Below are 442,500 nucleotides of genomic sequence, written 5' to 3'. Positions count from 1 at the left end.
CTGAGAGGATTTCTCTTGAAATCCTGAGAGGATTTCTCTCGAAATCCTGAGAGAATTTCTCTCGAAATCCTGAGAGGATTTCTCTCGAAATCCTGAGAGGATTCCCTCGAAATCCTGAGAGGATTCCCTCGAAATCCTGAGAGGATTCCCTCGAAATCCTGAGAGGATTCCCTCGAAATCCTGAGAGGATTCCCTCGAAATCCTGAGAGGATTCCCTCGAAATCCTGAGAGGATTTCCCTCTAAATCCTGAGAAGATTTCCCTCTAAATCCTGAGAGGATTTTCCTCGAAATCCTGAGACGATTTCCCTGAAATCCTGCGAGTATTTCTCTCGAAATCCTGAGAAGATTTCTCTCAAAATCCTGAGAGGATTTCCCTCAAAATCATGAGAGGATTTATCTCGAAATCCTGAGAGGATTTATCTCGAAACCCTGAGAGGGTTTCTCTCGAAATCCTGAGAGGATTTCTCTCGGAATCCTGAGAGGCTTTCTCTCGAAATTCTGAGAGAATTTCCCTAGAAATCCTGAGATGATTTTCCTCGAAATTCTGAGAGGATTTCCCTGAAATCCTGAGAGTATTTCTCTTGAAATCCTGAGAAGATTTCTCTCAAAATCCGGAGAGGATGTCCCTCAAAATAATGAGAGGATTTTCCTCGAAATAATGAGAGGATTTCCCTGGAAATCCTGATAGGCAAGTGTTGCCAAAACCACTTAAGAATAATCGTACCACGCGACCCAGCTCATGGATTTTCACAACTCACAATAAACTGTTCCCTCGAACCCGTACGGGTGTTATTTTGATTTATTTTCGTTCATTCATTCGAGTTTTTTCGCTTTCACAAAGAAATAATTAATATTTACACATTCAACGACGAAGATCATTACGGGGTTACGCTGGAGATAGGGCAAAGGAAGGAGAGATTCATAGGCGATAAAGAAAAAAAACTAAAATCTAAACTCGCGGAAAGAAAAATGGCTCGTTAAAAATACATTGCTCTAAAAATATGGTTTCCCCTATGTTTAAGTAAATAATTTACAGTTTCGGAGCTTACTGTACAAATCTTGTCGTAGTTCCAGCCAGAAAATGACCCCTTCAAACTCAACGAAACATCAACAGTTTCAACTACTTCACTCTGGCCATGGCACCGAAATTCATCCAACCTCATAAAATGTTTCCCTTTCCGATCACGTTAAAAAGTTCACAAACAGTTTTAGGCACTTGCTGTCACTTATGGAAAAAGATACATATATTCTGCTTCTCCTAACGGTTATTATAATTCTACACAATAAATAACTACCGTGGCGAAGGGTGGTTCGCCCTGCGCCAAGGTCACAACCTAACCTAGAATTCGAAACGGGGCCTACTGTGCGCGCGCTCGGTAATGGCGATCCAAGCAGTCCATGACAAACCATTCAAGGATCGCCATTACCGAACGTGCCAAACATCCAAAAAGCTGAGATATTAGTTCGCCTTAAATAGTCGATTCCACGTTAAAATGTAAGTAATATTGCTCTTAATGGCGGTTGCAACTTGGATCCAACTTGGTTTGTCATTTTGCTTCTGATTGCACTACTAATATATGTAAATTGAGATTAATCGTATTACTTTCTCTAAACTCTATAGTCAGCGGGGACAAATACAAAACGGTGAGTTAAAAAAATAGAGTAAATCAATCAAATTGACTAGTTAGTTTTACACCTTACGAAGAAAGTGGGCTGCCGCGTGTCAGAGATTCGTCGTTTTTGGCAACACTGCCAGCTAAAATTTCCGGACCAAAATCGCAGCAACCCGATTAAATGTTTCCCACCGATCGCAGCGAAAACAAAACGATAATTAAATACCTTTGATCTACATTGCTACTAAACACGCTATACTGTCTCTGTTCTCTTCCCTCTAATGGCAGACTTCGATGTCAAATAGTCGAAGTTTTCTAAGAAAAGGAGGAAAAGTTACCTACACGCCGAAGCGGATCTCGATATCGCATTCTCAATTCTACAGTTCGAAGCTCTTTTTGTTCGACCGTCGTCGAAAGATGACAGCACAATACTCTGGCAACACTGCTCCCCCACTTAATCTCATGTGTTGCATCGGAGCAAACCAGCGCCTACTGTTCTACAGTATGATCGCTCTGGTTTTGCTCTAGCTGTCGCGTTAAATATTTAAGCGTTTGATTAGCTGCTGTCGTTCTACGATTTCTCGTATTTGTCATTCCAAATTTGAAAAAAAGAAATCTATTTCCTTCCGATGGTTTATAGGTGCTCATCACCGTGGTAGTTGCCGTTGCGATTCAGCGGTTGTCGTTCCTGCGAGTCGGATGGTCGATTTCGGTTGAAGAAACCACACTGAAATGAAGGAAAAATGGTTAACTTGTATTCTATTCTGAGTGTTGATGAAAGAATGGCAAACATGGCAACACTGCCATTGTGAAAAAAACAATGTTTGGTTTTGTAATGGCTTAAAAAGGCTTTTGGTTGGCTTTGAGAGGGCTTTGGACTGGCTGTAGTAGACTTGGACTTGGACTAGGACTAGGACTAGGACTAGGACTTGGACTTGGAATTGGACTTGGACTTGGACTTGGACTTGGACTTGGACTTGGACTTGGACTTGGACTTGGACTTGGACTTGGACTTGGACTTGGACTTGGACTTGGACTTGGACTTGGACTTGGACTTGGACTTGGACTTGGACTTGGACTTGGACTTGGACTTGGACTTGGACTTGGACTTGGACTTGGACTTGGACTTGGACTTGGACTTGGACTTGGACTTGGACTTGGACTTGGACTTGGACTTGGACTTGGACTTGGACTTGGACTTGGACTTGGACTTGGACTTGGACTTGGACTTGGACTTGGACTTGGACTTGGACTTGGACTTGGACTTGGACTTGGACTTGGACTTGGACTTCGATTTCGATTCGATTTCGATTCGATTTCGATTTCGATTCGATTTCGATTCGATTTCGATTCGATTTCGATTCGATTTCGATTCGATTTCGATTTCGATTCGATTTCGATTCGATTTCGATTCGATTTCGATTCGATTTCGATTCGATTTCGATTCGATTTCGATTCGATTTCGATTCGATTTCGATTCGATTTCGATTCGATTTCGATTCGATTTCGATTCGATTTCGATTCGATTTCGATTCGATTTCGATTCGATTTCGATTCGATTTCGATTCGATTTCGATTCGATTTCGATTCGATTTCGATTCGATTTCGATTCGATTTCGATTCGATTTCGATTCGATTTCGATTCGATTTCGATTCGATTTCGATTCGATTTCGAAGGAAATCCTCTACGGATTTGGAGGGAAATCTTCTCCGAATTTCCAGGGAAATCCTCTCCGGATTTCGAGGGAAATCCTCTCCGGATTTGGAGGGAAATCCTCTCCGGATTTCGAGGGAAATCCTCTCCGGATTTCGAGGGAAATCCTCTCCGGATTTCGAGGGAAATCCTCTCCGGATTTCGAGGGAAATCCTCTCCGGATTTCGAGGGAAATCCTCTCCGGATTTCGAGGGAAATTCTCTCCGGATTTCGAGGAAAATCCTCTCCGGATTTCGAGGAAAATCCTCTCCGGATTTCGAGGGAAATCCTCTCCGGATTTCGAGGGAAATCCTCTCCGGATTTCGAGGGTAATCCTCTCCGGATTTCGAGGGAAATCCTCTCCGGATTTCGAGGGAATTCCTCTCCGGATTTCGAGGGAAATCCTCTCCGGCTTTCGAAGGAAATCCTCTCCGGATTTCGAAGGAAATCGTCTCCGGATTTGGAAGAAAATTCTCTCCAGATTCCGGATTTCAAGGAAAATCCTCTCCGGATTTCGAGGGAAATCCTCTCCAGATTTCGAGGGAATTCCACTCCGGATTTCGAGGGAAATCCTCTCCGGATTTCGAGGGAAATCCTCTCCGGATTTCGAGGGAAATTCTCTCCGGATTTCGAGGGAAATCCTCTCCGGATTTCAAGGGAAATCCTCTCCGGATTTCGAGGGAAATCCTCTCCGAATTTCGAGGGAAATCCTCTCCGGACTTCGAAGGAAATCCTCTCCGGATTTCTGAAAAAAAAAGTCTAGGGTTTTTTCAACACACTCACCTTCGACAGCAGGTAGATCAACAGCAGCAGGATCACCGTTCCGGCGCAGGCCGCCAGCACCACGATCCACAGCGGCACGACGTCCGGCTTGGGCGTCGGTTCCGGCGTGGCCATCACCGAAATCTCGTGCGTCTTCAGGGGCATCTCCTTCGGTCGGCCGATGTAGGGCAACCTCGTAACCCGGGCCACCGTCATCGTGGAGAAGTTGATCGCCGTTCCGGAGGAGATCTTGTGCAGTGTGTGGGCTACCACTCGCGATCGCAACGCTATGAAGGCCACGTCTTTGTCCCCGATCGGGCCGGCCATACACCGGATGATGGCACAGCGTGTGGCCCGACATTGGAGCGCTTCGTTGAGGGCTCGATCGTTCTCGTCGTCTCCGTCGATGACTTGCCGCCGCTGGCGACGGTCGAAGTGCTGGTAGTGCTTGAACTTCTGGTCCACGCTGTCGTGACCCTGGTTCAGGTGGCCACTGGTGTGAAGGCGGTAGTCTGGAAAGAGTGCAGCGGAGTCAGAAATGGTTGAATAGGACTTGATGGAGTTGATAACTTACTAGAATCGTAGTTTTTCTGCGTGTTATGTTCGTAGTATTCGTCGTACTCGTCCACGTAGTCGTCTCCGTCTTCTCCGTAGGCTGCGCTCTGCTGGTTGTGCGTGTAGGCTTGGCCGTGCTGACTTCCTCCACTCTGTTGACTGTGGTGGCTCGACCCGGAAGAGCTATGCGAAGAACTTGAGTACGTTCGACTCGACGAAGAAGATGAGGATGAACCTCCGGTTGCGGTAGTTGACGCAGAAGAACCTCCCTGTTCGTGTCCGTAGTGTCCGGAACTGCTGTGCGACTCGTAGCCAGATCCTGCGGATCCGGATATCCTTCCACCGCTGGTCCTTCGAACTTCTTCGTCGACGTTCTGGCGGTTGAGCGTTCCAAGGTCCAGAGTGGCTGTCTGGTAACCTCCTCGACCTTGGGCAATGCGTTCGATCGTTGAAATGCCGGTTACCAGATCGGGCCGAGCAGGTTCGCCGTCCTGTTGGCTGTGCATGCGGCGTCTACCGCTTGTGGAAGCTCCCGCAACGCTGGACTCACTTGCTCCGTGGGTTGCAGCGTGCGTTCGTGAGCTCAGGCTGGAAATGTCCTGACTCACGTCTTCGGTGCGACCCGATTCGCTCTTGTAGATGCCACTGCCGTAACCGGAAGAAGATCCGCTGGCATGCGAAGATGAACCGCTGACATGCGAAGACGATGAACCAGATCGTGCTGCGTCAATGCTACAGAAGAGAAGAATTGGGGTTAATATCTACAGCTAAAGTTGTTTTACACAGGAAGCAAATTTTGAAGCTACTGAGAGGGCTAACCTCGCGTACAGGCTCGCTGCGAGCCCGGCGTTCCCAGTGCAAGGCCTTGGAAAGAAACTGGCATTAGTGATCATGCATGATCCACCAAAACTGAGTACTTACTTTGCGTTTTGCCGGTATCCTCCAGATCCGGTTCGGTACGAAGAGCCACTTCCCGAAGCGGCAGACGAACTCCTACTGGCCTCCTCCTGTCGGTAGAGATCGCTGAAGTCCTCCTTGTGCAGAACTTGTCCATCGACGGCTGCTCCTGCTCCAACCCCTGCGAACGCCGCCACCGATTTCCCGTAATGCTCGGTGCTAGTCTCGGAAACGTGGACACGTCCGTCCTGTCCGCGGTACACCGTCCGATTGCGACTGGCGCTGTAGGTCACGGCTGGTCCTCCATCAACGCTGGACGAATTCCAACTGCTCGAGTAGGAATACTCCCGTGAGGATCCTCCACTGCTTCCACGACTTCCGTAACGTTGTCCAGTGGCGGCTGATTCGGCTCCTCCGGCGGCATACTGCGAATGAGCTTGAGCCGAGGCGCTTTCCGCTCGCTGACGGTGGACGTACGAGGCATCTCCCGTCGATTCCTGGTTCTCTTCCTCATCCAGCTGGCGTCGCTCTGTGTCGGTTAGGACCACTTCTCGGTGTCCGCCTGCAGCTGCCGCTGCTCCACCTCGCGAGGAAATTGATGAGCCAGTGCTTGAACTAGAACTTGAACTTGAACTTGAACTCGAACTCGTCCGGTATCCTGAACCAGCTCCAACTCCCGTACCCGACCCAGAATTTGAACTTGTATACGTAGTTTGGCGATGCACCCCGGAAACAGCTCCTCCGCTCGACGCCCCAGAAGCGCGATATTCCGTCCTCGATGCCGACTCGTGATGACTAGCGGACGCTCCGACCTTCTCCAGGTAGCTCCTTCGAGGATTCTCAATGGCCAAGTCCCGCGGGTTGATATAACTGCTCGGTTGACACTTGATGTTGCCGCTGGTTTCCGGCGGTACCAAAAGGTACATCAACGCTTCACCCTCGTTCGATTCGTACGGCCACAGGACGTAGAACTCAGCCTCGTCGATGGTCGAGGGGCCTTCGTTACGGATTTCGTAGATGTGAACCACGTGCGGACCCAGATGGTGCTCGGTCTCAGCCTCCTCGATCGTTCTGTACTCGGTGTAGTTGTAGATAAACTCTTCCGGGAGCGAGACTCCGGAGATCGACAGGTCCGTCTTGATGGTAATGCCGACGCTCTTCTCAAAAATGTTGTCAGCGTGCGATCCGTCGATCTCGGGGTTCGTGGAGTTGGCCTCCATGTAGAAATCGTAGCTCGGGGCCATGCCGACCTTGATCGATGGTGAGAGCAGTACTTTGAAGTTGACGACCTTTCCGCTGGACAGAGGATTGCCGATGTCGCACTTCAGAGTTCCGTTGGTGGCTCCGGGAGGAGTCGTACAAAGGATCGGCGTATCTTTGATTTCACCCACCTTCTCAACGCGTCGGAAGTTCAGTTCCGAAGGGATGCTCATATAAAAACCAGCTTCAAAGGCGTCTTCGCCGAAATTCGAGATGAGGACGTCAATACCAAGATGCTTACCAGATCCCAGCAGGTACTCGTCGACCATGTTGACTTGCAGGCGAAGATCCGGTATGCAGACATTGTCCGGACCGCAGTTCTTCTGGATGTTGATCGAATCCTTCTGAACTGTTCCCTTGTTCTGATCCAGAACCGGCTCAACGGTAGCTCGTCGTCGTCTCTGCTGACTGTAGCTGCTCTGTCGAAGGTTGTACTTCATTTCTACCTCAAGCGGAGTGATCTTGTCCCGGATATTCTCCGCAATGTAAACTCGCTCGCTCTTACATTCCAGCTTTCCGCGGTACAGCCTGATCGACTGGTTCCGGATATTCCTACCTTCTTCGTTCAAGAAGAACATCCGAGGATTGCGAGACTTCTTCGAGTCCAGCACCCAGGACACTTCAATATCCAAGGTAGGAGGAACATTGATCCCATTATACTTCATACACGAATTCACAACCGTGCACGGAACCTGCTTGCGATCGCGCAGCGTACAGTTGCGATCCTCCAGCGAGATCAACTTGTTCTCCGTCTCAAACAACGTACTCGCTTCCATCACGGCCACCGGCCGAGACTTGAACACCAAGGCCTTGTCCGAATCGTACGCCCCAACGACCATATCCGGGTACTGATTTCCGTCCAGATCGATTCCGCCAGCTACCGAGAACCCAAACGTGGATATCCGCGACGCCCCGGAGATGTCCTCCGCCATGATCACCTGCGACGGCTTCGCCAGCGGACCATTCGACGAACCGTGATAAACGTAGACAGCTCCCCTGCCGTGCGGCCCATCGTACGGCGCACCGACCGCGAAGTCTCCATACCCATCCAAATTGATATCGCCCAACGAGCACACCGACAGCCCGAACCTTGCCTTGGAGTTCACCCCGTCCCGGGTCTCCACCTCCTGGAACTTGTTGATCTTGTCCTGGTAGATGATGTATACCCGTCCCGTCTCGTACTTGCCCTCGTTGTTCGGCTCCGTGTACATCGGAGCTCCCACGATCAGATCGTCCAGCTTGTCCCCATCCACGTCAACCACTGCGATCGCGTACCCGAAGTACGCCCCGATCTGTTCGCCGGTGATGTTCTGCTGGTTAGTCATGTTCCACGAGAAGATCAGCACCTTGCCGAGCAGTCCACCGCCGCGGGGCATTCCCACCGCTACGCCCATCGTTCCGTCGCCGTTGAAGTCCCCAGTGGCCGACGAATACCCCAAGTAGGAGTCGTCCTCCGACGAAGTGCTTTCCCCGGTCGAGTAAACCTTGTCCCGCGGGTTGTTCAAACTGAACGAATAGATCTGACCTGGATGGGGATGTAGAAAACAGAAGCGTTAGCGTCGTTGACCTCAAACTTCATTCAGAAAGTTGTCAGCGCATATAGATTGCGACCCGAAACGGGGTAAGTGTTAGGTTAGGGGAAGAAGGTCTCCGGAGAGGATTAGCGGATAAGTAGACGGAATAAGCGCGTCCCAGGTACAATGCTGCGTACCGTTGATGGTTGAGGACGCTTGTTAGACGACTCCGAAGTCCCGTACTGGAAGGGTTCGAATCGGATTTGGTTGGTTGGTAGAAGCGGTTTGATGGTTATTCACGGTTTTATGGTAGATCTACGAACTACTACCAGAATAAAAGCTAGACATATAGAATACCTGGAAGTTTTTTGGACACTGGATTCCGCCATTTTGCGGTGACTGGTTGAGAGGTTATGGTACTATTCTACTACAACTTCAGAAGCTTACTTTACAGGCTTATTGGTAGATCTACGAAGCGGTAAGGTTGAAGTCTTGTTTTTGTTTTGTTATGACCAGATTACTGATAGAGGACTACACAACGAATGAGAAGTACTTCGAAGCATGAAGGTAAGCGGATTTCAATGGAAGTTTTGAAGCTCATGAAGAGTTATGGTTCATGATCGCGACTTGATCAGATATGTGTTATGAACAAATGGAGAATGACAAAAATGGAACATTTGTACTTTTCTGGATTGTTTGAAGTTTTGACACATGGTATCTGGCATTTTACGCTAGCATGCTATGATTATAGAATCACCCTCTTATGACATTTCTTGTCTACATCATAAATTTTATAACTGGATCAAAGTAAGCCTGGCAAAAACATACAAGTAATGTTTGTCAAAAAATTTCAAAGTTTGTGGTTTGGATATGATGGTTGAGACCTTATTTCCTCCTTTATTATAATAACTATTTCTTTTATAAGATGCATTACATGCTAATACCGGTAGAAATAACTACCGGCGATATTAAAAGTTCTTATTTTCTTACTGAGGTTTGACTCACAGAAGTGATGAAATCAAAGAGTTAACATTTCCTCTGCCATATAGTTTCTTTTGAACCGCGGGAAAATCCTTCTATGGTAGGGTAAAAGCACCGGTTTTGGCCAACCTAAGAGAAAATGTCAATTAAAATTAAATGGGAAGCCGTATTTATACTACAAATATGTCAAATGCAAGCTTTCAATCCATATTATTGTGTAAAATATCAGAAGTGAGCTATAACCATTGTTTCGCTTTGAAAATCCCGTTGGTCAATATAGGCCGACGGAACCAGTTTTGGCCAGAGATTTATCTTCGGTTCCTAAATTGGCCAATCGCATTGATTTCTCATGAGAGTGGCCAAATTGGGAGTGCCCTGGCCAAATTAGGTGTATGGGAGTTAAAATTATAAGGAAAATGAATTCTTTTCTTATGTTTTGAATCAATTTGGACGATTAAACGAATGTAGCTCTATCATGTGAATGTGATCTACTGAACATAAAAAGTTTCATGCTGATTGACTATGTAAAACGGTGTATAATCCTCTATGGCTACAACTGGCGTATAGCCAAAACCGGTGCTTCTACCCTACTAAAACTGTATAAATAAAGTTAGTATTAAATATATTCCTAATCAAGAAATCCCAGTTACAAAACAAACGTCGTGAAAATAATTGGCAGTTGAATCAACAATCTTAAATTACAGCCTACTTTGACCAAACTATAAAATCCGTAGGTAAGAAATGTCAAAATCGAATCACCCCTTGTAGTTTTATAGCTAACATATTCAACGTAATAATACGTTTGAAGTTCAGTAAGCTGGGCTCAAAATGATTTGAATTACACGGATACACTAGGACATAGCAAAACATTCTGAAGAGAGGAAAAAGGCAGAGGGCAAAAAGGGAAAAAGTATTGACATATTTTTTTTGTTTTCAAAGGAGTGAGACGTTTCCAAAAATAGATCATTTTCGACCTTTTTGATATTATGACTTGAAGCATGAAATGTTTCTCTGCAGTAGGTAGGAACCGTTCTTAGAAGAAATGATTCTCAGATGATAAAAATGTTAAGCTCAAAAGCATGGTAAGTAAATAGTGGAAAGTAAATTGGAAAGCCCGGAAAGTATATCGTCGGAAATTTGAAAAGCTTCATCGCAAAAGCTTAAAAAGCATTTTCCAAGAAGTTTGGCACACTTCTCAGAAACTTAAAAAGCATCTCTAGGAAAACTTGTAATGCTTCTCCTTAGAAGCTTTGATAGATTCTCGTCTGAATCTTGAATAGTTTCTCCTCAGAAGAATGCATTTTTTTCAGGAGCAAGATAACCCACCTCAAGAGATTGATAAACTTCTCTCTGAAGCTTAAAAAGTTTTTCCTTAGAAGCTTGAAAACTTTCTCCTAAGTGAGTTGAACATTTTTTTCTTCAAAATCTTTAAATGTTGCTCAGAAGCCCAAAAAGCTAAAAACACGTTTTGGAAACAAACAATATGAACCTTAGGAGATTGAAACGTTTCTCAGAATTAGAAAAAAAATGTGAACGATTTTAAAAGGAAATCAGTTTTCACTTTTTTTAAATGTTCGTTCCATAAATGAAAAAAAAAAATGAAAAATTTTCCCAGGAGTTGACAGTTTTTCTCCTTAATAAGTTTTATCTGTCTAAAAGGATTATCCTCAGAAATTTGTAAAGAAGCCTTAAAAAATCTTGAAAACTTAAAAGGATTCTCAGGAACTTGACAATTTACCGCGAATGCTTGTAACATTTCCTAGACAGAATCTTCAAAATAATAACCTCAGAAAAATAGAAAGTTTTTCCTCAGCAGGCTAAAAACTTCATGTTCTAACACTTTACGATCGAAAAGCTTTTCTTTCGAAGCATGAAGAGCTTCTCCTTAGAAGTTTTAAAAAGTTTCTCCACAGAAGTTTCTCTCCAGAATCTTGAAAATCTTTCTCTCAAAAGCTTTAAAGAATCTCCTCGTAGCTTTCAAAAGCTGTATTTCAGTTACGTATTTATTCATTATGCAACGCTAGCTAATTACGTAATTATTTTGAGTTGCGTAATGACTCATTACATTTATATTACTTGACTCAAGTGGTATTTCACGAATTTATAATGCAATGAGTTATTACGCAACTTAAAAGAATTACGTAATGAACTGAAGTGCAATCTGCAGACAAAGAATTTAAATGTTCCATTTGATTTCACAGAAGCTCCGGAAAGCGATACTTGAAATTCTTTGAACTTAAAACAGTAAAATTCTTAATTAACTTAAAGCGGTATACGGAATGGTAATCTGGACGCATACAATACCGTTCATGAAGATGTTGGTGTTTTGTAAATACTCTAGTTAAAATTCTGGCTTTATTGCAGCTTCAGACCTATTTATGGATCTAGGATAGTTATGGTACCACGACAAAGCCTAAAATGTTACTTGTCTTCAGCAGAAAGCCAAGAGAACGATGTCGAATATTGTATATGTAATGTCGAAAATTCGAAGACAAAACGTCGAGAATACCCAAGTTACCACTAGCCCGTAATTCGCCTTTTTGGCCTGTACGGCTACTATAGAGCAATCAGCTCAGCTGTATTATAGCACTATATTGGCAACATTTTGTTTTTAGATTTACTGTCCTTTTCAATATTTTTTCACTTTTGAATTGACATCAAAACATGGCTTTTGATGGAATTATATCGAGTTTTTTGTCCGTTTCTTAATGAAGTACTTTCAATGGTTTTACCCACGAATTGGACGTAAAGTGTTGCTTGTAACATCCTTGGCGCATTTCAGACGAGATTCCTAATTATTTTTTTAAGTATCCTCGCTAGATTTTGGCCAAAATTAGCAAGTCTTTAGCAATCTTATTGTTTGATTTGTGGCAAAATGTTTGGCGCATTACTAGTGAGATTTTAAGAAAATGCCTGCAAATAATTGCAACAAAATGCTTATTGGATGATCAAAGTAGCTCGGCAGTAAAAAGATCCCTAGTTTATTTTTACTTTTTAAGATCTTCCTGTTGGATTCTTGTAGATTTGACTTGTGACAGAAATTTTAAGAACCTATCAAAAATTTGTTTAGCACTTCGTCTAGGGTCTTGGCCTACTTATCACGTGTCCCAGCTGTAATCTGGGTAAAATATTATTTGCTGTAGTAAAATGGTTCTAAATAGCTGAAAAGTTGATATATTTGATATCAAAACCAGTGATGGAAAGTGTCGAACAGTTCTGCTGAACTGGAACAAAAACAAAACCAAACGCTGCCGAGCGTCAGAGCGCTGGTTTACTCGCATCCGTCGTGCTCCCGAGTAACCGAAGCTAAAAGTGATTCGCGAACGTGTTCGAAGCTGTTCAGAGTCAAATTGTGTTTTTGAGAAAAAGCTGCTTCTCCTCCAAGATCATAAATCCAAGGGTTTTTGACTACAAATTAGAAGTTTACTGTCGGCTTGATGGTTATGCAATTAATTTGTCTGTCAGAACCATATTAAATCACAACTTGCTCGGTTACTCGCGAGTAACCGTTCCCGAGCTTGTTGCTACTTCTTTTGACATGTTCTCCCGAGCAGGCGGGTGCGGACTTACTCACACCTAGCCAGTTCGCGAGTCTGTGATGTTTGTTATGCGTTGGTATCCACTCGTGAGCTGCTTCGTGATGCGATCTTTTCCAGCACTGATCAAAACAATTTGTACGCATTTTTTAACATAATTAAAAAAAATCCCATCACTAACCGTTTACGTTACGTTAGAACCGTTACGTTAGAATAATAAACCTTGTTTTCGATATTTTGGACCAATTCGAATGTTATTAATAACACATGCAAGAAGCTTTGTACAGGAAAAAAACTAAAGAGCACTAAAACAAACAAACAAACAGATGTCAGATTCCCACCTTTTCAAGGATTAATTCTAATATAAGTATTGCGGGTAAATTTAAAAATTTGGATAGGCTCGCGGAAATAACGCGCAGTGGGCTATCTCCGCATAGAACAAAAATCACATAGTGTGCGTTGAAGGCTTTGAAAAAAAAAATCAATCAATCACTACTTTTCACATCGTCGGTTCACCTATCATGTCCAAGAAGAAAACTTGAAAATTGAGCTTTCCAATTGATTCCAATGCTCTTAGACACCTATCCCTCCATGGGGATGCTAATTGGAATCGTAAAGATGAAGACAGTGTGTAGGATAGACAAGGGACATCGATTTCATGAAGGCATCATGTTAAACGTTCCTGTTAAAATGCGTAAAACACAAATATCGAATAAAATTGTGGCTCACATTTTTACTCATAGAACAAATAGGTTCAAATCCCATTTCCATCTTAATTTCCGTCGTTGTTCTATTGTGTATTCAATTAAAAACTTCAAAGACTAGCGTAGGCAAATTTATGCTAGCAGAACTGCATCCCACAGCAGAGTTCTCAGAACTTAGATATTCGTGATAAATTTAATATATTTTTGTTTGACGATTAGACGTGTACTTGCAATAATGCTTCATGGGTTCATACTTCATATCATACAAGCAGCCTGAGGAATCAATTTTTTTCTTGCAACGCGTAATAGTCAATTCGCCACTCGCAGCGCTGACATAGTTTTTCTTCGTGTTTGACGTTTACACTAACGATCCTGTAAGAGCTTAGTGACATTTGAACACACGAGCATTCGCATACGTTCATCATACACAGTTTGTTTATGTTTCCTCCACGAATCTTGCACACGCTTTCCAGACTCATCAAAATGCATATGGAAATGTTACCCAATTCGAATTTTATTTTTCCCAAATTCTTGGTGTTTTTTGAGACAGACTGCTCTTTAGTTCGAAACAATAAAAGTTGGTTTAAATAATGTTTACTGAAATGTGACTGAAAATCAAAACTTATAACCATTAAATATAATAAATGACCTATTTGGGAAACAGTAGCCACCAGATTAAAAAAAACACTCTAATAAATTTATACTTAGTTAAAGCAAATCTGATTAAGAAATAAAAACTTGCGTTTGTATTTCGATTCAATTGGGATTTCAATCAAAACTAAAACAAATTATAAACTAAATTACGCCATTTATATAGAAAACAAAAATGAGTTTTTAATCTTCGAAATGAAATCATTTTCATTTTCAAAATTGAAACATTTTGAAACATCTGAATTAAATTTTCTTTAGTGTCTAGGTAGATGTTTTTTTTAGAGTGTATTGTTTTCAGTGGCTAGCCGGGAGGTTGAAAACGTCATCCTGCGGTAAGTTATTTTTTTTTCATTATTATGGTTTAATGCTGAGATTCTTGTGCTGTTGGTGTTAATATTGCAGATGGAGATCCAATTTATCGGTTGGTGGAAGAAGATTCATCGATTACTTAAAGAGTCTATCGGGATTTGAGTGACCAGGATGGCGGTTCCAAAAAGTTCCGTCGATGGCTCAAAGTTTTGTGGAGCAAAGGATCAACGTTTGCTGCTCTCATGCTACTGTTAATGAGTTACTGGGCGAGTTAATAACCGCATTTGAACCCGAAGTGTAAGGTAAGTGCCTTAAATTGTAAATTTATTGTCCAAGTGATTGAACTTCAAAACTTCTAGGTTCAGATGCAAGACCAAATTCGACGGAGCTTGCAATAAAGGCCGAAGAGAGTTTAGAATAAAACTGCTTCCGAAAGAGTGTATAAAATGTTTTTCTTTTGATTCACACATGTAAGATAAACAGGAATAAAATACCGTAAAAAACAATAAATCAATTATACCACATACGTTATTTCTTCCCATGCATTTTTTATGGTTGAGCAATTCTTCTACTGTTTGCTTTACATTATTTTGACCGTGAAATGGATAGTATATCTACCATTTGTGAAACCATGAACGAAAAAATTTGTTCGAGAAAATCGGCGTTTTTTTATGGTTACATAACTTAACCGCCTATTCCCCCACATTGTTATTTATCCAATTACCATTCACCAAACTGTCAAACCCGTTTGTGGTACTGTTCGTTTATTGTTAATTTGGATGTTTTACGAAACTGTTTAGATATTGTCGTAAGTGGTAGTGGATATTTTGAGAAATAGTGCCTGTACTGTTTCGGTTTATCCGGGTTCTCTGCATCGATTCTCTCTTCCATGAATAAAGGTGATAAAAGTTTCACGTCATTTTTCCACATCTGTCTAGCGAGCTGCTGAGAAAAAGTTCAATTGAAAATACATCTTGTCACCTTTAGTCACCAAAGAGAGGATCGATAAAGAGGAATGGATCATGTTACTTGCGATAATTGTTCTTAGTGTTACGTCTGCTTGTCTGTGTCACATGCTACGTGCTGCAGTTTTACGATATATGTTTTCTCTCTGTATTTTTCTCTTACTGGTTTATCAATCTCCCACAGCTATTCTATCAATATCGTTATTGTGAGGCTCAACGGCATAAAAGCATTACGGAGCCAGTATCTATTTTATAATAATATTACGCATATCATTCACCGCTTGTCTTTCGCAGTATCCAGCTTGTTATGAGCGCTAATGGCTGCCGCAAAAAGCCTCGCTTTCTGATAGCGTTCAATCCATTTGACATTTGGCTTGGGTCGTTTTAAACTGAACGGACTCAAGCCAAACGTCAAATCGTTTGATCCCTACCAAAAAGCGAGCCTTTTTGCGACAGCCATTAGCACTCGTAAAAAGCTTGATTGTTTATGCACATGGAAACGCAAATAAAAGTACGCGAATGCATCGAATCGAAATCCATAAATCAAATAATAAATCTAGACCAAGGTCTGTATTCACAATTTTTAAAGAGGTCGATGGGCGACCTTTGGCGATTTTTCTTTGCAAAGGTAAGTTTTCCCATAGTAGATGCTACAAACTTTGAACGACTGGCGCTAAACTATGGTTTCACCGATCGAGTTGAAATTTTGCACAGCTGTTATGGAACCTGAATGCAATTCAAAAAAAAACTATTTTTCATAGGCTTAAGCGCTATGAGGCATTACGGAGCCGATTTCACCATGTAACTAAATAAGCTTTTGCTGCACAATACTCAGGGTTGTTAGATTATAACTATGTTTGATATGTTTTTGATAGATCAAAAAAACATTTTGTTATATATATGATACAATTCATACACATTTTTGTAATAAATTTAGTTATTTTAACAACATCCTGCATCAAAATTGTAACAACCTATGTTCGATAAAATCATTTTATCATCATAACATAATTTTGTTATGTGCCCATAGTCGGGTAAGTTTAACATTAAAATCTAATTTTGTTACTAATAAAACTTAGTGTAAGTAGTGTGTGAAATAAAAGGAAATTAACGACGTCAACAGCAATAGTATATTTAATTCGAAGAAAATAGTGAAAAGTATAGCCGCATCATTTATTATTTTATTCTATGGAATTTGTAGAGCAGAGCTAACTTTGAAAACTAGGCTTGCAGAGTTTAATTACAAATTAATTATTAAAGATTGATCTTATAGTAACTATCAACTAGAAGAAGATGCTTAAGTTTAATATAAGTTAACACAGTGAAACATAAAGTATTCACGATTATATAGTCTATGAAAAAATAATAAGCTTCTGCAGTACGATTCAATTTGTTTGCTTGCAGCTGTAGCGGCTGGTGTGTCCAAACCAAAATTTGGCAAAAAAAAAGAAAGCATACTTTTTGGTAACCTAGCCAACTTTTCCGCAGAACAATTTAAGATTTTCCGCAAACTAAAACTGAACGTTGCACAATATCCATGAACAAGGTTGTTTAACCATGTGTTACATATGTAGATAAAGTCATTTCAAGCTGGAAAATCTAGATTTCTTATATGTTGGTTTTTCACTTTGGAGAAATTGTAAATTGTTGACCTAATAAAACTGTTATTTCTGAATGCGGCATGCTTTGTAAGTTGTACGATTTTTAATTCATGAAAACCAAAAAATAGCGGATATTTCTTGCACTGCATAAGCATCTTTGCTATAGCTGCTTTTCCTCAACTCGGTTTTCATCCATTGTTTGTACTATAATTACATTGATTTAGATTATACTGTTCATTAGAGTTAGACTCGATCAATAAAAAATCACAATTGGATAGAATGATTCAGTTATAAAGGACGGATGGCAGTTTTGAAGGTATTGTATGGAGTAAAGCTTACAAAATGTTATATGTGAATTTACAAGTTAACCTAGATATTCAGATTATCGTGCGATAAAAATTATTCTATGAATCATAACAATAACTGTAAAATTGGCTCCGTAAAACCACTTAGCACTTCACTTAAGCCCATAAAAATGGATAAATTGTAAAAAAAAACTTACTTAGCAATTTGTCATTGACAACTTTTAAGCATGATTACTGGTATTGGAATACCTCTTAAAAATAAAACAATATTGTTTTTGCTAGTTACGCCGCAAAAAGGGCGTAGCTCAAAACTTTGCTGATCTCTTAACTCAAAACTGCAACCAGAAGTTACAAAAAACTAGACAAAACAACCTTGAACCAAGTTACATTTATTTAACAATCAAAGCCATTGAAACCTCGTTTAAATTTTTCCAATATTTTTTTTTCCTTTGAACTTCTGGGCTAAGAACATCGGAAAAACTTCAAAACTGGCTATACAATATTTTTTAAATTTCCCTAGACATGTAGAGCCATAGAATATGACTGGTGAGCACAGATTTGATGGATTTTTTTTGCGACTATCGCAAAACGAAATGTTTTGAGAAGAATCACAATATTATTTTTATTTTTCATTAGTTCAATACAAACATTGTTTTTTGGTTTTAAGATATTGTCACACCCCTTGATATAAGCGCAAATTTTGGGTTAATTTTGTTTTCCGTGTGCCTTTCGATTTGTCAGATAGGAACAACCCCAATGTTAAAAAGTAAAACCCCCGTGTCAAGTTTGAGATTTCGACCCATAGTTGCAATTAAAGTTCAAGTATAATAGTGTCAGTAATAAAAAAAGGTCAAAGTAGTAGCATAAATACGCTCTTTTGTATTATTTAATAAAACAAGACTTTATCAACAAAATTCGGATCCTATTGATGAAAATGCTTTTCGTTGTTTGTTCATTTTGTTGTGAATATGACACCATGCTCTTGGAAATATGAGTGAAAAATGCTATAGATGGACATTCAACGAAATTCCATTTCTTCTCAAGATGAAACATCTTAGAATCCTAAGATGGACGACATCTGCCTCTACTATAGTTTTTAAAAGCACTAATCTATAGAAATAGAGAACCAACGTAGCTGATCTTGTGTTAAGCTTCCTGCTACTGGATTAGACTAAAACTAGAATATGTAGTCCCCATTTTTTTTTGTTTAAATCTTGTTTTTATTGAATAACACGATGGAACGTGTTCTTGCTACTAGTTTCGCAAGTTTCGTTTCTCCGTAACGCTTTTTTTTGTATGAGCCGTAACCCTTGAGCCTAACCCCCCCATCCCCCTAGAGCGTTATGTAATTTGTGGATGCCGCCTTATCTGACATTTCGAAAGGAACACGGAAAACAAAATGCACCCAAAATTTGAGTTTCAACCAAGGGGTGTGACAAAATCTCAAAACCGGAAACAATTGTTTTTTGTACTTAAGCCAAAGAAAAACGTTCACAAATTGAGTAAATATGTGATTTGACCTAAATTTAAACGTTTGATACTAAAACTGAGACAGGGCTTTTGGACCCAATTGCACTACTGTCTGTTACATCTTTCGTGAGACGTTAGATTCTAATGGCCGGTACGCTGATCATAAGTACTGTGCAAAAGGATAGGACAAGAAACGGTCAAGGAATGATTCCACTATCGAAATTATTTGAGCTGTATGCTGGTGATAAGTAGAGCTGATTTCATAACGTCAGTAACGCCTGCCGTACATACAAATGGAGCTGTCACTTTTCCGTACGGAAAAATGTGCCGCTCAATTATTCCGCAAGTAAAAGTGACACTTCGCTCATACTGGATCAGCTGTCAAAATTACTTTGGTAAAAAGGAGAAATTTTACTTGAGTGCCTCACGTTTCAGGTGCATACCACGCATAAGACGTTTCACCTTAAGCTAACGCAGTGGTTCACAGGCGGCGTTTTTTTGTCTCAAAACATTGATGAGGTATGATTTTTTTTTTTATTTCTAAATTTGTTTGTTAATCAATAAATACTTGTGATGGCATGTGACTGGTGGAAGATAATTATTATGATAATTTATTGGTACTGCGGTAAATCGCTGTTTTAGCACATGTAACTTAACGTAAAGCAAATTGGGAAAACAAATAACACCAATTATAGCCAACGAATGTCATCGAATGGTTGGTTGATTGACAGTTGGTATGAGAGTAACTCATGAGAGATGAGAACTGCGGGTGAGAGCTTCACAGAAATGACAGAAAAGGAAGATGGTCAGGCGTTATGGTTGGCATCATTGATTGTTTCGCTGAAGGGCCATGAGCAGGTTAGATGGGCATTTCGAGTTGTATGAGGCGCGATTGAAGCAGAACACGCTTCCCAGCTGTCATGATGGGTTTTATTCGCGAGTTTTATTATATGAGTGGATGAGATCCAAGGAAGGAAACACTGAAGTAAATTTTTGTTTGACGATTTCTTATTTTTTAGAATGGATAGTTAGGAAAGGCACTATTTGTATATTGTAGTTTGGCTACAAATAGCGATTGATTGGTTGAAACTGGATTCGATAGGTTACCTCCTTCGCCAAACTGACCATATCGCGGGGGTTTATAGGGGAACGCAGCTTCGGTATTAATGGAATACACTTGTCCTGAAATTGATTAAGATTTGGTTTGTTCGCGGCGGGGATTTGTTGTTGGTGGTTTGGTTGGTATTTTGCGAGCACGTGCACAACACAGGTGTGGGCAGGGGAATGACATAGAAAACATAAAAAAGAAAACGAAAAATATCGGTGATAACACTGTTGTAAGGTTTGTTTTACTGAGGAGGGTATTCGGTATTTGTGCGGGTATTCTAGTGTGATTCGTGGAGAGTGTAATTTTGCAGGGTAAGCCTTATTTCTAATTGGGAGCTTTGATCGACCAACGCTTGCTGCGATGTCGATTGTCGGGGTTCTTTTAGTGACAAAAATCTCACTGCCAACTAAGATCTACTTTGAGGGGCGTAACACTACGGCACTCAGCTCATGGTTATCCACTCAAATCCTCACTGCAAGAGCAAATACTTACCAATTTCGTGAAAAGAAGAAAACGGAGAACTTCAATTAGAGCAATGAGGAATTACGCGCTGACTAGGGCGCTTCGTGTCTAATCGGTTAATTAATCAAGGGCAGGGGAAATGAGCGGGTTCAAACTCACTGCAAACCATCTATTTGCGCTCTTTTATTTCCAACTAAAGAACGCAATGGGCTACTACACAAAACACATCACAGTAGACTACGGACGGGGAGCGAGCTGTCATAAACCGACACGCCAACTACTACGATTCAATCAAACTCATCTCAAATCTAAACTGCGCTACGAAAATCGTGCACGCACAATCAATCTCGCATATGGATGTGAGAAAAAGGGGGCAGCACGGGTCAATAACTCGAGGGGGGTGTAATTTGGTGTTCTCGGATTGGCCCCTCGTTGATTTTGTCGACGTATAATTATGAGTGCATAATAGAGAGAGTGATCTTTTCTCATCGAAGAATGCGCTGTTGCGCATCTTTCTCGTGTGACTTTGTCAATCGCAGCATAATTGTGAATTGAGTCGAAGTTCACACGACAGATGCCGCACGCAAACGAGAGAAAATGATGGCTTCTGATGGTCTAATGATCGAAGATAACCAAGGGAACTTGTGTCAATTACCTTGCCAGTAGTAGCTTCCGGGGGCACCCACAAACACTCGATCGCCAGTCTGGAAATGAGAAAGGGGAGTGAATTATGATTAATCGTGTGGTATCTTCGGCGGAGTGAGTGAGTGATGAGCAGTAATTACATAATTGCCGAGTGAGTTCGAAGTGATAAACGGAGTGGTTGATTTTCATGACACTTGAAAAGGGTTATCGATGGGAGACATCCAGGGGCGAAGTGTGATAACTTCGGACTTTGGAGTCAATTGATTTAGACACGCCATAAATTGTTATCGACGGATACTTCCTTTATGGAACAATTGAGATGTAATTTTGCTTTGTTAATCGCCTTTATCATAGTTTGTAATCACGCTAAATTGAATATATTTTTGAATACGTTTCTTGCAATTTCAATTAATCAACAGCTTTTCAGAAGCTTGCGGAAAGCTTCTCAGAGTTTTGCGGAAAGTTTCTCAGAGTTTTGTGGATAGTTTCTCAGAAGCTTGCGTAAAGCTTCTCAGAATTTTGCGGAAAGATTATCAGAAGCTTGCGGAAAGCTTCGCAAAAGCTCGCAGAAAATTTATCAGAGCTTGCGAAAAGCTTTTCAAAAGCATACGGAAACTTTTGCAGTATCTCAGAAGCTTGCGGAAAGTTTCTCAAAAGTTTGCGGAAAGCTTCTCAGAAGCTTGCGAAAAGCTTAACAAAATTTTGCAGAAAGCTTCTCAGAAACTTGCTAACAGATTTCCATAAACTTGTGGACAGCTTTTCAGATGCTTGCGGAAAGCTTCTCAGAAGGTTGCGAAAGTTTCTCAGAAGCTTGCGGAAAGTTCCACATAAGCTAGCGGAAAGTTTCTCAGAAGATTGCGGAAAGCTTCTCAGAATTTTGCGGAAAGTTTCTCAGAGTTTTGCGGAAAGTTTCTCATAAGCTTGCGGAAAGCTCCTCAGAAGCTTGCGAAAAGCTTTTCAAAAGCTTACGGAAACTTTTACAGTAGCTCAGAAGCATGCAGAAAGTTTCTCAGAAGCTTGCGGAAAGCTTCTCAGAAGCTTGCGAAAAGCTCAACAGAAACTTGCGGACAGCTTTCCAGAAGCTTGCGGAAAGTTTCCTAAAAGTTTGAGGAAAGCTTCTCAGAAGCTTGCGAAAAGCTTAACAAAAACTTGCGAAAAGCTTCTCAGAAACTTGCAAACAGTTTTCTAGAAATTTTCGGAAAGCTTCTCATAAGCTACCGAAGAGCTTACCAGGAGCATGCAGAAAGCTAAACAGAAACTTGCGGACAGCTTTTCAGATGCTTGCGGAAAGCTTTTCAGAAGCTTGCGGAAAGTTTCTCAGAAGCTTGTGAAAAGCTTAACAGAAACTTGCGGACAGCTTTTCAGAAGCTTGCGGAAAGCTTCTCAGAAGCTTTTCCAAGCTTCTATGGGAAGCTTTTCCGAGCTTCTAGCAGAAGCTTTTTCAAGCTTCGAGGAGAAGCTCCTCGAAGCTACTTGGAGAAGCTTCTCCAAGCTTCTAGGAGAAACTTGTCCAGGCTTCTTGGTGAAGCTTTTCTAGGCTTCTAGAAGAAGCTTTTCCATTTTTTGAGGAGAAGCTTTTCCAAGCTTCTTGGAGAAAAAGTTCTTCTAGCAGAAGCTTTTCCTAGCTACTATGAGAAGCTTTTCCAGACTACAAGGAAAAGCTTTTCCAAGCTTCTAGAAGAAGCTTTTTCAAGCTTTTGGGAGAAGCTTTTCCAAGCTTCTGGGAGAAGCTATTCCAAGCTTCTGGAAGAAGCTATTCCAAGCTTCTAGGAGAAGCTTTTCCAAGCCTCTAAGAGAAGCTTTTCTAAGCATCTAGGGGAAGTATTTCCAAACTTCTAGAAGAAGCTTGTTCAAGCTTTTAGGAGAGGCTTTTCCAAGTTTCTAGAAAAAGCTTGTTTAAGCTTTTAGAAGAAGCTTTTCCAGCTCCTTGGAGAAGCTGTTCCAAGCTTCTAGGAGAAGCTTCTCCAAGCTTCTAGAGCTTCTAGGAGAAGCTTTTCCAAGCTTCTAGCTCCTTTTCTCGTTCTAGGAGAAGCTTTTCCAAGCTTCTAGGAGAAGCATTTCCTAGCTTCTAGGAGAAGCTTTTCTAAGTTTCTAGGAGAAGCTTTTCCAAGCTTCTAGGAGATGCTTTTCCAAGCTTCTAGAAGAAGCTTTTCCAAGGTTCAAGGAGAAGCATTTCCAAGCTCTTAGAAGATGCTTTTCCAAGCCTCTAGGAGAAGCTTTTCCAAGCGTCTATGGGAAGCTTTTCCGAGCTTCTAACAGAAACTTCTTCAAGCTTCGAGGAGAAGTTTTTTCAAGCTTCTTGGAGAAGCTTCTCCAAGCTAGCAGGAGAAGCTTCTTTAAGCTTCTAGGAGAAGCTTTTCCAGGCTTCTTGGTAAAGCTTTTCCAGGCTTCTAGAAGAAGCATTTCCATTTTTTAAGGAGAAGCTTTTCCTAGCTTCTAGGAGAAAAAGTTCTTCTAGGAGAAGCTTTTCCAAGCTTCTAGGAGAAAAAGTTCTTCTTGCAGAAGCTTTTCCAAACTTATATGAGAAGCTTTTCCAGACTACAAGGAAAAGCTTTAACCAAGCTTCTAGGAGATGCTTTCCAAGCTCCTAGGAGAAACTTTTCCAAGCCTCTAGGAAAAGCTTTTCCAAGCTTCTAGGAGAAGCTTTTCCAAGCTTCTAGAAGAAGCTTTTCCAAGCTTCTAGGAGAAGGTTTTCCAAGCTTCTAGGAAAAGCTTTTCCAAGCTTCTAGGAGAAGCTTTTCCAAGCTTCTAGGAGAAGCTTTTCCAAGCTTCAACGAGAAGCTTTTCCAAGCTTCAAGGAGAAGCTTTTCCAAGCTTCTAGGAGAAGCTTTTCCAAGCTTCTAGGAAAAGCTTTTCCAAGCTTCTGGGAGAAGCTATACCAAGCATCTGAGAGAAGCTATTCCAAGCTTCTGGAAGAAGCTATTCCAAGCTTCTAGGAGAAGCTTTTCCAAGCTTCAAGGAGAAGCTTTTCCAAGCTTCTAGGAGAAGCTTTTCCTAGCTTCTAGGAGAAGCTTTTCCAAGGTTCAAGGAGAAGCATTTCCAAGCTCCTAGAAGATGCTTTTCCAAGCCTCTAGGAGAAGCTTTTCCAAGCGTCTATGGGAAGCTTTTCCGAGCTTCTAACAGAAGCTTCTTCAAGCTTCAAGGATAAGTTTTTTCAAGCTTCTTGGAGAAGCTTCTCCAAGCTTCTAGGAGAAGCTTTTCCAGGCTTCTTGGTAAAGCTTTTCCAGGCTTCTAGAAGAAGCATTTCCATTTTTTAAGGAGAAGCTTTTCCTAGCTTCTAGGAGAAAAAGTTCTTCTAGGAGAAGCTTTTCCAAGCTTCTAGGAGAAAAAGTTCTTCTTGCAGAAGCTTTTCCAAACTTATATGAGAAGCTTTTCCAGACTACAAGGAAAAGCTTTAACCAAGCTTCTAGGAGAAGCATTTCCAAGCTCCTAGGAGAAACTTTTCCAAGCCTCTAGGAAAAGCTTTTCCAAGCTTCTAGGAGAAGCTTTTCCAAGCTTCTAGAAGAAGCTTTTCCAAGCTTCTAGAAGAAGCTTTTCCAAGGTTCAAGGAGAAGCATTTCCAAGCTCCTAGGAGATGCTTTTCCAAGCCTTTAGGAGAAGCTTTTCCAAGCCTCTATGGGTAGCTTTTCCGAGCTTCTAACAAAAGCTTTTTTCAAGCTTCTTGGAGAAGCTTCTCCAAGCTTCTTGGAGCAGCTTCTCCAAGCTACTAGGAGAAGCTTCTCCAAACTTCTAGGAGAAGCTTCTCCAAGCTTCTAGGAGAAGCTTTTCCAGGCTTCTTGGTGAAGCTTTTCCAGGCTTCTAGAAGAAGTATTTCCATTTTTTAAGTAGAAGCTTTTCCTAGCTTCTAGGAGCAAAAGTTCTTCTAGCAGAAGCTTTTCCAAGCTTCTAGGAGAAAAAGTTCTTCTAGCAGAAGCTTTCCCAAGCTTCTATGAGAAGCTTTTCCAGACTACAAGGAAAAGCTTTTCCAAACTTCTATGAGAAGCTTTTCCAGACTACAAGGAGGAGCTTTTCCAAGCTTTTGGGAGAAGCTTCTCCAAGCTTCTGGGAGCAGCTTTTCCAAGCTTCTAGGAGAGGCTTTTCAAAGCTACTAGGAGAAGCTTTTTGAAGCTTCTAGAAAATGCTTTTCGAAGCTACTAGAAGAAGCTTTTTGAAGCTTCTAGAAAAAGCTTTTCCAAGCTTCTGGGAGCAGTTTTTCCAAGCTTCTGGGAGAAGCTTTTTCAAGCATCTAGAGGAATCTTTTACAAGCTTCTAGGAGAAGCTTTCCAAGCTTCTTGGAATAGCGTCTCAAAGCTTCTTGGAGGAGCCTTTCCAAGCTTCTTGCAGAAGCCTCTCCAAAATTCTTGGAGAAGCCTCTTCAAACTTCATGAAGAAACTTCTCCAAGCTTCTTGGAGAATCCTCTCCTCGACTCTAGAAGAAACTTTTCAAGCTTGCAGAAGAAGCTTGCATAAGCTTTTAGAAGAAGCTCTTCCAAGCATCCAGAAGAAGCTTCTCCAAGCTTTTAGAAATAGCTTTTCCAAGCTCTTTCATGTTTCTAGAGGAAGCATTTCAAAGCTTTTGTAAGAAGCATTTCCAAGCTTTTTCTTCTTTTCCAAACTTCTGGAGGATTGTTTTCAAGATTTTAGGGAAAGGTTTTTGAAGCTACTGGAGGGAGATTTTCCAAGCCTCTTTGAGTAGCATTTCTAAGCTTTAAGGGGAAACTTTTCCAAACTTCTTTAGAACCATTTAAGTTTCTGGAGGAAGATCTACCGATATTCTCAAGGAAAATCTATCAATCTTCTGAAGGCAGATCTACCGATCTTCTGAAGGAATATCTACCGATCTCCTGAAGGAAGATCTACCGATTTCTTGAAGGAACGATCTTCTGAAGTAAGGCTTACCAATTTTCCGAAAGAAGGCCTACTGATCTTCTGAAGAAAGACCTACCGATTTTCTGGAGGAAGACTTACTGATCTTCTGAAGGTTTGCCTACCGATCTTGTAGATGAAGACGTACCGATTCTTTGGAATTAGACCTACGGATCTTCTGCAGCAAGACCTACTGGTCTTTTGAAGAAAAGTCTACAGATCTTCTAAAGGAAGACCTAACCATCTTTTGAAAGAAGGCTTACGGATGTTATCAAGGAAAATCTACTGAAATCTGCTGAAGCAAAAGTATAATTTCTTCTAACGAAAACTCTCACAAGGCAAGCACTCGTAGGAAGATCTCTATGCTTCTAGAAAGTATTGATGGAAAATTTCCTGCAGAGAAGTTCAGATCAACATTATGTCAGAATGAGCTTTAGCAATCTGTAATTGAAAGAAATATCTGGCAACCCTTCCCTAGACAAATGATAATGCCTCAATTGAATTTCTCCTCCCGTTATGGCCTGCCGTACTGTCTAAATCAATCGAAGAAACAATGACCTCACCTCTGCCGCAACGATCTTCCGACTAGACCACCCCAAAGCCAACCAGCACCGATCCTGAGGACGCGCCATGTCGCAACGGTCAAGGTTGTCGTCGACGCAGAACTTCGCCTATTCCTTATTTGTAACATGATGTTGCGTTGCCACCATCCTCCATCCATATCCAGCCCGCAGAACCCTAGGTTTTGCACAACTCCGGCCGTAGATCCCGGACCCATGATCATCGTCAACTTTTATTCATTCGGACAGAACAATGCACAATAGGGATTGGGTACTTATCTATTATGCCCCAACTCCGGAACGGGGAAAAGAAATTATGAAGATGAAATTCGATTCCCATTGCAATGGTTTGAGCGATTAATTCGCCCCGTTGCAGCCCGGAACATGATCGTAAAATATTTATTGGTTTGTTGAATAGGTTTCCTCCGACCGACATCGATATCGCATTTTGCTTTTAGGGGCCTCTGACTATGGAAATCAGTTAGAATGGTAAACGATTGTTCTGAACGTAGTAGGCTTTGGCGGGTCAAACGATCATAACCGAACAACTAAGGCTTCGCGCAACTGTCAAAAATCTCAGCGGCGGAACGTTGGCAGCACTGCTAGAGAAAAATCCATGGCATGCTTGATCACTGATCTCACATGCGCGAATATCTTTTTCGCAGATTATGTTGCGGCCATCGGACAAAATTGTCTCACGATTTCGAAAAACATGACATGTTTCCATTCCGTTTTCGGGCTTCTGGTCAGCGCGTCGCGTCCCATATCCAAATCTGTCCGTGTTCCCCGGATAAGCACCACGGGATGATGAAGCCTCCGACTAAAGTGCCAGCCAGAATCAAAAAGAGATTAGCATACATGGCTTTTAACATTCTTCCGGACAATGTTATCGTCTTTCGTCTTCGCCCTTTGCCGATCGCTCGATCCCCTTTTTCGGTACATGAATATTCGCTTTTCGAATTCACTTACAAACCGTTTAAGGGGCGCACTCGGATGCAGCTCCCAAAAGAACAATAAATTCAACCTAAACGAATAAAAGTGAAGTGATCGCGATAGGAAAGAGGGAGGGGGAGGAAGAAGAAGTCGAAGCCTTCTCTTTCGGATCAGAAACAACAGCGAAACCGTACACAAAAAACATGACAAATTGAGAACCTTTAAAATACATTAAGAGGTACGACGACATGTGAATTATATCTGGTTCGATCGTGTCATTGGTTCTTTGCAATGTTCTCTTTTTTCGCATTCGAGAAGAAAACTCGAATCGTTGGGTAGTGTAAAGTGGTTCAAAATGCACTCATGGGTAAATGGCCTATCTTACATTGTTATTAAATTATTATTCGGGTAGGAAATCCAAATAAAAATTTAAAATCAATTTGATAGTTTGAATAACTATAGTGCGTAATTATAACACGTATCTTCAGGTTGAACTACCCCTCTATTAGATACCTTGGACCCTTAAGCCTGATTTGCTGCTAAAAAGAATGGCTAAAGAAATTTCTTGCCGATTCCTTGTTGAAATTTTCTACAGTGACTCTCGTTTTAATTGACATTTCTTTTCAACTGCGTATTGCGGCGCTCATTTTAAATCCACATCCAGCGGCGGCGGTAACGCGCAGAAGATATGCGCGCAATTCAATTGCAACGTCAAAAGGCGTCAAGTAGGCTTGGATTTTTTCATTCATCAAAGACGCAAATGCTTCAAATTTACTAAATCTGAAACACTTGGTAATTTTCATTATCACTGCGACGGTATATCGACATTTTCAGATAATCGCATTACGTGGATTTATCTTGCAGAGCACAATACTGCGATCATAAAAAGGCGCTTTCTTGATCGATTTCTTGCAGGAATTTCCCATACATCAAGATAGGTCAAGAAATTACTTCTCAGTAGCAAATCAGGCATCCAATTGTGTGTACTTGATCAGCGGTTTCAATTTGCGTATTTGACATCGTCACCGGTCTCACTAGGTGGAATGCCTCCGTTAAACGATCCGTTCAACGCTTCCGGAAGATCGGCTGGCCTAAAGCTAAACTACTGTGATAAGTTACAAGTTCTTATAAACTTTCTCTGACGAATATAGTTGAGCTTAACTATGCACTTTGAACCATCTTACCCTACTGGGCGCTGATGTAATGCGATATCGAGATCATTGTGATGACAATCTTTATCGGTGATGGGCAATGTTTCCCCAAACGAGGGGTCATCCGATAGCTTCCGAAGAAGTTTAAACGCGATCAAAGTTAGCCGCCCGAGGTTTTCAAAGTGACATTTCTACTCCATTGCACTGAAACAAAAAATCCCATCAAAATTGTTTCAAATTCCAACAATGCGATTACCCCCAAAACGAAATCTCTCCGATTTGACCGTATTTGTACGAAAAATGTAAACAATCCGATTGTCAATGTCCGCACGCTGCAACGGATCCGAAAACGGCCAAAAATAGACATCCAAATATGTTTATATTTATGCGCCGCGGAACCGACGACCTGCAATTCCCACAGCAAAGAGGAGCGTCCAGCGTCAGACAAGAAGGCTGGGTGATTAGGGTTACCAGACGTACTCTTTTTAGAGTACATGTACTCTTTTTTGCCTTAAAAATGTGTGTACTATTCTTTTTACGAAATGGGCTCAAATGTACTATTTTCTAGTTATTACTGCCGATTGCCGAACAAAACAAATAATCTTTTGAAGAAACTAGATCTATCTCATGAAAACAGGAGATCCAACGTTTTTCGTCAAATAATAGTTAAATCAACTCAATAATAATTAGAAAGTAATCATAAACTAATATATTTCACTTTATATAGAAATTAGTTTATTATTAATTATTGAATGGGTTTTGAACCATTTGGATCAATTTTTTTCATGCGCATTTTCTAGGAAGGTTGTTTTTCAATGGTCCAGTGATTGAACAGAGCTGTGGGAATGGAAGGGTTGAACTTTAAAATATAGTATCTAAAACACGATAATAAAATTTCAACAATTACTTAGAAAAACTTAAATGAAATACAATGCTTGAGATTCTTTTCAGATCCAAGGTTCAAAAAATCGTTCTTCTTAGTCCTAGTTTCCTGTTAAAACAAATGTTGTTCTACATTTGGTAAAGAACATTCTTGCTAAAGTATGTACTAAAAAAATATTTGATAGACTAGAATTTCGCCGAAATTTGAATGGCTTTCTGCATGATATGCGTCATTATAAAAAAAAACTGAATAAATCGATTCATTCAGAATCAACGTCTAGTATAGAATGCTTGCTTATCAGCTTATTAGGATTAGCGAATGAAATTTAGATTAAATTTCGTGAATTCTTCAATGAAAAGATATTACAAAATATACTGCGAATGTAGGAAAATTAACTGTGAATATGAATTTGACAATTGTTTGCATTATTTAGGTCAAAACAGCGTATTTAGTAAATATTTCCATTTTTTTATGAAATTAAACTTTTTTCGTCGATAAAGTGATTGCGAGCAACGGCATTGGATTTAAAAAAGAACATAAAAATTATCAGAACAATGAAACTAGGACAAACATTAGTAAAAAGTTCATTTTCAAAATTTTAAACTTTTAGGCTAAGCGTACACTTTAGTACTCTTTTATAGAGATGAAAACATGTACTCTTTCCGATAAGCGCAAATATGGTAACCCTATGGGTGATCCACCACCACCAGACAACCCGACAAGACGAGGGGCACGCAGATGGGAACGGGACGTGGACAGAGGTTGTTGCGTAAAATGTTCCTTCCGAAGAATACAATGTGCGAGCGGAATTCCTTTTATGTTGCCAGTAAAAGTATGTTTCGTGCTGTTCCTCCTCTTCACGGTGCTGCCCAGCGATGAGCGATAAACTGCTTCCTCCCGAGAAGAGAGCCAGCGACGACTGGCTTTTGTTTATAAATCTACGGCGATCAGTCCGAGCAAAGCGCAGGCAGGTATTCGCCGGCGAAGCATCGCTTATAAATATTACAATTCAATATAAAAATTTATATTTATTACCTTGTCGATTGTTTCTGCTCAATCGATTTGTATACAATGCGCAAGAAGCTTTTTTTTCCGTACTATTGAGATTCGGCGACATCGTCGTTGTCGTCGTATTTTAATCGTAGCTGTCAAAATGCACCCTTTGACAAGCGCGCGCGCACACACACACGCTGATGGGAAAGTTACGTCGGCAGATCGCCGATGACAAACTCATTGTTGTTCGCCGTCGAGATCACCAAGAGGGACAACGCTTGCTGGGATGCGCCGCAAAGCGACGGTGATTATCGAATGAACGATAAATGTCCGCAATAAACTGGACAATAATGTGACTATCGATGGTTATTGAGAGGTTATTGTGTGTTTTCTTCAATGTTTTGGTCACTTGTCAAAAGGTTGTGCAAGGAAAACATTTCCCTGAAGATATGGTTATTGTGAACCCTATTAACTGGCAAAGCTTCCTCCGGAAAAGCTAGTGGGCTTTTCTAGAAAAACTGGATGAATATTTGAAATCTGGTAACAGAGAAGCTTGCGAATCAAGTTAAGTTTCTCAAAATCTGCTTCTGGTGGAAGGTTTCCTAGCTTCTGGTGCAAGCTTTCCAAGCTTCTGCTGGAAGCTTTCCAAGCTTCTGCTGGAAGCTTTCCAAGCTGCTGCTGGAAGCTTTCCAAGCTGCTGCTGGAAGCTTTCCAAGCTGCTGCTGGAAGCTTTCCAAGCTTCTGCTGGAAGCTTTCCAAGCTTCTGCTGGAAGCTTTCCAAGCTTCTGCTGGAAGCTTTCCAAGCTTCTGCTGGAAGCTTTCCAAGCTTCTGCTGGAAGCTTTCCAAGCTTCTGCTGGAAGCTTTCCCAGCTTCTGCTGGAAGCTTTCCCAGCTTCTGCTGGAAGCTTTCCCAGCTTCTGCTGGAAGCTTTCCCAGCTTCTGCTGGAAGCTTTCCCAGCTTCTGCTGGAAGCTTTCCCAGCTTCTGCTGGAAGCTTTCCCAGCTTCTGCTGGAAGCTTTCCCAGCTTCTGCTGGAAGCTTTCCCAGCTTCTGCTGGAAGCTTTCCCAGCTTCTGCTGGAAGCTTTCCCAGCTTCTGCTGGAAGCTTTCCCAGCTTCTGCTGGAAGCTTTCCCAGCTTCTGCTGGAAGCTTTCCATGCTTCTGCTGGAAGCTTTCCAAGCTTCTGCTGGAAGCCTCCCCAGGTTCCGGAGTTTCTCTTAGAAGCTCAATAGCGATACTTGCGAAGACTTGTCAGAGATTCTTCCAAAAGCTTGTAAGATTTCATTTTAGAGGTTTTGCAGAGGTTTTAGGATTTTTTTCAAGAGTTTTTGAGAGTTTCTTCCTAAAGCTCGTTAGAGATTCTTTTAACAGCTTCAAGGTTCATTTCAAAAGTATTGAAGAAATTTTCCAGAAGCTTCTAAGAAATTTTTCCAGAGAAAATAGATTCTTCTAAAAACTTGTCAGAGATTCTTTCAAAAGATTGTCGAAAATTGTTGTAAGAGTTTTCCTAAGATTCTTCCAAAAGCTTGCTAAATTCTTCTCTAACAAGCTTCTTCCAAAAGATTAACGGAGATTTCTTCAAAAGCTTATGAGAGATTTGTCAAAAATTCTTAAAAATGCTTTTTAGATTCTTTTAGAACCTTGCTAGAGATTTTTTCAAAAGTCTGTCAATGGTTTATTAAGCATGTACGATACCGTTGCAAGCGTATATCAGGGATTCAGGAAAGACATTCAGAAGTCTTTCATAGTTCCTTTGAGAAGCTTAAGTGATCATTCCAAAAGATTGTGAATATTATTCCAAAGGCTTGTAAAAGATTCTTATAAAATATTTTCAACTATTCTTCCAAAAGCTTGTCAGAATTTCTTTCAAAAACTTGTCAGGGATACTTTCAAAAGATTATTACAGATTTTTCCTTGTTACACAAAGCTTCAAAGGATTGCCAAAAGCTTGTCAAAGATTCTTCCAATAGATTGTCAAAGATTTCTCCAAAAGCTTGTAAGATATGGTCACAAAGGTTTGTCAAAGATTCTTCCAAATGCTTTTAACAGTTTTTCAAAAGCTTGTCAGAGGTTTATCAGTGATTATTTCGAATGCCCTTCGCAGATTATTTCAGAAGCTTAAAAGATTCTTCAAAAAGATTGTGAGATGTTCGTTCAAAAGCTTGTAAGAGATTCTTGTAAATGCTCTTAGAAGCATTTTCAGATTTTTTTTTCAAAAACTTGTCAGTGTTTCTATCATAAACATGTCAGGGCTCCTTTCAAAAGATTATACGAGATTTTTCCTTGTTATGGACATGGTTCCAAAGGTTTGCCAGAGATTCTGCCAAATCCTTTTCATGAACTCTTCCGAAATCTTGTTAGAGAATTTTCCAAGAGATTGCCACAGATTCTTCCAAAAGCTTGTACAATTTTCTTCCAAAATCTTGTCAGAGATTTTTCCAAAACCTTGAAGGAGATTCTTCCAAAAAATTGGAATGTTTGTCACATATTCTCTCAGAAGCTTGTTAGAACTTTATTCTGAAGTTTGTTAGAACTTCTATTGAAAGCTTGACACAGATTCTTCCAAAAGCTTGTGGGATTCTTCAATACTCTACCCAAAAGCTTATCAGAGATTCCTTTGGAAGCTTGTCAAAAATTCTTTCAAAAACTTGTTATGAGATTCTTCCAAAAGCATATTAGTAAACTTTCCAAAAGCTTTGTCAGAGATTTTTCCAAATGATTGTCAGAGATTTCTCCAAAAGCTTGTAAAATATGGTAAACATCTCGCGTTGAGTATCATACAGGCGTATCTGCAATGATCGATTTCTCTTTGTCGATTTTATCTTTTCATTATTAAAGGAAATCCAACCAATTTTCAAAATATTTGCTGATGCAGGACGATAAAGGATGATAAGTACTTTCTACTGAGTCAAAAATAGCAGTCGAAAACAGTTGAACGGCCAAGTAATTAGCTAAAGAGAAAATCGATGAAGAGAAATCGATCATTGCAGTTACGCCCTTATGATACTGAACGCGAGACATGGTCTCAAAGATTTGTCAAAGATTCTTTCAAATGCTTTTCAGAGTCTTCCAAAAGCTTGTCAGAGGTCTAATAGCAAATCTTTAGAATACTTTTCACAGATTCTTTCAGAAGCTTCAAAGATTCTTCCAAAAGATTGTGAGACATTCGTCCAAAAGCTTGTAGGAAAATCTTGTAAATACTTGTAAGAGATTCTTCCTAAATGTTGTCAGATATTTTTTCCAAAAATTTGTCGGAATGCTTTTCATGGGCTATTCCGAAATCTTGTTAGAGATCACTTCAAAAGAATTTCAGAGATTCTTCCAACAGCTTGTTGGAGATTCTTCTAAAAGCGTGTCAGAGGTGGTTCCATAAAATGACAGATAATATTCCAAAAGCTTGTCGGAGATTCTTCCAAAAGATTAGAATGTTTGTCACATATTCTCTCAGAAGCTTGTAAGAACATGAATCTGAAGTTTGTTAGAACTTATTTTAAAAGCTTGACACAGATTCTTTCAAAAGCTTGTTGGAGATTATTCCAAAAGCATGTAAGTCGTCAAGGGTGCTTGTCGTTTCAAGGGTTTGTTAGAGATTATTCAATACGATAGAGTCTCTTCCCAAAAGCTTGTCAGAGATTCCTTTAGAAACTTGTCAAAAATTCTCTCAAAAACTTATCATGAGATCCTTCAAAAAGCATATAAGAAATCCTTGCTAAAGTTTGTCAGAGATTTTTCAAAATACGTGTGGAAGATCCTTCCAAAATCTTGTTAGAGATTTTTCCAAAAGCTTGTCAACATTTTTTTCAAATAGTTGTGAGGGATTCTTGTAAAAAAATCTTCCAAAAGCTTGTCAAGAACTCCTCCAAAAACTTGTCAGAGATTGTTCCAAAAGCTTGTCAAAGGTTCTTCCAAAAGCTTCGAATGTTTTTAACATAATCTTTTAAAAGCTTATAGAGCTTGTTTCAGAATTTCGTTAGAACTTCTTTTGGAAGTGTAGTAGGCTAGCAAGAATGAGAGATCATCATAGTAGGCTAAGATTATTAAAAGAATAATTCTGTCACTTGTATTCTACCACCGAAGCGAGAAGTCGTCTTTTATTTAGCACCATTACATTGGCGAACGAGGTTAAGTTTCCGTAGGAAAAACGGCTGCGAAGTGTCTGGAAGCTCCCGTGAAAATAGAAGCTCCCCTCAAGATCATAATTCCAAAACCCAAGAATTAACCGTTGGAGGAAAAATGGCTACGGTAACTATAATAGTGATTTTTTGTGATGTTGCCGCTGGAAATTTCCAAATATGAAATCACTCAGCAACATGTAAAGACCGTGAACTCGGTTCTTCTGCGCAGGGAATGTTACATTCCAGTCCGCAAACGAAACCCAGGATAACGAAGGGAATGAAAAGTTCCAGTCCGTATAACTGGTCTACTAGCGTAGGGAATGCAGAATTCCAGTCCGCAATTGAAACCCAGGACAACGAAGGGAATTTATTATTCCAGCCCGTATACCTGGTCCACCGGCGTAGGGAATGCAGAATTCCAGTCCGCAAATAAAACTAGGACAACGAAGGGAGAAATCCAGTCCGTATACTTGGTACACAAGCGAAGAGAATTACGAATTCTAGTCCGCAGGAAAAGAAGACGAAGGGAATCCTTGAATGATTCTAGTCCGTCAGAGAGAAAAAAATGTTTGGAAATTTTCACTGGTCTCCATGGTAACTGTTGAAAGAAAACCGTGATAAAATCCGACAAAGCAAAATCAATGCTCACTCGATTGTTGTGTCATTTTCAATTTACAGCTTCATTTCAGCATTACACCTTTCGTAGAAAATGGTGATGGTTCAACGTCTACTCGATGGGAAAACTGGAGAGATCAGTTCGTCTCGTACTTGGCATTGAAGGGAATCGAAGACCATGAAGAGATGTATCGTGCACTGATGTGTTTCGGTGGATCAGATGTTAGGAAGATTGCCCAAAATGTTAGCACGGATGGGGGTTGTTTGCTCGATAATCCTTACCGGGCGGCCATGGAAATCCTGGACAATTATTACGCTCCCCGGATGTCATTGCGTTACGAAAGATTCAGATTTCGACAACTCCAGTTTAACTCTCATGAGACGTTGGATCAGTTCACGATGCGTTTACGATCTCAGGCGTCACTGTGCGGTTTCGGTGAGCAAATTGAAGAAATGATGATGGACCAAATCGTGTTTGCTACGAAGGAAGACGACAAGCTCAGAGCCAAATATCTTGAGGCTGATACATCGCTGGAAGAAATGCTGAAGATTGGTCGAACTTACGAATCTGTGAAGCATCAAGTTCAGGAATTTCGAAGTGCCCTGCCACACCCAATTGCTCCGGCTGAGGAGTTGAACGTTGTTGATCGTAAGAAGGTCCAGAAGTTGTGTGGCAGATGTGCTGGAAATCACGATGAAGATAACCGGTGCCCGGCTCGTGATTCACATTGTAATTTGTGTAGAATGCCAGGCCACTACGCTCGCTGCTGTCGAAGGTCAAGAAAACCAATGAAACATTTTGACCGAAAATTCAAGAAGCCACAAGATAAACCGATGGATTTCAAACGGAGACTCAAGTTTGTTCGTGAGGTAGATGACGTAACCAACAACGTGGAAGTGCGCGAGCTGTTCCACCTTTCTGGAAAGAGAAGAGTGAATGGTGCTGTTGGCGGCGAGAACATCTGTTTCGTAGTGGACACTGTTGCTGATGAGGATGTCCTTAGTGAAGAAGATTGGAAAATGCTGAAACGAACTGGATTCACCGCATACGATGTGCGCAAGGGCAGCGAGAAAATTTTTCAAGCTTATGGAAGCCAAAAACCGTTGACGGTGCTGGGTGAAGTTGAAGCTGAAATCAAGGTTGGTTCTGAGAGTTGTATCAGTACGCTTCATGTGATTCAAAATGGAAAATGTTCGTTGTTGAGCGGAAAGTCGGCAGAAAAGCTTGGAGCTGTCAAGTTCCTCCATGCTGTGTCCTCCGATGAGCTACCTCATATTAAAGGTAAGGAACAATTTTAAATTACATACATCAAGAATGGATTAAATTATGAAACTTCCATAACTAGATATGTGTGCTTCAATCAGAATAGACCGAACGGTAACACCAGTAAGACAGGCATATAGGCGTATACCGATACCTTTGGAAGAGATTACTCTTCTAAAATTAAAAGAGTTAGAAAGTCAAGGTATAATTGAAAAAGTTCATGAAGCATCAGAGTGGGTTTCTCCCATGCTAGTGAAAAGGAAAAGTTCAGATGATGTCAGAATTATAATAGATTTACGACAAGCAAATAAAGCAATCGTCAGAGAGATTCATCCCTTACCCACAATGGATCAAATGATTAGTAAACTCAGAGGAAGTAAAGTGTTCACTAAACTTGATGTAAAGCAAGCATTTCATCAATTGCTACTCAGAGACGATTGCCGTTACATTACGACATTTATTTCACCACTCGGATTGATGCGATATAAAAGAAAAACGATTCGGTATTGGACGATTGTAACGATTGGAAACGATTCTCGGTGAATTTCCCTGGCTCATCATTTTTATAGATGATAACTTAATTTTTGCACCTAACATTGACATTCTAAAGGTAAACTTATATTTACACATGAACAGTTTTTATTATTTTTAAACATCTTGTATTATATTGTAGAATCGCACTGAACTTGTTCGTGCTCGTCTTCGGGAAAAAAACGTTTTGTTGAATGAATCCAAAACGGTAGAGAATGTGGACCAATTAGATTTTCTTGGCTACCATTTAACATCTGAAGGTGTTAGAGTATCAGATGAAAAACTTGAAGCAGTAACGAAATTCCGGCAACCGAAATCAGCCGAGGAACTTAGAAGCTTTCTTGGTCTAGTCACATTCGTGAGTCGTTATATACCAGATCTGTCTACCGTAGCCCAACCGTTAAACGCTCTCACAAGAAAAGGTACACCTTTCCAATGGAAAGAGGAGCATCAACTTGCCTTTCAACGTCTAAAATCAAGTTTAGCCAAAAATGAAACATTAGCATTTTTCGACCCTGACTTGGAAACATTTTTAGTTGCGGATGCCAGTCCAGTTGGCCTCGGGGCTGTCCTATTTCAAAAATCTAAAGATGGAAACTACAAAGTTATAAGCTACGCCTCTAAAACACTATCAGAAGTAGAACGACGTTACGCACAAACTGAACGAGAAGCACTAGCTTTAGTTTGGGTGCCAGAAAAGTTTCATTACTACCTGTACGGCAAATTCATTTGGCCACTAGTCTCTATTTTCGGTGATCACGCAAGGCCATGTGCTAGAATTGAAAGATGGAAGCTTCGATTGATGGCCTATGATTATAAAGTTATATATCGGCCAGGAAAATCGAATTTGGCTGATCCCTTTTCAAGACGTTGTCATGGAAAAGACATTTCTGTGAAAAGTTTTGATGAAGAAAGCGAACGTATTATATGTCAAGTGTCAGCAGATTCGTGTCCTGTAGCTATACCTATAGCTGAGATTAAAGAAGCGACTAAAAAGGACATAGAGATCGGCGAACTCATTAAATGGTTACCATTTCCTGTGAAACGATGGCCGAAAACATTAAGTCAGTACAAAACAATTGCTAACGACTTGTCAACAGATGGTGACATTTTGTTAAAAGCGTACAAAATTGTCATTCCACGGATTTTGCAACAACGAGTATTGCAACTAGCCCATGAACCCCATTTAGGGATAGATGCTATGAAGAAACGGCTTAGAGAAAAAGTATGGTGGGCTCGAATAGATACGATGGTGAAATCTTATGTGAATTCTTGCAAAGAGTGCCTACTTGTTTCGGAACCAGATGTTGAGCCTATGTGTAGAACACAAATTCCTGATGGCCCATGGCGTAAACTAGCTTTGGATTTCACTGAAGTTTCAAACGGAGTACATTTGCTAGTGCTGGTAGATTACTATTCAAGATATCCGGAAGTAGAAATTATGTCTTCAACAATGGCAAAACTAACAATTTTCAAGCTAAGGATGATTTTTGCTAGGTTTGGGTACCCTGAACAAATAGTCTGCGATAATGGCCCACCATTCTGTTCGGAAGAGTTCGCGATTTTTTGTAAAATGAATGCACTCACTATCAATCACTCCGTGCCATACGCACCATTCCAGAATGGCCTTGTGGAAAGGTACAATAGATCATTGTTAAAAACAATAAGGATAAGCACTGCAATGGGACGAGATTGGAAAAATGACATGTATGACTATCTATTAGCATATCGTAATACTCCACATTCTACAACTAATGTAGCCCCATCAAAGTTATTGATGGGCAGGATACTAAAAGACAAACTTCCTGTTGCAGAAGATCCCGAAGGAGTTACCAGTATAATCGAAATACCTGATGTAACTGCAATGAAGCATAATGACAAAACAAGAAAAGAAAAAGGGAAAGTCTATGGTGATAACAGACGCAAAGCAAAGCATTCTTCAATTGATGTTGGCGATCACGTAATTTTGAAGAACGTGATCAAACGCAACAAATTGACGACAAATTTTAATCCTCAGCCATTTGTGGTTATAAAAAGAAACGGAACAAGGATCACTGTGAAGAATTTGACTAGCGGAGTAGAATTAGATCGTCATGTCAATCATGCTAAATGTTTGATTTCCAGCAATCCATTCAGAAGAGATATTCATGATGAAACGAGCACATCAGATGAGAACTTGTTAGTAGACCAGAAACCCTTTGAGGATAATTTAACATCTAGAACATCGGAAGAGTTATCACCGAGATCGAGTAATCGATCAAAGCGCGAGAAGAGAAAACCTGAATACTTGAATGATTATTTTATTTACAAATGTCCAAGATTGATTTAATTACGTTAATAGAATATGTTCATTTTATTATTCATCTATTTCAACTATTATAAAACATAGGAGAGATGTAGTAGGCTAGCAAGAATGAGAGATCATCGTAGTAGGCTAAGATTATTAAAAGAATAAATCGGACACTTGTATTGTACCACCGAAGCGAGAAGTCGTCTTTTATTTAGCACCATTACAATAAGAAATCGTTTCAAAGGTTCATCAAAGATTCTTCTAAAAGATGAGCAGAGATTCTTCCAGAGATCTTCTAAAAAGTGAGCAGAGATTCTTGTCGGAGATTCTTCCAAAAGCTTGTTAGAGACTTTTTCGAATGCTTGTTAGAAATTTCTCCAAAAGCTTTCCAGATTTTTTTTTCAAAAGCTTGTCAGAAAGTCAACAAGTTTTGAGGGATTCTTCCGATATCTTGCAATGAATTCTCCCTAAATCTTGTTAGATATTCTTCCAAATGCTTTTCAGCAATTCTTCCAAAAGCTTGTCAGAGATTTTTTCAAAAGCATGTCAGAAATTCTTCCGAAAAATTGTTCCAAAAGAGGTTCTCCAAAAAGTAGCAGAGATTCTTGCAAAAATTTGTTAGATACTCTTCTCAAATCCTCAAATTGATTGTTGCGAAAGTTTGTCAGAATATCTTCCAATAGGTTGCTAGAACTTTTGCCAGAGCTTCTTCTATAAACGTCACAGAGAATAACTGCCAGAAAATACAAGAGCCATTACCAAAAGCATGAAAAGCTTTTTCCTAAGCTATAATAAAAAAGAAAAAATAAATAAGCAGCTTTTACCTGTAAAATAAATTCCGTATTGTTCTTAGTACTGGCCTTTTTAGGCTTAGATATTGAGAGAGTCTTGGGTTTGGTTTTAAAGTCCACGTTTCGACTGCAATATTTCGCCTTATGTCAACTATAATGACTTGCAATTCACCTTTCCCCGCCAAAATGAATCGCAATCAAAATTCCCAATCAACGACCCCATTGTTGGAAGTCCATCCCATCCAAGACAGCGTTGACCACCTTCCCTCAAACGTCATCGAATAGTTCACCATCACGTCACATTTCTCGCGCTTATCGACGCGTCCCGTGTCTTCGACCGAATCGACAGCCGTCAGAGTACACAAGGCCGCGACTCGCGTTCCCTTCAATGTTCCGTTCCCGTCATCACCTTATTACGGCTAGTTAGCACCAATGATGCCTCCCAGTATACGGTTACCGGCCGGCACGAACCAAACCAACCGATAATGATGAATGATCGATTCATCCGGTTGCTTTGCTCTTTCTCGTCGAGTTGCCATCGCGGAGTGGTGGCGTTCCAGCGCCTACTACTTCGGGCTGAATGATCCATCCATGATAATTCAATTTCCTCTGTTATGCTTTATCGTTTGAGGTGGCAGCACTTGGCTTACTGCGATCCGTATCGACATTAATCGTTATTCTTGCTTTGAAGCGCTTCGCTGGATGAACTATCATTATTGACGTTTAGTTTCGTTCTGCGTGCGGCCACTCATTAGCACCTCCTCGAGGGATTCGTCCATAACGCTCAACGAAAGGGTTTGATGCATACTATCTTGAGGTGTACACTGAAATCTCCATTTACGTAAAGGGTCGAAGGTTGATTGATATCGAAACAACAGAATATATGGAAAACTATCTTCTAGAAGCTTTAAAAAAGCTTCTTCTAAAAGCTTGGAAAAGCTTCTCATAGAAGTTCGGAAAATCTTCACCTAGAAGCTTTGAAAAGCTTCTCCTAGAAGCTTGGAAAAGCTCCTCCTAGAGGCTTGGAAAAGCTTCTCCTAGAAGCTTGAGAAAGCTTCTCATAGAAGCTTGGAAAAGCTTCTGCTTGAAGCATGGAAAAGCTTCTGCTAGAAACTTGGAAAAGCTTCTCCTAGAAGCTTGGAAAAGCTTCTCCAAGAAGCTTGGAAAAGCCACTCCTAAAGCTTAGAAAGCTTCTCCAAAAAGCTTCGAAAAGTTTCAACTAGAAACTTGGAAAAGCTTCTCCTAGAAGCTTTGTTAAAGCTTCTCCTCGAAGATTGGAAAAGCTTCTCCTCGAAGGTTGGATAAGCTTCTCCTCGATGCTTGGAAAAGCTTCTTTTTGAAGCTAGGAAAAACTTCTACAAGAAGCATGGAAAAGTTTCATACAGAAGCTTGGAAAAACTTCTCCTGGAAACATAGCAAAACTTATCTTAGATGTTTGGAAAAGCTACTTCTAGAAGCTTGAAAAAGCTTATTTTAGAAGCTTAAAAAAGCTTATTCTAAAAGCTTGGAAAAGCTTTTTCTAGAAACTTGAAAAAGCTTCTTCTAGAAGCTTGAAAAAGTTTCTTCTAGCAGCTTGAAAAAGCATCTCCTAAAAGCTTGGAAAAGTTTCTCTTAGAAGCTTGCAAAAGCTTCTCCTAGAAGCTTGAGAAAGTTTCTTCTAGTGGCTTGGAAAAGCTTCTTCTATAGCTATCTTCTAAGCTTATCCTCGAAGCTTGAAAAAGCTTCTCTTAGAAGCTTGAAAAAGCTTTCCCAGAAGCTTGGAAAAGCTTCTCCTTGAAGCTTGAAAAAGCTTCTTCTAGACGCTTCGAGAAGTTTCTCCTAGAGCTTCTAGGCTTGAAAAAGCTTCCCCTCGAAGCTTGAAAAAGCTTTTCTTAGAAGCTTGGAAAAGCTACTCCTTGAAGCTTGGAAATGCTTATCCTCGAAGCTTGGAAAAGTTTCTCCTAGAAACTTGAAAAAGCTTCTCCTAGAAGCTTGGAAAAACTTCTCCTCGAAGCTTAGAAAAGCTTCTCCAAAGAAGCTTGGGAAAGCTTCTCCTAGAAGCTTGGAAAAGCTACCCCTAGAAGCTTGGTAAAGTTCCTCCTTGAAATTTGGAAAAACTTCTCCTTGAAGCTTTGAAAAGCTTCTCCTAGAAGCTTGGAAAAGCTTCTCCTCGAAGCTTAGGAAAGCTTCTCCTAAAAGCTTGGAAAAGCTTTTCCTCGAAGCTGAGAAAAGCGTCTCTTAGAAGCTTGGAAAAACTTCTTGAAGAAGCTTGAAAAAGCTTCTTCTAGAAGCTTGGAAAAGTTTCTCCTAGAAGCTTGGAAAAACTTTTCCGAGAGGCTTGGAAAAACTTCTCGTAGAAGCTTGTAAAAACTTCTTCTAGAAGCTTTGAAAACTTCTCTTCGAAGCTTAGAAAAACTTTTCCTCGAAGCTTGGAAAAGCTTCTCCTAGAAGCTTGGAAAAGCTTCTCATCGAAGCTTGAAAAAGCTTCTCTTCGAAGCATAGAAAAGCTTCTTCTTGAAGTTTGAAAAAGCTTCTTCTAGAAACTTAAAGAAGCTTCTCCTAGAAGCTTAGTAAAGGTTCTACTAGAAGCTTGAAAAAGCTTTTCCTAGAAGCTTAGAGAAGCTTCTCCTAGAAGCTTGGAAAAGCTTCTCCTAGAAGCTTGAAAAAGCTTCTCCTAGAAACTTGAAAAAGCTTCTCCTAGAAGCTTTAAAAAGCTTCTCTTAGAAGCTCGAAATAGCACCTCCTAGAAGCTTGGAAAAGCTTCTCCTAGAAGCTTGAGAAAACTTCTCCCAGAAGCTTGGAAAAGATTCTCCTAAAAGTTTGGAAAAACTTCTCCTAGCAGCTTGGTAAAGCTTCTCTTAGAAGCTTGGAAAAGTTTCTCATAGAAGCTTGTAAAAGCTTCTCCTAGAAGCTTGGAAGAGCTCCTCCTAGAAACTTGGAAAAGCTTCTCCTAGCTTGGAAAAATTTCTTCTAGAAGCGTGGAAAAGCTTCTCCTAGAAGCGTGGAAAAGCTTCTCCTAGTGGCTTGAAAAATCTTCTCCTAGAAGCTTTGAAAAAATTTTTCTAGAAGCTTGGAAAAACTTCTTCTAGAAGCTTAGAAAAACTTCTTCAAGAAGCTTCTCCTAGAAGCTTGGAAAAGCTCCTCCTAGAAGCTTGGAAAGCTTCTCCTAGAAGCTTGGAAAAGCTTCTCCTAAATGCTTTTAAAAGCTTCTTCAGAAGCTTGAGAAATACATTCAACTTTCCATCAGAGCCCCTGATCATTTTCATGTGAACGTTGCTGAATATTCTGGCAAGTTTTGAACTCAGCGTTTTAAGGCTATTCCAGAACTCATCTAGGTATAGGTCTTCAGACCTACGAGTGTTACAACTTGTAACTTACAAGAGATCTTTCGGATGATTGTGAACAAGGTTGATACCCGTACGAGGTCATTTAGGTAATCCTAGATCTAATTAAATTATAGTCCAAGATATCTACAATCATAACTAATGATGCTTTATAAATAAATTTTAGAATCATGTAGCATCTTACAGCTTTGTCAAGTTTTGAGTCCCACTAGAAGTTTTAAGTCTATAAAAAATTTTGCAAAAAAAAAATACAATTAGGAACTTTAAAGATTCAATCAGGGATTCCTCTGAATATTCTCTCAGATATTTTTCAAAAAAAGTCCAGAAGTTTATCCATAGATTTTCGAAGTAAACCAAAGATAACTATGGCAGGGTTTCGATCTACTTCGTCGCAAGTCCTATTATTCGTCGTATCAAAGTTGAAATGTTCCATTACGGCGGATATTCGAACTTACCTACAATAAAGATTCAATTTCCAAATGTAATTTCATGAAAACTTGTACACCAAAAATGCAATAAATCCCTTGTATTTCGATAAATAACCTCAGTTCAATTATCCCCTGAGCACTTTTTCACCGGAATCGCATGGACGAAGAAGTACCGAGCGAAATCTGATTAGCGATCGACTGAACCACACCATATTAGGATTCAAATTTCTCCCCGCCCCCTGTGTGAAGTACTTACCCGGGCAATTACTTGCGCTATGGAAAACCTGTGTACATCTTCACGGAAGGATGTCATTCCAATAACAAGCCGTAAAACTTCTACCTTTTACGAAATTTTGAAGAAATTCCCTGATTGAGAACGTAAACAAAGTTTTTCATCCGTCCGGACTGAGAAAAACAAAAATGTTCGCATCAATGTGTGCGTGATGTTCGGCGTAAGAAATGATTGCTTTGATTGTGATTGATTTCGCTGCGGTGTGAGCCGCAGGGGGGGTATACGCAACGAGGTGCGCCTACTGTTCATGTTTCGTGGGTGTGTTCGTTTGGCTCACAACGCTGCTAGGCATCCCGCTGTTTGAGTGTTGAAATGCATCAGCATTTGCTGCCTGGCATGGCCCGCGTTTTCGACCTGTGCTATTTGGGCCTTCCCGCGTGAGAGATGATGCTGTTTGGGTCGTGAGAGATGATTGTTAGGCGAGCTTTGTTTGTAGCTGACAGCCGTACACCCACCCTGGTCGTGAGAGATGATTGTTAGGCGAGCTTTGTTTGTAGCTGACAGCCGTACACCCACCCTGGTGAGCCGTCACTCTAATAACTGATGCGAAACTTCAAATGGATTTTTGAAGAATCCATGGGGTTTTTACTTCAGACATTACTCCGGAAATGCTTGGAAGAACTGCAGAAGTAATCGTTGACAGAAATACTGGTGAAAATCCTAGTGAAATTTTTGGAATGCTCAGGAAATTCCTGGAACAAATTCTGGAGAAATTCCTCCAAAAATTGTGTCAAGTGTTAATACTTCGAAATTAAAGAGACCATCGACTTATGGAGGTATCGAGTTATAGGAATCAAAGCCAGTGCAAATGCAATCCAAGGGACCATCAAGGTAGCCAAGAAAACCAACTTGTAATATGGTTCTCTAACTCGATATCGGGATACAGTGACTGTATTACGTAAATGGAATCCTCGTAAATAGAAGTTACGTAAATAAGGCTTCACTGTAATTGGTGTCAAATTGACTTCCACAGCTGGTAATTAATGCTAATCATATCCAAATTCTGTGGATTCATGACGTCCCGTTTATGGTAATTATAGGATGATGGCTCAATCATCGGGAATCGTTTTTTGGACAGTTCTTTCCGTGTTTTTCGGTTCCGCCTTTACCGCATGACAAAAAGCATTTATGAGTCTTCACCTCTGGACTAAATTTCTGCGAAAACCGACTCGCATCAAGTCGCGAATAAAGTTGCACCCACGATGTTTGGCCGGACGATGAGGCCAATCCGACAGTGCACTTGCCCCCGCATGTTGTCGATGGCGAAATGACTGAATCTGAAGTTGTGCCATCAAAGCAACCACTTTTTTCGGCCAAATCCGATTATGAATAATTCTCGCATATAGAAGGCCCATTTTCACGGCGGATCTCACGTCGCGTTGTTGAGAGAGCATGATTCGCCTACTTCGGTTGAGTTGGGGGCGAAACCTGGCAAATGTTTACATATGTGCTGCTTTGCATACCCGTTCTCCTGGGTGAGTGGAACGTTATGGATGCAACGGCCGTCCGATCGGTTTTTGGTGTTTTAATATTCAGGAGCACCGTGTGGACATGTCCGATTGCGACCAACAGGAGGCGTGCAACGGAGTTCAATCGAGCGTCGTGTGCACTCCCAGGGGGAGATACTTCGATGTCCACGGGGGACACATACTGACTGACTACGGTGGACGGACTCTGTTGCAACAGTTGGCTGCACCCGAATTTGCATAAATTCGTGGAATACAAAAGCGGCACGAGGTGGATGCAGATTTTCCGCATGAGTTTTTTTTTTGCACGGCGTTGCCTTTTTTTGGGAAGTGCACGAATTCTAGAAATGTGAGTCCCCAGGGTTGAAGAAGGTGACGAACCGCGCTGCAATCCGACTCTAGTCTGATGTAGGGTTGTCGCAAATTAATCGATTATTTCGATTAATCGATTAATCGACTCACTAATCGATTAATTTTTCATCGATAACTGGCTCACTTAATAATAATCGAGATAATCGATTAATTGACTTCGATTATTCGACGATATTTTCCAAAATAAAATGTCCAATTGAAACAACGGAGATGTTTTCCTGTAAAACACTGTTGTGTAAAGCTAAGTATGCTGTTTCACTCAAGAAAAGTAAAGAAATTTCTTCACTGAATGGGTTAAGAAATTTCCTACAGAGAGTCCCATTTGGAATGACATTTCTTCTCAACTGCGTACTGCGATCAGAGAAATGTAATTTCCTGGTCATTTCTGGGAAGAAATTCTTCTCGCATCGAGATAGGCGATTCCTTTTCTTGTCAGTAGCAAACCAGCAAACATATATTCCTATGACCTTTCAGCTACACTAACGAGACTGCATAATTTGTTCGGTAGAATTTGTAAAAAAAAAAATACCAAGTCGAATTGTCCTATAATGAAATGTGACCTCATTACAGTCCCACTGCATAGTTTTGTAACGTATTATACAAAAAATAACGGTGTTTTGATTATACTAATATTTCTCTCAAAAATTATCAGAATGATAAGCAAAAGTTTCAGAATGAGAAACAAAAGTTTCATTGATATCCAAACATGTGTCAATCTCCTGAACTTTTTTTAGTATTCGTTTGAATGGGACTCACTTGCGATTCACAGCAGTATATTGTCTATCAATTAAATGGCCATGGGTCATTATGTCATTGCATACGCCACAAATTTTTACTACCGTTTCCATTTTTTACACTTTACTGGGAGAAGTGTAAAATATTCTGCTCAATTTCCTTTATTCGCTTTTGGAAAGATTCCTACCTCCACATTCAGCGTTTTCTTGATCTTCCTAAAATATCTCTTGAGATTTTTCCACATTTTTAAACGAATGTTTACAATAAATTTATCAAACAATCTATTGTTTTTTTGCTTTCATTGTACATCGGGATAATTTTTAGACATTGGCACTAAAAAAGAGATTGTTCTGATATTTCCTTACTTAAGAAAACTAACTTTGGAAAGCGATCATATCCATGCTGCAAAAATCTTTCAGTGAGCAGCGCTACAATGCTTTTAAACGCTCTCAAAAATTACCTTTTGAATCGGTACAGATAGGGCTACATAAATTGCTCCAGAAATATCGTATGGAAAATTTCCAGAGTGATTCATACATTAATAAACTTGTACAGATTTTTTCACAGATATATCAAAAAATTGCTCCAGGAATCACATTGCGAAGATTTTTCCAAAGAGATCTCTAGAAATATTTATAGCTAGGTAATCCATGTAGATGTCTCTAGGAATGCAACATGAAGCCCAAATATGAGATTCCTTCATTTTTTCCAGGAATTGCTTCATAAATTCCATCATGGATTCCATCCCAAATTATTTCATGATTCGTCCAGGCATTTCTTTAAAGGATTCTTGGAATTTATTCAGGAAGTTGGTAGAGATTGTCTCGAAATTTATTTCAAGGCATTATTTTCAAGGCTATTTCTCCAGACATTTGAAAAAAAAAATAAATAAAAAAAAACTGTCGAAATAATCTTTAGCGTACCCAAAAACATTCCAAAATATTTCTCTATCACTTGCAAACCCTCATGAAACGGTACACAACGTCCTCTATGTGCACCTGCAGTATTTGCCCTAAGAATCCTTACAGAAAATGACCCAAGAATTTCACCAGGAGTCGTCCACAGATTCCTCCTGATTTTTCTAGGAATTGTCCAAGGGATTCCCCCAAAAAATCCTATAAGGATTCCAGCGAGAATTCCTCCAGACGTTACTAAGAGGTTTCTTCAGCGATTTCAACCAGGGTATTTAATAAAAACTTTTCCTCGGATTTCTTGAAAAAATTTTTGGAGTATTTCCTGAAAGAATTCCAGGAAACAATCTGGAGTAATTTTTTGAAGAGAACCCAGAATAACTGGAGATATTCCGAAAGAAAAAAAAATGTCAATTCCAGGATGTGTTTTCAGATGTATCAATAATAGATGAGTTTTTATACCTATTACGGATTTGAGGAATAATACTTGTTGTTTTTTACTAAAGAAACCCTGGAAGGAATTTCAGGATGAATTTGTTGAGAAATTATCGATAGATTTCATGGAAATCTTGTAAGAACAAATAAGGGATTTCTGAAATACAAAACATGAGGAAATTCTGGCCGATTTTAGGAGAAATGACTAAAAACCAGATAGAATCCTTTGAAAAAAATCTGGAACAATTCCTAGAATAAGTCGTAGATGAATCACTGGATAAATTTATAAAGGAAAATCCTAGGATTTTTTTGGAGGAGTTCTTCAAGAACCTCAAAAAGATTTTTTTTTGAAACTCAGAAGAAATTCCTGGAGGAATTCTTGATAGAGCCACAGGAAAATGTTTCGGAGGAGCCAAGAGATGTTTTTGGAGAAATCCCTAAACAAATTTCTAAAAAAAATCTTGAAGGAATCCCTAGAGGAATTTCAAACAAAATACTTGCAGCCATCTTTTAAGAAATTTCAGAAGGAGACCCATAAGCAATCCCTAAAAGTTGTACTAGAGCCATTTATAAAGGAATCATTGGATGAATTATTTAAATACTTGCAGGAATTTTTAGAGGAACCCCAAATGAAATACATAGTAAAATTCTATGAAGAAAAACTGTAGCTGTAAAACAGAAACGACTTGATTAAATCCAAGTATAATTCTTAATTCCTCTACCGGCAGCTTCATCTTATAACCAAAAAAAAAACAATATTCAAATTGCGATAACTTTTTTGGTTCTCGATATTTTTGCACCTTTTTTTTCACATATTCTCAACAAACTTTTCTATTTTTGGAATATAATCCGATATTCCTTGGGGGACCGACACTTCTCATATAAAATTTCTTAGGCCGCTATTTTGTTTCAAGTCGATTAATAAAAACAAAAATGCTGGTTATACAAAGTCAGGTAGGTAGTAAAGAGCTTCACTGAAAAAATCATTCAAATCGGTTGAATTCCCTTCGAGAAGTCCAAAACTACAATATGATGTTTTTAATTTTTTAAGATCTTGTTACGGCCGTAGTTGTACCAAAAGCATTAAAGCTTATTACTCAACAAACGGTTGTACCGTTTCGTTTCATTTTTTCACAACAGACTCTCGTCAAAGTATAGTTTTGAAAAGCCAACAACCGAACATGAGAAAAATCTGTAACGTGAAATATTAACGCATCGGTCCCCCAAAGAATTTTGTAATATCTCCGGATCCAGATGACCAATGATCAAAACAAATACAGATCATTAAAATAGAAGAGATTATTGAGAACTTGTGGTGGTGCAATAATATTGAGAAACAAAAAAGTTATAGCGTTTTCAATATTTCTTCATGGTAAAATATTGAAGCTGCTCGTATAGGGGTTAAGAAACCTCTGACACAAAATGCCTAGGGGAATCTTTGGCAGACTTTAAAAAAAAAAAACGCGAAGGAAATAACTGAAAAAATCAACTGAGAATTTCTGAAGCAAAATTTCTTGAAGTATTCATGAAGAGAGATGCCTTCATGGGGTTTCATGTGGACTCCTTGGTAGTTTTGCTGGAGGAATCTCGTGAAATTTCCTAGGGGCGATCCATTAATTACGTAAGGGTTTATGGGGGGAGGGGGGGTCTGAGATTTCTTACTTACCATACAATTTATTTTTAATTTTCATACAAAAATCTTACCATGGGGGGAGGGGGGGTTGAAAGACCCCGAAAATCGTCTTACGTAAATAATGGACAGCCCCCTAGAGAACTCCCTGAAAGAAGCCTTGTGAGAATTTTTTCAAGGGAATTCCGTGAGGAATCTTGAGAAAAATTCTGGGCGAAATTACCGTAAAAAATCCTGGAGGAGCCTGAGGGAAATATCTGGGACAAATGCATGGAGGAATCTTTGGAAGCATGAATGATGGTGAAATTATGGGAGAAATCCCATAAAAAAATCCTGTCGGTAGCATCCCTGGTGGAATTCCTTAAAGAGTCTCTGGTAGCAATTGCCATTTTCGCCCTCAATGCATGATGTGAAATTTTTGTTTACTACATAACCTTAACAAAGGACCAACAAAAAAATATCCAGGTTTCCTGAGGAAAAGGTGAAATATCCAGGTCTTACCCCAAGAATTCAGCCTATTTTTTAATGAATTTTTAAAGGATTAAACTCTAGAAATTCATCCAACATTTCCTCAGGGAGTTTCCTTGAAGATTTCTCCAGCAGTTTTGCCTGAACATTTTCACGGGTCAAAAGTATCAAGAAATTTATTTTTAAACTACCGTCTAGCTACGATTTCCTGTTAATTAAAACAAAATCTGCACATCAGAAATTTGTATATTTTTTCCAAATAATTTAAAGCAAACTAGTATACCAATACGAAGCGTCGCACACAGGCAAACAATTAAAATTTGTTATGCATAACAAAAAAAATCTTAAAAACTGTGTTTACATATGTCATGTTAAGGTCGCCTCATACCATTCAATGTGACTATTTTCCGTGCGTCTAGCTTTCGTCATTAAAATTCTCTTTAGAATTTACCCCCAGATTTATTTCGAAAACAATTTCCAAGTCAAGTCTAGTACATGACACTGAAGACGGCCTTACAGTTGAGGTCGAAATACGCGTATCTGTCAAAGGGTACAAACGCTAGTGGAATTAAATGGTATAGTACTAAATTCAGTTTTTCATATACTAATAATTTCTGAAAAACATCCTTGATGTTTCTCTGGTGACATACCTAGAAAAACGACTGAGAAATTTTATTAATATTCAGCTGAAATTCCTAGTGAAAGTCATGACATAATGCATACAGTAATACGAAAAGTTCCAGTTCTGGTTCCAGTTTGGTGTCTTTTTTCAGGAAAGAACTTAAAAGTTTCAGTCCTAACTGCCCATAACTGCATATTTGTAACATTCGACAAAAGTAGGCATTAAATAAATGGAACACCAAGTGTGTATTTTATGGTAGTATGGGAAAAAAAGTAAAATTTTTAAAAATTACCGTGAACTCAAAAGTGCTTACTTGAAATTGACATTTTTTATAGACAATATTGCATATTGGGAGAATAGTCAGAAAATAATTTTGATAGAAACTTCATTGCTACAACATTACGAGGCCCATGTATAATCTCAATGTGACTGTTATGCGCAAACTGGCAAACAAATAGATATTTTTTTCGAATTTTCTGGAACAATCTCACATATTTCAGTAAGTTGGTGTTTATCGTTTGATGACTCTCCACGGTATTAACTCGAAATTGTCAAAAATGTCGAAAGTGGCATATATGCAGTTATGGGCAGTATACCAGTCCTAGTTAAGAGTTTACATGAGAGCGGGTCACCGGATTTGTATTTTTTTTCACTGATGCATTTGTGCAGAACTCAGACGCATACGAGGGGAAATTCCAAAAACTTTATAGATAACGTTAGGAAATTGTGTGTTATAATTTGTAGAATAAATGCCCATAAGCGTGCAGTATGCCGGGATAGCTAGGTTATAATGTAAAAAAAAAGCAAACGCATAGATTAATAGTAAAAATTCTATTTATCTTTAACATTCTCCTCCTTGCAGAATTGTGAAAAAAAAATATTCAGAAGGTAGAAAACTCTGAAGTAACCTAAACAGAGCTTACCTGAGAAAACTGAATATCGGTATTAAGATATTAGATATTAAAATTTCTTGAAAATTGAATTTAAAGTTCATTCGAAAATCGTGCAGAATCTCATTTCAAAACTTTGTAACAATTCCGTAAACATTTTTAGTGGTTCTGATAAATACAAATTGTTTTACAAATTCTTTAAGGTATTCTCTACAATTTACCATGATTAAAAATATCACAAATTTCAATGGAAGTTCGATCTAATTATCCTCCAGGAGTAAGGGAAGCAAAACAGAAATTTTCTACAAAGCTCGTTCATGTATGTTCTGCATAAATGGGTCAGTTCTATGTTTATTTTTTGTTTTTCATTTCCATAATGGAAATCATGGAAAATGGGAAAGGAAAGAATAAGCTTCAGAATTATAAGTGTAGCCTATTGGTTCAACGAAATTGTTTACTAATAACATACTTAAATTCATCTTGATTAAAAAAAATAACTTGTAGAAACAATTTACTAAGCCATGAACCTCAGCTTCATGCTTCGAGAATTGGATAAGTTCTATTTAATTTTAAAAGAATTTTATCGTGCATATCCATCCGAATTCACTAGAATTTATCTATTAGGAGCTATTTTTGAAACTGTTTTTCAATTAAATTTCGGGCAAGTTGAAACGGCTGTGGTTACAGGAAATGTAAAATTTCGTAAAAATTTAAAAATTTACTACAGAAACATTGTGCTAACAAATGAAACCAACTTTAAGGAACGAAAAACCTGCTAACACTTATTGTCATCATGTTTAAAACTTAGTATTTCATTTTGCCCCACCCGTTTTAGCCTACTCCGGTATACCTTATAGCAGTAAGAACTCATATTTACAGAAAAAATGTCGATTAATTCGATCAATCGAAAAATACTAGTCGATTAATATTTATCAATAATCGGTATTCTTGGACTGTTATCGATTACCAACTAATCGATTAATTGAAATTTTGCGACAACCCTAGTCTGATGTAATTCTGTCGAGAGCAGAGTATACGGAGAAATATGTTTACCTAATTTTTGAGTTTACTTTACCCAAGATTAAGTATATCGATTATAGTTTCAACCCAAAATCTCTCGGTTTTCTCTTTCTCCCAAACGAATGTTGTCAAAAATAGAGAGACCTGCATCTACCCAATGGGGGTACTTTGGCCCAATAAGCCAAATTTGGGTAAATGCAACTTTTCTTATGTTTGGTTCGAAAGAACTCAATTTTGCGTTAAATCAACCCAAAATTGAGTATATTTTTCTAATGGAATTAAAGCCAAACTACCTAGTGGGGACCTTGGAAATTTAGCCAAAATTGAGTTATTGGGCTCAACTACGGAATTGCGTTGAAACAACCCAAAATTGAGTAGAATTCCGTCTCCGTGTAGGCTTGATTTCTTTAGTCACATATCATCTTTTATGCAGCCCACAGACGCTCAGACGGTTTGACCAACATTGACTCCACCCCCAAGTTAGTCAAACCCTGGGAGGGAGAAACCTATACGAAATTTATGTACGTCAAGGTGAGCCGAGATTCTGCTGTCACGAACTGTCACTGTGAGCCCAGATCTAAAACAATGGACATACATGGTAAAAGCGATTTGATTAAAACATATTTTTGTATTTTATCAAATGTGACAAAAAATCGATTGAAAAGCTTTTCATGCTTATTCAAAAGTAATGTCGCAATAGCACCTTTTATTCTGATTGAAAATAAAGTATTCAAATATGCATCATTTTATTTTTTCCAATACAAACGAAAATGAAATGCATAGAAAACTTTGGCCCTTTTCCCATGTTTGTCCAGAACGATTGAAGGAACACAACAAAAAAAAAAACTAGCGTTTTCATCAAGTCTGCCTTGATTTTCGTAGGCAAGCTGGAGTTTTCTTGCAGTTCGAAATAACTTTGTGTCATATTTCGTGTGTAATATCGGTGCCTCCCTCCCAGGTCAAACCGATTTATGTTGCTGCAACCGTTTGACCGACTGTCAAAGTGTGTTGCAGCAACACCATATTTTTTCGCATGTTTTGAATGCTCTCGGCAAGCCTAGTGAATATGTGATTGTTATTTTTTTTTCGATTTCTGTGGCTGTGGGGGTGAATATTTCTATGGCAATAACCGTTGTGAGAAAGAACAAAACTTTCTGAATTTAAATACCGGAAGAATTGGACATTGAGGAGGAATTACAATTACAATTCGCACGAAGTATCCCGGCAGAACTCTTAAATTATGAGAGATCTCTATCGAGGATTATTCTGAGCAGTCATCGATATGAAAATGACTAGGGTAATTTCTTCAAAGTTTGTATCCGGAGTCTATAGCGGTTTCCTCTAGTTATCTCTACTTTGAAGTCTTTCCAGAACCATTGATTATACTAGGGATTCCACCAGAAAGTCTTCCTGGGAAATTCCTCCGAGGAAAATTCTTAAGGCTGGCTTTCTTCCAGAAGTTCCTTCAAAGATTCCTCTGCTAATTATTCAGGGTTTCCTCTACAGATTCCTTCAAAGATCAAAAAAATCCTCAAGTGATTTCTTCAGTAATTTTTCAGAGTTTACTTCAAGGCTGTCTTCAAGAATTCTTCCGGAGATTGCTATCACAATTTTTCAAAGATTCCTTTATTTCCTCTAAAAGTTATATCATTATTCAGGAATCACATAACGAATTATTTCAGATACTTCTCAATAAATTTATAACCAGAAATTCCCATAAGGATTTCACCAGAACTTTTTTCAGGGCTTCTCCTAGGACTCCTCCTTACATTCAACCAAAAGGAATTTGGTTGGTTGGTTTGACTTTATTAACGAGATTTTTAGCCCTAGGCTAGTTCATCTCGGGACCAACGGCTTTACTTCCCTTCCGAAGGAAGTCGTCACTATAACTTTTTACGTCATAAGTGACTATGTCGGGGATGGGATTCGATCCCAGGTTCTCGGCGTGAGAGGCGAGTGTTCTAACCACTACACCAGGTCCGTCCCCTAAAAGGAATTTCTTCAGCGATTCTTTCTTGTTATTTTCTCTACAGAGTCCTCCAGAGATTTACCCAAAAACTTCCGAGAGATTTATTCATTCAATGCTTCCTTCAAGAATTCCTCCAAAATATCCTCCACAGATGTATTTAGGAATTACTCCATCGAAACTTCAAGAAATTCTATACAGATTATATAAGGATTTTTTTTTCCTACGCTTTTACTAGGAATTCCTCTAGAAATTTTTATAGAGATTGCTCAAGAAATTATTACAGGAATTCCATCAATAATTCCACCAGGAATTTCTCCTAAGCATCAAAAACCTTTCCCTAGGAATACCTCCAAAAAATCCTTCAGTGATTAACCCAAACATTCTTGCAGAGATTCCTACGCGATTTTCGCTAGAAATTCTTCAAAAACTCCTACAGAAATACATGTAGAGATTCACTTCGGGAACCCTTACAGTGATTCCACCCAAAATTTCTCCAAGGATTCATTAAGGAATTCCTCTTGAGATTCCACCAGAAAGCTTTCGGGAATTCAGCAAGAAATACTGCAAAATAATTCAAAAATTTCAAATTTCACACACGGGATTTCACCAGGAATTCCTTTAGAAATTCCGCTTGCAATTTTTCGAGAGGTTCCCCCAGGTTACTTTCAGGGGATTCTTCTAGGGAATCTTCAATAAATTATTTTATGAATTCTTCCAGTGTTTCCTTAAAAGAATTTTCTTTGAATCCCTTAAGGGAACCTACGAGGCATTCTACCTCGAATTTTTGAAGGAATTACTTCAAGAATCTACCGGATATTTCTCCGAGGATTCTTAAAGGAATTAATCTATCAATTCCTTCCAGTATATCTTCGAGGGTTTTTCCCAAGGAATCCACCAGGAATTGCCTTAGAGAATCCTGTAGAAACTCCTTCAGGGATTGCTTTAAAAGTTCTTACGAAGATATATTAAGGAATTTCCCTAGTGAATATCTCCAGTGTTTTCTTTGGTGATTCCGCCAATGATTTCAGTATAAATAATTCCATGATTTTTTCCAGAAATTTTCCAAAAAATCCTTCAAGGAATTCAACTTGAAGTTCAACCCTTCGTGGAATTGCTGGTCGATTCTCTCGGTTTGCCAGAAAAAAAAATAGTAATTTGAACTTGTGGTATTTTTATTGATACCCTGGAGGAATTTCTGATAATCCTGAATAATTCGAAAAAGGAAAATCCTAGTCAAATCATTGAAGTATTTTCTGGTAGAACTTCTGGCGAAGCTGTATTAGATTTTTCTGGTAAAGAATTTCTAGCGAAACTCTATTGATATTCTTAACCCTGGAAGAACTAATGGCGAAATTTCTTTAAAAAAAAACACCATTCCGGAAGAAATAGTTAGATAAAATACTGGTGAAATCTCTGAAGGAACCGAAGGATTTTTTTCCAGAATGTTTTGGAAGAACTTTCAGAAGATTTTCTTGAATTTCCGGTGAAATCAACGGAAAAATATTGGTGAAGCTTCTAAAAGAATTTTTAGTGGAACCCCTATGAGAATTTCAGCTCATTCCTTGATGATTTTCCTGATGGAAATCATGGAGAATTATCTGGGCGAATTGCAGATCCAATCCATGGATGAACCTCTGGTGGAATCCTTAGAGAAATTCCTGGAGGGTTTTAAGTTGGAATGCCTAGAGGAAATCTTAGCGAAATTTTCGAAGCAATTCCTGTTGGATTCAATGAACGAATTCTCAGAGGAATCGCTGAAGGAATTCCTTTTTTGAATCCTAGGAGAAACTCCTCACAGAGTCACTTGAGGATATACTGATGGATTCCCTAATTACTTGTGAAATACTTATAAGAAAATTTTGGTTAAATTGCTGAATTAATTTCTGAAAACCCCCAAGAATCTCTGAAGATATTTTGTGAGAAATTTCCGATGGAATCTGTAGAGTTATTCCGGTGATAAAATCCTGAGACATTTCCGGAAAAATCTTAGGAGGAATTCCTGAAAACTTTTGAGTATCCTTGGAGATATTTATTCATTGAAGAATTTTTGGAGGCATCCCATCCGAGTGATTAGAGTCCGCGGCTACAAAGCAACGCCATGCTGAAGGTGTCCGGGTTCGATTCCCGGTCGGTCCAGGATCTTTTCGTAAAGGAAGTTTCCTTGACTTCTCAGGGCATAGAGTATAATCGTACCTGCCACACGATATACGAATGCGAAAATGGCAACTTTGGCAAAGAAAGCTCTTAGTTAATAACTGTGTAAGTGCTCATAAGAACAGTAAGCTGAGAAGCCGGCTCTGTCCCAGTGGGGACGTTAATGCCAAGAAGAAGAAGCATTATTGCAGGAACTCCAGATGAAATCATAGGAGGAACTCCTGATGAAATCCCTTGAAGAATTCCCTATGGAACCACTATAGGAACTCCTGATGAAATCCCTGGAGGAATTCCTGATATAATTCCTGCTGGAACTCCTGATAGAATGCCTAGAGAAATTCCTTATGATATCCCTAGAAGATCCTGATGTTATTCGTACGTGACCTCCTGATATAAACTCTGGAGGAACTCCTAATAGAATCTCGGAAGAAATGCTAGCTGGAATCTCTGAAGGAACTCTTGATGGAATTCCTGGATGAACTCGTGATGAAATCCTCAGAAGAACTCTAATGGTAGCCCTAAAGGTACTCCTAACACAATCCCTATTGGAATTACTGATAGAATCCCTAGAGGAACTCTTGATGGAATCCTTGGAGGAATCAATGGCGAATCGTAACCTCATTTTCTACCTGTTCTATGATTCTAAAAATTACTATTTCGACAAATTTAGAATATAAATCAAAAAGTAATCAAAGAGTAAATTATTGAAATCGTCCTTTCTAACAAATCTCTGCTCATTGCATGCAAATTTGTTGCTGAAATTCTAGAATTCCATTGTAGTGTCCGGAAGGAGGAACCGGCACATTCAAAACTAATGGCTCAATCAGCCGAATTGCAACAGGAGCAATTCCATCGCAATTTCATCGCTCGAAACACTTTACAAGACTGACGTGTCATTCGCCTTTTCCCGTTTGCTTAGGTTTTCATTGTTACTGGAACTATATGCCCTTCTGCTTATTTGATATCTTCTATAGTACCCCTCTTAATCCCTACATTCTCCTCCTTATCTACTCTTATAATTGTAAGATTGTTTCATCTATTATCTTTCAATGAAGAAATAAATTCATATTATCTAGCATTCATTTCATGTTGTCCTTGAGTTCTTTCATATTAAAGATTACATACATATATTCCAAAATATGTGATAAAATTTTGTAACTACAACTTCATCATCATCACTTTTCATTCCTCACTCTTCATTCCTCATTTATCATTCCTCACTCTTCATTTCTTTCTCATCACTCTTTATTCTTCACTCCAAACTCACCATTCCTAATTCCTCACTCCTAACTCCTTAGTCCTCATTCATCATTTCTTACTACTAAGGAGTGATATTTTTCACAATTCATTCATTCGTCACTTCTCACCCCTCATATCTCAATTCTAATTCTTCACTCCTCAATTCTTACTCCTCATTTCTCATTCCTCAATCTTCACTTTTCACTTCTCAATCCTTATTCCTCACACACAGGAGTGATATTTTTCATACTTTATTCATTCGTCACTTCTCACCCCTTATATCTCAATTCTAATTCTTCACTTCTCAATTTTTATTCCTCATTACTCATTCCTCAATCCTCACTTTTCACTTCTCACTCCTTATTCCTCAGTTCTCGCGTCTCATTCCCTATTCCTCACTCTTCATTTCACACTACTCACTCCTAATTCCTCATTTCTCATTCATTACTCATCACTCCTAATTTATAATTCCTCACGTTTCACTCCTCATTCTTCATTCCTCATTTCTCATTCCTCATCTCTAACTCCTCATTATGTACTTCTCATTCCTCAATCCTCACTCTTCATATCTCATTCCTCACTTCTCATTCTTCATTCCTTCATTCTATAATCCTTATGCTTCATTCCTCACTCCCAACTCTTCATACCTCACTCCTCGTTCCTCATTCCTTACGCCTCATTCATTAATTTTTATTCCTCACTCATCACTGTTCACACCTCACTCCTCATTCTTCATTACTCACACCTCATTTCTCATTCCTCACTTCTCATTCCTCATGCTTTACTACTCATTCCTCGCTCTTCATTCCTCCACATTTTTCGTTTCCCGCTCTTCACACTCACTCCTCAATCCTCAATCTTCACTGCTTATTCCTCATTCCTCACTCTTCACAATTCACTCCTCATGCTTTACAACTCATTCCTCACTCCTCATTCCGCATATCTCATTCCTCACTCCTCATTCATAACTTGTCACTCTCATTCCTTATTCATCACTCCTCAATCCTTATTCTTCACCCTCGACTTATTTCTCATTCTTCACACCTCACTTCGCATTCCTTATTCCTTATTTCTAATTCCTTATTGCTCACTCATTTTTTATTCCTCATTCTTCACGCCTCACTCCTCATTCCTCACTTTTTTACTCCTTATTGCTCATTCCTCACTCTTTATTCCTAACTCCTCATTCATTACACCTCATTCCTCTCGGAGAATTGATTTATCCTTTCAGGGGAGTTCATTTACCTTCTCAGGGGAATTACTTTACCCTCTCGGGGGAATTGATTTACCCTCTCAGGGGAATTACTTTACCCTCTCGGAGGAATTACTTTACCCTCTCGGGGGAATTGATTTACCCTCTCGGGGGAATTACTTTACCCTCTCGGGGGAATTACTTTACCCTCTCGGAGGAATTGCTTTACCCTCTCAGGGGAATTACTTTACCCTCTCGGGGGAATTGATTTACCCTCTCGGGGAAATTGATTTACCCTCTCGGGGGAATTACTTTACCCTCTCGGAGGAATTGCTTTACCCTCTCAGGGGAATTGATTTACCCTTTCAGATGAGTTTATGCATTGCCTTGATGTATTTGACCTTATAACAAATTATTAAGTATAACAAAATAAAGTCGGGCTTATTTGAAGGATTCGCGCGATATAACTTTCCAATTGTGTTCCAACTTAATTATTTACATTACACTGAATAATACCGGGTCATTCATAATTATAAAATAACATTATTTCTTATCCAACATATAAATTCATTACAAGCAACAAGAAAAACAAATCCTAAAAACACATGAATCGCGACCTCTGAATTCCATCAAAGCAATCCAGCATATAAATCAACAAATAAAAATACCACCAAAATATGACGTCACTATTGTGCTTATTCTGCTTGCAATACATATGACTCCAATATCAACCTCTACGGAATAATTCATCGTCTTGGTTTACATCAAACGGCAATGCCAAACAAAACTGAAAACATTCAAAGTTTGTACCACTTTTGTACCAGTAAATTTAAGGCAGTGACTTTGAATGTTTGGGAGCGCACAATATACTTACCAACTGTGCCATTGTAGTGTCCGGAAGGAGGAACTGGCACATTCAAAACTAATGGCTCAATCAGCCGAATTGCAACAGGAGCAATTCCATCGCAATTTCATCGCTCGAAACACTTTACAAGATTGACGTGTCATTCGCCTTTTCCCGTTTGCTCAGGTTTTCATTGTTACTGGAACTATATGCCCTTCTGCTTATTTGATATCTTCAATAGTACCCCTCTTAATCCCTACATTTATATTCGTGGGACAGGTAGATTTGAGGTTAGGGAATCGTTACAGGGAGGAATATAAAGATATTGTAAGAGGAACTCCTGATAGAATCAGGAGTCCCGATGAAATCTTTAGATGAACTCCACATGAAATATTTGGAGGAATTCATGATAAGTTTCCTGAATTAACTCCTGATAGAATCTCTTGAGGAATTGCGGGTGAAATCTCAGAAGAAACCCTGGAGGAATTTCTTGGAGGAAATCCTAAATATGTTATTGGAGGAGCTCCTGATGGAGGAATTTCTGATGAAATTCGTAGATTAACTAGTGATGGAATCCCTAGAGGAACCCCTGATAGAATCTCTGGAAAAATTCCAGGTGGAATCTCTGAAAGAACTGCTGATGGCATTGCTGGAGAAACTTCTAATGGAATTGCTAGATATATTCCTGATGGAGTCCCTGGAGAAGTTCCAGTTACAATTGCTGAAGGAACTCCTGATGGAATCCCTGAAGAAATTTCTGATGAAACTCCTGTAAGAATCTAGAAGAATTCTTTATGATATCCCTAGAAGGAGTCCTGATGGAACAAGGAATTCCAGATGTAATCTTTGGAGGAAATCCTGATTGAATGTTTGGAGGCAATTCAGGTGGAATCTCTGGAAGAATTCTGGAGGAACTCCTGATGCAATCCCCAGAAGAACTCTGATGGAAGCCCTAAAGGTATTCCTGATAGTATCTCTATAGGAACTCCTGATGGAATCCTTGGAAGAACTCCTATCTATAGATATTCTTGAAAAAACATTGATGGAATTCCTCGAGGAACATTTGATTTAATCTCTTGAAAAATTCCGGGAGAAATCTCAGAAGGAACTCTTGATGGAATCCCTGGAGGAACTCCTGATGAAATCTCCAGAAGAACTCTGATGAAAGCCCTAAAGGTACTCCCGATAGAATCCAGATGCAGATACATAAATAGAGATAATATAGACACAGGAGCCCCTGATGAAGTCCCTGGGGAAACTCCTGAAGGAATCCTTGGAAGCATTTGTAAAGATATTCTTGAAAGAACTCTGTATGGAAGCATTGAAGGCATTCATGTTGAAATCCCGAGAAGAGCTCCTAGAACTAGAGCAACGATGGACAGAGTCCATGGAGGACATCCAGGTGGAATCTCTGAAATATCTCCTGATAGAATCCCTGGAGAAACTTCTGATGAACTCCCTAGTTGAGTTCTAGGTGCAATCCCTGAAAGAATTCCTGATCGAATCTCTGGAGGAATTCCAGATGGAATCCCTGAGAGAATTCCTGGTGGAATCCCTAGCCGAACAGCTGATGATACCCCCAGAAGAATTCTTGATGGTATTCCTAGAGGAACTAGAATCCCTAGAGCTGGTCCAGATAAAAACCCTGAAGGAACTGCTAAATGAAACCTTCATGAAATTTATGATTGAATCTTTAGAAGTTCTCCTGATGGAATGCCTGGATGAAATTGTGTTTAATTCTTCAGAATAACTCCTGATTCTAGAGGCTTTCCTTAGCCGAGTGGTCAGAGTCCGCGGCTACAAAGCAAAACCATGCTGAAGGTTTCTGGGTTAAATTTCCGGTTGGTCCGGTTGAGAAGCAGGCTCTGTCCCAGTGAAGACGTAACGCCAAGAAGAAGAAGAACTCATCATTCTCAGAGGAATCACTGATGGAATCTTTGTAGGAACTCCTGATAGAATCCCATGAGGAATTTCAGTTAAACTTTCGGTAGGAATTTATAAAAGAATTCTTACAAAAATATCTTGTTAAATCACTAGACAAAATCTTGATTGGATTTCTGGAGGAACACCTGGTGGAATCATGAAGGAGTTTTGGAAGAATTCCTAAAGATATTACAAGAGAATAACCTGGAGAAATTCCTGGTAAAAATCTTGATGGAATCCCTGTAGTACAAATCCAAATACAATCCATGGATGGATTTTTTTGAATCACAGGTAAAACTGCTGATGGATTCTCTGAAGATATTTCTGGAGAAATTGCTTCAGGAATAATTATAGAATCCTTGATGAATTTGCTAAAGAAAACGGTTAGAGATAGTTGGAAACGATATTTTACTATCTATATAGAAACAACTCAAGAGCGCGCATTTGATAGATCACTATGGCACCGACGCGACGCTGCGTATATTCACGCATTTTGACTTTCCACCCATCTGCATCGGTAGTTCATGGGACGACGAAGCTCCAATTTGACATGATGACGTCGATGTTCGTGCAACATCCCTACAGACGGTACGATCGATTCGTCAAACATTTGGCTCCGCCCACCGGTGCACAGTGGACTTTTCTGCATAAAAATGTCTTTAAATTCAATATCTCTGGATGCCGCTGGAATAAAATCGATCTTTTTACCGCAAAAGGAAGATTTTTTCATGGGCTAAACGATAGTGAGGTGAATGTTCGCTGCACGTTATTTTTTCGTACAGTTTTGACCTATTAAAGGTCATTTTACCCTATTTTCAATAGAAATGATATATTCATAATTCAATATCTCTGGATTCCGCTGGAATAAAATCGATCTTTTTACTGCAAAAGAAAGAATTTTTCACGGGCTAAACTATAGTGAGGTAAGCGTTCACTGCACGTTATTTTTTCGTACGGTTTTGACCTATTAAAGATCATTTTATCCTATTTTCAATAGAAATGATACATTCATTATTCAATATCTCTGGATTCCACTGGAATAAAATCGATCTTTTTACCGCAAAAGAAAGATTTTTTCATGGGCAAAACAATAATGAGGTGATTGTTCACTGCACGTTATTTGTTCATATGGTTTTGGCCTACTAAAGGTCATTTCACCCTATTTTCAATAGAAATGATATATTCATTATTCAATATCTCTGGATTCCGCTGGAATAAAATTGATCTTTTTACTGCAAAAAAGAGACTTTTTTATGGGCGGAACGATAGTGAGGTGAGTGTTCACTGCACGTTATTTTTTCGTATGGTTTTGACTTATTAAAGGTCCTTTTACCCTATTTTCTATAGATTATTATTATTATCTATATTATCGAGACATTCAGCCGTTGGCTGGTTCGTCTCCGATTTTCTATAGAAATGATATATTCATTATTCAACATCTCTGGCTTCCGCTGGAATAAAATCGACCTTTTTACTGCAAAAGAAAGACTTTTCCATGGGCTAAACTATAGTGAGGTGAGTGTTCACTGCACGTTATTTTTTCGTACGGTTTTAGCCTATCAAAGGTCATTTTACCCTATTTTCAATGGAAGTGATACATTCATAAATCAATATCTCTGGATTCCGCTGGAATAAAATCGATCTTTTCACCGCAAAAGAAAGATTTTTTCATGGACTAAACGATAGTGAGGCGAGTGTTCACTGCACGTTATTTTTTCGTACGGTTTTGGCCTATTGCAGGTCATTTTACCCTATTTTCAATGGAAATGATATATTCATAAATCAATATCTCTGGATTCCGCTGGAATAAAATCAATCTTTTTACTGCAAAAAAGATACTTTTTCATGGGCAGAACTATAGTGAGGTGAGTGTTCACTGCACGTTATTTTTTCGTACGGTTTTGACCTATTAAAGGTCATTTTATAGAAATGATATATTCATAATTCAATATCATTAATAAAATCGATCTTTTACTGCAAAAGAAAAAAGGTAAGTGTAAATTAGATATTTATACAGTTAACTCTCCTTTACTCGATATTGAAGGGACCATCGAGTTGCGGGAACGTGATTTTTGCCTACGATTTTTGCCAATTAAAGGTTATTTTTTATATCTTATTTTTAATAAGAATGAGATATTCATTAATCGTTTCTTTTGATTCCGCTGAGATACTAACGATCTTTGTACCTCGAAAGAATCAAAAATTTCATGAGTAGATTAATGGATACTTACGGTATGTTATTTTTTTTTCGCATAGGTTTGTCCTATTAAAAGTAATTTTACCCTATATTTGTTGGTAAAGAAATACCTCAATATAAACCGTACCATCGATAAATATATATGAGGTAGTTATGGCTTATGGTCTGATTTTTTGTTAAGTTAAAACATTCTAGAAAGACTTATCTTATCGGTACTTGGTCGTTGTCAATACTTAAAGTAAAAACGTGTAATGATTTTTTCATTGGATGCGAGTAACTAACGCTGAAAAAGACAACTGGTAATCGAAAACGCATATCTGTCAAAATATCAGTAATCAGTATTAAATTAAAAGGTACAATTATCATATCAACTTTTATGATCCTTTTCGTTGCAAATAGTAAATACTGAGTGCAAGTGTCTAACTCGGCCATAAAAAAAATAATCTAGCACCTTGAAATTCGACCTCAACCTACTTATAAGAAGGATTTTTTTCATTAAAAAGTCAAATATCGATTATACACCAGAAGAAGTGAATGCACTTAAAAATGTTGTCGCGAATGTGTATAATGACCATCAAATAACTAAATCGGTAAGAAAAATCGCGCACCATAATTACTCACCCAATTACCAATTTACTCATGAAACTAACTTACTTTTAAGGTAAAAAGTTCGTTTGTATCTCAGCTGAACCAAATATAATTTTTATAAAAATCTCATTTCTATGAAAAATTAAAATCAGTTATAACAAAACAGAGTAATATGACCATCAGTCGAACAAACTCATGCAAATAATTCGTGTGTCAAGATTGTTCAACAAACCATTAATTAGATTATGCAATAATCTCATCGAAGTCAAGAGAATTGATTTATAAACATATTTTCCCCATCAATAATAAAGTAAAACGTTTTTTCTTTGGTCAGGAGCTTTAATATGCCAGAACCGTACGAAAAAATAACGTGCAATGAACACTTACTTCACTATAGTTTTGCCCATGAAAAAATCTTTCTTTTACGGTAAAAAGATCGATTTTATTCCAGCAGAATCCAGAGATATTGAATTATGAATATATCATTTCCATTAGGGTAAAATGACCTTTAATAGGCTAAATCCGTACAAAAAAATAACGTTCAGTGAACACTTACCTCACTATAGTTTTGCCCATGAACAAATCTTTCTTTTGCGGTAAAAAGATCGATTTTATTCCAGAATCCAGAGATATTGAATTATGAATATATCATTTCTATTGAAAATAGGGTAAAATGACCTTTAATGGGTCAAAACCGTACGAAAAATAACGCTCAGTAAACACTTACCCCACTGTAGTTTTGCATATGAAAAAATCTTTCTTTTGCAGTAAAAAGAATGATTTTATTCCAGCGGAATCCAGAGATATTGAATAATGAATGTATCACTTCCATTGAAAATAGGGTAAAATGACCTTCAATAAGTCAAAACCGTACGGAAAAATAACAAGCAGTAAACACTCACCTCACTATCGTTTTGCCCATGAAAAAATCTTTCTTTTGTGGTAAAAAGATCGATTTTATTTCAGAGGAATCCAGAGATATTGATTTATAAATGTATCACTTCCATTGAAAATAGGGTAAAATGACCTTTAATAGGCCAAAACCGTAAGAAAAAATAACGTGCAGTGGACACTCACCTCACTATCGTTTAGTCCATCAAAAAATCTTTCTTTTGCGGTAAAAAGATCGATTTTATTCCAGCGGCATCCAGAGATATTGAATTTAAAGACATTTTTTTGCAGAAAAGTCCACTGTGCGGTGGTTTGAGCAAAATCAAACTCGTTTGATTTTGGCCGACCGATTCGTCAACCGTCAAATCGGTTTCACAAACTGTCAAATTGGTTCGTCAAGCAGCATCACACACGGTCAAACATAGCACCAACATGAGCATCAACCTGGGGGGCGGAGTCAATGTTGGTCAAACCGTCTGAGCGTCTGTGGGCTGCATTATATGCCATCTCATTCTAAAGACAAAATTAGGACGTAGCAGTTTTCAGTTTTTATGTTATTGAAATTTGAATAGAATTGAGAATTATTTTTTGAGAATTATGCTTCGAGCTTATCAATGTAAACCATAATTGTGAACCCAACTTAACATAAATTTGGAACGAATTCATCCCTGTCCTCCTACCCATTGACAATTGACTCATCACGAGATCCAGCTGAAATGATTTCCCCCCGTTGCGTTGTTCTGTGGTTGCTTTGATGCACCCATAGAGGCAGGCAATTCGATCGGTCGGTATTTCAGTCGGTGCTTCACACCGTTAACTCCTAGCAATCCACGAGAAACAGATGGACTGACGAATAAACGGGGCGAAACGAAAAGACAGACCGACAGACATAAGGTAGCCTCCTTCGATCGGATAGGATTCCTCGAAAAATAAGGCAAAAAAGAGAGACATTTAGCTGATGCTTCCGAACGACACGGACACGGGGAAGCGGCCAAAACCGAGAATCGAGATAGATAGTTCACCACTCCGTTTGCTCCTCACTTCGCCTTCCAACATCTGCTTTGAGGGAAGAAGGCGCACGACTCAACCGCGATCAACTTACCTTAGTCAGGGAGGCACTGAAACCCGCTTGACATGATCCTTGCCGGTGATAACCCCAGTACACTGAAACGAAAAGACGGAGACGACGGAGAGATGAAAAAAAAGTTTGTTAAATTAAAACATATGTTTGGAAAATCTCGAGAAAAAACATCAGCGAGGTGGATTTAATGACGACTTAGATGACGGCGAAGACGACAGCGACTTCCGAAAGCCGGATGTTTGTGAATTTCAGTGGAAATGAGGAAACGGGTCCATAAGGCCCCCGTTCCCATATCGCCGGGACCGAATTACAACATGTGCGTTTTTCGGTGCAGCATCCAGCATTAACCCCTCTACTGGCAACATCATATTTTTTATCACAAAAATGATTAAATCGCGACAACTATGTGGCTATATTTTTAAATATTTTTGTACCATTTTTCACAAATTCCCCAAAAACTCTTAAATTTCTTGAATATTTGTCAATTTTGATTAGTATTCACTTGATTTTGAAAATACTGTAAAGCTCGATATCGCGTAAAAGAAGTAAAAGTAGAGTCTCATGGCCAACTCGATGGTCCCTTGGGTCGCAGCTGTTAATCGTTTCGATGAAATCATAGTTTCTCTGGTTCATAAGTCGAGATTTACGGAAAATAATCCACACGTGTTCTGTAACTTGATACCTTCCTAACCTAATTGTATTGGACAATGTAAAAAAATTCAAATGTTTTATGTATATCCATATTAAATGTGATATTATTTTATAACATTATAATTCAATTTTTCAAACATATTTCAAACATACTAAAATGTTTGAAAAATCATCAAAAATTACCAATTTATCAAAAATAAAATCATTCCGATTTCCGAGCTAAGAAAGAATATATAAACTCTAAAGCGTACCCAGTTTAAAAGTGAGGTTGGGCATTAGAGGGTTAACGGTCGTTCCTTTTACAAAGTAACTACTTTGAATCGCGAAACCAGCTGAATAAACGCTTAAAACTTATAGCATTACAACTTGGAAACAGGGTTTGGTAGCTTCCGCCTCTTTCCACGCGCCAACCGATCGTCAACGCGTTAAACTCATTATCTCGTAAAAGAAAGTCGCGGACGGGGATAATCCATTCCAATCCAGTTGCAGAAGTTGCAGCACTTCTGCCGAGTGCTGCAGAAACAATAACCGGTGATGCAATTCGTAGATTCATTCGCCAGGGGATAACATCGTGTGCCAGCTGGTTTTATAGGGTTTTATGCGTTGGAAGGTCGTTAAAAGTGGATCGTTAAAGTTTAAGCTGAATTGGATGACCGTTAGTGCAAGTCAGGTTCAGAGCAGTAGGCTGTGATTGTCAATACGTTCTGATTCAGCAATTCGTATCCAACTGTTGTAATATGCAATCAGAGTAGGCGGAAAGCAAAGTGATGTAAATTTGTGCCAAAACAGGAAGCCATTTCAATATTAATAACTCACATATTTTGAAAATTGAAAATTTCCGGAGAAGCTGGATGTTTCCAGGATACTTTCATTATTCTTAAATCTTGATCTAACCTTCCTGACAATTCTTTGATGCTTTCCCTAAAGTTTTGCAGAATTTTCTTAAAATTTTTCTACTGTAGGTAATTAAAATGAATGAATTTCGATAGAATTTCAATTTGATTCAATTTCGATTCGATTTCGATTCGATTTCGATTCGATTTCGATTCGATTTCGATTCGATTTCGATTCGATTTCGATTCGATTTCGATTCGATTTCGATTCGATTTCGATTCGATTTCGATTCGATTTCGATTCGATTTCGATTCGATTTCGATTCGATTTCGATTCGATTTCGATTCGATTTCGATTCGATTTCGATTCGATTTCGATTCGATTTCGATTCGATTTCGATTCGATTTCGATTCGATTTCGATTCGATTTCGATTCGATTTCGATTCGATTTCGATTCGATTTCGATTCGATTTCGATTCGATTTCGATTCGATTTCGATTCGATTTCGATTCGATTTCGATTCGATTTCGATTCGATTTCGATTCGATTTCGATTCGATTTCGATTCGATTTCGATTCGATTTCGATTCGATTTCGATTCGATTTCGATTCGATTTCGATTCGATTTCGATTCGATTTCGATTCGATTTCGATTCGATTTCGATTCGATTTCGATTCGATTTCGATTCGATTTCGATTCGATTTCGATTCGATTTCGATTCGATTCGATTTCGATTCGATTTCGATTCGATTTCGATTCGATTTCGATTCGATTTCGATTCGATTTCGATTCGATTTCGATTTCGATTCGATTTCGATTCGATTCGATTTCGATTCGATTCGATTCGATTTCGATTCGATTTCGATTCGATTTCGATTCGATTTCGATTTCGATTCGATTTCGATTCGATTTCGATTCGATTTCGATTCGATTTCGATTCGATTTCGATTCGATTTCGATTCGATTTCGATTCGATTTCGATTCGATTTCGATTCGATTTCGATTCGATTTCGATTCGATTTCGATTCGATTTCGATTCGATTTCGATTCGATTTCGATTCGATTTCGATTCGATTTCGATTCGATTTCGATTCGATTTCGATTCGATTTCGATTCGATTTCGATTCGATTTCGATTCGATTTCGATTCGATTTCGATTCGATTTCGATTCGATTTCGATTCGATTTCGATTCGATTTCGATTCGATTTCGATTCGATTTCGATTCGATTTCGATTTCGATTCGATTTCGATTCGATTTCGATTCGATTTCGATTCGATTTCGATTCGATTTCGATTCGATTTCGATTCGATTTCGATTCGATTTCGATTCGATTTCGATTCGATTTCGATTCGATTTCGATTCGATTTCGATTCGATTTCGATTCGATTTCGATTCGATTCGATTCGATTTCGATTCGATTTCGATTCGATTTCGATTCGATTTCGATTCGATTTCGATTCGATTTCGATTCGATTTCGATTCGATTTCGATTCGATTTCGATTCGATTTCGATTCGATTTCGATTCGATTCGATTTCGATTCGATTTCGATTCGATTTCGATTCGATTTCGATTCGATTTCGATTCGATTTCGATTCGATTTCGATTCGATTTCGATTCGATTTCGATTCGATTTCGATTCGATTTCGATTCGATTTCGATTCGATTTCGATTCGATTTCGATTCGATTTCGATTCGATTTCGATTCGATTTCGATTCGATTTCGATTCGATTTCGATTCGATTTCGATTCGATTTCGATTCGATTTCGATTCGATTTCGATTCGATTTCGATTCGATTTCGATTCGATTTCGATTCGATTTCGATTCGATTTCGATTCGATTTCGATTCGATTTCGATTCGATTTCGATTCGATTTCGATTCGATTTCGATTCGATTTCGATTCGATTTCGATTCGATTTCGATTCGATTTCGATTCGATTTCGATTCGATTTCGATTCGATTTCGATTCGATTTCGATTCGATTTCGATTCGATTTCGATTCGATTTCGATTCGATTTCGATTCGATTTCGATTCGATTTCGATTCGATTTCGATTCGATTTCGATTCGATTTCGATTCGATTTCGATTCGATTTCGATTCGATTTCGATTCGATTTCGATTCGATTTCGATTCGATTTCGATTTCGATTCGATTTCGATTCGATTTCGATTCGATTTCGATTCGATTTCGATTCGATTTCGATTCGATTTCGATTCGATTTCGATTCGATTTCGATTCGATTTCGATTCGATTTCGATTCGATTTCGATTCGATTTCGATTCGATTTCGATTCGATTTCGATTCGATTTCGATTCGATTTCGATTCGATTTCGATTCGATTTCGATTCGATTTCGATTCGATTTCGATTCGATTTCGATTCGATTTCGATTCGATTTCGATTCGATTCGATTCGATTTCGATTCGATTTCGATTCGATTTCGATTCGATTTCGATTCGATTTCGATTCGATTGTAGTATAATTATAATGTAATTATAATGTATATAATGTAGTATAATTATAATGTAATTATAATGTATATAATGTAGTATAATTCGATTTCGATTCGATTTCGATTCGATTTCGATTCGATTTCGATTCGATTTCGATTCGATTTCGATTCGATTTCGATTCGATTTCGATTCGATTTCGATTCGATTTCGATTCGATTTCGATTCGATTTCGATTCGATTTCGATTCGATTTCGATTCGATTTCGATTCGATTTCGATTCGATTTCGATTCGATTTCGATTCGATTTCGATTCGATTTCGATTCGATTTCGATTCGATTTCGATTCGATTTCGATTCGATTTCGATTCGATTTCGATTCGATTTCGATTCGATTTCGATTCGATTTCGATTCGATTTCGATTCGATTTCGATTCGATTTCGATTCGATTTCGATTCGATTTCGATTCGATTTCGATTCGATTTCGATTCGATTTCGATTCGATTTCGATTCGATTTCGATTCGATTTCGATTCGATTTCGATTCGATTTCGATTCGATTTCGATTCGATTTCGATTCGATTTCGATTCGATTTCGATTCGATTTCGATTCGATTTCGATTCGATTTCGATTCGATTTCGATTCGATTTCGATTCGATTTCGATTCGATTTCGATTCGATTTCGATTCGATTTCGATTCGATTCGATTTCGATTCGATTTCGATTCGATTTCGATTCGATTTCGATTCGATTTCGATTCGATTTCGATTCGATTTCGATTCGATTTCGATTCGATTTCGATTCGATTTCGATTCGATTTCGATTCGATTTCGATTCGATTTCGATTCGATTTCGATTCGATTTCGATTCGATTTCGATTCGATTTCGATTCGATTTCGATTCGATTTCGATTCGATTTCGATTCGATTCGATTTCGATTCGATTTCGATTCGATTTCGATTCGATTTCGATTCGATTTCGATTCGATTCGATTTCGATTCGATTTCGATTCGATTTCGATTCGATTTCGATTCGATTTCGATTCGATTTCGATTCGATTTCGATTCGATTTCGATTTGATTTTATTTCGATTATTTGATATTTGACATTTGATATTTGATATTTTAGTTGAATTCACTGATCGAGAAGAGTAAATATATTAAATGATGAGAGGTGGCTGTAGTGATCTTCAATTTGAGGAATTTCCCAAAAACTCGTAAATTTATCTTGATAAGTAAGAACACACGTAACCTCTATCCGCTTGAACTTCATTCTGTTCAACATTGCTTCACACCAGCAAAAGGATGCTTTGATGTAACGCAGTAAACCTCTCCGGCCCCACATCTGGGCACCTTCAGACTTTTATTCGTCACTAAACGCCATTAAAATACACAAACATGAAACTATAAATTATGCTCGCCACCGATGCTGCTGCAGCAGCATCATCAACACGAATGCGATATGAAGTTAAGTGAAGTGCATCTTCTTGCTTCTTCTGCGTTGCGATTGCGTTGATTACATTACTTCCCTTTGGTTCTAGTCTAGGTAGTGTGAAGAAGAGGTGTGACTAGCATAAACCAGATTCATAAAAAGCGATTAGCACCAGTCCGGTGTGAAGTGCGGCGTCCTTCGTCAAAACAAACAAACTCCCGCTCTGAATTATCAACCTGCTTGGCCGACTGGACGGAGTTACATATATGAACCTGAAGGTTCAAAGAACTTCCAGTTGCGTCTTTTTCCGGTGGCCGGGACCAAGATCGGGACCGAGGCGGTGTTGAAAAAAACCGTGAGTGAGTGCATGGCTCAGTAGGCCCATAAACAAACGATTTATCTCTACCTTGCCTACTTGGATCTAGATCAGAACAGTTCCCTGGCGTGGTGCATGCAGCATCCAAGTATGATCCAAGTTGCTTGTGATTTTACAAAATTTAATTCAAGGGGAAAGTTTTACAACCATATCGTTTCGCTCGCTGTGAGCTGGAACAGATTTATGGTTTGATGAAACCGGAGCAAATCTGGAATACGATGGGAAACCAAACTCTTTTTCTGAGAGTCGAACAGAGTTCTTCAAGGTGGAACAATAGTTGACCCCCGATCGAAACCGCTAATGCAATACGGATGGAGACAACGAATAAGCATTAGCGTCATGTGTTCTCAACCATCCAAAGAAGGAGGTGTGACTGTTTCGGGGAAACCCGGAAGATTTATGCAAGTGGATTTTAACGAAATTATTCACCGAAATGGAGTGGCTGTGAATTGGTTGTACAGCCATTCCACTTAAGAACGGACAGGGTGATAATGGAAATGTTTGATAGTCGATGAACACCGGATGATTGGTGCAAATGAGATTAATGTAGAAAGTTAGTGACCATTATGTAGGGTAACGTTCGTATTTTGGACCCCCTAAGAAAGTGATTTTAGTTTTTTGTCCCGAAAATTAATTGCACAGCATAACCAAGTCAAACAACATGTCAAAATGTAGAGAAAAATTTCCTATACGAGATGAAAATGCCCAAAAAAATAATGGAATTATAAAGCACTATTTTTCATTATTTTGGACCCACAAAGTATATATTTTCGACTCTCGGCATTTTTTTTATCGTTTGGCGACAAAGTCCACAATGCTGGTTGCATGATATGCTTGCCCATAGTCTAATCAAACGCTTGACAATGGAAAACCGAAAAAAATCTACGCTTTTAGTTCAGAAATTTGAAAAAAAAAATATTTGTTTACATTTGAAAAAAATCTGACGGCTTCAATTTCTGTATGTAACGTGTTGTAACGGTTGAATGGATGCACATTCGCACTAAGTGACCAGCCCACTGAAGTCTGCCTTATTTTACACGATTGATAATATTCGCATCATAGTACACTTGATACAACTCGTGATTCATGCGTCTGCGACACACACCATTTTCAAGTTTCCCACCGAGTATTGTCCGCAGCACTTTACGCTCAAAAACACCGAGAGCTTTCCGGTCTGACTCTTTCAACGTCCACGCTTCGTGCCCGTAGAGAGCCACCGGAAGAATCAATGTTTTATACAGGGCGAATTTTGTTTCCGTTTGTAAGCTGCGGGACCTAAGCTGGTTACGTAGTCCGTAAAAGGCCCTATTCGCAGCCGCAACACGTCTTTTCACTTCGCGGAAAACGTCGTTGTCACATGTCACAAGTGTTCCAAGATATACAAATTCTTCAACAGCTTCAAACACATCCCCATCAAACACTACCTCAGCACCTACTCCACCATGCCTGACTCTATCTCTACCTGCAACCATGTATTTCATTTTGGTAGAATTAATAGTCAGGCCTATCCTCGCTGTCTCCCTCTTCAGAGGCACGAAAGCCTCTTCCACTGACCTGCGATCAATTCCAATTAGGTCTATATCGTCCGCAAAGCCAAGGAGCATGTGCGACCTTGTGATAATAGTGCCATTTCTCTGCACGCCAGATCTCCTAATAGCACCCTCAAGTGCAATGTTGAACAGTAAATTCGAAAGTGCGCCTCCCTGCTTCAATCCGTCTAACGTCACGAACGAGGTTGACACCTCGTCTGCGATCCGAACACTTGATTTCGAACCATCCAGCGTAGCACGTATCAGCCTAATTAGTTTCGCCGGAAAACCATTTTCAGACATTATCTGCCAAAGCTCATTTCTTTTCACTGAGTCGTACGCCACCTTGAAATCAATAAACAGATGGCGAGTCTGCAAGTTATACTCCCGGAATTTGTCTAGGATCATTCGCAAGCTAAACATCTGGTCCGTTGTCGAACGGCCCTCACGAAAACCAGCTTGGTATTCGCCGACGAAGGACTCCTCGAGCGGTCGCAGTCTGTTAAACAGGATGCGCGGCAGAGTTTTGAACGCCGAATTCAACAGGGTAATTCCTCTGTAATTGGCACACTCCAGTCTGTGCCCTTTCTTGTAGACAGGGCGGATGAGGCCATCCAACCAGCCGGCGGGCAATTCTTCGTCCTCCCATACCTTCAGAAGTACTCGGTGGATCGACTGGCAAAGCTGCTCGCTTCCCTGCTTGAGAAGCTCGACCGGGATCTCGTCCTTCCCAGCAGCCTTACAGTTCTTCAGCTCGCTGATAGCCTTTTTAACCTCTCCTATGGTCGGTGGATCCACAGCTTGATCGTCGTCATCTATGTTCATCCTGTTCCTCGCTACATTTCCATTTCCATCGATCAACAATTGCTGAAAGTGCTCCTTCCACCTGGCAGCCACCGCCGTTTTATCGGTCAGCAAATTCCCTTCTCGGTCATTGCACATGGCGGGCACTTGTACGGTATTGTGCCGTGCACCATTGACCGTTGCATAGAATCTCCGCATATCATTCCGGTTCATGCTTTCTTGAGCGTCAGCTACCACACTTTCTTCGTGCTGCCTTTTCTTTCTGCGGTGGATTCGCTTTTCGTCGGCTCTCGCTGCCCTGTACCGCTCTCTGTTTTGTCGGGTACCGGCCACAAGCATACGGCTTCTGGCGACATTCTTTATGTCTGTCACTCTCTGGCACTCTTCATCGAACCAGTGGTTTCGTCTTCGTCGTTAACCAGTGCCGATCACTTCCCGCGCCGTTTTTGTCACAGCTTCGTGGATAGGGTCCCACAGGCTGTGGACGTCTCCAGCAACGTTGATTCTTCCCAACTGCTCGTCTAGTTGCTGACGGTATTGCGCAGCTACCTCATCAGTCGACAAGCGTTGTATATTGAAGCGCAGCGTTCTGTTTGTCGTGGAATTCGTGACGCTGGATAACCGCGCCCGAATTCTAGCTACAATGAGATAATGATCCGAGTCGATATTAGGGCCTCGGAAGGTCCTGACATCCATGACATCTGAGAAATGTCGCCCATCAACCAGCACGTGGTCTATGGAGCAGGCATTGCCACTCGGGTGTCGCCAGGTGTGTTTGCGGGTATTCTTTCGTGCGAAGTAGGTACTGCTGATTGCCATCCCTCTAGCAGCAGCGAAGGTTACTAGCCGCAGGCCATTATCATTGGTAACGGAATGCATGCTTTCCGTTCCAATGACGGGTCGGAAGAAATCTTCTTTCCCGATCTGCGCATTTGCGTCGCCGATGACTATCTTGACGTCTTGTTTTGGGCATTCTTCGTAGGCCTTATCCAGGCTCTCATAGAACTCATCCTTCATGTCATCGGGCTTATCGTTCGTTGGCGCATATATGCTGATCAGGCTGTAGTTGAAGAACTTGCCCTTCATTCTCAACACACAGATTCGGTCGCTTACCGGTTTCCACCGAGTAATTCGCTTCATCTGCTTCCCAATCACTATGAAGCCAACTCCACGTTCTGCTCTGTCGCCACCGCTGTATTAGATGTGGTACTTGAATGAAGTGTTGGCGATGGGGTCCACCGCTCGGAATTCGCGTTCTCCGGTTCTCGGCCAGCGTATTTCCTGGATAGCTGCCACGTTCACGCCGACATTCCGCAGTTCACGAGCCAGGAGCCCAACACGCGTGGGTTCATTCAAAGTTCTCACGTTCCAAGATCCAACTTTCCAATCGTTGTCCTTTATTCGTTGCCGGGTCTGTTGCCGTAAAATCAATCCGTTTGCTCTACTTTTGCCTTTCTTGGTTGGTGAAGAGTCTTCGATATGCCACCTAACCAGAGTTGCGCTACCTACATCGTGCTAGAGGGGCTGCCTCCTCGGTGCTGACACGATACAGCAATGTCCGTTTGTTCTTTACATGATGACCACGGTCATAGCCATCACAACCATCCACCTTTATCAGGGCTTTGGACCTGTAGCTCTGGTTCTCAATAGTTTCAAGTTCTTTCGGACATGCTACTATGGTGAGCCGTCATGCGCTAGCGGTGTTGGCGTTCTAAGTGTACTTTAATGCAAATAGATTTTCAATCTCAAAAAAATATTAAACAGCCATCTATTTAGCCTAAAGACCTATCTTTCTTTTCCGCCTATCGTCACCTTTCACTTCATCTACCCTTGCGGTCTTAACACTCTTTCGCCTTGTTAACCTTCTGTCTGTGCCTAGAAAAATATGTTGTCTGTGCCTTTGCAGCATATTACCATTAGCATTAAGCAATTCGAACAAATTGGTTGGGGTTACGGTCCTAGATTATTGTATGAGGGTTGCTTCCTTCCCGTCCGTTGCTTTTTACTTCTAAATCAGTAAAATCTGAACCTTAATATATTCAAATTAACATCAGCCGAATCTGTTTTCAACGGCCAAATTGAAACCAAAAATTTACATCGCGGAGCCGAAGTAAAGGTGACAGAAAATTCGAAACGCAGCCACCCGCGCACTCGGCTTGCTGCGATCTCGTCTGTACCTTGTCAGCATATTGACCCCAAATCCAAATCGAAATAACTTTCAATAAATTTCAATCAATTTCCGATGTTTCTGTTGTTTTGTAAAGAAAATTTAATTCAGTTTTACTTTAGGTAAAACAGTTTGGGATCAACTTCTAAGTTTACAAATCTCGCGAAAAACAAACATCCATCAACAGTGCTCTTTTTATTCTGGACTAGTGGTCCCGGCAAACTTCGTCTTGCCATCAAGTATGCTGTTGAAAAACGCCATGGAACGCCCCGTGCAAAATGGAAGTTCCGTTCACTCCTGTTTTTTCAACTTTCCCGTTAAATATCCTTTGCTTTTTATATACACAAACACGTCGGAACACTTCAGGAATATAACTATGGAAGAATTTTCAAAATCCGTTAGCCCGTTCTCAAGCCATTTCGTGACATACAAACATCATTCCATTTTTATTTACATAGATTTGTCCACTAACAGAAAGCTTAAAATGAGAAGATCAGAAACGTTTGCCAACTATTTCTCCAGTTTGGAGCCTTTGAAAACGTGAGTATGGGTACAAGTCGGTCATTGTGCCGGCCATCTTCGGATCCCGAGATGTTTCAACTTAATCACATAGGAAAATTGAAAAGGGGGGCTTAATTGCGGGGAGAAGTTATTGTGAAAAAGGTTAAACAAACGTGAAAGTTTGAAACTTTGGACGCTCAAAATTCTAACAGTTGGAGACGCTAGTGAGCTACACTCATGTAACACAAGATGTAGCGCAGCTAGAAGCCCGCTGTTTTCAGCACAGTTGTTCGTAAGGTTAGGGACTATGTGCTGCATGGTTCGATATTATACCACTAGAAAGCGCTAGTGTGCATTGCAAATTTCAAATTTTTGTATTGATCGATACAAATCAGATAGAAGGCTGGAGTTTTTGATGAAGATCAATTCCATCCAGAATGAGTCGAAACACAAAAAAATCGTGCTCGATAGTATTCGATTTGGATTTAATTTTGAGCATGTTTTTGGCATGGTAGAATAAGTGTTTTCCATAGAAAAATTGATCATTTTGACTCGAGTGTAACTTTTGAAAATGGCCTATAATTTTTTGCATGCAACTTAATCGAAAAACTCCGAAACTGTTGATTTTAGAGAAAAATGTTCTATGAAGAAGTTGTAGTGAACCGTTTGGACAATAAGAAAAAAATATTTTATTTATATTCATGAAAAATTCCAAAAAAAGAACTTAAATTTTAAATTACACAAAAACCACATTTTTATATCTTTTTAAATTTTCACCATACAATCTTGATAGTAAACAGATGCTTTGGACAAAGTTTCATGATGGAGAAATTTTAAATAAAACCCGATTTTCAAAATTTGTATTTATTGTCGAAATAAATAAGTCCTGATGATGCAATAAGAATCTCGAATTAATTCTGAATCAAAATGATTGTAAGCAAAATTTCTGTAGAAGTAGCCATTTTTGAATAATATCGAGTTTGATGCAATAATTTTAAAATAGAATATTTTCATTAGTTATTCGTGATTCTCTATCAAGCAAAATAAGGAAGTGGATAGAAATATGGTCTTTACTCTCAAAAACGTATTATTATTGTTGGAGAATCGCGAATAACTAATAAAAATGGCCTATTTTAATATATAAATGATATTTTTTTTGCATTAAACTCGATATAATTCGAAAATGGCTACATATAATCATTATAGTTCAGAAAAATTTCAAGATTCTTATTGTATTATCAAAACGTTTTTATTTTGAATAAAAAACAAAATTTTGAAAATTGATTAGAAGTTGTTCTAAGAAAAACCTTTTTTATTAAAAATTTCTCCATCATGAAACTTTGTCCCAAATGTCTGTTTACTATCGAGATTCTATGGTGAAAAATCAAAAAAACATTTTACAAGGGGGGGACGGACCTGGTGTAGTGGTTAGAACACACGCCTCTCACGCCGAGGACCTGGGATCAAATCCCATCCCCGAGATAGTCACTAAAAATTTCAGTGACAACAAGCCGTTGGTCCCGAGATGAACTAGCCCAGGGCTAAAAATCTCGTTAATAAAGATAGAAAAAAAAAAAAATTTACAAGGGGTTTTGTATAATTTGAAATTTAAGTTTCATTTTTGATTTTTTGATGATATTGTCTATTTCTTGGCTAACAAAATGCGCCGCCAACTTTTCAATAGACCGACGCAAACGAATCAAAGGAGGTGATTTTTCGTAATGTTGGTAAGACTGATGAAACGTCAAATTCACAGCGCCTTATTAGCTGGCGACGGTTTTGACGACGGTTTCATCGTCGCGTCCGATAAGGTGCGAAATTTACAACAAAACAAAAAATATTTTTTCAGTGTGTATTTTTTACTTGTAGGCCAAACGATTCACTGCAATTTCTGCATTAAACTTTTTTTTTTAATCAACAGATTCGGAGTTAGAATTTTTCAAATAAGTTGCATGCAAAAATTTATAGGCCATTTTCAAAAGATATTCTCGAGTCAAAATGATCGATTTTTCTATGGAAAACACTTATTGTACCATACCAAAAACATGTATAAAATTTTCTGCAAATCAAAGATGGTCGAGTTCTGCGACTGACTGATTTGAGATGGATTCATCTGAAGTTGTTTATTTTACCAAGGGCTATACGCTGCATATCTAATTTGTTCAACATCCCGGTCAACCAGTCAGTGATTTTCGATAGCGATCGATATAGATTCATTTTGAACCGTTAGCGATCGCCATCGTTGGTTAAAGATCTATAAAGAAATATGAAGACTGGTTGGTCGGGATTATGCCGCTATGAGGTACTACATAGTATCTAATTTTTTGAACCTATAATCACAGACAAACATACGTAACACTTAGAACAAATCTCGATCAAAATCATAGTCACGAGGACATGTACGCCCAATGCTAAAATGAGTAGGGGTATTCACTTAAGGTTGCGTAAAATAAGAAATTGCTAATGAAATATTTCAAATGAAATATTCCTATTCTTGTTCAATGCAATAATCTAGTTACCCAATAATCACGTCAAAGCATACAATTTTTGACTGCATTTTGCGCTGTACGGTTGACCGTTTTCTTCACGGTACTCAAAATTGTTCCCGCCTCATGATCAATGGACGAAAATTTGTTCAAAAGCTAAAATAGCTGCTGAAACTGCATCGTTATCGTCAATTGGATCTGTCTGCCACGAGGTCTGTTTCATGGTGGCGATCAAAGTGTTTCAGAATCAGATGTTTAGCATGTTCAAAATAACGAAAAAATCGTGTGGTTTATAAAACTCCAATAGACAAATGCGAGTTACTCTCACTGGCTTAACGAAATTCGATCACATTCAATACGCCTTGAGGTGTATTAAGTTCAAATTAATCATGGATTTATAAACTTTATTTGCATACATATTTACATGAATTTAGACAAACAATTCTCCCGTTCTGTCACTGGTACCTTTCTTTACTCGTTGTGACAACATTGTAGATGAACAGGAGCATCAACATCCGGAATGCCCAGTAGTACATCTTGCCTGTAAAAATATAAAATGGATGAGGATTCCAAACTTCTTGTTTCGAAGAACTAATACTGTATATAGTGTTGCATAAGTTACCACTCTCCAGCCGCTTTATACACCGTGCCTGCGAATCTGTGAACAACCCTCATGATGGCTTTTCGGATGTTCGTCGTGCCTAGTAAGATCACAAAAATGAAATCCATAAAACGAGATTTCTACTAACATTTCGCTTTCGAAATTGGAATAATGTTTGTTTATAATGCTTCTGGTGACAGTTGCTACAACGACCAAAGGGATCTTGGATTGGTCGACTGTCGAATCTCAATAATTTGAAATCTTTCGTTCGTAGTTTACGCAATTTCATGAAAGATTACAAATAATCAGTTTACCGCGATATACACGGCGAGTTACGCCGATTAGTGAATACCCCTAGTGTGTTTGGCCGACAGGCCAACAGATGGCGGTAGTGAGTAAACGTCAAACGCGAACAAAAACGATGCGAGCGCAGCAGGTGGCGGCTTGGCCACCTACCATATTTTTGAATCGACCGTTGAAAAGGTGGTCGATGCACAATGATGAGAGTGTGACGTCTGTTTGCCTGTGCTATAATCTAGATACAGAAAAGCTAGAAAATCTGTGTTTTCAGTAAAGTTATTTGTTTGTCATAGATCTTCGTGTTTATGCTAGTTAATTTCAGTATTCTGCAACAAGAAAGCGCAAGTGAGCATTAACAATTTTAAACTCTCATATTTGCCGATGGAAATTTCACTTGTGCCTTCTAGTGGCAAAATTTAGCTAGATTACTAAACAGGCGTAGCCTTGTAACAAATGAAAAACTTTGCAGCAAAACTAGTCTTCTAACATAACTCAAGCTTTAGATATATAGGTTTTAATATTTGAAGCGTACCAGTGCCTCCAAGTGGCACTAAGCAGACATGCAGTGAGCAACTTTGTAGAAGACAACATCCTTCCTAATCTTCAAAATCTTTATATAAATAGGACGTCATTACTATCTCATGGTCTCCATAAAGCAACTTTTTCTGAGCTAGTGCCATCCTGCGTTGAAATCCCCAACTAATAAAGTGTAACGAGGTAGCTCTTCCCTTGTTGCAAACCTTCACGCAAGAAAATATAGTCTTATGTAAAACTGTGTCTGAGATATATGCGTCCAAAGTTTCAAATTTTCTCGTTGTTTGTACCTGTTTTCACAATAACTCCTCCCCGATATGAACAACGCCCCTTTTCAATTTAGTTGTAATTTTTGTAAAATGTAAACTAAATTTCTCTTCGAAAACAGTCGAAAAATCAAAAATCATTTTAGATTTCGCAAAGCTATTGCGGTTCGAATTTGGGGTCAGTGTGACTCCAAGGCACAGAGTACGTTGTTTATACAAGATAATTATTCTAGAAAACAATTTTCAAGATATTTGTAAAAAAAAAATATCTGTGCGAAACACACAAATAGCGAAACCGCTTCAGAGCGTGAAAATAAAATTACAAATCAATTAACTAACAAAAAAGTTACAGCTGCACTGTAGTCGAAAGTGCACTGGGGTCATGTTCAACAACAGGTCAACACAGACGACGGGTTAAAACTGCAATGTTTTCTTTCAATCATACGGCCTTTTCATTTTCGACCAAACAGCACTCTGTTCAATGACATGCGTGGCCTTGCAGCCTATCACTTTTATAACTTTTTGGTCTAACGATCTTTTTGGCTTAATCAAGGATCGCAGCAAGCCGCGTGCGTGAGTGGTTGTGCTTTAAACCTACTGTCACGTTTTTTTCGGTTCCGCGCATCATTTCTATTCGGCTGATGCAATTGTAAATCGGTTGGTACACGTAAATTAACAGTTATTTGAACAAAACTAGTGCGACTGTTTCAATAGTTTTCAATTCATGGAATAGTGGAAGTGAAAAAGACGTGGAAATTTTCTTCAGCAACGAAATTGTTCCTTATCCGCGTGTTAGTGTTATTGGCTACAGTGCAGTATTTGGATCAAGAGCGTGCTGGACGTTGACCGATGGACAAGGCCGGATTGAGCAACGTTTTAAAGGATTCTGCATACATCTGTTGAGTCCGTTGCTTTTAGAAAGAAACCTCGGATGTAACGAGCTGTGACCCGATTCTCGCTTTTCGGAGTGCTGTATGTTTCTTCGGTTCTCTGTAGGCTTGTATGGCCATCGGATGATACGAAGCAAGCCATGCTTTGTGAACGAGTTTTTTTTTTTTGTTATCCAGAGTGCGACGATTTACCCGTTGTAGCTCGTCGCGTGTCGTGGAATTGGCCATACGTTATTCGTGCCAGAAGTTTTTTGGACTGCGGCTTTTCTTTCATTTTGCACGTTCCGGTAGTTTTTTTTTTTTTGCTTTTTACTGATAAACAAGCAGAAAACTACTATCAGCCTCATTAGCTGAAATATTTCATGTACAATATTTTTCCATTTTGACCCAGTCTCACCCCCTAGACCCATTGTCACCCCCATCGACGGTACCTATAAAAAGTAATAATAATAATTACAAATTGTCAGTTTGCTACTTCTATAGAATTGGGAAATTCCAACCGTGATTTTGTAACACCCCCCGGAAAGTTTAAAATCTACTTACGCTAAACGGAGATTCAAATCTTTTTGGAGTGGGGACATGTCTGGCGTAGTAGTTAGAACACACACTTCTTACGCTGAGGACCTGGGATCGAATCCCATCCCCGAGTAGTCACTTGTGACTTTAAGTTTTATGCATAGACGACTCGATTTTGGCTTCCCTTCGGAATACAAACAATTTAACATACTTCTTTCTTCACTATGCTATACTTATTCATAGTAACTTAAACGGGATTTAAAAAGATTTGAAGAAAATTCGATAACCGAACGGGGACAACAAAAAGTTCTTTGCAAGAAGGGACTGACAAAATCGTGTCAGTATTGCGCGGTTCCACGCCGTTTCGCAAACCCGATTATTTTTGTATTTTTTGAATCGCCTGAAAATTTGCATACAGATTCTTTATGACCAAAAATGCCATTATGCACTTTCAGACCGCCATTTTGAACCTCGCCTTATTTTTGAGAAGGGCGTATCGGAAAATGCATGGCAAATCTTTAAAAAACTGTAGCTCGAAAACGGTTTGTCCGATCGATTTGAGATCTTCGTCAAAGTTGTAGGTTTTGCTTAGGACTACACGCTAACATGAAAGTACCCATTGATGGGTAAAAAGTACCCATTCTCAAGAAAAGTGGTTTAACTCATTTAAAGAGTAAACTCGACTTACTCATTAAAGAGTATTCGCTTCGAACTTCAAAAAATGGGTATTTATCACTCTTGACCTCTGATATGAACATGGGTAATAAAACCCCATTATTTTATGAGCGAAGCAAAGGATTGAGGTTATGATAAAAGCTTTGGTTTAGAAAGTTCCATATAACGAATAACAGCATAAATAACGGAATTGATAAAATACACCGTACATTTATTTCATAATTTAACAAAACAATAATTCAACATGTATATGATCATTTAGCAGACGACCCAGGTACTACGGAAATCGCTGCAGTTGGCATTGAACTCAGCTACGGTTATCCAAAAATCTACAATCAGAAAAACGATTGTTAAAAGATCTACTTTCTGAGAAGTATCTGCTGATATTACTTACGTGTCCCAAAGAGTGCGTGCAATCTGCTCCTCCATAATTATTTGTCGAACAATAAAATAAACCCTGACTTTTTTCATTAACACCGAGCGGAAAAAACAACTGAAATTGAAAAATGGCGCTATTGCCTTGCAAACTACATCATGTGTACTATGTACCCATTTATATTAGCAGGAAGGATACTTCATAATGAGGTTAGAGTACCCTTTTTTATGTCACTGAAAAGTACTCTTTTTCTGACAACTCCATACTGACCATAAAAATGGGTACAAGAAACCTATTAAATGGGTACTTTTATGTTAGCGTGTACACTGTAAGGTCAAAGTACCCTTTAAAGGGTAAAAAAGTACCCACTTTGAGAGAAACAAGTTCAACTCATAAAAAGAGTAAAGGGCCTTTACTCTTTAAAGAGTAAACGGCTTGTACGTCAAATCATCGAGTAAATTTTACCCATTATCCAAAACATAATTTGTAAGAAACAGAGTTAAATTTACTCTCTTTTGTAGATGGAAATCTTATTTAATTTTTATATTCATATTCATAGAATAATCAACAATAAAACCTTATAAATATAAACAAATAATCATAATACATCATAAAATATACTATTATTCCGATCGATATTTCCATGCATCCTCTTCATCCATCAGTTTGTTTTTGGACCTGGAAAATGGGGCTGGAGATTCTTTTAGAGCAGAATATGCGTAAGAGATGTACTCTGCAGCCAAAGCATCCTGTAAAATCAGATTGTTTAATAGATGCGACATGTCAATAAAAGCAATTCATGTACCTACCTTTTGAACCTTCCCGCATTCTGCAAACTTATTTAGTTATTATGGGAAAAAAAACTTTGAAGCATATCTCAAACACTGCTGACCGATTGTTGTCAAGAAAATTTTCAGCCATTAAAGAGTAAATGAACGGAATATGTAAATGGGCATAAAATACCCTTTATTGGAAATTTTGAAATACCCATTATTTTGACAGCTGCATATATCAGCAAAAACTGGGCATTTTTTATGCTTTAAAGGGTAATGCTGAGTTTACAGTGTATATGGAGAAAAATAGGCACGATAAAAAAAATGAGTATATTTTATTCAAAAACAAAATTTTCAAATCGATTTTCTCCAGAAACGCAGTTTCAATTTTTTTCATTTTTGGATATGTTTTAGGGGACAACTTATGTGATTTACTGCACAATGTTTCAAAATGGAAGAGTTATGGACAAAAAAGTTATGATTTTTTTTAAATAACAGATTTTGAAAAAAATCGAAATAGAGGAAAACAATAATTTTTTATGTGATTATTTGAAATTCCAGAAAGATTGCAATCGAAAAGTCCTTAAGTAAATTTTTTCTAGGTTGCATCAATTTCGAGATATAATTATATTTATATAAAATATTCAAATAAAAAAAGTAAAATAGGCCCTTTTCAAGCATATTTCGTGTTTCTCCATTCCAGAAAAAAAATATTTTGATTGAGCGAATCGTAGCTAAATCGTTTATCGTTTGATCAAAACATTTAACTTAAAGCTAAGTATGCTGTTTCGCTCAAGAAAAGTAAAGAAATTCCTTGACTGAAAGGGTCAAGAAATTTCCTACAGAGAGCCCCCTTTGAAGTGACATCCCGACTAGAGGCTTGTAACAAAAATATAATACAATTTTATCAGAATATGATATGCATATCATATTATGATATAATTTTGTTAGGCTCCGTTATCCACAGAACATAATAAAACAAAAATATAACATAATGTGTTTTATTTCCTTTTAAGATATTATTTTGTTCATTTTTAACAACTTTATAACAAAATAAATTGATAGTTATGCATCTCAATAACATACAATATTATCGTATATCGAACAGTATTATAATGTTGATACTTTGTATCAAACAATATAACTTGATTTGATATGTTTTTGATAGAATTAAAACACATTTTGTTATGTTTATGTTACTATTCATACACTTTTTGTTATAATTTTAGTTTTTTTAACAACATCCTGCATCAAGTTTGCAACAACCTATGTTCGAAAAAACCTTATAACATAATAACATATGCTGATATAATTTTGTTATGTACCCTTAGTCGGGATTTCTTCTCAACTGCGTACTGCGATCAGAAAAAAGAGATTTTTTTTGACCATTTCTTGGGAAAAATTTCCAACGCATCGAGATAGGCGATTCCTTTTCTTGTCAGTAGCAAACCAGCGTTAAGTATTGAAAAAAGAGTGCACGGTAAAAAATATAAACGATATTTCCAAATGAAAATTTGAAGCTAATAGTTCTTAAAAACCGCAACATTGATGATTTTAATTTTTGGATATATTTTGCGGTTGTTGTAAGTATTGTTTAGGACTATTTGGAAAAAAATATGCACGGTAAAAAATAGTGACAGATTTTGTGCAATAAAAAAAATTAAAATTTATTTTCCATGAAAATGCATCTGTGATTTCTATTATTTGTGGACATGTTTTAGGGGACAACTTATGTGATTTATTGCACAATGTTTCATAATGGAAGAATTATGAACAAAAAAGTTATAATTTTATAAAATATTACAAATTTTGAAAAAATCGAAATAAAGGAAAACAATATTTTTTATGTGTTTATTTGATAGTACAGAAAAGGCATTGGAAGAGTACTTAAGTGAAATTTTTCTAGGTTGCATCAATTTCGAGATATACTCATACTTATATAAAATTTTCAAATAAAAAAAGAAAAATAGGCCCTTTTCAAACATATTTCGTGTTTCTCCATTCCGTAAAATTTTATTTTGATTTCAACAACACAAACCAAGTCAAGTCAAGTACACAACACTGAAGACGGCTTTACAGTTGAGGTTTAAATACGCGTATCTGTCGAAGGATACAATAGTAGAATTAAAAGGAATAGTACTACTCATCTTTTTGTATATTTACAGGCATTCTACTAAACAGGCTCCACAAGGGTTTTCATCACTTTTGCCTGTGTTAGTAGGTATAATGAACAAACACGTTTTTTCCATACCCATACATTTGCACATGGTCAATGAATAAAAGAAAAACGATGCTTTTTTTAACGTACTTCATGGGTTCAAAAATAACGCGCTATGTTGTCAAGTTTTATCACTGTAGCAATCAAAATGCTAAGGAATTTTATGATTGGGCTCAAAATCGAAAAGAAGAGCAGCTTACACAAATCTTCTTTTGTTATTCAACTACTGAGGAATATGATATCATTACACAAGAACTTAACCAACTATTTTAAAAGTGCAAAAATTTTAAAAAGTTGATATAATTAAGAAATAAAATTGCAGTACATATATATAAAAAAACCAAAAAAAAAAACAAACTCTTTCTCCATGGTTGTACGATCTTGCCGCGATGAGAGGGCTTTACCCATAATCCGGGCTTAGCCCTGGGGACCAAAGGTACACCGTTGTGATAGAATCACATTTTTAATGCCACGTTTAGATTTACCGTGTATATCTCTGAAGGGATGCATCTCAGGTAAATTTTTCTTGAGTATTTTTCGATAGAAATTTTTCATATTTAAAAATATATAGTTATTTTTCTGTACTCAAAAAAACGCACCAAAAATATCGTTTTACATTAATTTGTGTTATTTATTTTTTCAAATAATTTATTTTTTATCCAAAAGATTTCCGATTTGAGGCATTGTGCAAGAAGTTACAAACAATATGCTGCAAAACATATCCAAAAATTAAAAACATCAATTTTGCGGTTTTTAAGAACAATGAACTTCAAATTTTCATTTGAAAATTTCGTTTATATTTTTTTTACCGTGCATACTTTTTTAAATACTTGAGTATATAGGTTTTGATCAAACAATAAACAATTCAGCTACGATTCACTCAATCAAAATAAAATATTTCTGGAATGGAGAAACACGAAATATGTTTGAAAAGGGCCTATTTTACTTTTTTTATTTGAAAATCTATATAAATAAAAATGGAATGGTGTTTGTATGTCACGAAATGACTCACGAACGGGGCAACCGATTTGGATGATTCTTTCTCCATTTTGTTCGTCAAGGGTTCCGACGTGTTTGTGTGTATAAAAGTTCCAGAATGTTCACCGGGAAAGTAGGAAAAACGGGACAGCACGGAACTGTCATTTTGTATGGGATGATTCATAGCGGCTTTCAACCGCCTACTTGATGGCAAGACGAAGTTTGCAGGGACCACTAGTTTTATATAAATATGAGTATATCTCGAAATTGATGCAACCTAGAAAAAATTTACTTAAGCACTTTTCGATTGCAATTTTTCTGTACTTTCAAATAATCACATAAAAAATTATTGTTTTCCTCTTTTTCGATTTTTCTTCAATATCTGTAATTTTTTTAAAAATCATAACTTTTTTGTCCATAATATCTCCATTTTGAAACATTGTGCAATAAATCACATAAGTTGTCCCCTAAAACATATCCAAAAATAAAAAAAATCGAAACTGCGTTTCTGGAGAAAATGGAATTTAAAATTTTGTTTTTGAAATAAAAAATAATCTGTAACTTTTTTTACCGTGCATATTTTTCTCCATATAGTCCTAAGCAAAACCTACAACTTTGTAGAAGATCTCAAATCGATCGGACAAACCGTTTTCGAGTTACAGTTTTTTGAAGATTTGCTATGCATTTTCCGATACGCCCTTCTCAAAAATAAGGCGAAGTTCAAAATGGCGGTCTGAAGGTGCATAATGGCATTTTTGGTCATAAAGAATCTGTATGCAAATTTTCAGGCGATTCAAAAAATACAAAAAATAAATTTAAAAAAAAAATTCGTCATGTTCGGTGGAATAGCTCATATTAATTTTCAAGCCAACACCTTTGTTTGAAAATTATGTGGAAAAATATGAAGCTAGTGTAGTCCCATATTGAAAAATAAAGGCATAACAGTCTCTATATGAACTTTGAACCCCAATAGCAGGTGCAAAACTAGAATTATGTTCAAATTTATAATTTTTACTGATTTTTATAGATTTCAATTGTAATCCCTGACTTCAGTTGTTACAAATCCTTATTGGATTTGGACACTCCAGATATTCCACTTCACTTCTTAGTAGACAAGGGCTAGGCCTGTTCATTTTTTTGTTTATTTTATTTTTTTATGCTAAGATTTGTTATTTTTCCTTCTTATTTTAACTGGCATCCTAAAAAATGTGTCTCGGGTAAGTATTGTATGTACGACTTATTGAGCTTAAAAATATGAAAATTACGCAGCAATCTGATATCATGAGTCCAAATCATGGTGTATTTTAATAAGATGAAAACACACTAGATCATGATATCAGTCGTTACAGAAAAATCGATTTCGTGCAGATTTGAGCTTCAATAATTACATGACACACTAAGATGCTTAAAATTGCGAAGAATTTTCAGATGTCATACACATACTTTGCGAAAAAGAAGAGGAAATCAACAAAGGAGCAGTTGTTTAGAAGGTGTTGGACTTGTACACATGATATGTTGATCCAGAAGAGTTCGATGTTGTGCAAAATGTACTCAATTATAATTATGTATAATTTTGTTTAAGCGTGTTTGATTTCCGATGAGTAATATATCGAAGAGGCCTTGACTGCTGTGAATCGCAAGTCAATTCCATCTGCATTTTCGTCAAAATTGAGTCAACATCATTTTTCAACTTATATTTCTTTGATCTTCCAGCTGGATTAACGAGAAAACACATTTGATCGGTAAAATTAGAATAAAAAACACCAAATCAGATTGTCCCATCTTGAAAAGTAACCGCTACAGTCCTACTACAGATTTCCGAACTGTGTAACACTCCTGGGATGTTTCAAATATTCGTATGGAAAATGAGTTTTCAAACTTGTCAGCTCATTTTCTAAATGCATACTTTTTACAGATGGGACTGACTTGCGATTCACGGCAATGAAATATCCGTAAAATGATTCAAAACGGTAACTAATCAAATTGTTTCTACTCGCTAGAAAATTTCAATGACTACTTTGATGTCGATATGTTCTATGAATGAATTTTAAAACTGATCAAAAATATTTTCTGTTTCATGGACAACAAAACGCGCCGCCAACTTTCAAACAGACCGAAAAAATGTCGCCAGAAAATGAATCAAAGAGGTGATATACAGTTGTGTAGGTAAGACTGGTAAAACGTCAAATTCGCAGCGGCTGCTTGGCTAGCGACGATTACAAATCTCTGATGCGTTCGATAAGGTGCAAAATTTACAATAATATTTTTTCATTGAAAATGGTTAAAATCAGATACTCACTTGTCCGGCAAGGCGAATATTCGTCAAACTGCTGCATATTGTTCCGGGCGATGTAACACGTCCCCACCGGCTCGACCCGCTCCACCTTCCGGGGCTGCAGCTGATGGAACACATACCGCGGGGCACAGGCCTGAAACGAATCGAAGAAGAAGTACTTTAGTAAATCGGTAGTTTTCCAACCATCAACACGAGAATTTCTGCAACGAAAGAAAATTTCACCGAAAGAAACAGCCCAGCAGAACCCGATTAGGGGAAAATTGCAAGTGTACAAGTGTATAGTATTAAGACCTATAGTAGACCATATTTTGCTATAATAACATAACAAGCTATTGAGAAGTTATTCTCCCTGGCTTTTTGTAAGAAAACATGATTTTGAGAGGAAAATTCTTATTTTAGCATGCTGGTTCAAAGGTTTAATACCATGAAATAGTATTCGTTTACTATATTTTTCTGCTCAGGAATCAAGGGCCAAAGTCATTGGAAACAAATCACAACATCGAAACGGATGGATGGCATGCCATCGACTCAGTTTATCACCGTCCGCTATTTCAGAGCTCAGAAACGAATCCCATCGAGGTAGGCCGAAGAGAAGCAAACAAACGAAAAAACTGACCATTTTCAAATAAGGCAACCAGTATCGAACGGTATCATCCTCACCGGCAGCAGTAACTGCATAGTGGCACACCGCGCAGAACCGGCTCCGATGACCGCACGTCCCTTAAATGGTCAAAACAATGCGATTTTATTGTTGAACTGCCCGCGCTACTGACTGAGGAGCTTCGAAGACGGTTTCACCGGCACCTGACTTGACCATAAATAAAGTGTCGTCGTTTTCATTCGTCGTTTGGCACGTTGAAGTTGAAGTCGTCCTCATGCTTGGAGTGCTTCGATTGAATCTTTGGTTGGCTTACTGCGATGAGAAAGATCGTCCTCACACCATGGGTTGCTGCGATGAGCTCTGTCACGAAATCGTTGTATCAACCAATTTCCCCCTAACCTATACCGGACGCCGTGATTTTCTCCTTCCTCTCCGCGGTGGAAATGTAATCCAATCCGGATCCAAACGGCCCTTTGGGTGTCGAAAATGTTAATGGGTCAAACGATTTATCATTCCACGCGGTCGTCGTCACCAAAGTCGCGTATTCGTAATGGGTTCTCCTTGGAAATAAAACGCGGAAGGGCGGGGAAAGAGAGACGACCTATTCGCGATGTCAGGAACCATTATCACGTCACTTTGCCCACCTCAACGGGTTCGGTTTTGTCTTTTGTCGTTTTTAATGTGGCTCAAATGTGCGGAAATGCGGAACGACAGGACGTGGCGAAGAGTTGGGGATCCTTATTGCTTTCGTGATGTTTCCCCGTGATGGTGACCGGGAGTTGGATCGGTTGACAATGGTCTTTTATTGGTATCCGTTTTTGTACGGTGTTGTCACTCATCATTATTGCCGTTGGGTCGGGTCTGGAAGTGATTCGTAGACTGGATAAAAACACTTATATTTATGCTGAGTCGAAGCACATGACAAAATTTTACTTGAAGTTTTATCAAAATTTCGATTTAGATTCAATTTCGATTCGATTTCGATTCGATTTCGATTCGATTTCGATTCGATTTCGATTCGATTTCGATTTCGATTCGATTACGATTCGATTTCGATTCGATTTCGATTCGATTTCGATTCGATTTCGATTCGATTTCGATTCGATTTCGATTCGATTCGATTTCGATTCGATTTCGATTCGATTTCGATTCGATTTCGATTCGATTTCGATTCGATTTCGATTCGATTTCGATTCGATTTCGATTCGATTCGATTTCGATTCGATTTCGATTCGATTTCGATTCGATTTCGATTCGATTTCGATTCGATTTCGATTCGATTTCGATTCGATTTCGATTCGATTTCGATTCGATTTCGATTCGATTTCGATTCGATTTCGATTCGATTTCGATTCGATTTCGATTCGATTTCGATTCGATTTCGATTCGATTTCGATTCGATTTCGATTCGATTTCGATTCGATTTCGATTCGATTTCGATTCGATTTCGATTCGATTTCGATTCGATTTCGATTCGATTTCGATTCGATTTCGATTCGATTTCGATTCGATTTCGATTCGATTTCGATTCGATTTCGATTCGATTTCGATTCGATTTCGATTCGATTTCGATTCGATTTCGATTCGATTTCGATTCGATTTCGATTCGATTTCGATTCGATTTCGATTCGATTTCGATTCGATTTCGATTCGATTTCGATTCGATTTCGATTCGATTTCGATTCGATTTCGATTCGATTTCGATTCGATTTCGATTCGATTTCGATTCGATTTCGATTCGATTTCGATTCGATTTCGATTCGATTTCGATTCGATTTCGATTCGATTTCGATTCGATTTCGATTCGATTTCGATTCGATTTCGATTCGATTTCGATTCGATTTCGATTCGATTTCGATTCGATTTCGATTCGATTTCGATTCGATTTCGATTCGATTTCGATTCGATTTCGATTCGATTTCGATTCGATTTCGATTCGATTTCGATTCGATTTCGATTCGATTTCGATTCGATTTCGATTCGATTTCGATTCGATTTCGATTCGATTTCGATTCGATTTCGATTCGATTTCGATTCGATTTCGATTCGATTTCGATTCGATTTCGATTCGATTTCGATTCGATTTCGATTCGATTTCGATTCGATTTCGATTCGATTTCGATTCGATTTCGATTCGATTCGATTTCGATTCGATTTCGATTCGATTTCGATTCGATTTCGATTCGATTTCGATTCGATTTCGATTCGATTCGATTTCGATTCGATTTCGATTCGATTTCGATTCGATTTCGATTCGATTTCGATTCGATTTCGATTCGATTTCGATTCGATTTCGATTCGATTTCGATTCGATTTCGATTCGATTTCGATTCGATTTCGATTCGATTTCGATTCGATTTCGATTCGATTTCGATTCGATTTCGATTCGATTTCGATTCGATTTCGATTCGATTTCGATTCGATTTCGATTCGATTTCGATTCGATTTCGATTCGATTTCGATTCGATTTCGATTCGATTTCGATTCGATTTCGATTCGATTTCGATTCGATTTCGATTCGATTTCGATTCGATTTCGATTCGATTTCGATTCGATTTCGATTCGATTCGATTTCGATTCGATTTCGATTCGATTTCGATTCGATTTCGATTCGATTTCGATTCGATTTCGATTCGATTTCGATTCGATTTCGATTCGATTCGATCGATTTCGATTCGATTTCGATTCGATTTCGATTCGATTTCGATTCGATTTCGATTCGATTTCGATTCGATTTCGATTCGATTTCGATTCGATTTCGATTCGATTTCGATTCGATTTCGATTCGATTTCGATTCGATTTCGATTCGATTTCGATTCGATTTCGATTCGATTTCGATTCGATTTCGATTCGATTTCGATTCGATTTCGATTCGATTTCGATTCGATTTCGATTCGATTTCGATTCGATTTCGATTCGATTTCGATTCGATTTCGATTCGATTTCGATTCGATTTCGATTCGATTTCGATTCGATTTCGATTCGATTTCGATTCGATTTCGATTCGATTTCGATTCGATTTCGATTCGATTTCGATTCGATTTCGATTCGATTTCGATTCGATTTCGATCGATTTCGATCGATTTCGATTCGATTTCGATTCGATTTCGATTCGATTCGATTTCGATTCGATTTCGATTCGATTTCGATTCGATTTCGATTCGATTTCGATTCGATTTCGATTCGATTTCGATTCGATTTCGATTCGATTCGATTTCGATTCGATTTCGATTCGATTTCGATTCGATTTCGATTCGATTTCGATTCGATTTCGATTCGATTTCGATTCGATTTCGATTCGATTTCGATTCGATTTCGATTCGATTTCGATTCGATTTCGATTCGATTTTGATTCGATTTTGATTCGATTTAGTTTCAATTTGAATTCGATTCGGGCACAACTCGACCATTGTGACAGCCATGTTTGAATTCCGACATGTTTCACCTTAACTTGTCATCATCACATCCACCAGCTTCTGTCGAGGTAATTTAATCGCTTACTGCCGCCTCTCGTATCTCGCAACGCCCGTATCCACAAAAAGGAAGGTAGCAAACGAAATTAAACGAATTTTGACTCCGGATTACAACCGACAAATTATTGTTGTCCGAAATCTTATCTGGCCGTCCAAACACCCAACCAAACCGGACCGGAATTGTGGTGTTTTGGTTCAGTGTCTCCTCAACAACGCATACGTGAACGTGAAGGCAACGAGAGGAAAGTCGGATCAAAGTGACACTCTTCGCGGTTCGGTAGCCATGGCAACTGCCGCATAACTGTCAACTGTTCTGTTTTGTACCGCCGTAGAAGGCGAAAGAGATTCACCCGTTTTTGGCGAGGGGTAACTATGGAGCAACCAACATGGGAAAGCAACCGGACTTCCACTAATACAAACGATCTCTGTAGGATCGATGATCGATCGATTTCTCGTTGAAGGTCGCTCTGAAGCACATCCAATATCTACAGTCGATGTTCATTCCAATCGAAGCCGTGTTGGAAGCGAAAAAATGATGATTCTTCTGACCTAGATTCCCACCATAAAATGCAACGTGGAGCGAACAAGGAGCAAGGTCATTCTCCTCCTCACACCACACCACACTGACTGAGTGATAGATGTCTATCGGAACGGTATCTCTGTTTTTTATTAGGTTGGTTTTATCACCTTCCTGTTCGTGTTTGCTGATCCGCGGTGTGGAACAGCGAAGCGAGCAGTGGAATAATGACCAGGATGACATTTTACTGAAAAGGAGGGCGAAAAACGCCTGGATACGGTGATATCTGCGCCGAAAGGGTGAAATACGCTTACAAATTATTTGTGATCAACCGGATGTTTTAGCGCAGTGTAGGTTATTTGATGATTTTTGACAGCAGTGTTGCCAAATTAATGATTCATTTCTAAAATTGGAACCCTGGTATTTTACCAGTTTGGATTTTTGTCGCTGAAACTGCCACCGTCTGAGGTAAGTAAATAAAACAGAAACAACATTCAATCGCTGTTGTTTTTTAAACAATATTTAGGTATTTATCATTTAGCGATTCCTCCAGCAATTCATTCGGGTATTCCTTCAGGGACTCATCCAGAAACTCGTACAGGAATCATCAGGGCATTTCTTCCGTGAATCCTTTAGGATTTGGTCCAAAGATTCCACTACTAATTTCTACGGTAATATATTTGAAGATTCCACAACGAAGTCCGCCGAAATTCCTGAGAAGCTCTGAAAGGGTTTCCTGAGAAGCTCTGAAAGGGTTTCCAGAGAATCTCTAAAAGTGCTCCTAGAGAAGCTCTGAAAGGGCTTCCAGAGATGCTCTGAAAGGGCTTCCAGAGAAGCTCTGAAAGGGCTTCCAGAGAAGCTCTGAAAGGGCTTCCTGAGAAGCTTTGAAAGGGCTTCCTGAGAAGCTCTCAGAGGGCTTCCTGAAAGAAAGGGCTTCCAGAGAAGCTCTGAAAGGGCTTCTAGAGAAGCTCTGAAAGGGCTTCCAGAAAAGCTCTGAAAGCACTCCCAGAGAAGCTTTGAAAGGGCTTCCTGAGAAGCTCTGAGAGGGCTTCCTGAGAGAAAGGGCTTCCAGAGAAGCTCTGAAAGGGCTTCCAGAGAAGCTCTGAAAGGGCTTCCTGAGAAGCTTTGAAAGGGCTTCCTGAGAAAAAGGGCTTCCAGAGAAGCTCTCAGAGGGCTTCCTGAGAGAAAGGGCTTCCAGAGAAGCTCTCAGAGGGCTTCCTGAGAGAAAGGGCTTCCAGAGAAGCTCTGAAAGGGCTTCCAGAAAAGCTCTGAAAGGGCTTCCAGAGAAGCTCTGAAAGGGCTTCCAGAGAAGCTCTGAAAGGGTTTCCAGAGAAGCTTTGAAAGGGCTTCCTGAGAAGCTTTGAAAGGGCTTCCTGAGAAGCTCTCAGAGGGCTTCCTGAGAGAAAGGGCTTCCAGAGAAGCTCTGAAAGGGCTTCTAGAGAAGCTCTGAAAGGGCTTCCAGAAAAGCTCTGAAAGCACTCCCAGAGAAGCTTTGAAAGGGCTTCCTGAGAAGCTCTGAGAGGGCTTCCTGAGAGAAAGGGCTTCCAGAGAAGCTCTGAAAGGGCTTCCAGAGAAGCTCTGAAAGGGCTTCCAGAGAAGCTCTGAAAGGGCTTCCAGAGAAGCTCTGAAAGGGCTTCGAGAGAAGCTCTGAAAGGGTTTCCAGAGAAGCTTTGAAAGGGCTTCCTGAGAAGCTTTGAAAGGGCTTCCAGAGAAGCTCTGAAAGGGCTTCCAGAAAAGCTTTGAAAGGGCTTCCTGAGAAGCTCTGAGAGCGCTTCCTGAGAGAAAGGGCTTCCTGAGAAGCTCTGAGAGGGCTTCCTGAGAGAAAGGGCTTCCAGAGAAGCTCTGAAAGGGCTTCCAGAGTAGCTCTGAAAGGGTTTCCAGAGAAGCTCTGAAAAGGCTTCCAGAGAAGCTCTGAAATGGCTTCCAGAGAAGCTCTGAAAGGGCTTCCAGAGAAGCTCTGAAAGGGCTTCCTGAGAAGCTTTGAAAGGGCTTCCTGAGAAAAAGGGCTTCCAGAGAAGCTCTCAGAGGGCTTCCTGAGAGAAAGGGCTTCCAGAGAAGCTCTCAGAGGGCTTCCTGAGAGAAAGGGCTTCCAAAGAAGCTCTGAAAGGGCTTCCAGAGAAGCTCTGAAAGGGCTTCCAGAGAAGCTCTGAAAGGGCTTCCAGAGAAGCTCTGAAAGGGCTTCCAGAGAAGCTCTGAAAGGGCTTCCAGAGAAGCTCTGAAAGGGCTTCCAGAGAAGCTCTGAAAGGGCTTCCAGAGAAGCTCTGAAAGGGCTTCCAGAGAAGCTCTGAAAGGGCTTCCAGAGAAGCTCTGAAAGGGCTTCCAGAAAAGCTCTGAAAGGGCTTCCAGAGAAGCTCTGAAAGGGCTTCCAGAGAAGCTCTGAAAGGGCTTCCAGAGAAGCTCTGAAAGGGCTTCCAGAGAAGCTCTGAAAGGGCTTCCAGAGAAGCTCTGAAAGGGCTTCCAGAGAAGCTCTGAAAGGGCTTCCAGAGAAGCTCTGAAAGGGCTTCCAGAGAAGCTCTGAAAGGGCTTCCAGAGAAGCTCTGAAAGGGCTTCCAGAGAAGCTCTGAAAGGGCTTCCAGAGAAGCTCTGAAAGGGCTTCCAAAAAAGCTCTGAAAGGGCTTCCTGAGAGAAAGGGCTTCCAGAGAAGCTCTGAAAGGGCTTCTAGAGAAGCTCTGAAAGGGCTTCCAGAAAAGCTCTGAAAGCACTCCCAGAGAAGCTTTGAAAGGGCTTTCAGAGAAGCTCTGAGAGGGCTTCCTGAGAGAAAGGACTTCCAGAGAAGCTCTGAAAGGGCTTCCAGAGAAGCTCTGAAAGGGCTTCCAGAGAAGCTCTGAAAGGGCTTCCAGAGAAGCTTTGAAAGGGCTTCCAGAGAAGCTTTGAAAGGGCTTTCTGAGAAGCTTTGAAAGGGCTTCCAGAGAAGCTTTGAAAGGGCTTTCTGAGAAGCTCTGAAAGGGCTTCCAGAGAAGCTCTGAGAGGGCTTCCTGAGAGAAAGGGCTTCCAGAGAAGCTCTGAGAGGGCTTCCTGAGAGAAATGGCTTCCAGAGAAGCTCTGAAAGGGCATCCAGAGAAGCTCTGAAAGGGCTTCCAGAGAAGCTCTGAAAGGGCTTCCAGAAAAGCTCTGAAAGGGCTTCCAGAAAAGCTCTGAAAGGGCTTCCTGAGAGAAAGGGCTTCCAGAGAAGCTCTCAGAGGGCTTCCTGAGAGAAAGGGCTTCCAGAGAAGCTCTGAAAGGGCTTCTAGAGAAGCTCTGAAAGGGCTTCCAGAGAAGCTCTGAGAGGGCTTCCTGAGAGAAAGGGCTTCCAGAGAAGCTCTGAGAGGGCTTCCTGAGAGAAATGGCTTCCAGAGAAGCTCTGAAAGGGCATCCAGAGAAGCTCTGAAAGGGCTTCCAGAGAAGCTCTGAAAGGGCTTCCAGAAAAGCTCTGAAAGGGCTTCCAGAAAAGCTCTGAAAGGGCTTCCTGAGAGAAAGGGCTTCCAGAGAAGCTCTCAGAGGGCTTCCTGAGAGAAAGGGCTTCCAGAGAAGCTCTGAAAGGGCTTCTAGAGAAGCTCTGAAAGGGCTTCCAGAAAAGCTCTGAAAGCACTCCCAGAGAAGCTTTGAAAGGGCTTCCTGAGAAGCTCTGAGAGGGCTTCCAGAGAAGCTCTGAAAGGGCTTCCAGAGAAGCTCTGAGAGGGCTTCCTGAGAGAAAGGGCTTCCAGAGAAGCTCTGAAAGGGCTTCCAGAGAAGCTCTGAAAGGGCTTCCAGAGAAGCTCTGAAAGGGCTTCCAGAGAAGCTCTGAAAGGGCTTCCAGAGAAGCTCTGAAAGGGCTTCCAGAGAAGCTCTGAAAGGGCTTCCAGAGAAGCTTTGAAAGGGCTTCCAGAGAAGCTTTGAAAGGGCTTTCTGAGAAGCTTTGAAAGGGCTTCCAGAGAAGCTTTGAAAGGGCTTTCTGAGAAGCTCTGAAAGGGCTTCCAGAGAAGCTCTGAGAGGGCTTCCTGAGAGAAAGGGCTTCCAGAGAAGCTCTGAAAGGGCTTCCAGAGAAGCTCTGAAAGGGCATCCAGAGAAGCTCTGAAAGGGCTTCCTGAGAAGCTCTGAGAGGGCTTCCTGAGAAGCTCTAAAGGGCTTCCAGAGAAGCTCTGAAAGGGCTTCCAGAGAAGCTCTGAAAGGGCTAAAAATCTCCCGATGAATTTCTGGACGGCTCTACCGGGCATTCCTTTCGAGCGCCTCCGAAAGTTCCTTTGGAGCTCTACCGGGAATTCCTTCGGATTTTCGCCATAGTTTCTCCAAGAATTTAATCGGAGTTTCTTAAGAATCCTGCAGTAATTCCTCGGAAATCCATTCCTAGTGGATTTCTGGAGTTACTCCGACAATTCCACTAGATTTTCTACGGGAAATCCTCCAAAGTTCATCTGGAAGTTTCTCTCAAGTGTCTCCAAGAATTCCTTCAGAGTTCCACCTGGAATTCCTCCGGAGTTCCTCCAGCAATTCTGCTGGGTTTCATCTAGCAATTCCCCTGAAGTTCATCCGGAGTTCCACCAGGAATTGCTTCAAAGTTCTTCCATAAATTCCTCCGAATTTCTTTGGATTTTCTTTACGGAGGATTTTTTTGAGATATTCTCCAGAAATTTCTTCAGAGTTCCTCCGGGAAATCTTTCGGAGCTCCACTAGTAATTCCCTCAGATTTTATTCATAGTTTCTCCAGCAATTCCTCGAGAGTTCCTCCAGTAATTTCTTCGTAGTTTCGCAAGAAATTCTTTCGGGGTTTCTCCGGGAATTCCATGAATTCCTCCTCTTGGAGTTTCTCTGAATATTCCTTCAGACTTTCTCCGGGAAATACTCCACAATTTCTTAGGGAATTCCTCCACAGTTTCTCAACGAATTCCTCCACAGTTGATCTGGAAATTCCTCCAGAGTTTCTCCACCAGAGGAACTTTCAAGTTCTTCCAAGAACTCCGCTATACATTCCTTCGAAGTTCCTCCAGCAATTCCTCCGAAGTTCTTCTGGAGCTCCTCCGGAAATTTCTTAGCAGTTCTCCCGGAAAAATTTCCTCTACCGAGAATAACTTCGGAGCTCTGCCGGGAATTCTTTCAAAGCACCACCATGAATTTTATTCGCGAATTCGCGTGTTTCTCCGGGAATTCTTTTAGAGTTCATCCTTTCAAAATGGATCGAAAAAAATATAACACTCGGTGCATGCGCGCACGGTTTGGTGTATTTTTACTGGTCTATTGATTTTTGACAGGTTCATTTTTTTTGTGTAAGTTTGGACTAAAAAATGGACCACTGGTGAAGTTGCCCTAACTTTACAACATGTAGCATCTACTCAAAAACAAAATACACAAAGTATAGGCCTTTCCATTTGACGTTTAAAATCAGCTGATCTCGAAGCACTTTGACAGTTCTTCTATGAAAATGACAGGCCCGTGTTAGCACCGGTCCTCCACCGATGTAAACAAATGCATAGACGGACCTGTCAAATGAAAAGGCCTATACTACACTTTTGGTATGAATAAAAAACCTTTCGAACATGTAGTACGTACACGCAGAAAAAAGAAAATACTAAAAAGATTAAATGTCATACTAAAACTACATTCAGTCTATTCACTCATTGGGATGCATTTTAGCGCAAAAATCTTTGCTAGTATAACTTGGTTTTATATCGGCGAAAGAATTTTCTAAAATTATTATTGGTAATGCATAAAGCTGCATAATTCTATAAAACAAATAAAATTAGCCATTTTTGTTTGTTTTGAAAAATGAAAAGAGAAAAACAAAAAAATAATGAACATTTTGTCTTTATTTAACATTTTTATAAAACTTTTTGCTGCTTGCCTAGGCAAACAACGTCATTCCAGTTTTGTCCACCGCTGTATCGCTGAAATTGTGTTTCTCCGTGCTAGCAACTGCTCCTGTTGTCAATCTTCTTCGCTTCTTACGACCACCGGGATCAAACACCTCAACGAAATTCACTGCGAAATAGTGATATAATGATAACTGAACACCATAAATTTTGCAATCAGTCGACTTACCGTCATATTCATCATCGCTTCGGGTGAAAACTTTTCTTGGGAGCAAATCCTTCCGGAAGCGATTTCGGAGGAAAGTTGAATAGCCGACGATATGGGAGTGCCCATTATCCTGGAACCTTCCTTACAATTTTGGTTTTCTGCCTTGATTTTAGCTTGCAACCCGGTTAACAGATGTGCAGCCACGATGACCACTCGAGTACACGGTTTTAACTTGAGGAAATGTTTAAATTTATCGCGAAACCTAAGAGATTTCTAAGAAAACGCGGTGAGATCCCGCGCGACGGCGTGGATAACTTACGATCAATGAAAAAGTTTGATTTCACAAGTCTCAAGAATAGTGAGAGACAGTCCATATGCCCGACAAAATATAAGTCGCGAAAATGCATGACAAAGTATAAAATGAAATAGCTGAATGCTTATTTCATAATCCTCAGAATGCATAAAATAGGATTATATTATAAATATAATAATTACCACGCTAATTAGTATTTTCGTTTTTAACCGTGTACTGCTTTCGAACATGAGCTTTTACTACACACGCGTTAGCAGTGAACTGCCAACTGGTGCTGCACGTTAAGAAAAATCTATTCAGAGTGCAGCGTAAAATCAATAAAATCATGCATATAAAGTGAATACCCAATTTTTCGCTTATTCAAAAGACAAATCATGTAAACAAAAATATGAATATTACTACATTCCCTCTACACAACCACAAGGATCGGTAGCATGATCATTTTACCCAAAGTCCCTAAATGATCAGACCAGGTCCGTCACGCTCGGGCTCAGATTGGGTACCACTTCTAGTACTGCATTTGGTCCCTCGGTAGTGCAAAAGGTACCCAAGTTTGACAGATCGCAGTACACTTTTCACGGCATTCTAGATTACCTATGAGCCATAAAATTTTGAGCAATTGCAAGGGAGATGGAGGTCTTTAATTTGTCTTTGATCAGATTATCGTTAGGATTTCTGATAGTATATGCATGGCAACTGTTCATGACTTATGGAAATAATGTTGTCTAAGCTATAAAAGTCAGCGGAAGGGAATGTAATACAATCAACTCTCCCCAACTTGATATTGAAGGGACCATCGAGTTAGGGAGGTATCGAGTTACCGAACACGAAACCAGTGCAACTGCGATCCAAGGGACCATCGAGTTAGCCATGAAAACCAACTTATACTATGGTTCTCTAACTCGATATCGAGATACGGAATATTAACTCTCCCAACTGTAATAACAATTTTCAATAAATAATTTTACCCATATCCCCAGTTTCTCATGTTATATTCAGGGAAGCTGATAATGAACTATGCAATAACGCTTCCTAAGCGATAACAGTCGAAAGAAGTGAATTTAGGAATTAAAACTGAATGCACGGATTGGTATCACGCGCTGTTTATTTAAATTTAACATATTATCATGTTTTGGTAAGTTTTTGCATATCATAAGTAAGAAAAACAGGTCCGTCCCACTCGGGCTCAGATTGGGTACCACTTCTAGTACTGCATTTGGTCCCTCGGTAGTGCAAAAGGTACCCAAGTTTGACAGATCGCAGTACATTTTTCACGGCATTCTAGATTACCTTATGAGCCATAAAATTTTGGGCAACTGCAAGGGACATAGAGGTCTTTAATTTGTCTATGATTAAAAGTTATCACAAGCGTTGTAATCATGCTCATATCACCCAAATTCTCCATATAAGATACTTGATTGAACTTCTTTTATTACAGGTCGGACTCGATTATCTGGAGACTCGATTCAATTCCTAAGACTTTTTTACATAAGATACAGGTATTGTCTCAAGAAGCCGGCAATGGGAATTGTCATGTCTTTCCATCTCTGACTTCCGATTGGACAGCTATTTCATCCAAAATAGTTTTCCATAAGAAATTGGAATAAGAGTATTAAAGTAACTAACATGACAGTTTTCAGTATGCAATCAACGAAATACTCCGTTGCCACGCAACGCAACGCAAGATACAGGTATTTTCACAAGGATTACTCTTTGCGTTAAGAAGATACAGAATTCTTCGTCGGTTTGTTACCTTTTTTCCCATTTTGCGTTGTTTGTAGTATTTTCGAAAGGTGTAGTGAAGTACAATGACATAAACATGTTCCACTCGTGTTCCACATGTAGCATTTACTACCGAGAATGGAGTAAACTAAACTTAACTACAATTCATACTGCCCACTATCAATGCAGATACTCATTTACAAAGATAAAACGTCTAGAGATTTTCAGGTTTTCCATGATTTTCCACATTAATTCCAGGTACAACAAATACTTTAAGATACATCAATGATTTGGAAATATTAAATTTTAGGTTACGACAAAATACTTAAGCAGAAAAGAAAATGATAAAATTCATTAGTATCATGATTTTTAAACAAGCTTTTGAAAATACGTTTAATTTGAAAATCAAAAAAGCGCTTTTACGAACTTTTTGATGTTTTTTACAAAAGGTATCCTTTTTCTTTGAATTCTTCAGAAATTATTTCCAGATTTAAGGCTCAAGAATCCATCATTCAATCATCAGCAATCATCAAAAATGAAAAACCAGTTTTTTCGTTTACATCTTAAGAAATCTCCATAAAAATCTATCATCGCAATCCAAATAGCAAGTGTAATGCAGTGATAGATTTTCTTGAATATTGCTTAAATTTTGAGCAAAAATACTGGGTTTGAAAATTTGTAAAACGATTATGGTTATTTTCCTCTTAAATAATTGGAAATTTTCAATTGATCTCTAGATGAATTCATGTACAAATTTTCCTAAGGAAATCACTGGACTAGTGTATGGAAAAGGAAAAGAATCTATGGGGCTCTGCACAGAAATCAGTCTCACTCTTTCACTCCTTCATAAAATTAGTAAAAAACAAGGCCAGTAAACGTCAAAAACCCATAAAAAATCAAAACAATGCAGAGCCCCATACAGTAATACCTGAAATAATTGCTGAAGGAATCCCTGGAAGCATCTCCAAAGGAATCCCTGGAGGAACGCTTGAAGAAACTGCAAAAATTACTGGGAAATGCCTTTAGAAATCCATGGTGAAATATTTGGAGTAGTGCTTGTGAGAAATCCCGAAGAAATCCTTAAAAGAGTGTATGGGAAAGGACGGAATTTATGAAGGAAAACCTGAGTTAATTGCTGAAAGAATTCCTGGATGCATCACTGAAGGAAAACGGGAGAAACCCCTGGAGAAGTGCATGGGTAAATTTTGGATAAATGTTTTTGAAAATTTTTGGAGGAATACCGGGAAAAATCCCTGGAGAAGTTTCTATTGATTTTCCTGAACAAATTTCTGGAGTAATGTATGGAAATACGAAGGGATCTGGATCCATCTCTGGAGGAGTCCCTAGAGGAACGCCAAAGAAATTCCTGACGAAATTCCTGGAGAAATTTAAATGTATAATTCCTGGAGTAATGCTTGTGAAAAATATATGTAGGAATCCCTGGCGAAATCGCTGCAGGAATCCATGTAGATTTCCCTGGAATTATCCCTGGAGAAATCTTCAAATGAAGCCCTGTAAAGATTTGCTTGCAGGAGACTCCGGAAGAATCCCTGAGGAAATCACTGGAGAAATCCCTGGAGGAGTTCTTGGAGAAACTTCGAGAAGAAATCTCTGGAGGAGTATCTGAATATACTAGTAGGTTAATGGAACAATCCATGAAGAAACGTCTGTAGAAATCCCTGTAGGAATTCCTGGAGGAGTTCTTGGAGAAATCCCTGAAGCAATTTCTGGAGTAGCCCTTTGATAAATTCGTGGAGAAATCTCTACAAGAATCCCTGTAATAAGCTCTTCCGAAAGTTCCTTTGGAGCTCTACCAGGAATTTCTTCGGATTTTCGCCATAGTTCCTCCAAAAATGTTATTGGAGTTTCTCCAGAAATTCACCATAAATTCCTCGGGAATCCTCCGGAGTTCCACTAGGAATCCTTCTGAATTTATGGACGGCCCCAACGGGAATTCCTTTCGAGTTCTTCCGAAAGTTCATTTGGAGCTCTACCAGGAATTTCTTCGGATTTTCGCCATAATTCCTCCAAAAATTTAATTGGAGTTTCTCCAGAAATTCACCATAAATTCCTCGGAAATCCTCCAGAGTTCCACTAGGAATCCTCCTTGAAGTTACTACGAGAATTTCCCTAGATTTTATCCGGGAAATCCTCCAAAGTTCATCTGGGAATTATTGGAGAGTGTGTCCTAGAATTCCTTCAAAGTTCCACCTGGAACCCTTTTTCGGATTCCTCCAGGAATTCCTTACTTCCAAAAATTCCTCCCGAGTTCCTTCAGCAATTCTTCTGGATTTCATCCAGCAATTCCCCTGAAGTTCCTCCGGAGTTCCACCAGGAATTGCTTCAAAGTTCTTCCAAAAATTCCTCCGAAATTCCTCGGATTTTCTTTATGGAGTTACTCTAGGATTTTTTTGAGATATTCTCCTTAAATTTCTTCAGAGTTTCTCCGGGAAATCTTTTATTCATATTTTCTCCAGCAATTCCTCGAGAGTTTCTCCAGTAACTTCTTCGTAGTTTCGCTAGAAATTATTTCGGGGTTTCTCCGGGAATTCCATGAATTCCTCCTCTTGGAATTTCTCCGAATATATATGAAATATTCCTTCAGACTTTCTCCTGGAAATACTTCAGAGTTCCTCCGGAAATCCACCACAGTTTCTTAGGGAATTCATCCAAAGTTAATCTCGAATTCCTCCAGAGTTACTCCAGGAACTCCACTAGAATTCCTCCGCAGTCCTTCCAAGAATTCCTCTATACATTCATTCGAAGTTCCTCCAGCAATTCCTCCAAAGTTGATCTGGGGCTCCACGGGAAATTTCTAAGCAGTTCTTCCGGAAAAAATTTCGGAGCTCCACCAAGAATAACTTCGGAGCTCTGTCGGGAATTCTTTCGGAGCTCTGCCGGGAATTCTTTCGAAGCTCCGCCGCGAATTCTATCGGAATTCCTCCGTGAATTCCTTTGGAGTTCACCCGTGTTTTCATCGGAGTTCCTTCGGGATTCTTCAGGTTTAATCAATTTTGCTTTAGAACTCTGCTTTTCTAATTTATTTATTTATTCACCGTCTTCGGCCTTAGCCGTACAGACTGTATATAATTCACTACCTATTTGTTTATTTTTGTTGATCATATTCGAAATGGATAAAAAAAAATACAACAACCAGTGCATGTGCGTGCAATGTGGTATATTTTGACTGGTCTATTGAATTTTGACAGGTCCATTTTTGGTATAAGTTTGAACCAAAAAATGGACCACCGGTGAAGTTGCCCTAACTTATGTAGCATCTACTCAATAACAAAATCCATTAAGTTTACTACACTTTTGGAATGTATAAAAAATCTTTCGAACATGTAGTACGTACTGCTTTCGAACATGATTTTTTTACTACATACGAGTAGCAGTGAGCTGTCAACTGATGCTACACGTTGAAAAAAATCCATTCAAAGTGCAGAATGCTAAATTTGTCACTTATTCAAAAGGCAAATCATGTAGAAATATGAATATTACTACATTCCTCCTATACATCACGTAATCGAGCATGGACACAAATTCATGTAGGTTATGTAATTTTACGCGATATGTAATGTGATCATCAACGATTTTTCTGAGAATTTACAACAAATATTTCAAGCTACATCAATGATCCGTGCATGTTAAATTTTAGGTGACGAAAATAGTGTTTTCAAAATACTTAAGCAGAAAAGAAATCAATTAAATTCCCCGGAAGTTGTGTTTCATTTCCGCGCGTTTGGTGGGCAGAGTTCCGAAAAGCCCAAACAAGACGGTTTGTTTTCGGGACGCCGAGAAGTTTTACGGTTCGCGTTGTGTGAGTGCGAAAAGATATCCGTGTTAAGTTGAGGATGGATTACCAACTGGTGAGCTCGTTTCATGCTTATAATGACACATATTTTCATGAAAACGTTAATTTTATGTAATGTTCAAATAAACTTTGTATGGTTCGTCACTACAAGTGTCGGCAATATGCATGTTTTATATAATTTCAATCTACATATATTTTCTCTCTTTAACATTACTAAAAACATATTTTGAATGGTTTGACATTATGGATGTTGACGTATATTTTAAAACTCCTATCAAAATCATTTCATCTCGAGACAAAAATGTACAGCGTTACTCTTCTGTAGTTTTCAAACAAACTATATTTGTTTCGTCACTACAAGTGTCGCATTCGTTCCTGTTTCATATTATTTAAAATATATACATATATATATATATATATATTTTTTTTTTTCTTCTTGCCATTACTAAAAACATCTTTTGAATGGTTCGACGTAATGGATGTTGACGTATATTTTAAATCTTCTACCGAAAACTTCTCGAGACAAAATGCAAAACTAGCTTTAAGATTAAGCTATATTTTCCCTCCTTATCCATGGATCGCATCATTGACCAATGGTGACTCCCAGATCTTTTCCTCCCTCACTAATAAACACCCTTCCCGTGGTGATTGTGGAGATGCAGAGGTATTCTCGGTCTCTAGAAGCAACAGTCATTACACCCTAACATTCCTTCCTCATCCCAACTGACTGTAAGGACTTGGCCGGCGCCGTTATTGATCAATAATATTAGTGTTGTAACGGTAGCCGAATGTGGGTCTCGGAAGAGGAACGCCGTTCAATTATCCGTAAAGTAGATTTCACTGATGTTGGAAAACGTGTATTTATAGTTTGCTTGCTCGGTCTCAACTAAAAGCTTTTACAAAAGAGCGGGAAGTCTTTGACAGCTGTCGCAAGGTATGTCTAATACAAAACAGGTATAACGCAATGGTCTAGAAAATCTAGTGTAACTTATGACAGCTCTTCCCCCCTAACAAATGAAATTCAACTTCAATACAAAATAGTAATAATGAAATATTTAGTGTTAGGAACATTTCAAAGATTGAGTCTATTTGGCGGTCGAATGACTCTGCCCGATCGCCTCGGTGATTCATGGTTGGCCTTCTGGTTGGAGACAGCAGGTGTCCGTAAACCAGAAGCAGCTCCGACGGATCTCTGCTCTGAAGGGCCAGGAATTTCCGGCGGGGATTCAGCAGGAACTTCTTGACTAGGCGATGGTACATTCGGGGTAACACTGACACTAGCTGATGCAGCTGGCTCGGGAACATTCGGTTGCGGAACTTCAACAGGCACATCCTCAACCAAAACTGGTGTTGTCTGATCTCGTCCCTTTGGTAGGTTCGGACCAACTTCCCTAAGCTGATCTATATGGCGCTTCCATGTCCTGCCATCGTCGAGTTGAACGTGGTAATGCAGCATTCCGAGCTTTTCGGAAACCACACCGTACTTCCACATGGTCTTATCCATATAGTCGCGCGCCGCTACTCTCGTCCCCTCAGAGAGATTGCGAACTTTTTCGTCAACTTGCTTTCTCGCAGCAGCACTATCCGGAACCAGCAGATCAAGTCGCGATCGTATCTGTCTGTTGTACAGCATCATAGACGGTGACTTGCCCGTCGCCGGATGGATAGTCTTCCGATAGGCAAGTAGTATGTTGCACAACTCGGCATGCATCGTACTCGCGTCGCACTGCAGGCTTTTCAACTTACTCTTGAACGTTTGGACAAATCTCTCGGCCTGCCCATTCGTTGCCGGGTGGTACGGCGCTCCCATTTTGTGGTAAACTCCGTTCATCTTCAGGAAGCGCTGGAATTCCTCCGCAGTGAACTGTACGCCATGGTCCGTCACCAGCACGGAGGGAATCCCGTACGTTGAAAAGTATTCTCGACAAACTCGAATCGTTGTAGCGGTGGTTATGTTGTTCAGGATGCGTACATCGGGCCATTTCGTATAGGCGTCCACTAACACGATGAAGTACGTGTTCTTGAACGGCCCTGCAAAATCTACGTGCACCCGTTCAAACGGCTTTGATGGTGTCTCCCAGCAATACGTCGGAACTTTTGCGGGTTCAGCCCTTGTTGACTGACAGTTGTTACAGTTGCGTATTACATCTTCTATGTCGTTGTCGATCTTTTCCCACCAAACGTATCCACGAGCAAGGGCTTTCAATCGACTGGTGCCGAAATGTGTTGAGTGTAACTCGGCTAGAACCTTGGCACGCAAACTCGGAGGTACGTAGACACGAATGCCACGCATGATACACCCTTTTTGCAGCGTGAATTCCAGTTGATCAACACCGAAACGTTCTCTTGCATCCACCTCCTTTCCATTACGCAATCCCTGCAGCAGCACCTTCACCGTCTGGTCCGCCGCGGTCGCCTTAGCGAGCTCGTCCACAGTCAGCGGTAGCGTTTCAATGATATTGATTTCTAGATAATCTGCCTCCTCAATCACGTTCTCAGCTGGCTTCTTCTTCAGCGGCAAACGCGAAAAGGCGTCCGCATTGTAGTGTTGGCTCGTTGGTCTGAACTTGATTTCGTAGTTGAAAGATGCCAAGAATGTGGCGTAGTGATGCATTCTCAGTGCGCTCATCTTAGGAAGGCCTTTCGTATCAGAAAAGATCTGTTTAAGCGGTTTGTTGTCAGTCAACAGCGTAAATCTTCTCCCGTACAGGTACTGGTAGAAGCGGCGAACTCCAAATATGATCGCGTATGCTTCCCGGTCGACCTGTTTGTAGGCCTGTTGCGTCTTATTCAGCGTCTGAGATGCGTACTGTATTGGTCGCTCTGAGCCATCGGAGTAGACGTGACTCAGAACTGCGCCGACTCCATACGGCGAAGCGTCGGTGGCAAGTACCAACGATTGAGTGGGATCGTAGTGTACCAGGAACCTATTCGACTGCATCTCGAGCTTGATCTTGTTGAACGCCTCATCGCATTGCCTCGACCATTCGAAGCGCACGTCGTTTTTCAGTAAATTGTTGAGAGGGTACAAGGTGGAACTAAGATTTGGGAAAAACCTACCGTAATAGTTCACTAGTCCCACAAACGAACGAACTTGATCCTTATTCTCCGGTACTGGCATATTCTGGATCGCAGTTATCTTCTTCTTCGCCTTATGGATACCTGTCTTGTTGATTAGGTACCCGCAGTAATCGATCTCGTTCGCAAAGAATTGGCACTTTTGCAGATTGATGCGCATGTTGTATGAACGGAGACGCTTCAGAACTTCCTCCAGTCTCTCCATGTGAACCCGGTCATTCGGACCCGTAATTCGGATATCGTCCAAGAAAACGGTGACGCCAGGTATCCCGTTCAGGATCTGCTCCATCAGTCTCTGCCAAATAGCGGGTGCAGACGCAATGCCGTACATTAAACGTGTAGGCCTGTAGAGACCCTTGTGCGTATTCAGGGTCAGCACCTCCTGATCACCCTCCTCGACTTGCAGTTGTAGGTAGGCTTGAGTCAAGTCGATCTTAGTGAACTTTTCCCCTCCAGCTACGTTGGCGAAAAGTTCTTCGATCGTTGGCAATGGGTGATCGTCGACCACCAGGTTCGGGTTGACCGTAACCTTGTAGTCACCGCATAGTCGCACCTTATTGTTGGCCTTGAGAACAGGAACTACGGGCGTAGCCCACGAACTGTGGTTGACCTTGACTAGGACTCCTTCATTGATCAGCTTATCAAGTTCCTCCTCGACAGCTGCTCGCATCGAAAACGGAACGGATCTGGCTCGCAGGTAGACTGGATTCGTATTTGGCTTGAGGCACAATTTCGCAGACACTCCTTTGATCTGGCCAGTCGACTCGTCGAACAGAGCGGCGTACTTTTCCACAAGCGATTTAACAGCAGCAGGCGTCGACTCCAATGCAGGAGTAGTAGCAACAGCCAGTTTGTTTACTTCCGCATAGGCGATCTCGTTCAAGTCAATTCGCATCGCCCGCATCCACTGTCGCCCCAGCAGCGGATGTTTCTTCACGTTCGAAACGTACAACGGAAGAACCAGGGATTTTTCACCGTATAGCACATTCACTTTAAGCATTCCATGAATTTGGATTTTCGTGTCGCAAAAACTCACCAACTTCAGATCCGACGGCAGCAGACTATCGGTAGCGAAATGCTTCTTCTTATCTTCGGCACTAATAATCGTAACCGGGGCACCCGTGTCAACCTCAAACCGGATCTTCGCACTATTCACTTGAACCACCAGCCAAAACTTCGTCGATGGCGGCTTGGCCGCAACCTCCAGCTTACATACTTCGTCCAGCGAAATCACTTTCGAATCATTTTGGTTACCGTTGGGCTCTTCCAGCTAATTTGCCTCAGATTTCTTCCCCTATGCCCTGAGCACTTTTTTTCTTCTTTATGCACACTTTTTCCAAATGTCCGGGGAGTTTGCAGTAGTTGCACTGTGTGCGAATGTGAATGCACTTGTCCGCGAAATGCGCATCGCTCCCGCACCGAAAACACTCGCCCTTCTTCTTCCGCTCGAACTTCTCACTTTTCATCTTGCCTGCTTTCGCATAGTTGCCTTTGGCAGCACCACCTCGGGAATTTTCCACAAGATTCACTTCCGATTTTCCTTGTTTCGCTTGAATTTCTCGTCCGCCTTTGTTCGACAGCTCCATTGAAACGGCCATTTCCCGAGCTCGATCCAGCGTCAGGTTTCGCACTTCCAGTAGTCGGGATTGTATCGCTCTGTCCTTCAACCCAAACACGAACTGATTCCGCAGAGCAGTGTTGAGATACGGCCCGAAATTGCAGGTGATCGCGAGCTTTCGCAGTGCAATTAGGTACTCATCGATCGTTTCCTCCGGGCGGTCGTCTGCTTGCTTGCGGCACTTGAAACGGAAATTCTCTAGAATCTCCAGTGGTTCAGGATTGAAGTGAGCTTCCAGCACAGCAACGATCTGATCGTACGTCCTCTGCTGCGGTAGCTCGGGGGCAATTTTGTCGCTCAATATATCATAGGTTTCTCCCCCCATGTAGTGGAGCAACATGTAAAGACGAACATCGTTCTGTATGCCAAACAAAACAAACGCACCTTCGAGCCGCTGCACCCACCGCGACCACTTCATCTTGTGTCGGTCGAATGGGTCGATTGAAAACGAAGGCGGCACTGCAGCTGGAACAACAGCCGGTAGCACCAATCTCGGAGCAGCGGGCGGAGCACCTCCCTGTGCACCTTGCTGTGCACCCTCGAAAACAGCATTCGGATCGTTTTCCGCCATCTCTCAAAGCGTCCACAACCACTCGTCGCCAAAATACCTGTTGTAACGGTAGCCGAATGTGGGTCTCGGAAGAGGAACGCCGTTCAATTATCCGTAAAGTAGATTTCACTGATGTTGGAAAACGTGTATTTATTGTTTGCTTGCTCGGTCTCAACTAAAAGCTTTTACAAAAGAGCGGGAAGTCTTTGACAGCTGTCGCAAGGTATGTCTAATACAAAACAGGTATAACGCAATGGTCTAGAAAATCTAGTGTAACTTATGACAATTAGATCTGCTAAAATTGTACTTCGAGAATAAGCGGAAACTCCTATCCCTTATTTATTTGGATCGAAGTGCAATTTTTACCAGTTCCGATCAATCACGGAGTAGCAATCATTGACATGTACAGTCCGTCTATGCTATGCTATGCTATTATTTATAAGTATCATGATTTAATAAGAAGCTTTTAAAAATACGTTTAATCGGAAAATCGAACGTGCTTTAACGAACTTTTCTATGTTTTTACAAAATATATGATTTTCCTTTGAATTCTACAGATATTATTTCCAGATTTGAATAATTGGAAATTTTACACAATTAATCTCCAGAAGAATCCAAGTAGAGATTTTCCTGAGTATTTCTCTGGACTAGTGTATGGAAAAAAGAAAGAGTCTATACAGTAATACCTGAGCTAATTGCTGAAGGAATCCCTGGATACATCTCCAAAGGAATCCCTGGACGAACGCATGGAGAAATCACTGCAAAAATAACTTTAGAAATCCATGATGAAATCCTAATGCTTGTGGGAAATCCTGCAGGAGGAATCCTTTTGAAGATTGTTCTCGAGGAATCCCTGTAAATTATCCTGAGAATATCCTTTGAGGATTGTATAGAAAAAGGATTGAATCTGCGAAGGAATACCTGAGTCAATTGCTGAAGGAACTCCTGGATGCATCTCTGGAGGAACCCCTGGAGGAACGACGGATTTCGGAGACGGATTCCTGGAGAAACTCTTGGAGAAATGCATTGTGAAGTTTCTGGATCAATGCTTGTGAAAAATAATCCCTTTAGAAATCTTAAGAAGAAGTCCTGTAGAGAGCAGCTCTGTAGAGATTTTCTTGGAGGAGACCCGGGAAGAAATCATTGGAGATGTTCTTGGAGAAACCCCGCGAAAAAGCCCCTGGAGGAGTCTATAGAGAAAAATCCTAGAGGATTTTGTAAATACCTTAGTAGATTAATGAAAAATCCATGGAAAATTGTCTGTAGGAATCCCTCGAGGAATTCCTGGAGAAATTCCTAGAGGAATTCCTCGAAGAATCCCTGGAATAGTCTTATTATAAATTCCTGGAGAAATCTCTAGAGAAATCCTTATAAAAATCTCTGGAAGAAGCCTTGTTGAGATTTTCCTTGAGGCATCAGGTTTGGAGCTCCTGGAAAAATCCCTGGGGGAATCACTGAATAAATACCAATACTCTGAAAAAATACGAATCTTTGGAAAAATCGCTGGAAGGATTACCGTAGAAAGGATAAATTCTTGGGACCATTTATGAAGTGATTTCCTAATCCTCCATCACATTTTTGTATTGCAATGCTCCTTGCTTGAATAATGGAATTTGGTAGAGCTTCGAGAGCTTTGTCTATGTCAAATTTTGTTAACATCAAGATTACTATGTTTTATATGTATCAGCTTTTAAATAATTGAAAGTAGAACAGATAGGATTAAGAATCGTTTCATGGAAAATATATCATGGGTGCTTATCATCTGAGACGAGACTCGCGAAGACGGTCTTCTTTTTCTGTGATTGCTGAGTTTTTTTCTTATTCCACTTTGTGTTTATACCAATTATGCGCATGCTGTTCAAATCCTTACATAAACCTCTCAGCAAAAAATGATTGAGTTTGCATCACATCGAATCATAAATAGCCGTTTGAGTGAAATATCATGCCAGCAAACGTAGCAGACATTATATATAAATAATCTTCTGCTTAGATTTATCAGCAACTTTGGAAAAACCTGCTCTGCCGACTGAAGTTTTTAATAACAGTTTACTTTGAATACAATACTTTTCACTTTTTCAGCCATAAAAACGGTAGGCTGCATCTGACGTTTCGTGAGAGGGGAATCTGGGCTGCATATGACGTTGATATTTTTCCTCTTCGCGAGTCTCTCTCAGCTTATCATGTTTACCATTCAAAAAACAAGCATTCCATAATCGTAAATAGATTTTTTAGCTCAGTGTAAAATGTTTGCTAATTTTCGACAGCAGTGTTGCCAAATTATTCATGCATCAAAAATCAAACCCGATCGTCGCTAAAATTAAAACCCATCACGGTGTCATATTTTTTGATAATCTACAAGCCATTCAACCAATCAACCGAATCGATTCATCAAAGCCGGGTCATTAGCACTGCCGTCCGCCGGTCGTATAAATCACACCACGGCAAACGGACGTGAATGGGATTCATGATGATGGTCAAGGGGGTGGAGACACTCCCTCGAGACTTTAGCCGCAGGACCGGCTAATTTGCATATTTCTCCCAGTCATATGTGGTGGATAATAACGATGGCATATCAATGATTAGCTAGCCGAGGAGCGACGATTAATTGCCGTCGTCAAGCAGGGTTGCGCCTCAAACGTCAAACTTCATACGCAGCAGGCGCTGATCTGACAGACATCGGCACCTTTCTGCCGAAGGTGTGGTCAATCGACGATACCGACAGGGATCGAGGGGATAAATTGCCGTTTCATATCGGCGAATGTGGGCCGTTTGTTTTGCACAAATTGGGTTTGTTTGTTTGGCGTGATGAATCTATTTCGATGATCAAAGCACCATAAGATCAATGGTAAAATCAATATCCCGCTGAAAATATTAAGCTATAAGCAATCATTCTTTCAATAATGGCGGATAATCCCTCTTTAGAAAAGACACCGAACCAATTCGACACCCAGCAACGGAATCCATTCAAAAGACATCGTCACCTACTTGGGTACAAGCTGTAATCGCATTGTTTGCCGCAATAGAATTAAGTCCCCGAACTGAATGGACTTAAAATTAACTTCAAATGGTATCTTCCACACCATAAGTTGACATTTAAAGCTATCCCGGCCAGTCTGGTCCGCTTTTCATCGGCAGCCTGCTTTGCGGGCGATACTTTTCGATTGTCGTTTGTTCTATTGTCGTCCCCTCTACAGTTTAAAACGAAATTCTTCCATCCACCTCGGGTTTCGGAAGAACCTTCCCCTCTCGACCAGCCGTCGTAATTCGAGGAGCACTGTTCATTATCATTTTCGATGGTGGAAAGCTGCTGGCTACCGGACGTCCAAATGGGACTTGAAACCTCGCGAGGAGTGCGTGGATAATGATGATTGACGAGTTAACCAGACGAGCGAGCGGTCGGCTTTCGGTAGCGGCTGTGACGACGGTTGTCCGCGTCCAACGAACCAAACACTGTAATCATTCAATTAGGCAATCCTTTCGGTTTCATCGTGGCTTTTTTCTCAGGGTACTTAAGACAAGAGTTGAATGGGTAAGAAGCAACGGGACGAGCAGGTCGCTTATGACAGTTATGAATTAGCAAATCTAGATCTAGTTAGCTGGGGGATGTTTTGAATGACGACTAAATTTTGTTCATAAGGACTGTTCATTTTATAAAGTGGACACCTTGTGCATGCTGTATCTTTCTTATTAATCAATGAAATTTCAATCGGTTTTTTGCACATCGTTCGACTAGTATTGTACAATGTTGTGATAATAAAAATTCTCCAAAATAATTAAATTTCACACGAATAAGGAACAACGGTTAGATCGGTCGATTTTTTGAGGTTATCAAAATCAATGATTGTAAGAAATTGGCTGGAAAATTCGATAATTTATATTTTTCATTTTCAAAAAAGGCTTGTTCTTCGAAAGCATCATCAATCAGAAGCCTGATGGAAAAAATCAAGTTATTTTTGGAGCAACAATTTTACAGATATAATAAAATCAATTTTTCCGTATATTTTTAAAGAATTTTTTTTTAAATTTGATGGGAATTGATATGAGTAGAATTTTTTGTGTAAAAGGACGTCCTCACGGAAGTCCTAATATAGTATTAATATGAAAAATAACTTACGCCTTCATAGAGTTACTTAGTAAGTCCCCACGTCACATTCAAAGCACAACAGAAACACAATTGTTTTATTCTTAGAAGACCTATCAAAGTACATTGACAATCATCAAAATTGGCAACACTGCTGTAATAAAAATCGATTTTATTTTCCACATATTATTTTCATAATATGTTATTCTGAGATTACCAATTTAAAAATTCGGAGAAAACTGTTTACAATTTGCTGTAGATCGATATATATGCGTACATGATTTTAAAAGTATGGGACTTTTTAATAAAACTACCATAAACAGTAAAATTTATACTTAAGACTGTAGTTTAATCTCACGATTTAGCTTTCGTTTATACTAATATAGTTTCTTTAGTAATCCAAACTAGTTTTGAACACGCTTTTTACTTTTATCTTTTGCTGGGAGTGAAAGGATGGTGTATCAGCAAATTTGGCCATAAATGGGTAAATCACTAAAGTTACCTAATGTCATAGAATGGTGGAATATAATTGATATTTTTAAAGCTTTACCTTTAGTAGAATAGTAAAGGATACAAACATACAATTTGTTCGTAAAAATAAGGATTTTTGTTTTGCGAAAAATAATGTTAAACTTTGACGGACAGCTTTTTTTAAGAGTTTTTGGAAAAACTATTTAGCTCTTCAACCAAAAGCATTTTCAAAGATTTTATATTTTCAAAGCATTTTAGAATAATAGGTCAACGATACACAGAAAACCGATTACCATTTTATCAATAAATAAAAAAGATATAGCATAAACAAAGTGTCCACTTTATAAAATGAACAGTCCTTAGAAGCTTAGTTGCAAATTGGAGCCTAACAACTTCTGGGCACCATACATAATACAAATTTTAGTCTTGAATCTTGAGTCTTGAGCAGGGAATCCTGAGAAAATTGAGAGAATCTCTCATGTAATGCAGCCCACAGACGCTCAGACGGTTTGACCAACATTGACTCCACCCCCAAGTTAGTCAAACCGATTTATGTTGCTGCAACCGTTTGACCGACTGTCAAAGTTCGTTGCAGCAACACCATATTTCCTCGCATGTTTTGAATGCTCTCGGCAAGTCTAGTAAATATGTGATTGATATTTTTTTTTACGGCAGTAATCGTAGTGGAGAAGAGCACTGCCCATAACTGCAAAACAGTCACATTCGACATTTTTGACAAAATGGAGTTAACACCATGGAGAGTCATCAAATGATCAATACTTTCGATCAACTTACTGAAATCTGTGAGATTGTTCTAGAAAATTCGAAAAAAATACCAAGTTGTTTTGTCACATTGGTAATTATAACCGCATAACAGTCACATTGAGATTATGAATGAGCCTCGTAATGTGATAGCAATGAAATTTCTATCAGAATTATTTTCTGACAATTCACCTAGTATGCGATATGCGTTGTACAAAATATCAGCTTCAAATAAGCACTTTTGAGTTCCTAGTAATTTTTAGAAATTTTAGTTTCCTCCCATACGGCCATAAAATGCACATTTGGTATTCCATTTACTCAATGCCTACTTTTGTCGAATGTTACAAATATGCAGTTATGGGCAGAGCAGAACATTTAGAATTTAAGTACCGGAAAAAATGGATATTGATGAGGAATTCCAATTATAATTTGCACGAATTATTCCGGCAGAACTCTAACACTAGGACTTCTCCTTAAATTCAACTAAAAGGAATTTCTTCAGTGATTTGTTCTTGTATTTTTTTTTACAGAGTCCTCCAGAGATTTATCCAAAAACTTCCCAACTTATTCATCCCATTGGAACTTCAACCCTTCAAGAACTCCACCAAAATATCCTCAAAAGATTTATTTAGGAATTCCTCCAGCGAAACTCTAAGAAATTCTGTACAGATTGTATAAGGGTTTTTTCCTGCGCTTCCACCAGGAATTCTTCTAGAAATTTTTAAAGTGATTGCCCAATGAATAACCAACCCTCCCTTCAAGAAATTATGACAGGAATTCCAGAGATTCCTACACGATTTTTGCTAGAAAATCCTTCAAAAATTTCTACAGAAAAACATACAGAGATTCACTTCAGAAAATCTTACAGTGATTCTACCCAAAATTTCTCCAAGGAATCATTAGGGAATTCCTCCAGGGATTCCACCAGGAAGCCTTCGGGAATTCAGCAAGAAATACAGCAAAAGAATTTAAAAAAAACTTTATACACGGGATTTCACCAAGAATTCCTTTAGAAATTCCGCTTGCAATTTTTCGAGAGGTTACCCCCGGTTACTTTCAGGGGATTCTTCTAGGGAATCTTCGATAAATTATTTTATAAATTCTTCCAGTGTTTCCTTCAAAGAGTATTCCTTGTATCCCCCAAGAGAACCTACGAGGCATTCGACCTGAAATTTTTGAAGAAATTTCTTCAAGAATCTACCAGATATTTCTCCACGGATTCCTAAAAAAAAATTATCCATCAATTCTTTCCAGTATTTCTTGGAGGATTTTTTCCAAGGAATCCACCAGGAATTACCTTAGAAAGTTCTTCCAGACATGTATTAAGCAATTTTCCCAGGGAATTCCTCCAGTGTTTTCCTTAGTGATTCCTCCAAGGATTTCACAATAAATTATTCCATGTTTTTTTTCAGAAATTTTCCAAAAAATACTTCAAAGGATTCAACCTGAAGGCATTCAGAGAAATGTTTTGTACAACCCTCTGAGTAAGTATCAGTGGAATTCATGGAGGAATAATCTTTTAGAATTTTGAAGTTGTCTTCTTAACTTGTGGATTTTTTTTGATTGATACCCTAGAGGAATTTCTAATAATCCTGAAAAATTCTAAAAATAGAAATCCTAGTAAAAGCATTGAAGTATTTTCTGGTAGAACTTCTGGTGAAGTATTAGATTAGATTTTTCTGTAATTTTTTTTTAGCGAAACTCCATTGATATTCCCAGTGTTAACTCTGGAAGAACTCCTGGCAAAATTTCATAAAAAAAACTCCACCTTCGAAAAATTCCGGAAGAAATAGTTAGAGAAAATACTGATGAAGTCTTTGGAGGAACTGAAGGATTTTTTCTAGAATGTATCGGGAAAATATTGGTGAAGTTTCTGAAAGAATTTTTAGTGGAACCTCTTTGAGAATCCAATCCATGGCTGAACCTCTGGAATCCCTAGAGGAAATCCTAGCGAAATTTTCGAATCAATTCCTGGTGGATTCACTAAAGGAATTCTCAGAGGATTCCCTGAAGGAATTCCTTTTTTGAATCCTAGGAGGAACGCCTCTTAGCGTCACTTGAGGATATACTGGTGGATTCCCAAATTACTTGTGAAATCTTTATAAGATTTTTTTGGTAAAATTGCTGAATTAATTCCTGAAAACCCCCAAGAATCTCTGAAGATATTCCGTGAGAAATTCCCGATAGAATCTCTAGAGTAATTCCGCTGATGAAATCCTTATGAGGAATTTTCGGTAAACTCTTAGGGGGAATTTTTGATAACTCTTGAGGATTCTTGGAGATATTTATTCATTGAAGAATTTCGGGAGGCATCTCTTGCTTAATTCCGGGAGGTTCTTCTTTGAAGAATTTCTGGAGGAATCCCTTGAAAAGTTCCCTGATTTCGGGAGGAATCAGTAGTAAATAGCCTAATGGAACGTAGAATAACCCTAGAGGAATTCCTAAAAGAATCTTTAGCAGAACTCTTGATAGAATTTCAAACAGAACTTCTGATGGAATTCCAGAAGGTGTTTTTGATAGAGTCCCAGAAGGATTTTGTAATGAAATCTAAGAAGTATTTCAAAGAAAATCCATGGAAAAACTTCTAATGGAATCCCGGCGAAACTTCTAATGAAATCTTTTGTAAGACTCCTGATGAAATCCCAAGAGAAACTTCTGATGGAATCCTTGGAAGAACTTCTGATGTAATCCCTGGAGGAATTTATGACAGAATCCCCAGAAAAAACAACTCTTGATATAACTCCTGTAGGAATCCCGAATAGAATCTCTTAAGGAACTCCTAAAGGAATTCCTACAGAAACTTCTTGAAGGAACTCCTAATGAAATCATTGGAGAAACTCCTGATAAAATCCCTAGAAGGAATGAAATTCCTAGAGGAACTTCTGATGTAATCCCTGGAGGAACTCCTAAAAGAATCTCTGAAGGAACTCCGGACGGGATCCTTATAGGATCTCCTGATGAAATCCTTGGAAGGATTTCTGATAATATGCCTGGCAAAATTCTTCATAAAATCCCAAGAAGAATTCCATAAACAATCCTTGCTATAATCTCTAGAGAAGTTCCAAGTGCAATCTCCGTTCCTTCGGGTGGATCCTTCCTGATGTAATGCCTAAAGAAACTTCTGGAAGAACCCCTGTAGGAATTCCAGGTGGAATCTTTGAAGGAGCTCTTGATGGAATTCCTACAGAAACTTTTGATATAATCCCTCGAAGAATTCTAGGTGGAATATCTAAGGGAACTTCTAATGAAATCTTTGAAGGAACTCCTGATGAAATCCGTAAAAGAACGCCAGATGCATTCCCCAGAAGAACCCATAATGTAATCCCTAGAAGAACTTAATATGTAATCCTTATAGGAGTTCCAGGTGGATTCTCTAAAGAAACTTCTGATGTAATCTCTAGAGGAACTTTTGAAGGAATCTCTATAGGATCTCCTCATAAATCCCTGGAGGAATACCTGACGAGATTCCTGATGAAACTCCTGATAGAATCCCTAGAGAAACTCTTTATGATATCCCTAGAAGAAATCCTGATGAAATTTCTCGAGGAACTCCTGTTATAATCTCTTGAGGAACTCTTGATAGAATTTCTGGAAGAATCCAAGATGGAATCTCAAAAAGAGCTATTAATGAAACTCCTGATGAAATCCCCAGAAGTACTCTGATGAAAGCCTTAAAGGTACTTCTGATAGAATTCCTATAGGATTCATTGGAGGAATTCCTAGAGATATTATTGAAGGAATTCCAGATGGAAACATTGGAGGAACTCCTGATGAAATCCTTTGAAGAGCTCCTGATGAAATACCTACGGAAACTCCTAATGAAATCCCTGATGCCCTGATCCCTGATGAAACTCCTGATGAAATCCCTGGAGAAATTCCTGATTAGATTCCTGATGGAACTGCTGATAAAATCCATAGAGGAATTCCTTATGATTTGCCCTTAAGAAATCCTGATAAAATTCCTCGAGGGACTCCTGATACAATCTCTAGAGGAAATCCTGACTCTCAGAGGTACTCCTTATAGAATCCCTTTAGGAACTCCTGATGGAATCCCTGGAGGATTTCCTGATGGGATCCTTGGAGGGATTCCCTAAGATATTATTGAAGGAACTCCTGATGAAATACCTAGAAGAACTCCTGTTTTAATCCCTTGAGGAGCTCCTGATAGAATCACTGCAGGAATTCCTGGTTGAGTCCTTGGAAAAACTTCTCATAGAATTGCTAGAGGAACTCCAGATGGAATTCCTAGAGGAGTTCCAGGTGGAATTCCTGAAGGAACTCCTGATGGAATCCCTGGAAGAATTCCAGATGTAATCCCTGAAGGAACTCCCGATGAAATCCGCAAAAAAACATCATCAAACATAAAAAAAAACTCATGATGGAATCTCTAGAGGAACTTCCGATGGAATCCCTAGAGAAATTCCAAATGGAAACCCTGATAGAACTCCTGATGTGATTTGAATGATTGAATCTGTATAAGTACCTCTGATAGAATACCTGGAGAAAATTTGGTTGGAGTTCCTGGTAGAATCTCTGATGGAATTCTTGGTGTAAACCTTACAATAACTTCTGATAGTTACTCTCCTGATGAAATCCTTGAAAGAAATTTAAAAGGAATCCCCACCTGGATGAATTCCTGGTTAAATTTCTGATTGATTTCTTGTAGGGATTCCTAGTACAATCCCTGGAGGAATTCCGTATTGAACTTTTGATGGAATCAACGGTGTATTTGCTAAAGAAATAGTTGGAAGATTGTGAGTAAACGCCAGTGGAATACACAGAAACAACACAAGAGCGCATATTTGCTAGATCACCATGTCGTTGACGCTGTTTAAATTAACGCATTTTGATTTGCCACCCATCTACATCGGCAGTTCATAGGATGTCGAAGCTTCAATTTGACATGCTGACGACGATGTTCGTGCAACATCACTACAGACGGTACGATCAGTTCGTCAAACATTTGGCTCCGCCCACCGGTGGTTTGAGCAAAATCAAACTCGTTTGATTTTGGCCGACAGATTCGCCAACCGTCAAATCGGTTTCACAAACTGTCAGATTGGTTCGTCAAGCAGCATCCCACACGGTCAAACATAGCACCAACATGAGCACCAACCTGGGGGGCGGAGTCAATGTTGGTCAAACCGTCTGAGCGTCTGTGGGGTGCCTTAAACTTACCGAGAGTCTAGTGAATATGTGATTGTTATTTTTTCGAATGCTGTGGCTGTGGGGCAGAATCTTTTCGCGATTTTCTGGCAATAATCGCAGTAAGGAAGAGAAGAACTGTCAACATTTAAGTACCGGAAGAAAAAAATATTTAAGAGGAATTCCAGTTATAATTCGTACGAAATATTCCGGCAAAACTCAGAAATCATGACGGGTCTCTTTTGGGAAATATTCCGAGCAGTCATTGATATGGGAATGGCCATGGATTTTTATTCTCAAACATTCTATCCAGAATCTTTTAGTCGTTTCCTCTAGTTATTCTGCTTTGAAGTTTTTCCAGGAATCCATAATCTATACTAAGGATTCCACCAAAAGCTCTTCCTGTGATTCTATCACGAATTTTATCAATAATTCCTTTAGAAATTTATCCACAGATTCAACCAGAAATTCATCCGGGGAACATTTTTCAGGCATACCTTCAGGTGGATTTTTTCCAAGGATACCTTTAGAGGTTCCTCTGCAAATTATTAAGGATTTCAACCACTGATTCCTTCAAAGATCTGTCCAAAAAATCCCAAGGAATTTATTCAGAGCTAACTCCAAGGCTGCCTCCTAGAATTCTTCCATATTGTTATAACATTTTTTTCAAAGATTTTTTCAGAAATTTCTATAGAAGTTAGTTCCAAGGATTCCATCACGCGTTACCCAGAAATCACATCACGAATTCTTTCAGATACTTCTCAAGGGATTTCTAAAAAAATCATCACCAGAAATTCCCCCCAAGGATTTCACCAGGACCTTTTTAAGGGCTTGCTCCTAGGACTCCTCCTCTTCAAATTCTTCAAGGAGTTACATCAGAAAATTCACCAGGAATTTCTTCAGCGATTCTTTCTAGCAATTTTTCAACAGATTTCTTCAGAGATCTAGCACATTTTGAGAGATTGTTTATCGTATACTGCTACAACTTTGATCAGATCGGGGGAATAGCAGTGCATTATGAAACCCCTCTAAACAAGCTCCAAACCTGGGGTACACTCTTGCTATCGGAAGTTCGGGGATTGCTTATCGTGTCAGTAAAGTAAAACACCTGCCTTAAACGGTAAACAAGCGAGAAAAATGGATTTTATCATCGCCTTCTCTTTGGGGCTCTTGTTCGCTGCTCCTATTTATCAGACTTGTTACAACTTGCGATACATTGCCGATCATATACCGCAACAGATGGGATGTTTTTCTTCGCTTGTTTTGATCATGCTTCAAAATCGAATGAGAGCGAATTCTGCAATGCCTGGTCTTGAGACTTAAGTCTTAAGTCTTGAGTTAGGAGTTTTGAGTCCTCCCAAATCCAAACAGAAATTCGAAAAAGATTTCTTTGGAAAACCATCTGATTCTTTCGAAACCTTTGATTTGTTTGATTTATTCTATTCGTCTGATTCTCTGATCCATTGATTCTTTAATACTTTGATTCTATGATTGTTTTTATTTAATATTCAGACAATAATTACAAGATGAATTATTCCTCTTATGAAGAAAATTCCAAAATGTAACTGTCCGGCTTCGCAATCCACCGTAAACAACCCAAGATTTACGATCAGCTCACGTGCCCGCTCGTGTTCTCATTTACATTGGCGGTGGCGAGCGATGCAAATGCAAGTAGATCACCGCTCAAGTTGACACACAACACGAGATTACACTTGACGATAAGAGCGATTGTTCATTTTGGGCTGAAAAATACCGCAGCCGGAATGGAAAGGCTCTTAATTTTTCTGTAAGCGTACTTGAAACCTCACCTTAATCACTCGAAATGGATCAGCCAATCATCGAAATGACTCTCGGTCAGTCATCCTCCTCCGTTCCATCGCGCCAAAATTCGCTCGATTCTGTTTACAATTTGCATCAAGGTTGGCCTTGACGACGCTGCTGGGCAAAAATTTTGATTTTCATTAATTTGGGCTCCCCTTGCAACCAATAACAACGGCTTACTGCGATTTATTACCTTCTGCGCGAACGGGATTTGACACTGACTCGGTGCGGGTGACCATGGCGACCGGGAATGACAGTTCTGTGATAGCATAAGTGAGTGACCAGTCCAATGGTGACGACGAGGGGTGAATGTAAGTGAGCTGACCGTGATCATGGTTCAATAAATTGTAATTGCTCCACTCTCCCTCGGCAGACAGAGTGGAACTGTTTTCGTTTCGTTTTAATTGTTAATGCACGGCATGGCATTTTGGACCTCCTTCCAAGAATGACTTTTCAGAGGCAAGCCGCCGGCGGCGAGCTTAAAATGGTAATTTAATATACAACTGAAGGCGGTATAAAGAAGTGCCATCTGTTCGGAAGAATAGAATTTGAATGGAGAACTTTCCCTTAAATCTAATTTAACGTGTAACCCCATCAAGTAGGCCAAGAAAGCGTGGCGTCAAAATCGATCAAAATCCTCCCCATTGACTTCCATTATTCGCCTACTTAACCGGGTTATCGGAGCCCCACCTTTTCGGAAATTGCCAGCCAATCCATTTCCCTCAGCTATCTATCATATCGCTTCCGTGACGACGACCTGATGGAAACGCGAGCTCATCACACCGTACTCCGCGTTGACCCCGTGTAGAGGGACCTGGGGTAAATTGCACCAGTTAAGCAAGAAGATGTGCCGAAATGCAGATAAATCGACGCCCAAATAACGGCCACATCATATTTCAACTATGTTTTTGAAATGGGACTGAATTTGAACCTCTACAGCATTGATTTACTTTTTAGCACTGGGGTTGTTCCTATTTGACATTTCGGAAGGGACACGAGGGGTATTTCTGCGGACGAATAACTTAATTTGCGCCGTGCGCAAAACATGTACGCGACCAGCCGCGTAAACGCATAATCATCAAGCCCGCAATATTTATCATTCCGAGACCACACTGATCACTTTATGGTTTAATTTAATTGGAATTACTCATGTAACCGACCCGAGGCGATTGTTGTCAAAAGGGTGCACTTCTTTTGAATTGAGATGTGTGGTAAGCTTATTGTACGGGTTAAATGCTTTTTATATCAGTCATTTACTTTGATAAAAGATACAATTCACATGGTTCATCTGTTAGTAGAACTTAACCTTATTAAGTGTTCCTTTTTCTTTTCTTTCATTCTTTGTTCATCATTCTGTTTTGCCCAGGCAATGGACATGCCCTATATCAACTGCAGCGATTTGCAGTAGACAGGATGTTCCGGGCCCGATCTATCTGACAAGCCAATCGAGCCCTCTGTCACCATAGAAGATGCCCAAGTAGCACTTGTAACTTGTCCAGTGAATAAGAAAAATAGAGAGAATTACATAGGAATTACACTTATGATACAGAGAAACATATTGAATTTCACTTCGTTACAATAGTGTTGCCATTCTGTTACGAAAATCCTTAGAAAAATGTGAATTATAAAGCAGTTTCAAAGCGGTCCTTCAGCAACATTGTAGAAATTCAATGAAGTTCTATGTTACTGTGCAGTTATTGACACTGTTACAAGAAAATCAATAATTGCAAAATAGTTATACCGCAACTGAACCTTATGATGATTTGAAAAATTGTATGTCGCTATAGATGTAAAACCAATAAACAATAATATCATAAAACGAATGGTATAGAACGTTAAAATCTCTCTAACATAAAGATATATGTTTACTTACGGCATGCCATTGAATTTCTGGGTCGAAATGGTTTCAATACCGATGTCAAAGATCACTCATTACACTCGGGTTTCAGACGATTACACGCACGACACTTGCGGACAACACAGAGCACACTTTTTCAATTAATTCCATAGATTTTAAAGCGTTCATCTATTAAAATTCACAACCAATTTAATTTTCTTCATTTGTTAATTTGAAGATTATTTTTAACATAAATTTATAACAAGAGTAAACAAACAACACCTAGTAAACAGTCAACAGAGAAAGTTACAGCTGCGTTGCAGCATATATCTCAGAAGACTGTCGAGGTTGCCTGCTAACTTTTCTGACATAACTGCAACAATAATGTAACAATCATGTTATTGTATTGCACAATGGGCTAAACTATCCTTCTTATTGGACAGAATATTATCTTTTAATGATGAACCAGAATTACGAAACAAATGCTATAGTTGGACTTATCATTGTACTTATGCCTTTAATTGTTAAATTTGTTTTTTTTATTACAAAGTATCCGTTGGAAGTTTAAATGATCAAATTGTGCAAACAATTTTCAAGGAAAATATAAGGATAAAAAATAATTCTCTTTAAGGTCTATAATCACGAGAGTATTAATATGTTTTGAACATTCAGAAAATAAAAATACTCATACAAAACATATTGAATATTAATTATGAAAAGGTTTTTTTTATTACTATTCCCACTGTGCATCACGTTTTGGTACTTCTTTCAGAATGCACAAAAAGTTACTTTGTCGTTACAGCGCATCTTACTCGTTTATATGTAACCTGAAGCAGTATGAAGTTGGTGACAAAGAAACTCTATGAATGGTTGCAAATAAATTTAAAATAAGTCAAAACATGACCTTCAATCACGAGTGACTAATATGAAACTGGACAGTGATTTGATCTATTTCTATACACTACTGGTCATAAATTTCTGTATATCCACAATTATTTGTAGATTTCATATGATTAATCTGCATTATTCTTGAATATCAAGCTTCTAACGTTAAACATTTTCAAAAACTTAAAAAAATATCGATATATATTATAAGCAATGTATTCAGGATTGATGAATGCGTACCTATGCTTAAATCTTTTAGAAGATAGTGCATGTGAGATGATGGATGGTGAAACGAAAAGAGATCAGTACCGTTAACATATTGCACGCACCGACGATTAATATTTCAAAAATGTCAGGAGAAAATGCTTATATTTTCGAGGCGCATGTATTTTTCCAAAGTATCATATAAAAAATCACGGTAAATATTGAATAAATCGAATAAATTGAGTAAATCGCATTAAAAGTTGCGGTAACGTAAGTATTAAAATAAATATGAAGAGGCTTAAAATAATTAAATGGCTTCTAATTCCCTCTTTGATTTTGTTTTTCTTTTGTAAATATTTTGTTTGGCTAAAATTAAATTTAACGACATGTAGTTTTGTAACATTTTGTCCAGGATTCTGCAATTAACTTGCGGTGTTTGTCTGTTGCACAGTTGTAGCAATTTAAACGACTGCAATTCATATGTGACTAGTAATAATTTGCTTCATTTGTTACATATTGGCTCCACCTCCTGCGCTTTTTCACGTTGGATAACGTTCTTCGGCAACATATGGGGGTACAATTTCAAAAAACGAAAAATTGAGCATGTAACGAAAAATGGTCAGGTTTTGACCGCTAATAACTCAACCATTTGTCGATAGATTTTCAATATTTATACATCAATCGATCGGAAATTTATCTACGCGTCGATTCAAATGGAGGACACTATTGATTATTGGCAACAAACTATTGAAAAATCGTAAAATGTTGACCCCTTTCTTATCTAACCAATCACGTTCAAGCACATTTTTGGGTTCCGCTTCCCACTATAAAAGCGCACCGGTCCTGCTTCTTCCCTCAGTCTTCTTTTTGCGGTCGGACTGTGAACACGGTCGGGCGAGTCATTTTCGCTTTGCGTTTGCTCCCGCCGTCACAGTTCAATTTGTGTCGTCGGAAGAGGAAGGGCGCTGCCATAGTAAACGCGTCGAGCGATGCGTGCGCGTGTGCGAGCCCGCAAAGCAGAATATCAACAACAGGAAATCCTTTGATCGCATCGCGTTCGCGGACGCGGACGCGTTACTATGGCCGCACCGGAAGACGCAAGGTTGATTTGCGGCGGCGATGACGATGGCTTGGGCGCTTCTCCGAGCTGCGAACTACTGCCGCTCGGAAAAACGTCCAAGCCGTCGTCATCGCCGCCGCAAATTTATCCGCGCTTGCAGATTTCGACTTTGAATTCAGCATCGGTGGTCAAGAAGCAAGCCCGCTAGGAACGAAATACCGCAGGCCTTCTGAGTTGCTGATCCAAGGAGCTGCTTCTAATCGAGTGTCGGACTTGTGAAATCGCTCAAGATTTTAAAAGTGAGCATCGTTTACAGATTTCGACTTATGCCCGGTAATCAACAATCCGTTGCTCTTGTGCTGGTTCGTCGTATAAGCAAATCGGCGCTTTTCAGGGCCATCAAATGTGTTGAAAAGAGTTGAAAGAATAATATTTTCGCCCTTATTACATCTTATATTTCTCAATCAATCTCACAGCTTCATACAAAATTTAATTTGTCAGGAATAATTGATGGCACAACAATTTGATACTGTATTCGTGGACGCTGCTGCAGTGCCGTCACAACATTTCACAACGATTGTAAAATAGAGTGGCATTTCCAACAGCTTCTTAGACTTGCCATATTTTATGAGAACATATGTAACAAAATTGCGACATATTTAGAATGCTTCTGAAAAGAAATTCTTATTGAACAATTTTCATCATTTTGGCACCCATGGATCAGAAATTTTCCTTCATACAAAAGAAAACTATTGATTATCAATAGCTAACCATTGAATATTAGAAATTTTTCTACAAATCGACTCCAATAATTAAAACTATTGATTTTCATGAATAAACTATTGAAAAATCGATAAATATCAAGGCATGTCTAATTTTCCATAGAAAAGCACATTTTTCTTGTGTATTCCTAGCACAGACATCATTGCTTGATATCTTAGCCACTTTCGTCATGCAAAGGGAAACGCCCCTTTCGGCCTTCTTCTTACTCCTCTTTATTCTATCGTGTTCAGTCGAAGCCAACCAAGCTTCAATGAGCCCCGCGCACATCAGTCAATCGTCGACCAGCAATTAGAGAAGGACTCCTATCGGAATAATTTTTACACATTCGTCGCTGCCGCTGCTTCTGCTCTTGTTTATTCCCAACCCAAGCTCAATGCTGCGGGTTCCGTGAAATCGCTCATCATGGCCATGGGCATCCAGCTAGACCATCAAATTCGTGGAGAACTCGTCTAGAAACCTTGAAAATTGCCATCGGAGGAGTGAGCAAACCAATGAAAACAATGAAGCACAAAATTACCGACCGCATTTCGATTTAATCGTCTTCGGTAATCTTTTGGTGTGTTTCTGTCTAACAATGGATTGACAACCCAGTTCGATCGACGGTGACTAGCCCCAACCGTCCTTTTCAGGACGACCATTTCATTTTGAAAGAGTTGTGAGAATTTTCTACCGTGAAGAGTGACATAACTGGTGATTGGATGTGATTGATTCAGATTTTGTCAGTAATTTGCATGCAATCATTTATCACGGCTAAATAATGCTTCTCGAGAATCACAGTGTCAAGAAATAAAATTCCCATTGTGCGCGCGCGGTCGTCGCATGCTAGAGCGATCAGTAAAGAGCTAAAACTTATCAGCAACAGCTTTGTTGAAATTTTGATTTGGTAAAAAATTGTCGATCGAATCGAAATACACACACACAGAAGACTGCAAAAATGCTACCGCCGCCCGACCCGAGCGACGGGAACCTAGATAAAACTTTGTTTGCCATTTATCTTCGTTGAAAACTTATCATTCGAAATTACAATTGATAACTAAATATTAATTATTCAATAGTGACCCTGTAAAGGGTTGTTGTTTGAAATTGTGCTTCAATGCAATTTAAGCATCTTCGCCACAGATACGACGAGCCAGCTGGATGTACTTCGGCATGATGGTGACACGCTTGGCGTGGATCGCGTACAGGTTGAAATTTAATGGGTTGTGCACTACATATATATAATGCTAGTGATACATTTTTCGCATCGATATATTGAGTGGTACTTGAGATAAACTTTTCAAATGGAGAGGGTGATTAAAACACCGTCCCGTGGCCTTAATCAAGAAGTCCTGATCGATTTCACCGCCAGCAACAACGATTGCTGTGGCGCACAAGATTCGCAAACTCTGCACCTGTTATGATGTGGAGCTGGGCTTGTCAGATGATATTGGTGATATTTGCGCTGCCGAGATCACTATAATGAATTGTCGGGCACTACTGGTTTGCGTCTACATTTCTCCGGATACCACAATGAAGCAGAAGAAGTTCTTTATGGCGCGGAACTTCTTCGAGTATCAAAAGGAGACCATGCCAATCATCGTGACAGTTAACTTTGACATCGATTTGAGCAAAGAGGAGTACACAGAGTTAACGGACTTCATGGACAAGAGCCTCAACCTTAAACTGGCTTCGGAATCCACTAAAGCAACCAATCTTAGTGGATCATGAATGGACCTAACGTTCAACCGGTAGATTTGTTTGGAGAGCAAAAGTTACCGCTCATGCTTCATCTTCCATCGACCGGTTCTATCGGTGTTGAAGTGTTAACCGAACCAACCAAATAATAACACTCAATGTCCAAAATAGATCAGAATTGACATGCAACAAATAGTTTGAAAATTGACTAGATTTTTTTGTCAGTACCTAGAAATCTTTCATAAGTTCGTGACGGTCCTAAATCAGGAAATAGAAGAAGCTAACGTTATCCAACGTCAACTTGGCGGTCGTATCTCGGAAACAACCTCTTACTTTTTCGTTACATAGCTGTTAAATATTTCGTTGCATTGGCTTTGCCATTTTCTTTGAGTTTGTTACACACAAATTGCTGTGATTTATTAATGACAAGGTGTGCTACTTGGGTGGTGTCTCCATCATGTCGATAGCCTGGTTTTGCCATTCGCTTTTGACATAATGTTTTGCTTATTTTGACATTTGGTTTTGGTCATTTCAGTTTTTTTTTTTCACCCGTTTCTTTATATTCCGTCTTGATTATTTCATTTTGAAAATACCATTTCAGACAATCCGCTCAGGTCATCATGTCATGTCGATGTTTTGTCGAAAATGCCTGTTGCAGAGTTGCTCACTGTCACTATCAATGCTTAAAATTTGCTGATTTGTACAGGCCGACTGCGATACAAATCGGATCATATCACATCAACATCATGCTGTCTACTCCATCACTAGTGCATTGATGGTGATATACTATGGATATCACTGATGGGTAAAGTTTAGCCTTAAATTAAGCAGATAAAATGGCAATTTATCAGTACGATATTTTTGAGAGTGTTGCAGATAGACTGAAACTATGTGTTTGTCACTGAAAAACATTAATAGCATGGATAATGACCACGTGATCACTCATTCTGCTGAGATTATGATCTGGAGTGCGATGTCGCATCACTGCTGTTGTTTGTCAAATCAAAGTGATATTGTTAGCTCGCAAGTGATATTGATAGTTTTAGACCATCAGCCATCAGCTGATATGATTGATAAATATAAGGCAACTCTGGCCTGTTGTTCCACTGTTTTTAAAATAACCCTTTGACCGTTTTTCGCATAACTTTTCAAAACGGCCTATCTAACAATTCACACATTACCATTTTGCCATTTAGCCTTTCCTTATTTACTATTCATTTTGCCAATCAGTTTTTACCATTAAATTTTTCCTTCCTTTTGGAAGTCCCGTTTTTGCCATTATTTTGTAATCTTTTTTTTTAATTATTCTGGTTTTTCAATTCCTTTTTGACTTTCTTATTTTACCTTCCTAGTTTATTTTTATTTTTGTTGTTCAGTTGAGGCAATCAGTTTTCAAAATTCGATTTTTCCCTTATTATTTTCAAAATCCCGGTTTTTCATTCAAGATTTAACATTTCAATGTGATTATGCTATTCTTACTGTTCCGTTTTTGAATTTCTTTTAGTTTTTTTTTTCTATTCTTTTTTTTTGTATTTTCTTGTTTTCTTGCGTATTTTGCCATTTTTTTTTAAATTATTCCATTTTCACCTTTCAACCATTCTGCTTTAATATGGATTTCAAAGGAAATCCCACCAAGGATTTCGAAGAAAATCCTTCAAAAAATTTTCAATGATTTCGAAGAAAATGCTTCTGAGGATTTCGAAAGAAATGCTTTCATTTTGAGGAAATTCCTTTGAGGGTTTGGAGGGAAATCTTTTGAAAATATCGGGGGAAATCATTCCAGGATTTCGAGAGAAATCCTTTCAGCATTTCGAGGGAAATTCTTCGAAGATTTCGAGGGAAATCCTTTGAAAATTTCGAGGGAAATCCTTCTAGGATTTCGTGGGAAATCCTTCCAGGATTTCGAGGGAAATCCTTCCAGGATTTCGAGGGAAATCCTTCCAGGATTTCGAGGGAAATCCTTCCAGGATTTCGAAGGAAATCCTTCCAGGATTTCGAGGGAAATCCTTCCAAGATTTCGAGGAAAATCCTTCCAGGATTTCGAGGGAAATCCTTCCAGGATTTCGAGGGAAATCCTTCCAGGATTTCGAGGGAAATCCTTCCAGGATTTCGAGGGAAATCCTTCCAGGATTTCGATGGAAATCCTTCCAGGATTTCGATGGAAATCCTTGAAGCATTTCAAGGAAAATCCTTACAGGATTGCGAGGGAAATCCTTCCAGGATTTCAAGATAAATCTTTCCAGGATTTCGAGGGAAATCTTTTCGGCATTTCGAGGGATATCTTTCTAGGATTTCGAGGGAAATCTTTCCAGGATATCGAGGATATCTGGCCGGGATTTCGAAAGATATCTTTCCTGGATTTCAAGGAAAATCTTTCCAGAATTTCAAGGGATATCCTTGCAGAAAAAGGGAATCCTTCTATGATTTCGAGGGAAATCCTTTGTGGATTTCGAAAGCAATCCTTTCCAAATTTCGAGGGAAATCCTTACCAGATTTCGAGGGAAATCTTTCTAGTATTTCGGGAATCCTTCGAGGATTTCAAAGGAAAGCCTTCGAAGATTTTTTGGAAAATCCTTCGAGGATTTCGTGGGAAATCCTTCCAGGATTTCTTGGGAAATCCTTCCCGGATTTCAAAGAAAATTTTTCGAGGATTTCGAGGAAAACCCTTCGAGGATTTCGAGGGAAACCCTTCGAGGATTTCGAGGGAAATCCTTCGAGATTTTCGAGGGAAATCCTTCGAGGATTTCGAGGAAAAACCTTCGAAGATGTCTTGAAAAATCCTTCGAGAATTTCGTGGGAAATCCTTCGAGGATTTCGTGGGAAATCCTTCCCGGATTTCGTGGGAATTCCTTCCAGGATTTCGAGGGAAATCCTTCGAGGATTCCGTAAGAAATCTTTCAACGATTTCGTGGAAATTTCTTCGACGATTTCGTGGGAAATATTTCCCGGTTTTCGACGGCAATTCATCGAGGATTTCGAGGGAAGTTTTTCGAGGATTTCGAGGGAAATTCTTCGAAGATTTCGAAGGAAATCCTTCGAAGATTTTGAAGGAAATCTATCGAGGATTTCGAGGGAAATCCATTGAAAATTCCGATGGAAATCCTTCCAGAATTTCGAGGGAAATCCTTAGAAGATTTCGATGAAAATCTTTTGCAAATTTCGAGGGAAGTCCGTTGAGGTTTTCAAGGGAAATCATTTGAAGATATCAAGGGAAATTTTTTGAGGGTTTTGAGGAAAAACCTTCGAGAATTTCGAGAGAAATATTTCAAAAATTTGGAAGAAATCCTTCAAAGATTTTGGTAGAAATTGTTCTAGGATTTTGAAAGAAATCTTTTGAGGATTTAAAAAAAAAATCCTTCTTGGTTTTAGTAGGAAATCCTTCTTGGTTTTAGTAGGAAATCCTTCTAGAATTCCGAGGGTAATCCGAGGAAAAACCTTTGAGAATTTCTGAAGAAATCCTTAGAGAAATTAAAACAACTCTTCAACGATTTCGGAAGAAATCCTTCTAGGATTTTAAAAGAAATCCTTGCAGGATTGTGAAAGAAATCGTTATAGAATTTTGAGGGCAATCCATCGAGGATGTCGAGGGAAATTCTTTGAAAATTTCGAGGTAAATCCTTTGAGAGTTTTGAGGGAAATCTTTCCATAATTTCGAAGAAAAATTCCTTCGAGGAATTCGAGAAAAATCCATCCAAGGGAAATCCTTCCAGGATTTTGAGGAATACCGATCCTGGATTTCGAGGGAAATCCTTCCACGATTTCGAGGGAAATCCTTCGAAGATTTCGAGGGAAATCCTTCGAGGATTTCAATGGAAATCTTTCGGGAATTTCGAGGTAAACCCTTCTAAGATTTTGAGGGAAATCCTTCGAGGATTTCGAGGGAAATTTTTCTAGGATTTCGAGGGAAATCCCTCGAGGGCTTACAGGATTTCCAAGGAAGTACTTCCAGGATCTTGAAGAAAGTCCTTCCAGGATTTTGAAGAAAATCCTTGAAAGATTTTGAAGAAAATTCTTCTGGAGATTTTGAAGGAATCTTTTTATTTCCACGGCATTGAAGGAAAAACTTATAGATATTGTAGTCGTTCGAGATTTTTAAGATTTTTTCAAACAGAAAATTTTTGAATGTAATGGTTAATTCTGATTCAAATCTTAAACAGTCACCAGTTAAACCCTACACTACAAAGCATCGCCTTTCACGCCAAAGATCCGTTAGTTTTATGCGTCTTTTATTGCCCTTCGCCGCAAAACAGGTCACCCAACCTCAAATGAATCCAGTTCAAATCCTACCGCAAATTAGCGGCGTCTAATCAAGTCAGGAACCACTTCACAGTCATAATCTCTTCGGACGGTGAACTAAAATGATTAGAGACTACAAACTAAGCGGACATCGCTCGAACCACAAAACCGCAAAGTGATCAATCCTAGCCCAGAGACACAGAGAGAGAGGGGTCCACTGATGATGGTAAGAATTAATGGGGCTTAAGGGTACTTACCACCAGAGGTCCATCCACGCCGGCACTGGCCACTGTTGCGCCGAACCATTGGTTCGATTTGGTGTCAACCTGCTCGCGTTTGTCGTTGAACGTGTTGCCTAAATCGAGAGAGAGAACAGGAAGAGGGGAAGAAAACGGAGAAAAGAAGCAGATTAAGCAATTTGGTAAACGATTGGCAATTTGGAGTGCAGTAAAATTTTCCGTGTTTGGCAGTAAAAACCCAGCTCGGAAACTAAGGAGGCTGTGATCGTGTGTCTGTTCAAAAGTGTCTGTACGAGTGTCTGTTTGTGTAAACGTGTTTCGACAAACTAGGCTTTGAGAAGTTCCTAATTGATCGGCTGTAAAATGAGGAATTCGATTGACTAATTGGTCGTTTGGTGTTGGTTTCGGGAAGGAGCACTCTACTTAGGTACTAGATGAAGCTTATTTACAGACAGTAATTTGTGTCAGTGTCGATAGATGTCCTTCCTCTAGTGTTTAGGCGAAAAACATTTTTTATACAAAAATCAGTTGTGTAACGTAAGCAAAAAAGCGCCTTTTTTGTTTAAGTGTACAAAAAGCTGTCAGGATTACACGATGAAAACTATTTACTCAAATATGGATTTATTTCTTCTAGAAAATTACGGTTTACAAAGATTTTTATCTCTCTAAGTTCGGAAACAGAACTCTTTTTCATAGTTTATTGCCCCATAATACTAGTCATGAATATTCATTGCACTCGTGCCCACTCAGACTCATCATTAACCTAAAAATTTGCATCCGCCATTGCATACACGCCGGAATCGCAACGGCACCAATCCATCTCCAACTTGTCAACCGCGAACGATCGACTCGAAGCGATACTCTATATATTTATGACACTGATTGACGCAACTTGACAATTCAAATTTCAATTGACCGTCCCTTCTTTCTGGTCTCGCTTTCTGCAACCTACGCAATCAACGCAACGGCGGGAAGCTGTGCAAACATAAAACTCCAAAAGAGAAAACAAACCATCGATCGTCATCTGTCTGTCCGTCTGTGATCCCAGCATCATAAAGCTAGAGCTAGAGTCCCCCTTCGGGACCGGTTCCAATTGCCCACCACAACTGTTACACATTTCGCACCAGAAGCACCTTTTTCTTTCTTCCTGCTCACCGCCTTTCAATGGATAGGTTTATTGCTTCGATAAATATTGAAATGTGTAGCAGGAGGAATCGGATCCAAGTGAGCGGGTGCGCAACGTGCGCCAATTCGGAGGGTTACTATGACTTCGAGTGTTATTTAAGCAAATATTTTATTTTTCGAATTCGAATTTTTGGATTTTGAGTGGCCAACCTAGCCTACTGCGATGCTTGATTGTCGGATTGGAAGGGTTGCCAGATTTGAGAGAGTGAGATTTTTCTAAAAATGGTTGGAATTGCAAGTAATTTTTAAGTGAAACAACAATTCTTAAACTAATCTAAAAATAGATAAAGATATAAATCTTGTGAGATTGTCCTCTTATGGAATAGATGGGCGCCATTTTATAATACGAGAACACCATATCATCCCGCATCCGATCAAAAACCAAAAAAAAATTGGCCTCAATTTTTCCTAGAATGCTGCTGTATGTTTCGAAAGGTTCAACGAAACATTTTTTTCTGAAATTCTTAAGGAATACATTAGTAACAGACACTTCTGCGAGTTATAGGGCACTATTTTATTGAATTTCATTCAATTTCAAATGTGGTTTTCCAATAAGGCAACGCTATTTCCGCAATACTCATGAGTCGATATTTGACTGATGAAAAAGGTTAAAATAGAAGATGAATAATAATGAAAATCTACAGTCAGAAAAATTTCGTTATAAAAGTTTTCATAAAACTGATAGATAAAAAATGTATAATGCTTCAGCAGGATTTTCGTTTTGACATCAGCAAAAAATCTCTGCCAGTATTTTGAAGAGAATCTGGGATTTTAGGAGAAATCTCTTCTCAGGATTGCGAACAATATCATTGAACAAAAAATTGAAAAAAACTATTTACAAAACATTGAGAAAGGATTAACATATTTCAAAGAAAATATGTTTTTTTAAAGAAATCCTTCCCATGATTTTGAATGAAAAACTCTAATAGAATTTTGACAGAAATCCTCCCAAGTATTTGAAAGGAAATCAATTCAAGGATTACGGAAAAAAAAGTTTCCCAGGATTTCGAAGCAAATTTTTTAAGTAACTCGAAGGAATTCCTCATTAAGATTTTGAACGATTTGAAGTAAATCCTTCTCAGATTTTCGAAGAAAATCGTTTTCCGATCGAAATTTTCCAAAACGGAAGGCTGGGGTCTTCGTCAAAGTTATGAAAGAGTTCAAGGGCTAATGACAGGTTTTATTATTCAAATGTCTTCTAGTAGGTTGTTTAAAAAATATTTCAATTTTTGAGCTGTTTTATCAGAACATCTTTTCGGCATCACCACACTCGTAGTATGTTACAATAAGCGTGGTTTCCCAATCAGAGATTCCTGAAAGATTGTAGAATGGACCCTGGAAGCCAGTGTGGATTGTAAGATATCTGAATGGATCCTGAGATTCCAGTGTGGATCCTGGGTCTCCTATGTGAATTCTGGTATTTCAGTGAGGATCCTAGGATTGTATTGTGGATCGTAGCATTTCAGTGCGGATCGTTTAATTTCCTTGAGGATATTGGAATTGTAGTGTAGATCGTAGGATTTCAGTGTGGAAGTTGGGACTATAATGTGGTTCGCGGTATTCCAGTGTAAATCCTGGAACTCATATGTGGATTGTGGAATTTTGATATGGATCGTAGAATCTCAGTGAAGATCCTGGGATTGTAGTGTGTATCGCAAGATTTCAGTGTAGATCTTGGGATGCCAGTGTTTGGTATTTTAGTGTGTCCAGGGATAGTTGTGTAGAACGTAGGATTTCAGTGTGGATTCTGGGACTTTGATTTGGATCGTAGGGTGACAGCGTGAATCTTAGTATGCCAGTGTGGATCCTTGGATTGCAGTGCGAACATTGGGATTCCAGTGTGGGTGCTGGCATTGCAGTGTGAAACTTGGGATCCCAATGTAGATCATGGGAATCCAATGTAAATCTTAGGATTACAGTATGGATCTTGGGATTCGTGAGTAGATCCATTGATTGTAGCGTGTATCGTAGCATTTCGATTCGGGATTCAATATAAACCCTGGAATTCCTGAGTGAATGTATAGATTGCCGTGTAGATCCTTAGATTTCAATATGGATCCTAAGACTGTAGGATCCATATTGAAATCTAAGACTTAGATTTCTGTATGGATCCTGGTATTCCAGTGTACTATGGGCCAGGGACGCAATCTGGCGGGACAAAATTAATAACTCGGTAACGAAGCGTTTTCGGTATTTGGTGTCTTCGGAAAAGTTTTTCTGAAACAACGAGGGCCATCTACTGCCATAAACGGATAGTTCGTAAATCGTCCGCATAGGTGGCGCCACAATATAACTTTTTACTGTGACGTTCTAGAGACTTAGCATGTTCGACAAAGTTGTTCATTTTGATAAAATAAACAACTCTCTCGAAGACGTCAAAATTCCACAGCCTACTGTTTTCGAGTAATTGGCAAAATTAGAGAAAATTAGTGAAAAACGATTTTTTTCACTAAATTTGACTTTTTTCCTGAGAACCATGTCATATAATATTTTTTGTTGATAAATTTATAACAAACAAAAGCTCTGGTGGAAAAAAAATAATAATACGAAGCATAAAACTTAAGAAATTATAAAAAAACTTGAAAAAAAGAACAATTTTTGAACATTGATATCTTCAAAACAGAGTTGCTTAACACTCCGGCAGCTATGACTACTTTCACTTACACGAAGTGCTGTGACCCAAAATCAGTAGGAACGGTATTTTCAACTCGCTATATCTCAGTGAGTTTTCATTCGATTTCTAATCTTTTTTCACGTATCAATTTTCCCAGGTATCAAGATTACTGCAAAATGTCGAGAACTCAAATTTGTACAGTGTTATAATCTTGAGAACTGAAAAACCCGTGGCAAGTCTTAATAAAATGCTGTTTTTTGATGATAACTTTCTTTTTATCACGAAGATCTACACATATTTTTTGCTTAAAATGAGCACAATCTTATGAGACATTAGAATGTGAAAACTTTTTGGTAATTTATCTTGAAAAGAACCACACAATCTTCACAAATTTACGTATAATACAGATAAAATGCTTATATTGTTTGTAACTTAAAATTTATCGCGATGACCAATACATATTATCACCCTTATATGTACATATGTATATAGTGAACAAGTTTGCTGAACAATGATGTAAATTTATCTTCCAAGAAACTACAAAATTTTCAGTAAAATACGTATAATACAGAGAAAATGCTAATTTTTGTTTGTAACTTGAAATTTCTCGTGATGACCAATACATCTTATCACTTTCAAATGTAAACATGTTTTTAGTGAACAACTTTCCAGAAAAATGTTGTAAGTTTAACTTTCAAGGAACTACAAAATCTTCCCAAAACTACGTATAATACAGAGAAAATACTCATTCTGGTTTGTAACTTGAAATTTATCGCGATGATCTATTCATATTACAACCTTTAGATGTAAACATGTTTTTTATGAACAAATTTCCAGAACAATGTTGTAAGTTTAACTTTCAAGGAACTACAAAATCTTCCCAAAACTACGTATAATACAGAGAAAATACTCATTCTGGTTTGTAACTTGAAATTTATCGCGATGATCTATTCATATTACAACCTTTAGATGTAAACATGTTTTTTATGAACAACTTTCCAGAACAATGTTGTAAGTTTAACTTTCAAGGAACTACAAAATCTTCCCAAAACTACGTATAATACAGAGAAAATACTCATTCTGGTTTGTAACTTTAAATTTATCGCGATGACCAATACATATTATCACCTTTAAATGTACATATGTATATAGTGAACAACTTTGCTGAACAATGATGTAAATTTATCTTCCAAGAAACTTCAAAATTTTCAGTAAAATACGTATAATACAGAGAAAATGAAAATTAGCATTTTCTCTGTATTATACGTATTTTACTGAAAATTTTGTAGTTGTTTGTAACTTGAAATTTCTCGTGATGACCAATACATATTCAAATGTACACATGTTTTTAGTGAACAACTTTCCAGAACAATGTTGTAAATTTAACTTTCAAGGAACTTCAAAATTTTCCCAAAACTACAAATAAAACAGAAAAAACTCATTCTGGTTTGTAACTTGAAATTTCTCGCTATGATCAATGCATATTATCACCTTCAAATGTACATATGAATTTAGTGAGCAACTTTCTAGAACAATGTTGTAAGTTTAACATTCAAAAAACTACAAAATTTTCCCAAAAATTCGTATAATACAGAAAAAATACTTATTTAGTTTGTAACTTGAAATTTCCTGCGATGTCACCTTTAAATGTACATTTTTGTTTAGTGAGCAGCTTTCCAGAACAATGTTTTTAATTTAACATTCAAGAAACCACAACATTTTCACTAAAATACGAATAATACAGAAAAAATACTAATATTGTATGTACCTTGAAATTTCTCGCGATGATCTATGCATATTATCACTTTCAAATGTAAACATGTATTTAGTGAACAACTTTCCAAAACAATGTTATAAATTTAACATTCAAGAAACTACAAAATTTTCCCAAAAATACTTATAATACAGAAAAAAATACTTATTTTGTTTGTAACTTGAAATTTCCCGCGATGTCACCTTTAAATGTACATTTTTATTAGGTGAGCAGCTTTCCAGAACAATTTTGTTAATTTAACATTCGAGAAACTACAACATTTTCACTAAAATGCATATAATTCAGAAAAAATACTAATATTGGTTGTAAATTAAAATTTCTCGCGATGATACCTTGATGGCTACAGCGTAGCATCACGCCATTGCCGGGCGTATTGTAGAGCTCCATCTTCGTCGGTCTTGGGTGAAACTTCTTCAGTTGCCCCGAACGTTTAGAGTCGCCAGGTCCTCTTCCACTGCGTACAGCCAGCGTATTCGTGGTCTTCCCTGAAGCCGCCGACCTCTACCTGGTTCCCTGCTGAATATTATTTCTCGCGATGATCAATACATATTATCACTTTCGAATGTTCATATGTGTTTAGTGAGGAACTTTCCAGAACAATGTTGTAAATTTAACATTCAAGAAACTACAAAATTTTCCCAAAAACATGTATAATACAGAAAAAATACTTATTTTGTTTGTAACTTTAAATTGTCCGAGATGACCAATACATATTATCACTTTCAAATGTGCATATTTATTTAGTGAACAACTTTCCAGAAAATTGTTGTAAGTTTAACTTTGAAGAAGCTAAAAAATCATAAAAATAGGAATAATACAAAAAATACTTATATTGTTTGAAATTTCTCGTGACGATCAATCATGTTATCAACTTCAAATGTACATATGTATTAGGTGAACAACTTTCTCAAAACAATGTTGTAAGTTTAACATTCGAAAAAACTACAACATTTTCCCAAAACTATGTATAATACAGAAATTTTTTTTTTATTGTAACTTGAAATTTTTCGCGATGACCAATACATATTACAGGTATGTTTCGTTTTTATTACGTTCCGATTTCGTCAACAAATTATTCCGTTTTTGTCAACAAACAAAAAAGTTTTTTTTTATTTTTGGAATGTTCAGAATAGAAACTAAATACTTATTTTGAAGCAATTTTAATGTTTTTCAATAGCTTCAGGGCTGAATTTTCGACGTTATGTTAATGTTGAGCACTTACGATACATGGTTGGTGTCAAGTCATATAGGATTAAATAAGGTTTGATTGCTTCCTATCCACTAATCAATTGGAGTTATCAAACTTAGAATTGGCTGTTGGATTAATTAGACATATCCTTTAGCAACCGAGATTTGCTCTGGCCACGTCCTAGCTACAACTAAAATTTGTGATAATGTGGACAAAGGACATTTATGTGATTATCGTTTCAATATTTTATATTACATTTATTGAAATTCTAACCAAGAAAACTAAAAATGATTGATGATTTCTTACAAAACCACATTGATTGATAGGAGTCTACAATCAACTTTAATTGCGAACATATATGAATGAACAATCTCAATCGCTTATTGGATGTGTATTTTAGTGATAATCAATATTTTCATTTAATGCAAGCAAATATCAACAGATCCACGAAATACGCCTGCAAGTATGCATGCATGCGACATTCTAGTGTGTTTCATCAGATGACCAAATTATATCAACTGAACAAATACCATAATCTATTTTGGACATTACCTGATTTATGCCTTATATAATGCAATATATGATTTCCCGTACATATATTCCTCACCATCCCATTGTAAATGTGCATAGAACGACTAGCCTGTCTAAATTATATGCATGTCCAAATTATATACGTTATCCTAATGCTACAAGTTAAACCCTGAAGATTTTTTTTTTCAAAAATACGTATAATACAGAAAAAATACTCTCCCTGGCTAGTAACTTGGAATTTCTCACAATAACCAGTACATATCACCAACTTTATATTTTCATATGTTTTTAGTGAAAACCTTTCTAGAGCAATGTTGTTAGTTTAATTCTCAAGAAACTACTATATTTTTCCATGAATACGTATGAAACAGAAAAAATACTCTGCTTTACAGTAATTTGAAATTTATCGCGATGTATTGGTATATTATTAACTCCATATGTATTTAGTGAACTATTGTTCAAACAATGTTGCAATTTACCTATCATAAAACTACAATATTATCTTTAATATCTACGTATAATATAAATATTAGACCTGTTCACTTTTTGAAAAATGTTCTCCGATTCTCCGTGCCACATCAAATTCTGAACTTATTAATCAAAACAAGTTATTTGTCCAAAAATGAGTCAATTCGATAAAGATTTAGAGGTGTATCAAATCTATTTTATGGTTTTTTGGACCGTTCAACTGAAATGCCATCATGAAACCTCAAAATTACTTTAAAAATGATTCGAAAATACCACTAGCCTTTTGCTAACACAATGTCCTATCACTTTGCCGAAGACACTAGGGTGTTTTGACCGCTCCTTCACTTTGCTTTTACCGTAATTAGTCCAAAAATCTCGAAAAAAGCAATATTATTTCACAGTTTTCCATAAAAATTCCGATTAAAATCTAATTATATTTTGTATCCAATTCAACTATCTATTTCTTTTGAATATTACAAACATATCGCTCATACATCATTTTTATGTAGGAATCGATTTTCAATGTGAAATAATTGAAAATGTATCACTCTATATCCTAAATTCTCATAGGGTTGCCAACACGAATGCATTCTATGAAAACCGCATAAATCGCTACCAATGATTTAGATGACACATGTTTGAACCCTACAAACAGTCCATTACCATCGGATCAAAATAGAGTGGATGGTAAGGTTTGGGTCTGAGGATCAGAAGATTCGCGGTTCTAATACAAGAGCTAATATTTTTTTTCCTTTTTCTACATACCAATCAAGCTAACGTTTGTAATTATTTGACCTAATTTGGAACATTTTCATTGTTTTTTTTTTTTATTTCACTCACATGGAATGAAATCTTTTGTTTCTTAATAGAACACTATTCTAGAAAAAGGACGCTGCAGCAAGAATTAAATTGTTATATTTAAAGGCAACTGTAAGTGATGACTCAAGTTGAATCAGCGTAGCAACAACCTTGGGAACTACAGCTCACCAAACGACGCCCAGCAACGAGGAAGAATTTATTCAATACTAAGTACGTAACGAGTAAACCAGCATCACATTGAAAACCTAAAAAAAGCTAATAATTATAAATCATCGCACTTATGATCAATCACCGAAAGCACGGATTTATTCACAAATTTTATAACCCTGAAGGGGATGGGTGAGTGACCTAATGATACATAACTTGTAGCATATTCATAAAAAGGCGATACAAGAGGGTGGGTGGCGAAAATGCCGTTATGAAAGATGTGAATGAGCTTAACCCACACATAGTTCATAACGTTCAAAAAACCTTTATGTTCGGCATGTATTACGCAGAATACCAAAAAGCCTTTGGCAATGTACCTTCCTTCCCTAATAAGTTACTGCTACGATTACTGCTGATTATGTAAAAATAATATCTGTACTTGTCTTGAACCGTGAATCTTCTGATCCTAATGCCCAAACCTTACCATCTACTCTCCTTTGAGTCGATGGTGATGGACTGTAGAGTACAAACATATGACGTCTAAATCATGAGTAACTGTGTTTTCATATACTGCATTCGTGTTGGCAACCCTATGAGATTTTAGGGATAGAGAGATACACTTACAATTATTTCACATTGAAAGTCAATTCCTACATAGAAATAATGTATGAACGATATGTTCGTTACACTTAGATGAAATAGTTAGTTGAATTGGATACAAAATATAATAAGATTCAAAAAATATATGGCAAACTGGATATCAAAATTTATATGGCAAACTGGAAAACTTGAATGTTAAATTTAACATTGTTCTGGAAAGCTGCTCACTAAATAAATATGTACATTTAAAGGTGAAATCGCGAGAAATTTCAAGTTACAAACAAAAAAGTATTTTTTCTGTATCATACGTATTTTTGGGAAAATTTTGTAGATTCCTGAATGTTAAATTTACAACATTGTTCTGGAAAGTTGTTCACTAAATACATGTTTGCATTTGAAAGTGATAATATGTATAGATCATCGCAAGGAATTTCAAGTTACAAACAATATTAGTATTTTTTCTGTATTATTCGTATTTTAGTGAAAGTTTTGAAGTTCCTTGAAAGTTAAACTTACAACATTGTTATGGAAAGTTGTTCACTAAATACATGTTTACATTTGAAAGTGATAATATGTATAGATCATCGCAAGAAATTTCAAGTTACAAACAATATTAGTATTTTTTTCTGTATTATTCGTATTTTAGTGAAAATTTTGAAGTTCCTTGAAAGTTAAACTTACAACATTGTTCTGGAAAGTTGTTCACTAAATACATACGGACATTTGAAGTGGAAAATATGTATTGGTCATCGCGAAAAATTTCAAGTTACAACCAATGTTAGTATTTTTTTCTGTATTATTCGTATTTTAGTGAAAATTTTGTAGTTTCTTGAATGTTCAACTGACAACATTGTTCAGGAAAGTTGATCACCAAATATATATGTACATTTGAATTTGCTAAAATGTATTGATCATCGCGATAAATTTCAAGTTACAAACCAGAATGAGTATTTTCTCTGTATTATACGTAGTTTTGGGAAGATTTTGTAGTTCCTTGAAAGTTAAACTTACAACATTTTTCTGGAAAGTTGTTCACTAAAAACATGTTTACATTTGAAAGTGATAAGATGTATTGGTCATTACGAGAAATTTCAAGTTACAAACAAAAATTAGCATTTTCTCTGTATTATACGTATTTTACTGAAAATTTTGTAGTTTCTTGGAAGATAAATTTACATCATTGTTCAGCAAACTTGTTCACTATATACATATGTACATATAAGGGTGATAATATGTATTGGTCATCGCGATAAATTTCAAGTTACAAACAATATAAGCATTTTATCTGTATTATACGTAAATTTGTGAAGATTGTGTGGTTCTTTTCAAGATAAATTACCAAAAAGTTTTCACATTCTAATATCTCATAAGATTGTGCTCATTTTAAGCAAAAAAATATGTGTAGATCTTCGTGATAAAAAGAAAGTTATCATCAAAAAACAGCATTTTATTAAGACTTGCCTCGGGTTTTTCAGTTCTCAAGATTGTAATACTGTACAAATTTTAGTTCTCGACATTTTGCAGTAATCTTGATACCTGGGAAAATTGATACGTGAAAAAAGATTAGAAATCGAATGAAAACTCACTGAGATATAGCGAGTTGAAAATACCGTTCCTACTGATTTTGGGTCACAGCCGTCGGAGTGTTAATATCAATCATATCAGCTGATGGCTGATGGTCTAAAACTATCAATATCACTTGCGAGCTATCAATATCACTTTGATTTGACAACCAACAGCAGTGATGCGACATCGCACTCCAGATCAAAATCACTGCAGAATGAGTGATCACGTGGTCATTATCCATGCTATAGATGTTTTTCAGTGACCAACATATAGTTTTAATCTATCTGTAACACTGTCGAAAATATCGTAACGATAAATTGCCATTTTATCTGCTTAATTTAAAAGTAAACTTAACCTATCAGTGATATCCATAGTCTATCGCCATCAATGCACCAGTGATGGAGTAGACAGCATGATGTTGATGTGATATGGAATGATCCGATTTGTATCGCAGTCGGCCTGTACAAATCAGCAAATTTTAAGCATTGATAGTGACATCGAGCAACACTGCTTCAAAAGCGCAAAAAATCGCAAGCTCAAATTTTCAGGCAACATAGAGCAATACTTGATAAAACGGATGTCAAAATTTCAGAGAGGTGTATTTTGGTGTAATCGAGATTTTTCAATTTTTACAGTATTCTTTTCATTTCGCGATTAATATTTTCGTGGCAAATATTTAAGTGTATTTTAAAATTAGCGGAAAATTATATTTTTTATTTCATGAAATTATTATATCTGCTCACAGTACAAGCTGGCTTTAGATTTCATCTCGAATTCGTTGGTACAGTTTTCCGCAAGGTCAAAATTTAAGTAAATCCGGTGATTAAACACATATTTGAGGTTAAACAACCTAACAGTTCTCAAAATCGAAGGAATCTCCAAATTGATACCTTTGATCTGTATCCTCTGTTTCGAAACATCCAAGAATCAACGCTCTTTCCGCTTTAAAACAAATCTACAAACTCCGAACAAGAGTTCGTGCGCTCTGAAATTTTAGTATTTAGAGACATCGACATGGTTTAAAATTTGATTTTCCGTGTTAAAACTAATACATTCACAAAAAAATTGCTCACCTCGAACCAAGATGACAACAATTAACTGACACATGATCAAGTTTTTCATGGCATACTATATCATTTGAAATATTGAAGAAACACAAATATGTACCCAGTTTTAATCTACACTTTCACCTACATTACTCGATATCAACTCAAGGAACTGCTCCTAAACTGAATTTCATGGCTTCTATGATGGCTTTTTAAACAGTTTTCTGAAAGTTTTTGTTCTATGACTCGTTATTTCTTAAAGTCGATCGTCCGTTCTGATTCCTCATGGAAATTAACTGTATTGGAGTTATATAATCATTGTAAAAAAAATAAAATATCTCAAAAATGAAATATCTCAAATAATCTCAAGAGTTATATCTCTGGAATTTTGACATCCGTTTCATCAAGTATTGCTCTATGTTGCCTGAAAATTTGAGCTTGCGATTTTTTGCGCTTTTGGAGAAAATAAGATTCAAAAATTGCTCTGGAAGTTTTTTCATAATTTCTTAAGTTTTATGCGTTGTATTATTAAAATTTTTCCACCAGAGCTTGCGTTTGTTATATATTTATCAGCAAAAAATATTATATGCCATGGTTCTTAGGAAAAAAGTCAAATTCGATGAAAAAAACGTTTTTTCACTAATTTTCTCTAATTTTGCCAATAACTCGAAAACAGTAGGCTGTGGAATTTTGACGTCTTCGAGAGAGTTGTTTATTTTATCAAAATGAACAACTTTGTCGAACACGCAAAGTCTCTAGAACGTCACAGTAAAAAGTTAGATTGTGGCGCCACCTATGCGGACGAATTACGAACTATCCGTTTATGGCAGTAGATGGTCCTCGTTGTTACAAAAAACTTTTCCGAAGACACCAAATACCAGAAACGCTTCGTTACCGAGTTATTAATTTTGTCCCGCCAGATTGCGTCCCTGGCCCATAGTGCAGTGTGGATTCTGAGATTCCAGTGTGGATCCTCGTGTTCCAGTGTAAATTCTGATATTCTAGTGTGGATCCTGAGATTTCACTACTGATTTTGAGATAAGAGTGTAGATTTTGGATTCCAGTGTAGAGCCTGAATTCCGGTATTTCAGTGTGAATCCTAGGATTTCAGTGTACATCGAATTATTCCAGTGTGAATACCATTGGCCCAGATAGCCGTAGCGGTAAACGCGCAGCTATTGAGTAAGACCAAGCTGAGGGTCGTGGGTTCGAATCCCACCGGTCGAGGATCTTTTCGGGTTGGAAATTTTCTCGACTCCCTAGGGCATAGAGTATCTTCGTACCTGCCACACGATATACGCATGCAAAAATGGTCATTGGCACAGTAAGCTCTCAGTTAATAACTGTGGAAGTGCTCATAAGAACACTAATCTGAGAAGCCGGCTCTGTCCCAGTGGAGACGTAATGCCAGAAAGAAGAAAAACCATTGTGAATTCTAGGATTGCAATTTGGATCCTAGAATTTCAATATACATCCAAGGAAGTACATTCTGGTTCTGGATTCTGGTTTTAAAGAGTGGATTCAGGGGTTCCAGTGTGGATCCAGGTGTTGCATTATGAATCCGAGTGTTCCAGTGTGGATTTTAAGATTGTAGTATAGATCATAGGATTGTTTTGTGGATCCTAGGATTCCAGTATGGGTCCTGAGTTTCCAGTGTGGATACTGGAATTTCAATGTGAATTCTGACACTTCATTGTGCTTCCTGGAACTCCAATGTGGATCCTGGGATTCCAGCGGGTATCTTGAGAATTCGATTTAAAAGAAAAGCCTTATTACACTTTTGAAGCAAATTTTTGTCACGATTTTGAACAAAATCTTTATCGGTATTTCTAATTAACATTTTATCGGAATTTAAGGTCAGCCATATTAGGATTTTGAAGGACATTTCTCTCAGCATTTCGTAAGAAATCATTGCCGAAATTTTTAACGAAATCCTCACGAGGATTTTTTTTTGGGTTTCGAAAGCAAACCTTCTTAGAATAAGGAAGAAACCCCTTTCAAGCATTTCGCCTTTCAAAGATATCGAAAGAGATCTTTTTTCAGGAATTTGCAAAAAAATCATTTCCGGGTTTTATAGAGAATCCTTCTCAGTATTGTGAAGGAAATCCCTTCGAGGATTTAGAATTTGAAGTCCTTCTATGATTTCGAATGGAAAACTCTTCCAGAAGATTTTATTCAAGATTTGGAATATAGATCCTTTTTGCATTAAGAATCTAAAATCTTTGCAGCAATTTGAATGAGAATCACTCCCTTGACTTCAAATTAAAAGCTGTATCAGGATTACGAAGAAGAACTCTTAATTAAGCCTCTATGTAGTATTTATTCTTAGGCTTCAGTTTTTTTAATAACTGGATTTCCATATTGGGGTTTCTTCAAAACATAATGAGCATTTCTCTAGAAATCCGAATAGGTTGTTTCTCGGATAGAATTTTTTTCGACATCCTAAGAAGAATTCTTTCAAAATTCTAACAAGACATCCTTTAAAATTTAACCTTCCTATTGCATTCGGGTCAATATGATCTGAAACAGACTCTTGAACATTTGTAACATTTTAACAGGACCACCTAGCGCTCTGAAACTTTCTGAAGTTTCCTGTTTTGTGAAAAACTTTATTTTGATAAAAAAAAAACAAATTTTTACGACGTTTCTGAAGGGCACCACAACAAAAGTTACACTTAAGACCCGGATTTGGCATTGCAACTTCATATGTATTTTTAAGCCAAACTTCAATGTTTTTATACTAAAATGAATCGTAGACTCTTGATTTTTATGCATCTGAGCTGAAAACTGAGATTAGTCGGATTTGACAAATATTTGGTCGCTTCTGGTCTGAAATGAAACCAATGCCACTATGAACTATCCAAGGAAGCCATAATTTTCCGATAGCCATGGTATAGGACTCGAAGACCCAGGAAAAATGCTACCATTCCCGTAGAACCCAGCCATATGACCTATAAAAATTTTCAAAATTTTATGAAAAAAAACACCTGAGGTAATGTTAGTAGCCTTGAGCCATGTTGAATACTCTGTGGCCAAGTAATAGGTTCCAGAGGTTTCAGAGGTCCCTGTAATGTTGTCAATTAGCAATTTCCGTAGAACCCAGCCATGCGTCAAAGCAAAATGTGAAGCATTTAATCAAATGAATCACCTGAGCTAATAATAGGTTCCGGAGGCTCCAGAATTCCCGTTAATGTGGCCAATTTGCAATTTCTGTAGAATCCAGCCATGCGTCATAAATAATGCAGAATTTTATGAATAAAAAACAGATAATCTGCAGCCATGTTGAACAATAGGGGAGCATGTCCTGGTAATATGGTAAAATCACCTGAGGTAATAGGGTCCTAAAGCCCTTTGCCAATTTTAGTGCCAAACGCTTAAGTTTAGGCCAAAAACACATGTTTACTCAATTTTATAATGTTTTCCGTTGGTTTAAGCCCAAAAACAATTTTTTTAGATTTTGTCACATCCTTTGGCTTGAACTCAAATTTTGGGTGTATTTTGTTTTCCGTGTCCCTTACGAAATGTCAGATAGGAACAACCCCAGTGGTCGAACTAAAACCCCTGTGGTGTTTTTGTCGACTAAGCGAACGTCAAACATGATCTTAAGTGTCAAGGTTCATTTATGGACCAAATTTTAAAATTAAAGTTTAAACATGATATAGCCATTATTTGAGCGGGAAAAATTGCTAAAGTAGTTACAGTAACATGCTTTTTCGTGTTATTGAATAAAAAAAAGGTTTCATTAAAAATTTTAGGACCCAATTTAAGCAGTCCTGGGCCATGTTGGACAATCGAAAGTCATGTAATAGGATCCGGAGGTTAATGAGCTATCACTAATGTGATCAATTACACTTTACATTGAGCTCATCCAAGCGACATATCAAAATTTGCTGAATTTTATGAAAAGCTCACTTGAAGTAATCTAAGCAGTCCTGGGTCAAACATATCTTAGGGCCTTAACCTTCATCCAGCCAATACATTTCTCACATGCTGAAAAACACACTAAAATGTGCATAACTTTTTTTATGGATATTGTTGGAATTTCGGAACTTGCCGAAAAAATCTTGTAGTTAATGGTTCGAAGAATTTGAAAACACGGTCCAAGTTGTTCCGGAATTATTCTGAATTGCCTTGGAGTACCAAAAGTGGTCATATCATCCATTCAACGGATGTCCCGAGAACCTGATTAGCTTATAGGTTGGTGTCTTAGACAATTTTGTTCGGAAAATCTTGCAGTGGCAAATCTGATTGAGAATTCGTCCGTTGGGTGGCGCTATACGAAATAAAAAAACTATCTTGTAATTGTCGAGCTTCTGATGAACTAGAAGGTTGGTGTCTTCGGCAAAGTTGTTCAACAGGTTAGGCCTATCTCACAGTAACAAGCCTGATTGGGACCATCTACTAGTTGGTATTAATATGTTTCAATATTCTACAATACTCGTGATTTCATTTTTGTGAATCAATTTTGCCACCACTCTGATAGCTCTTGATCTGCTGAACAACTTTACCGAAGACATCAATCTTCTAGCTTACCAGAATCTCAAGATATAGGAGATTGAAAAAAGTTTAATAGTTGCGCCACCTGTCGTATGAATTCCCTATCAGCCATATGGTCCTTGATCTGCTGTACAATTTAGCCGATGACAGCAACCGTGTAGCCTTTCACAATCTCGAGATATTAAAGATTTAAGAAAAATGTTACTAGCACCATATCCAGCTTTTTAAGCTAGAATGCCATAAATTTTGAATCACCCCTTTCTGACATTTCTAGTCTACACTATAATTTTTCATAGTTCGATCGAAGCAACCTTCGTGCAAGTGAAAATTCATTGTTGACGATGTAATTTTAGATTTTTCAACTTTGTTTACAGGGTCTTGGAATTTGAAATATGTTCTCCTATTCCTAGTAATTTGATAATCTTTTTCAGGTAAATTAGATGCAATGGACAGCAGCTGATCTATGCCAATAGTGGCTACAAGCTAAAGTGAATTTATGCTGGAATTAATTAAATTAAAGTTTGAAGATGTTATAGATATTAAGACACTATCGAACAGTATTTTCCAATTCGAGAGAGAATCATTCTAATCCTTAAAATGTGCTGTGAGGTAACACTCTTTTTAGAATTCTTACAGCTGCATAATACTGTTTCGTTATGGCTGATTTAGTGTGAAGAGGTGGAAAGCATTTAACCTAGGGATTTGATTGATAACCTTTAAAAGCCAGAGCTTTTTCTGGGACTGTTTTTAAACTGTTGTAATCCTAGACACACCAAGATTGCAACATCGTCTATCTACAGACAAATTATTATCAACTTGATTTTAATCTAGCGTTCAACCAGAAGTTTCAAGTCTGTTAAATAATCCGCATAAAACCTTGTGGCAACGTGGAGTATAGTAAGTGTCATGGAAAATGTGTCTATTGAATGTTGAGCGAATTTACTGTCTAGTTTGTTACGTTCATCAGCCTGTCATAAAAAAAAGATTACAAAGTTCACAAATTGACTCAAAACAAATATAACGTCCTTTCGCTCTTTTCTCTTCGCTGTATGAAAGAGGTATGAGATACCGATTACACAGTGAGTTGCCGTATCGATAACCAATGTTCTGTGTTGGAAACAATGAAATTGTTGATTTTCATTCCCAGTCCAGGGATATTCAAGTAGTGTCAAAAATTTCTCATGGGTTAACTGACATCATAACAAATGAGGTGACATTTTTTGACAAATGAATCAACAAACGCAATTCACTGCCTACTATGATTAAACTATGGAAACTGTAAGCAAGAAATATCAAAACCAATTCACCCCTCGTTATTTTATAGCTAGCGTAAAAAGCTGGATAGCGGATGAATTCCCAATCAGGTTTATCAATGCCAGATAGCCCTTGATCAGCTCAACAATTTTGTCAAAAACACCATTTTTACACGCATTTGAGGGTGATTTTAAATTGTTGAAGGTTGTTCGTAAAGTGTCACTTAGAAAAATGTATTGAAGTTTTACTAATTCTCACATAAAAAATATTCAAATGTATTTTGTCAAAATAAGGAAAAGTTAAGAAAAATGAAAAAATTATATCGCATGTATTGTCTTACAGGCATTTCCGCAGTTGTTGATTTCTTGTCATCGATTTTCTCGTTGAACAAGCATAAGAAATTCAAACGATTTTCGTAACATTTTACGATGCAACATGATTGTTGGGTTGAGGATATTACTTTGTCGTGAATCAACATCAACTGACAGCAGCCATTGTTGAGCAGCTTGAATGCTTTTAAAATATTTATTAATATGTACAAATAATTCATTTTACCTTATAGTTACTTAAATTTCTGTGTAAAATTTTGAAAATATCCAACTACCATCCTACTTTTTCCTTCTTCTCTGACAATCTTTTTAACTATAGTATACCCTCTCATGTGCTCTCAATTCAGTGTTGCCAGTTCCACAACACTGATAAATCACCAGAACAATGATGATAGACGATGAGCTCTTTATGCTGAATAAGAATAGCAGTTGAAAACAGTCGCCCGGATAAGTCATTCTGGATAAACATTTGAAAAGGGCTCAAGAGGTCTTGGGCCTTTTTTCGGAAACGTTGCTGATGAACCCTTTTTAGCCCGCCCATGCAAACTAACACCACTATCCAGCTTTTTATGCTAGCTATAAAACTGAAAGGGGTGATTCAATTTGACGTTTCTTTCCTACAGATTTTGTAGTATGATCTAAGTAAGCTATGATCTTAAATTGTTGATTGGTCTGCAAAATTGTTCACTAATTGTTTTGCTATTAGGAATCGTTGAATAGGGAAATCGTTTCTTCAATATTTAGCAATTATTCTTAGAAAAAACATTTCTTTCACTTTATTTTAGGCTCCCTGAACAATTTGTGCCGATTCTTTGAGACCAAAACTAACTTTACGCGTCATGCAAAAAGATTATTTATTCTTCCCGCCGTCCCGTCTTCCGTTGACTTGTTATTCTTAGCACAACGGGGAAGATTTGGGGCGAGAGTTTGACAAGGCTGGTTGAATAATAATTTTCTAGACAAAATCCTCAAAAGTCCATCATGCAAAAGAAGGCTAAGATCTTCATCCAATAAAGTCATGGAAAAAGTATTGATCTGGAGGAGTGATCTGGGAAGCTTAAAAATTAATCTGTTTGGTCTATATGGTTTTTGAAAAGTACCATTATTGACTAACCACATGTGTACGGATGAGGTTGTCACATCTAATTTCAATCTGTTGCGGGCCACAGCCAGGGTTTCTATTATGCCAGATTAATCTGGCACTGCAAGACTTTTTATTGAGAAACAGACGAAAAGACAAACTACTCAATTCGCAAGACTTTTCCAATTCTAGCCAGACTTTACAGCAATAAGTAAAATATTTAGGGATTTTCTTACAAACATTATTGCGGCGCCTAGTAAAACACATACAGTGGCGGAGACACCAGGAAAGGTGAATATTTGTGTTGCAAAATAAACATCAATATTAGATAAGCCTTGAATTTTTGTTTAACTTAGTGTCTCATTACTATATGATGATAGTTGAGAGTTTGCTTTTTTTCCTAAACACTCTGGCTCATTTACAAATTAACGGTTAGTAGTTCAAACTTTGTCCAGATTAACTCTAGTAGATCCCAGATCTTGTTCATAAAACTGATATAGATTTTTGAAAAATGACGAAAGGTATGATAAAAATCTAAATCAACAATAAAATACATACATAATAAATACCACAACTGAAGCAATAGAATGTTTTCCAATATATGCTCATGCATTTCAAAACGTCAAGCTAAAATTTTAGTGTTTGCTTGACTGAAATTCGGATTGAAGTGAATTTAGATCAATTTTTCATTGTCAGATTATTCTTATGTCGTTCCTACACAAAGGTGTTTGCCAGATTTTGCAAGACTTTTTATTTTGAATTCGCCAGACATTTTCCAAAATCTAGTGGCATCCCTTGCCACAGCAGGATTAAAGCACAGAATGATGATGGTATATATTTTTTGTAGGAGAAGTGGGAGATTCAGCATGTTGCGGAGGTCATAGATTTGATTCCTCCTACTAACTTGAATGTAAAATCCGTCAGAAAACACCAATTATCACTGTAAACTCCGAAGAATGAATTGAAGAACAGCAATAGCCGCGGGGGGAATGTATTTTCTAGATAAGTAGTTCCTTTAAACTTTGCATATCATAATAGTTAGTGATCCTCATGGAAATACGTATCTCCTACTGGATGACCACGATTCATCGTTAAATAGCAAACAGTTGATATTAAATAGAAAACTAACAAATGGTTTTCATTTCCATATTCTGAAAAACAACAACGATAATTTTTGATTTTCATATCAATAAAACAGATTGGCTGTACCGGTAGCTTACTTTGATCCTACCATAAAAATAGTTATAGTGAATGCAAGAAATGTCAGTTAGGGGTGATAAGGTGAAATTATAGCATGCCGCTAGCAAAAGCTGGATAAGGGAGATTAGTGTTGGATCTTCCTGATAGTGGTATTGGTGAGCGTGATCGAGTTGAATTGGGCTTAACAGCGATTTTCGAAGCGATTATTTACAATGTCGATTCACGCTTTTCTAATGTTTGTCCAGAATTGACTGAAGAGAAAATTAAAGAAGAGAGAACGGTCAATGCATTTACGCCTTACGCCGATACTGGAAGCGTCCCAAACTCGATGGGCCCTTCAAAATCGAGTTAGTGATACATGATATGCAATTTTCCTGCTTTTAGTAGAACTCTGGAACTTATTTAGTGGCAAACATGGTTCTGGATCGCTACAATTCTCGATAACTTTTTGATAACTTTCACTGTTTTTGATAAAATCAATTAAGAAACTGTTTCAAAATTAATCACCTGTTAACCATTTTTTTGCCGTGTACATCGCTCAAATTATGCATACAATCAGTTCGCATTCAAAAAGTAGGTAGTTTCTCTAATTTATGACAAAATGATTCCATTTTATTCAGTTACTTGCAACGTTTATACCAGTTCAAAATTGACTCAAGTAGTGTTTTATTTTGATTTGTCATTAAGTCACTTTGTCTCTCCATACAACGGAACGGTGAAAATACCGATTAGGTTGCAAAAGTTGAAAATCTTACTAAGGTCGTTTTGTAAATTCGGAAATTAAACGTTTTTAAAGTGGAAATTCGAGTTGGTTTAGAGCGGAACGTATGGAATTTCTTCTGCGAAACACGTACGACCAATAAAGTAAGTTTTTTTTCTGACTTGAGGTTTTTTGAATAAGTTTTTGAGATTTGCTTAAAATGTTCTGATTTTCATGAAATTCTACAAATTCTGATACTTTACATGGTTGAGTTGCACATAATGCGTGGCCAAAGGGTTGCCATTTTGGCTTAGGATAGCTAGTACTACATGAAGTATTTTATTCAATATATCTACAAATTTTAAAATGTCGCATGGCTGGAATGTGCATAGTTTGAGAATTATCCGCTTCACAGAGCTTCTTGAACCGGTTTAGCTTAGGACAGCTATGACCTGTTCCGTGGCCACAGAGTGACCATTTTTGCTTAGGATAGTGTTTTTTTTTCATTAAATTCTGAAAATTTTGATATGTCGCATGGCCGGGTTGTACATAATTTGAAAATTGGCCGCTTTACCTGGGCCTCTTGAATCGATTCCGTGGCCACAGGGTGACCAATATGGATGAGGACAGCTGGGATTCGTTTAACTGATTTTTATTCATAAAAATTCGTCAAATTTTGACATGTCCTAGGACTGGGTTTTGCTGAAAATGTAAAATGACCACATATCCGGGGTCTCTGGTATCTGTAGGGGGGCACATACTATCGTGCAAAGCATGCCCTTCCAAAAATGGCCAAACACCATGATCTGTTCGGCGCCGATTCTAAGCGGTCAATCTCGGTCAGTCCTTGTTTCTGTAAATTTTAAAAACCAATGATTTTTTTGAGTTTTAAAAACATTGAAATTTGATTGGAAAATGCCCACGAAATTGCTGTGCCAAATACGGGTCCATATGACCAGGAACGCCTAAAGTGTAACTTTGTATAAATGCAGCAGGAAGGTTGAACAACCTTAAAAGATCCAAAATTCTAAAAATTTCAAAATTTCAGTTGGAAATCCTAGATGGAATTTTATACTTGAATACTTGAATTTATACTTGAAAATATTTCCTTTGAAATCCTGAAAATAATTTTCTTCGAATTTAACAAAAAAATTTCTTTCAAATTCGGTCAAAAAGAAAAAAAACAATGATCTCAAAGTCCGTTAGGTTACTCTTTGAGATCAGGTTTATATTTCCTCGCAAATGCATATAAGATTCCTTTGAAATATGACAACCTTCAACATATAACCAACCAGGTTTTCTTGGAATTCCTTAAAAAAAATCTTGAAAATTACTTGCAAGATTACGAAGAAGAAGTCTCTACTTCAAAGTTGTTAGACTTAAGTGTTTAGTACCTATTCTCAAATTTCAAGTCTTAAGTCTCTAATCTTTAGTTTTTAGTCTTCTATCTATATTCAGAATCTTCGACATCTGTATACAGTTTCCTTGAACTTCCATCGATATCCTAAAAGGATTTCCTTTTAGATTTGATTAAAATAACCTTCGACTTTCAAACAAGGTATTTTTTGTAAACTTGAAAGATATTCCTTTCTACATTTTTAAAAGAATTTCTTTCAAAATGAATGAAAGAATTTCATTCGAATTGCAAGTGGTAAATGGATTTTTTATTCAAAATTTCAAAAAAAAACATTTCTTCTGAAACACGGGAAATAATTTCCCTTGAAATCTGGAAAGAATTTCCTTTCAAATTCATACAGAATTTCATTTGGAATTTCGTAGTCTGATTTTTTTCCAAAATCCAGATACAACTGAACAAGATTTTTTCTTTTTAATCTGGACAGAATTTACTTATGAAATCCAGACAGGATTTCTTTCAAATTCCTGATAAGATATCTTCTGAAATGCGGACAGGGTTTCCTTCGAATTTCGGTTAGAAATTCCTTCGAAATCCTATAGAATTTACTCAAAACTTCAGCTTATAGGAGATTTCTTAAGACTTCAGCTGGGTTCCCGCAAAATTTTGGATAGTACCGATACTCCGATACACTTACCTATCATCTGGCAGCACTGTATGTACAATCAAGAAGCTAAATTAAAGTTAAGAGAAAAGAAGTGTGCGAATCAACAGAAGCCGAAAGCCTACAAACTACCCCTCCCGGCCACAAAACCCATTTTGGAAGCTGTGATCGTGTCGGTATCGTTGTATCGTGTCGTGTGTATCGCCTTTACTGGAGAGAGAGTGAGGTGTGATCCGAGATTGCTTCTTATATGGATCGTTTGTCAACCCACCTTTCAGCGAGAGGAAGCACTGATCCAGACCTGGAGAGGACGATACGGGCCGCGCCGCATAAACAAATGAGACAGATTTCGGAGGTTTTTATAAGGGGGTTCGGGATTTCCTTTTACGAGTGCTTGGCTGCTCTAGTTTATGCACGAGGCTGATAAATAATGATTTGGGCAATCTATCTATCTACTTGGTGGTGAGCTGAATTAAGGCATACTACGATGGGCGTGTTTTGGGGAATAAATTATACAACCGACAGATGTCGCGGTGTCAAAATGAAATAACCGTAAAAAATGGTCATAATAAATGCGGCAAGTGAGTGAAATGTTCCCATAAAAGCATCAAAATGAATGGTTTCCAACCGCAATTGAGTGCGATCCCGAGTAAAAAACGAACTCATAGCGGAGAAAAACACTAAACGTCATGTCAATTTCGCCATTCGACAGCTCGGAATAATCTTCGGGTTTTAATCAAGTAAATTTTACGACCATCATAAAACAAGCCCAACGCCCGAATTAGATATCGAGCCACCCATTAAGTTTAATCGGGCCGACAAATGTGTCTCTTCGATATTTGAAAGGAATTCTACTCCAAAAAACAAAACCATCGCCTACTAAGACGTGGGCTTCCCAAAAATTGAGATCGCGCCATTGTCGCGCATAGGACACCTCGACGATCGCAACTCTGCGGTCTGTTTTGAAATCAAATGAAGCAAAGCACGTGGGGCGTAACAAAAGTGAAAAACTATCCGAAACTCGGAACCAACTGCTAGACGAAAATAAAGCCATTTATCAGCACTTTGCTGGTGAGACGCAAACAAAGGCTTCGGCAGTAAGTATAAGAAGCGCAGTAAGCCGGTGCTGAGTTAGAGAGATGTCCCTCGATTTGTCGCACTACTTGCCGTAAATGTCCAACTGCACGTGGGTCAGGTTGAAAGTGACGTTGTGGAGCGTCGTCAGCTGAATCAAAGTAGGCACCTCTGCTGGAATGTAAACAAGGCCCGGTCGGACGGAATGAAACATGGGACGGAACGCAGGGTCGACCGACTCTCAGGTAAGTGGATACATTATTTTAAGGCACGCTCGTAGAGTAGAGGTGCAACCGAATTAAGGCGGAGGTGTTTGTCAGCGAAAAATAACAGAAAATTTGCTGCACTGCTGCCGGTTGGTCAGTAGGGTGGTCCATAATTATTGAAGTGCAAAAGTATTAACTTATGCCTTCCAGAAAAACTTAAAAGTAGATGGAGTACCGTGTACCTTTTAATTCCGCTCCTAAATGCTTATCTTTGACAGATACGGGTATTTCGACTACCACTTGCAGTCTTCTTCAGTGTCAGTTACTCGTATCTGTCAAAGATAAGCATTTAGGAGCGGAATTTAAAGGTACACGGTACTCCATCTACTTTTAAGTTTCTCTATTTGAGATTCTGCTCAGAGGATTCGAACATTCATTAAAGAGTTATGCCTTCCAATTTTGTTCATTTAGACCCCCTGAAGCTACTGTGAAAATTTAAACGGAATCCATCAAGTCTAAAGAATGAAAATCGAAGAATGTATGTTTAGATTTTTGAGGTTATGGCATTCAGTCTTCAAAAAACTCGCTTACATCCGACGTTTCGGAACGAAAGTCAGTTTTTGAGTTTTATTGAAGCTTTATTATTGGATTCCCTATGGCCTAGGGCAGGCCTGCCCAATCTTTTTGGCTCTTTTTCGACATAAATAGTCAGTACGTTCGCAAGAATCGACCAATATGAACAAAATTAGTCTCAAATGAAAGCTTCTGTCTAATTTTTGCTGCAGATTTGAAATTTATATCTACGTCTTTGCTACCGATGAAATAAGGTCCAAAAAATGATCCGGCCCGCGGGCCGGACTGATTTTTACCTTTGTTTGCATTGCTAGCGAAGAGTTTGATATAAATTTAAAATTTTCTGCATATATTAGACAGATATACTACAAAGCTTTCATTTGAGACTAATTTTGTTCATATTGGTCAATTCTTGCGAACGCACTAACCATTTATGTCGAAAAAGAGTCAAAAAGGTTGGGCAGGCCTGGCCTAGGGCATAGACACAACTTTTTTGTTTCTAAATGAAAAGACTTCCGGTTCCTTGTAATCTTTTTATCCATTCATTGAAGAGTTATCAAATCAAAAACGAAAAAACTCATCAACTACAGAGTCAGCTCTGATCTAAAATTGGAACAGTCTTTCCCATTTATTCGATTGATTTTCTCCATACATACTCCAAGCTCATTGAGACCCCGTCCCCCTGGACTTGATGGATTCCACCCTCAAACTGCCACAGTATTTTCTGATCAAATTTGGGGGATTGATCTTTTCCATCTAAAAATGGACCACCTTACAGGTCAGTCAGAACCTATTACGTCGGCGTCAAAGAATAAACAAAACCACTTGAGTCAGACAATTTTTCAGCGAAAAAAATGCGCGTCCGCCGCCCGGTAAGACAGTAGGCTGAGGGCGTTGCCAAGGTTACACCTACTGAGCCTGCTTGCTGCCGAAGCGAAGTTGTAACAGCTTGAGCGAGAGGGGATTGACACCCACGCAAATGATTCGATTTCTCGAAGGTATGATGACTGAATGAACGCCGCCGAGATGGACTGATTGGCAAATTGTGTGTGCGAGAAAAATGTGAGTCAACGACGATCTCAGGATATTTTGGTTCAATGGTTCAGTTGGTGAACCATATGACGGGTGTGATCAGTGCAATATGAAAGTGTTTTCAATAATTATTGGGACAACGATGATCATCAAAAACGACTTGACGTTTCGTTGATAAAGTGTGCCATGAAAATGGTCAACTTTGATCGTTTCTAGTATAGCATAGCATAGACTGACTGTACATGTCAATGGTTGTTACTCTGTGATTGATCGGAACTGGTAATAATTGCACTTCGATCCAAACGAACAAGGGATGGAAGTTTCCACTTACTCTCTAAGTGCAATTTCAGCAGATCTCATACTACAGATCAATAACAGCGTCGGCTAAGTCCTTACAGTCAGTTGGGATGGGGAAGGAATGTTAGGGTGTAATGATTGTTGCCTCTAGAGACCGAGAATACCTCTGCATCTCCACAACCACTACGGGAAGGATGTTGTTTAGTGAGGGAGGAAAAAGATCTGGGAGTCACCTTTGGTCGGTGATGCGATCCGTGAATAAGGCGGGAAAATGCGACTCTTACTTAAAACTGGTTTTGCATTTTTGTCTCGCGGTGAAAATATATTGGTAGAAGCTTGTACTCTATGCTCAGGGACATCGAGGAAATTTAAATTACTCAAATTTTCTGTTAATAGTGAAAGTGCTTTGAGTACATTAAGCTGATAAGTAGGCTTTGCCCCAGTGGGAACGTATTGTGAAGAAAAATGGAATCTATCAACTAATTGAATTCCAATACAGTAATGTCCCGATTTTGTCAGCCCTATGCTGCATTTAGGGTTGACAAAATCGGGAAAGAGCTTGTTTCTTGGATAATTATTAAGAATTTCAAATTTCAAAAATCCAATCTTTAGATGATTGAATAGACGTGGCCAAGGTCATAATTGACTTTATGCACCCAAAATTGTCAGTATAGATGTGTTTAGCCTAATTAAAATAAATAGAAATTTTAGTATGACAAAATCGGGAAAAAAGAATGCTAAAATCGGGGGTAGAAAAAATCGGGTCATTACTGTAGTCTATTTTACGAAACGGCAACAGTGATGATATTGCTGTTACTCTCACACGTTACGACACAGCCTCCTGTCAAAATTTCATTCATAAAATAAACGATCAGCTGTTCAAAAACGTCTCGTAAAATGGACTATTGTAGTGAACATTGTTCGAACATGGTTGCTTGAATCAGCTTTCCACTTTAATCATTTGAATAGAATTTTCATAGGATTCAAACAATAATTCTCTAAAGATTCCAACTGGAATCAACAGAGAATAATAACTAGAATCATGGGAGGATTTTAATCCAAATCCTGAGAAAACTGACTAGAATTCCAATTGAAGTCTAGTCAGGAGATGGATATTCTCAAAAGTTTAACCAACTATTCAAATGAAATGCTAGAAGAATTCTGACTTAAATTCTAAAAATGATCCGACAAAATATTTTGAATTAAACCTTTTAAGATTTTTTGAGAGGAATCTCAAATAAGTCCGATTTATAACTTGATAAGATACTGGAAGAATTTTACCTGGACTTTCTTCATTTCGATTAGACTATATTAACACTTTTTATATATGGAGCATAAAACAGAATCCCCTTCGGGATTCGAACAGAATCCCCTTCGGGATTCGAACAGAATCCCCTTCGGGATTCGAACAGAATCCCCTTCGGGATTCGAACAGAATCCCCTTCGGGATTCGAACAGAATCCCCTTCGGGATTCGAACAGAATCCCCTTCGGGATTCGAACAGAATCCCCTTCGGGATTCGAACAGAATCCCCTTCGGGATTCGAACAGAATCCCCTTCGGGATTCGAACAGAATCCCCTTCGGGATTCGAACAGAATCCCCTTCGGGATTCGAACAGAATCCCCTTCGGGATTCGAACAGAATCCCCTTCGGGATTCGAACAGAATCCCTTCGGGATTCGAACAGAATCCCCTTCGGGATTCGAACAGAATCCCCTTCGGGATTCGAACAGAATCCCCTTCGGGATTCGAACAGAATCCCCTTCGGGATTCGAACAGAATCCCCTTCGGGATTCGAACAGAATCCCCTTCGGGATTCGAACAGAATCCCCTTCGGGATTCGAACAGAATCCCCTTCGGGATTCGAACAGAATCCCCTTCGGGATTCGAACAGAATCCCCTTCGGGATTCGAACAGAATCCCCTTCGGGATTCGAACAGAATCCCCTTCGGGATTCGAACAGAATCCCCTTCGGGATTCGAACAGAATCCCCTTCGGGATTCGAACAGAATCCCCTTCGGGATTCGAACAGAATCCCCTTCGGGATTCGAACAGAATCCCCTTCGGGATTCGAACAGAATCCCCTTCGGGATTCGAACAGAATCCCCTTCGGGATTCGAACAGAATCCCCTTCGGGATTCGAACAGAATCCCCTTCGGGATTCGAACAGAATCCCCTTCGGGATTCGAACAGAATCCCCTTCGGGATTCGAACAGAATCCCCTTCGGGATTCGAACAGAATCCCCTTCGGGATTCGAACAGAATCCCCTTCGGGATTCGAACAGAATCCCCTTCGGGATTCGAACAGAATCCCCTTCGGGATTCGAACAGAATCCCCTTCGGGATTCGAACAGAATCCCCTTCGGGATTCGAAACAGAATCCCCTTCGGGATTCGAACAGAATCCCCTTCGGGATTCGAACAGAATCCCCTTCGGGATTCGAACAGAATCCCCTCGGGATTCGAACAGAATCCCCTTCGGATTCGAACAGAATCCCCTTCGGGATTCGAACAGAATCCCCTTCGGGATTCGAACAGAATCCCCTTCGGGATTCGAACAGAATCCCCTTCGGGATTCGAACAGAATCCCCTTCGGGATTCAACAGATCCCCTTCGGGATTCGAACAGAATCCCCTTCGGATTCGAACAGAATCCCCTTCGGGGATTCGAACAGAATCCCCTTCGGATTCGAACAGAATCCCCTTCGGGATTCGAACAGAATCCCCTTCGGGATTTCGAACAGAATCCCTTCGGGATTCGAACAGAATTCCCTTCGGAATTCGAACAGAATCCCCTTCGGGATTCGAACAGAATCCCCTTCGGGATTCGAACAGAATCCCCTTCGGGATTCGAACAGAATCCCCTTCGGGATTCGAACAGAATCCCCTTCGGGATTCGAACAGAATCCCCTTCGGGATTCGAACAGAATCCCCTTCGGGATTCGAACAGAATCCCCTTCGGGATTCGAACAGAATCCCCTTCGGGATTCGAACAGAATCCCCTTCGGGATTCGAACAGAATCCCCTTCGGGATTCGAACAGAATCCCCTTCGGGATTCGAACAGAATCCCCTTCGGGATTCGAACAGAATCCCCTTCGGGATTCGAACAGAATCCCCTTCGGGATTCGAACAGAATCCCCTTCGGGATTCGAACAGAATCCCCTTCGGGATTCGAACAGAATCCCCTTCGGGATTCGAACAGAATCCCCTTCGGGATTCGAACAGAATCCCCTTCGGGATTCGAACAGAATCCCCTTCGGGATTCGAACAGAATCCCCTTCGGGATTCGAACAGAATCCCCTTCGGGATTCGAACAGAATCCCCTTCGGGATTCGAACAGAATCCCCTTCGGGATTCGAACAGAATCCCCTTCGGGATTCGAACAGAATCCCCTTCGGGATTCGAACAGAATCCCCTTCGGGATTCGAACAGAATCCCCTTCGGGATTCGAACAGAATCCCCTTCGGGATTCGAACAGAATCCCCTTCGGGATTCGAACAGAATCCCCTTCGGGATTCGAACAGAATCCCCTTCGGGATTCGAACAGAATCCCCTTCGGGATTCGAACAGAATCCCCTTCGGGATTCGAACAGAATCCCCTTCGGGATTCGAACAGAATCCCCTTCGGGATTCGAACAGAATCCCTTCGGGATTCGAACAGAATCCCCTTCGGGATTCGAACAGAATCCCCTTCGGGATTCGAACAGAATCCCCTTCGGATCGAACAGAATCCCCTTCGGGATTCGAACAGAATCCCCTTCGGGATTCGAACAGAATCCCCTTCGGGATTCGAACAGAATCCCCTTCGGGATTCGAACAGAATCCCCTTCGGGATTCGAACAGAATCCCCTTCGGGATTCGAACAGAATCCCCTTCGGGATTCGAACAGAATCCCCTTCGGGATTCGAACAGAATCCCCTTCGGGATTCGAACAGAATCCCCTTCGGGATTCGAACAGAATCCCCTTCGGGATTCGAACAGAATCCCCTTCGGGATTCGAACAGAATCCCCTTCGGGATTCGAACAGAATCCCCTTCGGGATTCGAACAGAATCCCCTTCGGGATTCGAACAGAATCCCCTTCGGGATTCGAACAGAATCCCCTTCGGGATTCGAACAGAATCCCCTTCGGGATTCGAACAGAATCCCCTTCGGGATTCGAACAGAATCCCCTTCGGGATTCGAACAGAATCCCCTTCGGGATTCGAACAGAATCCCCTTCGGGATTCGAACAGAATCCCCTTCGGGATTCGAACAGAATCCCCTTCGGGATTCGAACAGAATCCCCTTCGGGATTCGAAACAGAATCCCCTTCGGGATTCGAACAGAATCCCCTTCGGGATTCGAACAGAATCCCCTTCGGGATTCGAACAGAATCCCCTTCGGGATTCGAACAGAATCCCCTTCGGGATTCGAACAGAATCCCCTTCGGGATTCGAACAGAATCCCCTTCGGGATTCGAACAGAATCCCTTCGGGATTCGAACAGAATCCCCTTCGGGATTCGAACAGAATCCCCTTCGGGATTCGAACAGAATCCCCTTCGGGATTCGAACAGAATCCCCTTCGGGATTCGAACAGAATCCCCTTCGGGATTCGAACAGAATCCCCTTCGGGATTCGAACAGAATCCCCTTCGGGATTCGAACAGAATCCCCTTCGGGATTCGAACAGAATCCCCTTCGGGATTCGAACAGAATCCCCTTCGGGATTCGAACAGAATCCCCTTCGGGATTCGAACAGAATCCCCTTCGGGATTCGAACAGAATCCCCTTCGGGATTCGAACAGAATCCCCTTCGGGATTCGAACAGAATCCCTTCGGGATTCGAACAGAATCCCCTTCGGGATTCGAACAGAATCCCCTTCGGGATTCGAACAGAATCCCCTTCGGGATTCGAACAGAATCCCCTTCGGGATTCGAACAGAATCCCCTTCGGGATTCGAACAGAATCCCCTTCGGGATTCGAACAGAATCCCCTTCGGGATTCGAACAGAATCCCCTTCGGGATTCGAACAGAATCCCCTTCGGGATTCGAACAGAATCCCCTTCGGGATTCGAACAGAATCCCCTTCGGGATTCGAACAGAATCCCCTTCGGGATTCGAACAGAATCCCCTTCGGGATTCGAACAGAATCCCCTTCGGGATTCGAACAGAATCCCCTTCGGGATTCGAACAGAATCCCCTTCGGGATTCGAACAGAATCCCCTTCGGGATTCGAACAGAATCCCCTTCGGGATTCGAACAGAATCCCCTTCGGGATTCGAACAGAATCCCCTTCGGGATTCGAACAGAATCCCCTTCGGGATTCGAACAGAATCCCCTTCGGGATTCGAACAGAATCCCCTTCGGGATTCGAACAGAATCCCCTTCGGGATTCGAACAGAATCCCCTTCGGGATTCGAACAGAATCCCCTTCGGGATTCGAACAGAATCCCCTTCGGGATTCGAACAGAATCCCCTTCGGGATTCGAACAGAATCCCCTTCGGGATTCGAACAGAATCCCCTTCGGGATTCGAACAGAATCCCCTTCGGGATTCGAACAGAATCCCCTTCGGGATTCGAACAGAATCCCCTTCGGGATTCGAACAGAATCCCCTTCGGGATTCGAACAGAATCCCCTTCGGGATTCGAACAGAATCCCCTTCGGGATTCGAACAGAATCCCCTTCGGGATTCGAACAGAATCCCCTTCGGGATTCGAACAGAATCCCCTTCGGGATTCGAACAGAATCCCCTTCGGGATTCGAACAGAATCCCCTTCGGGATTCGAACAGAATCCCCTTCGGGATTCGAACAGAATCCCCTTCGGGATTCGAACAGAATCCCCTTCGGGATTCGAACAGAATCCCCTTCGGGATTCGAACAGAATCCCCTTCGGGATTCGAACAGAATCCCCTTCGGGATTCGAACAGAATCCCCTTCGGGATTCGAACAGAATCCCCTTCGGGATTCGAACAGAATCCCCTTCGGGATTCGAACAGAATCCCCTTCGGGATTCGAACAGAATCCCCTTCGGGATTCGAACAGAATCCCCTTCGGGATTCGAACAGAATCCCCTTCGGGATTCGAACAGAATCCCCTTCGGGATTCGAACAGAATCCCCTTCGGGATTCGAACAGAATCCCCTTCGGGATTCGAACAGAATCCCCTTCGGGATTCGAACAGAATCCCCTTCGGGATTCGAACAGAATCCCCTTCGGGATTCGAACAGAATCCCCTTCGGGATTCGAACAGAATCCCCTTCGGGATTCGAACAGAATCCCCTTCGGGATTCGAACAGAATCCCCTTCGGGATTCGAACAGAATCCCCTTCGGGATTCGAACAGAATCCCCTTCGGGATTTCGAACAGAATCCCCTTCGGGGATTCGAACAGAACCCTTCGGGATTCGAACCAGAATCCCTTCGGGATTCGAACAGAATCCCCTTCGGGATTCGAACAGAATCCCCTTCGGGATTCGAACAGAATTCCCCTTCGGATTCGAACAGAATCCCTTCGGGATTCGAACAGAATCCCCTTCGGATTCGAACAGAATCCCCTTCGGAATTCGAACAGAATCCCCTTCGGGATTCGAACAGAATCCCCTTCGGGATTCGAACAGAAATCCCTTCGGGATTCGAACAGAATCCCTTCGGATTCGAACAGAATCCCCTTCGGGATTCGAACAGAATCCCCTTCGGGATTCGAACAGAATCCCCTTCGGATTCGAACAGAATCCCCTTCGGGATTCGAACAGAATCCCCTTCGGGATTCGGGATACCATTAGAACATCTGTCAAAGGAACGCTTGAAATCTGGCAACACTGGCAATCTGACATTTTGAGAGGATTCCAAATCTAACACATCTTCAAATATTATTCTGCCCATTCAAAAACGTATCTCAAGGCACATTGACCCGGGAAATGATCTCATTTTGGCGTTAAGCGATCCTTCAATGAAAATTCTCCACCGCAATCCGTCACAATCCGTTGTTTGTTTGCATGTCTTCAATTGAAAGTCGAGACACTAAACCTCGTAAATTGACAGCTCTCATTACGCAACCCCACATCTTGGGCCTGATCATCTGAGTGACGACCATCAGCGAAGCGCCCCCCGTTAATTAACCCCTCGTCGTTGCCTGACGTTGATCCCGCTACGGCTTCTGGAATTAATCAAATTGAAACGTCAAACCGGGCATCACGCGGAAGAAAATTCCTTCAGTGCGCGCTCACAGCATTGCAACAATCTTTGGCTGATCGTATCAGTCAGTGCTGGTTAATGCGCCCCGCTATTCGGAATAAGAGATGGTTCCAAATTGCCCCACTTTGAGTACTTACTCACATTACGAGGCGTCTGATCTCGGGACTCTGATCGCCATCATCAACGCCGAGGGATTATCCGCCGCGCGCTGTCTTGAGCGAAGTGATCCGAATGCAAATGGCTGTACGTAAGTAGTCTTCTGTCAGCTCAGGAACGTGACGGCAACAGTGTCGCACGTGAGTGCGATCTCGTCCAGATTATGGGACATTTTCGAAACTGCCGCAACGAAAACTTCAAACCATTTAACGATCATCTTGCTCGGAGCCGCGTGCAGCGGAAAAGACGTCGGAATCGGAGTAGGCTACTCAGCTCTCGCTTAACGAGGAGAACGTGTCCCTCGGCGAAGACGACGGGCAAGTCAAAGCAGGCGGTGTACGATCGATCCCTTGCTACATATTTTTACACATGTAAGCATGTAACTCGAAATGCCCCGGACGGGATCGCGCATTTAAATGGGAATTGGCGTCGAATGGAAAGATTGCGATAAATTTATCAATTTGCATATCGTTCGGTTCGGCGTGTCGGATTGACGATGGCGGACGAGCTGAATACGGATTGCCTCTTATGTAGGTAGTTGCGGTACGTGAGAAGTGTGCCACCTGGATTAGTTTCAGGAAATGGTTTTTCTGTTTCGTTGCAAAATAAAAACTTAGTGCTAGACAACGGAAAGCTACTGTCAAATATTCATAAATCTATATGGGAGGGACCATCGAATTAGAGAGATATCGAGTTATAGAAGACTAAATCAGCACAACTGCGGTTCAAGCGACAATCGAAGAAGCCATGAAAAACATTTTTACCACAGACAAACAGACATAACAGCTAGAAAAATTGTCATTTTATAATATGGTCACGTACACATTTACGCCCAATGCTAAAAATACTTCATTTGGCCAACCGCGAACTAGGTGGCGGTAGTGAGCAAACGTCAAACTCGAACAAAAGCGATTCGAGCGCCACGAGTGGCCCGTCGGCCAACTACCAAATATTATTGGGCGCTATTCTGGTGTGCGATGAAAATAATGAGAGTGTTACGTCTGATTGTCCGTGTTTTAACTATGGTTCTATATCGAGTATCGAGATATGGAATAACGAGTAATGAATAGTTGACTATGGTTGTAAAATCGAGAAATTAGGTTCTATTCGAATGTTCGAATCCCGACAGAAATTTAAGGAATTCTTCCAATATTTTATCCTGGAATTCCTCTAGTGAATCCTCATGGAATTCCTGCAGGGATTTCTCCAGGAATCCCCTCAGAGATTATTTAGCAATTCTGGATTTTCCAGAAATTCCTCTAGGAATTCTTCCAGGAACCTCTATAAAGATTTCTCCATAGATACTTCCACGGTTTTCTCCAGCATCCTTCCAAGAGAAATCTCTACAGGGATTCTATATGTAACTTTTCGGGGATTCCTCCAGGATTTCCCCTCAAAAAATTCAAATTTTCCTCCCCTAAGCATTCGTAAGGGATTTCTCCAGATATTCATCCTGTAAACTACTAGAACTTCTCCAAATATTCCTCCATGAATTCATTCAAGAATTCCTTAAGAAATCCGGAACGGAACTTCTTTTAGAGTTTTTGAAACAACTGTTGACTTCAAACCTGGAGCATTCCTGTAGGTAGAGTTTCCTGGAAGAATACCTAGAAAAACCCCTAGAGGTATCCCCGCCAAACTTCCGTGAGGAATGTCTAGAGAAATACCTGGAAGTATCAACGAAGTATTCTATAAAACAATATCTAGATGAACGCTGCAGAAATACCTGAAGAAGGCTCTCGAGATATATTGGAAGTAACTTCTGGAGGAATCCTTGAAATTATTAATTGAGGAATCTCTGATGGAATTACTAAATAAATTCTTGAATACTTACGTGAGGATTCCTTGGTGGAACCCTTAACCACAGACAAACAGACATAACAGCTAGAACAATTGTCATTTTAAAATATGGTCACGTACACATTTACGCCCAATGCTAAAAATACTTCATTTGGCCAACCGCGAACTAGGTGGCGGTAGTGAGCAAACGTCAAACTCGAACAAAAGCGATTCGAGCGCCACGAGTGGCCCGTCGGCCAACTACCAAATATTAGAATTGGGCGCTATTCTGCTGTGCGATGAAAATAATGAGAGTGTTACGTCTGATTGTCTGTGCCTTAACAATATATATGGAGGAATCTTAGAAAGAATTCTTGGAGGAAATATTGAATGTAGGTATTTCTGGAGCATTTCTTGCGAAAGTTTTAGAATTTCAATATCCTTAGAATTCCTCGAGGAATCTCTGGGGAAAGTCCTGGACCAATTTCTGTAAGAATATCTGGAAAAGTACCTGAAGGAATCATTTTAGAGATTTTCTTGGGAAACTCTCTGGAAGAATTCCGGAGAAAATCCTTGAAGGAATTCATGTAGATTTTCCTGGAGAAATACCATGAATAATTCCTGGAAAAAAATCTTGAGAAATCTATGGAGAAATCCTTAGAGACGAACCAGCCCCGGGCTGAAGTCTTTCTAATAAAGAAAAATAACAAAAAAATAGTGGAGCGGCTACCGCGTTTGGCATAAAGTCATTTGGCATAAAGCCATTTGGCATAAAGTCGTTTGGCATAATGGTCATTTTGCATAATGGTCATTTGGCTAAATGGACATTTGGCATAAAAGAAAAGAAAATAGAATTTAAAATAGTGCTACTTAAAAGAAGATCTGGTGAGGAAAATCGCCGATAAAAATGTTAGTAGTTATAATGCCAACGTAGGGAAGAAGGCAAAATTGTCAATGAAAATGTTAGTAGTTACAATGCAAACCACTAGTTTAACAACATAATGAGAAAGAACAGCCTATGACCAAAAGAAGGGAAAATCACATATGAGAATGTTAGCAATGGTAACGCCAAAAACATAGCAACTCAGTTTTCAATTTTTATGCCATATGTCCATTATGCCAAATGACTATTATGCCAAACGACCGTTATGCCAAATTATTATATGCGAAACGGCTTTATGCCAAATGACTTTATGCCAAATGGCGTCCCTTCTTAGTGGAGGAATCCTTTTTGAGGTATTCACAGAGAAATCTCCAGAGAAACGTATGGATACTCCCTGTGGAAGTTCTTGTAGAGGTTTTTTTAAGAAGAGCTTAGAAAAATTCCTGCTGAAATACTAAAAGATATTTCTGAATGAAAGAAGATTTTTCCAATGATTGCCAAAAACCAAGGAAGAAGTTGCAAGTGTATATCATGAAAGAATTCTTGAAGAAATTTTAAGGATTTTTTTCAAGAATTCAATGGAAATGATTGGTGCATTTTATGGCCCAACATCACAAGATTTGTTGGGGATAGTTCCATGAAAAATATCTTGACAAATTCCTGGAGGGCACCGAGGTAACAAATAGTTATTGGCCAAATATTGTAGGTTCTTGCAGGAATTCTTTGAAAAATTTCTTAAAGAATTTCAGATAAAAAAAAATTGGAAGAATTGAAGGATAATCTTGAGCGTATCTGAAGAAACTTCAAAGAAAAATATTAATGATATTCCCCAGAAATATAATCAATCGATTTTTGTAGGAATTTCGTATTTATTTATGAAGAATTTTAAACGAGTTTCCGAAAGGTTCCTTGGGAAAATGTTGTTCAGTTGATTCAATTGAGGAATCTTTGGCTACTAGAAAAATTTCTCGAGAAATCCATACAAACACGGCTGTAATAAAATCTGAAGAAAACCTTGAAAGAGTGTCAAGAAAATTATCTCAATTAATCCATCGAGTTTAATGGTGAGATCCGCGGAAATATTGTTAGATAAATACTGCAGAAATTCTTTATTAATCCTAGTTGAAATTATCTTCCAATTTTTTTCATAAATTCTGGAATGTCTTCCAAATACTTTCCACTTTCCAATGGAAGACATGTGTTCTAATCTGGCGTCCCTGTCAAGGGAGTTACTCGCGGCTCTTTCCTGCTACCCCAACGTGTCGCTGGTTCTAAAAAGTAAACAACCATGCAAACAATATCTTTCAAGCGCATTGATTACTTGTAATTTTGCGAATAATATTTTTTACTTTTGCGCGTTAAAACTCTTAAACTGGTTCTGGACTTAGGCTGGCGAATTTTCAATTTTACTCCCATTTGACAGCCGCCCTCCACCCTTGGTCTCTGTTTGGAATCCGTTACCAAAATGTCAGATTGTCCAGTGTTGCCAAACCGTATGCCCGTCCAATTTGAAAACATTCAATGCAAGCTTTGAAATTCCGCTTCCCGCTTACAAAATAATTATGAAACGGAACAAACTCAAACGAAGCTATCGATCATCACGTTTGCACGTCGGAATGCAGTCGGGAGTTGACCGGCGAAAACGACGTGCCCTCCCGTCCTAGGTTAGAAAGCCGACACTTTCCAATCCCGGGAAAATGAATAGGCCGAGCAGCATCTTGATAAGCCTCCACCGCCTTTACCGACTGTCGGTCTGTCTGTCGTTGCACCTTCCTTCCGACTTTGTAGCCATGTACCTATAGGTATACCTACACTGAAATGCAATGACTTATGGCCACTCGATTCGGTTCTGAATCGGAATGAGCAAACGTGGCCACCGAAATGTCGAACCCTTTTCAACGACCTAACAAATGTCCGCCACGCTGCGCTTTGCGCTTCGGACTATCAATTTTCGCTATCTTGGACACTTTTTCTCACCGCCTTCACCGCAATGAGTCTATCCTTGGATTAAATGCAATGTCGTCCACACATAGAGTCATAAGCCAGTTAAATATCTGCTAAATAGAGAAATTTAATCCTCTTTGGCGAACGTAGCAAGCTCGGAGCTACCGTTCGATCGATGGTCAGCACCGCAGCAACCATTCGTCGGTCGTCGGTGTCCATGGAAACACTTGCCCAGGAAGGGCGCTACTTTGCGGGCGATCGGGCAACACTTGTGTCTGAACTTGCCGCAACGCGACAACAACTGGGCACGCGGGACCCCACGGGACCTTTAGCTTGCTGCGATCGCATAAATCAGATAAAGCTGCGGCGGCAGCGGCGTCTTCGCCCCCTACTTAATGGCTGGCGAAATAATAATGGACCAATTTGTCACTAATTTATCGTTGTTTGTTTTATGAATACAATTAATGGACGGCTGCGGGGATTGCTTTCCGTGTGGAGCAATGCAGTGTTGCCAGATGGTAGGAGACTACGGCATTATCCCTTTGATGTACCGTATAAAAGGTCTTTTCATGTGACAGGTCCCTGTATGCCTTTGGTGGAGGACCGATGCATACTTGCGGCTGTCATTTTCATAGAAGAACTGTCAAAAAGCTTCAAAATCAGCTGACTCAAAACGTCTCACCCAAAGGCTTAGGACTGCAAATATTTCAAATAAACGCCGACATGCAAAACTGCTATTAATTACCCTCGCGTCATTAACGCAACGTTATCATTTAATGGTTGCATTTTACAGACCGCCAATCCATTGGAACCGAACCATGAGCGAAAACCGCCAACCAACGAGAATGTTTACACAAAACAAAAATGACCTCTGCTCGGCCGATCTTGATCGATTGCCCATTTTAGCCGCGGCCCGATCGGTCGAACCTATGATGGGCGACGCAAACGACAGTAGCAGCAATAACAGCAACCTACCATAATAATAATTATAATAACAAGCACAGCAGCGCAGCACTGACCGACCACCACTGGCGGACACGGCATTCGGCAAGCGATCGCAGCAACCCGCGTTTCGCGTTTCGTGACGTTTGCGTTGCGTTGATGACAATTTTGTGTGTACACGATCAACGCCATATTTATTTCTGCGCCTGCCCATTTACAAGCGGCTTTTTTTTTATTATTTTTGTTTGGATTTTGGCCGGTCGAATGCCGTAGCTTGTTAACAACGAAACGATTAGTATGCAGGATGTGTGGCACCAGGCCTCGCACAGTAGGCTGGCTGAGCACTAGTTTCGTTAAGAAGAATACGGAATGCCGCCGCCTCTGGCGTTAGAGTTTGTTGCGGCTATATAACGTGCGAATTTGTGTTTGTACCACTATTTTTAGTGCAATGATCTTTTGAATGACCTAAAACGGAAATCCCTTTCGGGGCTCCAAATGAAATCTCTTTCAGGGTTCAGAAAAATTTCGGGGTTAGAAATGAATGGCTATTATTGCCCTTATCATAATGTACTTATGCCCCTGGCAAGTTCGAAACATAATCCTTTCCTGAGTTTAAAATGGAATGCCTTCAGATGCTCGTAACGGAGTCTCTTTCGAGGATATGTCTGGGCTTCGAATAGAAATCCTTTTCGAAGTTAAAAATGAAGTTTCTTTTAGGATCGATTTTTTCGGGATTAGAACGAAAAGACTCCTCAGGATAGAAATTAGTTAGGGCGATTTGCTAATATCCGTCGTATTAAACTTTGATCGGAGAGAACCTGCAATTCTCCCAGTATTGCAGTGAATGATGCTGATACAAACGAATGCCAAGCAATTCTTTCCCAAGTCGGCTTTCAAATTGTGCAATAAGATTTCGATACATGTTGACCGTTTATTGGAAATAATGTAATGCAATTATTACTAACCGTTGTCTATATTCGTCATATCCATTTTCATTTCGGTCGCAGTCAGTTTTGATTCGTTTCACAGCTAACGGCTTACTGTTATATAATGAGTGGTCAAAATACAACATACAACGTTTAACTAGAATATCTAGGTCTACGGGCCACTCCCAGCATTCCATCAGCATGATGAAATATATGAATTTCCTTTTAAATTCATTGGCGCTATCAAAACACAGTCCAAACATATCCAGCTTTTTACGCTCGCCATAAAAACAATATGCTATAAAATATCTGACATAAGCTTGCAACCACCACTGAACTGAAACTTGGAAATATGTTCTCAGCAAGCCTTGACATGTTTGTTAATTTTTATAGTCTTCATTGTTTTTTTTTTTCTGTCAGTTTACTTCAGCATGCTCGCTTCGTCCAATTGTTTCATTAAAAATTTGTCCTAGCCATTTGTACTTTTGTGAGTTTCGAGGAATTCCATCAATCTTCGGTTAACCATTCTTTCAATAATTTTTGCTGAACAGCTGCTAAGGGCGATTGGCCAATAATTGACAGCGCCATTCGCTGGACCCGAACCCTTTGGTATTTCCAGCTATCTTGAAGGGTTTCGTTAGACAATTCTCGACTTAGCAACAGTCTTTTCCCATTCAATGGAAGGTACTTCAGCATTCGGTACCCTACCTCATCCGATCCGACTAATTTCCCTTTAGCTTTATTAAGAGCTTATTCTAGCTCCTTCATTGAAAATGGTTCATTTAAATTTTGTCCCTGATTGGGCGGAACTACGAAACGCTAAATTGATTCCATGTAGGAAATCGGACTACGATTTTTCTGGGAAAAATAATATAAAAGGCATTGTTATATTTCCATGAGTTCTGAAGAAATACCTTCACAGATTCCTCCAGAAACGCTTCACGCTGCAACGCTGATACTTGATACCCCAGGGATCCTTCTATAATTTCCTCCACAGATGCCACCGGAAATTCTTTTGCCAATTTCTCCCTAGAGGAATTCTTTTACAAAAACCATCAAGGAATCCTCGGACAGTTCCTCGGGTTTTAGCCGATTACTTAAAGCATTATTACAGGAGGTTTTTCAGGAATTCCTACAGATATGTCTCATGAATGTCTTAATAAATTCGCTCGGTGTTTCTCTATGAAAGTCCTCCAGCAATTTTTTACATAGATTTTTTTGTCACAGTTAAAGACACTGACACGTTCATGCTTCTAGTGAACGATTTGCTCTTTGAAAGAAGCAACACTAGAGTTTCCAATCCCGGGAGTCATCGTCAATCAAAAAGATAATATATGTATGACATTATTTATCTATTTTTTATTGTGCCAGAGGTTGTCCGCCAGTTCCGGTACGACCAAGACTTCCGCACCGTCGGAGCCCTGGTTGCCCGGATAGTCTGTTGGGAATTGTGGGGAATGGGTACTATGTTCCTTGTACGTCCCAAATACAGTAGGATGCTAGGATGCTAGGATTCGTCAGTTCCGATGGGAGCTCAAAGAGGTATTTCGGACTTGATCTAAATGAAACCTAAAATAGCAAGGGAATGATTATGAGGCGATTAAAGAGTTATACATGCAAATCGGAATTAGATTTTAGTTTGAGTTGTCACTTAGGGGCCTATTTTGTAAATCGAGCAGATTCATGTGACTCGTCTGTATTCATTGTCGATCAAAGCAAGCATGCATATTTCAGATGTCACCCGTCGACTCCCATAGTAATCCAGTCACATAGAGTGACAACTGTCGAAAAATTCGAGTGACAGAGCTGAGTCGAGCGAATTTTTCGGTCGACAGTGACTCTAGTCGAGTCCTTTTTAACGACTCGACTTATAAAATAGACCCCTTAGTAATGAAAATTATCATTATTATTGATGGGCTACTAAGGATTTATTTTCGAGTTTCAGTTCAGTGGTGGTAGTGTGCTTGTGTCAAATATTTTATAGCATGACGAGCGTAAAAAGCTGGATAAGCACAATTGGGTCCTAAAATTTTTAATGAAAGCTTGCTTTTATTCAATAACACGAAATAACATGTTACTGCAACTACTTTTGCAATTTTTCTCGCTCAAATAGCGGCTATATCATGTTTAAACTTTAATTTAAAAATGGGGTCCATAAATGAACCTTGACACTTGAGATCATGTTTGATGTTCCGCTAAGCCGACAAAAACACCACAGGGGTTTTAGTTTTAACACTAAGGTTGTTCCTTGAGTGCCTGTAAACAAGAGTGACGTCATGTTCCAGTTTTGACAGGTCTCCTGCTCAATTGGAACGCGGATTTGTATGGAAATGACAGTTCGCCGCTGTTCCAATTTTGACATTGACGCCACTCTTATCTAGATCCACTCTGGTTGTTCCTATCTGACATTTCGGAAGGGACACGGAAAACAAAATACACCCAAAATTTGAGTTTAAGCCAATGGGTGTGACAAAATCTAAAAAAAAAACATAAAAAATGTTTTTTGGACTCAAACCAACGGAAAACATTAGAAAATTGAGTAAACATGTGTTATTAACCTAAACTTGAGCGTTTGGCACTAAAATTGGAACATGGCTTTAGGACCCTATTACTTTTAACTGAGCATGATGCCTCACAGAGCAGCCAGGTCCATCTCACTCGGGCTCAGATTGGGTACCACTTCTAGTACTGCATTTAATTCCTCGGTAGTGCAAAAGGTACCCAAGTTTGACAGATCGCAGTACACTTTTCACGGCATTCTAGATGACCTTATGAGCCATAAAATTTTGGGAAACTGTAAGGGACATGGAGGTCTTTAATGTGTCTTTGGTGCAACGAAAACAATCCCAATCAAAGCAATCGTTTTCTACACCGAACATCACGCACCCATTGATGGGTACAAGGTTTTTTTTCTCAGTCCGGACGGATGGAAAACTTTGTTTACGTTCTCAATTATATGCGGTCATTGAGGGAATATCCAAAAATATCGTCAATTATGGAAATTTTACGGCATGTGATTGAAATAAAATCCTTCAGAGAAGATGTACGAAGGTTTTCCTTTCCATAGTGCAAATAAGTACCCGATGAAGTCACACAGAAGGACGAGAAGAAATGTGAATCGTAATGAGACTTAGCTCAGTCGATCGCTAATCAGATTTCGTTCGTCTTCGTCCATGCGATTTCGGTGAAAAATTGCAAAGCCGATAATTGAACTGAAGTTATTTATTGAAATACAGCAGTTTAATTGCATTTTTGGAGTACAAGTGAATGAATCATAACAACTTTCACAAAATAACACTTGGAAAATGGAATCTGTAGGTAAGTTTGATTATCAGCCACAGTGCAAGTTTGATACGACCCATAATAGCGCTTCCGACGAAGTAGATCAAAACCTTGCTACTATCAATGTTATTATCGTTAATATTGTGAATTATTGCTTGCTCTTCGCGAGTTCACAACTTAGTTTGAAGCGAATTTTCTTACGAAGTTGAAAACCAAAATGGAGTCTCGTTAAAAATTTTGACGGACATTTTTCAGATTTCGAAACGGAGTTTCTTTCAAGGTTCGAAACGAATACCCTTTCCAGATCCAAATGGAAACTACATTTGCATAATTTCAATATTCTAAGATACTCAAGAATTGGGATAGTGATTTTTACGGAATCCTGTTTGAAATTTTCACAGAATTTGTTTTGAGAGTCTCACAGAATTTCGTTAGAGATTCGTTGGAGTTTCTCAAACAATCCCGTTTGTAATTTTCCTTACAAAGTTCCGTTCAATGAGAATCCATTAAGGATTCTCAAAGAATCCAGATGGGATTGTCACAGATTAATGTTCAAGATTCTCATGTAATCCCGTGTGGGAATCTCACAGAACCCGATTTGGGACTTATACAGAGTTTGCAATGAGATTTTTGGAATTCTAACAGAATTTCGTTTTTATTTACAAACTTACATTTAGGTTTTTTTTTTCTCAAATCTCTTAGGATTCTCACAGCAATTCGTTTGAGATTTGACTTCTATTCTAGACACTTTTTTATATTAAACTTTGGGAGGGATTATTAGAGTATGTTTAAAACTACAAATGAACTTTAACACTTCACTTTTTGCAAAAAAATAAAATACTAAAATCACTAAGGTGAGCAAATACCTTTAAACTCTAATATGTGTTGCTTATCTTGACAGATAGGCCTATTTCGTCTGCGACTTACAGACTTCTTCAGTGTCGAGTGCTCGACTTGACATTCGAGATTATTTTAAAATTCCATTTGGGAATCAAGCAGAATTCCGCTTGTGATTCCCACATTATCACGTTCAAGATTCTCACAGAATTTCAGCTGGGGTTTGTAGCAGGCCTAGCCTAATTTAAAATCATGATAGTAGGCCGTGCCTGTAAATTAGAAATGAAAATTGTCATTAGTTAGCCAACTTCAAACCCAGCAAGTTTGAGTAAATATTAGTTCGTACCAACACCATCATCCTTTCCTTGGTTACGACTCTTGGTCGTGGTTACGGCTATAACAGCTGGCGACGAGAAAAAGTTTGGAAGCAACTCGAAGACCCTCAAGATTTTTTCACTCAAGTACAATCAAGAAAATGACAGAAACGGATCTGATGAACGCAATCCTGTATCTCACCAATCTAATCACTCGGCCGCAGCAGCAGATTGAAACTCAACAGCAACAGATTGAAAACCTGGGAAAGATCATCGAGTCATTAGCTAGCGGAATCTAGCTGCAACCTGAAATCGTGGACCCTCACAAAGAATCCGTGTCCACATCGATTTTGCTGGCACAATCTATCGATACCTACTACTATTTCGTCATTGTGGATGCCTACTCCAAGTTACAGCCTCTGGAAGAAAAGTTTTTCAGCCTCTGAAAGAGAAGCTTTCCAGGCTCTGGAAGAGAAGTTTTCCAGACTCTGGAAAAGGAACTTTACAGCCTATGGAAGACAAGCTTTCCAGCCTTTTAAAGAGAAGCTTTCCAGCCTCTGGTAGATAAGATTTCCAGCCTCTGGAAAAGAAGCTTTTTAGCCTTTGGAAGTGAAGTTGTTTAGCCTTTGGAAGAGAAGTTTTCCAGACTCTGGAAGAGAAGTTTTCTAGCCAGTGGAAGTGAAGTTTTTTAGCGTCTGGAAGAGAAGTTTTCCAGGTTATGGAAGAGAAGTTTTCCAAACTCTGGAATAGAAGCTTTTCTGCCTCTGGAAGAGAAGCTTTCCAGCCTCTGAAAGAGAAGCTTTCTAACCATTGGAAGAGAAGCTTTACAGCCTTTGAAAGAGAAGTTTTCCAGACTCTGGAAAGAAGTTTTCCAGACTCTGTAAGAGAAGCTTTCTAGCTGGAAGAGAAGTTTTTCAGCCTCTGGAAGAGAAGCTTTCCAGGTTTTGGAAGAGAAGCTTTCCAGCATCTGTAAGATAAAGTTTCCAGACTCTGGAAAAGAAGCTTTCCAGCCTTTGGAAGAGAAACTTTACAGCCTCTGGAAGAGAAGCTTTCCGGGCTCTAGAAGAGAAGCTTTCAAGGCTCTGGAAGAGAAGTTTCCCAGACTCTAGAAGAGAAGCTTTCTAGCCTCTGGAGGAGAAGCTATCCAACCACAGGAAGAGAACCTTTCCTGTCTCTGGAAGTTAAGCTTACGGAAGAAAAACTTTACAGAATCTAAAAAAGAAGCTGTCCAGCCTCTAGAAGAGACGCTAGCGGGAAAACATAAATCCAGTAATGAGATAAAAAGTTGATGTCTTCGACAAAGTTGATCAACTTAATGACCCTAGCATTTTTTAGCTCAAAAATCTCTCCCAAGATGCGCTAGTGAGCAAACAATTTATTCGTTTATATGTCAGTCTCTAGGACAGGACGTGACAGCTCAACTAAGACTGCCCCGTTGCTTCTTTTTCTGTGATTACTGAGTTTTTTTTTTCTTATTCCACTTTGTGTTTATACCAATCATGCTCAAGCCGTTCAAACTCTCACATGAACCTCTCAGCAAAAAATGATTGCGTTTGCATCACACTGAATCATAAAAAGCCTTTTGAGTAAAATTTCGTGCCAGCAAACGTAGCAGACATTCTAAATAACTAATCCTGTGTTTAGATTTATCAGTAACTTTGGAAAAACTGCTCCGCCGACTGAGATTTTAAATAAAAGTTTATTTTGAATACAATATTTTTCACTTTTGCAGCCATAAAAACGGCGGGCTGCATTTGACGTTTTGTGACAGCGGAATCTGGGCTGCATATGACGTTGATATTTTTCCTCTTCGCGAGTCTCTCTCAGACCTTGACGATAGAAAAACCAGTGCTACCAATAACATTTTTAAACTAATCTTGTGAACAAATTCAAACACTAGAGTAAGGTGGGGCAAAAGTTCGACCTTAGTGGTGTAATCAAAGTTTCCAGGAAAACAATAGCAGTTAAAACAAAACAAATACCATACAGTGAATCTTCAACATATTGGCTATAATTTTGCTGAACAAACTTGTGTCAAAATATTTACTCATTTTTAATTATAACAGTTTCAAAATTGATTGTCTTATTCGAACTTTTGCCCCACCGGTGGGGCAAGATTTTGAATCTAGTGTGGGGCAAAAGTTCGCTGGCTAAAACACAAAATATCGATCCTTTTATGACAGGCATACCTTACACCAGCCGTAAACTTAAGTTTAACGAAAAATATACACTAAATTTTCATCAAAAAATTGCCCAAAACCGAGTTAATTTTAATATACTCAAAAATAGCAGTTTTTCGCAAAACTAAGCGGAAATGTAAAATTTTGGTGACAATTTTCTCACGATCAGACAAATTTACCTAAATTTGAAGATAATATGTGGATTTTAGGCAATTTGCAAATTTTTCCGTGATTTTATACATGGGTCGAACTTTTGCCCCGCTGATTCGAACTTTTGCCCCACTATGGGCCAAAAATTGTTTCCAAGCATTTATGCAAAAACTAATACACCTCAAAGCAACCTTATGATAAGCCTAGAAACGCCCTTACATAAAATATTGAAAAAGATTTTATCTTCAATTGGTTCCATGCAACGAAAGTTTGACCAAAAATTACAATATTCACGTCTAAAAACAACAAATAGCCATAACTTTTCCAAATCTCAATCGATTTTTATGATATTTGGAGTGAAAGTCTCTTACTTGAATAGCATTCAAACCACCATGACGTTCATAAGATTTGTTTTGAATTGAGCTAAAAATCTTAAAAAGAAACTCTTACCCCACTCGAACTTTTGCCCCACTTTACTCTAAGGCTCATAATTTGATTGTATCTTGCCCATTTTGTTCATTTAGTACAATAGGGATGCTAGCTTTTTAAAAAAAATATATATTTATATTCAAAACCTGCGTTAATTTGAGAGAAAATTGTCACAATTTGGATCATATTGCTCTGAATTAAGTATGTTTTGTTCATTCTAGCATTATACGAGCACATGCAATAAACTTAACATCGAATATAAATATATTTGGAACATAAAGATTCCAAGAAAAATTTCCAAACTTTGCATAAAAACTCCAATTTATGAACTAGCAACACGGCCACGCTATCAACAGTGCCCTGTTGCAATCCAGTTCAACGATTTTAATGTAGGCCTTTGCCAAAACGACCATTTTTCATTTTTGTACTTGGACCTGACACGTCTTGTCTTAGGTCAGTCTAGTGTTTGAGGAGAGATCGTAGTATGCCGCGCGTGAATGTTCACGTCAATATTTTTTTCCGTCCCGTGTTTTTTTTACCCCGGCTGCCTATCAGCGTTTTAGTGAATTTCGGCAGCTGACAGTCAATAATTTCAGTTATATCACCATTAGATTGTAATACATGTTTAAGAACGGTAGTGTCGTGTTTAAGAAAGGAAAAATCTTTTATTCTAGTGGTCGATTGAAAATGTGTTAAGTTCCTCTGTTATGTTGGCCGCGGAGAAAAGTTCGTCCTGGGGCGTCGTTTTTGGCATTACTACAGTGATCCCTCCATGAGTCGATGTTCCATTACTCGATATCGACTCATGGAACCATACTAAAAACATAAAATCATGGTTAGTATGATGGTCCGTTCAAACAGCTTTCCAAAGAATAGCTGTTCCATGACTCGATATTTCCATGAGTCGATGGTCCCTTCAATATCGACTCATGGAGGTTTGACTGTAACATGTATTTGCGCGTTCAAGAAGTATATGAACTTCAATTCAATTGACAAATAAAGTTCAGAAGTTTTAAAATGTGCCAAAAATCATAGAAAAGATAGTTGAAGCGCAACTTTGTGCGCCTCAGACTAGTGTCTAGTGAAGGCAACATGAAAAATATGCAGATATGAAAGGCTCCGGTAATAATAGTTTACGGAACAAGTTGAAGAATGATGATTTTCACATTATAAGTCTTAAATTTGGATAATTACGACCAGTGCTGTAAGAATCGAGTTCTGCAACGAGTTACGTACCAATTTTTTGGCAATTTCGTAGAATACTACTTGAGGGTATCATAAATTATATTGGAATGCATTCACCGTTACTTTAATGAATCATTACAGCACAGCTTTTAGTTGCGTAATGACTATTCCCGCACTACATACATCAGTGCAGGAAAGTAGGCCATTTCATGAAAGATTGGCGTGATGAAAAACAGCCTATTACGATGAGAAATTGCAAAAACTAATGTTCCGTACGTACGGCGGGAAACGATGTGACGTGATTACATTCCGCAGAGCGAGCGTTTCTATGGAGACGCCCATGTGATTGCCGAAAGATGTTAGATGAAACTATAGAAGCGTAGTAACAAGAAGGTGAGATTGTTCTGATCATCAATTTTATTGATTTTTATCCCTCAAAATTAGTTGATTTGTTTATTGCAAAATTAATTGACGTACACTTTATTTCAGGAATGAAAGAGAAATTCACAATTAACCTTTACGTTACCGACCTCTGACATGGTATTTTCAAATAGCTGCCATTTCGTCAATTTCCATTAGATTTTTTTGAAACCACCTTTAGTTGACTTTAGAAAAGTACTAGTTATTTGTCATAAACGAACAATGCTGAATTCGAAACCTTACCGGAGATATTCCGGGTTGTCCTGGGGTCACGTGGGTGCCAAACTTTGGAAATGTGATTATTTTTTTATTTACTGCAGTTACATCTCCAAAGTTTTTATGTAAAACGTAAGATAATGATCGATTGTCATCATTAAAACATAATTTGAAATAATGGATTGTTCCGGAACACCGTAGTCGGTTCCATCAGGGCCCCTTTGGGGACATTCCCGTTTCATGCCAAAAACATACCGTGCGACGTTTCAATCTTCATGAATTCGGGAGAACATGTCAGTAAAAGAAGAAAATCCTCGGTACGAACAGATGTGGCCATTCCTGGGCTGCTGACACAGGTTCCACGAGGGCCTCTTCGGGACCATTTCCGTTTTATGTCCAAAACATACCGTGCGAGGTCTCAATTTTCATGAATTCGAGGGAACTCAAAAATAAATGAAGAATCAGTTTATGATCAACTGATTTTGCTACTCTGCATTCGAAAAAAAAACCCGTTTAGGTTTCTCAGAGAATCCCGTTTTGGGAATCTCAGAATACCGTTTGAGATTCGAATAGAATCTTAATTGAGACTTTCGAAAAATCCCGTTTGGATTTCTCACACAAATTTCGTTTGTGTCCCATTTAGGATTTAAAAACAATGCTGTTTGGAATTCAAACTAGATTCCGTTCGAATTTCAATGGGGTATTCTGCTTGAATCTCGTCGGAAGTAAATTCTGACTTTTTCGAGCTCAGTTAGAACTCGTTCGATAGAGTATAGTTTACTAAGTAATAAACACAAATTTCAAAACTGAATTTTTAGGCGTTGGAATTGCTTTCATTCAGAGCAATATACAGAGACGACAACATTTGAAAAGACATACCGAATCGTTGTAAATTTGACATTCAATCTAGGGCTGAGCGTATCTGGCTCACATTTGAGCAAAGTGAGCTCAAAATCATCCAAAACCATTAGCATAGAGCGCTGATCTAAATAACTTAGAGTGTTGAACGGTATTTGATCTTAATTCGGTGCAAAATGCTCTGAAATGCTTGAGCTTAAGATGCTATGAAAATTTTATCCGGAATACGGAGAAAATTTAAGTTTTTCTGGTTAAAACTTTTTAACAGTGTGAGCTAATAGGCATTTCAGATCGAATCCCGTCCAAAACTCATGAGTCATTTCACTCAGCGTTTTATGCGAATGGTTCTCGACGATTCTAAGCTAACTTCACTCAGTTGCCTGGATGAAGTGGATATGGTGAGTCACAATATACTAAAAAAAAAACAGTATATTGTTGTGTCATAATTTTCATAAAATCTATATAAATAAAAATGGAATGGTGTTTGTATGTCACGAAATGGCTCACGAACGGGGCAACGGATTTGGATGATTCTTTTTCCATTTTGTTCGTCAAGGGTTCCGACGTGTTTGTGTGTATAAAAGTTCCAGGATGTTCACCGGGAAAGTAGGAAAAACGGGACTGAACGGAACTGTCATTTTGTATGGGACGATTCATAGCGGTTTTCAACAGCCTACTTGATGGCAAGACGAAGTTTGCCGGGACCACTAGTTCTATATAATTTCGAACGAAACTACGCATAAAATTTAAGGATTTCTATGCTTAAAATTACAGAATTCGGCAAGTGTCTAACTGATCGAAAAAAGCTCAAAACGATTTGCGCTTCATTCGTCCAGAACTCTGAAAAATAAAAATGAGTGGCCAACAAAGTTGATCATATTTCTAATCGGAATGCATTCGAGATAAAGAGCGAAAATGCTCAGCTTGTTCGGAATGTTATGATTGCAATTTCTGAACTACAACGTAGATTTCATTTAGATACCTTAAATCTTGGTAAAATTTGTATTAAGCTTTGAAGAAATGAAATGCTGAGCAGAATTTGCATTGCATTCAAATGAAAGTGAGCATGTTTGATAAGAATGCTAAGAAATTTTCGACCAAAATTCATGTTCACGATTGCTGAAAAAGCCAGATAAGCTCTTTCCTTTCTAGAATCCACAAAGAAAATCATGCTGAATAATGGTCGTGTGCAGTACACTTCACTTCAAGGTGGCAGTATTAAATGACCAATATTGAAGCTGATCGTAGATATCACCCTTCATAAATTACGGTCGTGCCATCGTTCGCTACTGTGCCACCAGTTTCATCGCAAGGTTGTCATTCGTTTGGAGCCTTTTGCTCTATTTCTGTTTGCGGTGTTTTTCCTTTCCTGTGGCCAGGTATACCAATTGTATATGGACGTGGCCGATGCTTTGCGCTTTACAAGTGCTAAAATAAAACTACGCAAAGCATGTCTGCAAATTACCAGCCATAATCGCGAAGCATTCTTTATGGCTCGCAATTTGCATGCCTGTCGGTGGGTTTTGTTTTGAAACCGCTATCAAGTGACAGCTAGTAATCAGCGCAGAGCTGGTGCTGCTGTGACAGGTAAAACAAAGTAGACTTGGTGAAGGCAAATTGGTCATAAGAGAAAACATTTTGAGAAATAGTTGCAATTGGTTGGAGGAATGAAGATCGATGTTGTTGAAGTTTTGTTTACAAAGTAATTACTCCATGTTTATGTCAAATTACCATGATCGAATGTGACAGCTGGCTTGCTAAAACGCTCGAAGCCAACTACGGTTTTGTCACGAAGCCGTTTTCGGGTCAGATCTCCAATTGAACTTTGTCACGTCACGCGTCGCTATTTCGAGAGAAGATCCATGCCCACATGTGTGTCTTTTGTTTACATCGCAAGAGTCGTGCCGGAGCTCTTCGAGCGCAACAAGTGACTTCTCACATTTCAATCAAATCAGCGAGAGACCACCACTGGCGCGGCACTTGACGACGACTCAACGCCAACTGCGACTACGATGGATATGGCGCTAGGCGAAGGGCACCAATAACAGCCGCGCGATCCGTCTTCGTCCAAGTCCTTTTGAAGATTTGCGCAATACCAGAGCCTACTGCGACGACGTTGCGTCGCCAAATCCTTAAATGGCACAGAATACCGCCACTGCCGCTGGAGTGCGCACATGTGCGTCTAATCAAAACCGATCAGCTGCGGCAATGACTCAGCGGTAAGCGCGCGCGGCGCGGCTTTTCTGCCGAAACATAATTCGGTAGCGCAACTCGATGGAGAGGGAAAAGCGGTTCTTACCGAGCCCGTGGAAGTTTGATTAATAAGGCAGGGGGCTTCCGTTCTGGTGGGCGGTCCATGTGCGTGCAGTCGTGCCGCCGCCGCAACAGTGCGCGCACGAATTCGGAACAATGAATCAGAATTTATGAATGTACAATATTTTTATGGCCATGCTCGCTTATGTTGCGCTGCAACATTACGGACGTGAGGTGCGACATATGGCCGTATAAACAATAAACAATGAACGTTACCGATGCCTACTCGGGTGCGGAGAACACACACGTGCCAACGTGGAAGAACGGAAAGGCATCGGAATTGGATCGCAGTGTGCTTTGATTCCGATTCTAGCAACTACTGTCGTCACTTCGGGAAGCGTTGCCAGATTACTCAATTGGTTGACTTTATGACCTTCTATTGTTGTGAAGCGTCATAAAAATCCACTTCTCTTGCTCCTCTACATCTGCATTCGATCACCGATCGGTAATTGAACGGGCACGACGTAATCTCATCTTAATTTTCAACAGCCTCTTCTCGAAGGGGCTATTTTTACTCGAAAATAATGTGCAGTGCTATTGCAGCTACACACGAACAAACGGGAGCACAATGCGCTCAATTTCTCCGAGTTCCAGTGCGAAGAGGGCTATCGGAAATTTGTGATATCGGTTTTTATTTGCTGTTTATTGGATGGTTGTCGTTTTCTTCTTCGGAGCATTCACGGCAAGCTTCGAGAAAGACCCAGTCGGCATCTATTCTACACTAGAAGCGACCGAACGTCATCGTGGTAATCGAGAAAGTGTGCGCAGCGATGCTACTGAAAATGTTGTTCAAAATGCATCCAGACATCAAGGCCTACTGCCTGAGATGACGGTTCGATGTCAGAAATGGCTGGGCTGGAGAATAGATTAGGCCGTGGGTTGCTGCGCTCGATAATGTTCGACGTTAATCGCTTCATTCGCAGAGCTAATCGTTGTTTTGGGGTTTTGAGAAGCAGCGAGGCCGTTTCTTGAAAACAACTCATAAAACCAATTTGTAAAAGCCATCTTGATGGAGCCGAATGACTGTCAATTCATTAGCTTTGTTCCACAAAAGGATCGTGCTAATTTGAGAATTAAATTTAAACTTCAAAGTGACAGTTCTGGAATCGAAAATAGTATTGGTCGAATAGCTGACCTATTTTTGACATTAGAGGGATTACTTCAAATCGAAGTTTTATTCGATACTATTTCATTTGAATTCCGAACGGTATTTGATTCGGAATCCGAACAGGATTTCGTTCGAACTTCGGTTAGAATTTCGTTCAAAATCAGAATAGGATTGCATTCGAAATCAGAAAAGGATTTCATTCAAAATTCGAACTGGATTTCATTTGACATCTGAACAGAATTTCATTCGAATTCCAGAAAGGATTTTATTCGAATTTCGGAAAGGATTTAATTCGAAATCCGGAAAGGATTCCATTCGAAATCCGAAAAAGATTCCATTCGAAATCCGGAAAGGATTTCATTCGAAATCCGAACAGTATTTTATTCGAAATTTGGAAAGGATTTCATTCGGAAAGTATTTGAATCGAAATCCAAAAAGGATTTTATTCGAAATCCAGATAAGATTCCATTCGAAATCCAGAAAGGATTTCATCCGAAACCCGAACAGGATTTCATTCGAAATACGGAAAGGATTTCATTTGAAATCCGCACAGGATTTCATTAGAAATCCGAACAGGATTTCATTCGAAATCGGAAAAGTATTTCATTCGAAATCCGAACAGGATTTCCTTCGAAATCTGAACATAATTTGATTCGATTTGATTCGAAATCCGGGAAGGATTTTATTCGAAATCCTGAAAGGATTTCATTCGAAATTTGGAAAGGATTTTATTCGAAATAGGAAGAGTATTTCATTCGAATTCCAGAAAGGATTTCATTTGACACCCGGAAAGGATTTCATTCGAAATCCGAACAGTATTTTATTCGAAATATCCAAACAGGATTTCATTCGAAATCCGAACCGGATTTCATTTGAAGTCGGAATATGATTTCATTCGAAATCCGAACAGGATCCTCCAAAATCCGAACAGGATTTCTTTCGAAATTCAGAAAGGATTTCATTCGAAATGCGGAAAGGATTTCATTCGAAATCCGGAAAAGATATCATTCGCAATCCGGACAGGATTTCATTCGTAATCCGGGAAGGATTTCATTCGAAATCCTTGAAGGATCAAGGGGGAGGTCACTCTACGCACTTCATTCGGCACAGTTGTGCCGTTAGAGCGCCAAGGTGTGCCAAGCGTGCTATAATACTACATGCAATAAAAAACAATGAACTGAAATTATGGAAAAACTGTCTCAGCAAGCATTGACATGTTAAATTTTCTTCTGGTTTGCCTTTCAAGTTTTACATTACTTCCCCGTCATTGTTTTTCATGGGCGGTAGTTATCCGGGATACATTTTACTAACATTGAAGACCATCCATAAATGACATAGTAGTTTAGTGGGGAGGGAGAAGTCTACGATATTGTGAAGAACCATGTATTAGGTATAGAAAATAGGCGCTACGATGGGGGAGAGGGTGTCAAAAATCTGCCAAAAAATGCTACGTCATTTATGGACGTTCCCTTATCGCAGGGGAAAACGAGAAAGCCATACATATGCTTGATGTAAGACTTCAATGGGAAGGTGTAGAAAAAGGACCATATAAATTCCGAGACAACATGGAAACAGTTGCACGGAGCGTCAACGGTTATGTACAGAATTGTGGGACAAGGGAGAGGGTGCAAAAAGTTGGAAGATCATTACGGTGAAATCATCGGGATGCAGTATGTGTGGGATACTGTAATCCTCTGGACACACGATGACGATTATGTCTCCGAAGATCCCCACACGTTTTACCCATTTCTCCGTCTTTGAAAGTGAACCCGAAGCCAACGCAAAAGTTTTATGAATTTCTTGTTTGACAAATAGCAAACAACTCAGAAAACTCAATGGTTGCTGGGACGAAAATTTCAGTTCACTGTGTTTTTTATAGCAACCCACTTTGATCAGGTGTGCCAGTCATTGCGCCGAAATGTGCCATAGCTGCGCGAGGCACAGTGCGTAGAGTGACCACCCCCTTGTGAAGGATTTAATTCAAAATCGGAAAAAGATTTCATTCGAAATCTGAAAAAGATTTCATTTGAAATCTGAACAGGATTTTATTTGAGATCGGAATAGGAATGCGTTCGAAATCCGAAAAGGATTTCATTCGAAATCCCAATAGGATTTCATTCGACATCCGGACAAGATTTCATTCGAAATCCGAACAGAAATTCATTCGAAATCCGTACAGGATTTGAATCGAAATCCGAAAAGGATGTCATTCGAAATCTGAAAAAAAAAAATCATTCGAAATCCGAACAGGATTTCCTCCGTAATCCGAAAAGGATTTCCTTTTGAAAACCGAACAACAGGATTTCCTTCGAAATCCGAACAGGATTTCCTTCGAAATCCGAACAGGATTTCCTTTTGAAAACCGAACAACAGGATTTCCTTCGAAATCCAAACAGGATTTCCTTTGAAATCCGGAAAGAATTTCGTTCGAAATCCATAAAGGATTTGATTCGAAATCCGGAAAGGATTTTATTCGAAATACGGAAAGGATTTCATTCGAAATTTGGAAAGGATTCTATTTGAAATTCGAAAAGGATTTCATTCGACATCCGGAAAGGAATTAATTTGAATTCCGGAAAGGATTTCATTCGAATTCCGGAAAGGATTGCATTCGAAATCCGAACAGGATTTGGATCGAAATCCAAACAGGATTTTATTCCAAATCCGGAAAGGACTTCATTCCAAATCCGGAAAGGATTTCTTTAGATATCCGGAAAGGATTTCATTCGAACAGTATTTCATTTGAAATCGGAACAGGATTTCCTCCGAAATCCGAACAGGATTTCCTTCGAAATCCGGAAAGGATTTCATTCGAAATCCGGAAAGGATTGCATTCAAATTCCGGAAAATATTCCATTCGCAATCTGAACAGGATTTTATTTGAGATCTGAACAGGATTTCCTTCGAAATCCGAACAGGATTTCAATCGAAATCCGAACAGGATTTCATTCGAAATCCGAACAGGAGTTCAATCGAAATCCAAACAGGATTTATTCTGAATTTCGAACAGGATATCATTCATATATTAGTGGGGCCCAGATAGCCGTAGCGGTAAACGCGCAGCTATTCAGCATGACCATGCTGAGGGTTGTGGGTTCGAATCCCGCTGGTCGAGGATCTTTTCGTAAAGGAAATTTTCTCGATTCCCAGGGCATAGAGTATCTTCGTACCTGCACACGATATACACATGCCAAAATGGTCAATCGGCAAGGAAAGCTCTCAGGTAATAACTGTGGAAGTGCTTATAAGAACATTAATCTGAGAAGCAGGCTTTGTCCCAGTTGGGACGTAATGCCAAAAAGAAGAAGAAGAAGAAGATCATTCGAAATCGAAACAGGATTTCATTCGAAATCCGAACAGGATTTTATTCGAAGTCCGAGATTCTAATTAAGTTAAAACTTAAGCTATGAAAAAGAATTCTCTCTCGAGATTTGGATAGAAGCTCTTTTTTGGATTCGAACAAAGTTCCCTCTCGGGGTTCCAACAGAACTCAATAACGTGCTCTTAGGATTCTGAATTTGTTTCCAAAGTTATTTGATAATATTCTATGATTCATGCCTACTTGATTGCAAAATATTCCATTAATCGTAGTGTCGTTTCATCGGTCACCGATTGGTAGTAGTCGAAGGAGAGCTTCTGTATCATCAGAAGTCCTTGTATTATGACTTGTCATTTTCATAAATCGTTCTGACGTTTGCGGATTTATATTTCGACAATCATCTTTAAGTACTCACTAGAATTAATATTCAGGATGACACCATAAAAACCTTGCATCATGTCTACCAAGAACTTGTTCTTCAAAATCGCTACACGTATCGTCGTCACCATTAGCTAAATGGTGCTGAAGATACCGATCAGACATCACCAAATGACATCACACACAGCAAACATGTTTGCCAATCAGTCAATCGCGGCGCGTCCATCTCTTTACAAAGCGACAGACACTTTTCGCATTCGCGCATTCTGTTTATCTTCGTCGCGTCCTGTCAGTTTTAATTTCAATCGTAGACCCTCACTGTTTAATTAGGCGATGACAAATTTTCTTGACCAGCGCGCGCTGTTTCCTTTCAGTGGTCGAAGACAGTTTTTTAAAAAAAGCATTCCATTGTCGCCTGTGACGGAACGTTTTGTCAACGTCCAAGTAGGCTGCTTCAATGAAGCAATAAAATTCGCACCCATATTCATGGCCGCCTACGAGCGGAAGGAGTCCCAGGTCATTAAAAAAAAGGTGTCGAATTGTCCGTAGCTTATGCTCTTCGTCAACAATTACCTCCGCAGTGTTTTGGGCAGCAGTCGATTCGTCGCAGCAAGAACAAGAATATACGTTTGATCACAGACAACAAGACGACAAACATTGATCGGACGAACGCGTCCAACTTACCTTTGGTATCGAACGGGATCAGATTGCAGCGGTTGTCATCGGCGATGTCACACCGGAAGACAGCGCCTCCGTTGATGACGTTCTCCTGGTAGGTTGAAGTATCGGCCGTGGGTGCGCCTACTATGACCCTGGAAGAAATAAATAGTAAGAAAAAGAACGATCTTAGTATGCCTTTCTGTACGTCATGTGAGTTGTCAACGGACGACCCCGGGAATCACTTATCGGGTGAAACAGAGCGGAAAATCGATTCTATCTTCAAAAATCTACCTTATTACAAGAAACAGACGCCGTTTCCACACACCGTCACATTTGCCATCGTTTGTTATGTTTTCAAAACAAATACTAAAAATAATCCCGCACAAACACACCGTCGCGCTTCCGTACGGGGAATCGCTGGCGCTGGTTAGCGTGCCGTAATTGCGAGAGCAAGGCAATGTGTGCAACCGCCTTTAACTTCGTTCAACGTTCAGAAAAGCATACGCGATTTGTTGTTGATATAACGTCAAGGGAAGCGCCGCACCGGAAAATGCAACGTCTGTTCACGCGGATCTATTTTCGGATCGTTCTCATCGAATTTCCATTCGTTTGACATTGGTTTGGTTGGTCGAAGCATGCCCTGAACGAAAACCAATAGTTAATAATGATGATTAACTCCTGACGTGCCAAACGCAGGATTGCGTTTGGAGCGTTAGTTCTCCCAGCCGCCCATAAACTCTTGAAAAAATGAAACTTGGCTTCGATTCATCTTTCCCTAAAATAACTACCTACGCAACTAGTTTAGCTGACAAGATTTTTTGAAAGTACCCGAGGAAATTTTACAAAACCTGTTGTCCTCTTGAGGATTTTCGGTGAAAATAAGGGATGTTGTCTAATATTCAAGACGTTCAAATCGTAATTATTTAATCCATATGGCTGTTTGAGAAAACTTTTCGAAAATTCATAATTCCGATTGAGTATCGTAGTACTTAGTATAATTTATTGCTTCAAAGGCAAAGGCAGACCTGATCACCAGCTTCCTGAGCTTGCTCATACTAGCCAAATTGTCCGCAATAGTTCATTGCCATTGCCCCGTACAGCACCGGGTACATGATGGATCCGTTGGAATGTCGATCGTTCTCGTTTGGTGAACTTTGGCCAATGACCAAACTTTGGTAACTGGATCCGATTCCGCTGGAAAGCACGGTTACCTGCTGCTTCATGCTGACTACCCGCTGATGAGCACTTTTCGGGAGGGACAGAACTAATTAACAGACAAAATAATAATACATGTGCAAAACACTAACCGTATCAGTCCCCACTTGAGGTTTACAAAGCAGTTACCGATTATAGTCCTAGCCTTCCATGCGGCACAGGATTGCTCCAGGTTCTTCTGCTCACCACACTCTGATGCTGCCAGTTAAGTTTCACCGGGGTATGTGGCTTTTCCAGCAGCCGGCAGTAAACGGCGCAGATCAAAAATTTATATGTAATACATATTGCACGGCAAAAACGGGTAATATCCGTAAAGGCACCGCTATTTTGCACCACTAGAATTCTTCTTTGCAAAAATCAAACAACCAAACCAAAACAACATTTTTGACAAAGTAAAAGCTAAGTTCGAATTTCGAACTCACTCTGAGCAAAGTATCGTTTTATTCATACGGATTTGAGTAAATGCTCAGAGACTTTACTTTGCTCGAATCGGGTTAAGCATGAGCAAGTGCTCGGTTTTATTCATACGACCTATTATCGATATCATAATCCAATAAGGTTCGCCTACTCAGATGAAGATTGCACCAATCATCCGTCAAACGGAGGGTGGAAGTGAGGCCAGAAAATTCGATTTCGAAATGACCTCAACCGAGTTTCACCTGTCAAAAAATCAGGATCACCTCATTCGTCCCGCATTGACATAAACTTCAATTAGTCACACGACCATCGAACAAATTCAAACGTAAACATTAAGAAGACAGTGATTTATCACGCGTGCGACAATTTCTTATGCTTCTGCGTGAAAATAGAAATTGGCAACGGACGGGCGACCGTCGTGATCATCGTTCGTTGTCTCCCCGGATCTCAGTCAAGTTTCACTGAAAATTCACATACATCACAGGCGACCGGCACGGGGCAACGACGCCGGTCTGCGTTCAATGTCCCTCGACGGTTTGGCTCAGCTACAAATCAAGATGTCGGTAAAACGTCACCATCGAAGGTGAGTCAGATTGGTCCACAAATGAAAATCTGTGTGTGCAAGTGAAATTCTGTGTCGGGATCTCCTTTGAAATTCACCTGAGTTTCACGAGAACTTCGATAGATTTCAAAGCTAAATTCAACATTTCATCCGAAATCCGACAAATGAAATCATTTCGATCTCCAAAAGGATTTCATTTTCAATCAGGCAGGATTTTTCGGCGGATTTGCCTTCGAATTACGACCAGGATTCGTACGAAATTGGACAGAATATCATGCGAAATCCGAAAGGATTTCATATGAAATTCTACAGGATTTCGAACAAAATCCGACAGGATTTCAAATGAAATCTGACAGGATTTCAAACGAAATCCGACAGGAATTCAAACAAAATCCGACAAGATTTCAAACGAAATCAGAACAGAATTTCAAACGAAATCCGAAACAGAACGAAGTGCGACAGGATTTCAGACGAAATCCGGCAAAATGTCATACTATTCAACAGAATTTCATCCAAAATCCATATATATTTCATTGTTTTCCACAGGTATTGTTCAAACTAGCGGAGTTACACAATATTAAATTTACGAAAGAAATTATACCACAGGTTTCCATCGAATTCGCAAATTCATCCCTAAACACGAAATTATTGCTTGATGCCCTCCATTAAAGCAGAGACAAATAGAGACCTTCATGTCCCTTGCAATTGCCTAAAATTGTATGGCAATAGGGTAAGGTAATAGAGCAAAATCTAGAATGCCGTGAAAAGTGTACTGCGATCTGTCAAACTTGGGTACCTTTTGCAGTACCAAGAGACCAAAAGCAGTACTAAAAGTGGTACCCAATCTGATCTGACGGACCTGATTAAAGTCTTTACAGTGTCATCCGGTACCAGTTTCTCAGTTCTTTTTCCATTTCCTTAACATGTCCTTCTCGTCTTTGACTGTCTTCTTGCTCTTCCGAAGTTCCCGCTTCATTATTGACCAGTACTGCTCCACCGGGCGCAGCTCCGGACGGTTTGGCGGATTTATGTCCTTTGGAACAAAATGGACAGAATTGGCCTCATACCACTCCAGGACACTTTTAGAATAGTGGCATGCCAAATCTGGCCAAATAGCGGAGCTTCACCGTGCTGCTGCAAAAACGGCAAAAGGCGCTTCTCGAAGCACTCAAATTTGTAACTGTGTAACTGTGCTCTTTGTCATGAAAGGCTCACTCATCAGTCCGCAAGAGCAGATGGCCTGCCAAATGAGATATTTGAAGGCGAAATTCGACATTTTCTTCTTCTTAAATTTGTCGTCCACATCGAACCTGCTCTTGCCGGTGAAAAACTCCAACCCCGGAATTGGCTTAAAATCGGCTTTTATATACGTTTCGTCGTCTATCACACAGCAGCCATATTTTGTCAGCATCTTCTCTTAGAGCTTCCGTGCTCATCGCGGTTTGGCATGTTCTGTGCCTTGTATGTATGTAGTCCAGTTCTCTTATTTGCATTCTGGAAGTAGCTCTGTGACATGCCGATCTTTTTAGCCAAATCACGGCTTGAGACGTTGGGATTTGTTTTAATCATCCGCTTCACCTTTACCTCCTTTTTTTGTTCTCCGGTCCCGGTTTTCTTCCAGATCCTTTGCCGTGGTCCAACGTCAACTGCGCCTGGAACCACTTCAACACTCTGGAGACGGTTGAATCACAGTCTGTGGTTGAATGGTGAATGTTCAAAATTTTTCCCAACTGCCGATGCGACAGGTCAGGAAATTCCAGGTGTTTGGAAAGAATTTGTTCTCTCGACTCGCGTTAGCTCACCTCCATTTTCGTTGAATCGAAAAACACGACTTCGAGTTTGACAGCATGTAAACAATTCACATCAATGAGGATGTGTGCAAAATTTGGTTGATTTTTACCCAATGGTAGAAAAGTTATGCCCTGTTGAATGTGTCGCAACAATTTCGTGTTCGCCCTTTAGATAAAATTTGTCAAAAATCCATTAGCATTGATGAAGAAAATCTCTAACTGCTGCAACAAATTCGATCATCTGCACTCAATTTGCACCATTCCGGTATTATCAGGGCGCCTTCTATTCACATTGAATAAAACTCGGGAACAATATCGATGTCAAATTCAATTAACGAGAGTGCTAATGATTTACTTCCCAAACGGAGCACAGTCCATTACATTCGAATAAACAAGTGCCCTCTAATGAACTTAAACCGAACCAACGAAGAGAAACGCATTGGGCATAGTAGGCCTTTTTCCTGCTAGGGTGACATCGCTTGCTTGACTACCAGGCCTACTCTGACTGAGAATAAAAAGCGGAAAACTCCTTCGATGCAACAATCGGAAGCACGCAGCATGTGTGCCCACCAAATGCATATATGTAAGGTTATGTTCGCCCAAAAGATGTGCGTCGCGCTCTCTACAACAATGTATAGAAATGTAGCAATAAAAGGGGGAGTGTGATGATTTATGTTGGCCCGACCGAGGAGTGCAGTCACTCTGGCTAGTCGAGAGACACGATCTTCGAGGGCGGATGACGACCCATCCATGTGCCATGTGGGCCGGGTAAGGAGTGTGACATTGTAAAAGTTTTTCATGACATGCACCAATTTCCATAATGCACCTCTCACCCTCTCTTTTGCATTTATCGATGGCAGAAAAATGAACTAGCGAACGAAGTGCAATGAGCACCATCAAGGAGTTGTACGTTGAGCAGTTTCCTTCTTCGACGAGAAACATTAGAGACACGGTGCTTCATTTACCGTTATTATCAAAAAAAATATTATCAAAACTTTTGATGCTAGTTTGTTTATATAGTTGTTCGACAATATTTAGAAGCTCAGAAACTTCTCAACTAATGCTGTCACCGAGAAGCTTGGAAACTTTCGGTTAGAAACATAGATCATTCCGTCCAGAAGTTAAAAATCTCAGAAGCTCAGAATCTTCCTTCTATAAGTTTTTGTCCATAACTTTAGAAGCTTCTATTCAGAAGCTTAGAAAATTCTAAAATTCTAAAATTCGACTAATGCTGAAGCTTGGAAACCCGGAAGCTTGGAAATATTCAACTAGAAGCTTAGAACATTCCGTCCAGAAGTTAGAAGATAATGTCGAGAAGCTCAGAAACTTCGTTCGTCTAGCAGCCTAATAGCTTCTATCCAGATGCTCAAAAGCTTCTATTAAGAAGCTTAGAATCTTCTTTTCAGAAGTTAAGAAGCTTCTATTCAAAAGCTTCCATTAAAGCTGCCATACAGAAGCTTATAAGCTTTCGACTAGAAGCTAAGATCATTTCGTCCAGAAGCTTCGAAGCCTAAAAGTTTTCGTCCAGAGGCTATTCAGAAGCTTAGAAACTTCTATTCAGAAGCTTAGAAACTTCTATTCAAGAGCTTAGAAGCTTTCATCCAGCTGCTTAGAAGCTTCTATTCAGAAGCTTAAAAGATTCAACTCGGAAACATAAAAGCCTCTATTTAGAAGCTGTTATTCAGAAATTCAGAAGCTTCTCATAAAATGCTCCCACCTAGAAGCTTGGAAGGTTTCGACTAGAAGCTTAGAAGTTAATGTCGAGGAGCTCGGAAACCTCCTGCCTTGTCAGAAGCTTACAAGCTTCTTGTCAGAAGCTTAGGAGGTTCTCATGTAAGAAGCTGAGGAGCTTCTCGTCAGAAGCTTAGGAGCTTCTCGTCAGAAGCTTAGGAGCTTCTCGTCAGAAACTTAGGAGCTTCTCGTCAGAAGCTTAGGAGCTTTCAACTAGTCCCTTGGATCATTTCGTCCAGAAGCTTAGAAGGTAATGTCGAGAAGCTCGATAACTTCCTTCTATAAGCTTAGGAGTTTTTATTCAGTAGTTCAAAAGCTTCTATTGAGAACCTTAGAAGCTTATATTCAGAAACATAGAAACACTTATTTAGAAGCATATAAGCTTTACTCAGAAACAGAAGCCTCTGTTTAGAGGTTTTTATTCAGAAAATTAGAAGCTTTTCATTTGAAGCAGCTCGGAGCTTTCATTTAAAGAAGCTCGGAAACTTCCTTCTATAAACCAAGAAGTTTTCGTCCAGAGGCTTAGAAGCTTCTATTCAGAGGCTTAGAAGCTTCTGATCTAATGCTTCCAACCTGAAGCTTGTCAGCTTTCGACTAGCAGAAGCTTAGAAGTTAATGTCGAGAAGCTCGGAAACTTCATGTCTTGTCAGAAGCTTTTATTTAGACGCTTAGAAGTTTATATTCCGAAGCATAGATTAGCAGCTTAGAGCATACAGTCCTCAGAAAAGTTCCCTCTATGAGCTTAGAAGTTTATGTCCAATAGCTTAAAAACTTCTGTTCAGAAGTTTAGAAGCTTTTATTCATCTGGATCAGTAAAAAAATAAAAATGATAGTTGAAATTGGTTGACAGTAGACTGGATGTCCCTGCCCCGATCCACTTGACAAGCAAATCGAACCCTCTGTCTAGAGGTATGCAACGCCCTGTTTGCTCTAAATAATTCATTCAGTTTCGTTCCAAATATATTTTTTTATACTACGAAAACTTTTGACTTTTGTTTCAATGTCAAAATTTGAACTTAAAGCGATATTTTTTCAGAAATATTAGTTATACCAATTCATACATTCTTGTGGGGTTAAGAATTGATGTTGGCAAACGGGAGCATCACCTAAAGATCGACGCGCTGCTTTTGACGTTACTGAAAGAGTGACGTGTTAGTTTACGATATGCCTACTAGATTGCTTGATTTACGATTGGGTGTCATCTGGGAGGGAGGCACCGATACTACACACGAAATATAGAACAACGTTTGTTTGAACTGCAAGATAACTCCAGCTTGCCAACAACAATCAAGGCAGGCTTGGGGAAAACCGCTAGTTTTCTTTTTTTGTGTACTTTCGATCTTTCCTGACAAACATGGAAAAAGGGCCACAGTTTTGTATGCACTAAATATTAATTTTCATTGGAAGAAGTAAAACGATGTGTTTTTCAATGCTTATATTCAATCAGTTGAAAGGTGCTCACGTGACATTACTTGCATTATGTGCATGAATTGATTTTCATTCAATTTTTGTCACTTTTGATGGAATGCGAAAATGTGTTTTAATCAGTTACGCGCTTTTTCCATGTTAGTCCATCGTTTGAGATCTGGGCTCACAGTGACAGTTCGTGACAGCGGAATCCCGGCTCACTATGACGTACAGAAATTTTGTATTGGTTTCTCCCTCCCAGGGTGTCAATACAGCGAATCAATACCACACATCTTCCCTCTTCTCAGGAATAAAAAATGTTTAAAAAACATGATTATATTCTCGAATCAGTATATATTACTTACTCTCACAAATATATGTAGAATTATCATTTTGATCTATTTTTTTAAATACTAAAGCTAGACAACTGCGTACTGCGATCAAAGAAAATGCTTTTCTTGAGCGTTTCTTGCAAGAAATTTGTCACGCATAGAGATAGACGATTTCTTTTCTGTTGAAGTGCATACTTCCCATAATGGATTTTTTTTTTCTTCCAATATTTATGCATGATTGATTGCAGTAATCCTTCATAAGCATTAGCATGGGTATATATGACTGTACTCTTAGTTGATTCTCTATTATATAATTTGATTATAAAAGTCAAGGAAAGGAGTGTCAGTTAGACACACATTCTCGCTAGAGACAAATATATTTCTTTGATGTCAGTTATGAATTGAAGGTCCACGACTAAGCTATGCCCACCATTTTAAAATATATGAACGTTCCATCTGCGATGTAATGACTCTTCAAAATGATTTTGATGCTCTTGCTGGATGATGTACTTTGAATCACATAGCGGTGAATCCTAAAAAAAAGTATTGTTTTATCGTTCTCTCGGAGAAAACACCCTGTCTATTTTTAACTACCAGTTGTCTGGAGAAAATACTTCTCCAAGTTGATTCACGTGAAGGTACCATTCTGGATTCCCAACAAACACTCATGCGTTATATGTCCTACTTAATCGTGAATGCTTCTAGGACTTTATAATATATCTTACGTATTGCTTGACTTGTATACTGACTCAAATCTCTCTACTTTTCTCTTGTACATGCGACTTTGGAAAATTGTTCCCACACTATCAGAACGGCATTGAATTGGTTGGATCGGTTAAACGTCGTTTCGCACATTAATTAACTAGCTTGGGACAAAATAGGGATATTTGATATATAATGAACAGAAAAGCATGTTCAACAGAGTAGCATCAGCGTTTGATTTTCATCTTCCTAGACATAAAATCGGCAGTGATTTCACGAAAAATACTTATTCATAGCACTGTTTTACTTTTGTTAATTATTTTAATTTATCACACCTTGATATATTTGATTGCGAATTTGAGTCATCACACATAATTGGACTTATATCTTCCATTCTTTGGATACATTTACGACCACCAGCCGCGGTAGCAAGTGTACACCTCCTTGGATTGAAATAAATATTCGACCACCAGTCGTGCTAGCAACATCAATAACACTTACTAGCAACAAATTTGCGACCACCAGTCGCGGTAGCAAGTGTACACCACCATTGCTTAGAACAAATATGCGACCACCAGTCACGCTAGCTACATCAATTACACTTGCTAAGAACAAATTTGCGACCACCAGTCGAGCTAGCAACATCAATAGCACTTGCTAGGAACAAATTTACGACCACCAGTCGCTGTAGCAAGTGTACTCCACCATTGCTAAGAACAAATTTGCGACCACCAGTCGAGCTAGCAGCATCATAACACTTAATATGAACGAATTTGCGACCACCAGTCGCGTTAGCAAGTGACACCACCATTGCCTAGAACAAACATGCTATCACCAGTCGCGCTAGCAACGTCAATAACACTTGCTAAAAACACATTTGTGACATCCAGTCGCGGTAATAAAATTAAAACATTATTTCCAAAATCAATAGTTTTATTCTGTGTGTTATTTTGCGTATCATGTCTATTCAAAAACATGTAGATTTTCACTTTGTTTTCACAACATGATTTATTGTTTAGGTAAGCTCAAGGGGGAAGACATCATTGCTCTGAGTAGGCTATACGCATCGAGCAAACTCTGAGTAACTCACATTTGCTCACATATCATCAAATTCATTTTTCCTGGTGTCAAATTTTCTTGGAAGTTGCATCTGTTTTTAACTCATTTCGGGTGGATTTTTTTTTTGTTGACATTTAATAAACGCAGGACTTATTGATTTATGTTACGAACACCGGAGTTCATGTTATTTGAAGTTTAAAAAATTAGGTGTTACTCGAACATTGTTAATGAATGAATTTCTCGTTGATATAGGGATTTCATAAAATAATATAATTCATTGATACCGAATAATATTCCTGCATAATTCATTCAGCTCCAGGTCTGGGAAAGTTTGGTTCTCGTATAAATAGCTGACTACAATACATTTAGTAGTTAATTTATAGAAGCACTTTCTTATTTCAAACAATATATAAAAGGCTCCCACAAACCGACAAGCGTATTTACCGCACTTCTTTTCCATTGTAGAAACTAATTTTACTATTTTACTATTACTAAGGAAAGTGCTTATTGTGAATCAGTGGCAAATCCGTCGCAACACTGCAGCAGAATCATTTATAAGTATCTTCGAATATAATATTTCACATTACATTTGAGCAAAGCTGAAAAAAACGATTTTACCTAACAAAAAACCTCTGATGAGAGTTGCCGGCTGCATTCAACACGATAGGAAAAATTTTCAGTTCTAAACAAACAAGCCGACATTTACGGTTGCAATGTGTTTATGACGCCGATCGAGTTGCTCAAAAACAACTCAAGATCAGTAGGCTGTCCCACCCCTTGTGTAAGCTATTTAAATATATTATGTAAACGTTATCTGAATTCTTTAAATGATGTATCCTTCATTTTAACCGCATTTAAAACCTTACATTTGTCGCGCGAACAACATCAATCAGTCTAACTATTCCAGTCCAGCTGATAAAAATGCATATCGGTTTTCGGAAAGTTTCTTTAATTTTTCAGCTAATTTTAACAATAATGTTTCAATGAAAGCGGCTAACATATAAGTTAAATTAATTCAACCCATTTAAATTACAGTCCGTAATCAATTTTATCTGATATTTTCAATCGTGCTTTTCAATAATTTTGCTAACACGTATAGTTGGCATGCCGTGTACAAACAAATTCATCCAAGTAGCCTGCTAGGGCGCACGGATTCCTGCAACGTTTTTTCGCTATTATGACACTTGAATAACAATCTAATTCAGCGAGCAAATATACCCGCAGCCAAAGATATCCGCGAGATTAGTTTACGATATGCCTACTAGATTGCCTGATTTACGATTGGGTGTCATCCAGTGTTGGGAAACTCGGGCTCGCGAGTAAAAAAATACTCACTCTTGTACTCGTTTGCGAGTAATACTCACACTGTGAGTTACTCATTCCTTACTCTTACTCACGCGAGAGTATGACGTCATAACTCACTGCGAGTATTACTCACGTAAAGAGTAATACTCGCAGTGAGTATGACGTCATTACTCTCGGGTGAGTGAGCAAGTTACTCTTTGTGAGTATGGTGAGTAACCAAATCCCAAAGCAAAATAAAATTGTAGTTTATATTATACTAGGTGACAGAGTGTAAATATAAATAATTAATAGTGTTAACACTACTGTCGACTTCTGTATTGTGATATGAATTTTTTTAGTATGGAAATTTAAACATTACTGAATTAAGAGTCAATTTTAAACATGGAATTTATAATAAGATTTCATATATGTTGCTTGACTTATATACTGCCGTGAATTGCAAGTTAGTTCCATCTGCAAAAAGTATGCTTTGAGAATATGACCTGTGAAGTTTATAGACACGTTCTCCATACGAATATTCAAAAATATCTAGAAGATTCAAACATGTTTTAATTTCAATTAAACTTTTGCAATTTGCCTTTCTCTCCAATACTTTTCCGAGAAAAATTTGAAGGTGACCAAAATATGGTTCATTTTGAGTTACGCTGTGCGGGAATCTATAGTGGGACTGATTTGCGGTTACTTTTTATTGTGGGACAATCCGACTTGGTGTTTTTTCCTCATTTTACGGAACAAAATGTGGTGTCTCGTTAGTGCAGCTGAAAGACCATAGGAAGATATGTTGAAAACTGATATCAACTCAATTTTAACCAAAATGTAGATGGGATTGACTTGCGATTTACGGCAGTATGCTAACAAGAAATAAAGGAGGTTGCAAAAAAGTAGACTATTAGGAGAGGGCTCATTCACAAATTTCATAACGCATGAGAGGTTACGTAGGTGTCTTCAGAATGTTACAATATACACAAATAATGTAGAATATTCATACAAAAATCGTTACAAGAGGGTGGGTGGGTACCAAAAATGGTCATTTTTGCGTTATGAGATTTATGAATAAACTAAATGATTCTGAATGATAATTTTATCCTCATTAAACCACATCCACGGGCCTATGACTATTTATTTGGCAAATTTGACTGTTATCCGGTAATAGCAAACTTGCATAGCTTCAAATATAGAATTTGTTGTACAGATGTTTTACGAACAGGCATACAAAAATGTGAAGTACCTATCGTAAGTAAGTATCATTATAAGAATGATTCATGCGTTCGTTATTCTATTAAGAAAGTAAAAAAAAAAATCCTGAAATAGTGTTCGCTTCTTTTTTTAATCTTAGAAAAGATGTGACACCTGGCTTATTGTTAATTATTTCATCCTCTTGTATGATCTTTGTGTTGTCAGAAAACCGTACACCGTACGTCGTTACCGTACAAATCATTGCTGGCAACGCTATTTGGTGAACAATCAGAGGCTGGTGATTTGTTTTGGCACGGAATTCTGATACGTACAGTGGCCCAATTTCATATTCGTACGGGACACTGGCGTTATATCAAGTGAGTGAAAAACTATGAAATGATATATGTATTGAGTTTGAAATGCTTTATCTTTATTGATGGCTATAGGTGTCATCCATTATTTGACAGCCATAAAATGTTTTCATTTACATTCATCTTTGGATTAATGGAAAAGTATTGAATTTGTGTCTAAAATTCACCCAATCCCATATTCGTACACCTATAAAAATTTAAACATACAACATTCCAAACTGAATTTTAATGCTCTATTTGATTGTTCAAGTACTATATTACGTTGTTTAGACGTAGTAGAGTACATTTGGACAATTTATAAGCGGACATATATAAAACTTAGGTAAAATTTTTAGAAATACAATTTTTCATTGATTTTTGCTATAAAATTCAATAATTCTAACAATAGTGTTAATTTTTGTTGTAGAATTCAATCTAAAAAATATATTCATGAGCACTAAAAGAGTTTTGGTTAAAATATATTAAGTTTACAGAACTCATAAAATTTTGTTATCCTCCTTGAGTATAGAAAATGAATATGTCATAATTTCAAAACTCTTCTGAAATGTTATTTTCAAACAATGTAAACCGAATTTTTGTTCTAAGCAACAGTAAAAGGTTAGTTTCAAACTTGTCAGTAGAAAGGATTTTAACTAAGAACTTCGTTTTACAACAAAGTACCCTACACTATGCTGTACATACCTTCACATGATTGATGTTATCCCAACATTCAATTATTTTTTAATTCTAATACTGATTATACTCAAAATATGACCCTATTCTGCGGTTTATTTATTTTATAATAAAAATACAAAATATTCCGAGTGGGCGGAGAGCATTGATATACTTTTTACTAGAATATAACGTGTTGTTTTCATTATTTCAAATAACGCATGTGTTGCGGTTACGGCAATAATATTTATTCTATCAGTCTCTATGATAATGATTGGTAGTAAAATATGAAATAAAAATAATAATTGCGCCATTTTTAGATAGGAACATTAACTATAGATTATGTACATCTATTTAAGAGCCAAACTGAAAGTAATTGACTAAAATTTTTGGTTTTAGATTTTTTCTAAATGTTATATTAACCAAGATTGTGAAGTATGAGATACCGATAACCACTCGTAAGTACTCTAAAACTGATTATAAGTTTTTGAAACTCGTTCAGTATTCATAGTAATAATTGTTAATGAAGTGAACCTGGAAAAATTACGTTATTTTTCGACTTACTAGATTATTTTTAGCAAAAAACATTGGAAAAGAGGTATTTTTCTCAAATTTTCTTAACTTTCAAATATGTCCGCTTATATTTTTTCCAAATGTACTCTAATACATCTGAACAATGTAATGAAGATATTGGGCAATCATCTAGCACATAAAAAATTGGTTTTGGATGTTGTATGTTTGATTTTTGTAAGGTGTACGAATATGGGATTGGCTCAATTTTAGACACAAATTCAATACTTTTCCATTATTCTAAAAATTTGAGCGAATAAATATGATTATGATTGCCGAGTAATAGATGACACCTACGACCTTCGTAATTGATAAAGTATATCGAAGTCCGTAAATCATTTGTAAGTTTTGAGGTGAAGCGGCGTGTAACTCAAAGAATCATTAGAATCATCATTGATGTAACAGTAGTAGTGTCGCCTTTCCTTGTATATTTTCAAAACAAACAAACAAAAAACATAACATTCGTGTTAAGCATATTTTTATGTAAACACATGGGAAATTTAGTAGATTGACGAGTATTGGAAATCAAAATCAACTGTTCAATCGTACATATCAAAAGAAAAAATTACAATTTAATGAAGGACAGCGGAATTTATCTGTTTTCTATTGGATTTATCGCATATTTTTGTTATGCATCGGTACGGTTTATGTTTGCAAGGGATGACGGTGTTGCCAGGTGATTGGTGACAGATTTTTCTAGCAATTGTTATATGCTTGTTTTCGGAACATTTGTTGCATATTATAAAAACTTATCATTTAGCAAATAGTTTTTCATCACAAGATCCCTGATTTAATAAAATTTTAATGATTTTTGTGATCATTCCACATTGAATGCTATGATTTTACAGATAGCAACTCTGACATCACTGCGCTCAACGATCGCGATGATTGTGCACACACGATAGACGCGTCCCGACGCATCCCGACGCATCGCACTGTGGAGCTTTTCAATTATTTTAGGTGGTCCAAATTGATAAACACTTGGTATGATTTTATGCTTCGTAGAGATGGTTTCTGTAAGTTGAGATAATCGAAAAACAAACAACGTATGAGTTTCAAGTTTCTATGCTTTGCCCAACCTTTCCGCACTGAAAATTAATACAACCGAAAAAAAAGTTGGATGTTTTAGACTATAAACACAGGCATGTCTCAGTGTGCGGTGGCGGCGTCGGTTCGCAACAAGTGAAAACCATCGCCATAATAGTTTTGAGTGATGCGGTTGATAAAACTTTATAAATATTGAAATCCCGGTGGAAATATGTTCCTTTAAGGAAAGTGAATAAAAGATTTGTTTAGTGGAAGTGTAGTGAACGCAATATGGAATCCAAAACACAACTGCTTGCCGCTGAATTACAATCGAAAAGGTAAGCACCTTCTATTTACAAGTGTAGTTGTGTGAGGCAATGAAATGCGGCATGAAATCGGAGATTTTTTTTGAGAATATAAATCTCATGTATATTGTCGCTAAATTGATAATGCTGTATCTGAAAGTGTTGATTAAATATTGAAATACCACCTGAAGCATTTTTCTTCGCATAAATTATCCATTAAATCAGGTGATAAGCAGTTATATTTCATCGATGTTGCAAATACCAATACTATCATAACAATATGTTAATGATTTTGGAAGAAGCCATTTTGTGATGACGCACCAAAAGGCCTTAAACAGCGCGTTTATCAACAGTTATTGTATTCTCTACATAGAGAAAAAAAACCTAAATTTTAAGTTTATCAAAATTTAAGTAAATCGATTATTTTATGCATGTAAAAACTTTCAGTATGCCTGTCAACAATAGAGGGAGCTGCATTTACCCGAGGGGGTACTTTGCCACAATTTCACCAGGAAATTATTTTACAGTGCAAATTTCTAGAAGAACTTTTACTTTTTCAATACAAATCACCACATTAAAGCATGCATTCCAATTTAATAAAATTAGGTTTTCGAAACACGTTGGTGTTCGTTCATCACTAAAACCGAATGTCATTTCTCATTATTTTTTCTATCTGTATCGCTTTACCACAGATAACAGATGTTAATGGACGATAGTTAAACTGTTTCAACGTGTTTTAGTTTGAATATTTACACAAGTTTTCAGAAGATTTTTGTTCTAGCATAAACATATGTTATCTGTGGTTTTACCATATGTGTAGCAAAACTGGCACCCAAATAGTTTTTTTTTATTATTATTACACAGGTAGTGCACCATTTTCATACTCGGTTCATTGGTGTAACAGGTAATGCGCCTTTTTACCAATACATGTATGGTGGTTAGCTGTCAGCGCTGTCGGGCACTCTCTTACTTTGTTTTGTTTTGTTTTCAGCATCGAACAAGCAAGATTAATCGGATTAATCGTTTTCGTTCATCTTAGACTGCGCAGATAAAAATGATTAATTTCAGAATTTAATTGATTTTTTTAGTTATTTAGTTAGAATTGTACGTCGTCTGCATATTCAAAATAAACAGTACTGCAAGAAATGCCGATTATTTAAGTATTGGCAATACTTTGCTAAATGAATGTGTTTTATCAGTATGTATGTCCATTATCAAATCACAATTCTCGCTTAAGCGCCCTAAAAACCATTTGGTAATCATGTGTGCAGCTCGTTGTTTTTGAGGAAATTAATTAATAAGCATTCAAACGCAAACGATTCAAACCTACATTATGGCAAACTGTAACTTCATTCAAATGCGTTCAAATGCTCAGAAACAACGAGCTACACACATGGTTACCAATGGCTTTTAGGGCGAGATTATAAGTTATGCGAGAATTGTAGATTAGTCCTTTTGCAACCTTTTATTTCATAGGTTTTTTTTCTGAGCGACCGATGCGTCTGCTGGTCAAAACAAAATTTGTATATATTTGTTAGTGTCGCCAATAAAGCATACATAGCTCATATTTGTTAAATGTGGAAATTCTACAAGTACATTAGGCTGAACAGCAGGATCTGACCCAGTAGAGGCGTAACGCCAGAAGAAAGAAGAAAAAAGGTAGGATGCAACATACGGAACAAAATGCCCAAAATAAATTACAGATTGTGTTCAAAAATCATATTACAATGACGTTCTCCGTGAATCAAATAGTTTTCAGATTTAATTTTTTATCCCATAATATGAATAAAGCCGCCTCTAGAACAAACTTACTTATTACTTGGGTCATTCGCATGCTTTTAGAACATTTACAATACTTCAAGTGAGTAAAATAACTCACGAGTGAGTTAGTGCTAGTCAAAAACTCACTCACGAGTATGAGTTGTACAGCTGAAACTCACGCCTGAGTATACTCACGCGAGAGTTCAAGCTGTACAACTCATACTCGCGAGCGAGTTTGCAGTTTTTAGTGAGTACTCACGAGTTTCCCAACACTGGTGTCATCTAGGACAGGACGTGACAGCTCAACCAAGACTGCCCCGTTGTTTTTCAGCCGATAACCTTGACGATACAAATGCCAGTGTTACCAGAATCCTTTTTGAGCAAATCTTGTGAACAAATTCAAATATCAAGGCGCATAATTTGATTGTTTCTTGCACGCTTCATTAATCGACTGCAATAGACAATGCTATATTTTTCAAAACTCAGGTTGAATTCAAAACGGGCGATATTTTTAGAGAAAATTTACACAATTTCCATTATGTTGGTCTCAATTTGGTATTTTTTATATGTTTTAGTATTGTATGAACATATGATTTGAAATTAACATCGAATATAAATAGATTTGAAACAAAATGATTTCATTAAAAATTTACAAACTTTTGATGCAAACTCTAATTTATGAACTAGCAACACGGCCGGGCTAGCAACAAAGTGCCCTATTGCAATCCAACTCAACGATGTGAAAGTAGGCTTTTGCCAAAACGACCAATGAGAAGTGGTCTTTTTTGACAGGCAATTGGTTTCATTTTTGTACTTCGACCTGTCACGTCTTGTCTTAGGGTGTCATCTGCACATTCTTTGGCTACTATGTTGTCGCTAAGATTTATCATAATGCCACTGGGAACAAAGGGTTACAATACAGCGAATCAATACCACACAAATCTAGTTGCTTAACGATCTCATATGCGGAATTTTGAAAATAGAAAAATGTGAAGTAAATTTACAAAAATTATAATTGAATTTATATTGACTCCTCTCACGAATCTTCAAATTATGAATTCTGCACTCTGCTGACATGCTTTTTACCCCTTAGGTAATCAAAATCAGGGATGTCGTCCATTCCCCACCTTGAAACTGGCAGTACCAGTCTGGTTCTCTTGACGAATTTTTGCGCTCCCTAAAAGCTGGCGTTGTATATTGATACCGAAAATCGTTTCTGGATGTTTTCAACTACATTCAGGCTCAAACTTTTTCATGCAAATAATTCAAAAGTCATCCTTTATTTATTCACAAGCCGAATAAGATGTTAAGTTTTAATCAGGAAACTCAAACAATTAAGAATTACATCGAATTTATAATATTCGAAACCGTTCTCGAGTTGAAACGTTTACTTTGTTTTGCCTTATCTGGCTATAACAGAAATAGTGAAAACAAGTGAGTAGACGGGCCCATAGAATTGATCCAATTGTAATGAGGAGAAATCGTCGAAGTTGTAAGTTTTTGACGTAGAAGTACGTCTTTCTTCTCTATACAGGAGTGAAATTGGAATTTCAAAACCAAGAGCGTTACGCTGGCATGAAATATTTTAAACGTTTATAACTTCTCGCTGGCTTAACGAAATTTCTTGATAAGCACCTCAATCGAAAGATAAGACATCAATGCTTCATGTCGTTTACTTACTGAATCCCACATACCTGTCCAAATAGTTTAATAACTGTTTTAAAATAGAACGTTGATTTCAAGCAAATCTATAAATAGGGGTGGCTAGAGAAAATTTGACGTCATTTGCTTTTCACTCTCCGATTGGCTCGCATCACAGCAGGCGACAGATCGCACAGTGAGAAAATCGGGCTCCAAAACGCGACTAAATGCAATATCTCAGCTGGGTAATGGTTTCAGGAAATGATTTTGACCATTCTAGATCGGAAAAAAGCTGCTGAATCGATTGGTGGCGGTCCCATTGACCGGAGACTTCGCCCTGGCCACCTAGAGCCCTGGAACCATCCTGAGTTCCTTACGGCAAGTAGAATTATTGGAACTGATGTAAACTGTCATGATTTCGTTTTGCTGCGGAACAGCACACGACAATATTCCTGCATGGCGGATTTAGTGATATGAATTATTGACCATTATGGCCATTTCATGGTTCCGGAACTAACCCGGAACATCCGTAAAATTGGCAATATTGAAAAAAAAAATGTTCTGATGGTTCCTTTGTCTCTTGTTGATAAGAAAGAAGTACTCTTACAATTCGTATTTAGTAATCTGAATGTTTGACCAATACGGCCATTTTATGGTTCCGGAACTAACCCGGAACATCCGTAAAATTGGAAATATTGAAAAGAAAACAAATGTTCTGATAGTTCCTTTATGTCTTGTTGATTAGAGAGAAGTATTCTTACAAATCGAATTTAGTAGTCTGAAGGTTTGATCATTATGGCCATTTTACGGTTCCGGAACAAACCCGGAACATCCGTAAAATTGTAAGTACAGGTCGGACTCGATTATCCGGAGACTCGATTATCCGGAAACTCGATTATCCGGGATTCGATTATCCGGAATTTTAGACTCGATTATCCGGAATTTGTTTTTTGATGTTCTTGTTTTTAAATTTTTATGCATAAATCTGAGATAATTTGGTATTGCAATATACAATATGAATGGTTTTGCAGTTTTGAACGTATTTAGTAGTTTTTTGTGTATGGTAATCAAAAATTTTATTTTCTTGTAAAGACCCCTACTGTTCCTTGAAATAATTTCTGGCTACGCCTCCGCATCATATAAATAAAACAACGAAAAAAGATAACATTTAAATTATTTTATCGAAGATTTCAATTTTTTTCTTAGTGATTCGATTATCCGGAGGATTCGATTAACCGGAGTGAAAAAAAAATCGATACTCCGGATAATCGAGTCCGACCTGTATTATAAAAATATGTTCTGATAGTTCCTTTGTCTCTTGTTGATTAGAAAGAAGTATTCTTACAAATCGGATTTAGTAGTCTGAATGTTTGACCATTATGGCCATTTTACGATTCCGGAACTAACCCGGAACATCCGTAAAATTGTAAGTATTAAAAAATATGTTCTGATAGTTTCTTTGTCTCTTGTTTGATAGAAAGAAGTATTCTTACAATTCGTATTTAGTAATCTGAATGTTTGACCATTACGGCCATTTTACGGTTCCGGAACAAACCCGGAACATCCGTAAAATTGTAAGTATTAATAAATATGTTCTGATAGTTCCTTTGTCTCTTGTTGATTAGAAAGAAGTATTCTTACAATTCGTATTTAATAATCTGAATGTTTGATAATTACGGTTATTTTATGGTTCCGGAACAAACCCGGAACATCCGTAAAATTGTTAAAATTTAAAAAAAATATATGTTCTGATAGTTTTTTGTCTCTTGTTTGTTAGAAAGAAGTACTCTTACAATTCGTATTTAGTAATGATATCGTAAATGGTTTTCTGTACATCGTCCAACTAGTATTCGACGATGTTGTGGATAGTCGAGGTCTTTGGTATAAGATCTAATTAGTTTTCTCTTAAACGTCAAAGTTTAACAAAGTTAAAGATTTTATTTCGCAAAACAAGCATCTTCAATTCTATAGTAAATCATATGTTGTTCTTCTTCTCCGTCCTGTAAAAGGTAGTTATTTAAAACTTTCAATGGAATTCCTTCAATCTCTTATATGATGCCCCTCTTGAGACATATTTATGATAAAAAAATATAAACTACCAATTCATAAACTGGTTGTTCCAAAAATTCCGATTGGTACTCAAAGAATAACATATTATGTAAATGCTACATAGAAAAAAATATATGAAATGTGAGAATGGAAACAAAATATTTATCTTTTATCTCTTATTGTTATTTTTAAGAATTCTAGTCACATTTCTTATGCCTATAACATTAATCAAGTATGAACAATTAAAAAATAAACGTTAATGAACAAAAATACTATAAAAATCAAATACTAACGAAGAAAAATCAACAATTTTTAACAAAAATTGACAAAAAAAAACAATGACGCTCGTCATTCGTTATCAGACATTGAACTCTCTTCGCTAGACAATTCTTCAGAGCTTTCTATGTCAGAGCTTTCCTCATCCGTTTGTGATGATTCCTTGTTTTCGATCTCCATTTGATGACCTTCATAATATTGCGCCAAATCAATATCATGGTCTTCATTAGCGTTGCAATTTCGTCGTTTTTTAAACGTAGTGTACGATATTTTGATGTCAGACCACGCCAAAGCTGCAACCATTATATCGTACATGTTATCTTCTGGAGTTGTTTTTCGGGCTAGGTTAGGCCTCGAAAATTTATGCCGTTTGTGCATGCGTTCACCTGCCTGCTCATCAACAAAATTCATAGTGTAAGGCTGGAATAAAAAACCAGATAATATTTTATACACTTTAAGCTAACAGTACACTTACCAATTTGGTGATGTACTCCGATAAGTGTTTGTACTTATGCAAGCAAGGTGGCAACTTTTTTATAAAAGGGAATTCAGTCAGTATGTTTTTTTCTAAATCCTCATATAAAATTTTAACTTTCTCGGGTTCGAGCCTTTGCGATGAGAGTGCCAAACTGCTTATTATTCTTAAATTTTCCACCAATTTTCTATTTATTCCCAAAATATCAGAAAACGCTGTAGGATCGGAGAGTAGGAGGCGAGCAAGATTTCCGTTATTCGAGCTTCCACATCCACCTGGCTTTGGTCGGTTAACATGCGCTTTGAAACGATCTTCAAGTTTGTTTGAAATTCTTCTATGCTCTGACTGCACTTCCGGATGTTTCAATGCTGGATTATTGGGAATCCTCTTTTTGGCAGCGTTACGAATCAACCATTCCGTGGAGTTCAACCGGGAGTGAAAATATGATGGACCTATAACTCCATCTGGTCCTGAAATACACACTGGGCAGGCGTGGGTATTTTTATTGCCAACGATAGCATTAGCAGCTTTGCCGTCTATCAAAGAATATACTGCTTCTGCAGTTATTTGAAGACGAATATTATCCACAGTGATAATCACGGGGTTAGTTTTTATTCCATTCACCTCTTCATAAAATTTGGTGAACATTTCCAACGTGATCGCATCGGTCTCTTTAGTCCAGCTTAGTGATCTTGGACGGCAGAAGAAATCTGATTGCGGGTTAGGATTATTGTAAATTTCTTCCCCAGAACTAGTTATTAGTTGTAAACACATAAAATTTTCTGATAGGAGGGAATCGTCGCTACCAAGAATACTGCCCTGGTTGTACTGAGAAAATCCAGTTGCTGAATCCGGACCCCCAGCAATCCTCATTAAGCAGTCAATTACGACTGGGGGTTTTGAAGAATTTGCAATGTTATTTAGCCTTGATCTTATAGTTGGAAGTTCCATTATTCTTCACGCATCATTTTCAATTAGGTTACGAATGGATATACTATACGACAGGTATCCTTTTTCCCAGTTTGGACTTGAAAATGACGGTATTATTGATTTGCGGTGTTCTATCATTGCATTCCACAGTACGTTCTTGTAATTCTTGTAATTCTTGTTTGATGAGTTGCCGAATACCTTTGAAAAAGTTAAAATTATGTGAACTGACTCAGAATTTAAAAATAGCTGTAAAAGAGATGTATTTGCCGATAAATTTGTATTTTCTTAATGTTTCATGGGGAAATGAAATGAATATTACAGGGTGGCCATCCCTATTCTTAGTTTCCATAATTTTTCCTGGTATTGTAATTATTTTTTCCAGGTTTTAAATTGTGCGTCAATTAAAAGGCTTTTTAAATTTCTAATGTTATGATTTTTTTCTTCATTTGAAATGAATGATTTCTTGGAGCAATACAATTTCAACTTGCATATAATTGCATGTCAATCTTGGTTCGATAAGTTGAGAAAAAATTTGAGGAGCTCATAAAGACAAAGGTGTTTCATACATGAGAATCGCTATGAAAAATTTTCAATAAATTGATGCCAATGTCTATACTTCATGTAATTGATTCAAAATTCTGAGTTGAATATGTTTCAAAGTAGTTTCAGAGGATTTTCTGCCGAACAAAATTTTCTTAAAAATGTTATGTTGAAGATAACTTTGTCAAACTTCAATTTGTACAATGATTTTGTAATAATCTCATAAATATACATGGTCTCTGTACAAATAATTGATTACATTTTATTACATAAAGTATACTTCAATATGTCTCGATTTTTTTGCAAACAAATTCTGTTGATTAGTAAATTTGAAGCTATGATTTTTCTTTACTTCAATTGATTTTTCTAGTAAACAATTCAAATTCCTAACTTTTCCCATCTTTTTCCCGGTGGTTTTAAATTTTCATATTTTTCCCGCTCTTCCTCGGTTCGGTGGCCACCGTTTTTATTACTAGAATGAATTATCACATTTTAAAACAATCATTTTCGTAAAATGGATCAAATATATATCGCCAAGAAGCTTAAATATTAAATTTTCTTTTGATACATAAATATCGATCTCTCTCCCTCTTAGCTTATAATAATGAATATCGGTATTCTCTATTTTTTTTTCTTTTTCGAGATACAGTACTGACCCGATTTTGTCAGCCCCCGATTTTGTCTGCCCCCGATTTTGTCTACCCCCGATTTTGTCAGCTTTTTTTTGGGGTGTCCCAAAATTTAGCTTAGTCATAAAACCTGGAGTACTAACATTTAAAACGTGTTACAAACAAACTTTTTTAAAGGAGGAACTTTAACAAAAGACATTTTGAAAAATCGCTTCGTTGACATTTTTGAGAAAAGTCTGATTTTTGTGACATATATCAACAAGATATTTGTAGTGCTGCATTATTTATATTTCTGTGGTCCTTTCGGAGTTAAAACTTAAGGAGACAAAGCAGTCACTATGTTTTTTTTTTTTAAATCAACAAACTGAATTTTTAAATACTTGCATACGGTGATTTTTTAGTTAATTATTATTTTAAATCATCAAAAGTGGGTTCCTAACAAAACGCTAGTATTATTCTTCCCATATCGAAAGACAGTGATTTTTTTAAGGATAGCTATACTAAAGATCATGCCTGTAAGCTTATGCGTTTAAGAGTTATTAATACATAGACAAACATCTGTCATTCTAAAAAAAACACACGTTGTCAATCAATAAGAACGATTCGCATGAAAAAAAAATTGCATAATTGACGAATAACATCAATATGTCAATATGGAAGAATTCATGATTTTCGAACTGATATAGTTTTTTTTTTATGAAACATGTCTTTGAAAACTTTATGAAATTTACACCAAATTTTTCTTGGAAAATGTGGTTATGAGAAAAATATTTATGCCAAAATCTATAATAACGCATAAAAAATTGCTTTGTTGCATTTTCAAGACCCTAAAACTCAATTTATGAAAAGTTTATTTTCAGTATCTTGAGAAAATCTGTCAAACCAAAGTCGTTTTTCACAACTTAGATTCGTTGAACTATGTTTCTGCTACACTCGATATTGATCTGGTCAATTTCAGTTTCCTGTGCACTAATTTTTATATGCGGAATGTTCTTACCTTCATATTTCGACTTGCTCAACCCAAGCCATGTCTTCAGCGTCAAGGATGAGTCAGCAGATGGTTCTTTGAGTTTTTTTACGCGTTCTATTGAGCTAAGCGCACTTTTAGCCCAGACTTCTCCACCGGATTTTAACAGCTTCAACATCTTCGCAACACATGGATTTTTCAGGCGACGTGCTACTTTTTCTGTCGACCGCAAAAGCTTTTTAAGGGGAGTTTCTCGTGCAAGCTTTTGGCTCTGCTTGTTTTTTGTTGATTCGGATAGGCTTTCAAACATGAGACGCTTTCGTCCTTGGAGCGTAGGCGTAGTTTTGTTGCTTAGAGGCGTCAAAGGAGAGCTATTCATTCTAATATCATCGTTGTGCATAGTAGGGTTGGATTCGTGATGAGCGTTGTGGAACGCCTGAAATCCTGCATTACTCAACTTCAAAGAAAAAAAGTTCTTTAATGCTACATTCTTTAGATAAAGAAGTTGTTAAATGTTTCTATAATTTGAAGAATTATATCATACCGAGAATGGTGTTTCAAGCCATTTAGTTTCCTTTCTGAAAAACCGCTCCGAGCATCCATGCTTCGAAAAATGATACTTGAAACTGCGTGTCCAATTTTTAACAGCAGGTCTCAACAATTCGAGGGAGACATTTATTTTTTTGTGTATAAAATTTAGAACATCTTCTTGACATCGCCGACGAATATAAATTTTTGAAATATCACCGTTCTGGATCATGATGACATGCGTTCACTTCTTGAATATGCGAGAACTTCTGATTATCAGTCGAGTATTCACGCAAAGCTATGGAAATCACTTGCTTAGATCAAAACTATACCAGAAACTGGTAAAAGCACACCACAAATTTTTCACATGTTAAGCTAGGTATGCTGTTCCGCTCAAGAAAAATAAAAATTTCTGCGGAAGAAATGGTCAACAATTTTTCTACAATGAGCTCCATTTGAATTAACATTTTGACAAGATGGACAAGTTTGCTTTATGCAGTTATTGTGCAACAGTTTTGAATTTTCGTCTTTAGGAAAATTGCTATTACTTTCAAACTCGTGATTGTAAAACTTATTCAAAATTGCATGTTGGAATAACGATATGTTTGATGTTCTGTGAAAATTTCATTCAAAAGGTCCATAAATAACTGAGATCTAGCTTACCAAAGTTGATATTTTTTTCAATATTGCTAATTTTACGGATGTTCCGGGTTAATTACGGAATTATAAGATGATCAAAGTGATCAAACATTCAGGTTTTTTTTTCAATATGGATAATTTTACAGATGTTCCAGGTTCCAATATGTATCAATACTTAATTTTAAACAAAGAACATATGAATTATCGGGTTTTTTTTTATTCAATATGGAAAGCTATTCAGCAAGACCATGCTGAGGGTCGTGGGTTCGAATCCCACCGGTCGAGGATCTTTTCGGGTTGGAAATTTTCTCGACTTCCCAGGGCATAGAGTATCTTCGTACCTGCCACACGATATAGGCATGCAAATATGGTCATTGGCATAGTAAGCTCTCAGTTAATAACTGTGGAAGTGCTCATAAGAACACTAAGCTGAGAAGCAGGCTCTGTCCCAGTGGGGACGTAACGCCAGAAAAGAAGAAGAAGAAGATGGAAAATTTTACAGATGTTCCAGGTCAGTTCCGAAACCATAAAATGACCATAATGGTCAAACATTCAGATTACTAAATACGAAAAGTAAGAATACTTCTTTCAAACAAACAAGAGACAAAGGAACTATCAAAACTTTTTTTTTTTTTCAATATTACCAATTTTACGGATGTTCCGGGTTAGTTCAGGAACCGTAAAATGGTCATAATGGTGAAACATTCAGATTACTTAATCCGACTTCAAGAATAATTCTCTCTAATCAACAAGAGACAAAGGAACTATCAGAACATATGTTTTTAATTTTTAACAATTTTACGGATGTTCCGGAACCATAAAATGGTCATAATGGTCAAACATTCAGATTACTAAATACGAATTGTAAGAATACTTCTTTCTAATCAACAAGAGACAAAGGAACTATCAGAACATATTTTTTTAATACTTACAATTTTACGGATGTTCCGGGTTTGTTCCGGAACCGTAAAATGGCCATAATGGTCACACATTCAGACTACTAAATCCGATTTGTAGGAATACTTCTCTCTAATCAACAAGACATAAAGGAACTATCAGAACATTTGTTTTCTTTTCAATGTTTCCAATTTTACGGATGTTCCGGGTTAGTTCCGGAACCATAAAATGGTCGTAATGGTCAAACATTCAGATTACTAAATACGAATTGTAAGAGTACTTCTTTCTAATCAACAAGAAACAAAGGAACCATCAGAACATTTTTTTTCAATATTGCCAATTTTACGGATGTTCCGGGTTAGTTCCGGAACCATGAAATGGCCATAATGGTCAATAATTCATATCACTAAATCCGCCATGCAGGAATATTGTCGTGTGCTGTTCCGCAGCAAAACGAAATCATGACAGTTTACATCAGTTCCAATAATTCTACTTGCCGTAAGGAACTCAGGATGGTTCCAGGGCTCTAGGTGGCCAGGGCGAAGTCTCCGGTCAATGGGACCGCCACCAATCGATTCAGCAGCTTTTTTCCGATCTAGAATGGTCAAAATCATTTCCTGAAACCATTACCCAGCTGAGTTATTGCATTTAGTCGCGTTTTGGAGCCCGATTTTCTCACTGTGGATCGGCTTGCTCTGACCGGGCGTGCTTCTCAGGCACAGACATCGATAGCGAAGGACGCCCCCGTTTGTCTTGCTTCGCTCAAATCAAACTGTCGAGCGAGCGAGAGAAGATGCCGTCCGAAGCTAAATCCATCACCGCTGCCGCCGCCCAGAAGAAGAAGAGGAAGCAGTCCACAGGTGAATTTGCGGTCGAACTGTGAACACGGTCGGGCGAGTCATTCTCGCTTTGTGGTTCACCGCTTGTTTGCGTTCACCCAGCCATCGTCATCGCCGCCGCAAATTTCATCGGCCGAGGAGCTGTTGACCCGCGCTTCAAAATTTCGACTCGTGATGAAATCATCATTGGTGGTCAAGAAGCAATCCAGTTAGGAGCAAATATCAGAAGCCCCCTGAGTTTTGCTGGTCCGAGCAGTGTTATTTATCCGTAACAACATCGAAGCTAACAAAGCCATCGGTTCTTTTCAGGGCCATCAAATTAGTGGAAAAGAGTTAAAAGAGAAATATTTCCGGCTTTATATATGACTTCTTATATTCCTAAATGAATTTCACAGCTTCATACAAAATTTCATTTGTTATGAATAATTGATGACTAAACATTTTGAGACTGTATTCGCGGACGCTGCTGCAGTGCCGTCGGGGTGAGTGCTCAATATTTCACAACAATTGTAAAATAGAGTGGCATTTCCAACAGGATCTTTGATGTTCCATATTTTAAGGGAACACTTTGATTAGGAAAATTATCACATGCAACAAAATTGCGACATATTTAGAATGCTTTTGAAAAGACATTCTCATTGAACAATTGTAATAATTTTGGCACCCATGGATCAGAAATTTACCTTCATAATAAAGAAAACTATTAATTATCAATAGCTCGTATTGAATATTTAGGGAATGTCAAGCATTCCAACAATTCATGTTCGACCAATTTCTCACGTATTAGTATTCTCCGCAATTTTCAAGTAATTCCAAGCCCAACACATTATTGGCACATACCCATTTCCCAGATTGGTCGATCAGAAAGCGAAGAGCACAAAAGGGAGGAGCATCATCAGCTATTCCAAGGTTATAAAACATGCTGCCTTCGTTTGATTCAGTATCATTCCATTTCCGCTTTCGAGCTGGTAAGAGCTCCTCCGAACTTGCTTAGCGAGAAGTACCTCGCTGCTAGAAGCCTGCTAATAAATAGTTTTCTTTATTATGACGGTAAATTTCTGATCCATGGGTACCAAAATTATTACAATTGTTCAATGAGAATGTCTTTTCAAAAGCATTCTAAATATGTCGCAATTTTGTTGCATGTGATAATTTTCCTAATCAAAGTGTTCCCTTAAAATATGGAACATCAAAGACGCTGTTGGAAATGCCACTCTATTTTACAATTGTTGTGGAATGTTGAGCACTCACCCCGCTGGCACTGCAGCAGCGTCCGCGATTACAGTCTCAAAATGTTGAGTCATAAATTATTCATGACAAATGAAATTTTGTATGAAGCTGTGAAATTGTTTTAGGAATATTAGAAGTCATATATAAAGTCGGAAATATTTCTCTTTTAACTCTTTTCCACTAATTCCACCTTTTCAGGGCCATCAACTTTGGTAGCTTTGATGCTCTTACAGATAAATAACACTGCGGGATGTTATCAGTTGATTGCCAAGGTCAAACGGGGAATCCTCAACTCAAATGTATAAATTTGAGCAAGTTATTTGCTTATACGACGAACCGAAAGTTTCGTGGCGTGGATGGCGCACAACAGAAACAGGTAGTGGATCACCGGGCTTAAGTCGAAATCTGATGATGGCGGCGATGACGATGGCTGGGTGAACGCAAACAAGCGGTGAAGCACAAAGCGAGAATGACTTGCCCGACCGTGTTCACAGTTCGACCGCAAATTTTCCTGTGGACTGCTTCCCCTTCTTCTTCTTCTTGGCGGTGGCAGCGGTGATGACATTGGCTTCGGACGGCATCTTCTCTCGCTCGCTCGACAGTTCGATTTGAGCGAAGCAAGACAAACGGGGAGGTCCTTCGCTATCGATGTCTGTGCCTGAGAAGCATGCCCGGTCAGAGCCAGACGATCTATTGCCTGCTGAGATGCGGTCCAAGCGGAGAATGGAAAGCAAATGACGTCAAATTTTCTCTAGCACCCCTATTTATAAATTTGCTTGAAATCAACGTTCTCTTTTAAAACAGTAATTAAACTATTTGGACAGGTATGTGGGATTCAGTAAGTAAACGACATGACCCTTTGATGTCTTGCCTTTCAATTGAGGTGCCATTCAAGGAATTTCGTTAAACCAGCAAACAGTTATAAGAGTTCAAAATATTTCATGCCAACGTAACACTCTTGGTTTTGAAATTCCAATTTCACTCCTGTATAGAGAATTTTGATTTTACTCTCAAACTGTGCGGCATAATCAAATGCAAACGCATTCAGTTCTCGATGGTTAGTGCCTGTGCTTTTACTGTTCATAAGTCGCAAGGTGGAACTTTCCCTGAGGTCGTGTACGACTATGACAAAAACCAGGATCAACAATTGGTATATGTTGGTTTGTCGCGGGTTACTTCATTGCAAGGACTATTTTTGACAAACTCTACTTTTTTTCAAGTCCCATCACGCCAAAGGCAGCAATTCTCTCAAGAGGGTTGACTTGAGGAATGAGCTGCAGCGCTTAGGCAATCATCGATTAGTGACGCTTTGAGACGAACTGCGTGAAATACTGGATCATAGCGGCCAAGCCTGCATATTGATGAGTATCAATGTACAGAGCCTACATGCTCATGCAATGGATATTGCTACAGACCAAAGCACTGGACCGATACTATCGATTCTCACGATCGAAGCACCCGAGCTATCAAACATCTAATCTACTGGAGGAGTTTGGCGAACTACAGCTGGTGCCAGAAACCGATCACCCAACCAAGCAACACAAGGAAGCAACGACCAAACAAACAAATTCAATCATCTGGCATTATTCCTGGAACACCAAAGACTGGTTCTCGGAACCACAGAACGACAAATGGTTCTTTTCAGGACTACCAAAATGAGTCCAAAAAGAGTTAACTTCTGAAAACTTCAACCGATCAATAACAACACAAAACTAGTACACTTACAAATTCATACACATGACAAATCAAATTATTAATCATCGTAGTTCTACGTCAACCTCGCGGTAATGTAATAGACATTACCCACCTCAAATTTTTAATGTGCTTTTTTCTAAAAAAAATTGAAATATCTATTAGGAAGATCACAGCAAGCCGTGAGCGCGGGCGGCTGCGTTTTGAATTTTCTGTCACGTTTACCTCGGTTCCGCGTTATGGAATTTTTCGGAATTCAGCTTGTGCTTTGAAACAATTCTTTCCGAAACAAAGCTTTGCGTAGCTAATTTTGATGATAATGCAAAACAAATGTGAATCGGTAAAAGTGGAATAAATGTGAACCTGAGGTGTGATCGATCGTGAGCGTTTTCTGGCATGAGCGAAAGAGGGGATGGAAGCGGAGTAGATGGAAGGCTTACATGGCGATGACAACTCCACCGTGGCATTCGATCAACTTAGTGAGATTGTTCTGATTTTTATTATTATTTCAAGTTTTATTTACATATCAAAACAAATAGGGGAAAGTGGTCCAAAATGCCACGTTGAGGATTTGTGGCGTGTGTTCGTTGTGATTCACTTTCAATTTACATACATTAATTGCTGTTTTACGGGAGGGGGGTCAGAGTAACTTTTCTTTTCGTTTCAGAGAGCGAGTGAGGGCGCTTAAGCCCAAGCTTTAGAGCCAGGACATACGGGAGAAATGTCTGTGTCCCATCCTAGGAAAAGGAGACAAACAACAATGGAGTGCGCATTAACTTTCTTAGCAACGCCACTCCCAACGATTTTGCATATCTCCTTAAATGGAACGGTTGGTACGGTTGTCCCCGTTTCTTCCCTCACAATATTTCAACATTTTCCGTCCATCATGTTATTCATTCATGAATAATCTGATCGCCGGAAATTTTTGAATTACCTCCAAACCCCAAGTCTGCACAGTGGGCCAGGCTATTTTAATATTTGTATCAAATCATTGATATGCTGCAAATATTAATGCTGACAAGAAAATACTGGAAGAAATTTCAGTATTTCCAGGAGGCTTTTTTTTTTGTGCAAGCATTTAGAATAGAATAGAATAGAATAAAATTGAAATATCTATTAAAGAATTTGGTAGCTTTGTAGAATGCGGCAAATAAGTCTTTCCTTTTGCCCGACTGAAGTATTGGTGCTCAAATCAATCCTTTTGGCACCGTACATATTTTTTTTATTTGCAGGCTCAAACTTTATGAGGCAATACGGAGCCGATTTCTTTGCGTAGTAGGCGAAGATCACAGACAACCTAAGAGTGGATCATGTTAGGATATGAAAAATAGGAGCATTATGAACGAGAATTTTGAAGACATGGAGAAAAGCGTATTGAAGTTGAAATGTCAAATCAAGAAGTTGAAAGAAATGACAACAGAATGGAAACTATTCATGGGAGTAAGCGAGCTCGGCCAGAAGTAAGAATTTTGACCAGGAAAAAGGGACGTCATAGTGAGAAACGTAAGAAAGGTGGTAACCAGTATTTTTATTCTATTAACAGTTGGTCCAGAGGAAAAAGTTTACTATAAAGGTATTGACTTACAATTAGTTTTATTAAAGGTACTCGAATAAAAAAAAATTAGAAACCATGCCATTTAGGTGTAGGGAATGGAGATTCCAGGTCAGTTATCTGATATCCCACGAGTAGAACGGCAAAAAAAACTGAAATGGCAACAGATGATTCTTTTTTAGTGGAAGCATAAACGAAACTCTGAAGCAAAGAACTAAACACTCAAAGTTATCTTTTCCCATCACGAAAGATTTCAAGTTTCTTATTTCGAATAATTTGCGTGTTCAATTACTTTCCATACATTTTGACAGTTCTCGACTACCATTTGTCCATGAGTTTTTGTTGAAATTTTGAGAAGATTGAGAACCGATCGTAGCGCGCTGAATAAGTGGAATACAAACAACAGCGTCACCGCTCGGTTTTCAGTGTTGGAAACTGAATGTTCGGAAGGTTATTGTCTGTATATTTTGCTGCTGGTGCCAACTGTAAACATTTCAGAACGATGTAAACAGTCATCATCCTATTAGAGGCAGGCAAAGATACTATGAAGAGTAGGGCTGTGCAAATATCGATATTATCGATGATATCGATTTTATCGGGTCGATATTATCGATACGATATCCGATATTGTATGACCCGATATTTTCCGATATCGATAAAACAATTGCCGGTCCGATAATCAGAACTTTTTTTTATTAATTACATTGAAGAAATAAAACTGATTCAATGGAATTCAAGATGTCCTCTGGGAATTGCATGTCGCAACTACAAAATTCAAGAAATGGACTACATAATGCGAAAGTTATTGTGAAAAATTGTCGATTTTGCTTTTACACCCATCTTTTTGAAATTATCGGATATCGGTTCAATACCAATAATTTCAAATCCGATATATCGCCGATACCGATATTGAATCAAAATTATATCGCCGATACTGATAAATGCTCATTGTGCACAGCCCTAATGAAGAGTCTAGAGAGTCCGATTAAGGGGTTTCAGCCCCTCAGATTAATTAACCTTGGTGTCCTTACCTATTTTTTCAACTAAATTTTTGTAATCTTTTGGTTCTAATTTCCATGATTTTCAGCCAATTTCAATAGAATTGTGACCAACACCACAACACTATTCACGTTTCGTGACTTGTACTGAGAAACCCAGTCGGACGGTTGGTTCCGGATTCATACAGATGTTCCGAGGGGTCTGTCCGAACGTCCTTTGACATAATTATTTTGCGCGAATCAAACACAATTTAAGTGTTTGAACTGAATCATAAACCTTTAGTATATTTCAACTCTTTGTATGCAACATAAGGCCATCTACAAATACTTCTGGCATACCCTAGGACCGATTTCGGGACCCTGGAAAAGGAAATGAATCCGATGATTGCAAACTATACCATGCGAAGAACCAAAGTGGTTATTCATCAATAATTGAAATGGCAGAGTGACAGGTATTCAAAATAATGAAGAATGAGTCGTCGCATGCCTAGTTTTGGTACAAACACTAAAATGTTACAGAATACGGGTATCTCCGGTGGCCATTCCTTGGTTATTTCAGTAGGTTAGAAGAACCAAAGTGGTTATTCATCAATAATTGAATTAGAAAAGTCACAGGTATTCAAAATCATGAAGAATGAGCCGTCGCATGCCTACTTTTGGTGCTAAAACTTAGTGGTCCCATTTTACGGGTTTCCCGGTGGCCATTCCGTTTCTCCAAAAGGACCAGATAACCATCCATTCATTCTTTTGACAAAATACATCCAAATATCGTAAAGAATTGGACACAATTCATTTGGTTTTGGGGTTCAAATCTTAGTAATTTAATCGAATTGTCCAGATTTGCCACCTCCCGGGACTCCAGGAACCGGTTCCGAATGGACCATACTGGACCAAATTTTTCAGGGAATGTGCGCCGGTAATTGGTTCCTTATTACAGAAAAAAAATTATGCCAAAATATCCATCAACCGAATAGTATTGCTGTTTGCGTTCGACGTGCAAACCTTGGCTAACTGAGCATCAAATGCGGTAACACAAAGCAATCAAAGGATACTTAGCAACCATGATCCAAATCACCGCCAACCTAGCAAAGAAAATCAAATTTTGACTTCACCTTCCTTGTGAAAAATCTTACCGCATTTGGTGTTCCCGTATTTGAAGTTTGCGTTTCAAACGCACACAGCAATACCGATGTGAGTTACATATACAGAACTGATTTGAGAATCTCTATTCCCAGTCCACGTAAATACCTATTCAACAATATGAGAACGGTTCAGATTGCTTGTTTAGTTACGAAACTACAGGTCGTCAAAGTAAGGGTCTCTAAAGGGAATTTTTTCAGATGTAGCAGGTTCCCGGTGGCCACAGTGACCAAATCCGGATCTCCGGGGGGGTTTCTGAAACTAGACATGTGTGCCCTTCATTTAAGCCCAACAGAACTAAATTCGGTCAACACACTGATTTTTGCGAGCTGTTTGAAATTTCGGGTCAAAAACGACCCTAAGTCACAATTTGTAACTTTTTTTATGAAAGCTCCCCTAGGGGTCATTCAAAACTTTTGTTTCCGCAAAATCAAAATTTCCCACTAAAAAATAAAAAAAGTTTCAAATTGCTAGGTTATTTCAATAGAAATTTACATTGATTTAAATTTTGAAATGGGTCGAAAAAGACCCAAGGTCCTTACTAAGGTTAACATGCTTATTTGTGCAATATGTTACGTATAAGATGTCTCTAAAATACCTTGTACGAATAAAGGGGAGGTGATATACGTGCATGTTTTATATGATGAAAATAGTCATAACATTCGAGTGTACAGATTTCCTTGTGAAATAGTCTGCCTTCTTATGCGACTTAATTAATTAAAAACAAATGTTGATTTAACAGCTGCTTGTAAGAGTATACGGGAAGAAACGGAATGTACAAATGAATTCGGAAAGTTGCGTTTTATGCAATGAAACTTATCAACGATTTCATCCACCGTGTAGTGCGGGTGTAATGTCATTTGTAAAAATCAACCAGTTAATTCATAAACTGGTTCCCTGGTTGCCTGGGTAAGAAAAAAATATAAGGTGATCAATAAAATAACAAGAAGCATGATCTTGGGTTTAATTCTAACGAGAACAAGGCGCAATTTTGATAATATAAAAAGAAAAATCAATTATTCGTCAGAAGCTTTCTATGGAATAATCATTGGCGTAGCTAAGATTTTTTTCTGGAGGGGGCCTAGGGGGGCCTAGTATATACCTGTTTTACAGATGTATCTATCTATATAAATAAAAATTGAGTGGTGTTTGTATGTCACGAAATTACTTAAGAACGGGCTATCGGATTTTGAAATTTATCATGTAAATATGATCCTGAAGTGTTCCGACGTGTTTGTGTGTATAAAAAACTCAAGATGTTCACAGGAAAGTTAGAAAAAACGGGAGTGAACGGAACTGCCTGTTTTGTATGGGACGTCCATGACGTTTTCCAGCAGCCTACTTGATGGCAAGACGAAGTTTGCCGGGACCACTAGTTATTATTGTTATTATCTCTATTAGGGAGATTTTCAGCCCACGGCTGGTTCATCTCCTATTTACAGATGTAGTGTCGTTCGCAATAATCACGATTTTCACAAATTTGGTATTTTTAACTGATTTGTATTGATTTTGATAATTTGTGATTTTGTCTCATTTCGCAGCAAATAAGTTTCATTTGTATATTTAAAAATAAAAATTCATTCTTTTTGTAATCCTTCAAGAATTTTAGCAAAAAAAAATCACCAGAAATGTCCTTTGTGATTCTTCCACGATTTTTTCAAATATTCAATCATGTTCCTTGAAGATATTCCTCTTAGAATTCTTACGGACATTTTTTATGAATTATTTTCTTTATTTTCAGTGCTTTCATCAAGAAATCTTTTACCAGTTTTCACGAAGTTAGTCCTGGGATTTCCACAGAAAATCATTCCCAGATTTTTTGATCTTACCAGAAAAATTCTCGAAGAATCTGTATTGAATTGCTTAAACAATATCTTGATAAATTCGGCCAGAAAATGCATTAGAAATTCTTTTAATCATTTCTCCTGGAAGGTCCTCTACGTACTTATTATATAGGGTGTCCCAGAAAGTATGGGCACGATTTCACCATACTGCCATTTCAAAACTAATGAAGATAAACATCTGATTTTTACACATTTGATTACTGTATCCAACAAGAGTAGATTGCGATTTTTTAATGCATAATTTAATCATTAATGTGTTGATTACGTAACATTTCTTTGAAGCATTTCTTATCAGTCTTGCACACATCGCGTTATTTTTGAGCGACTTTGTTTTAGAAAAAAAAAATTTATATCAGAAAGTGCGTATAATAAAAATCTGAGAAATATATTTATCGACGAGGATACGATAATTGATCGGACTATCACTTATTAAAATTGAAATTTTAAACGTAACCATGTATAATTTTTATTGGAACTAAAATCCCGATTCCAGCCGTGGTCGATTTGAAAAGGGTAAAAATCAAATACTTATATTCACGTCAAAACATGAATAAATCAAAAATTAAAGTTGCCAATTCAAGAGAATGGAGATTAACCTTTCGTAAATCTGAAATGTATTATTTTTATTACTATTCAAGATACCAGAAGAGTTATAACTTCGTGATATTGTTTTATGCGGAGAGAAAAATACGAGATTTTTCGAATTTTACAATTTTTCCAAGTGTTATCTAACATAGCGAAATAAAATTTAAAACAAAAATTTATTCAAAACATCCTTTATACAATGTAATGGAACTCACTACGGCGAAAAATTTTAATAAAAACATATTTTACTAGTTATTTTTCAACAAAATTAAAATGTAGGGTCTGTGCTGACCAGATAAGTATTGATTTTCTAAAATAGAAATTTTCAATGTTAACGATTATTAAATCAAACAAATTTATCACAGATGCTGGTTGAAATAGCCTATAGAAAATTACAAAAATATAAAAATATTTGATTGTTCGGAAAAGTATTATGATTTTCATTATCAAAGTCTTGCCCATGCTTTCTGGGACACCCTATATACAAACTGTTAGTTTAAAGTGTCCTTCAGTTGCTCATTAATAATGTGTGTAGGATTTTAATCAGCTACTGACTATTTCTTCAAAAAACTAGCACAGAAAAATCACCAAAAATGCCTTTAAGATCAGCAAGCAAGGATTCATTTCACGAATTCCTCAGAACAGTTTGCTGTTTGAAAAAATCACAACAAAAATTATCCAGACTTTCCAAAAAACAATCTTCTGGGTGTTTCTCTAAATATTCCACAAAAATGTTATCAGCAATTAAAAAGAATTCAATTGGGAAATTGTTATTCTCATGATTTTGCAAAGAAGAACTTTTAAAATTGAGTCTCTGAAGAAGGTCCCAAAAGGACCGAAACGTTGGACAAAATAAAATAATTTTTTTTCAATTTTTTTTTTTTCAATTTTGTCAAGACTGAAAAGCCAATCTATCATTAACGCAGATCTACCTGCATTTTTTTATTTCTCTAATATCAAGGAGCAACATCCCCCATTCCTTCAAAACTTCCTCGGCATTTTTGTTTAATTTTCTTTGCTTTGCTTAACTAAGAAAAAAATTCTAACATCTTATAAAATTCCTAGCGGAAACCGTTGAACTGTTCTTTCAAAAACTCTTCCACGAAAATACTCACAGATTTCCCAAGAAATTTGTTCAGGGATGTCTTAGAGAATTAAATTATTGTTTCCCTAAGATTCTCCCGAACAAAATACCAGAGATTTATCTAAGTATTTTCCAGAGATTTTATTTCTTCAAACCGCACTAACGAAATTCCCAAAAGAAAATTCTCGAAAGATTTTTTTTGAAGAAATTTTCCATCTAAGGTTTGCAATTCATTCTTGAATTTCTCAAAAAAATACTCCAAAAATTCCATCAAGTATTATTTTAGGTTCTAGAAATAATTCCATTTTTTTTGGTAATCTCATGATTCTTTCATAAATAACATTTAAAAATGTAACCACTCTTCATATTTTGATTCAAAAACTACTCCCTTAATATCTCAATACTTTTAGGAATTCCTTTACAAATTCCTTTACGAATCACTCCATATCAGATTTCTAGAGAAACACATACAAAAAAGGTTAGAAAGAACTTTTTATGTAATAGTTTTAATGATTGTAGCTGACATTTAATTCGGAAAAAATACTACATTCCTGTCGTAAAATCGTCTTTTATGATAAAAATTATAGGTGTTAAAACGCATGGAAGTTTTACTGAATGTAAAATAAAATCTAAATCTTAGATAATATTTTGTATGAACTCCGAAGTGTCATGTACTATATTGTGAACAAATTGATGTAGGAAAAAACATTTTTTTTCCTACTCTTAGAAATATCAAATAAACTAACTTGAATAGTCTATTATCGATTAGTTTGCAGTACAGTAGAAGTTAAACGCAGAAATATTGAAGGTTTTTTTAAGAACATTACCAAAGATGAATTGTGCATTGCTTTGAAAATTTGTTGAGGAACTCCAGATGAATCCACAAATCAGGAACTATACGTTTAAGATTTCTGAAATTTTTCAAAACTCCTAAAATTTACCTTTTTTAAAGAAAGATTTAGGAAAGATCAGTAAAAATTTCTTTATGAATATCATAAAATAGCCATTCCCCTTTTCCAGTTATTTTGCTACATGTTTCTCTACAAATTCCTGTTCCGCTGTGCTAACTTTGGAAACAAAAGTTTTCCAGGGGTTTTTCAACAATTTTTTTTTTTTTTTGAAGATTCGAAGGCATAAGATGTTTCAAAAACAATTTTCTTTCCAATTCATGAATCAACCGGGGATTTGAAGCAAAATTTCTAGAAGAAAGCAAAGAAGAATTTGTCGCAACTTGTGATGTATTTTGAAAATAGTTCTTAAGGACCATTGATGAGCGACGCAGAAGAATTTTTAATAAAACTTTTGGGAAAAATATCGAAAGAAATTCACAGAAGAATTTCTAGTAGAACTTTCAGTGAAATATCCCATAATTAAAATTGGCAGAAGTAACATTGTTTTGGCAAATCCGGGAACGTATTCCGGAATCAACTTGCTAATAAAAAGTAGACATAGAAGGAATTGGTGGAATTCGCTTCAAAGGTATGAACAAGTCCCACAATATTATTTGACTAATGTCCATGAGATTTGCAGAAGTTCTGAAGCCACCCTTCATTATTCCTTGAGGAATTTGATAATACTAAAATTCTATGAAAATTTCAAAAAGTTATTTGAAAAAAATGATTGATTGAAATTAATCAAATAATTTATGAAATAATAAGTTTTCTTGAAATAATATAGTATAAGTAATAAATTTATTCATGCGAATACTTAAAACATTGAATCAAAATCAAAGCAAGAATTCATTGCTGGAAAAACACTATGGCCGATTTTCTTACATTGATGAAAAATTGCCCATGCCGAAATTCCTTGAAAGTTAAACCTTCATTTTCGTAGTAGTAGTCGTTTAGTAATTTTGTGACAAAAATTGTGTATGTTTTTTCAATTATTTATTTTCTGACATCATACAACTTTATGTTAATGTATGGATTTTTTTAGTGAATTCTCATAAGGAAAATCATTATCACTGGATACCTCGAGCGGGGTATCATTAAAAAACATGATAAATCAGAATGAAGTGAATATGCTGCTTTATGCTGAAACAGCATTATTTGGATTATCCAGAAAAAAATGAATTTTGGGAATCAAACTTCCAGGATATTGACGCTTTTCGGCACCACGGTAATTTTGCAACGGAAATTTTGAAAAATTGCGCTTATCGCATGCAACAAGAAACTAGTTCTAACAGTAATCAATCGATCGTCAGCCGGACGGTTAAGCTTTAGATTGTCGCACGATTCATCGAAGTCAGAACAGCCGCGCTGATGCTATGTAACGTAAACGAGGTTTTCTCAATATAGTTGTACAACATCACATAACGTAACTACTAAAGCGATTTTTTTTGTTAGTAACAAGAGTCATGCACATAATTTCAGAAGATTTTGCGTCATCTTAAATCTTTTTTGTTTTATTTTTTTTATTGTCATCAAAAATTCTGGGGGGGAGGGGGGGCTTTCAGAAGATTTTGCGTCATCTTAAATCTTTTTTGTTTTATTTTTTTTATTGTCATCAAAAATTCTGGGGGGGGGGGGGCTGGATGATTCTGAAGGGGCCAGGCCCCCCTGACCCCCCCCCCCCCCTTTCCCTACGCCAATGGCAATAATCGAAGTAAAAATATTTTGAAGAAATGTGTCTTAGTCTACCATTTTTGTAGCTAAAAAAACGCAAAAAAAACGGTCTTCAATGTCGGTATACAAATCAGATAAATGATGACATGATAAATTTTAAGGAAATTGTGTTTGTTTTAAAATGTCAGGTTTCTCATAATTTTGATTTTTGGACAAAAAAAAACATTACAGTAGACATAACGAATTTTGCTAGTTAGCAAACTAGGTGACAGCTAATTGTATATGATTACACCATGAATCGGCTCCGTAATGGCTCAAAACGCTTGAGCCTATTTCAAAAAAATATGTACGGTACGATTTTAAGCTATTTAATTATAATATGTAATTGAAAGCAATCAGAGATGATTTAGATACATGGTAACATACTGAAAAATCATGTGTAGAACGACCATATAAACAATCTGAAATTTGAAGTTTTAACGGCAAATGAAGCACCGTGTAGACGTGTAGCTACGTAACCAGCTTTACTCGAGAGGACGGACGGATATTTGTTTAGAAACACGACCAGCCGCACTGGTAAGTTCGGTGGATGACGACGACTACGACGACGACGGAACAAGGTTGAATTACTACACAGAAAAATGGAAAACACATGTGCGCTCGCGCCCTTTTCGTTGGAAAGTTGTCGATGGGACACGGAACACTGACGACACACGTAAGTAATAGATGTAGGTACCGAGTCGACATACTATTTGACTACAAATGCAAGTCGTGTTGATGCATTTTTATGATGTTCCAGGCCTACTGAGGCGGAGACACAAAAAGTCATTTGCGGGCAACAGATTTTTCCCAATATTTGTTTGTAAATAAATACGGATGGTAAAAAAAGTTTATTTACCAAACAATCACGCCATAATGGAAGTCGTGAACTGGTTGCGATACATGGCTAAACGCCGGCCACATGCGTGCTAGCCGCTCGAATGATTCTTTGAGATTTGGAAATGGCCCCAGGAGATGAATGTTGATGAGCAGACGCGAGCAGATAACTGTCACTCAAGGAGAGATCTGTCAGAAAAGGATCGAAACGTCACACTTTTAACTGTCACTTTTGTGGACAGATATAAGTAGAGATTGATCTGCAGAGACAGCTGTAAAACAAAAACATTCAAATAATCAAAATGTAAACAACTCTCAGGATTGTGATGGAATTCTTCTCAGAATTTCTAAGAAAATCCTCTAACGATTTCGAAGGAAATAGTCTCAGGATTTCGAGGGAAATCGTCTCAAGATTTCAAGAGAAATCTTCTCAGAATTTCGAAAGAAATCCTATCAGGATTTCAAAGGAAATCCTCTCAGGATTTCAAAGGAAATCCTCTCAGGATTTCGAAGGAAATTCTTGCAAGATTTTAAGGGAAATCATCTCAGAATTTTGAGGAAAATCTACTCAGTATTTCAGAGGAAACCCTCTCAGGATTTCTAGGGAAGATTTTGAGGGGAATTCTATCAGAATTTTGGGGAAAATTCATATAGGATTTAAAAGTAAATCCTCTCATGATTTCAAGGGAAATCCTCTCATGATATCGAGTGAAATTCTTACAGGATTTCGAGGGAAAATCTCTCAGTATTTCGAAGGAAACCATCTCAAGATTTCTAGAGAAATCCTCTCATGATTTTGAGGGACATCCTCTCAGTATTTCGAGGTAAATCCTTTCAGGATTTCAAGGGAAATCCTCTCAGGATTTTAAGGGAAATCCTCTCAGAATTTTGCGGCGAATCCTCTCAGTATTTCAAAGGAAACCCTCTCAGAATTTCCAGAGAAATACTCTCATGGTTTTGATGGGAATTCTCTCAGGGTTTCAAGGGAAAACCTATCTGGATTTTGAGGGAAATCCATTATGTAATTCAAAGTTAATACTTTTAGGATTTCGAGGGAAATCCTCTCAGGATCTCGAGGGAAATCCTCTCAGCATTTCGAGGGAAATCCTCTCAAGATTCAAATGAAGTCCTTTTGAGATTTCGAGGGAATTCAAGGGAAATCTTCTCAGGCTTTAAAAGAAAATTATTATAAGATTTTCAAATAGTTCTGAGCGGATGAATTCAGCAACAATGCTAAAAGTTTCAAAAATGATTATATTACTATACTAATCAATTCGCCAATATGCCAATTAATAAACAAAACAGTATAATTGATTAGCATTGCCGAGTAGCCTGCCCGTATATGCATCCAGAGGTGCCATTCCGTCGATTTTTCGGTCTTTCAAACGAAAGGAAAGGTGCCAACAGAGGACCAAAATCCAACTGATAATTATCACCAAGGCTCAGTCAAACTGCAAACAGCCGCTTATTCATTGTTTTTCAACACTCTCTGATGGCACTCGGAAGATGAAGACCTACAGAGGAAAACAAAGTAGGCGGAGGTGAAGTGACTCACGGCAGTAAATCGGAAAGGTGTATCATCCAGCAGCAGAAGCAAAAAGTATGTAGAGAGCGAGGTAGGCGGCGGCTTATTTAGGTTAGTTGTTCGCACCTTCCTTCGCCTTGTCTTGAAGCTGGCTGCTGCCGGGTTGCTGCCATCGTCATATGAATGGAGAGGATGAAAGGGCATAAAGGTATAGTAATAATAATACAAAAGGTAGACACAGAGAAATAGACTTAACAAATGGAACACATTTCTTGATAATCCGTCACCAAGTTCATACCATCATCATTTGGTGAGCATTTTGTGAAACAAGGTCTGTAGATGACGGTAGTGTGAAACGTCAACACGAAGAAAAACGAAGCGCGCGCCTCTGGTTGTGAGTTTTGAAATGATCGCGTTAAATGTGTAGCCGACGAAAATTTCGTCAGTGTTACGTCCGTTTGTCTGCGCGAGCTAGGTGTCAATGATGCGTGCATTGAGCAAGGTCGTTGCCGGGGCCATTGTCGGTTCAGGATGATTTATCTCTGGTCTTGCTGCAACGGCGGGAAGCAAGCACGAAGCACAATCGGGCACGAGCCGATCGGATCGAACACGTGCATCGGGTGGAAAGAATAACCGATGAAAAGAAGGCAGGTAAATGGGGAACGATGATGTCATAAGCGACTTCGGAACGATGCTGGAATCTCGTCAAGTCGGAGGTAGCCGAAAGCACGTTGTACCAAAGATAATAGGCTGAAACAGGTGAGATAAGTGGGCTTTATGACTACTTTGTTTACACAGCAATTCATCAAATTGGCTTTCGAAAAGGGCCAAACAGACACCGGAAATTGGTGCTAATGATCGGCCGTCATGGACTACTGCGATGCATCCATCACGGGGCACCATCTGTCATTCGGAAGAACGTCGTCATTCTAATGGTCGCCGCAGGAAGCCACGTTCTTTCGAACTAGAATTGATTGCACCCGCAGGAAACGAAGCGAAAAGCTAAACATGGGTTTCGAAATTGGAAAATGGGCAAATCCACTTTCGACTGTGTCATCTGGCGATATGGCGAAAGTGAAAGATATAATAAAAGATGCACCGTGGGCGTCGCCATAACCATATTCTACGCAGCAGAACGAATAGGTGTCCGATGACTTTGTCGAGACTGGGTTAGGCACGGTGGTAGGTTATAGCTGGCCCAGGGGCCAGACACCACATTCGGTTGCATCAGAGTGGTGTGACCAATACAATCATAAATCAAGCGAAATGCCGCACTGCCACCGCCGTCAGTCCGTCACTGTGACACGCAATCCAAAGATCTCGTGTTCTTATAAGGCAATCTGACGTTTAATCACCTCTCTCTTTCCTGCATACGCACGCAAATGGATTGTTTTCATACGGAAACCGTTTCCGTATGAAAACAACAAACAAAAAATCCCATTTGATCTTGTTGCTGGAAAGAGAAGGGTGCGATAGCCTTATAACACACGTGTGAGAACAGGAATGTCATTCTCGTCGAATGGACAAAAGAAGAGTGATTCGTTTCACTCAGTAGATTAGGAAGCGGTGAATAAAAGTTTTTATTCTGTGAGATCATAAATTTCTAGTGAGAGTGTCAGAAACTTCTCCAATTCATCCTAAGAGCGTTGTTGTTGATAGACGTACGTCGTGAATAAGTTGCAACCTGTGAATTGTAGCCAATTTACATTTCTTTCCGTAGTAGGCGGGAGAAAAAACGAAAAATAATATGAAATTTTCGATAAAAAACAATCATTTACAAATTTTTATTGCGTGTTATAACAGTACTATTTGAAACATTAAAAAGCAATACGATGTATTGTCAAAATAACAATACAGTTACATTACAACATATTGTTTTATACAATTCACTATATGGTATATTATATGCTTACAATACTTATAATGTATATGTTGGTAAGCATCGCAATAATACTCATATTAATATTCTTTCATGCATAGCTTCAAAAAAATGATTAACAAAATTGAGCAGATTATTGTAAAAACAATGATATGATTGGTTTTCAAATGGTAAAACACGGTTTAACAAACAGTTTATGTATTGTTTTAAATGGAAATTTGTGTACAGTTCTACAATACACAAACAATATAACAAAACGCTTGTGATAAGAATACCATTTGTATTTTGTATGGATTTTTCCCAACTTACCGGATATTTGTGTCGACTTTTGCTACTGTTGGCAGTTTTAACTCCTATAAAAGTAAAGATCTTTAATATTGTTGCTTTCACCCTTTTAATCACAGCTTAAATAACTGATTTTTAATTGTTTAATTGTTTAATTGTTTTCTTCCAACATCCTCGAGTTAGAAAAGTAAACAAACTTATTTTAATGATCATAAGTGTTTTGCAGACAAAATTCTACACATTCCGCTTTAATCCAACTCGATTCTTCAGTATTAGAACGTTTGACTTCCGGATTTACAAAACCACGTAAGATTAAGTTTCGCAACCTAAGCACTACTTTCACCGCTCCGTTATATGGAGAAACAAAATGACAAAACTCTACTTGAATCGATTTTACACTGGTGCAAAAACGTCGTACGTAGAACCGTGTTTCATTTTGTCATCAAATTTTTGTGGGAACTAATAGAAACTACCTAGTTTTAAGACGCGAGCTGATTGCATGCAAATTTAAGCGATGTACATGGCGAAAAGGGGGATTCATTTTGAAACAGTTGTTTTGCACCAAGATAAGAATTTGACTATCAGAATAATAATAAAATTGTAAGAATCCATGAAAAAACAATACAGCATTCTGTTACAAAATATTCAATTGATTATTATTTGTGTCCACGAACAAAAATATAGTTGCTTCGAAATTAAATTTATTACAAATTAGTTTCCAAGTAAATGAAAAACCGAATTTAGTACTACACCTACCATTTACCTGTTTCCAGCTTTTTACGATTGATAATAGCTGCCGAAAATTGGCTCGCTTTCTGGTAGGGATCAAATGATATGACGTTTGGCTTGAGTCCGCTCAATATAAAACGACCCAAGCCAAACGTGATATCGAATGATCCCTACCAGAAAGCGAGCCTGATGCGGTAGCTATTAGCTAGATTGACACCACAAGCAAGCTCGCTTTCTGTTGGGGATCAGGCAATGTGACATTTGGCTTGAGTCGTTTTACAGCAAATTTATAATTATATCTATTTGCCGTCAAACGACACTAGCCAAATGTCAAATCACCTGATCTCTACCAGAAAGCGAGCTTTGTATGTGTCGGCCGTTAGCGCCCATAAAGCTGGATAGGTCTTTTCATGTGACAGATCCGCAATACGGTATATTGTACATGAATAGACTTTTTCACCAGACGTTTCAAATCAGCTGAGTGCTTCAACAGTTCTTCTATGCATATGATTTTTGCACCGGTCCACCTTCTTTGCAAACAAATGCATAGACGGACCTGTCCGAAACCTCTTCCCCTTCCTTAATTTCCCCGCAGGTTCTTGCAACAAGCCGTCAGAAAAAAAAAATACAATAAATTCAGGAATTTATAAAGAAATTCCTCAACAAAATCCTGCATAGAGTCTCGAAAGACCTAAAATATACATAAGAATTTTATTCAGAAATTTATTCGATTTTTGTTTCAAAGCGTTTATCCTAAGGCAACTCAAAAAAAAATGTTCTGAAGCTATTCCACATTATTCTCTACTAGTTCTACTCAAAATTTGCCTAAGAAACCTTCAATTAAAATTCCTCAAATGCCTTCAAGAATCTTTCTAGTGCATCGTTTCCCTAACTTTGGTTTCGCAACCCTCAAACCAGAGGCGGGTTCACGTTCGAAACCATGGGTAGGACAAATGTTGCCAAATAGTTTGTGCACAGTGAAGCTAAGAAAATTTTAAACCCTGGACTAGAAATTGAAAATTATTATGTAGGGGAACTTACGTATTCTCGGCAGTCTAAGCCGATGCCGCGCTTCTTTTGTAATTTTCTCGGACATCAGCAGACAAATTACGTGTTTGTTTGTTTACATTTATGCGCTGCTCAATCTTGTGTCGATTCACACCGACAGACTTGTTAAAATCTTTCTGGAAACGTTTTTGCAACGCTTCGAACATCTCTTGTCAGTGTGACTATTGTCGGCAGCCTCATTCTCTTCGGCAACTTTCCCATAAGCGCTGCAGGCGAATCTGTTCGGCAGCTCCAAATCAGTCGCATTTTGAGGCGTGTTCATTTGATTTGATGACCTCTCTGGCGCAATTGTTTGTGTCGTCTCGGAAATCTCGTCAGCGGGAAGCTGACAGAACAAAGAATCATCTGAATGTTTTCATTGGTGTGTTTTGATAGAATAATACTGTGTATTTGGTGTTTGAAGTTTGGTTGCCGATAATAGTCGAATGGTGCCGAAGCCGTAAGTCTCCCTACATATATTTAAGAAGCTCAAACGCAAAGGGGCAAAAGTTCAAAATTGTCTTTCAGGATTTATATAAAATGTCAAATGGAGATTCTCTTCAATAATATCTTCAGCAATTGCTCCAGAGAACAGACATTTCTCCAGTAATTCTTTGAGATTTCCTCAAGTATGTTTTGAAAGTTTTTTGTTCAGGATTTTTTCTAAGAATGTCTACAGGGAAAATCCAAAAGTAACCTAGGATTAAGGTGAAACATCTCGGAATGCAAAGATGGCCGGCACAATGGCCGACTTCTCCACCTACTCACGTTTTCAAAGGCACAAAACTGGAGGAATAGTTGGCAAATGTTCCTGAGCTTCTTATTTTCAGCTTTCTGCTAGTGCACAAATCCAAAATAAAAAGTGCACTGTTTTGGGATGCTTTCTTCGCGAGATTTGTGCCTTTGAAGTTTTAGTGCAATCTTAGAAGTTGATTCCAAACTGTTTCACCTTAAAATGTGTATGTACTAAAGTCATTCTTAATATACAAGGATCTCTGAAAAAAATCTTGGACTAGAAGATTTCCTAGTGGAGAATCCTGGAAGAATTTCTAGGATAATTGGTAGAGAAGTCTCTAGAAGAATTTCTGGAGAAATCGCTTTAGGTGGCCCTGACAATATCCTAAATAAAATCACTATAATATTTAATTCTTGAAGCTTTTCCTCGGGGAATTTGAGGCGAAATACTTGAACAGCCTGTTGAACCCGTTATAGTCTCTGAAGATTTCTTTGGGGCCTGTACAATTTTGCACCAGGATTCAATGCTAGCGGAATAAGGAAAAAAAATAGACTTTATAAATCACCGAAATGATTTTTGCGGCCTTCCATTATAAAAGAGACTTTTTAGAGACTTGAATTGGAATAGAGACCAAATTCTATAGAACTTTCTCCGAAAACCGTCAAGAGATTCAGCAATCCTTTGACAGATCATATCAAGAATGATCACACGTTCAGAAATCGCTAGCACCATCACACTTGTGCTGTGTATAACAAAATACGACTGGAATTAGATTAATGCCTTGGGTATGAACCATCCACAAGCTGAAAATCTCCTTAATGAAACTAATAATAATAATAGATTGATCTATTACTTCATCCAAAGATTCTTCAATAATCTTCTGATAATTGTCTAAGGATGTTCCAGAAACTTCTCGAGAATTACTTCCAGTAATGCTCACGGCAATTTGTTGTCTAAAGATATTTTTAAGAGCCCATCTATTTATTAATTCCGAAATTCAGAAATGTGTCCATGTCACGCTTTACTAGGCATGAGAATACCCTGGAAAACCTTATTGTGTCTTCCATCCACCATAAGAATAAGTACGATGTTGAAACGCGTTGATCGAGCTTATGTGTATATTGCACAGATGATGAATAATTTAGTTTGTTTTTCAAGCTTTCTGTTGATCTTGTTTTTTTTTAATGTTGAATCGTGGGTAGGACAATCGCAGCTTCCGTCCTCGATCGGTTGATCCCAGCCACTGCCGCTTCGCTTCAGATCCTGGATCAGCATTTTTCCGTGGATCATGAATGTTGCCAGCATTCCCTGCGGACCGACATTCGCCAGAGAAGTAAGGCACCAGATCTTCTTGAAGCTTCGCCAGAAAAGTGAACTCGTCGCTAACTGGACTCCACACTATTCCCAGCACGCGCTCCAGATTGGACCTGCACGCTCTGGTCGGGTCTGCGCTCACCGAAGCCATGGAGAAATTGTTCCGAATTCGCCACCCAGTTTCGGATCTCGAACCCGCCCTTGGAATGGACGAACTTCACTTCTTGGGCCCGTTTCACTGCTTCTTCGACTGTGTCCATGCTGTCGAAATAGTCGTCCACGTAATGATTTTCGACTATTGCTCTAGCCGCTTCCGGAAACTGTCCATCGATAATGTAAATCTTCATCTCTTCCGATGCGGTCCCACGGAAAACGAACCGCGCTCGCTTGTCTACTGCACGCTTGCACTTGCAGATACATCTCCCTGATATCGCCTCCGAAACCTGCTACTCGCTCACGGAACTTCGCTAGAACATTGGGAAGCGGAGACAACAACTTCGAGTTCAGTGACACACCGTTAACTACCGCTGGCTCGAATTGTCTAAACTCCCCTTCTGTCGCTACGTGTTTCTAGTCCTTCATCGCATAATCCTTAATCAACACGTCTAGCTTCTTGCACAGCCGATCGTCTTTCGCTAGCCGCCACGGAAATCACCGACTCCCCTAGTCTGTAGTGGCTTCGCACCATATCGTGCAACTCCTGGTTCGAAACCGCTTCGCAGTTGTGATTCCAGACTCGACTATTCCAGACTCTATTCGGCTGCAAGAGGCGCGTACAGATAGATGCCCTTCAGATTTGTGGGACTCTCCGGTGGAATTCGGTCACCGGCAGACCTTGCAGGTGAGGATGGCCGTTGACGACTTCCGACATGGCGACTGTTTGCTGTGGTAGCTGCAAACTTTTCACCGTAGGGGCGGCTTTAATGCGGAAACGCTGCGTCGATCCTTGGGCTAAAACAAACATCTCTCCCTTCTGTGAATCCTTCTCCACTCGAGACACGCCAGCTAACTCGCAGCAACTCGGTCAGTAAGTCAGTCACACCTCTGGCTTACAACGCGATGGCCAACGACTTCTCCAGCAACGTGTATGACGACCTTTCGTCAAGAAATGCAATCGTGTCTAGAGCCAGCTTCCCGTGGTAGAGAGTGATCGGTATCATCCGGAAAATCTCCAACTGGCGATGCAGATGCACGTCGCAATTCGTGCTAACTCTTTGGTCGATGCACTGGTTCAAGTTGCACCGGAAGTTCAGTTTGCATCGTGCGCTCCCGTGCTCGTTGAGGTACAGATAGCCAACCTTCCCATCTTTCCGACAGACGCAACCTCTTGAACATGTCTCAGTTCCGAGTCCGATTATTGCAGCGGCCACCAAACATGCATGGCTTCTTCTCCCGTTGCAAAACTTGGTGGAACTGCTACGCTGTCTTCGACGTCATGCGTGTGCAGAAATCACGGGGGCAGACACGCTGTACGGAGTGATCTCGCTGACATCCTTGACAGAAAATTGGACTATGTCCGGAGCGTAAAGACTTGGGCTTTCATTCGGTACCGTACCCATTACAGCTGCGTTCTGGCAGGCAGTTTTTCCGTCAACTCCTGGATGAGTATCGGGATGATGCCATGACGCTGTCAGCCCCGCTGCTGAACGACGACACCGAACTGAATGAACGTTGACTACTTATCCGCTTTTGGCGACGGAGCCTTTCGCATGTTCTACAGCAGAATATTCAGCAGCTGTTCAGGCCTTCCGTACAGCATCCGCAGGGTTTTGATGATTTGCGGCACTGTACTGAGAAGTAGTAACCTGCTTCTCACCGCATCCGCACGCTGTAGTGGACGTCTCGTAGCCATCGATGAGTATCAGCCATTCTTCGAGTCACCCAGTGAACTGTCGAGTGGATAGAGTGAATAGTGGATGGGTCATCAACGCATGACGACTTCGGGACGCATTCCGAAGTTTTCCACCTGCGACGAGCAAACTTCCTCTGAATCCGATTCTTCGGACTCCTCTTCTTCGGATTATTCATTGGCTGGATATAAGCCTCGAGACTCTTTTTCGACGAACTACTTCTTTTTCTTGTTCTGCAACTCTGGATGCCCTAGTGCAGTTCGCTTATCGCTCACGACAGGTAGCGAGGTTAAATTCTGCAGTCCAGGCGATGCAACGCCGTACGTTTTCGGTTTCGGTCTGCTTTCATCGGTTCAGCTGTTTTGATTTGCTCGACTTTCGTTTCTCAGGCTCATCTTCATCCGGATTTTCCATGCCCGACTTGGCTAGCTTTGACTTCCATTCTTCCTGGTTTTCTACATTTCCAGATCCGAACGCTCCTCTTTCCCGTTCTGCTACCTCTTTCCTTGCCGAATCGACCTTTACATTCTCCAGCTTCGCTTGCATCTGCTTCAGCAACTCATCGCGTTTCTTCCGGTGGGCTTCTTCTACTGCCACCTGCAGTTCTTCTCCATCACTTGCTCGAGTTAATCCAACTCCTCTTCTAGGCCGAGTAGCCCCTCTTTGTCCGCCAACAGGCGAAGACACTCTTCGCAAGACCACGAAACATCCCTCACGTCGGCAGAAACACCAGCACGTCCGAAATGGTACCACCGCTGGCTGTGGTCACAAAACACCATTTAACTTTCGTCATCATTAGGACGATGGCATCCCGCGCAAATGGAACCTGTCCTTTCAGGATCCTGACTTAGTCTCGACATTATAAAATTTTCAAGAATGTTCAGAGTTATTTCCAAAAAAAATCTAGCGTAGTCAGGAAGTTTGAGAAACTACAGGAAAAATTGAATGAATAGTAACTACTAATCCCGGGAATGATTTTCTGTTGGAATTCAAGTAGGGACTCAGTCAAAACTTGTAAAGGAGTTCTAGTACGAAAACAAACTATGGAGAAATCCTCGTAGCAATTCTCAGAGGAATCTCATAAAAGCATATGGTTGAATACCTGAAAAGTTCGTGGAAGAATCATAGGGGATGTTTTTCGTGGGTTCTTTGGAAATTTACAAATTTTTGTGACCAACATTACTTCTGTAAAACAAGAAGTTGCTAGGCCCCCTTCAGGAAAAAAATCTAGCTAATGTTCATTATATATTTTAGTTCTTTAGTTCTACATTAGTTCTTTCAACAATTCCACCAAAGATTTCTCTAAGAACCCGTACTTACATGAATTTCTTCAGTAATTCAGTAAATAATTTCTCTATGCATTCCTCAAAAAGTTTGTCAATCAATTTCATTTCTTCTGCATTTCCTCCAAGATTTCCTTCAGTAGTGCCTTCCAAATTTTGCATCAAGCGTTTCTCCAAAAAATTGGCGAAATATTCTATTGAGATTCTGACGAAAACTTTTTCAAGAATTACAAGTTTACTAAGTTTAGTCCAGACACTCTTTCCAAGAAATTTTATTTGACTTTCTTGAATTTTTAGGAATTCCGTCAGTGGTCCCTTTTCTTATCAGTTCAGATATATATCTGAGACTTCCTCAAGGTGTGTTTCTTTAGGATTTTTTTCCAGATTTTTGACTAAAATCCACATAGAACTCTCCGAGGAATTTCTCATATGATTATTACTGATTTTTTTCCAGCCATCCAACCATGAATTACTATACATGTTCTGGCAGCATGTCTTCAGAGAACAATCCACGAGCTATTGTTACAACTTCTAAAAGGAACTTTTCAAAACATCCTGAAATAACTCTGGGAAGACCTAACAATCTTAAAGAAATTGCTCCAGACCCTTCCTTATTAATTATTCCAAAAATTTATCCACTTGCCACTCCATATACTCCTTTTGGATTTTTTACACGCGTTCACTATTTGACGTTTTAGCGGTACCGTGTTATTTATGTGACCATGGCAACGATTGAATTTGGCACCGGAATTTCGCAGGAAATCCTTCTCAGGATTTCGCAGGAATTCCTTCTCAGAATTTCGTAGGGAATCCTTCTCAGGATTTAAGTCCAACAAAGATTTTATTTTGTTTGTTTTTTGAATTTATGCCACACCCCTAGACTCTAACTCTGGTTTTGAGTGAATTATGTTTTCCGTGAACGTTCAGAAATGTCAGATTAGAACAACCCCAGTGTGAAAACGTAAAACCCCACTGCCTATGTTCGCATTTTACGAGACGTTCGAATGACATTTTCCGGTGGGCCGCTTATTGTTATTTTTCAAAAACTAGTATGACATGTAAATGACGCTGGTCATATTTTTTGGTGATGGCGTTCCCGTCCTTTTTTAAGCATTATTCTACCCAGTTTCCATGTTCCGTGTTACCAGTAGATGAAATAAGTTGCTCCCTTCCTGCTGATTCGATTTCACATGGGAAGATTGATTGTTGCACGGACACCAGCGCCATTGCAGAATGAACTCCTCCCTAATGTGACGCTAGAAGAAACGTAAATGGGTCCATTCATTTTCATTCATTACGCCAGCAAATTTCAATGCTGGTAAATAAACGCAAAACATATGATTCGAAACGTCTCATAAAACGTTTTATAGGCCTTTTCACAAGCTCGAAAATTTATGTATGGTATATTAAAGAACACAATGACCTTGAAAAGTGTTTTATGTATCATTTCACTATGTTCATTGTAGAATTCAACACAAGTTATGGTTAAAACACTGACTAAACTGACGTGGTGGCTAGAGCATTTTGCTTCATGAATAATAGCCAAATATTTGAATGAAAAGACGTTGGAACACTAACTCCACCTGGTGGTTTTTGTAAAGAAACACTTTGACGGACAAATCTTTAGCACTCCGAGGAAAAACTACACATGTTCGGGTAAAAATACGAGGAATATATTTAATCATATTTGGGAAATAGAGAATACAAAAATCTAAGCTTTCCTTTACGAAATAAAATTTTCTTGACTCAAATATATTGCTTTAGAATCAGACTCACATGATTGTCGATAGTTTTGACAAAACTAAAATGCATCATACGAAATTGATTTAGTTTATTTTAGATTTAGTATTTTACTCATACCTTCCTAGTTTGAAACCAGTGTGTATTGTATGGTTTGACTGATGAAGATGCTCGTTGTATAAATGTCACCTTCGTACTATTGACGTTGCATCAGTTTGACATTTGCGACCACTCATCATTTGAATTGACCGTTGCATATTTTCGGTTACCGTCTGCAATCGAGAGTCACGTCAGTTTAGTCAGTGGTTAAAATTCTCAATTCTACAATAATTATAATATTAAATTGACGAATTTTGAAGTAAAAATTTTCATTTGTTTTTGTTTACTTTCCACCATTTTATCATTCGTCTGTATCCTTAATGTTGACAAGTGACAGTGAAGAAAAGTTTTTAAGTTTTCATCGTAATCGTAGCATATAAAACTATTGTTATTTGTGAGAATAACATACAGCTATTTGAAGTTTTCTAGGTAAACTATGAACCAATGCACGAGTTAACTAATTTGACGTTTGAGCGGTGCCGAATTCACTCGTTGCCATGGTCACGTAGATAACACGGCTCCGCTCAAACGTCAAATAATGAACTCGTGCATTGGTCCATAGTTGATGAATTTGAAGCAGTCCGATTTCGCTGACTTTTTCTTGCTTACGATGCTGCCAAAAATCCTAAACAAAACTGATCAATCTCCAATTTTGAGAAATTGTCACTCAATGGTACAGAAGTCTGTCAAAAATATCAACAAACGATTTTGAGAGCATAACATTTTGAGGTTTTGTCCAGCCATACGTTACTGTGCGTCCTGTGAAAAGGCCTATGCACCGGTCCTCCACCGATGTAAACAAATGCAAACACGGACCTGTCACATGAAAAGTCCTATTGACAATCCAAGACGAACAATTGAAAAAGTAAAATCTCCAGAAAGTAAACAAAGAGAAAAACACAATCTTGTTTTTCAAACAATAAATCCAATTTATATTCATGAAATTAAGGCTAAGTCATGTTGACATTTCAGCTTGCAATTTCAAAGCGTTAAAACTCTGTCCTCATAGTTGATATTGATACGGAAAAGGATCACTGTATGCGCTTACATGCTGAAAGTATGCTGATACTTCTTCAGCTACATCATTGCACTACAGACTGATTTTCATCAAATCGACATTGTGACATGGTTTAGCAGCAATCATCAACGATGCGTATAAATATCAATGATGGCCTACTTCGCCTTTTAAGCATCGTATGTTATTATATCGTTCAGAAATTCACCGAACAAAAAGATTTATAGCAATAAATATTCATTACTATCATCTTGGATAAAAATCTTGGATAACAACAGATAGAAAATGTATATGAATCGATTTTCTGCTGATTTAAGTGTATAAGGGTCTGTTTCTTACTGATACATATAGAGATCATTCAAATATATGCATGAGAGTTGAAAAAATTACATTTTCTAAAGGCCCCATCATTTTTTTTATTAACCAAGCACATATGATGGTATAAATCTCCCAACTTGTGGGGAACGTGACTTTGGAGCTGGCCTTCTGATGAATAGACTCTTATACACTAAAATTAAAAGAAAACCGATTTGTTAACATTTTGTAGGTCTTCTATATTGTTCGACTTGAATTGAGCATTCTAACTGTATTATTCATCGATTGATTGCAAATTCAACGATTCGATATTGATAGAGCGTTTGTTCACATCCTAATGCAGGTATCTGCGTGGAATATCTCTTAAAATATTATTGTGCCTTTTTTTTACAAATCGAGCAGATTCATGTGACTCGTCTGTAATCACTGTCGATCAAAGCAAGCGGACATTTTTCAGAAGTCATCCGTCGACTCCCTTAGTAGTCCTATCACATAGAGTGACAGCTTTCGAAAAACGATTTTTTCGGTCGAAGTTGACTTCAGTCGAGTCATTTTTGATCGACTCGACTTATAAATTAGACCCCTTGTTATTTGTCGTTCAAATTCGAATGTATACTGAAAAGTTCTGTGGCGCTTACGCCGACCTTACGAACAAGGACAGCCCAATAGGTTTTTGTTGGCGAATGTTAAAAATTCAATGTTAAAATTGGATTAGCTGTTATTTTTGCAGGAAAAGTTATCAAAGTAGTTTCAAGAACATGCTTTATCATGTTATTACATAAAAACAAGAAATCATCAAACATTTTAAGGCCATATTCTCAATGAAGGATTCCTTTATAAATACTTTAATGGTCTCTTGGAAGACTTCCCTAGTAATCATAAGCACTAATAATAAGCCCTAATCAGCATCATAGATCCACACATGCGTTATAATAGCACTTCCAGCTTATAGAAATCCTATGTCTGCATCATTAATGGTTCTAAGCCTGATGCAGCATACAGGCTTTAATTGAGCACTATAATGGCTCTACATTCGCATATAGGTCATGTTTCAATTATATCCAGTGTTTTTACAGATATATTGCGGATATTTAGAAAATTTTCCGTTCTGCGGTAGCCGCCAAGTTCTACCGCAGGCTTGAAAATCATTGTATCATTGAACAAAACCATCTAATCAAAGTATGCTAGTAAAGTTCTAAGCTTTGAAAAACAGCAGAAAACAATCGTCATTAGCGTGGTTTCCAAGGTATCATCGCAGTCCATCGATGATGCTTTGTGAAAATCAGTAATGTGACAGCTGCGGTGGCTTTCTGTTCAACCGTAGAACGAAGTTTTCTCTAATATTTCAATATCACGTACTTTGTGTTTGCATGCAGTGAAAGTGCTGTTATGAGGCGCGTGAGCATTTGGAGTGCTATTATGATGTCAGTATGCATCTATGATGCTGATTAAGGGCTTATTATTAGTGCTTATGGTTACTTGGGTTCTAACCGGGTTTTCTCGAAAATATTTGACTGGATAGCTCATCAGAATTTTTTAAGGAGATCCCATCAGTAATCCCACTTTAAACACTTTAAATATGCTCACCAAATTGTTTTTTTTCCAAAGATTCCTCCATTAGTTCTTTCAACTATTTCCTCAAAGATTTCTCTAGGAATCCGTACATGAATTTCTTCAGTAATTTAGTATTGTCGGTGCGGTAAAAAGTTATACATGGTTTCTCGCCGAAGTTGGATTTTTCTCAGAACCTATGGGAGATACCTTACTTCGGAAGTGGTGCATTCGATTCGCATCTGGATGCGCTCGAGTGCGCCTTACTTCCGAAGTAGGGTATCTTGCATGGATTCCAAGAAAAATTCAAGTTCGTCGAAATGTATTTTCTAACGGTTGACCGAATTAACAATAAATAATTTCTCTATGCATTTCTCAAAAGGTTTGTTCACCAATTTCATTTCTCCAAGATTTCCTTTTTTTTGGGCTTAGACCTACTAAAAACATTTAATAATAGGGTCCTAAAGCCCTGTCTCAATTTTTGTACCAAACGCTTAAGTTTAGGCCAGAAACACATGTTTGCTCAATTTTTGAAAGTTTCTCGTTGGTTTAAACTCAAAAAACTCCGGTTTTTGAAATTTTGTCGCACATAATTGAAATTTTGTCGGAATACAAAATGCACACAAAACTTGACTTTAAACCAACAAGGGTTTAAACTCAAGTTTTGTGTGTATTTTGTATTCCGCGTCCCATTCGAAATGTCAGGTAGGAGCAACCCCAGTATTAAAAAGTTGACGTTTTTGTCGACTAAGTGAACGTCAAACATGAACAAAGGTGTCACGGTTCAAATTTTGACCCATTTTTTAAATTAAAGGTAAAATATGATATAGTCGTTATTTGAGCGGGAAAATTTGCCAAAGTAGTAGCAAGAACTCGCTCTATGGTGTTATTTAACAAAATTAAGATTTTTCAAAAGTTTTAGGACTCTATTAGTTTATAACACCAGATTTGTTTCAAAAGACTTCTCAATTAGTACTTATATGAATTCCTCCAGAGATTCATCTAAAAGCTCGTACATGGTTTTCTTTGATGATCCTTTGTGAGAGAGATTCGCGGAAGCAGACATTTTTGTCAAAGTGTGCGCCAATCGAGTAGCGAGAGCTGTCAAAGTTTGAGCCAAACGAACATGCGTTATGTTTGTTTTGGACTTTTCTTGAGAAGTAATGTAATCCGCTTGAAATTATTTCGGTGAAAGTTTTTTTTGCATAAAGCAAAATATAAAAAATTCGTCCATGATTTTCATCAGTGGTTCCTCCAAGAAATTCCAAATATTCGTTCAGAATTTTATGCTGGATTCCAATAGAGATTATTCCAAGAATTACAACAAGTTTTTGTTCGAAAACTTTCTCCCTCCTTGAAATATTCCACAAATTTTCGCAACAAGCCAACAGAAAACAATCTAGCAAATTCAGGAATTTCTTAAGGGATTCCTAAACAAAATTCTGCATTGAATCTTGAAAGACCTTAAAGAGAAATCCTAAAGAGAAATTTCCTCCATTTTTTCGAGTATTTTTTCCAATTGTTTTAGAGCTATTCCACATTCTCAACTGGTTCTGCCAAAAATGTGCCTAAGAAACCTTCAATTTAAATTCCTGAAACGCTTCAAGAATCATTCTAGTGCATCGTTTTCCAAACTTGGTTTGTTCCATCAGCTCGCTCTTTAGTCAAAGCGAGATACTGACAGGTCTGTGAATCGCGAAAGCCGAGCTGCTGATGGATTTCATTTGGAGTTTCATCCTCCAGGGATTTCTTCAGAAAATTCTACGAAGACTTTTTCAGAGATTTCTTCGGATATCCCTGCTAGAATTATTCAGGTACTACTGGATTTTTTTCCAAAATTTTATGTGGAAGGAAATGCTCTAGGTATTCCTCTAGTAACTTCTTAAGAAACTTCTAAATGGATTGTTGGTGTCATACACAAATTACGTCACGCTCCGAGGGGGGGGGGGGGTGACAAGCCTTGCACAGTTAATTAATTGTCAATACCCGTGTCAGGAATCTTGCTGTTATTATAATGTTATAAACTTCAAAACCTTATAACAGAGAAAAAAATCCCGTTTGAATTTCAAATAAGAATCGTATCCTATTTCAAAAAGAAGTTCATTCGAACAGAAATCTTCAGAGCTGTCAATAGTAATTCATTTTGATTTTGAACCTTTTTGGACTTTAAATAGAGTTTCCGTTGGATCACCAACAGAGATTCTTGACGTGGCCAGAGCAACATTCCTTCAGAATTTCTTCTTCTGACAGCCGCAGTGTGAAACAATTCTATCGGACTTCGAATAGAAATTGTATCGACCGAAATAAAAGTGCAGTCGGATAACGAAAAAAAAAACTTTTGAACTCCCTCAAAAACACGGTTCAAGAACTTTATAAAGGCGAAAGATCTCTTCAGAATGTAGACAGACTTTACATCTGACATGGAAGCAAAACAAATGAAGAACAAAAATAAACACAGTTTCTGGCAACACTGCTGCGTTACAACTTAATAGTAAATGATTTTACTACCACCAACAAAGTACATTGGTACATTGATTGTTTTTGTAGCAACCAATCGCTTCACGTCCAATAGATCACATTCACATATTATAGAATTCTCCGCGCAAGAATTCTTTCGCCATCATAGGCAGTGGAAGTAAAATTTCGCTCCGAGCTTACCCATTCAGCCCACGCCAATTTTTATTACACTCGCCAATCCATATCCGTTCGGTTTTCCACTCGAGATTCGTATGGATACAATACTGCCCATGTGCGCATAGTTGACGTAAGTGCCACCGTCTGTACTATCCAGAAAATATGCACTTATGTCAAGTATGCAAACCACAAACGAGAGTAAATTCTAGACTAACATGTGCAAAGGGCGGAACAACCATTGCAAACCGAAATTTTCTAGAACGCTTTTAACAAATTCCTTTGGCAAAAGCTGCTCTGCCCTTTTAAAATGGTTAGAATCATCAACTTTCATCATTTTCGATTTCGCACATGCCGTCGACGGCGCGACGAAGTCCGTCGACTGTGCCAAGCGGAGATCAGCTGCTCGCGTGGGATAGCCGCGCACACCGTGCCGCGCCTCTTCCTTCATCCCGCGCACGATGCCATATGCAAACACAGAAACCAATATTTGAACAAAATCCGAATGGATCCGATGGATCGGGTTCGAGTTTTTCGAGTCTCGAGACGGCATTACGTCAGAGTTTTGACATTGTAGCTAGCGCGTGCGCGACAACGTCTCATCACTGCGATCGCACTGCCCAAACAAATCCGCGCACAATATGTTCCTTTCTTCGACGAAGGGCGTCGTTTTGCATGGCTTGCTGCGCCGGTTGTTGGTGCAGTCGATCCATCACCAGTGTAAACAGTTCAATTAGGCTTTTTGTTGGTTTATGTGAGCCGGGGCTCACAATGTTTGAAGTTCAAACATCAGGTGACGTATGTGCGGTCTTCGACGAAGTGACCATCTGCGCGCGGGCGTTGCGCATTCCTTCCCTGCAGCCAGCAGCGCCTACTGAAGAGAGGAAGTACTGCACTTGGCTGCTGACGCCATCATAGCGCACCGCTTGCTGCGACTGTGACAGAAACTGGTGCCGTAAAAGGCAGTGCCACGTAGGTGTCAAGTGAGCAATAAATCCTAATTATTATGGCAAATTTGAGCGCCGATGTTGGGGCTGAGACGCGGTTCGAATCGTTCATGTAAAACTCATGAAAACAAAAGCAAATCCATCTTGATTGGTGTTCGTTCAGTAGAGATGGACATTGGAGTCATCATTGTGAACAGCTGCTTGACCTTGCGGCGCCGCCGCGACAATCAGCCTGAAAATGACAGAGCAATGTTTATTTTGTCAAATGACAGGTAACTTAGTCATGCGAATGTGTCGCTCTTTGGTTCATTGCCACCATATCATAGTCAGTTTTTGAATGAGAATTCGTGAATCAGAAAAATCCAATCAGACAGTTATAAATAGCTATACAAACAGAGAACATATAAACATGTGAGATCAAATTTTGTTTGAAAGTTGTGTAAGGATTCAAATTTACGCCCCATTTAAACATGAGGAAGGGCCTACGAATGATTGGCAGTTCTTACGATGTTCAAACCAATTCGGCTGTCATTGCGTTCTTGCCTTAATGCTTTTGCGGGCGTCTATGCTTTTCCAAGCCTACTTGATTACCTACACGGAGAAAACTGAGAACTTACTTTTGAGTTCTTTTTCACTCCCTATTTCATTCGCTCCTTCTACTGCTGTCAGAGTACGAAGAGCAAAACAACCCTAAAACCGAACCCTAGTGCGTTAACTCAAATTTGAGTTAGTGACACAGTAATGAAAGTTGAGTAATTTGATATGCCGGTTGAGTGAAAATAACTTAGCCAGAAGGCATTTTTTCGCATGGATGCAAATGGAAACAACTTCCTCCCCATTAACTCAAAATTGGATTAACGCACGAATTGGCTTGTTTAGGAGTATCAATTTTCTTACATATTCCGAATTTACACTAAAAAATGAACTAGAATCCAAAGTTTCACAATTTTCCGTTACCTGGAACTATTTTTAAAACACGTTTGAAATTAGTATGGAAATCACTTTTGAATCACCCCTCGGCAAACTTTACTTCGGGACGAACTGTCATTGTGTAAATTGAAACGTCATTGAGTCAACGGATTGAAATTTTTGTTAATCATTTATAATATCAACATTGAGATATTGGAGTGCATTAAAACCGTGTTATACTTAGAATGATGTGCTCTTTCGATCAAGCTGCAATAAACTGTGAATTTTTCTTCACTAAACAACCCAATTACGCCCAATTTGATCAAGGGGTCAGGGAATGTATCAGAAATTCCTACAATGATTCCATCAGGAATTCCTCCGAGTAATGCTACAGGAATTTCTTCATGAATGCTACCAAATTTCTTCATGGATTTCATCGGTTATTCCTTCATGATTCTACCACGTATTCCTTCAAAAATTTATTCAAGATTTTTTTTCCAGTGATTCAACTAGTAATTTCTGTAAGGATGTCTGAAATTTCTGTAAGGATGTCTAGAAATTCCTTCCAAAGATTGACCTGAAATTCTCTCACGGGATTCCACCAGGAGTACCTCTAGGAATTGCTTTAAAGTTCTTTATAGGATTCCATCATGAGAATCAAAAGCTCCCTTCAGAAGTTATTTGAAGGCATTCACCAGGAATTCCTCCAGAGATTCCACCAGGAACTCCATCAAAATTTTCTCCAGGCATTCCATCAGGAGTTCCTACAGGGATTCCATCAGTTGTTCCACTAGGGATCAGGAGTTATTCTAGAGATTCAAACACGGGTTCGACCAGGAATTCCATCAGGAGTACTTCTACAGATTCTACCATGAATTCCGCTAAGGATTCCTTCAGGAGTTCCTTCAGGGTTTCCATCGGTAGTTCCTCTAGGGATTGCATCGATAATTTCTCTAAGGATTGCATCAAGAATTCTTCTGGGGATTTCATCAGCAGGTTTTCTAGGGACTTCATCTGAAACTCCTCTAGGGGTTCCATCAGAAGTTTCTCCAGAGATTTTATCAGAAGTTCTTCTTGGGAATTCAACAAGAGTTCATCCAATGATTCCATCAGAAGTTCCTTCGAGAATATCTTTGAGAATTCCTACAAGGATTCCATCAGGACGCTCTCGAGGGATTTCATCAGGAATTTCTATAGGGATTCTTTCAGGACCTTTAAGGCTTCCAGAAGAAGTTCTTCAGAGGATTTCATTAGGAGCTTCTTCGGGGATTCCATCAAGAATTCCAACAGAGATTCCACCTGGTAGACCTCCAGAGAATCTATCAGGAGTTCCTCCAGAGATTCCTCGAAGAATTCCATCAGTATTTCTCCTAGGGATGTTTAAAGAAGTTCCTCCAGGTATTCTTTCAGGAGTTCTATCAAGAATCTTATCAGGAATTTCTCCAGGGATTCCACCAGCAGTTCTTCTATGGATTTCATCAGGAGTTCCTCCAGTTATTCCATCAAGTGTTCCTACAAGAATATCTTTAGGAATTCCTCCAAGTATTCCATTATTTTTCTTCTAAAGTTTTCATCAGGAGTTTCTACAAGGGTACCATCAAAAGTTCCTTCAGAAATTCCACTTGAAATTCCTTCAGAGATTCTATCCAGAGATTATATCAAGTTCCTAGAGGGATTCCATCAGGAGTTCTTCTATGGATTGCATCGGAAGTTTCTCTAGGGAACCTACCAAGATTTTTTTCTGGGGATTTCACCAGAAGTTTTTCTAGGGATTCCATCAGGGGTTCCTTCAGGAATTTCCTCTGAAACTCTTCTAGGAATTCCATCAGGAGTTCCCCTAGCAATACCATTAAAAATTTCTCCAGGGATTCCATCCGAAGTTCTTTCAGAGATTATATCTGGAATTCCTCCTGGGATTCTATCAGGAGTTTGTCTAGGAATTCCTTCAGAAGTTTTTCTAGGGATTTCATCAGGATTTCCTACAGGGATTCCATTGAGAAATCCTACAGAAATTCCACCAGGAAGTTCTCCAGATATTCTATCAGGAGTTCCTCCAGAGGTTATATCATGAGTTCCTCGAGAAATTAATTCCATCAGGATTTCTCTTAGGGATATTTTAAGAAGTTCCTCCAGGGATTATTTCAGGAGTTCCATCAGGAATTTCTCCAGGGATTCCATCAGCAGTTCTTCAACAGATTTCATCAGGAGTTTTTCCAATTATTCCATCAGGAGTTCCTACCAGAATATCTTTAGCAATTCCTCGAAGGATTCCATCAGGAGTTCTTATAGGGATTCTATAAGGAATAACTTTAGGTTTTCCATCAGAGTTCTTCTATACCTTCTAAAAACCAGGATTTCTTACAAGGATACCTACAAAAGTTCCACCTGGAATTCCTCCAGAGATTCTATCAGGAGTTCCTCGAGGAATTCCAAACGGATTTCTTCCAGGAATTCCATCAAAAGTTCCTCTAGGGATTACATCAGAAGTTTCCTCTAGAGATTACATCAGATGTTCTTCTAGGGTTCACATCGACAGGCATATTACCAGAAATCTCTCCAGGGAGTAAACCAGAGATGTCACCAAAAATTTCACAATAAATAAATCTCGATTTTTTTAAGGAATTCCTCCCGGAATCTCTACAAGCATTCTCGAGATTTATTAGGAATTCCTCCAGGAATTGGACCACAAATTACTTATAAATTAGTAATCGACGGAATTACTCAAGAGACTCCGTCCGAAATTTCTCATGGGATTCCTCGCGGAATTTGTCAAGGGATTCTTCTCGAAATTCTTTGAGGAATTCATCCCGGCAATCCTTAAGGAGTTTCTCACGGCACATCTCCATGGATTTTGGGTTTTCTCAGGAATTCCTCCAGAGATATTACCAAAAATTTCTTATAAGGTAATAATTTGGGAATGCACCAGAATATCCTTAAGTGAATTTATCAGGTTTTCCTACAGGGATTCAGGGCTTCCTCCAAGAATTCCTTCAGTAATGCCACCAGGAATTCCTTCGAATATTCCGGTAGGGTTTCTACTAAGGATTCCAACTAAAAATTCCCCACAGAAATCCTTCAGGGTTTCTTCTTAGGTTTCCACCAGAGTTTCCTCCATGAATTTCATCTGTAATTCTCCGGGATTCCCATCAGCAAAACCTCCAAAGATTTCAGCTGAAAAACTCATAGTGATTCCACTAGAAAATCTTTCCGGAACTTCACCAATATTTTTCCGGTGATTGTACCGAGAATCCTAAAAATCCTCTAGAGGTTCTTCCACAACATTCTGAAAAAATCCTCAAAAGATTCCGCCAAGATGATCTCCAAGGATCCCATAACGATTTTCCAAAGGATTCGACGTCAATATCCTATTAAAATTATTTTTTCCAAATATTTCGCAAGTAATTTTTCGATGGAGGAGTTTTTACAGGAGTTTCATCAGGAGTTCTTCCAGGGTTCACACTGTAAATATGTATCACCAAAGTTTCGCAAGAATTTCCACCAGAAAAATCTACCAGAGTTTCACCAAAAGTTCTGCTAGAAAATACTTTGGGTTTTACTATGATTTCTTTTCTTAGATTTTTGACGGAGTCCAGAAAATTAACAAAAACATTTCCCAAGAATCTACCAGGAATTCCGCGAAGAATTGAACTAAGAATTCTCTCTTTCTTTGCTCTAGTTTTCCATAAGGGAGCTTCTACAAAATTTCAATAGTTAATTCCTTCAGGGATTCCACTGATATTAACTCAGAAGATAGAACAAAGCATTTCTCTGAAAGCCTTCAGGTTGAATCCATGAGGCAGAATCTAGAAGATTTTTTTTCAAATTTCAGAAAAAAATCCATGGAGCAATTTCTTGAGAAATTCCCAGACATTCCCTAAAAATTACTTAAAATATCTCTGAAAGATCTTTTAAAGCAATGCCTGAAAAGTTCCTAATGGATTATCTAAGTTAATTCGTTGTGGGATCCTTGGAAAAAGTCCTCCAATTAATACTGGAAGGAATTGATGGTTAAATTCCCTTCAAAATCTACGGAGGAATTTCTGGTGGATTCTTGAAGTATTCCCTGGAGAAATCCCAGGAAGAATGCCTCTTAGGGTTCCTCCAGGGATACTATCGGAGGTTCGATCAGTGGAATCCGCGTAACGGAATGAAAATATACCGGGAAATCGTTCAATAGAACAACTTTAACTTTATCAATTTATTAACGCGATTACATATTTTTCATGTCACTTTACTGATTAAAGTCTACACATTTTTCCCTACAAAATAAATGGGCTAGCGCTGTAGCATCGCACTATATGCCCAGTGGTAACTGAACCAGGCGGCCCAACAGATACTAGGAAGAATCTTTGAAGGAAACACTGGAGCAATTTCTATAAAAATTTATTAAACATTCCCTAGAAGAATCTCCGGAGGATAGCCTGGATGAACCTCTCAAAAAATTGCAAGCGGAATCCCTAATGCAATCCCTGGAAGACTGTTTGGATTAATCGCTGTAGGATATTTTGGAGGATTTTTTAGGGAAATAACTAGAAGAATGACTGGAAAATTTTTGATAAGAGCAACTCCTGGTGGAATTTTTTATGGAATTCCTGTAGAAATTTCTTGAGAGGGATTCTGTTTAGCAATTCTTGAAGTTTCGCTGGAGGAATTCTTAGGGGTCTATTTTATAAGTCGAGTCGACCAAAGTGACTCGACTGGAATCACTGTCGACCAAAAATTTCACTCGATACGGCCTTGTCACTCGAGTTTTTCGACAGTTGTCACTTTAAGTGACTGGATTACTATGGGAGTCGACGGGTGACATCTGAAATATGCATGCTTACTTTGATCGACAGTGACCACAGATGAGTCACTTGGATCTGCTCGATTTACAAAATAGACCCCTTAAATAAATCTTTGGAGGATTTGTTCGTGGAATTTTTGAAGGAAACATTGGATGAATCGCTGAAGAAATCCCTTGGGGAGTTTTTGGACGTATCCCCGGGGTAATCTATAGAAAAATACTAGAAAAAACGCTGAGGAAATTCTTGGTGGAATTTCTTATGGAACTCCTAGTGGTATTTAAGGAGGAAGCCCTGTTGATGAATTTATTGCGGAATCCCTTGAGAGGTTTCTGAAAAAAATCGTGATATGATCCAAGGAACTAACTTCCAGAGGGTTTCCTGAAGCAATCTCTGGAGGAATTCTTGGAGGTAGCCTTCGAGTAAGCCCTGCCCAAAATTGATAAAGAAATCACTTGAGGATTTTTTTAGATTGATCTCTGAAGGAATCAGTGGAGGCAATCCTTAGTAATTTGTAAAGAAACCTTTGAAGTAATCTTTGGAAGAGTGCCACCTGAAGGTATGCCTGAATGAATTTCTCCGGAGGGGTTTCTGGTTGAACCTGTGGATAAATTTCGAGTGGAATTATTGATAAAAGTCCTGGTAGAATCGCAGGAAGAATTTCTGGTAGAATTCCTAGTTGTGGGAATTAGAATTGGTGTTGGCAAACGGGAGCACCACAGAAAGCTTGACGCTCTACTTTTGACGTTACTGGAAGAGTGACGTGTTGGTTTACGCTATGCCTACTAGATTGCTTGATTTACGATCGGGTGTTATCTTTGCATTCTTTGGCTATTATGTTTTTGCAGGCCGGTTTGCTACTGACAAGAAAAGGAATCGCCTATCTCGATGCGTGGAAAATTTCTCCCAAGAAATGGTCAAGAAAATCACTTTTTTCTGATCGCAGTACGCAGTTGAGAAGAAATGTCACTTCAAAGGGGGCTCTCTGTAGGATATTTCTTGACCCTTTCAGTCAAGGAATTTCTTTACTTTTCTTGAGCGAAACAGCATACTTAGCTTAAAGCTAAGTATGCTGTTCCGCTCAAGAAAAGTAAAAATTTCTGCGGAAGAAATGGTCAAGAAATTTTCTACAGTGAGCTCCATTTGAAATGACATTTCTTTTCAACTGCGTACTGAGATCAAATAAAAATGCTTTTCTTGACCATTTCTTGCAAGAAATTTCCCACGCATCGAGATAGGCGATTACTTTTCTGTTGAAGTGCATACTTCGCTTAAGAGTTATCATAATGCCAGTGGGAGCATAGGGTTAAACTAAAGCGGATCAATACCACACACTAGTATAGTCCATGGATTCCTGGAAATACTTAAAAGTAGAATAACAAAATAACTAGAGGAAACCACTAAAAGATTATGGATAGAATGTTTGAAGAAATTCCCATAGCCATTCCCATATGGATGACTTTTCAGAATAATCTCCGAAAGAGAAATTTCTATCCATTTCTTTTGATACCTAAATTTTGAAAGTTCTGCTCTACCTCACTACGATTATTGCCCAAAACTCCTATTCAATGTTGGTCAAACCGTCTGAGCGTCTGTGGGCTGCATTACGGAAGGGGCATAATTCTGCAAGAAACTACTCGTTTGCACCCTAAACAGAGACGAATGAAGACATAGTAGTCGGATTCAGAATGGGTACCACTTATAAAGATTGGACTCGGAAAAGAATGCGACACTTTGTTTTGGGTAAAACTTTTTTTTCGCGTGGGTAAACTTAATGAAATTTCGGGCAACACTAGCTAAGAGTGTTATGTTTATGTGTGCAACATTCGCGATCTGTCAAGTAGTTTTCAAGATGCATTCGAAACAAGAAGACGCCTGCAAATATTGGGCGCGGAGATCAATAATCCTGGTCAGTGTGCACAAATGAATAGGTAAAACGCTTGGAATCCACCATTGCGCCGTGTCTCGCGTTGTGAAGATGTTCCAGGAGAAGACGATCATCGAGCGGTGCGCTGAAAGCGGTCGAAAACCGAAAACGGAATGCCCAGAGAAGGCGCGGAAGATAAGACAGTACTTTAAGAATAACCCGAACCTTTCCACCCGAGGCGTGGCCAAAAAGGCCGATTCGACCAAGTGGTTCGTCCAGCAGACCATGAAGAGGGCTGGACAACGTGTTTTTAAGGTCAGGGAGGCGCCAAACCGGACTGACAAGCAAAACGCGGCGACCAAATTGCGTGCGCGGAAGCTGTACTGTGGCTGGGCAAGCCAGGCTGTTTCGACATAGACGACGAGCCATACCTCAAGACGGGCACCAAAAAAATTCCCGGCCTCGAGTTTTTTGTCGGTACGTCCCGCATGGAGGTTCCGGAAAAGTTCCGAAAGAGAAAGATGGACAAATTCGCGAAGAAGTACCTGTTGTGGCAGGCGATCTGCGAGTGCAGACGGTACAGCAAGCCGTTCGTTACAACCGGCACCATAAACGGGCAGATTTATCGAGAGAAATGCTTGCAGAAGCGCTCACCGTGGTCCCACGCTGTTCTGGCCGGATCTCACTTCGTGCCATCACGCCAAGCCTGTAATGGATTGGTACGCGGCGAAGGGCGTTAATGTGGTCCCGAAGGAGGCGAACCCGCCAAAACACCAGAACTTTGTCCGATCAAAAAGTTTTGGGCGATAGTGAAGAAATCCCTGAAAATTTGAGAAGTATTCGATTTAAAATGAGCTTTTAGTGATCATTTTTTTGTGTCTCATTTGTTCCGAGTCCAGTCTTTAAATAGTTTGTCCAATAGAACAATCTATTCCGATCAAAGATCACGACACCCGGCACGATATGTAAAGGTTGTGTAACCATAACAACGCCGCGTCATGTCGCGTAGGAAAACAGCAGCACCCCACACAATCGCACACGCAGGCTAACTCGATGACAGCGATCCTCGATCGTTGCGTAATAATCTCACGCATCGCCAGCCTACTTTGTCGCGATTGCGAAACAAACAGATCACACAGAATGCTCTCCCGGCCAAGTGAAGCACTAGTAGCGCACTTGTATATTTAATAACTCGTTTCATTCTTGTTCGCTGGTTGATTGAATGCATTAGATATCGAAATCGAGTACCCGGTCGGTTGTAACAAACACATGGCAGCGACACAGCCGACAGCATCATGATCATCATCATCAATCGAAGAACTGTGTCAAACGGGTGAGAAGGTTCGGGAAGCGCGCGGGAGAGGCGCTGTTCATTTGCGGTTCCAATCATATATCGTTCAGTGTTTTGTTTATTCGCTGTTTTACGATCTTGAGTGGAATTTGCTCTCGCACACTGCGATCGAGATCCATCCGATCTATCCACCGGATGCCAGACGTCATTGTTTCACCTCTACAAATTTGAATCACCCCTCGGTTTTCAACACTGATACTAATCGGCGATTTACATTCGGAAACCAACACTGATAATTGTCACATTCGTAAACAATACACACCACCGTCGTCGCACCGGTGAGGTTGGCATTACTGTTGCCGGGCTCCCAGGCACCGGGCTCTCGGATCATTAAATATTCCATTATTATCGACTTTGATGGCTAACATGCAGTTATTGCCGGACGCCCCCGTGCTCGGTGTAGGAGTCAATATTTACCGTCCGCGCACACGCGGTTTGTATGATAATCGAAGCAACCGGAGCGTGCGAGCCATTCGACTGCAGCCATATTTTTGCGGAGGAGCAGCCGTTCACCCGCGCTTGCTGCGATTGATTGCGCGTTGCGCGTAGGTTTCGATCCATTTCAGAAAAAAAGTGCGACAAAGTTGAGTGGAATTTTGTTTGGAAATTGATACTGACAACTTTTATGAATGAAGCTGTTAGTGTGAGTGTTGGTGGAGCGAAACCTTGAGTCGGTGCTCGGAGCGACTTAAAAAGTGCGAAGGAGGAGCAGAAGGCGTCAGGAGTAATAAATGCATGCCGGTCGGTACCCTACTTGATGTATGCAGATTCCGAAGGGTAATGCTGCGAGATTTATGGTCGGCTTTACATTTCTAAGAGGGCTCCCAAGATCGGGTCGTAAAATGGTGCGTTACAAGTTTGCCATGTTTTGCGTGCAGTCATCTGGTTAACAGATGGTAGGGCTTCTAGTCCGATTTGCTTGCTGTCGATTTTGGTGGTAATTACCGTTTTTGGCTCGGAGCAATTAGAATGGCAAATACGAAATTGACATTGGCAGTGTTGCCAAAAATTGGGACCATTTTTCATAATAATCTAGTACTCTTTCTACTTGAAGCAGAGAACAAGTCCACTTCAACTAGTGCAGTCATCGCATGCGGTTTGGCCTACTTAGATCTCGTCGGCCACCAACGAGTATAGATCACATAACTATCAATATTCATGTACAAACGCGGTGCACCCGATGGATGACGAACGGTGCACATGTTTCCAGTGCTGCTGCTTGCATTCTTGCTCTACTTTTGCGCCAAGCCATAAGCGTAGTCAGGGGGTGGTTTCTTCCAGAGATTAGAACAGAAATATCTCCGACGACTCTAATAGAAGTTTCTCCAATAAATTCGAAAGTAGTTCATGTATGAAAACAGCAATAAATAAATACTCAATACACTCGGTAAGATTTCTTTGAGCATTGCTTGAAGAAAGGATCATTGACCGTATTTGGGATTTAACATTGTGACAGCATTGCTGTTCTGTCAAACACACAGGACTAAGGTGTCCCTATCTAAGTTTTTCATAGCGGCCGTTTAGGATATTTTAATCATCCATTGTTCTTGGAATTACTCCCGGAACTGTTCCTGAAGTTTTTCAAGTGTTTCTTGTAGTAATTATCTAACAAATCCGGCTAGACCTATATTGGGAAAACTATGAACTTTTCCTGATACGTTTTTCCAGAAATTGCTGTGTCAATCTCATCAGAAATTTTTCTTTTGTTGTATCTAATATTCATCTGGAAATATTTGAAGGGAATTCTCTTACAATCAACTGTCCATAACTCAATATTTGAGGAAATTGAGTTAGGGAGGTATCGAGTTATGGAGCATAAAGCAGTGCAACTGCGTTTCAAAGAACCATCGAGGTAGCCATGAAAATCAAATTTGATTATGCTTCTCTAACTCGATATCGAGATACCGAATATCGTGTACTGTAGTAGCTTCAACAGAAGCTTCTGTTTCTCCAGAAGCTTTTCCAGAAACTCCTCCAAAAATTGTCCCAATGGCCTTCTAAAAATTCCTCTAGAAAAACTTCAACGAACTTTTCTTTGGAATTTTCACATAAAGGGTCCCAAATCTTGTTTTTATTTATTAACATTAAATAGCATGTTCTTGCAACTACTTTGGCAATTTTTCTCGCTCGAATGACAATATTGAAAAAAAAAAGCGTTGAAATTTAGACCTTGACTCTTTTGATCATGTTTAACGTTCACTTGGTCGGCAAAGAACCACTGGAATTTTGCTTTTTAACACTGGGGTTGTTCCCATCTGTCGTTATGGAAGTTACACGGAAAACATAATTTACCCAAAAGCTGAGTTAAAGTCATGGGATGCTTAGCTTAGCTTAGACTGACTACACATATCAATGGTTGCTATTCCGTGATTGCCCGAAGTCAGTGAATATGCACAAAGAATCAACTAGAAGTTCAGCTGGGTTTGGCCAAAATCTTCTTCAGTGTGCGTAAAGGCTGAGCTACAATGATGGGAGCGGCAACGCGGCGCGGCAGGATTTGACAGAAAATGTATGGGCTAACTGTCAAATCCTGCCGCGCCGCGTTGCCGCTCACATCATTGTAGCTCAGCCTTAATTCAGTGCCTCTATTTATACAGGGTCAATAAGTCAGGTGGGATTGGGGGAAGGAATATTAGTGTGTAACCTTTGCTATTTGGAGACCGTGTTTTCCTATGCATCTCCACAAAGGTTACTGGGAGGGATGTTTGTTCGTGGGGAGGATTATTGGGTTACAGGATTCACAATAATAAGCGATTAGACCATGATAAACGATTATTTGTAAGATATGAACATGTTTATAAATATAATGTATTCAATTGATATGAAAAAAATCCATGTAGAATAAAATAATGTCGACACTTGAAGTGACGAACGGTTCAAAGTTTGCTGAACAATTAGCTAAACGCAAAATGCCTATAGTTGTCAGGACGTTTTGTTATCATATTTTACTCATAAGAAAATAAAAATATACTCGATTGGCTGGACCATTACAGAACACTCTTATGCCGACACTTACAATGGCGAACCATTTAAAGTTTGTTGAATAAAAATAACCTTTTGCAAGTCTTCACTTATAGTGTCGAACCATTCAAAGTCCTTTCTCAACCCCTCTACCGGCAGCTTCATTTTTTACCGCAAGAAAGAAATTCAAATCGCGATTACTTTTTTTGTTTATTGGTATATTTGCTCCATTTTTTCACAAGTTCTCAAAAAACTCTTCTAGTTTGAGCATCTGTGTCAACATTGATCATAGGTCATCTAAATCCAGAGATATTACAAAATCCCTTGGGGGACCGAGCCGTAACCATAACTCATGTATATATCTCAGGCTACAGAATTTTTATCGTATTTATTCGTATGCCGACACTCCCAGTGACGAACCATTCATACTTAGTAGAAAAGTCGTATTTACGTCCCACTGTTGTAACGATTAAATATGCATTCATTAATGTTTTATATATTTGAAATAAAAGCGTGGAACAAGCTCACCAATTGATCCTTCATCCTCGACTGAGCAGTCACAATCCACTTTTAGCTTCACTTAATGTGTACACACTAAAGGCCGGTTTGCTACTGACAAGAAAAGGAATCGCCTATCTCGATGCGTGGAAAATTTCTCCCACTAAATGGTCAAGAAAATCACTTTTTTCTGATCACAGTACGCAGTTGAGAAGAAATGTCACTTCAAAGGGGGCTCTCTGTAGGAAATTTCTTGACCCATTCAGTCAAGGAATTTCTTTACTTTTCTTGAGCGAAACAGCATACTTAGCTTAACTGAGAAAGAAATCACTCTGGAGACGAGAGAAAAATAATAATTCTGCTCTTCATGCAAAAGATTGCTTTGATGACACAAAACAAGAACACTAATACTTGGGCTTCACGAAGCTCTGCCTAGTAAAATGCGCGCAAGCCGAAAGAACGAAAAAACAACAACAAGACACGAAACCGACTCGTTTGTTCGGGCCTCTAGAACAAGAAGGAAACAACTAGGATTGCGGCAAAATAACGCGCAACCCAAGAGGGGAAAAAATGACGCTTGCTCGGGCTTTCTCGACGCATTCGCTGAGTTAATGACATCATGAGATGTGACATAAACTCATAAAACGGAAAATAACAAAACTTAAAACAAAACACAACATTAGAAAATAGGGTCCTGAAGCCCAGTCCCAATGGTTTGAAATCTAATTTGAATTTTGAAGAAATCAAGTAAAATTATGAGAAATCAAAGCTTAACAAAATTTTAAGAGCATGACATAAAAAATAGAGAGAATAAAGCAAAAAAATAGAATAAAATAATTACTAGGCATCAATGTCTAAAGTACAATTAGCCGTGAGCGAAAAACAAAAACTGTCCCTAGGCATCACAACTCAGAAAGCGACCCTGGAAGATTATGAAAAATCCGAAAGTAATTGGAAATGAATTAAGAAACATTCAGCGAAAAATTAAAGAAACGAATCAATCAAAATGAGAGAACTAAAATAATCTGACAATCGCAGAGAAAATTCAGAAAACATATACCGTGCACCCCCGCTAATTTAAACGGTAGTTTATTTTTAATTTGAACATCTAGTCACCCTAGAACTATGTTTCTGGGAACCTCTTTTACTGTTTTGTTTTGATTTTGCGTTCCGTTTCACAGCGTTCCGTTTCACAGCGTTCCATTTCACTTCACTCCATTCCATAAGCTAAATGACTTTTTTAATTTGAACGATATGCAAATTAGCGGGATACAAATTAAAAAGTGTTCAGATTGAATGTGGTCAAACCAACGGGGGTTAAAGCAATACGAAAGATTTTAAAAGCAGAATGAGAAAAATTAAACACTGGAAATAATAATTCTGCTAATCCGAAAGCATAAAATAACAAGTTTAAGAAGAGAAGAAGAGAAAATCTAGAAAATAGACAGCATTGAAGAATGACAAAAGTTCACAACAAGCACCGAGCTAAGAAGGCTAGCAAACAGAGCGAAAGAAACACGAGAAAAAGAAAGTGCGTGGAATGAAGAGCATAAATTAGAACACAATAAAGATGTCATAAGCATGAACAAAATACAGAGAGAATATAGGAGAGAATAAAGTAGAAAACAGAGAAAATATAACGAAGCTGACAGGAAATTATAGAGAAACCAAAAAGCAGACCGAAACCCACAGACAAGAAATCAGAGAATAAGCTGAAAAGAGAGCACATCACAAACAGAAAACAACTGGTATATAATCAAGAACAAAGAGATCTGGGAACAGAGAGAGACAAATCTGAAAACAGGGAGTGACAGACAATTCTTAAAACAGAAAGTCATACGTCTCAATATATAAGTGCCAAATTGGAGACCAGAAATTGACAATTATGAGACAAATCTGAGATCAGAAACTGATAAATTTGAGAGCAGAAAGTAATAAATCTGAGCACAGAAAAGGGAATTCTGATAACAGAAAATTGTAAATAAATCTGAGAATAGTAAGTAACGAGTTCAAGAACAGAAAGTGGTGAATCTGTAAACAAAAAGTGACTAAAGTGATTAGTTTGAGAAAATGAAAAATCTTATTAAGAGCAGAACACTACAAAGCTGATGTCAGATAGGAAAAATAGTAGAATCCCTGTGGCATCAAGGTTAAAATGTGGATCCATCTTTTAAATTTAAGTTTAAATATGGTATAAATATGATATATCCGTGATTTGAGCAGAAAAATTTGCCAAAGTAGCAGCAAAAACATGCTCTAGCGTGTTATTTAATGAAAACAATATTTCATCAAACACTTTGAGACCCTATTGAGTAATCGTGTATTCCTGACATAAGCTCAAGCGTTTAGTACAAACAAATGCGATAGGACCTTAGACCTCTATTCTGGCAGACAGCCCACAGCCCAACTGTCTCCGAAGTACCACCGGTAATTTCGTCAAAAACTCTCAAGTCTATGGCGATTTCTCCAGAAATTTCCAAAAAGGCTTGTTCATTTATTGAATGGAAGCCCAACAGACATTGCTTGATAGTTTTGAGCTTTTTCAGGTCATCCTAACAGTAAGTCAGTAACAGAAACTTAGGCCGAAATGTGTTTTGAAGCAAGATATATAAAACCTAAGAAAAATCATACACTTTGATATGGTTGTTACGACGCTAAATGGGGTTTTTAGGGGCTCTTTTTTCGACTTCTATACTGCCCTTCTACGCCTACTTGTCCCATGTTCTATGTAAAACTTATGAACCGCGGAACAAATATGCGTAGAACGGCAGTATACAGCATATCGCAAACTCCGTTTCTTTGGGTGCGAAACAGCTTCAATAATGGAATTTTATTAGTTCATCATATTAATTTATCAAATTATTAATTTTAGGTACTCACATAAATCGGTAAAAGCTTCCTTTAGAAATATTTTAACATCGTCCGTAACATTTCTTTTGTACATCTGTGATAATAGGTTTAAGGTTAGAACACTGATTTGCATGAACTTCTCAGGCTTACTGTGATCAATTCTGTGATAACTACATATACTAATTACCTGTTAGGCAATTGAATTTTAACTGTTAGCTGTAAGTAAATTTAGAGTTTAGGCAAATATTCAAATGTAAGACTGGAAATCTTCAAATTGTACTTGTATGCTATTTCACTGCATGACAATGAGTTGATGATCAAGATTCACTCCTCTGCTGACATATTGCTGTAAAACATTTCGTCAAAACGTCACAGGCTTACGGTGCGGAGCAGTGTTGGCAGCAATAATGATTTTGCAATATTTTAGATCGTCCAAAATACTCTGAAGTTCACTACAAATATAATTATGCAGTAAGTTCATTGAGATAGTTTGAATATTTGGTAGCCGTATCTGTGAATGGATGAACCTGGGTTCAGCAAACATGATTGAATCCAAATCGTGATTTAGTGTAAATAAAGAAGGAGTATTTACAACTGTAGATTTAATCACTGATCTTTAGGTTAGTCAATATGACCTAGAACATCCAAGACGTAACTTGTGTCCATGTTGAGTTATCAAGTATAACAAAACTATGGAATTACGAGACAATGAGTCAAATAAATGAAGCAACTCATCTTTTTGACTGCTGAGTTGAGTGATTGAAAACTTACGTATGAAAAATCGTGAGTTAAGAGAATTTAAGTTTTTCACATTACTGAACTTCAACCAGGTTCGTCCCACTCCCGTCTTTTAGTACTGCAAAAGGTACCCAAGTTTGACAGATCACAGTACACTTTTCAAGGCATTCTAGATTTTTCTCTATTACCTTAAATGCCATAAAGTTTTGGGCAATTGCAAAGAACATGGCGGTCTTTATTTCGTCTTTGCTTGCACTTGAAAGGTTCAGAAATCTTCGTGATCTTGTATATTGATAAAAACTACAGCATACCACAGAAGTAGATCGTATCTTCTGGACTTCATGACAGTTTGGATCACATAAAACGTCCTTAATCACTTCAAAAATATTGCATGTCCATACCAGAATTTACAAGTGAAAGCAAATCATCACAGAATAATATATTCTATTTGAAAATTATATGCTCTTGTATTTTGTCGAGATATGCAGAGGATTGTAGAATAGCCAGCTTTTTACAAGCGCTAATGATTGTTGTAAGTAAGCTCGCTTTCTGCTAGGGATCAAATAATCTGACGTTTGGCTAGAGTTAAATAGGCCTTTTCACAAGACGTTCCAAATCAATAAGCCTATTCACATGACGTCTCAAATCAGCTGATCGGGAAGCACTATGACAATTCTTCTATGAAAATGACAGGCCCGAGTTAGCACCGGTCCTCCACCGATGTACACAAATGCATAGACGGATCTGTCGCATGAAAAGGCCTATGTGATGGATTTAACTCAGGTGGCGCAGATGATTGATGCGTGCCACTAGTCCTCTCTTTTATTCTCCCGCTGTTCTTATGCAGCGCAAATAGTGACGTTACTATTCGCGCTGCATAAGAACAGCGGGAGAATGAAAGAGAGAACTAGTAACACGCATCAATCATCTGCGCCACCTGAGTAAAATCCATCACATTGATTCCAAATAAGCTGATTCGCGACTACGAAGCAAAAAGAGATTCCACAAAGCTCTCGCACCTTCGTAAGGAACTGCCATCGTGTGCGTAACAAAAAATATCTCTCTTCTTGTTTTTCGCACAGAAAGCACTCGAAGCACTTTGACAGTTTTTCTATGGAATTCGTGATTCATGTCCTGGATACGCCTTTGGACCAGTCCCCGCACACTTCGTTGTCGACTTGGAAGCGCACTTGGAGTGCGTGTGCCCTGTAGGCTCAGAGTAATCTCGCACTCCTCCATATAAATATATCATCTTTTACATTTCTGTTGCGTATTGATTCTTCCGCTAGTTAGAACCGCGCTTCAATGACAGCTGCTCAAGTACCGGCGACGAAGAGGCAATTACACAACTTACTCCAGCAAACATTCGAAAAGGGAACCAGTTGGTCGAGTGCCATTCGCACTCGGGATATTTTCCCAGCCAAATCAAACAAACAATAAGTTCGAAAATTATGGCAACATTTTTCAAACTCTCAATTGGAACACAAACGCAAACCCGAAGATCGAAGCATGCCGGGAGAAAATTGGCGTCCCTTTCGGAAGTTCATTCAACAAAAATTCTAAAAGGAAACATGCAAAGCCTACTTCGATGCGAGCTGTGCTCGTCGAAGGAGAGAATGCAATCGGAGATTTTCAACACATGTTCTGGCTTTGAGCCGATGCGATGCTGGGTGCAAGGCGCACCGAGGGAAATTTCGGAACCAGGAACAAGACGTTCTCGCGCAACTGGATGCAGCAGAGCGCACAGGAAGGTAAGCAAGCGTAAGAAAACGGGGTTCGTAATAAATTATTTTACTAGAGCTGTGCACCGAAAATAGCCTGCGAAATTGACGCGCGAAGGGAATGGGCTGGTTGCTCAAACAAATTAAGTTGGTCGCATTACGACGAACCCAAATGGCAGAATGGTGTTTGTAGTGTAGTGCTTCCCCGTAAATAAACCAATAAAGTTTGAGCAATAATGGGTCTGTAAATCAACTTTTGGTACCTCTTTGCGAGTCAGGAACGGGAGGATAATGCATTTGTTACGTCGGTTTTTTTGTCGGAAGTATTTTACGCTTTATTTATGGTATTTCCAGATGATGAATGCGATGCATTTGTGTTTTTTTTTTTTAACTGAAGAAATTAACCGTTTAAAGTACGCTAAATGAATTATGTGACAAAAGAAGTTTACGATAATGGACAAAAGAAGGAGAATTTAAACAAAAGAAACTGAAAATAGAAGTATCCTTTTCCGTCTTATTTTCATTTATGTCTTATTTCATTCTTTTTGCATTCTTTATAATGCTTTTAGATGTCTTTGTAAGAGCTCCGTTATCTGGCATAACACCTTCTAGTTCTGTTAAGCTGTTCCACATATCGCCTCCAAAAGTGACTCCCTTGAGTCAAATAAATCACAACCAAACCCATAATTCTTAAGAACATATGATTCACTAGCCGAAAGCTAATGTTGCGTGGGAGTAATCTGTCATCAAAGCAATCCTTTTACAAGCACTATAATGACCCACCTCAATCAGGCTCAGAGAACGATCCATATGACAGTTTCTAGCCTGCTTCGATCGGCGAAACCAGAGACCGAGTTCGCTTCTGTGGCGCCCATCGCCACAGTGGAGCCTGAGCATTGGACATCGAGCGAGCCCATTAAAATCAATCAAACAAGGTTGACCGCCGCAGCACTGACTCACTTCTGACTTAATCCCACGTCCAAACAAGATAAAATGAGGCATACTAACCAGCTTCGCTGCTGTTCCTGGTGCAAAACCACGCTGAACCCGAACATCGAATTGGGAGCTCCTTCGTGCAGGACGTAGTTCACGGTGTCCACGTTGAATCCCTGCACCGGCGGCACCGAAATCCACCCAATCAGGAACAATAGAGCTCCCGACAGGAACAGGTGCCATTTGGCATTGAATCGGCTGAATCTACTACCGCCTTCGCTTCGATTGCTACTACTAATACCACTACTACCGTCATCACTTCCACCGCTGATGCTGATTCTGCTGCCGCCACTGGCAACGGGTCCAGGGTCATTTATCGTTGCCATTTTTGTCCGCCTCACTCTCCTGCTCACGTTCTCTCGCTCACTCACGTCCCCAGTCAGCTGCGCGATTCCGATTTTTATGTGATATTCTGAGTTGAGGCGCGATCGAACAATACACCGACTGCTTGGATGATCTCGCCTCGCGCAAATCTTCGTCTTCGTCTTCGCGCACCGGCTTCACTAACAAATATTGACGCGTCGCGCCGCGTCAAGATCAGCGAGATTTTTGAACTTTTGAACTCTTGATTGGGCGCCACCCTACACTTCCATTTCACGATTCACTTCAGGGCCGAACTGGGCGGCTGGTTCGCTTCACTCATCACTTTTCTTGCACTTCCGCTCACCAGTTGCGACGTTTCCTGTAGAATAATTTTCGGAAAATTACAATCTTGCCAGCTGAGATTTCACACACGCGATCACGACGGGAGATGCTTTTTTCTGCGGAGCAAACGTGAGCAATCTAGTGTGCCATGTCTTCCGTTCTCAGAGTCTAGTCACCGAATCAGCTGGTCGGGGGCAAGATGCGTGCACGATTGTGAGTAGTCGTCGCCTCCTGCGTTCTTGAGACGATCGAGACGATGCGTTATCTCATGTTCGTAGTAGGTAGGTAGCAGAGATTGCCGAGGATTCTTGGATTCTGTTTCCATCTGTCCATTCGTTGGCCGCCATAGGGCAGATAATGACGGAAGAGAGCAGTGGAAAGTGGGAAGAAGGTCCTATCTCATTGGGAGCTTATCAACACGTCGTAAAATCGACGTAACCATGGTGACCCTGAGGCCTGGGTAGGGTGATTAATATTTTTTTAAGGCTTGGGTGAATGTTAAATTGAAGGATTCGAGCTGATTGGTGTGAAATACGGCAAATGTGATTGACACTCGATAGATGAGTAGCTGCAGAAAATTTACTTTGTTAAAGATTGCATCTATCAGGGTCATTGGCCAGATTCTAGATGGCAGTAATCAATTGACGAATAAAAGTTGGGTTATGTTTCTGACAATTTGAATATTGAATGAGCCAATTCTCACTTGCTTTCGCCTAAGTGGTGCAAAATTTGTTAAGATTCTAGTAAAAATCATTTTTTCTACATTTTCATCACTATTAAAGTTGTGTGGCGAACGCCAATATTGAGTATTCAAAATAGATTTCGCAAAATTTAACTTCACATTCAGTGTTTGGATTTTGATCCGAACAAACCGATCGAATCATATTCAGAGAGTGTAACAGCTAGTGGCGTTTGGGGGCCTTCCTTAGCCGAGTGGTTAGAGTCCGCGACTACAAAGCAAAGCCATGCTGAAGGTGTCTGGGGTCGATTCCCGGTCGATCCAGGATCTTTTCCGTAGTTGAAATTCCTTGACTTTCCTGGGCATTGAGTATCATCGTATCTGCCACACGATATACGATTGCGAAAATGTCAATCTTGGCAAAGAAAGCTCTCAGCTAATAACTACTGGAAGTGCTCGTTGAACACTAAGCTGAGAAGCAGCCTCTGTCCCAGTGATGACGTAATGCCAAGACGAAGAAAAGTTAGCCTGAATACTCTGTGGATGATCACCGAAACAGAAGAATGATCTCAACTTCGGCGCCACTCAATGATTTCTTCTGCAAGTTAGTTGATAGCTCTTCATTTTTTGCTTCTTCGCTTTCAAAACACAAACCCAACATCAGCTTCCCAATGTCATCCTCTCACTCTTCCTTCACACACTGCATCACTTCCGTCCACGATCCTAGTTCGCCCCCGCGCACTAATAACATTACATAATCCTTGGCTTGCTCAATGAGCGAACGAACGTCTGCTGTTGCTTCTATCCGCATCGCCTGCTCCTCCGCACACACTTCGAGTTCGATTGCGTTCACGATCAAAGCAACTCACGAAATAAACACCCCAAGCACCGAAAACAGATCACCATCAGAGCAGAGCCAACTCGGATCTACGCCCGAGACAGCCAAACGACGACGACTTTCGTGCGTCGGCGGATTAGTCACTGTGGTAACGAATGGCGAAACGCACGTGGGACGATACTGCCCCAGCATCCTTCACTCTCTATCTGTGTACGACGGCACACATGTGTTCGCACCGTGCCAAACCGTGCGTGATGCGTCGCGACGCGTCCGCCAAGTGTAACGGAAAATCGACGTCCCCCCCGTCAGCTACACTCTACCGTTCATCGGATGTGCAGAGTAGGATGCGACTTATTTTTCCAAAGTTTCTGAAACCGAAAATTTGTGTGATTTTCGGATTTTAAATCGCATAAAATGGGAAACTTCAAAGTTTGACCAACTAACGAAGTTTGAACAACTACTGGTAGTTTTTGAAACTTTTTTCGGCTGGTTAGAGATTTAGAGATGGCGAATTTTCAAGTTATAGTATATGAAGTTTACATAGCTTTTTTCATTTTCAACCAATTTTGAAATTTCTAGCACCAATTATGCAAAGTTTGATCACAGACAAACAGACGTAACACAAACAAAATTCGATCAAAATCATAGTCACGAGTACATGTACGCCCAATGCTAAAATTGGTAAGTTTGGTAGACGGGCCAACAGATGGCGGTAGTGTGTAAACGTCAAACGCGAACAAAAACGATGCAAGCGCTGCAGGTGGTGGATTGGCCACATACCATATTTTTGAATCGACCGTTAAAAAGGTCAATGATGAGAGTGTGACGTCTGTTTGTCTGTGGTTTGATGTTCCATGTTTGTCAAAAAATTATAACTATTAGTCTTAAAGCTTCCCCACATCAACGCGATTTTTTCAGCGGCAGCGACGAAAAATCGCCGTAATTTCGTTGTTGTGTCGTTGCAAGCACTATATAAAACCATCCAGACTGACACGACAAAAATCGCTGCAAAATCGCGTGACGTTGGTTTACACACGTTCATAAAACTAAACATCAGCGAAATCACGGCAATTGTTTGTCGCTGTCGCCGTAAAAATCGCCTTGACTTGGGGGAGCCTTTGTTCACAATAATTCATTTTGACTTATTTTACTAAGAAATGAAATTTGTTTGACCATATCTTCATGAGTACTCAACCGGGTTCTAATATTTTTACATGATTTTAAGACAATTTGATTGTTTCTAAAGCAAGTAAAAGTTGCCCTCCATATGTACCTCTGTCGATAGGCATTGGCGTAGCTAGGATTTTTTCCTGGAGGGGGCCTAGGGGGGGCCTGGAAAATTCTTGTTTTCAAAAGCATGTCGGTCGCAATAATCACGGTTTTTTTTTATTGTTACTTTGTCTCGTTTCGCAGCACATGAGTGATATTTGTAAATTTCAATTTTCGCTACGGAAAAGATCAAAAAATCCTTTAAGTGTTCATGAAAAAAAAACTCACAAGGAATGTTCTTCATGATTCTCTCACAAACTTTTCCGGTATTTCATTATCTGCTTTGATCCGATTCCTTTGAAAATTCCTTCGGGAATTTGAATTATTTTCGTACTTTTCAGTGCCTTTTCCAAGAACTCCTTTACTAATTTTTACTGAGTTCGTCCTGGGATTCTCACGAAAAATCATTCCCAGATTTTCTGATCTCACTAGAATTTTGAAAAAGTCAGATAATGCATTAAAAATTCTTTTAATCATTACTCCTGGAAGGACCTCTTCGTACACACTAAATATTCATTCCAGTTGTCAATTTAAAGTATACTCCGCTTGTTCATTAATAATTTGAATTTTCAGGAACTACTAAGGATTTCTCCAAAAATTATTACAAACAAATCTAGGAGTGTCACCAAAAATGTCTTCAAGATCACCAAGCAAGGATTCATTCAACGAATTCTTCAGAGAGTTCGCCAACAGTTTTTCCAACTTTGCTCTTAAAGATCTTCCTAGAGTTTCGCTAGAGTATTGTTCGAAAATATGGCAGCGAAAATTATCCGAAATTTCTGCATAAAAATTGAATGATTCTTCCAGCTGTTACTCTAAGAATTCTTCGTAATATTTCACAAGAATTTCATGAGCAATCAAAAAGAATCCAATTGGAAAAAAAAGTATTCATAATTTCTCAGAGAAGTTCTCCACAGATCTATCTGCGTTTTTCATAGATAATTATTTCTTAGATTTTTTTAAATTAAGAAACAACATCCCGCATCCCTAAAAACCCTCGAATTTTTTTCCAGAAATGCCTAACAGAGAAATGTTTAAGGAATTTTAATATTTCTTTAAAGTTCCTAGCAAAATACGTTCAACTATTGATTCAAAATCTCTTCCGCGAAAATACTCTTATATTTTCCGAGTAATTTGTTCAGGAATTTCTTGGAGAGTTATGTTATTGTTTCTCTCAGATCGTTTCAAAAAAAAAATACCAGAGATCTAAATATTTTGCCGAAAATTTTCTTTAAACCGCACTAACGATTTTTTTGGGAAGTTTTTAAAGTTATTGTTCATCAGATTTACTAATATTTTGCAATTTATTCTTGAACTTCTCAAAATATGTTTATTCATTCAAGAAGTTTCATCAAGTATTCTTTCAGTTCTAGAAATAACTGTCATTTTTACCGAATGGTTATCTAATGATTCTTCCATAAATAACGTTATAAAATTATCCACTCCATATTATTTGGTTCAAAAACTACTCCAGGAATAGCTCAATATTTTTAAGGATTGCTTAACAAATTCCTCTACGAATCACTCAATATCGGATTTCTAGAGAAACACATACAGAAAAGATTTGAAAGAAGTTTGTTGGTAATTTTTTGAATAATTGTAGCTTTAAATATACCGTTTTGTCTCAAATTTCGAACACTCGGTATTTGTATGGCGATATGGTTGAAATGTTTCACTGAAATATGTCATTACATCACCAGGAAACGGCAGTCAATTGCAATTCAGTTTTAACGTTCAAGTTCAAATGAAATTATTTGCTAAATTGTTCATTTGAATACGATTTATTCGTGCTGTTCGAAATTTGAATCAAGGTGTTCGGAATATAAGACAGAACAAACACAGTTTCGGCATTTGAATCAAAAGTTTAAATGAACAATTTTAACAGTAAACCGAACAACTCTCAGTTAGATTATGCGTAGAAATCAAAATTTTCACAAATATCAGCTAATTTATGTCTATCAGCATTTGAAGTCACTGTTGGCCTTAAGTGTTCGGAATATGAGTCAATATGGTAATTCGGAAAAATTTACTAAACTTTTATCGTAAAATTTAATTGCTAAAACTTGTTGGCAATGTACCTCACAAAAAAGCTTAAGTATTTGTTGTAGGATTTACTAGAAAAAATCTTGTTCTGTTTAGTTGTTAAAACGGATGGAATTTTTACTGAAAGTATTTGTAACTAATATCTTAGATAATATATTGTATGAACTCCGACTCTTCATTATTAAATCCGTAATGTATGATTTTAATGAATTAAAATCTCAGGGGAAACTTTTGCACTACTTTGAAAATTTGTTGAGGAATTTCTGATGGACTTTTATAAATCAGGAAACACACGTATAAGAATTCTGCCATTTTTTAAAACTCCTATAATTTTCCTGTTTTTAAATCCAGGGAAACAACAAAATGTTGAAGCAGGTAGAATAATAGATGGGCAATGGTACAATGAATGATAAGTTATTATTTATAATCTTTTCTCTAGATGTAAATTACAGGATAGTTAGATCTTGTTTAATGAAATTACAAATGAAACAAATCTATCAAGAAGCTCCATCAAAAACTTCTTTAGAAGTTTTCCTTGTCATCTATCATTCCTTTACTTTTGGTTCTCCAGAATTCCGGGGATTTGAAGCGAAATTTCTAGAAAAAGAAAACATAGAAGAATTTTTGACGCAATTTGTGATGTCTTTTGGAAATATTTATTAAGGACTCTAGATGAACTTCTCGAAATTTGTAATAAAATTTTTGGAAGAACTATTTGAAGGAATTTACGGAAGAAGTTATAGTAAAAAGTGAGCGTCATTTTTAGGTAAATTCAAGAACATATTCCGGAATCAATTTGGAATTCATTTTGAAAGTATGATCAAGTCTCACAATATTATTTGACTAATTTCCAAGAGATTTGTAAAAGTTCTGAAGTCGCCCTTCAATATTCTATCTTTTCAATTATTTTTTTTTTTCGAGCATTATTCGGGTTAATTAATGTACGGATTTATTTAGTGAATTCTCATGAGAAAATTATCATCACTGAACAGTGAATATGCTGCTTTATGCCGAAACAGCATTATTTGGATCATTCAGAAAAAAACGAATTTTGGGAATCAAATTTCCAGTCTATTGACACTTTTTTGTATCACGGTATTTTTTGCATAACGTCGAAAAATCGCATATAACAAATATTATTATCTTCATCAACGAGATTTGCAGCCCGAGGCTGGTTTATCTCGGTCGCATACAAAAGTTCTATCAGTAACCATTCGATCGACAGTGGAACGGTAAAGCTTTCGGTTGTAGCGCAATTCACCAAAGCCAGAACCGCCACGCTGATGTTGTGTGAGACAGGCTAGGTTTTCTCATAGTTGTACAACATAGAATAACGTTACTACTGAAGAGATTCTAATGTCAACAACAAGAGTTATATACATAGATTCATAGGATTTTGGTTCATGTTAAATTGTTTTTTTTTCATCTTTTATATTTTTTGTCATCAAAATTTCTGGGGGGGGTCTGGATGACTCTGGAGGGGGCCAGGCCCCCCTGGCTTAAACAGTCGAAATTTTTGGCAGGAATTTAAAAAGATTCAAACGATTATTTTTAACGTTCTTCGTTGATGGCCACTGACCTGGCCATTTGGTGCTGTCTTTTTTGTTTTTATTTTCTTTCAATCTTTTATACTGTATTTTTTTGATATTTCAACGTAGTTTAGGAAGATAGTACAGGAGGTCGCCTAGTTATTTTATTGTCTATAAGGGAAAATCAATTCACTCTATGTGAACCATCAAAATTAAAAACGGACAAATTTTCGATGTTTCTACTTTTTTATATTTTTTGTAAAATATTATACCTATGATCATGGCCTCGAAGAAAATTAGCAAAATTATTATTTTTTGTAATTTTTCAACCGACTCAACCCAGATTTCTAGATGTCACCTAGCTCATGAACGGAAACTTGCTCAAAAGTAGTGGATTATGATTGCTTTAGTTATTTTATACCAGTCAAAATTATTTAATTTGTGATTGTATGAACAGCATCGAAGTTAAAAATATGGGGTTTAAAAAAATCGACTAAATTATCGCATGTACTTAAACCGATGTATCTCGGCCATCCGCAAATATATGCAAAAACTTTTGGTAGCCCATGAAAGAGTAGAGTCTAGGCTTCCACCTCATACTGGTTGCAAGCCAAGTACGGTGGAATACCTTAACTTTTAAGGTGAAATAGTTAAAAGATAGTGAATATTACTGGTACATTGTAAAATCAATGCTAAAATTTGAAATGAACAGACATGTAAAATGCACTTAATTTGCTTTCCAAAAATGTACTCACAATAATTTTTCTTGCCATTTTTCCCCTCAAACCAAATTTTCTTAAGATAGGGTGAAATTCAATTTTTACAGTTTAGACAATATTGAGCCCCATGAAGTGCAATGCAATTATGTAATTAATCAAATAAGATAGTTGGTATACAATCACACATGTTCTCAATAATGAGAAATTCATCTCAATAATTCATTTTATTGAAAAAAGGTTTTTGGACTTTTGTCGCGGAATTTTTATTTGTGGCCCATAGTGCGAAGGCCATTAGGCCGAATGCCGTTAAGCCGAAAGGGTCATTATGAATTGCTCGTAATATTCCACAAAAATATCATAAGCAATTAAAAAGTATTCAATTGGGTAAATCTCATTCATGATTTCTAAAAGTTCTCCGCAGATCTATCTGCATTTTTTTTCACAGATAATTATTTTTAAGATTTTTTTTTATACCCCGCATTTCTTCAAAACTCTCTCGAAAATATATGCTTTTTATTTTTTTCTAAATTCCTAACAAAGAAATATTTAAAGAATTTTAACAATTTTTTAACAAATTTTCTTTCTAAAACTCGTACGCAAAAATACTAGTAATTTGTTCAGAGATTTAAAAGAGAATTATACTATTGTCTCCCGAAAAATTTACCAGAGGAAGTATTTTCCAGGCAATTTTTCTTTAAACTGTACTAACGATTCTTTCTGTACAAATTCCTCTATGAATCACTCCATACCTATCAGGTTTCTAAAGAAAAAATCTTGTTCTTCTTTCTTCGTTTTTACAATAAGAAATGATTAGTGTTGAAACGGATGTAATTTTAACTGGAAGTATTTGTTACTAAAATCTTAGATAATATTTTGTATGAATCCCGAAATTTCATGATACTTTGGTTGATGTGGAAAGAACTCATTTTTCCTACCTTTAGAAATTCCAAACAAACTTTTTTGAAGAGTTTATTATCGGTTATTTTGCAGTACTATAGAAAATTAATGCGAAAATGTTGTCTTTATTTTTTAAAGAAAATTTCCGAAGATGTAATGTAATATTTTGATGAATACCTTTGGGGAAACTTTTGCATTACTTTGGAAATTTGTTGAGGAATTCCTTATGGACTTTCAGAAATCAGAAACCAATCTGTAATTTTCTGAAACTTCAATAATTTACCTTTTTTTAGATTTTGAAAATGTTGCTTTTTGGAGTATGGAAAGATTTATGTATGAAGTTTTTCAAAGCATCATGTAAAGAAAAAAGAAACAAAAAAATGTTGAAGCAGGTAGAACAATAGATGGGCAATGATACAATGAAAGATACTTTATGATCTTTTCTCTAGAGATAAATTACAGGACAACCTCACTAATAAATTTACAAATCAAACAAATTTCTCAAGTAATTCTATCACAATTTTCCTTAGAAATTATCCTTGAAATCTATCCTTCCTCGACTTCTGGTTTTCTAGAATTCTGCCAGAATTCTTTCCTGAAATTGAAAGTTTTCCTGGGGATTTTCATCAAATTTCCTCTGAAGATTCGATGGCAAGAGAAACTTCAAAAACTTTTTTTTTTGTTTTTTTTTTCAATTCTTGAATAATCTGAGGATTTGAAGCAAAATATCGGAAGAATTCATAATATTTTTTTTCTGACAACTATTTGAAGGTAGTCGCAGAAGAATTTCTAGTACAACTTTCAGTGAAGTATCTCAGTATTAGATATGACAGCATCAATGATTTTTTGAAGGAATTAACCCCTCTACCGGCAGCTTTTTTTTACATCAGAAAAAAAATATTCACACAGCGATAACTTTTTCGTTTTTCGATGTTTTTGCACCATTTTTTCACAAGACCTCAACTCATCTCATTTAAGAATCTGTTTCGATATTGATCATACGTTATCTAGATCCGGAAATATTCTGATATTTAGAATATACGTAAATATCTTAGGCTGCAGATCTTTTGTTAAGTTCGGTCATTCTCTGTTCGAAACAATACTTCAATAAAAGTTTGTTGTGAAAAAATGAACCAAATTGGTGCAACCGTTTTGGAGTAATAAACATGTATGTGTTTGGTACCAATCTGGCCGTATTAAGATCTTAAAAACTTAAAAAAACATCTTTTTGTAATTTTAAGATTACTTGAAGACAACTCAACCGATTTGTATGATTTTTTCAGAGATGCTCATTAAAAACTGACATTGTATAGCCCACATTTTAGTTTTTTGATGAATTGACTAAAAACAAATGCCCAAAGATTTTTTTGTATGGGGAACGTCGGTCCCCCTAAAAAAATTTGAATATCTTCAAAACTATATGATCAATGATAAATATTGACACAGACTCTTAGAATAGAAGAGTTTTTTGAGGGCTTGTGAAAAAATGGTGAAAAAATATGGAAAAACAAAAAAGTTATCGCAGTTTGAATATTCGTTTGTGTTGAAAAAATGAAGCTGCCGGTAGACAGGTTAAAATATTGTTCCGAACAGTGAATATCCGAATACGATAAAAATACTGTAGCCTGCGAAATTTACGTGAGTTAAAGCCTTAAGCAATTTTGGAATATCTCCGAATCCAGATGACAAACGATTTATGATGACACAGATTCTAAAACTAGAAGAGTTTTTGAGAACTTAAAACAGAAAGGTGCAAAAATATCGAGAAACGAAAGAGTTATCACAATTTGAATATTTTTTACCGTAAAAACAATGAATCAGCTAGTAGAGGGGTTAAGCTTTCGGTTGTCGCGCGATTCACCGAAGTCAGAACTGCCACGCTGGTGCTGTATAAGACAAGCGAGAATTTCTCTTAAATAACGTTACTACTGAAGAGAGATTTTTGTCAATAACAAGAGTCATGTATTGATTTAGAAGATTTTGCTTCATGTTAAATTGATTTTTTTTATCATCAAAAATTCTGGGAGGAGGCCTGGATGATTCTGGAGGGGGCCAGGCCCCCCTGTTCCTACGCCAATGATAGGCAACGGACAACACGTAACACCCAGTGGACCAGTGATGAATTTTTCGTTTGACAAAAAGTTTTCACCGACTGGAGCGATAATCGAACCCACACTTCGCGGCACAATACGCCTAAACGTCTGACGCCGCTAACCGCACGGCCACGAAGCCCCACGAATATTCATGGAGAACTCTCGTGAGATCCCTGAAGAAGAAACGTATCAGTTCATCTATAGATAAGTATAATACAAAAAATGAACCATATTTTGGTCATCTTTATGATTTTCTTGTTAAGGTATCGATTTTGAAAAGTGAAAATCTTCTGGAATTCTTTCAATACTTGTATTGAAAACAAATTTGTACATTTCTCATTTATTCAATGCCTACTTCTTAAGGCCGGTTTGCTGTTGACAAAAAAAAAAGTAATCGCCTATCTTCATGCATGGAAAATTACTTCTTAATTGGTCTATAGAATCACATTTTTTCTTTATCGCAGTACGCAGTTGAGCAAAAATGTCATTTCAAATGGGGCCCTCTGTAGGAAATTTCTTGACCCATTCGGTCAAAGAATTTCTTTACTTTACTTGAGCAAAATAGCATACTTAGCTTTACACGGTAATCTAAGGATTATTAGTTTTTTTTCTGGTAAGCTTTGCTAAACTATCTCAGGAAACTTTATTTCACAATTCTTCAAAGAGCACAAACAAAAAAAACAAGAAAGACACAGCATTTTAAGTATTCATCTATTTTACTATATTAGAAAAAAAAATGGATTTTTGGAACTACATTAGCGATCATTAAGTTAAATAAGTCACTAAATTGACCTAATTAATGATAATGAAGCTTTCTCAGTCTTGTAGTTAATAATGATCGACTTGAAAAAAACGGTCACTTCCAGTATACGGTCCTGGATTCCATAGGAATGAAAATTTTTCTTAACTTCCATTTATATGAAGTTTTTATAATCCAAGTAGAGTTTGTGAAGCATCTCTTTATAACTACAAATTATATAGTTTGTATACAGTGGAATCCCATTTTTGGCAATAAATTGGAAATTTTCAGTTTGCAAAAAGGGACACGTGCCAAATTTGGAATATATTTTTTTTCCTGATGTCAATTTTCAATAATCACATCAGAAGTTTTCAGACGTTTGGGCTTACGGAACACATTTTGAAGTTAAATTGATACGCGTAGCTCCTTTACATTACTTTTGGGCGTAAATTTGACATGCAGCGTTGATGACCAGGCTTCTTCCTTGCTCTTGACTTATCCTCTTTCTCCCCCTTTTAATGATCAACTACAAAAGAGAAGCGATTTTACCCACACACAAACTGAGCGTAATTGATCTGCGGGATGAAGAGTTTACAGGTTTGTCTTTGCTTATTTTCATTCCCACTGTGGTAAAGAGTTTGTTTTGACAACCTCAGTGCTTAAAAGAGAAAGAGATTATTATCTCCCTTTCTCAGTTAGGGGGAGAGGATTTTTTTTCCCATTTCTCAGTTCGGGGAAGAGCAGATTTTCAAGAAAAGTCGATGGAAAGTGGCTGTGCAAGTCTGAGGCGCTTGAGGCTTCCGTGACGTCCGTTGTGTGATTTCCAGAAGATTTATTCAAGATTTCTGAAACCTACGTTACTGAGACGATTTACTGCGGAATTCTCATTGGCGGTTTTGCAGTTAACGTCGATTACATCTAATCAATCTTCAAACCGGATTAAAGCGGTGAGTTCGTTTCATGCTTGTAAAAACACACATTTATATCGTGGAAATGTTTCATTTATTTGTTAGAAAACTATGGATGGTTCGTCACTTCAAGTGTCGGCATAAGCCTTTGTTCCTGTTTTATATAACAAAATTGATCTACACGTACATATTCTTTTATTTATTTGGCGCAATTAAAAATAACCTTTGGATAGTTCGACATTAAAATTGTCGACGCACTGATAGATATTTTATTTTAGTTCGAGGCTACATGAATCGCATCACTTACCAAGGTGAATCCTGATCATGTAGTTTTTGATCCCTCCCACTAACAAAACTCCTTCCTGTGAAAACCATGGAGATGCAGAGGTGATCTCGGTCTCTAGTAGCAATGGATGTCACACCAACATTCCTTCCCTTCCCCCGATGACCGTAAGGACGTGGCCGGCGCCGTTATTGACATTAATGAGCTTGGAGTCCTCGAAATTGTACATTGAAGATGGTATGCTACTCCCAAGCTACATCTGTTGGTTCCCTGTACAATTTTGATTATTCCAGTCAATCACGGAGTAGCAACTACGAATTGTACGGTCATCAATGCTTATGCTTTATGCTTATGCTTATGCTATTTCTCAGTTCGGGGAAGAGCACTTCTAGACAGCTCTTCGTTGGCTCTTTGTAGCTCTTTGCCCAAAAGGGCAAAGAGGAAAGCAAAATCATGCTCTTGCGTTGACGGAGAAACCAACCTCAGTTCATCCCAAAAGCAATGATGATGTATTTGCAGAGCCTCACAGAAAGCTAGAGCTGTCAAATGGAAGATGTGCGTTTGGATAGAGCCAACGTTTCTCTCCACTCTCTCAGCCACGGATTATTCAACCAACATCGAATGCTGACTCATAATTCTCGCGGAACATTACTAAGGACCTATGTACAAATGAGAGATTCTCTCCTCTCTCGTTCTCTTTTCATTATAACAGTGGAATACTAAAGATTTTGGGAAGTTTTTCACTATAGATCGAAAGTCAATTCCCTTGACTAGCGTTTCATACAAAAAAACGCATCAGAAGAGGTTAATGTGACTCAGTTATTAAAAGAGAAAGTAAACAAAGAGAGCCTCTCAATGTTAGATAGGTCCTTTAGTAATGTTCCGCGAGAATTGTTGTGAGCGTACGAGGTCGTTCCATCTATCAGATCAAGATGAGCAAAATAAAGCCTGTTGATGACAGCGTGACTACATTGCCACTATGGGCCAGGGACGCAATCTGGCGGGACAAAATTAGTAACTCGGTAACGAAGCGTTTCCGGTATTTGGTTTCTTCGGCAAACTTTTTTGTAACAACGAGGACCATCTACTGACATAAATGGATAGTTCGTAAATTGTCGGCATAGGTGGCGCCACAATCTAGCTTTTTACTGTTTACTGACGTTCTAGAGACTTGGCATGTTCGGACTTGGCAAAGTTGTTCATTTTAATAAAACAAACAACTCTTTCAAAGACGTCAAAATTCTACAGCCTACGGTTTTCGAGTTATTGGTAAAAGTAGATTCAATTAGTGAAAAAACGATTTTTTCATCGAATTTGACATTTTTCCTAAGAAATATGTCATATAATATTTTTTGCTGATAAATATATAACAAACACAAGATCTGGTGGAAAAAATTCAATTATACGACGCATGAAAATTCAAAAAAAAATGGGGCAACATTGAACAATACTTGATGAAACGAATGTCAAAATTCCAGAGAGGTATATTTTGGTGTTTTTTAGATTTCACGCTCTTCCCGCGTTGATCCACACAAATTTAAAAGCTCCGGACAGGAGATCGTGCGCTCTGAAATTTTATTATTTAGAGATATCCACATGAATATGCTTTGATTTTCCGTGTTAAAAGTAACACATTCACAAAATAAATTGCTCACCTCGAGCCATGATGACAACAATCAACTGAGACATGATCAAGTTTTACATGGCATACTATATCATCATTTCAATTATTGAAGAAAAACAAATATGTACCCAGTTTTAATCTACACTTTCATCTAGGGAGCCGGATCCTATTCTTGGCACTTTTGATTCACTTTGGCAGTGGGGTTTTTTTTGAAAGCTACTGAGCTCATATTCGGCTACAATATGCGTCGTATTGAAGTGCTTCTTATTGCAAAGTTTCACAAAAGTCGACAGATAAAAACCACCATGCCAAAGTGAATCATGGAAATGTCCAAGAAGCTCTGCACCCTACATTACTCGATATCAACTCAATGAACTGCTCTTAAACTGAATTTCATGGCTACTATGATGTTTTTTTACCCGGTTTCTGAAAGTTTTTGTTCCATGACTCGTTATTTCTAAAAGCCGATCGTCTCGTCAGATTGACTCATGGAAATTTAACTGTATTGGAGTAATATAATCATTGTAAAAAATTGAAATATCCCAAAACCACCAAAATATACCTCTCTGAAATTTTGACGTCCGTTTTATCAAGTATTGTTCTATGTTGCCTGAAAATTTGAGCTTGCGATTTTTTGCCCTTTTGAAGATATTATGGTTCGAACATTGCTCTATATTTCAAGTATTTTCAAAAAATGTTGAATTCGGTCCTCGTTGTTACAAAAAACTTTGCCGAAGACACCAAATACCGGAAACGCTTCATTACCGAGTACAGCTCACTGACAGTTGGTATGTTTTCTTGCCTTCTTTGACTTCTTTCTTTAATTCTTGGGTTGTGCACAACGGTCAGATAAACTTATATTGGTCAAAATCATAGTTACTTATTGTTTTTCACTATTGAAAAGAATATGAATATAAAAAAAATAATAGCAGTTTGCCATCACTCAACTTTTTTTAGGTATACAACTTTTTAAAATGTGAAATCATCGAAAAACAGCAAGAAATTGGCATTACGTTCACCTGAATTTTGACGTGTTTTCAGGCTCTGCCTTTCGAATGTGCGGTTTTCCATTGACATTTCGTGACAGGTTCCCTTGACTTTTAGGAGCTTGCAATTTAAGTCAGCTGTCTCCTCTCTCTCAACTCTGGAGGAACTCCCGGAGGGAATGTTGGGATTTTTTCGAAGAAACTCGTGCAGAATGCTTATTGGAAATCCAGAGGGTTCCCGAGGTATTACTAGAACTCTAAAAAACTCCTGGAGATATTCCAGAAAAAAAAAATCTGGAGGAACTATGGAGGAAATCTGAAGAAATTTCCGGTGGAGCTCCAAAAGAATACTCGGAGGAAATCTGAAGGAATTCTCGAAAAAACGAAATTCTCGAAAAAAAAATCCATGAGAAACTCTGAATAATTTCTTTTAGGACTTTCAAACAAATTCCTGCAAGGACTTCGAAGGATAGTTTTGGGAACTTGAAATCAGAAGACACAGTGTGTTTGTTTGACAAATTGAGACATGAATTTGCGAAAAAATACGCGTTCTAGTGAGACTCGAACTCACGACTCCGTGTACGCTAGACCGGCGCTTTAACCAACTAAGCTACAGAACACCTTATGATTCTGCGGAATAGAAAGACAAACTGAATCCGAGTACTAACTATGAACACATTTCTTTTCGCAAATCCATGTCTCTTTCGGACTTAGATGCCAAACCCCCACCACGCTCACGTTTGTATCTCCCGATCGCAAGTGAGAGCGAATTGTTTATGGATGCTGAGTTCTTACGCTCTACAGCCGCATACCTATAAGCCAAACACTTTCTGGCGCAGTTGGTCGTAGAGCGTGCGACCGCACTGAGAGCTCAACGCATACTGAATTTCGTGCCGAAAGTGTTCGGCTTATAGGTATGCGGCTGTAGAGCGTAAGAACTCAGCATCCATAAAGAATTCATAGTGAAGCTTTCGGAGGAACTCTAGAGAAAATCCCTGTAGGAATTTTTGAAAAAAAAAAAACGCCGGAGCATTTTCTGGAGGAAATATCCGGATGAATTCCTGGGGCAAATGCCCGAAGTAATTGCTGTAAGAAATCCCTGCAAAAGTTTCTGGAGGCAATCCGTGAAGGACTTCCTGGTGGAAATCCCTTGGGAAAATCCTGGAGAAATATCTATAGAATTTCCTGGTGGAAACCTTTAGAAAAATTCCTGAGAGATTCCCCCGGATGATTCCTGGAGGAAATACCAGGAAAATCCTGGTAGGCACATCGGAGTAACCTCGGTGGAATTCTTGGAAGGGCTCCTGGAGATTTCTTTAGGCGGACCTTGAGAAATAATCTGATGATTCCAGGAGGTGTCTCTGTATGCCTTCCTGGAGGATTCTTTGTCCGCCTTCCTTATTAAACCACTCTTTTTCACTCCGTTGACTTTCAAGCTTCCCCCCAGCTTGGCTGTCCAGAGAGAAAAATCAGAACTGATAAACAAATCCGACCAAAAATGGACCAGGCAGCTTGTTCCAAAAAATAGACCAGAAATTGGTATACAATAAAGTTGGAACATCATTTGCAACATTGGTGCAAGCTCGAATTTTTAACATGGTTTAAAAATTTGGACCAAATCAGTGATTTGCACCACTGATAAAGTTTCCCCAAAAGTAGAGCATAAAACTAGTTTTAAATATGCTTTAAAGTTTTTAATATATAATTTTAAACATTTTTCAATCATTATTCAAATAAACGAATTTTGAAATCATATGCAATTGCATATAGTCGTATTTTGTGAGCTTATTTTTATAAATTTGCATATGAGCTTCAAAATCGAATCAATTTAAATTATTCGATTAAATCGGTGAATCGATTCGACATAATTAAATGAAAACCCGAATTTGGAACTGTGGTGTTCGTCAATCTATTTTTCTTGACAGCATGGATGATAATGCTTTTCATCGCCTACTCAGTTTTATGCTAAACTACCACATCTTTTTTTTTTACAGAAGATGTTCTTTTGCTCCTAAAACAGAACTTTTATATTTGTCCAAGTAATTTCAATACCTTTTATGAATTCTGCTGTCAAACGACTTTTCATCAGAATATCAGCTTTAAATTGTCAATGCTATAAAAAACAAAATTATATTGTCTAAATCTACAATTTTGCTGAAGACATCATAATAATATTCTTTCTATTTTTTAAGTTAAGTAAATTATAAAAAATGGCAAAAAAATAACTTCAGTCACACTGTTATTGCTGCTGCACTTTGGTTGGAAAAATCTCTTAAAAATATATGTTGAAATTCATGTTATGTCTGAAGTGCTGTGAAAATTTCATTCAAATCGGTCCACAAATAACTGAGATCTAAGCCTCCAAATTTGACCATTTTGTATGGAAAATCGAAAAAGTTGCAAATGTTTTATCCAATACTGTATGTAAATGTGGAAACTGAGATAAAACCATTTTTTCGCTTTGAAAATATTGTTGGTCAATATAACAGAACCAGTTTCGGCCAGAGCTTAAGCTTCTTCTTCTTCTTCTTTCTGGCGTTACGTCCCCACTGGGACAGAGCCTGCTTCTCAGCTTATGAGTGTTCTTATGAGCACTTCCACAGTTATTAACTGAGAGCATTCTATGCCAATGACCATTTTTGCATGTGTATATCGTGTGGCAGGTACGAAGATACTCTATGCCCAGGGAAGTCGACAAAATTTCCAACCCGAAAAGATCCTCGACCGGTGGGATTCGAACCCACGACCCTCAGCATGGTCTTGCTGAATAGCTGCGCGTTTACCGCTACGGCTATCTGGGCCCTTAAGCTTTGGCTTAAGAGCTTAAGCTTTGGTTCCTAAATTGGCCAATATAACATTGATTTGTTATGAGAGTGGTCAAATTAGGAGCACCGTGACCAAATCACTACAACTAGAACTTATGCTAATGGACGATCCGGGTGGAACGATTCCTTACTTAGGTAGTGTATTTTTTATCACATAGTAAATACTTTTATTTCAAAATTTAAATGTGTAATAAAAAATAAATGCCAAGATCTTTTAAACGATTCAACAAAATAGAATAACCAATTCAATCTTTTATATTATTAACGTTCAACTGACAAATATAAGAAAATATGTAATATTTCGTTAAAAAAGCATGTTTTGTGCAATTTTTGATAAATAACTTAATTAAAAACGGGTTTTACCTATATGTTCCATTTACATGCTTCAAAAACAATCAAATAATGTTCAAATACATGTACAAAACTTTAAATCGGTTGAATATTCATGAAGTCATGATCAAACTAAGTTTAACGTTTTTATTAAAATGATGAAAAATGTGACATCTTTATAGTTTACCTTCAATTTGCTTGCGCCACCGCTAAATCTTAATATTTTTGGCTTAAATTATGAAGTATCTCTTTTTGTGTGATTTTAATTAAAAACCACACCAACTTCTGGTGTTAAGAACTATCGCAAAATAAGCCGCACCCTAACTGTGTGCAATCGTCCTGAGTTTTCCACGGCTTTCCCACCCAACCCACGAGAGAACCCTCAACCTCAACGGTGTGTTTTCGTCTTCGTCACCGCGCGTCTGTTATTAATAGAACATGATTTGCTCAGGCAGAGACGACGCGTTTTGCACTTTTCACCGACTGCTTCTCACTCGATCTTCGTCCGCCTTGGGTGGAAAATCAAAATTTTCCTCCCGCACCTGCACTGCACACTTTTCTTTTTCGTGGAATCTCTTCGCACCGATAATCGATCGGTTGCGCCAATCAGCTCCTGCAATCAGCGAACCATTCACACGAACATCTTCACCCGTCACCCGATGGGTTCTGCGATTTGGCACCAATTCGCTAATTATTACTAAATAAGGCAAATCAACGGAGAAGATCGCCTAAAGCAGCTCCCTCGCTGTTTAACTCCAGCACTGTTTGTTCAACATCCCCAGTAGGCTTTGCCGAGGGTAGAACCCACTCGAAAACCGCACCCCGCGCACTAATAAGAACGATCGCAGTAAGCCACCTCGGCCGCCGCCTACTTGCACCGCACTACTCACTTTAGGCACTGATATTCACTAAGATCTACTATGAAGATCTTGGAGAACACTTCCCAACTACCGATCAGAACGGGGTTTCACTCGCGTCCAAACTTCACGACGGCTAGCAGGAAACTGAATGGGCGCTCTCGGCGCGCGCGAGAGAAACAACCGACGTCAACGGCGACGACGGCAGATGAATCCACAGACGGCTGCTGGCGCGTAAAGACGTCGCGACGTCAATATTCGAAACAAGCGGCGACGTCCGACCGATCCAGACGTCGTCGGTTCTGATTGTTGGGGGCTGTCAGTTTAGAAGACACGTGCGTTGGTTGTCATTACAAATAGTTTAACTTTGATTATCGCTGATGAAGGCGGTTTAAATATGAGTCAGTTCAATGTGTATTTACTCTCAGCTGTTTGGATCCAAAGAATCTGGAATCTCAGATTCATTTTCGGAAAGAAGAAATTTCGAAGTAATGATAGAAGAAGCATTCTGTATGCTGTTAACCGATGGGAATCGAAATTTTTGAGCGTGTAGTATGCTGTCTGGCGGGGTTTTGAAACAGTTGGTTCAGCAAGTGTCCGGTAGGTGGCCACAACGGTTGCACTTTCATCGTACCACGAAACACGTTAAAAATGTCTGCTCATTGACTTTAATAAAATTTAATGATTCAATCATCAGAACCAATCAGAATTTTTAGTTTACATTGTTCTCCCACAAAATGTTTCTTGTCTCATCTTCAAGGTTTCCAGTTGTTCCATTTTCAATAAAAAAATGTTTACAAATGTAATGGAATCTTGACTCTCAACGTTATACTGGTTTAAAACTTTAGTAGAAACTTATTATAGTCTGGCGGGCTTTAGTTGCAGTGCTTTAGCTTTTGCCCGAAAGGTGACCACGATGCATGGTTTTCCTTTATACCATGACTACCACTGTTAGAAGAAAGGTAATATGAATCAAAGATCAGGCGATTCCAAAAGAAACGCCAAAATATATGCTTTCATTAATACATGAAGCAGTTAAATTTCTGTTGTATTGTTCCATAACGATTCATACACTGAAATGCATTTTAATGTGGAAGCTACTGAATCAATGGTAAAAATTACTGCAAATCAACTGCACCAACGCACAATGGTCGAAAACAAAAAAAGTTTGGCCAAAATTAGTTCTATCGAAGAAACATGTAATCTGAATATGTTATTTGGCGTTTTTATTGTTTTAGAAGGTACAATTCACATATTACGTAACTCTTTTCAAACCGATTTTATTAATGCGTTTTTATTAGGAATGCAATCAAATTTGATTGCAATTCTGTTTGAATTTGTTCGAGTTTGATCAAAATGTGTATGAAGAGTGCATACATATTTTTTTTAAATCAACTAAGCATGAAAAAATGTTGTCAATATATGTAAAATGTTGAATTATTCAAATAGCTTTAACTCAAATTTCAGCAAATTACTGCAAATAAAATAAAACGTTGTTTGTAACATCTAAGCATGCTATATGATGCCCTCTATTCGAAATAGAAACAACATGAGGACAAGAGTTATTTTATATGTTGAAAGTCATTAAAATTATCAGAGGACTAAACTAGGGGCCCAGATAGCCGTAGCGGTAAACGCGCAGCTATTCAGCAAGACCAAGCTGAGGGTCGTGGGTTCGAATCCCACCGGTCGAGGATCTTTTCGGGTTGGAAATTTTCTCGACTTCCCAGGGCATAGAGTATCTTCGTACCTGCCGCACGATATACACATGCAAAAATGGTCAATTGGCATAGAAAGCTCTCAGTTAATAACTGTGGAAGTGCTCATAAGAACACTAAGCTGAGAAGCAGGCTTTGTCCCAGTTGGGACGTAACGCCAGAAAGAAAGAAGAAGTAGAGTACTAAACTGCCGTGAATCGCAAGTCAGTCCCATCTGTAAAAAGTTGGCATTGAGAAAATGGGCTGTGAAGTTTCCAAACTCGTTTTCCATACGAATATTCAAAAATTTCAGAGAATTGGAACATGTTCCAATCTTAATGAAACTTTCACAACTTGCTTTTCAGTATCGGGGATCTCTTCATGAACTATTTCCGTACTTTTCCAGTGCAAGAACGCCTTTACCAGTTTTCACTCAGTTTTTGCTGGGACTCCCTTAGCTTAGCTTAGCTTAGACTGACTACACATATCAATGGTTGCTATTCCGTGATTGACCGAAGTCAGTGAAAATGCACAAAGAATCAACTAGAAGTTCGGCTGGGATTGGCCATAATCTTCTTCAGTGTGCATAATTCAGTGCCTCTATTTATACAGGGTCAATAACGGCGCCGGCCACGTCCTTGCAGTCAGGTGGGATTGGGGGAAGGAATGTTAGTGTGTAACCTTTGCTTTTTGGAGACCGTGTTTGCCTCTGCATCTCCACAAAGGCTACTGGGAGGGATGTTTGTTAATGGGGAGGATCGTTGGGTCATAGGATTCACTTTGATAAGCGATTAGACCATGATAAACAATGATTTGTGAGATATATACATACTTATACGTAAATATAATATTTTCATTTGATATGAACAATTTCTATGTAGAGGAAAATAATGCCGACACTTGAGGTGACGAACCATTCAAAGTTTGTTGAACAAATACCTAAATGTAACATTCCTACAGCTGTCAGGACGAAAGCATGTGTTATTATATTTTACTCATTTGAAAAGAAACAAAAAACTCGATTGGTTGGGACATCATAGAACACTCTTATTATTATGCCGACACTTACAGTGGCGAACCATCCAAAGTTTGTTGAATAAAGTGAACCTTTCGCAAGTCTACACTTGTAGTGTCGAACCATTCAAAGTTTTTTTTAATTACAAAAATAAAGGTATATAAAAGGTGTTCTGAAAAAAAAAAAATGTTAAACATAAATAAATCATGAATCAGAGTTTGTGTCGACACTCACAGTGACGAACCATCCATAGTTTGTTGATAAATCATATATTTTATAGATTAGAAATAGTAGCATGAAACGAGCTCACCAATTGATCCGTTATCCTTGACTGAGCAGCCACAATCCACTTTCGGCTTCACTCGTTTGCTCGGCTATAAAAAAGCACTCAGGAAAAAAAATAAGCGCGCGACCCAAAAAGAATAAAAAAAAAACTGTTCGGGCTTTCTTGACGCACTGCCCAGGAGCAAGCGTCAAGGTCGAAGGATCAAACAGAACTAACCGATCGCGGCACTTTTTCAGTTACTCCAACCGAACTCACCGATCACGCCACTTTTTCACTTACGAGACCGACGCGCGACATGTTTGATCCTGCCCTCGTCGCTTGCCCCGGGAAAAGCAAGTGTCAAGGTCGAAAGATCAAACAGAACTAACCGATCGCGGCACTTTTTCACTTACGAGACCGACGCGCGACATGTTTGATCCTGCCCTCGTCGCTCGCCCCGGCAAAAGCAAGTGTCAAGGTCGAAAGATCAAACAGAACTCTTCACTCAGTTTTTGCTGGGACTCCCACGGAATAAATAGTTATTATTAAACAGATTTTTCCCGGAGTTTCTTTAGGCTTTATAATCTGGAATTTTTCGAAGAAACTGTATCAAATTGCTCAAAAGAAGACATCAGAATTTTAAATATTTCACCATGAAGCTAAACTACGTACTTATTGGTAGTGCTTCGTGAAGCCCAAGCATGACAGTTCGGTTTTGCGTCGTCCGATAGATTTTGCTGACAATTTCGCGCGTGCTTTCGTTGCCGGAGATTTTTTTTTTCCTGTTTTGGAGCGTCTTGCTGCACGCAAACCAGTGGCGCGGGAAGTGGGTAGGACAGGTAGGACATGTACTACGCACAAAAACACCTGGGTAGGACAGTCAAAGGGTTGTCCTACCCATGATTTAGCGACAAAAAAAGAAAAACAGATCAGCAGAAAGCTTGAACAATAAATTAAACTATTTATCATCTGTTCGATAAACATACTAGCTCGTGTGAAGAACGATTGAGAAAATCTATATTGAAAATCCTGGGAAACTCATTGTAAGAATTGTTACAAAAAGCTACTTAAGCCGTTGGAAAAACAAATTGAACATTATTTTATGCTTGTTTTGTTTATTTTTTTATTTGTTTTTTTTTTCAATGGATATTTTTCTCAAAACATCTACAGCCAACCCGGTAAATGTTCTGGGATAAATTGCCATGAGTATTCCTGGAAGTAATTCATGAGAAGTTTCTGGAACTTGCATAGTGAATTATAAGAAGATTCTTGAAGAATTTTTAGATGAAGTAATGTATTTATCTAAGCCCAGTCCAATTACATGATACACAGCACAAATGTGCTAGCGATTTCTGAAAGTGAGATAACTCTTCACTTGGTATAATCTATCTAAGTATTGCCGAATTTCTTGACGATTTTGAAGGCAATTCCTATTGAACTCCCACAGTTAGTTCCTGAAAAATTATTTCATCAAACTCCCCCTGATATTTGTGGCATCATTCATAAACATATTTAGAGATGACGATTTTCGGAATGTTTTTTTTTTTTTTTTATTTTGCTGGATTGATGAAGATACTACAATGAAATATTTGATGGAGTTTTTTTCGTGATGAGACATTTTTCAAGAATCTTCAGTTTCTTATGAGAACTTTTGCTATTATCAAAAAAAAAAGTACTTAAATTGACAGATTTTTTGCTGATCATTAATTTGTTATCTGGGAAATTAGAACAAAATAACTGGTTATAAAGACAAGCAGTTTGGTCTAATTTTGTCTAATTTGTTTAAACAGTCTCTATTTTAATGGGAGGCCTCTTAAGTCTCCAGTTAAATAAATTATCTCTAAAGTCTTTTTTCCTAACACCTAGTTTTCCTAGTGATTTTATTTAGAATTTTTCCAGGGTCTCCTATAAGCATCACTTCCGAAATTCTTCAAGAGATTTATCTACCAATTTCCCCAGAATTTTTCAAAGGTATTTCAAAGGATACTTAGTAGAAATTGTTCAGAATTGTTCCAGGATTCCTTGAGAACCCCAAAGCTACTACCTCTAGTAATTTCCAGAGGTATTTTCTCGATTTTCATTTCCGAAACTATCCTATAGTTTCCACCAGATATTTTTTCACTAATCCTTCAACTGAATTCTCCAGTTGTTTCTCTAGGAGATCTTTCTAAGATTTTTACAGAATTTCTCCTGAGGAAATCCTCAAAGGCTTATTTCAAAGTTTTTGAAAAAAAAGCTGAAAAGCTTTTTTTTTTCAAGAAACCCTGCAAGAATACCTCCGCCTCTTCATGTGGATTCCTGCAAGAATTCATCTACGATTTATCTCTGAAATCAAAAATTCCTCAAGGGGCCCTTCGAAAAAATCATTTTTTTTTTTCTAGTGATTTCTCCAGCATTTCATCCAAGTATTACTTTTGCAGTTTTTCAAACATTTTTTGGAAAGTTTTCCAAAAAAAATCCCACGCAATTTTTGAAAGTTTATTAATTTTCACACCAGGTAATACTACAACAATTTTCCCAATAATTCTTCCAATTATTCCTACACGAACTTCTATAGAAATTGATTTTGTTTTTGGATTATCTTAGCAATTTATTTAGGAAATCTGCTGAAATTTTCTCGTAAGCCCAGCCGTTATTTCAGAGATCATTGTTCATTGAGAGTGACTTTAAAACTTCAACTAGTTTTATATGAGGTAACTTTGGGACTTTCTTTAGAAGTGCCTTACGGATTTATTCTTCAGAAAAATTTTATTGGCATTTTCCTGGAGAAAATCTCAAAGTATTTTAGGAGGAATTTCTGAAGAAACCTTATGAGAAATTTCTGGACCATTTGCTGCAGGTGTCTTTAGAGAAATCTCTTGTTGAAATGTTATATTAACTCTCAATAACAGTTTTATAGGAAATCCCAGGAAAAATGGTTGAATCATTGGTTCTTAAAGAAGTTGGGACTCTGTTGAAAAATTTCACAAAGAATTTTTGGAGGAATTGTGATGAGTCTTTGGAGAAATTCCATTGTAATTCTTTTTAGGTGATTCTAGGTTAAATTCTTAAGAAAAGTTACCTGAAGATATCGTTAGAACGCTTGGAAATAGAAGAATTTCTTCAACTCAAAACCGACCAAAATGTCACTTGCATCCTTTGGCGTTTGAGCCCTTCAAATATAGTAACTTGAAATTTACAGTCTAGGATTCCATAGGGTGTAAATTTTTCTAAGCTTCAATGTGCACAAAATATTTGACAATGTTTGTCCTACCCATGGATTCGAACGTGGACGCGCCTCTGACGCAAACGAATGTTGTTGTATAGTCTACCGAATCCATGGTGGAGTTGGGAACTGCACCAACGATTTTCAACCGACTACAAAAATCTTGTTTTTAATTTGAATCGTGGTTTACGGCTAACCAGCCGAGTGGAAGTTTAACAACTACCGAAAAGCTAAACATTACATTACTCAACTAGGGTTGTCATGTCTATTACGGCTTAACCAGCCGACGGTGTTTTGAAAAAACCTGAAGGTCGTAGACACAAAAGTCAATTTGGACAAATTGAGATGTAAGATTGTGAAAAATAATAGAATCGTTCTGGTGGGCTTCGATCCCACGACTCCCAATACGCTAGACTGGGCGCGTTAACCAACTACGCCACAGAACGGGTAACGATTCTGCAGCGCAATCGGCCAACCTGAAACCAAAGTCCGTCACGACCCCATTTTCTCCTTCACAACCCTACACCTCCTTCGGCTCTCTGAGATGCCCAATTCGACTCTCCTAAGCGTGCCTACGAACAACAGTGAGAGATTTTATTTTTAGCGTCGCACTGTTGCCTTGTTTGTGCCACACTACTCATTAGCCAACGTTGGCTCAATGAGATGGTTAGTATGGGTCCGGCTTTCGACGTGGTCGTATCTCGTCATATCGACCCCTTTTGCGATAGAGAGATCGCCGCTCAATTTTACTCAACTAGGGTTGTCATGTCTATTACGGCTTAACCAGTTGAGTAAAATTGAGCGGCGATCTCTCTATCGCAAAAGGGGTCGATATGACGAGATACGACCACGTCGAAAGCCGGACCCATACTAACCATCTCATTGAGCCAACGTTGGCTAATGAGTAGTGTGGCACAAACAAGGCAACAGTGCGACGCTAAAAATAAAATCTCTCACTGTTGTTCGTAGGCACGCTTAGGAGAGTCGAATTGGGCATCTCAGAGAGCCGAAGGAGGTGTAGGGTTGTGAAGGAGAAAATGGGGTCGTGACGGACTTTGGTTTCAGGTTGGCCGATTGCGCTGCAGAATCGTTACCCGTTCTGTGGCGTAGTTGGTTAACGCGCCCAGTCTAGCGTATTGGGAGTCGTGGGATCGAAGCCCACCAGAACGATTCTATTATTTTTCACAATCTTACATCTCAATTTGTCCAAATTGACTTTTGTGTCTACGACCTTCAGGTTTTTTCTAAACATTACATATAATTTGCAATTGGATTAGATGGACAAATTGATGTGAAGATTTGCGAAAAAGTTACACGTCTTCTCAGTGAGAATCGAACTCACGACTCCCCGATCTCTAGTTGGGGCGCGTTAACCACTACGCCATGAGAGGACTCATGAACGCAGAAGTTAACCTGAATTCGATTTCAGCTCAATAATCACGTGGTTCTTTTTCGCAAAGTGCACCTCTTTCGGAAGAATTAGATGCCCATCCAAACACAACGCTTTCTATATATATCCAATGCTTAGCCCGAGAGCGCATTGTTTTTTAGGTATAGGAATAGCACACTACACTAGCCAGCAACTGCGCTGGCTGAGGTTTCTATTGTGTGGCTTCCAATGGGTCGCGACGTTCTCAAACGACCGGTTACGGAACATGAGTCCGTTGCTTTTTCGCAAATCTTCACATCAATTTGTCCATCTAATCCAATTGCAAATTATATGTAATGTTTAGCTTTTCGGTAGTTGTTACAAAAATCTGTTAAGTTTACTATAATCTGGTGAAAATCACTGAGCAGTGCAGTAAATTTGACAATGTCCATAGTAGCATCCACTACAAAGCATTGTATTTCAATCCGTGACACCCACCGTACAACACAGTGTGGTCAAAAGTATAATGCTAAACTTCTCAAATCTAGAATGTTTTTAGTCAAAAATACTACAACTTTGGTTAAATCAACAGAAGAAATTTTCTTGTGTAGTGATGTTGACTATGTTTTGGTGGAGTTAACAGATTGATGTAGTCGGTTGAGGGTCGTTGGTGCAGTTCTTGATACTACCATGGATTCGGTGGATTGTACAACAAAATTTGTTTGCGTGTGGGTAGTGCTTCGTGAAGCCCAAGCATGACAGTTCGGTTTTGCGTCATCCGATAGATTTTGCTCACGGTTTCGTGCGTGTTTTCGTCGCCGGAGTTTTTTTTCCTGTTTTGGTGCGTCTAGCTGGGTAGTGGCTTCATGACACCCAAGCAGGACAGTTCGGTTTTGCGTCGTCCGATAGATTTTGCTGACAATTTCGCGCGTGCTTTCGTCGCCGGAGATATTTTTTTTCCTTGTTTTGGAGCGTCTTGCTGGGTAGGTATTTGGAAAGGCCCAAGCAAGACGGTTTGTTTTCGGAACGCCAAGAAATTTTGCTGTCAGTGTCAGTGTTGTGTTCAGTCAAGTATGGATTACCAACTGGTGAGTTCGTTTCATGTTTATGATAACACATTTTTCTTGAAAGCGTATGTAATATTTAAACAAACTTTGTATGGTTCGTCACTATATGTGTCGGCATTATGCTTTTTTCTTATACAATTTCAATATACATACATTTTTCTCTTTTTGACACTATTAAAAATTATCGACATTGTGAATGTTGACGTATTTTCTAAAACTTCTACCATATCGAGACAAAATGCACAGTAATACTCATATGTAATTTTCAAACAAGCTATGTCGTCACTGCAAGTGTCGGCATTATTCCTGTTTCATATAATTTAAAATATACACATGTAATTTTCAGTTTTCGTCATTAATAAAAACGTCTTTTGAATTGTTCGACATTATAGATGTTGACGTATTTTTTTCCAAAAACTTCTCGAGACAAAAATACAAAACTAGCTTTAAATATAAGTCGTATATTCCCCCTTGTCCATGGATCGCATCACCGACCAGAGGTGACTCCCAGATCTTTTCCTCCCTCACTAATAAACACCCTTCCCGTGGTGATTGTGGAGATGCAGAGGTATTCTCGGTCTCTAGAAGCAACAATCATTACACCCTAACATTCCTTCCCCATCCCAACTGACTGTAAGGACTTGGCCGGCGCCGTTATTGATCAATAATATTAGATCTGCTAAAATTGCACTTCGAGAGTAAGCGGAAACTGCCATCCCTTATTCATTTGGATCGTAGTGCAATTCTTACCAGTTCCGATCAATCACGGAGTAGCAACCATTGACATGTGCAGTCAGTCTATGCTATGCTATGCTATGCATGAAGCTAAACTACGTACTTATCACACATAAATTTTAATTGTTGAAAATATCATTAAGTTGTTCATTTATAATGTATTAAGGATTTTCTGGAAATACTTAGGATTTCTCCAAGAAATATTACAATAAATACTACCAAAATTGTGTTCAAAAATCTCTCTGAAATTCTTGAAGTCAGGGTGTCGACTATCTGGAAAAACCTGGAAAGTCAGGGAATGTCAGGGAATCCAATTTTTGACCTGGAAAGTTAGGGAATTTCACTACAGGTCATGTAATATTATCTATCAATACTATATTACAACATCAAACGAGTTGGTTATCTGCAAATTATTGAATACCATAAATTTGTTGGACGAAACGGGTAATCAATCTTAGCTATTAACCATTGATAAAGCGCTATTATGTATGGTAAAGCAAACTATATTTTACTATCTATAAAAAAATCCTCGGAATTTCGAATTTTGAAAATGTGATGAATAAGGTTCCAAGCGCTACTTTAGGATTTTCATTAGGAGCTTTCCTATACTGATGTTTTGAATCGCAGAATGAACACAAAAAATTCCCCAGATATTCTGGAGATTCTTCTGAAATTCTCCTTAAGTGTTCAATCTGCGATTCTTTGCAATTTGTTATGTCTAGATAATCCCCGCTATCATAAATTTAATTTTATTGACAATTTCATCGGCCTTTTCCGGTGAAATTAAAATTTTAAAATTTATGTACCGAACGTTTACCGAATTCATGTGAATCTGAAATTTTAGTGCTTTTCCTCTGCTCCAAGATTTTTAAGAATCCAGAAATTCTCTAAATGGAATTTCTGCTATGATAGATTGAAATTTTGTGAGATTTCTTGAATATACTCTTAGAAGAATCGATTATTGAATTCTTGGAGCAGTTCCTCACAGCATTGCTGGAGGCACGACAAATTTTTATTAGAACAATAATAAATCTCTGAATGATTTCTTAAAGCATGAATTCTTCGGGGAAGAAAACCAAGGCATAATTCATATGGAAAGTCCAAAATTTTTATTAAAATAAATAAATTGTAACAAATCTTCGTGAAGAATTATTTGAAGTACCTATTCGAAAAAAATGAATTCATTTTGAGTGAAAAAAAATTGAGACTCTTGAAAAAGTCATCCTAAGTATTCTTGAATAAATATTCGCATTAGTTTATGGAGGAATAATGTAAGATTTTCTGTAATAGTTTATGAACTAGCATCTCCTTATATTTAACAAATGCATGTAGAGAAAAACATTGAGAATTCATGAAGATTTTAACCGAGTATGATAAGTAAATAGATGTCTCAGGATTTTCTGAGTATCTACTCAGGTTTCACTATTTTTTGTTTCATACGAATATTTAAGCTTTGAAAGAAAACACTCAAGTGATCAGTTTAATCATACTAGCTTTAAAACACGCTCTAGAAAATTATCTAACAGTTGTATTCGAGTAAAGTGAAAGCCTTTGCTAAACTGAGCGAAAGCTTTTTCTTTATACGACCTATTACGGTCCATATAAAGACCTTAATTTTCCTTGTAGTTGCTCAAAATTTGACGGCACTTGAAGTAATACATGAAAATCTAGAATGTCGTAGAAAGTGTACTGCGATATGCCAAACTTGGTAAACAAACAAACTATATTTTTATTTAGTCTTTAAACCAAATTCAGTACTCTGAAATGTTTCTGAAAAATTACTGGGAGGTCGGGGAAAGTCAGGGAATTTTATTTTGCAAATTGAGTCGATACCCTGTAGAGGATTGCTTGAAAAATTCACAGCAAAAATTATTGATTCTCTCTTGATTTCTCCTAATATTCCACAAGGTTTTCATGAATAATGAAATAAGATCTAACTGGGAAAATGTTCTTAGTGATTGCTCAGAGAAGTTTTCAACAAATCTATTTACATTTTTTCAAAGAAAATTGTCTAAGCGTTTCTATAGATTTATCTAAAAATCAATTTGATATTAATCCCCGAATTCCTTACCCATATTTTTTCAATTCAATCATTTCAAAGTTTTTAGTGGAATGGGTTCAGCTATTCTTTCACAAACTCTTCCGTGCAAATATTCAAAAAAAATTTCGAGAAATTTGTTCAGAGATTTCTCTTTTTTTTATTATTAAAGTTCAAATTGAATTTGGAAAAATATTGAACTCTTATTGGGAAACTCAAGAATTAATCGTAGAATTTTTAGAACTTTCTGACGTCCTGACGATGTTACTCACAGAAAAAGCTTTGGCGTTTTTTGTAGGATTAACTACAAAAAATCTTGTTAATTTTTATCGTCTTTATAATAGAGAATGGTTTATGTTAAAACAGATGGAATTTTCATGACGGTGTTTGTATCTTAAATTTTAGAAAATGTTTCGCATGAACTCCGAAGCTTTAATATGACAGATTAATCTAAAAACTTTTAACTATTGTGGTAGAACTGTAAAAGTTGTTTGTATAAAGAACACTGCTAAAAATGTTTTATAACAAAATTCATAATTTAAAACTTGGAGTAAGTTTTTGCATAACTTTGAAAATTCGTTGAGGAATTCCTGATGGATTTTTAGAAATCAGGAGCCATACGTATAAGAACTCTGAAAAATTTTAAAACTCCTGGAATTCATTTTTCTCCTTTAGATTCTTTAATATGTTGCTTTTTGGAGCACGAATTTTTGTACGAATGTGCCTAAGAATACGTTATGTGAAGGAAGGAGAAACAACAAAATGTTAAATCAGATCGAAACAACCAAAGATAAGTGATTATCTATTTTTTTCTCTAGAGGTGAAATTATGGGCTGGATAAATAAACAATAAACTGCAGGATAATTGAAATCGCTCAAATCATATTAAAAAAAAAAAAACAAATTTCTCAAGGAGCTCCTTCAGAATCTTCATAATTAAGCCAAAATGCCTCTAGGAATTCCGCCTTGAAAATGTACAAGAATTCAATTCCAGAATATATATTTTTTGCAGAATTTATAAAACTGTTTCTGAAACATTGTTTTAAGGAAGATCTTCACAAATTTCTTCATGAATTTCTTAATTAACCCCTGCTCAGTTATTTTGCTAATTTGCTAATTTTGGAAGTAAAAATATGCCTGGGATTTTTCAATAAATTTCTTCTGGAGATTCGAAGCCAAAAGACATTCCAAAAATACTTTTCGTATATAATTCCTGTAGAATCTGGGGATTTGAAGTAGAATTAACAAAAAAAAAACAAAGGAGAATTTGTAACGCAATTTACAATGCATTTCAAAAATATTTCTGAAGGACTTATAATGAACTTTGCGAAAAAGTTTTTAATGACTTTTTTGGGAAAACTAGGGACATTTACGGCTTCGGCACCATTCACCATTCGGCAACCAAATTTCAAATGCCAGATAGACAGATTTTTTTCTTCAAAACACATCAATGAAAACATTCAGATGTTTTTTTGTTTTGTTAGCTTCCCGTTGACGAGATTGCCGAACTAGACGAACAAATTCACCATAGATGCCATCAATTCAAATGAGCACGCCTCAAAGTGCGACTGATTTGGAGATTTGCCTACAGTTCTTATGGAAAATCTGCTGAAAAGGATATTTAAGGCGGCCGACATTAGTCACACGGATATTGGTTGTTCGAAGCGTTATAAATAAGTTTCCAAGAAGGTTTTAACATACATGTAAACAGGCAAAAACGTAATTTGTCTGCTGATGTTCGAGAAAATTGCAAAAGAAGCGCGACATCGGTTTGGACTGCCAAGAATACGTAAATTCCCCTATATGAAAAAGATTTGACACAATCAACGATTATTTTGAAAAAAAATGTTAGGGCAAAGTTTGAACTTTTTCAAGGTTTAGCAATTTTTAGCAAATCTCAATATTATTTGACTACTTTCTAAAAGATTTGTAGCAAAAGGTATAAACCACTCGATATACATTAACGAATTTGATCACTGAAATTCTTGAGACTGTAAAAAACTTACTTGGTAAAACGTAGTTTAGAGATAAATTAAAAAGTTCATTCATACGAAATTATTAAAAAAATGAAGCGAAAACAGAGAAAGAACATATTGCTGGAATCTAAAAATTATGGCCGTTTTTTTACTTATTTTTTAAGCCTTAGGTAAGTTCGAAATTCTTTGAAGAGATGTGTTTTGAATTAGGCCTTGTTTTCGCCAATAATTGCAGCTACTTTACGTCTTAGAACTTCCTTTAGTAATTTTTCCTATTTATTTCTTTGCCAAGACCTTTTTTATAAATGAATTTCTTTAAAGAAATCTTATGGGGACAATCATCATCACCGGACACCTCGATCAGGGCACCCTCCAAGGACACAGAAAATCGTAATTCAGATAAAAGGCTACACTATGCTAGAACATTTGAAATAGTATGGTTTGCCCTACTCAGAAAATACGAATTTAAGGAACCGATTTTCTAGGATACTGACGCTTTTTAGTATCACAGTATTTTGAAACGGAGATGTCAAGCGACAGCAGGACGATTAATTTTTCGATGGTCGCACAATTCAACGAATTCAGAACCGCCACACTAATGCTGTGAACGACAATCTGGGTTTTCCCACTATTATTTAACAAAATAAAAAACGTAACTACTGAAGAATGTTTATCAATAGATTCAGAATATTTTACTTCACTTTAGAATTATGTAAACATTTTTTTATATATATTTTCATTCAAAATTCTGGAGGGGGCCTGGAAGACTCTGGGGGGGGGCCTGGCCCCTCTGGCCCCCCCTGTTCTTACGCCAATGGTCATCAGCGTGGTTTCCAAGGTATCATCGCAGCCGATCGATGATGCTTTATGAAAATCAGTAATATAACTTCTGCGGTAGCTTTCTGTTCAACTGTAGAACGGAAAGTTATCTCTAAAATTGCAATAGTGCATAACACTAGAGAAATATTGCATTTCAAAAACATGATTTATGTAATTTACTTTTTTATCGTGTACAAATATGAATTTGAGTCACTCTATTTAAGAAAGGTAGTGTAAAGGAAGGTCCCCCTTAGCCGAGTGGTTAGAGTCCGCGGCTACAAAGCAAAAGCCATGCTGAAGGTGTATGGGTTCGATTCCTGGTCGGTCCAGAATCTGTTCGTAATGGAAATTTCCTTGACATTCCTGGGCATAGAGTATCATCGTACCGATACACGAATGTGAAAATGGCAACGTGGGCAAAGAAAGCTCTCAGCAGTGATGGAAAGTGGCAAACATTTCTTCTGAACTGGAACAAAAACAAAACCAAACGCTCCCGAGCGTCAGAGCGCTGGTTCACTCGCATCTGTCGTGCTCCCGAGTAACCGAAGATAAAAGTGATTCGCGAACGTGTTCAGAGCTGTTCATTGTGCTTTTACGAGAAAGCTGCTACCCCTCCGAGATTTATGGTTTACAAAGGTTTTTGACTACAAACTTGTAGTTTATTGTCGATTTGATGGTTACACAATTAATTTGTCTGTCAAAACCATAATAAATCACACCTTGCTCGGTTACTCGCGAGTAAACGTTTGCACTCTACCAATTTCGTGATAGTTCAATTTGGGGGTGACGTGCGCAATAAGTTGGTGAACACGACTGTTGCACTTCCAAGTTTATCGCGGCTGTCGCTCTTTTGCTGTTGAGATTTTGTTTTATTTTCATTGTGTTGGGCTAAAACGGTTACTCATCTTCACGCTTAATGTATCATTTTAGCATCTTGCCACATTGAATCGGCGATAGGCGTGTGGTGTACGCACGGGCCTATCAATCGTAAGGTTATGGTTCAATTCCAGGCCGATAAAACTTTTTTTTTTGTTTTTAAATTCTGGTTTCTCATAAGACAAATCTACGAATTTCAACCAGATTTCTTGTGGCGAATTTTCATAAGGGATATTTAAGTATTTCTATAGTCTATTTGCCTGAGTGAATGAAGGATCGCCGACAAGTACTGCATTGAAGTCTTGCCGTTTTTCTTGCGATGAAGCATTGAGCGGTGACTGTATATCACCCATTAATGCACATTTCATTGCTACAATGATACATTGCACTCGTTGAATTGAGTTAAAATACGGTAATACCTTAATGCTTGTGGTTACTTGGGTATGTTAAATTTTGTAACATGTCAGCAATTGCGCCATTTGGCAGCAGCTCCAAATGCCGTGAAATGAGGAATGTCGTATTTCCGACGATTTTTTACAATTTATCTTTAATTTGGATACGAAAATGATGTACTACAATAATGTTCAGGAAAGGCAAAGGAATGATACTGCGGTTAAATTTTTATGATTAGGCATGAGGTGAAGAATCTCGTAGAACAAAAACTGTAGGAAATTGTATGTTTTACAGGTACTTTTATGAACAGAAATCAATTTTATTAGGTCAAAACCATCTCCAATCGGCATACACTGTTCTCAAAAGTTGTAAAGTACTAATAATACATTCAACTAGTGGTATTTATTTTGATTTTCGTTTTTCCAAATTCTCGTAAGAATTTTTTGAAGGTAAAAAATAGTCAACAAACACTTATTTGACTTGAGACGCCTCCTTATCTTCTCCAAAATGGATGACAATTTGTCTAATAGTTTATTTTAGTATTGCAATTAGGACTAGGGGGTGACTGGTTGAATCCCACACTTTTCGATTTTTGTGAAATGGTCTAATATATTTTAATCGGCCGTTAAAAAGGAGGTCGATGGACATCGATGAGAGTGTGACGTCTGTTTGTCTGTGCTACTTCTACAGGTCAATTTCGAAGATTCTTGAGTAAGAGATCTCTATCATATCTAAAGATGTCCGTCAAACTTTTAGCTGTGTTTGACAGAACAGCAATGCTGCTACAATGTTAAATCGCATATACAGTAGCGTTTGTCATGATGCGGTGAGCAATGAAAAAGTTTTCTTCGATGATCCATTAATGGTACCATGCGTATGTGGAAACGATCAGTTTCACTGAGATGCTTTGCGACTTAAAACGGGAAAACCAACGTGCAAAGTTCGATTTTTGACCAACTTCGCCGCGTCGCGAGCCACTTCGCTATAGTGCGCATCTATGCCCTCCACCGTGTGCATTATGCGCACTATTGAGGAACGAGTTGCGACGCGGCGAAGTTGGTCAAAAATCAAACTTCGCACGTTGGTTAACCCATTTTTCAACGCGAAGCAGTATATTATTCTACAAACTTGTGTGTCGTGTAATATTAAGGTTTATTCACAAATTTCATAACACCAAAAATGGTCATTTTCGAAATTTGAAATGATCGTTAAATGAGTGGTCGATGAAAATTTCGTTAGTGTTACGTCTGTTTGACTGTGACCTAACTATCACTACTATTTTACCCAAAACTACACTTTGCGAACAAACAGTGGTTCGAGTACTTCGAATAGCTCACTGATAGTTTTGCTGGTATGGTTCGAACCCGGTGACAGTGCCCTACAGGGTGACCCAGTGCAGTACGTGCATGTATGAATCATCATATTGGCGCTGGCAGGAATTACTTTACGTTTGAAAAATGGACAATCTACTGATGAATTTAACTCTGAAAGTATGAAAAGTGTTTTATTTTAAAACACTTTCTATAGCTTTTGTAATATTGAACAATTTTTGTCTTCGAACAATAAAACTATCGACTGAGATACGCCCCAGTCACAAACAAACTGTCTGATGCAATCAATAATCAACAGTGTACTCTCACTTCTGTCAAAATGTCACTTTGCATCCCAAAAAACATTTTTTTCTCCTGGTATTCAAAAGAAGTTTATAAACGTTTACGCCGAAATCAGCACCAAACAGTCCCGTTACGTAAATTTAGTTCGCAGTTGCTGCACAGGGTCGACATCTTGCGCTCGACAAGAGTTCGACGAAAGAACTCGCCCAGGAGCAAAACTTTCCCTGCCGACTTTTCCCAGACCAAAGCAAACCAAACTCAATCGAAAACACAAATCACACCGAACCGGGGTCAATTTCTTTTAAAAAGTGGCATTTTAAGCGGTCAAAAACCAAATTAAAATCGAATTTTTCTTTCCAATGGTAGCAGCCTTTGGAGGAGCTTTTGCGTACAGACATATTTTTTCCCTTTGGGTTTGCTGTGCGTGTGCGCTGCGCTGGCTGGTTCATCGATTCGCATCTGTAAACCATCCAAGAAGGTGTGACTTGGCTTGCTGCTCTGTCGATATGTGCTGTGGCGATCGATGTGGAGTTTTGTCGCGTCCGACAAAGTGCTCGTGCTGAGAAAAGAAACTGCATAAAATCGATGAACGCACATTGTAGGGCGAGTTGGAGGCATGATGTTAGGAAAGTGGGCAAAACTGTGCCGAGTAAATGTATGATGAATATAAAATTGTGCTTTGAAGATGTCTTAAATTGTATTATCAAACATTTGTATGGATGGCTTCAAACATTTTTGTACAGTTTTGAAATTTTTCCAAAAACATTAGTTTTTAAATATAAGATTCAAAAATGATTTTTTTAATTTTAAAAATTTTTAAGCTGATATTCTATTGCGCACCCAGATGAAAATCGGAGAGAGAGCATACACTGATAGAAAAATGATAGTGTGTTTAAAGATCCCGCCGTTCTTATGCTTACTTTGCTGTGAAAATAGTTATTATGGATCAGACAGAAATAAGGACAAACTTTTTTTAATATATTTTTTCTCAATCTCCAAGCGTCGCGACTAATATTTGAATAGACAGCGCACTATTCATAAACATCGTAAGAATGCAGCGCCACACATGTCATTATGACAGTTATGTCGGGAACGAGTCAAACGTCGCTTGTCCCACACGCGCGTTCCGATTTAGTGGGCGCGCGACAATATACGAACCGAAATATGGTAAAAACAACCACGAATCGGTGACAATTGGGTCCTAACATTTATAATGAAATCTTGTTTTTATTCAATAACTCGAAAGAGCATGTTACTGCAACTACTTTAGCAATTTTTTCCCACTCAAATACCGGCTATATCATGCTCAAACTTAAATTTAAAAATTGGGTTCCTGAATGAACCTTAACACTTTTGATCATGTTTGACGTTCGCTTAGTCGACAAAAATACCACAGGGGTTTTAGTTTTAACACTGGGGTTGTTCCTGTCTGAAATTTCGAAAGGGACACGGAAAACAAAATACACCCAAAATTTGAGTTTAAGCCAAGGGGTGTGACAAAATCAAACATAACGTAAAAAAATGATTTTTTTTGGACTCAAATCAACGGAAAACATTAGAAAATTGAGTAAACATGTGTTATTGGCCTAAACTTAAGCGTTTGGCACTAAAATTGGGACAGGGCTTTAGGACCCTATTCAAATAGTGAATATTACACTGTAATTAATGATATCGTAATTCGAGCGATATCATAGCAGTAAAATTTACAATGGACAAATTTAGGAGAAATCACTATAAATTCAGTTAAATTAATTGGCCTTCCATTACATTAAGTATGCACACGGTCATTTATGCATAGTAAATTTAAAAATGCAATGTTTTAAAAAAGCTCGCTAATGTTTTGACAGTTTATGGTTTAATCCACCATATTTGTTGTGAAAAATAGAACAAATCATTGTTTTTACAAATGAGTTGTCATTTCTATAACATTAATAATGTAAAGTTTACTAACTACGAAGTAAATTATTCCTATCGTGTTTGTTTACTGTTCACCATTTTATCTCTCATTTGCATCTCTAAAGTTGACGTGCGAGGAAAAAAAATCAAGTTTCCATCCTAACCAGCATATTTTTAAGGATTCGGACTTAAGAAAATAATAAGCACCGATTGGAAAACTCAGAAAACCATTAATGGTAAGTCAGTACTTTATAGAAGCTGATTTTTCACTCATTTGTTTGCTGCTGTTTCATCTTCAGATTGAACTGAAAACAAATCGTGAGAAATTCAACGATTTTTCCTTCCATAATCCATTTGCCGTTATTTTTTCATGAAACTTGGCGCAGTTTGCAATTCGATGAAGATTATGGCTACAGATGCTTCTACCAAAATTATTGTCTGCTCTAACGGAGATCTATTATTCCGGTGGTAAGTTTACATTGATCCGTAAATTTAGTTTACTTGTCTGCTAACAAAATTCTTCAATTTTTATACTACTTTCAGCGGCAAATAGATCACTTTTACGGACCCTAAGTATGCAGTGTCCCACATAATATGGCTTGAAGGAAGTTCCTTCCCAATTTACCGATGTTTGGCAAATGTGAAACGGTTCCCAATACATGAATATACTAGGCAACACACCGTAGAATGTATATTTGATTAACGATACTATTATTTTTATGTAATATTTTATCATCTTGTTAACGAAATAAAAAATAGGTTGTTTTACTAATAAAACAAAGTACAAATTTTATTATAATATAATAACCGAGCAGCATTCATTTTAACACAGTGAAAATAATAAGTTTGTCTTGTATATCTGACTACTCAATAGTATATCGTTAGTGTAGACAACAACCTAGACAAAAATATGACATAATGGTAAAAACTACAATAGATCTTCTTATGATAATCATGAGACCACTTCGGTTGAAAAACGTTGGTGCGAGTCTGTTAATTCCAACCCCTTTGGTAGTGATTTTCACTACAAAGCTGTTTTCAGTGTACTATGAAACGTACACTGAAGCGATTTTCCGTATACCATTTATGTTTGAAACTGTATAATTCTTTGCAATTTGTTGTCATAAATAAAAAATATGTGTGCAGCAAACATAAACTTTATTGAGTTTCCAACAAATAACGCTTATGCTCATAATCAGATGAAATTTATTACCAACGGTAGATAAAATTAGGGGCCTTCCTTAGCCGAGTGGTTAGAGTCCGCGGCTACAAAGCAAAGCCATGCTGAAGGTGTCTGGGTTCAATTCCCGGTCGGTCCAGGATCTTTTCGTAATGGAAATTTCCTTGACTTCCCTGGGCATAGAGTATAATCGTACCTGCCACACGATATACGAATGCGAAAATGGCAACTTTGGCATAGAAAGCTCTCAGTTAATAACTGTGGAAGTGCTCATAAGAACACTAAGCTGAGAAGCAGGCTCTGTCCCAGTGGGGACGTTAATGCCAAGAAGAAGAAGAAGGTAGATAAAATGTATGCCTATGCTTCATGATGTTTATTGTCTAATTGCTCATAATAATTAGAATTCAATATTCCAATATTGAGCAATTAAACTTGCAATATATTCAAAGGAGATCATGTCCAAGAGCGCATCCTTCGTGATATCCCTGTAAAAATTTTATCATTTTATGGCAATTTATCTTGATATATCTAGTTTGTATCAAAAATAGTCATGAGACTCTTACCTTTAAAGAAAAAGTAAGAGGTTGTTTCCGAGATACGACCGCCAGATTCACGTTGGATAACGTTAGTTTCTTCTATTTCCTGGCTTGAGACCGTTTCGAACCTATGAAAGATTTCTACTGCTAAAGATCCAATCAATTTTTACACTATTTTTTGCTTGTCAATTCTGACCTATTACGGACATTTTGTGTTATTATCTAGGGGGACGACACTTGCAGATCACATCCATTTTAGGCTAAAAGTTAACTGAAATGCAAAAAAAAATCATATGAGTCAAATTTCCAACGATAAAATGGATAATAAATCACTAAAAATCGATGGAATCCGAAAAAAATCGGATAAAATCTGAAATAATTCATCGAATCGACAAAAATCGATGGGCACCCCTAAAACTCGAATGTCAAATTTTAGTGTTAATTTTGTTTCGGTTTCACTTTATTTCGCGACTAAGAAGCAAAAAAAGATTCTACAAAGCACTCGCACCAACGGAAAACCTCGTATGGAACTGTCACTATGTGCGTAAAAAAAGCAAAAAATATCTCTCTCCTTGTTTACACAGAAAACCGAAAAAAAACATCAGCAGCTTCGTAGTCGCGATTTGTGACCGACATTTCTGTAGGAGAAAATTCCGAAAATTCGATTATCGTACTCCGCAAAGTGACTAAAAATAGACCATTTCCGTTAGATCTAACCCCCAGTTTTTGTATTTTTCTTCGAAAGACAATAATTTTAATGAATATAAATGCTTTCAGATTTTGTTTATATGCACTCCTGATTTACTAACAATTTTTTGAAAACATGAATACTCAGCACAGTTTGAAAAATTATTCGAGATGCGGCACAGTTTGTTCAACCCTATGAGTATCAGTGTGGTGATTTTGCAACAGTTTTTCTATTCGATTCCTGCATTGGGATGCTTGTTTACATTTGGAAACGTCAAATCAGGTGCGCGCTCAATCTGACCGAGATCCCGGTCTGGGCGCCCCAAACAGTAGTGCCAACGAAACTAACCTGAAATTACTCAAACAAACGTTTTTGAACCAGGTTGGAACTTACGCAACCCGTTCTGAATCACAGTTTCAACACGATTCAGGTCTTCCTTTAGGAAAATATATTTTCCTCCACAGATTCAAAATTCAAAACCACCCCCTAACAACAAATCTCTCATCCACCCAACAGTTACGGTACCGCTAGTTCTGTTAGAGGCTATTTTTTACTATTCATGCCGACTGTTGGCTGTTGATCCTGAAGATTGCCGCCTTGAGCGGCTGCTGCTGCGTCTAGGCGGGAATCTTCCGGCTTATTCAATTCTCGTCGGCACAAAACAGAGATCAGGCATCTGTCGACTACAATCCTTGCGTTACAGAACCGTGGTGGCAAAACCATAGCGGAGGGATCTGCAGTTTTTCAAGGTGAAACAAATTGTGGGGCACCGAGGGGTAAACTAACGTGCAGCAAGTTTTTCATTGTTTTCTAATAGTTAAAGGTTCCAAAACATATCGGTTCCTTAGAAAAGTTTGTTCAGTAAATTAACAGAAAGCATATAAGCCAATAAAAAAAAATTCACGGAAATGGTCTATTACTTAAATTGATGTGTCCAGCTGATTGTGTGAAGCGAGTTTTTTTTTGAGAAACGAAATAGAAGAACCATGTCTGCTAAAGTGCAGGAAAACGGAGAATCCTGCTCGACCGGAGACGATCAGTCGAGCCTGTTGCCTCATCTGGAATCGTGGGGTCGTATGCTCAAACTGCCCGCTGTGGACGTTATTTGGCAGCAAACGCAAAATTTCTACGGACGCGTGAAATACTACAATCCCCTTCTGAGCTGAGCCTTCGGAACGGCCGAGGATGTGGTCCACCATGCCAGCATCTCTGCCCCGCTGGTGCTTAAGTTCGACCGCCCGCTCCAGCTGGTCGACCAAACCCTGGCCAAGGGCATCGATCGCCTCGAACATTCCAGTTCGTTCGAATCCCGCCGGGGACTTCGACAGGGTGATGGACTTTCGTGCCTGCTGTTCAACATTGCGCTAGAAGGTGTCATGTGGAGAGCCGGGCTTAATAACCGAGGTACGATTTTCACAAGATCCAGCCAATTTGTTTGCTTCGTGGATGATATGGATATTGTCGGTAGAACATTTGGAACAGACCTGTACACCCGCCTGAAACATGAAGCGACAAAAATCGCCCTGGTGGTGAATGCGTCAAAAACAAAGTACATGTTGATAAGCGGAACCGAGCGCGACAGAGCCCGCCTGGGAAGCAGTGTTACGATAGACGGGGATTTTTTTTGAGGTGGTTGATGAGTTCGTCTACCTCGGATCCTTGTTAATGATTGATAGCAATGTTAAAAAACTACAAATGAACTTTAACACTTCACTTTTTGCAAAAAAATAAAATACTAAAATCACTAAGGTGAGCAAATACCTTTAAACTCTAATATGTGTTGCTTATCTTGACAGGTAGGCCTATTTCGTCTGCGACTTACAGACTTCTGTTAGTCGTGAAATACGGAGACGCATCATCAGTGGAAGTCGCGCCTACTATGGATTCCAGAAGAAGCTGCGGTCGAGAAAGATACACCCCCGCACCAAATGTACCATGTACAAAACGCTTATAAGACCGGTGGCCCTCTATGCACATGAAGCATGGGCCATGCTGGAAGAGGACCTGCAAGCACTTGAAGTGTTCGAACGAAGGGTGCTTAGGACGATATTTGGCAAAGTGCAGTGTGTAGCGGCGGAGCATGAACCACGAGCTCGCTAGACTCAACGGTGAACCCAGTATCCAGAAGGTTGCGAAAACCAGAAGGGTGCGTTGAGCAGGGCACACATGCAAGACTACCGGGCAACAATCCTGCAAAGATGGTGTTCTCGTCGAATCTGGTTGGCACAAGAAGGCGGGGAGCACAGCAAGCGAGGTGGCTTGATCAGGTGCAACAAGATCTGAAGAACGTGGGCCAAAATCGAAGTTGGAGAGACACAACCATGGACCGAGTAAATTGGCGTAACATCGTTAAGGGGCCGTCCATAAATGACGTAGCATATTTTTTCACTGATTTTTTACACCCCCCTCCCCCCTCGTAACATTTCGTCACAAATGCTGGTACTCCCCCCTGGAAAATACGTAGCATATCAAGCATCCCCCCCCTATATATTTTTTATTTGTTTTCCTTAGTGACTGGGTTGAAACAAAAAATTGGAATGGAGAAGTTCAATACAAAGTTTGATATTAATTACTGACTGAAATGTAAGGATAATCTAATCTAACAGTTTGATATACAGTAGCGCTCAAAAGTAATTTGGAAAAATTTTAAATCAACATTTTCCTTGGTTTTGGTTTCCAGTTTCATATAGGCTAAATTATATTACTTTTGCTGTTCTTACAATGAAAAACAAGTTTACTATAAAAAATGTGAAAAAAAAATTTTTGATTGGATTGATGAAGCTCGTTACTGTTGAGTTAGGGTCCAATATATTTTATAATATATTGAACAAAAATTTCGTTATATTAGAGGATTGTTTTTTTTAATTATTCGTTGTTAGGAAACCGATTTTAATGAAGATGATCAAGAAAATATATTAATTTAAACAGAATCATCGTTAAATTATCCAATTTCAAATCATTTTAGCAAACAGTGGCCAGATACATAAAAGATTACACTTGAAATATTTGGAATGTTTAGAAAATTTTAGCGATTATTATACAAAAACAATAATCTCTATTTATATTTCAGTTGAATTTCATTATCGTTTCCATACTGAAATAATCTTACACAACCTATAATTAAACAGTTAAATAATAAAAATTCTTCAAATTACCGAGAAAATTTAATGATAGGGCAATTTTGATAACATTCGAATCTATTATCCTCATCAATATTCAGGCTATTCCAGCAAGAGCATTGATATATCTAAACACATGATGAGTTGATTTGATGGAGATCTCCTGCAACAATGAAGGCATAATTCACGGAATAAATATCTTTGTAATATTTGCCAAGAATAGCATGTGTTATTTTCTTGAAGACATAAAGCCCCAACAGAAAATATGGATAATACTAAAACGGCTGATTTTATGTCATGTTAACAAATGGCAAAAAAATGTACTCCAAGTAGTTAGAGCATTGATTTTTAATCAATTTAATTAACTTTTTTTTTGTTTATTTATAAATTTATTAATCATAATGTTATAACCCAAGTTTATAAGTAAAAAAAAGAAGTTTGATAAAAAATAATTGTATGCATTTTTTTTCAGCGCCTTTCTTTTTACGGACTTGATTCAAAATGCTACGTCCACTAGCTAGGACCCCTCCCTCCCCCTCGTCACACTTCGTCACAAATTCGTAAATACCCCCTCCCCCCTAAAAAGCTACATCATTTATGGACGACCCCTAACGAGGTTTTATCAAATTAATTGATGTAACACCAACTAAATCAAATAATAACCCATTCTTAAAGTTACCATGGAATATCTGAGAAAATTACCATCTTTGTAGAACATCCCACTCACCTTTCTGGTTATAATTCGCTGGTTGGAACACGACTGCCTTCCATCTGGCGAATCCGACCCGTTAGTTGGAACGACTGACAGCTGGTGAAAATGCTTCAGACCAACGCCTCTAGAGAGCAAAACGTCACGAAACGCACATATACATACACATTTGTTCTATATATGGAGACTTCAATGAGACGGTACTCAGACGTCAAAGTTAGTTTGACATCTTCTCCTGACATTCGAGTGCTTTTAAGTTGGATTTTTTGATTTTTTTTTCAACCAGCGAACATCCAACTATCGAATCATTCCATGTAGCGGACCCCCAACGAGCGAATCCTCACTGTGACAGAAATCTTTTTCGTCATTCTGATTTCGACTACAGATATGGTGAAATCATGCGCATTTGTGGTTAGAGTTACTGTGCACCTGCTGTAGCCTGCTGTGAATGAACACATATTTCATAACGCTGAAAATGGCCATTTTTGACACCCACCCACCCCCTCGTAACGCTTAGTGTATGAATATTATACAAATTTTGTATGAGCCGTAACACCAGCAGAACACCCACCCACACCCTTCTACGTTATGAAATTTGTGAACAAGCCCTTAGGTACAGGAGCCTCATTGCTTGCAAGCGCACGGAAGCGCTGTACATTGTGAGACCTTTTATAATATATGGTGCGCCTCATTTTTATTGAGATGTGTCTCACTGCGGTCTCATGTGCTCCGTCACATGTGCAGTTTAAAATTCAGCACAATAATTAAAGTGATTACAAAAGTTTTCAACGAGGATCGAAATTGTAACTTTTGGATCGCGAGTTTTCGACCATATCTTGTAAGCCATCTAGACACCTGCATAACGAGGCGAAAATAGCTGTACCGTGCACCCCCGCTAATTTGAACGGTACCTCATGCAAACCATTGGGGTCCATTTTTAATTTGAACATCTAGTCACCCTAGGAACGTGTTTCTGGTTACCTCTTTAACTGTTTTGTTTTGATTCTGCGTTCCGTTCCACGGCGTTCCATTTGATTTTTTCCACTTTTTAGCTATTTTACATACCAAAACCCATGAAAATCCCGTTGTTCGACGCATTTTAGCCCATACAAAATATATGAAAAAAATTTCACCGATGGAATATTTTAAAACCTTCCGATTATGAAAATATAGACCAAATACTGATCTCTAGTGAGAAAAAATCCGATGTACATTCGATTTTTATAATCGTCTGGTTCAGACATAGCGTGGTACATTTCTGTGCTCCTGAGAAAGGGATCATGCACAAATTACGCTTCAAGGCGGGGGAGGGGGTCGAGCCAAGCGTGACATGCCTTACAAAATTTTCGCAGGACTCATACAAAAAGTGTGACAAAGGGGGGGAGGGGGTCGAAAAAGTTGAAATTTAGCGTGACATAATTTGTGTACCATCCCAAATATGTAACTCTATTTGTGGTCTGCTGGAAATTGTCGGTGTGAGCGCATAAGTTAATCGCCTAGTTTCTACCGCACAATTTGTTTGCGAGTGTACAGCATATAACATAATACAACGAGGGAGTTGGCTCAGTGTGGAATGTTCTTCAGCTCTTTACAACGATTTAATAGTTTTGACCTATTTTTTGAAACTCCCACTGTCCGTGTTCACAATCGCGAAAATCGACTCGTCGACGAACGGTCGTCATCCACGGACACGAACCCCCTCGATCGATTTCTCCACCCTTTCGTCGACATCGTGAGGGTGCGCCCCGTCATCCCACTCTGGACGACGTGTCAGTGCGTCAAATTTTGCTCTGATAATTTCCATCGGGAAAATTCGCCTATTGTCGCTCAAAAATCACTCCATGCGCAGAAATCGCTTGTGTTTTCAAAATTTCCTCGAAATGGTTTGATAGTGAGGAAGGAAATTATGTGTTTGATGTGGGAAGATCGAATCGTCCAGAACCTTCCGTGGAGCGCAGTCTCTGTGCGGTCGATTTCGCTGATGGACCGGTGGCGCCGCCTCACGGTTCATCGACGCAACATCACGTGAGCAAAATTTTAGCGGCGGACATTTTCCTTTCTCGATCAAACTGGCGATGGTCGACTTCAGACGTGGTCAATGAGGGGTGTAAGTGAGGTTTGGGAGTGGTGAATTTGTTGGCTCTTTCTGACGCGTGGCGGTTAGGGGTGTGGTGAGTGTGACGTCAGATTGGGTGCGGCGTTAGAGTGAGTGAGATGGGTGATGGTGAGTGGTGTGTCTGGATTGGAATCGATGGAGAGAGCGAACGCACGTGAGAGAGAGAGGAACAAAACGCAGCAGCACAGAAGCAAAAGCACGGCAAGTCAAAGCGGGCATCGGATTTGGACGGTCAGTATAGTGAGTGAGAGCGAATCCGCAGCCAGCCAAAAGCGAAAAGCAGCGCTCCTCCTTGTGCAGCATTTTCAGAAGAAGCAGAGCATCGACGATTCACACAGAGGCATAATCATCATCATAGCAGGCGCAGGGCCCATCCACAGCACAGTACAAGCGCTAAGCAGAATAAGGAAAGAGTGTGTGTTGTTCGGTTCGCCTCCTCATCAAACAGCCGCCATTTTGACTTGTTCGCGACTTTGGTTTGGTGGAAAGGTTTTTTCGCTGGACTTTCCGTGGCCATTTTTCGGTTCCGGAGCGGCACCAGGCGGGTCCGGACCGGACTTAATCGATGCGCATCGACAGGCTGGTCCGTTTGAGACCGATTCCGGGGGTACTTCCGGTAGTGAATTCGGCGGAAAATCGCGATCGAAATTTCGGTGCTCGGATTTTCTTCCTGGCGATTCGAATTATTGCCTGCCATTGCTTGGTGGCGGTGGTGTGCGAGTGCAGGGACCGATGTTGGGCCAACGTCGGACCATTTCTACGTCGCGACGACGGTAAAGAGCAGAAAGTGTGTACGATCGAAGCAGCTCGGAAATCGAATCGCGAATAGTGAGAGTCGCGCATTTTGAGGGAAACACAATTTTTTTTTCCTCGGAAGAGGAAAATCCACAATGGACAATTTTTGGAACTGAAAGTCGATTCCCCCGAGGACCCCAAAAAGTTAGTGAATTTTTGTGAAGTGAATAATTTATCTAGAACAAAAAAAATCGTGTTTTCGAACGGTGCTCAAAAACAGAAAACCCTCGCCGGAGCTGGTACGTTATTTCGCGGGGGCCACCTGTCCCCTGCTCAAAATGTGGCCATTCAATGTGTATGTCCGCCGGAGGGCCACCAAAAAGAAAATCCCCTAGAAAAATACGGTAAAATTTCGGATTTAATCCCCGCGTTGCTTTTCAGCAGGCGGGGAGATCCAAGTGCGCGTTGTGTTTACGTTTTCGCGATCGACGACGACGTTTTCGTCGCTGCTGTCAAAAAAGAGGAAAGTGACAGCCGCCAAATTGCGCGGATAAAAACAAATTCGTTCAACCAAAAGTGAATAGTGAATGTAAAAAGAGGCGACAAGCGAAATTCGCAAGTCCCTTATCGTAGTGCGTCGTCCCCATAAATTTGAAACAGTAGTTCGGTGAAGAAGAAAGCCCTGGCTTAGCAATCTTTCTTTCTAGAAGAAATTCCAGCGATCAAAATGAAAATCAGCAGAGACAGTGACCGAAGCAAAAGCAGAAGAGGAATTGTGCGGCGGCCAGAGGCCAAAAGTTTGCGCTGAATTCGTCCAAGAAGTTTGAATCGCCGGAATCTGGCAAAAGCAAAAAACTGTGAACCAGAAAAATAAAAACCCGTGAAAGGATTAACCATAGAGTGAGAGAGAGGGAGGAGAAAGGCAAAGTGTTGTACACGAGTGTGTTTTTAAGTTTTGTTCGTTCGGGAGGAGCGCAAGTGCATTTTTTTCCGTTCCGCGTATTTACATCGGTGAAGCAGTGAACGATGGCCGATCACATGGAGGAACCACCGCTGAAGCGGGCCAAGATGCGAGACGGTAAGTTGTTCCCAGATAATTCCGGTGTGTGATCCGAGTTCTGTTCCGGGAGGACGATCTCCTGGAACCGTTCCGAGGAACTTCTTTCTTGGGTGGGTGTGAGTGCGATCAGTCTAGCAGCAATCAAGAGAAGAGACAGTTTTAGGCTCTCTCTCGCTCCGGCGCTCACCTGTTTTGTGTTGATAATCGGCCACGGCCAATCCGTGCCACGTTTACGCACACCAAAGGGCCGAGGCGGGTACAGGTGTGTTCGTGAGTTGAGGTCTCGGTGAGCAGTATTTTGAGGGGAAATTGAGAATCGAGAGAGAATAAGGTGCTCTTTAAATGAGAGGTGATTCATTCATCGGTCAAACTGCGGGAACTCACCTTTCCGCAGATAGCGTTTGGATGTTGATGTTCGAAGTCATTGGCGACGAGGTTTATGCAATCTTGGAAGATATCCACAAAATGTTGAAAAAATTGACTGAAATCAGACCGAAATGATCCGTTTTTAGAATTGGAATATCTGTGGAAGAACTGATGAAAGCAAAACTATAGCTGTGTTCAATGACTTTGATCGAACTTGCTCGGGGTTGGTTATACTAGCTCGTATTTTTTGTCAACAAATAACTGTCAAAGCTACTTCGAGCAACTCCAAGCTGCTTTCTCAATGAACGCTCTTTTTACTCTTTTTACTAATTCTCGATTACTTTTTCAAATCGACGTAAGTAAGTTTTATACGGTTTTGAGTAAATTAATAAGGAAAAATCACAATCTATCTTCTAAAACTGTTTTAAAATGAATCACCTTTTTAACATTTTTTTGTCGTGTACTTCGCTCAAATTTTGCATACACTCAGCTCACGTTCAAAAACTAGGTAGTTTCTATTATTTCCCACAAAAATAATTATAAGAAAATGATAAGCCGTTTCATTCAGTTACTTTCGACGTTTTTCTACCAGTGTAAAATCGGCTCAAGTAGTGTTTTGTTTTGATTCGTGGTTAAGTCACTTTATCTCTCCATACAGCGGGGCGGCGAAAGTAGTGGTTAGGTTGCGAAAGTTGAAAATCTTACTTTCGTCGTTTTGTAAATCCGGAAATTAAACGTTCTAAAAGTGAAAAGTTGAGTTGGTACAGAGCGGTACGTGTAGAATTCCGCCTGCTTAACACGTAGGATCGATAAAGTAAGTTTGTATACTTTTTGACTTGAGTCTGTATGAATTAGTTTTCGAGAATTTACCGGAATTCCACGTGAAAAAAAAATTCGCGCACTTAACAATCCGTATCGCTTCGGAATTTTGCTTTTTTTTCTCAATGTTTACGTTTTTAAACGTCAAAAACACGAGCTACTGCGAGCTGGTTGAACTAGCTCGGACTCTAGCTTCCAACCTGTTTCGAGCGACTCGGAGTTGGTTGGACTCGGCTCAATGAACACAAACCCGAGCGACTCGAAGTAGGTTGGAGTGGCTCAATGAACACCAAAAGCTGACTCGCAAGTGGTTGCAACCAAGTTCAAGCAGCTCGTTGAACACAGCTTATGTTGAAAAGCATGCTTTGTTTCAATAATTTGGGATGTAAACAAACTATCAGGAAATCTTTGATGTACTGAACCAAATCCATACTGGGTATCGGACTCAGAAAACTTCAGCACACAATCAAAAGGTTAAGAAAGGCCGCAAATTAAATAATTCTCAACAATATTCTTCCCCAAGTTTTTCAGGGTGTCTACTACCTGGAAAAACCTGGAATTATCAGGGAATTTTATTCAACCTGGAAAAACCTGGAATTCTCAGGGAATTTCGGCCATAATCAGAGAAATTATTTTGAATCAGTAAAACAAGATAGAATATGTCCTTTTTGTGACATAAAATCTTTTCAATTCTCGAAAACTTATTCATACAGACTCAAGTCAAAAGAGTATACAAACTTACTTTATCGATCCTACGTGTTAAGCAGGCGGAATTCTACACGTACCGCTCTGTACCAACTCAACTTTTCACTTTTAGAACGTTTAATTTCCGGATTTACAAAACGACGAAAGTAACATTTTCAACTTTTGCAACCTAACCACTACTTTCGCCGCCCCGCTGTATGGAGAGACAAAGTGACTTAACCACGAATCAAAACAAAACACTACTTGAGCCGATTTTACACTGGTAGAAAAACGTCGAAAGTAACTGAATGAAACGGCTTATCATTTTCTTATAATTATTTTTGTGGGAAATAATAGAAACTACCTAGTTTTTGAACGTGAGCTGAGTGTATGCAAAATTTGAGCGAAGTACACGGCAAAAAAATGTTAAAAAGGTGATTCATTTTAAAACAGTTTTAGAAGATAGATTGTGATTTTTTCTAATTAATTTTCTCAAAACCGTATAAAAGTTACTTACGTCGATTTGAAAAAGTAATCGAGAATTATTAAAATTTTCGACAGCGCCACTATCAAGGTGCTACTAGAGATGTTCATAGTTCAGTCTTTATTTATGTTTAACGATTTTAATTATTTTTAGAACTTGGATCAGTTGGTAAATGCAAATTTGTTTAAAAAAATGTATTGACTATTCCACAAGTTCTGGAAGCAACTTCAAGGTATGCTTCAGATATTCTATAGATTGTTTCTGGAATACCTTTATGAACTTCTCCAGGAATGCTACCAGCAATTTCTTAAGGGATGCTTTTGTCAAAAAAATCGCAGAGCAGTGCAACATTATTACCTACAGTAATTTTCACATAGATCACTCTGAAAAAAAAAATGACAGCGATTATCCCAGGATTTCCTCCACATATTTTTTTTAAACATCTCATCACTGAGCCAGAAATTGCGTACGAATTTCATAAGAGAACGCTTGTGAATTGATTTCTAGACTGGTTTTCTCTCTTTCATAAGATTCTTATGAAACACAAAACGTCCGATATTCACAAGAAAGTCTTGTCGTTATCATTAGAGATCTTATGAATATCTTTATTTTCCTAAATTCAAAGAGCGATTCTCTAAATACATAATGGTCCTAAATACTTCCATAATTGATATCTATGATCCTTCATAAGAGTATCTTATGATATTATACCTATTTGTATTATGAACGCAATAATCGATGGAAGTTCACAAGTTTTTCTTATGAATCTCATTAGATGCTTCTTTTTTTTTTTTTTTTTTTTTTTTTTTTTTTTTTTTTTTTTTTTTTTGTATGGTATTCAGTTGGAGCTGCCTGACAGCTTAACTTGTCAAGGCTGAACCCTCGGTCTGGCTTTTGCCAAGTTTCCCCTCTACCAGGACCAATACTCAGACGGACTAGGCAATGGCGCCCACATGAACACTGTTTTTTATTAGTATTGTGACGTGGTAGTTTTTGAAAAGTGCCCATATTCCCTTGCTTCTGAGAAAAGGAAGCATTGTGAAAATCAGCAGCTCCATCAGAATTTGTTTGAAATAGTTGTGTAGTAGTGTCATTACTAATACTGTCTAGTCGAAATGGTTTTGAATAATTTGTCATTCAAGTGCTATTCTGATTACTCCTGTCTTTTACGTAAGATTAGAGTCTTAAATGTCAATTGTCATCAAGTTTTAACAAAATTAGGCTGTTTAGTAGTAGTTCTAGTTAATTTTATTTTTTGTTGTTAAAAGTGTTTATTGCTCATTACGTTCATATATCCTTAAAGAAAAAAGTCGCTTTCCTTGTCTGTTCAAAAATTTTTCGAAACTAGCAAGTGTACCCTAATGATCGATCTCAGCGTCTTACTTTCCATAGTCATTTTATAGTGAATATTGAAGAGTAAAGTTACCTTAGGCTTCTATTACAGTCTCCTACATGATTCACTTTTCGGTGGCAAATGCAATGCTTCACAACGCCTACTTTCTACTTGTAAATTTTGCGAAAATGAAGCTGGAATTAGATTATTTATACCGCTGTTACAAAAAAAGGTATTTCTTATTATGGCAATGTAAAAACCATATTAAAATAAGATTGTCGCCACTTATTTCTACTCAGTGAATCTACTAGTCATTTTCCTAAGAGTTCCTATGTATTCCCTACGTCGTATATGATAACGATGTATCTAACTAGCTAATAGTAAGAGTGGCTACGGATCATTCTGGTTAGCAAAAGGCAAACTGAACGTCACCAATAGTATTAATGTCCACTTCGAATAGATTAATTATTTGAAATGGGCATCAATTCTATCAATGACGCAGAATGTCCGTTGGATCACATCCGAGATATTATTGCGTCTATGCCATATGAATTATGACGCGGCTTTAAGCAAAAAGTGCCAAAATGTGATACCACCACTACAGGTTACGCCTTTGGTTTCCATCATATGGGCTAATGGATTATGCCCTCCCATCGCGGCAAGGTCGCATAACCAAGAGGAGGGAAAGGAAATTTGCTGTAGCAAGATTCGATTCAAGAATCTTCTGATTGAGAGCCACGTACTTTACCACAGTACCAATCTATCGAGATATGAATCTCATTAGATGCTTCTTATGTCTTTATTCCAAAAGAATTTCGTATGAAATTCTTACGTGGTTTTTGATAGGAAGTCGACTGTTTTTCATAAGTGTTACTAATCATTGTCATACGTGCGCTTATGAATCTCAATCGTGAATATTTTGTTTTTAGCATCTCTCCACGTAATCCATAAGATTTTCGTATGATATTGTTAAGAAAATCGTACTCCATTAGATTGTCTTATGAATGCCAATGATCAATGCGTTTGATACCCAAAAAGAGTTTCTTATGGAATTATATCTGTCTATGTAATGAGTGTTATTTCATAAGTCTGTTGTGGAATGTTATAAGCAGTGCTGGGAATGGTAATAGTAGTAGGCTTGAATTTTTGCGAAAATCACGTGGCTCTCCAGTACAGTAGTTCAAAAACGTGAATCTCATCAAGTAGCCTATGTTGGGTGCACGAATTTTCTAAATCATGAGTGTCATTGAAGGCTCTAAATGCGGGAAATGCAGCGGGAAATAGAACATTTTTCTACAGTAGTTTTGGGTTGCCCTTAGCAACGGGTGTTTTGCTATTTTCAAGGCATTTTGCCTACAGCAGCGATGGGGTGAGTTTCACTGGCTTCGCTGACTGTGATTGGCTTTGCTTGGCTACTGTAGAGTGAATTTCAGATTTTTTCCCAACCCTGGTTATAAGATTCTCGAATGAAGAACAAAATACTTCTTATGTCGTTATTCCATAAGAAATTCTTATGTACCTCATACGTTCCGTTTCCTCAGTGTAAAGAAGTTCGTCCACAAAGGTTTATTCTTTCTCTCCACATTTTTCCAAGAAACCCTACCAAAATTCCTATGCCGATTTTTCATTTTTTTGTTTTAAATCATCCACGATTACTTTCAGAAATTTCTCCGAAAATTCCTTCAGGCATCATTCAATGAAATCTTTTATAAACTTTTCCAAGAATTCCTTAAAAAATTAACCTGGAATTTCTCATTAAGTTCCTTAGAATTTCTCCAGCATATCATCAAAATATTATTGCTGTGGATTTCTCGAATAATTTCTCAAAAAATGTTTCCAAACTCCATGGACTCTTCAAAATTTCATTCAACGTTCCACATCAGTTATTACTACAGCCATTCTTACAGGTATTTTTCTAATTATTCATACTTAAATTTCTCCAGGGAGTTTCTCCGTGTTTCTTCACAAAGGCTTGTAGGACATTATTCAGAGATTCGAGGGTTTTTCAGTTATATTAGCATTTTATCAAGAAAATCCCAGGAAGAATTTCATCATGCTGGTAAAAAAAAAATGTTTTTTTTTTCTTCTTAAGACTTCTATTGTTCCTATAAAAAAAATATGATTACCCCGTTATACTATAAATAAATAACGAAAAAAGATAATATTTCAGTTCTTTTGTCCAGTGGCGATTCCCTAACCTCAAATCTACCTGTTCCACGATTACAAATTCTGGATTTTCAGAAACAAATTAGCATCTAAAGAATAGAGCTTTGTTAGAAAGGAAGATTACAACCATTTACTTTGTGTTTTATAAACTAAATTTGCCGAATTATCCATTTTCAGATTCGTAGAACAGGTAAAAAGTGAGGTTACGAGTCGCCTCTGCTTTTGTCAAAGGTTTCATTTTTTTCATTAGTGATTCGATTATCCGGAGTGAAAAAAAAATCGATACTCCGGATAATCGAGTCCGACCTGTATTTTTGTATCGTTTAGAGGGAAGTAAGCATTGCCTTAGCCCTCTCTGGTTACGCTCATGACATCAAACATCATCATCAATTTTATTGTAAACATTCTAGAACATGACGAGAACATTTTTTTGACAAATTTCGGGGCAGTCAAAATCGGTTCAGTACTGTATTTTGATATTTCGAGGGGTAAAATAGATAAAATTCTTATCGTCATACTAAAATACAGCGGGTTTCCGTTTTTGGCAACAAAGTCGAAATTTCCAATGGCCATAAACGGAACCCTTTCCTTTCACTCCATTTTCAATAATTCTCGATTACTTTTCCAAATCGACGTAAGTAACATCCATACGGATTTGAGAAAATTAATTTAGAAGAATCACAAGCTTGCTTCTAAAACTTTTTTAAAATTGATCCCCCTTTTCAAATTTTATCGCCGTGCATTATCGCTTAAATTTTTCATGTAATCAGCTCACTTTTAAATAATGAGTAGTTCCTATCGTTCCCCACAAAAAATGTATGACAAAATTAGAGGCTTTTCCATTTAGTTACTTACGACCTTTTTGTATCAGTTTAAATCGACTCAAGTAGTTTTTGTTTTGATTCGTGGTTTAGTCACCTCGTCTCTCCATACAATGGAGCGGTGAAAGTAGTGCTGTTAAATGTGAAAAATTATGCTAATTTGAAATGCTTATAGCAACTTACTATGCGAAATATCGCATCAGTATCCATTTCCCGGCCATTTTACTCGTCCCGGGATTCGGGACAAAAATCTGAGTAGAATTTTCAGTAAAACTAGTATTTTGGTTGAAATGGAAGTAGAAATTCAACAGTACAATGTTTTTTGAGGAAATAAAAAGATAATGTAACTTTCCAAGGTAATATGTATGGTGATTATAACAAATCACATTTCATATATTACTTTCCTATTCTGATGAAGTAACTTAACATAAATCAAAACTTAGCTTGACTAATTATAGGTTTGCTAGGATTTTTTACAAATTGTTTATAACACTTATAAAGGAAAATGGAATAAAAAAAATGGGCTCCGAACATTGGAAAGATCATCAAAACTTTAAAGCAAAAAATGATTAAAGATCATTGAAGGTATTGTAGAATATCATGCAAAAAGTTAATTACTGAAAATTATCGAATGAAGTATAGGTGTACAGGGTGTCCGTAAATTATCCGAACAGCAAAACATGAGAAAGATGATCTCGCATTGAACAATTGTTTCTTACTGAGACAGGCAATTTTTTTTCGGAGACGTTTTTCTTGATGAGTCATACTAGAGATGTTTTCGCTCAAAAACCTAAAACAGATAAATCCAAATGTCCTATTATTATTAAGGGTAACCTACAGTTTAGTGGCTTCAAGTAAGGCAGGAAAACAGAAAATTATACGGTTTAAATCCAGTGAGTTCTATGGACATTTCTCTTCCGTCATAAATCTCGAAAAGTAGCTCCCTTCAATACCACTTAACACCTTTGGCTTGGGTTTACGAATATTTGAAATCGGAAATGAGTCAATGTCTTCAAAGTTTTGTACGGATAATTTGCAGAGACCCTGTAGTTTCAAATTTGCTTTCTCAGTCTAGGCTTACGAAAACGGCTAATATTGAAGAGTAAAGCGTTAAGGTGAAGATGAATCGAAGCCGGTTTTCGGGTTTTCGAGAGCACGGATCTGAGGAGCCAAGCATCCGTTTGAGCTGAAAACTTGGTCGTTTGGTTACTAGTTGGTGGTGACCAATCGATGGAGTTCTTAGCTCGGATGGTTGTTTGGTTCTCCAGATCCGTGCTCTTGACAATTTGAGGTTTGGCTTCGATTCATCTTCACCTTAAAACTACTCTGTAACTCCAAAAAAAAGGTGTTTCTCACTCGGTAAATTAGTTTTTCATGAAAATAATTACAGTTAGGACCCGATTTTGTCAGCCCCTCGATGAATTTTAGGCTGACAAAATGGGGAACCTGACAAAATCGGGTCATTTTATTTTGTTCCGATTTTTCAAATTTTGACGTGTTACATGGTCACATGGATTTTTAAGAGGGCGATGGACATGGGCGTAGCCAGTTTTTTTATCAGCCCCCCCTCCCTTATATTGGTATTATCGATTTTTAACACTTAATAAAAGGCATTGCCATTGCCCCCTCTGGTTACGCCCATGCGTGTATGACATCAAAAATCATCATCAATTTTAATGCAAACGTGGTAGAACATGACGATAACAATTTTTGGACAAATTTTAAATTGGCTGACAAAATCGGGTCAAAAATCTGACAAAATCGGGGGTAGACAAAATCGGGGGCAGACAAAATTGAGGGCTGACAAAATCGGGTCAGCACTGTACTCTTTTTCATTTTGCTTTTCTATTTTATCATATAAGGCTTGATAGTGAGGAAAAATGTCATTGTTCATTAATGAAATTTAGTGGCTTTAATCAAATTCTATGTACATTTCGGGAATCCCGGGATGTCAAAACTAATATCCCGGGAAACGGGAAATCCCGAAATTTATCAAATCCCGGGATTTTTTGTCCCGGGATGGACATTCTAGTTACCGGGAAAAACATTTTCCGATTACTTTTTTCACAGGGAACGATGTTATTAGCAATATTCAATTGTCAAAGTCACGTGATATTCATGACATTTAATAGCCCTGGGTGAAAGTAATGGACGTCACACTCTCATCGGTGCCCATCGACCACCTTTTTAACGGTCGATTCAAATGCATGGTAGGTGGCCAATCTACCACCCGCAGCGCCTGCATCGTTTTTGTTCGTGTTTGACGTTTCAAAAAATTACTGTTTAAAATTTTGTTTCATGCAAGGTAGAGCATCTCATATGACAAGAAAATACCTGAATAAATTTAGGTATTTCCAGGATGCTTTTCAATATTGGCTGTGCAAGCGCTTAGATTAGATTAGATGCAAGGTAGAGCATCTCATATCGAATGATTGACAAAAGAGACAGTCAAAAGTATTTTTCGAAACCGAGCCGCGTAAGGTCCATATGATCTATAAGTGCGACCCGTCATTTTGTATAGAATAAACTGCGTATAATCGCATAACAGTCACATGTCGACTTTTGACCGATATGCGTTTTTTGCATAAATCAACTCAACATCGTTGGAAGCTCGATAAAAACTCCTAAAAAAGTAGCCTTTGTTCCTAACTTGTACAAAAACAAACCCCTCTTGTGTTGTCCCATCCTGAAAATATTCGCATAACAGTCACATCAAAGTCCGTAAAAAGACACAGTGGTCGGGCTCAGAATGGGTACCACTTCTAGTACTACATACGGTCTCTCGATACTACTAGTTATCCACTGATATGTAGCGTAGTAAAGGGAAATCAATTATACAGTAAAACCTCCATGAGCCGATGTTCTTTGTCTTCTTTTATATCCGTATCCATTTGGGTGGTACGAGGGGGATAAAAATAAATGAGGAACACAAATCTATATAAATAAAAATGGAATGGTGTTTGTATGTCACGAAATGGCTCACGAACGGGTTAACGGATTTGAATGATTCTTTCTCCGTTTTGTTCGTCAGGGGTTCCGACGTGTTTATATGTATTTAAGTCTCAGGATATTCACCGGAAAAGTAGAAAAAAAACGAGCGTGAACGGAACTGTCATTTTATATGGGACGGGATGGATTTTTCAACAGCCTACTTGATGGCTAGACGAAGTTTGCCGGGACCACTAGTATAAAATAAAATTAAGTTCATTCTACAAATTTTGTAAACCTACTTCTATAGCTACTTACTTTGCTGGAGCTCAGGAATATTGAACCGGAACTTATTTTTGTGTTTTTCTATAACTGGTAAAATTGCCTCAAGTGTCAAGAAGGTACTTGCTTGGGAGCAGTCTTGGGAACTGTGACCACAATTCACCACAGTTCATCGATTCTGCCATTCCACCAAAACACAAAGCAGCAGCAGCATCAATACCATCAGGCGTTGCGCTGCCAACGGTTCACACACTGCTTGACTGTTTTTGTCTCTCCACTATGACCATTTTCGGGCAGCCATTCCAAGCTGAATGATTGAAAAAAGTGTTAAATCATTCAATCGCTAATATTTCGCTTGTATTTTCAACTAATTGAAATCTATTAGCTCTAACAGAAAGACCACAATCATTCCGTTACGATACATATAAACAAGTTCAATTTCATACTGCCTTTATCGAGCAAAAATGCAAAACCCCGAAAACCGCAAAAATCGTGTCACCACTGTGCTCGAGTCATTTCGCATTCGGGGTTGAAAAACGTTAGGAAGAAGAAGATTACATTTTTTGAAGAGCCGTGACATTTTTTGTTTTGAACCGTCATGGTTTGCTTTGGATTTTGATGGTCGTGTAGAAAGATGTAAATGTAGAGGCGGTAAATGTTTGCTCCAGTACTTTTCTCATCCCTGCTTTTCAACGCGAAAGCAAGATTTCCATATAAAAACCATCGGTTATCGTCTTCTTCATCTGCTTATAAGGAAAATACAGAAAGACTTTGGCTGGGCATCATCCCACGAGCCTCTGTATTTTAAATCTACGTTTTTTTTAACACGATATTTCCCTAACTCGACAGTCGCCTTAATATCGATTTAGGGAGAGTTGACTGTAATATAATAACTACAGTCAAACCTCCATGAGTCGATATTGAAGGGACCATTGACTCATGGAAATATCAAGTCATGGAAAGCTGTTTGAAGGGACCATCATAGTAACCATGATTTTATGATTTTAGTATGGTTCCATGAGTCGATATCGAGTAATGGAGCATCGGCTCATGGAGGGTTGACTGTATTTTTTGTTTATGGCCAAAAAACATAAATAGCAAATGAAACAACCAGTGTTTTAGTAGCTGTCGACGAACACAATGGGACTGGTATGCACATATATTGTATATATTCGCATAACAGTCTCGCTACGATTTTTGTGAATTTTTAAGGAAATTTTTCAACTTGAATTCAAAAGAAATTCATTAGGTTTGTTCAACAAATACTGATATGTAGAAATACAGTGACTCAATTTCATTTTCGTACGGGGCACTGTTTCCATATCAAGTTGGTATAAAACTATTAAATGGTTCATGGACTTCGATGTACTTTATCAATAATGAAGGTTATAGGTGTCATCTATTGTTTGACAATGACAAACTGTATTCATTTGCTTAAATCTTTGGAATAATGGAAAAGTATTGAGATTGTGTCTATAATTGGCCCAATTCCATATTCGTACACCTAACAAAAAAGAAATATACAGCAATCAAAACTAATTTTTAATGGACTAGATGATTACTTAAGCTCTTCGTTGTGTTGTTCATATGCAGTAGAATACATATGCAAAATTTATAAGCGGGCTTATTTGAAACTTAAGTAAATTTAATAAAAATACCAGTTTTACCATGTTTTTTGCTAAAATATTCGGTAAGTCGAACAATAAATAGCATTTTTTTTCAACATCACTTCCTTAAGAATGATAACTGCGAATATTGCACAAGTTACAAAAAATTATAATCAGTTTTGGAGTAGTTAGGAGTGGATATCGACAACTTATACTTTGAATCTTAGGTAATATAACATTTATAACAAATCCAAAACCAAAAATTTTAGTCTATTTCTTCATGTTTGGCTCCTAAATGTATATACATAATCCATAGTTAATATTCCTATCAAAACATTGCGTAATTATCATTTTTAATTCACATTTTACTACCAAACATGATTATAGAGATTTATAGAATAAATATTATTGCTATAACCGCAACACAAACGTTTTTAAAAATGATGAAATCAACAGGATATATTCTATTAAATAGTATATCGATGCTCTCTGCTCATTCAAGTTATTTTGTATTTTTCTTATAAAATCAATAAATTGCAAAATAGGGTGCTATTTTGAATATAATTTGAATATTATTTCGAAGATAATTGAATATTACCATGACATCAATTATATGGAGGTATGTACAGCGAAGTTCAGGGTACTTTATTGTAAAACGAAGTTCGTAGTTCAAATTCTTTTTACAGACAAGTTCAAAATTAACCTTTACCTGTTGTTAAGAATGAAAATTTGGTTTACATTGATTAAAACTATCATTTTAGAAGAGTTTTGAAGTTATGGCACAACAATTTTCTAAACTCAAAAGGGATAAAAACTGTTTATGATTTCTGTAAACCGTATATATTTCAACTAAATTTCTATCAGAGCTTACGAATATAATCTATAGATTGGATCCAATGACAAAAATAAACGTTATTGTTCGAATTATTGGATTTTATTGCAAAAATCATTGGAAAACTGGCATTTCTCATAATTTTACCTAAATTTCATATATGTCCACTAATAAATTGTCCAAATGTATTTCACTACATCTGAACATCATAATAAAGCACTTCAGTAATAAAATAGAGCTTCTAAATTTAGTTTTGAACGTTGTGCGTTTGAATTTTGGTAGGTGTACGAATATGGAATTGGGTGAATTTTAGACATCAATTCAATACTTTTCAATTAATCCAAAGATGAATGTGAATGGAAACATTTTGTGATTGGCAAACAATAGATGACACCTATTACCTTCAATATGGATAAAGTATTTGTAGCTCAATACTTCATTTAATAGTTTTTTACTAACTTTATGTGGAAACAGTATCCTGTACGAATATGAAATTGGGCCACTGTATAACACATTTTAGGCCAAATAGAGACTCAAAATGGAGCGAAATTGTTTCCACATTTCAATCGCCTTTTTTCAGTTTGTTGTTTTCCAACATGGGACTGTTGTGCAAATATGGGCAGTAAATATGGTTTAACTTCAAAACGATTTTCTATTGTGTTTTAGAGGTTCAGCTTGGTATATGTTATGAATCTACCATATGAAATCAACGAAAATTAAAAGAATTCCGCTATGAAACCACCATGAATGTCCTATGTAAATCTCCAGGTGCGCGTTAGAAACCCGCCGGGACGCTGAAGCATCTCCATAAGAATACACAGCAACACGTCTAGAATGCTTAGCAACCCGATATGAATTGATATATGCCCAAGACAAAAGATCGCTAGGAATTGTGGAAATATCGTTGAGAATTCTAAGATTCTACTGTGATGTTGATGGAAGTCTTTGATGGAAACTCTCAAGTGTCTGTTAGGTGGTCTGTAACTGTTTCTAGGCTACTAATAGATATCAGCTCCGGATCGCACAGGAAACCCCTAATGTCCGCTAAGAATCCCTAGATCCCACTCAGTCTTCTCATGAATCCGCTGAAAATTATTAGAAGCCCACTAGAAAGACCCAGGGTCCCATAAAAGTTTTCCATGAATCCAGTTTGGAAATTGCCCGACTCAGCTAAGAATTTCCGGGACTTCTTGATTGTTTTATGCGATTCGTATCGTTGATTAAAACCTTTATATGGCACGCAGTATATCCTAGCCTGAGTACCACACCACTGTTGGATCGTCTTCAAAAAATCGAACGTCATACAGAATCTCAACTACCAAGGGATCGAAGCTCTAAATAATTAACGCATATAGTTCTACATATACCCCCATATTACAGCTAAATCGTATTTATCGCATGCTTCAGCGATTTTCTTGAAAATAAGGTGTAGTTTGCACCTTTGTTCGCATTTGGCACTTTAAAACGGCATTTCAAGTACTTCTTCGTTAAAACAGCCTACATTTTAGCCGACATCCCTTTAGTACCGTTCTGATTCAATTTCCGGACACTCAACTTTGTATGGGAAATGTTTCATTTGAAATGTTTTGCCGTTCAAAAGCTACCAATTTGAAAACTCGTTTTAATTATTTTTTTTCCATAGCAATCCATGAAAGTTTACAATGCTCAACTAGTTTTGACATTTATCTAATGGCTGATAGCGGTTATTTAAAGATTTAACTTTTCCAACTTTGCTTTTCACGAGCTGTCCGGAAAAAGAAGCAAAAGTGAGGTGGTGTACGGAATAAGAATCATGAAAAGGGCACACATTTGTATTTATTGAAATTTAACTGTAACTGTCCTGATAGCATGATAATGCTGAGGTATCGTGTAGAATCATTTAATTTATATGCTTTTAGGTGGCTCACACTTCAAAGAGGCCTTAAGTGTAATATGAATCAAAACGATAGCTCTGCTAAAAATCCTTTCGATTTTTTGTTAAACTTGTTCAATTTTAGGTATTTTAGAGTTTATTTAGGCTTCAAAATTTTACTATTTTTACTGTTTTGCAGAGAATTACGCCACGTTTTTTAAAATCCTAATTTTTGCAGATAATCTTAATTTTATATGAATCAACTTGGAAAGTCCCACTGAGAAGCAGGCTTTGTCCATGTTGGGACGTAACGCCAGAAAGAAGAAAGAAGAAGAAGAAGAACGCTAATGGCGTAGTTGTCACAAAACTGATTTCAATTTTTTTTACCTTAAATTATGGTTTTACATTGTTTGTTCTATACCATGATGTTGTTTTGGTTCTTAAAATTAATCTGACACTTTGAAGCCCGTTACTCACGCTGTCAGTTCGTGGCAAACTAGATGTTGGTAACACGAACAGCAGCGACATTAGCATTCTTAGGTTAATGCTTCTACTATTTTAGCTCACGCTCTCCAGATCTTGTACCTGATCAAGCCCCTTCGCTCGCTGTGCTCCTCGCCTTCTTGTACCAACCGGATTCGACGCGAGCACCATCTTTGCAGGGTTGTTGTCCGGTAGTCTTGCAACATGTCCTGGCTAGCGCACCATTCCGGCTTTTGCCACCTTCTGGACACTGGGTTCACCGTTGAGCCTAGCGAGCTCATGATTCATTCTCCGCCGCCACACACCGTTCTCCTGCACACCGCCAAGTTGAAGTTGCACGTACAATGATAATCAATAAATTTGACTAAACAAAATGTTCGAAATTTTGCTCACGATATCGAATAACGTCAAGCAGCGATTTGGAAATTGAATGTTTGCGGATAATCCAAAGGGAATTTCATTTTTCTTAATGGATTGTTGAAATAAACGAAATCAAGACCAACAATTGAAAAGGCCTCAAGTCCAAAATGTAAACAAATCGGGTTTCTGCTGATTTAAGTGTATAAGAGCCTATTCTTACTGTATCATGCAATAGTCATGCAAAAATATGCATGAAAGTTGAAAAACTATCATTTTTCTAAAAGGCCCCATCTCATTTCCCGATAATTAGGATATTAATCGCAAATGCGGCCTTTTCCCAAAAAGGCCCCATTTCTATATTTACTTGAAACCGAGTTGAGGCCTATTAAACAAACATCAAAATTGCAACTAAAATTACGAAAAAATGTTTCAAATTTACTAAGCAGATACAAGTTATACTTCAGCCGCTCCGCTCCATGTATTATTTTACACAGCGATAGTCTCAACAGCGAACATAATCAAATTTTTCGTCGGGTTCCTGTGGAGTGATGTATTTTGTATCATACTACCTAATAATACCTGTGTCAGCATGTCTGTACTTCACGACTTATTGATAACAACACGATTTTGTTACAATTACATGAAACATAACGTTCAATTGAAATATTACTTCAATTGAGCAAATATTTCCATATAATTGCTCGACGACACTCTCGCTTAGCACATCCATTATGTTTATCGATGACGATGATTGAATAAATCACATACTTAATCGACCGCACGAATCTCCTCTTGCTGCAGAGATCCCATGTACCTTGCTTTACCACGTAACACTCTTCTACACTTCAATTATCGTATTTTATCATGAATATTGAATGATTTTCAAAAGGCCACATCTGAAGATGATGAAAAAACAAGCCACAACTAGAAGGCCTCAACACATTTTAGAGTAAACAAAGGCGTCAACTCACAGGCCTCATCAGCGTCGGCCGGCGTATATGGGCACAAATGAAAAGGGCTGCACAGCTTTTGGTGAAAGAAAAGCCTCATTTCCTTTGACTCGTTTTTTTAGCTGGATTTTTTGCTAAAATGATAGTAATGAATATTCATAGCTATAAATCAGTTTATCCATCGACTTTCTGGACGATAAAATAACATACAATGCTTAAATTCATAATTTAAATTTGATTTATTGTTTGACAAAACAAGATTGCATTTTTCTCATTGTTTACTTTTTGGAGATAAGGCCTTTTGAATTGTTAGTCTTGAAATAGCCTTTACGAAAAAAGCATACACGGAAAAAAATTCTGTGGTAAAAACTACTATTGTAGCTGACTACGCCCATTCTTGAAACTACCATGGAATTTCAGAATAAATTACTATGTTTATGGTACATCCCGCCGCATTACTGGTACATTTGACAGAAGTTATTTTCATCAATTCGATTTCGACTACAGACATGGTAAAATCAAGCGCATTTCTGGTCTGCTGAAAATTGCCGGTGCGAGCGCTTAAGTTAATTCCCTAAAATGGTAGTTTTTACAGCACAATTTTTTTGCGTGTAGATAACACCATAATCTTGTGTGTTTGACAAAACAGAAATGCCGTCACAATGTTTAATCACATATACGTTGGTGCCTTTGTTAGGAGCGGTGAGTGCAGAATTTTTTTTTACCTTCAATGATCCGTTATTCAAGCTAGGATAGTTGGTGCCGTGCATTTCTATGCTCGGTTCGACCTGATGCAAAGTGCTTTTCAGGTAGTTGAGTATTGGTGCCGCCAAGATAGCCTTTCGGTTAGCCTGAGACTCGGGTCACAAGTAAAACATCTTTTTTTTTTGTACGGAACAACGAAACCGCGTTGTAATTCGACCTTTTTCTCTTTTTGGCTTCAATAATAATGTCACTGATCAGGTAAAGTACGATAGAATTCTAAATTTGCATGGGCACCTCACATTATATTTAGAGTTAAAAGAGCTTGCATAGCCTTCGCCCAAAGCCGATGAACGTTTGGAAAAACGCGGGGCCTCCAATGGATTTACACATTCGTTGTACTACACATGATCCTAAACCCGAAGCACGTTTTTGCTCTTAATAACACACTTCCTCTGCCTTCTCTCCCCCTCCCAGAAATGATCATCGACCAGATGTTCGACCTGGAGAGCCACCTCCCGGACGAGCTGATGGTCGACAATACGTGGGTCGATTCGCTGGCCGGCGGCAATAAACCTCCGGGGCCCGGTCCGGGACCGCAAATGAATGGCGGCGACGACCCCGGGGGGACATCCAACATGGCCCAGCAAATGGCACTGCGGCAACAGCAGCTGAACCATATCATGCAGCAGCAGGTAAGTCCCCTACCTATCTCTCGATGTGTTTTCAGGACAAGTGCTAAATCCCCTAATATTCCAATCGCCTTCGTCCAGGGTAACAAGAATATGGCTGGGCAGCAAATCATCGGAATTGGACCGATGGCCAACAAGAGCCCGAACCTGCTGCCGATGAACCAGAGTATGGCGAACAACGTGGTGGTGGGTTCAATGGGTAGCGGGGCAATGCTAGGGATGAACAACATTGCGCAGAACAATGGCGGAGGAATCATGACGAACGCCACCATGGGTCTGAGCGGAGGAGTTATGACCGGTGGAGGGATTGTGATAAACAACAACATGAAGCCAGGTGGACCGAATCCGGGTCTAATGCATCAGTTGCCGAATGTGATTCAAAACGGACCGATGAACAATCCTGGACGGATAGGAATGCCGGGTCAACCCGGGCAGCATATGGCGCGAGGACCTGGCCATATGAATCAAGGATTGAGGAATCTGATGCAGAACCACAACGTCGTAGGGATGGGCAATCAGATGAATCAGATTGGACCGGGTGGACCGTTTGGAGGCTACCAACAACCGAATGTTAGCGTAATGAATCCGGGAGGCATTGCTCAAGTGCGAGTTTCGCCTCCAAATATTAATAGGATGCCCAACATGGCAATGGCCGGAGCGAGAATGGGAAACCCTCTCGGGGGTAATATCATGCCAGGAGCAGGGATTGGAATGAATGTCGGCAATGAAGGAGGCGTAGCCGCGCAGGCGCAACCTCCCACTCCTTCACCGGCGCAACCTCAATCCGGAATTCCAACGGCAACGGTTAGGCCTCAATCAGCTACTCAAAACCAGCCAATGAATCAAATGAATCCTGCGGGTCCAGTCGGAGCTGCAGGAGCAACTCCTGGAACAGCCGTTCAACAGCCCGGTCCTGCTCAAAGCGGTCCCGGTAATCCCTTGCTTCAGGATCCCGAAAAGCGTAAACTCATCCAACAACAGCTGGTGCTGCTTCTGCACGCTCACAAATGCCAACGAAGGGAAACGGAAAATCCCAACAGCAATAATTGTACCCTGGCGCACTGTCGGACAATGAAAGAAGTCCTGACGCACATGCAATCCTGTCAACTGGGGAAAAACTGTCCCAAAACCCATTGTTCCTCGTCGCGGCAGATTATCAACCATTGGAAGAACTGTGCTCGACAGGACTGTCCGGTTTGTTTACCTCTGCGAGATACCAACAAGTATAAGCCGAGTCAACAACAACCCGGACAGCAACAACAGCAACAGAATCAACAACAGCAACAGCAGCAACAACAGAACCAGCAAAATCAACAAAACCAGCTAAAGAACCAATTGCAGCAGGGCGTTGGACCGGATCCAAGCCAGCAGCAGCAACAACAGCCCGGTCAACCAGGACAAGGTCCCCTCGGGCAGATGCCAGGCCAGTTCAACCAGCTCGGCGGAAATCAAGTTCAATGTCCGTCCTCAACGGCTCCGAATGCGATGGGTGGCCAGATCCAGATGCCCCCTCAAGTGACCGGAGGCATGCCAGGTCAACAGCCACAACCTGGCGGCCCTGGAATGGTCGGCGGTATGCGAAGTATGCCCTTGGGTGCCAATCAACCCCAAGGAGCCGTTCGGATGATGATTCCCCCGAATCAGATGATGAACAATGTACTCCCTAATGCCACTAGCGATGCTTCCGTTGTTGGTGTAGGAGGTGGAATCCCTGTTACCAGCCAGGCGCCAGGTGGATCAAACCAAAGCAACCAAGTCACACAAATGGCTGCGGCCCTTCAGCAACAGCAACAACAACAACAGCAGCAACAATCCAATGCTCAACTGCAACAACAGCAGCAGCAACAGCAAGGGCAAAACCAATCTCAAAATATCATTCCATTACAAGGCAATGTCCTGTTCAATCAGGACGGCCAAGGTCCAGTTCAGCAACAGCAACAACAGCAGCAACCCGGTGGAGCCAATGCCGGAGGTCCTGCTGGCGCTGGTGGCAACTTCCCAGCCAATCAGATGATCGCCGCCCCAGTGCAAGGCACCAAAGATTGGCACCATTCCGTAACGCCTGATCTCCGAAATCATCTCGTTCATAAGCTAGTGCAAGCCATCTTCCCATCGCCGGATCCCTCGACCATGTTCGACAAGCGTATGTACAATCTGGTGGCGTACGCGAAGAAAGTCGAAGGAGACATGTACGAAATGGCCAACTCCCGGTCGGAATACTACCACCTTCTGGCGGAGAAGATCTACAAAATCCAGAAGGAGCTGGAAGAGAAGCGGCAAAAGCGAAAAGAACAGCAAATGCAGCAACAGCAACGGCAAGCGCAGGAACAGCAACAGCAGCTCCAACAACCCGGCGGAAACGCCCAAATCCGGCCGATGAATCCCAATCAAGCCCCGGGAATGATCGGCGGTCCCAACATGGGCGCCAACAATGTGATGCAGATGCCTCGGCAAGTTGGACCGAATATGCTGAATCAGAACAACCTCATGCAGCAGAATCGAATGCAACTGAATGCCGGACAACCTCAGCAGCAGCAGCTGTTCGTTTCCCAACCTGGACCCAGTCCGAATAGCATGGGTCAACAGCAACAAACGGTGCTCCCGGGTGGTTTGTCTCCATTTACCTCTCAGCAACAGGGCATGAACAACCACCCTCCTGGAATGACGCCACCCTCATCGCAGCAAAATGCCTCCCAATTCATGAATGGTCCCTCGATTGCCGATAGCTCACCAAGTGGGTTACAGCAATTCAACGACATCATGAAGGCCAAGTACGCCAACGCCGGCCAAGGAGCAGTGGCAGTAGCAACGTCCCAAAACAATTCCATGATCGGTTCAACCGGTGGCATGAATCAAACCGTAACACCGCCCATCCCATCACCATTCGGTAGCAGCGGGTCCAACTCGATGCAACCGAACAACACCTTCAACGGTAGTCAAATGCTGAACAGCAACTGTGTAAACAACGCTCAGCAGCAACAGCAGCGGAATAGCCTAGGTCAAATGCCGGCCACCCCAACCAGCGGTGGAGATCTCCTGAACTCTTCCGGTAATAGTGTTCCCATTCCGTCACCGTCGCCTAGTTTAACTCCGAATGGGCCGATTCCGCCACCACCCGTCAGCACCCCCAATACACCAAATGTGTCGGCTTTGATAGCGTCCGCACCGGAACCGACTCCTCCACCTCCAATCTCGTCACCTATCCCGATCTCGACTCCACCTGCTCTGGGCGCATTGTCCAACAGTAGCAGTAGTAGTACGCCAGCAACCACGTCCGCTACCCTAATCACAAGCACGGCGTCCAGTGGGCCTACGACAACGACGACCGCTTCCTCGGGAAGCACCACCAGCACAACGCCTTCTTCGTCCATCACGCCCTCGTCCACCACCACCAGCAGTAGTACAGTAAACCGTTCCATGTCGTCGTCTCTGAGTTCGCAAATGGCCGCTTTGGAAGCGGCAGCTCGCGATCAGGACGAAGACTCCCAGCCGGGTTCTGGAGTGGCAAACTCCTCCGCAAACGAATCCAGCGCCAAGGGCGGAAAGCTGGAGCTGAAACAGGAACAGGACATCAAATCGGAACCGGACACCAACCACATGGACACGTCGGACAGTGGGTCCGGAGCGGGTGCCGGCGGAGGCAAAAGCGTCAACAACGACAACTGCCCCAGCATCAAGCAGGAAATCAAGACTGAACCAATGGATACGAGCGAAAGCCAGGACGGCACCGAGAAGACCAACAGCAAGCTGGACGTGGTCAAGTGCAAGGAGGAACCGATGTCGCCGTCGAATGCCACCAGCACCACCGTCAACGCCGTCGTCAAAAGCGAACCGAAGGTCTTTCCCGAGCCGATCCAGTCGGATCCGGCCGACACCAAGAAGAAGTGCTGTAAGTATCCCCTTATTTATTTCTAAGCTTCCAGGATTGATTCAAACGAACTCTTGTTCCCTTCGCGCAGCCTTCAAACCGGAAGAACTGCGGGAAGCGCTGCTTCCCACGCTGGAGAAGCTGGTTGCGCAGGAGCCGGAATCGATTCCCTTCCGGCTGCCGGTGGATCCGACGACGCTCGGCATTCCGGACTACTTCGACATCGTGCGGAAGCCCATGGACCTGAGCACGATCCGGAAGAAGCTCGATTCGGGCCAGTACTCGGACCCGTGGGAGTACGTGGACGACGTGTGGCTCATGTTCGACAACGCGTGGCTGTACAACCGGAAGACGTCCCGCGTCTATCGGTACTGCACCAAGGTGAGTGTTTCGAAATCGTAGAGCTTGAGGTGAGACGTTGACTAATGCGTTTCGTTTCTTCAACGTAGTTGTCGGAAGTGTTCGAGCAGGAGATTGATCCGGTGATGCAATCGCTGGGATATTGCTGTGGTCGGAAGTACACCTTTAATCCCCAGGTGCTGTGCTGCTACGGTAAGCAGCTGTGCACGATCCCGCGGGATGCCAAATACTACAGCTACCAAAACCGGTAAGTGGAGAGAATGTTTCTCGCTATGCATTTTGATTTGTCATCATATCCCAGTGTAGATTAGGATCTCATCTAACATGGTAATAGTTTCTCGGTTAATGACAAGAACAGCTTTGGTGGTACAGTGAAATCTCTATGAGTCGATGTTCCATAACTCGATATCGACTTATGGAACCATATTAGACACAAAATGTCATGGCTACTGTGATGGTACCCTCAAACAGCTTATTCCTAGGCATGGTCCCTTCAGATGAGTCTACCCCGTTTGGCATAATGCCGTTTGGCATACAGTCGTTTGGCATAATAGTCTTTTGGCATAATGCCATTTGGCATAATGGTCATTTGGCATAATAGTCGTTTGACATAACCATAACCAAAAATCGTATTTTTAAAACATTTTTGTTACCGTTGTTCACATGAGTCAATGAAAAGAAATATATATTTACCAATGCATTTATTATTTCAATTTTTGTTATGTATTCATAGAAATGTAATGAAAAACCTCTCTCTTATTTTGATTTTGATCCTAAGTGAGCTGCAATTGCCTCAAGATAATCAGTTTCCTCATATTTATCAATATTTTCAACAATATTCTTCACCGCTTGATCATTAATTTGATACATCGTTTTCTTCTGCTTGCTGGACGTACCAGCCAGAAGAGCTGCGATTTGTTCAACCGTATATTTTTCCTCCAACCTTAACTCACCCATCAGCTTAATCACTCCAGTTTGACGTGCTACCAGTGTTTGCCAACGTCGGTGCCAGGCTTCAATCTGGTTTGTGGTACGCGGAACGTTTGACAAAATGTTGTCATCACTCAAAAAAATCCACATGTCGAGGCTACGTGAAAATTCACGTAGATCCCTATAAAATGAACTTTTACTCAATTTACCTGACAACGGTAACAATCATCCAACCGTTGGTAAGGATGAAATGAGACTTCAGTAATATTTACTGTTTATGATCATCACTCCTACGTGAAAATCACGTACCCCACTTAGATTCATTTCGATAGGTAGTTCATTCTGTGTTGTGGTTTGATATTTGACATTTCATATTACGTTCATCGTTTGTTGTGTTCGAGATGGTGAAGATGAGGTCAGTTATTCTCAAAAGAATTTCTGATTTTGAAGTATGGAGGCGAATATTTCTTTGCAAAAAGCTAACTTGCAATTCAAATCAGCATCAGAATTTGGCCCGAAAAGTTTTGGCGGCACCTGATTGATATTTTTCATTCTACCCAAAGCGTAAGTATTAAAATTATTTTTTTTTCATTGTTTTATCGAATGTACCGACATTGTGTGATTCTGCAGGAGCTGTGTAAATCTGGATCCTCGGACAACCTGGGTACCAAATTGTATACCTGTTTACATCTACTGAACAGAGCACCACTACCCAACGAAGCTCCTAGTAACTCGGTCGGAACTACCTAGGTACTACGGCTGTATCGAATTTGAGCACCTTGTCATCGATTTAATATAATAAAACACTTTTCTTTAAATAGTTGAACCCTTTTTGAATTGAATAAACCTTATGAAATTTGAAACGAAGCAGAGTAATTACTATGGAAATTGTTGATGGATTTTACGGGAACATCATCTAGCATGTACTGGAACGGTTTGTGAAAGATACGGGAGAATTCACGTAGCTGTTACGTGAAACATCGGTGGAAGTGACGATGTTGAAGTGTTCATGTGTTCATTCTGTGTTACCTATGATCCACGTAAGTGCTACGTGAAAAGTGAGATGGAAAAAAATCACGTATGTTTCCACGTACTAATGACGTGTGGATTATTTTGAGTGTAAATCGACCACAACGACGGCGGGTACAGTGGTTCTGTACGAACGATTCGCCCATCCTTTCCGATACGCCGGACACGACCCATGATGTAGTATTCGTCCACATAAGATATAAAATCCTTCAGTTGAACAGGCGCATTTTTTTTCAAATTCTCAAACACGGCTGGTATACGTTCAGTTGGTAGAAAAGCAAGGGCTTGCGTCTTTTTGAAGAAATGATACAGGGCGATATTGTTGGTCATTTCTCCAACAAGCTTTGCCTCTTGAATTCTTTTCCAGAAATTCTGGGACAGGTGAAAGAAGCACGCATTTTTCTTTGTTTCTGGGAACTCAGATTTTATAGCGTTGATGATAGCCTTTTCAAAATCTGATAAAATGACTGGTGGATCTAGATCGATCCCCAGCTCATTTGCCTTTTCTATTAGTGTTGCAAAGACTGCCCGATACAGCGCTTCATTTTTTTGCTGTCATCAACGTGTGTATTAAGGGGAACGCATGTTCGTGGTTTGGCGAACTGCTACCAAGAATGGTGAACAGTTGCCGAAACAAACCTGGAACGCAATCGAACGTTCCGTCAACGATCCAGTATTTGGCAAGGGCTAAACTTCGTAATCCTTCCAGCGTACCAAAAATGATTGCTCTGTCGCTTCCTTCCTTAATATCAGACATAAGGAAAGATTCTCCATCGACGGTTGTTCTTAAGCTGATCGGCACCTCAAATTCGGCCAACGAAGTGGGTTCCTTTGGGAGTTCGTCACTTTTTCGCACTCGGTCGATGATTTTACGTTGTGCATTTAACGACATCCTCTGCTGCACCGCATTAGGAAATTCTGCTCCGGCTTGGCGTACTATTTTCGCTGGCGTTGCATTGTTTTGGTTGGCCCGTCGCTTTAGGGAATTCCTCATCATTAGCCCCATTAAATGAATTGGGTCGCTTTCGTGGTTATGGTCCGAACATGACAGAACGCGGTGTTCGTTCCCCGCCTTGAACGTTACCATACGCGCAGAGCATCTGCTTCCCGAGCCGCGTCCATGTGGTCTACCCCTACATTCCCAGTAGTGGGTGGAACCATTCTAAAACATTAATTTGGTTTTTAGTTATATTATTATTTCGCACAATTAAAAAAAAAAAACTTACCGGTGTTCTGTTTGAATAGAATAAAAATCCTTTGAAAGCCAAACAATCCTTGCCTTTGGATGATTTAAGCACTTTCGGCACATCATTTTCTGCTTCGGCTGCATCCACTCCGTAAAAATCGCTATCGCTGTCCGAGTCCATTTTTCGCGTCTAAACCGCCGTACAGCAGAATTAGAAAAGAACCATTTTTCCAACTTCCACTAGTATGCCTCTTACAATGATACCGGCCTCGTTACTTAGCAACCAGTATCAACGGGGTACAACGTGGTCACAGCCTACTGATCATATTTTAAATTTTTCGATTTTTCGACCAATGAGTGACTTTTAAATTCAATTTGATCACAGCAAGCTGCGTTCTATTTGAATTCCTAAGCATGAGGTAGGTACACTGAGCATAAATGCATAATTGTCCCATGTGAATAGGAAATCCAGCAAACATGGGACTGACATGCATTTATGGGCAGTACAGGTGTTGGACGAGGCATGTTCGAATAAAATTGTAACAGTTTTACGTACGCATGTCCCTCCCCTTGGTTATGCGACCTTGCCGCGATGGGAGGGCATAATCCATTAGCCCATATGATGGAAACCAAAGGCGTAACCTGTAGTGGTGGTATCACATTTTGGCATTTTTTGCTTAAAGCCGCGTCATAATTCATATGGCATAGACGCAATAATATCTCGGATGTGATCCAACGGACATTCTGCGTCATTGATAGAATTGATGCCCATTTCAAATAATTAATCTATTCGAAGTGGACATTAATACTATTGGTGACGTTCAGTTTGCCTTTTGCTAACCAGAATGATCCGTAGCCACTCTTACTATTAGCTAGCTAGATACATCGTTATCATATACGACGTAGGGAATACTTAGGAACTCTTAGGAAAATGACTAGTAGATTCACTGAGTAGAAATAAGTGGCGACAATCTTATTTTAATATGGTTTTTACATTGCCATAATAAGAAATACCTCTTTTGTAACAGCGGTATAAATAATCTAATTCCAGCTTCATTTTCGCAAAATTTACAAGCAGAAAGTAGGCGTTGTGAAGCATTGCATTTGCCACCGAAAAGTGAATCTTGTAGGAGACTGTTATAGAAGCCTAAGGTAACTTTACTCTTCAATATTCACTATAAAAATGACTATGGAAAGTAAGACGCTGAGATCGATCATTAGGGTACACTTGCTAGTTTCGAAAAATTGTTGAACAGACAAGGAAAGCGACTTTTTTCTTTAAGGATATATGAACGTAATGACCAATAAATACTTTTAACAACAAAAAATGAAATTAACTAGAACTACTAAACAGCTTATTTTGTTAAGACTTGACGACACTTGACATTTAAGACTCTAATCTTACGTTAAAGACAATAGTAATCAGAATAGCACTTGAATGACAAATTATTCAAAACCATTTCGACTAGACAGTATTAGTAATGCACTACTATTTCAAACAAATTCTACACTACTATTTCAAACAAATTCTAATGGAGCTGCTGATTTTCATAATGCTTCCTTTTCTCAGAAGCAAGGGAATATGGGTACTTTTCAAAAACTACCACGTCACAATACTAATAAAAAACAGTGTTCATGTGGGCGCCATTGCCTAGTCCGTCTGAGTATTGGTCCTGGTAGAGGGGAAACTTGGCAAAAGCCAGACCGAGGGTTCAGCCTTGACAAGTTAAGCTGTCAGGCAGCTCCAACTGAATACCATACAAAAAAAAAAAAAAAAAAAAGTTTTACGTACGCATGTCTGCCGAGTGATTTTATCGCTAAAAATTTTAATTAATTTGGCTAATTTGTTAATTAAATAAATTGAAGTGTTTTTAAAGTTAACAAAATGAACAATCCTTTAAACAGAATGTGTAAAGTTTACCGTGAATATGAAGATATAACGAATCCACTATTTACGTTTCAAGACGTCTGTGGACCAGTTTATTTATGGCCTTCTAATATCAAAAAAATAATCGCATCCAAGACATTGAAATATCAAGAGCGACTTAAATTGACAACATTTTTGTACGTGAATGGATTACAAGACGCTTCAGAGTGGATGAACTTTATTGTTGATGTTAAAGGAAATAGTTTTGAAAGATACCGAAACGAAATATTCTCACTTTTAAAGTATTATTGCCTGGCAACAACCCAGAATCGATATTATGCATATTGTATGAGTCATAAGCGAATTGAATACTGGAATGGTTCTGAAAAAAATAGAGAAATCATTGGCTAATAAAACATAAATAAAATAAAACAAACTTCTTATTTTTTAGACCACGTTATCCGCATATTTAACCGATTCATCCCATGATTAAACTGAGACTTGTGTAATTATTATTTATCATGACAAGTTATTCGTTAAAACATTTACAGCTTCGTAGTACACATATCAAATAAACTAGTATGAGGCATTGTCATTTGAATTACATTTGAAAAACAGTGACTAATGGATCGTGACAAAGTGACCCATAACAGTGTGAGAAGCGTACGACTAGATAAAGATGTTCATCATGTATATGTTTTGTTTTTTATTATTTAATCTAAAGCTTCTTTTCAAATTATGCCAAACGACCATTATGCCAAATGACCATTATGCCAAACGACTGTTATGCCAAATGACTATTATGCCAAACGACTGTATGCCAAACGGCATTATGCCAAACGGGGTAGACCCCTTCAGATATCGCATCAAGGAGGTTTAACAGTAACTCATTTTAAAGAGTGTCTAAGCACCTAATCATGAATACGACTTTACTCTTGATGATTTATAATCATCAAGTTCGGTGAATTTCAGAGATTTATTAAAGTTGGTGCTTATATTTCATAAATTGTCCCATGCACTAGAAATCTACTCATCCTCCCATATTTTAGAGTATTCTTTCCAAGATGTTGATTGGTACAATCTCTAGAATATCTCGGGAAAAGATCCTCAAATCGTAAACACACCCTTGAAAATTCGAAGCAGCGATTCTGTATTTATCTATGCGTGGATTCTAATATAGGAGACATTCATTCATAAAGAATCATCAACCAAAGATTTCCAATTAAATTACAAAAGTTCTATCCAAATTCATGGGAATAATGCATTCCCAGATCGATAAATTTGACAACAGTGATCAACTCCACGACTCGCATGGAACTCCATTAAAACAGTAGAAAATCTTACCTCAAAATTGTTACGAAATGTGCAAATGACTCAAAGCAAAAGACCATAAGATAGAGCAGATTAGAAGACAGCAAAATCTAATGGGAGGTCAACGTGGCATAGTTGGCTACACGTTCGCTACATAAACGGATGATCATGAGTTTGATTACCAGCGTTCTCAACAAAATACATCGACAAGCCGCTTGAAAACAATAAGACCCCCTCTGAGCGAACACGTTCCGATATACCCGAAAAACACGGCAATCGATCAACAGCGGGTTGATCTACTGACAAAACGGCAAAAAAGTAGAGTGCAAAGAGGCAACGTCGCATGAGATCCAAAAATAGATTTCAAGTGTTTGTGCATTCTGAGAAGCAGGTTTTGTGCCATTTAGGATGAAGGAATGAAATATCATAAGACGTAAATTATCAGAAGGAAGAAGAAGCTGGAAAGCAGAACGAATCACAATGCAATAAAAATTAAAAGGAATAGTGAACTAGAAGAAATGGACAAGGGAAAAAGTAACAGGATGTAATAAAGATTCCATCTAAAGGCAGAAAAGACTGGAAAGATCGCAAGATCGAAAAAACAGGATGAAATAAAGATAATAAAAAGAAAGCTTTGGCTAGAAGACAATAAAAGACAATAGTGGAAGAAAAAGCAAGCCAAAACACAGAAAGAAGATATGTTTAGCAGATGGGATAGCAAGAAAGACTTATTGACAGAAAAATGCACAGACACAAGGTCGGAAAGCAGACAAATGCAGAAGACGACTAGGACTGGATGGAAGTCAAGTCTAGTACGCGACACTGAAGGAAGACGTTGACTACAGTTGAGGTCGAAATACGAATATCTGTCAAAGGATACACAATGTAGTTGGAACTGCATGGTACAGTACTAAATTACAGTCAAACCTCCATGAGTCGATATTGAAGGGACCATCGACTCATGGAAATATCGAGTCATGGAACAGCTATTCTTTGGAAAGCTGTTTGAAGGGACCATCATAGTAATCATGATTTTATGTTTTTAGTATGGTTCCATGAGTCGATATCTAGTAATGGAACATCGACTCATGGAGGGATGACTGTATGTTTTTATTTACTTGCTGAAGGGTAGCATAAAGCAGAATCTCAGGAAAGCGCAGTAGCAAGTGTTACCACGAGTTACTTAACATTAGGATCAGTAAATAGAAAAGACCAAAACTCAAAAAGAGGTTGGAACAGAGGAGGAGTGGTTCCCCGGAAGAATCGACAAGATTGATCAAGGCGACGATTGAGCGGTTGATGTACGTAATCCGAGTATCAGGAACACTCTCGAGTTCCTTCGGCTCTCGCAGAGGGTTTCGAAAAGGCGATGGTCTTTCGTGTTTGCTGTTCACAAGCTTCAGAATAAAGCTTCTGAATTCAAAAAAAGCTTCAAAAGCTTCTGAATGGAACTTCATGAGATTCTTAAGGTGAAACAGTTTGGAATCAACTTCTAAGATTGCACTAAAACTTCAAAAGCACAAATCTCGCGAAGAAAGCATCCCACAACAGTGCACTTTTTATTTTGGCTTTGTGCACTAGCAGAAAGCTTAAAATAAGAAGGTCAGGAACATTTGCCAACTATTCCTCCAGTTTTGTGCCTTTGAAAACGTGAGTAGGTGGAGAAGTCGGCCATTGTGCCGGCCATTTTTGCATTCCGAGATGTTTCACCTTAATCGAGCTTCGAAGGTTCGGAATGCAACTTCGAAAGTTTTTGAACAAAGCCTCAATACCTTTGGAATTAAGCTTTAAAAGCATGGAAATTATGCTTCACATGCTTCGAAAATAAATCTTAAAAGCTTTGAAATAAAGCTTAAGGTGGAACATCGCGGAATCCGAAGATGGCTGGCTCAATGGCCGAATTGTGCCCTACTCACGTTTTCAAAAGCACAAAACTGGAGAAATAGATGGGTTTCTGATCTTCTTATTATAAGCTTTCTGTTAGTGCACAAAGCCAAAATAAAAAGGGCACTGTTTTTGGTTGCTTTCTTCGCAAGATTTGTGTCCTTTAAGTTTTAGTGCAATCTTAGAAGTAGATTCAAAACTGTTTCACCTTAACAAACTTTGGAATAAAACTTGATAAGTTCGCGGAATGAAGTTCCAATCACTTTAAATCGAACTTCAAGAACTTCGTAATTAAACTCATGCATTCGATCTTGAGCTCTCAAGAACTTCTAAAAAAGCTACAAAAGCTTCTGGATGTAGGTAATCTTTAACATCTTATGACTAAAATGTGGAAAGCTTATGATGGTAGTTTCAAAAGCTTCTGAGTAAAGCATCAATAGCTTCTGGATGAAACATCAAAGCTTCTTAAAGCTTTAAAATCTTCTGAATGAATCTTAACAAGTTTTTGCTTCTGGCTGAAGATTCAAAATCTTCTACCAGAAATTTCGAAAGATTCATGAGCTTATGACTAAAATTTCAAAACGAAATTTCAAAAGCTTCAAAATGAAACAAACCTTACAGAGCTCTTAAAGCTTCTTTTATGTTTCTAAACAAAGGTCCGAAAGCTTCTAAGCGAAATTCTGAAAAAAGCATTCTATTCAGAAGGTAGCTCAAATAGCTTTAGAATTCAAGTTAAAGAATTCAAGTTTAGAGAGCTTCAGCATGAAGAATAGAAAGCTGCTGAAACAACTCAGGAAAATCTGATTGAAGCTCAGAGAGATTTTGAATCATTGGCTTAGCAAGCTTCTGAATGAAGCTCTTGAGGCCTATTAACGAATTTTTTAATGCTTGTGGGCCAAGTTCTCTGAATTCTTGTGAACGAAGCTCAAAATGCTTGTTAATGTTGCTTAACCCTCTAATACCCAACCCCGCCTTTAGACGGGGTACACTTTGCAATTTTGTATATTTTTTCGTAAATCGGAAATCAAAATGATTTTATTTTTGGCTTATACCTTGACTCATAACACGCATATAAGAAAAGTTTTTTATGACTTTTGAAACTTTTTTGTATTTTTAGAAATTGTTTGAAAAATTGCATTCTTATATAACCTACAAATGCTTGGGCTTCATTCAACGTGTAATATAAAAAAATCGTACCTTTTAAATTTTTCTACGATTAACCTATCACAAAAGAAGAGCCTGGTGGTATTAAAATCATTTCAAACCTGTTTTTCCGTTAGTTACACGCAAAATAAAATACGCTCCGAAAAAAAAAAAAATTAAAAAATTAATATTTTTAAAAATACCGTAACAATTTAAATTTTTATTATTGCCAAAAAACAACAACTAGAAAAGGCTTCAAGAAAAAATGAAAAAAGCTAGGGATGTTCAAAAATAAAAATTATAAAAATTAAAAACCAAAATTTAAAAATTTGCGAATAAAAATAAATAAATGCCCAAAAACGTGTTTCGAACGATTTTAGATAACGAAAAATAATACTTAAATCGAAAATAAAACTATAAGGGTACATCCCTATGGAGTTGTACGAACTGGTGACGTAGGACCACGTAACAATAGGAAATATATTGCATCCCAACGGCACATCAGCAGCGTCCTCGGAAACATCCTCAAATTGCAGTATTGTCAATAATTCGTAATAAATCAATTATTGTATGCTGCTATGAGATGAATTAAGAAATTATAGCAAGTATGTGGTAAACACATTAGGGAATATTACACAACTAACTCTTTGACACATTTGTTGGCTCTGGAAAGGGCCGATTGAATTGTTGAATTTGCGTAACACGGACACATTTTGACGGCGCACTGGTTGCGTCCTCCTCGCCCGTTGAGATTTGCGGTGCTGATGACGATGTGCGCTGCAACAAGCGGCTTTGGTCGATTTTCTTCAGCCATCTCGAACAAATTAGGGAATATTACACAATCAACTCTTTAAAACACCTTTGTTGGCTCTGAAAAGGGCCGATTGAATTTGCGTAACACGGACACACTTTGACGGCGCACTGGTTGATATCCTCCTCGCCCGATGAGATTTGCGGTGCGCTTCAACAAGCGGCTTTGGTCGATTTTCTACAGCCATCTCGTACGAACAGCTTGCCTCTGGTAGCGAGGAGCTGAGCCGGTTTGGAGGAGCTCTTACCAGCTCGAAAGCGAAAACAGAATGAAACCGAATTCAACGAAGGAGGGATGCTTTATACCCTTAGAATAGCAGGTGATGCTCCTCCTTTCAAATTCTTCGTTTTCTTATCTGGGAAATAGGCTATATGAAACTGATGTCTGGGTAAGGGATGTACAAGATTAGCATTATGCTGTTATTGCATCCCGACGGCACTGCAGCAGCGTCCTCGGAAACATCCTCAAATTGCCGTATTGTCAATTATTTGTAATAAATCTATTAATGTATGATGCTTTGAGATGAATTAAGAAATTATAGCAAGTATGTGGTAAACACATTAGGGAATATTACACAAATAACTCTTTAAAACACATTTGTTGGCTCTGAAAAGCGCCGATTGAATTGTTGAATTTGCGTAACACGGACACATTTTGGCGGCGCACTGGTTGCAATCCTCCTCGCACGATGAGATTTACGGTGCGGATGACGATGTGCGCTTCAACAAGCGGCTTTGGTCGATTTTCTTCACCCATCTCGTACAAACTTGCCGCCGCTTGGTGATCAACAGCTTGCCTCTGGTAGCGAGGAGCTGAGCCGGTTTGGAGGAGCTCTTACCAGCTCGAAAGCGAAAACAGAATGAAACCGAATTCAACGAAGGAGGGATGCTTTATACCCTTAGAATAGCAGGTGATGCTCCTCCTTTCAAATTCTTCGTTTTCTTATCTGGGAAATAGGCTGTATGAAACTGATGTCTGGGTAAGGGATGTACAAGATTAGCATTATGCTGTTATTGCATCCCGACGGCACTGCAGCAGCGTCCTCGGAAACATCCTCTAATTGCCGTATTGTCAATTATTCGCAATAAATCAATTATTGTATGCTGCTATGAGATGAATTAAGAAATTATAGCAAGTATGTGGTAAACACATTAGGGAATATTACACAAATAACTCTTTAAAACACATTTGTTGGCTCTGAAAAGGGCCGATTGAACTGTTGAATTTGCGTAACACGGACACATTTTGACGGCGCACTTGTTGCGTCCTCCTCGCCCGATGAGATTTGCGGTGCGGATGACGATCATCTCGAACAAATTAGGGAATATTACACAATCAACTCTTTGAAACACATTTGTTGGCTCTGAAAAGGGCCGATTGAACTGTTGAATTTGCGTAACACGGACACATTTTGACGGCGCACTTGTTGCAATCCTCCTCGCCCGATGAGATTTGCGTTGCGGATGACGATGTGCGCTTCAACAAGCGGCTTTGGTCGATGTTCTTCAGCCATCTCGTAGCTTGCCTCTGGTAGCGAGGAGCTGAGCCGGTTTGGAGGAGCTCTTGCCAGCTCGGAAGTCGAAACGGAATGAAACCGAATCCAACGATGGGAGCATGCTATATACCCTTAGATTAGCAGATTATGCTCCTCCCCTTCGTGCTCTTCTCTTTCTAATCGACCAATCTGGGAAATGCATATGTGCCAATAATGAGTTGGACTTAGAATTACTTGATAATTGCGAAAAATGATAATGCGTGAGAAATTGGTCGAACATGAATGAAAGGGTTGACATTTACTAAATATTCTATAGATAGCTATTGATAATCAATAGTTTTCTTTAATATGAAGGTAAATTTCTGATCCATGGGTGCCAAAATGATGAATATTGTTCAATTAGAATTTCTTTTCAAAAGCATACTAAACATGTCGCAATTTTGTTACATGTGATCATTTTCGTAATCGAAGTGTTCTCATAAAATATGGCAAATCAAAGACACTGTCGGAAATTCCACTCTAGTTTACAATCGTTATGAAATTTTGAGCACTCACCCCGACGGCACTGCAGCAGCGTCCACGAATAGTCTCAAATTGACGTGCCATCAATTATTCATAACAAATTAAATTTTGTACGAAACTGCGAGATTGATTGAGGAATATAAGATGTAATCAGGTTGGAAATATTATTCCTTCAACTCTTTACCACAAATTTGATGGTCCTGACAAGGTCCGATGGCAGATGAATAGCACTGCGGGAAGTTATCACTTGATCGCCATGGTCAAACGGGAAATCCTCAACGCAAACAGCAACGGGTAGTGGATCCACGGGCACGTGTCGAAATCTGGAAACTCGAGCGCTTCCGACGCTCGATTAGCAGCAGCTCCTCGGATCAGCAATTCTGGGGGCTTCTGGTATCTGGTTCCTATCGGGCTTGCTTCTTGACCGCCGATGCTGAATTTATCACGGGTCGAAATCTGGGAGCGCGGATAAATTTGCGGCGCCAAAGACGATGGCTTGGACGCTTCTCCGAGCAGCAGTAGTTTGCCGCTCGGAGAAGCGCCCAAGCCATCGTCATCGCCGCCGCAAATCAATCTTGCGTCTTCCTCTTCCGACGACACAAATTGGACTGTGACGCGGGTGCAAAAGCAAAGCGAGAATGACTCGCCCGACCGTGTTCACAGTCCGACTGCAAAAAGAAGACTGAGGGAAGAAGCAGGGACCATTTGCTTTTATAGTGGGAAGCGACACCGTCGAAAAGTGCTTGAACGTGATTGGTTGGATAAGAAAGGGGTCAACATTTATCAAATTTTCAATAGTTAAACAACAAAATTCACTTATCGGATATATTACTAACGATGCGTAGATACATTTCTGATCGAATGATACTAAAATCGTAATAATTGGTTCATAAACAACTGAGTTATTAACGTTCAAAATCTCCCCTAATTTCGTTACATGTCTCATTTTCCGTACTTTTAAAGTGCACCCCAATATAGAAAACAAAGACGTAGTCCTACGTCAAAAAAATTGGGTATTAGAGGGTTAAAAGCCTCTGAACGTAAACAAGAAAGATTGTGAACAACAAAACTGCTGACGAAAACTTTGAAAGCATCTAAATACTACTCAGAAAGCTTCTGAACGTTGTTCAAAAAAAAACTTCTGAACGAGGCTTGCAAATCTTACGAAGCTTCTGAACGAACCTCACAAATGTTCTCTGCGAAACTCAGAACGAACCTTTTAAACCTTCTGAACGAAGTTCACACAGCAACTGAACGAAGATCACAAAGCTTCTTGACTATGCACTGAAAGCAGCTGCACGAAGCTTGGACTAATAGGACAGCTTCTGGAAGATCATTCGTTCTATTTGAAGTTGGGAAAGCTTCTGTTCGAAGTTTGCAAAGCGGATTGGAGAGCTTCTTCTCATAATGCTTCTGCACAAAGCTCGGAAAACTTTTGCACGAAGCTTAAAAAAAGCTTCTACTCGAAGCTTGAAAAAAACCTTCTGTTCGAAGCTTGGAGAAAGCTTCTGCTCGAATCTGCGAATGCCTTTGCCCGAATATACGAAAACTTCTGTTCAAAGCTGCAAAAGCTTTCGCTCAAAGCTAGCTTCTGCTCAAAGCATAGAAATCTCGAGCTTGAAACTGCTGAAAGTTGCGCTACTCGGAATTTCGAAAGCTTCTGCCCGACGATAAGATAACTACTCAGTGCTGATTATTTACTAGCTTCTGTTCGAAGCTGTGGAGGTTTTTGCTTAAAGCACGAAGGCTTCTGTTTCGAGTTATGAAAGCTTCGTAAAAGCTACTGCTCCAATCCGTGTAGGCTCATACTGGAATCCGCGAAAACATCAAGAGCTGGAATAGTCACGAACAGTGGCGATTCCCTAACCTCAAATCTACCTGTTCCACGATTCGAAATTCTTGAATTTCAGGAACAAATTTGCATCTAATAAATAGAGATTTGTTAGAAAGGACGATTTTGATTAAAAACTTTCTGATTTATAATCTAAATTTGTCGAAATAGTCATTTTTAGAGTCGTAGAACAGGTAGATAGTGAGGTTACGAGTCGCCACTGGTCACGAAGATTGTATCTTCAGGAATTCCGTTCAGCTTATTGTTTATCGATATTGATATCGTTGCACCGAACTTCAAGACGACGGCGCTTATTTACATCTGACAAAGGGTTGAAGCTAGGCGAATCGGACTGAACATCAATGTGTCGAAGACGAAGTACATGACATCGTGGAGCTCAAGAAAGGACACGGCACGTCCCCCAACTCGAGTTCATATTGATGGTGATGAAATTTAGATGGTCGAAAAATTCGTGTACTTGGATGACTTATGATCGCCAGAGAAATCCAGAGACGCATCGTTGCTGGACATCGTGCCTACTTTGGGCTTCACAGAACGCTTCGGTCAAGAAAAGCTCGACATCGCATGAAGTTAGCTGCCTACAAGACGCTGATCAGACCGGTACTCCTCCATGGGCACGAAACATGGATCCTACGGGCAGAGGATGAACGCACACTTGTTGTTTAAGAACGGAAGGTGCTGCGAACCATCTACGGCGGAGTTGGAGAAAAATAATGAACCATGAATTGCACCAGTTCCAGGGAGAACCAACCATCGTTCACCTCGCAAAAATTGAGAGTTTGCGGTGGGCCGAGCATGTCATCAGAATGTCGGATAACAACCTGGTGAAAATGATTCTTGAAAACAATCTCACCTGCACAAGACAACTGGTGCGCAGCGAGCAAGATAGGTTGATCAAGTTGAGGACGATCGCAACCCTTCGAAGGGCAGCCCTGTACCGAATCGAATAGAGACGTATTCTACGTACAGCAGAGGCCTGTACAAATTACAATGCTCAAATATATTTTTTGATTCTCTTTATCGAGATTCTGCCCAGAGGCTTAAACGTAAGAAATCAGATAGCAGGAATTTTCCGAAAGTGCAGAAGAAAGTACTACAAGAAAATCAAGAAGGTGAATTTCAGGAGGCAAAACATCAGAAGATGACAGAGAATCTAAAAAGCTGCTTTCTGGTTAAAATACAAAAAATCATAAGGCAGAAAATATTATGCACCAAAAAACATCAAGAAGAAAAAATGCATTAAAAAGATACGTCGAAGAAAATGAAAAGGTTTAAAATGAACATAGACCAAATGCTAAAAGATGGACCACAGGATCGATCAAGAGGCAGAATGGTCAGAAGGCAAAAAAGATTATAAGGTAGAAAAGTTCTGAAGTCAGAAATGGTCAGAAAGCAGAAAGTGAGAAAATCGAAATAATTAAAAAGCCTCAAGACCGAAAAATAAAAACAAGACCAAGATTTTAAAAAAATTGAAAGGCAGACCAAATCAGAAGACATAAACCGCCTAAAAACAGAAATGACCAGAAAGCGGAAAAAAGCCAGAAGACATAGCAGATTTGATGGAAGGTATGAAAAGCAAGAAGTCAGAAACTAGAATTCCATTGCAAGAAAGACAAAAATACTCCTATTAGTTTAAAAAAAATGAATGCCCAAAAGAGGAAATAAATAAATGCCGAAAACCTTAAAAAACTAAAAGGTAGGAAATATCAAAAGATAAAAGGCAGCAAAGTTCAGAAAGCTAAAAGAACTAGGAGGCAGCGAAAAAAGCAAACAATTTTAGAGGAAGAAAATTTCATAAGTGGAATTACTAAAAGGCCTAATGTAGTAGAAAACACTGTCTGGAGATTTCCTAGATCCGATGGTAGACAAAGCCAGAAGAATAAATCAAAATTTGCCTCTTTTTCGGTATTACAAAACCTGCTTCTCAGCTCAATACTCTAGTCCTATATTGCAACAGCTGCAGAAATATCTTCTGTGAATGATGACCTGAGCATCTCCACAAATGCTCATTTCGCACTACCCAACATCGCAATCGGAGACAACGTGCAGCAATTGTCCTACTCCGGTATCGACTCTATGTCTGGCGCATTTTTGGCGGCGTCAAACGTTATTCGCGATGATGACCCGTCTTGGTCGTCGTCGTCGTCGCCATACATACACACCTTCACGCACCTGTCCGGCAACAGAAGAAGCATCAACCCATTCGATTGGAACAAGTGCGCGTGCCAACAACAACCGGAGAAACTATCGCGCGCAATTATTTCTCACCCCCGAAGATGATGGTGATGATGATGAAGATCGGGGATGATGAGCAGCTATTGCTCTTGTTTTTCGGCTCCCCATATCAATCGCCGCTACCGAATCGAACACCTTCCAGCGTAGAGGCGCATAAGCATTCAACAGAGCTTGGCAACATTTTGTGTGAAAAGTGTGAAGCAAGAGACTTGAAGCAAGCAGTCTCTTTGATTTTTCTCGCCATCCCAAAAAAGCGGTTCCACACGTACACAGTGATGCCTACGTTGAGTACCTACACTGTAGGTACTCTCTCAATTTTTGACTGATTTTGACGAGTGTATCACCCACTGAAAGAGATTGAGAGCGAGAAAAACGTTTCGAATCGCTCACAAGATTCGAATGAACTTTTTTGTCTTCTTTTGCGTTATGGTGATTGGAAGCGATTATTCGAAGATTTTCGAGATTCATAAACCTAATGACATGTCTATGCTTGCGAATCATTATCAAGACATTTTTTTTTTCAATAAAACAAATATTGAATAAGGTGATTATTGGACATCCTTCGAATATGATGAAGACGTCAACCCGAATTCGTCTTCGATCGTTTTGACAAACCCGTTTGGTGGAGATCATCGGTGCAGTAAATAAAAGCGCAAGCTGTAGAAATCAGATCACACCTCAACCACAAGCAGCCAGTCGGTAATCGACCGACTGGAAAATCGAACCAGCAACGGACTCGAAACACACATACCCACGTATGCCTGTGTGACTGACTGCTCGAGTAAAAGAGAGATAAATTTCGATGAAGAAATCTTTTTGGAGAAAATAAAAAAAACTACTGCACGTAACCACCATATAGATTGACTGAGTGCTATCATCAGCAGGTATTGTGGGATGAAAGGCAAAAATAAGACGAATCTTCTTCGTGATGTCGTGATGCCGCTCGCGAACACCACAAGACGACGAAAGATGAGAGTGGAGTGGCATGCTGGATGTGTGGCCATTGACATGCGTTTGACTACTCTATTGCTTAGCCAATATGGGTTGGATAGATCCTTTGCGATAAGATGATAAGGGTAGTTCTGAACGGGATATCGACAAAAATTGGTTTCTATGTTCATGGAATCGCACCTAATTTAGCACCAGAGATAAACTACTTCCTATGATACTTCATTTTTATATTTCAGTACATTAGCAAATATTCTCAAGAAAACTTTCAACTCTTTTTCATTATTCATTCAGATTAAGTTTTAAAGACATGTTTGAACTTAAAATCATTTCTCACAGATTCCATAGAGTACTTGAATTATCTAAGACAGTTTCTTCAAATATCTATTCAGTACTTCGTACAAAACAAATTTTGAATTTGAAACGATCGATAAACGTGCTAGAGGCTCGAAGGGGTTAAATCTCGCGAATGCCTCTTGGAATTTGTAGCTTTGATGAGCAATATGTTTGCGTTCATATTAGCAAACTTTATTCGCTAATCGAAACGGGTATACACCGCTTAAACAATTGCTGGTTTGTTACATTTGGCTCGTTTTTTATAGTCTGGGGAGGATATCTCGTGGTTCTCGCCAAATTCAGTCTCGAGTCATGAAAATCTATTTTGGAAGAGTTACGGAATTCGTTATCGGGAGGAAGAGCCTGCAAGAAGTTTGAGATTGCAATATGAAGGGAAGAACAGTATTGTGTTCAGCACATACGAGAGATCTACAAGAAATTGGGCTAATATGGGCAGAAAGATAACACGAATTCAGCTAATGCTGCTAGTTTGTTTACTCGCCAATCATACAGATTATCTATCCTTGTTACCTTAAATAAGCATATGCGCTCCGCAACGAAATCTTCGAAAGAGAACCTTGGTTGCTCGTAAAACACTTCATGGACAACATAATCTTATGCACGGATGTGATTTTGATCACGGCACGATGAAGATCGTCTGTACAGTTATTTGACCGCCGAAGATGTTGATATCATTGCAAGCATCCTTCTGGGTCAGTTTGGGCATTAATGTGCTGAAAACGAAGTACATGGTGATTGGATGGGCAAGGAAATCGAAGTGTTTGGAGAATTGTACTGTGTACTTGGGCAGACTGGTGATCATCATCGACACCAGTAGAGAAATCCAGAGATGCATTGCGACTGGAATTCGTGACTATTTTGACTCGACTTTCCATAACTCTTCCAGGAAGTTGACCATTTACGAAACGAAAAAATCATAAGACCCGATTAAATTTATTGTAGGTTGTGAAATCATTCCATCAGACAAACAATGAATTATGTGATTTGAAGATCATGAAGAAATATGAGCTGACTAGCCTACCGAATATTTCAGCAACGAGAAGCCTATTTCAATTCTCACCCTGTCTTCATTGAAATGTTCACAACGATCCTCAGAGCTTCTCGGAGATCCCGGAGTGGACTGGCAGTCTCATCTGTTGTATTTCCAGCTTTAAAACGTATGTGTCTCCATGGAGATAGCGCCTTTACAATAATTGTCCTGTCATTCATCAGTATCCAGGAAAACAAAAATAGTTTTTTATGGTTCTCTTGCTAAGCTGATACACGGTCTACCATAAACATCACTTACTTGGTGCCAGAAATTAGATTTCCGACGCCTTTCTTCTTCCATTAGTAACGCTTCATGTGACCTTCCCGAGGCATGGTACTTATAGACAATCTTCTCCTGCGCCGGCTTCTTCTTACTTCCGATATTCAACGCCTATCTTTGAAGCTGTGTATAAGGATGACCCATAATAATGATAACACTATGAAAATCTTAAGTTATGTTCCTTTGTGTTCATTTGGACCACCGGAAGTTACAGTAAAAAAAATGAACGAACTCGAAGGGAGCCTTGAAACAGCCTCTGCCCAAAATTTATTCGTTAGCCGAGCATCGTTTAACATCGATCTGACGCTCGCCATCGATTTGAAATCCTCGTACGCGTTGAACACTTGATCTTGCGCATCCAAGAAATACACAAACACCTTTCTACTTGCATCGTCCGCAAAAGTAAGAAAATAACGGCTTCCTCCAACTGACGGTATTTCAATGGGTCCAAACACTCCTGCATGTACTAGATCTAGCAGGCCTTTTGCTATAGAGGAACTTGAAGAAAACAAATCCCTTGTCTGTTCACCTTTAATGCACGATACGCTCTTCATCTTTGTTTTTTTCTTGAGCTCATTTCCATCCAACATCGTTGTTAATTTGTGTTGAAATAAAAACGACTACAAAAAAGGCAGGCTCTTCCGCTCCACACCGCAGGCTACTGACTGATATCGCTACCAGCTAGCACCTCTCTTTTATTCCATGTCTGAGTGTCAACATATTTACTACATATTAACAATATTACTCGATAAAAAAGACAATTTACACCGTCTTCAGCCAAAGGCTACACAGACTGAACAATCACTAACATTAGGCAACGGACAACATGAAATACCCAATAGTCCAGTGATGAATTTTTTCGTTTTGACAACTTTTCCACCAACTGGAGCGGGAATCGAACCCACGCTACGTGACATTCACAATACGCCTAAACGACTGACGCCGCTAACCGCACGGCCACGAAGCCCACAATATTACTCGAAAAGCGTAACCTCTACAATTCTTACCCATAGACATCGCCACTGCAGAGAGTGTGATGTACCAGATCTCCAACAATCCTCCGCATCATACAACCTCCGAAACGCACATCTGCCACCGAGCTCTTCCTGCTCTCTTAGCCCCTCCTGGCACCGAGCTCCTCATAGCTTCCGAACTCCTCATAGTCGAGCTTCTCCTGGCCAGCTGCACCATCGTCCTCTTGGTCAACCGCACCGTCCTCCAAGCCCCCTCTGACTTTTGAGTTTTCCAGCTCTTCCAAAGTCGTCTTCTCCGATCAGCCAGCATCAGCCTCGTTCTCAGGATCTTGGCCTCCAACTCTTGGTCACTTCGTCCAAGCCACCTCCCGTCCAGACTCCACCTCTCGTGCTGGCTCTATCCCCTCGTTGAGGTTCTGTCTCCTTGTCCAGGCCATGTCTGCTCGTCCAAGTGCTTCCTCGTGGTCCCCATCGAAGCCGCCTCAGCGTCCTCCAGGCGTTCCTGGGGCCATGACCTGTTGGACAATGAAAAACTACATGAATACAACAAGACTTCTGCTATTCACTGTTTAACGATAAACTTGCGACGATCGACGTGTCACCATATTTCATATAACGGAGGATAACAGAACTAACTTGGAGGTGATGATTTTGAGGTTATTTGACAATTTGGAGGTTAAAATTACCTCCAAACACTAGCGATTTTGCGGTGGGATGTTGACGTTTGATCACGAATCAACTGGTATCAACAGACTGGTTCTTAAAAAAAAAGTTGTAGAACTTAACGGGGCACCCCTAGATATGTGTGTTAGGGCCGATTTCTTCACCACCGCTTAAGCCTTAAACCTAGTTAAACTATATGGGTAAGCATGGTTTACGACTTAAGCAATGGTAAAGCAGTCGGCCGTTAGAGCGAGAAAAAGGCTCTCTCAAAATTTCAACTCAATTGATTGTTCTATCAAATGGCGCATTCATTTCGAAGTTTGTATGGGATATTCGTTTCAGATATTTTGAAAGTTGACACTATGTCACTGTTTCGTTCTATTGAGCCCAGAATGCCAAATTCACTAGTTGACACCCTAATGAACATAGCTGCATGAGGTTGTATCTGGATTTAAGCTCATTTTCACACCAACTTTATCAATTTTATTCATGATACAACCTTCTACAATATTATTCGCTATGGTATCAAGTAATGTTTTTGCACGCGATCAACAATCTGAAGCAAACAGTAGATGATGTGTTGTATCCCATATGTTTGAGCTGAATTCCCATATTAACTTCAATTCAATACGCCAGTTCATGGACCGACCAAATGAGCTGAAATTTTCAAGAAGTCTTCCTCTAACAACCTTAAGGAATAATCCTGGGCGGTGCCCCGTTGAATTACACAGCTTTATTTTTCTCCCATACTGAGCTGGGCCAGTCTAATCAATATATTTACAGTATTACTCATTAAGCGTTTCCTCTACAATTCTTATCCATAGACGCGATGACACGACTTCACATCTCTCCGCATTGAATACCTTCGTCTGACCTTTCTTGCATATTCTGTTTACAGATAAAAGATTAGTTACCAAATCCGGAACTTGCAAAACATCTTGAATTTCGATTGGCCCTACTTCAAGGTCGAATTTCACCTTACAGGGCTGGTAGCAAGTCACTTTTTTCGACCTGGTCACTTAAAAGTCACTATTTCCAACAAAAAGTCACTAAAGTCACTTTTTTCAGGAAAATGGTCACTAAAGTCACTTTTTTCGTGTTCTGATGATAATGAAATTTAATATTCTGAGCTGGGTCAGATTTTCAAACACAAACAGAAAGAAATATATTTGTTATTATAAAGACAATTATAGTGTGTTTTGGGAATCAAAGCGTCAAGATTCTTAACTCAAGAAAAATATGGACTCCCGGCTAACTTTCTGAAATAATTCATGTCAATATTCCGTAGACATTTCCAACGGAAAATGTAAAAATTTCCTGGGAAAAGTTTTGGAGAAGATTCTGGCAAAACTTAGAAAGCAACTCTGGGATGAATTTTTTGTCCGAAATATTTTATAAAATTTTGGCAAAAACCAGGACTAATATCTGCTCGGAGTAATCTACGGCTTTAGAAGAAATCCTAGACAAGCTTTCTGCAAGAGCATCATCAAAGCTGATCCGGAAGATAAGCCAGAGACGGCTAGGAATTACATCCAAAACAAAATCTGAGTTCATCAGAAACTTGTCCAGGACTTCAATAGCTAGTTAGTACTTATCATTTCAGAAATTACATTCGAAATTCCAACAATTAAACAATACATTTTCCATTGATTTACTCTTGACACTGCTTTTTTACACAACTTTTCCATCAGTTACTGTTTGCTTTGTAATCTAAGCATGAAACATTAGTAAGTTTCAAGGTCGTAGATCAGATAGGGGAAAAGCACTAATTTTCGACCTACAAGAAATCTGTGCCAATTTTCGGATTTCCATACAAAGTAGGCCAAAATCGTATGAATGGGTCGAAAATTAGTGAGCTTACGAGTCGCCACTATGTTTATTTTAAGTAATTCATTTATTGAAACGATCAATTAAAATATAGATATTTGAAGTACGCATGCAATCATATTCTAATTCTTTATGCGCAACATTCATCTTATTGTTTATTTGGGAGAAATGGTTTAATTTTACTGAAATTATGCCACAAATTTAGCATGAGTTTCTATTTTTCGTTTGGATTTGAACTTTGTCTGTCAGGATTCTGAAAATCATTCACGATTTTCGCCACAATTTTGTCTACAACAAACATTTTTCCTCGATTTATTATCGTTTTGCATCTCTACTTCCCTAATTCTATCACGAGTTTGATTACTAGAGTTCATGTATTTGATTTTCTGTTTTGTTATTTTTTCGACTGAAATCAGCAATATAACATAGTAACCTATATTTAACTAATGTTCGTCTCGTGAAAACTCAAATGTACCATCTTTTTGATCATTTAGACACGACAATCAAGTCTTATCTCGGACAGATAACTCTTGAGAAAGATTTGAAATTAGTGCAGTCCTCTACATTCTAAATTCGCTTAGTTCGCTTAGATTAGCGTTGGGCAAATTTGTGCAGAACATCGATGTTACTGAATCATTTCACATTTGAACTTCCGAATCGATTCACCGATTTAATCGAATCCTTTGAATCGATGTTTTCGAATCGGATGAAAATTGACACTTATGAAGCTTGGAATGAGACCAAACGCATTTGCATTCGATTTCAACATCATTCAATCAAATCAGTTTCTAAAATTAATCTAACAGATTTACTACTTTAAAATTAGTCCAAAATATGGTTCCTTTCCACAAACTCATTAAGATATATTCAACAATTTCAACAAAATGAATCGAATCAAAGAATCGAATGAAGAGAATCGATTCATCCTAAGGTGCTCCAAACATCGATTTAAAAAATCGATTGATTGAAAACCAAACATCGATTCAAAATCGCCCAACGCTAATGTCGATTGATTAACTCCTCTACAAGCAGCTTCATTTTTTACCATAAAAACATTCAAATCGCTATAACTTTTTTGTTTCTCAATATTTTTGTACCATGTTTCAACAAGTTCTCAAAAAACTCCTATTTTCAGAATCTGCGTCGATATTGATCATTGATGATTTGGGTTTGAAGATATACCGATGTTCCTTAGGGGACCGACATTCCCCATATACAATTTCTTTGGCCACCATTTTGTTTTGGCCAATTTATCAAAAAAAATAAAATATGAGCTGTACAATGTTAGATAATGAGGAGTTTCTCTACAAAAAAATCATACAAATAGGTTAAGTTGCAATCTTAAATTTAGAATATGGATTGTTTTGAAGTTTTCAAGATCCTCCTTCGGCCAGAGTGGTATCACAAACACAAATGCACATATCTCAAAAACGGTTGCATAAAATCGTTTCACTTCTTCAGACATCATCAACAGACTGTCATTAAATTGTTTCAAAAAATGAACGACCGAACACGCGAAAAAAATCTGTAGCCTGAGATATTACCGTGGGCTATGTCTACGTGTCGGTCACTCAAGAAATTTGGGAATATCACTGGATCCAGACGACCAATGAATAAAATCGACACTTATTCCAAAAAGAGAAGGGTTTTTTAATAACTTGTAAAAAAAATGGTGCCCCAAAAAAAAACAAAAAACTTATCGCAATATGAATACTTTTTTGTTGTAAGAAATTGACGGTGCTAGTAGAGGGGTAAATATACACGTAGAACGTATTTTCATTTCTAGCCATTTTTATGACTAATACTTGTAGTTTTCAAGTCACTTTTCGGTCACTTTTTTGATCATTTTGGTCACTAAAGTCACTATTATTTTGCTGACTGCTACCTGCCCTGACCTTACCTTTGGCAACTGACGTGATCGACTGATTGTTGGCTGTGTCAATCGAGCGCACCAGGCCTTCTTTTCTGTCTTGGGTGTTGCCGTGTTTTTTACTTCGTAAACAACGCACCTTCGATTGACGTCTTCAACGGCCACTTAACATCCTGCAATATTTTCGCCTTCACGACGTCCGCGAACTATCGGCCAATGGTGATTTTCTTCAAATCAAGACTAGCTCGTCCACATAATCTTTCATACAAGCGTACTCTTCAAGCTTCACGAATGTTAATCTGTCCAGCAAGCCAAACCGTCGTAGAAGACCGTCATCCTGAAATGCCTCAAATGCATATCATGCCTTCTTCAAAGTTTTCATTTGTTGTACTAAGCTGTAGTTGTTCTTCTCAATACTTAGGCATATCGTCGCTAAAGCCCGTCCGTAAGGGCCGTCCAAATCCGGGTCGACCGCCGGGTTTTGATCCGGTTTCACCGCTTGTCAAGAGCCTCTCGTATTAACGTCATCATCAACGCAAACGCCCATGATGCGTAGTTTTGTCGTTCTCGCAATCCTCAATGGCCTTTTACAGAAGTCGTCCTTGTACTTCTGCTTCTATAATCTTGTCCACATGAGCTGCGTTCGACGTCATAATGGGGGTTCTACTAGGACTAGGACTTACTGGAGACCGCCGACAACTACACCAAAGTATAAATCCAGATACGCATCATAGCTGCAATTAGTGGCGACTTTGAACTTCGCAGAACTCTTTGATCGAATAAATTCGACGACGTTGACTATCTCCAAAACGCTAATAGCCTGTAGAAAATCAAAGCGCTCTTGGTTATAAAGACCATCTAGGTCGAAGTAGCGTGGACAAGGCGGATGAACCATAAATTGCATGAATCAAGCCAATTCGACTACGCCGCATAATAAGTGAGATTTCGGTGGGGCTTGCAAGCCACAAGAACGTTGGATATCAATCCATTGAGAATGGCTTTTGAGAGCAATCAACAAGGTGATCTGCGGACTCTACGCAGAATGACTGGCAATGCATCGCTATGGACAGAGTCAAATGAAGATGTTCGGACATCAGAGGCCACTCATGTCTTAGTCTAACCAGTAAGGCAAGATAGTTATTGAAGGCTAGATAGCTTCCTAGATACGTGTCCATCGTCTATTGAACTTATTAGATAGGTAGCAAGGCATGGTGACGCAATGACACGAAGAAATTCGATGTGATCAAGAAGATTATTTCTAATGAATTCAAAGAAATGATTCTGTTGTTGCATTCGAATCGAACAGAAAGGGAAAAATAATAAAACTATCCCAGGCTGTTACAATTTTGGATTGCGTTTCAAGACCTGCAACTCCAAGCATATCGCTATGGCGATGGAACTTTAGCTGGCAGTGTAAGAAATTATCACGAGCCCACTTTCCCGTGACATCAGATACAGAGTCTACAGTTGTTATTAGCTTGCCAACAAAGCTTAATGAGACGTTGTCAGTTCCAAGCTAATGCTACTTGGTAGCTTCACAAGATTGTCAAAAACTAGTAAACATAATCGATTTCAAATCATGTGAAGACCGGGAGAACCAAGATCGACCTAAACCCTATGAAAGAACAGCAAACTTGAATCTGCATAAAAGGCCTTACATGTTCAATTGAAGCTTCACTTACATTATTGTAGAGCCTGTTAACTTCTAGGATCAAAACCTCAATCAACATTAGGTAGAATATTTTCTTTTCTCATTCATAGAGACGAAACATTCTGTCTCAAGCAAATTGAAGAGCCAGTTGTTTGTTGTCGTCGAGTCTCTAAGTCGGAAATGCAACGACGACACAATCTGCGCACCGAGTTCAATGTCACAAAACAGCAGACGCAAAACCCCGACTACAAACAGCAAACAAATATTTCAGCTTAAACATCTACACAACAAGCTGTTGTAAACTATCAGTTGAATTGCGCTCTCTTCTTCTCGGTGATCATTGCAACTACTTACTGCGATTGATCAATGAACAAAACATTCAACACTGCGCGAGCTTACTGAGTGATCCAAAGAGCGAGAGAATCCTCGACGACGATTCTCCAAATGCTCCACATTACTGTTGAGTGTTGATGGTGTGTGCTGGTGGGTGTAATGGTGCGATCCGGACAATAATAACCTTTATTAGGTCGTTAGTAGATAGTGAGATTGGAACTTTCTCTGAGGGGGGTTTGCTGGTGTGAGTGTTACGCCAAAATTGAGACGAGAAGAGATTGATCCCACCTCGGTTTGACACGCAAACAATAGTTCTCACACAAGTTGCGATTGTTTGTTTAAAAATTCCCTTTAATTTCCTTTAATTTGTGAAATTGATGCCCAGAATTTGGGACTTCATGAGAAATCATCGCAAATTTGGGTGCGCAATTTTCGGAGTGTATCTAAAGAATGAGATTGAGATTCCATTATGGAATCTCAAGAAGTTGCTGCGATTCGTGTCAATCGAGCGAGCGCTCAGTCTCAGTCAATCAAAGAGGATCAAAGAGCGAGAGAGGATGTTTGAAAGAGCACCAGGAGTGGGGATATGAATGAACTCTCGGTGAGTGTCAATCTATCTCTTTCAAGATTGTAGGACACTCGCTCAAATCGGGTGATGGTTTTCGATAAATTTGTAGGGGAATTTCTGCTCTCACAAGAGAATGAAAATGGTAACACCACATTGAACGAAGGTTGCCATTAGACCACCAATCGGCACAACACTGGTGGGAAACAAAGAGCGATTTGTGACTGTGTTTGAATGGGAATTTATGAAGTTGTCTCAGCGACTTTTTGTGTCGCTGGGAAACGGCACGAGATTTCTCTTTTTCATTCGGCTTACCGAAGAATGAAGGTTTTTTTCTCCTTTGGGGGTGAAAATTGTTTAAAAACGATTTTTGTTTACCAACAGATGGGCGATCGGTATCGGATTATTTTGGGAAGGGATCTCATTCCGTCGATGGAGATGAGTTACGTACGACTGATAAGCTGAATGGTTTCTATCGTAGGACGATTCAAACTTGTTGCTATTAAATAGCATCTTTCTATTCACGAAGACAGTTTTTTTTTTCTGGGGAAGTCATCTGAAAGACTACCACATACCAGAGAATGAGTGTCCCAAAATGAGTGCCATTATGCTGTTCCTTTCATTACCGAGATTGCTTAATTATTCCTTAACCGATTAATACTAAAACCCAACTATTTATCCCTTTAGTCTCAGCTATCCCTGCTAACAAGTATCACCCCCTAATGTAATTAATATCTTGTTTCGTTTTATGTACTTCACCTGTCATATGTGTGTCTGAATTGCATTCTGCGCCCGCGTCAACTTCCTTACATTGCGCTAAAACCCCCTCTCTAATACTGGACGCGCGCACGCATCTTCTTCACTCTTGTAAATGCTCACCACCATTGTCCATGTAATATTAAATCAAATAACAATCACCATCACCGTATCACTCAAATTCCATCGATCCATTCGATGACTGACACTAAAGATCTTTTGGACCACTATCTACCAGATATACGTACTGCCAGAAGTGTTTCAACGACATCCCAGGCGACATGGTGACCCTCGGAGACGATCCGCTGCAGACCCAAACGTGAGTATCCCTCGATTCTCTCCTCCAAACTAACTATCTTAATCGTGACCGTTATTTTTTCCCACCAGTCAAATCAAGAAGGACCAGTTCAAGGAGATGAAGAACGACCACCTGGAGCTGGAGCCGTTCGTCATGTGTTTGGACTGCGGCCGGAAGCAGCACCAGATCTGTGTCCTGTATCTGGAGTCCATCTGGCCGGGTGGTTTCGTGTGCGACAACTGCCTCAAGAAGAAGGCCTCCAAGCGGAAAGACAACAAATTCAACGCCAAGCGGTTACCCACGTCCAAGCTGGGCACCTACATCGAAACGAGGGTGAACAATTTCCTCAAGAAGAAGGAGGCCGGTGCGGGAGAGGTGCACATCAGGGTCGTGTCCAGTTCGGACAAGATCGTTGAAGTCAAGCCGGGCATGCGCAGTCGGTTCGTCGAAAACGGCGAAATGTTGGCGGAGTTCCCGTACCGAGCGAAGGCCTTGTTTGCCTTTGAGGAAGTGGACGGCATCGACGTGTGCTTCTTCGGTATGCATGTGCAAGAATACGGCTCGGAATGTGCTGCACCCAACACGAGGCGAGTCTACATCGCCTATCTGGACTCGGTGCACTTTTTCCGGCCGCGACAGTACCGTACTTCCGTCTACCACGAGATCCTGCTCGGTTACATGGACTACGCCAAGCAGCTCGGTTACACGATGGCTCACATCTGGGCCTGTCCCCCGTCCGAAGGCGACGACTACATTTTCCACTGTCATCCGCCGGAGCAGCGAATTCCCAAGCCGAAGCGGCTCCAGGAATGGTACAAGAAGATGCTGGACAAGGGCATGGTCGAGCGGACCATCCAGGACTACAAGGACATCCTCAAGCAGGCGATGGAGGACAAACTGCAGTCGGCGTCCGAGCTGCCGTACTTCGAGGGCGATTTCTGGCCCAATGTGCTGGAGGAAAGCATCAAGGAGCTCGACCAGGAGGAGGAGGAGAAGCGCAAGCAAGCGGAACGCGAGGAAGCAGCTGCCAATGTGAGTGTTTTGGTAGCATTCAGAATCTCTCATTTCTATTCCTGGTCGAGGAACCTATCATACGTCAATGGAAATTTCAAGTCTCTAGTAGTCTATCTGAAGTTATGAACAAGGATTTTTTCCACTATTGCAAGGATTTTCGTCTGTTCACTCGTATTTGTTCCCGGATTCCGTCAGAAACTTCCAAAGCTTCCTTCAAAATATTCCTGATATCGAAACGGAATCTTTCAGCTTCTTAACTGATTTAGAATTTTTCCGAGTGCCTTCGAAATTTGCCGAACTCCTGCCCAGCAACAATTTGTTTAAAAATTTATCAGATTCTCTTCCGTAATCTTCAACATTCCCCTTATAATCTCTAGATTTTTTTTAGATTCTTGACAATATTTTCAATGTGATAAAAACTCTATGTAAAAAATCTCCAAGATTTCTGTATAAACTATTCGAATTTTTGTTGAATTTTCTCAGATATCTGCCCCAAACTTTTGCAATTTCCACAAAAATGCTACAGATTTCCATAAAAACTACCAGGTTACTTTCCTGAAATTTCAAAGATTCACTCTGAAATCTCTGATTCTTTCCAAAATCTTCCAGGTTTGTTAGAATCTCCTAGATTTTTATTCGGAGTCGTCAAAAGATTCCCTTCAGAATCATCCAGCATTTTTCATCGAAACCGACGAGAGATTCCCTTCGAAATCGATCAGAGATTCCCTTCAGAATCGTTTTAAGGATTTCCCCCACAATTCGTCCAGATTTGCTTAGGAATCGTCAAGAAATTCCTTTGTGAATTGTCTAGTGATCCCCTTTAGAATCGTTTTAAAATTCCCTTGGAAATTGTCGAGTGATTCCCTTCAGAATTCTACCGATTCTTCAGCAATCGTCCCTCATGAATCGTCCAGAGATTCTCTTAGGAATCGTTCAGTGATCCAAAAGAACCCCTTAAGAATTTTCCGATAATTCCCTCAGAACACTTCCAAAGATTCCTTTTGGTGTAATCCTAGGCCCCCCCTTTGAAACCTTCTATTCCCCTATTTTTCATTTACTTCCAAAATTTTCCAAAGGTTCTCGCTAGAATCTTCCAAAGATTCCCCCAGGATTCTTGCAAAAATTACCTCACGAATTTTCCAAAGATTCTCCCTAGAAATCTTCCAAAGATGTCCCCAGGAATCTTTCAATGATTCTCTCTGGAATCTTCCAAAGATTCTCCCAGAAGTCTTTCAAAGGTTCCCCTAGGAATCTGCCGAAAATTCCCTTAAGAATCTGCTAAATCTTCCCCCGGGAATCTTCCATAGCTTCCCCCAGGAATCTTCCAAAGATTTCCTAGGAATCTCATGAAGATTTCCTAGGAATCTTTTGAAGATTTCCTAGGAATCTCTTGAAGAAATTTTTCAAAGATTCCCCCAGAAATCTTCCAAAGACACCCTCAGAAATCTTTCAATGATTACACCAGGGATCTTCCAAAGGTTTCCCCATGAATCTTTCAAAGAATCCCATAGAGATCTTCCAAATATTATCCCAGGAATTTTCCAGAGATTCCCCCAGAAGTCGTCCAAAGATTTTCCCAGGAATCTTCCAAAGATTTGCCCAGGAATCTTTCAAAGATTTCCACCAGGAAACTTCCAACCAATCTTTCATAGATTTCCCCTGGAATCTTCCAAAGACTCTCCCACGAATCTGCTCAAGAGTCTATCAGGAATCTTTAGAAGATTTCTCCTGGAATCATCCAAAAATTTCCCCAGGAATCTTCTAAAGATTTCCCCAGGAATCTGCCAAAGATTCCCCCAAGAAGCTTCCAAAGCTTCTTTCAGGAACCTTCTAACGATCTCCTAGGAATGTCTTGAAGATTTCCCAGGAATTTTCCAAAGATTCCGTCAGAAATCTTCCAAAGATATCCTCAGGAATCTTTCAAAAATTACACCAGGGATCTTTCAAAGGTTCCCCTATGAATCTTTCAAAGAATCCCTCTGAAATCTTTCAAAGATTTTCCCAAGAATCTTCCAAAGCTTCCCTCAGGAATCTTCCAAAGATCTCCTATGAATGTCTCGAAGATTCGCCCAGGAATTTTCCAAAGATTCTGTCAGAAATCTTCCAAAGATATCCTCAGGAATCTTTAAGAAAATACACCAGGGATCTTCCAAAGGTTCCCTCATGAATCTTTCAAAGAATCCATCCTGGAAGATTCCTCCAAACATCTTCCAAAGATTTCCCCAGGAATCGTCCAAAGATTCACCCAGGAATTTTCTAAAGATTCCTCCAAGAATTTGCCCTAAAATCTTTTAAAGACTCCCCCAAGAATCTGCCCAAGAGTCTACCAGAAATCTTCAGAAGATTTCTTCTGGAATCTTCCAAAGATTCCGCCAGGAATCTTTCAAATATTTCCCCATGAATCTTCTTACCCTCCTAGGAATGGTTTGAAGATTTCACAGGAATTTTCCAAAGATTCCGTCAGAAATCTTCCAAAGATACCCTCAGGAATCTTTCAAACATTACACCAGGGATCTTCCAAAAGTTCTCCTATGAATCTTTCAAAGAATCCCACAGGAATCTCCAAAAGATTTCCCCAGGATTCTTCCAAGGGTTCTCCCAAGAATCATCCGAAGTTCTTTCACGAATCTTCCAAAGATTCCTCCAGTAATTGTCCAAAGATTCGCCCAGAAATCTTCCAAAGATTTCCCCAGGAATCTTCCAGAGAATCCCCCAAGAATCGTCCAAAAATTCGCCCAAGAATCTTCAAAAGATTCCTCCAAAAATCTTCCAAAGATTTTGCCCAGGAAACTTCCAAAGAATCCCCCAGTAATCTGCAAAAGATTCTACCAAAAATCTTTAGAAAATTTGTCCTAGAATCCTCTAAAGATTCTAAAGATTTCCCCAGGAATCTTCCAAAGATTCTCCCAGGAATTTAATAATGATTCCTCTAGGAATTTTCAACAGAATCCCTTTTTAAATCGTTATATTCTCGGAATGCATCAGAGATTCCCTCAGGAAACCTGTCAGAAACCCTTCCGAAGATTCCTTCATAAAATTTCGATAACATTCACAAATTTCCCTTTGAAAACATTCAAAGATAAAGATTCCCATTTCTATCTTCCAAAAATTTCTCTTTGGAATCATCCTGGGGGTCCTTAGGAATCTTCTAAAGATTTCTAAAGATTCACTTGCAAATGAAATCTTCCCTTAAGAATTGTCCAGAAATTCCTTCGGAATCTTCCGCAGATTCGGAGCATTAGGCAGTTTCCCTTCAGAATTTCTCCAGAGATTCATTTTAAAATCATCCGCTGACTCCCTTCAGAATCTTCCACAGATTGCCTTTGGAATCTCTCTCAGATTATTTTTGATTCCTCCACAGGATCCCATCGAAATCTTTCGTACATTCCCTTCGAAATCTTCTGCAGATACGGATTATTCGGCAGTTTCCCTTAGCAGTTTACTCTCCACAGATTCCTTTTGAAATCTTCCGCAGATTCCCTTCGGAATCTTTTGCGGATTATTTTTGGATTTCTCCTCAGGATCCCATCGGAATTTTCCGTAGATTCTTTTCGTAATCCTTCGCAAGATGCCTTCGGAATCTTCCGTAAATTCGAAGTATTCCGGAGTTTCCCTTCGGAATCTTCCACGGAATTCTTTTGAAATATTTCGTAGGCTTCCTTCAGAATATTTCACAGACTTCCTTCAGAATCTTTCGCCGACTCCTTTTGAATATTTTGTAGATTATTTTTGAAATCCTTCACAAAAGCACATCCAAATATTTCGTATACTCCCATTGGAATCTTTTGCAGATGCCCTTCAGAATCTACCACAGATTCTCTTCGGAATCCTCTGTAGATTGCCTTTTGAATCATCCTCAGATTCCCTTCAGAATCTTTTGCTGATTATTTTTGGATTTCTCCTCAGGATCCCATCGGAATTTTTCGTAGATTCTTTTCGTACTCCTTCACAAGATCCCTTCGGAATCTTCCGTAAATTTGAAGTATTCCGCAGTTTCCCTTCGGAATCTTCCACGGATTCCTTTTGAAATATTTCGTAGGCTCCCTTCAGAATAGTTCACAGACTCCCTTCAGCATCTTTTGAACTTTTGAAATCATTCGCAGATTCCCTTCGGATCCTCTTCGGAATCTTCTTCAGACTGCCTTTGGAATCTTTCTCAGATTTCCTTCAGAATCTTTTGCAGATAATTTTTGGATTCCTCCACAAAAGCCCATCGGAATCTTTCGTACATTTCCTTCGTATTCCTTCGCAGGATCCCTTCGGTATCTTCCATAGATTCCTTTCAAAAACATTCGCAGATTCCCTACACAATTTTTTGTATACTCCCATTGAAATCTTCCGCAGATTCCCTTAAGAATCACTCGCAGATTCCCTTCAGGATCTTACGCAGACTCCCTTTGGAATTTCCTCCAGATTCTCTTCGGAATCCTCTGCAGATTGCCTCTGGAATCTTCCTCAGATTCCCTTCAGAATCTTTTGCGGATTGTTTTTGGATTTCTTCTCAGGATCCCATCGGAATCTTTCGTAGATTCTCTTCGTAATCCTTCACAAAATCCCTTCGGAATCTTCCGTAAATTCGAAATATTTCGTAGTTCCTCTTCGGAATCTTCCACGGATTTCTTTTGAAATATTTCACAGGCTCCCTTCAGAATATTTCACAGACTTCTTTTGAAATCTACCGCATATTCCCTTCAGAATCTTTTGCAAATTATCTTTGGATTCCTCCACATTCCCTTCTGTGAATACTTCTACAGATTTCGTTTGAAATCTTCTAGGGATTCTCTTCGCAATTTTTCGTAGACTTCCTTTGGAATCTTACACAGATTCTCTTTCGAAATTTCCTGCAAATTCTCCTCGGAATCTTTCGCAGATTCGGTTCTGTATCTTCCAGTGTTCCTTTAGAAATTCGCTGTCCAGAATCTGCCACATTTCTAACTGTCTAGAATCTTCCAACTCGTAGATAACGATCTCTAACAATTCCTTCCCACCCAGATCATGTCCATGAACGACGACAGCGACACCGGAGCGGACGGCAAGAAGAAGGGCGGCCAGAAGAAGGCCAAAAAGTCGAACAAATCGAAGGCCGCGCAGCGCAAGAACAACAAGAAGAGCAACGACCAAAACGGCAACGATCTCAGTGCGAAGATCTTCGCCACCATGGAGAAGCACAAGGAGGTGTTCTTCGTGATTCGGCTGCACTCGGCGCAGTCGGCTGCCAGTTTGGCGGTAAGTTCCCCCGCGGACATTTGTCCCTGACGTACCTAAGCTAACTTCATTCATTCCGTTTCAACAGCCCATCCAAGACCCGGATCCGCTCATCAACTGTGACCTGATGGACGGTCGCGATGCATTCCTCACGTTGGCCCGCGACAAGCACTTCGAGTTCTCCTCGCTTCGGCGGGCGCAGTTCAGTACACTGTGCATGCTGTACGAGCTGCACAACCAAGGCCAGGACAAGTTCGTCTACACGTGCAACAACTGCAAGAACCACGTGGAGACGCGTTACCACTGCACCGTGTGCGACGTAAGTTTCCTCTCCCCCCTAGGATCCTCGATAGAGCATCCGCTAACTTCCTTTTTTCCTTCGCAGGACTTCGATCTGTGTCTCACGTGCAAGGAGAAGATCGGCCATCCGCACAAGATGGAGAAGCTCGGCTTCGACCTGGACGACGGTTCGTCCCCGACCGATATCAAGCAAACGAACCCGCAGGAAGCGCGCAAACAGTCCATTCAGCGGTGCATCCAGTCGTTGGTCCACGCGTGTCAATGTCGCGACGCCAACTGTCGCCTGCCGAGCTGTCAGAAGATGAAACGGGTGGTCCAGCATACGAAGCACTGCAAGCGGAAGACGCACGGCGGTTGTCCGATTTGCAAGCAGCTCATTGCGCTGTGCTGTTACCACGCCAAGCACTGCCAGGAGGCCAAGTGCCTGGTGCCGTTCTGCCCGAACATCAAGCACAAGCTGAAGCAGCAACAGCTACAGCAGAGGTAAGTAGTTTTTTGGTCCACTGTGCACTATTTTCCTTTTCACTTCGATCTGAAACTAATCGAGTTCCCCCTAAATCGCAGGCTACAACAGCAGCAACTATTGAGGCGCCGTATGGCCGTAATGAACACTACTCGAGTGGGAGCCCCGTCGCAACCGCTGGTATCGAGTGGGCCAAGCTCACTCCCGGGAACCAGTGGGCCGCCCAGTGTGGGCGCCGGAGGTGGTATGAGCCCGGTGGGCCCGAACGGAATGGGCGGCGGTGCCGGTGCAGGTGGAATGGGACCCAGCGGGATGACCGGTGGACCCGGCAGTGTCGGATCAGTGGGATCCGCTGGTGCAGGCGCCGGCGGTGGCATGGTTGGTCCGGGCAGCGTCGGTCCCGTCGGAACGCCAGGCGGTGGAATGAGCCCTTCGGCCGCGCCAAGCCCGGTGTCGCAAATCGGCGGCATGGGCAGTCCGCATCCGCCGGGCATGGCTATGAAACCGGAGGCGCAACCGCCGCCGAATGTGATGCAGGCGCTGAAACAGGTAAGAGTCGCAGAGAAGCAGGTAATCGATTAATCCTGATAATCCCATTTTTTCTACAATCAGGTTCAGGAGGAGGCAGCGAGGCAGCAAGCACCGCACGCCAGCTTCGGCAAGGTGAATCCGGGTGGCAGTCAAATGCCGCCACCGGTGATGCAGCGGGCGATGGGAGCCGGCGGTCACATGGGTGGAGTCAGCGGAGTGGCGGGTGTTGGTGGAATGGGCGGACCCAATCAGCAGCAGCCGGGTGTCGTGGGAGGAGTGCCGATGGGAGCCGGTGGTCCAGTGGTCGGTGCCGGCGGACAGAACGTGATGGCCCAGCTGGATCAGTGGGGAAATCCGCGGTATCCGAACGCCGGTGGGCAGCAGAATCCTCCGGGCATGCGGCCCAATCTGCCCGGCATGATGCAGGGCCAGCAGCAGCCGCAGCAACCGAATCCGATGCAGGGTGTAAGTATAACATTTTTTATTGTTATATTGGATCTTGACCTCATCTTACAAACTCAATATCCTATCCATGACAACTGTGAAGATGCAGAGGTATACTTGATCTCTAGTAACAATGGTTGTCTAAGGGGCGATCCATTAATTACGTAAGACAATTTTCGAGGTATTTCAACCCCCCCTCCCCCCATGGTAAGATTTTTTGTATGAATATTAAAAATAAATTGTATTGGGCGTAAGAAATCTCACTACTATAGTAAAATCGAGGATAATACGCGATTGGCGTATTAACTTCGATGGAGCTTACCACCATAAAAGGATATATTTAACGATATAAAATAACAATGGTGGAAATGAGATGTTCGCGGTTTCTTCGCTTCTTTTCAACTGGTTCAATAGTAGCGTGCTGTCACGGCGTCGACGAAATGACAGCTTCACTGCCGTCCGTGAGCCCAGCTGGTAAAGTTGTTGATTAGGGTTGTCCAAGGTCCCAACATCTCCCCTCTAATATCGGAGGTACGGCTGGAATCTCTGAGACGCTTTTCGGACACGTGAAGAACGGCGAGGAGCCGGGGCAGCTGATACCTGTTGAGGTTCGATGGCACACTGGAAGTCCGGTGTGGCGGAATCTGCCCTGGACGCCGAGACTTGCACATAGGTCGACGAGGAAGTGGGTGATATTGCTGATAAAGATGATAGAAGGTCCGGTGACTGTACCAGCAGATGAACACTTGCGTTGGGAGTCGACGGAGGATGAATTTGTCCCACTGACGGCGTCGGGTTTGGTGGATTGGTTGGTGATCGTGGAGCGGGTAGATTCCACGCATCAAGCAAGATTTTGATGGGCAGTTTGACACTGTTTCCAAGCTGAGCCTTCACATGATGATCAGATTCATTTCGATCCTTCAATTGATTGATGTGGGATCGAACGAGCATGCGGTTGTCAATCCAAACATTGTACATTACGTTGCCAGTTTTTTCCAGTACAATTCATGGTGCCCAATGCTAGTTGTTGTTGATGTAGAGCTTCGAAAAGACTTCATCATCTCGATGGTAGCTTCGCTTCACTTTGTGGCCCTCGTTGTACGTCGATGAATGGTTGGCAGGCGGACGAAGTAGCTCCATACACGTCCGGATTGGACGACCGAACATGTTTCTGCAGTTGGACAGTACCGTAAAGTGCCCTAATTCAGCGCATTGCCTAATTCCGCGCATTTCATACAAAATTATTTACATATGAAAATACACATCAATACTGCAGCAACTTTTAACGCCATTTGATGCAACTTTGATTTAGAATAAGATTGAATCACAAATAAAAGCAAATAGAGCAGTTTTTCGCGCCGTAAAAAAAAAATCAGTGGAGGCCCGTCTGAGTAGACGCCATTTTTTCAATTTCCTTAGCGTCCGTGCTAAGACTGTAGGACACAAACAAACGTGATTTCTATATTGAAAATGTTTTATTATATATGCAATATTCTATGAAACTACTTGCTACAGATGTGTTTCATGATGCTTCTATGAAATCTTATCAAATATTAGCATAATTATTGAGATTTATTCCAAAAAGTATTGCGCGGCATTAGGGCACGTCATTTTTTATAAGTCTCTATTTCCGAGCACTGCTATTTACAGAACAACAAACAAGTAAAACATGCTATATTGGTCTTCACAGCTGAATATTTATCTAAGGAATTACCATGCCCACACAGTTACGGATCACCCACAGTGACGGATCACTTTGGCGTTCAACATCGGATAACTCGCTCAAAACATAAACGTTGACGTAAAACATATTTTTTCCTATGTCATACTATTTGTCTTCTACCATTTGTAATGTTAAGCACAACCATTCATCCGCTAAATAACGGTGTTTTTGGCAAATGTTTAGTTGGTACCACACAGCCATCATTATATAGCCGTTTACTGTAAGAAGTGCCGTCAGCATTCATAAGCTCCCACAGGTGGTAAAATTCAAATGTTATAGTATAAAACATGCTCGTTCGCTTTGTTTTAGTATGAATTCATCTTTGGAAAACATTTTTCCTGATTGTTGATTCTAAATACCGAATATTAATACTTTTGACTAGTGATCCATAATATGGACCAGGAAATGATTGTTTACCACGGTTATGGATCACTTCCAAAGAATGTAGATTTCTGCCGTTTTAAGCATTGGATTCGACATTTTCAGACAATAGCACTAAGGATGAAACTAATAAAACATCAAGGTTTGTAAATTTCATTTTTCAACAGACAAAAATGGGTGGAAAACTTGGTGTGAAGCGAAAACAGTACATGTCTCAGTTATTACAATGCAGTATCACAACAAAAATGGAATTTTACCCTTGTTTCCAGCTCTGACACTGCTATTTTTTGCAGTAATATGTGACACATTGTTAACTTTCGCAAAATCATACAATACAGATGCATTGAGTTCAAAATTTCTTGATTTTGCGCACTGATCCGTAATATGTCACAATTTGATCCATAATATGAAAATTGATCCATAATATGGTTTTCAGAAACCGATACAATTTTTAATTTTTATGCAATCCTATGTAAATATTGCACTCAAAACAGTTTACTAACCGTAGTTCCAATGTGAAACGATTCAATTCTTTCTTTTAAATTACAATTTTACGTTTTCCATGTCGTTTTATTGAATTTTATAGGTTGGACTTCACACTATTTGATCCATAACTGTGGGGTCATGGTATTTTCATGCATAAATACGTTTCGCAAACAACCGGAATATCGGGAAAGCCCATTTACAGGGAAACTAGCGTCCGTTCAGAAACCACGTGGTCATTCATGGTGGGAGGAAAAGTTTGTCCAAAACCAAGGTCCATAAAAATTTGTTATTGTATGAACAGTGCAGAATACAAATATACAGACTTAAATTATTTTACAGGAATCCGTGAAATTCAACGTAATCTCAACAGCTGAAAATTTCGTTGAAATAAATTAACGGAGTACGGTAAATTTTTACAGTTTTCGGTAAAATTTCACCGCAATCCGTTGAATTTCGACGGAATTACGGTGTTTTATTTTACCGAACTGATCAGCTGTTGAGATTACGGTGAAATTCACGGATCACGGTAAAATAATTTAAGTGTTTAGAGGTAGTCGGGGCGGTTTCGCCAAACTGCATATTTTTTTGAAATTTCTTCTGGAATAACATGCAACCCCAAAGCTGACAAGGAAAAGGAAAAAATATCAACGTCTCCGCAGTCGCGAAACGTCCAAATGCTGAAAAAAGTCTACGTTACAGCTCATACAAAACTTTACTTTTTTCATACAAAAAGTGTTATGGAGGGGGGGTAGGGGGTTGAAAATGTTCACTTTCAGCGTTACGTAATGAATGGATGCTGCCTTATACAAAATTAATAGGGGGATTCACTTAAAGCTGCGTAACTTGAGATTTTGCGTAATTGTTGCGAAGAAATATTTCAAATGAAATATTCCTCATCTAACTCAGTGCGATGTCAAAAGAGTAATCAATAATCTAGTTACCTACTGCAAACGTATGTCATTTCAACGATTGTTGTTGTTTGAACGTTTGAACTTGAAAAAATGGAATGGAATTAATGGAAAAATTGAAGGTTTCTACGTAGATTTGGCTGCTGTTTCATTAATGCAATTTGTCTTTGATGTAATTGTGATAGGTTCATTTATGAGATGAAAAATTGAGTGTCGCAAGATGGAGTGTTGTTAAGTTCTATAGTTATGTTGAACAATATTCAAGTAATTAAGTGCATGAAAATTCAAACTAAATCCGATTAAAAAAATGGGCTTCGATAACAATTGGGTTGTATAAATTGGGTCGAGTATTTATCAAGGAATATAAGGAATTTAACGCACACCTCGTGCTTGAAACGCAATCACCGCCCATCACTGTCTTCTCCCCTGGCGCCACCTCCTACAAAGGTCCTCCAAATTACTGGCAAAATTTATTCTCATGGTTGCTCTCCAGGCATTTCAGACCATTTCAGGCATTTACGGATCACCTAGAGATCAACATTTTCACTCGTGCTTCTCTTGAATCTCAACCCATTTTTGCTGACTTCATTTTCCAAATTGGAAAAATGTTTGTTTGTTATTTACATGACGACAGTTGTTACGATAAACAACGCCTTCCTAGATTGAAAAACAAACCAATTTCAACAATTTGAAATATTTCCTTCACAGTTTACGCAATTACGTGAAAGATTCTAGTTACTCAGTTTATCACGATATACGCGAGGGGTTACGCCGTTAAGTGAATACCCTTAATGATAATTTGATTGTTTTGCAAGTGCGCGTAATTAGGCATTCTTCTGCGCGGAATATGGAAAAGAGTGTAAAAAATGCGCGGAATTAAGCAATTTCAACGAGTGAACTATTTCAAAAAAATCACAATTGTAACGTGTGAATATAGTCTAGTTTATATTTTTGCCATAATCTAAAACAGATTTGCTAGCAATCCACCCATAAAGCTTTTTTGTTGATGCAATACTAATTTTTAATTAAGCATTTGAAATGTTTTATTCGTTAACTGCGCTGAATTACGGCACTTTACGGTACACGTACGATTGAGCAATCGCTTTCATACGTTGAATGTCAGGGTGGCCATGATGAAGTTGGTCTAAGCATCGCTGGCGGTACATTGACTATCGCCGAAAAGTATACAACCTTGATCCGTGGTATTTAAGTGAGTCCTGACGGTTGGAAAATTGTTTCAATTCCGGTTCGGCGACTTGTTTAATCCAGTGGCGATTCCCTAACCTCAAATCTACCTGTTTCACGAACAAATTTGCATGTAATGAGTAGAAATTTGTTAGAATGGACGATTTCAATAACTAACTTTTCGATTTATAATCTAAATTTGTCGAAATAGTCATTTTTAGAGTCGTAGAACAGGTAAAAAGTAAGGTTACGAGTCGCCACTGGCTTCATCGTTGGCCAACCTTCGTGCATGTAGCGATGGTACCTTCTTTGTGATTGGATCGGACTGAATGACTTTCTGTACGGTCGTGAAACTCAACGGGAGGGAATTAATAGTATCGGAAGCAACTGACCTGATATCGTCCTCAAGAGTGACCGAGGCGATAACGTAATCCTCATCCGGTCGAACGTGCTGACTGATGAGTCGTGAAAGCACGTCAGCGTTGATAAATTTCGCTGTTGGGATATGCTCCATGGTGAAGTCGTATAGCAATAGGGTCAATGCTCAACGTTGCAGGCGATTTGACGTATATACCGGAATTCCATTCTTGCAGCCGAATATCCGCAAAAGTGGGGCATGGTCAGTTTGCAGATAGAATCAGCGACCGAAGAGCATTCGGTGGAACTTCGTTACCGCAAATATGATCGCGAGGCCTTCGCGGTCGGGTTGACTATAGTTCCGCTCTGCTGGTGTAAGTGTTCGTGTACAACCTTTATTTATTTATTTATTTATTTATTTAGGTTTACATCAACAGACTATGTATAGTCCCAATGATATTAAAAATAAAAACAAAAATACATATTATATAACAAAACAAACATGGCAAAACATTGAATATAAAAAAGTCAAGATCGTAAAACATTTCAAACTTAAAATATGTCTTCAGTCCCTCCGGCCAGCGAAAAAGCTAGAAAATTTTCGACGAAGCATATTTCGTGTCAGATGGAAATCGAAGATCGACGCCACACGATTAAAAACACGTTGCAGACCATGAACAGCATTGCTCAATCCATAATTGGTGCGACGAAATGGAAGCCTCATCATCGAACTATTCCGCAGTGGACGAGGTTGCACGTTCAGATGCATTTGTTGCAGGATAGCTTCGCAATCGATTCTTCCGTTTAGAGTATCGACGACGGTTAAAGCTCTACAAACGTCTCTTCGAATTCGCAAAGGTTGCAAGTCGATCAGTTGGCAGCGGCTCTCGTAACTCGGAAGGCGTAAAGGGTCTCTCCAAGGTAGCCTCCGAAGTGCAAAACGAAGAAATCTCCGTTGAACTGATTCGATTCGCTCGCATCCGTTGTTGTAGTTCGGACTCCAGACCGCAGACCCATATTCCAATGTTGCTCGAACGAGGGAACAGTATAACGCTTTCAGGCAATAGATGTCGGTAAAGTTCTTTGCAGTTCTAAAGACGAAGCCAAGCGTTCTTGATGCTTTATCGACAATATAAGCGATATGATGGGAGAATGTCAGTTGCGAATCCAACAAAACACCCAAATCCTTAACGCACTGCACTCGTTCGATTGGCGTATCAAAAATGCTATACTCGAAGATTATCGGCTGTTTCTTCCGTGAAAAAGTGATTACGGAGCACTTTGCTGGATTGACGACTAGTCGGTTGAGATCACACCATCCAGCGAAGACGTTTATCTGGTCCTGGAGATAACGGCAATCTTCAATTGAGCATATTCGCAGAAAAATTTTTAGGTCGTCTGCGAACGTCAGTCGACGCCCTTCCACAACAAAGTGTACGTCGTTAAAATACAAAAGGAAAATCAACGGACCCAGATGACTGCCTTGTGGTATGCCTGATGACGCGTAAAAGCAGGGTGATCGATATTCTCCTAAAGCTACCACTAATTGACGATCGGTGAGGTAAGAGCGGAACCATCTCAAAAGGCTACCTCCAACTCCAAGCCTATCGAGTTTGGCGATTGCAATTTCGTGGTTTAGCTTATCGAATGCCGCAGATAGATCGGTGTAAATCACATCCGTCTGGGCCCGAACATTCATACTCTCAGTGATGTACGACGTAAGGCATAGCAGGTTGGTAGTAGTAGAACGGCCGATAGTGAATCCATGTTGATCAGCACTCAAATACTGTCTGCAGTGTGCGCTTAGCGAATCCATGACCACCAGCTCGAACAGCTTAGCTACAGCATTCAACGATGTAATCCCACGATAGTTGTTAACGTCACGCTTGCTTCCTTTCTTATACACGGGAAACATTTCGGCTGTTTTCCAGCAAGTCGGAAATGTACCGCTGGTTAGCGAAAGCTGAAATACCTTGAGAAGCGGTTCCAACAAGCTGCCAATCATTCTTTATAGAGCCATGCGGAAATTTATGGCTAATTGGGTCCTAAAATGTTTAATGAATTCTTGTTTTTATTTAATCATACGAAGGAGCATGTTCTTGCAACTACTTTAGCAAGTTTTTCAGCTCAAATAACGGCTATAACATTTTTAAACTTCAATTTTAAAAATGGTTCCAAATATGAACCTTGACACTTGCGATCATGTTTGACATTCACTTTTTCGACAAAAATTCCACAGGGCTTATAGTTTTAACACTGGGGTAGTTCCTATCTGACATTTTGGAAGGGACACGGAAAACAAAATATACCCAAAATTTGAGTTTAAACCAAGGGGTGTGACAAAATCTCAAAAATCATAAGAAAATGTTTTTTTTGTACTTAAACCAATGAAAACCATTTAAAAATTGAGTAAACATATGTTTCTGCCCTAAACTTAAGCGTTTGATACTAAAATTGGGACAGGGCTTTAGGACCCTATTGTGGCACCAACACCAACAGACGACGCATGTGCTGATACAAGGATGGGAAGGCTCGGGTTGTAAGGCGGCATCCACAAATTACGTAACGCTCTAGGGGGAGGGGGGGAGTAGGCTCAAGCGTTACGACCCTTACAAAAATTTAAAAATTTTCATACAAAAAGCGTTACGGAGGGGGGGGGGAGGGGGTCAAAAATTTCCAATTTTAGCGTTACGTAATAAATGGACGCTGCCTAATGAGTAAGAAGCAAAACGCATGATAAAATCTCTTTGAACCTCGTGAATGCCTGCTGGCATTTTGGTGGCCAACGAAACTTTGCACCAGCCTTCAGAAGTTCGTGAAAAGGATAACGAAGCGATCTCATTCGAGCGAACACCAGAGACGTCGGTTGGAGGAGCCATTTCGGTGATAGCTTGAATCTTCGCCGGATCTGGTCGAAGTCCCTGGCGGTCGAGCATGAAGCTGAGGTACTTGATTTACAGTTGCGTGAAAGTACACTTTTCCGGACGGACCGTAAAGCCATACTCTTGACTTCGGACCAAAACAGCTTGCAGATTCCGTGCATCTTTTCCGCCTACAACTACGGTTACTACAAGGTAACCAGAAGTGCAAGGAAGACCGGCAAGCATGGTATCAATTAATTGTTGGAATGCGCCCGGTGCTGTTTTCACTTCTGCCGGTAAGCGGTTATAGCGGTACAATTCCCGGTGAGTGTTAATCGTGAGTAGATCCCGACTGCCTTCATCAACTTCAACCTGAAGGAAGGCTTCAGACAGGTTGATTTTACTGAATACGGTGCAATTGGCCAACTTGGCGAAAATGTCTTCCGGTAAAGGCAGGGGATATTGGTGCGGCTGTAAGCCATCGTTGAGGCCGGTCAAATAATCTCCGCATATACGGACCTTGGGAACAACTACGATTGGGGCCGCCCAATTTGAAAAATCAACCGGTGAAATGATGTTGGCTCGTTCAAGCCTGTGAAGCTGTTCATCCACCGCATTGTACATGGCGTATGCCACGGGACGTTTTGGGCGGAATACCGGAACCGCTCATGGCTTGAGCTCCAGCTTTATCTTCGTTTTGTTGCACAGCCCTTATTCGTCTCTGTATACTGCTGGAAATACAGCCTTGAGGGAATCTATGCAGGGACTGGTGATATTGTTGCAGAAGGTGTTGATGGGTACCGACCACAACCCGAAAGCATCCAGAATGTCGATTCCGGCCAGATGGAGAGATTTATGTACCACGTAGAAATGGGCTTGCCGCTGCTCTCCGTTGATAGTTATGGCACTTTCAAACTTGAAAAGCAGCTCCAGTGGATCACCAGAGGCTGTTGCGGCTTGTTCCGTAGCTAGTAGTTTTGGCGGCTTGCCAATTTTCTCCCACGTTCGCTTTGCCACGATGCTGATGTCGAACCCAGTGTTCAACTAAAGGCTCACATCCACTCCATTGATTTGGGCTTGAACGAAACAACGTTTTTCGTTAACGGTATTTACCAAGAAACACTGTTTTGGCTGAGAAGGCTCCAGGTTGGTATTTCCGTTTGAATCCTGATGGTTTTGTACTCTTCTTAGCACTCGAGCAATACTCTTCGCGATGTCCGGTGAGGCCACATTTGTTGCATTTGTGCTGCTTGTACGAACAGTCTCGGTAGAAGTGCATTGCTCCACAGCACCAGCAAGGGATTGCTGATCCGTTTTTCGTCCGTTTCACTTCTGCTCCGGTGGATCGGTCGCCTGGCTTCGGTGGATACTTGTTGAACTGCTTCTTCTTCTGGTGTTTCGATCATTGCCGTATCGTGCTTCAGACACAGCAATCGCCGGCAATCTTCCGAAAGCTGTTCGAGCGTGACGTTCATTCGCTCTTCTATATTCGACAGAAATCTCGTTCGCACTTCTCCGTCTCCTTCCGACTCAAGACCTCAAACAAACATTGAGCATTTAAATTGCTCTTCTGACATTTTGCTCAGTTCGAACTCACCACAGTTTTTGTTGATTCGACAGGCAAATGATATAAAATCTTCCGTCGGTTGTCTTGCGGTTTGCACATACCGATATCGTTTGCGCACGACGGACTCTACAGCACCGAGATTTCAGTGAGATTCCTGCAAACTGGTTCTGGTTCGAATCTTTGAAATTCTTGTAAACTTTTGATCCCTTGGGATTTCAGAGAAAATCTTTAATTATAGTATGAACCTTTGAATGTTTGAATGTAAACATGAAAAAATAACCTTAATTCAACCACTATTGTGAGAATTTATTTTTATTTCTAAGAATTCCAGGGATACTACCAGGAAATAACGAGAATACAACAGAAATACTAAGAATTCCATATCCATCATCGGAGTTCAACATGTTGTTTTTTAATTAACAGAAGAAGCTCACAAAATTCTACCACTATTTCATCAAATTCTCAGTACTGGAAGCTTGAAAATGTTAGGAACTTTATAATTCCACAATTACTGTAATCATAGGATACAGATTTCCAGCAAAAATTCCAAAATTCTCAGAAAAATCCTTGTTGTCAAATCATTATAAGCTGATCATTTCTTCAACTTTCTCAATTCCAGGGCATGATGGGAGCCGGCGTTGGTGGCAACCAAATGATGGGTGGAATGCGACCCGGACCCGGTGGTGTCTGTATACAGGGCCCCGGTGGAATGGTTGCCAATCCGCAGCAGGTCGGCCAGCAGCAGGGACAACCTTCGCAGCTTCCGACGAATCAACCGAAGGCGGCCATAGCCCAGCTGATGGCCACGCTCAAGAACCCGCAGGCCGGACCAGAACAGCAGCAACAGTTGCTCTCGATACTGAAAGCCAACCCGCAACTGATGGCAGCGTTTATCAAGCAGCGGCAGCAAATGGTAAGTAACGATTGAAAGGGGTCGAAGATTCGATGGAACTAACTCGGCTCGTTACAGGCCCAGAACCAGCAGAACCAGAACCAGGGTGGAATGTCCCAACAGCAACAGCAGCAGCAACAACAGCAACAACCTCACAACGTAATGCAGCATGCGGGTGCCGGAGGAGTCCAAGGCCAGCAGCAAGGTGGCCCTGGACAAGGACCCGGTGGAATGCCATACAATCCGGCTGCGGCCGGTGGCCCAATGGGACCGAATCGCATGCAGGGCGGTGTCCAGGGCATGGCCGGCGGCGGTAAACCCGGAGGCGGCAACCCGCAGATGCAGTTACCGGTAAGTGCCCTCTCTCATGGCGATTCCTCCCAAGGTATTGGTTATAAACCAAATTACTCCCAGATCCAACAGCAAATATGGTACAAACAGCAACAGCAGCAGCAACAACAGCAACAGCAAATGATGCTGCAGCGACAGCTGGCGATGGGTGGTGGCAATATGCAACCCGCTCCTCCGTATCAGCAAAGGCCTCGACCGCAGCAGCAAATGGGCGTCGGCGGATACGGCCAAGGTGGAATGTTCCCCGACCAGCAGCAGTACATGCAGCAAGGACTGAAACCAAATCCCGGCCAACAAGGAGGTGGAGTAGGCGTTAACGTTCTCTCCCAACAACTCCAGCAGGGTCCCGGTGGCCAAGTGATGGGTCCTCCAACTCCACAGCATACGATGCAACAGCAACTGATGCAAACCGTACGATCACCGCCACCAATCCGATCTCCTCAACCGCAACCATCTCCCCGGGCAGTTCCATCCCCGAGGGCACAACCTTCGGCGTCCCCCAGGGCACAACCATCACCACACCATTTGCCTTCCCATTCGCCAGCGCCGGCCGGTCCCGGTGGTGAAATGCACAATCATATGCACCCGCACCAGTCACCGGTTGGCGTCGGTCCCGGAGGCGGTGCCGGTGGCCCAGGCGATCCCAACCAAATGGGAGGACCGGGCGCCGGAGGCCCCAACGATACCAGCCCACTGACCGCACAGGATCAGCTATCCAAATTCGTCGAGCAGTTGTAGTAGTATTTCCTGTACTAGCAACAACAACATCAGCAAGGGCCCTAGAAAGCTCGACCGCAGCCTTATTACCTTTTACCACACTCACACACAAACACTCACAATCAGTAACAAGCAGCAACAGTAGCAGCGTGTGGGTGGCATCGACAAAAGTAACAAACTTTGCTAAGATGTATAAAATGAATGTGTAAATACGAAAACAGAAAATCTTTAAATCCAAAAAAAAAAACAGAAAAGTAAGTTACAATATAATGAGAAACCATACTAATCGTGGAAAAGTATGCTTAATTTTTAGCAGCAAAACAGGAGGATGCAAATCCCCACACAAACACACACAGAGAAACCGGTATTTATTTTCCTCTCCCTTGAGACAAAAAAAACGAAAAAAAAGTGAAGAATCAAATTCTGCCACAGACAAAAAAAAGAAGCAAAAAAGCCTATTATTATCATTATTAAAATTATGAGGAGAGAAAACGAGAGAGCGATAGAGTTGGTGCGTTTGTCTATTGTGCTGTACAATAGGTTAGCAAGTTAGTAGCAAAGTAAGTTTAGTAGTGAATGTTGACTGTGTGGTGTAAAATGTATTGTACATTTCGTGGGCGCGCAGAGCAAATCATCGTTTTTTTTTCTGTTTGTTCCCTTCTATTTCAGTTAGGGCATCAGCTACCCCTATCTATATATCGCACCCCCTGTCCCCGCCCCTCACGCTACTAGGTTAGGTTAGAATTTGTAACAAAAAATAAAAGAAGGATAAAGCGCAGCGAAGAAAATTATGATCAAATAAAATCGAAAAAAAAATTGAACCGGAAAAACCAACTCTTCTCAATGCAGTAGCGCACCGGAATGGGAAGTGTGAGCACTTGCGCGGCGTGCGTTTGTAAATAGAAATTGTGCCGATACCCCCCCTTCTATGCGGAGAGATTATAGATGATCCGACAGTGCAGTATAGGTAAACCGCGCCGAGGAAATGTGTGAGTGGAATTCTTTTAGGATAAAACCGATTTAAGCAAAGCAAAGGAAACTAGCAAGCAAGCCTATAGCTGTGTAGAAAGTGTATAGAAGCAGTACTTTAGTATTGGTTTTGTTTTGTTGTTGCTGTGTATGCCACCGCACCCGGCGGGACACTAGGTTCTGTTGTGGTTTGAACAATCAGGAATCAGGACGACACCAAGTCGGTGCAAAAGTGATATTTTTTTTCTGTTGAAAAATGGGGTTTGGGTGTGACGAGGGAAGGGGATCTTCTCGATTGAAAGGAGGTGTTCTACGATTTGAAGTTGTTTGTGTATGAGGTGTTGAAAAAATAGGTTTTATCAAGGTTTTATTATGCATAAATTGCGTCTGAAATGATTTTGGGACAGTATTTGGTTATAGTTTCTGACAATTTTTGACAGTTTCATGCAATATGATCTTTTGATCTGCTAGTAATTTGTTCACCGTGTAATTTTCGGAAAGATGAGATTATTTCAGTTCTCATTTCTACATACAAATCGTTCCGTAGGTTAAAGATTTGCTTCTCAGATAATTTTGCCAATTTTACAGGATAGCAGTCAAACCAAACGAGTTGATAGCTCCTGTTTGTTGAATGACTTCAAAAAACAACCTCGAATTTCTACTCGCTTTACAAGATAAGCCGCTGGATTCGACTGCTTCTGTCAACGGCAAATGAGGTTTTATCAAGGTTTTATAGTCCACAAATTGCGTCTGTATTGTTTTTTTTTAAGTAGGTATAATCTACGCTTTTTTCGGATTGACGATTTTGGCGTAGCTCTTTGACCGTTCATTTGTGTTAAAAAGTCGTTTTGTAGCTCAAAGGTTCCCAAATTAGCATAGAGTCTTCCATTCATGTCGATTCGAGTAAATCGGATTGGGCTCATTGAATGGCTCCGATAAACTGCCGGACAAGCGAAATTCTGCTCTTATTACAAGATAGAACTACGAGATTTCATAATGAGAATCATTGAGAACTTCTCTCAGGAATCTTCCGGACATTTCGTTAGGAATCTTTGAGAACTTCTTTTAGAAATCTGTCAAATTATCTTCTATCAGGAATCTTCCAGATCTTTTCTTTGTAATCTTCCAGAACTTTTCAGAAAAACCTGTCAGATCTTCTAATAAAAATCATTTAGAACTTCTTCTAAGAAGCATCCTATACTTTTTTTTTGAAATCTATCAAATTATTTCTTATAAATACTTTTGGACTTCTATCAGGAATCTTTCAGAACTTTTCCTAGGAATCTTTCAGATCGTTTCCTTTAAATCTACCAGAACTTTTCAAAAAAATCTGTCAGATCTCCTAATAAGAATAATTTAAAATTTTACTCAGCAATTTTCCGGAAATTCCGTTAGGAATCTTTCAGAACTTTTTTCAAGAAGCTTCCAAAACTTCTTTCAGAAATCTGTCAAAATATCTCTCAGAAACCTTTCTGAACTTCTATCAGGAATCTATCAGAACTTTTCCTATTAATCTTTCAGAACCTCTCCTTGGAATCTTCCCGAACTTTTCTGGAAAATCTGACAGATCTTCTAATAAAAATCATTTAGATCTTCTTTTAAGAAGCATCCTAAACTTTTTTTTCAGAAATCTGTCAAAATATCTCTTAGAAATACTTCTGAACTTTTATCATGAATCTTTCAGAACTTTTCTTTGAATTCCTCCAGAACTTTTCGAAAAATCTGTATCTGTAATATCTTCTAATAAGAAACATTTAAAACTTCTCTCAGGAATCTTTCGGAAATTCCGTTAGGAATCTTTGAGAACTACTCTTAAGAAGTTTCCAAAACTTCTTTTAGAAATCTGTCAATATATTTCTTAGACATACTTTTGAACTTTTATCAGGAATCTTTCAGAACTTTTCTCATTTAGAACTTCTCTCAGCAATGTTCCGGATATTCCGTTAGGAATCTTTCAGAATTCTTTTAGAAGTCTGTCAAAATATCTCTCAGAAACAGTTCTAAACTTCTATCAAGAATATTTGAGAACTCCACTTCTTTCTTGAGACACTTTCACATCTTTGAGAACATTTGTCAGAACTTCCACAGAAATTTCTGATACCTTCTCCTAGAAATATTTCACAACTTTGTCTCAAAGATTTCGAAGAACTTTTCTTAGGAATCTTTCAGAACTTCTCTGGAAAATCTGACAGAACTTATTTTCGGAATCTTTCAGGGGCTCCCTTAGAAATTTTCCAAAACACATTTCTGAACTATTCTTGGGAATCTGTCTGAATTTCTCTTGGAAATTTATCGGGACTTTTCTTAGCATGTTTTCGAAACTTCTCTTAAGAATCTTTCCGAACTTCGCTTAAGAAGCTTCCAAAACTTCTTTTAGAACTCTTCAGAGACATCTGCGAGAACTTCTAATGAGAATCATTCAGAACTTCTCTAAGGAATCCTACAGAAATTCTAATAAGAAGATTTCAAAATTTCTCTTAGAAAACTGTCAAAATATCTCTATGAAATACATCTGAATTTTTCAGAACTTCGAATAGAAATCTGTCAAAATTTTTCATAGATTTTTCTGGAAACTTCTTCTAGAAATATTTCAGAACCTTCTCTCAAAGACCTCTCAAAACTTCGTTTTAGAACTTCTCAGTTAAATTTGCCAGAACTTCTATAAGGAATCGTATAGAAGCTTTCTTTGAAATCCTCTAGAACTTCTCTCTTCTATGAAGCTTTCAAAACTTCTTTTAGAAATCTGCCAAAAAATATTCCAGAAATTCACTTAGAAATCTGTCATAACTTCTCGTAGAAATATTTTAAGAGCTCCCTTAGAAATCTTTCAAAACATATATTTTATTTGGGAATCTTGAAGAACTTTTCTTGGGAATCTGTCAGAATTTGGCTTAGGAATTTATTAGGATTTTTCTTAGCATGTTTTCAAGACTTCTCTTGAGAATATTTCAGAACTTCTCTTATGAATCTTCCGGAAACCCCGTTAGGAATCTTTCCGAACTTTGTTTAAGAAGCTTTCAAAACTTCTCACCGAACTCTCAAGAGACATCTGTCAGAACTTCTAATGAGAGTCATTCAGATCTTCTCTAAGGAATCTTCCGGAAATTCCGTTAGGAATCTTTCAGAACTTCTTTTAAGAAGTTTCAAATACTTCTCTTAGAAATCTGCCAAAATATCTCTTTGAAATACTTCCGAACTTCTATCAGGAATCGTTCAGAATTTCGCTTAGAGATCTGTCAGAGCTTCTCATAGAAATTTCTGAAAACTTCTTCTAGAAATACTTCCAAACTTTCTCTCGAAAGACCTCACAGAACTTCTTTTTAGAACTTCTCAGTTATATTAGCCAGAACTTCTATTAGGAATCCTCTAGAACTGCTCTAAGGCATCTTCCGGAACTTCTCTCAAGAATCAGTCAGATTTTCTCTAGTCTCTTCTCTTAAGTATCTTCCAGAAATGCCGTTAACAATCTTCCAAACCTCGCCTAAGAAGCTTTCAAAATTTCTGTTAGAAATCTGCCAAGAATATTTCCGAACTTCACTTCACAGAAATCTGTCATAACTTCTCGTAGAAATCTGCCAAAACTTTTCATGGAACTCTGTGATGACATCTTTTAGCAATATTTCAGAACTTCTTTTACGAAGCTTTCGAAAATTCCATTAAGAATCATTCAGCTTTCGAGGCTTTTTTTTAGATATCTGTCAGAATTTCTCTTTTAAATAAGTCTGAACGTTTATCAGTTATCTTCCAGAACATCAGCCAAAAATTTGTCACGTGTTATCAGGGCAATCTGTCAGAACTTATTTTAGGAATCTTCCATAACTTCTCGTTGAATTTTTACAGAACTTTTCCAATGATTCTTTCAAAACCTCTCATAGGAATCTGCTCATCAGACTTTCTCATAGGAATTATGCAAGATTTTCAAAGAATTAAGACTATTTCAAAACTTTTCCAAGAAATACGTTCGAACTTGTCTTAGGAAACTTTATTATTTACTGAGTTAATCTTTTTTTAAGAATCTTTCAGAACTACTTTAGGAAATCTGTCAGTAATTCTAATAGGCGTTTTCCAGAGCTTTAATTGGAATCATTTCAGAACTTCTCTAAGAAATCTCTCAGAACTTAAGCTAAAAACTCTTGGGAATCTTTCAAAACTGTTCGTGGGATTCTTTCAGAGCTCTCAATCAAATCTGGCAGAACTTCACTTAGAAATCTGTTAGAAATTTTCATATAAGTCTCTGAAAAAAATCGCTTAGAAATATTTCAGAACTTTCTCTGAAAGATCTCTCAGAACTTTTCTTAGAAATCTTTCAGAACTTCTCGGGAAAATCTGCCTTGCTTCTTCTGAGAACTTCTCTTAACAATACTTTCTCTAAAAAGCTTCTCTTAACAATAATTTCTCCCAGGAACTTTTTTTAGGAATCTTCCAGAACCTTTCGAAGAAATCTATCAGAACTTTCAATAATCATTCAGCACTTACCTTGGGCATCTTTCAAGAATTCCGGTAAGAATTTTTCAGAATTTCTTTTAAGAAGCTTCTAAAACTTCCCTTAGAAATCGATCTCCCAGATCTCCCTTAGGAATCGTTTTGAAGCTCCCTCGGAAATCTTCCTGAACTTCTCATAGGCAACCCAAGTAAACACTAGCTCGCTAATTCGCATTTTTGGCCTTTTAGGGCTATTATACGGCAAACATAGGGCGTGTCAGCTGTGTAATAGCATTATATTAGCACGTAGGGTGAATTATAGTGCTATTTGGTTACTTGGGAACTTTCGGAACTTCTCTTGGAAATTTCGCAAAATTTTTCTTAAGAAACTGACTTCCGAGAAACTTCTCTTAGAAATATTTCAGAACATTTTTCAAAAGATCTCTCAGATCTTTTCTTAGGATTCTCTCAGAATTTCTCTGGAAAATCTGCCAGAACTTTTCTTCGGAATCTGTCAGGAGCTCGCTTAGAAATATTCCAACGCAAATTTCTGAACTTATTCTGGGAATCTAGTAGACCTTGTCTTAGGAATCTGCCACAGTTTGTCCTGGAAATTCATTTGGACTTTTATCAGCATATTTTCAGGACTTCTCTTGGAAATCTTTCAGAACTTTTCTTGGAAAACTTCAAGAACTTCTCTTATGAATCTTCCAGAATTATGTTTGGGAATCTTTCCGAAGCTCGCTTAAGGAACTTCTTTTAGAAGACAACTTTTCTTAGGAATCCGCCAAAAAAATTTCAGAACTTCACTTATAAATCTGTCATAGTTCTTAAAATCTTTCAGAACTTTTCTTGGGATTTTCATAAAACCTTTCTAGGGATTCTTTCAGAACCTCTCATATAAATCTTCCAATCAGAATTGCTCATAACCATTGTGCAAGATTTTTCTTCAGAATATTTCAAATCTTTCTCAAAAAATCTGACAACTTCAAAACTTCTCTTAGGATTCTTTCAGAACATTTCTCAGTACACTTCCAGAACTTGTTTTAGAGGTTTTTCAGGACTTTTTAGGAATATTTTCTGTAAGAAATGTGTCAGAATTTACCAGAACCTTTATTAGGAATATTTTAGAACTGCTTGAAGAAATTTGCCAAAACCTATCCTAGACATTTTTCAGAATTACTCTTTCAAAACTATTCTAGAGTTTTTAATAAAAATCTGTTAGAGCTTCAAATAGGTTTTTTTAGGTTTATGCTGTAGAATCAATTGGAACTTCTCTAAGAAATCGGTCAGGCCAGAATTTCTCTTAGACATCTTTCAGATCTTCTATCAAACATCTTTCAGCATTTTTCTAAAGATTCATTCAGAACTTCTCATAGAAATCTGTCGGAACTAACTGAGAATTATCCAAAACTGCTACTTGATGGGAGTCTCGTTGGTAATCTGTAGGAACCTATCTTAGGATCTTGCAGAACTTCTCTTTAGGGCCTCTTTCAGTACTTCTTTAAGAAATTTTCCAGGAGCAAAGCAACTGTAAGAAATCTGGCGGTATTTCTGTTGGGCATCTTCCAGAACTTTTACGAGGAATCTTTTAGAATTTTTCTAAGAAATCTGTCGAAACTTATCCCTGAGAGTTTTTATAATGTTCCTTAGGAATCTTTCAAAACTATTCTCATGATGCTTTCTGAACTGTCAGGTCAGATATAGTCTTCTATTTCCGATCTGCTTTCAAAAAACTTTCACTTAGGATTACTTCAAAATTTTACTTAGAAATCTGTCAGAACTTTAATTTCCAGGCCTTTTTCTTAAGAATTGTGCTCATTCTGAGCGGCGTGTGAGGTGAGACGAATCGAATGATATGACAATTGTCGCATCGCTTCCATTCGATTAACATTAGTCGTCTCACGGTCACTCGAGGTGAGAGCGACTCGTCTCGACTCATTCGCCCCGCAGAATAAACACGACTGATAGCTTAAGCATTTTTGATTTCTGGAGCCCAACGCAAAATTATTTGGAGATTCTAACTATAGGAGTTGTTCAGTTGCTTCCTTAATTCGTACCGAGCAACCAATCCAAATCAACCGAAGTTGTGTTTCGGACTCGATTGTAGTAGATGTATGTTCCATGGTAAAGATTTGCACCAGACACGCTAAACATTTACAAGTCATATCTCGTTATCATTTTTTTCAAATCTTTACCATGGAACATATATCTACTACACAGCGATCATATCTTCCGAGTCACTTCAAGATTTCTGAAATTAATCAGCGCCACGGCTGCTCAATTTCCAACTGTTAAGATCCTAGACTCAATCAAGTGCTCATAGTTATTGGCTTTGATGTCTGTGCTGGAGAAACACCTAGACACAACTCCAAGCCTACTGCCATTACAATATTGTCCACAACGATTGAAATGTTCAGCGCCTACTCTACTCTTCGACGCACATACACAAACAACTTTATCCTCGGACAGAGTTCGGTCCCGAATACACTTGCATCGTTGCTCGTCAAAATTGCAAGTGTAAACGAGGCAGAACATTGACCATGGACCGGGAAAAGCCCTCAGCTTTCCGCAAAACGACCACACACGCGTGCGCTCGTGCATACATAAGTGTAATATTTAACGAAAAGAAAAGAAAAATAAAAGTCACAACAATATGACCCTAATAGTAATGATTGAATCCGAGAATATATAGATATATTCGAGAATGGCTGTGCTCTGATGGTGGTGTTTTATTCGGAAGCGCTGCTGTGTTGTCCGATTGCCTCAATAATTGGAAGATCACCCTTTCTTCGTCACCCAATACCCCCCCTTTGAAGTTAATGTATGATAATGAAAAAGAAACCGCAATCAGATAATTAGGTACGTGTAAATAGCTTTAGTCCTATCTCACTACTCTTTGTTCAGTGTCCAAACTCTTCTTCAAACTCACCAAATCTTCCTTGTTGTTTGTAAAAAAAAAGTATACTATTGGAACTTTATTATTTAGTTTAATTCCTCTTTTTCGGTGTTGCCCAATCAGTTTGTCGTAATTCGATAGGTTAGTTTAGTTTGATTTTTCGTGAGATCTCTCTCTTAGTTTTTCGAGTAAAAAGAAAAAAAAAAGTACACTGAATCCAATTGGAATGGTAATTTCGCGGGATAAGTAGCATAATTTATGTTTCTCTCTCTAGCTGTTTGGAGGAAGCGGAGCTCTCCGAGTTTCCGCCCGAATCTCAATCTGTCTAGGTCAGAGAGTGGAACGAAGCTGGATGGTTCTGAACTGGAGGATGGACCCCCCAGATAAACTGGGAAGTGGCTGTCCCAGTGGGGGACCCCCCGAAGCAGATCTCTTCAGCTTGGGTTGATTTGTCGGTTGTGAGTCGGTCTCTTAAAGAGTTTTTCCGATCGCAATCGCATCGTTTGAAGCACCCAAACGACAAGCAAACCGGTTCTTCGTCAAGTATTAATATATTTAATTAGTTTTTAATTGGTTCTTCCCCACCCCTCGGATGCTTTATAGGGTAAATAGGTCGTGAGATGGTAAAGAGAGGGGTTAAGTCCCGTTCACACTGGCGACTATGCGTTCTCCAGTGTAAACCGCGGGTGTGATTCAGACACTCATATAAATATTCTGCGAATATATCTTGAGCGAAGACGCAATTTTACTCCACACCGAGCGAAATCGTTGTTTTAAATTACCAAGAGTAGTTAATCAATTGTGTGCAAAGAAGCCGCTTTTTTACATTGGAAAAACCAGCGGAATCGACCCCGAAGCGAGATATTTTTTAAAACAAACTTGATCAAACAGTGTATAAAGCGCCTAGGCTTAAGTAAGGACCTACAGTAAGCATTAGATGGAAAACTGACTAGTAAGTGAAACAGTTACTAAGAAAACGGTTCATGTTTTGTCTTTAATTTATTCTAGATTTTTAAGGCAAATCCAGCATAAGTGTCTGTATAGAACCAGAGATATGAAACACACACACTCACACACCCCACAAAAAACACATCTTACGCAGCTATTATACGACTTAAATGTAAGAAAAAACTTTAATAAAGTAAAAGAAAATGAAAACAGCAACTAGTGCTTGCGAGTTAGTTTTGTACTGTGTTTCCAATCAATGTCGCGCGTGAGAGATCGATGCTGAAAAAAAACTATTCAAGGGGAAATTCTAAATCACTGGCTAAGAAAGAACTCTCCCTCACTCATACAAAGAACGGATGAACGGAAGCGAAGAAGCATCGTGAAAACCCATTCTCTCATGCATTCACACTCACATATGAATATACACACCCACACACACAAAAAAGAAACACCGCATCATGATGATAGGGAAAGCTAAACATGATTAGAAGAATAAAAAGAGCAAAAAACAAGAAAATCAACACATTTTTTGTTTGAGTGTAGTAAAATAGAATAAAGTGAAAAAATACTGCGCAATGTATCTTATTTTAACTGCAAAAACTGGTAATGTAAAGAACGGCTTACGTAAGTGCGGATCGAGAGATAGCGAGACAGAGAGAGAGAGCGGAATGTAATATACAGTTTGTACGCTGACTGTAGGCAAAATAACAAGATGGATGGAAAAAGCGGATATGGAGCGATTAGTGATTTAAATGAAAAAAAAAAAAAACTGAAGAAAAAGTGAAAACATGAGTAAAAGAAACTAGGCAACATACTATTATTAATTATTATCATTATTATTATTCTAATTATTAGTATGGATAAAATGCAAGCATGTAATTCTATTATTGCTATTGAAAAAAGGGAAACCGAGACGAAAGGAAGGAAGGATGGGAGAAACCCGAAAATAGTAAACAAAATCCAAAAGGAAAAACAAAACTATATTTGAATGTATAAAGTAATGAAATACAAGAAAATCTATTGAAAATAAAAAATAATTATATAAAAGCGGAGCCTTTGCACTGAAGAGGAAACGAAAGAAATGCCCTGGCACGGAATTTGCCGAAGTCCGATTTGTACACCATTTCAGTAAGTTTCTTGAGCTGTCGAACGGCATCCTTAGCTTTTCTCAAAGTGGGTGTTAAACGGACGTAAACATTTTCTCCACTCCTGTCTGTGTTTTCAGCGTAATTCAGGTGTTTTGCACAGTACTACTTCCACCTTTCGATAATCTCACTGTACGCGCATAATGCAAGTGCTGTGTTCTTCTCTGCCAATCTCTTCACACTATTCGTAATCGATGCATCGTTTCCGTTCCGGTTGGTAGCAGATCTCTTTTTATAGACTTGGTCACTATTTTAATGCAAGTCCTTTAAAATTTTTTTTTCAGTGCAAGTTTCTCTCAAAATGGTCTTTAAATTCACTGTTTTTCGTGTTCCCCTTGTACCACGGAGGTTTCCAAGATTACACTGGAGTTCTTGAAAGTTTTTTTCTTGGATTTTACGGGATTTTCAAACGTTCAAATGGAAACTCCGTCTAATTTCCAAGGTATTTAAATAAAAAACCAGCTTGAATTGATTAAGGAATTAGTTTAAAAAATCCTCAGGATGAATTTTTGGACCATTCCAAAAAGAAGAACTCTTGATAAAATTCATATGAAAATGCCTGGAAAAATCGGTGTACAATTTCTTGTAGAGTTTCTTGGAAATATCCTTTAACAAGTTTCTTCAAAATCTCTGAAATAAACTTTTTCTGTTTTTGTTCGAAGAACTCCTGTAGGAATCTATGAAAGATCTCTCAGAGTAACGACTAAAGAAATTGATGAATGAAAAGGTTGTAAAATATCCTGGGATAGTCTTTGTGAAAGTTAACCGAGTAATCCCTGTAAAAATTACTGGAGGTATGTTAGTATTGCAGTGATCAAAAATTTCCAAAATTCTTCTAAGCATTCCTTGAAAAATGGCAGAAAGTATTTCTGCGGATATTGGTAAAGAAATCTCAGCATGAAATTCTGGAGCAGTTCTTGAATTTATTCCAGGAGAAATCGGTAGACACATCTCGAGAACAATTCCTGAAGCTCATAAACTTGAGAAGACATTGTACAAAAAAAAAACAGGGGAATAATCGTGTAAAGTCTCTGAAGGATTCTCTGGAACCACTAGAAATTTACACCAGAATTAACTGCAAACAGTAGGGTTGATAGGGGCAGTATGGTCCGCTTCAGCAAAAGTTCTTGAAAATCATAGAAACACTATATAATTTATTCGTCCCATAAGGTTAATTTGTAGTTCGAAGCATCTCCTTTCATACCTTTCATTTTGTTAAAAAGGTAACTTAGAATTTTCTTGTGAACATATTTGAAAAACATTATTTTGTGTGTGATTACTATGCGGGGCGAAATGGTCCCCCACGGTGTAATATGAGCCACCATACTAAATCTTACTATTTGATTTAGAAAAATCGTTTCCAAGTCTAAATGTAGAATAATAGGGGCAATGTGGGCAATATAAGTCATACCGGATTTGGCCTTAAAAACAGTGTTTTAATGTCTAGTGTCATTATGATTTGCTAGAGAGGTTGCTTCAAAATTAGCAACCACAATAAAAACCGTAAGAATATTCGTTTCAACACTCAAAATAATAACAAAAATTTACAAATTTGTCCTTTGCCATGAAAAGCTTATAATTTTGGCAGTTTTCAGTTAAGGCTGTTAGATAATTACACTGCGGAACACGTTATTGTCTCCAGCACCAAAATACCGCTATTCACTTAATTAAGGGCTGCTGAATCGATTGCCGTTTTCAGAAATATCATAGCACGACTAGTTTTTGAGATATTGTCTGTTGAAAATGCAAAAAATGACTATTTCAGCCAACTTGCATGCAAGTTTACCAGCTTGTAAGGTAATATATTGGCTTAATTTGCTACAGAATTCAAACTTTATGTGTATAACAATACTTATCATCAAAGTTTGTATTACTTTCGATACGGAAAAGTTATTTTTTGATGGTTTAGAGAATTGTTGTATTTTGCCATATAGAAGAAACGAAGAATTTTGTATGAAGACTGCAAGCATATTGAAAAAATAGGTTTAATCAAAATTTAATCGCGCAATTTCAATCAAATTATGTCTGAAATGAAAGTTCGAGTTTTATTTTGCATGTTTGGTGGATTAGATTACAAAAAAAGTATGATAAATTGTACTTTAAGGGGTCTATTTTATAAGTCGAGTCGACCAAAGTGACTCAACTGGAGTCACTGTCGACCAAAAATCTCACTCGACACGGCCTTGTCACTCGAGTTTTTCGACAGTTGTCACTTTAAGTGACTGGATTACTATGGGAGTCGACGGGTGACATCTGAAATATGCATGCTTACTTTGATCGACAGTGACCACAGATGAGTCACTTGGATCTGCTCGATTTACAAAATAGACCCCTAAATTTCATGTAAACATTAATAAAACCAGTGTTTTATACAACTTTGGCGACCTGTAGCTAAAAATTGTGACGTGCTGGAACATTTCTGAGAATGGCACCAGATTCAGCAACCCTAAATCTACTAGAGACACATAATTTGATCCTTGAGACACGCAAAAATGTCATTTTTGTTACGCTGTGTTATACAGTAAGGACCCGATTTTGTCAGCTCCTCGAAGAATTTTAGGCTGACAAAATGTGGAACCTGAGAATAGGCACGTTATTCTGCGCGGCGTGTGAGGTGACACGAGTCGAATGAGGTGACAATTGTCGACTCGCTCCCATTTGATTAACATTAGTCGTCTCACGTCACTCGCGGTGAGAGCGACTCGTCTCGACTCACACGCCGCGCAGAATAAGCACAAAAATCGGGTCATTTTATTTTTTTCCTGTTTTTCAAATTTTGACGTGTTATTGCCAGCACTAGTGCAGACAAAACAAGAACGAACACTTACTTCGTTCAACTATTTCGCGCGACCAAAACGTCGCTAGCGACCTTTTCATGTTAGTACTCGAGCGAAACAGGCTACAGTGATACCTCCATGAGTCGATGTTCCATGATTCGATATCGACGCATGGAACCATACTAAAAACAAAATTTCATGGTTACTATGATGGTCCCTAGAAGCAGCTTTCCGAAGAATTGCTGTTCCATGACTCGATATTTCCATGAGTCGATGGTCCCTTCAATATCGACTCATGGAGGTTTCACTGTATTTCAATGCGTTGTTGGAGCACTAAACTGCCTTAACAGCCCAGCGACGCGACAGTTTGTTGAGCGATGTTGCAGCGATTGCTCGGATGCACAATACATGGTTACATGGACTTTTCTTAGGGCGATGGACATGAGCGTAGCCAGGTTTTTTAATCAGGGACTACCCCTGAAAACTTTCTAATGCTAGCAAACATTTGTAGATTACTTTATCCAAAAACTATTATCGAGAAAACACTACAAATATTACGGCTCACCAATTCGAAGTTAGAGTGGAACAGCTTAGAATACAAATAAAATATTGCATTAAAACTTTGTCTGCAGAAAGTTTTGAAATAAGCAGTACAATTTTTATTGTAGCACTTTGTGCACTTACAGAAAGCTTAAAACAAGAATAATCTATTTATTTTGTCAAATGCCTTTAAAACGGTTATTTATGTAGAAATCAGCCATTTTTGGATTCTGAAATGATTCGCATTCAAACAATAGGATTCCACAAAATGATTAGTAATATTTTCACTCAAACTAAGGCTTAATTTCTACTAGTAAAATTAAGTCCAAATTTTGACATAAATGTACCAGACGAGTTTGCGATAAAATTTTATAAAGGGTTCCTGTTCTCTCGTGGCGAGTTTTCATAGAATCCTTTAAAAATTCTGATTGAATCTAGAGAACATTTCTCACATAACTCTTTGCTAGGTTATTAAAAAAATATTTAACATTAAAATGGTAATATGAGTGAAAAGCCATGATACTACATAGTTTTATTAGTTATAGTTTCATTCGTAACAAGCAATTTCAATTGTACCAAATAATGTTCTCACTCAAAAATTAAAAATAAAAAAATAACAATTTTTACAGCAGTCTGGAAAGAATTTCGAAAATAAAAATGAATGTAATGTATCCATAGTATTATAAAAAAAAATTGAGCTTTAAATGGGCGCACAAATGTCGGTTCGCCAAGAGCGCCAGAAAATCACGCTACGGCTCTGTACATCTCAACCCTTTTTGAATGAAACATAAACGTCTTGTTTCAATGTTAAGTGACTGGTCTATTTGAAGTCTTGGAGATTGAACCTATTGGAAAAATTATGAAGATTCTTTTCTTTGTGGTCTTTTTGATTGCCAATTTTGCTCTTACCAGTAAGACAAACGGAATCAAATAAAATTCCATGTTATACATTATCGTTAAATTATCTATGAATTTCTCCTAGAACACCAACATTCCTAAAGAGCTTAATATAAAAATTACTTTATTATTTACTTACAAACTTCTTCAAAATAGCATAATTAATTAGTTATTTTCTTCTTGAAATTCTTTTTAGTATAATTCAAAGAATGTTCCATCCAGATTTTCACATAAATTCTCCTAAACATTATTTTATGAAAACCAAGAAATTTTCTTTAATTTCCTTGGATGTTTTTTTTTTGTGTTCTTAACGCAGAAGTATTAATACATTACATTACATAAAGTCATGAATAAATCTCAGAAAGTATTCCTATTCCTATGGAATGATTAAATACTTCAAAATGTTCTTGGCAGAGGCGCGTCCACGTTCGAACTCATGGGTAGGACAAACGTTGGCAAATATTTTCGTGCTTATTCTGCGCGGCGTGTGAGTCGAGACGAGCCGCTCTCACCGCGAGTGACGTGAGACGACTAATGTTAATCAAATGGGAGCGAGTCGACAATTGTCACCTCATTCGACTAGTGTCACCTCACACGCCGCGCAGAATAGGCACGTTTGTGCACAATGAAGCTAAAAAAATTAACCCTGGTTTGGATATTGAAAGTTACTATATTTGAGGGGAAAAGTGTCCAAGAATTTTGTTTGGATACCTCAATAATTCAACCTGGATTTTACCAAAGAGAGCCACATAAATGGAATTTCTCTAAACATTATTTCAGAAATCATCTGAATTCCTCCCTAAATTCTTCGAGATTTTTTCAAGAAAGTCCTTAACCCCTTCAATGCTCGCGTCGCGTCTTGTGAAAGTCTTTAACTCTTCAAGATTTTATCCAGTAATTCATCCATCGATTTGTCTGGAACATCCTCCAAGATTCCTTCTTCAATTAAATCAATAACTTCTCCAGAAATGTCTAGGGATCTCGTTTGTCTTTTAGGATTTAAATAATTGGGTTTATTCTACAACTGGCGTGAGGTGACAATTGTCGGTCTCGTATAGCGAGGTGACAATTCTCGACTCGAGTGAAGTGACTCTCCATTTGATTTACACGGCGAGTCACTCGAGTCGAGAATAGAGACCGACAATTGTCACCTCACGCCAGTCGTAGAATAAACCCAAATATTTCAACTAGGAATTTCACTAACGATTTCAGCAATTGTTTCACAGATCCCTTCTAAGACTTTTTACAGGAATTCCTCTAGTAATTCTTTGGGATTCCCTCAAGTAAGTCTTGAAATTTTTTTTTTTCAGAAATTCTTCCGGGAATGTCTTCAGGGAAACGCTAAGAATTTGTTTTTTTTTCTTAAAAATAAAGCTGTGAGGTATTTCTAAAGAAAATCCTGATGTAAACTAGGATAAGTCACCCTTAGTTAACCCCTAGTTAAAGTCACCCTTATTAAAGATCAATCTCTGAGATAACTCCTGGAGTCTTAAAGAAGGTTAAGAAGATTTCCTAGATAATTTGCAAAAATAATCAATCAATTCTCGGGATAGTATTCCGCAGGACTTTCTAAAAAAAAATCTTAAAACACATTGGACAGAATTTTTACAGAATGTTAGGAAAAATTTCTGTCTTATAAACTCAAATGAAAATTTTTATAAAATTTTGAAGATTGCTTAGGATTTTCTTTAAAAACTTTTTAAGAAATGTTTGGTAAAACTGCAGGAGTAATACTTGGAGGAAATACTAGAAAAAAATCATAGAAAAAAAAAAAAGATTTGTTCGAAGAATCCTTCAAGGAATTTTGAATATCTGGGCGAAAACTTGAATGAATTCTTGCAGGAGCCCACATGAACAGGCGGGGTATCTTGAAAAAAAAAACCCTTGAGTTATTTTTTCAAACACTCTGGAATAAATCTTTGTGGATTTCCTCGGAAGAAATCCTGTATAAATCCTTAGAAGATTTTCGTGAGCAACAACTGGAGAATCCGGTTGAAGGACTAGTGAACGAATATCTGGATCAAATTCTATGATAGTTTTGGGGAAAAAATCAAAGTTATATCTGAGGAAATTCCCTGGAAGTAGTAGCTTCGGAGTTCTCGAGGATTCCGTGGCGAAAATTCTGGAGATTTTTTTCTAAGAATCCTTTGAAAATATGCTGGTAGAATTTCTGAGAGAATTGGTAGAACAATGTCTAAGAAGAATTTCTGGAGAGATCCTGAAAGTATTCTAAATAAAATCACTAAGATAATTCCTGCAGTGGGGAATCTGAGAGTTGAAATTCTTGAAGAGCCTGTCATAGTCTCTGATGGTTTCTTTGGAGCCTGTACAATTTTTCATCAGGATTCAATTCAAGTAGAATAAGTAAAAAAATACTTCAGAGACCATTTTGGTTAAAACAGATACTTTAAAGACCTAAATAAAGCCTTCTTAGAGACTTGCATTGAAATACAGAAGTCTCTAAAAAAACTACTAACTAACAGTCCTGTGTTTAGGATTATTCATTGGATCAAATTTTGTTATCTTTCATATTAAAAAAATATGAATATCCTTTATATAAATGTCCTTTTTAAATAAATTCTATTAATCAAATTTGACGAAAATAGACCAAACTGCTTGCCTTTACAATCAGTGAGCCTTTAACCCCTCTACCGGCAGCTTCATTTTATACCACCAAAAAAATATTCAGATCGCGATAACTTTTTTGTTTCTCGATATTTTTGCACATTTTTTTCACAAGATCTCAAAAAACTCTTCTAGTTTAAGAAGCCGTATCGATATTAATCATTGGTGATCTAGTTTTGAAGATATTCCGATATTCCTTGGGGGACCGACATTCTCCATATAAAATGTCTTTGGCGGCCATTTTGTTTTCGGTCAATTTATCAACAAAATAAAAAGTGTACTATACAATACCAAGTAATGAGAAGCTACTCTGAAAAAATCATACAAATCGGTTCAGTATTTTTGGAGAAATCTGAAAATTACGATATGAGGTTTTTAAGAATTTTCAAGATCTTTATTTGTCCAGGGTGGTGCCAGAAACATAAATGCCCATTACTCAAAGACGGCTGCACCAAATTGCTTCATTTTTTCACAGCATACTCGCATCAATATATAATTTCGATGAGTGAATATCCGAATACGATAATAATTCTGTAGCCTGAGATATTTACGTGGGTTATGGCTACGCGTCGGTCCCCCAAGGATTTTTGGAATATCTCCGAATCCAGATTAACAATTACCAATATCGCTACATATTCTAAAACTAGAAGAGTTTTTTGAGAACTTGTAAAAGAATGGTGCAAAAATATCGAGAAACAAGAAAGTTATCGCGATTTTAATATTTTTTAGCGGTAAAAAATGAAGCTGCCGGTAGAGGGGTTAAGCCCTTAAGATAAACATGAATAATAATAATTAATATGTTCATACTTTATTTACCCATATGTATTCCATATATCTTTACTGAACCTAATTTCGAATTTAAATTAAGGAGAATAATTCATATCCACAGAAAAACAAATTATTTTCGTGAACAGATTGCCAATTACAAAGGAAGTTGACCAATTTCAGGCATTTTATGTGGGGTTTATTGTGTGATTCACAAAATTCAATTCAAAAATTTATCGACTTTTCAACCTATGGACTTCGGGTCCACTGCTGTAAGTGGTCTAGCGTGGAGTTTCCTTAAAAAAAATCGTTCACAGGATCAGATTCAGTGATCCAAAATTTAGGGATGTATTTTATAGGTCAGTCAATCAAAGTGACTCGACCGGAGTAACTGTCGAACAAATTGGAAGATAATATATGCATACAACTAGATGTTATAGAACAGATTCGTTTAAAAGAGATCAACTTCACCACATTTTAAGGTATAATCCAGGTTGCTATGGTCACGGCGTGTATATGAGAAAGGTTTATCACAAAAAAATAGGCATCGCTAAATCTTTCACCATTCGAAAATATAGGTTTTAAGCTTTCATTTGACGTGTTCCCCAAAACAATCCACCAAGGGATCCCGAATATTGTTTTTAAATTTAAATTTTTTTGTTCTTTAGGGTACATTATTTTTTAATGTAATCATTGTGAAAGGCTGTTTCGTTGGCCTTAAGCTCGATGAAAGCTTAATTTCCATATGAAAGTTCATAAATTGAATATACATACATGTGTATTAGATTTCATTTAGTTAAAAACTTAACTGTCCTAAGTGATTTTGAGGATTTAATGAGCTATATGACACTTATTCGATAAGATATGTTGGAAGTTCGACTGTTCACTTATTCGTACTGTGGTAGTATAACGAACCGAGCACTGTTTACATTCATGGATAGAATACATTGAATTTTGTAACACGTAAAATACGGCTAAAGGTTTTCCGTCTCCTGTTTCGTCTCTGGCTCAAAAAAACAGACGGCTTTAGCGCCATCTCGGAAGAGGACCATCTGTCAAGTTATGTTTACCCGGCAAGAAACCCAACCTCAGGGCGGGTTTGTTTTTTAAGAGTCCAAATAGCAATTTAGGAAACAATACAGAAAACTCAAAAGATATAGTGGATCGAGATTTCTCAGTTATAGAGGTCGCCTTAAGCGATTTTCAAAAAAATAATAGTTGATGCTGACCGTCGTTCTAGCGACACAAAAAGACACCACTCACGGGTATAATCACTGGAAGAACTCACTAATTCAAATTTCTTTGTCCGCTTCAGACACGTGAGTGGAAAGACTGATTTCCCAGGCAGTCTATCCTGGCGTACAAAAAAAAAAACAGAAAGAGAAACAGGTAGAACGACGCGAAACGTGAGAAATCTCGAAGACCAAAAAACTGTTACAGGGAAAGCACTAACATATTACAAAAATACATAATTTGGTTGTGAACAGCAAAAACATTTAGAAATTTATTCAAATTTGATAACCTAGGTTTTTATTCATAATTGTGTGTTCCTTTCCTCTTCATTATTCTTCCTACTTTCCCTAATGTGTGTGCGGTTTTTCTATCCTACTTCTATCAATGTTCAACGATCGCTTTCATCTTTCTGAGCTCGGATAGTTGTGTAGAGTTTTACGCATGCACATGGTCAGTTTGGTTTGGTTTGTTACTCACGGACCCTTTTAGCTGCGATGAATGCCGCCGGCAAAGCAGAAGCGACGGCCGTTGAATGGGCCGGCAAAGCAGAAGTGCCAGACGAAGAATGGGACGGCAAAGTAGAATTCCGGATTTAGCACATGGACGCGGGTGGTATTGTGATTACCACCCCAAATACAGCAACGAACTGCGACTTTTTTGAATTACCAGATGATGAAGTATCGCACGCCGGAAATCTTATGCGTCGGTGACGCATGACGCAGTTGACGACGGTGGGGATCGTCGGAGGCTTCACACGTGGCCTGTCCACGCTAATAGAAATTGGTGATGGCCGCTCTGTCGGAACGGTTTGTTCCCTTTCGGCTTTCTCCTCAAACCGGGACTTTTAAACGCTGAAGCGTGGGGTCGAGAGCAGCGTTTAGCGAGTAGATGCGGTGTGCCGAGCTTGGGCCGTAGATCTCTAGATTCAGGTCCTGGATAAAAAGCCGTCGACGCATTAACAAAAAATTCTCCACACAACAAAATACTTCACAATTACCTTTAACCTTCTTGGCTTTAGGTTATCGAACTTTACTTGACTACGAAAAGGAACAAAAGTAACATTAATTTCAATCTACAAAACTTCTCACATTTTATTTTTTTACCAAATGAAACACACCGCGACACTTAACAATTATTCACGCACTCTCGCCTCTTCCACGGTCCAGGTCAAAATGGACGTGTAGAAATTCTGAAAGTCCTCAGATAAGGTGTGATTTTACATCTTCGTGGACGAAAGTACGTAAGATTACCGAAGTAATTTTACGACCTTTTCAAACGACGATCCTCATCAACTACGAATGAGAACCGATTAAGGCGCTATCTCTTTCGCTACCATTTCATCTGAATGACCTGTATCGTTCCGTCTATTTTTGGACTCCGATCTATTTATAACGATCGTAAACGTTCGGGCTTGAACTTTGAACCTTAGGCTTATTCGTGTTTCGTGGTGTAGTGTGTAAGGCGACAGGGACTTTTATTTGATATAGTATTGGTAGAAGGCGACTTGTATGCAAGTTTTGTAAGCGGTTTTGGAAAAGTGCATTTCATTTTGAACTGGGATATTGAATATCCGATATATTTAAGTGAACTATTGAATTTGTTAATTTTGACAACGAAATAATATATGATTAAATGAAAAATAAATTATCACGAATAATAAATTTACCTTGAACAACATGAAAAAAAAAACAATATAATTATATAACAATTTATGTACATCTATGTTTATATTCAATAAATCTTAAAATAATATTTACAAAAAGGTAATCATGCTACAATTTCTTCTTATTCTGTCTGGCATTACACCTCTGCTGGGACATAGTCTGCTTCCCAGCTTAGTATTCGTTGAGTAATGGTGGTGTAATGTAATGGTGTAATTTCTTGGCTTTATCGAGGGATCCGATTTTGCCTGATAAAGGGGCGCGCCTGTGGAGAGTGCATGCTCCACACTCTTCGAAGGGTAGGAACCTTTCAGTTAGAATCCTTTCCTGTGATCAAGTTAGGAATTACAACTGTAAGAAAACCGAATGCTTTATCACTTCTCGATAGTGACAAAGTAAAACGACATGCACTACACAAAGGACACGGGATATACTACAATAGATCAAATATTGGTCGCAGTGGTTTATGTTCCGAACAGAAAAAAAAATTCGTTGAGTAATTAGTTATTAATGTAGAATTTTCTTTGCCAATCAACCGTAATTATTATGAGGTTCATAACAAGTAAAATGGATCAACATTACAACAGCCTACGAAAGTAAATGGAATATGGAACCGCCCTATACTCCAAGCCTTAGCAAAAAGCTTAAAAAATCCTCATTAAGCATATTATTGAGGCACCCGGAGGAAGTGACAATCCAAAGACCTTTTTAATAGTATTTAAATTATGTTGATGTTTTTACAATGAATTTAAAAATTTAACAAGCATGAAGTGGAAGATATTTCCTGTAAAATCAAACCATAAAACATAATTCCGCAGTGAAAGTGGTTTTCTGACAAGCATAACAACAATAACACAATTTTCACAATGACTGCAGTAATTAAAACAAGTAAGAATGTTTTACCATTTTATACTCCTTTTAGATGAATACCATATTCAAATAATATATGTTTTCAACATGAAATATGGTTATTTTTTATTTTTTTTTATTAGTATCATTCCAAACATTACATTTATTTCTTATATCTAGGTGTTCTGTGTTAAATGCGAACAAAGAACTAAATTGTTCTTTAGAGCTGACGAAGTTGTCGTATATTGTGAACATAGTTGTTCTTTTGTGAAGCGAGATAGTATATTGAGATGAACGAAATTGTTCTTCAGTGTTGACGAAGTTGTCAAATGTAATGTTGAGTAATATGAATCCAATGATTTGAATGTTTTGTTGTAGTCATGAAAAAGGTACTATGAACACACAATTGTGGATTTTTTAGGTATATTTTCGATTGTTCGTTGTTATAACGTGAATGTGGCTTTTTAAAGAGTTATTAGAAAGTTTCTAAAGGGGAAAGGACTGTCATGTCTACCTATCTCAAGTGATATTCCATATGACTATGGTACCTTTTACTTGTTCGTACCTACGGGATTTGTGAGCTATAAATACTGGCTGCCGTAAGCTGAAAGGTAGAGACTTCCCGAACTGGAAACTGATTAACATATTATTTTATTCTTTATTTACAGGTTATAAAAATTAACATTTTGTTAACCACATATTACATTATGGTTAATTTTGTGATTATTAGCAACGGTAAGTATTATGAGTTAGATTAACAAGTTAAATTTCATGTGCCCACTTGCCCCGCAGAGTTGAGTAACTGCAATTTACAGTATATATTTAAGACTTTCTTCTAAGGGTTTCAATATCTCAAAAAGATACCTTCCCATTCGTTTGCACATCAGCGAGTACAGGGTGCGCCATCTTTGACGTCAGTCAATTTCTATATATGCGGTATTTTTATTTAACTTACACTTTTGCAATTTATTTGAGCTTTTTCACGAAAACAACATTAATCACGTGTGGCTGCATTTATTGGTCGTAGTAAAATGAGCTCCATGCAGCATGCATTTTACATTAAGTACCTTTTGAGTTCGCCAATAGTCCAAGATTTTCTAGCATACACTTTGCTTTTCAAGTAGCTCCATAAACTTAAGTCAGGAGGAACCAAATAAGAATCCCCAAAATCAAATCATATGTGCCTTTTTTATATCACATTTCCATGGAATTTCCGTTGCAGAGACATAATGAACAAATTTCCTAAGATATAGAATAGTTTTTGGTGCGAACGCTGGTCCAAACTGTTAGTACTTGGTCATGGAAAAGCGTTTCTTGAATCTCGAATAGATTTCTGTTCCTCAAATGTGTCTTTTTTGCTTATTAATGGAGCCATATGGTGCCTGTTGACCACGATATTTTCATAGATATAACAGTTAAGATCACACAACTGCAAGACTATTTTCAATTCAAAGTGTTACTATTTTGGTATGTTGTTTCGGTGTAAAGTTATGCATGGTTAAAAGTGTACTGAATTGACGTTTCCAAAACATGTCAAACCAAATCAATCGGTTAATAAATGTCAAAGTTATTCAATATTCACACACTGACAAGGTGACTGATCCACTAGATGTTAAAATATTAGGAATTGAAAACTTTATTGGAAAATTTACTGAATTACTTATATGTTCCACTTGCTTCGTCCATCTACAAGCACATCAACTACCCTTCTACGCTTACTGGTACCATGTTCTATATAAACCTTATAGACCGCGGGAAAAATATGCGTAAAATGGCAGTCAACCATTATACTAAATGAAAGACACAGTTTTCAACAGACTAAAGGATCTATCGCCTCTCCCTCATTATCTCACTACCAAACTAGTTAATCAATCATCTCTGTATATCATATTGATTGTGAAGCAAGCAAGTGTTATTGATTTGTAAAAATGGCTTAAAAGAGCCTCTATTTCGTATCAATAGGTTTTAGCTTGAATTTGTACGGAATTTAACACTGAAATATGTAATTGAAGAAAAAGCTACGTAAAATTGTTATGATATACGTTTTTTTTTTACGTTTACGTTTTTACGATATACGTTTTTTAGGATGGTCGAGAATATTTTTCTTACATACAATATAAAAAAAACATTAATGAACGATTGGCGAATCAAATTCTCAGTTAATGAGTAACCGAAGAACTCTTATGTGAGCTGGCTTTGTCTCAATAGGGGTGTTATTCCAGGCAGAAAAAAAAAGAAAATTAATCTAATCTAAACATGAACAGAAACAGTTATACACTAGAATCAAATACACACTTAAATTGCCAATCTCAGTTGTGCAAATCTCGGTTAAATGTCGTTTGCTGACATCTTAGTAAAAGTGACGTTTGGTGTCGGCACCAAAAGGTGCTGTTTTAAGTCAATTTGATTTTTTGCTGATATTTCAGTTGAAATTGATTTGCTGATTGCTCAGCTGTGCGGATCTCGGTAAAAGAATGATAATTAGTTGAACTCAACTGAGTGTGTCCTTCACTGTACGAATAAGTGTCCTATGGCATATTAAATCCACAAGATCACATAGGACAGTTATGTCCATTACAACATGTAATCTTATATATCTTTGTTATATCACCTTTCATTTGAAATTTGGGCTACCTTCGAGCTTGAGAGAAAAAAAACTGCTTTTATCATTAATGTACTTCAAGAAACAAAAATTTAAAATAAAAAAAATGTTCGGGATCCCTCGGTGGTTTTTTTGGGGAACACGTCAAATGAATACTATAAACCTATATTTTCGAATGGTGAAAGATTTAGCGATGCCTATTTTTTGTAATAATATTGTTCTACCAGACACGCCGTGATGGTGTTTACGTCATGTTGTGGTGGACATCTGAGACGAGACTTGCGGAGACGGTCTTCTTTTTCTGCGATTGCTGAGTTTTTTTTTTCTTATTCCACTCAGTGTTTACATCAATCTTGCGCATGCCGTTCAAGCTCTCACATGGCCATCTCAGCAAAAAACTTTTGCGTTTGCATCACACCGAAGCATAAACGGCATTTTGAGTAAAATTTCATGCCAGCAAACGTAGCAGACATTGTAAATAATTAGTCTTGTGTTTAGATCTATCAGCATTTTTGGAAAATCTGCTCCGCTGTCTGAGTTTTTTTTTATAACAGTTTATTTTGAATACAATACTTTTCACTTTTTCAGCCATAAAAACGACGGGTTGCATTTGACGTTCCGTGACAGCGGAATCTGGGCTGCATATGACGTTGATATTTTTCCTCTTCGCGAGTCTCTCTCAGGTAGACATGAGAAGTGAAAAGTGAACTCGAAGTGTTGGGAGGCCGCATCTTGGGCCGCTTTTAGTGTATACCAAAATGTATGTTTAATATTATGTTGTAAAATGGTATACACACTTAAACGGATTCGCCGAGAACCCAACAGCTGATATCTCGGTAATAATTTGACGATTCTCGGTAAAACTTTTACCGAGATCTCGGTAAACGTTTACCGAATCTCGGTAATGTTCGCCGAAATCTCGGCAAAAAATTTGGATTTCCGAAATCTCGGTAAAATAAGTACCGTCAAACGGGGTAACTTGCAACAGGGGTGAAACTTGCAACACTTTGACATGTAACCGAATTAACGTTTGGTTTAGCATTAAGTTAAATTATTAGGGGTATTCACTTATCGGCGTAAATTCTCTCGTATATCGTGATAAACGTAGTATCTTAAATATTTCACAAATTTGTATAAACTGTGCGGGAAATATTTCAATGTGATGAGATATCACGGTCGATCAATCCAAGAATGCGTTGGTCGCTATAACAACTTTCATCAAGTTTGTTATCTATACTCAAACATTATATTGTTTACAAAAACGAGTTGAATGAAAAAGTTGCGAATAATTTCAATTTGAAATATTGATTCTGCCTTGAAAAGCTCCGACACAACTGGAAAACAATCATACAAGTAGAATTGACCATCTAAAGATGCTTTGAAGAAAACGATCGAAGGAATGTTAATTATGCAACTGATGACACGGTGGTAGAACGAGCCAGAGATGCTGCTCTCTCCACGTACTGTTCGTCTAATCAAATAAGTTTTTTTTACAATGAGAAGTTATAATTTTATGGTATAATGTTGTGTTTAGGTCTAATCCAATTAAAATGCAACGCCCATCGACTTCCATCATTCGTCATCAAATTAGTCATCAGGCAATGAAGGCCTGTCGCGGATCCGCATTTGACTATTTTAGTTGAAAAATCACATGATAATTATTCCATTGCAAAACAGACAATAAAATATTTTCTACCAAATTTCTCCTGGCGTTACTTTTATTATCGTGAAAAACTATCCGAACCAAGATACAGAGACCCAATGCGATCTAACAACAGACACATCAAACCATTTTTTAAATAATATGAGCAAGGTAATTGAACAAATTGACGATCTGGGATAGATCCCGGGAACGGAGAAGAAAACAGTCACGAGGTCATCGACTAAACTAAATTCTTGACTGACGCCAATCGAATAAAAAACCGTGAATGTATACAAATTAACTTTTGAGTAGCCTGACAGTTTTGTCGGATAGGTAACTAGATTATTGTTTCTCGCTTTTCATCGCCGAATAGGAATATTTCATATGAAATATTTCATCACTGATATCTCAGTTTACGCAACTTTAAGTGAATACCCCTATTGTAATTTATTTCGCCGTTTATTGACTTAAGGTATAAAACAGAAGATTTTGGCGAGTGTTAGGGTATTGTTTCTTTTATGGTTGGTTTGCTGGAGGTGAAAATCATATTTCACGTTGGATTGTATGAAAATAATGCTGAAAATCGTTCCTCGTGCCACACAAACGGTAGAAATATGTCATTCGAGGCATTTGCTATCAGTTACAGTACTTAGTAGTGTACAAATTGACAATATAAAAGTTTTGATAATTTGATGCTTAAACACTATAAAAATTCAAAAACGTTTTTGACTACCCTTGTGGGGTAACTTGCAACAGCAATTTTAATCTCAATTGTTCGATATTTCTTGCCGCACGTCATCAAAAACACATGAAATAGCAAAGTTTAACATATATTTGTTCAATAACATTAAAATTTTAATCTCAATTCAATACACGTTTGGTACAAAATATTTCAAAGTTTACAATACGGTTCATTATAATTATAATTATTTTTATTCTCTTCATGAAAATTGAGAATAATTTTGAAAATCTGTATTAATCTGTATTATAAGTTAATTTTAATTAGTGGATCTGCCATTAGGAACTTTTTGCATGAAATATGGTGATAATTATGTCAAAACACCAACAGAGACTATTTCAAGGCATACATATCAATATGTGATATGTTGCGTTGATTGAAATATGTATAAAAATATAAGTTATGCGAAGTATAACTTAAAATTCCATTATATTTGTAGAAAAGTTGGCTTTCCAACTTTAGAGACTTATGATGTGCTAGAATTTCCCCGTGTAAACATCCAATAGAGTTTTCAATCGAATTGGTTTAATACTCCTAATTCAAACAATAATAATTAGTTTACTAAGAGTAGATTACTCTGTTTTTGATTATTGTCATGCTTTTACTGCATAAAATTATTATATATTCATAATAACACGATATAGGTTAACTTTTTAATAGTGAACTTTTGGTAGCACTATGTGTTGCATGTTACCCCACATCAGGGGGAGCTTGAAAAATGTATATTTTTCGTCTCTCCTTATCCCAGAAAACCAAATGCTGATAAATTTAATACCGCGTGGTATTCTTTACGTGGCGATTAGGATACCACATGGTTTTTGTTTCATCTGAATCCTTAAATTTTTTTTCTACATAGCTTTGAAGTTGAAAAGTGTTGCAAGTTACCCCGTTTGACGGTACCGAAATTCGGCATTAAAAATTACCGAATTCTCAGCTGTTGGGTTCTCGGTGAAAAGTTTTACTGAGGTCGGTGAAATAATTTAAGTGTGTAAAGCAGCATTGAAACTGCTACTACGAAATAATGCAAGTAATCGTTCATCAACCTTATTGATTGATCGCATAAAGTGATGTATTAATTGAGAAACCTCCCAAGTAACCATGGAGCATTATATCATTGCATATATAATGCAGCTGCATTGCCGTAAGCCTACCATTAAAGTAGTTTAAAAGTGGAAAAGGGCCCTTTTACAGTTGTACTAATGCAAAAACGACGATAAAGCAATGAACCAATTTATAAAGTAACACTAGTGCAGCAGTGCAATTTATAAAGTGATATTAGTGCATTGATACATTTGTAATGTAGAGTTAATGCTTTATTGCTTGACAGCTCTTGAAATATGTCGAATAAAGGCAATGTTGCATCAATGTTGTTGATATGCAGTAGAAAACGTGCAATGTTATAATGCTTGTGGTTACTTGGGCTCATACAGAATTTAAATTTCATTTCTCTTCAAATACACAGAGCATCTAACTGTAAACGTGAACAGATGCTAGAATGTAGCCGGAAAGTCACGAACGCATTTTCCTGCCCAGCATGGGCAAACATGGGCAGTGCTGTTGCCAATGAACAGTTCGGATTTCGACATGGACATTCGACCACAAATCAACTCTTACGTGTAACATATTTGATTAGGTCCAATAAATCTGATGGCAATTCTACTGGTCTTGACTTCTAGGAATAGAAAACACATTCGACAGACATTGTTAGAATAATCCAAAGATCTGTTAACTTCCTATAATGTCTCTGAAAAATGTCAGGGCTTGTATAATAACCCCCTGTCTACAATGATTACATGTTACCTTGATGGTTTCCTCCAAATTGAACACATGGCATACAATATTGAAACAACTTTCTACAAACCCACTGCACTAAAAATGGAACAAAGATAGACACAATCAACCACAGGTTGCCCCAAAGGACTATTCATTCCATGCACTATCATGTATGACTATACTTTGCGACTGGTTAGTGGCAATGACGGTTCGCAAAAACTTTTCTCCCATCCACGTGTTTGCTTTGGCCCGTTTTTCGGAGGTGCCAGTGCAGCAATTTCCTCTGGTTAGGTTAGGTTGGCAGAGATAATATGTGGCGGTGGCCGATTTTTGATTAGGTCCGTAATTTAAAACTTGTTCACTAATTGGCAAAAGTTTGGCTGCATATAGCGAAAGTCTCTGTTTTTCCTACCGGAGTTCGAAGGTTTTTGCTATTGCTTCTGGCCAAGCGACGCGTGATCCGGGAACGTTCAAAGTTTTCTATTTTCCCGTTTCAACTTGGCCACACAAACAAGTGCATGCAATTTTTCACCGCACTGATTAATAAACATTAGCTCCCTTGGCTTTCATTATGGCTGTTAAACGGCTAGCCAGTGCCATTTTTACACTTTCCGCCTTATGACCCTTTTAAGTTCCGAGAAGGGATCCAAACGTCATTAGTCACAAAGTAACGAGGAGTCGTTGAGGAAAGGGTCAACGTACAGTAAGTGCACAGACAATCGTACGTAATTTTTAGTCACGGGTAAAATAAACAATACAAAAACAATATAACGTATTGTAACAGTACAATCGTACAATTTAAAGCATTGATAACACAATAAAATCGCCCTCGTTTACGGCGGATCCAAATTTCGATCAAATGCTATTCGTTCGAATCCACAGCCCATTTGATTTAGCTGGCGTAAACTGGTTTCGATCGAAAGTGCATATTGGTAAAAATAACAATACAACAGGGTCATAAATCCCTGTCCAAATTTTAGCACCAAACGCTTAAGTTTAGGCCGGAAACACATGTTTATTCAATTTCTAAATGTTTTCCGTGGTTTTGTGTCAAAAAACATTTTTTACGATTTTTGAGATTTTGTCACACTTTTTGGTTTAAACTCAAAATTAAGCTGTTATTTGTTTCAGAATAAGAACAACCCCAGTGCACAGTGCTTCCTGGAGCCTAATTTTTTTTATCGAAATGGTTTTGCACTCGAAAAGTTAGTTTTAGAGGTATAGTGTCTTCAGAGAAGAGAGGTAATTGTTGTATAACAGTTAGGTAGAAGCAATCGACGATACTCTCAGCATGAGAGGTCAAAAGAATTTGAATACAGAGCTAGAGCTCAGTCGAGTCTAGTGCATGAAACAGACAAGAAGCATTTTACAATTTATATCCGAAAAACTCTATTCTGTTCCGTAGTTAAATTCCAAAGTCCGGAGTGATTATTTTTACTAGTTTTCAATATAAAACAGTGGCGACGAGAAAAAAAAAATCGTTTTAACTCGTGTTGTAATATCAAATAAAACCACACTCCGTTTTTCACAAGTGATCCACAGTAGTGAGCTATTCTACAAGTCTGCCATATAGTGTAGAATCAAGCTTAACGGTATAGTGCTTGACCGGTAATTCATACGTCGGTTAATTGGGTCCTAAAATTTTTAATAAAATCTTGTTTTTATTTAACAACACGAAAGAGCATGTTACTTCAAGTACTCTAGCATTTTTTCCCGCTCAAATAACGGCTATATCATGTTTAAACTTTAATTTTAAAATTGGGTCCATAAATGAACCTTGACACTTGAGATCATGTTTGACGTTCGCTTAGTCGACAAAAACACCACAGGGGTTTTAGTTTTAACACTAGGGTTGGTCCTATCTGACATTTCGGAAGGGACACGGAAAACAAAATACACCCAAAATTTGAGTTTAAGCCAAGGGGTGTGACAAAATCTAAAAAAAAAAACATAAAAAAATGTTTTTGACTTATACCAACGGAAAACACTAGAAAATTGAGTAAACATGTATTTTTGGCCTAAACTGAAGCATTTGGCACTAAAATCGGAACAGGGCTTTAGGACCCTATTTCAGCCGTAAAACGTGCGTGATAGTAGTTTTTATAAATTAGATACATACTTAGCAGTTTTGAGAAAAAGCGTGTGTTTCAGCGATTCACGCCATTTCGTACCCTTGTACTCAGTCCCTGAATAGAGAGGAGAACAAGGAGAGCAAACACAATAGAATAATAAATTGACCTTTTTAAAAGGCAATCTCGATAGAGCAGTACAGTGTTGGTGAGCATCCCGTGTGAGCTGCTTGTGTGATCTGCTAAGTGTGGGCCAGGTAGCGTTGATAGCCAGGTAACAAGTGATAGCGGAAGGCCTGTAAGCGGTGAGCTATGGGTGGTGTTGAACAAGAGAGTACCACCAGAATTAAGTATCTGCAGCCAGCGGAAAAGTGAGACCGAGAATTTCTGTCGAAGGTAGTGAAGAGTGAGTAACTACTAGCACAAGTAAGTGACCTCCTATTTTTTTTTTAGATCCTCACAAACTTCGATACGATGGCACCAACAGGTTTGATCGGCATGTTAGATCACTACGTGGTTGGACGATCTTTTACAAATTATATTAAACGGTTTGATATTTATTGCAAGCTTAACAATGTACCTGAAGATCAAAAGCGATCGTATTTTATTACTCTCAGCGGTGGGGCAGTGTATGATGAATTAGCAAAACTTTATCCTGATGTAGATGTAGAGACTGTGAGCTATGCTGATATAGTAAAAAAACTTAAATCGCGTTTTGATAAGGTTGACCCGGCTCTTATGCAGCGTTACCGTTTTCATAATCGTTTTCAGGGCCAAGCAGAGTCCAGCGAAAATTTTGTGTTAGCTGTGAAGCTGAACAATGCAATTTTGGGCAATTGGGTCCTAAAATGTTTAATGAATTCTCGTTTTTATTCAATAATACGAAAGAGTATGTTCTTGCAAGTTTTCCCGCTCAAATAACGACTATATCATTTTTCAACTTCAATTTTAAAAATGGTTCCAAATATCAACATTGACACTTGTGATCTTGTTCGACATTCACTTTTTCGACAAAAATGCCACAGGGCATATAGTTTTAACACTGGGGTTGTTCCTATCTGACATTTCGGAAGGAACACGGAAAACAAAATATACCCAAAATTCGAGTTTAAACCAAGGGGTGTGACAAAATCTCAAAAATCATAAAAAAAATGTTTTTTGTACTTAAACCAATGAAAACCATCAACTTAAGCGTTTGGTAATAAAATTGAGACAGGGCTTTAGGACCCTATTCAAAGAAACTGCGATAAGGGACCGCTTGATAATGGGTCTAGGCGATAAAACATTACAATACAAGCTACTGATGGAAGAGGATTTAAGCATGGAGGCGGCTGAAAAAATGATTATTAACAATGAAGATGCAGGCAATCGGGTGAAAATGATGAACGAGGGTAGTAGTTCAAATGTCCATTCCGTTAGGCATCGGATAGGCAGACGTAACGACCCAGACGGCTATGAAAGCAATTGGCATGTGGATAATCGTTACAGGCAGAGAAGCAATAGCAGGGGAAAACAAGTTTCAAGAAACGTGTACAAGAAGCGAGATCGTTCTACCTCCCAAGATCAGAATAAAAGATTTAACTCTAATGCAATCTGCAATTTTTGCAAACGCAAAGGTCATTTGAAACGGGACTGTTTTCGTTTTAAAAAATCAATTTCGGTGAACTCGGTAAGTGAGCAGCAACCTGCAGTGGAAGATCTCGCTCACTATTACAAACGCATTAAAACTCCAGTCCAGTGACGAAGACGACTCAGATTACGAATGTCTAATGATCAAAGCCATAAATAGTGTTAGTAAATCTTGTTTAATTTATGCGTTTGTAAACAACCAGTGTTTGCCAATGGAGATGGATACCGGTTCCGCAGTGTCAGTAATAGACAAGAACACATACTATAACAAATTTTCTACAGTGCCTCTCTCAAACAGCACACGTAAACTAGTGGTTGTTAGTGGATCTCGCTTGAATATACTTGGAGAACTGAGAGTCAATGTGTCTGTGAATAATAGAAATGCTCTAGCTCGATTAATTGTTTTGCAAATTGACAACAATTCTATCCCACTTATTGGGAGAGATTGGATGGATCTATTTTTCCCAAGTTGGCGTAGAGGTTTGGTAGGTGTTCAAGCAGTTCAAAATGTGGGCTTCGACGATGACAAGGAGAAACTTTTAGGTTATGAAGCTGAACTCACAGACAAACAGACGTAACACTTAGAACAAATCGCGATCAAAATCATAGTCGCGAGGACACGTACGCCCAATGCTAAAATGACTGTGTTTGGCCGATGGGCTAACAGGTGGCGGTAGTGTGTAAACGTCAAACACGAACAAAAACGATGCGAGCGCTGCAGGTGGTGGATTGGCCACCTACAATATATTTGAATCGACCGTTAAAAAGGTGGTCGATGGACATCGATGAGAGTGTGACGTCTGTTTGTCTGTGCTGAACTTATTCTCAAAAGCGATCAGCCCATTTTTAAGCGTGCTTACGAGGTGCCGTACAAAATCCGGGACAAACTGTTAAACCATTTGGATATGCTTGAGAGTCAGAAAGTTATAACCCCGATAGCAGCAAGCGAGTGGGCGTCTCCAGTCATCGCCGTCATGAAGAAGGATGACGACATACGCATGGTGATCGACTGCAAGATTTCCCTTGGTCATCAAGTTTTGACAGCTCATCGAAATCAGCTAAAACTGATCCAAAATCAAAGTCGTAATTCGCTGGTCCTGGTGCCGTACCGCGAAGATCGAAAACGGAGACGTGATTCCTTTGAAGCAGAAGAACTGTTTCTCGGATTTCCAGACGTCCCTCGAGTACCTGACGAGGAAGAATCGAAGAAGCGAAAATTATGCAGCGTCGTCCGAAGTCCTGTTATGACCAGAAGTACTACGCGATCGAAAGAAGTGCAAAATTGTATATTTGTATATTTGTATATTTGGACAAATGATCATGAAAGAAAAACAATTACTGAGTCCGGTTCACCGAAGCGGTAATTTCTAACAGTGATAAGAAAATAATTAGTAATTATATCAAGCAATCAAATTGCATTCAGAATTAAGATATATCAGTGAATTGTTAATGATTTAATTTGTATTCGAAAAAGTATTTATTTTCCCAAAGAAGGGAGAATTGTTGTATAACAGTTAGGTTGAAGCAATCGACGAAACTCTCAGCATGAGAGGTCAAAAGAATTTGAATATAGAGCTAGAGCTCAGTCGAGTCTAGTGCATGAAACAGACAAGAAGCATTTTACAATTTATATCCGAAAAACTCTATTCTGTTCCGTAGTTAAATTCCAAACTCCGGAGTGATTATTTTTACTAGTTTTCAATATAAAACAGTAATTAGAAGCCCTTCTTAAGAAAGTATTGTTTTTGTGCTGAATCCACCTATTAGTGTGAAAGAATTGCACTTTTTTAGAAACATGATGATACGCCAATGGTGTTTTCGGCAAAGTTGTAGATCATTGCACTACATGAATGTTTGCTGAACGCACTTTAGCTCTATCTATTGGATTTTAAGAGATATGGGTCGTTTTTTTTGTGAAGGGCCCCTATAAACCCCTTTCTTATGTTCTACAAAGTTGTTTGAATCGATTAAATACTCATTTTAGTAGAAGAAAATGAATCTTTCTCGATCGCTGCTTCTTCTAGAGCCTATAGAAGGCGCGACTTCCGCTGATGATGCGTCTCCGTATTTCACGACTAACGTTGTTATCAGTCGTTAACAAGGATCCGAGGTAGACGAACTCATAAACCACCTCAAAAGTATCCCCGTCTAACGTAACACTGCTTCATAGTACTTTGTTCTGATTCACCACCAACTCGACTCTTGTTGCTTCACGTTCCAGGTGGGTGTACAGGTCTGCCACCGTTTAAAATGTTCTGCCGACAATATCCATATCGACCGCGAAGCAAACAATTGGCAGGATCTTGCGAAAATCGTTCCTCGGTTATTGAACTCGGATATCCGCATGACACCTTCTAGCGCGATGTTGAACAACAGGCACGAAAGTCTATCAGCCTCTGTGCGGCCGATGCTATCGTAAGCCGCTTTGAAATCGATGAACAGGTGAAGCGATGGGACTTGGTATTCATCGCATTTATGGAGGATTTGCCGCACGGAAAAGATCTGGTATGTTGTCGAGCGGCCGTCAATGAAACCAGCTTGATAACTTCCCACGAACTCGTTTGCTATAGGTGATAGACAAGCAGACGGCTCCGATACCATCCTTGCCAGCGGCCTTGTTGTTTTTGAGCTGTTGAATGGCATTCTCAACTTACCCCATCGTGGGAGCTGGTTGGTTTCCACTGTCCGCTGTGCTGACGTAGCCATCGCCTTCGCTGTCCTGACCTTCTGTGCCTGTGTTCTCTTCGCCATTCAGGTATTCATCGTAGTGCTGCTTCCACCTTTCGATCACCTCGCGTCCGTCCGTCAAGATGCTCCCATCCTTATCCCGGCACATTTCAGCTCGCGGCACGAAGCCTTTGCGGGATGTGTTGAGCTTCTGATAGAACCTCCGCGTTTCTTGAGAACGGTACAGTACATACAGTCTCCTTTAAAACCTCCTGACACTCCTCGTCGAACCAATCGTTTCTTGAGCTCCGTTCCACATATCCGACAATGCTTTCGGCAGCGTCGTTAATGGCTGCTTTGACTGTCCTCCAGCAGTCCTCAAGAGGGTCCCTATCGAGCTCGCCCTCATCCGGCAACGCTGCCTCAAGATGCTGCGCGTACGCATTGGCGAACATCCGGTTGTTTCAGCCGCTCGAGATTGTACCAAGGCGGGCGTCGGTACCGTACATCATTGATGACGGATAGTTTTGGGCGCAGTTTCACCATCACCAGGTAGTGGTCGGTGTCAATGTTAGCGCCACGATAGGTTCTGACGTCGGTTATGCCGGAGAAGTGCCGTCCATCGATCAAAACGTGTTCGATTTGCGATTCTGTCTGCTGAGGTGATCTCCAGGTGTACCGATACGGAAGGCTGTGCTGAAAGTAGGTGCTACGAATGCCCATGTTCTTGTTCGTCAGCCGGTGGGCGCTGAACTTTACTGCCCTTTATCTGCTTAACAAATTTGCAGAAAACACCAACCTTCTAACTCATCAGGATTTCGAGATATTGAAGAAAATTTGTAACTAGCGCTACCTAAATTAAAAAATTAGGTTAGTTACTGCCAGATAGCTCTCGGTCTGCTGAACAACTTTGCCGAAGACTTATCTGGGTATTGAGATTTCCGTTGAATGGATTATGTGGCAATTTTTGACACCCCAAGACAATCCGGAATAACTCCGGAACCACTTGGACCATATTTCCAAGTTTCCTAGAAGAGTTTTTCGGGAAGTTCTGAAAATTTCAACAAAATCCATCGTGAAACAAAAAAAAAATTATGTACATTTTAGTGTGTTTTTTTTGCATGTGAAAAGTACGTTGGCTGGATGAAGGTTAACAAAAGTTTATTGTAGGATTAAAGCTCTCATGGTATTTTTTAACCTTTCGGTTGTCACGCGAATTTTTGTAACGCGAGCAGTCGCGCGTTGTACTTTGCACAACACCCTTGGTTTTTCATATTAAACATAAAACACCTTGCAATCTAGATAAAATATACACCCCTATTCTTGTTTACGTTCGAATGCTCTTTCGATCGAAAACCGTTTTGCATTCTCGTTTACGCCAGCAAAATCAAATGGGCCATGGATTCGATCGAAAGTTGGATCCGCCGTAAACCAGAATGAGGGTGATAGTAAAACCATATTTGACAAAGTTGTTAAGTAGATCAAGGGCTGGCATGCGGTGATTATTCAGTTTCGGAATTCTGCCACCAGGTGGCGCTAATGTGCATGAAAGTTTTGTTTTGCAAATATCTCAGGAGCCTGACCACATAGAAGGATGACGTCTTCGGCAAAGTTGTTCAGTAGCTCAAGGGCTACTCAAGGGAAAATAACTACTGAATACCAAACTGAGGTATTCCATACCAGATATTTTCCAATACTTACAACCTGAATCAGGTATGAATGAGCCCTGCATAAGAGGTAAAATACCACAAATAATATCTCAAGCATATTCTGCGAACACCAAACTGATAATTAGATCAGGTATTGTAATACCTCAATAATACTTGATGGATTTTCATACAGAAGTGAAATTTTTCAATAGTAGTTCAATACCTCCAGCAGACCTCAATAGCTGTCTAATACCTCAATGAAGTATTTTTAATTGTTTTAAAGATTTTTTTTTTTCAATACCATTTTAATACCAAATTGAGGTATTGAAAATTGAACAATAACTAATTTTGGTATGATAACAAAATATGGTATGCATAAGTTTTTGGAAGTTAGCCTCCTCGGGTAGTAAGCATAAAACTTTTGTTTCCAAAGATTCAGGAGCCTGACCATTTAGTAAGATGGCGTCTTTGGCAAATTTGTTCAATAAGCCAAAGGCTATCATTCCCAAGTAACCACTAGCCCTTTCCAGGCTTATAGAGCTATTATACGGTCAATATAGGGCTTGTCTGCTATATAATACCACTATACACGCAGGGCGAAATAAAGTGTTATTTGGTTCCTTGGGTTATTCAAGCCAAAGGATTCGAGATTTTTCCACCAGGCACAAGTGTGCATAAAACTTTTGTTTTGCATATATCTTAGAATCCTGACTACTTAGAAATATGGCGTCTTCGGCGAAGTTGTTCAGTACCTCAAGGCACATACTCAACCCAAGTAATAAATTCACAGCAATTTGGCATTCGAGTGGATTTATTAATGTTTTAAGACAGTTATGTGAATGCTATGATAGCTAGAGGCGACATTTAACGTTGCTAGAAGATGATATTTTGTAAGTCAGCTCTTGGTTGTTTTCAAAACCTTTTAGAGACAAACTATAAAGTTGAAATTTTGTGGCTACAAAACCAGCTTTATTGCAGCATACAATACCTCATTTAAACTGATAGTGGTGGCTGAGTGACACTTATTTGTGACGGCTATGATAAAAGTTTGATATAATACACCTTGTTGCCATAAAAGCTGCATTAAAACTGATTGACTTGCACTTTAATCTTGATAACTTACCTTATTTATACCTCTCTAATCGATATTTGGGCTCTTCAGATGCATTACGAATGCATTGCAATGCATTGCGAACACTTATTCCCGACGAAATAACGACGAACTAATGCCCGTTTTCATTTTTTTGCGTATATTCTTCATAATAGCGTACCCAAACTGCAAACTTTGTTGAATGCTGCTTGGTTGCCATAAAAAGCGAAAAAAAGCTGAATCATCTTCAATCAGCATTTGTTGAAGCAATTTTACATCTGCAAATGCCGAATCATAACAGTGTGCCCTTATTTGTGTATTTATGATGACAAAACAGCATTTGTTGATGACACTCTATCAATTATGGTTCCGCCATATTAATTTCACTCAGGTTGCCACAATTTCACTTTTTCAAATAATATTATCTCCATGAATTCGCTCATCATATGCTATGGTGTGATGAGTAAACTGACTGAATATAATTTAAAGCACAATTACCGCCCAATCAAACCAAGAAATGTTCAATTCTTCACCTGGCGGTTCATTTTAGCAACTACTAAATAACTAGAAATATGCCACTTTCAGAGGGGGCACGAGCAAATTTACTTCTTTCTCATCACATTTCACAGTAAATTTCACTCGACACTAAAGATTTGGGCACTATATTCAAATAAATCACTTCAAATAATTAGCACTAAAAAATAAACTATCACAGCCATGTTTTCAATCTTATTTTCTTTTGTTTACGTTGGAAAAAAAACCGGTAAGATCAACGTTATGATAAAATCATTTTCAAGATGAAGCGACATTCATCTAGAACAGGTGGCCTCAAAATAGCTACCATAAATGCTATTTTGCTTTATTCGTGTGGCATAATTATACACTTCATAGCCTCTTTCAGAGTGGGCCAACTAGTCACGTTCTAATCTACAAGAGGTTTTGGGGGATGCGATGGAGACAACAGTGCCTTGACCATGGTTTTATGGTCGTTTATTTATAGCACCCTGGAAGTAATTCGTAGAACTAAAATTGTTACTTGGGAAGGGCTATCATTATTTAAAAGATCTAAAATCGCTTGGCTTGAATAATGATAGCGCTTTTTGGTTCCGCTTTTCAGGCATGAGGGAACTGAAGTTTCTATTTTTAGATTTTTTAGCCGTTATCGGCATATTGATAAAAAGCTAAAATGATTTCAACAATTTATCTATTGTTACAAGGCACATACATGGTTCATTATTATATTATTATTTCGATTAATTGATAAGTTCAGTTCGCTCAATGTAACTTTTTCTAAGTGTGTAGAACATTTAGAAGAATTATATTGAAAAATAGCTCTTAAGATTTGCTGTAGCTTCTGCGGCTAGAAGGCAAAGTCTTGTTAAAAGTATCTGAGTTCGATTCCCGGATGGCCCATAATGTTTCTATAATGCAAATTTACTTGGCTTGGTAGGGCATAAAGTATCTACGTACTTGACACACAATAAACCAATGCAAAAATGCTAACTTTGGCAGATAAAGTTCTCATGGAAGTGTGTTCATAAAACACTAAGCTGAAAACAGGATCTGTCCCGTAATGCCAAGAAGAAGAGAATGAAGTTTGATACACATCTTGAGCAAGAGACACGCGGGAAAGCACTTAGGTTTCAAATTTATTCAAAAAGCGACCTCTGAATGTTTGTTCTGAGTAACTATTTCCGACCGTCGAGCCGCTGAAAAAAACATTTTCTCAAATTTTCATTGTAAGTGATTTCTGAAAACTGGTAAGCAAATGCTTTTAACGTCAACTGCCAATATATAGAGTAAGGATTCGCTAGTTAGAACACAACTGCCATCCAACTAGCGAATCCAACCCATTTGGAACGACTAACATCTGGTGAAAATGCTCCATACTCATCTAGAGAGCATTTAATCGTCACGAAACGCACTTATACCTTTTTGTCCCAAATTTCGAACACTCGACTTTTTTTATAGGCAAATGCAATTCAGCCACGTCGTGCCACGTAAGCCAAAATGACGAATGCTAAGTCTGTTACTCTGTGGCAACCGTATAGCTCAGGGGGGTGCTTCTGGTGGTTCCGTATCATTTGCACCACATTACAAGCACAGTTTTCTCCCGGCATTGGGAAACGGTCGGAAACTGCAAAAACCTCATTTACATTTCAATTTTTCATGTTGCATGCCACATCATTGCGGAGTTTTTGATGTATGCAAACAAAAAAAAACTGAAACCAGAGAGCACACACCTTCTTTGTGGTCGAAATGGGCTTCGGGGTTCCACTAATTGCCAAATGCAAATTTGCTACATTCGTTGTTAACAATATGTGAAAACTATTCTTGTAATTCTTCCTCATATCCGGGCAGCTAAACGAATTTTGTTTTCATTATTTAACTTTGCAATCAAATACTCGGAGTTAGGACTCAACTAACGAGCGTAGCCCACAGGGGGAGGGGAGATTGTGTTAATCCTTTCGTTACCACGGTTGCAACCCCTCTAAACGAGATTTGAACAAAATCACATTTCTGAAAATTATTTTGTTTTTCGACATTTTTCAACCAGGTTCTGATGTGAGGGGAGAAAGCGATACAAAATTTATGTACGTCAAGGTGATACGAGATTCTGCTTTCACGAACTGTCACTGTGAGCCCGAATCTTAAAGAATGGACAAACATCATAAAAGCGCGTAATTGATCAGTACATATTTTTTGCATTTTTTGCAATTACTCCACACCTTAAAGCAATGTCACGATAGCACCTTTTAATTTGATCGAATATTAAGTATTGAAACATGCATCTTTTTACTCTTTTTTAAACAAAATGAAAATTAAATGCACCTAAACTATGGCCTTTCTTCCATGTTTGTCCAGAAAGATCGAAGGTACACAACGAAAAAAAAAAACTAGCGATTTTTTCCAAGCCTGCCTTGATTGTCGTTGGTCAGTATCTTGCAATTTGGAAAAGTGTTGTTTCATATTTCGTGTGTTGTATCTGTGCTTCCCTCCCAGGTAAATACTGTTGAAAGTTGTTGAATCATAGCAAATCAGATGTCGGAGCAACAGAGCTAAATAGCAACCTAGTGGTTGCTTATTCAAACCAATTATTAAGAGGAAAATAACCATCATCGTTTTAAAAAAATTTCAAAACCAGTTTTTTTGCCCAAAATTGAAGAAATGTTCAAGAGAATCTATCATTGCACTGCCCTTGCTATCTGTAATGCAGTGATAGATTTTTATGAGGATTTCTTTGAATTTGAGCGAAAAAACTGGTTTTCAATTTTTGATGATTGCTGATGATTGAATGATGGATTCTTGAGCCTTAAATGAAAAGGCTCATTTCTAACTACTCACCTGAACTGAATTTGTTACATATCAAGTTCTTGTTTCCTTACTTCATATTGTGTCACCACGATTGTGGGTGGTTGTAAATACTGTCATGCAAAACCTTAAACTTTATGATTTTGAAAACTATTGTATGAACTTAAACTTTTAGAAAGCAAGGATTCAGTTTCGAGGTCAATATACACTATCCGTCATAAATACGGACTCACTATAATAAGTATTGCAACACTCAGCTGAATATTGAATCACCCTGAAAAGTTTAGCATCACCTGAAAACAGGTAATTTCACATTGCTATATCTCGAGATCCTTACGACTTGCAAAGAAGCGTTCTTCAGCAAAGTTGCTCAGGGGATCAAGGACATCCGGAAAGCGAACAGTTTAGTTCGCGATTTTGCCGCAAAGTGGCGCTAGTGAGCATGTAAAATTGAGCATTTTGGACTGGTTCTAGCTTGTGATCTATAAGAGATAGAAAGTTCGGGTCTTCGGCAAAGTTGCTCAGGGGTTCAAGGACATCCGGAAAGGAAACAGTTTAGTTCGCGATTTTGCCACTTGGAGGCGCTAGTGAGCATGCATTCAAAAATGAAGTGTCACATGACATGAATCATTTGGATATAAAGCGAATCATATCTGAATAAATTGAACAAGAATGTAATCGGTCGTGAATTACTTGTGTATGAAGTGAATATTACAACTTCCAAATGTCAAAGAATTTCTGAACAGCATTCTGGAAATTCTATCTTATCAAATTCATAATGTTTAGGTACAGTCATCCCTCCAGAGTAAATTGTTTCCTGGATGCCCTTGACTTTCCGAACAACTTTGCCGAAGACTCAAACTTTCCATCTCATCTGGCTCGAAAGTTAATTAAATATGCGTACTAGTGCAACCTAGTGGCAGAATTAGGAACCAAAAAATTTGATATTTGGATGTCCTTTACTTTATTTCTGTTCTTTACTTACCGAAGTCTCGAACTTTCTATCTCATGTGGATTAAAAGCCAGAACTAGTTTGAAATGCTCAATTTTGCATGCTCACTAGCGCCACCTAGCGGCGAAATCTACAACCTAACTGTTTGTCTTCCGGATGTACTTGGCCTTCTTAACAACTTCGCCGAAGACTCGAACTTTCTATCTCTTATGGATCACAAGCTAGAACTAGTTCAAAATGCTCAATTTTACATGCTCACTAGCGCAACCTAGCGGTAAAATCGCGAACTAAACTGTTCACTTTCCGTATGTCCTTGAACCCCTGAGCAACTTTGCCGAAGACCCGTACTTTTTGTCTCTTATGGATAACAAGCTAGAACTAGTTTAAAATGCTCAATTTTACATGCTCACTAGCGCCACCTTGCGGCAAAATCGCGAACTAAACTGTTCGCTTTCCAGATGTCCTTGATCCCATGAACAAATTTGCTGAAGATCGCTTCTTTGCAAGTGAATTAACCTGTTTTGAGGTGATGCTAAACTTTTTGGGGGTGATTCATTATTCAGCTGAGTGTTGCAATATTTATTTCAGTGAGTTCGTATTTATGACGGGTAGTGTATAAAATTGAGTAAGTACCGTGGGCATCGTCAAAGTCAAAGTGGAAAAGGAAAGAGGGTCGTTGCTCCACAACATAAATATTGAAGGAACCGTTGAGTTAGAAAAGTATTGAGTTGAACACAAAACCAGTGCAAATGCGATCCAATGGACCATCGTACCAACTTTTACTATGGTTCCCTAACTCGATATTGAGATACGAAATATCGAGTAAGGAAGAGTTGACTGTAGTTTGCCTTGAAAGTTAAATTGTTTGCATTTCTCAAACATTGTTTTCAGCATTCATATTTATACAACAAGGCGTCATGATGAACTTTTTGAATAATTGTTGGAGTCCAGTTTAAAATCAGACTTCTGCCGAAGATGTTTCCATAAATCAGAGAACTTGGCGTTTCTTTGCATCTCCCTAGCCGATGGAAAAAAAATACGCCACGGATATTAATCTATATATAATATATGCAAATTTTTGCCTTGGAAAAGGTACGTACCTCTCCAAGTGCTTTACATTTCCATCCCAGGGCTACTGGTCTTAATATTTGCCAGGAAATCATCGCTCTTCGTTCCTTCTTCTGCACAAACGTCGGCGTACGTGAGTGCCTTGCAAAATGGCGACCACGCAAGAGAACCGGCAATTGGTACTGCGGCGCACGTCGCTGTTGGCTTCGCTAGGACGAGCAAAGCAATTCCTGGAGGCTTATCAAGATCCAAGGGACAGGCTCGAGGTGCAACTACGGATCGACGATCTGGACAGCATTCGACAGAAGTTTGAGGATATCCAGGAAACTCTCGAGGGCATCGAGGAATCGAGCGAAGGCGTTCAACTGAATGCGCAGGTACGTTCTGGCTTTGAGGAGTCGTATTTTCAAATAAAGGCTGGTCTATTGTCCAAATTACCTCCGTCTAACCCTGCTGTCGGAGCTCCCAATTCCCTCCCCCTACGGTTTCCACTAGTTTAAAGGGTCTCAAGCTTCCGACGATAACCTTGCCTGAGTTTAACGGTGATTATAAGGAGTGGTTGGCGTTCCCCGACACTTTTATGGCGCTGATTCATTCAAACCAGGACGTACCGGACATCCAGAAGTTCCACTACGTGAAGTCATCGGTTTCTGTTGAGGCCTCCCAGATCATCGAATCGTTCGCAATCAGTGCAGCACCATACTGGAGCACCTACTCTGCGTCCGGCTCCCGAATGATACACTTAAATCCTGGGAGGATCATGCCGCTACTACCAACGACCCGTCATACAAATCCCTTATTGAGTTCCTGCGTCGCCAGATTCGAGTATTGGAATCTGTTTCTGTGAATCATGTCCACCCTCCGCCGCAGATTGTTAACTCCTCCCACGTTTCGGCAATTCGAAAATCGTCACAGGTGAAACCGTCGACCACTACAGCTATTGAAAGCCCTCCGAGCAAATGCTACGCTTGCGATCAGCGCCATCCGTTGGTGAAGTGTTTGAAGTTCGAGAAGATGAGTGCTTCAAATCGCCTAGCGTTAGTGAATTCCAACCGACTATGCTTGAACTGCTTTCGAGCTTTTCAAGGAACTGCACATCCAAATACACATGCAGGTACTGCAAAAGGCGTCACCATTCCCTTCTTCACGATGGTTTCGGCGACAACGTTCCATCTCGTTCCGATCAAATGCCATCCAATGCTGCACGCGCATCTACGAATGTGAACTTGGCCTCTGTGAATGACGATTCCTCGCACCCCGTCCTGTCGGCCGCTACGTCCATACAGCCGGCTGAGAGTACCTGTATTATACCACTCCAAGACGTCGAGAAAAACGTTTTTATGCTGACAGCGATAGTTATCGTTGTTGACCGTTACGGTACAGAGCACTTAGCGCGTGCTCTCCTCGACTCTGCGTCTCAACCCAACCTAATCACCGAGAAGATAGCTCAACGTCTACGGTTGAAGCGAAGCAAGACGAATGTCCTCGTCCAAGGCATCGGAGTGCAATCACAAAACACCAGAGAAGCTATCCACGCTCAAATCCGATCCAGAAAGGAGAACTTTTCTGTAAACGCCGAGTTCTTGGTTCTTCCCCGAGTTACTCCAGAAATTCCCGCATCCGATGTTCCAGTTGAACACTGGAATCTTCCTTCGAATCTGTTCCTAGCAGATCCGCAATTTCATAAGCGAGCACCGATCGATATGATTCTCGGAATCGAGCATTTCTTCACATTCTTCCAAACGGATAACAAAATCAGCCTCCCCAAACCGCTTCCAACGCTGGTCGAAAGTGTCTTCGGCTGGCTCGTATCCGGATCGATGGGCAAGAATTCTTCCACAGGGCGAAATCCTCCACATTCCATCGTCGCGGTCTCCCTGTTCAACCTGGAGGAGAGTGTTGAACGATTTTGGAAGGTCGAAGAACTACAATCTCGGTCGGATTATTCGCTCGAAGAGAAACAGTGTGAAGAGTTGTTTTCGACTACCACGTCGAGAAACGCGGAGGGGCGATACATTGTACGTTTACCCCAGAAACCTAACTTCGTCGAGCTTATTGGGAATTCCAAGGCAATGGCACTCCACCGATTCAATCTGCTGGAAAAAAGGCTCGATCGGAATCCCGAATTGAAGGAGGAGTACCGCAAGTTTATGGCGGAATATCTCTCCCTTGGACATATGCGGCGTATTCAAGAGGACGATGAACTCCATTCCGCAGCATACTACCTTCCGCACCACCCAGTAGTGAAAGAGGCAAGCACGACAACGAAGGCACGAGTTGTCTTCGATGCTTCGGCTAAGACCTCTACAGGCTTCTTCCTCAACGAAGCACTGTTGGTAGGTTCCTTGGTGCAGGATGACCTCCTTTCAATCATCCTTCGGTTTCGGACGTTTCCGGTAGCGCTGGTTGGTGATATCGCTAAAATGTACCGACAGGTGTTGCTTCATCCGGATGACACACCATACCAACGAATTCTTTGGCGGTTTGGAACTCGGAACACGGAAGACTCCATCGGGAGTTATGAGCTGTTGACGGTGACTTATGGGTTGAGTCCGTCTTCCTTTCTTGCCACTCGCACTCTACAACAGTTAGCTGATGATGAAGGGGATTCTTATCAACTGGGTGGGCCAGCTCTTCGGAAAAGCTTCTACGTGGATGACTTCATTGGTGGCGCGCAATCCATTGAAGATGCAATTCAACTTAGGCAACAAATGACCGAACTCCTTAGGAAAGGCGGGTTTGAGCTCCGGAAGTGGACTTCCAACCAATTACCGGTCTTTGCTGGTCTCCAACCTGACGAAATCGGAACACAGTCATCGATCAAGTTCGACGAAAACGAGACGGTAAAGGCGTTGGGCATCTCCTGGGAACCCGAGTCCGACAATCTTCGTTTCGATTCCAAAATCCAACAGCACAAGGGTGTGCCAACGAAACGATCAATTTTATCCGGGATTTCCCAGCTTTTCGACCCCCTAGGGCTGATATCACCAATAATCATCAAGGGCAAGATGTTGATGCAGAAAATTTGGCTGCTACCCTGCTCCTGGGACGATCCAGTTTCCGAGGACATCGCAAAATCATGGGAAGAATATGTGTTGCAGATCCCAAAGGTGGCAAACTTCCGCGTCAGTCGGTACGCATTGCTGCCGAACTCCAGCGTTCAACTTCACACGTTCACCGACGCCTCGGAGTTAGCCTACGGAGCATGCACTTACGCCAGATGTGTGGATCCGTCCGGAATGGTCCGAATTCAACTGCTTGCATCGAAATCCCGAGTTGCGCCATTAAAGAAGATCACTTTGCCTCGTTTGGAACTGTGTGCGGCCGACATAGGCGCAAAACTCCACTGCCGCATCGTTGAAGCACTTCAAATCACTATCACCAGCTCGCACTTCTGGTCTGATTCCACTGTGACGCTCCAATGGCTACGAGCCCCCCCTAGCACTTGGAAAACCTTCGTTGCAAACCGGGTGTCCGAAATCCAAGGTTTAACCCACGGAGCTTTCTGGAATCACGTTGCAAGTAAGGACAATCCTGCGGATTTAATATCTCGCGGCATGAACGTGAACGATTTCCTGGTCAGTGAACTGTGGAAGAAAGGTCCAAATTGGCTGTCCAACACCGAAGAGGAATGGCCGGTCACGAAACTCCTTAAGCTGATTGCTGCTGTAGTCAGAACTCAATCCACAGTCAACCCGGTGTTCGCAAGATTCTCCTCCTATGAACGTCTACTTCGTGCGACTGCCTACGTTCTCCGTTTCATCTCCAACGTTCGGTGCAGAGCCAGCACGCAACCACTTCCTTCCACTGGTCCGCTTCCCAGTATCGCCCTGGCTGTTGAACAGCTGACCATCGCCGAAAGCACTTTAGTCCAGCTTGCACAGGCAAATGCATTCCATGAAGAAATCCGTGACCTTCAAAACAACAAGGCCGTCGGAAAGCGATCGTCAACTCGTCTTCTCGCTCCGTTTCTTGACCCTGAGGGAACCATTCGGGTAGGGGGGAGACTCAGACATTCAGACCAGCCTTTTCTAGTCAAACATCCCGCTCTACTGCCAAGCAACCATCCTCTATCACGCCTGATCGCCAAATCCTACCACCTGATGCTCTTCACGGTGACGGCCGCCTAACTCTCGCGGCAATGCGGGAGAAATTTTGGCCAATCCATGGACGGCGACTCGTCCGCAGTATTCTTCGTAGCTGTTACCGTTGCGCCCGAGCCATCCTCCCAACGAGCCAGCAGATCGGACAACTACCGACCCACCGATTCACGCCCAGTCGACCGTTTGCTGTTAGTGGGATGGACTTTGCCGGACCGGTGTACCTGAAACCGGTACACAAGCGAGCTGCAGCAACGAAGGCGTACATATGCATTTTCGTCTGCTTCTGCACCAAAGCGGTGCATATAGAATTGGTGAGCGACCTCTCAACCCAAGCTTTCCTATCGGCCCTCCGTCGGTTCATAGCGCGTCGTGGACGTCCGACCGACCTCTACTCCGACAATGGGAAAAATTTTCAAGGCGCTGCCAACGAACTGGAAGATGTTTACCGTTTGCTGCAGGATGAAAACCTAAGGGACCAGATCACAACCGACCGCACCAGTGAACAAATCACGTGGCACTTAACTCCACCTAAGGCCCCGCACTTCGGAGGGCTGTGGGAAGCGCCGGTGAAGGTGGCCAAAGGTCAATTGTACCGCCAGCTCGGTACGTCCAAGCTGTCTTTCGAAGACATGGCTACCGTTCTCACACAAATCGAGGCGAGCATGAACTCACGCCCCATCGTGCCTCTAAGCGAAGACCCGAATGACATCGCTGCCCTCACTACGACGCACTTTTTGATTGGTGACCCAATGTATTCACTGCCTGAAGTCAGCCTAAAACAAACTCCTCTCAATCGTCTCGTTGACCATCACTAGAAGCTTCAGGGTATTGCTGTTTGCATTTGAGTTGCAAATCTCGACTAAACGTCCTTCGAATGCGGTAATTCAAAACAATCAAAGGACACCTAGCAACGATTATATAAATCACCTCCGCCCTAGCAAGAAAAACTTATCTTTGACATCGCATTGCTTGTGGAAAATCTTACCGCGTTTGGTGTTCCCGCATTTGATATTTGCATTTCAAACGCACACAGCAATATCTACCAGCACTTCTGGCATCACTGGAGGCAAGAGTACTTGCAAGAATTGCAGCGCGATACGAAGACTTGCCATCCCAATACCGAAATCCAACCGGGACGACTTGTCGTTTTGATGGACGAACACCAGATGCCGGTGAAGTAGCCGCTTGCCCGAATCGTTGCTGTTCACCCTGGCGCAGACAAGCTGGTACGAGTTGTGTCATTGCGAACTAGCAAAGGAGTCATCGTGCGACCAATCACAAGAATATGTTTGCTTCCGATTCAGCATACAGAAGAAAATACAGCGATCGAACATGAAGATGATCATAAATAAGTGTACTATTGCTTTAGCTTTAAGTTTATTCGTTGAATGTTTGGACCTATTTACTTAGCCTCAATTAATTAGGGATCAAAAATTGAAAATCATATTTTTCAAGGTGGCGGCGATGTTGCAGCTACAGCATAATTTTATCGCTAAGTGCGATCAAATGTTTTCGCGCAATTGACCGAACCCTCTCACTACATCAGCAGTAGTATATAACTGAAACATTGTTTGATAGTGTAGCAGATCGGCTGCACACGGTGAGCCGAATAAGATTTTGTGCTGCTCTGTACGTTCAGTTTCGATGTATCCACTATCCATGCAAGGTCGCCGTCGTGGTTCGTTTGTAGATATAAAATTAGAGAAATACACGTTTTACGTTTTGCGGTAATAAAGTATTTTGTGTTAAAGTGAACCGGTTTTGTGCTTAGCTTTTCGAGTTAGTAGAAGTGCCTTAAGCGATTGTCCTACTTGGCCCCCGTTTTCCTTGATCCATTCTGGACGTAGATTGGACATCTCGGATGGTACTCCTAATTCGCCGTGGCAAAAGAACGCAGCTTTCGCTGTAAATACTAGCCAAGGATCTCGGGCACACACCAGGTACGGAAATACTATCTTTGGACCCAACAAGGTCGATAGGCCGAATGTCAGTGTTTTTTCCTTCTTTTAATCAAAGGCTGTTTTTTCTAGTTATATTTCACAGTGATCATTGTGGAGTTTTAGATAATGCAAATTATCCTGATCTAACAACTTTTGATCCATTCGAGCTTAAAACTCATTCGGCGGTTTCTAGGTGATGTAAATTATTATGTTAATTAGCCATTCGACCTTACGGTTCATTAGAACTATCTGTAATTATTGACCTAATGACCCTTTCGGCCTAACGGGATTGTTGCCGACACTGGCAGCACTGAAAGCGTTCATGTCGTATCAGAAGGTACAACAATAGAAATATTAGTAGTAGAACGCTAATGGCGCTGTTCTCACAAAACTGAATTAGTTTATTATCACCTTTAACTGCATGTTTTCATTGTTTGTTCGTTGCCATGTTGTAGTGGATGATTGTTAAATTTATTTGACATTTTGAGGACTGATACTCAAGCAGTCAGCGCATGGCAAACTAGATGTTGGTAACACGAACAGTAGCGACATTAGCGTTCTACTACTAATATATTTCTAATGGTAAACCCCCCCGATCAAACTCTGAGCGCACTTAAATGGCACTAGCAGGAAATGTCATAGATCAAGGGATCCCTGACAAACAAACGTCATTGCAGTGAAGATTAGTGGAGACATTGTTAATCCTTCGCATGTGATAATTGAATTACGGATTGTAATATTTCATTTCGAATGCCTTAAATTCTACCCGTTACTTTGAACACAAGTGTGTTAAACTGATAGCTACCTCGTAAGTTTGCTGAACTATTTCGATATATTTCTAAATAATAATTGAATTCGCTAAAATTTAGACTAGCTTAACCTGACAGGTTCTGATAGAATTGTTAACCCTTAAACTACATGCGGTAAAGAGAATAGTCGAGTAAGTTATTTCTTGCCTTTTCTTAATAGCATTAAACCTCAATAAAATCTCTCTGTAGGCATACCAAACCCTATTGCTCTGAAGCACCGCGTAAAATAAGCTTTGTTGGGAGATATTGAAGTTTGAAAAGACCAGATTGTAAGTAGTATGACCGTTAAGCATAAGAACAATCTAATAATAAATCTTTCTCTTAGCTTCAAGAATTCGGCACACTAAATCATCGCGCGATTCTCTATCGAAGTCCGAAAAATCTACCCAACAGGGATAGAACCACTCGAATTGTTCGTCGATGACAGCCGTTTCAGTACTGTTGCTTGAACACCTTCATGGAACCATCTAAAATTCCATTTACTCATATTCAATTTGGAAATCCTTGATGAAGTACATCCTTAGAATAATGAAATATTCTTGGGATTTCCGACCATTTGGCTGAATGACATCTGGTCGAACGGGTCGTTTGACCTAATTACGAACCAAAAATCAAGGGTGGTGGGTGGCTGTTATTTTTTGAAATTTGAATGAACTTCTAAGATTATCGAAGGATTCCTACAGGAATTATTCTATTTTTCCAACCATTCAGGACATTCATTACAAACTTTTCCAAGCATTGGAGAAATACGCCAAATCGCATTGATTTGTCCAGGAATCAATTCTGTGATTTGTTTTACCAATGAACACGTTTAAGAATACTAAAAAAATCATCTGTATTTCTCAAGATTTTGTGGGAGCAGACCGTTAGGCCAAAGGCCATTAGGTCAAATGCCGTTAGGCCAAAAGCACCATCAGGTGAAATTACATTTGACGTTTTATCACATTCATCAGTATTGTTTCCTTCTTTTAAACAAAAACTGATCTTCCTAGTTATATTTCACAGCGGATATTGTGGGATTCTAGGTTATGCCAATTACCCTGACCTAACAACTAATTAACAACTAACAACCCATTCGATCTAAAAATTAATGCGACTTAGTGCCTGTTCACAAATTTCATAACGCTGAAGATAAAATTCTGGAGAAATCATTGGAGGAGTTTCTGAATGAATTTGTAAAAGGAATTCCTTTAGAACCACCTGGATGAATTTTCAGAGCATTCTTGGGATACTTTAGACAGAGAATATGATTATACTAGAGAAACGCGGAGAGGATTTTGACTTTGTTTATAAACAACATTTGCAATGACTATCAATAATTGAGGTCATTCAAACAATATTTTAGTGTGCGTGTCATCCTGCCAACAAATAAACAAATTCTCTGACTTTAGATAGCTACTGAACAAGTCTGCCGAAGGCGCCATTTTTCAAAGTGCTCAGGCTCCTGTGATATTTGTAAAGCAAAAGTTGAATGCTTAGTAGCGCCGCCTGGCGGCAAAATCTAGAATCTCTTGGCTAAAACAATGATAAAATAAGCCCTGATCACCTTAACAACTTTGTCGAAGAAGGTTTTTCTATCCAGGTTTTTACGCAAGCCATAAAAACCAAAGACAAACTAAAGACCTTCATGTCCCTTGCAAATGCCCAAAATTTTATGGCTCATAAGGTAATCTAGAATGCCGTAAAAAGTGTACTGCGATGTGTCAAACTTGGGTACCTTTTGCACTACCGAGGGACCAAATGCAGTACTAGAAGTGGTACCCAATCTGAGCCCGAGTGCGACGGACCTGATAAAACTACTAGGGGTGATTTGATTTTGACATTTCTTGACAACAGATTTTAAAGTTCAATCAAAGTAGGCAGTAAATCTAGTTTGTTGATTGAAATGTCAAAAATGTTCACAACATTTGGAATGTGCTCAGGATTAGTATTTCGAAATACTGTTTCATATTCGTTTGTTCAACTAATTTCTATTACATCTTTTTACGCTTTCCAAGAGGATTTTAGAAGATGCGTCATTTTTTTATCAAATGATATATAAGCAGGCTTACTTGCATCTTGGACTCTTTTACTCGGTAGGGCAGTGATTCCCAAAGTGGACGATTTTCAGGCTCAAGGGGGCAAAAATTTGTAAGACGGAATTTGGGGGGCGAAAAATCCAGAAAGGGGGCGAAAGAGCTAACACGGGAGCATTTGAAAATAATTACTCATAACCTTCAGAGGACACACATCTGAAGGATAATCAATTTCAAACTCAACTACAGTATTGGACAAAACATTTGCAACTTTTTCGATTTTCCATACAAAATGACCAACTTTGGTAAGCCATATCTCAGTTATTTATAGACCGATTTGAATGAAATTTTGACAGAACATCAGACATAACTTGAATTTTAACATATATTTTTGAGTAATTTTTGCAATCACAAGTTCAAACGCAGTAACGGTTTGACTAAAGTCAATTTTTTGACGATTTCTAATAAATGACATAACTAAACATATTGAAGGAATAGCTTCATGGTATGTTCAGCAAAGTTGTAGATTTTAACGAGGTGAGCAAGTTTGCTGAAGACAGTTTTTGTGTAGGGCTATCAGATTTAGAGATAAATAGTTTTGAATTTTTCGTCGAAAATTACACTTTAGATAAACCGTTATAATTTATAAACCCGTGATTGGAAAAATCACTCAAAAATATATGTTAAAATTCAAGTTATATCTGATGTTCTGTGAAAATTTTATTCAAATCGGACGATAAATAACTGAGATCTAGCTTACCAAAGTTGGTCATTTTGTATGGAAAATCGAAATAGTTGCAAATGTTTTGTCCAATACTGTAATTCCAGGACCTTAGATCGTTATATCTCTAATTATGGTCAGTTTAAAGTTATTGAAGAAATTACTTGATGATTGTCAAACTCAAAATGTCAGTGTTATGCATGCTGGATTTTTAAAATCATGTGCTATTTAAAGAATGATCGATATTTGAGATTTTCACAAGGTCGGACTGATTAGTCGCAGATAACAATTAAAACACTCAACATATTTTAGATGTACAAGAAACACAACTGAAAATTTTAAGAAAATTTTGTAAATGCCCAATATTTTATATAAGGATTTTTTTGTATGGTAGCTTTGAGGTAAGGAAGCTAACAGTACCCATTTTTAAGTTTCGGTTGCACACATTCTTATCATTTCTTATGGTTTATATCATTTTTTTGAAAAATTTAGCAAAAAACGGATTCCACTCTATTTAAAAATATATGTGAAGAAATTTAAAGATGCGTCGGAAAAAAAAGATTTTGATATATTTATGGTATGCTAGCGTAAAAAGCTGGATATTTAATCTAGATCGCGAGGTAGTTCAGGTTGAACATGAAAAACCAAGCCAAAAATTCGCGCCACAATCGGAAGGTTAACGATCGCTGAACGGGGTTTTAAAAAATCCAACGCCCTAGTTTATAAACATTTTTATTATGCATAGTCGTGATAACCATCACCATCCAGAAGGGCATGCATTACGCAAAGGAAAACTATTCGGGGAAATAAGGGTAAAACCGACACTGTGGGTAAGATCGACACCCTTTGATTTTCCATGTTTTGAGCAGATTTTCATACAGTTTCCACCACGCTCTATCTTAACTTGTGAAATGTTGTGTTTCGAATGACATTACAACTTACGCTACAAATAAACTTCCAAAATAAACAACAAAATCATATTGGATAACATAGAAGCAACAGCAGTTGCAATATTTGGCTGTTATTCTTTAACTATTTCGCATGTGAAATTTTTTAAATGTCATTATTTGTTCTGCGTCTACATCATCATTTACTATTATTACGTTGATACAACATGAAGGAGAAATTTTTTTTTGGTTTTACGACAGCCGAAAACGCTATTGAAAAATAAATGTCCACTCGGGGTAAGATCGACACTTTCATTTGGGGTAAAATCGACACCTTTCTTTGCTTCATAATCTAATTTCAGGGAATCTTTCTAATCGGAGGACTATCTCTGTAGTTTATGAGAGTCTTTATTTTTGAATTCCAGTGAAGTTCATGGACGGCGAACTTGTTAACATGTAAAATATGACACTATGTAACTTGTTACAAGCTATCATTAAGTATTAAAAAAATATTTTTATGTCATCACGTTTCAACTTATTTGATGAAGCTTGAAGAAAAATTTCTCATTTAAAATTGAAGCATTAACAGAATTTGAAATATTTTCACATAAATTAATCTTAGTATTTATTTACAAACCATGAGGTTCAACAGTTTTTATTATCTAAAAATAATTACACTTTTCTGTTTAGTAAAAATAATACAGTATTTATTTTCACAACCAATTATTCGCTACAACTTTATCTAGGTAAACATTACATGAACACAAATTAATAATATCCATGTGTATTCACCCCAACTTTATAATCTTAGCATGGAAAAATTGAAATTTTCACATTTATTTAGTGGATCTTCGACCTCTCCTCATTAATTTACGTAATATGTGTATGATCCTTCAGAGGAAGGGGTCATAAATGTCGAAAGTCATGTTTAAAGCATTTTTTCGAATATGAAATGTGATGATGATGTTTACAACGTATAAATTTTACTCAAAGTGCATGTGTCGGTTTTACCCCAACAGGGTGTCGATCTTACCCGCACTCTCAATTGTCTCACCTAAAAATGATGCAATATCAATTTGATTTAAATCACAATATAACCTTAATATATCATCCAGCGATTGCAAGGATTGAT

At 38.8% G+C, this 442,500-nt stretch overlaps 2 protein-coding genes across 11 annotated transcripts; one reads left to right on the top strand and one right to left on the bottom strand.

The window, feature by feature from the left end:
* Positions 1–782: 782 nt before the first annotated feature.
* LOC5578281 (integrin alpha-PS2) lies at positions 783–290,235 on the bottom strand. Of its 4 annotated transcripts, none has more exons than XM_021839218.1 (12): positions 290,109–290,235; positions 270,827–271,493; positions 192,863–192,990; positions 135,202–135,299; positions 90,332–90,461; positions 66,693–66,754; positions 21,043–21,091; positions 19,925–19,999; positions 5,546–8,306; positions 4,644–5,356; positions 4,091–4,581; positions 783–2,341 (listed from the first exon to the last, which is right to left on the bottom strand). In XM_021839218.1, the coding sequence occupies exons 2-12, from the start codon at positions 271,135–271,137 to the stop codon at positions 2,249–2,251; spliced, it is 4,911 nt and encodes a 1,636-aa protein (XP_021694910.1). In that variant the 5' UTR covers positions 271,138–271,493; positions 290,109–290,235; the 3' UTR covers positions 783–2,248. The 4 variants fall into 4 exon arrangements, with proteins under 4 accessions (XP_021694910.1, XP_021694911.1, XP_021694912.1 ...); XM_021839219.1 differs by lacking the exon at positions 290,109–290,235 and adding an exon at positions 273,005–273,303; XM_021839220.1 differs by lacking the exon at positions 290,109–290,235 and adding an exon at positions 272,890–272,908.
* Positions 290,236–317,623: 27,388 nt separating this feature from the next.
* On the top strand, positions 317,624–397,989 carry LOC23687811 (CREB-binding protein). Of its 7 annotated transcripts, none has more exons than XM_021839216.1 (16): positions 317,624–317,799; positions 318,832–319,199; positions 336,328–336,545; positions 336,624–340,431; positions 340,502–340,791; positions 340,860–341,017; positions 368,527–368,607; positions 368,676–369,618; positions 374,593–374,826; positions 374,894–375,124; positions 375,191–375,588; positions 375,670–376,117; positions 376,181–376,564; positions 386,631–386,924; positions 386,982–387,254; positions 387,318–397,989. In XM_021839216.1, the coding sequence occupies exons 2-16, from the start codon at positions 319,148–319,150 to the stop codon at positions 387,990–387,992; spliced, it is 8,487 nt and encodes a 2,828-aa protein (XP_021694908.1). In that variant the 5' UTR covers positions 317,624–317,799; positions 318,832–319,147; the 3' UTR covers positions 387,993–397,989. The 7 variants fall into 7 exon arrangements, with proteins under 7 accessions (XP_021694908.1, XP_021694909.1, XP_021694907.1 ...); XM_021839217.1 differs by having other exon boundaries at positions 317,624–317,801; positions 318,829–319,199; XM_021839215.1 differs by having other exon boundaries at positions 317,624–318,159; positions 318,829–319,199.
* The last annotated feature ends 44,511 nt before the right edge of the window (positions 397,990–442,500 follow it).

The sequence above is a fragment of the Aedes aegypti genome, chromosome 1, assembly GCF_002204515.2.
Source record: "Aedes aegypti strain LVP_AGWG chromosome 1, AaegL5.0 Primary Assembly, whole genome shotgun sequence".
Lineage (NCBI taxonomy): Eukaryota > Metazoa > Arthropoda > Insecta > Diptera > Culicidae > Aedes > Aedes aegypti.
This window is presented reverse-complemented; position numbering and strand designations above follow the sequence as displayed.

Excerpts from the sequence above, each read along its gene's own strand:
- LOC5578281 (XM_021839218.1), bottom strand. The coding sequence starts at position 271,137 with ATGGCAACGATAAATGACCCTGGACCCGTTGCCAGTGGCGGCAGCAGA. Across the intron at positions 135,300-192,862 it reads GATCCCGTTCGATACCAAAG|GCAACACGTTCAACGACAAA; the intron begins GTAAGTTGGACG and ends CTCTCGATTTAG. Across the intron at positions 90,462-135,201 it reads GCGTGGATGGACCTCTGGTG|GCCTGTGCCCCGCGGTATGT; the intron begins GTAAGTACCCTT and ends GATTCGTTTCAG.
- LOC23687811 (XM_021839216.1), top strand. The coding sequence starts at position 319,148 with ATGGCCGATCACATGGAGGAACCACCGCTGAAGCGGGCCAAGATGCGA. Across the intron at positions 341,018-368,526 it reads TACTACAGCTACCAAAACCG|ATATACGTACTGCCAGAAGT; the intron begins GTAAGTGGAGAG and ends ACTATCTACCAG. Across the intron at positions 368,608-368,675 it reads GATCCGCTGCAGACCCAAAC|TCAAATCAAGAAGGACCAGT; the intron begins GTGAGTATCCCT and ends TTTTCCCACCAG.